This window comes from Capricornis sumatraensis, chromosome 5, assembly GCF_032405125.1.
Source record: "Capricornis sumatraensis isolate serow.1 chromosome 5, serow.2, whole genome shotgun sequence".
NCBI lineage: Eukaryota > Metazoa > Chordata > Mammalia > Artiodactyla > Bovidae > Capricornis > Capricornis sumatraensis.
This window is the reverse complement of record NC_091073.1, coordinates 71,402,480-71,874,791: the sequence shown is the minus strand read 5'-3', so window position 1 is coordinate 71,874,791 and position 472,312 is coordinate 71,402,480. Positions and strand designations below refer to the sequence as shown.

At 42.4% G+C, this 472,312-nt stretch overlaps 2 protein-coding genes across 8 annotated transcripts; both read left to right on the top strand.

The window, feature by feature from the left end:
• The first annotated feature begins 62,521 nt into the window (after window positions 1-62,521).
• On the top strand, window positions 62,522-400,079 carry CHN2 (chimerin 2). 7 transcript variants are annotated; one of them, XM_068972312.1, is made up of 13 exons: window positions 62,522-62,642; window positions 222,372-222,410; window positions 233,657-233,712; window positions 267,243-267,274; window positions 271,520-271,633; window positions 274,785-275,070; window positions 360,832-360,909; window positions 377,986-378,070; window positions 382,913-383,086; window positions 387,822-387,899; window positions 390,417-390,554; window positions 392,378-392,483; window positions 399,417-400,079. In XM_068972312.1, exons 1-13 carry the CDS (start codon window positions 62,594-62,596, stop codon window positions 399,586-399,588), a joined length of 1,407 nt encoding a protein of 468 aa, XP_068828413.1. In that variant the 5' UTR covers window positions 62,522-62,593; the 3' UTR covers window positions 399,589-400,079. The 7 variants fall into 7 exon arrangements, with proteins under 7 accessions (XP_068828413.1, XP_068828414.1, XP_068828418.1 ...); XM_068972313.1 differs by lacking the exons at window positions 62,522-62,642; window positions 222,372-222,410; window positions 233,657-233,712; ... (2 more) ...; window positions 274,785-275,070; window positions 360,832-360,909 and adding an exon at window positions 360,664-360,774; XM_068972317.1 differs by lacking the exons at window positions 62,522-62,642; window positions 222,372-222,410; window positions 233,657-233,712; ... (3 more) ...; window positions 360,832-360,909; window positions 390,417-390,554 and adding an exon at window positions 360,664-360,774.
• Window positions 400,080-422,035: 21,956 nt separating this feature from the next.
• Window positions 422,036-422,416, top strand: PRR15 (proline rich 15). The gene has a single exon (XM_068972304.1). The coding sequence runs from the start codon at window positions 422,036-422,038 to the stop codon at window positions 422,414-422,416; it is 381 nt and encodes a 126-aa protein (XP_068828405.1).
• The last annotated feature ends 49,896 nt before the right edge of the window (window positions 422,417-472,312 follow it).

Below are 472,312 nucleotides of genomic sequence, written 5' to 3'. Positions count from 1 at the left end.
ATAAGAAAGCCTTCCTCAGTGATCAATGCAAAGAAATAGAGGAAAACAATAGAATGGGAAAGACTAGAGATCTCTTTAGAGATACCAAGGGAACATTTCATGCAAAGATGGGCTCGATAAAGGACAGAAATGGTATGGATCTAACAGAAGCAGAAGATATTAAGAAGAGGTGGCAAGAATACACGGAAGAACTGTACAAAAAAGAGCTTCATGACCCAGATAATCATGATGGTGTGATCACTCACCTAGAGCCAGACATCCTGGAATGTGAAGTCAAGTGTGCCTTAGAAAGCATCACTACGAACAAAGCTAGTGGAAGTGATGGAATTCCAGTTGAGCTATTTCAAATCCTAAAAGATGATGCTGTTAAAGTGCTGCACTCAATATGCCAGCAAATTTGGAAAACTTGGCAGTGGCCACAGGACTGGAAAAGGTCAGTTCTCATTCCAATCCCAAAGAAGGCCAATGCCAAAGAATGCTCAAACTACCGCACAATTGCACTTGTCACACATGCTAGTAAAGTAATGCTCAAAATTCTCCAAGCCGAGCTTCAGCAATACGTGAACCGTGAACCCCCTGATGTTCAAGCTGGTTTTAGAAATGGCAGAGGGACCAGAGATCAAATTGCCAACATCTGCTGGATCGTGGAAAAAGCAAGAGAGTTCCAGAAAAACATCTATTTCTGCTTTATTGACTATGCCAAAGCCTTTGACTGTGTGGATCACAAGAAACTGTGGAAAATTCTGAAAGACATGGGAATACCAGACCACCTGACCTGCCTCTTGAGAAACCTGTATGCAGGTCAGGAAGCAACAGTTAGAACTGGACATGGAACAACAGACTGGTTCCAAATAGAAAAGGAGTATGTCTAGGCTGTATATTGTCACCCTGCTTATTTAACTTCTATGCAGAGTACATCATGAGAAACGCTGGGCTGGAAGAAGCACAAGCTGGAATCAAGATTGGCGGGAGAAATATCAATAACCTCAGATATGCAGATGACACCCCCCTTATGGCAGAAAGTGAAGAGGAGCTAAAAAGCCTCTTGATGAAAGTGAAAGAGGAGAGTGAAAAATTTGGCTTAAAGCTCAACATTCAGAAAGCTAAGATCATGGCATCTGGTCCCATTACTTCATGGCAAATAAATGGGGAAACAGTGGAAACAGTGTCAGACTTTATTTTGAGGGTCTCCAAAATCACCGTAGATGGTGACTGCAGCCAGGATATTAAAAGATGCTTACCCCTTGGAAGGAAAGTTATGACCAACCTAGATAGCATATTGAAAAGCAGAGACATTACTTTGCCAACAAAGGTCCATCTAGTCAAGGCTATGGTTTTCCCAGTAGTCATGTATGGATGTGAGAGTTGGACTGTGAAGAAAGCTAAGCGCCGGAGAATTGGTGGTTTTGAAGTGTGGTGTTGGAGAAGACTCTTGAGAGTCCCTTGGATTGCAAGGAGATCCAACCAGTCCATTCTAAAGGAGATCAGTCCTGGGTGTTCTTTGGAAGGAATGATGCTAAAGCTGAAACTCCAGTACTTTGGACACCTCGTGCGAAGAGTTGACTCACTGGAAAAGACTCTGATTCTGGGAGGGATTGGGTGTAGGAGGAAAAGGGGACGACAGAGGATGAGATGGCTGGATGGAATCACCGACTCGATGGATGTGAGTCTGAGTGAACTCCGGGAGTTGGTGATGGACAGGGAGGCCTGGCGTGCTGCAATTCATGCGGTCGCAAAGAGTCGGACACGACTGAGTGACTGAACTTCTAAAGCACAAGACATTTCTCTCCTCAAATGCCTTCACTGGTTCTCAAATGCAATCAGAATAAAGTATAAACTTCCTGCCATGAAATTCAATGTCTCCCACAATGTGATTCTGGCATAACTTTGCAGGCCAAAGTGATATGACCCCTTCATAAACTGTATTCTCCCACCAAATCAAGTCTTTTTTTTATTCCCAGCTTTACTTTGCTTTCTATGTCTTTACAGGTAAGCATAGCTCTAGGCAAATAGGAGACATCAAATCAGTATCAGTTCAATGACAATAGAATCTAAGTGGGAGTATACAATACACTGTAAAATTCTCTCAGCCTTTCTGAATGTTTGAAAACTTTCATAATCAGACATTGGGAAAAATATTAGTCCATGTAAGATGAAGGAATGACTCTCTTGGGAGCTGGGTTCTTCTCTCCAGATAACCATACAGGTACAAGAAGATATGCCAAAGGGTCTTTCTGACAGATGAGTAACAAAATATGGAGTTCCAAGAAGGAAAGGAGGAAGAGCTAGCCCCGGGATGCCTAAATAATTATTTTGGCCGGTAAACAACCCTAGCAATTTAAAGACTGCCTCTAACTAGAATCAGAACACAGGGAAAAAGTTAGAAGATAAGACCTAAGGATACTGGAAAGATGTGATGCTAAGAATTTGCTTGTTCAGGTTAATGCATCTAAGGACATAGTGAGTTAGTCCTCCCACCCCCATCTTGCTCTCAGATTCTAGGTTAAAGCCGTAAAAGTAAAGCATGTGGCTTCTTTCAAGGCAGTACCTGCAATATTTCCAAGAGAGAGGAATCTCAATACTCTGGTTTTGGTGTGCTTATACTCAGCAGCATAGGTTTTATGAAGAAAGCACCTGACCACTCTCCTGTGAACTCAGTTTATTGCTTAAATCTTTGAACTTGCAACTGCATAGCATGAAAATTCAAACTCTATTGCTGATTTTGACCAACAAAGTATAGTTCTTAGCCCTCTTACATCTCTCCCAAATCAATTAGATATTAATGATTTGTTCTTCTAGAGGCACCTTTCTAATTATGCATAACCTTATTCTTGCTTGGAAAATTCTATGGACAGAGGAGCCTGGAGGACCACAGTCCATAGGGTCGCAAAGAGTCAAGACACAAAACTTTCACACACTTCCCTACTTAAGTTCTTTTAAAATGTTTCTTAGTTCAGTCCCTGAAAATCCCACATCATTAAACCCCTGGGAATGTTAAATAAACATGTTTGCTCTTTAAAATGAACTATACTTACTATTAAGAATGGGTCGGTACCTATTCAACTTGGGTATTTGGAGAAAGATATAGGGGAGTCTGATGTTATCTGGGGCAGTAACTAAGTTCTTCCTCTCTTGCTGTCTTAATTCCACGCATAGCAGGGTAATATTCAACACAATTTCCCCCTCCAACAAACCAAACATTTTCCACAACAAAAAGTCAGTAACAAAATACTATCATGGTGTTTGCATCTTGTTTCCCCCACCAAGAGGAGTGAACTGATAAACCCAGGGGACTTCCCTTAACACTCTTCTAAGTCATTTGAACTGCCTGTCAGTCAAAGCTCACTTATTTCTCAGGCTATAAATTAAGCCTAGTAAAACTCCACTGTAAATTAGTTTATAAATGGGATTCACATATATTGTGGAGCCACTTATGCCCATCCCAAAGAACCAACTCCTGTAAAAGAAGAGATTAGCCTGGAGTACAAATATAGAAAGCCTAATCAGCTAAAGGGTTTTGACAACTTTTCAGACTTATTCATATGCCAACAAAGCCAGTGCAGTTACTTTCCCAAATCCCTATTTTTCCAATGCCTATTTTGAACAACTTTCTTAAAAGTATTTTTTCAAGTTAATCAAAGTCCCATAGGACTTTTTTTTCCCCTCCTTAAATCTCTGTTCTTACTCATCCCACAACAACAAAAAAGAAAAAGTAAAAAGTTTTCATTGCACATTTCAGGGGATGTGGAAAGGACAAGTATCTTTTAAATGGAGAGACAGAAGCTTAGTAAGCAAAATAATTTGCTCAGGGTCACCACTTAGCCAAAGGCAATGCTAGGATTCAAATCCATACATATGCCAAAGTACTTTTCCCCCAGGACATCAAGGGGACCTGAAAGGCACTGGATGCTTCCATTTCACACACCTCTACATGTCCCCCTGGCTCCTATGAATTCCCGTGCATGGACCAAATCCCCTTGGCAGGGAGCTCGTTCCACCTGCCCCATGTCCTTGGTTTCCTCCTAGTTCTGTATTCCAGGAAAAATAGCCTTTTCCTGTGCCTTCCTTGCTTCGCTCAAGCCAAGTCTCCGTTTGTGGGACACGCACTAATTGAAGGCATTTTCCACTTTCTTCCATAAGATCCATGAAATCAAAACATCCCAAAGAGACTTGCTGAAGGAGGAGGGCGTGTCCCTCCCACCCCTCTTACTGAGAATGACTGAGGACCCCAGAGCTTTGAGCCTCCCTGAAGCGCCCATGGCTTGGAAGAAGCCCAGGGGCGATGTCCTCAGATTGCACTGAAATCAGGAGCCTTCGGGAGCGTGTTCCCGGCTGAGCGCACGCAAAGAATTATCCAACTTGGAAACTACCAGCCAGCCAAGATCTCGCGACCCCATCTTACCCCACCGAGCTTTCTTCCTTTTCGGTGCCAAAGGCTGATGAGACCGACCTCCCGGCGCCTGTGAGTCCCGGGACTAGCGACCCCCGCGGAGCAGCGCACTTACGCAGGGCAGACCGCGCTCCTCCCGGCTTCGGAGTGCACGCAGAACCGATCTCTCAGGGTTCCCGACTCCGGAAGAAGTAAGGCGGCTTTCTCCCTTGCCCCTCGTAGTCCCCAGTGTCCTGCAGACCGCGAGTTTTAGAGTACCCCTTTCAGGAGGAGGAGACCCACGTGACCTAGACCTAAGGGGCCAGAGGTACGTCCCCACCCATTTCTCCCCGCGATCTGGCCGCGCCCCATCAGCGTTTTTCCATCCTGAAAGAAACCAGCAATCTCAGCTTTAGATATTAACAATGAACCGAGGAAGATTGACCGTGTGGTGCAGCTCCATTTGATTTGTTTGTTCCTTTGTGCGTTTTGATTTTCTCTCCCACCTTTTTGAAGCTGCTATCTTAGAATTTCCACACTATTTTGAAATGATTTCCCCAAGCTGGTGCTTGCAAATCTGTTGTTTGCATCTGGAAGCAGAGTGGTATTTTACTCCCCCTGTTTAAATGCCCAACATACATTCCTAGATAGTTATTCCACACGGTAGTAGCACTAATGCTGGGGGCGCACTGAGAACCAGCACTGCGCATTCTCAAGTGCTTTCTCTGCAGTAGTGCATCAGAATATTAGAGCAACTGGATGTACTCTGTGTTATAACTGTCCCCACTTTGCACTCAAGGAACTGAGACTTGGAGAGGTTAAGTAGCCCATTCAGGGCCATCTCTTTTAAGGGGCCTACCTGAGTAGGCAGTTTTAACCACCATTAGGTTCAGGCCACTGAGCCAGACGCTAGGGGGAAGACAGAGACTTGTTGAAGAAAAAGAAACAACAGACCCACAATGGTGTCACTTGTGCTAAGCTCATGTCACCAAACCAAGACTTAATACCTAACCCAGTTGTAAGTCCAACCTCCCCTCCCTTTTAACATAATCTCAACCAATCAGTCTGGAATTCCCTGGTCAGCACCAGTGAGATAATTCACTTGGTAGACTCTTTTGTCCCCCCAAAGTAGATGACCTTGCCTGAAATAATTCATTTTTTTCATTTATGACTTCCTGTCCCTCCCTTCCTGTGCCTTTAAGAACCTTTGCTTTTCTGCAGCTTTTTGAGACTCCTTTCTTTTTGTTAGATGGGGTGCTGCCCAGTTCAGGAATCGTTTAATAAAACCAATTAGATCTTTAATCAGTTGAATTTTGTTTTTCTTAAGACTAAAAAGATAAGGAGATTGCAGGAGCACAGAGATAAGAAAAAGTACAGGAGTGTCATCATTTCCATGTCCCCCACATGTCCCATGGTTCAGAAACGGCAATTATGAAAGCCTCTTAGCCAAGCCACCTGACTTTGAATCCTGGCTCTGCTCTAAAGCTACTAACTCTGATCCATTGTTTTTAAAGATGGCCAAAACAAGGTCACCATGCCCCTTTGCAAGGTGACTTAGCCATTCCTCCCATCAAGAGGTGAAATATCCTTCCCTCCCCTTGAATCAGGACTGGCTTTGGCACCTGTTTTGACCATTAGAATGTGGGCAAGTGCCAGTTCCTTCCTAGGATCAAAAGGCCTTGCAGTTTCTACCCTGAGACAGCCTCCTTGGGACCACCATGACCAGAAGCTGGTATGGCTCCTGGAGAGTGAGAGGTCAGGTGCAGGAGAACCGAGGCATTTCAGGGACAAGAGCACCAACTGGGAGCCTGGTGAGAGAAGCCATTGGGACCTTCCAGCTCAGCCCACCCTCAACAAGAATGCAGCTGCACGTGTCAGCAGTGAAACAGCCCAGCCAGCCCACCAATCTGGGAAAAAATTCACTGTTATTTTAAGTCACTTCAGTTTGGGGGAGTTTGTTATGCAGCTAAGGGTAACCGTAGCATTAACTTTCAGATCTGGAACAAATTGCTTAATGTCACTGAGTCTCGGTTTTCTCATAAGTACTTACTTTATTGGGTTGTGGTGGGCACTAAATGTAAAGTACCAGAGTATGTGCTGAGGTCATCACTATCTCTTATGCTTTTGAACTATGGTGTTGGAGAAGACTCTTGAGAGTCCCTTGGACTGCAAGGAAATCCAACCAGTCCATCCTAAAGGAGGTCAGTCCTGAATGTTCATTGGAAGGACTGATGCTGAAGCTGAAACTCCAATACTTTGGCCACCTGATGCGAATAACTGACTCATTGGAAAAGACCCTGATGCTGGGAAAGATTGAGGGTGGGAGGAGAAGGGGACGACAGAGGATGAGATGGTTGGATGGCATCACTAACTCAATGGACATGAGTTTGGGTAAACTCTGGGAGCTGGTGATGGACAGAGAGGCCTGGCGTGCTGCAGTCCGTGGGGTCTTAAAGTCAGACACGACTGAACGACTGAATTGAACTGACACTGTGTAAGGAACTAAATTCTACACACTTATCTTTTTCTGGAGAAAAATTTCATTGGTAGGAAAAAAATTCTTCCTTTAAGACCAAGATCAGACCACCGTTAACAAACTATTAAATAAAATAGATTCAACCTTCCTACCTTGACAAATAGGACTTTGTTGTGACCTTAAAGACCAGATTCAAACTCCCTGATGATCTGCACCTCCATTTCGTGATGCAGGGAGAGCTGTTTCCGTAGACGTGCCTCTTGTTTGTTAAACACCTGATTGCTTTCACTGTAAGTCTGGGGAGCCCACCTAAATCAGCATCTCCTGAAGTGGGTTTAACTGAAGTGACCTATTGTCAGTACTAAGAAACTGGTTCAACGAGATAGAGCAGTCTACCAACTGAACTTCTGGACTGTGAAACTTCTTGAGGAAGTTTCAAAGGCAAAACTGTAAGGAAGCCAGATTTGCCAACCTAAATTGTGTTTCTTTGGCATGAAGATTATTTTAGGTTGATTGTCTTTACGAAGCAGAAGACTCGGGAAGTCTTTAAAAAAAAAAAAAAACAAACACCTCTTCCTTAACCTGCCTAAAAGAATTTAGATCAGGGGCCTGGTCCAGGAAGAGCACCATCACCAGAGATATCTACAAAGAATACAGGTTAGGGGTGGTATGGAAACTGAGTAGGGCCTTAAGATCAAACATTTGCATAGCAAACATTTGTTTACCAAACATTTGTTTTCATCTCCTTGTGAATTTCCTTTCCTTGTTTTCAGATCCCAAATTCCTACTCTCTTCTCCTTTTCTCTGATGGCATGTAACTCTTAAATTACCTAACTTGTCTATTCACCCCATTTTTCTTATGGGACCTCTGTCTATACATGATTAAATTTGACTTTCTCCTATTAATCTGTCTTATGTCAGGTTAATTCTTACCAATCAGAAGAACCTAGAATGAATTTTTTTTTTCTTTTTCCAACAGTGACATTCACAGGTTCTGGAAGTTAGGATTCAAACATCTTTGGAAGGAGTGGCATTATTCAGCCTATTGTAGTCATAATGCAAATTATATTTTTTACTGGAAGATGTGGTCAAAATGAATTGAAAGGCACTGAACTGGAAGTCTTCTGAATTTTTCAAGTAAGCTGTATCGCTTATTTTTTTTATTATAAGTGTAATACATGATCCTTATACAACTATGAGGCTATATTAAAAGATCAGAAAAAAATCCCATTGTAACTCCTTAGAGATAACCAAATGGTATATTTTTGTCTAATCTTTATCTGAACAAACATATGTTTAAAACAAAATTGGAATCATACGGAGATATGTGTTCTTCTTTAGCAGTTAGCATATTATATCCCAATTATTTTCACATATTGTTAATTCAAAAACATATTAATGGCTACATAATGTTCAATTATATGAGTATACTATGATTTAATCAACCATTTTCCAACATTTGGTCATTTGGGTTGATTCCAATTTTTCCTTGCTATTAATTCACTAAAAATAATCCCGTGCAAAAGATGAGGGGAGCTTCTGTAATAAATGACCACAAACTGGGTGCTTTAAAACAACAGAAATTTATTCTCTCACATTTCTGGAGAGGTCTAAAATCAAGATGGTGTCAGGTCAGCTCTCTCCTGAAGCTCTGGGGGAGGATCCCTCCTTGCTTTCTCCAGCTCCCAGAAATCCCTCAAACTTCTTCCCTGTAACAGCATCACTGCAATCTCTGCTCCACATTTGCGTGGCTTTTTCTCTGTGTGTCTCATGTCTTCTCTTCTTTCTATGCAGACACAAGTCACCCGATATAGGACCCACTGTAATCCAATATGATATCGTCTTAACTTGTTCTGTCTGCTGTGCTCAATTGCTAAGGTGTATCCAACTCTTTTGTGACCCCATGGACTGTAGCCCAACAGGCTCCTCTGCCCATGGGATTTTCCCGGCAAGAATACTTCAGTGGGTTGCCATTCCCTCCTCCAGGGGATTTTCCCAGCCCAGGGATTGAACCTGAGTCTCCTGCATTGGCAGGTGGATTCTTTACTCAGCCACGAGGGAAGCCCGTTCCATCTACAGAGACCCTATTTTCAAATAAGGTCACATTCTGAGATTCTGGGTGGATATGAATTTTAAGGCGGGAGGCCTTAGTCAACACACTACAGTCCCTATGGAAAGGAGGGTACAACTTGGAAAGATACTTGGGTACATTGAGAGGATTTGGGGATGGCTAACCATGGGATGGGCAAAAAGGATGAATCTATACATTTTCATGAAATAATAATTTCCCTTCTCTTTATTAATATCCATTTTCTAGTGACCTGCGGCTTCTGAAATAACCCATTTAGTGAACCAATGAGTAAATTCTGTTTGGAAACCACACTTCAATGGAGGAGATCATCTGTAGGCTGTGCTTGCATCCAGACTGCACAGGTATAATCAGCAATTAAATGGGAGAGAATTGGTGCATTTCTTTCTTTAAGGACAAATGTATTCCTTTTCTACACTATTCACTGGCTTATTTTGGCATAGCTGGTCAAATATTTCTAGTACTTTAAAGAGTATTTCTTTACATTTTTTCCAAATGACCATAAATGTAATCAACTTTACAGCTGAAAAATAAAAAAATATGACATGCATAGGAGGACCAAACTGCTAGAAATAATATTTTTAACCCATTCCTTGTATCAGGAGTTCTCAAAGATGGACAAAAGAATGGCTTTGTAGAAAGATTGATTAAGGCTGCTTCTCTGATTGAGTTTTTGCCTTCTTTTTTGTAATATATGTTTATTTGGCTCTGCCAGGTCTTAGTTGTGGCACTTGGGATGTTTGGTCTTAGCTGCAGCATGCAAACTCTTAGTTTCAGCATGTGGGATATAGTTCCCTGATCAGGGATTGAACCTGGGCCCCGTGTATTGGGAGTGTGGAGTCTTAGCTACTGCACCATCATGAGGGAAATGCTTTTCCATGCATCCAGATACAGTGGAAGACACTGAGGGAGAAGACACAATTCAGTATCTTTTAGCACAATCCAGAGGGAAGTCTCGCTGACTGGCTTTTCTGAGAGCAGCTTTAAATTGGCCAGTCGATCGGTCCAGATGACTTCAGGGTTCCCCTGAGCCCTGAGTTCTCAGTACCTGCACATCCTAGGGGAGCTTCTGGTTTATTAAGCCCTGTTGGTTCAGAGCATGAGTTGGACCCTGGTTCAAATCTAGAACCTGCCATCTGGTGACCTCAACCAAGTTATTTAATCTCAGCTTTTTCTTTCATTCATGGTAAATAATAATATTAGCTATCTCACAGTGTTGTTAAAAGGGTGAAATGAGAGAGTGTCCATAAAGTACTTGTCATATAGAATGGGCCCAAGAAACCATAGCTATAGCAGTAGTGATGATGACACCCTGTGAGATTCAGTCTGTGAGGTTCCAGGCCTGTGACTGTCATGCTTTGACTCACCCCAGACACTGAATTGTGTCTTCTTGTCCAGTGTCTCCCACTGTATCTGGACACATAGAAAAGCATGTCCCTCACTGATCTGTGACCAGAGCTTTGCAGTCTTACTTTCCGACTAAGAAGACGCAGAATAGCTCATTTCCACGACTCAAGCAGATAAATACAATTCCAGTCATCTTGGCTTTCACATTTGTAGCTGCTGCTACCAAGATAATGCAGACCTAGAATGAAAATCAGAGGAATTGACCTTGTACAGAGCCACGTCCCTGTTGGAAGTGGCTGTGTCTTTCCCTTCACTTGTCACGGCTTCTACCATTGCTCCTTTTAAGTATTGTTATGTATCTTCTATGGCGCCTCATGGCTTGAGAACACAGCTTGGAGGCAGCATCAGAAACAGGAACATCACAGTCTACCCATTGTATTGCTGTTGTTGTTCAGTTGCTCAGTTGTGTCTGACTCTTTGTGACCCCATGAACTGCAGCACGTCAGGCTTCCCTGTCCGTCACTCTCTCCCAGAGTTTGCTCAAACTCACGTGCTTTGAGTCGATGATGCCATCCAACCATTTCATTCTCTGTTGCCCTCTTGTCCTCTTGCCCTGAATCTTTCCCAGCATCAATGAGTTGGTGCTTTGCATCAGGTGGCCAAAGTATTGGAGCTTCAGCTTCAGCATCGGTCCTTCCAAAGATTATTCAGGGTTGATTTCCTTTAGGATGGACTAGTTTGATATGAACTTGCTCTATAAACATGTTGCTTCAGAAAAGAAGTCAGATGTGTCACATTCACACACTTGCAAATTTAAAAAAAAGTCACTGTGCTATGAGGAGAGAAGAGCAGAATGGATCCAGTGGAAGGGACCCCACAACTGTTCTGCCATCATCTTTGAGAAGTAGGCCCAAGTGGTGATGACCCAGCTGTAAGGCAGACACATGCCCTGATAAATTGATGGAAACAGTCTCCTTACAGTTAGTAAGGAAGGGCCACCTCCTAAAACCAGCAACATACTACAGACTCAGGGAACTTGAGGATAATTACATGGTAATTATTTATAATAAGTGCTTCCACTCTCAGAATGATTATCCCTCCCTGGATTGTCTGCCTCCTTGTGCCTGGGTTATGTAGGGAAATAACGTCCAAATTAATCTATATCTTTTGTAAGTGAATCTATTCTCCTCTGATTATCCAGCTCCTTTTGGCAGCAGGTGTTAAATCTTTCTTACAAAAGGCATACTTTCAACATCCCTTTGGTTATAGAGAAAGCCAGCCAAACAAGACTTTGGTGGATTAAGGATGAATTATGGGATTAATATAGATTTGGCCACTAAGGACAGCAGAGCTGGCTCTGTGTAAAACTGTGAGAAATAATCACAGCGAAGGTTTGCAAGGACTCATGGTTTGCTGAACACTTTTCGTATATATCATCTCTTTGATTTGCACGCCAGCCCTGCAAGGTATATATTGATATTATGATGAACCTGCCAGTATGATCACTAAAATATCTGATTAAGGGCACAGCCCAGCTTATAGAGAAGATGGATGGGGATTTGAATCCCAGCTCAGCTGCTTATTAGCAGTGTGACCTTTGCTGTGTTAATTAACCTCCCTAAGCCTTCACTTTCTCATATATGGAAAGAGGAGAGCCCTACAGGGCTGATTTGAGGATTTACTAACTTGCACATAGAGGTAGTATGTGCAATGTCTTACCCATAGCAAGCAAGTCATTCATTTGCTGAAGGCAAGTTTTACAAATGATAATCAGAGATCAAAGAAATCAAATCAGTGAAGTGGCATGTGGTGTCGCCTCTTTTTCTTTTATTCAGGTTTTATTTTATTTTCCTTTATTATCAATAGTGATTTGTTCAGGCTCTCCTTACTAACAAAATATTGTGCCTATGATTAATTGCATGATTCAAGGCAGAGATGGTCTAGAAAAGTGACTCTCTACCTTTCTGGTTCTATAACCTCTTGCAGACTTCCAGGAGTTTCAAGAATTAAGTGACATTATAGCCTTTCTCTCAACCCTGGTTTCCTCATCTGAAAGCAGCTATTGTAACAGCTCATTGGCTCCTTCTGCCCTCACTGCTGTGCTTACCCCACTGGGTGGTAATGGATGACTAAGTGAACTAGGGAGTAAGAATGCGCTGGGCTAATTAACTGTGCAGTGCATGTCATGGATGGCACAGTGATCACCAGTGTGATGTAAACTGCCTGAGCTTAATTGGTCCTCCTCCACCCACACAGAGATCTGTCAGCAAAAAGGAAAAGAAGTGATCCCTTCTCTTTCTCAGAAGAACTCAACACTAGATTATTAAAATCTGGGCTCCCCTGCACCAGGATGGTCAGAAGAGTTACTAATCCCACCTTGCCTCTTTCTGTGTACCCAGTTGTTCATTTCTCTCAGGAAATTCTGAACACAAACAAACAAATCAAAATATAGTCACTCTTCATTCTTTGGGGATTCCATGTTTGCAAATTCACCTCTGTGGTTTAGAGAACAGGGCTCTCAGAAGTCCTTGCCCACAAGTCTACAAGTCGGATTCCAGAGTCTACATGCTAATCTTTTCTGGTTTTATGCTCCCTTTGGGAAATGTCAAAGAGCACGTACAGATCTTGCATGTATAAGATAAGGTGTAAGGGAGCTGGATGGGCTAAAAGGCTATCATGCTGTTTACTACCAAGTTCTAACACAGAACTGTAAGAAAGCATCTCAGAACTCTAAATTAAAGTCATGTTTTACAGGTTGTTGTAAAGTCATATTTCTCAAGATAAGAAATATCTGAAATCAGAGGGAACAAAAAGTACCCATCAATGAACTAAGAAAGTATCTTGAGACCAAAAAACAAGGTAGGCAGTTGCACATAGTCAATGGATCAATTTATTATAGCATGAATTACATACAGAGTGGAACTAGACAGACAGCAGTATCCCTGATTGTACTGTAATTCTCTGTGCAGCTGAGGGGCCTTTGGGACATTTCTATACTTAAACTAGGATATTTGGCCTTGGAGTACAGAATGAAGCAGGACAAAGGTTAATAGAGTTGTGCCAAGAGAATGCACCAGTCATAGCAAACACCCTATGCCAACAACACAAGAGAAGACTCTACACATGGACATCACCAGATGGTCAACACCCAAAACAGATTGATTATATTCTTTGCAGCCAAAGCTGAAGAAGCTCTATATAGAGAGCAAAAACAAGACCGGGAGCTAACTGTGGCTCAGATCATGAACTCCTTATTGCCAAATTCAGACTTAAATTGAGGAAAGTAGGGAAAACCACTAGACCATTCAGGTATGACCTAACTCAAATCCCTTACGATTATACAGTGGAAGTGACAAATAGATTCAAAGGATTAGATCTGATAGTCAGAGTGCCTGATGAACTATGGTTGGAGGTTCGTAACACTGTACAGGAGACAGGGAGCAAGACCATCCCCAACAAAAAGAAATGCAGAAAAGCCAAATGGTTGTCTGAGGAGGCCTTACAAATAGCTGTGAAAAGAAGAGAAGCGCAAAGCAAAGGAGAAAAGGAAAGATATACCCATTTGAATGCAGAGTTCCAAAGAATAGCAAGAAGAGATAAGAAAGTCTTCCTCAGCAATCAATACAAAGAAATAGAGGAAAACAATAGAACAGGAAAGATTAGATAGAGATCTCTTCAAGAAAATTAGAGATACGATGGGAACATTTCATGCAAAGTTGGGCTCGATAAAGGACAGAAATGTATGGACCTAACAGAAGCAGAAGATATGAAGAAGAGGTGGCAAGAATACACAGAAGAACTATACAAAAAAGATTTTCATGACCCAGATAATCAAGATGGTGTGATCACTCACCTAGAGCCAGACATCCTGGAATGTGAAGTCAAGTGGGCCTTAGAAAGCATCACTATGAACAAAGCTAGTCGAGTTGATGGAATTCCAGCTGAGCTATTTCAAATCCTAAAAGATGATGCTGTTAAAGTGCTGCACTCAATATGCCAGCAAATGTGGAAAATTCAGCAGTGGCCGCAGGACTGGAAAAGTTCAGTTTTCATCCCAATCCCAAAGAAAGGCAATGCCAAAGAATAATCAAACCACCACACAATTGCACTCATCTCACATGCTAGTAAAGTAATGCTCAAAATTCTCCAAGCCACGCTTCAGCGATACGTGAACCATGAACTTCCTGATGCTCAAGCTGGTTTTAGAAATGGCAGAGGAACCACCAATCAAGTTGCCAACATCCGCTGGATCATCAAAAAAGCAAGAAAGTTCCAGAAAAACATCTATTTCTGCTTTATTGACTATGCCAAAGCCTTTGACTGTGTGGATCACAATAAACTGTGGAAAATTCTGAAAGAAATGGGAATACCAGACCACCTGCCCTGCCTCTTGAGAAATCTGTATGCAGGTCACGAAGCAACAGTTAGAACTGGGCATGGAACAACAGACTGGTTCCAAGTAGGAAAAGGAGTACAGCAAGGCTGTATATTGTCACCCTGCTTATTTAAATTATATGCAGAGTACATCATGAGAAACACTGGGCTGGATGAAGCACAAGCTGGAATCAAGATTGCCAGGAGAAATATCAATAACCTCAGATATGCAGATGACACCACCCTTATGGCAGAAAATGAAGAACTGAAGAGCCTCTTGATGAAAGTGAAAGAGGAGATTGAAAAAGTTGGCTTAAAGCTCAACATTCAGAAAACGAAGATCATGGCATTCGGTCCCATCACTTCATGGCAAATAGATGGAGAAACAGTGGTAACAGTGGCAAGACTTTATTTTTCTGGGCTCCAAAATCACTGCAGATGGTGATTTGCAGCCATGAAATTAAAAGACGCTTACTCCTTGGAAGAAAAGTTATGACCAACTTAGACAGCATATTCAAAAGCAGAGACATTACTTTGCCGAGTAAGGTCCATCTAGTCAAGGCTATGGTTTTTCCAGTAGTCATGTATAAATGTGATAGTTGGACTATAAAGAAAGCTGAGTGCCGAAGCATTAATGCTTTTGAACCGTAGTGTTGGAGAAGACTCTTGAGAGTCTCTTGGACTGCAAGGAGATCCAACCAGTCCATCCTAAAGGAAATCAGTCCTGAATGTTCATTAGAAGGACTGATGTTGAAGCTGAAACTCCAATACTTTGGCCACCTGATGTGAAGAGCTGACTCATTGGAAAAGACTCTGATGCAAGGATAGATGGAAGGCAGGAGGAGAAGGGGACAACAGAGGATGAGATGGTTGGATGGTATCACCAACTCAATGGACATGAGTTTGAGTAGACTCTGGGAGTCGGTGATGGACAGTGAGGCCTCGTGTGCTGCAGTCCATGGGGTGGCAAAGAGTCAGACATGACTGAAGGACTGAACTACTGAACTGAACTGAAACTAGGATATGAGGGTACATGCTTAGAGACAAGGAATGTATTCCTATGTCATAACTGTATCTGACTTATGATGGGTGACTAGTTTTGTGGTTGCCAGAAATATGTCAGTATCATTGTTTGGGGACTAACAGAGCATACAGGCCACCCACAACTAATGAACACTAAAATCTATCTATTAAGGGCAAAACCCTTGACAACAGAGAAGAAATTTACTACACAGTACAGACCTAGGTAGGGTTAGTGGAAGGACAGGAGGAACTGAACAATCCCAAGATGGTGTTGGTTATGCTAACAGCCATACCAGAGGATAGAACACATTTCATTTGTTACTTTGCTTGACAAGTTTTAAATACTTAGACATATAATACTTGGACCTCCATCTGTACTTTGGGCTTAGAAAGAAATGAACCTTTGTTGACTCAAGTTACTAATATTTGGGGCCATCATAGCCCGGTTTTTCTGGCTATTACATCAGCATAGAGGGTTTCTCAGTTGCAGAACCTCTGTAGGTGTAACTGATCAGGTGAAAAAATGGCAGCATGGATGCCAGTGCAGGCTAAACCCAACAAGGAGTGCTGGGAGCCTCTGAGAATGGGACTGTGTTCCGTGGTGAGGGCTGCCCTGGGGCATCTCTGTAATCTGTCTGGGGCAGGATGTTGACACATGGAGAAGGGGCACCAGTCAGCTTTACCAAGTAACCAACAGAACAAGGGCCAGAGAGACTGAATCCGGAGGATTCTATATTCTATATATTCTAATCCTTTCCCTTCTATATACCAGGAATAACTGCTAGCATGTTCTAAAGTCTAAGGGGGAGGAGGGTAAAAGGAGATTCCCCAACCCTTTTCCCTGTCCCTATAAACCAGTCATTTTTGGACATCTCTTCAAATTCAGCAAGGGTAAGCTCAAACTGGATTCTTTTCCAACAATATAAAGACATAGGGTATTTCTCCTACTCCAGGTGTGACCAATCAGTGCACATGTGACCAACATATAAAGTGCTATTATTAGCGTTTAAACTTGGTTTATACCATTTCGGAGAAAACAAACACATTTTAACAGCCTAAATAAAAAAGCAATTATCAAAAAAAAAAATTCTTTTCAAAGCTAGAAGGGAAGACCAAGACCCTCTGGTCCTTGAATATTAAAAGGTTTTGCGCTCTAAAAGCAAAAACAAAAAAAAAAGTGTTGAGCCCTGCTGCTGCTGCTACGTCGCTTCAGTCGTGTCTGACTCTGTGCGGCCCCATAGACGGCACCAGGCTCCCCCGTCCCTGGGATTCTCCAGGCAAGAACACTGGAGTGGGTTGCCATTTCCTTCTCCGATGCATGAGTGAAAAGTGAAAGTGAAGTCGCTCTTTGCGACCTCATGGACTGCAGCCTAGCAGGCTCCTCTGTCCATGGGACTTTCCAGGCAAGAGTACTGGAATGGGTTGCCATTGCCTTCTCTGGTTGAGCCCTAAAAAAACCCAAATGATATTGAGCCCTTACTATCAGTCAAAAACCATGCTTAATATATCACGCACATTATCTCATTTAGACCTCACACTAACCTTAAAAGGTAGGTATCATATTCTTGGTTCTATAACAGAATTAACTGCAGAACAGAGATATTCAATAATTCTTCCAAGGTCAAGTGGCAGAATCAAGATTCAGATTGAGGCCTATCTGAATCTGTCTTTTCACGTCTATGTCTAGTAGCCTCCATTCTGAAGCTTAAAATAAATAATTGGATCATTTACTTCACCTGCTTTACTTCCCTATTTCTAAATCCTGTCGCTTTAGCAAAGTCACCAGCACACAGCCCTCCCTCATCTGGGACCAGAAAGTTAGTCTGGCTGGAGGGGACCAGTTGACTTCTTTTTCCTTCTTGATGTTTGTCTTACGTTTTATTCTTGTGTTAAAATTAGATGTATTAGTCTCTTCTTTGTGGTAAATTTCTTATAAGGTACAGAGCGGCTGGAGAGGACGCTTCTTAAATACCTTCTGTTTGTGTTGAGACAGTATTAGGGCATCCTGTCAGAGTCTGAGCGCCAGGCAAGAAGCCATGAGGTGATGGGTCCAGAGGAGCCCACACGCTCCTATTGAGTGGATCGAGCATTCAGCCTTTGGCTGTTGGTTAGCAAAGTTACTTGCACATTTAACCTTGTTTTTTCCTCTTAAATCTAAAGAGGGATAGGGTAGAACAGTGAAGCGTGATAAAATGGAGGAAAGTTTACATAAAATGTTCTTCCTAGACTTCAGAGAGAGGCGATTTGAAAATCACGCATGTACTTAGAATTGACATGGAGATCTTTTCTTACCCTACCGCACTAGTCCATTTTCCCTCTGTAAAATCTCGTGTGGCATGTCACCTTCCTCGCAAATCTTTTGCAAAGTAATCATACCTCTGCATTAGGTTTCATGTTCTAAAAATGTCAGAACAAATCCGAATGATTAAATGCCATGGATTAAGCTGGTTACTTCTCTAAAATTGATATGAATGATACATTTTAATTAGAAAATTATAAATATAAGCCACTGTATCAGTAAACCACCTCCAAAATATATATAAAGCTCTAACTGAAAAAAAAAGTTCAATTCTGTGTAATGACAATGATCTTGCTAAATAACCAGCCACCTCTAATTTTATTTCATTTGGGTTGAAATTTTGCCATGAGGCATTTAGAATAAGACATCTCTTTAAAATGTCATCTAGGAAAGAATCTTTGAATTTTTTCTCTGGCTATAAACTCTAATTAAACAAGCATTTATTGATATGATTTTGGCCGTGGAGCTTTTTATGAGTATAGAAGTGACTCTTACTTCGTGGCATACTTTACCGAAGGCATTCTGCTAAATGTTCAGATTTTTCGGTTCTGCATAGCTAAAGACAAAATCCAAGTAATCGGAGCTGTCTCTCAAAACTAACGCTTGTCTTATGCACCTGAGAATCTGTGTACCCTGAATTCTCAGTGTTAAAATCCTGTCACTGCCAGTCATCAAAACATCTAATTTTAATGCAGGAAAAAACGTCTTGCCACCATCAAAAAAAAAAGCTACCCTTTGAGGTTAATTTTCTTTTTCACGCATTTGTCCATCCTGCTTCCTCTTGGTGTCAGCAGGAAGTAATCTTACCTACGGAAAGGAAGCTGGCGTCCTAGCCGTGCTGACAAATTGTAGGCAAATGATTGCTGAATTGTATCCCTTTTTATTTCCAAAAGAAGAATAATGAAGAGCTCTCTTTTCTTCCACTTAACATCCTAATCACCCACATCTGCAATTTACATGGTAGCTACCCACACCTCTGCACAGGAAGAGAAAAAAAAATGAAAGAATGAGATGTGACACCCCACCCCCCACCCCACCGCACCCACTGAAACCTGTCTCTAGTACATCCTTAATCAATCTGAAATTGCTGTGGGGACTGCACAGTCCTCCCCTCGTCAATGCCCAGCCCCGCTGGTTTAGGGAGCTACACAGCTTGTGGTAAACTGCTCCCCATTTTTCCTCTATATTTAGAACTTCTCTGGAGAAATGGCATTATCTCAGTCACTAAGCTGAAAGCTGCGTAAAGTTAGTTTTTCACAGTTGTTTATTCACAGTCTGTTTCCACCCTTCATTCACCTTGTTTTAAAAAAATATTCAGATTGATGCAGAACCACAGAAATGTAAACTATTGAAATACCGCCTCCCGGAAAATTGACTATGATTTGCATTTTGCTAATGTTGGAGTAGGTCAAAATGTTATTTTTCCTTCTCTTCTCAATAATATTTCATTAAAGGTAAATTCTACTCCCTTCTACCAGTGAAAAGCCACTCAATGACCTGAATAAGATCTAGTGATAGGAAACATATTTTCAGTAATACTGAACTCATTTTTCTGCCAGAACAAATTAGTCAGTAGCTATCATGTATGTCACAGAGGTTTTCAAGAGGCACTTAGGAGGATGCTGAAAAAAAAAATCCTTCTGTGTAGATTATTAGAAATGTCATGGTGCTAATGGAAAAACGCTGTGGTAATCTTTTTGTTTTACGTTTCTCTCCTAAACTACTCTTTCTCGTTTGCAATTCTGCTCCTAAAAGAGATGTCTTTTGGAAAAATGGTTCCAAAAAGAAGCAGAAAGGAAATTTTATAATTTATCCTGGGAAAAGGCAAGATAGAGGGGTAATCAGATAATGGAGGCAAATATACAAGAGAGCTAATCATTTCTCTGAGTTCCCATATTCAGTGAAAACTGAGTCAGAAAAGGGAAGTGGGTGGGTTTAGAGGATGCTTACCTTACAGCAGTGTATGTTAGAAATAGGAGTTTCTATTTGAATGAATAAATGAATGAATGAATGACTATGATCAAGGACTATCTTTATGTTCTTTGGAATTTGAAGGGAAAGCAGTTTACAGTATACATATAACCTGTTGGGACCTCAGTTTCCACCATCTTGTAATAGGGCAAACAATTATTACTTTTATGGGCTATTGAGAAGATTAAATATATACTGTGATATGACTATAGCCTGTCAGGCTCCTCTGTCCATGGAATTCTCCAGGCAAGAATACTGGAGTGCTTAGCCATTCCCTTCTCTGGGGGATCTTCTCGACCCAGGGATCAAACCTGGGCCTCCTGCATTGCAGGCAGTTTCTTTACTGTTTCAACCACCAGGGAGGCCTGGTAGGATAGCTAAATCATGAAAATTCAGGCAGAAAGTCTGATTTTTCTACATGATCCACTTTCTTATATGTAGTGTTGTGTATTTGTACGGACAATTTATGCATTTCCTCCAACTCTCTGTTACAATTTGCGTTATTAGAAATGATTTGAGTTAACAGTTTAACCTCAAAGTGTTCCCAGGATTTCATTCATTCCTTTTGGATTCTACTCAAACTTAAAAGAGATTATTAGAAGTAGTGTTTGTGATTTCACCTTGTCTTAAATATTTACAGATGCTTAACTCTTACTTTTCATATTCCAATAGATTTAAACTCTAAGTATAAACATTCCTCTGGGGGTTTTCACTTTGTTCTGAAAGTGAAAACTATCAAAGGAATGCAACTGAAGCCTGATTTCCAGATGAAATATCCTCCAGCAATCAAAATATCCTATGCTGTTATTCCACTGGATAGTACACTTTACCCCAGGGAATGTTCTATAAAAGGAAATCAAAATCTTGCTGCCCAAATTATGTGGGCTTCCCAGGTGGTGCAGTAGTGAAAGAGTCTGCCTTCCAATGCAGGAGACATGGGTTTGATCCCTGGGTAGGGAAGATCCCCTGGTGAAGGAAATGGCAACCCACTCCAGTATTCTTGCCTGGAAAATTCCATAGACAGAGAAGCCTGGTGGGCTATGTATAGTCCATGGGGTCGCAAAGAGTCAGGCACGACTGAACACGCATGCACACACACACAGACACACAGTCATTAGATGGCTCTTTAGTATTTGTGAGTGTTGTTCTTCTGAGCTGCAGGGAGTAAGGACGTCTTCCAGAGCAGGTGAGAAGAACCTGCTGCAGATTCCTGTAAGCAGGAGTGTGATTTATTCAGGAATCACAGAATTTAGACCTGAAACAGACTTAAGTATCATCCCCTTCAGCTCCCTCAATTTGTGGAAGAGGAAACTGAGCAAAGAGGTTAAATGATTTTTCCAGGATCCACAGCTGTTTGAGTAAGACTGGGATTTGGCTCCCAAATCTCTATAGCACCCTGAAATCACAGAGCCCACTAGTCCTGAACGTAGGGTGAATTTCTCTAGATGCATGTGCTTTGGATGGTGGAATTTGAAGACTCTCTGAGTTGATGGCTGCATCAGAAGGAATTAAAAAAAAAAAAGAAAACCTATTCTTTTTAAAAAGTAGAGCATTTAAAATGGGTTTTATTTTTTAACATATCATGTACTATCATTGAATTGATCCTGAATCCCATGGTGTTGTGATACGCAATTAATCTGTATTGTGTATAAACAAACTGCTAGTGATCACTACCTTAAGACTAACAGTTTGGAAAGCAAGCAAGGTAACTGGAAATTATATTCGAATCTTTTGAAAATGCAGTTTTGGCCAAAATAAATGTCTCCTTCAAAGAAGAATGCATATGGGTTCAGTCGAGTCCTACTCTTTGAGACTCTGTGGACTAGCCCACTAGGCTCCTCTGTCCATGGAATTTTCTAGGCAAGAATACTGGAGGGGGTTGCCATTTCCTTCGTCAGGGGATTTTCCTGACCCAGGTATCGAACCCACATCTTCTGTGTCTCCTGCACTGCATATGGATTCTTTACCACTGAGCCACCAGGGAAGCCCCTTAAAAGAAGCAGAAGGTGGAATCTGTGCATAGCTTGATGAAATGATTATTTAGAGTCAAATGATCTGGGAGCTGGAAGGGATCACACAGATCAACCAATCCAGCTCTTTGTTTTACAGAAAAGGACTCTGAGGCCCACTGAATTTACCTAAAAAATAGTGACACAACTGAAAAGTGTAGGACTCACTCCAAAACAAGACTGTTCTTTTTTCCTACTTAACTGGAAAGTCTCACTTAGAGAATGTCAGGGTAGAATCATGACAGCTTCACAAATGTTTTCTAAATTTTGGTAGAATTTATAATTTATCCAAATCTTAAATGCAGTGCATTTGGTTCAGCTTACTTTTCAAGGACTAATCATTCCCATGACGTTGTCCAGATTACAGTTCTCACAAGCAAGCATTAACTGGAAATGACGTGTTAATGTGATAATAACAAGCAACAATAAAATGAAGGCAATTCGTCTTTACTTAAACACAAGCACTGTATCTTGGTGTTAAATGTGAAATGGCAAAAGATATGAAATCCACATCAGTGCACAAAATTGAGAGGGACACACAGAGTTTCTCAATTTTGTTTCAAGGAGAAGCAGTGGCTGACTTCCCTGGCAGATTGAGATCTCTCAGGGAAGGTTTGGGAACCCCGTAGTTCTAGAAGGCTGGAGGCAGGGACGGTGCCAATAATAAAGTCCCTCAGCAGAGTGGAGAAATGGAGTACCTAGTATTAAACACAGTCTTCCCACAAGTTCTCTTGGCCCTCTTTCACCTCCTTGGAGAATTTCCTCGGTTGTCACCTTCTCAGTGAGATGCCCTTGACCGCCCTGTTGACCCCTTCTCATAGTGCCCACCCCAGGATTACTGACCCCTTTGACCCTGTTCTGTTTATTTCCATAGCACTTATCTCCTGCTATCTTAATTCCCTTTGCTAACTGTAATTCACTCTTTATTATGCTAGAATAGAAGTTCAAGGGAGTAGGACATGTTTTGTTGTTTTTGTTCAATAATGTATTGCAAGTACCCAGAACAGCACCTGATGTATAATATAGTCTCAGTAAATATTGTGGAAGGAATTAATGTGCTGTCCTCGAATGGCATTCTTGGAGCTATCAAAGGTTCCCACCTTTTAAAAATTATTTATTTATGTGTTCATTTTTGGCTGCGCTGGGTCTCTGTTGCTGCGCGCGGGCTTTCGCTAGTTGTGGCGAGGGCTGGCGCTGCTCTCCGCTGCAGTGTGTGTGCTTCTTGTTGTGGTGGCTTCTCTTGTTTCAGAGCTTGGGCTCTAGGCACACAGGGTTCAGTAGTCGTGACTTGCAGGCTCTAGAGCACAGGCTCCATAGTTGTACTGCGTGGCATTAATTGCCCCACGGCATGTGGGATCTTCCCAGACCAGGGATCAAACCCGTGTCCCCTGCATCAACGGGATTCTTAACCACTGGACCACCAGGGGAATCCAGTGCCCACCTTTTTCTTCTTCTCATTGGCAGTCACAGTCTTCTCCCTGGATATGCCCTGTCCATCAGCAGCTAGTCATGGTGAAGAGCCAGGCTTCATTATTATCTTGCCCTCTTGAAAGATAAACATTGTGGCTTTTTTGGCTTTCGTGTTGTGATTTTTCAGCCCTCGTAAATATTTCTACATGTTTAAATTCCATTCAATTTGCCACCTTCTAGATTCAGTTAACCTAAAATGTGTCCTGAGCACCCATGATGTGTGTACTTGGTGCCAGACATTCAATGCTGACAGCAGACATGAGTAGTACATTCTGGAATTTATTCAGTTCAGTTCAGTTCAGTTCAGTCACTCAGTCGTGCCTGACTCTTTGCGACCCCATGAATCGCAGCATGCCAGGCCTCCCCGTTCATCACCAACTCCCGGAGTTCACTCAGACTCACGTCCATCGAGTCAGTGATGCCATCCAGCCATCTCATCCTCGGTCGTCCCCTTCTCCTCCTGCCCCCAATCCCTCCCAGCATCAGAGTCTTTTCCAATGAGTCAACTCATTGCATGAGGTGGCCAAAGTACTGGAGTTTCAGCTTTAGCATCATTCCTTCCAAAGAAATCCCAGGGCTGATCTCCTTCAGAATGGACTGGTTGGATCTCTTTGCAGTCCAAGGGACTCTCAAGAGTCTTCTCCAACACCACAGTTCAAACGAATCAATTCTGCAGCGCTCAGCCTTCTTCACAGTCCAACTCTCCATAGCCTTGACTAAACCGACCTTAGTCGGCAAAGTAATATCTCTGGTTTTGAATATGCTATCTAGGTTGGTCAAAACTTTTCTTCTTTTAGACTCCCTTAAAGCTTCTCTACTTTGGCCGCCTAATTCGAAGAACTGACTCATTTGAAAATACCCTGATGCTGGGAAGGAATGAAGGCGAGAGGAGAAGGGGATGACAAAGGATGAGATGGTTGGATGGCATCACCAACGCAATGGACATAAGTTTGAGTGAACTCCAGAAGTTGTTGATGGACAGGGAGGCCTGGTGTGCTTCAGTCTGCAAAGACTGAGAACTGAACTGAACATGACTGGACACGACTGAGCAACTGAACTGAACTGAACTGAACTGAATTCCCTGATATTCCTCTGTTCAATTATTTTGTATTTTTCTGGGGCAGACAAGGTTGCTTGCTTTTCCATCAGTCATTTCCCTTCCTGTTTGCTGTCTCAATTTAGTTAGGGCAGGGCCACAATGTGCTAGGACTTGAGTTATGCTTGACCTTAGTCAGTCATGGCAATACATATCCTCTTTGCCAGTGACTGTTCTATAAGTGACCATCCAACCCAATCCTGGTTAGTGAATGTTTAAAGTTCCATTATTAAAATAATAATAAGCTCATTATTCCAAAACAAATATTACCAACACCTGATCAGTCCCTCCCTGATCACATCCCTTTCTTAATCCACTCGGAGGCTATATCTATCTTGATTTTGTGTTCAGTTCAGTTCAGTTCAGTTCAGTTGCCCAGTCGTGTCCAACTCTTTGCAACCCCATGAACTGCAGCACGCCAGGCCTCCCTGTCTATCACCAACTCCTGGAGTCCACCAAACCCATGTTCACTGAGTCGGTGATGCCATCCAACCATCTCATCCTCTGTTGTCCCCTTCTCCTCCTGCCCTCAATCTTTCCCAGCATCAGGGTCTTTTCAAATGAGTCAGCCCTTTGCATCAGGTGGCCAAAGGATTGGAGTTTCAGCTTCAATATTAGTCCTTAAGGTGTATTTATTGATTGATATATCCTTATTTATATTCCTAAAACAATGTATTATTTTTGATTATTTTAAGCCTTTCCCAAAACACCACAATTCTTGACCTTTATTTTTCACTCACTATGATGTTTTTGTTGCTGCTGCTAAGTCACTTCAGTCGTGTCCGACTCTGTGACCCCATAGACGGCAGCCCACCAGGCTCCCCCATCCCTGGGAATCTCCAGGCAAGAACACTGGAGTGGGTTGCCATTTCCTTCTCCAATGCATGAAAGTGAAAAGTGAAAAGTGAAAGTGAAGTTGCTCAGTCATGTCCGACTCTTAGCGACCCCATGGACTGCAGCCCACCAGGCTCCTCCGTCCATGGGATTTTCCAGGCAAGAGTACTGGAGTGGGTTGCCATTGCCTTCTCCACTGATGTTTTTGAGATTCAACCAAATAAAATGTGTATCTTTTGTTCATTCATTTTCTATACTGAATGGTATCTCATAAAAAAATATTCCCCAAATTATATATTTTACAGTTTGTGGATGTAAGAGCTAGCTCCAGCTGGATTTTTATTGGTTTGTTTATCAACAATGCTGCTGTAACCACGTTTTTAGATATCTCCCTTTCTAAGCACGTAGAAGGAAGAATCACGCTTCCTGAGCCCTCGTGGTTGGGTGAGTTCAGTAACTTTTACTGAACAATGAATCATGAAAAGATGTGTGCCTCTTCCAGGCTGGAGCAATTAATTGCTAATGCAGATACCTCCCTGATTCTCCTTCTGGAAAAGAGACCTGCAACATTCAGGAAGTGACTGCTGTGTGACCTTGGGAACATGAGTGACTATGATGGATATGTCTCCCAATTGACCTACAATGGATAGCTAGTGTGTGTGAGATATAAAATTTTGTTAGTATAAGATTCTTGAGTGTTGGCAGCGACAATCTAACCCAGCCTATCATGATGTAGCAAATTCATTGTGGTTTTAATTTGCATTTTCCTGCTTACATGATGAGGCTAAACATCTGGTATTTTGTTGGCCAGTTTTTGGCCTTTCATAAATGTCTGTTTATGGCTTTTCTATTTTTCAATTGATTTGTCTTTCTTTTATTGATTGATAGGAGTTCTTAAAACATTTTGGATTATCTTTTTGTTGGTTTTCTTTCAAATTTATTACCACAATTTATGGGTTTTCTTTTAATCCTATGGTTCTTAAAAAAAAAAAAAGAGTATTTTATTTTAGAAAATTTCCAACATATACAAAACTGGAGAAATTAGTGTAATAAACCCCCATGAAGCCATCATTCAGGTTTGTTATTGACTCAAGGCCAATATTGCTTCATCAGTAACTGTTACTTGTTCCCTTCACTGGTGGATTATTCTGAAGAAAATTCCAGACATCATATAACTTCATCTGTGTATCTCTGAAGAGAAAGATCTCTTTTCTATTTGTAGACTCAGCTTTGTGTGAACTCTGTTCCCATCTCCCAGCCTGCAGAGGCTTAAGGCATTACCTCCTTCCCCTCAGACCGAAGTGGTGGGCTTCTGAGGAGCATTTGTGTTTCAGGCAACCAGGTGAATTTCATCATCCTTTCCATTATATTGTGCTAAAAGCACCAGAACTAATTTAGTTTAGTATATACTCGTGTTGCCTGGGGAGAAGGCGATGGTACCCCACTCCAGTACTCTTGCCTGGAAAATCCCATGGACGGAGAAGCCTCATAGGCTCCAATCCATGGGGTCACACAGAGTAGAACACGACCGAAGCTACTTGGCAGCAGCAGCAGCATGTTGCTTGAATATTTACTAGTAGGTGTGTTTTATGCTTGTATGTTTTTCACATGTGTATGTGTTTACCACTGTTTTAACCAATCAGCTTCTAGAATGCCTGAACTGTTCCTATTTGCCTTGTTTAAAATAATGCCCAGTCCAATGTGATTCAGAATTAAATATAGAATAAATTATATTTGGTAAAAGTAGATATACTAGTAATTGTTAGGATATCATGAGGAAAATGAACTCAAGTAATAGCTTCATTTTCACTGATTATTCTAATAGGTATAAGAAGAAATTTATTTCACATGGAACAAAATGTGGGATTTTCCATTCTACTCATTTCAGTTTTCCTTTTTTCCACACCTATTCTAGGTAGTCTATGCGTTGTATCTTCAGCGCTGTTGCTTTTTAAAAGAGGTGTGTGTGTGTGTTGTTAGGGACCAAACAATGGGCTCTAGGACCTGAGTCATGTTTACCAGAAAGAGACAGGACATGCGCTCATCCTGCCTGGCCAATCATGTAACGCCAGCTACTCCTGTAACTGAGACAAAGAACTGCCTGTATATAAGCCACCATACTCCTTTGTTCGGGGCTCTAGTTGGATTCCACTGTGCTGGATGAGACTTGGGCCGTAGCACGCTAGAAATAAACTCCCTTCCTGCCTTTGCATTACTGTGGTGGACTTGCTCTCTCAGTCGGTTCAGAGATACTGGCTCGGTGCATAACATTTGGGGGCTCGTCTGGGATCTCCATCCCACTGGGGAGGACAACTCTCCTGGTAGAAGGGAGCAACCTCGTTAGGAGATAAGAGCTCTGAGCACCGGTGCTAACGTTGCAGAAGCCTAGATTAAGTCCGGCACCCAGTATCGTACTGGGGAGGCATCTGGGTGTAAAGTGCAGAGGCAAGTCCAGTGCAAGGCCGAGGCCCAGTATCGTGCTGGGGAGGCGGCCGGCTCTGGTTACTAGATTAAGTCCGGCATAAGGCCAAAGCCTGGTATCATGCTGGGGAGGCGGCTGGCTCTGGTTACTGGATTAGGTCCAGCGTAAGGCCGAGGCCCGGTATCGTGCCAGGGAGGTGGCTGGCTCTGGTTACTGGATTAAGTCCGGCATAAGGCCGAGGCCCAGTATCGTGCTGGGGAGGCAGCTGGCTCTGTGAACATCCTGCAGGTAGGACTGAGTGCATTGTCGGTGGCCACCTTGTGTTTGTTATCTGTTTGTCTATTTGTGGTGTCTGCGCTGCTCTTTGTGTGCTCTGTTGGCTCCCAGTGTACTTTTCTGTGATCATGGGACAAACAACTTCTACTCCTTTATCTCTTATGATTAACCACTTCTCTGATTTCAAGTCTAGAGCTCAAAATCTTTCGTTACTGGTAAAGAAGAGCAAACTGGTGACTTTCTGTTCTGCCAAGTGGCCCACCTTTGACGTCGGATGGCCACAAGAGGGAACCTTCAATCCCCAAATTATCCAGGCAGTTAAAGAGAGGGTGCTTACTCCTAGTCCTGCCGGGCACCCAGATCAGACTCCCTACATTCTGGTCTGGCAGGATCTAGTGAGGAACACGCTGGAATGGCTTAAACCCTTTGTTCTCACTCCTTCTAAACCTCCTAAACCTCCCCGTCCCTCTTCCCCAACTCCAACCTTGCCAAGCCCACAGGTGCTAGTCATGAAGGCTTCCGAAAAAAAAGAAGGAAAAAAGGACGAGAATTGACCAAAGCCGGTCTTCCAGGAATCTTCTCTGTATCCTAATCTGATAGATCTGGAGACCGAATTGTTCCCACCCCCGTATGCGGATCCACATCCGCCCTTGCTTCCACAGGTTCCACAGGTTTCATCGGGAGAAGCCAGGAAGAGAACCGAGCCTTCAGCTCCTCCCAGAGAAGGGGGCCCCACCCAGGGAACTTGGGGAAGAACAAGGGAAATGGCCAGCATAGGGGAAGAAGAAGACCCAAAAGTCCCCTCCTCCACCGTTCATGCATTTCCAGTCCAGGAGGGGCCAGCCAGAGAGGGTGGAGAGCGGACATATCAGTATTGGCCCTTCTCCACTAGTGATTTGTACAAATGAAAAACCCAGACTCCCTCCTTCTCTGAAAAACCGCAGCATCTTATTGATCTTTTAGAGTCTATCCTTTTTACTCGCAATCCCAGTTGCGATGATTGTCAGCAACTGTTACAGGTGCTTTTCACTACAGAGGAGAGCGAGCGGATCCTGTCAGAAGCTCGGAAGAATGTGCCAGGGGTGGATGGGAGGCCCACAATACAGCCTAACCTCATTGAGGAGAGGTTCCCCTTGTTGCGACCCAATTGGGACTTCAAATGCACTGAAGGTAGGGAGCATCTCCAAGTGTACCGCCAGACTCTTATGGCCGGCCTTAGAGCAGCCGCCAGGAAGCCAACTAATTTGGCCAAAATAAATTCAGTGAGGCAAGAGCCAAATGAGAGCCCAGCAGCCTTTCTTGAGAGGATAATGGAAGCTTTTAGACAGTATACCCCTATGGACCCACAGGCAGATGAGTCACGAGTGGCAGTTACGTTAGCATTTGTAAATCAAGCAGCCCCCGATATTAAAAAAAAGTTACAAAAGATAGAGAGGTTAAGTGAACAATCCTTGCAAGATCTAGTGAGGGCAGCCGAGAGAGTTTTTAATCATAGAGAGACCCCAGAAGAGAGAGAGGACCACATTAGAAGAAAAGAAAGAGAATTTAGAGCTGAAGAAAACTGTAAAAATCAAAAAGAGCTGGCCCAGATATTTTTTGCTGGGGTTAAAAACAAAAACAGGTTCCAAAAAGGAAAAAAAAATTGGACTCAAAAACTGAAAAAAAAAACGACAAGGCGTAAGCTTGAGAAAAACCAATGTGCGTTTTGTAAAGAGTTTGGACATTGGAAAGATAAATGCCCCAAGAAAAATCTAAAAGAGGGGCCCAAGAACCCCAAGAACGAGACTCCCTCTCCAGACAGTCATATCCTCTACGCGGGTGAGGATAGCGACTAGGGGGGGTCAGGGCTCGAAGCCCCTCCCCGAGTCCTGGGTAACTATAAATGTGGAGGGGAAACCAGTTGGCTTCATGGTGGTCACGGGAGCCCAATACTCAGTCTTAAACCAAAAAGATGGACCCATGTCTAAAAAAAGTAGCTGGGTGCAGGGAGCAACCAGGACTAAACGATATGGATGGATTACAAAACAGCATGTGAACTTGGGGGCCCACCAGGTAACCCATTCTTTTCTGGTGATACCTGAGTGTCCAGCGCCCTTGTTGGGAAGGGATTTACTGTCTAGAGTGAATGCCCAAATTCATTTCGACCACGGACAAGCGTCGGTTTTAGATGGGACTGGGCATCCTCTTCAGGTCCTGTCTCTGGCATTAAAAGATGAATACAGACTCTACTTGCCAGAGGCCCCAGAGACAATAAGCCCCGAAGTACAACCATGGGTTCAAAGATACCCTCAGGCCTGGGCTGAAACAGCAGGAATGGGACTGGCCAAACAGAGGCCCCCTATCATTGTGAAACTGAAAGCCAGTGCTTCCCCGGTGAGGGTACGGCAGTATCCCATGAGTCAAGAGGCTCGACAAGGAATTACTCCTCATATACAACGCCTCATAGACGCTGGGGTCCTGAAAAGGTGCCGGTCCCCATGGAACACTCCCCTGTTGCCTGTGAAAAAGCCTAGGGGAACTGATTTTAGACCGGTTCAAGATCTATGAGAAGTCAACAAATGGGTGAGTGATATTCATCCTACGGTTCCTAACCCTTATACATTGCTAAGCAACTTGCCTCCAAACTACATTTGGTATACTGTTTTAGATTTAAAAGATGCCTTTTTCAGTTTGCCTCTTGCCCCCGCAAGCCAAGAGATCTTTGCCTTCGAATGGCAGGAAGACGGTGGTCAGACCCCTGTGCAGCTGACATGGACTCACTTACCACAGGGTTTCAAAAACTCGCCCACATTATTTAATGAGGCCCTGGACGAAGACCTCCATGAGTATCGGGTTGAACACCCTACCATTGTTTTATTACAATATGTTGATGACCTTATGCTGGCAGCGGCTACAGGAAAAGAGTGCCAAGAGGCAACAGGTGACCTTCTCCAAACCTTGGGGACTTTAGGTTACAGGGCCAGTGCCAAAAAGGCCCAGATTGCCAAGCAAGAGGTTACATACCTCGGTTATAAGATAAAACAGGGCCAGAGGTGGCTAACACAGGCTATGAAAGAAACCATCCTCCAGATCCCTGAGCCGGCTAACCCTAGATAAGTGAGAAAATTTCTGGGGACTGTGGGATATTGCCGGTTATAGATCTTGGGGTTTGCAGAAAAGGCCAGGCCCTTATATGAAGGAACCAAAGAAAACAAGGACTGGAAATGGACTGAGCCAATAAAAGAGGCCTTCCAAGAGCTCAGGTGAGCCTTGCTAGAAGCTCTTGCCCTTGCCCTCCCTGATCCATCTAAGCCTTTCCAATTATTTGTAGATGAAAAGCGGGGGATAGGAAAAGGGGTACTAACACAGAGATGGGGACCATGGAAGTGACCTGTAGCTTACCTTTCCAAGAGACTGGACCCAGTGGCAGCTGGATGGCCACCTTGCCTCCGTATCATCGCAGCCACCGCGCTCTTAGTCCACGATGCTGATAAACTGACTTATGGACAGAGACTCTTGGTCTACACTCCTCATGCCATAGAGAGAGTTTTAAAGCAACCCCCAGGTAAATGGATTTCTAATGCCCGCTTGACGCACTACCAGGCCTTGCTACTTGACACCCCACAGATTCATTTCCAAATGCCCTGCACTCTAAATCCGGCCACTCTTTCGCCCAATCCAGAGAAAAATAGCCCCCTCCATGACTGTGATGAGATACTGGCCTGGGTAACAGCAATGCGAAAAGACTTAACCGACACTCCACTGGATAACAGTGAGCTAAAATGGTTCACAGATGGCAGCAGTTATGTGAAAGATGGACAGAGACGGGCGGGAGCCGCAGTAGTAGATGACTCTGGACAGACGATATGGGCAGAGGCCCTTCCCCTGGATACCTCAGCACAAAAGGCAGAGTTAATTGCCCTGATTCAAGCATTAGAGAGAGCCAAAGGAAAAAGAATAACTATTTTCACTGACAGTCGCTATGCTTTTGGCACGGTACACATCCAGGGCCCGATATATCAGGAACGGGGGTTTTTGACAGCTGAAGGAAAAAAAATTAAAAATTTGCCTGAAATCCGTAGACTTTTATAGGCTGTACAGATGCCTCGGGCTGTGTCAATAGTACACGTACCTGGACATCAGAAGGGTGACAGCCCCACGGCACGAGGGAATCGTGCCGCAGACCTGGCAGCTCGAAAAGTAGCTGATGAAGATTTCATCACCCCTGTGTTGGCGATCGGATTTCCACCTCCAGGTATGGGAACTCTGCCCCCAACCCCTGAGTATTCATCCACAGACCTTGCTTGGATCCAAGAACACACCAACCTTCAAAAAGGTGAAGATGGATGGTACCGAGACTCAGACGGCTACTTGATACTCCCTGCTCAGTTGGGACGGCAACTATGTGAGCATTTGCACTTGTCTACTCATCTGGGAGAAAAGGAGACTCTGATGCTCTTTCGAACTACGCGCCTGCGATTTCCCCGGCACCAGACAACTGTAAAGAACATAGTGCATGCTTGTAAGGCATGTCAACAGGTGAGGCCAGGAAAAGGACAACATGCAGGACTGAGGTATTGGGGAGAAGGACCAGGGCAACACTGGGAAATAGATTTCACCGAGGTAAGGCCAGGCAAGTATGGTTACCGGTACTTGTTAGTGTTGGTGGATACCTTCTCAGGGTGGGTGGAGGCTTTTCCTACAAAGGGAAAAACCGCGATGATAGTGGCAAAAAAGATTTTAGAAAAAGTAGTTCCCAGGTTTGGCCTGCCGGTGACCATCAGCTCTGATAATGGACCTGCTTTTGTGAGTCCAATAGTTCAGAGCCTTGCCCTAGCCCTGGGGACTAAATGAAAGTTACATTGTGAATACAGTCCACAGAGCTCAGGGCAAGTAAAAAGAATAAATTGGACCCTAAAAGAAACTTTGACTAAATTGGCTATAGAGACTGGCGGGGACTGGGTGACCCTCCTTCCCTTCGCCCTCTTCCGTGTGCGTAATACTCCTTATCAACTTAATCTGACCCCATTTGAAATTCTGTATTGGAGACCTCCCCCTGTATGTCCAATATTTAAAGGGAAAAAACTACCGCCTCCCATGTTGGGACAATTCCAAGAGGCCTTGATGGCCTTAAGCAAGGTGCACTCTCATGTCTGGAAACTGCTCCGGGAAATACATGTGGGTCAAAATAAGGGAACTATTCCCTCACATGACATTGGCCCAGGAGGTTGGGTATGGGTCAAAAGGCACCAAACTAAGGCACTAGATCCCAAATGGAAGGGTCCTTATGTTGTTCTTCTTACCACCCCAACTGCCCTAAAGGTCGACGGTATCGGGCCTTGGGTGCATTGCAACCACGTACGCCCAGCTACTTCAGCAGAGCAGGAAGACGCTAAAAAAGAATGGAAAGCATCTCTGCACCCGTCCAACCCCCTGAGGCTGAAGCTCCGGCGTCGTCGGCAGGACCAAGACAACTCGTCTGGACCATCTTATGGATGACCATGTTACTCTGTTCCGAAGCTGCCAGCGTGAACCCGCACCAACCCGTCAGAATCACCTGGAAACTGCAAAATGGACTAACACATGAGATGCTTAACTCCACCACCACAATACATCCATCAAATACTTGGTGGCCAGACTTATGCTTTGACCTTAAGTCGGTGGTGAATGTACCCTGGAAGAGGGGCAAGCTCCAGAATCATGCATTCTGGGCATGTCCAGGTGTGCCCAGGCATAACTGGAAGATCTGTAGGGGGATACAGGACTCTTATTGTAAATCTTGGGACTGTGTAACTTCCAATGATGGGTCGGAGACTCCAGGGTATAGACGGTGGGATGTAGGAAATCGGGACTTGCTTAACTTCTCATTTGTAGGACCCGTACCTCCGTATTCCAATTGGGAAAAGGATCATAACTTTGCCCAGGTAAAAATAAGGTTTAACATTGACAAAACAAACAAAAAAAAAGGCCTGGGTCAACGGGATATCATGGGGGCTTCAGACCAGAACTGATGGGTTCCCATACCGGGAGTATTATAATGGGATCATTGTTGTGAGTCAAGTTTTAGAACCGGTACAAATGTATAGTATCGGTCCAAACCCCGTTGAACAGGTCCATGCAACTCTCTACCCGACAACCTCCCTACCTACATCCCAGGGACCAACAAAAGACCCAGAGGCGGGCCCCCTTGCTAGACTTGGACAAACAGATCCACTATGGAAATTAGTAAAGGCAGCTTATGCTACCTTAAATCAAACCCATCCTGAGGCAACTAAATCCTGTTGGTTATGTTACAACTTAATTCCCCCTTATTACGAGGCAGTAGGCCTCAACGCCTCTTACGATCTGGCCAACGGCACCGATCCTCCTCAATGTCAATGGGGAGACCGAAAAGTAGGCCTTACAATGAAAGAGGTATGGGGAAAAGGGTTATGTATGGGCAAGATATTATCAGAGAGGTCTCCACTGTGTGCGCATGTCGTTGAGCCTACGGACTTGCCCATAGCCAGGTGGCTAATACCACGGATGGGAGGATGGTGGGTCTGTTCACACATGGGGCTGACTCCATGCTTACACAGCTCAATCTTTGATCCCAAAGAAGAATTCTGTGTTATGGTAGCAGTCGTGCCAAAGATTCTGTACCGACCAGAGGAAACAATATATGATTACTGGGCCCAAAAATTGACCCTAAATCCTCAAGAAAGAACTTACAAAGTCAAGAGGGAACCTCTTACTGCCATAACCATAGCAACTATGTTCAGTCTTGGAATAGCCGGGGCCAGAATAGGAATAACAGCTTTGTACCTGCAAAGCCAAGGATTTAACTCCCTGAGAGCGGCCATAGATGAGGACATCACCTGTATAGAGCAATCTATTAGTCATTTAAAATCGTCTTTAACTTCCCTATCTGAAGTAGTTCTGCAAAACAAAAGAGGATTAGATCTGCTCTTTCTGCAACAGGGGGGACTCTGTGCTGCCCTAGGAGAAGAGTGTTGTTTTTATGCTGCTCACACAGGAATAGTTAGAGAATCTATGGCCAAAGTAAGAGAGGGACTAGCCCAACATAAACGAGAACGTGAGGCTCAACAAGGATGGTCTGAGTCTTGGTTTCAACAATCCCCTTGGTTGACCACCCTAATCTCCACTTTGCTGGGACCCCTGCTAGTACTTCTACTGATGGTTACCTTTGGCTCATGTATTATCAATAGACCTGTAGCCTTTGTAAAGGAATGCATAAATACAGTACAGCTGTTTGTGCTTCGGCAACAATATCAAACTGTGTCTCAGGACCAAGAGAAAGATTCCTCTATATGATCTAAGGACAGGGGGGAATGTTAGGGACCAAACGACGGTCTCTAGGACCTGAGTCACGATTACCAGAAAGAGACAGGACATGCGCTCATCCTGCCTGGCCAATCATGTAACGCCAGCTACTCCTGTAACTGAGACAAAGAACTGCCTGTATATAAGCTGCCATACTCCTTTGTTCAGGGCTCTAGTCGGATTCCACTGTGCTGGATGAGACTTGGGCCCTAGCGCGCTAGAAATAAACTCCCTTCCTGCCTTTGCTTTACTGTGGTGGACTTGCTCTCTCGGTCGGTTCGGAGATACGGGCTTGGTGCATAACATGTGTGTGTGTGTGTGTGTGTGTGTGTTTGCATACTCAATAGTGTCTTGACTCTTTGCGACCAGGACTCTAGCCTGCCAAGCTCCTCTGTCCATGGGATTTCCCCCACTAACTCCTCCAGGGGATATTCCTGTGGCTCCTGCCTTGCAGGCAGATTCTTAACCCGCTGGACTTAACTGAAAATATGTGGTCCTACTACGGATAAAGGCACTATACTGATATTACCATTCAAGAAGAATCTAGAAAGAGCATTCTATCATTCGAACTTTTCCAATATATCATCTAATCAAGTTGTTTCTTCTCAGTTATTCATACACAGTGTACTTTGTCTCCAGAGTTTAACAATTCCATTTGCATACCTCTCAAAAATAATGATTTAATAGTTATTTTACGCAGCACTCCATTAGTGATTTCTGTCTATATTTTTTAATAAATGTCCAAATACAATAATTTTCTGTTAATGAAAAAAATAAATACAACTATTTTATTGCTATTATATTATCTTTCAGTGTAAAAAGGAGGAAGAGCAGATTAAGTAGCTAACAGTATATCAAAGAGTAACTGAAAAGACCAGCACAGGATCACTGACTTTTCCTGCCTTTTCTCCTTTGGTTTCTGCCAGTTTGTGTCCTTTGTAGGGCCATCATTGCAATGCTGTTTCTTTTCCTCGGAGCTTGCTTGATACCTTTGATCCAAAAATGCCCCTCCTTCCCCTCTGACTGCTACTTGTACGGTTGGCATGCCTATGGCTCTCCTTACCTTTATTCCACGGTCATCTGACAGGGTTAAGAATTGTGCATCCCTTTGATCCTTGTGTTTGACCTTCTTGATTAACCCAGTTCTCCCAGACTTCCGGCTGAAGCCCGTGGTCTGGAATTGTGCTTTAAGGAGTCTCACAGAGAAGAGGGACTTCCCTGAGCTCTGGTTCTGATGTGCTTTCTTGGCCATTTTATGTGTAGCAATTGATGGCTAATGATACTAATGAAACCTGTCCTTTGTTTTAATAGCTGACAAATTTCTTTCCAATCTTCATTACTAGAGCAACTCTAGGGAACAAAGAATCTTTAAGTGCAAGATTTTAATATGCCTTCTGTATTAGTCAGAGTTATCCCAAGAAACAGAACCAATAGGATGTGTGTGTATGTGTGTGTGTGTGTGTGTGTGTGTTGCTCTCTGGGAGAAAAGCTATGGCATACCTAGACAGCATATTAAAAAGCAGAGACATCACTTTGCTGACAAAGGTCCCTATAGTTAAAGCTATGATTTTTCCAGTAGTCCTTTATGGATGTGAGAGTTGGACCATAAAGAAGGCTGAGTGTCGAATAATTGATACTTTTGAACTGTGGTGCTAGAGAAGACTCTTGAGAGTCCCTTGGACTGCAAGGAGATCAAACTAGTCAATCCTAAATGAAATCGACCCTGAAAGCAGGAGGAGAAGGGGACGACAGAGAATGAGATGGTTGGATGGCATCACCGACTCAATGGATATGAGTTTGATCAAACTTCAAGAGATGGTGAAGGACAGGGAAGACTGGTAGCTGCAGTCCATGGGGTCGCACAGAGTCAGATACGACTGAACGACTGAAAAACAACGTGCTCTCTCTCTATACACACACACACACACACACAGAGGAAAGAAATTTATTATGAGAAATAAATGAGAATTGGATCATACCATTATGGAGGCTGAGAAGCCCCACAAGCTGCCCTCAGCAAGCTGGAGATCCCAGAAAGCTGGTGGTGTAATTTAAGTCAAGTCCAAAGGCCTGGGAACCAGTGAAGCCAACTGTAAATCCCAATCTAAAGTCAGGAGGTGAGATGTGCTCTAGTTCAAGCAGTGAGGCAGGAAAAAAAGGGGCAAATTCCTCCTTCCTCCATCTTTTGTTCTATTCAGACCCTTAACCCATTGAATGATGCCTAATTACATTGGGGAGGGCAAGCTACTTTCCTGAGTCCACCAATTCAAATGCTAATCTCATTTGGAAACACCTCACAGGCAGAGCCAAAAACAATGTGTAATCTGGGCATCCAATGGCCCACTCAAATTGATGCATAAAATTAATCAGCACACCTTGCTTCATGCCAATGTTTCTTTTATCTGCATCCCTAATAAAACATTTGTTCTATTTGATCCCAGAGGTTTGCCCTTTCTTTAAATTAACTTGGATCCTGTGTTAGTCCCCCCACCCCCCACATTGTCCATATTTTCTCCAATGGTTGATCTGATGGCTCATTTAAGTAACTTGTATCTGTCCCTACTTTATAATGGCTTTTGCATATCTAGTGAATGTTTTTAAGAATGACCGATCATTACATGACAAATGTATGTCTTCTAGTATCTTTGTTCCCAAGCTCCATGGAATCCTTCTGACTTTCTATAATACCTAACCTCCAGGCAAAAACAACTTACAGTGCCCTGTAACTCAGCAGATCCATTTCTCTGATGGATACCAACTCACATTTCTCTTATTAAAAGTGACTGTTTACCAGGTGTGTCAATCAAGATGAAAGGGGCTGAACATAATGAACTGCCAGTTCAGTTCCCAGTTCTGACTTGATTGCAAAGCCCTGATGCTACTTACATATGCACTACTCTTTAACAGGAAATAACGGGCGCTGACAGCACCTTAGAAGCTTCCCACCACATTCTTTCTGCCACACTCCCAGAAACGAAAAAGTCCTTAGGAGCACCCAGGGAGTTTCACAGGTCTGTAAGAACAACCTGTTAATTGGGCTTGGTTATTCTGTGGGGATATCATCCAACATAATATGTAGGTAATGGAATAACTTACAGCATTAGCCAGAGGCTGAGCTTGCCAGAAAGAGCACCGTGCCCTGAAATGAATTTACCCAGAATTCTCTTCAATGCGATCCTGAGGTTTTTATCAGAAGTCTTCTATATACAGAGTATAAGGTCAGAGACTTTTAATATTTCTTTTATATGTGAGCAGGGAAGACAAGCTCTAAAATATAAGGAGATTCTATTTAATCAGATTCCACAACCTAAATATCTGCCAAGAGACAATCAGTTCAGAACATAGAACTCGATGCAGCCAAATCCAGGCATGTGAAATAATTAAGAAAACTTCCAGTGTGTCTCCAAACAATGCATGTTTGTTTTTCCATATAAGCACATGCCAAAAAGGAATGGGCCTAATCTCAAGCCATTACCAACTTAGAATGCTAATGTTGTTGTTTAAAAGTAGCCATTCCCTGATTTGGAAAATATAAACATGGTTCCTTCTCTTACATGGCGTTTGTCTCTAGGGTATGTAATGTGACAAATAGTAGGTTCTACAAAAAGTTCAGTTCAGTTCAGTCACTCAGTCGTGTCCAACTCTTTGCGACCCCATGAATCACAGCACGCCAGGCCTCCCTGTCCATCACCATCTCCCAGAGTTCACTCAGACTCACGTCCATCGAGTCGGTGATGCCATCCAGCCATCTCATCCTCTGTCATCCCCTTCTCCCCCGGCCCCCAATCCTTCCCAGCATCAGAGTCTTTTCCAATGAGTCAACTCTTCACATGAGGTGGCCAAAGTATTGGAGTTTCAGCTTTAGCATCATTCCTTCCAAAGAACACCCAGGACTGATCTCCTTTAGAATGGACTGGTTGGATCTCCTTGAAGTCCAAGGGACTCTCAAGAGTCTTCTCCAACACCACAGTTCAAAAGCATCAATTCTTTGGCGCTCAGCCTTCTTCACAGTCCAACTCTCACATCCATACATGACTACTGGAAAAACCATATCCTTGACTAGACGGACCTTTGTTGGCCAAGTAATGTCTCTGCTTTTGAATATGCTATCTAGGTTGGTCATAACTTTCCTTCCAAGGAGTAAGCGTCTTTTAATTTCATGGCTGCAATCACCATCTGCAGTGATTTTGGAGCCCAAAAAAATAAAGTCTGACACTGTATGCAGAGTGAAAAACCTAGTTAGAACCTTTTCCAGTCTTAGTTAAGGGTTTTTTTAATTTTAGTTTTTCAGATACAGACATAATGGAGTGATAATTTAAGGGATACCAATGAAAGAATGGCCAGTCCAAAATGTTTTCTCCATATCTGTATCACAGTGCCTGAAATACACTATGCACTCTTGGGAGCTAGAGTACCTCCCAAATTGTAGTCTGTAATAGTTTTGATGCTGAAAACTCAACCTCTGTGCACTGGTACCAAACCAAATCTGAGAGACAAGAGTTTTCCATGAAGTAGTAAAGGATAGCTTTATCGCTTTTCCAAGCAAAGGAGAGCATAGTGAAGTCGTGTCCCTCAAAATTGTGTGTCCCAACCCAGGAGGATTTGGTGAAGAGTTTTCTAGCAATGGTTCAAGGGAGGTGTTGCAAATAAGGATCAGGGTGTGTTCAGGGCCTATAGTCCTTTAACCTGGCTTCAGGTGGTCTCCTAATGAGCTTATCTGGTTCTTAAGGGTATGGAACCATAACCTTCTCTCTGGAATTAGGAATCCTTCATCAAGTAGTTTTTCTTTGATTCCTTGGGGATTTTATTTCTATCAGTTCAGTTCAGTCACTCAGTCCTGTCCGACTCTTTGTGACCCCATGGACTGCAGCACAGCAGGCTTCCCTGTCTATCACCAACTCCTGGAGCTTCCTCAAACTCATGTCCATCGAGTTGTGATGCCGTCCAACCATCTCATCCTCTGTCATCCCCATCTCCTCCTGCCTTCAATCTTTTCAGCATCAGGGTCTCTTCCAATGAGTCAGTTCTTTGCATCAGTTGGCCAAAGTATTGGAACTTGAGCTTCATATCAGTCCTTCCAGTGAATATTCAGGATTGATTTGACCACACTTCAAACATATTAATTCTTCAACTCTCAGCTTTCTTTATAGTCCAACTCTCACATTCATACATGACTACTGGAAAAACCATAGCTTTGACTAGATGGACCTTTGTAGGCAAAGTAATGTCTTTGCTTTTTGATATGTTGTCTACGTTTGTCATAGCTTTTTTCCCAAGGAGCAAGCGTCTTTTAATTTCATGGCTGCAGTCACCATCTGCAGTGATAGAAGAGCTCAAAGATAGTGTTCTGTGTATACCTTGAGGAGGAACCAAGGCTGTGCAGCAAGGCTTCACTTTCGTTTCTTGACTTCTCCTCCCTTCTTCCCCGACTAACAGCTGTTGCAGTCTGCCCTTTGAAACTCAGGGCAGGTCATGGAGACTGCAGTCTATTCCCTACAAACAAGAAATGGGGGACATGGAAAGGTTTCTGCATCCAGAAGCCCCACAGGTTTCAGTTTCAGTGAGAAAGGTTAATTCATGAGAGGATTCATACACATTATTATCGTGTGTAAGATTTTCCATGGTTTCCATGTCTCCTTTCAGAGTCCTAAGAGTTTGAGATTGGAGATGGGAATGGGGAGGGCATGTCTGAAACGTGAGGTTTTCCTTGGGAAGGACTGAAAAATTGTGCCTGAGGCCAACATGATTGAGTATACCCAGCAATACAGGAACACCCAGACTTTTCTACTTTCATTTGCCAAGCCTCTTGTAATGGAAGGGGAACACACTCAAACTTAAAGGGCTCTTTTTCTTTTTTTTAAGTTAGATAACTGAAATGAAGACTTACAAGACCTTCTAGAGCTAACACCAAAAAAATAAATAAATAAATAAAGACATCTTTTTCATCATTGGGGACTAGAATGCAAAAGAAGGAAGTCAAGAGATACCTGGAGTAACAAGCAAGTTTGGCCTTGCAGTACAAAATGAGACAGGGCAAAGGTTAACAGATTTTTGCCAAGAGAACACACTGGTCATAGCAAACACCCTCTTCCAACAACACTAGAGACCACTCTACGCATGGACATCATGAGATGGTCAATACCAAAATCAGATTGATTATATTCTTTGCACCTGGAGATAGAGAAGCTCTATACAGTCAGCAAAAATAAGACTGGGAGCTGACTGTGGCTCAGTCATGAACTCCTTACTGCAAGATTAAGACTTAAATTGAAAAAAGTAGGGAAAACCACTAGATCATTCAGATATAACCTAAATCAAATCCCTTATGAATATATAGTAGAGGTGGTGAACAGATTCAAGGGATATGATCTGATAGAAAGAGTGCCTGAAGAACTATGGATGGAGTGAAATGCTGGGCTGGATGAAGCACAAATTGGAATCAAGACTGCCAGGAGAAATATCAATAACCTCAGATATACAGAAGACACCACCCTTATGACGAAAAGCAAAGAGGAGCTTTAGAGCTTCTTGATGAAGGTGAAAGAGGACAGTGAAAAAGCTGGCTTAAAACTCAACATTCAAAATCTAAGATAATGGCATCGGTCCCATCACTTCAGCAAATAGATGGGGAAGCAATGGAAACAGTGACAGACTTTATTTTCTTGGACGCCAAAATCTCTATGGATGGTGGCTGCAGTCATGAAATTAAAAGATGCTTGCTCCTTGGAAGAAAAGCTATGACAAACCTAGACAGCATATTAAAAAGCAGAGACACTTTGCTGACAAACATCCATCTAGTCAAAGCTATGGTTTTTCCTGTAGTCATGTATGGATGTGAGAGTTGGACCATAAAGAAGGAGGAGATCCAAAGAATTCATGCTTTTTAACTGTGGTGTTAGAGAAGGCTGCTGAGAGTCTCTTGGACAGCAATGAGATCAAACCAGTCAATCCTAAAGGACATCAACCCTGAATATTCATTGGAAGGACTAATACCGAAGCTCCAACACTTTGGCCACTTGATGAGAAGGCCAACTCATTGGAAAAGACCCTGATGCTGGGAAAGATTGAAGGCAGGAGGAAAAGGGGATGACAGAGGATGAGACAGTTGGATGGCATTACTAACTCAATGGACAAGAGTTTGAGCAAGCTCTGGGAGATGGTGAAAGACAGGGAAGCCTGGTATGCTGCAGTCTGTGGGATTGCAAAGAGTGGGACATGACTGAATGACTGACCTGAACTTAAAATTCTAGAGGTTATTTTCTTTCGGGTATAAATAGATCTGGGCGCTTGAGCTATGCTTTCAGAATCTTGTAGCTGTTTTTTCTTTGAGTTATCCTTGTGAGATCTCCACGTTTACATGGCCTCTATTTGATTTGTCATCTCAAGAGGAGAAACATACTACGTCTCCCAGGAACCCTATCAATCCCAAATGGAACTTAGAAGGGACTTGATTGGCTGTGCTTAGCCCTGGGTTTTGCAGTGGGGCTCCCAGGACCATTAAATCAGCCATGAAGTCTCTGGAACACACAAGTAGAGTCAGAACAGAGTAGAGCATACAGTGGGTGATGAGAGACATGAAAACAGGAGGCTGTTATTTTCCTAGTGCTGCTGTAACAAATTACCGTAAATCTAGTGGCTTTAAGGATCACAAGTATATTATTTCATAATTCTGTGGATCCTAAGTCTGAAATGAGTCTCACCAGGCGAAAATCACGATTTCTATAGGGATGCATTCTTTCTCAAGGCTTCTGGGAAGAGTCTGTTTCCTTGTTCATACAGGTGTTGGCAGAATTCACAAGTTGTATTCACAGGCCTGAGGTCCTCATTGCCTTGCTGGCTCTTGGTCATGGTCGTTCTGAGTGTCTAGAGGCTGCCTGAGTTTTCTGTCTCATGGCCTCTTTCTCATCTTCAGAGTCAGCAACAGTGGATCAAGTCTCTGTCTTGCTTTCAATTTCTTCTGCCTCTTCTTCCCTTGGATTTCTCTGACCATGGCTGGCAAACAGTCTTTAAGTACAGTGTGTTAGTCACTCAGTTGTGTCCGACCCTGTGCAACTCCACAGGTTGTAGCCCGCTAGGCTCCCCTGTCCATGGAATTCTCTAGGCAAGAATACCGGAGTGGGTAGCCATTCCCTTCTCCAGGGGGTCTTCCCCACCTAACCTGGGTCTCCAGCATGGACTCTACCCATTTGAGCCAGTACAATAGTCCTCCCTTTATTTGCAGTTCCACTTCCCATGGTTGTTACCCAAGATCAAATAACAGTGAAAAATATTAAATGGAAAATTCCAGAAATAAACAATTCATAAGTTTTAAGTTGCACACCATTCGAGTAGCATGCTATAATCTTGAGCTGTCCAGCTCCGTCCTGCCCAGGATCTGAATCTTCCCTTTGTCTGTGTATCCTGGAAGTCACTTAGTAACTGCCTCAGTTATCAGATCCACTGTTGCAGTTATCAGATTGACTGTCACAGTATCTCAGAGCTTGTGTTCAAGTCACTTTTATTTTACTTAGTAATTGCCCCAAAGTACAAGAGTAGTGATGCTGGTAATTCAGATGTGCCAAAGAGAAGCTATACAGTGCTTCCTTTAAGTGAAAAGGTAAAATCTCTCAAATTAATACGGAAAGGAAAAATTGTATGCTGAGGTTGCTGAGATCAGTGGTAAGAATGAATCTTCATCCATGAAATTGTAAAGAAGAAAAAAGAAATTTCTGCTAATTTTGCTGTTGAACCTCAAACTGCAAAGTTATGGCCACAGTCATAATTGTTTTATTTTATTATTGGTTATTGTTGTTAATCTCTTGCTGTGCCTATTATATAAATGAAATGTTATCATAAGTATGTATGTATAAGACAAAACATGTATGTAGAAGGTTCAGCGCTATCTCCAGTTTCAGGCATCCACTGAGGAGTCTTAGAATGTATCCCTGTGGAGCAGGGAGGAACTACTGTCCAATTTGATTTAATTGGACCCACTTGGAATCTAGATTGCACTTTCCAGGTGACACTAGTGGTAAGGAACCTGTCTGCCAATACAGGAGACACAAGAGACGCAGGTTCGGTCCCTGGGTCGGGAAGATCCCCTGGAGGAGGGTGTGGCAACCGACTCCAGTATTCTTGCCTGGAGAATCCCTTGGACAGAGGAGCCTGGCGGGCTACAGTCCATAGGGTTGCAAGAGTTGGACACGACTGAAATGACTGAGCACGCACATACAAAATCTAGGTTAATTTTCAGATTATCTCACATCCACAAAGTTCCTTTGGCCATGTAAAGTAATTTATTCATAGGTTCTAGGGATTAGAGTGAAGACATCTTTGTGGGGCCATTATTTGGCCTGCCCAAAAGGGGTAGGGAAGTGACAAAAACTATCAAACCGACCATTTTAAAGAAATGAAGTATGGTAATGAAGCTTTCAAGTATGCCCTCACATAGATAGTGAAGTCACTCAGTTGTGTCTGACTCTTCAACCCCATGGACTGTAGCTCAGCAGGCTCCTCTGTCCATGGGATTCTCCAGGCAAGAATACTGGAGTGGGTTGCCATTTCCTTCTCCAGGAGATCTTCCCTACCCAGGGTTCAAACCTGGGTCTCCGGCATTGTAGGCAGATGCTTTACAGTCTGAGCCACCAGGGAAGTTGCCCTCACATATAGTTCCTACAAATGAAACTTCAGAGCTTGTTTGGAGGGAAGTCCTCACATATAGTTCCTACAAATGAAACTTAAGAGCTTGTTTGGAGGGAAGCCCTATATTCTTGACAGTAAAGAACGATCAGTTCTATCCGAAGAGGTTGTCCTCCTCAATTTAGCGCTCAGTGTGCACAGAGGAAAACTCACTGAATAACAAAGGAGGAAGACGACCATCCAGCCAGCCAGATCAGCCAAATCAGACTGTAGGGTCTGATGGATCATGTTAACATACTGGGATACCATTACCTCCTGAATGGAACCCAAGAAGCAACTAGCTTTCTTATTTGGGGAATCATGCAGTGATGCAGCTCCTGAGTAAAACGTCTTACTGTAGGTCATCAAAACTCCTCATTATCTTCTCTCCAGGATCCAGTCCTACAGCCATCTTGTTAGCACAGGTGCTATAGGCATCTGAGCTCATTTCTGTTATCTTATTTGTTGTATCTAGTTTATCAACTTTCTGACCCAAGGATCCTCTGACTTCATGTAACCATCCATTCATCATTTCTCAAATTAAAAAAATATATATTAATAAACTTTTGGATTCAGGAAAATCCTCAAAATCAATTTTCTTTCTCCTGCAGTTGGAAAATGAATTTTAAATTATTCATGTTAACATCTTCTAGATAAATTGAATTTTTAGAGTATGTAAGAAAAGCTTAGTAAAGTCAATCTTTCACATTAATGGATTCCATTTTTAAAATATTAATTTCACATTTAACCATTGCTTTTTGACTTATGCAGCCTTCTAATCAACAATTTGGAGAACCGTTCATCTTAATAAAGGAAAAAAAGTGAATTATTAACATTTTAACATTATGAAACACTTTTTTCCAACTTCTGTTTCTAGCTATAGGACTTACTGTCTGGAAGAGATTATGTTATGTGTCACTAAAAATGCTGGATAAGGTAATTTTTTTTAAAGACATCTTTTTAAATGCACGTCTGAGCTTACACAAAAATAAGAGAAATCCTCTCAGGCCTGCAAAATAAGACAGCAGGAACCCAGAGAGGCAGTGAGCCCTGCAGCTGACATTGCCATGAAGGCCTCTGCCGGGTGCTCCTGGCTTTGAGCTTGTCCTGACCTTCAGCGGCCATGCAGTGATTTATCCTCCAAATCAGAGTGCTTGGGAAGTGAAAGGTAGTGCTGTTAGGGGTAGAATGGGAATTCTGCTTCTGTTGGGGATCTGGAAAGCTGTGAGAGCATGTCACTCCCATCCTAACAAAGGGAAAATGCTGAATGGCGTACGAAATCCATCTTAGCTTTCCTGAACCCATCAGAGGGCTGAGGTCACCAGCAATCAGGAAACTGGATCTCAAAGAATGAAAAGTCCCCGTCTAGGAGACGCAGGGCACATGGCTTTTTTTTTTTTTTTTTTACTTCTGACAGTGCGTGGGAGGAAGAGGTGCCTGCCACAGTGTGGGGAAGAAATTTAAACATTGAAAAAAAAAATCCTAAAGGCAGAGTAGCCACTACTGTATCAGTCTAGAATAAATGGGGATCCCAGACACGTGGGGATTTGTACCTACTACCAAGCTCCTCTCCATGGTCTCCGCTGGGTGCTTTTGAGAGAGTTTTTGGGTAGGAGGTCGCTGTAGTCGTGCGCTGATGCCCCTCTCATAGTCCATAACTATGCCTTGGCACATAGCAGGAGCTCAGTTATTATTTGTTGAATGACTGACATTAATCAATTCCACAACCCGAGGCAAAAAATGGTTACCTCATTTCATGTTTAAGAATCAGATAATCTGGTCGGGACCCCCATCTGCCAGAGCTAACAAGAACTTCTACCCTCTTGGTCATTGTTAATTGGTCTCTTGACTCCTTAGGGTTACAGAGGCCCCAGGGGTGTCAAAAAGTTGAGACCATTCTCTAATCTGTGCTGATGCACTTCCAGCCCTCATGGTCCCTTTGAAAGCAGTGCTTTCAAGTCTGGGCATGAGGCTTCTTTGTGTTAGGTCATGCTGGCTCTGTCCCCTCACAGAACATTGTGTGATGAGGGGTGTGGGCTGCCATCCTTGAGAATCACCAGCCCCACTCCAGGTCACGAGGAAGTTTGCTCTCTTCACTCCCAAGAAAGACCACATCTGTGCTTCCCATCTCTCCGCCCCCCAGCTCCAGCTTCTCAATCAGCCTGACTGGAGAAAGGATTCCTGAAGGTTCTGCTCAGAAGTCTCAGGCTTAAATTTTATTAATACCATCTAAGTGTTATTTAACCACCTTTGGACACTGGGGGACCCAGGAACCCAGGCTCAACACAAAGGCTTCCTGCAGTGGGAAGGGAGAATTCTCACCCTGATACTGTCTCCTTCAGCAACAAGAATAATGCAGACATTAATATGTCAATAGTTTATATGTGTTTTTGTCAAATAAAATTATTATGATATATGTCATTAAAAATTCTCCTCTTCTAAGTGGAGGGACCAGAAATAATTACTATGTATTCACTTCTCAAATGACAAAATACAAAATATTTATTGTCTGTTCTGTATCATAAGAATGCAAAGTACAGTTGAGAACAGAACATTTATTGGGACTATTTCTTGGAGAAGGCAATGGCACCCCACTCCAGTACTCTTGCCTGGAAAATCCCATGGACGGAGGAGCCTGGTAGGCTGCAGTCCATGGGGTCGTGAAGAGTCGGACACGACTGAGCGACTTCACTTTCACTTTTCACTCTCATGCATTGGAGAAGGAAACGGCAACCCACTCCAGTGTTCTTGCCTGGAGAATCCCAGGGACGGGGGAGCCTGGTGGGCTGCCGTCTATGGGGTTGCACGGAGTCGGACATCCCCACTGCTAAGCGACTTAGCAGTAGCAGCAGCAGTGTTAATTATGTATATTTTTTTCTTATACTAGACCTTCAGTGAATTAGTGCACATGAGGATATATTTATTATTTCCAGCAAATTAGCTTAGGTATTACAAACCTAATCACCATCTTATTTTTAAAATATTAGAATAACTTACATTGTTAAACATTTGATTGATCTGTTATTTGTCTTATACTTTTGATTCATTATTTCCCCCTAGAGATGGTAGAAACACCACTGAGAATTAAGATGACCCTTCACCAATGATGTATATTATTTGATTTGTAAATATTCACATATTGTGGTGACATGTGTTACATTCTTAGTATTCGAAAATTGGTTCTTCCTGCAGTAGCTTTGTTTTCACTTAGGAAGGAAAATATCATTCCCACCAAGCATTTTAGTATCTGAAACAAATTTTAAGTATTTAATACATGTGACAGAGGGCTAATACCATTGTTATAGAAAGAAGTCCGGTAGGTTAATGCGAAGAAAGACTGAAATCTATAGTACATCAAGTTAAGGCAAATAGTGAGCCAGGAAAAATGTATTTGCACAACTGTGACCAAATTTTATTACAATTTCTATATAAAGAGTTGTTACAAGCTAATAAGAATACTGACATAGCAACAAAGGAGCCCTTTCAGTTCAGTTCAGTCGCTCAGTCGTGTCCGACTCTTTCTGCCCCATGAACCACAGCACGCCAGGCCTCCCTATCCATCACCAACTCCCGGAGTTCACTCAAACTCATGTCCATCGAGTCAGTGATGCCATCCAGCCATCTCATCCTCTGTCATCCCCTTCTCCTCCTGCCCCCAATCCCTCCCAGCATCAGAGTCTTTTCCAATGAGTCAACTCGTCGCATGAGGTGGCCAAAGTACTGGAGTTTCAGCTTTAGCATCATTCCTTCCAAAGAAATCCCAGGGCTGATCTCCTTTAGAATGGATTGGTTGGATCTCCTTGTAGTCCAAGGGACTCTCAAGTCTTCTCCAACACCACAGTTCAAAAGCATCAATTCTCCGACACTCAGCTTTCTTCACAATCCAACTCTCACATCCATACGTGACTACTGGAAAAACCATAGCCTTGACTAGACGGACCTTTGTTGGCAAAGTAATGTCTCTGCTTTTGAATATGCTATCTAGGTTGGTCATAACTTTCCTTCCAAGGAGTAAGCGTCTTTTAATTTCATGGCTGCAATTACCATCTGCAGTGATTTTGGAGCCCCCCAAAATAAAGTCTGACACTGTTTCCACTGTTTCCCCATCTATTTACCATATAGTCCAATGTTAAAGAGTCCAGACTCTGGAGTTAGAACTAGGTTCAAATTGAAGTCCTATCACTTGCTGAAGAACCCTGGGCAAGACCCTTAACTTTCATGCACCTCTTAGCATTCTAATGTGGGATACAGAATTACTAAAAGTGATTGCTTCAATGTAATTGAGAAGAGTAAATGGGGCTTCCCAGGTGGTGATGCTGGTAAAGCCCTGAGCCAATGCAGGAGATGTAAGAAACCCAGATTCAACCCCTGAGTTGGGAAGATCCCCTGGAGTGGGGCATAACAACCCACTCCACTATTTTTGCCTGGAGAATCCCAGGGACAGAGAAGCCTGGTGGGCTACAGGCCATATGGTCGCAAAGAGTGGGACATACCTGGATCAATGTAGCACTTATGCAAGATCATACATGCTCAGCTGTTAGTGTGATTACTGGAACTCAGTAGTTACTGTGATATTGGCATGAATAAGCAACTTGGAAAAGAAGAAATACAAGTGACTAGTAGAAAGGCAAAAATTTTAATCTCATTAGTAATCAAGAGATAAAAATTTAAACAGCAATGATATATCATTTTTTCCTAGCAAATTTGAAATGGTAAAATATGTTCTCATTTTTAGTTTTGATATGTATGTGATGAGTCCTGGAATGAATATAAATTGAGACAATCTTTCCAGAAGGAAATTTGGCAGTTTTTATTAATAGCTTTAAACATTCCTATCACCTTCGATGATGCTCAGCCATTGCTCTACTCCAACAGACTCAACTCACATTGTGGTCTGAATTTGCACTATTTATATAGAACACACTGTGTCTGGTGCCCTCTAGAGTCATGCCTCTGGGGCCCCACCATTAACATGCTCAACTTATAGCAACCAGACTTGAGAAAATAAACAAGAAAGTTAGTAACAGATTTATCTCCAAGGATTTTTATGCCACTATAATTCACAAAATGTAAAATCTGAGAAATAATCTAAATTTTAATCAATAGAGGAATGATGAATTAGGTTATTATAGACTCATTCAATGGAATTTTAGATAGCCATTAAAAATCACATTGACTATGTAATGACATGAAGAATATTTGTACACCCTTATTCCAAAACAAAAGGAGCTTTCTTACTGTTTCTGATATCAAAGTAAAATATAATCATTTTGAATGACACGATATAGAAAATTAAAATAGTCATAATAATTTCAACATACAAAGAGAGAGCCATTTTTTATAAATGTCCTAAAGAACATTTTATACATGTATATTCATATTCCTACGTAAACCGCAGAGAGCAGACTGCTAAACTACTAATCCCCAAAGGAAGAAAAATACAACAAAAGTATTAACATACTTATTCATGCTGTTGGGAATATGGACAATTTGTCTTTTCTTTGATTTCTTTTTTTTACTTCTAACACATCTACAGTTAGCATGATTGCTTTATAAGAAAAACATTTTAAATAACAAATGCTGTAAATGACTTATGTTTAGCTAAGTTATAACTATTTCTTTTGGTGCTTTGAATGCAGAATGTAAGAAACATAGACATAATTCTTTTACAAAATGAGAAATAATGCTCATTAATCACTTTGCCGTCTTCCTCTTAATGAAGGCATGCAAAGGCATGTGCAAACAAGCTGAACTTCTATTATGGGGCTCTGACAGGATGCTCTGCAGAAGAGAAGGTAATGATAGAGCCTGGAAAATAGGAGGGCAGAGGAAGGTTGGAGGTGGTAGAAGATTTCTATTCTGAATGCCTTAAAAGACTTGTATGAGCCTATAGTATTCTGTCTAACAATAATAAAATGAGACCACAAACTGCATTAAGAGACAAAAGCTCGTCATTGTGGTATGACACACAGAGTATAGCCAAATGGGGAAATGAAGACTCAGATCAAAATGAAGATGTGTAAAGTTGCAGTTTTGTTCAGATTTCTCCCTGAGTCTTGCCAGCTCATCATATTCAGCTACTGACAAGTTCAGTCAATATAGCTCATGTGTCAGTCAGTTCAGTCATCCAGTCATGTCTGACTTTTTACTACTCCATGGACTGCAGCTCACCAAGGCTTCCCTGGCCGTTGCCAATTCCTGGAGCTTGCTCAAATTCAGGTTCATTGAGTCGTGATCCCATCCAACCATATCATCCTCTGTTGTCCCCCTTCCTCCTGCCTTCAATCTTTTCCAGCATCAGGGTCTTTTTCAAGGAGTCAGTTCTTTGCATCAGGAGGCCAAAATATTGGAGTTTCAGCTTCAGCATAAGTCTTTCCAATGAATATTCAGGACTGATTTCCTTTAGGATTGACTGGTTGGATCTCCTTGCAGTCCAAGGGACGCTCAAGAGTCTTCTCCAACACCACAGTTAAAATGATCAATTCTTCATCACTCAGATTTCTTTATAGACCAACTCTCACATCCATACATGATTACTAGAAAAACCATAGCTTTGACTAGACAAAACTTTGTTGGCAAAGTAATATCTCTGCTTTTTAATATGCTGTCTAGGTTGGTCATAGCTGTCCTTCCAAGGAACAAGTGTCTTTTAATTTCATGGCTGTAGTCACCATCTGTAGTGATTTTGGAGCCCCCAAAATAAAGTCTGTCACTGTTTCCATTGTTTCCCCATCTATTTGTCATGAAGTGATGGGACAGGATGCCATGATCTTAGTTTTCTGAATGTTGAATTTTAAGCCAACTTTTTCACTCTCCTCTTTCACTTTCATCAAGAGGCTCTTTATTTCTTCTTCGCTTTCTACCATCAGGGTGGTGTCATCTACGTATCTACTCATGTATAATCCTAGGATATTTTTACCCAGTATTACACGTTTGGATCAAAATTGAAAAAGTCAGTTCAACCTTTACTCATTTTGTTTATACAACTCCATACACTCACATGTCTAGAAATACAAACTGAGTAAATTCTGTATCCCCCAACATCATTAGTGTTCATTAGAAAAGCCTTTAATGCCAAAAGAGGTTATGGAACATTAAGGTTCTTGATATAACTGTCCCAAAAAGAATTAGAGCTAGGCTTATAGAAGATTAAGTTCTTTGGACAGGGCAGAAGAGAATATCAGACAGCATCCAATTATGTTCATTTTGCTCCTGCCCTTTTGTGTGGAAAATCAGAACTGCCTGGAAAATCAGCCTGCCTCCTCTAAATGTCTTGGGAGACCAGAACAAAGATTTTCAAATGAAGTCAGTTGGATTTTACAAACATTTTCCAAACTTCCAATTTTGGTAGGATTTTACAAACATTTTTCAAATTCTGTTATAAGAAAGGTTCTTGGATTGGGGAAGAGAGATGAAAAAATGGCAAAACATCATTGCTGCCCTCCAGAATCTTCCCATCACATGAGCGTGCCAGGTAGAAAGAAAACTGCAAATCATCGTGGAATTTTTTTAATGGCTGAAACAGTGGTATAAACACAGGAAGTGGAGATTAAAGGACAGTTTCCCAGAAAGGCACTGTGATCATTATTACAGTGATCGTAGTCCTCATCACTCAGACCAGGCTCCATGGAAGAGCATCTCCCGGGAGCTTGTGAGAGATGCAGGCACTCAGCCCCTCCTCCCTGCTCAGACCTCCTGAATCAGAATTTCTGAGATGGGACCCAGTTTTAACAGCTCTGTAGGTAATGTTCATAAACTCTAAAGTCTGAGAAGCAGCATTGCTCTGAAGTATAGACCCTCGTGATGTAAGAGGCTATAATCATTCCAGTTGTCCATTTAATAGCCCACAATTTAAAAATCAATGATTATACAATCTCATTATAGAAACATTTGAAAATCTGGAGAAATACAAAAGGTGGAAAAATTGCCCTTGTGGATTATTAGTCAAAGTTCTCCAGATAAACTGAATTCATATGTAAATATAAACATATATTTATGCCAAGCCAATTCCTTTATACATGGAGCTTGGTAGTTCCAGATCTTCAGTGAGCACACTGGAGACCCAGGAGAGCTGATGGTTTATTTCTAGTCCAAAGACTGTCAGGCTTAAGACCCAGAAAGAGCTGTGGCTCTGGGGACAAATTCTCTGTTACTTAGAGAAGAATCAACTTCTTGTTCTATTCAGGCCTTTAACTGATTAGATGGGGCCCATCCACACTAGGGAGGACAATCTGCTTTACTCAGTCCACTGTTTTAAATGTTAATTTTGTCTAAAAACAGCCTCACAGAAACACCCAGAATAATTTTTGACCAGATGTCTGGGCATCGCATGAGTCAAGTTGATATATGAAATTAACCATGATACCTCAACTAACTGTTGTAAACATTTTGGTTTACCTTGTCACCTTTTCAGTTTCAACCCTGAGAAATGGGAGTGTACCTCAATGAGGATAAATTCTTTGGGTAGAAGAGTTAGCTAAAATACTTTCTGCCTCTCTGCTGTTGCCACATAAGAAGTGGAAGTCAGGTTCATTCACCTATGATACTACCTCTTTCTGTCCAAGTGGAGGATTTTGTTTTCGTATATTCATATCACATAGGAAGTTGAGGGGTTATATTTTTACCCAAAGCAATTTTTCTAGCTATTTCTCTGGCATAAACATCCCCCTTCAACCCCATCTGAGCTGAAAATCCCATCTCTAATCTTCTTTCTGATTGAGAAATGATAGAGTGGATTTGCTGGCCGACATCTGCCTCCCTGACAGCTGGTGGCCCTTGTGGGAGTGGCTCTAAGGTAAGAGCATATTGTCGATGTTTATTCATTGAGAAGTATATTTTAAAAATCACAACATGAACTAAAATTTGAAGAAGAACTGCCCCCATGTTGATTGAGGAAATTTTATCCTAATGTTAGATCATATTCTGTTTTCTTTCACCACAATTGCTGGGGTCACGTGGTCTTATAAAAGGTCTTGACAAGAACTTGATTCTCTCTTCTTCCTTTGGGAACAGAGACAGTCCTCAAAGTATCATTAAAGCAATATTTGCCCTTGCCACTCCCAACTGACTCCTTTGACAATATGATATCTTTTCTAAAAATCTCATCTTTCCCATAACGGGCTTAGCAGTACATTGGAATCACTAAAGACTTATAAAAAAGAGTACTGATGTTTGGTTCCCACCCACAGAGATCTACGATTCGACTGTCCTGGGGTGCAAGTTGGGGATTTATGAAAGCCTTCTAGGTGATTCTGACATTCAGCTAGAGTTGCAAGCCATCACTTTAGGATCCTGTTTCTCAAGGTGTGCTGATGTGCCATCTGCATCACCTGCGAGCTTGTTAGACATACAGAATCGGAGCCCACCCCATACCTGCTGAATCTGAATCTGCATTCTAAGGAGACTCCCAGGTAAGCTGTAGACATCTTCAGTGTTGCACAGCCCCATCCTATGTATTGGTATTAAAATCAATTAAAATTGGTATAAAATCCCTGGGTATTAAAATCAGCTTGGGGGTGCAGGAGAAGCTCACTCAAGTAAAAATGGTTCTGCTTTAATGTCTTAGGTCCCCCAAAGGTGATTGAATTTTAATAGGTATTCACAGCACTGTTTGATTAAGTCAGATTGTGAAAGTCCTTACCTGAAGCTAACACACAATTGTAGATTAACTATACTTGAGTTAACATTTTCTTATTGAAGAAAAAAAATTATTAAAAATTCTAATCATGAGACTTCCAGCATCTGAAAGCTGGGATGCGATGGAGTTTCTGGTCAGAAGCACTTATAGTCCCCCGAAATCCCCCCATGTGGGTGAATGCTTTCATATCCCTGACACAATGCCTATCCCTGCCCAGGCCCTTGGAGTCAGATCACAAGGTCACCCTGTGAGCTGTCCAGAACCCAGCCTTTGCAAAGGCAAGGACAATGGGACTATCAAGGTTCAAATAGGGATACACGAGTGAGTAAAGCAAATAAAATGTATTTTAAAGACTTTCTTTCTTACCTACACAAAGGCTTGAACTGGAAAATGTTTACCGAAAAAAAAAAAAAGGCAGAAAGACTTCAAACAAAAACTACGTGTTTGAAAAGAATTTTCATGTATTGTGAAAAAAATGAGCCAAAGCTGGGTTCAAATTGATGCGTATACGCGTGATAAATGATGTACCCTCTCTAACTTTAGGTTTTCTTAACGAGATAAAGAGGAGATGATACTGCCTAATACTGGGGTCGCCGTCTGTCTTAATTAAGATGTGACATAGCTTTTTGGCCTCAGTTTCCCCAGATGGAAAAGGGAGCTCAGGATCTTCACTTCAGGATTGTCGTATAGAACAACGTGTACAGCACGGGCTTGGCACACAGTAAAGGATTATTGAGTGGAAGGTGATTCTTCTGCATCACCAGTGGCAGGGAATGCTCTGAGTGGTAATAAAAGTAGCAGCACTAGCAGCAGTAATGTTAGTTTTCTCTCCTTTTTCTTACAGGGGACAGGTTTTGTTAGAAAAGTTAAGCAATCTGCCTACATTCTTACACTGAACCCTGCTTTCAAATTCTACCAGGATTCTTATCCAGAGAGGCTGTGGGAAAATGTCTCAATGTGAGGCATTGCTATCTTGTGTAGCGTATGTGTGTGTGTGTGTGTGTGTGTGTGTGTGTGTGTGTGTGTGTGTATGAGAGAGAGAGACAGGGAAAAAAAAAACAAACTTGAGTAAACAGTTTAATATTACACATGCCACTCTCTAAAGATTCTGAAACACTCTTCTTCCAGCAAAATCACTCTGTCTCCAGAAGCGACTACGGGTAAAACCCTGCTGGACATTAATATTGCTACTGCTAAGTCGCTTCAGTCGTGTCTGACTCTGTGTGACCCTGTAGATGGCAGCTCATCAGGCTCCCCCGTCCCTGGGATTCTCCACGCAAGAAGACTGGAGTGGGTTGCCATTTCCTTCTCCAATGCGTGAAAGTAAAAAGGGAAAGTGAAGTTGCTCAGTCGTATCCGACCCTCAGCGACCCCACGAACTGCAGCCTACCAAGGCTCCTCCGTCCGTGGGATTTTCCAGGCAAGAGTACTGGAGTGGGTTGCCATTGCCTACTGAGTACTATAATAATGCTGCATACACTAACATCAGTGCCTTTTACATAAAAATGAGAATAAGAAGAATTAAGCTCCTTGTCCAGTGTTACCACGTGAGACACAGCAGAGCCAGGATTTGCACCCGGATCAGTTTCCAGAGCCCAGGCCTCTCTCACCTGTCTCACTGTAATCTCACGCAGGTGACTGAACGTAGGCAGAGGGGAAACGACTTCCAGACATTCTTCTTCCAGACTGCTCTGGAGAGACAGGTGTCAGCACACTGTATCTTGCTCTAAGGAGCAGACACCCAGAACTCCTAACTGGGCTTCTGTGTGGAAGACGCTGCGTTATATCTGTTGTTTTGTTTGGGCTTCACAAAATTGTTCACCTCATTTTTAAAAATCAGGAGATTAAGACGTAACTTGACGAAGGTCTCACAATTTAACAAATGCCAATTAGGACTGAAATTCAGGTTGGTTTGACTCCACAGATACACATTAAACTTTTCCAGAATCATTGTATACCTCATTTTACAAAAAATCTGGAATATTTGCAAAAGGCTAAATATGTTTTTTTAATATCAGAAAATTGCCAGATATTGTATCTATTAGCTTTCTTCCAATGCTCACTTACCCTCCCTCCTTTAAATTAAAAAAAAAAAAAAAGATTGTTCCATCTGTAGCTGCTACCGGGAATGAAATGAACTTTTCTGGAAGGTGAGGGCACAGAACATTTAGAGTACAGTATTTAAAAACAAAACACACAAAAAAACGTTGCCCCAGCTAAAATGTTAATGTTCCAAGGAGGAGTGGAGGCGCCACACTGTAGCACACCCCGGGCAAGAATGTAGTTTTCCTCTTATCTTTCTTCCTGGGGCCTAACATACTCCCAGACACACAGTGAGTGCTTAGTAAACATCATTGAGTAAAATAATGAACACACAAATGAATGGACAGTTAGAGAACAAATCCATAGGATACTTTTGTGAAAGCAGATTTTGACAGTAAAAGAGCATCAAGCCAAACTTACCCCAGAAGACATGAAAAACAACTCCCTACACATGTTTACCCAGAGCAGGCTTACAACACTCTTCAGTTTAGTTTACACTAGATTTCTCTTCGGACATTGAGGGTAGAAAAGATTTTTGTTATCTTAAACGTCAGGGAACAAAACCAGAGAAGTGATCTGCAGAGGAAAGCATATTCAACAAATTTTGGAACTCTATCACTGAGTTTCTGAACTCTTGATTTTTTTTTTTTTCTTTAGATAGTAAGAAAAGTCATTTCTCAATTTCTCTCTCAGTACCTCTCTTTCTCTTTTCCTCCCTTTGTCTCTCTCTCAAGTCAAAGAGGTTGTAGCTGACAGCCGTGTCATAAGTGTGTTTGGTACTCCCAAATTATGCAGCCAACAGGGAAGCTTAAAGTGATGCCCCTGAATCCCTCTGCATCTCAGAGGAGGTTCAGGAACACCTACCTGTGCTTGCCCCCGCATTTCAGAGGAGATTCAGGAACACCTGTGCTTGCGGCGTGTGGCCACTAGGGGTCTCCCGCAGCAGGCAGTGTGAACTGGGAATTGGGTAGCCGAGGCGGCCTCCTTTGTCTGCACCCCAGGTGTGGACTCCTTTTGTTCAGAGGCTGGGCTGCTACCTGCGGCGTCTGAGCCGGCTGCTCTGTTACCCCAGCTTGGGCTGCCGGCGCACTTCTTTGGAGGAAATGCACTGTTTCTCTGCGTCTGTCACTAGTTACACTTGACATTACCCGCGAGGAGCAAGTGTTTTCTCTTTAACAGGACTACGCATCTTTGTATTAGAAACACAGTTTAAACTACAAAGGGAAATACTTCTCACCACAACAAAGAGTATCTCTATGTGGAGAAATTGATGGCAAAAGGACCCATTTCCTGTGTAAGGTATTTGCCATAAAATATTTAAAGCTAGTTGACAAATAGCTCCACTGTTCTCCAGTGAATGCTGGCCACTGGATTAATCTTGAGAGTCAGGAATATTTCATTCTAGGCTTATCACAGAGAAAAGGAATGACCTTCACAAACACCCCTGAGTGCCTGAAATATGGGAGCCCAGCCCCAGCCAAGGCAGCCACATTCACCCTGTGGTGTTTTCATATCTGCTTTTCAACTTCAAAGGAACGAACAGTAAAGCAAAAATAAACAAATTACAGTAACATAAGAGCTACTCTGTAAACAGTAAATTACACGAGTTGTAACAGCTGTGATGGGAGTGGGGGTAGGGATGGCAAACATTTGATCCATCAAAATGTGTTCGTTTTCACCATTTTAGTTTCTCTTGTTCACAGCAAAAGTGTGTCCTTACACGTTCATCAGGATTTTGTGTCTGTGTGCTCCAGATGCCTCACTCATCACCTTGTTACTCAGTGGTCACAGCTGCTGATGTGAAAATTAATTGGTGTCCAAGAGAACCACTTGTTCCTTGGTTTACTCCCATATTCAGCAAATATCCACTGAACACCTATTGTGTGTCAAACATGGTAAAGAATGCAAAGGCCAGCCAGAAAAGAAACCTACCCCCTAGGAAGCCTTTTAATAAAGTAGGGAGATCAAATATATTCCACAATTGTGACCAAGGAAAGACAGAGCATCTGCCACTTGAGAGGTAGAGAGAAAAGACTATAGGAACTCAACAGAAGGAGAGCTGGTTTCTGGCATGAGAATCAGGGACGATTCCCCCAGAATAAACATTCTTCTTGACCCTTCAGGGTATGTAGGATGTCCAGCAGGGAGGGATGGGAAAAGGCCAGTGCTGGCAGCCCCAAGTGGCACAGGGTGTGATGCGGTGGGGTTACGTTTGTGAAGGGGACAACAGGAAATGTGTTTGGAAAGGGAAAGTGGGAAGGCTTTACATGCTAAACTAAGCATGTAAGCGAAGTTAAAACAAAATGGTAATAGACCACATTATCGACAAGACTCCTTTCATCCCATACGTATTTTACAATTTGAAGAAGGTAGACATGTCTTGAAAAACTCTTGCTTGTCAAACAGACTTAAGATCTTTGCAGCACCAATATTCCCTCTTTACCAGCAAACCAGGCATTGCCTAGAAATAGTGCCATATGTGAGTGAATAAAATACACAGACGAATAATTGTTTCACTTAGAGAAATGCTTTGGAAGGTTCACAAACAGGTTCCCAGGCCAATTGAGGAGGGGGTTGGCAAATTGTTTCAGCAACCTGCTGCTAATCTATTGATATTAAACATTTTTACAAGTAGCAGCAAGCCATTAGCCTCTGAATCTAAGAAAAACAATAGTGATCGTGCCTGCTGAGTTTTCTCCGTTGGCTCTGACTTTAACAATCCAAGTTATTGATCGTCTTTCAGATTTTAGTTCTAAATTTAGAGCTTTCCTTTTGTTCTTCAAAATAATATACTTCAGAATTTCCATCCATCTCCTACCATCAAGCTAAGCCTCCCCAGTCATCCCATTTCTACCCAGCAAGCACACGTGTTGGTCTCGTATTCGTCCGACCTCTGGACCCAGTGGACAAAGTTCTTCTCCAGCTTAGACTACGTTTGTGCAGCACAGGAGGGAGCCCTGGGGTGATGCCTTCACAACGGGTGTCCTGCTCTCCTTTCACCTGTCAACTGGGAGTAAGAAAAATGACCTACTTCACAGAATCATGGTTGACTTTCTCCAACTAAGGACTGTAAAGCTCTTTGAGTGTAAATGCTATCATCCCAACTGCAGAAATAGAATCTGACCTCCCTTTGTGAGACTTCTGAGTCATGAAACCTGTTGCATGTTGCTCAGTGTGGGACAAGAAAGATACAAACCTTGGGCCAAAGATGAGCATTTCCCCTGGTAGAATAAGCCACTACTGATTAGTTCCCTCAGTTATCTCCAGATGCAGTGGAGAAAGCGAAAGTTGTTCAAATCATACATTCTACCTTTCAAGTAAACAATTTACTATCACTTACGGAGCACAGACTATTGGCCAGGTACTGTGGCTTTATATATCTCATTTAATCTTCGCAGCACCCTACGTTATCAGCAGTATGGTTGCAGGTGGAGAAACTGAAGCTCAGTGAATGTGTCATTCGCTTGAGGTCACATAGCTAATAAGTGGCAGAACCAGAGTTTGAGTCCAGGTGTTGTCTCCTTCCAAGCCCAGAGAGAGACAACCCTACTTAGGTGACATAGCCAAGTTAGACAGTCCACCAGCTAAAGATCTGGAGGGATACACAGATCACTAGTCAGAGAGGAAGATGATGCCTTTGATCAGAACTCTGGAAAAAATAACTGGAAGTTACATTCTGATAGAGTGGTCAAGGTTTTGATGGGCCGTATGTCTTTGAAGGGCACCACAAGTAAACTGCATCAAGGTTGCATCACACAAAAAAGAAAAATGGAAGAGGGGAAGGAGAGGGGGTGCTTGGGTCTCCTTATACCAGACAGGGATGTTTCAAGTACCACGTAGATGAGGGTCAGGAAGACTTAGTCCTGTGTGACTGGAGAGTACTCAAGAGCTGTCAACTATTCAGCAAGCTGCCTTAATGGGAATGTCACTGGGATGGTATTCTGTTAGTGTTAGTTGCTAAGCTGTGTCCGACTCTTTGCAACCTCATGGACTGTAACCTACCGGGATCCTTTGTCCATGGGATTCTCCAGGCAAGAATACTGGAGTGGGTTGTCATTTCCTTCTCCAGGGCATCTTCCCTACCCAGGGATTGAACCTGGGTCTCCCACATGGTGGGCAGATTCTTTACTGTCTGAGCCATGAGGGAAGTCCATAAGAAAAAAAAAAAATTGAGCCCTATTGGGAACATATACTGGGATGGTATCCTGGAGGGCATTCAAAAAAAATAGTTTAAATCAACTAGAAAATGTTACATGGGTGCATATTGTGATTATTCAACATTTATTCACCGTGTGTTAGGTGCTTGGTTGAGGCGGACCCCCTAGGACTGGCTGCTGTTCCTGTGTCACTCCTGATAATTTTTAAATTGACTATGTCCTTTTAACCGTGTTTTTAAACATTGAACTACTCCAATGTGAACACTTTCCACTTTGCTACATAATGAGAGTACTTTCATCCCTTTAATGTTTGCTTTTTCCTTTGATCTAACAATTTCTGTTCAAATTTCACAGTTTTCTGTGGCTTCAGGAATGAAAGAACTGATTACCCTGCTGGGAGCGTGAAATAGACTTTAAAAAATCGGCATGATATTTCCTCCCAGTGAAATTAATTTAGCTTTAAATACAGGGGTAAGGTACACACCTTGTGCTGGAGCCTCTTTCTCTCACACACCTAAGCAGTTGCTTAGCGCACAGTTGGACCTGCTGCCAAGTCTTAGGTCTTTTGTGAGGCTCCTTTGCAAGACACAGGCTGAGAACCTTTCTGTTTGACTGCTGGCTTTGTGTGGGCCTGATGACATATCTGGAACGTCTCTATTTCTTTGAAGGCCCATCTCAAAAGCCCAGTGGTCCCGTCGAGCAGTCCGGTGGCTGGGGTACTTAAGTGCAGCCCGACTGGCTTGCGGAGTGTTTTGAGGGTCTTTTAGGAAACGCACCTTCTTGCAGGGCAGGGATCCTCGGCTCCAGAGCAACAAAGGACAATTTCGAGGGGAGTGGAAGGAGCGCTCCACAGCCTCTCTGGCATCCCAGGCCCCCTTCTCCCTAGCATCGTGTCCTTAGTGACCCCGCCTTCATCCTCTGCATCCCACCCGGGCTGTCTCGCTGCTCCTTAGTCTGGCCGGGGGCGCCGCGACCCACCACCTTCCCCCCACGCCCCACTCGGGGCGCCCTCAAACCCTTGGAGCAGCGCTGCGCACCGCCGCCACGCTCGCCCCGCGGCCCCCCGCGGCCTCTCTGGCACCTCTGGGTCCGGCTCCTAGGGCCAGTGTTACCCCCGCCCAGCAGTCCATAGCCGTCTCCTCCAGCCCCCGTCGCAGGAGCTGTCAAGCTCGCAGCCGCTGAGCCAGCCCCGGAGCTCCCGCGTCTCCTCTCCTTCCTTTGTGTGCGCGCGAGAGGAGTTGGGGCGGAGGGAGAAGGGGGAGGTCGCTCTGTCGGTCTGTCTCCCGCTGCCTTTGCCCGGGCAGCTTGAAGTGCGGCCGGGGAGGAGGGAGCCCACGGGGAGGGTGCGGGGAGCTGGTGGAGGGACTGTGGGCCGCCCGGGAGCCCGGGTTCCAGCCGCGCGCTGGGAAGCGCGGACCGCAGCTGGGGCTGGGCTGGAGGCACGATTCGTCCGCTCCGGCCGCCCCTCGGCCTCCCTCGGCTCCCACCTACCCCCGACACCCGGAGAACAGCGTGCGAAGGCGCCGAGAGGGACGGAAACCACAAATAAATAGCGGCGGCAGCAGCGCGTCATCTGGCGGAGCAGGAAGTGCAGGCAGAGTCCGGAGGCTGGTGCTTTCTGCGCGTCCCCTGGACTTTGCCATGGGCTGGGGGCCGCGGAGGCTGCGAGCGGCCGGGCCAGGGCAGCGGCGGCGGCGTCCGCTCCGGGGCTGAGCGAGAAGCGTCGCGCGGGGCGCACGGAGATGGCAGCGTCCAGCAACTCCAGCCTGTCCGGCTCCTCGGTGTCCTCCGGTGAGTTTCAGCCCATCGGGAGCGGCTGCCCCGCTGGGTGTCTCGTCCCCTGCCCGCGCCCCGCACTCTGGGATGGAGAGAGCCTACCTGTGGCCGTTCTGCCCGCTCTCCCGGAGTGAAGGCAGGCGGCCGCTGTGACACTTGTTTGGCTGGCCGGCATCCTTGGGCGCCCACTGCACCTTCGCGCCTGGAGTGACAGCGCAGAGGTGGGAGAGCGGGGGCGCCCTTGGTGTGCAGAAGTAGGGGTGTTGGGGATTTGTGGAGCAGCAGGCAAGAAGCGAGGCGAGCAGGGCGGACTCGCACTTTCTAGCGCCACTGAACCAGGGCTGGCGGGTCGGGGAAGGTGAGGGTGCCGCTGGGCGCCCCGACCCTCTGGCTGTGCGGTGCCCATTCCACTGGATGCCCAGATTCAAGGCAAGGGGGAGCAAACCCTCGCTCTTCGCATACTTCATTTTCTTTGTTTGTTTCAGAAATTAGCTCCGTGTAGACGCACGTTTGGTGTATGGGCTTGAGATAGGGATAATTCAGGGATTCTGTCATTCTGGTTCTGATTGAAGTTAGAGATCGGCGGTCAAGCCCAGCCTCTGACCACTTGCCCAGTTTCAAGTCTGCGTATGTATGTGTGTGTGTGATTTTCCTCTGTGGCCTCAGAATACATTTGGTAATTTTACTTTCCCGGCATACATTTTTTTTTTTTTTCTTTCAAGTGTGGCTGAGCAAAGGAAGGGGTTCTTTCAGCTTTTCTATGGTTGATCAGCGGGTCTAATTGAAGAGAAGAAATCGCTAATGAATCTGAAGGAGTAGGAATCAATAGCAGCAGACCCTCTGGATTCTGAGTATGACAGGTTTCTAATCAGGATGATGCATTAGGTAGAATGCTTCTACCGCTCTGGTCATTGAAAACTTTAATGACAAACCCTAAAGGGAGAGCTGACAAGACATTTACTGTAGTTTACAGTATTCAAGGGTCAAGAAGGTCTTGAAGTCCTAATGGAAATACTCAATATATCAATATTGTATTAATTTCTATTGTGTGTCCACTTTAAATTATCACTCCAATAATTAAACTCAGAGAAAGAAACGTTCTATTGGAGGCATTGGACAGCAAGCCAGGCATTAAGGAACCCTATCTCTAGATGTGTGACTAATTAAATCATGAATGCAAGGTGCTTTGACTAAGGTGCAGTTGTGACATGGAACAAGGTGATTACTTGAAAGTCATCTATTATCTTTTTTGGCAGATTTTAGTTCCAGTGAAATAGCACTTCCTTTTTTGATCATTATCAACTGATGAAAAGCGCAGTGTTGTTACGTGTACAAGGTAGTCGAAGTTTCTGGTAGTAACAGCCAATGGGGCAGAACAGTCATATCTTATTAAGAGCAGCAACAAGTTGACCGACCGCCTGTGGTTTTTAATTCTGAGAACTCAGCAAATGCTACAGCTTATTTTTAGTACCCTCAAACCACTGATGCTGCTTTTCAATTCATTTTGGTTGACTAACATTGAATTTAAAATACAGTGCTGTTGGCTTATGGTTACCATATGGTTACCCCTCTTTGAAAATGGCCCACAAGATGAACTGGTGGGAGAGTGGTAATGAAGGGAAAGAAGACAAGAGGAAGGACAGTAAGGTGGTTTTATCATGTGATTTACTGGTGTATGAATTACAGGTGCTGTGGCATCTGAATTTTCAGATCTTGATGAAATATCTCCTTAAGCATAAGGAGCCTTATTGAGAAAACTAACTCAGCCTTAGGAAGAATACTTGGGTTTGATGCAGCACAGTATAAGCTTTAAATGACATTAACTGCTTTGTAGATAGGATAGAGATGCGTGTGAAGGTTCTATTTTTTGCTTTAGTTACCACTGTTTTAAATCCTAATGAAAACTGAGAGATAACAGGAAAGCTGAGATTCACAAAGTGGGCCGGGATATGTTGTTTACCATGAATCAGTCTAGCCCATGAAACTTATATTGGCTGATTCACCAATTAATCAGGTACTGTGTCTTGAAAAATATGAGAACCAGAATTCTCTTTTTAAGCACACTTACCATCATGTGGATCATGAATAATTCAGAAAACACAAGCAATTCACACCTGTGAGAAGTGTTGGGCAGGAAAGAATAGAGCTTTTTTGTGATGGCAGCTGGGTTCTCAGGCAAAGGTCAGAGTCTGAGAATAGAGGGCACTTCATCAGTCTATTAATCACCGTTTTTTCTATAGTAGGTAGACCTACTATGTGCCAGACCTCAGGTTGGCCTCAGCCTCAGCTTCAAGGAGGTTAAGTGTTGAAAATAATTTAACGATTCTTTAGAGCTTCCCTGGTGGCTCAGATGGTAGAGAATCTGCCTGCCACGGAGGAGACCCAGGTTCAGTCCTTCGTCAGGAAGATCTCCTGGAGAAGGAAATGGAAACCCACTCCAGTATTCTTGCCTGGAGAATTCCATGGACAGAGGAGCCAGGCAGACTATGGTGCATGGAGTCTCAAAGATTTGGACCCTGCTAAGTGACTAACGCACATACCCCTCTTGCTTTGAAGCTTTGTGATATTGTCCTTGAGTTCAGCTCCACCGGTGGATAAGTTGGGGTGTGTTATTTAACTTTTCCACACCTCAGTTTCCTCATCTAATGCTAATAATAGGAACTTAAGAATGTCATGGAGATGAAATGAGGTAATGTGTCTAGAGCGTTTAACATAGGGTGTGGCACTTAATGAATGCTCAGTGTGAATAAAGTTTGTTCCTTGGAGGAAGGAAAAAATAAAAAGCTTTCACTGGCTCAGAGTATAGGTACCAAAGTAAGTCCAACACATATCAAATCTGCCTCTTGCATTGCATGTTAGCTTTGGTCTTGAGGTTTGAGCTCCATTAAACAAGCATTTATTAAGTTTCTTTAGCCTCCAGGCATAATCCCCAAGTGTTTGGAATAGAAAGATGGATCAAGACCCTTTCCCTCCCCATCCAGCAGCAGAGATGGACAAACAACAATCTATACTCTATTTTGAGAAAATGAGTTATGGGGAGGAGAGTACAGGGAGGAGACGGATGACCTCAGTTGTGAGGAGTCAGTAGGGGTGACTTATGACTTGGGCCTTGAAGGATGAGTGGGATGTTTTCAGAAAACAGAGAGCAGGAAAGGCATTTTAGGGAGAGGGATGATCTTAGGCAAAGGCCTGGAGATAGGGAAGTTCATAGCCTAATTTTCAACTTCTTAGGGCTATTTTTTGGTGGTTCCTCTTCTCTGGACAGTTATGCTTATAGGCCCATCAACAGCCTCAATCATGGAGCTGCCAGATCACTCAAGGCTGCTGCTGTGGGAGGATTTCTTTCTGTTCAGGTAGCAGTGGGTTTGATAGTCCAGCTCTCCACACCTCAGGATATATTTGAGCAATTGAGCACTAAGAAGGTAACAGTTGATTCTGTAGTCTCCAGCCTATGGAGAGGTGAACTCACATAGAATACCATGGGTAAACTTCTCTTAGAGGAATAGGTGTGGGAGGTTTACGTTTGGGTGGATTTGTGTGAAGAGTAAAAATCTAACAGTTTACTCAGTATTAAGCTTAACGTTATCTGATTTTCCTGTAACTGTGTTCTTACTTGCTATTGGTGGACCACATTGCCTAAGCATCTCATTTATTCTATATTACCAGCTGGGACACAACAGATGAAATAATCAAGTTAAAATTAATTTTAAAATACATTTTCTGAGAACTATTTAGAAATTTGCTTCTGGAATATTCAATTATGTATAAAAGAAATTGCTTTGCCTTTGTTTTAATGATAACTGCTGGTAATTAAATTTCACAATCACCTAGATTGGCAGGAAGGTTTGATTACCTTTATTATTTTAAATGGGGGGCTGGGGAGCGGAATCCCTATCCTTAAGTTTTTAATCTAGCCTGTGGTACTTGATTATATTCTGAAATAAACAATTGTTGATTTGCAAAATACTTTTCTCAATGATCTTGAGTCAGATTTGCTTTTATAATTGAAATAAGAACTTTTTGCGTATTACTTATGTGATCACCAAATGGATAATTTCACAGATGAAAGAAAAAAAATCAACCATAGGTATACATATGTCCCCTCCCTCTTGAACCTCCCTCTCATCTGCATCCCACCCCACCCCACCCCTCTAGGTTGTTACAGAGACCCTGTATGTATACCTATGGCTGATTCATGTTGATGTTTGGAAGAAACCAACAAAATTCTATAAAGTAATTATCCTTTAACTAAAAAACAAATAAATTTTAAAAAAGAAGAAAAATCAACTCAAGTAAAGTAATAGATAAAGAAACTTTGAGATGTTTTTCAGTAACTGAACAAGGTAAAATATTAAATATTAAAAGGATTCTTGGGATAAGAAGTTAAGATTTTGAGAAAATAAATGGACTGGATTATAGAAATGAAATTGACAGGGACTTTTGAAATTAAAATGCAAGTATTAATAGAAAAAAAGTAAAACTCAGTGTTATGTGCAGTCTTTGAAACTTTAATTGGGAAAAGAACATTCCTGAATGGACTGAGGGATTTATTTTTCCAGATTCTTTACAACAGTAATTCAGGCCAAGGAAATAATGCCATTTTCTGCTGTCAAACTGGTGTTGATCCTAGAAATGATAAATAGGAATTTTCATTACTTGTTATTGATGACTCACAACCAGTGGCATATACAAATCTTTCACATTCCTAGATTCAGAAGGCAAAACTGAACTGTAATCATGCTGCCAAGACTTATATCGGTGTAATTAGAAACTCCATGGATCTAATACTGCAAAACAGGATGTCTTTGTTGAAACAGAGTTCACATTAAGAAGTCTTCTACACCTTTAAACTTCAGAAATATTCAGTTATGTGTAAGCCAAATATCTTTACCTTTGTTTTAGTGTTAATTGCTGGTAATTTAATCTCAATTACCTAGAATGGCAGGAGAATTTGGTCACTTTTATTTTCAATCGTCGTGCACAAAAAAATTGCAATTTCAAAAACATTGCAAATTTGCAAAGCTCAGAATTAATCCCCTGAGAGAAATCATTTACTGATGAAAGCTATTGTTTTTTTTGCTGTTTTTCTGGTGACCTTTCCACACCTCATTTTAACTTACTAGATTCTCACTGTCCTTTGTGGTACCTGAGATGAAAGTGAAAGTGAAGTCGCTCAGCCAAGTCTGACTCTTTGCGACCCCATGAACTGTAGCCTACCACGCTTCTCTGTCCATGGGATTTTCCAGGCAAGAGTACTGAAGTGGGTTGCCATTTCCTTCCCCAGAGGATCTTCCCAACCCAAGGATCGAACCTGGGTCTCCCGCATTGTAGGCAGACGCTTTACCATCTGAGGAACCGGGGAAGTCAACCTGAGATGAACCAGTGATACAGAATCTGAGACGAAAGGCAGCTCTTCCTAGGCATAACAGCTTTTTTGCAGTGTTTGACAAGGGCCCACTGATCTGTGTACTTTTGCTAAAATGCCAGATGCCTCCGCTGCTCCCACTGATCCCTTGAAGAGTTCTGAATGACCTTCTCTTTGGGGACCAGCTTTGGGGGGATGCAAACCCCCGGTATTTTCCAGGCCAGTCTATGCAGGGTTTCACTGGACAGTGTCCTTTGCGCTGCCACCTGGGGCTTGGCCAAGTGTCTGTCCTGCTGAGGGCCTTCTGCTGCCCTGCAGGGTGCTGTGGTGAAGATAACCGGACTTTGGGATTGGAAAACCTGAGCAGTGTCATCTTGGTATGGTTTGGGGAAAGGTTTTGGGCCAGAAGATCAAGATTCCTGCCAAGATAGTTAGATATAGAGAAGACAAAAGGAACCTAGTGATAGACCTAAGATTAATGGCACGCAGCGGTCACTCATCGATGATTTATCTTTTATGAATGTGTTCACATTTCATGGCTCCTGAAATATGTCATTGAATTTTCAAAATGAATGGCTCCTTCCCTCCCTTCCTCCCTTCTTTGTTCTTTCTCCCTTTTTCTTTTCTCATCTGTTTTTATGTTGGTCAGATTGCTATTTAGAGATGTTTCAGAAACCCTGCCTTTGGTCTACTTTCCTGTTCATGGTTCCCGAATCCTCTGGGCACCTTGCTGCTTCTCTTTCCACTGGCTCAGTGGGGAAAGGAGCTGCTGTGCTGTTTCTGGATCACATGGATTCTGGTCACAGGGTCAAGATGGATGTGTCCATCTGTGGTACAGCTTCAGGGCTGTGACAGAGCTCACTCCTCATGTGTCTCAAAGTTACTAACAAAAGCAGAGGTTTGTTTAAAGTATCCATGGTTAGAGGAAACCCAGGTAGGAACGTGCTTGACCCACACACCATCTGCTCTGCCAGGGCACTTGGGGTCTGATTCTGAAGATGGAATGTGTGTACCAGGGAAGAGCTATTCACCAGAAGATTGTGCAAATAACCTGCCTCTTCCTTCAGTTACTAGAAGTTGAACACCTTTGTGGGGACTGGTCTTCATATATAGTCTTTACAGTGTGGCCTTATGACAGCATGGCCTTGCTTCAACAGTCACCCATGTCACCCAGCTTCAGCCCATTCACAGAATCACCTTAGCAGTTTAAAGTGTTATCTTCAATCACCCAATGTCTGAGTTCCAACAGACATTCTCTAGAAAGGTGTTCAATTACTAACCTTGTTTAAAATGTCATCATCACCACAGATCAGAGGAGACATTGTTATATTCCTGGAATTGAGATATGTATTACTCACATACTGTGCAGGCCACCAATCACCCCTTGCCCTGGTGGCCTGTGGAGGAGAATGCTTTGTGAGGAAAGAGGCTGGATGCCACTGGCCTGGCAGAACTGCTAGGTGTGGAGAAACAATCTGCTCCCTTGAGCTGGAGAGAGATCCCACCTTCTGAAATATGCCTACATTAGATGTTGTAGGAAGAGCCCTAGATGTGGAATCAGAAGATTCTGGACATTTAAGCCTTTAGCTGGGGCACCTACCCTCTTAACCGAGGCTCTTAAATCCTGTCAGAACTGTTAAGCCCTTTACCAGGACTCTTAAACCATTAATCAAGGCCCTTGGCCCTTTACAAAGCTCCTAAACCCTTTACATCGGCACTTTGGCCAGATATTTAACCAAACCAACCAGCTAGCTATGTGGCCTTTGGTGAAGTTAGCTCCTCTGAGCCTTATATGTCTCGCTGCAAACTGCAGTTGTGACAGCCTGTTGCCTGGAGTTGAGGTGAGAGAGCATCCCCTCCGCAGACCTGGTCAGCACGCCTGCTTATTAGAGGCCAAGTATCTCTCTTTCCTCTCTCCTTCCCTTAACATCTCTGAGCCCCAGTTCTCTTGGCTATAAATCAGAAACAGTGATATCTGACGAATTTATCCCACAGGGCTGTCTTTGCTGAGACTGTTTGGGAAAACGCTTAGTAAACTGTAAAAGCAACTGACATGACCGAGTGGCTGCTATGTGTCGTTCTGTGTACATCATCTCACATATTTCTCTGAAGTAGACGTTATATTCCATTTTGTAAACAGAGAAATAGGTTCAGCGAGGGCACAGGGCTTGGATTTGAGGTAATAGGATTGAAGCAAAGTCTTGCTCATTTTAAAGAGTGTGTGCTTCCCTTTTGAAACATGAGGAACTGGTTTGTTTCTGTCTCTGTTCACAAAAGTTGCTGACGTTAGAGTTTCATGTCATGGTTGACAGAGCAAATATAGTTATATTCTTATGCTTTATTTTGTTGCCCCCAGTAGTTATCCAGACCATCACCTCAGTTTGACCAAAGGTCATTCTCGTGAGTAATATGAACTGGGAGATGTTACCAAGTCAGTACTCTGTAGAGTGAACACCTAGGAAACTGGGCTTGTATCTGTACTTGAGAATAGTCTTGCAAGGTGAAGGGTATATTAGGTGTTCATTGTACTATTTTTGCAACTTTTCTAAAGGTTTGAAAATTTTCTCAATGCAAAAAAAAAGGGTGCAAATAAAGGAAAAGTGCTACTCAGCATTCAGTTGGTTTTCTTCACTGGCATTACAGAAGCATGGTTTTTGCGTGAAGATATAAGTCCCGTTATCAACTCATGAAGCTCCTGGATTCTGAACCGTCGGGCAGCAGAATGTCTGTCCCTTAGTTTATATCTTAAGTGAACATATAAAGGAGCTAAAGTTACAGAAGGTGTTCAGATAGACCACATGCAACTTCTGCCTGAGAATTTTTTTTTTTTCTTCACCCCCTGAACTGGATTGACTTAACATTTTATTGTAGGTTTGGACCAAAGACAGACATTGGTTGTTTAGAAGATTCTGGCATTTGTATAAGGAAGAATCAGGATCTAAGTAACTCTAGGAACTGCCTGCCCAGTGCCACTCGGCTAGTTGGTGGTAGAGCTGAACCCATAGTTGGTGGTAGAGTATGGACCCATATTTCCAGAACATTCATCCTCCATCTTTCTTACTGGCTCATCCTAAAGAGTAGTATCATCCTTAGAGAATTTCTCACAGACATTTTTTTTATCTGACTTTGTAAGGCCATTCTATGTAATTATTTTTTTCAAAAAGGAAATCCTCAAGTGCTTTGTATTTTCAATGGGCCTAAGAACTCAAGGCTGTTGTGTCCATAGAGGCAGAGACTTAAGTCGTCTGATGTCTGCTTTAACTATGTATAGTTAGGCTGTCCAATATGGTAACCACTAACCACATATAGCGGTTTAAATTTTTTTTAAATTTCAGTTCCCCAGTTGTCCTAGGGACATTTCAAGTGCTCAGTAGTACATATGGCTAGTGGCTACCATATTAGACCGTGCAGAAATGGAACATTTTCACGGTTATATAGAAGATTCTGTTGGGCAGCAGTGTCAGTAATTCTAAGACAGGGACCTTACTAATGTAAAATTAGTTAGCCAGGGATAGAAAATTTAATTAAATGTTCTTCCATTCTTGTGTTTGCTTCTTATTCTGCTTTGGTTGTATTTTACTAATTTTGCAAATTGTTTTTTTTTTTTAAGTAATTTTTTCATAACTTTGAGGCAAGCTGTGGAATGACAGATGGAATATGATGTTGGGGAAAGTAATTATGTTTGTAAACCTAACTAGTCCTGAAGTTTGATTTAAGCTTTTTTAAAAAGTGGTCTGTTGTTTCCTTAATGGGAACTCTACTTCTTTTTGAAATAAACCCACAGTGAGTTGCAATTTCATCCTCAAAGAGGAAAAAATGCCTTTATCCAGAAGAAGTTTGGATCTTATAATTGTGTTTCTTCCCCCAAATCATAAAGAAAATAGGAAAACTGTGAATGTGTGGACTGAGGCTGCTAAGTGGCATATTTAAGATATGCTATTTAAAGGAGATTTTCTACCACCCTGACCTACAGTAAACCATTTGCCTAGAAGTGTTTTGCTTCTGCAAAAGGCCCATACAGGGCAAAGAAAACACACTGATTTTTAGAAGATAAAGTTAGCTTTTGGAATTTATTCTAACTGGGAGGAAACGTATGCAAATAAGATGCAGGAACATGACAGCTCCTACAGAAAGGAAACTGCCCCCCTTCTTGAACTTCTGTTACCATCTTCAAGTTCAACCAAAAAATGGAAAAGTGGAGGGTTATCTTTAAAATGTCAAACTACTGTCAAGAAAGAGGTGGATATTGAGATTCGGCCACTAGATTCAGAAACTGTACTAGCCAGAGGCAGGTGACAAGCATGGCTTATTCTTTATTGACATAACTCAGATCACAAATTTTGGGCGATATGAATCACAGAATCACTTGGGTAACAACCTTATGTAGTTCTTTTCTCATCAGAAACCCAGTACCTAGATTTCATCAAGTCCCATCACTGCCCTCCGTACCCTCAGTCCTGGCTGAGCACTGTCTTCTTCAAGAAAAGGGAACCTAGCTCTTTCTAGTTATTTCACATAATGCCACTCTAATGATATAAAGTGCTTTTTCTTAAATAATTTTGCTTCTCAAGAATAAACCCGAGTGAGATCAATTAGGGGACAGCAAGTAAGCAGGAAGCAGGGAGCATGGTTTTGAGGGTAAATCTGAGGCATCTACTAGAGGGTGAGGGCTGCAACGCTACCTCTAAGGGACTGATTCTCCACCTAGACCGGCAGGATCCAATATGGCAGCCACCTGGGCTATTTAGCCCTTGAAATGTGGCTAGTCTGAGATGCTTCGGAAAGTGAAATACACATCACAATTGAACAGTTTACAAAACAAAGAGAAGGTAAGATGTCTTATGAATAGTTTTGTTATATTGATTATATGTTGACATGATAACATTTTTGGATATTAGGTTAAAGAAAATTTATTAAAAAAATTAATTCTACCTGTTTATTGAAAATGTTTAATGTAGCTGCCAGGATATTTAAAGCTACATATGTGGCTAATATTATATTTAAACCAGACAGTACTGGTCTAGACAACTTCAGCCTTTGTCACAGAATCTACCATACAAAACCTGCTGATTGACTGATCAGAGGCTCTCACAGTTGCCATCCTATCCACTTTCCAGGCCAGAAACATACCCTGTCTCCCCTGACGTCCAGTTCAACCCTGATTCTCAACGCCCTATTTTGGTTTAGTCTCAGACATTGAAAGGTGTCCTTCATTTTTCTGGGTCCGTACAGTGATTTTGAAATGAAATGCTATTGAGAGGGACAGGTTGAGATTTTCATCCACTTCTTATTTATATAGGTTTTGTGCTTTATTTTTTATTTTTGGTTGTTGCTTCACTATGATTCTAGACTTTACATATTTATTTGTGAGTTTTATGTATACCCCTCTTTCCAAAGCCATCAGTGTGATAAAGCTGTGAAGTTGAAAAGAGAAACTGAGAGAACAAGGAACACATTTTGTCTTGACCTGAAGCTTCTTGTCATGAGTATGCACGTGTGTATATACAAACGTACATAATGATGTGTATGTGTGTGTGTGTGTGTGTGTATACAGAAAGCAGAAGTAGATTGAGTTTCAAACAAAAGTTATTTTCAGACAAATATATAAGTTAATATCCATGGAAATGAAAAGTCAAACCTAGCATTACCTTTAGTAATGAAACAATTCACTTGGGATTTGGCTAATGATGTGCAAATATTAATATACATAATTTGGCTGCCTAATATTGATTTAAGTTGTTCATTCAAATTCATTTTATTACAGAAAAATGAGCCATTTTGTTTTACAGTGTTTGTCGCTGCAGTCAGTGAGATCGTAAAAGCATGTTTATTGCTTTACTCTTATTTAATACTCTTTTGCTGACCTTCTGATGCAAAGAGAACCTTGTGATGACTACTTCAGAAAGTTCTATGAGCTCATAAGGTTCTGTTTGGGGGCCTGGTTAATTCAAGCCAAGTGTCCTCTGGTTATCTCCCTCATGAACAATATCTGGGGTTGAAGGTACTGTCAGTGACCTGGGCACAGAGGGTTTTGTTTACATGTGATGTTCATATGCTTGAGGGTTGAACTTTGTCCATGCGAGAGCCCTATGTTTGTTTTAAGCAAACTAACCCACATGCTTTTTTTTTTTTTTTTTTAAAAAGATCAAGTGTGAGTTCTCTTTGAGGGGGAAAAGCATTTGACAGGGGCTTTGTCAACTCTTTTGAAATAATATCAGATTCAGATTAGGAGCATAACCACAACAAATCCTTGGGAATTATGAGCAGAAGACATGATTTGGAACTAGACAATGTAATTTGTCATAACATGATAATTGCCATAGTACTTATTTTGTTCTATATTCTAACCCCAGGAATAACAGTAAGGGGTATTTTGTAAAAATGCACAGCAGTCTTTCAGGGAAGAGATGCCCTGCAGATATCTTATTTTTCACAAATAGCTGAGTGTAAATCTGTCATTTAGGAATTCATGTAAACATGTTCCTGAGAGCATATGTAGTTTTAGCTTGTGCCTCTTCTTATAGTAATGAGTTCCATCCATTTCTGTTCCCAGAGTGGACTTGTATTTCTTTCCATTGCTTTAAATGTAACTCTCTGAGACTTATTTCTAATGCTTATTCTTGACTTCGTAAATAAATGTGGGTTCATGTAAATCCTGAACTTCAAGGGTTCTGTGTCTTGTATCACGTGCCGTGAAGTTGAAGATTCAGCCCAAACACTAGCACCACTGGCTGTGCTAACTTGAATTTCCATTTTCTCATCCATAAAATGGGCTAATAATACTTGTTGTAGAATCAAATGGGAACATGCCTGTGAAAGAAACTTGAAAATTAAAAATTTGTGAACAAAACATCTAGTTTCTTGAAGTTCCTATTCTAATAGATTGCTTTCCTGTGTGCTAAGTGATCACCCAGAATTCACGATCATCTAATATAACTGGAAAAATCTCTTCCAAATATATTATCTTGCTCTCTTCAAAAGCCTTTCAAAACCTTGCAGTGTAATCCCACAAGTTTAGAATTTCTCCACTCAGTGTCAGACTCCACTGTGCATCCCATATTCCTATAGACATTGTAAATTAGCCCGGACAAATATCTTATCCAAAGGCATGCCACTGTTTATACTTTTCAGTCTAGAGGAGTGGCTCAGATCAAATTTGATGTAGTAATCAGTTATGTGCAAATGAATATCTGTAACAGACATGCAAGTTACAAAGCACAACAACCGTAACTCTCATTTAAAAAAAAAAAAACAAAAACTACCACTCAACTTTCAGTTCAGTTCAGTTCAGTCGCTCAGTCATGTCCGACTCTTTGCAACCCCATGAATCGCAGCACGCCAGGCCTCCCTGTCCAGCACCAACTCCTGGAGTTCACTCAGACTCACGTCCATCGAGTCTGTGATGCCATCCAGCCATCTCATCCTCTGTCATCCCCTTCTCCCCCTGCCCTCAATCCCTCCCAGCATCAGAGTCTTTTCCAATGAGTCAACTCGTCGCATGAGGTGGCCAAAGTATTGGAGTTTCAGCTTTAGCATCATTCCCTCCAAAGAAATCCCAGGGCTGATCTCCTTCAGAATGGACTGGTTGGATCTCCTTGCAGTCCAAGGGACTCTCAAGAGTCTTCTCCAACACCACAGTTCAAACGCATCAATTCTTCGGCCCTCAGCCTTCTTCACAGTCCAACTCTCACATCCATACATGACTACTGGAAAAACCATAGCCTTGACTAGATGGACCTTAGTCGGCAAAGTAATGTATCTGCTTTTGAATATGCTATCTAGGTTGGTCATAACTTTTCTTCCAAGGAGCAAATGTCTTATAATTACATGGCTGTAGTCACCATCTGCAGTGATTTTGGAGCCCCCAAAAATAAAGTCTGACACTGTTTCCACTGTTTCCCCATCTATGTCCCATGAAGTGATGGGACCGGATGCCATGATCTTCGTTTTCTGAATGTTGAGCTTTTAGGAACAGTTTATTCCCTTTCACCCTCCTGGTGCTCTTCTCCCTTTCCTCCTCTGTCTTCTTTCATTCCCTCCCTCCAAAGTAACCACTACTTTGAATTTCCTGCTTTTTAGTCCCTTGGTTTTCTTCCTTTAAATTATCTTACTCCATATCACTAAAATACATGCTCCATGATGGCAGATATTTTTTGTCTGTTCTGTTCAATCTGTCCCCAGTGTCTAGAACAGTGTCTGACATGCAGCAGGCTGAGCGACTGAGTACACACACACACACACACACACACGCACACACTTAGGCACTCCATAAGTAGTTATTGAGTAAATGAATATGTCCATGTCCCAAGTCTATCAAAGGGATGCTGCTGTAGTCCCTCCTTTATCTCTTGAATGTAAATAAGCTCTGTAAATGATGTAAATTTCATCATAGTTTCATATTAGCTGCATGCCTTTAATGATTTTTAGAAAGTTAGTATTTTTTTAAGTGTTAATATAGATTATTTGAGTTTAGTTGCAATAGGAGATGCCAAGCAAAATTACATGGACATTTCTGAACCAGGACTTCTTTTTAAAATTGATTCGTATTTCACAAGCACTTTTCAGGAATGAATAGTGAACACTCAAGGAACATAAGTAGTGAAGCTTGACTTCAGCAGGGAGAGTTACAAAGACATTTTTTAAAAAAATAAAATATACATGCTACAACAAAAATGAACCTTGATAATATTATACTAAGTGAAAGAATCGAGCTACAAAAGACCGCATATTGAGCTTGCCTGGCAGCTCAGCAGTAAAGAATCTGCCTGCCAATATAGGAGACATAGGTTAGATCCCTGATCTGGGAAGATCCCACATGCTGAGGAGCAGCTAAGCTAAGCCCCTGTGCCACAGTTATTGAGCCTGGGCTCCAGAGCGCGGGAGCTGCAAATTACTGAGCCCACGTGCTGTAACTGCTGAAGCCTGCACCCTAGAGTCTGTGCTCCATAACAAGAGAAGCCAACACACAATGAGAAGCTGGCACACTCCACCTAGAGAGTAGCCCCCACTCGCCACAACTAGAGAAAAACCTGCACCAGCGACGATGACCCCACACAGCCAAAATTAAATAAATAAAAAACTTGTTTTAATCGTATGTATTGTATGATTCCACTTAAATGAAATCTCTGGAACAGGCAAATCATAGGCAGAAAGTCAATTCGTTATTTCCTTTGGCTGGGTGTGGGGATTGGAGGAGAACCGGAGTGACTGCTAATGGGTATGTGTTTCTTTGCGGGGTAGTGAAGTTGTTCTAAAATTGATTGTGATAATGGTTGCACCTGTGTGATTACACGAAAAGTCACTAAACTGTACACGTTTAAAGAGGTGGATTGTAGGGTAAATGAATTATATCTCAATAAAGTCATCATTTTGAAAAGGCCAGAAAATGTATAGAGTAGGCAAGATAGGGTGAAAAGACCATAAGAAACTTAAATATCGAGTCATTCCCAGATACGATGCTTGTAACCGGATAGGAAACGTTCACTCCCTATTTACTGATATCTTCAACAACATACGGAGATAGCCCTCCTATTCCTGTTTTCATTTGCACACTCATCTTTTTCTGCTGCCAGTCTTCGATCTGAAAAAGTTCCACAGAATTGTGTTCTCTGTGGCTGGTTCATAGGGTCAGCTCTGCCTGCTGCAGCAGATGCCTTCTTCCTCTGTGCCCCCTGGAGACCATGGTGTCCTTTCTCCTCTGGCTGAAAAATGAGGAACAGCAGCAGGTCTCTGCTGATGCTGGACAAAGCAATTAATGCATTTCTCATGACTAGTTAATTGGATTTTTATGCAGCTTTTCAAGCCCAGGGCACAAGTCTTATGCCCTCCAATTGAAACACAGGTCATCGGGGAACCAAGTTTCCCACATTCCCTCTGTATATGTGGTGCTGCTGAGTGTTACCAGCGCAGTGACGCTGCTGTTCCTCTCTCCCATGCCCCATTAGATGGATGCCTGCGCCAGTGTTTCCAAGGATATCGTCTGTTGGCTCTTTTGTTGTTTTAATCAAAGAGCTGACACCCTTTGATCATGTCAGATCACAGCATTGTACTGTAAATACTGTTAAGAAGACTAAAATATTACACAGGTACAGCTGTCTCAGATCGTCTCATGGTGCTTACTTTCACACTGAACAAGAAGAAAATGTGTTTGATCTGATTCGCTCTAAAATATGAGTATTACAAATACGAAATTTTCTAGAACCACATATAGTTCAATACAGTGAATCCAATCAGTGAGCATTTTAAAAAGTCCTGCTGGGTTTAAGTGCCAGGTTGTTGTAGAAATCCTCCTTTTCACCCAAGTTTAGAGACTCCTAGAGCAAGATAGACCGCGTCGGTTAAAGGAAGATCTGGTGGGGAGCTTGTGGGGATGGAGACTGGTGTCTTTGGGGAGCGGAGTCCCTGGGTGGCCACTTTCATGGACAGGCTTCACTGTCCAAAGGCATGTATGCGTGTATAGGACAACTGGTTCTCCTTTGTGGCCTGTCCTCTTTCTTCTCCCCAAGGGACAGCTCAGGTGGGTCCCCACACAAAATTCAAATAAATAGCCATTCATGAAAGTACAGAGGCAAAGCAAATCCCAAAACTAAGTCTTCCCTAGTTCTTTCTTTTAAGGTCTGATTTGCAGTATTTTCTTGGCACCCAGAGGAGGAAGTGGGTGTGGGCTATAGTGGATTTGTTATTCTGTGTCCTCCCCTCAGGGAAATTTGGCTGCCATGGGTACCCTGCAACAATGTGGGCAATGTATGTGCCTTGTGCTGGCCTCTGCAGCTGCCCTCATGTCTCACCCCAGGTGTGCATTTATACCTTGGTCCTCCAGCTTGCTAATATCACCGGCCAAGCTTTCTCTAACAAAAGACACACTGTCCCTGGGACATGCCATGCATGTGACTTTTCTCATGCTGACCCCAACATGCCTAATGCATTCACACCTCCTCACTTCCTGACTAGACCATTCCAGGGTACGAGTATTGCATGGACTAGGATGCTTCTGCAGAAAACCCCCAAAGAAGTGGGAGGTAGGCATGGTATACACTGTAACATCTGACTGAGTCTGCTTCTCTGCAGTTCTGTGGGCTCTCCCTCTTGGTGGATGGGCTTTGTCCTCAGCTTCACTCTCCTTTCAGTAATAGGATGACAGCAGCAGTCCCTGGCATCACATTTAGAAAGAGAAAAAGGGTAACATCTTCCTACTGGTTTGATGGAAAGCAAAAACACCTGTCTCAGAAGCATCCCTCCCAACAGCAGACTTTCCCTTGTCTCATTGGTCACAGTTGTGTCACATGCTCTCATATGAGCCAGTCACTTGCAAGAATAGGATTTCATGGTACACTCAGTCCAGTAATGACTCCCACTTCCTGGAACAGCCTCTCCTGGAAAAGTGAGGACAGCTGGATGGAACAGGTTTTTGTGAAGGAGGCTGGAGGAACCCAGGGTGTCTGCCATAGGTATGTCATGAATGTCCTCAGCCCTTGAAATCTCCAAAGCCATCCAGAAATACTGAGAGTCCTAAGAAACCTGGCCTTTCCCAGGCAAAGGACTTAATTATAGTCTAGTTGAGAACCCAGTTAGTGAATCTATCCATTCTGGAATAATATTTCTCCCCTGAAAAAATATATATCTGCTTCCCTTCCAAGTTAAGGTGGCTGACAGCTTGTACTGATGCATTGTTTCACTTGTTAGTGTTTTCTGATTTGAAACATCTTATTTTATGGTTCTGAGCCATTCATTCAAAAAATGTATAGATTCTTCAGCTCTAATGAAAAGTCGGACAGTGAGAGTGGAAGGTTTTGAATCTCGACCAACTTTAACACCTCTGAGTCTGGTGTAAGTTGGAATTGTTATATTGGAAATTCAGGGAATAATAGTAGATGATTCAACCACTCCTGGTTGCTATGGTGAGGAATTTTTAAAGCTTTGATTTGTGAGAAATAGTGATCATTAGTAGCTCTTTGTTTTTAAAACAGAGAGCCCTGCAAATGGTAAAAGCTTGAGTGGAATAAATGACTGGCACCTAATTGGGGAAAGAATCTCAGGTTATTTCCAAAGAAATGAAAACGGGCAGGGGCTTTTGGAGAGCAGATTCTTATATTTCATTTTTATGTCAGGCCAGAGTATGCAGAAATTATTGGACAAGGAGTCATGTGACTCCCATCTATGCTAGTTCTGTCTTGGCTTTTACTTTGCATATGGCCTGGGGACAATTACATTATCATTTTGTAACTTTTTGATGCTCATCTGTTGAATTATGAGGTCAGACCAGATCATCTCTGAAGGTCTTGAAAACTGTATGATTTTGTGACTCTGCTGATTTCCTCTTGCCAGTTTTCAGTGCTTTGGTGGTATGCCCAAATAGCCCTCCTTCCTCCCACACATACTTCACATAGCAGTTATCATTGGCCTCATTTGCTCCTGGCACCCAGTCTGTAAGATATGAAGAACTACTGGGTGCCTGCCCTGCACTCAATTTTCAGTCCTTACTCCAAGTAAGCCCAGAGACATCTCAAGTGTGCTATAGGGAAGTACTATACAAACCTTTGGGAATTTCTTACATCTAGAAATACATTTTGCATCATAACTCAGCACACACAGACACCATGCTAAGTATACATAATTCAGTGTATACTTCTCAAGCATTTACTGTGTTCTCGGTGTTAGAAATATTGCAGTAGTGAACAAAAGGGACAAAAATTCTGGTGCTTATGTAGTTTCTGAATATGGAGAAATAGTAAACCAAAGAAATAATAAGTACTCTGTATATTTACAAAATATACACATCATTATTACATATAATTTATAATTTACATAAAATATTAGAAGGTGGTAAGTTCTATGCAGAAAAATACAGCAGAAAGGGAGACAGGAAATATTGGGAGTTGAGGGGGGGCTCTGATTATTAAATTGTATGGTCAAGGAAGGCCTTACTGAGAAGATGACATTGATGGTGAGGAAGCCAGCATGTAGATATCTGGAGGAGGAGCATTTCAGACAGAGGGACCAGCAGTTACAGACACCCACCTGTGAGCATGTGCCTGGTATGTTCCAGGAACAGGAGTAATGTCATGGATCTGGGGTAATAAGGGGTAAATAGGACTGAGCAGAAGGGGTGGGGGTGGGGAAGATCATGGTGGGCTGTGTAGACCATTGTAGGGACTTTTGGCTTTTACACTGAGATTAATCATCCCTTCATAATCTATAGGGTTCCAGAAGAGTAACAGAGGACCCGGGGAGGCTACAGTCAGTCCATGGGATTGTAAAGAGTCGGATACAACTGAGCACACACGCACACAAGAGTGACGTAATCTGACTTGGGTTTTAAGCAAGAACCATCCTGGCTGTTGTGTTGAGAGTTGACTAAACATGAACTCTTCATGTAGGCGTAAACTGTGCTTACCCCTTCATGTGTGACATGCTCTGTTTTCTTTTCTATTGCCTTTGAATTTTTAAAAACTGATCAGTGCCCACAAATTGATTTTACTATAAGGTGTCAATGGGTAGTTTGAAAAACAGATTACAAATTGGGTTAGAACCACAAAGAACTGAGCTTCCTTGCTCAAGGCATGGTTGTGGTATACATGGCACCCTATGGAACCTTGTATTCATACTCAATAATAGCTTTCAAGGAACTTTTGTTCATTTTTTAACTTACATCGAATGTATGCATGCTAAGTTGCTTGTTCAGTTCTTTGTGACCATATGGATTATAGCCCTCCAGGCCCCTCTGCCCATGGGATTCTTCAGGTAAGAATCCTGGAGTGGGTTGCCATGCCTTCCTCTGAGGATCTTCCCTGTCCAAGGATTGAACCAGCATCTCTTACATCTCCTGCATTGGCAGGAGGGTTCTTTATCACTGGCACCACCTGGGAATCTAAACTGAATAACACTGTTTTATTAAATGCTGATTTAAAAGTTTCATTTTTCCTACATATTTAGCAAGCTTTTATTACCAATTTAGATTTTAAATAACTTTTTTGTTGTTGAAGTATAGTTGATTTATGATATTGTTAGTTTCAGATGTACAGCATAGTGATTCAGTTTTTTTTCTGATTATATTCTATTATAGATCAGTACAAGCTATTGAATATAGTTTCCTGTGCTATAGGGTAAATCCTTGTTGCTTATCTATTTTTTGTATAGTGGTATCTGTTAATCTTATGCTCCTAATTTGTCCCTCCCCTACTCCCTCTCTCCTTTGAAAATGACTTTTTCTACAGATTATTTTAAATATACTTAAAGAGAAAAGTATAGTTAATCAACTTCAGTAATTATAAACTCATGGCCAAGTGTCATCTAAACTCAACTTCCACAGTTTGAATTACTTTGAAGCAGGTCTCAGGCCTGGTATTATTTCATCTGTAAATATTTTAGTTGTTACCTTAAAAGATAAAAACTCATTGCAAAAACATGCCGCATTAGTATTCACATGCAAGTGTATGCATGGGTACATGCACACCAGCAATAATGCGCCCTGTTTAGTCTGATCAGCAGTGTCGCTTCATCCATCTAAGGGGGGAAATGCAGGTAACTTTCAAGAAATGGAGCTGTGGTCATACTTTCTTAATGCTGAAGATGGTGTTTCTGGACACTGCCAAGCTCCTGTTGAAGAAATACTTTCTTACTGTCAAAAATGAATCACTTCAATCCTGTTCCCTTTTTATACTTTCATTTCTTCTTAAGTGGGGCCTCCTTTTCTGTGACTTTTGACTAATCAACGGTAAGAGCCTAGAGAGGCGGTCCTGGGTCTTATGACCCCTGTACCACACAAGGACTTGACATGGTCTCCCACACACAGCAGCTGGCACACTTCTGTTAATGTTTTTATTTCCTGTTCTGAAGTCAGAACTGGGGGGAGCCTCTCTTGGCCCTTTGACCCATTGCTCTGTTGGCCAAATATTTCAACATCCTAAAAATCTGACTTGTCTATGCTGCTGCTGCTGCTGAGTCACGTCAGTCGTGTCTGACTCTGTGTGACCCCATAGACAGCAGCCCACCAGGCTCCCCGTCCCTGGGAATCTCCAGGCAAGAACACTGGAGTGGGTTGCCATTTCCTTCTCCAGTGCATGAAAGTGAAAAGTGAAAGTGAAGTCGTTCAGTCATGTCGGACCCTCAGCGACCCCATGGACTGCAGCCTTCCAGGCTCCTCTGTCCATGGGATTTTCCAGGCAAGAGTACTGGAGTGGGGTGCCATTGCCCTCTCCCGACTTGTCTATACTGATGGCTAGTAAACACATGAAAAGATGCTCAACATCACTCATTATTAGAGAAATGCAAACCAAGACTACAGTGAGGTATCACCTCACACCAGTCAGAATGACCATCATCCAAAAAAAAAGTACGAATAATAAATGCTGGAGAGGATATGGAGAAAAGGGAACCCTCTTGCACTGCTGGTGGAAATGTAAATTGATACAGCCACTATGGAGAGCAGTATGGAGATTCCTTAAAAAACTAGGAATAAAACTGCCACATGACCCAGTCATATGGGTAGTAGTAGTAGTAATCTCAATACTGGGCATATACCCTGAGAAAACCATAATTGAAAGAGACACATGTACCCCAATGTTCGTTGCACATTATTTACAGAGGCTAGGACATGGAAGCAGCGTACCTAGATAGATGTCCATCAACCAATGAATGAATAAAGAAGTTGGCTATTAATATATGTAAACAATGGAATATTACTAAGCCATATAATATTCAGCTCAGAGTGACCGAACTGAACTGAACTGAAGCCGTATAAAGAACACCTTTGAATCAGTCCTGATGCAGTGGATGAACCTGGAGCCTGTTACAGAGAGTGAAATAAGTCAGAAAGAAAAACAAATATTGTATATTAACGCGATGGTACTGATGAACCTATTTGCAGGGCAGCAGTGGAGAAGGAAATGGCAACCCACTCCAGTGTTCTTGCCTGGAGAATCCCAGGGACGGGGGAGCCTGGTGGGCTGCCGTCTCTGGGGTCACACAGAGTCGGACACGACTGAAGCGACTTAGCAGCAGCCGTGGAGATGCAGACATATTGAGCAGACTTGTGGATGCAGTGGGGAAAGGAGAGGGCGGGAGGAATCGAGAGAGTGGCCTGGAAACATGTACGTTACCACATGTAAACTAGACAGCCAGTGGGAAAGTCGCTGTGTGATGCAGGGGGTTCAAACCAGTTCTCTGGGACATCCTAGAGGGGTGGGACAGGGTGGGAGGCAGGAGGGAGGCTCAAGAAAGGGGAGGGAACATGTGTACAGCTATGGCTGACTCATGTTGATGTATGACAGAGACCACCAAAATACTGTAAAGCAATTATTCTGCTATTACAAATGAATAAACTAAGAAAAAAATCCGACTTGTCTAAGAAGCCTCACTTCTACCAGGATGGGAAGCTTTCGGTATCAGTATTGATACTGGCAGGAGCCTTCAAGTTGATCTCTATTCTTACAGAGCCCTTTTTGTCCCTTCTGTCCCTTGATCTCGTTATCCTCAGTAGGGTGCGATGTTTATTTTCCTCTGGTAGCTCCCCTAATCTCCACTAATTCATTGATTAATTTGATATGGGTTAGATTACTGGAAACTTGGTCATTTCTGAATGTATATAATAGTAATTTCAGAGAAGAGTAAGTAAATATTTGTATGTTTGAGTATATGGTGTGTACAAATCCAGTGCTGAGTATCCCTTATTTACCTAATTAATTACCCAAATTTTATATCTATAAAATTGGCAAGGGAAGTGGCTGTACTCCAAGCCTTATTCTTTTCATCCATGCTTTCTCCAACCTTTCTGCTTCTCTTTTTCATAAAAACTGAGTGCATACTTGTGCCAAGCCCCATGTGTGGCTTTGGCAACACGAAGAGATGGAAAGCAGCCTCTTTGTAACTTCTTGTTCAGAATCTGTCCCTGGTGGATTGTCACTCCATAAAGGCAGGGGTCCTCAGGTCACCAGCTACTAGCAGAGGGCCATCCTCTATTGGCTTCTTAAGAACAGTTTTGCATGAATGGCTGAATGACTGGAAATATGCACCTCATCACAGAGGAGTTTACAGCCCAAGATTTGGTCAGGAATGCGAACTTGGTGCATCTTGGTAGAACTTATAAGGTCATCATCAGTTATATTTGCAGTTACAGTGAAACTCTTCCCTTAAATTGCTACCTCTCCTGGCCACAGTCTTCTGAGTTTTTCAGTACCCTCTTAAAGATGCCAGAAGTTTGACGTGGTGATTCTTACACGCGGTGGCATGGGTGTGGCCTCTGGAACTACAAGCAAGAAGAAAAGGGGAGGGCTCCACTTTCTCCACTGTCTGCCTCTGCTGCCCATGTAGTTCTAGGGAAGTTCTAGCTAGATGAGACTTCTCATCTTCCCTGGGTCTGCAAATCTCAGAGTCTTGGGAGGCCTCCCGGATGTCCTGATTATGGGTCTCGTTTAGCCTGAAGGCAGGCCGGTAGTTATAACTCCTTACCACAAGGAAAGCATTTTTAAAACTAGCACACAAATCTGTTTTTTCCTTCTGAGTTACAATTTTGTGTTTATGCTCTGCCAGGAGACATTTACTACTGGTTAAAGAGGAATTAAAAATACTTGCTGTTTTTCCAGGGCAAGGATTTACTCTGGTGGAAAGTAATGTCTTGTGTGTGTGTGTGTGTGTGTGTGTGTGTGTGTGTGTGTGAGAGAGAGAGAGAGAGAGAGAATGTCTGCATTTATGAGTGTACCAGGGTGTGTCTGTGAGTTGCTATATGTGTGCACACATGTGTGTCTTTGTCTGTCTGGGTTTATATTTGTGTGTCAGTATGTGTGTGTGTGTGTGAGAGAGAGAGAGAGAGAGAAAGAGAGAGAGAGAGAATGTCTGCATTTATGTGTACCAGGGTGTGTCTGTGAGTTGCTGTATGTGTGCACATGTGTGTGTCTTTGTCTGTCTGGGTTTATATTTGTGTGTCAATGTGTGTCTTTGTGGAATGTGGGGTGTACATGTATGTCTTTGCATCATAAGGCAGATTCAGCACCCAGGGGAAAGAAAACTTTCAGAGGACTACAACCCATGGGATAAGTTTTCAGCTATTGTCTTTATTTGTGGTTTTAAATTATTTGTTCCTCCTCTTGAAGTGACTGATTCGGAATATGAAAAAGTTCTTTTAGAGAATGGAAAAAAAGATATCATTTAACACTTTCATGGTTATATATAATTAATATTATTATCCAAACCAATTATTTTTAATCCCCAGGTGGAGCTTGTAACTCAGCCTAAGTAATTCTCCAGGTATAATGAATGACAAACCATAGAGGCAAATGTCAGAGAAGCCGCTATTTTGGGGGACTGGATCCTTTTTTAAAAAAAATAGACATTTTAGTTGCTGAGAGAGTCCTTGTAGATTCCCCTCAAAATTAAAAAAGCTAGAGGAAGAGGAAATTACAATTAACAGTGTTAAAATTCCAATTAATCCCTCAAATAGTGATTAATTTCCAGAGACATGGAGAAACTGCAGTATATCCGAGAGAAAGGAAAAGACAATTAGGATTGGAGAAATTGGTAGAGGACACTTGGGTAGGTGGAAATCCCACCAGGATTGAAGATTGTGCTAGGACTGAGATAATTGACAAGGTTGGATGCCTGCCAAAAACTATCTAGCGTTGACTCTTCTTAATGGTACAAATGTGCCCATTTGGAATCCCACAAACCATGTTTTCTAAAACAGTCTATTGTCTCTTTAGGGAAAACTTCAAATAAAATCTGTTATCAAATTAGAGTGCTTTCTACGTCACCTTTTAGCTAGTTCATCATTTGGCTGAAATGTTGGTCCCCTGCCCTTCGTTGTGTTCACTGTATTCTTGAGGCTCACTCTCCCTAACAATCAGCATCTCAGGGAGTTACTTCAAATCTGTGTTGGTTTAAGATAGTAGATGTTTTACATGTCTCAGACCGCTGCTGTGGCCTGGAAATCACAAAACCAACTGATGTGTCAACTTTTTCCTCTAAAAGGTAAAACAACACCATTGCAATTTTGGGGTGCACATTATTGAGGACATGATAAATTGGAACAAAGAGAAAATGAGCATGTTCTCATAGAGCTGGCTATACTTATGAAAAGAGTACTTACTTTAGCATACAACTGCTAACTGAGTTCAAGTGGATTCAGTTTTAAGTCATTTGGAATTTATTTGTGTGTATTAATACCTGAAATTTTAATTACGTGGTAATGAATATGGTGTTATATTTTCATGGTAGCATAGCTTTTGATCTGTTCCTTTTTTTCAGTCTACTAACAGTTCTTATTAGAAGGAAAAACTCTCTAGAGAATGAGCAATAAACATCAGAGTCCCTTCAACTTTTAAGTACATGCAGCACTTCACAGAAATAATGTTAAGTGAAGTAACCATTTGTGGTCAGCTGAAAAACGTAACTTTCAGAGGGATTTGACCAACTATACTGACCTAGAAAACGAAATAAGCAGTTTGGAAAATCTGGTTTGTATGTATAATTATTTTTATATTATCTCGGGCTGTGTCTTGCAAAGAACAGACCACAGTAGTTATCTAACCTATTGCTCTACCCTTGTCTTTTTTTCAACACAGTAATTAAGTAAAACTCAGCATGTTTTTCACTAACTATATGCATGAGGGACATTCCTCAACTTCAGCAGCCCTCTATCCCAAGGCGGCTCAAGTACTCTGTAAACTCTGTTTGAATGGAAAAGATACCTTAATTTGGGATCCACGGTAACTTTTATAGACCCGGACGGCCATTAGGAAAATAAAAGCATTTGGCACTTTTATTAGCTAAAAATGCCTGGAAAGTTGTGATGTCTCAGCTATTTTTAATTAAAATAGAAAATTAATCCTTAAGATCAAAGGGTCCTAACAATGCCTTTCATTTGAATATAAATATTTAGTTGGGATATAGGTTACAGGATGTCTTTAAGGCCCTAAGGTCCTTTGGGTTTACTGTTTTTAATTCTGGTTCTTCCTTTGGTTGCTTGGAGCACAGAAAAATGATTTCCTTTAGATTGTATGCATGCTTCTAAGGATATCTGAATAAAAGATACATTTCTGATAATTTGCCATCTCAGCTTTATCTCTTGGGCAGCAGGCTGGAATGCAATAACTTAACCTGAATGTGAATGAACACAAGAGGGTGTGTGTCTCTTCCTGGATTTGAAGGAATTGGCATTAAAGCAGTTTAATCAGGGTACCTTGAATGGCTTATCGTCTTGATTAGCTAGAGTTGCAATTAGAAGATGTTGAACTTTCATTTAAAACGTGAAAGTGACTGGTGGAGTTCAGCTATTAATAAAACTAGGCTTAACCTCTAGTTTTAACCCTCTAGTGTGTGTGCTTTATAGTAGGTTCTTGCTGATTATCTATTTTATATATACTAGTGTATATATATTAATTCCAGTCTCCTCATTTATCCCTGTCATCCGCCCCCTTTCCTCTTTGGTAACTGTAAATTTGTTTTCTATGTCTGTGAGTCTATTTCTGGTTTGTAAATAAGTTCATTTGTATTATTTTTTAAGGTTCTTCATGTAGGTGCTATGATATTTGTCTTTGACTTCACCTAGTCTGATAATTTCTAGGTCCATCTATATTGCTGCAAATGGCATTATTCATTCTTTTTATGGCTGAGTAATATTCCATTGTATATATTCATCACATCTTCTTTATTCACCCTTCTGCTGATGGCCATTCAGGTTGCTTACATGTATTAGTTGTTGTGAACAGTGCTGCATTGAAGATTGGGGGTGCATTTATCTTTTTGAATTAGAATTTTCTCCAGACATATGCCCAGTAGTGGGATTGCTGGATCATATGGTAGTTCTATTTTTAGTTTTTTAAGGAACCTGCACACTGTTCTTCATAGTAATTGTACCAATTTGCATTTCCACCAACAGTAGGAAGGTTTTCTTTTCTCCATACCCTCTCCAGCATTTATTGTTTATAGATTTTTTTGATGATGGCCATTCTGATTTGTGTTATTGTAGTTTTGATTTCCATTTCTCTTATATGCCAGCAAATTTGGAAAACTTAGCAGTGGCCACAGGACTGGAAAAGGTCAGTTTTCATTCCAATCCCTAAGAAAGGCAATGCCAAAGAATGCTCAAACTACCTCACAATTGCACTCATCTCACATGCTAGCAAAGGAATGCTCAAAATTCTCCAAGCCAGGCTTCAACAGTGCGTGAACCGTGAACTTCCAGATGTTCAAGCTGGTTTTAGAAAAGGCAGAGGAACCAGAGATCAAAGTGCCAATATCCGTTGAATCATCGAAAAAGCAAGAGAGTTCCAGAAAAATGTCTACTTCTGCTTTATTGACTATGCCAAAGCCATTGACTGTGTGGAGCACAACACACTGTGGAAAACTGTGAAACAGATGGAAATACCAGACCACCTGACATGCCTCCTGAGAAATCTGTATGCAGGTCAAGAAGTAACAGTTAGAACTGGACATGAGACAACAGACTGGTTCCAAGTTGGAAAGGAGTACGTCAAGGCTATATATTGTCACCCTGCTTATCTAACTTATATGCAGAATACATCATGAGAAACACTGGGCTGAAAGAAGCACAAGCTGGAATCAAGAATGCTGGGAGAAATATCAATAACCTCAGATATGCAGATGTTGCAGAAAGTGAAGAAGAACTAAAGAGCCTCTTGATGAAAGTCAAAGAGGAAAGTGAAAAGTTTGGCTTAAAACTCAACATTCAGGAAACTAAGATCATGGCATCTGGTCCCATCGCTTCATGGCAAATAGATGGGGAAACAATGGAAACAGCAGCAGACTTTATTTTGGGGGCTCCAAAATCACTGCAGATGGTGACTGCACCCATGAAATTAAAAGACCCTTGCTCCTTGGAAGAAAATCTATGACCAACCTAGACAGCATATTAAAAAGCAGAGGCATTACTTTGCCAACAAAGGTTCATCTAGTCAAGGCTATGGTTTTTCCAGTAGTCATATATGGATGTGAGAGTTGGACTATAAAGAAAGCTGAGTGCTGAAGAATTGATACATTTGAACTGTGGTGTTGGAGAAGACTCTTGAGAGTCCCTTGGACAGCGAGGAGATCCAACCAGTTCATGCTAAAGGAGATCAATCCTGAGTATTCATTGGAAGGACTGAAGCTGGAGCTGAAACTCCAAAACTTTGGCCACCTGATGTGAAGAACTAATTCATTTGAAAAGACCCTGATGCTGGGAAAGATTGAAGGCAGGAGGCAGAAAGGGATGACAGAGGATGAGATGGTTGGATGGCATCACCGACTCAATAGACATGAGTTTGAGTAGGTTCCGGGAGTTGTTGATGGACAGGGAGGCCTGGCGTGCTATAGTCTATGGGGTTGAAAAGGATTGGACACGACTGAGTCACTGAACTGAACTGAATAAGTAGCAATGTTTAGCATCTTTTCATATACTTTTTGGCCATCTGCAAGACTTTGGAAAAATGTCTATTTAGATTTTCTGCCCATTTTTTGATTGGGTTGTCTGTTTTTTGACATAGAGCTAAGTGAGCTGTTTGTATATTTTGGAGATTAATCCCTTGTTGGTTTCTTTGTTTGCAAATATTTTCCATCAGTTTAGTCTTGCCTTTTGCCTAGAGCCTTCTTATATCACCCAGGTAGATATAGTCAATCTACTCAGGCTTTCCAATGAAACACTGATTTGATATTATTGCCATTCCCCAAGTTATCCACGATTCTGATTTCTTACCATACATTAATTTTGTTTGTTTTTGAAATTTATTTGTATAAAATCATATAATATGTACTTATATACTATTTTATTCTCAACATTACATCTTGAGATTCATCCATATATTATGCATACCCATGGTACATTCTTTTTCACTTTTGTAGAATATTCCGATTCCTATATGTTTATCTCTATGTACTTATGTATTCTGCTATTGATGAATTCTTTGGTTGTTTCTAATTTGAGACTACTATCAAAAAATGCTGCTATGAATATTATTGTTTGTGCACCTATGAACATTATCTATTATGTATATACCTACATGTAGAATTATTAAGCTGTAAGGTATGTATGTATGTATGTTTTACAAGATACTGCCAAATAATTTTCTAAAATGGTTTTACTAGTTTATATTTCCATCCAGCAGTGTGTGAAAATTCCATATCTAGCCCACTTTCATATCCTATTTCTTCTTGACTTAAATTTCTTTTGGAGATAATCAATTTGACTAGACTGTTAAAACCGCTACAGTACCAGAAGCAGCCAACAAACATAGTCAGATGCCACAGTTCAATTAAGTTACATATATAAGTAAGTAATGTTACTAAGTTATGATGAGAAGAAATCTCACAGTGCAAACATTCTTTTTTTCTGTTTGTTGAAGGCACAAACTGGGTGTATTTCTAAAACCCTGCTTTTCTTAAGGAGAAATCACAGGAGAGAAAATCAGAAGCCATTTCTGCTGTTCCTAACTTGGTGATCCTAGTCACTTAATATCTTTTGTCTCAGTTTCAAGTGTCTGCAAAAACTATGGAACATTATACCTTCTCTATTTATCAAAAGATTATTGTGAGAAGCAATTGAAATGCCTATAACAGCTAATCCATATGAAGATTTAAAGTCAATACAGCATTTCCACATATTCTCATTTCTGTATTTAAAATAACCTTACGGTGGGTAAAATGCTATTCCAATGGAAGGTATGGTTTTTCCATAAGATAAATCGCATTGTTTTCCTATGAAAATGTTGTTTGTTGTCCATCTTGGGTTGTAAGCAGAGCCCAGTACAGAGCAGTCTAAGCTGTGCATCTGCTCATTCTCCTCTGCCTTAGCAGAAAGAAAGGAACGGAGGAGATGATTCATAATGAGTAAAACACAGATCACCTCCTGGAGATAGAAAACAAGGATAAAGGCAGATTTCCATTCAGGAGAATTTATTTGGGCTTTGGAAGTAATTTAAAATGGCTATTCCCTCTGTTGGCAATTTGTAGCCTGCTTGAGTTGACACCTCCATTTTCAGTCACAGCCAGATTGCTTTTAGTTGCAGGGAACTGCTAAAGCCAGCGCTCCGAAACCCTGAATCTGAGCCCTTTTCAAATTCCTCATAGATTCAAAGCAGATGGAATAAAAATAGGATCTTCTTTCATGATTGTCATCACATACTTCACAAATTATTTAAATTAATCTACAAATTATCTAAATTAAGAGAGGGAAATAGGGCCCAAATTATAACTTTGATTTGTTATGTCTGGGCATGGCAAATTTAACCCTGAAAGATATGGTAGCTATCAAATTATGCAAACCTAATGTAAAGTATTAGTTGTGCTTTTATATGCATATGAGATCTAAGAAAGACAATATTACAGACAGTGGTTAGTTAAATTCCCATATCACATGACTTCTGACTGTTTATCTGTATGGAGATATGTACATATCTGTTTAAAACAAAATCTCCATTGAATCTCTTTGTGATACTGAGTTAAATTCTAGAGGACATTAGTGGTATAGTGTAGCATCTCTCTTGGTATCCTATCCATATCATGGAAAATGTAGTCAAGGAGTACAGCAAAGACGGTAATCCTTACTACCTAAGGCAGGAGACTGAAACTGATCACTTGCTGTGAGCTCTTTGAGACCCGTTTTGAGAAATCACCATTAATCACACTGGGAAAGGCAACTTACCTAACACGGGGAACAGTTATAATTATTGAATGGGTGTTATAGTCACTGAGCTTTTGTGTAGTTAAAACATTATTCTGAGACATGTCCTACAAGCCATGGGATTAGGCCTTTATTAATAAAACTCCCCAAATGGTATTTGCAATGTGTCATTCCACTCGAGAAGATAAATAGGACAGAATTAAACTAACAGAAAGATTACTTATCTTATAATTAAGAACATTGTACAAGAATGAAATTTGAATTTATAGCAGATCCTGGGTTGACCAGGGAGACATATTAAATAACTTTCCTTTTTAAAAAAATATCTTTTGAGACATAAATTCTCTGTGGGGAAAAAACATAGAACAATGAGCTGTCTTTTCTCAATTGATTGCCTAGTGTTCCAAATGCTTTGAAAAATGAAGGGAAATTTAATATCTTAAAATGATCTTTCAGAAATCTACTATTAAGAGTGGGGAAAAATGAACTAAAGTCCTAAAGTGTTTAGACTTTGGGGAAATTTCCATGATGTAAGCTTAGGTAAATCTGAAATAGTTCAGCCCACAAAGCACGGTGGCATAAAATGCAAACATGAGTCACTGATTTTTATAGTCAGCTAGAAAAGCAGCACATTTGGTGTGATTTTTTAAAAAAGAAAAATAGACAATATTTCCTGATGTGAAGACAACTACTATATTTGTTTCTCCTTGGAAACTTCAAAGAACTTTATCCTGTTTATTTTTAATGCAGCAGTGACCATGTGTGTCAGCTTGGGTCTGTGTTTTAAGATCTTGACTAAAATGTCATATGTTCTTAAGCAAACCAAAGTAGAGAGTTGAGCAATCTCTACTATTAAGGTAAAAAAAATCAACCATACTGTTTATCTCTGATATGAGTTTTCAAGTTTTCACTTAAATTATCCTGGGAATCATAAATTGGCTTATAACTTTCTCAATGTATACCCCCAAATAATTAACACATAGAATAAACTTTTATCATAAGCACAGAAAATAGATTTTGATGACCCAGTTTTTTCTTTGTTCCTCCTAAAATGAATTTCTTAAGCTTGTCTTTACTTTTCCCATCTACAAAGTGGAGAATATAAAAGGTTCCCTGGAGCTGTGATATATATAAGGGCATTCATGTTTTCGGAAGCAAGTTGGAATGTATGATTACACACAGTTCCTGGCATTCTGTGCTTATGAAAGGAGTAATAGCAGTTCCCTGATCTCAAGTCATTAGATCTGTGGGGAGATGTAATGTGATGTTGCCATTTGTTAGAATATTTTAGGGCTATACTACTTCACTGTTTGGTTTAGCATTACAACGGGCCACAACTGTTTTGGCAGAGTTAGTCAGACTAGTTTTCCCCTGGCTCCCACTATAACAGCATTCCACTGGCAGCAGGGAGCTTCTTGAAGGAGATGTCTTCATGTCTTGCTGGGTACCATAGCCCACATCAGGCCATCAGCTTTTCCATTTTCATACTTTTCTGACTTGGAGTGATTTTCCTAACTCAGTGATCTCCTTTCTGCCATTAGCCACCTGCATTCCATTAAGTTATCTGTTCCCTAGAGACAGAAGTGTTAAGTTCTTCAGTAAGGGCTGTCCACTGTCCAGCATTACTCTCCCTTCTTGAAGCAAAGCTCCCAATTTCCTTATGGGTGACCCATTTTTCCTAACTCTCTCATTCCATGAAAGTTCAGAGTGTCTGAGGGTGGCTTTTAACTCCAGCTTCACAGAAAAGAGCTTCAAGGATTGGGTAGGAAAGGACTCAGGAGCCATCCACTGTTTGCTCTGGCTTTTACTTACCAGATTTAAACTGTAGTCACCTTGCGATCATCCACATGGGACCTGAGAGACAGCAGCCACCTTGGGGCAGAGCTGAGAGATGGAGCGGTGGGCCCGGCATCAGTGTCTGAACCTGAGTCCAGGTTGTGAAGGTGAAGCCAAAGGCCTCCCCCTGGCCTTCTGGTTCCCACAGCTTTTTTTTTTTTCTTTATCTCAAACCAGTTGGAACTGGGGCTTCTATCATCTGCCACTCAACAAAAATAACCTTGAGTAATCCAAACCTGGTACCTATGGTCCAAGTTCAAGAGAACTTTACCCTTTTGTTTCATCCCAGGATAAAAGGGTACTTTGAAGTACAGGGTGCTTATAAGTCATTGCTTCTAATTTGTAGAGAAGCTGACTTCAAAAATGTATATATGCATATATTTACACATACACAAACACAAGTATAGATATGTGTATTACACCTTCATAATGTCTAGGTCAACTATTTAATTAAACTTAAAAAGAAAATAAGCTCCCCATTGGGCAATATAAGGAAATAAATACACCAAGGTAGAGAATTTGTTGTGATCAAAGTCCAAGATGATTTGGCTGCAAGCACAGTAGCAAAGGGGGGTTGTTTGTCCCTTATGACCTCAGGTTTCAAGGAGGCCAATCCACCCACATAGCTCAGGGCAGGGTGCCAGATAAATGAGCCTCTGGCACTGGAGCCCCGTTCTCCTTCCTGAACTCTCGGTTCACGCCTACTCTTCCTTTCGCTCCCACTCTCTTCCAGTTTGGCCTGGTTTCCAGGCATAGTGACATGCTTTCCTTTCTGGCCCATGGACTCAAGGATGGAGTCACTATCCAACTTTAACCCTTAAAGCTCCCAGGCCTACTTGCTTCGTCCTACCAGCTTCTGGCACTCTTGACCTCCTCCCTGGGCTGGGGGTGCTGTTTCAGTCTTCTTTGCAAGAGGAAGGGGGGAGAGGAAGAAAGTTGAGATGAAAGAGTAGCAGATAGAAAAAGGGCAAAGGTAGTATATTCCCATACATGTCTTTGAAGTGAAGTGAAGTCACTCAGTCATGTCTGACTCTTTGTGACCCCATGGACTGTAGCCATGGGATTTTCCAGGCAAGATTATTGGAGTGGGTTGTACATGTCTTTGCTACTGCTAAGTCACTTCAGTCGTGTCCAACTCTGTGCAACCCCATAGATGGCAGCCCACCAGGCTCCCCTGTCCCTGGGATTTTCTCCAGGCAAGAACACTGGAGTGGGTTGCCATTTCCTTCTCCAATGCAGAAAATTGAAAAGTGAAAAGTGAAAGTGAAGTCACTCAGTAATGTCCAACCCTCAGCGACCCTATGGACTGCAGCCTTCCAGGCTCCTCTGTCCATGGGATTTTCCAGGCAAGAGTACTGGAGTGGGGTGCCATTGCCTTCTCTGGTACATGTCTTTACCTTGTCTAAAAATACTCCCCACTGGCAGAAAAGATGAAGCTGAACATATGGCACATGCTTCTTACTGCACCAGATTGTAATATTATACACTTGGATTACAAAGTCTGGATATTACAGCCATAAACATATGTAAACATTTTTATGTTTTGCTTAAAAGGAAAAAAATCACCAATAATATATTTATCCTAATGAGTTGATTACCAAGATCAATTAACAATATTCCCAGGTTCTAGGCAGAGAATCCCTTGGATAGCAACGAGATCAAACCAGTCAGTCCTAAAGGAGATCAGCCCTGAATATTCATTCATTGAAAGGACTGATGCTGAAGCTCCAATACTTTGGCAACTTGATGCAAAGAGCCAACTCATTGGAAAATACCCTGATGCTGGGAAAGGTTGAGGGCAGGAGGAAAAGGGAGTGACAGAGGATGAGGTGATTGGATGGCATCACCTGTTCAATGGACATGAGTTTGAACAAGCTCCGGGATGTAGTGAAGGACAGGGAAGCATGGCCCAAAGAGTCGGACACGCGTTAGCAACTGAACAACAACAAGATAGAGAGAATGTCACCCGCTTCAGTGACATGCTACACAGCGGCAATAGTGATGATGGTGTTTCTCATTGGTTCCATGGTCACTGTTTGCCACAGCTGTGTTTTCTAGGATAGAATCCTAGGACTGGAAGGAACCCTTAGATGAGGGATTGGAAAACTGTAGTCCCCTGACCAAATCCAGCTCCCCTGTTGTTGAGTTTATTGGAACCCACCCATGCCCATCCACTTAAGTGTTATCTGTGGTTCTTTTGTATACCCTGGCAGAGGTGAGTGCTTGTGGCAGTGACTATAAGGTTGATAAAGCCTAACGTATTTGCTCTCTGGTGTTTTACAGAGAAAATTTGCTGACGTTGCTTTAGAAGGTAATTTAAATTCATTAGCCTATTATTTTCTGATTGTGTTTTTGTAGTATCAGAAAAGTGTTTGCCCAGTTAGTAATTATTTCTAGGGATAGACTATGTTGTCTCATTGCTATACCAACTCTTCGTAACCAAAAATTCTTTGCAAAGATAACTTACCTAAAACCTTCATGACACAAGGTAGATCCAATTCCTCTTCGTCTGTTTTTCTTTTAGCTGCTCAATGAAAACTTTTCATATATTTAAAGAAAATGCCTAATTTTTGTCTCCCCCTCTCCCCCCAAAACCCACAGGATAAAATCTATCCCTTTTAATGTTTCAAAATTTTGAAATTTTTTTTGTGGTTTGTTTACAAAACCTTTTCCATTCTCCTTGATGACTTTTCTTTATTATACTGAGAATTGGACATTTTACTTTGATAATATTTACCTGTTACAAAGTGCATTCAGGTGCATAATCAGTTTGCATCTCAAAATATCTTGGGAGGTCAGCTAGGGTTTTAACTATGCCCATTTTTCAGGTAAGGGGCAGTCCACTGTTTAAATATTGTCACTGTGTTATGTGGCCACAGCAAGCAGTGGAGGAGAATGTGGTTAAATTAGCAAAAATCCATCACCGGCAAGAGAAAATGTGTGTGTTTCGCAGGGAGGAAGACGTTCAATGGTGTCATCTTTCTGTCCAAAGGGCAATATTATCTACTTATCTTTTCTGTATTAGTAGAGCCAGCCCACCTCCTTCCCTGTTTTATCTGTACTGTTTGTTCTGATGTGCTAAATTTAGTAGTCCAGTTTGCCCAAATACGTTGATTTTGGAGTCTTATCTTTGAAGATATTCTCTGCTGTCCTCTTTTCTCATCATCATTTGATGTTAACATGAAACTCTTCTTTGAGTCATTAATGAAAATATTAAGCGACAGAAACAAAGTGGTATCTCCCTAATAGTTACATATCGTTCTCAACCAAGCACAAAGATCGTGTAGGGGCAATGCTGTGGAAATATGAAAAAACCATCGTGACTGTACTTTGGGGGTGGTTATTTTCCAACTTATTTACTTTAGCCTTTTAGATGTTTCTTTGGGGACCAAATTGTAGCTCTGGTTCTATCATTAGCCCTTTAGATGATCGGTTGCAGTGTATCAGGGAGGGATGTAGGCTGTTTCTTGAACATTCTGCATCTGTAGTTAAATTTAACAGTGTTTCCTATTTTGGTTGTATGTTGCCTGTTGTTCACCTTTTATCCTGGCAAACGATCATGATTCCTATACATACAGATCATCTTAGTAATTAAGTTTCTCATTGTGTGGCTTCAGGTTATTGCAGTTTAAGTACTTATTTTTATTACTAATAATATTAGTCAATCATTCAAAGCCTAAACCACTTTTCTTTACACAAACAGCAGCAACTTTTCCCTTCACCGTATTTGTTTCTGAATCATACAGTTCCCGGTGATTGTGTTAGGAGCAGAAAAGGCCCACTTGGGTTATGAGACCCCAGGCTGGAACTGAGAGATGCTAGTGAGGACATTCATCCTCGGATTTGTAAACAGATTTGTAAAACTAGGGCATTTTATGAGGACATTTTGGGGAGAGAATAGATTCAGGACCTTGCTGTCATCTTTATAGTCAGAATTAGAGTGAGATGGGACTTTAAAATAGGAATTTCTCTTTTCTTACCCTTTCTTCCAGTCTTCCTTTAAAAGCAACTTTAAAAAAAATGTCCTTTGTATTTTCCTAACCTTCTCCCTGGTTTAGTGGCGAGCTCTTATTCTCATCTCACCAGAATTTCTTCTCATCCTTTTATGTGCACAGCCAGGAAGCCTTCCTAAATCACTCTCTCAGCATCACAGCTGCATTCTCCCTTTGAGAAACAATATACTCTAGCTCTTCTTTTTTTTCCCCTGTAGAGTTACATTCAACAGATACAATTTCCATGTCTAAGAAGCAGTCACCCTTGAATTCTGCAGACTTAATTTCATTCTGGTAGCTTCAAACCTGCAAACAAAACGAGTGACCTGATACATATTTCCATTCAAGAACAGAGGTGCATTTTTTTTTTTTTTTTGTAGTGCTGGGGTTTGGCTGAGGCCATCACTTTCCATCTGAGCTGACCATGTGTCCTTTTGTGTGCACTCACATATTTTAGAGTTATCAAATGTCTGTTGAATGCAAGATGCCGTTAAATTTTGCAGGCTTCTAACTGTTATTTATACTCCCCGTGAAAACTTCAGTTATTTTTATTACAAGCATTATTTTAAAGGGACAGTGGTGACAGTGGCTATTCATTAATGATTTTCATTCCGTGGTCCTCACGTGTCTATAACATGTAGCGGTCTTTATAATGTTTCTTATATGACTTCATTTCCGTTGTCCTGTTGTTTCTTTTTGCTGGGAGATTTATGTTATTTCTACAATTCATATTGTTTTTATTTGCCCAACTAGTGTCCTTTTCTTTAATTTTTCTCAATGCTATATTAAAGAACAAACTGGTCATAGAGGCTCAGAGCTTGGGTTCCAGAGTCTGTGTGCCTGTTTTTAAAACCCACCCTGCCATCAAACTAGTTGTGTGACCTGGGCAAGATATATTGTCTCTTTGTGCCTTAATTTCATTTTCTCTAAAATGGTGTTAATAATACTACCTAACTCCTGGGGTGGTTGAGAGATTAAATGAGTTAAGTCATGTTACGTGTTTCAAAAGGAGCCTGATATACGGTAAATGCTCAACAGTGGCAGCTATTATCATATTTCTTGTTCTCTCCCAAAGAGTAAGAACTATTTGAAACACTGTTTTTCTTCAAAATCCCTTGCAAAACCTCATAATAAAAATGAATACTCAAGGAACGTGTTAAGTAACTGTGGTGGGCAGAATAAGGGTCCCTCAGAATGTCTACATCCTATTCTTTGTAACCTGTGAATGTGTTTATATTACATGACAAGGAAACTTGAGGTTTTGAAGATGGAATTCAGGTTGCTGTCAGCTGACTGGGATGGGGAGATTACCTGGATCTTCCCACTGGGCCCAGTGTATCACAAGGATCCTTTAAATATGGAAGAGGTAGACAAAGGAATCAGTGGCAGAGGAATTTGAAGTAAGAAAAACTCAGTGAGCTATCGCTAGCTTTGAAGATGCAAGGGACCACCAGCGAAGGACTGCTGGGCAACCTCCAGAAGCTGGAAAGGGCAAGACAGTGGATTCTCTTTTCCCTTGAGCCTCCAGGAGGAACACATCTCTGACAATGCCTTGATTTGACCCCACCAAGACCCATTTTAGGCCTGAGAACAGTCATATAATAAATATATTATATAAATGTATGAAATGTATGATACATTTATGTTAGTTTAAACAATCAAGTATGTGGTAGTTTGTTAAAGAAGTAATAGAAAATTAATACACTGACCACTGACTGAATAAAAAGATGAATTTTTTGAAACAATGAAACCAAAAAAAGATACCAATGCAAGAATTTGTCCTGTAAGAAGACATAATGGCTAAAACATTTTTTTAAAGTAGTGGATTCTAAACATTCCTTGGTCAGAATCATTCCTTTAAAAAACAGCTCACATGCAGGTAAATATAAAGTTTTGCATAAAATTTAGCAAGGCCCACAGACCACATGGAAACCCTCCATTGACCCCAGGTTATAATTCTAGGTTTGTTCAGAATTTGATAAGACTCAGCCAGTGACAAGTTTTTAATGATGACCTAGGAGCATTTGCTATTAGACTGTCAGAGTTGCCTGGTACTTTGAGGTTCTTCTGAATCACTGAAGACTCTATAAATGCTAATCAAAGCTACAAGGTAATTTAGACATTTGGGCCATCTTTTCTGTAAAATTAAAAGTTTAGAACCTAATTCTCTGTTTCTCAGTTTACTGTGGTAACGTTATCCCCAAGTCACATGATCCTTCTGTACTCATATTCTCCATTTTTAGAAAAGATTCATCATAGTGTAAACCATTAAATTGCTGTTTTAAAAGGTGATTTGGATGCCACAGTAACATTTGTGTGCTGGTTACCTTTGTGCTGTGCTTGTGCTTAGTCACTCAGTCATGTCCTACTCTTTGCGACCCCATGGACTGTGGCCCACCAGGCTCCTCTGTCCATGGGGATTCTCCAGACAAGAATACTGGAGTGGGTTGCCAAGCCCTCCTCCATGAGGAGGAGGTGAAAATGAAGCATACCTTTAGTATACCTTATTCCAAGGTTTTGTTTGTTTTGGAGCAGTCATGAAAACATATTTTATCTTTGTATTATGGGAAGTGCTGGAATTTATGGGAGATTGTATAGGTGTTCTGTGTGCTGGTATGGTTTCATTCATTCATTCAATAAGTTTTGATCTAAGACCAACTGAATTCCAGGCATGGTACTGGGAATGAGGAACGCCAATGACAAAGAAACCACACAGACTCTGTTCTTGCATTTACAATCTTCTTGTGAGCTTCATTAAAAAGTAAAATACTCCTTGGAGGTATGGTTTAAATGTCACAGCCATTGTGCACTGTACAGTGAGTTGAGTTTACCAGATCTTGTCTAAAAAATAAGTTTTCGCTGGAGGAGGAGAAGAGGTTAGAAGTCCAATAAGAGTCAAAGGGGGGAAAGTAAGATTTCTGTAAGGAGATAAGAAAGAATGACAAGAGCATCATGGAGTCAGTGAATAATCATTGTTTTTGTTGTTCAGTGACCAAGTTGTGTCCAACTCTTTGCAACTCCATGGACTGCAGCATGCCAGGCTTCCCTGTCCTTCACCATCTCCCAGAGTTTGCTCAAACTCATGTCCATTGAATTGGTGATGCCATCCAACCATTTCATCCTCTGCCACCCTCTTCTCCTTCTGCCTTCAGTCTTTCCCAGCATCAGGGTGTTTTCCAATGAGTCAGCTCTTCACATCCGGTGGCCAAAATTATTGGAGTTTCATTTTCACCATCAGTCCTTCCAGTGAGTATTCAGAGTTGATTTTCTTTAGAATTGACTGGTTTGATCTCCTTGCTGTCCAGGGAACTCTCAAGAGTCTTCTCCAACACCACAGTTTGAAAGCATCAATTCTTTCACTAATATTGGATCTCTCTTCCAGTGGATCCACATTGTTCTTTAAAAGTTCTGGTGAAGAGTGGGTAAGTGACAGAGAGGGTGTGGGATGGACAGAGGTAGCTGATGTGACCCACTCAGACCTGGCTAGAAGCCCATCTCTGTGACTCATGGAGGACACAGTTCGCATTAGCAAGGCTGGCATTTCCCACAGGCTCTCCTGGACCTTGTCATGGCTGTTTGTAAGACTGAGTCTTTAAGCTGATTGAGAGCTACCACAAAAGGAGCTGTGATTTCACAAACAACTTCACTGTCTCTGCTTTAGCTTAGTTGCTAGAACCAGAGCATGTAGAACATTCTCACCCATGATTTCCTGAAGGACTGGATGAGGGAGTGAGAGAAGAGACGTGTATTAGTTTCCTGATGCTGCAACAAATTACCCCAAATCCAGTGGCTTAGAACAACACACATTTGGTTTCTGATAGTTAGTTCTCGAGGGTTATCATTCTCAAATGGGTGAGCAGAGCTGCATTTTGAAGGTTCTAGAGGGAAATCCATTCTCTTGCCCTTTTCAGTCTCTAGAGGTTGCCCCCACTTCTAGACTCCTGGTTCCACATCGCTGTGGTGTCTGCTCCAGTTCTCATGTCTCTTTCTATGTGTCACCCTCCTGACCCCCTCTTACAGGGGCTCCTGTGATTATGTTGAACCTACCCTGGCAATCTAGGAAAATCATCTCATCTCAGAATCCTTAACTTCATCACCTCTGCAAAGTCCTTTTGGTCATGGAAGGTAACATTTTTACAGGTTCCAGGGATTAGAAGGTGGACATCTTGGGGCCATTATTCTGCCTACCACAAAGTGTTGAAGATGTTGGCACCCAACAACCAAAATGTTTTGCTTAAGGCCTTGAAACCAAAACCTCAGCCCCATCCAGTTTTGGAGCCAGACAAGGCTTTATAACCCCAAGATGGACCATTTTCCATTTCCCATTATAATGAACGTGATATGAAATGTTTTAATGTGAATAGAATTAGCAATGTCTTATCTCATGTTTGGCTCAGTGGGGAAAGTTGGTGGAAAACAGCAGATTTCCAGGCTGTTTGCCTTGCCTTTGCAGGTCTGTAAATTCCTCATCAGATTCCAGACTGTTTCAGTAAGTCCTCATCCCATTGCCTTTCGAGTGAACTTCACACTGTTTTTTTGGACAGACATGCAGACCTTTTCAGCACATGTTATTCTAAAGCTGTTATGAAGATTTCAACTCTCCGTTCTCATAGTTAGGTGTCATCACGAAGCTTTGCTTCTTCCCCCCCGGATAACTCCAAAAGTCTGGGAGAAAAGAGAAGGGTGAGAGGTGGGAAATGAGCATTTGACTAGAAAAAAGTCCATTGTCCAAAACCTCCGTGGGTTCCTTTCTGTCTAACATCTACCCTCCAGGCTAAAGCAGTGAGAAAAGTAGGTCTCAAGGCCAGGCCTGGAGGCCAGAGATCAGCTTTGAGCCAGGAGATTAGGTAATGGACCAGCAGCCTCAGGACCAGACAGAGGCCCCAAAGCTAGACAAGCAAAAGCTGCAAATAGGAGGACAAAGGCGAGGCTGAGTAAAGGGTGGTGCAGAGTGGACAGTCTTGTGCAGGAAACATTCTCTCTATGGTATCTTTTCTATATGATTCCGGGGGGCCAGAACAAGATCTAAAAGGAGTGGGCCTGGGCTTTGTATTGCACAGCATTGTTTATATGGTGTTTTAAGTTGCTGTTACTCCATCATTTGAATCTTTGTCACTTGCACTTTGACGTCTCCCCTTTTTAAAGCTAAAGCTAATATTAGGCCTAATATGTATATTATCCTCAAACTTAATATTGTCAGACAAACTAGTAAATAGCTTTTTCCACTGGGAATGATCATATGTAAGTATGATCTTAAGAATATAGTATATATATATATATACATACACACACACACACACATTTTGTTTAACAGTTATTTATTGATCATCCAATCTTGGTTGAATTATGTGCCAAGGATTCTTCGAGGCACTGATGATACAGTATTTAACAAAACACATCAAAACCCTGTCTTTGAGATGCCTATGTTCTACCTGGGAGTGACAGACTACAAACAAAAATAGGTTCAAGTTGGTGAAGGAGAAATAAGACATGGACAGGGATGTACAGTATTGAAGAGAGCTGAATCTGAGATCAGGTGATCAGAGAGGGCTTTCCTGAGATGGAGGCATTTCTGTAAAGTCAGAAGGGATTGAGGGTGATGGCCAGCGGATATCAGAGGAAAAGAACAAACCAGACAGGGAAACAGCGAGTACAAAGACTCTGAGGTGGGCATATGCCTGGAGCTTCAAAGAATAGCAGAACGGCCATTGTGGCTGGAATAGAGTGAGCAAGGCAGGGAGGGTAGTAAGAGATGTAGGAGGTCTGTGTGAGTGGAGGGTGGTTCATAGATCTTGAAGATCCTAGCAGGAGCTCTGTACATCTCCTTGGCAGGTGCTGGGCAGAGCAATCATGCAACTTGACTTTTATTTTCACAAGATTGTTCTGACCTCTGTGTTGAGAATGAATGGCAGGGTGCATGGGTGGAATTAATGGTAACATTAATGGGGCTATTTCAGTAATCTAGGAGAGAGACAATGGCTTGGACTAGACTGATGGCAGTGGGGCTGGTGACATAGGGTTGAATTCCTGGGATGTTTTGAAGATAGAGCTAGACAGAATTTGCTGATGGACTAGACGTGGGAATGAAAGAATGTGGAGTCGGGGTGACAGCAAAGTTTTTGCCCTGAACAACTGGAAGAGTGAATGGAAAAGATGGCAGGAAGAAGAGGCTTGGGGGAGACCATCACTGGTTCAATTTGGATATTCAGTTTGATATACTCATTGGACATGTCAAATAGGCAGTTGGATTTATGGGTCTGGAACTCAGAAAAGAGATTTTAGCTGGAGATATGAATTTATATTTATACATACACACATGCCATAAAGCCATCAACTCAGTCCCCACCATCACACCTCCTAAAAACCATTAATTCTAGCCTACACTTGTCACTGCTCTTCACTACAGTACCTTTGCCTAAGTAATGAAGATCTTATAGAAAGCTCTTGGCCTCTTGGTTCTGGACTTCTTCCTATATTCTGATCTGATTCTTCCAGTTCCCATCTCCTTCCACCAGAGCTTGTATTCTCTTGCTGAGCCTAGCCCCTGAGGTTGCAAGCTTAGTTACACTCCAGAGACATACACTCCAAACTCAGTGCCCAGGAGGTTAACACAACTGAGTGAAGTGGGGAGTGTGATGAACTGCAGAGTGCATACACCTAACTATGGACAGCAGCGTGATTCAGCTCCCACAAGGCACTTCTACCAGGGAGGGGAACCCATTGTAGCCAGTTCTTCTAAAAATCAAGACAGAAATCTATGATTTTAAAAATGTTTTTAAACATTGGCAGCTAACTTACACATTTTTTTCAAGACTCTATGGGCCAAGCAGAATATATGTGGGGACCAAATCTAGTCTACAGGCCGCCTGCCCATCAGTGAGGAGCCTGTTGGACAGGCTGACTGGTTGGGTTTGGCTCCTGGACAAAACCACTTGGATTGTCCAGCTTGGTTTCCCTCAGTGCAGGCAGAGGGCATGAACTATGCACCCTTGGGAGGTTCCCAAGGAACCCTGTTCCCTGGGCCTTGCTCCTTAAGGGCCTGTTTTTCTGGAAAGGACAAGATACTTTCCCCAGCATGTCTCTGGAGAACATTTTATGGTCTGGTTTCCTTCATCCCTGTCCCTCCTGATGTTGCATCTCATTTCAAAAGCAGAATGAGTATTGATCCCATCTCATAGGTGAGACAGGTAGAGAGTACTGAATCAGTTCCTCTGTCTGGAATACTTGATGGTAAAAAAAAAAAAAGAAAAAAGATTGCCAAATAGTAGCTGAATGACAATCTGAGAGATAAAGTTAGTCTGAGGGCAGGTAGAAGAAACTATATATTTTTCCAACAATTATATATTGAATACTTGCTAGGTGCCAGTTTTTTGTTTTTTGTTTTTTCACTATGTGCTGTGTATACCAAAAAAATAAAATGCAGTCTGCTCCTAAGAGAGTCACAGCCTAGTAGAGGAGATAAATATGGAAGGAAAAAAAAAAAAAACTGTAGCAAAGTGAGGAGAGTGGCAGGGCAGGAATGCCGCAGAGCAAAGACCAGGGATGGAGAGAGGGTCAAAAAGGCTTTTTGGAGGTAGTGAGGGCTGGGTCAAATTTTGAAAAATGAGAAGTCTACCAGGTAGACTACTGGGGGAAGGCATTCTAGAAAAATGACCAGCACGTACAAGGTTTCAGAGGTATGGTATAACATGAAGTTAAAGAACTGTAGTCTTTGCGACAGCTTAAAGTGTGAAGGAAAGGGCAAAGCTCAGCATGAAACAGCAGGGTAGGAGAGAGTGCTGGAGACCAAGACCTGAAAGGCTTTGTCAAAGAGGAAGAAGGAAGACTTCCCTGGTGGTCCTGTGGTTAAGAATCCACCTGCCGATGCAGGAGACGAGGGTTTGATCCCTGGTCAGGGAGGATTCCACATGCCGCGGGGCAGCTGAGCCCAGGAGCCACAGCTACTGAGCCTGAGCCCACATGAGTCCATGCTCCACAGCCAGAGAAGCAATTGCAATGAGAAGAGTGGTCCCTGCTCCCCGAAACTGGAGAAAGCTCTCAAGTAGCAAGGAAGACTCAGCACAGCCAAAAATAAATAAATCAATTAAAATTATTTTAAAAAGAGGAAGAAAGAGGGTTTCAATGTGTTCCCGTCTTCACTAGAAGGCTGCTGTGGCAAGCATAATCTTGGTTGAGAGGCAAGCAAATGAAAATTATCTTTCTTCTTCCAAAATTTATGCCAAGAGGAGCACCACAATCAATCTGAAGCCACTTAGAAAGTTTGATGTAACCTTCATTAATTCCCTCGAGAACTGCCATTCATATAAGACCTAGAACGTAATAATATCAAACACTCACATGGTGTTTACTCTGTAAGACATTGTCTCGAGGGCTTTATGTGTAATGCATTCCTGTAAGTCACCGAATTCTCAAAACCACCGTATGATGTAGTAGATCCCTGTGTAGTTAAGTGACTTGTCCAAGGTCCTATGGCCTGTAAGTGACAAAGCAGGAGTGGAACCCAGGCAGGCTACCTCTGGAGACCTTGCTCTTGACTGTTTTTTATAATGCTTCTGTCTGCAACCTCGTGGTCTTTCTCATCAGAGGCTTTGGAAGGCAGGTAGCAAATGTCCAGCAACCAGAAATGGGGCTGTTGTGTTTGTATAAAACCACCTCTTTGGCATTGTTGGGAGTAACAATTATAAATGTGAAAGGCAAGAATACTGGAGTGGGTTGCCATTTCCTTCTCCAGGCAAGAACTCTGGAGGGCTGAATTCAGGTGGGTAGACTCTTACCTGGAAAATCCATGGATGGAGGAGCCTGGTAGCCTGCAGTCCATGGGGTCACTAAGAGTTGGACACAACTGAGCGACTTCACTTTCACTTTTCACTTTCATGCATTGGAGAAGGAAATGGCAACCCACTCCAGTGTTCTTGCCTGGAGAATCCCAGGGACAGAGGAGCCTGGTGGGCTGCCATCTATGGGGTTGCACAGAGTCAGACACGACTGAAGCGACTTAGCAGCAGCAGCAGCAGCCAACTCTTTAAATAGAGTAAGTACCCATTATGTTCAGAAAGAACTGCAGTTTCTCTTTGATGCATGTTGTGTGTTAGTTAAGAGCTGTCCTGGATAAAGAAAGGTAGAAGTTTAAATGCTGAAATCCTGAAATGAGAGTCTTTGATTGTTGTCTGGAGAAATCTGTTGCAGTGACTTCCTCCTTAAAAAAAAAAAAAGAAAAGATTCAAATGGTAAATTTCTATGAGGAAAGCAGTAATTGTGGTTCTCAGGGTGAATGCTAGTCTTTTTATAGCATGACAACTTTTTTTGGAAATAAATTTCAAACCTTCTATACATGTTAAAAGTATTCCCAGGTGGAGGGAAACAAATCTATTTCTTTAATGCCTTCATTATTTACATAATCAAAAAAACAAGTATGGGAATTAATATCACTCTGAGAGATTTGTAAAAACAGACATATTTTGTGTCTTCTTTGAGATGGCTTCATTTTCTTAGAATTCCATTGTAATCTAATCAGTTAACAACTACATTTTTAAAATATGGCAATTGTAGGAAATTACCTTTCAGAAAGCATACTTTTTTTTCAGTGCCATGAAGAAACACACAAAAAGCAACCAAAAAAGCAGCCTTTTAAAAAATTGCTACTTCTGTTCTTATGTCTCATTTTTCATAGAAAAAAAAAATCCCATTTCTGGCATTTTCCACCAATTTGAGACCATTGTAGTTCACCTAATGTAGGTGCATTTCACTTTGGGTCACAGGCATAATCCTGAGAAGTTATAGACAGATCAGAGTTTCCTAAGTTGAACCATTCAGTGCACACTCAGATAGAAAGAGCTCCTCACTTGAAAGGGGTTCTATAGGGAGTCCTTTTGGGAAATGAATAAAACACTTTAGATGAAAGTATCTCAATATCCTCATTTTTAAAATTCAGATTTCAATATACCAGTTTACCATAAAGTAGGCATGCTTGTATATATAAATGACATTGTTTTACTCTGTGTATGTTATACAGATTCTGAATTTGTGGATCTTAAAATACTCCAGAAATTGGCTTGCGAAATTTGGGCAGATAGGTGTTACCACTCATTGGATTGGAACAAATGACAACAGGGAGCCAAGAAAAATTTTGCCAAGTCTCAAGACTGTCGAGGGAAGAAAATCCTCGTTCCCACATTTGTTGTCGGTGTGCTTGCCATTATATCTTTTCCATCTAAAATTACATAATTTAAATAAGTCTGAAGTTAATGGCAGTCCACTGCTATCACACATCTATTTTTAGAAGCCAAAAGTGCACCCACGTTGGACGGGACTACCAGGCAGAGTCTCAGCAGGATCTGAACATTCAGTGCCTCTTTTTTAAAAAGAAGTTGCCCTGAGTAACAGCACACTGGATTGTTCTATTGTTAATGCTAAGGAGGGAACTTCCTGATTTTTTTTCATTTTTATTTAGTGGTTTCTAAACTAAAAAGGAAATATTGAATGGTGCTTAATTTCAAGTCTATGGGTTATATAGTATTTGCTTTCCCCTTTCCCTGCCATTTCGAAAGTGGTGTGTTTACTTATTTATGCTCTGGTGCTCTAAATTCCGAGGCTGGGATTTCCCCTTCTCCTTCTTGGTTGTGATTTTAATGTAGAAGAGAAACTGCTGGGGAGAGAAGCTGGCAAAGAGAGCAGGAGTAGCCGTGGTTAACCATCCTCATTGGCTGGGGGCAAAACGTCTGAAGCTATGAAGGACACAGCTCACCTCCCAGATGAAGGGATGCCCCAACCAAGGGACTCCTGTAAAGTGATTGAATCCTCCCCAATCATTTCCATTATTCCCTGTAAGGATTTCAAAGCAGGCATGATAGTATTAAGGCAGCAGGGTTGAGCCCATGGGTTTTGTGTCCAGGAGCAGTGCAGCCTCCTGGCAGACTGGAAGGCTGTGTTGAAAGTGGTGAGGCTGGGTCTGCACTCAGTAGGAAAAAGTGCCCTGGTCGATTGTCTGAATGTCTGCTTTGGCTGAGGGATAAGGAGGTGTCTTGCATATGACATATGTTGTCATCTCCCTGCAGTGGGTGTTCTAGCTCTGATTAATAATTAGGAAAACAGCCTGTTCATCCCAATTCTGTCTCTAATGAGCGGTGTAACTTTGGGCAAGTTCACTTCCCTTGGACTTGCTCTCCTGGCCTTTCTGACGGGAGTAGACTATACGAACCTTCCAGGTCTTAAGAGTTTGTGAACCCAGGCCAGGTCACGTGTGCTGTCCATTGCTCATGAATTTTCATCTTGGCCTCCAGGTCTTTTTTCCAGTCTGACCTTATACTCCTTTTCAGGCAGTGTCTTCAGTTTTCTACGCTTATGTTCCAGGCCAGTTATCCATGTTTTCTTCACCATGCTCCATACTTTACTGTCTTGATCTCTTTTCTACAGTAATGTTGCTAAATGTCATGCCTCTGCCTTCCCCCTCTTCTTTGATTATCAAAACCCTGCTCATTTTCTAAGACCCTGAGCCTCATAGAACATTTTTTTTCTCATGGGACCTTTAATATTCAACAACTTATTCCAACTGGCTTGCCTGCATATCCTGCCTGAAATTCACAGAGGGCAGGATTTGTGTTTCATTCATTCACTTTACTGTCAAATCAGGCTAACAGATTGTAGTAAGCATTTCTTTAGAGAGGGAAACAAAAACTAAGGAACAAGGATAGAGATAATGTGGCAAGGAGATTCATTTAAGTTAGTACCTGTTGAATTTGAGCAAAACAGGATGGCAGGTGCTTCACTGGGGACAAGAGAGGGTAAAAAATAGTCTGTGTTTTCAAGGAGATTGTGAATCAATTATCATCACCACCATCACCATCCCTTCCACTTATTTAATATATATACTTTACCACATCCTCTACCTTTATCCTAAATTCTTAAAACAAACTTGCAAGGTGTTATCATCTCTAGTTTACTGATGAGGAAGCCAAGACCCAGAGAGTTTAAGGGACTTGCCCAAGGCCACATAGTTGGTAAGGGTATGACTGGCTTCAGCACTTCTGCTCATTATAATATATCCTCTCTAGTGGGGAGCGTATGATAAGGAGGGGCAGTCCCTGCGAATACTCTACTTTCTCATCTTCAGGCCTTTGCTCACACTCATCAGGCCACTTGGAACACCCTCCTTTCCCATAGCTCTCAGCTTGTGAAAAGGTTTTCCATGCTTCAAATGCATCTCAGATATATCTCCCTCTTAAAGTGTTGCCTGCCTCCATTTTCCAGCTGGGGCCCTGATAATGTGTGAATCTGTAAACATGTAAAATGAATGAATGCATTCATGCCAACTTCATCGCTTTTTTCATTATGAAGTTTCTAAGAACATCTCATGCAAAGTGAGCAGAGAATTCTTTTCCCTTCAACAAACATCTACTGAGCACTTGGCAGGACTTTGATAACATACAGAGGAAGACTCCCAGCATTAAAACAACTGTTCTCTGCTTTGCAGGAGAAGAGGTTAGGGTGACACCCATGATGAGATCATCGTCTGGGATTTATGCTCCATGGAGAGAATTACTTCTTGCCTCGGGCAGAAGCAGGGAGGTTCCCAGACTTCTCTTGTCCTCTTTCTGGTCCTGATCCACACAGCCCAGAGCGCTGGGGAGGAGGAGGGAGATGGGCACTGGGTTGGAGTGGACAGTCTCAGAAGGAACTGATTTGCTGAGAGTTGTGCAACAGAATAGGTTTCTGGAAGCATGTCAGAGCTTCTTCCCTCCACTCAGGAGTGAAGGGTCAATGTAAGGCTGCTATTGGCATAGTTTATATTCATTGATCTTCCTGTGAGTAAGTGGTGAGTTTAGTCTCTCTGTCTTCCACAGAGGCTCAGTGTTTTGAGCTCACAGTGCTATGGATTCAAAGGTTAATAAGGCATAACTGCAGCTGGAAAGCAGCTCACATAACTTCAGTCTCACACATCATGTGTGGGTCATGGTGGGTGTGCACCTCATACCTTTAGAGACCGCAGGAAGGAGCGATCTGTCATGCCTAGAGAGTGTAAGAGAAGAGTCCATAAAAGCGGTGATACCTTTGCCAGAACTTGAAAGATGGATGGGATTTAACCAGTCTCACAAGAGGTGAGGGAGCGACACTTCCGGAAGGGGGACCAGCAAGTGTGGAGAGAGCAGGTTGGCATAGCTGGAGTGTGGGGAGTGCAGGACTGAGGTCCAGTGAGAGCCACAAATTCTGGATCTTTTGTATCAGACATTGCTGCATGTGTACATGCTAAGTCGCTTCAGTCGTCCCCGCCTCTTTGCGACACAGTGTACGGTAGCCCACCAGGCTCCTCTGTCCATGGGATTCTCCAGGCAAGAATACTGGAGTGGATGGCCATGCCCTCCTCCAGGGGATCTTCCCAACCCAGGGATATAACTCATGTCCCTTATGTCTCCTGCACTTGCAGGCAGGTTCTTTACCACTAGTGCCACCTGGGAAGCTCATCAGATATAGCTGATATTTATGCAAATAGCACAGCCACCCAAAGATGCCTCTTCTCCCTGCTGCATCAAGCAACTAGGCATGCTGTTGGCGCCTCCTCCCCCCTTCATCATTTATGAAAGTGGCTGCCCAACACCCTCCAGAGAACAAGTGCTCATTTGTCCTGTGACCGCATGCTTCCCCGGCCTTCAACCCATGACCAGCCTGCCCCACTTCCTGAGCTCAGCTTGCCAGAAGGATGCAGGCTGCTCCGCTGTGCCACTGGGGGGGCTGCCATGCACACAGACCACCCCGGTGGCCCAGCATTGTACAGTGGCCTAGAAGGGGCCAGAACTTGTTTGTCCCGCCCCCTTACAAAGATTGCCAGCCCCTGGGTTACTGAAAACAAAACAAAACAAACAAAAGCCTTACTGCCCCTGACCGTGCATCACAAGTCCTGACCTTTTACCAGCCAGTCTTAACCTTCATCATATCACAGGCTGATCCACTGAGACAGGAGTGCTGACAGATTTCTATTGTTTCCTTGGCCAGCCTTCCCTTTTCAGGGCTTTGCTTTCCAATGAAAAACAAAACAAAGCAAAATGAAACTCTAGCAAGCCCCAAATCCTTCCCAACTCCTAATCCTCAGGTGGTCAGCTTTACGCTGTTTTGAATTTTGGTTTTGTTCTTGGTGTTTTGTTTTGTTTTTTAAGTGGAGGCATTGGTTTTTTTTTTGTTTGGTTTTTGTTTTTGTTTTTTTTTTTTAGAAAAAGCCTTACTGCATGGGGAGCCTTGGGTTTGTACTGCCTTGTTCAAGTTCTGTGCCTGAGGAATTGATGCACCAGCCTGGGAGAGCAGAGCTGAGACAAGGCAGCTAGGGGGGCTGTTTGACTTGGGGCTGAAGGGTACCTGGGTGCCTGGGGCTTGGAACACAGACCCTGTCTATTGAAGCCAAGCACAGTCGTTGGGTCTGACTTTGTTGCAGGTGATGGCAGGATGTCTGGCTGGAAGAGAGGTCAGGAGGGTCTGGAGAGGTGATGCCAGAGCAGGCAATAGTGTTATCAGGAAGAAGCAACACCTGATATCTGACCCCAGACCTGAGCTCTGAATTGACCACCTAGGACACTGGGCCTCACCATCATACCTGCCTTCAGACTACTCACCTGCCAGTTTTTAGGTCTATTCTGCCTCCAGGTCATTAGCCAAAGCTTCTCCAATTGTTTCTAGCATCCATTTCTTCCTTTCCGCATCTGTGGCCATGGCTTTCATATAGGCCCTATATCTCCTCTAGGATACCATTATTGACCCAGTGATGAGTTCATTCCAGGTCTGGAGTCTCTCCCCATCAGGTCTTCCTTTTGGACCACCACCAGTTGTCTTTACCTGAAAAATGGCTCTGGTCATGTTACTCCCCTCCCTGCAGATCTTCAGGGGGTTCCCACCGAGTAAAGCTGCTATTTCGAGGCCTCCGTCAGCCTTGCCCCTTCTGCTACTTCCTGTCTCATTCTCTGTAAGGAATATGACCACTGCTCGTACCCTGAACGTTTCCTGTAGCTCCTCACTCTCATCACTTTGCCCAGGGAATTAACGGGAGAGTTTATCAACTGTTACACATGTAGTATTTTTAGGCCCCACATTGAGGGACACACAGCAGTAAATTGGGGGCTGGAATCAATGCTTCGTGTTTAAAACTCTGGCCCCGTGGCTCTGTGGATGGGCCAGGTTGGACAGCCAGCTCCTCGGCCACACCGTTCCCGTGTGCTGGTGTGTTCTCTCCCATCACCAGAATCTTGTATGTTTTTCAGTGTCCAGATCAGACGTTACTTCCTCCTTGAAGCACTCTCTGAGACCAGCGGTCAAAAATGATTTCTTCTTCTACCCCGTAGGCTGGGCCTGTAGCCTTTGTATTCTAAGCTGTTTGTCTTTCACCTACTTGATTATAAGTTCCTCGAGTGTGGGAAGGGCATTTTATCCATCCATGTGCATCCAGCTTCCAGGAAGCTAACTTAAATTTAATAGCTGCTCAGATGTGAAAGATAGTATGCAACTGAACAACCATGTAAAAATGTAAGATTATTACATTTACTTACCTGCTATGCTACACCTACCAAAAGAGATGACAGTGGCATGAATACCTGCAATTGACTCCTTTTTAAAAAACTTTTGGAAATGTGGATTTAAGCAAGTAGCAGTTTAAGTTGTTAAGCTCTGTATAAGAACTGTTTTCTTCACTGTCTTGCCTAGTAAGAGAGGGTAAAGCTGCTGAGACTATCTGTATTGCCAAGACTTTGCTGACATATAACATAATGTTTATGATTTGCTGGTTTTTTTCCCTGTTACATTTGCTTTTGTTCACCAGCACAAACACCAAGTAGTTCTGTTAACAGGAATAGTTTTATGGAATTCTCTGAGATGAAAAGAGTACATCAGGAGTCAGTTGTTCATAGCTGTTACAGCAACACCTTTATTGATATGTGTGCGTATTTTTCATATCCTTTTATCTGCATTACAAAAATGAAATTATATATCCATTACCAAAATTAGATGGGAGATATATTGGATTAGAAATGCTTTCTTCCTTATCCTTAAAAGACCAAGAGGCTCTTCTTTGATAATTCTATAAGACTTAAATTTCCTTTTTTTATTTTTAAATGTTACAGATAGGAGATTAACCTAGTTATGCTTCGCTTGTATAAGGAGTGCACGTCCCAAGAAACCAGGCAATACCAACAGAGATTTCTGATTCAGGAATGTACGAAAGATATGTGACTTGCATGAATTATAGCACGACTCATTAAAGGATATAAAAGTACTTTGCAAGTAATTAAATATTTTAGACTAGGGACTCTGATTTCCTGTTAAATCTTAAGATGCTTCCTGCTATAAAGATTCTTCCCTTTTTTTGCATGGCTGGAATTTCTTTATAATTTAGTAATATTTCTAATGCATGTTAATTATAGGCAAGGAGGGCAAGATTGAAAGAAAATCCTAAAATTAACAAACCAACGTTGTTATGTATTTACTCTGCAGGACACCTTGTAAAGGACTGGGACTTAAAGCACTTGCCGCTGATAAGACCACTTTTTAGGGTTGTTATAGAGCTGAGAGGTAGTAAAGCACCTGGCATGGTGAGTGCTGAATAAATGCGGTAGTATTTTTTAGAAAGCTGTGTAACGTGTGCAGAATTTCAGAGAGAAAGAGTTAAAGCCGTCCAGACACATTAGTAATGTTTGGATAAACAGAGATTTCACTCTTTCTCTACACAGTGTTTAAGCTTCTTCATATGGGGAGAAATGTGTCAGTATGTGTAAACTATGAATGTTTGTTTTCAGCTATGAACATGAAGCCAAACTTGGAATTAGGAAGATTTTCATCATAGAAACAGAGCTAATTATGTACAATTCAAGACAATATAAGACTTGGTGCGTGACACTTAAAAATTAAAGCAATTAAAATCAGGTGACAGTGGTTTGTTTGATTAGCTTTTTGAAGGTGCTTTAAATTTTACAACTATCTCAAGAATCTTTGGAGAAGGCAATGGCACCCCACTCCAGTACTCTTGCCTGGAAAATCCCATGGACGGAGGAGCCTGGTAGGCTGCAGTCCATGGGGTCTCAAAGAGTCGGACACTGCTGAGCGACTTCACTTTCACTTTTCACTTTCATGCATTGGAGAAGGAAATGGCAACCCACTCCAGTGTTCTTGCCTGGAGAATCCCAGGGACGGGGGAGCCTGGTGGGCTGCCGTCTATGGGGTCACACAGAGTCAGACATGACTGAAGCGACTTAGCAGCAGCAGCAGCAAGAATCTTATTGCTGTACATATGGGTTTAGACATAAATGCATTATCTTTAACCTCTAAAGAGCCTCAGAAAAGTCCTGAATCAAGGCCCTGCCACTGTTGTAGGTCAAATGGTTGCACCCTGCCCCAATTCATGTCCAACTGGAACCTCAGAATGTGAACTTATTTGGAAATATGTTCTTTGCAGATGAAAGTAGTAGTAAGATGAGGTCATGCTGGATGAGCATGGTTCTTAAATCCAAAGTGACTCATATTCTTATAAGAAGAGTGGAAGATGCAGACAGCCACACAGAAGGAAAGCCTTGTGATGATGGAGGCAGACACAGGAGTGATGCTGCCACAGCCAAGTTACACCAGGGATTGCCCTCAACCTCCAGGAGCTGGACGAAGCAAGGGAAGATTTTAACCTAGAGCTCTCAGAGGGAGCATAGACCTGTTGACACCTTAATTTCAAACTTCTGGCTTACAGAACTGTGAAAGAAAAGTTCTCCTGCTCTAAGCCAGCCAATTCATGATGCTGTTACGGCAGGCCAAGGAAACTGATAGAGCCCCTTATCAGAGGTGTAGCTAAGTGCCCTGAAGTGCTATTTTCTGTCCTTAAGGTGGGCCTACTAAAACCCACCACACAAGACTACATGAAGATTACACATGATCGTGTATGTCAAATAGTTGTACATACATGCTTTTTGTCTTAAATTCGGTTCTTATGCAGCAAAGAGCTACCCCTTGTAGAGGGTGAGATTATAGCTTAGGGAGAGAGAACTATTTTCTATAGGATCACACAAAAATGTAAGTGACATCTTCTGGGCAGTCAATTTCCCCTTAAGGAAAAGATTTAAGATCCAGAGTGTGGAGTAGAGTATATAAGTTATAAACTGCACTTCAGTCCAAGTAACAGAAACCCAATTATAGTGGCTTTATCAAATAGGGATCAACAAGGCTCTCATATAATATGATGTCCAAGATTATGCCTCTGGATTAGGAAAGAAGCCCCAGGGTGCCATCAAGGACCCAAGATCCTTCTCTCCTTCTGCTCTGCCATCCTTCCTTACATGTTCATCCTTGCTACCTGAAGTCAATTGCCCTGCTTCCAGCTCACACACTCATTCCGACAAGAAGAAGACTGTGTCAAGAAGGAAATGACAGCCCATGTTAAGAAAGCAGAACTTCCAAAAATTTTCAATACACTTTAATTCTCATTGGCTAGAACTGGGTTTCATGAACTCCCCTAAATGTGAGGGTGTATGGAAAATTTAACATTTAGTTGGGCTTAGTACTGCTTTGAACAAAATAAACATTCTATTTGTAAGGAGGCATGGGATCATGGGGGTCTTCCCTGGTAGCTCAACAGTAAAGAATCCACCAACGATGCAGGAAACAGGTTTGATCCCTGGGTTGGGAAGATTCCCTGGAGGAGGGCATGGCAACCCACTCCAGTATTCTTGCCTGGAAGATCCCACAGACAGAGGAGCCTGGTGGGCAACAGTCCATAGTGTTGCAAAGAGTTGGACACGACTGACGTGACTGAGCATGCACTCGTGGACTGGGGATAGCTAATTAGCAGAGTCAGCCATAAAAGTGATTGTGGAAGAGGTAAGAGATTAGACTAGATGATTCTTTCCAAGTGTGAATTTCAAAGATGCAGTTAAGCGATCATTTCCTACCCTCAAGGCATTTACAGTTTATACTGGAGGCAGATTCTGGAGTCAGCTATGTGGAGTTCTAGCCCTGACTAGATAAAATGATCCTGAATGTGGGAAAGTTATTTATCCTCCCTAAGCCTTAATTCCTTCATCTGTAAAATAGGAATGATAATATTTACTTTATACTGTTATTTTGAGGGTTATATGAATTAAATATTTAGTGTTAATTTGCTAAATAAATGTAGCTGTTATTTTCCCACTAGAGAATGAGCTCCCTGAAAGCAGGAATGGTATCTGACATGATCACCTGGTAACTCAGTACCTAGAATGTAGTCACTCTTTAACAGATCTTTGTTGAGTGAATGAACGGATGAGAGCACCAGTCCTAATGCGAATGTGTGCTAAGTTGCTTCAGTTGCATCTGACTCTTTGTGACCCCATGGAATGTAGCCCAGCCAGCTCCCTGTCTATGGGATGATTCAGGCAAGAATCCTGGAGTGGGTTTCCATTTCTTCCTTTAGGGGGTCTTCCCTACCCAGGGATGAAACCTGTGTCTCCGGCATTGCAGGGGGATTCTTTGCCACTGGGCCACCAGTACCGCTGACCCTTGAACAACGTGATTCTGAATTGTGCTAGTCCATTTATATGCGGGTTTTTCCAGTAGTGAATGCTGCAGTACTGTATAACTTGTGGTTGGTTGAATCCATTGATGTGTTTAATAGAACCATTTACACAGAGGGCAGACGGCATGCTTGGATGTTTTACCTTGCAGAAGGTCAACATCCCCTAACCCCTGTGTCGTTCAAGGGTCAGCTATGTAAAGATTACTCAACATAACTGAGATTTGTCGTTTCTCAAGTGAGGTTTTGGTGCATGTAGAACACTCTACGTTTGGTGTAAGGTAGTAACACTCTACGTTAAGGGAAAAGAATGAAAGGTTAAGGACAAGAAGTTGTTTTGATGAGTGTTGTTAGTTGCAGACAATAGAAGCCACGCTAACAAATTAAAGCAGATAATGACTTATCCTAGGATATTAAGAACCTTAAAGAACCAGAACTGTTCGAGCAATAACTCCCTTGCCATCACTGCTCATACTCAACCTTGGTGTTGTCAGGTAGTGAATTGAGAATCTCTGCCAAAGCTGCCCCAGACAGATCACACTCAGCAGATCTGTAAGAAGAGCCGATCTCCCAGTACAGCCACTGCTCTATAGCTACTCCTTCCAAATCTCTTGTGAATGTGTCTGCTGGTCAGAGTCTAGGTCACAGGTAGACCTGTAACTGCAAAGGAGACTGGAATTGTAGTTTTTAGGTGTCAAACTTCTGGAGAAGGCCATGGCACCCCACTCCAGTACTCTTGCCTGGAAAATCCCATGAACGGAGGAGCCTGGTAGGCTGCAGTCCATGCTAAAGATCGGATACGACTGAGCAACTTCACTTTCACTTTTCACTTTCATGCATTGGAGAAGGAAATGGCAACCCACTCCAGTGTTCTTGCCTGGAGAACCCCAGGGATGGGGGAGCCTGGTGGGCTGCTGTCTCTGGGGTCGCACAGAGTTGGACACAACTGAAGTGACTTAGCAGCAGCAGCAGCAGCAGCAGCTGTCAAACTTCTGTAGTCCGAACAGGTTTTCTAAAAGGGGATTGTAAAGGGTGCTTAGCTAGCTAATGCTCAGTGTCTAGCACCAAAGTCTCTCTATGCAGCTGCGTGCAGTTGTCCCACTAAGACTGCCTACAGGTCACGGGAGGGTATGGCCACTGGGAGGAGGCTTTGGGAGACCAGCAGAACTTATTGAAGAGTTCAGGCCCACGTAGCCCAGAAGCCTGCAAAAGGCAGCTAAGAATGCACAATAGGATGCTGATAGGGGGTACACAGAGAGTCAGGAGAGGAGGAACACTGGGAGCAGTTGTCCCTGGAAATCTGTGGGTGGAACCTATGCAGAGGGAGACCTGTGCCTGAAGGCTCATGCTGGCAAGCTCACCTCACTGCCCAGCCACCCCCATTCATCCCCAAGCAGGGATGACAAAGGAAGGGTAGCTGTGTAATGTGGCTCCCTGACCCAAGCTTTATGACCCTCTAGCCCATCCTAAGACACAGGCTGTGGAAAGGAACAGATCAGAAGACAAGGAGGAGCAGGAGCACCCTCCACACTGAAGAACCTTTTATTAGGGCTTTTCAGGCATGAGATTGGAAGGAGGGAGCTGAGTGATCTCTTAAAAAAAACCAAAAAACTTGATTGAAGATGTGATTTTTCCAGTCTTTCTCTTCTTTCTTATTTGCTTTTGTCTTTTCAATTTGTGTCATGTTTTATAGACTGTGTAACAGAGGTGGTGGGACCGTTGAGTAATTAGCTGGAATTGATCTGGTAGAGAATCAATGTGGCAATCTGATAATTCAAGTTCAGAAAGAATCTTTTACAGAGAAAAAGCCCCCCGAAACAACCATGATTTATCCTCTCTCCCTTTATTTATTTTTGTAGGCCTTGTGAAAGGTTTGGCTGATTTACTGACATCTTTTCTTCCTTTTCAGGCCACATCCACATCAGTCCTCTACTCAGGTATACATTCTGTAAGGATGAAATCTATCTATGCAACTTGCAGTATGTAAAAACCAGTTTCTAGAAACGGATTCAGTTTAATGCCATTAAATGCAATCAGAAGTTACCAAGCATCTTACTGGAACTCACTTCCAAATGTAACCTAATCCAATTTACCTTTCCTTTGGTATTTAAGTTCCTGACAGCCAGTGTGGATATGTCTCAGACACAGCAGTTTGGCTTGTAATAGGTGCCTTTTCTTGCTTGCTTCTTCTTCATTTGTTTCCTGTTAGCATCTCGGTATGATGTTAGAGTGAGCATTCACCACTGGATTATCGTTGATTCCAGACACAAAGATGCTGCCATATCCTATATGATCCCTTGATTTCAGTGTCCCAGGTGTGTCAGGTATTTGTGGGTACATGAATGAGACATAGCCCTGTTATCATGCCCCAGGTGACTTCTTACTCTATTTTAGAATCACAGTCATGTGATTGTGTGAGAACACTTTATCTCTAATAAACCTGGAGTCTAATGACTCTTTCCCACATGATTTTAACGTTTCTTTTTCAATTGAGAATATTCTTTTTGAAGAAGAAAAAGTTTGCACATGAACATTTAAGAGGCGGGAAAAAGCCATTTCCTATTCTCTCAACTTGAACACAATTGCAATATTTTAACTCTCACTTTGCAGTTTTGAATGTATGCCTTGAGGTGATTTAATTATCTGCTTCTGATCTCATCACAGAGAAGTGGTGGAAGCCTTGGGGGTGGGGAACTTTTCATTCCCCAATATCTTCTGCTAGAAAGCTGGTGCTCATGGATCATTTATTCAAGAAATTATTTTAAAACTCATTTTCTATTTCACATAAGTTAAAGCTGCATCAGACTGGTCTGGCAAGGCTGCTGCTCTTCGATGATCTTGTGAGACCTGGACACATGAGCTCTGGGTTAGGGGACTTGGATAGTCCTGGAGCCAATCCTGTAACATTTGAGGAGGAGTTGACATCCCCTTGAGCCAAATCTACCTGCAAGACCCTCCATTAACCAAAGATACTCTAATAATAAGGAGTTCTGGCTGTGAGTCCCTTTTTTCACTGGGGAAATTCAAAGAAGTTAGTTGTGGTACTTTCTTGGAGTCAGAGCCATCCAGTTATGGGTGTGGGTTTTCCTTAAATACATCTTGAGTAAAAGCAATAGATTTCCTTCAGACCCTTTGGAGGTAAAGACTGGGACTGTCAACTCGCCTTGCCTAAAACCTACTTGCTTTCCCAGACAGTCTAACCTGAAACTTAGACTCTCAACCTTTGTCTACTCACTCGTCTTTGACCTCATCGTCTTTGACCATACCTGAGTATCATGAGTGATGACCAACAACCTGCCCTGAGGCCATTTGCTAGAAGTCTCTTAAGTGTGGTCCAGTCTAGCCCTGGTTTCCGTTTGGCTTGGTTACATCACTGTGCCCTCTTTGATATATATCTTTACATCACCACTTCAGTGGCCTCCTGTCATTTCAAATAGAGTATGCATGAAGCTAACCTCATGTGCTGTCTCACAATTCGACTCAATGGTCCACACACCTTCTATATGTCAGTGGCAACCACTCTGCTTTCCTTGTCACCTCTGCTCAGCTATGTCGACTGTTCCCTGTGCTTCACCATTGCTTCATCTTTTTTTTTTTTCTTTCCAGTCTTCCATATAGCCATGCTACAATTACTAAATTGTAGCAAAAATCTCCTAGACCCGTAAGTATTAGATCTGAAAGGGCACTTTTGCAACTAAACCAGTATCTTCAGTTTACAAATGAAGAAATGGCAGGTCCAGAGAGGTTGCACACATGACTTTATTTCAAACCGGGAGAGTCAAGCCTAGCATCCTTCCTCCTGGTCCCATATTCTTGCTACCCTGCCTGCTGATGTCCTGGTCCCCCTACCACCAGCCTCTTTCCCTTCATCCATTCTGTGCACTCAGCATTCACATTTATTTTCCTGAAATATTTCTCTCATCATCTCTCTCTCTCATCCACAAAATTTTGGTGGTCCCTGTTGCTAGGACGACTATAAAGATTATCACTGGGACACTTGAGAATGAAAGAAATGCTAAGACAAACATAAATCAGGACATATGGTCATATTTCATGTAGCATAAATCATAAAGATCAGAGTTTTCCCTCTGGAACTTAGGGTTTTCCATATTCAGGTCCCAGGTGCATTTCTTAAAAAAAAAAATTATTTATTTATTTGACCACATGGCATATGGGACCTTAGTTTCCAGACCAGGGATTGAACCTGAGCCCCCTGCATTGGAAGCTCAGTGTCTTAACCAATGAACTGCCAGGGAAGTCCTCCCAATTATATTTTTATGCTCTGTCCTTAATAACTCTCACAGCACTTTGCTCCAACCAATGTGCTCATCCTTCTTGGCATACTTCATGTATATTTCTGCTTTGGAACCATAACACTTTTCCCTGCTTACTAAGCTTCTTTGTGTTCTTTAAGGGCCTAGTTGGGTCCCTTTTCTTCCATAAAATCTTCTAAGTTAGTTACATCTCCTGAGGATGTCTAGCTCCTCTTAAATCACACACTTACTGTCTGTACTTCTAATCTAACACTTACAAGTGATGAAATGAGGTGTTTTGACTTTTTTCCTCTGTAGTGAGGATGTAGTCTCTGATCAGCCTCAGTATAAATGTGTCTGCCTTAAAAGACAGAGACCCAAAAAATAACAAAAGTGGACAGAAGTTTCAAAATGGATGTAAGAACTTTATTGATGAATATGGAAAACTGTACAGCCTCTGCAGTGGAGAGTGTGGCCTTATGTAACCAAAGTTTAAATACACTCCCACTTCTGCCTGCACAGTGTACAATAAAATATGCATAAGGTTATTGCTTGTGGCACTACTGTAATCCCAAAAGGTTGGAAGCAACTAAGTACCCAGCAGTAGGGAACTAGCTGAACAGACTATGATATAGCACATAGCATGCAGTAGAAGAGCTGTGGAAAAAAAAGGAAGATGTCTGTGTATGAATATGGAAAGATGCCTAGGACACAGAAAGTATAAGGTACAGAAGAGTGGCTATTATGTACTACCCTTTAAGTGCCTTTAAGTACTTTTAACCTATAAGTAGTTTATTGCATAAATTCTTTCATAAAATAGTATACAGTGTAATTAATTTTGCTTTCCCTCATTGGCAATATTTTTCATGTTTGGATTTTTGGAATTCTAGCTGTCCGGGGAGGGACATCAGAGTTATGCTTTAGAAAGCTCTTTCTGCCACAAGTTAAAACACTTTGGTACAAGAGGGGAAACCTGGTGAAAGGGTGACCTCCAGATGTGATCGTGGTGCCCAGGACTCCCAACCTCCAGCCTTGAATGTTGCTCTGTCAGCTGAGTTTCTTTGTAAGAAGCTCACCCATTTGCTGGCTTTGTATCTCAGCGTGTGTGCATGCTTAGTTGCTAAGTCATGCCAGACTCTTTGCGACCCCATGGACTGTAGCCTGCCAGGCTCCTCTGTCCATGGGATTCTCCAGGCAAGAATACTGGAGTGGGTTGCCGTGCCCTCCTCCAGGGGATCTTCCTGCCCCAGGTATCAAACCCGCAACCTTTGCCTCTCCTGCATTGGCAGGCAACCACTGAGCCACCTGGGAAGCTCAGCATTTCAATCTTATTGCCCTTGACCTTAAAGAGTTTCGAGTTTTTTTTTCACGTGAACATTTATTCAGAGGCATGAGTTTGCAGGCTGGTAATTTTGAGCACCAGACTTGTTTTATTTGCTGATGTATGTGGTGGTTTCTCTCAATAGCGGAGGGAGGGAGGAAACAGATCCTTTGTTCCACTCATCACGTTTCATTCTGACAGTGTAATTTACAGCTCTTTAAGAATGTCATTTAGAAATAACACCCAATTAATAAACCACTTTGCAATGATATTTTATTTTCTTTCTAACACACTTTGAATCTTATGGGTGGGAGAAAGTTAGAATATGACTTTTTAATGCAGACATCTGAAATGACCCATTCTAATAGAAACTCTGTAGGCAATAATGATTCCTCTCTCCAAACCCCCATATCCAAGCAGTTATCAGTCATAATAATAGATGTTTTTGATGAAATGTCTTCAGGAATGCTCTATACAGCTGGCTTTTAACTTTTCTTCTGTTTTATATGTCATCTAATATTATTTTCTTATGGGGAAGGAAACTGAGGCTCAGAGAGGTTTAATAGTTTGCTCAAGATCACACAGCCTATGTAATGACAGGCCTGAGGTTGAACTCAGATCCTCAGGCTGTGAAGCTGGTGTTTGCACTGTGTTCACTGCCTCCCTAACTTGGCCAAGCTCTGTCATTTCTGACTTTGCTGGTGTCTTTCACATCATTTCCAAACCCACTGAGAGCAGTTATGATCGCCCTCACTACCTCTCACCTGGAGTATTGTGACTTCCTTCCACAGGGCTCAGTCTCCAGGCTTTCCCTCTTATAACCTGGAGATCGTACTTACCGTCTGGAGCTTGGTCTCCCTGAAGGGCCACAAGTATCCTTCCTCCACTCAGTACACCTCCCCAAATATATGATGATTTTTTTTTCTTCAAAATATCATTCCTCAAAACATATGACTTTGTTTTTAATTTGAGTCTTTAAAAGTCTTCCATTTTCACTAAAATGAAAATTCAGTTATTTACTTGGAACCACAAACATTGTTGGAGCAGACACATGAGCTTGAAATTACCTAAAATAAATACCAGTACTGGGTGCTCATAGCGGTCAGCTAATGGAATGACTTTTAAAAGGAAGCAGATTTGTACGGCTTTAGTGATTTTTCGTAGGCTCTGCCCTCACATAAGTGCACATTAGATATCATTGTACACAGGCCTTTTCAGGTTGCTTTAAAAAGCAGTAAAGTGATTTTCACTAATTTTGTGGTGCTCATGAATTCACATCCAGAGACAATCAAATAAAAACCAGTCTTATGTTACATAAATGTGGCTTTGTGGCTGGGATAAAATTTCCAGTGACAACATCGTACACAGATTCTGAAGTGCTTTGTCTCAGACTGTGTAAATGGATGTGAAGATAGCGCACTCCAGAAATATGTTAGACGATGCAAAAAGTGACTCTAGTGATAACTAAGATGCTGCTGACAAAGATGTGTGTCAAGAGGTATTAAAATTGTTCCAAAAATATGGAAATGAAAAATAGCAATATTTCTAAATATAGCATCTTATGCTGTGACTGTGAATATGTAGATGTAAATAAATAAGTAAATTAAAATTAACTATCTCATCTTTAGCCTTGAAAGCTTACATATTTAAACTAACCAAAACCCTTTCCCCCATATTTTCTCATTGTAAAAACAGTTGCTTCATTTTCAGGGTCTCCTTATGGTCATGTCTCAATACTGTACTATTCACAGAAAATCAGATATAGTCCCTGCCCTCAGGACATCTATAACCCAGAAGAGAAAAGAAGAGAAGTGTAATAATAGCTACTGACACAGAATCTCTCAAATTTAGTGGTATGAAACAGCAGCCATTTTATTAGGTTCACGGAATTTGTGGATTAGAAATTCCAGAAAAGCACAGAGGGGAAAACTTTGTTCTATTCCATGACGTTTGGGGTCTTAGCTGAGAAGACTTGAAGGCTCAGCTGGAATCATTTAGGCTATCTTTACTCACTGGCACTGGGCTTCCTCACAGTATGGTGGCCTTATATTAGTCAGATTTCTTACATGACAGCTCAGCACTCCAAGCACAAAAATTGCACTGGACAAAGTAGAACCTGCATTGCCTTTTTCTTATCTGGTCTTTTCTGATGATGACTACCCATTTGTTAATCCAGCCACAGTCTTGGTTATAAGCAAGTCAGAATTCTGACTGAATTCAGGGGACGGACTCTAGACCCCACCTCTTGTGGGATGAGTGTCAATATCACATTGTAGGAGATTGTGTAGGATGGGAAGTATTGTGCCAACTTTTGACAAAGTACAACTTGACCTAAAGAACTTTGCCAGGCCTATATATAACAGTAAGTGGAGTTAGAAAACATAGTGTAAGTTCTATGATGTTAAAGAAAAGTTATTTATGGATGATGAGGCTTGGGCAAGGGAGAAAGGATAGAATCTGACCATATGAAAAAGTAGTTATGGAAACCAGATATAGAATTAATAAGAACTAGACAACTGAATTCTTCCCTGGTGGCTCAGATGGTAAAGAATCTGCCTGCAATGCAGTAGACCTGGGTTCAATCCCTGGGTTGGGAAGATCTCCTGGAGAAGGGCATGGCAACCAACTCCAGTATTCTTGCCTGGAGAATTCCATGGACAGAGGAGCCTGGTGGGCTACAGTGCATGCGATTGCGAAGAGTCGGGCGTGACTGAATGACTAATACTTTCTAGGCAACTGAATGAAGCTACAGAGTTAGGGAGAGAGTTGACTGGATGCTTTGGAGTCTGGATGTCAGGAGAAGGGTGTGCCTCAGTGAAAAAACAGGAAACACAGACAGATAAGTATATGTGGGAAGAAGGTCCAGCAGCTTCTCAGTAGCGCTTATAGTGCCTGAAATCTCATAACCTCACTCCACCCCTCCCCACCCTGCATTCTGGCCTCTGAGTCAACACTGCCTTGAAACTCCAACATAGATACCTCTTTGTGGTTCATTCTAATGGCTGCTTCCACTGGGCTTTCTGCCCTCCTGTGGCATCTCCCCCCAGGCTGGTCTTCCAGCAGAGCATGCTGCTCTACTCGTAAGCCACCTACTGCTCCATCATTGGACCCATTCACAGCCTTTGCCTCTGCACCACTGTCCTCTCTTGAAACTCTCCAATTTCTTGGGTTTAGCTGGTTCTCCTCCTACTCTCTGGCTGTACCGTCTCAGCCCCCTGGTCTAGCTCCTTTATCTCAAGCAGCTCATTATTTGCTGTTGTTCCCCAGGGTTTCCTCCTTGTCTATTGTTCTGCACTCAACATTGCAAAGTGAGTTTCTTGTGGACCATGAACCCCTAAGTCAGGTTGTAAATTTTGTGAGCACATGTGAGTAAGCATACAAATTTCTAGGAGGTGATCCATAACTACACTGAATTCTCAAAATTGTCTCTGATATGAGGAAAAACAAAAGGCTGAGACCCACTTCTTTCTGCATATATGGTCCATGGCTTTATCTTCCTTAACTCTAGGATCCCTCCTTGACCATGTGTGAGTCTCCTTCAGTCAGTTAGTTCAGTTGCTCAGTTGGGTCCGACTCTTTGTGACTCCATGAATTATAGCACGCCAGGCCTCCCTGTCCATCACCAACTCCCAGAGTTCACTCAGACTCATGTCCATCGAGTCAATGATGCCATCCAGCTGTCTCATCCCCTGTCGTCCCCTTCTCCTCCTGCCCCCAATCCGTCCCAGCATCAGAGTGTTTTCCAATGAGTCAACTCTTGGCATGAGGTGGCCAAAGTATTGGAGTTTCAGCTTTAGCATCATTCCCTCCAAAGAAATCCCAGGACTGATCTCCTTTAGAATGGACTGGTTGGATCTCCTTGCGGTTCAAGGGACTCTCAAGAGTCTTCTCCAAAACCACACTTCAAAAGCATCAATTCTTCGGCACTCAGCTTTCTTCACAGCCCAACTCTCACATCCATACGTGACCACTGGAAAAACCATAGCCTTGACTAGATGGACCTTTGTTGGCAAAGTAATGTCTCTGCTTTTGAAAATGCTATCTAGTGAGTCTCTTTGGGGAAATTTAAAAAAATACTCATGATCAGGGCTCAACCTCAGACCAGTTGAATCCTGAGACTAGGGTCCAAAGGTTAATACATTTAAAATAAATTTGTAACCCTGCTTTGTGCCAGTCATGAAGATAACCCCCATGGTTAATACTTAAAACTATTTTCTCTTTACTAGGCCAAGTAGATTTTAATGGATGCATTTTTCAGTTTTGCAAAATGAAGAGTTTTGTGATGGATGGTGAGGATGGTTACATAAAAACAAATATGCTAAATTCCACTTTTATACATTTTAAATGGTTAAAATGGTACACCTTATGGTATATGTATTTTACCACAATTTTTTAAAATAATAAAAGATTAAAAAAAGATTGTTAACCAAAAAAGTGCAACTAGATTTGGGTGAAATAGAATCATTGGCCTTTTAAAAAGAGATTTGTTGTTTCTTAATATAAATTCAGTCCATTGAGAAATGATTGTATTTATACTTGAGAGATGACGTCAAAATTATTTCTCTCAAATCACAGTGAAATCGTGAGGGTAGAAAGTAGCTATTATGGAGAACTACACAGAGGTAAAAGTCAGAAAAATGCCTGTTTCTGTCTGATTCAATTAATGGTAATTAGATGATAACTTTTGGGCTTCCCTGGTGACTCAGATGGTAAAGAATCTGCCTGCAATGCAGGAGACCTGGGTTCGATCCCTGGGTTGGGAAGATCCCCTGGAGGAGAACATGGCAACCCACTCCATTATTCTTGCCTGGAGAGTCCCTGTGGACAGAGGAGCCTGGCGGGCTACAGTCCATGGGGTTACAAGGAGTTGGAAATGACTGAGTGACTAAGCACAACACAGACCATAACTTTATTTTTCCTCCTTGAGTGTTTATTACTTAGACACAAAATTAAAATTACATATTTGATTAAAAAAACACTTGTAATGTAAGGACCAGCATGATTCCTGAAGATAGACTTTCAGCTGAGGTTGATATATTGTTAAAAAATGATCAAGAAATTACCTAGAGGAACTTTACTCCCTATGCTTTGTGTGGTGTAGTAGGTGAATTCACAGAATCTGGAGCCAGAATATCTGGGTTTTCTTAAAAATGCCTTAAAAAATGTTTACATGTTTTTGGCTGTACTGGGTCTTCATTGCCGCGAGGGCTTCTCATACAGTTGCTTCTCTTGTTGTGGAGTATGGGTTCCAGGGATGCTCGAGCTTTGCTAGTTGTGGTTCGCAGGCTCTAGAGCACAGGCTCAGCAGCTGTGGCATGCGGGTTTAGTTGCACCGAGACATATGGGATCTTCCTAGTCCAGGGCCCAAACCATGTCCCGTGCATCGTCCGGTGGATTCTTAACCACTGGAACACCAGGAAGTCCCAATACCTGGGACTTAATCCAAACCCCACTATCAGTTATTAGTGTGAAGTTAATTTAACTGATTATGCCTGTTTCTCCACCTGTCATATTTGCCTCAACCTCATAGAATTTCAACTCCTGAGTCGGAAAGATCCACTGGAGAAGGGTTAGGCTACCCACTCCAATATTCCTGGGCTTCCCTGGTGGCTCAGATGGTAAAGAAGCTGCCTGCAATGCAGGAGACCTGGGTTGGATCCCTGGGTTGGGAGGAGTCCCTGGAGGAGGGAAAGGCTATCCACTCCAGTATTCTGGCCTGGAGAATGCCATGGACTGTATAGTCCATGGGGTGGCAAAGAGTTGGACATGACTGAGCAACTTTCATTTTCCATAGAATTTAATGAGATAATACACATAAATATTTAGGATGGAGTCCAGAGCTTTTATTATGTCCCATCACACTGAGTTTTAGGAGTTTCCAATTCAGCAAACATTTCCCGTGTGTTGACTATACATCACTGGAGAGAGTCACAAAAAATACCTTGAAACAGACTTTCTTTTGAGAACCTCAAAGACCCTCCCCTAATCCCAGCTCTTTGTACCCCGACCCTTCTCCTAATAGGTGTCACAGCTATATATTTTTCCTGCATAGTCCTTGATGCAGCCCCTATGTCTTCAACTTCTCCCACCTCCACAGAACATTCATTTATTTACTGAGCTTCAGGTTTCTTGAGGGCTCCGACCGTGGAGTCTCCCTGCTTATCTGGGCACTCATTCTCCCACCTGACTTCCTTACTGTCGTTCCTTGAGAGCTGCTCTGCTTTAGGGCCCTGGGTTTCCTTCCAGCCTTACATTCACAGAACATATTAGTGTTTATTCTGTTCATTTTGAGTCTTAGTGTTTCGGTCATAAGTTGGTTGTTCCCCTTTTCATCCAGTGATGCTTTGAGAGAAAGTTTATAAAGTATGGACTCTAAGTCAAGACATGATGAAAAGATTTGCAAAACAGTATTGCTGTTACAAAAAAATGTGTCTCAGAAACTAGTTGAGATTCCAGTTTGGCAAAAGAGAACAAAAAAATGAAAAGAGAAAAGTTGTGAAGGCCTAGGACACAAGGGAAGAATGAAAACAATGCTTATGAAACCACCCATTTCCATCCTGGGAAGAGAAAGCAGCCAGCACAAGGTACAACCTGATGCCAAGAAGAGGGCATAGCTTTCATATGCTCTTCTGACCAAACTCACTGCCCTGAATCCTCTTGAAACCATGGTCTGTTCTGAGTTTTTACCTCTGCCACCTTAAGGATCCTGGCTTCCAAGTTATTAATTACCTAACAGAGCTTTGTAAACTGCTTAAGATATGCAGGTAGACAATCGGGACTCCTAGAGCAAAGATGAAATGATTAAATAAAAATCTTCTCTGATTAGGTTTGAGATACCTTCCTTGTCACCCTGAGTCCAAAGAACTTTACTGGAGTTGAGAGGAGGCTTCATGGAAGAAATGAGACAAGGAGACTCCTGTCTCTGGGTCTGAGAGACACTTCATCTCCCTCTTGCATTCAAGGAGGAGAATCCTGCAGCCTGGGCAATGAGTTATGGCTGAGGAATAGAGAATTTTGATCCCAGTGAGGTTAGGACAGAGGATACTCTTTACTGGGGTGGATGAATGTAATGAGAAGAAAACGACTTAAACAATTTTTTTGTATTAAACTATAGTTGATTTACAATAGTGTGTTAGTTTCAGGTATACAGATTTGGGTTCTTTTTTGGTAGAATCCACCTGAAAATGCAGGAGACCCAGGAGATGCAAGCTCAATCCTTGGGTTGGGAAGATCCCCTGGAGAAGGAAATGGCAACCCATTCCAGTATTCTTCCCTGGGAATTCCAATGGACAGAGGAGTCTGGTAGGCCGCAGTCCATGGGGTCACAAAGGGTTGAACATGACTAAACACGACAGAAAAACAACAACAAATATGTGCTATATAGTAAATCTTGTTGCCCATCTATTTCTATAGAGTAGCTGTGTATGTATTAATTCCATGCTTGAAATTTGTCCCTCCTCCGCCCCTTTCCCCTTTGGTAATCATAATTCATTTTCTATGTTGTTTCTGTTTTGCAAAAAAGTTAATATGTATTATTTTTTGTAGATTCCACATAAAAGTGATATCATATAGTTGTCTTTCTGTGTCTTGATATTTCACTTAGGATGACAATCTCTAGGTCCATCCATGTTGCTGCAAATAGTAATGTTTCATTCTTTTTTATGGCTGAGTAATATTTCATTGCATAATGTTCTTCATCTTCTTTATCCATTCATCTGCCAATGGACATTTAGTTTGCTCCCCTGTCTTGGCTTTTGTAAATAGTAGTGCTCTGAACATTGGGGTACATGTATCTTTTTTAATTAGATTTTGTCTTTTCTAGATATATTCCCAGGAGAGGGATTACTGAATCATATGGTAACTTTAATTTTAGCTTTTTAAGGAACTTCCAGACCTGTCTTCCATGGTGGCGGTACCAATTTACATTCCCACCAACAGTGTAGGAGGGTTCAAAAAGGCTTAAGTTTTGAGTCAACTCATGAAGTCTGTTTCAAATAGTAAAACTGTGACTGCCACATGAATGAAGTATCATCTCAAAAAGGCCTGATTTAGCTATTACACATGCCATTGGCTGTGTGACATATTGCCCAAAAGACAGTCAAGATGTGTTTGTCTTCTACAAAGTAAACTGCTGATACACTTACACCCTGAGATCTCCAAGCACAGTTTCCTAGGAAACTGGACCACTGATAGGGCTATCTCACTGAGCACTCACTAGAAGGGGGACTCATTAAATATTTCCATTTTCCCTAACTTCTCTCTCCTCTCCTCTCTATTCTTTAAGCCCTCCCCCACATTAAAAATGTCTAAAGAATAGGTAATCCAATAAGATACTAAACAGGCAATGTTATTAAATTTCACATCGAAAGAATATATTTGCTAAATCACAAATTGACCTAATTGTCTATCAGAGGGACCAACAAGGCAAGAGTTCTGAAACTATGCATTTTATGGAAAAATCCATGACCAGTGATCCCAGTCATCTGTTATTCCATTGTGGGGCAAGACGATATGAGTTGAGTCAGGTGGGATCTAGTATTTATTGCCTATTTGTGTACAAGATAATTGTGCTCCAAGTTTTAAAGGCATTCTTTAGTGCTAATGAGCGCCTTCATGGCAAGCATTTACCCCATTTTACAGTTGAGAGAAGTAAGGTTTAGAGAGGACTATAACTTACCCAGAGTTACCAAGTCAGGAAGAGTGAAGCAGGACTTTAAGCCCGATTCTTTCCACTCGAGCACATCTTCTGTATGAATGACGAGTTGGTTTTGAGCACTGTGCTTCCTTCCCCTTCCTCTCATCCCTTCCTATCCAAACTGCTGACCACACCACCACCAAGAACCAGATCCCCTTCCATAAGCCTGCATTTCTCTCAACCGTGACATTCTTCAAATCCAGCCTAGACCTCAATGATCAGAGTGGGAAAAACAGCAGGCTGACTGTAGTGGCCCTTCTGTCTTTCTGAAATGAGAAGCTGAAGTCATTTTCTGTTTTAAGTCCTGCCCATCTCTTAATGGAAGCACCCGATATGGGTCAAGTCCTTCCTCTCCCTTTGATGCTTTCCTGTTTGTCTCTCGCCCCACTCGCCCCTCAGCTCCAGGGGAGCTTGAAACTTCTGTGCTCACTTAGCATTTCTCACCAAGTGCCTTCTGCCCTCACTTGCAGTTCTCCCTGGATGTCATCAGGATACATTTCCCTGTAACCCAAAATCTTTGGTATATTAGGCAGTAAATGCGTGTCTCTCAATGGTTTATAAAAGGATACGAAAAGCAAACAACCTTTCCCCAGGGTTGTGGATTCTAACACCCAGAACAAAACCCTGGTTCCCCTTTGAATTTCCTCTAGTTCTCCATAACTTGGGGATGTCAGTGTGTCCCTGTTCTGGGAACCTGGTATTTGTCACCTGCATAAGCAGTCTGTGCACGTGCTAAGTCGCTTCAGCCATGTCAAACTCTTTGCTACCCTATGGACCGTAGCCCGCCAGGCTCCTTTGTCCATGGGATTCTCCAGACAAGAATACTGGAGTGGATGGCCATGCCCTCCTCCAGGGATCTTCCTGACCCAGGGATCAAACCCATGTCTCTTACATCTTCTGCACTGGCAGGTGAGTTCCCAACCACTAGCGCCACCCGGGAAGCCCAAAGCAGTTTAAGCTGAGTCAGATCACAGGATCCTCACCATACCACAGGGCAAGAAGGAGCTTCAGAGCATTCTATCGATGTGTGCCAGGATCACCCTGCTTGTATTTTGGCTTATCTGTAATTTGGATGACTCTCTTTGAAGCAGGGCAGTCAAATCAGCTTCTTGCTGATAATAGTAATCAGATTTTATAGCAAGGACCCCAGGTAGGCAGGGCAAATAGAAAAGCAGCCCAAGTCAATGATTTGTGCCTTGGAAGGTTCTTTTCCATTGAAGGGTGAATATTGTGTAGAGAAACCTTTGTTTCCTCTGTACCCAGCGATTTTCTCCTATACATTTTATGAGACAGAAATCCTTTTGAGCATCTTCTTTATTTTATTTAGTTCATTAAAGCTCTGGAATGAAGGTTTGGAAAACCAATTACCATATTTAGTGTATGCAATCAGCTCATAAGTGTCACCTATCTTAGATAACATAGGAAATATTATTTCATTGTGTGTTAATCATTTTGGGTGATATTTTTCATGTCGTTTGTATTTCATACCATTTAAAAAATAGTTTTTCCCTGTGTACCAACATTAGCTACAGGGTATGTTTTTCCAAATAAAAATTACTAACTATGCCATGCATTTTCTACTTCTCAGTCTTTGCATTTAGAAAATGCTACCTACCTCTAGGTAGCTTTGAAGCTAATAATAGACATGAGAATGCACGGATGCCTCTGTATGAATCCCAAGGAACTCTTTTCCAGATGTGGAATGCCAGTGGGGAATTGATCTGGCTTGGCTAATTGACAGCTGCCAGCCTGTAATCTTTTGTGCTAAATTGGCGGTGGGGCCACAGAAGGCAACACAGCAGCTGGGCTTCTGGGATTCAAGTCCCTGCACATGGCCTGGCTCCCCCTTCCCCACTCGCAGCCATCTGCAGGGACCCCACCCCCCAAAGCAGGATGCACTGCTCCTGGAAAGGAAGACAGCCTGTAACTTTTGCCTGGTAGATAGGAGAAAACATCTTGATTCACTCAGCTAGGGTTAGCTTGTTATTGCATTGACTTCAGCATTTTGGTCTTAAATTATTCAGAGACCAGTTCTTAAGATGAGTTGTTGCTATTTAGTCACTCAGTCGTGTCTGACTCTTTTGCGACCCTGTGGACTGTAGCCCGCCAGGCTCCCCTGTCAGCGGGGTTTCCCAGGCAAGGATACTGGAGTGGGTGGCCATCAGGTCCTGGTTTACCAAACAGGATAATCCTACGTTAGCTTCACAGGCTAATTCTGGGGATCAGAGGAGTCAATGTCAATGCTCTGTCCCCTGTCAAACCAAGTGAAATAGAATGCACAGATGGATTAAGAAGCAGAATCTGATAGGCGAGATCTCTGCCTTTCTAATTTTCTTCCTTTTCTGAATGACGGCCTCCATTGTAAAGGCTTCCTGATAATAATAATAGCTATCATTTGCTAAGCAATTTTTCATGCCAGGCATTGAGCTAGGTACTTTACAGGCCTTGTTTTATTTAATCCTCATGATAACCTTGCTGATTAGTACTCATTCCTTCAGTTCACATAAGACTGGGTTCTGGATCCATCCTCCTCCTCTAGACAAGCCCATGGACTTCCTTTTAATCTGTTTAATAAGTGAAGAAGTTACGTTCTTTGTTTTCAATCTTGACACGTTTAAGATGATTGAAACTTTTATCAATAGTCGAATCACTTTTTGAATGTTTGAATGCATCATAAGGACAGAGAGCACGGGGTGTAATTGTGGTCACTAAGCCGAGAGAGAGGGAGAGAGGAAGAGGGAGGGAGAAGAAGAAAGAGACAGTGACAGAGAGAGAAAAAGAAGAGAGCAGAGAGTAGAGAGTAGAGGTAGAGAGAGGGAGGGAGAGAGAGAATGTATGATGGAGACAAAAAGACGGAATTTTATGTGTGTAATAAGAATAGTGATTTTCTAATAGTTTACATGCAGATAATCCATGAAAGCATATAATTAATTAGTTAATGGGCTTTTGATGTTCATAGAGCAGGAGATTAGAAAGTACATGATTTTGATAATCTTCACAAAAGATTAGAAGATGCTTAAAGTTAGACAGTACCCAGGATTTCAAAACTTGGCTGAATGAGAAACGATTACAGTTGTGGGGAGGGAGGAGGAAGAGGCAGGAGGAGGTGGAATAAAAAGGGCGATTAAGATGAAAAATGGCTTGATAAAATCCTTTTGCGAACAACACCCCTTTCAGTCATCTTCTTGTTCTTCGGGAATCCAATGCAGGACTTTGCAGGACTTTACCTTTGTCTGATGCTGACAGCAGACAGACAGGTTCGAGGAGCTGGCTGTTGTCTGCATTAGTGAAAGTCCTCTGGTTGTTTGCTTCTGGCCGTGTTAAGTAAGCAGGTAATGATTAGGTTGCCCATTGTAACATAGAACTTAGTGATTCTAGAGCCTGCTTTAAAGATGAAGCATTTTGCAATTTTAGAATGTTCCAGGTTCCCTTCCATTTCTAAGATGCCCACCTGGCTGGGAGGCTCTCTAGCTGCATGCCTCCAAAGAGCTTCATGGGTGAATCCTGCCTGGGGACCTGAGGATAACCAGGTCAGACAGGAGAGTTTTCGGTTTGGTCAGAAGTCAGTGTCTTTCTGTCCAGGCCAACAATTGAATTTAAAGTTAGGAAATAACATGTAGAAAAAGGAAAGAGAGAGTGGTTTCTTCTGCAGAATCAGTTCTTGTATTTCAGATGTTGATTATCCAGTCTTGTGAATTATTTAGGGCTTCTATTTCTCCGTTTTCTCTAGTGGTTTGCTTTTTCTCCATGTGCCGTGTCTAGTAAATAGGCAAGATATGAGACATGAGTTAAAAACTCAAGTCTGATCCTTTTGCTGCTGATCTGAATCTCCGCCACAGGTTTGTCCTGCTCCTGGAGGGCAGGGATGGAGCATTTCTTAAGAATCTTTGCACTTCTCCCACCAGTCCTTTATACCAGGTCAGGGATTGTTTTTAGGTGGATTTAACTGAAGTGAGTATTTTACTGTGATTTGCAGGAGAGAGAGAGAGATAGGGCTTTTGAGGTCCCTGGAACCTGCAGAGATCATGGCCCTGCCTGTGGCTTTGGCATCAGTCATACGGTTTTTCACGTATAGAGGGGGCCCTTGATCTGTATGGTACTGCCTGCCCCTCACCACAGGCCTGGGGCTCCCTCCCAGTCTCTGCAGTCCAGGCTCAACATCCCGACCTCCCGGGTCTAGGTGCAGCTCCCTCCCACTGTCAGCCACAGAGGTGCACCTGTCTCCCCTGCCCGCTTCTGGCTTTTGTGGGTTGACAGCCCAGGCAGAAGTGACAGTCCTCATATGCCTGTGGACACCACCTGATTGAGAGCTCAGAGGCTTGCCAGGGAGGATGAACAACTGGGACCTCCCCAGACCCGTGTCGTAGGCAGAAGAAAGACGAGTCAACGGTAAGGATTTGGGGGCAAGGCAGGTGATGAGGCTAGGAGGGAGACAACCTGCACCCAAGACCCCAGAAAGTGGGGAGTCTGAGCCAGAGGCAGGTGCTTGACTGCTGAGCAGAGAGGGAAGGACTGCTTCCCCCAAGGGGAAAAAATGATCAGATCAGTGATCCTAAGCAGTGGTTCTCCAGCTTTTGGGGCTCAGAATCTTGTCATTCTTTCAAAAACTGAGGGGCCCAAACACTTTGTGGACTATAGCAATCAATATTCACCATACTCAAAATGAAAACTGAGAAATGTACAAAATAATTTGTCAATTCATTTCAAACAATGTGCCAGATGTATGTTAACATAAATTATTTTTTATCCTTAAATATACATTTTTTCTGAAAATAATCAGTGAGAATAATATCATTGTTTTACTTTGCTGTGAATCTCTGTAGTGTCTGGCCTAGTGGGATATTGTTGGGATTCTCTTACTTGCTCATATGTCCGATCCAACGCCATATTCCATGTCATGTACCTTCTGGAAAACCCACTGGACACTTGAGAAAGCATGAGAGTGAACAAGGCAAATAATGTCTTAGTGCTTTTATGAAAGTCGTTTTGACCTCTCAGATCCCAGGTCTTAAGGATATCCAAGGGTTCCCCAGCCCATCCCTTGAGAACCACTTCCCTAGGCATCCGCTCCCGGAAGCACACCTCCCTCTGTGTTTAGCGTGTGGCCGTCTTGCATGATGACATTTCTGCATTAGCAGAAAGTGGGTAATGGTGAGCCAAGCGGATAATTCGCTTTCAAGCTTTTGTCATTTGAGCAGTGTCTGTGAACATTCCACAAAGCATCCCAGGGACAAGCTAGGATAAGATTGACGGTGAATGTCCCATTGGGCAGTCTGGCTCAGTTGCTCATTGACTGGCAAAAAAGATAATCCAGAGTATGAGACAGTCGCTTTTCCACACTTTTCAAAATGAGAACCTCAAATGCATGAGCCCCCTTAGTCTGGGCAACACACATTCTTCCTCTTTACAGTTACTGCAAGCTTTGTAAGAGAAGCAGCTGCTCCACAGCCTCTCTGAGCTTTGTGTTTCAGGGCCCTGGGGCAACTGAAATCTGCTTTCCAAGTGACCAATAACCGGGCAGTTTACCGACTCATCTGGTGTTTCCTGGGCAGCACAGATTTATCTCACTTAATTGTGACTCCCTTTTCCCTGCACTAATCAAGACAGTGACAGAGCTGTGACACCAGCAACATGAGCATGGATGGAAAGTGATGATTTATAAGGACTCGGATCTCGCTTTGCTCAGGCCCAGATGTGGCCCACCATGGAAGGGCAGTGGACATGGGCAGTGGACATAGCCATTCTGCAACTAACCTGCAGATCAAAGAAAGGCTGTTAAAAGACAAAACAAGACACATTGTTATGTTTTTCTAAAGCGGGAACATCATTCCTAATGTGGCTAGGAGAATATTCAGCTTCATTCTCTCTCCTTTGGGAAAACTACATGCATCAGTGCTCTGGCCTCTCCAAAACTGGCAGCAGGATGGTCTCTGTAGACTTGGTTGCAATCACAGAGTTGTGTAGTGAGAAGGAGAGTTGGAGATCATGCAGTGGGAAGGGCAGAAGTGTGTGTGTGTGTGTATGAGTGTGTGCAGTGTGTATACAAGGGAGGGAGGTACAGGGGAGGGACAGTGTCACTGTAGCAGAGGCTCATGGGTCTTGTCTCTCTGTGTTCTCTACCAAACCTTGCTGTGAACTCAGGCACCACTAGGGAATTGACCTGACCCAGTTCCCATCATCTCTGAGATCTTTGTCACATTAGGGGATTCCTTAATCTCGGTATCTCAGTTTCCCCATCTGTAAAATGGGTATAGCAATAACACCTATTTCATAATGTGGTTTTGAAAATTGGAAGATTGTATACCTAGATGCTTCTTAAAACAGTGTATAATACATAGGAAGCTCTGAATAAATGTTAGTCGTTATCATTGTGTGTGTGTGCTCAGTTGTTCAGTCATGTCTGTCTGCGACCCTATAGACCGTAGCCCCCCAGGCTCCTCTGTCCATGGGATTCTCCAGGCAAGAATACTGGAGTGGGTTGCCATTTCCTCCTCCAGGGGATCTTCCCAACCCAGGGATCAAACCCAAGTCTACTGAGTCTCCTGCACTGCAGGCGTATCCTTTACCACTGAGCCACTGGGGCATCATCATCTTATTACTATTATTATTATTTGATATCTCTGAAACTCAGTTTTCTCATCTGCAAAATTGGGTTGGTATGGGGATTAGCTTAGAGAATATATGATCCAATCTTGGCAAACCTGTCAAGTGCCGTAAAAAGTAATGCACTCTACTTGGGGGCCAAGTTAATAGAACAGTTGTTGAACCTGGGTGTTTTTCCATGAATAAGACTCCAGTCCTGGAGGAGTGACATGTGATTTTCTATACTGTTTTGAAAGAGTAGGGCAGTTAATTTTGATGAAGTGAATATATAGTAACAACCAGAAGAGAAACAGCAATATAATCACAACTGGTAATAACAGTTGTATTTATCTTGTGCCAGCACTGAGCTAAGTACATATAATATATTGTCTCACTTCTCACCATGGCCCCTTGAAAGAGGTGTTGTTATTACTCTAGGGTTGCAGATGAGAAAAGTGGAGTTGCTAGTTTACCCAGGGCCACTGAAGATCCCAGGCAGGTGGGGTCCCTAGTCAGCACGCTTAGGCAGTGCAGGAGTGGGGTCAGGTGTCCAGGAGGTGCACGGGGACACATCCGAGTTTGAGCTCAGTGGACTAGTGTTGTGTTCTGAAGGTGAATTAGGTCTTTTGTCCTCTTTAGATGAAAGATATGATGCTTTATCAGAACTATTTGGGGAGAGGAGCTGGCTGCTGCTCAGGTGAGTAAATCATTGACCAGACATAACCCAGGGGTGGAGCCAAGAATCCATCCTTTGGATGAGGGAAGATCAGATGCAAGTCTCTAAGAACTCTCCAAGGAGCAGCCAAGTGGGAGAGTACAGGGAGAAACCTGAAACATAAATCCGCAAGCAGGTTCTGAAGGGATCCTGAGAGCCTGGAAAGCCTGGGTGCATGGGAAGATCCCTCCTGCCACGGAGCAACTGAACCCGTCCGCCACGGCTGGTGAGTGGTGCTGCTCCTCAAGAGAGGCCATCCCTATGATAAGCCCATGCGTCACAACTAGAGTATCCCCAGCTCACTGCAACTAGAGAAAGCCCACGTAGCAATGAAGACCCGGCACAGCCAACATAAATAAATTAATTAAAAGTATTTGAAAATTTTTTTAAAAAAATTCTCCTAGTCTTCATAGGATGATTGTAAGGAATAAATAAGAGATTGCATATAAATAAATAAATCACCAGGCACTTAGCCCCAAATAAATGGAGGAAGCCATTCATATCATTGTTACCATTATAATTAGATCTTCTCACTGGCTAGTTCTTCGATTTTCTAGTTGTATTGAGGGGTTGTCCCTTAATCGTGGTTTGACCCCCAGCTATTTTAGATCATCATATATGATGCCTATTTTTTGGACAGGCCCCGTGGATAGGGGCCTGGGATGGTATTAAGCTACCCTCCCTTACGGGGCTTCCCTGGTGGCTCACAGTAAAGAATCTGCCTGCAATGCAGGAGACCCAAGTTTGATCCTTGGGTCAGGAAGATCCCCTAGAGAATGGAATGGCAACACACTCCAGTATTCTTGCCTGGAGAATCCCATGGGCAGAGGAGCTTGGTGGGCGACAGTCCATGGGGTTACAAAGAGCTGGACACAACTGAGCGAGTAACATTTTCACCCTTCCTTACACAGGTATTACATTCAGGATAGTATTGGTCAGGCTTTTCTGAAACTGGCCACGAAGTTTGACCTTGTTCTACCCCAGGCTTTAAACCAATATGCAGGAAGAGATGGCTGATTGCAAACAGTCATGCCCCTGGCTCAGCTGATGAAGGTCATGGTTTACTGTTTCCTGAGTTGATGGGTCTCCAAACCTTGCCAGGGCTCCCACGGAATCTGGACATGCCTTTGAGGAACCTCTCATCTTTACACCAGATGGGAGAGGTTACTAACTCTGAACAAGACCCAGGCCTGTCTGTGAAATGCAGGACCACTCTCCCTGCTCATTGTAGGTCATTAGCTGAGCAAGCAGCCCCAGGAATTTTGCAGTATGCATGCCTTTTCCTTATGAATTTAATGGTCAAGGACACATATTGTTGGAATATCTTTAGGAAGCATATAGTCTGCCCAAAAGAGAAGCCTTCTGTGCATAGCAGGCCTGAGTCCTCCTCGTGTTCCCTGCGTATGAGTTTGGCAGAGTGCGGCAGACTGTTTTGAAACCAGACTGGCATGGAGGCAGGGCAAAGGTGGGCAGGAAGCAGGAGCTGGCATGGCAAGTGTCAGGTGCCTACCACAGCCCAGTGTGCAGTCCCAGCAGCAGGTTTCAGGTTTTGGTATTTGAGATCTCTAAAAAAGCTTTCACCAGCAGCTACCAGAGTCTTCCAGAGAGATTCTGTTAGCATCCAAAATGTGAGCCAGGACCCAAAATGGGGTGCACCAGGAGCGGAGGAGACGTGGGCAGAATTTAGCCATGGTGTCTCTCAGGCTCTCCTGGACCATGCCCCTCAGTGCAGGCTGGGTCACTGCACATGCGCATGGCCTTCCCAGTAGCATCTTCAAGATGCTGCTCAGCTTCCAACATGAGCCTCTCTCTTGTGGCACCACGTGTGACAGCCTTGAGAATTTCTCCAGACTGACTCCAGTTGGAGTCAATCTCTCAGCCCAGCTCTCGCCCATCTCTATTTTAGCTTCCTTTTATCACGTCACCTGCCAGGCTCATTGCTGAAAACTCTATAGGTATTCTCCCCTTTAATCTTCTCAGTCACTCTGTGAGGTAGGTGTTGTTATTATGCCCATTTTACAGATGGAGAAAATGAGGCATTGAAGGATTGAGCTGTCTAGGTTAGATAGCTGATAAGTGGCAGAGTGAGGATGCAGATTAGTTCTCTCTTCCCTAAAGCTCAAGCTCTGAATCATCCTTCCCTGTGACTTATTCAACTTAGGTGGAATCCTATCCTGTGTTCAGCTGCTTCTCAGAGTTGCTTCATTAGGCGGGACCAGTGATTTGCAACCCTGGTTGCACACTGAAGTCACCCGGGAAGCTTTAAAAAGTACTCATGCCTGGCTCTTGCCGCCAGAGATTCTGATTTCGGTTGGTCTGAGGGATATCATGGGCATTTTCTGGACCAAAAGTTGGCAAACTTTTTCTTCAGAGGACCAGCTTGCACATATTTTAGACCTTGCGGGGCCATATGGTCCATGTCACAACTACTCAATTCTGCCTTCATAGAGCAAAAACAGCGATGGACAATACATGAGCAAATGAACGTGGCTGTGTTCCAGTAAAACTTTATTTACAAGAACAGGTGGCTGGCCGGAATTGGCCCATGAGCCACAGCTTGCCAGTGCTTAATCAAGTCAGGCAGTTCCTTAGTAGATTCTACCCATCACCAGGGAGATTAGAATTTATTTTTCTTCTGTGGGTCAGGTATCTATCTGTGGTGTGGTATCTTCCCCCGCCACCCCAGGCACCCCCGTACCCTTCAATCCCCTGCTTCCTTGTGGGGTTGGTGGTATTGGCCCAGTTTCTATGATTTGTCTCTTTTTGTCAAGGACCCGACTTCCCCCCAGGTCTGAAATCCCGACAGGAACCATCCCCATTTGGTGGGGCTCCTTTCTGTCTTGCTAGCCCTTCCCCATGAGGGGTTAAAATTGGCCCCCTTTGTCTTGGCTGGCAGCCAGGCCTGCTGTAATGAGGAGGATTCGCTGGTTCTGCAGAGCTGCCACCTGTCTGACAGGAGGGCTGCCCTGTGAGCATGTTTTGCTTTCTGCCCCACACTCTGCGCCCCCAACCCATTTCCTTACAGAGCCATCTCCTAGGGAGGGCTGGCTCTCCAGCCCCTCCTCACTCAGACCCCTGCTTCCTTCCCTTTCCAATCGACCTTCCACGTCTGCCCTGTGCTTGTAGTTTGAGTAATAGCATCATTTTCGCCTGAGGAATTCAGTCTATCAATTAATTTTCTTTCATGGAATATTAATAGAGTATTCCTGAAATTGTGGGTTGTGATTATTTACAAAGTCAAAAGGGCAACTGGAAAATGAAGCTGCTGAATCGCTTGTGGCAATTGGAGTTATGCCCCAACCCCCTAAAAATAGCCTGCTTTCCTTATCTCCCCTCATATGTCAGCTTGTCCTTGGTAATGAGGTGTAGAGACACCACAAAAATGCCAGACTGAATGGAAACTCTTAATATAGGTGACACCTAAGATAGTAACAGTTCATATACACAAAGTCTCTTTGTAAGTTAGTTGTTTAGACATTGAAATGCATTTGTTCCACAAACATTTATGGAGACCCTAATTTGTTCCATGTGTCAGGGGGGTACAGGATAAGGCTCCCGTCCTCATGAGAGAGCCCATCACATAAACAAATAACTCTATAACCATATCAGATGCGCCATAAGGGAGGCGTGTACACAGCTCTGTGAGAGGAAAGGCTGGGTCAGTGCCTGAGGTTACAGGGAAAGCTTCTCCCCAGGGGTGAGAGGCAGTTGTTTAAATAAAGTTCCCCACCAGGAACAGGAGGAAAAGCATTCCTGGGAGAGGCCCCAGCGTGTCAAGGCAGGAATGGGATGCAGTTATGTGCCTGTAGTGTCGTTCCTGGGGGAATGGTGGGAGCTGAGACTAGAAAGGGACAGGGGATGTATAAACCATTTTTGGCAGTTTTAACTTTAATGGGCAATATGGGCCAATACAGTACTTTTAAATAGAGAGATAATGCTGGCCAGTTTCTGTTTTAGGAAGAGCTTCTGGTAAGCCGTGGCAATCCTGAGTTGGGATGAGGGGAAAAGAATGAAGGAGGGGTTTCCTATTAGGAGCTGGTGTAGAAATGAAGAGATTCTCGACTAAGAAAGTGAAGCTGGGAAAGGAAGGAGCAGGAAGGTATGATTGTGCTAAGGAGATGTGATTGGATAATGAAGATGAGTGAGAAGTTCTTTATGGTTAAAAATATAGAAGAAAGAGTGGTGCTTCAGAGGGGTGGGGAGATTAAGGAGTTGAGTTTGGGACCTGTTGAGTTTCCATTAGTCTGTAGGTCATGTGGGCTGAAACTCAGGAAGGAGGATTGGAGGCAAAAGTAACGCATGGCTGTAATTAAATCCGTGGCAGTGAATGAATTAACCAGAGTGTGTGAGAGAGAAGAGAAGGGAAGATAAGAGACGGGATGGGAAGAGAATCGGACAGGTCTGCAGCAGAATCTCAGGGAACGCCAGTATGTAAGGAACTGAGTGAAGGATGTGCCAGCAAAGCAGACCTGCTCTCTGGACCAGTTATGAGTTCGGCAGTGCTGAATTGAGCAGGGGACCTATTGACACCTGAGACTGAACAAACATGTACCACTGGGTGAGCTTCAGGATGTCTTAAATACCTTGGAATTTGCCATTACTCCTGCCATTAAGGTATAAAACTCCATCCACCTGCTCCTTCATTTACCAATTGAACAAATAGTCTACTGAGTACACGACACTGGGTATGGGGTACAGATACAGGGTATATAGTACTGGGCACTGGGTATAGATGTGGTTCCTATGATCTGTTGCTTATAGCTTAGAAGAGAAGACAGACGTTCAGAATAAACTTGGAAACAGATGTTTTCATGAAAATGACCTGTCATTTTCAGTTGTGTGATTGTGAGCAATTCACTTACCTTCCTCAGTCTCAAGGTCTTCATTCAGAAAAAGTGGATGTGGATATGTAGAGAAAGGAACGCTCCTACACTGTCGGTGGAAATGCAAATTGGTGCAGCCACTATGGAGAACAGTGTGGATGTTCGTTAAAAACTAAAACCAGAGTTACCACTCCAATATTCTTGCCCGGAGAGTTCCATGGACAGAGGAGCCTGGCGGGCTACAGTCTGTGGGGTCACAAAGAGCTGGACACAACTGAGTGACTAACACTTTCACTTTTGCCTTTTTTTCAGAGTTACCATATAATCCAACAGTCCCACTTCTGGGTGTATATCCAGAGAAAACTAATTCAAAAAATACACTACCCCAGTGTTCGTAACAGCACTGTTTAGAATAGCCAAGAAGCAACCTAAATATCCATTGACAGATGAATAGATAAAGATGGGGTACATACATACATACAGTGGGATATTACTTAGACATAGAAAAGAGCTATACTCAATATCTTGTAATAACCTATAATGGAAAAAATATGAGAAGGAATATATATGTATATATAGAATTGAATCACTTTGCTATACACCTGAAACTAACACAACGTTGTAAATTAACTTTAGTTTACAATTTTTTTTTAAGTGGGTGTTAAGAACTAGAAGAATATCTAAGGCATATATAGGGCTTATGGTTATAGCACCCTTACACATTTTATCTAATAAACTGAAAACCCTGATGCTTTAAAAAATTATATATGTTGAATAAGCTATGTATTCAGATGGTACAAAATTCATGAAAGGGTAAATAGTGAGTCTCCCTTTCATCCTGTCCCCAGTTTTCAGTTCCTCTTCCCAGAGGACACTGGTGTTAAGTGTTTCCTTGTGCGCCCTTTTAGGAGTGTTCTCTGTACGCACAATTTATCATTGTGTGTGTGTGTGTGTGTGTGTGTGTGTGTGATGCAGTTATCTTCTTTCCTTTTTTTTTTTCTTTCAAAACTGGTAGCATGCTATTCACTATTCTCTCTCTTCCTTTTTTCACATAACAAAGTATATCCATTCTATAGCAAAATTTTTACTTAAGTAACCGCCTAGTTTTGGACATCTAGAGCAAACTAGTACTCTGCTATTATAAACAATGCTGTCTCAGTTCCACATGTGCAGGTATATCTATAGCATAAATCCCTAGGAATGGGATTGCTACATCCAAGAGAATGCGTATTTATAATTTTGATGATGAAGAACAAATTTCTTTCTATCACGGTTCTACCAAGTTATGCTCTTATCAGCAGGCTCTCCCTTGGTTATGAGGATCATAAAGTAATATATTGAAACACCTTTGTGAGCTGAGGAGGGGGTCTGTATTTTCCCAGAGTTCTCATCCCCCTCCTTCCCTACATAGTAGCTCCTTGGCCTTCTGCCAACATTGTGAAAAGTGACAGTTATGCGTAAGGGGGCAGTTCCTTGCAGTCTGTCCATCGGTGGCCTCTAGGAGATATTCATCAGCTGGTGTCTTGATGTGGGAGATAATCCCTGCATCCCAATCATCCTTGAAGCACAGATGATCTTGGGGCCAGTCCTGCTCCCTGGGCATCAGCTCCTGGGACACATCCCATGCTCTGCGTGAGTGTGTTGAATATCAGGACACCAACTGACAGCTTCTGTGGCTGGCATGGGGTGGCTGGGCTGTTAGGGATGCTCCAGACTCACTCCTGCCTTCCTACATAAGCAGCCCAGAGACAGTGTGTTGACTCCCAGCGGCATGATAGAACAGGTCAGAATGGGAGCTATGACCTCAGCCAGTTTCGGTTAGTGCTGAAGATGTAACTGATAATGCATGTCAGCTCATTTGTCCATACAAGCCGTCTGTGTGGAACTGTGTTCATTACTGCTGGTTCTTCTGTTTGTTTTGAAAACTCTATTTCATGTTGGAGTTAGGTATCAGGGAAAAGAAAGGACACTAATTAAGTGAATCCATGGTAGTCTCTTACTGACTGTTAGTATCAGTCACTCAGTCATGTCCAACTCTTTGCGAATCCATGGACTGTAGCCTGCTAGGCTCCTCTGTCCATGGAATTCTCAAGGCAAGAATACTGGAGTGGGTAGCCATTCACTTCTTCAGAGGATCTTCCCAACCCAGGGATTGAACCCAGATCTCCCGCATTGTGGGCAGACTCTTTACCATCTGAGACACCAGGCAGCTCCTCAATTCAACTCAAGAAAATGTCTACTGAGTACCTACTACGTGCAGAGCACAGAGATGCAATGTATTGTATTTTGAAATACTGCTGACAGCTCCAGCTGTGTTGGCTATTTGCGTTGACTTTGGAAGACTGAAATTGCTTTGCCTTTTCCCTTTGCTAGCGTCTCATTATAATTTTCATTGGCAAACTGGTTGTAAACCAGAGCTGATTCCCTTAGTGTAATTAGGAGGGTTCCTGAAACTTATTTTTGAAAATGAATTGTTATAAAATGAATAATGTTTTAACTGTACTGGGGGGTTTTCTATTGAAAGGAAATTCTAAATTCTGATGCTGAACGGTTTTGAAAGGTGAAACATTATTTTCTGATTTATCTGTTTGGTAAAGGAGAAAATTTAACCTAAAGGGGAAATCAGTCAAAATTTAATAACTTCAGGAATCTAAAACAATAGCAAACAAACAAAAAAAAATATTGAATAATAACAAAAAGGATCACAAGACAGAATGCTAGCTGATCTGAAGCAAAGACATAGTCTTATTTGCTGGGATAATGATAGCAGATCTTGCTGGTGTTAAAAATAAAAGAATATGGAGAGAAGCAACAGAGAAAGAAGAGAAAGTTTAAAGAAAAAAAACCCCACACACAGGGAGAAGAGGAAGAAGAATAGCAGGTGGTAGACATCTGAAGTGGCAGAGGAAATTAAACCCAAATAGTGAGTGTGACAGCAAAGAGGAGAGCTGGCCCGTTGGAGAGGAGACAGAAGCCACCTCTCCATGAAGCTGCAGGTCTGACCCACTTTAGCAGCTCTTGCCTGAGAGCACATTGGCCATAGGCTATCTAACTGCCAATGGGTCCAGTCCTTCCTAAGGATACCAAGTATTCTACACAACAATACCTTATAAGTTTCCTTGGGTGAACCTGATGCCAGGTTGCTATTCTAAGTGCTTTATATATGAACTCATTTAACCTTCCTAGCATCCCCATGGGGAATCATTATCCCCACTTTATAGATGAAGTAACTGGGTCGCAGAGAGAGGCTGAGCAGCTTGCCCAAGGTCACAAGCCACGAGTGGAAAAGCGACATGTGATTGGTAGAATTCTGTGATGGCTCCCAAGATTCCTTCCTGTTAGTGCATAGACCCTGGGAGTCCTCTCTCCTTCAATGTAGACAAGATTTTTAAACATGATTGGATTTCAGTCTCTTGAATGAGTTCCATTGAATAGCAAGATGGAAGGGATTTTTGAAGATATAAGTAAGGTTTCTCCTGAATAGAGTTTGAATTAATCAAGTGGAAGATTTTGCTGGATGGGCCTGACCTAATCAGGCAAACCCTTTGTAAGAGGGCCCAACCTTTTCCTAGAGAGAGAGAGAGAGAAAGAAGTAAAGCACAAGCATCTTCTGATGATCTCAAAGAAGCACACAGCCAGGTTGTGAAAGCCTATGGTGGGAGTCCATGGCAAGAACCAGTGAGTGGCCTTAGAAGCCAAGAGTGGTCCCTGGCCAGCAACTAGCAATGAAGTGAGGAGCTCAGCCATCAGCTTCAGGGACACGAGTTCCACCAGTTTGGAAGAAGACCCTGAGCTCAGGAAGGAACACAGTCCAGCTGACACCGCAGTTTCAGTCTTGTGAGACCCAGTTAAGCCCTGCTTACACTCCTATTCTGCAGAGAGGGTGAGGTGGTAAGGGTGTCTTGTTTGAAGCACCAAGTTTGTATTCATTTGTTAAACAGCAGTGGAGAATGAATATGCTGGAATTTGAACCCTGTGATTCTAGCTGCAGGCTCACCTGTTTCCTGACTTCTTGGTCTGCCTCTTAGGAAAAGTCATATCTCAGAAATCACTGATTGCTCAAACTTCCAAGTTAAACAGGGACCTTTGAGATCATCTAGTCCTGTGGCTTAAAGCAGCCTTTCCTTCACAGCAGAAGCCTGTTGTGTGAACCGCTCAGGGGAACTTCTGTGCCTATAATGGGGTACAGGGGCAGGAAACTTGTACCACGATGGAGCCCTGCTACCTCAACTGCTTCTGTCTCCTCTTCCTTGAGGCAATTCTGAGGAACACACAGTTGAAGAACCACTGGTCTGATCCAAAGACCAGTGCATCTGGTCTTTATACTTCCCTTGACCACACCTTTACCCTTGTCATCTGCTGACTTCTTTCTGTTTGAATGCCTCCCTAAACTTTTCTTTCCATCTTGGAGTAAGGTCAGGAACCAAGCACCGAACTCCTGGTGTGGTCTGCTTCACATGAGCTACAGCTCACCTCACACCAGCCACAGTAAAATGGTCTATTTTCATCAATGAAGTGTCAGACCACACAGTAGCTTCTTGGCAACCACAGTGCAGAGTTGACTCATACCATGTATAGTGTCAACCAAAGCTCCTTTTTCACACATGTGGCTGCTAAGGTGTAATAATTGACTTGTGTGTGCATATTTTAAACCAAACACAGGCTTAATGTGCATCACTCTTCTGTTTCATCAGGGATCTGGAATATATCTTGCTTGATCCTGATTAGGTCATCCAACAATATTACTCTTCTTCCCGGCATCACCTCAACTCTCAATTTGATCAGTATACCATAAATATCCTCATTGGGGTTATTGACAGAATTTTGGAACTGAACAGAGCTGAGGTCATGGTCCTACAGCATCATGCTGATGGCCTGCTCCCAGTGTTTGGGAATTTTCAACAGTTAGCAGTCCAACTCATTGTATCACCTACTGGCAGTCCTCCAGCTCATAAAGGTACCCTCAGAAACGTAATGCGACATTTCTTGAAGTGCAGGTACAGGGTGTTGAGTCTAGTTCTCTGACCTCCCAAACCAGGAGGTCACAAGAGCTCCTAGTGAGCACTCACAAGCCCCATATAGCATCTTTTCCAGGTGGTGTGCCTGACCACCAAACTTCCATCTGTAGTTTGGTCCTTCTGAGATGAACAACATTTCATCCCACAACTCTGTTCTCTCTCATCTTATTTGTTTCCACTCTGACTCGCATGAGGAAAGATAAAGACTTTTGAAAAGATAATGGTGGGTCTTGGGATGCCTAAAAATTGAGGCAAGGTTCATCTTTATTTCAGAGTAGGAGCTGATCCTAAGTTTCCATAAGAAGTAGGGTAGTAGCTTTGGTAGGAAGATCAGGGCAAGCTGAGATGTGTGCAGTTAGAGGCAAAGTCTGCATGTGGGCATGGGGTGATGAGCGAGGTGCGGTGGTGGGTAAGATGAGTGTGGTGCTGCGGTTTCCACAGAGCATAAGTGCAAGTGTCTGCAGCATCAACTTTTTTTTTTTTTTTGGCCTGTCCTTTTGCCCTTTGTCTATCAACCATACTGTACACGATCACAGGGCAAGGTGAGAAACAGACCAGCCTGCTAAATTTAGTGTAGGACATAGGCCTTGGCACCACTGGGCACAGCCTCTGGTCCATGTAGGATCTTAGAGAGAATGATGAGTGCTGATCTCCACCTTAAAGTGAAGATTCCTGATTTTAAAATTCATTGACAAATCATAAAACTGATAGAGATGGACTTGGTGGAGGTAGTCCATGATTATAAAATTAACTATGATTGTCCTGTCTTGGTTCATTTTGTTCATATACCTTTCTCCTTTATAAAAATGAAAGTTGCCACATTTCTCATAGGATGACTGTGATACCCAAAGACCAAGAGCTGCTATCAGATCATTGTAAAAGAAGTATTTTAATTATTGTGGTGAAATTTTACCATGTAACATTCACTGTTGTTTTTACTACCCAGTATTTCAGTCACCCTCTCTGACAACTGTTGCAGTGTCTCTGGGGAGGAGGTCTACTCACCTCCTCTACCTTTTATCTAGATGTTTCTGGTAGGGTGGAATCCACATTCTGCTCCATGGGGCTGTATCACTGGGTTCGTCTGGCCAATCAAAACATTAGCACTCTTCTGCAGATGGTGACTGCAGCCATGAAATTAAAAGACCCTTGCTCCTTGGAAGAAAAGTTATGACCAACCTAGACAGCATATTAAAAAGCAGAGACATTACTTTGCCAACAGAGGTCCGTCTAGTCAAAGCTATGGTTTTTTCAGTAGTCATGTATAGATGTGAGAGTTGAACTATAAAGAAAGCTGAGTCCTGAAGAGTTGATGCTTTTGAACTGTGATGTTGGAGAAGACTCTTGTGAGTTCTCTGTTCTGCAAGGAGATCCAACCAGTCCACCCTAAAGGAAATCAGTCCTGAATATTCATTGGAAGTGCTGATGTTGAAGCTGAAACTCCAATACTTTGGCCACCCAATGCAAAGAACCAACTCGTTTTAAAGGACACTGATGTTGGGAAAGATTGAAGGCAGGAGGAGAAGGGGATGGCAGAAGATGAGATGGTTGGATGGCGTCACCAACTCAATGGACATGAGTCTGAGTAAACTCTGGGAGTTGGTGATGGACAGGGAGGCCTAGCGTGCTGCAGTCCATGGAGTTGCAAAGAGTCAGACACGACTGAGCGACTGAACTGAACTGAACTGATGTTTGGCTCAAGTAAGTGAGATGTAGGGAGACTTTACCTGGGACTTTTGGAAAAGAAATCCCAGGAAAAGTCTCCAAAGAGACGTTTTCGCTGGACTTGAAATTGTCAAAACTGTGGAAAATTCTGAAAGAGATGGAAATACCAGACCACCCAACCTGCCTCTTGAGAAACCTATATGCAGGTCTGGAAGCAACAGTTAGAATTGGACATGGAGCAACAGACTGGTTCCAAATAGGAAAAGGAGTATGTCAAGGCTGTATATTGTCACCCTGCTTATTTAACTTATATGCAGAGTGCATCATGAGAAACGCTGGGCTGGAAGAAGCACAAGCTGGAATCAAGATTGCCGGGAGAAATATCAATAACCTAAGATGTGCAGATGACACCACCCTTATGGCAGAAAGTGAAGAGGAACGAAAAAGCCTCTTGTTGAAAGTGAAAGAGGAGAGTGAAAAAGTTGGCTTAAAGCTCGGCATTAGGAAAATTAAGATCATGGGATCTGGTCCCATCACTTCATGGGAAATGGATGGGGAAACACTGGAAACAGTGTCAGACTTTATTTTGAGGGGCTCCAAAATCACTGCTGATGGTGACTGCAGCCATGAAATTAAAAGACGCTTACACTTTGGAAGAAAAGTTATGACCAACCTAGATAGCATATTGAAAAGCAGAGACATTACTTTGCCAACAAAGGTCCGTCTAGTCAAGGCTATGGTTTTTCCAGTGGTCATGTATGGATGTGAGAGTTGGACTGTGAAGAAGGCTGAGCACCAAAGAATTGATGCTTTTGAACTGTGATGTTGGAGAAGACTCTTGAGAGTCCCTTGGACTGCAAGGAGATCCAACCAGTCCATTCTGAAGGAGATCAGCCCTGGGATTTCTTTGGAAGGAATGATGCTAAAGCTGAAACTCCAGTACTTTGGCCACCTCATGCAAAGAGTTGACTCATTGGAAAAGACTCTGATGCTGGGAGGGATTGGGGGCAGGAGGAGAAGGGGACGACCGAGGATGAGATGGCTGGATGACATCACTGACTCGATGGATGTGAATCTGAGTGAACTCTGGGTGTTGGTGATGGACAGGGAGGCCTGGCGTGTTGCAATTCATGGGGTGGCAAAGAGTTGGACACGACTGAGCAACTGAACTGAACTGAGATTCAAGCTGTTTTGGCAATCTGCTTCTAGGAACAGAGAATCTCAAAGATAATGGCACCACAAAGGAGGATGAGTTGAAAGATAGAGCAGAATTGGACTATGGAGGAAGTGCTCATTATGTGAGGAGACACTGATTAAAATCTAGACCCTGAAGTCAAAATGTTTGCCTCTGAATTCCCTGGTGGCTCAGCAGTAAAGAAGCCTCCTACAATGCAGAAGCTGCAGGAGATGCAGGATTGCAGGATTGATCCCTGGGCTGCCCTGAAGGAGGGCATGACAACCCACTCCAGTGTTCTTGCCTGGAGAATCCCATGAACAGAGGAACCTGGTGGGCAACAGTCCAATGGGTGGCAAAGAGTTGGGCAGGACTGAAGTGACTTAGCAGGCGCTCCATTTACTAGCAGGGTCCCTCATGACTCAATGCCTATTTTCCTTATCTGTAAAATGGGAATACTTACAGAGTTGTCTTGAAAATTGGGTGAATCAAGTGAGATACTGAGAAAATACCCTGCATTTGGTATGGACCATACAGATGTTTGTCACTATTTGAGCTCTGTATTTGTCACTATTTGAGCTCTGTGTTCAGCCAGCTGAAATCAGACCCTCCTCTCAATTTTTCGGCTCTAAGAACAATATAGTTGCTTTTTATAATTACCCATTTGGATTTTGGTTTTGGTCAATTAAGCCATAACTAGTAGATTCAATGAAATCAAATTTTTATTCAACTTCAAGTTTTGTCCTTGATGAGACTAAGATAAAAATAAAGCAAAGTCAGATTGTTACCCGCTGGTAAGTATGACCTCAGAAGAGCCTAATTCCTTCGCCTTCCCATGTTCTCAATTGCATTTGTTTGAAATTCACTTTTCAGAATTTCCTTTAAAAAATACTGTATGTCATGGTTATCTAAGAAAACTCAAAATATTGTCATCAGATTTTTCACAGCAAGAGTATGCTCTACCTTCTTTATCCCCAATTCATGAAATATTTTTAAATGTTGATATAAAAGAACACTCTGTGTGTGTAAGAAGATAGTTGGCTGGGGCCATGGGTGGGGGGAGTGGAGAACAAGTCAGAATACCTGGGAATTTACCTTGTCTTCAGCACCTACCTGGCTCCATGGTCTTCGACATGTTATTCTCCTCGGCTTCCTGGCCTGTAAGATAGGCAAGGCGATGCCTGAGATTCCTTCCTTATCGATTTTGAAATGTATGAAAACTTTCTTAAGCATCTTAAATAATAGATTCAATTGTCATTGAAATGATGAAAAGGAAATGAGAAAAATAGTAAATCTTAATGAGACCCACTCTGTATTTTGTGATAGCTACCTTAGAATTGGTAGTATATAGTTTAAGGTTTATTCATCTGGATTTGAGGGGTTTTGTTTCATCTTGTCTTGTTTTTTTCCCTAATTTCTTCTGTCTAAAAATCCATGTGGTCATTTCCCTGAGCCCTGCGCATCCGTGGTAATGAAGCAGGATCTTGGCCATTTAGGCTGAGAGTTGGAGCCGAGGCCCTGGGCCTCTGGTCCGCTTTAATGAGCAGGTGGCACACAGAGAGGAACAATAAGGTACCCAGAATAGCAAACAAATAGTGAACTAGAGAAAATGGAGACCAAGACATGCAGACAAAGCAGATGAGGAGAATTAGCGGAGGGAGCTGGGAAGAGGGAAGCCAGAACTGTATCAGCCTTCCTTTTTCTTAGACTGTAAAGCAGGGCTGACGTGTCACGGGCACTCGGTGGATGTTTGTGGAGTGGGGAGGCGAGTGATGAATAGATGCAAGCGTTTGGCTGCATGTGGACCCACTGGCTCCTGCCAACTCAGCTAGCCCAGGGACAGCAGAGGAAGGAAACAACAAAAGAAGGCTCAGGATACCGATGTACCAATGCAAAATGCGTTTTCCACCACAGAAGGGAAAATACCGTAAGAGGCGTTGAATGAGGAACAATGAGACATTTGAGCAAGCCCCTAAGTTGCAAACTAGCTCACACCAATGCATTTATTCTTGAAATGTGGCGCTTATTTGCAAGTATTCATTTCATGCCTCACTATTTGGCTTTTAGGTTGGACTTAATTAAAAAAGCTGTAGCATCTTTGAGTCCAATTTCCTCTTTTCACATAGCATCTGTCCCTGACAGCTTGTGTGAGGCTCGACCACTTGTTGAGGCCCGGGCTAGAGGAGGAAGTGGCAGGGGAGAGGCAAGGTGGACAGACGCCTCTTGTTGGAGGTGGCACTCTCTGATGCCACGCAGCCCCGTCACATGCTTCTGAGGCTTCTTGGTTTCAGCACGGCAACAGATGTCTCCGAGAGGGGGATGCTGGCAACCTCACAAAGGCCAGCATGACTGAGGGTAGGCATGAGCGCACTAACAGTAGAACAAGGCACACATGCCTGTGCCCTCTGCTCAGAACCGAAAAACAGGCCAAACTCGCATAAGAGCAAATTCTAGAACTGAACAGTGGGGGCGGGTGGCAGAGAGGAGATGCTTATTTGGAATAAACAGTATCCCGAGGGGAAAAGCTCACTATTTCCGGAGGCAGGTATGCCCCCATGCTTTCTATGTTCAAATAGACGGCACAGAAGATAAAAGTCACTCCTGGGATTGGCTTTCCTTAGATGTGGTCCTATTTTGCTTTGCAAAGCATAGCTTCCACTTGGTACATTTACCTGGAGGTTTGGTTTGGAGTGTGACTGAGAAAGAGAACTGAAGCTTTCTCCCCTTAGATCTGTCATTCTCATTTATCAGGACAAGCCTATCAGTAAATCCAAACAAACCTGTACCTTATTTTGGAAAAAGTAATTGAGTTTGTCTTAAGCAAGCTCTTACAGATGGAGCATGCACTTAATCCACTTTCTGTTTGATGTTTTTAGTGTTGCTTTTATAGCAGTTTGTTTGAAGTTCAAGATATCAGGATTTAGGTCTTTGGAGACTTCATTCTTAATTTAAAGGAATCTTTGGAAACTGCTTGGGCCTTGTATTGAATCTTGTTCCTGAAATTAGCCAGAATTTCCCTAACTGTGCTTGTGCTATTTTATAGCATGAGGTCTGTTTGACCAAATGTATGCTGGATTCTTATTTTCTTCCTGGGGCTTTGCTTGCCTCCTACCCTCCCTCCCCCATGCTCTGGCTGTATTTTGTTGCTTGGTTGCAAAGGCGACCGACACTATGACGCATCCCACTTGAAGCTTATGGTTAAAGCCTCCTTCTCTGTGGTTCTGCGGGTCTTTGAATCTCTGCTGCACTCCTCATTTTCTGGCAGTTGGTGCCTGAAGAATCCAGTCAGCTTGATTGCTGAGCAGATTGTCACAGATCCATGGAAGAAGGCCATTACCAGGCCACATTAGGGCTTAAGCACTGCCTCAACCACATGTCTAGAAACCAAGTGAGGTCAGGAGCCACAGGGGGGCCTTTGGCCAGGCAGCCTTCTTGTAAGTCTGGAGTGCCACCATGGATAATGTTTAGTCACTTTTACTGACAGGTTTCCAATTACACGAGTAACAGAAGGATACTTACGGGAAAATTAGAACAAAGCACAGATGAGCAAAAAAAAAAAAAACCTCCCTGAAAATCGTTCGTTTAGAAATAATCACATAACTCTTCTGATGTTTATGCCTCTAATCTCCTTCCATATGCATATATACGTGTAAAAATGTATTTTCTTTTAACAAAAATATGATCAGACCATCCATATTAATTTTATTTCAAAATCCACCATGAACATATTTCCACATCTTTAAGTACTTGAAATCATTTTTAGTGACTCTAAGAGTTCAGTTGCATGGATGGGACTTTTTTTTTAACCAGTCACCTATTGTTACACATTTAGTAACAGTTTTTCTTTCTAATAAATCATGCTACCATGAACATCCTTGCAGCTAAATGTTATTGCATCTTTAATTGTTTATTTAGTATTAAATTATAGAAGGTTAGTGGTAAAAACCCACCACAATTTTTTTAAAAATTTTATTGCAGTATAGTTGATTTATAATGTGTTAGTTTCTGCTGTGCAACAAAGTGAATCAGTTACACATATACATATATTCACTGTTTTTTAGATTCTTTCCCCATATAGGTCATTAGAGTACTGAGAACAGTTCCCTCTGCCACAGAGCAGGTCTTTATTGTTTATCTATTTTAAATATAGGAGTATGTATATGTCAATCCCAATCTCCCAATTTATTATCCGCCCCCCATTTCCCCCCTGATAACCATAAATTTGTTTTCTGCATCTGTGATTTTGTTTCAGAAACCGCTGTGAGTCTTCTAGGAATCTATCTTATATGCCCTTTGTTGTTGTTGCTCAGTTGCTAAATCTTGTCTGATTCTTTGCAACCCATGGACTGCAGCATGCCAGGCTTCCCTGTCCTTCAGTATCTCCTAGAGTTTGCTCAAACTCATGTCCATTGAATCAGAATATGTTAGGATAGCACAGAACATCTGAGTGACAACAAAAGTTAGCAGTTAATATTTCTCAAACAAAACCTGAGTCAAGGAAAGAAGTGAAAAGTTTTCTACTCTTTACTCTCTGGGAAGTTTTATGCGTATTATTTCCTGTTACAGATTTGAAGGGAAGGGGACTGGGTTCCTCATATATTTTCATTGTTCCAAGCCCTATATTAGAGGAAATATATTTAAAATAGGCCTCATGAATGACCAGGAGTGGATGTTTTTACAATGACACTTTCACCTTGCAATGCAAATTTGTACGTTCCAACTTTATCTGTGAGATTATCTGTAGCTATAGTTATAAGTGGCAGAAGAGGAAGAGAAAGGGTAGTTGTGGAAAATTACTGTAAAATGCAGACTAATAGTGTTTCAGTGGAGAATAGAAAATACTTAGTGAGAATGGAGAGCTTTGAGTAACTTCACAATCCATTTATCAAAAGAGCTTATAATGGAACTCTCATTTCAAGGGAGGTCAAACACTAATAAATATTGAGAAAAGAAAGTTAAAAGGACATCAAGTTAATATTTTACTATCCATTCTTTGATCTTGGAAAGCCTGAAATATTTTTCCACACTAATTCTGTGATTTATTGATTCACTCTTGACAACAGACACAGATGCCTTGGTTTTAACTACAGCTTCAATTTCTATAATGCTTTACAATGCCAATGGATTTTTATGTATTTACTGGAGTCACTTATTGATATTGTTCTGGAATAGTCTTTGTGAGTTAAAAACAGGATTGTTGTCAGTAAAAGCAGCTGACATGTTACTGATTTTTGGTTTAAATGCTGTAATAACCTCTCTTGATTTTGGTGTATTGGTTTGGGAGTTAGTGTTAGTCCCCCAGGTGTGCCCGACTGTTTGCAACCCCATGGAGTGCAGCCCACCAGGCTCTTCTGTCCATGGGATTTTCCAGGCAAGGATCCTGGAGTGGGTTGCCATTTCCTTCTCCAGGGGATCTTTCTGACCCAGGGTTCGAACTTGGATCTCCTGCACTGCAGGCAGATTCTTCACCATCTGAGCTACGAAGTTTGGGAGGAAAAGTTCATTAACTCATCCATATCTACCGAAATTCAAATACATTCAGAAGCTTATCATGTTCTCACTTCAGTTGTACAACTCTGTTCTATTTTTAAGTTTGGGCCTCACCCTAAGGCATGTGGGACCTTAGTTCTCTGACTTAGGACCAGGGGTTGAACCAGCACCTTCTGCTTTGGAAGGCAAAGTGTTAACCACTGGACTGCTGGGGGGAGTCCCTGGTCTACTTTTAAAACACCCGTAAACATCTCATCTCTATCCTGAATTATTTTAATAACCTCCCAACTGGCTACTCCACTGCCACCTTCGCCTCCCCTTGTTCTGCTCCCAGAAGCCAGAGGAGCTCCTAAAATGTGAGCCAGATCATGTTGCAGCCCCTCCTCTCTCAGAGTCAGCACCTCAGCCCCTGCATGGCTCTCCCTAGTCTTCCTCTCTGACCATAGCCCCCCTCTGCCCCCCAGCTATTCCACTGAGAAAATGACACGGCTAGCTGGAGAGGATCTGCATAAGCCCCCCGTGCTCATCTGCACCCAAACCTTGGTGCCGGGTCCTCTTCATTCTCTTCTTTTCCAGACCAGAGGTTGTGCCTGTTGTTGCCTGTCATGCTCTTATTCACTAGACCCTGTCCTCTCCCACCCATTCCCCCTGCTCCTTCTGACAAGTCCCCCTTCTCTCTTCATCATCACCTGTGTTTCCCTTTACTGATTCATTCCTAACAGCCTATTAACCGTCTGTTGTTGCTCTCATTTAAAAAATAGGACCAAAAAAGTGATCAAACAAAAACAACCTTTCTCTTTCTTTCTCTCTCCCTCCCTCCCTCTGTCTCTTTTCTTTCTCCTCTTCTCCACCAACTTTATTTAGCCATAATTGACAAAGAATATTGTGTAACTTTTCGTCATACCATGTGATGGTTAGATATGCATATGTATCATGAAATGATGACCACAAAAATGCTAGCTGACGCATCTCTCACCCTCAGATAGTTACCTTTTTTGGTGTGTGGTGAGAACATTTAAGATCTACTGCAAATTTCAGGTATGCAATACAGTGCTATAACTGTAGTCACCATGCTGTACATGTTTCTAGGAATTTGGCTCTTTTAGATTCCACATAGAAATAGCGTCATGTAGTATTTTTATTTCTCTGTCTGACTTATTTCACTTAACATAACTCCTTAATGTTTCATTCACGTTGTCAAGAGTGGCAGGATTTCCTTTTATGTGACTGAACAATATTGTATCATATATATATATGCATATATATCTATCTCACATTTTCTTTATTCGTTCATCCCTGAGAGACCCTTCTATCGTTCCTGTCTCATGACTATTTGAATAATGCAGTGAACATGGGAGTGCAGATATCTCTTCAAGATAGTGATTTCATATCCTTCAGATATATACCCAGAAGTAGGATTGCTGAATCCTACGGTGATTTAGTTTTTACCTTTTTGAGGAACGTCCATACTGTTTTCCATCATGGCGGTACCAGTTCACATTCCCACCAACAGTGCACAATGAGTCCTTTTTCTCCACATCCTCCCCAACACCTGTTCTTGTGTCTCTTTGATAATAGCCGCTCTGACAGGTGTGAGGTGATATTTCACTGTGGCTTTCTTTGACTCGTGTTTCCCTGGTGATCAGGGATGTGGAGGACTGTTTCATTTACCTGCTGGCCATTTGCATCTCTTGTTTGGAAAAACATCTTCTCAGGTCCTTTGCTCCCGTATTTAAAGCAGATTATTTGCCTTTTTGCTATTGCGCTGTATGCATTCCTTATTTAAATAAAAAACGACCTTTCTTTCCTTTCCGCCTCCAATGACCACTCCCTTTCTCTACTCCCTTCTCAGTAACTGCTCTGTTGTCCAGTCTTTCCCTCCCACTCACCCTTGAATTCCTTGAAGTCAGGCTTTTGCCCCCTTCCCTCCACCTATCACCTTCTAGTCGGGGTCACCGACAGCCTCCACAGCGTTAACTCCGAGTCCACTCTCCGACCTCACTTGCCCCAACCGCTGAGCCGCACTTGTTAATATTGATCGCTCACTTCCTCTCCCGTGAAGCATGTTTCTCCTCCTGGCTCCCACTGTCCCCACTGTCCACTAGTCACCTCCCTGCTTCGGACTACTGATGGCTCGCTCTTCTCGATGCCCACATGTTACTACCGTCACTCAGCTCCAGGCACACTGGCCCGTTTATGGCCCCTCAGCCACGTGAGGTGTGTTTCAGGGCCTTTGCACTTGCTGTTCCTTCTGCCACAGATGCTCTGCCATACCTGCGTGAGTCTCCACTTTTCTCCTCCTTCGGGCATTGGCTCGAATGTCCCCAGTGTTCCCCAGGCCCTTTTCTCCGCAGCCCATATCAGCTCGTGCACTATTTTATGTACTTGCTTCATTTATTGTCTGTCTCCACCCACTGGACTGTAAGCTCTGTGGGGGACTGGCTGGCTGTTGTGTTCTCCACCACATTCCCAATGCCTGGGAAGTCACCTGCCTGAGAGGTGCCCGAGAAATGTTTGCTGAATGAATGAGAAAAACTGTACTTGGTAAGTTAGTAATGTACTTGGAGAAATACTTCAGTAGAACCACTTGGATCTCATAGCTTACATTAATAGGAGTTTCAGATTCCTAGCTTTCTTTGAGTTATATGGCTTGGGAAAAACAAGGCTGTTTTGGGAGATGGAATGCCTTTCTTATTTTGCCAACCTTTCTGTATACATAGAAACACTTCCTCAGAACGTTACATTCCAAGTATATTTTTAAAGTCTGTCTTGTAAACACAAGAAGGTGCCATTTGGGGGCCAAATTGAATGACAGGGGCAGGATCAGAGAGAAGCGGCTGAGAACTGGCCTTAATGAGCCTTATTTTGCTTCAGAGGCATAGTCTAAGTGCAGGTTAAGAGACTGCCGAAAATACAGCTGCCTACCTGTCACTGATGCCTCCTGCCCAGGTCGGGCCTTCCCCTTTAGTTCCTCTTCCCCACTCACATGAGCGGGAGGCACATGCCTGTACAATCCCCTCTCTCTGCCTTTTCTCAAGTATTTCTTTCTTTCTCCAAAAATCCCTTCTCCTCTGTTTCTGCTGACTGAAGCTCCTTTCCTGTCAAGGCCCAGAACAAACGTAGGCTTGTCTGTGTAGCTTTTCCAGATCCCTTCCTGCCAGCACGGACTCCCCCTGTGGACTGTGTTCCCTAGAGCAGCAAGCCGCAGTGTGCCTCAGTTATGCTCTGAACAGATACACAGACACACACACCCACAGGCATAGATATACATGCACGTACATAGGTATAGCACGTGCACACACACACAGAGAAATACACACCAAATAAAAGCACATTGAGGGCAGGGATTATATTTTACTTTTCTGGAGTTTCCAACACACACAAAATGCCCTGGACAGTGAAAATATTCAATATAATCAGAAATGTGATGAAATGGACACAAATCCTTTTTCAGTAGATAAATGCCATTCTTATAAATTCCCCCCTACTGGTTATTTTCCTTTTCCTCTTGCTTTATGTCTGTTTAGACACTCTGAAGAAAAGCCCCTTTCACCCCATGAAGGCCTCCTGCTTAGGCCAGGGCTTAACTGTGCGCCTCGCCCAGCACCATGGGCGTGACCCCAGGCCCTTGAATGTATCCACAGATAGAGGCTGTTCTGTTGGCAAAGGAAGAAACAGGTTAAGCAACTTACAGAAGAATGTCCTGCAAGGCAGAGCTAAATTTCAACCTCACTGCTTCTCAGAAATGCTAGTCTGGTGGTCTAAGCATGATACTACACTGATACCAGGCCAGTTCTTCATTCAGAATCGACACAAATGCCAATCTCAGAATTCAAGAAAGAAAGGCAAAACCAGTCATGGTTATTGAGGGTTATTGAGGTTTCTCTTGGGCTTCCCTGGTGGCTCAGATGGTAAGGAATCTGCCTATAATGCAGGAGACTCGGATTTGATCCCTGGATTGGGAAGATCTCCTGGAGGAGGGAATGGCAACCCATTCCAGTTTTCTTGCCTGAAGAATTCCGTGGACAGAGGAACCTGTAGGCTACAGTCAGGGGGTTGCAAAGAGTCGGACATGACTAAGCAACTAACACACACAACACCTTTTCTATCAATATTTTCACCTCGTGACGCAGGTGAATCCCAAGGTCCCTGAGCCTACCTTCCCACCTCCTTTCCTGATATTTTGTGAGTAAGGCCGGCAGAAGGGAGCACCTGAGAAGCAGATCACTGAGTCATGCAGACCTGGCCTCAGTGGCACTACTGCCTGTGCCAGCACAAAGAATTAGGCAAATTAGACAAGGGCCGCAAGCCAGCAGGGTCTTGTGGGAGCCTCACTGATGTCTGAGACATTGGGCATTGGGTCCCAGAGGAGGGAAGGTCAGCTTGATCTTGGCTGGGCTGTCCGTGGGCACCATGTGCTGGAAATCGTCCATGTTGAAAAAAACATATGCTAGCACTGAGAAACCCACAACTAGGATCACTCCAAAAAAAAAAGGAAAGAGTATTCCTATTTCATCACCTTAAAAAAATCTAGTTATACCAAGTGTATTTTATTAAGCATAAGCTAAAATGCTCTATTTGTAAGGAGTCCGATGATGCTGAGTAAATAACTTGAATTTTGCCGAGTGCTGTGGAGTAAAGAAAACAACAGCCAGCTGCTGGGCACTCCAGCTGGGATGAAACGTACTTCCAAGAGAGCATTTGCCTAACAGACTCTGATAGCTCTGGCCTGCCAGTATTTGCATGCTACAGGGCTGGGTCCCTCTCCATTGTATACTTATTTAAAAGTAGTACTTATCTAATGACTTACATACACTCCATTAAAAAAGTGAGGGACAAAAGAGATGAAGTGGTCCAAATCAGTTTAGCAATCCAAGAGGCATAGTGGAAATCAGATATTTAATGAAGGTTTTATGAATTGCCTTGTAGGGGTGCAGAGTAACTTATAACAGGTAAACACTCCTTGCAACACTGCCACCAGCCTGATTTTGTGCCCCAAGTTACCTAACGGTAACAGGATCCTGGCTGGAGGAGAAATTTATGCTTGGGAGCAAGGTAAATCCAGGAAATGGCCAATTACTGACTCCTCTGGATTAAAAGTACTGGAGTGGGGTGCCGAGAAGGAAATGGCAACCGACTCCAGTGTTCTTGCCTGGAGAATCCCAGGGACAGAGGAGCCTGGTGGGCTGCCATCTATGGGGTCACACAGAGTCGGACACGACTGAAGTGACTTAGCAGCAGCAGCTGGATTAAGAGGGGGAGTGTGTCCTAAAGAACATTACTTACTCTAGTGATCCGTGGTGATTTCTGTTGTCATGAGAGAGCATGACATTTCATCTGTCGTCTTGTAGATCGTGCGTGTTTGTGTTGATCCACGTAAGTCAGGACATTCCTGAGCTCATAGGTAGTGCTGTCTGGAGACCATATCAAAGGGCCCACAGTCCACAGGTTGAACTTCATTTTTCCAAGTGCTTTATGTTTTTCTAGCACTTTCACAAATTCCTGTTCACCCAATACAGGTTTTTCCTCTTGCTGGCCCTTTGCTTCATTTTGCTCATATGTCAGATAAAGATGGAGATGTCAGCTCTTCCAGAAATCTTGAAATAAAAGATGATGGACTTGGAAACCACAAAATATATTTAGTGTACAATTTTATATTACGTATAACTCAAAATGCTAACTTTTTATAAGAGTAATGCAGTTATGAAGCAGGGTTATTGATACTGCCTTGTATCCCATGATAATTCTTGTATTTTCATTGGTCTTTTTAGGTAAGAGGCAGAGGACTGAGCTATAAACACAAATAACTGATACCTGGGACAGAAGCATTTTTAAGAGACAAATGAATAACTCTTTATGAGAGCACAGATGAGAGCATCGATGCCTATATGAAGTGACAACTTGGAGGCAAGAAAACAGAGGGACCCAGTGGGAGTAGATTTCATTAGAACTCTGCGCACCAGAGGGAAAAGAGCACAAGTTCGATTAGGAAAAAAGATAGGGCTCAGATTACAGAAGGCCTTACATGTTAGATGGAGGAGTATGGACTTCAGGATAGAGGCAGTGGTGAGCAGTGATGAGAGAGACTGGAAGCAAAACATCAAACAAAGCTTGATGATGTCTCGAAAGAGGACATTTCAGAGAGAAGAGAGGAGGGTGAGGCAAGAAATACCTGCGTGGAGAAGAGACAGGAACGGACCATGGATGAAATATGAGAAACAAAGGTGAACTGGTGAGGGGAGGTGGGGGGAGGGGTCAGGAGGTTCGTTAGAACATGTGGTATCTTCCTGGTCCTTAGGCACTGGTTTCTGAGTAGACAACCTTGAGAAAATATTGCCCTTTTACATTCTTTCTCAATTTTGTGTGATGCTATTTTCTACTTTTAAGTATGCTCAAAAATAGCCAAAGATACAGCATTGTACTTTGAGCTGGCAAAATAATACCATGAGTCAAACTGGTAGAGTTAATAAGAAAGAAAGCAGTGATTCATTTTTCAGGCTTGAAGAATTTCTCCTTTTCAAAAACACCAAAACAAGAAACTCTTAAGCAGATAAATTAGCAGGTGCTTATTTGAATAACAAAAGGAATCTTTTCCAAAAGCTTTCCTTCAAGGATTCTTTAAATAGTATACTAGGACCTTGTCTTCACTCATTTACAATGTCATTTATTTGTAGGTGTTTGATAAAACACAGGAACAAGCTTATCACATAGAGCATGATATCCCCTAGAGCTACATTTTAGCCTGTGCAATATTTTTAAAAATGCTTATTTATATATGTATGAAGTAGCCATCACATAAATACTCTAAGAAACTTAATGAGTACATTTTCGTTTTTTGTTAGCTTTGGAAAATTAAAGCTGTAATTTTTTATTAAACATATAAATGGTGAGAGTAAAATTTGCTAATTATTTTGATTACTGTCATTTGTAGTCTCCTAATAAATAGAGTCTAGAAGTTACTTGTGATTTTTTTTCTTAAAAGGCTTAGAGTAAGAAAAGTTTTTGTAATGCCAGCTCTGTAAAACCCTAACAATAGCTTCCTTTTAAATCCTTAAAAAGAGATAAATTTAACTGTTTTAGGCTTTTCTAGAAGTTCCTAGTTTTCTTCTAAAGAATGGTTTTTAAAATTACTCTCTGTTATCCAAAAGACTTGAAAGGAAGGATTTGAACAAGTTGTTTGTACACCAGTGTTTATAGCAGCATTATTCACAATATCCAAAAAGAAGAAGCAGCCCAGTATCCGTGAGTGAATGAATACACAAAATGGAACATTATGCACCTTTACAAAGGGTAGAATTCTGACACCTACTACAACATGGATGAATCTTGAAGACGTTACGCTAAGTGACACAAAAAAGACAAATGCTGCGTGATTCCACTCATATAAGTACCTAGAGCAGTCAAATTCATAGAGACGGAAAGTAGAAAGATGATTGCCAGTGGCCAGAGGGAGTGGGAAAAGGGGAGTTAGTGTTTAATGGGCAGAGTTTTAGTTTGGGAAGATGAAAAAGTTCTGGAGATGGATGGTTGCATGGCAATATGAATTTACTTGGTATCACTGAACTATATACTTTTTCACTTTTTTGGTAAAGATGGTGAATTTGTTATGTATATTTAACTCCCCTAAAAATCCACAAGAACTCTCCGCTAAGCAGTAGTTCTGTAGAAACTGTCTAGAAAAGGACGGCAGCAGCGGCCAATCTGGAACCAGCTGGGTGTCCTTAGGGCTGTGGTCTTCCAGCCTTGATGGCTGGCCCTTCCTCGAGGGTCCTCTGGCTTTGCCCCTGCTCCCCAAGGGGAAGTGCATCTCCTGGCCGTCATATGTTGATGTTGACCTCTGTTTCCTGGTTGACATTGACCTCTGTTTCCAGGCAGCCTTTCCTTAGAGCTATTGATGTGTTCACCTATATTCTCCACAAGGTGGCTTAGGGTCTGCCTCTCTGTCAGTTACTTTCATGACACGCTTCATTCATAGAGATCATTCTTTTCATTTTTCTCATTCTTGGCCGTCTGTGCCACGCTTGCCTCCACGTACATTATCCCACTGGGGCCCCAAGGAATCATTCACCCATGATGTGTAGGGGCTTCGGGACCGATCTGGGGCTGCCTCAGTCATTTGCCCAGGCACACCATGCAGACATTTCCATGTGGCTCTTCTCCCTCCTCCTTCAATCTACCGGGACAGGTGGGGTAGTGCTCCCTGCCCTCATATTCCCCAGCCCTACATGAGGGTTCCTTTATCCACTCCTCTCAGGGCTCTGCCTGAAGGTGGTTGGGGATTAGGATTGCTTCTCAGGGCACCCCCACCCCATGCCAGCCTCTAATACCTTTCTACCAACCTCTACTGGTCTGCTAGCTTCCTGAGTCCATGAGACTTTATCGGAGCCTTTGCTTACTTGACACCATCTTTCCAAATCTTTAGCCCATGCCTGGACCCAGGGTTTAGAAAAAGAAAAGGTTATCGATTGCTTTGTTTTCTGCCATTGTGCTATGTCATCCCTTCTCTCTAAAGTAATGAAAGCAGTGGTTGTAGCTGATTGAATGAACAAGGGTCTCTGAGTACCAAGGCAAAACACAAAACAAACACCCAGAGAGCCACTGGGATGCATGCTTCCAAATATTCTCCTGACTCTAATGGTTCAACTCCACGGTTTAATAGAAGTTCAGGGAGAGCAGAGGACATAAATTAGTGAACCAAACCAAATTTGCAGATGACTAAACCTGATCCTTTGGTATCCCCAAGAGATTTATAGGATGTGAAGTGTAGCTGAGAGTTAAGAAACCAAAAATGACTGAGGGAGCAAATGAATAAACACATTCAGAGAGTCTTAGCCAAGCTGTAACTGTAGAGAGAGATGATACCTCATAACCAAATTGCATTAAAAACTGTAAAATGTGGTCAAGTGAACAATAACTGTCTTGCTTAAGCTGCTTTGGAAATCTAGATGTTCGTATTTCAGGATAAAATGGAATATTCTTATATAGTGTTATGTGAGAATGGAACTATTTTATTTTGGTGTTGGCTGGGTACCCAATAGAATAAATCTGCCATTTCAAAATTTGAGAAGTACGCACACACTCTGGTTTTGTGACCCGGACCCCTTCTCCACTGACAGTGTAACAAGATAGAGAGTTAGCATTTTGGAGCAAACCATGTGCTATGCTCCAAATATCACCACCTCCAAAAAAGGCATGAAGTGTGCTTGCCTCTTTCTTCATGCACAGAAATAGCAGCTTCCACTGGACCTCTTGCAGGGTTTAATAAGTGTCCTCTGCATTTGGGGGGACACAGTGAACAAGAGGCCGGATCCACACCCAAGGGAGGGGAGCCTCTGGATGGATTTTGGCAGCTGAGGAAGGAGCCCTGAGGCACTTGTGTGCATGCAGGATACCTCAGGTGTGAGATCCTCCTTAACTGTGGGGGAACCCATGAAGTCACTCAAAAGAATATTCTTTATTTTGTTTTATTTTATTACACTGGACTGAGTAAGTAAGAAAGTAAGTGTTAGTCGCTCAGTCATGTCTGACTCTTTGCAGTCTCATGGACTGTAGCCCACCAGGCTCCGCTGTCCATGAAATTCTGTAGGCAAGTATACTGGAGTGAGTTGCTATTTTCTTCTTCAACACTGAACTAAACACATTAATAATTCCACTTTGTGTTGTGAAAGTTGAGTTGCTGACAAACTTCTTATTATCCAAAACGCATCTGAAAGACATGGGATTTGCCCTAAATATCTTTCAGGACAGGGAAGAGTTAACTTTACCAGGATAAATTTAAAGTTTGGACAATGGGAGACAAAAATAATGTTGCTTATAGCCCATGAATTTTGCTTGTTCAAAATAGTACTTACATATATTAAGGTTTCAAAGAGATATACAATGTCCATAGCCAACAAATATCTTTAAGTTCTTAGTATGTCAGGCAACCCTGTTAGATGCTGGGCTAGAAATTACATAGAAAGCACATTCCCATTCCTTTATCTGCTGTTCATATTCTACATGCTACAAATCATAAAATAATTCTTCAGCACCCACCATTTCGATGGGGTTAGTTTCTTCCCTAACAGAGATAACTTTTTTTTTTTTTTAGTTTTGACACTTACTCTGATTTATTACAAAGCCTGTGATTTGTAAGAAAAATTTGCCTCTGTTAAAGCTTAAGAGACATAATAAAATGAAAAATTGAGTCAATAGCGGGATAATTTTTAGAGATGAAGTAATCAAAGCAATTGTGGACTTAGCAATTTGGTTTACATTGCACAGAATGCAAAGTCTGGTAAAGTTTACTTGTGTAGAAAACCACATGGGCTGCCCAGAAAGTAACTCTGCACACCCACGTTTTATTCTTCTGAGTACAAAAGCACACCCACACGGTGTGGATCTCTTTGCCTTCTCTCCCTCTTCTTCCTCCGGCTCCTCCTCCTCTTCTGATTCCCTTCCCCTCTCTCTCTGGATCCCTCTCTCTCTCTCCCCCCTCTCTCTCCCTCTCCCTCTCTTTCTCCCTCCCTCACTCTCCCCCTTCTTCTTCCCCTCTCCCTCTCTTTCCTCTCTCTCCATCTCAATCTCTCTCTGTCTCCTTTTCTCTTTTTCTCCCCTCTTCTTTGAACCACCACCCCCCCCAACCCTCGCCACAGCTTTTTAGTCACATACTTATTTGAATCTTATCTACATGTTAGATTTCTGTGTTTCATGTCGAATGCTCCCATCTAGGAGGGGAAAATGCAGAATGACTGTCAAGCAAATATCTCAGAATGTTCCCAGTATTGTGATTTGCTTTTAATCCCATTGTGAGGTAGGATTTTTGTCTGGAAGCTGGTATGTTCATTGATTAAGTAGCACACAGTGTGAGCCAAGAAATCTTTAGTCCCTAAACTAGCAGCATATTAAACAGATCTGAAAGCATCGTATTGCTCTGTCAGTTTCCTGGGAGGGTGTTTCAAGCTTAAAAATTGTAGTCAATGGAAACATTTCCTGAGAAGTTAATTATTAGCATCTCCTGAAAATGGAAGGACTGGCATCATGTAAAAGAAAGGAGAATGTTCAGATTAAGTAGCTTGTTTAATAAACAATGAGGTGGATCCAAAAAGCAAAAAGTGTAGAAGTGGGGATAGTGATGGGAAGACAAAATCCCTCTATGATGTATCACTAATGAGAGTGCTGATTGCCAAGAAGGTTTGCTTCAGTGCAGGCACATAGCAAGGAAAGGAGATATGGAGAGCTACAAGAAAGGACAAAATGGTCCCGCAGATGTTTCGTGAACTGCTGTATCTTTGACCTGTGACAAATTCACCCTCCGAAAGCAAACAGAGGTCCGTAACATCTAGTGTCCAAGGTGATTTTTCAAATGCTTTGTTTATTATTTAAATGTTGAGCAGACCACTTAATTCAGGATAACCAGCAGGTTAGAATTGCTATAGACTCCCTCCTGTCTCAGTAGCTTTGTTAGCATCTTTGAGGGGTGACATGAGAATATAATCAGGTGAGCTCAAGGGGTATTGTTTTGGGTGATTTGCAGTCTGCAGACTTCCCAGAACTTTCTGTCCTCTAGCACAATAATAAACATATCCTCCAGAGGTATGAAGTGTGTCTACTAATTACGCCTCTTCATTTTAGATGTGATTTGCTATGTCCAAGCCAATTTAGTGTTAAGAATATAATTTTATTGTGATGCCATTTTCAAGGGAGCTGCCCCAAGTTGCCATTTGGCCGACAATACGAGAGGGATGTAAGCAGATCCATCCTATCAATGTTCATTGTTTCCCCTTCAGCTAAATCCTTTGAACAGACCTAGGAAGTTGATATTTTAAAAGCCTAGTTTTCTATAATTCTAATGGCCCCCAACTCAGGATCACTTTTAATATTTTTTAGAGTTCTACAACCTGCTATATACATTTTGAAAAGTCTAATTTAAAAATCTAAGTGGAAATTGTTATCTGTACATAAAAGAAAGTGAGTGAAAGTGAAGTCGCTCAGTCGTGTCCGACTCTGTGACCCCATGGTCTGTAGCCCCTGTCCATGGGATTTTCCAGGCAGTAGTCCTGGAGTGGGTTGCCATTTCCTTCTCCAGGGGATCTTCCCGACCCAGGGATCGAACCCAGGTCTCCCGTGTTGTAGACAGACGCTTTACCGTCTGAGCCACCAGGGAAGTCCTATCTGTACATAATTATATAATAAGTTTGATTTGCTTTGGAAATAAAATCTTTTGAAACATCCAGACTGAAAAAAAATAATGAAATCATGCCAACCTTTGATTTACAAGGTTGGTAACTATGGTTTAGTCAGCCTCAGTTTACAACTAGTGTAGTTGCTAATGCGGTGGATAGAATAACAGCCCTCCCCCAAATGTCTTTGTTCTAACCCCTAGAACCTCTGACTGTGTTGTTTCATGGCAAGGGGGAAGTAAGATTGAAGATGGAATTAGGGCTGCTGATTAACTGACCTTGAGAAGGAAGATTATCCTGAATTATCAGGGTGGCGCAATATAATCATAGGAGTCCTTTTAAGTGAAAGAGAGAAGTTGGAGGGTCCAGTCAGAGAGAGATCTGAGGATGCTGTGCTGTTATGAAGATAGAGGAAGGGGCCAGAGCCAAAGAATGCAGACAGTTTCTTGAAGCTGGAAAAGGAAAGAAAAGGATTCTTCTCTAGAGCCTCCAGAAGAGGCCAAGCCCAGCTAAAACCTTTATTTTGGCCCAGGAGACCTACATTTTGAACTCCTGGCCTCCAGAACTATAAGGTAATAAATTTGTGTTGTTTTAAGCCATCAAGTTTGTGGCAATTTGTTATAGCAGCAACGAGAAACTAATGCATTTAGTGTAGTATTTTTCTGGATTTTGTTCATTTACTTTTTACAATTTATTTTTAATAGAGGATAATTGCTTTACAATGTTATGTTGGGTTTTGCCACATAAAACGTGAATCAGTCATTCGTTGTTGTTCAGTTGCTAAGCCGTGTCCAACTCTTTCCAACCCCATGAACCACAGCACACCAGGCTTCACTGAATCAGCCATAAGAATACTTACATCCTCTCTCTCTTGAGCTTCCCTCCCAGCCCCTACCCCATCCCATCTCTAGGTCATCACAAAGTACTGGGTTGAGCTCCTGGTGTTACATAGCTTCTTTCCACAAGCTATCTATTTCACCTGTGATTATGTATATGTTTCAGTGCTATTTTGGTCATTAGATAAACCAGTTAACAGTATGTTCTGAGCACCATGGCATTCAAATAACTGTGCAGGGAAGTTGTACAAGTATAGAGGGAGTAGGATAAATCCAGACTCCTTACCGTTGTCTCAGCGTCTGCATCATCTGCCCCTCCTGCACCCCAGCCTTACCTTCTGTTCCTTCTCTGCAGTTCTGACTCCAGCACCTCCAGCTTTTGGTCAGCTCCTTAGACTTCCTGCCCTGGTGCTTGGTTCTTGGTTCTTGTTGCTTCCTCTGCCTTGAATGCCTTTTTCCAAATTCCCCTACAGCTGGTTTCTTTTCATCCTTCAGGCCTTAGTGTAACCTTTCCTGTGTTATCAGAACACTCTATCTTGTATAACTCCAGATCTCAGCGGCTTAAAACAATAACATTTATTTGTTCCTGGAGTCACAGCCCAGGGTAGTTGATGTGTGTGGGAATCAGTGATAAGAATGGAACTCCCATGGGACTTCCCTGGCAGTCCAATGGTTAAGACTCTGCACTTCCATTGTAGGAGGCACAGGTTTGATCCCTGGTTGGGAAACTAGGATCTTGCATGCCACATGGGCAGCCAAAAAAAAAAAAAAAAGGGAACAGGGACTCCTTTGAGTTCCACATGGCCACTGAGCCTATCACGCATGCCCCTCCGACACCTTGGTCTTCTTGGAATCCTCTGCAGGATCACCTTTCACCACTTTCACATGGTGAGAAATTGAAGACCTGTGGAGGATTATTCAGGCCAGGCCTGGAAGTGAGAAGTGTCACTTGACCCAGGCTAGATGCCGAGGGAGTGGGCCGTCTTCCTATGTGCCCAGATGGAAAACTCACCACCTGGCTCTGCCCCTTCTCAGAGATGCTTCCTATCACATCCCTAAGCAGGTCTGCCTTGTTAGTCTCGTGATGATTCCTTATTTTCTCCACCATACTTTATCCTTAATAATTTATTTGTTTCTTTGTTAACTGTGCTCTTTCCACAAGCCCAGAGCTGTGTGAAGACAGAGATTGTTTGTTTTGTCACGACCATATGCACAGCACTTGGCAACATTGTCCTGCAGAATAGCTTCCCGATCAATAATAGTTAATCAATGTGTGATGAATGGATGAGCCGATGACCCAATGAATGGATGAAGAGAAAACAGAGCCTTTATCTAGAAGATATCCGCTATTGCAGCAAAGACAGAATAGTTCATGTTCTTTCGTAATAATCAGTTTTAAGAAGCCACCAAAATATTTGAATTAAAAATAGTAGACCTTGTGTTGAGGAGGGCATGGCAACCCCCTGCAGTATTGTTGCCTGGAGAATCCCCATGGTAAGAGGAGCTTGGCGGGCTTCAGTCCATGGGACTGTGAAGAGCTGGACATGACTGAGCGACTAAGCACAGCACAGCACAGGCTGTGCACTAGGGTTCAGAAAAGTGTTTGGAATGACACTGTTCATTTGGTGAAGTTCAGTTCTGCAGAGGAGCAGACTAGTGCTCTGTCTTTATTTTGGTTATTCAGTTCAGTTCAGTTCATTCGCTCAGGGGTGTCCGACTCTTTGCGACCTCATGAATCACAGCACGCCAGGCCTCCCTGTTCATCACCATCTCCCGGAGTTCACTCAGACTCACGTCCATCGAGTCCGTGATGCCATCCAGCCATCTCATCCTCGGTCGTCCCCTTCTCCTCCTGCCGCCAATCCCTCCCAGCATCAGAGCTACCGCTATATTTCTGAGTGAGCTTCAGACCCTTCAGACCCTCTCCTAATTCACTCCATCCCCACCCGTCTCTACTTGCAGAAGCCAAATCACTTACTCCTCCCCTCCTCTCCTCTGCCAGTATCCTCATAGTGGCCTAGGGGATGGAAGCAGGCCATTTCAGATGACTGAGGTTTTCTTTTTTAAAATCTTTCTTCTCTTTTCCCTTCCTATTGTCCTTTCCTGACTTAGCATGCACCAGGAGAATATGACAGTCCAAGAGACAGAATGCCCAACCTAGGGCTTCCCTCTTGCAGTGTGATGCTGTAGCTCTAAGGACGGATGCTATGGTGTGTTGGCTGCTTAGCTAGGAACCCTGAGCTGTTGCCTGTCTCTTGGATGGGGACACAGGAAGTCCACCCTACCTTGCTCATTTGTGCTGCTCTGGCTCTGACATGGCTCCTGATTGCCCAGGCTTTATGGAGTGTAGCAGAGTGATGGGGCCAGAGTGCTGATTCCTGAAATCACTGGCTAGGCAGGATGCTCCCTACCATGGATGGGTTTCTCCCATCTCTCCTTTCATCTCCTCTCGTCCATGGGGCAGGTGTACGGCATTTCCGGGGTAGAGGACCAGGGGTCAGAGTCATTTCTGTGACGAGTACAGTGTGTATATACTTCACTTTCCTCCCCTCACTTTGATGTTTTTGTATGGATGGAGTACGTTAAAATAAACACAAAAGTCAAGGATGTGTCCAAAGATGTAGCAACAGAGATGATCAGGAATAGGAAAAAAATGGAAAACAACTTAAACATTCACATAAGGGAGTAGATAAAAATGAATTATGGTATATCCATATAATGAGAGACTAGAAAGTCATTAAAATTGATCCTGTAGAAGAGTATTAAATGACATGCAGTCATGTTCACATTTAATTTTTAAAAATCAGGCTATAAAATAAGGGCCACTATGTGATCCCATTTTTTCCAATTAAATTTTTTTTATTGTTTAATATATAAATAACAAAAAGAAGGAAGATCGAAATAGGGTGGCTGTTGCATAAATGTGATGATAGATAAAATTTTCTTTTATTCTTAGTACCCAATGGTATTTTAAAATTTTTCTATAATAAATAGACATTTCTTTTGTAAAGGGACATAAACATCTAAAATGTGATTTTACAAATTAGATGGCTAAGTTCCCAAATGAACACTTGTTTCTAAAAATGGCTATTGACAGAAGACTTAAAGAAGAAGTCACTGAAGTGCAATGAATAAGCCCAATAACCCCGCTTTCCTGTTGCTCCCCAGCCTAGTCCTAGCCCCTTCCTCTCACTTTCCCTCCCACCCGTGCACACTAAATGCTGAGGCCTGCTTGGCATCTGGAGTGGCTCCATCTCTGATCACCACACCCTCCATCCCATTCCCACCACCGTGGCCTTAGTGTAGCCCTTTGTTATCTTCTGATGGGACTTGCCTCCAGGCCTTGGTTCACACTGTTCTGCGTAATGCCACCCTATCCTGACAGCCTGACCAAGGCGGACCCATCTCAGGAGACTCAAAGATCACATATTCTCTGACCCTTCCTGACCATCTCCACTTCTCTTCCCAGACTCAACCCTCCTTTGTGCCTTGCTCTTTGTTCTGAACTCTCTTCTGGAGGCTTTCAATCTCTGCTGCATTTCTTTCTTTAAAAAAAAAAATGAACACTTTATTGAGGCATGATTAACATGGAAAAACTGTGCATGTTGGATGTGTACAGTTTTATGAGTTTGGGGATAAATATACAACCCTGAAACCATTACCACCAAGGCCAGGGTCATATCCATCACCCCCCAAGTCTCCTCCCATCACCTTATCATCATTATTATTTTTACACTCTATTGCCCTTCTTGACACTTTGTATCAGGTATTTTACACTTCCCCTATGGTAATTTGTGTGATCCTTGCAACATGTACAGGAGGATTATAGCCCCACTTTACAAATGAGAAAACAGAGGTATAGAGAGGTTAAGTAACTTGTCCAAGGCACCACAGGTAGAAACTGACAAGCCTGGCATCATCCTGAGGTAGTACAGCTCCAGCATCTCTACACTCAACAGATTTACGTCCTGCTGTTTCTCATATTTATGAGACCTTTCACATGTCTGTCTTCTTCCACCATATTGTAGGGGAGGAAACATGTTTTAAATGCGTCTTTATTTTGTTTGATGCCAAGCCTGGGATGGTATAAAGCAATCTCACCGTAAATATTGACTCTTTATACAATGTGTTTATTGAGCCTTTGCTATATGCCAGGCATTGTTTTAAGCACCTGAAATACATAAATAACAAAGCGCATCGAGATTTCTGCCCTCAGCGGGAAGCAGAGCAGTGACTTAGATTCTAGTAAAAATGTCAAGGGCAAGTTGGGTGGACGATTCAGGTGTTATTTACATGACATTTTTACTTCTTCTGTATCCATGCTTCACTACATTACATTTTAAATTGGGGGGATAATTTGAGGCAATGACAGTGCTGGAAATCAATATAAATCCTTCCTTTGTCACATGAGAGCTCTGTAACTGATCAAGTGATAGAGATCTGTGGATGGTCACCTGGTGTTTGCCTGATGCATCTTGATTTTTTTTGAAAGTTCAGTACATATCTGAAAATCTCATATTTTTCTCATTTCTTTATGTTCTTCTTGCTTACACTTTTTACTTTTTTCTGTTTTTCTCCCCTCAAAACTATCTCAAAGCCTCTTGCTGCTTCCTCCTGCACCCTCTGCCAGCCCCTTCTTACTTTTCTTCTCCCTCTAACTTCCCAAATGTACATCTTTGAACAGTTGATCAAAACTCATGAAGAAAATATGATTTTCTCTTTCAAGAGGTTAGGCAAAAATGGCAAGGCATTGATCTGATCAAAATTTGTGTCATCGGCATCTATAGATTCATTTGGGTGCAGAAGAAAGAAGAAAGGCTAGCTCTAGAGGTCAGAATAATCTCATGAGGTAGACTTTATTTCTGTTTTATTAATAACAAAGCAGAGGGACTTCCCTGACTGTCCAGTGGTTAAGACTCTGCGCTTCCAATGCAGGGGTCATGGGATCGATCCCTGGTCAGAGAACTAAGATCTTGAATGCCGAGTGGTGCAGCCAAAAAGTTAAAATTGAAAAAGCAGAGATTCAAAAGGATTAACTATCTAAAGTCATGTGTTCGTGGGCTCAGTTGCTCACTAGTGTCTGACTCTTTGCGACTCCATGGACTATATAGTCCACCTGGCTCCTCTGTCCATGAAATTTTCCAGGCAAGAGTACTAGAGTGGGTTGCCATTTCCTACTCCAGGGGGAATCTTCCCAGTCCAAGGATCAAACCCACATCTCCTGCCTCCCCTGAATTGGCAGGTGGATTCTTCCTCCTGCACCCTCTGCCAGCCCCTTCTTACTTTTCTTCTCCCTAATTACTTACTTTTCTTCTCCTTTATTACTGTCACCAAATAATAAAGATCATGTTAAGTTCTTCTATACTGTGTTGTTTACCACCTTATACAGAGGGGAGTTCTGATAAAAAATTTGGTTTTGCTGCTTAGGGGATGTATTTTTCTGGGGTCTCATGTATAAAAAATGAAATTGAGATATTAAGAAACTAAGACTATTCCCAAATAATGGCATTATTTTAAAACAAATGAAGCCTTACAGGAATAGAAATAACCTATTATACTTGCAAAGCACTAAGTTAAAAATGTATCACCAGAATATACTGTTTGTTCATTTCCCCTCTCTACACTCCAGCCTCCAGGATTGGAAATTACTCATTCTTTAGAGTATACATTAAATTCAGAGGTTCATAGCGTGACCATAGAAAAGCCTCTGCACTTATCAATAGTTTTCTCTGTATCTTGAGCAATCACACGGCCCAGATTTCCAGAATGTTATCTTTATCTTTCACAGATACTTTGTCAAGCTCTGTTCTAAAAATATGGTCAGTATTCCTGGATCTCTTTTAGTCCACTTGCAGTTGAACTTGAGCATCCACTCCATCGGCTCACAGGTCACCAAAGACTTGCTCACCACCAAGGTCAAGCGTTTTGCTCAGTCCTGGTGCTTTTCAGCCTTCCTGAGATATACACAGTTGTTGGGTTAATGCTTGCTTTCAGCTTCCTCTCTTCTTCCAGGAACAAATCTTTACAGTTTAGGAAGGATTGGAGGAGAAATACCCAAGACCCTAGCCTCTTATTTGTGGATGCGAATCCAAACTGGAAGGATCCCTAGGAAACAGAGGGCCTATGGACTAATGAGAAAATGTTCACAAATCGGGGGTGGGGGGGGGGCACATGATTTGCTGGTTGAGCTCCCAGAGATGTTAGCTTAGTCTCAGGGTAATGCCATTGCACCCCTGGCCCCCACCAGAGGCTCCCTGTAGCACCCTACTGACTGCTAACATGAGGTGGGGCAGCACCTCATTTAAGTGACCAATACGCTCTGGGAAAGCAGCAGATTTAGAGAAGTGCTGTCTTGAGGACCGTGATACTTGGCCACGCCAGAAAGCAAAGATTAAGCTTCCTAAACACTCATTGATTCCTACAATGCTCCACTTAGGAAAATTTCTCCCAGGAACTCTTTTTGGTACCTTGACTTTTCCTCTCTCCCTCCTCTCCCTTCTGGCTCTTCATGACCATACTCTTACTTCCTCAAGGGCAGAGGGGGTCTTAAGGTAGTCCATGGAACATAACTCACTGTGGATGTTTATCATTTTTAGAAATTGTATTCAATGTAAGAGGTCCTCAAGGTCACAGAATCTCAACATTCTGTCTGAGGAGGTGCCACTCCCTATTTGATTATAGAGTCTTTCTGCCCAGTGTCTTCTTGGAAGCCTTTTTTATCTCCTGTTCAATATATAAACTTGAACTTGCCAGTGTATAAACTAATGTTAACATTAGCCTGGGACAATTTCACTTCTGGTCATATATCCAAAAGAATTAAAAGGAAGATCTGCAACAGTTATCTGTATACCCATGTTTAGAGAAGCATTATTCACAATAGCCAAACAGAGGAGACAGCCCAAGTGCCCATTAGTGCATGAATGGATAAACACAATGTGGTATATACATACAATGGAATGTTATTGAGACTCAGAAATGAATGAAATTCTGGCACATGCTACAACATGGATAAACCTTGAGGATATTATGCTAAGTGAAATAAGCCAGTCACCAAAACACAAATATTGTATGACTCCACTTATATGAGATGCCTAAAATAGTTTAATTCTCAAATACACAGAACAGAATGGAGATTGCTAGAGGCTGGGGAAAGAGGGAAAGGAGGAACTGTTGTTTAATGGGTATAGAGTTTTAGTTTTGAAAGATAAAAAGAATTCTGGAGATGGGTTACCCAATAGTGCAGTGTACTTAATATTATTGAAATGTATGCTTATGAGTGGTTGAGATGGCAAATTTTATGGTATTTTGACACAGTTAAAAATAAAATACAATTTTAAAAGCCCAGTGGCTCAGCAGTAAAGAATCTGCCTGAGATGGAGGAAACATGAGTTTAGTCCCTGGGTTGGGAAGATCCCCTGGAGAAGAAAATGACAGCTCACTCCAGTATTCTTGCCTGGGAAATCCCATGGAGAGAGGAGCTTGGCAGGCTACAGGAGAAGTACCCAAGACTCTAGCCTCTTATTTGAGAATGTGAACCCAAACTGGAAGAATCCCCAGGAAATAGAGGGCCTATGGACTAGTGAGAAGATGTTCACAAAGCAAGCGGAGCAGATGATTTGCTGGTTGAGCTCATTTCAAAGAATCAGAGACATTCATTTCAAAGAATCAGATGCATCTTAGTGACTAAACAGCAACAAACCTAGGAAGATGAATTGGAAAGTTACACCACCACCACTAACGATAACAGCAAAAATTCATATAATTCACTGTCAACTGATATTTCTTAGTAGTTACTCTATACAGTATACCTGAGCTGAGAGCCAAGAAGGATATTAACATGAATACAGCATGGTTCTTAACCCCAAGGAGATGCTGGTATGGTCCAGGAGATGAGACATGCACAGAGTATTTTTTTTAATTTGGCTACACCAAATTAAAGAATCTGTTTTAGTTGTGACACGCTGCATCTTCGATCTTCACTGAGGCACGTGGGACCTATTTTCCAGACCAGGGATTGAACCCAGGCCCCCTACATTAGGGGCTTGGAGTCTCAGCTACTGGACCATGAGGGAAGCCCCTAGAATATTAATTGAATAAATATTCCAAGATTACAAGTTTACATTAGGTGCAGGGTAGAACATTTGAGGTCATCACCTAAGATGAACTGAAAAGAACAGGTGGGAGTCTAAAGCCAAATAGAAACAGTTTTTTAAAAAAAAATTACTTCCACTTGTATTAAAGGATGAATTATTAAGTCTCTATGGCTCTTTATTTTTCTGAGTTCTTATAAACTGTTCTGAGATGGAATAATTCCAGGCCTCCTCTCTGTAAAGTGTCACTTGATTAAACCGACATTGTGCTTTATATGGACAAGACAGCTCTAAGTATCAAACCCCTCAGAGGTTTTAAACACCAGCCTTCTCAATATAAAAGAGCCAACCTTCCTGTAATTTAGCACTCAATTGTGAAAATATTGTATGATTTCCTCAATTCTTATGAAATTATTTTTATCCTATTCATAGAGAACAAAGCCATAGATTTATTTCACCTTTTTTGACTACCTCAAAAAGTATGCATGCTTCTAATTTAAGGATCTTCCCATAGACAAAGTGCTTCCCTTTGTGATGGGAAACCTGAAAGAGGGAATATGTCAAAACTGCTGGCCAGGCATACTGATTTTGATCTGATCTATCTTTCTCAGCACTGGCGGGCCAGCGTAAAGATGGCAGTTTCCCTCCTGTATAATCCTAGGAAGCCGATTGCTGAATCCTAAGAGTCCTAACTTCAGGCTGAAGGTGAAAGTAATTCCTTCAGGGAGTAATGTCTAGGTCCAGTCTGCAGAATTAAGCTGATAAGGGATGACATTGCATTAGGAGGTTACAATAATAGGATCACCTTAAATTAAGCTCCCTGAATGAATAAAATAAACCTATTACTCTGAACTTCACCTCAGCCTTGTAAAATGCCTGGCACATCAGAGATTCTGGAAAAAAATGTCAAATAGATGACATGAAAAGGCAGTATTTTGATAGCGCAGTAATATTTTTGAGGGTTATCATATATGATTCATTTTTCTTAATTTAACAAATTTACTTACTTCTTACTTTGTGCTGGACACTATTCTAGGTGGTATAGCTGTGAAGAAAAGATAAAAGATCTTTGTCCTTAATCTTACCTTCAAATTGAGGAGACAGATGATTTTTTTATTTTATTTTAATTATGAGAATGTCAAAGAGAAGAGATAAAGCAGGCAGGGATTTCTGAAACATAGTGGTGGGTGTTAAAATATTAGATAGGGTGGACCATACATGAATTATGAAATTTCTAAAAATTTGAACACATAAAAGATTACTATATTTAACACCATTTAATCAGTATAATGCAAAGACCATGTGTGGGGATAGGAGGAAGCTGGGTTCCAGGCCTTGCTTTCATTCATGAGTAAGTTTTTCACTCCTCTGGGACTCAGTACACAGCTGTCAGATGTGCATTTTGGACATTTTCACTCCAAATCTCTTTCAGCTCTAAAATTCTGTAAGTATTACTGTTTCTTTAATAATGTAGAAGACCCTTCAGGATCTTTCAGTTCCCTGGAATTGTCAATATGAAAATCAATTACTATCAAATACATTTTTATTGGTGCTTTCTGGCCATTTGGATTTTGGATAAGTAGGAATACTTGCCATATATAGTTGTTGTTCAGTTGCCCAGTTGTGTCCGACTCTTTGCAACCCCATGGACTGCAGCGTGCCAGGCCTCCCTGCCCCTCACCATCTCCTGAAGTTTGCCCAAGTTCATGTCTATTGCATCGGTGATGCCATCCAGTCATCTCATCCTCTGATGCCCTCTTCTTCTGCCCTCAATCTTTCCCAGCATCAAGGACTTTTCATAATGAAATCAGGTTGCTGTGGTCTGAATGTTTATGTTCTGCCCAAATTCACATATTGGAATCCTAACACCAGTGTGATGGCATTAGGAGGTGGGGTCTTTGGAAAGTAATTAGGGCATGAGGGTAGAGCTCTTCTGAATAGGCCTAATGCCCTCAGAGGTCCCTAGCCCTTTCTGCCATGTGAGGATGTAATGAAATGTCTACAGCCCTTACCCAACCAGGCTGGCACCCTGATCTGAGTCTTCCAGCCTCCAGAACGGTGAGAAACAAATTTCTGTTCTTTATAAGCTATCCCGTGGGTATTTTGTTATAGCTGCCAGAACGGCCTAAGACATAGGTATTATAAGATGTTCACCAGTTATAAAACTGTCATATTTTTGTAATCATTTTTTTCCTATAATTTCAGGTAAGGCAGTTTGACTCCTTCCATTGAAATAAATGCAGAGGGAGAGCCATTTATGTAGAATGAGGTGATTATAGTGCATTTTACTACAATTTAGTAGTGAAAAAACCCAGTTAGAATCACATATTCACTATGACACCAATTTTATGACACAATTCAATATCCTTAGAAATTGTCAGAGGTGATGGAGTTATCCGAAATGCTGAGATTACCTGGTATAAACTAGCCTACAGCCTACTTGTTACAGATCTGTGGCATCTTTATGCTAAAGCTGGTTTCTAGTCAAAGCTGCATGACTAGCGCTGCTGCCCTCAGTGTGGTATCTAACTTTACTGAACTCATACGAAGAAATGTGATTTTTGCCACAATGTTAAGATTACACTTTTAACTTGCCAAAACAAAGAGCTCAGCTTTCATGGAGTATAATGTTCCTCTAGATAAACTTGGTATATTCTTCTTCTGTCTCTCTCTCTCTCTCTTTTTTTTTTTTTGGTGTATGTAGGAATTTGATGGGTTAGGCAAGGTTGGGAAAGGTGGAGAATCATGTAGTCCCTGGAGCTCTGTAAGCAATTATTTCCCCTGCTGATAAAGAGTGTTTTGTTGCTATAAAAAGGGGTGTAGGTAGCCCTAAAGTAGGTTTTGATTTGGTCATTGTACTGGAGTTCTGGGAAAAGAGACTGTTCTTTTGAATTTTTAAACAATAATAATTTGTCAGACATTTGCACTGTTCATGATAAGTAGCACAACTTGATAAGAAAGCCTTGCATTGGTAGAGCATCTGTAGAAAAATCACAACACAGATAATGAGAATAGTTATGTTTAAATTAAATTAAGTGGGCACCAAGGGATAGGAATAAATAGGGAAGGAGGAAGTAATTGAAACAGCAAATAGTCTGAGGCATAGAAATGGAATTGTGTGTAAACTCTGCAAATTTTAAGGTCATTTGGGTGCCATAAGCTATGTTAGTAATTTCTCTGGAGTTTTGAATAGGTGCAGCTAATTGAGTTAATGAAATGATCATGGAAAGAAATCAACACATGCACTAATATGGGGAAGAACTCTCTTAGCATCCACAATGGAACCAAAGGATATTTCCAGATTCTTGCTACTCAAAGTGTGATCCGTGGACCAGCAGTATTTAGCATCCTGGGAGAGTAACAGAAATGCAGAACCTCAGGCCGATTCTAGACTGAGAATTCTACACCTACTGAATCAGAATCTGCAGAATAAAGTTGCCAGGTGATATATATGCACACTGAAGTTTAAGCAGCACTGCCCTAGAGTTGTTTTAACAGTTCATTCATTCTTTCAGTAAACATTTCGGGGGAGCCCCTTCCATATGCTAGAAACGAGAGTAGACAATAGGAATGCATGGTCCCAGCACTCAAGGAACACATAATTGGAGTGGGACAAATGAGATAAATTAAATTAAAAGTTAGGCTTTGTACTTGGCTCTGGGCTTGACAGGGCTTCCCTGGTGGCTCAGAGGGTAAAGCATCTGCCTACAATGCAGGAGACCTGGGTTCGACCCCTGGGTCAGGAAGATCCCCTGGAGAAGGAAATGGCAATCCACTCCAGTACTCTTGCCTGGAAAATGCCATGAACTGAGAAGCCTCGTAGGCTACAGTTCATGGGGTCACAAAGAGTCAGACACAACTGAGTGACTTCACTTTCTGGGCTGTCAGGGTGGGGAATGTAGCCAATGCCCCAGGGTTAGCCTGGGGCACACAAGTGTTGGTGGTGTGTTTACAGCTAACTGAAAGTGAAAGAGACTGTGTCTAGCCTTGAAACATTGAGTTTTGAGGCACCTGTGGAATGTGCAGGTAGAAATGTCTAATTAACTGGCAGTTGAAGTTGAGAGCAGGGGTCGGCAAACTGTGAATGCACAGACCAAACCCTGCCTCCTCTTTGTTTTTGCAAATGAAGTTTCATCGACCTACCACCAGGCACATTGGTTTAAACATTGTTTATGGCTGCTTTCGCCACCCTATGAGGGCAGAGTTGAGTAGGTGCCTCAGAGAGCAGATGCCAAGTGGCACCAAAGTCTAAAATACTTTGTCTCAAGCCTTTGACAGGAAACGTTTGCTGAGTCCTGTTCTGGAGCACAGTGGAGAGGTCTGCATTAGAGACAGCTATGTGGAGGTCACAGCAGCCAAAAGCATAGATGAAGAGCACCCTAGGAGTTGTCAGTGAGAAAAAAGCGGGCAGAATCAGAGCCCTGAGACAGACACTGCTTCAGGTGCTTTTTGTACTCAGGGTAGCTCCCCTGCCTTTCAGATTTTTTCTTTCTTTTTTTGATCACTTTTTTTAGCAGTTTTATTTGTGTGAGTATGTGTGTATGTGTGTGTGTGTGATGGGTGCCTTGGCACTTGCAAATGTATTAAGCCAAGAAACTTGCATTAGTTCAGTGACCTGTCCTGTAGGTAATTTATGACCCTAATAATTCAGCAGATTCTATAAGGCAACAAATAATGCTTACCTTTCTATGAAAGCTGTGAACCAGTGAAGCGCTCAGTCATGCCCGACTCTTTGTGATCCCAAGGACTGTAGCCTACCAGGCTCATTCATCCATGGAATTTTCCAGGCAAGAGTACTGGAGTGGGTTGCCATTTCCTTCTGCAGGGATCTTCCTGACCCAGGGATCGAACCCAGGTCTCCCACATTGCAGGCAGACGCTTTACCGTTTGAGCCACTAGGGAAGCTATGAAAGCTGTAAGGAACATAATAGTTTGGGCCTAATAACAGAGAAGAATCTCATCATCTCATGAAATAGAAAGGAAATTTTTCTTTTCCTTATAACTCTGTCTTGCCTGACTCCTGTGGCTGGCCAGGCTGTGCAGAGGTGCTCACAGCTCCCGCAAGGCCCCTGTTGTCTTAATCTGGTCCCCAAACTACATGGCCACAAGCTGACATGTTGTCTGTGCTTCACCAGGCTATTATTCCCCGCTGGATACACAGAAGTGTATCAGACAGAGGGGAGCTATGAGGGCAAGCAGGATGCTGCTGGAGCCAGGAAGTAGTTCAGGGCATAAAAAGGGAACTGTGTGTGTGAAGTCTGCCAATGTAAAAGCCATTCAATGCCATGAACTCTTATGTACTGCTCAGGAGCTGTGCATGAAACATTTTACATGGAATCACCGCAAACAGTCAATGACTCAGCCCATCTTTATTAGATAAACAACACAGATTGTGTTAAGTCCTGGACTCCGAGCAGAGGCTGAGTTGAAGCAGGGAGGAGAGAAAGGGCACAGGTGGCAGTCAGCCTAGCATCCTCCCATCGGTGCAGAAATCCTCTGATTACCTTTTTTTCACACTAGAACGAAGGTAGTCCTTGTACTCCCCAGTGCCAGACGTGGTGTATAGTGCCTTCACAGGCAGCCTCTAGTTTAACATCCCTGTGAACACAATTCAGGTATAACAGAGCTGCCGAAATTGTTGATTTCACTTTGAGGTGTAAGGTGCTCACTTCTGAGAAGCCCCAGGAGTCTTTGGAAAATCTACAGTGGCAGATTGCAGTTCTCCATTAGAGGTGCTGATTCCATCTCCATTTCCACAGAACAACTTTATTTTCAGCCTTTCTCTCCAGTCCTTATGAGGACCCAAAGCTGTCTGTTCACAATATTGAGTGTGGGGTTTTCTTACAAGGCCACAGTTCGTCTGGGCATTTGTTTACTCTGGAACCGAGTGGTACCAAACTCTTCATCACATCTCGCTTTCTCAGGATGAATGAGCCAGTGTTGAAATGTCCAGTTCCTTTGTGCAGCCTCTCCTCCCTCTGCTGCCCCTCCTTGGCCCTCCCCCAACCCCAGTCTTTCACTTATTTTTGTATTTTTGTGACTCTCCACTAGAGGATAAAGTAGAGGATTAGTGAGTGGAATGACAGGCATCAGTATTTAGTGAGGACCTGGGCTCATGAACCCTCCCCAGCCTCCGGGGGTAGGTCCTATAGATTTCTCGATTAAAGAGGAAGTAATGGAGATTTAGAGACATTAAGTCATTTCCCTAAAGGTACAGCCAGAAAGTGCTAGAGCTGCATGAGAATCACAACTCCTGTGTCAGTGGGCTCTTCACCACCACACCCATCACCAAACTTTATACACCAGGGACTGGAGTCCCAGAGCCACCAAACTGCGGCTTCTAAATTTTGCACTTTTTGCCTCTGGAAAGATAGTTATTTGTCATTCCCCTTCCCTGTGCCCTAGATACACTGCTAACCAGGATGACAGAACCCTGCCATTGTGCATAATAAGGGCATCCTCCCAAAGGCTTACCAGTGAGGCTTTGGGCTGGCAACCCATAGGTCTGTGACTGTACCCTTTCTATACAACTTTATTATAAAAAATTCCCTTTATTGAAAGAAGTAAAGTCAAATAAATATTAAAGAAACATCAAAACCAACAGAGCAATTTCTAGGATGTGGCAACTTTCCTTGCTACCATCTAACAACCAGTGCAACTCCAGACTCTACTTGGGACAGCAATGATAATGATGGTTCCCAGGTGTTAACCTGTCAATCAGACTGTCCTGCCGCACCTAGATATTGCATTTCCTTGGGGGTCTTTCCTTCCTGAAGGGTCTCTTTCTCTTTCCTCTAGTGTCTCCGAGTTATTCCTTCTGGGCCTTGGAAGAGCTTGTTCTGTCCCACAGTCAGCATCTGGCCCTCTCCCTCCAGCCTCCTAAGTGTCCCTCCTTTCTTTTGCTTCACACCCTGTTTGCAGGGGTGTGTCTGCTGCAACCAGAGAGACCACACTGGTCCCATCTTTACTTGTTCTCCAACACCACAGTGTAAATTACTTAAAATTAGACCCAATGCTGGGAGCAGTTGGGTAAATTTCTCCCTCATGGGAGAAAGTGACTGCTTTTAAAACATATTTTAGAATGACATTTCTTTATAACATCATTATCTCTTCTTCATACTGTTCATGGTGTTCTCAACAGTATGAAGAAGAGATAATGGTAAAAGAAAGTATGAAGAAAGGCAATGCCTGACAAAGAATGCTCAGACTACTGCACAACTGTACTCATCTCACACGCTAGCAAAGTAATGCGCAAAATTCTCCAAGCCAGACTTCAAAAGTACATGAACGGTGAACTTTCAGATGTTCAAGCTGGATTTAGAAAAGGCAGAGGAACCAGAGATCAAATTGCCAACATCTGTTGGATCATCAAAAACCAAGAGAGTTCCAGAAAAACATCTTCTTTTGCTTTATTGACTACGCCAAAGCCTTTGAGTGTGTGGAACACAACAAATTGTAGAAAATTCTGAAAGAGATGGGAATACCAGACCACCTGACCTGCCTCCTGAGAAATCTGTATGCAGGTCAAGAAACAATAGTTAGAACTAGACATGGAACAACATATTGGTTGCAAATCGGGAAAGGAGTACGTCAAGGCTGTATATTGTCACCCTGCTTATTTAACTTATATGCAGAGTACATCATGAGAAATACTGGGCTGAAAGAAGCACAAGCTGGAATCAAGATTGCCGGGAGAAACATCAATAACCTCAGATATGCAGATGACACCACCCTTATGGCAGAAAGTGAAGAAGGACCAAAGAGCCTCTTGATGAAAGTGAAAGAGGAGAGTGAAAAAGTTGGCTTACACTCAACATTCAGAAAACTAAGATCATGGCATCTGGTCCCATCACTTCATGGCAAATAGATGGGGAAACAATGGAAACAGTGAGAGACTTAATTTTTGGGGGCTCCAAAATCACTTCAGATGGTGACTACAGCCATGAAATTAAAGATGCTTGCTCCTTGGAAGAAAAGTTATGACTAACCTAGATAGCATATTAAAAAGCAGAGACATTACTTTGCCAACAAATTTCCATCTAGGCAAAGCTATGGTTTTTCCAGTGGTCATGTATGGATGTGAGAGTTGCACTGTGAAGAAAGCTGAGCACCAAAGAATTGATGCTATTAAACTGTGGTGTTGGATAAGACTCTTGAGAGTCCTTTGGACTGAAAGGAGATCCAACTAGTCAATCCTAAGGGAAATCAGTCCTGAATATTCATTGGGAGGACTGATGCTAAAGCTGGAACTCTAATACTTTGGTCACCTGATGCGAAGAGCTGATTGATTTGAAGAGACGCTGATGCTGGGAAAGATTGAAAGCAGGAGGAGAAGGGGACGACAGAGGATGAGATGGTTGGATGGCATCACCGACTCAAGGGACCTGAGTTTGGGTAGACTCCGGGAGTTGGTGATGGACAGGGAGGCCTGGCATTCTTCAGTCCATGGGGGTCACAAAGAGTTGGACATTACTGAACAACTGAAATGAACTGATCTCTTCTTCAGAGATCTTCAGCAATTCTGGTACAAAGCTTCCTTGGTGAAAATAATGGATGTTTTTTAGAGAGAGGAGATTTCTGGATTATCTGTGCCTTTTCCTTATACCTGCTTTCCTAATATTGCCCTGTGGTGTTGACAGCCTGAGATTTCAAGGCAGGTGATGAGAGAGTAGAGTGGTTCTGATCACTGAGGTGAAGATTTGCTGGGCTCTGTGTTGCAAATAGAGCAGGGCTAATGGAGGTTGACCTGGGAAGCACATGCCAGGGGCCTGACACTCATGGATTCATGGATCTATTCCTCACAGACCTCCTGTGAGGGAGGAGGTATGCTAAAAAGTCCCAGTTTTATGGATAAGGAAGCGGAGTACAGCCCAGTGAACTGATTTGCCCAAAGTCACGCAGCTCATGAATGGTAGAGATGAGATTTGAACTTAGGCAGTCTGGTTTCAGAGACTGTGCTCATATCCTCCCTTCTATACTTCTTGACAAAGGGAGGAGGACTTTTCATTGTTCAGTTACTTAGTTGTGTCAGACTCTGCAACCCCATGGACTGCAGCACGCCAGGCTTTCCTTCATTTTCTCCTGGAGTTTGCTCATATCCATGTCTGTCGAGTCAGTGATGTCATCCAACTGTCTCATCCTCTGCTGCCCTCTTCTCCTAACATTCCCTTTACAGATCTTATGGATTCATTGGAAACATTTGCCAATCTGATTTAAGACATACTGTGTTAAATACCACACAGAAACACAGACTAGGGTGCTCTTATGTCCTGGATATTTTCATGTGGTGTAAAAAGCTATTTTGGGAACTGCCTTCCATCCCAGAGAATTATCAGCCCCTCAGATAATTGAGGAAAATGAAGTAAAATGAGAAGAAGGGTCCTATCCAAGCCATTTTTCCTTGTAATTCACTGCTAATCAGGGTCAAATGGCTTTTCTCACACTGATTCCTAACAGCTCTGCCTCTCTCCCCCAGTGGGTTCCTGCTTTTCCTGCAACCAAACATTCTTCCCTGATTACTGTTGCTTCTAAATGCATTGTAACAGAGACAGTGTCCTTCAGAAGGATAGAAAGCAGCTCTACCTTTAAAAAGATATTGCTAAAAAAACAAGATCCCAAATACCAGGTTCCCATCAAGACAGAATAACCTTCCTCAAGTCTCCTCACACTTCCCTGGCTACAAAATGGGCAAAATCAAACTTGCTTCCTCTTGGTCCTCACCTGGTGGGAGTATTGTGAAGATAAAAGGCAGTAATTGGTATGAAAATGCCCTGAGCTCCATAGATGAAAAGCTCTGTATAATCCCAGTGTATTATTAAACTGGCTTTATTGGGATTTGGATACAGTTCTGTGGCTCACAGAAGTCAGTCTTTCAGCCAGTAGTAGGGAGTCCCCAAGGCTTTATTCCAGAAAGAGAGTGTTTACGGCAAATATGGTCAGGTTAGTATTATCCATCCAGGTCACAGACAGCCTAGAGTTAGAGAATGGAAAGACTTCTATTTGGGAAGCCCTTTGGCCATGCTTGACTGTTTCCTGCAATGGGGAACTCCCTATCTCCTGAAGTCACCACTGGAGACCATTAGAAAGCACTTCCTTGGATTGGTGTTTATTCTGCTTCTCTGCATGCCTGGACTATGCAGAACACGTCCACGTCTGGCCCTTTAGCTGTTTGAACACATGCATCAGGCTCACCCAGAGACACTGCTAACCCAGCCTCTCTCAGCCTCGTCTTGCCTGATGAGGTTTTGAATCATCTCATTTCGCTCTTTCTCTTTCAGATATGTTTTAGTCCATCCCTAACATAGAGTGTGGCCCCCAGAACCACGTGACACTCCAGAGAGTCTGACCGAAGCAGATGGCTACTTTGTCATCCTGTTTAGCACAGTCTGATATCAGAGTTTGCTCAGTTACTCTACAGTAGCTACTGATGTTACACCAATTACAATCTTTACATTTATACATTGTATATCCCCCTGCTAGGTTGTGTCTCCCCAATATTAGCAATGATTTTTTAAAATTCTTGGCCAAAAGTTACATTTAAATGAAATTTTACTTTTAAATGAAATTTTAGTGAATTTGGTGCTAGCCTATTCAGATTTTTTAAAAATCCCCATTTTACCATCTAACATGTTATCTATCCCTTACAGGTAGTAATCCAAGCTTCTGAGTCTTTTTTCCAAAAAGGATAAAGAACATACTTTATGCTTTTTTCAAATATAGTGGCCTTTAATTAGATCTCCTACATGGATAATTTTGATTAAAACTGCTCTCATTTTTGGTTAAAATATTCATGAAAATATTGCCTAGGGTAAGGCCAAGAAATATTCTTATATCAACTAATTTGTTCCCTTTCTCCATTTCAATCATCAAATTATTAATCTGCCTAGTTGTACTGGCCCCTGTCCTGTGTTTTGTAACCTTGTCCAAAATGCTTTGCAAACAACCTTCTTGTCTGCTTCATTTGCTCTGATATGCCAATCTTTCTGGAAAGAAATGATTGGCATCACTGTGACTTGACTTGCTCTTAGTGAGACTGGATTGGTTTTTATGGCACCACCGTTACCAATTTCTTTTCCAGTCCATCCTGTTTTTAATTTCTGGGATCCATTTCAAGCTCCACCACCTATATCTTAGAGAATTTTCCTTCTCTCTCTTTGAAATAATCAAGGCATTTGCCTAATTCCTTGCTCTGGTCCCATTCTCATAGAGCATGTCTTCTTCCAAGGTCTCTGTCATCAAGGCTTCCATCCCATTTGCAATCCAAAGACTGGTCTCCCTGGCAAGGAAGCCAGTGGCAACTGGGAGAGGAATTGTGCCTCTTTTTGACATGCATCAGCGTCACACCTTGGATGCCAGGCAGTTGCCTCAGGCCTTCTTTGATCTCCTTGGTTCTGAGCCTCACCAAATTCTTTGAAATGCTACTTTTAGTCTTTAAGTGACTCTTATTAAGATGCAAATATCTCTTAGAATATCTCTTTGAAGGGTTATAAGGTTAACATCCTGTGCAGTTTCAGGGGCAGGGTGAGGGTGGGTTTTAAAGGAAGTCATCCTTAACTCCTCACTTACGGCTGGGCTAACACATCCGACCTTCCTCAGACACTTAACCTACTGCCACTGAATGGAAGACATCCCAAGCCGGGTTCATTTTGGGAGAGCTGCTCCATTTCTGTACTGTTGGATAATATGCAATGATAATAATCATCATCATTAAATGAACTCGAATTCCATGTCAAGCATTCAGTGCTTCAGCGAATTACATCCTTTTCAGTGGGTTACCTCAATGAACTCTTAAAATAAACTTAACAGGTAGTTGTTATTTCCCCCATTTTATAAATGTAGCAATGGAGGCATTAAGACTTGAGTGGAGTAAGACAATTTGATATATATATATATCAGAACCAAGGCTCTTAATCAGCTTGTTACACAGCCTCATTTCTGTCTATGGAATCTACTGAGTAAGGTGGATGAGGAAGCTGAAGCACAAGGCCAGTGGGATGGGGAAAGCAGAGCACCGAAGAACTGATGCTTTTGAACTGTGATGCTAGAGAAGACTCTTGAGAGTCCCTTGGACTGCAAGGAGATCCAACCAGTTCATCCTAAAGGAAATCAGTCCTGAATATTCATTGGAAGGACTGATGATAAAGCTGAAACTCCAATACTTTGGCCACCTGATGTGAAGAATTGACTCATTGGAAAAGACCCTGATGCTGGGAAAGATTGAAGGGAGGCAGAGAAGGGGACAACAGAGGATGAGATGGTTGGATGGCATCACTGTCTCAATGGACATGAGTTTGAGCAAGCTCTGAGAATTGGTGATGGACAGGGAAGCCTGGCGTGCTACAGTCCATGGTGTCGCAAACAGTTGGACATGACTGAGCGACTTTACTGAGTGGGAATCGGGAGTGTCCATCTGCAGATAAGAGCTGCAGAGAGGGTAAGGGAGGAATGGTTCAAGGTGTATGAGAAAGGACTGAGATGTGAGGTGGAATATCATTTCTACAGAAGTGAGTTCCTAGACCACCAGTGTCAGCATCACCCAAGAACTTCACAGAAATACAGATTCTCGGGCCCATCCCAGACCTTCTAAATCCAAAAAGCTGGAGATGGGGCTTGAAATCTGCTTGCTAATAAGCCCTCCAGAAGTTTCTGATGCATGCTGAGAATCACCGCTGTGGACCAACTTCTGAAGGTGGTGAAGCTTCTGGTTTTCTCACTGTTGGAATAAAAGTTATAAATCAACACCAGTGCTTATCTCTTTGATTTTTTTAAGATGATGCTCCACAAGATGTCTGCTTGGACTGAGAGACTAAGTATCATGTTCCTTCCCTACCTTCTGTCTGGTCTGTAACCTGAGGCCCATTACTTAGCTCATGATTCTTTGCCTGTAAAATGTGGTTAATGAAGCCTATTCCCTATTGGGGTAGCCAGAGAAATGTGTAATTAGCAGTTGCAAGGCACCTGGAGCCCAGAGGCACCTATAAGTACTGTAGGATAATAACCAGTTTATGGCCTTAAATGTTGCCTGCAACTTGATGCATTTAACATTTCTTCTCTGAATTGTAAAGCTGAAAGTTAATTTAATAGTTTAGTATTTGCACTTATTTTTTTATTCATTCTTTAGCCCCAAATCATGTGTGTATGTGTATGTGCTTCCTTTAACCTTCCAGAGAAAATGAGTAAAAAAGAAAACATTTAAAAAAATCAGGACCTTCTGAAAAATAACCTCTCAAAAGCATTATGCTGGATTGATTGTCAAACAGATTCTTTGATGATTTGGGCTGAAAGGTGAGAAACTGCAGGGGCAGAGATACTAATAGTTGGTGCCAGGGGGAATGCTGGTTCTTTGAGATTCCAAGCTGTGATTATTTAATAACAGTTAATCTTTTGATTTTTATGAGCCTTTTCATGTCTGTTCCTCTTTCTAACAGTACCCCTCCTTTTTCCATTCAGAATCCCAAAAGTCTGAATAATATTTTATACATGGTCATTCTTCATTCAACTGAGGCAAACCCTTCCTTTTTTAGGCAAGTCTGCTTGTCTTATGTATACACTCATTTTAGATTAGATTTATAAGGGTACAGCCTAGTTTGTTTTACTCTAGAATAAAGATTTTTCTCCCTCGCCTTCATCTTAAGCAAATGAATAACCAAAAAAAGACTCAGATGGAGACGCAACAAAATCATTTCTTTTGAGAGGTTAACCAGGGCAGAATTTACATGGTGGATACAAATGTGAATAGATAAGCAAAGATAATGCATATAAAAGAGGCTTTTATGCCAACAGTGTGGTATGGAGAAAATGTTTTTAACTGCCAGATAACTGTAGTTTTTATTTTGGATGTTATAACTTTAATATTTGAGCATAATTACTGGGCACAGAAAATACCTTCACCCTTTTATTATCGTATCCTGACATTTTAAATTATACACTCGCTATTCCTGAATTAAAAAAAAAAAAAAAGAACAGCAGAATAGGAATCATCAGGACCCTAAATCAACTCACTATTTTATAAAACAAGTCTCAAGTAAACAGGCTTGTGTCTCCTCATGCCTTATGCTGGAGGTCAAATGCTCACAATAGCCTAAAATAACAAGTTGAGACATGTTTTCATAATTGGAAATAAGAAAGAAATTCAGCCATCTGCTAATGGAAAGAAAAGTTTTGCAATAAAGCTAACAGCTGCTGTCATTTCTGAAGAAACATCTCTAAATTTTTCAGAAGACAGTAATGGTGCTTACGACAGCTAAAAATCATTCAGGGCACCATTAACTAATTATGAATTACCTGGGAAATCGTGTTTGCACTTAGAAAAGCCGAGTGGAATCCTTTTAGAAGTTGGTCTAACTTTACAACTGTCTGGGGTTATTCATTGCAGACTGGAGTGTTTCCTTTCAAGTCCAAATAAGTCGAAGTAAATTGGACAGCGGATTCCCTGTAAGGGATAACAGGGAGGGAGAGAGACGATGCCCTCCCTTTCCTTGAAAAGCACTAGCTGAACCCAGGAGTGGCTCCTGCTTCCCACGCGCTTCAGAACTCTCTGCCGAGCTCTTCAGTGAAATGAAATAGTAGCATGTCTGGCAAATGATGAGGCTTGACAGCAAGCAGAAAGGCAGATTTTAACTCCTCCTCATCTTCCAATACTGGCATTAAGCCTTCAGATAAGGCAAGAAAAATGGTTCACTGTTGGGACTGCCTGCCCCTCATAATAGAAAATGGCCCGGCCAGAGATATTTTCTCATTTTTCTGATCACCTATCTTCTCGGGGCCTGTCTTTTCTTATCGGGTGTAAATTATTTGTTTGCAACATTTCTGAGATTGCTCTAAGAAGATCAATAGAAATGTGGTGAGGAAAGAGAATATAATTTCACTGCCTTCACTTCTCTGAAAGCCGGGGGTTCTTGCAGTGTGTGTACTTCCTGCCCAGCTTGGTAATAATTAATGTAAAGTGTGTGTGTTTAATCTGCAGAAACTTACCAAGAAATAAGTGCTTTTAATCATTGTTTGGATGATCTCAAAGCATTTTAATATTACAGTATTTAGTCGGCAAACCTCTGTAATAAAGGAAACATGTTGTTTGATTGAATTAAGTAATGTAAAGCTTCCTCTTGTGATTTTTAAAATGAGAACTGATTCTTTTGAGAAAAAAAAAGAATGTTTTTCTTGAGGAATCTGGATTGGTTCCTCTCTTTTCTGGCCTCTCAGAACTTTCAGTGTCTGAACTACTCATTTCTCATCTTTCAGTGTCTACTTTCACATACTGTTAATTCTCTTTTTATGTCCTAACCCAGCCAGATTATAAACTCCTTGAAGGTAAGCATTGTCTTTTATCTTTCTTTATTTCTGAAAGTGCCTAAATCAGTAGGTTGTCAGGCAGCTGTAACAAGATTTTCTGTATTTCAGTTCAGTTCAGTCGCTCAGTCATGTCCGACTCTTTGCAACCCGGTGGACTGTAGCACGCCAGGCTTCCCTGTCCATCACCAACTCCCAGAGCTTACTCAAACTCATGTCCATCGAGTTGATGATGCCATCCAACCATCTCATCCTCTGTCGTCCCCTTCTCCTCCTGCCTTCAGTCTTCCCCAGCATCAGTGTCCTTTCCAATGAGTCAGTTCTTCACATAGGTGGCCAAAGTATTGGAGTTTCAGCTTCATCATCAGTGCTTCCAATGAATATTCAGGACTGATTTCCTTTAGGATGAACTGGTTGGATCTCCTTGCAGTCCAAGGGACTCTCAAGAGTCTTCTTTAGCATCACAGTTCAAAAGCATCAATTCTTCGGTACTCAGCTTTCTTTACAGTCCAAGTCTCACATTCATACATGACTACTGGAAAAATCATAGCTCTGACTAGATGGACCTTTGTTGGCAACATAATATCTCTGCTTTTAAATATGCTGTCATAGCTTTTCTTCCAAACAGCAAGTATCTTCTAACTTCATGGCTACAGTCACCATCTACAGTGATTTGGGAGCCCAAAATTATAAAGTCTCTCACTGTTTCCATTGTTTCCCCAATTATTTGCCATGAAGTGATGGGACTAGATGCCATAATCTTAGTTTTCTGAATGTTGAGTTTTAAGCCAATTTTTCACTCTCCTCTTTCACTTTCATCAAAAGGCTCTTTAGTTCTTCTCCACTTTCTGCCATAAGGGTGGTGTCATCTGCGTATCTAAGGTTATTGATGTTTCTCCCGGCAGTCTTGATTCCAGCTTGTGCTTCATCCAGCCCAGCATTTCTCATGATGTACTCTGCATATAAGTTAAATAAGCAGGTTGACAGTATACAGCCTTGATGTACTCTTTTCCCAATTTGCAACCAGTCTGTTGTTTCATGTCTAGTTCTAACTGTTGCTTCTTGACCTGCATACAGATTTCTCAGGAGGCAGGTCAGGTGGTCTGCTATTCCCAACTCTGTAAGAATTTTCCACAGTTTGTTGTGTTCCACACAGTCAAAGGCTTTGGCATAGTCAATAAAGCAGAAGTAGATGTTTTTCTGGAACTCTCTTGCTTTTTTGATGATCCAACTGATGTTGGCAATTTGATCTCTGGTTCCTCTGCCTTTTCTAAATCCAACTTGAACATCTGGAAGTTCATAGTTCATGGATTGTTGAAGCCTGGCTTGGAGAATTTTGCGCATTGCTTTGCTAGCATGGGAGATGAGTGCAATTTTGCAGTGGTTTGAGCATTCTTTGGCATTGCCTTTCTTTGGGATTGGGATGAAAACTGACCTTTTCCACTCCTGTGGCCACTGCTGAGTTTTCCAACTTTGCTGGCATATTGAATGCAGCACTTCCACAGCATCATCTTTTAGGATTTGAAATAGCTCAACTGGAATTCCATCACCTCCACTAGCTTTGTTCATAGTGATGCTTCCTAAGACCCACTTTACTTTGCATTGTCTAACCCATTCTGTCTCCTCCCAGGTCAACAAGCTACAACATGCTGTGCCAGTTCAACAAGGATATGTGAAACTATAGCCAACCATGGAAAATATCACTCACCCGTAGATGGACACCACTATAAGGACCCTCGGGCTTGAGACTAGCAAGAGGGGGAGGCCCAATGCCCCTTGCCATTCCAGTTCAGCAGGAAGTAGCCAGAGAGACCTCGATGCCCCTATTGCCAAAGAATTGGGCCTCCCATCTCTTGAAGGGGAAATGTTAGGTAGTTAGAATAGGAAAAAGTAGTCCAGAATGGTGGTGGCTAAAAGACAAAGAAGGGAAAAGCCCACGAAAATAGATCAAAGGAAGGTCAGAGGATGGAAGTGAGGCCCTCAGGTAAAATAAACAGCCCTCCTGGCTAGCTCAATTTACATAGGGCAGGCTCGGGAAGGAGAAAAAACATATACAGTGAGGAGCCACTGCTCAGGCTCCAGGTTGTTCTGTCTCATGCTGGTCAGAAAGACTGCTATCAAAAAGTCTAGAAACAATAAATACTGGAGAGGATGCAGAGAAAAGCGAACCCTCTTACACTGTTGGTGGGAATGCAAACTAGTACAGCCACTATGGGGAACAGTGTGGAGATTCCTTAAAAAACTGGAAATAGAACTGCCATACGACCCAGCAATCCCACTGCTGGGCATACACACTGAGGAAACCAGAATTGAAAGAGACACGTATACCCCAATGTTCATCGCAGCACTGTTTACAATAGCCAGGACATGGAAGCAACCTAAATGTCCATCAGCAGACGAATGGATAAGAAAGCTGTGGTACATATACACAATGGAGGATTACTCAGCTATTAAAAAGAATGCATTTGAATCAGTTCTAATGAGCCGGATGAAACTGGAGCCTATTATACAGAGTGAAGAGGTCAGAAAGAAAAACGCCAATACAGTATATTAACGCATATATATGGAATTTAGAAAGATGGTAATGATGACCCTATATGTGAGACAGCAAAAGAGACACAGAGATAAAGAACAGACTTTTGGACTCTGTGGGAGAAGGTGAAGGTGGTATGATTTGAGAGAATAGCATTGAAACCTGTATATTACCATATGTGAGATAGATCACCAGTCCAGGTTCGATGCAAGAGACAGGGTGCTCAGGGCTGGTGCACTGGGATGACCCTAAGGGACGGGATGGGGAGGGAGGTGGGAAGGGGCTTCAGGATGGGGGACACATGTACACCCATGGGTAACTCATGTCAATGTATGGCAAAAAACACTACAAAATTTTAAAGTAATTAGCCTCCATGAGGAGCCAAAATTGAGCTGGGGTTAGGGGGTGCTTCTTTTCTCACCATGTCTTTTGGATCGGCCCACCCTCATGCTTTTATTTTCCTTTACTTGCCAAATAAAACTGAGCTGTAACACAGAGCTGTAACACTGGTCTGTCGCTTCAAATTTTTGTTGCAGTGAGACAGAACCGAGGAAATTACAGACTCCCCTGACATATCGCGTTTTATGATCTGACCCATTTTTTAAATTAAAATAGTGAAGTGTACCTTATTCTATTTTAATATCACAAAGTCATCCTGAAAGATAGTGTGTTTGACAGTCTGTCTTCTAAAATGACCCTGGCCTTCCTCAGCACAGTGGTCTGCAATCCTGAGCTCTGGAGGTATAAGATTATTTGGGTGTCACACCTAGTAAGTGTGACTTGAAACAGTGTCACTCCATTGAATGAACTTAATCACATAGAGTCAGACTGATTAATTTCTGTGTGGGTGTAATTGAGAATTGTACTGACTCTAAGAATCGTTTATGACTGGAGAACATCAGAGAGAATGCCTTTCTGAATAAATAAATGGATATTCATTTATTTATCACAATTCATAGAGGGTTAATGAAGTTGGCTTTTCTGAAACCTGTTTATAAAATTTGATTTTGGTCACTGATTGCCATTCAAGAGACACACTCATGTTCCTGGATGTTGTTTATGTGTGTGTGCATTTCTGTGTGTATGAAAAACAAAGGAATTGAGTATCTAGAACATATCATTTAAATTCTTAGAAACACCATAATTGCAGGTTTTGTGGCATGTGTATCATATGAAGACAAGAAAAATAGCCCACTAAACTTGGAGGCCTTGCTTAGGCTCAGACTACATCACCAAGAGAAAATAGGGACATGTTGGTAATGTTGTTATCATTTTTATTTTTAGAAAAACCCAGAGGGCAGATGAGAGCGTCTTTGCAAGGAGTGAGTTTAGAAGTGGTGTGTAGTTTAGCACAGGAAGTTCATTACAGATGTGAAATTATGCAGTACGTAGCAAGGGTAAATGTTTATTCATATTCCAAATTTAACCCACCAACGTTTAAATGCTGCAGTGAGGTTTCCTGTTTCAGCTTATGGGATTCAAAGTCTCCCCAGATTGTAACAAAGGCACAGCTGGGGAAACTCGAAGTATATCCAGGCCCCCTTCTCACCTTTGGACAAAGTATTTGATTCCAGTTTATAAAAAGTGAGTCCAAATTCCCTATAAAATTAAATGGCCTTCGTCCTCTTCAGGCCTTGTTTAGGGCTCTTTTTGCCTTTCCTTTGGTCTAGGGGGTGTTAAAGGGTCTCTGTTGGGTCCTGGAAGTGGAAGAAGGCACCCTCAGCTGGGGTGTTGAACAGAAGTTAATGAAGGGACTTTTTTTTAAAGAAGCATCAGTGGGCGAAGGGAACCAGAGATTCTGAAGCACCCAGGGCTTGCCAGTGGTGGGTAGCCATGAACACTCCGACGTCTGAAAGGGAAACAGGAAGAAACTGTGTTACTACTGGGGCCTGGGGAGGGCTAGAGCCACAGGAGACGAGCCTGGACCGTGGTGGTCATGAGGGTCGTGCACTGAAACACCAGAACAAAGAGAGAACAGGAAGAAATACCTCAGCAACTCTCTGCTCCCTCCTTCCCTTTCCTGCCCAAGGCTCCCATTGGCTGAACCCGATTGGAAGCCTGAGGCAAGGGAGCCTTAGGACAATAGTTCTGCGATATTAATCTCTGTACCACACATAGACACACATACACACACAGAGACCCACGCACTCACTGAGGAGACCCCTGGGAGAAACAGAGACTACTCCTATCAGAGAGTCAGTTGTTCCCTTCATACTCAGGATTACCAACACAGTCTTTTTTGACTGAATTGGCTGTGGGATGGAGATGCAAAGGATGGATGAAATCAGAATTGAGGTGGAGACCTGGCTTCTGTGATCTGGAAAAATAAAATGAATAGTACAATATGATGTATCTCCATAAAAAGAAGAAAATAAACAGCCCCATGGAGAGGTGGTTCTGAGCACCTGCCCTGGAGTGAAACTGTTCATATGTGACCCCAGCTTGGCCTCTTACCCGTTGGGCTGTCTGGGGCCAGTTTCTCTCTGAGGCTCTTTTTGCACATTTTATTTTTATTTATTGATTTATTTTAATCTTTGGATGCACTGGGTCTTCGTTGTTTGAGCTTCTCTAGTTGCATTGTGCAGGCTCTCGAGTTGTGGTATGTGGAATTCGTTGACCCCCTGGCATGTGGAATCTTAGTTCCCTGACCAGGGATCAAATCCATGTCTCCTGTGTTGGAAGGTGGATTCTTAACTACTGGATGACCAGGGAAGTCTTTTTTTTTTTTTTTGCCCATTTTAAAAGTAAGAATAATGGTTATGCCTATCCATGGGTAGGCTGAAGTGAAAAGATAATTGTAAAATTCTTGGCTCAGGACATAGTCAGCAGGAAATACAACTGCTAGCTGCTAACCTGAATCACACAGAGGAAGGCTCAGTCTTGGCAGTGGTCCTGTCCCGGAAGATGTCCTTCCTTCTACAGCAGGAGTCAGATGTGGGGAAGGATGAAGCATGAGGTCTTTATGTGTATTAAGAGGGGAGTGTGAGCTGCAGTTGGCTGAGAAACGCCCACTCTTTCCTCTCTTTTCAGCGCGGAGTTGAAAGCCTTGTTTATCTCTCAGATGTTGGTAGTCTATGGGACTTAGAAGAAGGATTCAGAGAAAATGATGAAAGGATGGGTGTTCGGTTCCCACCAGGTCAAAGCTGGGTGGAGTATGCAGAGCAACAGCAAAACAGGGAGGCCCACCCGGGCTGCGTGAACCATTCTTCACCAGCCTCCCACACCTTGGGTCCTGGCCCACTCTCTTCTGAGCCCACAGCCTCCGCCACTTCATGCTGGAGCTGCTGTTAAAAGCATTCACAGTCCCTGCTCAGAGAAAATGACCACTCTTGGGAGAGGAGATGGCAGAGTGGGTGAGAGACATACACACAGAGAATAGCAGATCAAGAAGATACTGGGGTCTCTTGAGGAGAAAAGGATCCCCAAAAGAATCTAAAGATGCAGTTGGTCCTTTAAGTTAGCTGGCTTTCCCTTACATTTGTGTAGTTTTAAAAATAAAAACTGGAAGCAAGTTGGATGAACATGAAAATACCAGCAGCCTTGGGAATTTGGGGCAAAATTCTGCTCTAAGAAATTATGGCATGGTTTCATATTCGACCTGGCTCTGTTTCTTCCACTAGTGTTTTTCTGGCTGATTTCTTCACCCCTGGACTTCTTTCTGGTTTTCCAATTTATGCACCTTATCCCACACCCTCCACCCCAGTCTCCCCAGCCCATGAATAAGCCTGTGGTTACAGAGGCAGCATCTTTTGTACCAGTAATCTCTGGATTTTCAGCAGTAATGGATAAGAGTCAGGGATGAGATGAGTGCGTGAGCTGGTGAGAAAAGTCCAGATAATAAAAAATACACTGTGTTATGAGGTTGGCAGCCCTTGACATTTTGAAGATTACCTGGCCTTTGACAACCCGTATATCTGACCACCCTGCCATCAGAAAAGACTAAAATATATTTAAAAAGTCAGATGATAAATAAATTCAATCTTGTAATTACTAATTCACCACACAAGATGAGTGTAGAAAAATTTGGCTGATAGAATTGTGGCAATTTGACATCACAAAGCTACAATGGTGAGGGACTAGAAACATTCTTCCTATAATTCTATTTTAAAAGAAATTCTGTTTAGAAAATGACCATCAGATTCTATGCTTGTCATGTCTGTGTACCTTAGCTGTAAGAATTAGGGTCAAAGGACTAGACTGGGGGAAAAATGTCAAATGCGGAAATACACCTCTGGGTATATACAGGAAGCTCATGTCTTGGAGAAGATAACTGTACCCTTATTATTGATACCTTGAGTCAATCACTATGTGTAAGAGATAAGTTATCTAATCAGTGGATACATTTAGAATATTTTTAGTGTAATAGCTTTGAAAATACTGGTGATATAAAATGCATTTAGAAAGCCATCCAGAATTCCATAGACAGTCTCAGTGGTGGTCACGATCAAGTATGCCTTCTTTCCAGAACCTTCTATTCAGTGCATCGGTGCTCATGGAAGTGAAACAGTGGAGTCCTTCCAGCATCCTCTGTCACTCAGAGGGGGACTGGAGGAAAGCCTTTTACAGTGTAACAAATGAACTTGGAAAAGAGAACCAACCCCTAAGCAGCTAAAGGTTGCATTTGAAAAACCTACAAACAGCTGCTGCTGAAGGCTCAGCCTCTTGATCCAGCAAATTGTTACTGGTTTGGTATGTGCTCTCTTAGCGCCCAGAGGAACACCCACTTCCTACCAGAGGGTAGGAAACCCTAGACAAGGGAAGCTCCCACCCAGTGCTTGGACTCTGACATTGAGACCAAGGACCTTTCACTCTTATTTAGACTCTCCAGATCTAATCATTTCTGGCTGCTTTGTTTGCTTTTTCCTTTTCTCATTTTTGAGTTCTGACAGTCAGATCCTGGCCACACTAGTTATTGATTGGTATGTATCAGAGTTTGCATGTCAGGTAGGGCACACTGTACATCCTAGCTTAAGAACACTTCCCATATGCTCCACTCTTCTTTTTAATCCCATCAGCCAGCTTGTGGCTGGCCATGTGGACACTCTAGGCAGTGAAGAGGACTTGCCTTACTTGAACCTGGGGTCCTGAAAAGGCAGTACTGTTGGCTGCAATAGACATTCTAAAGAAGGATCTGTGTTTTTCTTCCTCCCCTTTGATAGTGGTCATTCAGTTAATCAGTTACACAAACAAGCATTTATTGAGCACCTGGTGTATAACAGAGCTCTTCTTTGGGAGGTGCTGAAGAGAATAAAGCTGCAGGGGAGCACTGGGGTCTGGGGGGACACTAGGGTGGCTTTCCACTGGATTCACACTGCACTTGCATTTCACCAGAAGCCACAGGGCACCCACTGGGAGTAATCATAGAGGGAGCTCTGCCCTGAGCAGCAAGGGTTAATAGGCCACATGCTTAGAAGAGAAGGTGAGACAGCAGGTCACCCTGAAGGAATTTCCGTGTGACCCTCTCCTTACCCCTTGACAGGATGCAAGCTATCCTTCCATTCATAGGCTGCTGGTCTGTCTTGTATCTGCCTATGCATTCACTATAGGCAGGGAAAGATGGCTTTGTTAGGGCCCAGACTCCGTGAAAATGATGAGCCACCTTTTGTGAGAAAATACTCCTTTGTCAGAAACACGCGACAAACAAACAAGAAGTCTCCTTCCTTCTCAGAACTCTGCAAGGGCAACCAGTGTCCCCATCCTCCCTTTCACCCCCACCTTCCTTCTCTTCCCTATAATGCAGAGCCCAGCAAACTCCTACTTATCCTTCAGTGCCCAGCTCCAATGCAGTCTCTTCTGTGTTGGTTTCCTCATCTTTCCCACTCACCCCTGCCAGAGGCATGACACTTGCACACACACACCTGCCATAGACTCCATTCAGAAGTGGGAGCTGGAAGTGGGAACTGCCTGAAGGAAAGAATTCTTCCTCTGTGTGCCCAGCACCAACATGAGCTCAAGAACAGAATGACGGGTAAATATTTATCTGGACAAATGATCTTTTATAACAGCACAGGTGTGTAAATACACTATTTCTCCTTATGCCAGTGCCATGAAACACAGATAAACAGAAGACACAAGTACAAACATCTTCAGACAGGATAATGTTAAGGAAAGATTTGTTTTAACGCTTGGTGTCTGATTCTGGTCATGGAGGCAGGAACTTTCACATACTGCGATTAGGAAGACAAATGTGCCACTGTGCAAACAGCAAGAGGATATGACTCTGCTGCCAGCACGCGGACGGCTGTCCCAAGTGTGGTGCAGACAGGCGACACTAAATAACAGCGGGAGCTGGGGGCGCGTGGGGGGAGGTGTCTATTCTTCTTGTTCTGTTATGTAATGTAAATACTTTCTCTTCCAGCAATCACTGGGCCTGCCTGTTGTTTGTCTTATTCTTAACCCTTTAATTATAGACCTGCCAATGCTGTCATCCACCCTGCCACGGTGACAGGAAGGCTTTCCTTCCTGCCTACATTTATTCGAGCGAGCGGCATCCAAGTGATAAAGACACGCGAATGCCGAGTTGAACCCTGGGCTTTAAGTGAGCATCTTGCAGGCTGTGAAGGGCTGCTCTGACTCTTGTTTCTCCTTCCTGTACCCTCGGTGGCGCTTCCTGTGCTCTTTCTGTTGCTTTGTGGTGTGGTGGGTGAGATGTCTGAAGTGTTGCTGGTGTGCATGCATGTGATCTTTAGAAAATACTTCTGTTGAGAAGTTATTTTTAAAGCAAAGTGATAAGAAACCGCAGAGCACTGAAACCCAGGAGGAGAGCAGCCCTGGCGGCGCTGGTTTTCGGGAGGCTGCAAGGATCTGAGCCAACGACAGCCCCTCCAGACAGCCGGGCTGGGCCTCATCTGTCTTTATTGTTTACAGTAATAGGTGAAGTTTAGGTTGGTTGTAGGTGAAGACATGATTAATGCAACCTTAGATCGGAGTAAACAGATTTAACCTTGTGAAGCAAATGTGTTTAATGCTTGTGATAAAATAATAGGTTAGTCCTCCTAAGATGACCATTGGGTGTACAGAGTATAGTTTTTATGGGGTACAAAGAAGATGACCAACTTTGGGCAGAGTGTGATCCCCTTGGATCCTCAGCTTTCATTATCTGTAAAATGGGATAGTACTACCCACCTCACAGCACTGTTTGAAGATCCTGTGTGATTATATATATTTATCGTCCCATGATGTACCAGGGCTCAATGGGAGAGGCAGATTTTCAGAGTTGGACAGACCTCCATTTGAATATTTAGTCCTGTTGCCTATTAACTCTGTGACTCTGGGCAACCTCACTATTCTCAGTTTACTCACCTGTACAATGGGACTGATAATCCGTATTTTATAAGCTTGTTATGAGCATTAAATAAGACTGCGCCTGAGACACCTAACATCACGTAATGAAAGCCTCTCAAAAAGGTCAAAATACTTGTGTCTATATTATGATATATGCCCCAGATGAGCTTTCAGAAAGGGAGTGTTGCTTTAATTTTTATTTATACAAAATCTCTCATGTAGATGGTCTTCTCTCGGTTGCTTTATTTTGCACCCTCAACTACTTTCTGGAAGAGACACAGTCAACCTGAAATTACCTTAATTGATGATAGTTTTGCCTTCTTATAGAGGTTACTTAATGGCCAAAGTCTCCCATATCTTCTAACCCGTAGTCCCCAGCTCTCCTCCTCCTCAGACACAACTTTAACCCTGGCAGAATCTTCCAGAGCTGTTCTGTGCTCTGCAAACAATGGGCTGGCTGTGCTTCCCTTTTAAAACTTAACATCTTAGAGAGCTTTTCACATCAGCCACCTTATTCCTTAGCACCTTCATAGTTTTCATAAACAGGCTTTTTTAAAATCACTTGAAAAAATAACATAGCCAGTCATTATGTTGTAGAGACCACTTATAGGATGAATGAACAGCCAGCTGTTCTCATGAGTTGTGATTTTGTGGTGGGGGCTGGAGAAGATATCCAGCGGCCACATTGTATCACATGGATCTTTGCTTTTTTTCTCCGCAAAGACTAAGGAAGAATATGATGCACTTTAGGAAAAAAATGTCTTAGATGAATCAAAAGTGCCAAAGCTATACATAAAGAGTGGGCTTCCCTGATAGCTCAGTTGGTAAAGAATCCACCTGCAATGCAAGAGACCCCAGTTCTATTCCTGGGTCAGGAAGATCTACTGGAGAAGGGATAGGTTACCCACTCCAGTATTGTTGGGCTTCCCTTGTGGCTCAGCTGGTAAAGAATCTGCCTGCAATGCAGGAGACCTGGGTTCAATCCCTGTTTTAGGAAGATCCCCTGGAGAAGGGAAAGACTACTCACTCCAGTATTCTGGCCTGGAGAATTCCATAGACTGTATAGTCCATGGGGTCACAAAGAGTCGGACATGACTGAGTGACAAAGTAATTCATAGAGAGATTAAATAGAGAGATTACATACAGTTATCCAATGAAATATGAGTAGATGAAAGCACTATCTCTTAATCGGTGTATTACATTATACTTGGTTTTAAGTACATGTGTCTAACTGAATTAATGAATTAAATAGTAGTAGTAGAATCCCCATAGACAGAGGAATCTGGTGGGCTAATGACTCCATGAGGGTTTCCCTGATAGCTCAGTTGGTAAAGAATAAGCCCATGGAGTCAGAAAGAGTCAGACACGACAGAGTGACTAAGCATAGCAGACAGTAGCTATCTGATGAATTCATTGATATGTCTAAAAGTTTATATATTCACAAACTTTTTGTAGAGGATCTGCTCATTAAGAAAATGGAGGCCGCCTTCTGCTGGGGGAATCCCCAGTATTTAGCAGTTCTAAACAAACAGAAGCCGAGCAAAGTAAAGCAGGCAGAGGCTGAAGTGTCAGCTATGTTACTAAGGGCAGGCTGGAGGGTGGCTGGCTCGGTGGACTTGCACGTCATTGAACCCCAGAATTACGTAGGCTTACCTATCCCCCAGGTACTGTAGAAGGCAGCCGTTCACCTCCAGGTGAAGTGCTCCCAGGAGCTGGCACAAAGCCCGGAGACAAATGGCATCCATCTCCCCCAGGACACAACATAGGCCCTGATAGAGGCCAGAAGGAGTTCGCTTACTGAGCACGTTTCACATTACAGGAGTGGGGAAGACTTCCCCACTAACACTGTGTATTTGGGCATACGGCATACACTCACTCTAATTCTCCCCACACATGTGAGGCTATTCAGTTATTCCATGGTGGGTTAAGGGTTCACTTGTTCCGTCACGGGGTGAAGGATGGCTGCACCAGGGCTACTGGCGTCAGCATGCTGCCTTTTCACCTCCAGGCCCCCGTGGACCAGCTCTGTGCAGAGAATACTCAGCAGTGGGGAGACTGCAGCTGCTCCAGGACTCAGATAATTTTAGGAATTCTGGAGCCTCCCACCCGGAGATTGGGCATCCAGCCCATTCATTCCCTGTCCATCTGGGTTGGGGTTGGGCAAGCAGGGGAAAATCACCCAGTGAGCTGAGAGTGGAGCTGGAGTGAGATGCTCCCATCAGTAACAACAGCACAGTTTTCTGCCCTTCCTTGAGCTGCCCATCATGAGAAATCTCTAAATTCTCCATGTTCCAGACTGGTTCTCTCCTTCATAGGTGACTGCCTAGCCACTGGCCCTCTGAAAGGCAGATTTCACTGCAGTCGATTCTGTTTCAGCTTGTAAAACCAACAATGACCTGGCAGACGTGGCCAGAGCTGGCGGCTGCTGACATATCCATTCCTGACATCACTTACTACAATTATATTAACCGTGCCAATTGGTGTGAACTGAACCAGTCGTGAAGAGTGGCGGTGTTAAACCAGAGGGCCCATTTGTTGCCAGACTGGTTGCTAATAAGCTGGGTCTAGGCATGGGCTTAATATTTCCATTGATGGTGAAACTGAGGAAGAATCACCCATAGAACCTGATACATAGAGCACCCTTGAGGTAGAAGAGCAGAGGTGGATGGTGGGAGAATAGACAGGAAGAAAGGAGAGAGGAAGGGAGGGGAGGAGAGGAGAAAGGAGAGAGAGGAGAGATTCCAGTTAGTGAGATTTCACTCTTTTAGGTTTTTTTAAAATGGCAGAAAATGGAATAATGTCCTAAGCATTCTTGCTTCTCTAATGCTGCTTTCTACAATGTTCAAACCATGTTACATCACTGAAGCAGAAGAGAAATAAGAAAGAACTGAAATTTTCACTTTCGCTTCTGCACTGCTGATTCCTCTATGGGACCAGGGTGATGGGGAGAAAAGTCAGTTGGCTCTGAAGCAAAACAGACCAGGATTTGAATTGTTTTCCATGAAATGAGTGACTTTGGGGGAAATTACTTAATTTTGTGAGTCTCAGTTTCCTCATCACTAGCGGATAAAAATACTTACTTTGCAAGACCCCCTATATGCTTCCTTAAATAGCACTTTGTCAATCATAACAGTTTTTCTAGTTTATTGAAATTATTTTTTACAAAATGTTTGTTTGCTTTCATTGCTGGACTGAAGGCACTTTGGAATCAGGGACTGAGTTTGCCTTGCTCATGGGTATCTTTATCATGCAGTGCAGTGCCTGGCACATAAGTATTTGCTGGAAGGATGGGTTAATTGATGGATGGATAAGTGGATAGAGGAGATCAGTGGATAGACGGTTGGATGTGGACAGATGATTCAAGAAAATCGTGAAGATTAGATTTGATGTATTTAAGCGACCTACTCCCGAATCTAGAATCTACGGGTGCTTAAAATTCCTTCCCACTCTCGGTAGAAGACCCCACTTCCTCTAAAGTTCCTCTTTTTGACTCTGGATATAATCTGGGCAAAATCTTTCTTTCCTTGCCAGTAGCGACATTTCCAGGGCTGTGATTTATGAGCTGTTCTCGTGAGAATTTAGTCTGTCACTACCACCACCACTGTGTATCTGAGGAGACACAAATACCCACAGTAAGCTCAAGACACACGAAGGGAAAAGTGAAAGTGAAAGTCGCTCAGTCATGTCCAACTCTTTGGGACCCCATGGACTCTGTCCATGGAATTCTCCAGGCCAGAATACTGGAGTGGGTAGCCTTTCCCATCTCCAGGGATCTTCCCAACCCAGGGATCGAACCCAGGTCTCCCACATTGGAGGCAGATTCTTTACCAGCTGAGCCACAAGGGAAGCCCAAGAATATTGGAGTGGGTAGCTGATCCCTTCTCCAGGGGATCTTCTTGACCCAGGAATTGAACTGGGGTCTCTTGCATTGCAGGCAGATTCTTTACAAACTGAGCTATTAGGGAAGCCCCAAGACATACAAGGAAGGTACTATTATAATAGGAGAAGAAAATGGCTTTTCTGAATGGCAAGAGTAGAGAGCTGGCTGAAGGCATCCCTAAGTTGTCTTCTCTAAGGAAGAAGACATCTCCTTCAGGTCAAGAAGTAACTGAGTAGTGGGAGAGGGAATGGGGGAAGGGCAAGATAGTGATAGAGGATTAAGAGGTGCAAACTATTATGTATAAAAATAAGCTATAAGGATATGTTGTACAACAAAGGGAATATAGCCAGTTTATAGCTATAGCTATAAGAACTATAGATGAATTATAACCTTTAAAAATGTGCAATTTTATGTTGTATACCTGTAACTTATATAATATTGTACATCAACTATATTACAGTGAAAATGCTAAGTCCTAACCACAGGACTACCAGGGAATCCCAAGAAAAGATTTTAAAAAGCCATTTTCTACTGAAAAAAGAGAAGTAACTAAGTAAAATAGCCTCTCTCTCCTCTCCATTGTAACAGCACCTTTCAGTCTACCCTTTCTATATGACATACCCGTTTCTACCTTATGTCTCGGTTGCATGCATGTGTGACCAGGAGTCTGAAGCCCAGCAGGCAGTGCTTGTTGAATGAGTGAATGAGTTGATGTCTTCATTTCATCTCCTAATTGATTCCTTGCGATTAGATTCTGTATCCAGCCTTTACAGCTCCATCAGTGCCTAGTGCAATATTTTGTGCCAAGTAGTCTGTAAGCTTTAGGTAAATATTTGTTGGATGAGTAAATGAATGCCCCAAAGGGCTTCTGGAGGAAAGCCAGGAAGACATTCCTCCGATGAAAAAAATTATAAGGAGGCAGGAGAATGCTGGAAGGGAGGACGTGGAGGGTGAGGATGGTGGGTGGGGAGAGAAGAGAGGCTTCCAGGCTGAATGGAAATTGTGGGTGTGGAGTTGTCTCTGAAGAAATAGCAGAGGAGGAAACGTGCAAATGTTAAAGAAGGAAATGGTCCATGAGGAAAGCAGCTCTGTCATGCTGGGAGGAACTTAAATGTTGGAGAAACTCAGAAAGTAGGGAGAAGGCCCTGGAGGAAAGAGAGACCAGGGACATGGACAAGAGGTAATGACAGTGACATCGAAATTAGAGCTGCTTTGTCTTGTATCTCTCATCTCTTCTTTTTTTAAATGTTCCACCATGTACTCTTGTTATAAAACATAGTTCAACTCTTCTTGCAAAACAAAAACAAAATAGCACATACTATAAAGCAAGCTGAGCACTGAGAATTGATGCTTTTGAACTGTGGTGTTGGAGAAGACTCTTGAGAGTCCCTGAAATGCAAGGAGATTTGACCAGTCAATCTTAAAGGAAATCAGTCCTGAATATTCATTGGAAGGACTGATGCTGAAGCTGAAACTCCAGTACGTTGGCCACCAGATGCAAAGAACCAACTCATTGGGAAAGATTGAAGGCAGGAGGAGAAGGGGATGACAGAGGATGAGATGGTTGGTTGGCATCACTGACATCGATGGCATCACGTGGCATCAGTGGACATGAGTTTGAGTAGGCTCTGGGCGTTGGTGATGGACAGGGAAGCCTGGTGTGCTGCAGTCCATGGAGTTGCAAAGAGTTGGACTCGACTGAGCAACTAAACTGAACTGAACTGAACACACTAGACACATACATCACATTTCCCTTCTTATCACTTTAAGTCCCTCTCTCCTACTTCACCAAAAGAGGCACCCCCACTAAGGTCACCATAAACAACTCTGTCTGACCACATACACGGAAAGTAACACCAGGACACACTACAAAACAGAAAGAGGTGTCATCTGCTCCGTGTCCAAAGGTTTCTTCTCCCTGTCTTGTGTGAGGTGAGTAACCATCGTTGAACATGCTGTGTGCCAAATCCCAACATAAGTTCAGCATATGTCAGGTCTCAGGAGAGATGGTGAACGTTTCTTTATCTCTCTTGATCACTGTCCCCCTTTACTGGAAGGATATTTTCGCCCCCATGTCACTGCCACACTTCTCAAAAAGAGTTGCTCATACTCACAAGTTCAGTTTTCTCAACTTCCATTCACCCTTCATCTTACTTAACTGTGGCTTCTGCCCACAGTCCACTGCAAGGTCATATAAACTGCTTGCTGCTGAAGCAGTGAGTCCTCCTCAGGCTTATCTCATGTGAACAGCTTCTGGTACATTCAACCACTTCTCCTTTTAAAAATCTTTTTTGTCACCTCATCTCATGCTTTCTCTCTTATCTCTTGGGTCTCTACTTACTCTCTTTTTTTCCTCAACCCTTAAATGTTGATGTTCCTGGAGATTTCTCTCAAAGGCCTTGTTGTGTCAACTACTTTGGTGACTGCATTGCCATCTGTATGTTGGGGCTTCCGTTTCCAGATCTCTCGGCCAGATCTCTCTTCTGAACTCCAGGCCCCTTAGATAGGCTCACTTGGCTGTCCCATACATGTCTCTTTCCAACAGGGAAAAGCCGTGTGCACCGCCATCTGCCAAACCTGCTTCTCCTCTGGTCTGCCCATTCTGCGAATGGCATCACTATCCATCCAGCTCCTTGTGCCAAAAACCATTCATCTTCTTCCATCAGAAGTCATTTTTCCTCCTCTCCTTCTCTGTTTACATCCACTTTATCACCAAGTCCTGTAGATTCTGTCTCCTCAACATCTTCCAAACCCATTCCGTTTTCTCCATCTCCACTGCCACCATTAGAATTCCAACCATTAGTGTCCAGCCTGCTTAGGTTGTGACCCAGCTCCTGATTGGTCTCCACCCTGCTTACCTCTCTCCCTCCCATCTTCTCTTCTTCCAATTCGACTTCACACTGCAGTTGGAGTGATCTTTCTAAAATACAAATTGGGCGCTGCCTCCTGCTTGCTTATATTTCCCCTTCCTTCTAGAACAAGGGCAAGCCCTTAACATGATTTTAAAAGCCCTTAATTATCTGGTCCCTGCTTGCCTCTTTAATTTCAACCCCAGCCTCTCTGAAACACACACACACACACACACACACACTCTGTTTCAGCCAGGAGTCTGAACCACTTCTAGCTCTCAAGGCCATGTTCTGTCTTGCTTCTGGTCTTGACAGGCCACACCTTGGTCTAACAGTCATGATCATTTGTTCACAAGGCACTGCTTGCCGTGGGTGCTGTAAGCAGATATCTAGGTGATCGCATACCTCTTTGACTAGGCTTAATGTACTAGAAGTTGCTTATGATTCTCTCAGTCTTGCTCCACTTCTCTAGGAGTCCTGTACAGAGCTGCTCAAAGCCAGATGTAACTGGCCCAGGCCCCATTCAGGCTGCCGAAGTGTGGGAAGTTCTGCTGCACACTCCTCTTACATACTCTCTTGCTGTTGGGTTGCCTCCTTATTTCTTTGTATCCCTGTTTCGAGTCATGAAACAAATCTGTCTTTCACTTAACCAGTGCTTTATTGAGCACCTGCTATATCCTGGGATACCACAGTCAGGGCCATTCTGGTCGGGCCATTCCAGTCATGCTGTTGGTGCCCAGTCAAGGGGATGAGTGAAGGCAGAACCCAACCTGGACTCCGCTTGCCAGGCCTGTGCTCTGACTCAGGGTTCTGTCTCCTGGAGGAAGCATCTTCTTCACACACAGATGCTGTCCAGAGGACAAGTCATGCACCTGCCTGAAATGGGTGCCTTTTAAAAATTAATCAAAGGTGAGGGTAACCGAGGCATCACAGAACAAGATACATGAGGTTCTTGCTCTCATAAGTAGCTCTGTGTAGCCTGGCCTATACTTTTGTCTCCAAATACAAACAAAGAAATACATAAGCACACAATTTTAAAAAATCAGATAATAAAGAGGCTCTGCCAAGAGTTAAAAAAGGCATCCAAAAGACAACTTTGGGTTGAATAGTATAGGAAGATGTCCCTGAGGAGCCAGAAGATCTAAACTGAGATCCAAATAATAATGAAGCCGGCCATGTGAAAATCAGAGGAAAGAGAATGTGTAACATCCCTAAGACTGGAACAATCTGGATGGATATTCAAGGATCAAAAGAGAGGCTGCAACAATGAGGTCCTTCTGTATAGCGCAGGGAACTGTTTTTAATATCCTATGGTAAACGTTATTGAAAATGAATATTTTTTTGAAGTATACATATATATTAAAAGTATACTTTAAAAAAGTATATATAGATATATGAAAGCATTAGTCACAATTGTGTCTGACTCTTTGGAACCCCATGGACTGTAGCCCACCAGGTTTCTCTGTCCATGGAATTCTACAGGCAAGAATACTGGAGTGGGACTCCAGGGAGTCTTCTGGTCCCAGAGATCAAACCTTGGTCTCCTGCATTGTAGGCAGATTCTTTACCGTCTGAGCCACCAGGGAAGCCTGTGTATAACTAAATCACTTTGCTGTACAGCAGGAACTAACACAGCATTGTAAATCAACTATACTCCAGTAGAAATGAAAACCAGTGGCTGGAGTAGTGGGCAAGAGAGGAGACAAACGAGATGACCAGGGCAAGGTGGCCAGGGTCCAGACCATGCAGAGCACGAAGCCCTACCTGCCTTGTTCACAGAGGCATACCCAGGGCTTGTCTCACTGTATTTATTCAATGAATACCTGTTGAACAGGAGCGTCTCCTCCTGCCTCTGCATAAGAAGGGGCCCTGAAGCTCCGTGTGGCCCCGGTGCCCTCTAGTGACCACAAACTCCAGCCCAAGGCCCTCAGTGGATGGCTTCACCTTCAGAAAATCTCAGCTTAGCCTTGGCCTTGGGGCCCAGCCCATGGGCCTATCAATAATTTCCAGAATATATCTTATTAACCATTCTCTGCAAGTAGGGCTAAATCAGTTACAAAACTCCCTGAAATGAGAGGAAGAGATGCACACCAGGCCCTCCTCTCTTACCACAGGCAGCCTTTTTCAAAGCAAATACATGGATGTCTGATTTCTCTGGGGAATGCATGGGGCCTGTGCAGGTGACAAGTGTTAGAACACATTTCTGTATATTCCTCAGCCAGTGTGACAGCAAGGAAGCTCCATAGCAGCCTTGACATCTCAATGTTTGGTGGCAGTTAGGATGCTCTTCAGGTCATCCCACCGCTCAGCCGTGACACCATTGGCTGGAATGGCTTGACAAGACCATAGCCGCAGGCTGCATGCTTTGTCCCTTCACACACTTCCCAAGACCCAAGCTTGGGCACTGTGTGTGTGTGTGTGTGTGTGTGTGTGTGTGTGTGAAGGACATGTTGCAGCGTGTGCAGAAACATAGCATGCTCCTCATGCTGTGCTTGTTTGCTTTCATTTGGATCCCAACCCGTTCTGGGCCCATTAAACTAATCACCCACAAATTCTGAACTGTCATCTCATTGTGTAGCTGTCCCATGGCTGATTGAAAAACCTGTTCCCACCCAACTTCCTTGGAAAAAGCCCATGAACTGCAGCCCATTTGCTTTTGTGTGCATCCATAAATCAAAAGTGACAGCAGAGACCTGGCTCTTCTGGGCAAGGGGATGGCAGAGAGAGGGACCCAGTTCTTCCACCCTCTACTTCCCAAATGATCCCCCTGATGCTATATAGGCAGCTTTGTCTGACATATTCTGAAGGGTGGGTCATCTCCAACCTCCCTGGTAGATCATTCTTGAACCCAGTGAACCTTTCACTCCTCTTGTTTTCCAAAGCCCCTGCTTGTGTGTTTCTGTGAGTCCAGTCATCCTCCACTGAGCCAAGCAAAAGAATCTGGCTCTCCTGGATGTTTACAGGTATTTCCTCTTTAGTTGTCACTTACCCAAGTGTAGCACATGGCATTCTCTAATTTTTCTTCATTAATCAGTCCCCAAATTCCTTTACACTTGCTCCTCAAACCAGCATATTTCTGGAGCTGAAAATGCTTAGAAGAATATAACCTTCCAGCTGCAGTCACCAAAATGTGGGGGGGTTAGCAAAAACGTGGGGGATTAGCATGTTTTTGTCTTACTGCTTGGCCATATGTTTTCACAGGTTCATTCCCAGGAGCATTCTGTGCAGGTGTTTGCTTCTCTGCAAACAGAGTTAATTTCATATGTATATTTTTCTAATTGAGTCTCTTTTTTTGAGATATATGTTTTTACGTGGATCATTTTTAGTCTTTATTGAATTTGTTACACCATTACTTCTGTTTTAGGTTTTGGTTTTTTGGCCTCAACACATATGGGATCTTGGCTTCCCGACCAGGGAGCAAACCTGCACCCCCAGTTTTGGAAGATGAAGTCTTAACCACTGAACCACCAGGGAAATCCCCCCTAATTGAGTCTAAAGGCATCAAAAATTAAAATATATATTGATAACAGCCAGTGTTTGGTGAGGGTGTGGAGCAGTAGCCATTTTGTCACACCTGACTAAGAATTCTAATTTGATACACCTTTTTGAAAGCCATTTTCACAATATCTTTGAAAATCAAAAATACACCCTTCAGCCAGAAATTCAACTTTACAGAATCTAAACTATGCCTACAACCTATCATTGCAGCATTGTTTTAAAACATTGACAATAACTCAAATATCCATCAGTTGGAAATGTTCACAGAAGTGAATTATTCTGGTACACAGATATAGTGGAAGACCAAACCACAGCTTTTAAAAAGGAAACCACGATCTATATGTACTGACATGGAAAAAAAATGCTTAAGAAAGATCATTAAATGCGAAAACTGATTGCATGATACTATATATGATATGCTGCATGCCAGCTGCTTCAGACATGTCCGACTCTTTGTGACCCCGTGGACTGTAGCCCACCAGGCTCCTCTGTCCATGGGATTCCCCAGGAAAGAATACTGGAGTGGGTGGCTCTGCTCTCCTCGAGTGGGTTGCTCTGCTCTCCTCGAGGGGATCATCCCAACCCAGGGATCAAACTCATGTCTCTATGTCTCCTGCATTGCAGGTGGATTCTTTACCCACTGAGCTACCTGATAAGCCCATATATGATATGAGACCATTTCTATAAACTCTATTCTAGCCATTTACAGGACAAAATCTGGAAGGATTCACAGAAGTCTATTTATGGTGCTTTTTTTCGGAGGTCAGGAACTTTCTAAAATATACATTTTAAAAAATTGTTGAGGTTTCTACTTTTCAACATGCTGTGTATTTTAAGAGACATATGAAATTATTTTTTGTCATGCTATTGATCTAGAAAGATGACTTTTTAATGGCACTCTTTATTGCCCCTGTCATGTGTTGATCCAGAATTCCCCATCTTCCCCCACAGTTCACAATGGCAGTTCTGTCTTTTCAGGGTTTAGTTACTTCGGCACATAAGGTTTTCTTAAGACTGTTTCTAAGTTTTAACCTGTATCTCCAGGCCCTTGAAACCAACTTTTCTTTCCTTTTTGTTTCATATGTTTTAGTCTTTATAGATTATTTCATTTGTGTGGTGGTCTTACCTATTTTTGTAAGGTTTTGATAGTTTTCTAAGTATCTATATCTTTTTTCTCTTTCCCATCCATCTTTAATGAGCATATTGCCAACTTGCTTAGAATTGCTCATTAACATTTATTTCACAGAATTTTTAAGAGAGCCAAGGGAATGGGGCTTAGCCTTTGAGAAGCCCTGATCACTTTTCTTTTGTCTTCATCCTTAGCTCCTCCTGGATAAATACTGTTCGTGCTGCATGTGTTATTATAGGAATTATTTTTTGTTAGGCCTTTTCACTTGTGCTTAATTTTCAAGGTGGTGATTTATTTAGAGAGCGTGTTCAAAAAGAGAAACCACCTAGCAATTATTTCTCATATGTCTTAATTTTTGTACAAGCAATTTGAATATAAAATTAGGAAATACAGGTGGACAAAAGAAGAGAAAATTAGAAATCCCCTGTGTTAACAGGTTTATAGTCTTATAAGTAAAACATTTTTATGTATATAATTGATTTGGCCACCTGATATGAAGAACCAACTTATTGGAGAAGACCCTGATGCTGGGAAAGATTGAAGGTGGGAGGAGAAGGGGACAACAGAGGATGAGATGGTTAGATGGCATCACCAACGCAATGGACATGAGTTTGAGTAGGCTCCAGGAGTTGGTGATGGACAGGGAAGCCTGGCGTGCTACAGTCCATGGGGTCGCATAGAGTCGGACATGACTGAGTGACTGAACTGAACTGATGCATGTAATTACTTATATTTTTCTTAAAGTGGGATATTTATTAAATTATTCTATGACCTCATTTGTTTAGTATATAACATAGCATGAATATTTTTCTGTGTCATTAAGGAAAGATAATAATGCAAGCAAAGATAGAGTTTACTCATGCCAGACAAACCATCCTATCTTCACAACATGCTGTGTGTTGGATAGTATTATTACTCTCATTCTATAGGCTGAAAAACTAAAGGACAGAGAGATGAGATAACTTGTTTAAGGTCACACAGCTAGTAAGAAACCGAGTTAGGGTTTCGAGCCTTGTCTAGCTCTAGAGGCCATGCTGTGGGTCACAGACCTCTGACCAGCGCCATCGCTTCATGGCTATGGCATGTGGTCATTCATTTTACACTCCTTTCTGGGCTATTAGGTTTACTGCTGTACCCAAAGCAGCAGGGATCACTGTTCATATACTCATGTTTGTACACATGTTCAGTTTCTACCTTAGGCTGAGTTCACATGAATAGAATTGCTGAGGACAAAAGGCTACACAGGTTTTAAAGTTAGATACCTATTTGTTAGAGTTTTTAAGCAATTTGTTTTTTAAGCCTCTCTGATGAGATGGCTGGATGGCATCACTGACTCGATGGACGTGAGACTGAGTGAACTCTGGGAATTGCTGATGGACAGGGAGGCCTGGTGTACTGTGATTCACGGGGTCGCAAAGAGTCGGACATGACTGAGCGACTGAACTGACCTTTTGAAAAACGTATAAGTTTTGAAAAATTTAACTGTCCATCTGGGTTCAATGATAGTTTTTTTTCTGAGAACAAGGAAGTTTTGTTGGTTCTGCTTCCTCCCTTCTGCATTATATCTATTTCTCTAAAATGTTTAATAAGATGATACCCTTCCTCAAAACATAATGGCTTTTGTTTTCAGTACTTTCTGTATCTTGCATCTCCTGGATTTAACTATTAGCTGTGTGCTCAGTTGCTTCAGTGATGTCTAACTCTTTGCAACTCAATGGACTCTAGCCTTCCAGGCTCCTCTGTCCATGGGATACTCCAGGCAAGAATATTGGAGTGGATTGCCATTTCCATCTCCAGGGGATCTTCCCAACCCAGGGATCGAACCTGGGTCTCCTGCATTGCAGGTGGATTTCTTACCGACTGAGCCACAAGGGAAACCCTATTAAGATGGGGTTTGTGTATTGATGGAATAATGTCCACCGTTGACTTGATATGAATTTTCTTTTTATTGTTTTTCAGTTTGATTTTATATTGGCCTATAGTTGATTTACAATGTTGTGTTCGTTTCACATGTACAGCAAAGTGATTTAGTTATACAGATACATATATATGCTTCACAAGAATTGTAGGATCAAATCTGTAATATAATAGACATATTTCCACTCTTTTCCAGGTTCTTTTCCCAATTGGTTATTACAGAGTATTGAGTAGAGTTCTCTGTCCTATACAGTTGGTTCTTGCCAGTTATCTATTTTACATACAGTAGTATGTATATTAATTCATACTATGTATGTTAATTCCAATATCCTAAAATTTATCCCTCCTCCCTCACCTTTCCCGTTTGATAACCATAAGTTTGTTTTCTAAGTAAGTCTATGAGTCTGTTTCTGTTTTGTAAATAAGTTCATTTGTATCATTTTAATAGATTCCACATGTAAATGATATCATATGATATTTGTCTTTTCTGTCTGACTCACATGACTGCTTTTCTTTCTATTTTATTTTTTCTTCCGAGATTCACAAGAATTGCAGGATCAAGTCTGTTATATAATTTTTTTTTCTTGCTGTCAGTTTATGTAAATTAGGGTGGATTTCCTGGCAAGGATGACAATGTGTCAGAGGCTGGAGGGCAGAGCTCCCTGCTCTAATCCCACCGCTTCCTCTGACTTATTTTATGACCTTGAGAAAGCCACTTCATCATTCTCATTTCGTTTTCCTCATTTGCCAAATGAGGAAGATGAACTCAATGACCTAGAAAACCTATTTCAGTTTTTAAAAAATATACGGTATCAGGCTATTTAAGAATATGGCAGATTAAAAAAAAAAATACTGTGTGAGATTGGGGCAAATGCGATGTTGGTGGGACAGTGTTGAAGGCAGCTAAAGATTTGTTTCAACATATTAAAAATATTCTGTGCCTTGTTGCTTGACGAAAACCTCCTAACAGTGCACTTTAGTGGCTTGTGAAATGAATCTCTAAGACCAAGGTAATTATAGTTGCTCCACTGAAGCATGACAAATGGCCTCTCACTTTGGATTCTTTTATGAGAAAGAAAAACCTTCCATGACAACAGCTCTGGAGCTTAATTACAGCCTCCAGATCTGGGGGCAAGAACACAGATTGTTGCTGACTGTAGCCAAGGGAGAGGAGGCATGAGCCTGAGTTTACCTGGGAAGAATCAGGACAGGGTGATGTAACCATGACCACACAACAGCATTAGTGGGGCTTCATGGAGGACTTGCTGTTTACCAGGCTCTGTCCCAAGGACTTTATATATATTATCTCATTTAATTGTCACAGTAACCACAAGCAATCAGTCATACAGGAGGTACACTTATTTTTTGGTTTAATAAAGATGAGTACTGGAGGCTCTTAAAAGAAGTTTGCTTAAAACTCAACATTCAGAAAACTAAGATCATGGCATCTGGTCCCATAACTTCACGGCAAATAGATGGGGAAACAGTAGAAACAGTGACAGACTTTATTGTTTTGGGCTCCAAAATCACTGCAGATGGTGACTGCAGCCATGAAATTAAAAGACGCTTGCTCCTTGGAAGAAAAGTTATGACCAACCTAGACAACATATTAAAAAGCAGAGACCAACAAAGGTCCATCTAGTCAGAGCTATGGTTTTTCCAGTGTTCATGTATGGATGTGAGAGTTGGAGTATAGAGAAAGCTGAGTGCCAAAGAATTGATGCTTTTGAAATGTGATGTTGAAGAAGACTCTTGAGAGTCACTTGGACTGCAAGGAGATCTAACCAGTCCATCCTAAAGGAAATCAGTCCTGAACATTCATTGGAAGGACTGATGCTGAAGCTGAAACTCAAATACTTTGGCCACCTAATGCAAAGAACTGACTCATTTGAAAAGACCCTGATGCTGGGAAAAATTGAAGCAGGAGGAAAAGGGAACAACAGGGGATGAGATGGTTGGAGGGCATCACTGACTCAATGGACATGAGTCTGAGTAAACTGTCGGAGTTGATGATAGACAGGGAGGCCTGGCGTGCTGCAGTCCATGGGGTCGCAAAGAGTTGGAAACAACTGAGCAACTGAACTGAACTGAAAAGAAGTCGAGTAACCTGATTCATGTCATTCAGTCAGTAGTTGTCAGAGGTACAGTCTGAGCCCTGAGAATTCATTCATTTATTTAGCACATGCTTTTTGAATGTCCATTATATGCCATGCAACCTTCTTAAGGGTCAGTGAGGCCTAAGTGAATGAGGCAAAATTCCTGCTTGTGTGGAGTTTAGCTAATACTGAGATGAGGCCAGTAATAACAAGCCAAGAAATCAACAAATAATTTCTGATGGTAATAAGTGCTATGCAGGAGACTGGGGGGTGGGAGAAGGCTGTTTTATGTAAGATTGGCAAAGACGGCCCCTGGGAGGAGAAATTTCAGTTGAACCCCACATGATAGAGCAAGTCAGCCATGCAAAAGTCTGTTAGAGGAGAATTTTTACTTGGAGGGCCCACAGGAGCAAAGGCCAGGGGCCTTGCCTTGGCTTGGCTTGTTCTGGGAAAAGAGAGAAGACCAGTATGGTTGGACAATATGTGAGAAGCAGGGAAATACCTGCAGTGGGGTGAAGAGGAGGGCAGGACTGGAGCCCACAGTATAATGTTTGTCAGTATATGTGCTGTCACTCAGTCATGACAGACTCTTTGCGACTCTATGGACTGTATAGCCTGCCAGGCTCCTCTGTCTCTGGAATTCTCCAGGCAAGAATACTAGAGTAGATTGCCATGCTCTCCTCCAAGGGATCTTCCTGACCCAGGGATAGAACCCACATCTCCTGTATCTCTTGCATTGCATGTGGATTCTTAACAGCTGAGCCATCACGGAAACCCATGTTTGTATTTTATTCCAAATGCAGATGAGAGACAATGGAGGATTTTTAAACAAGGTAGCATTGTGATATCTAGTCTCTATGGACAGCTTTCTTCACCTCTATGTGACGTTACCAGCAAGGAGCAATGCAAAAGGGATAAAGCGTTTATGTGTAGGGAAGCCTAAATGTAAGTTTAAAGGATAGGAGCCAGTATTTCAGGTGAAAATTCCAGGTTTTTGATAGAGCAAGACTGAAGTGAGCAGTGAGCGGCCATTTAATCCAAACTTCTGACTTCAGATAAGAAGCCCTTTAGGAGATCCAAGTTGTGTATCTGAAACCTGAATTAAGGAGACTCCTTATTTTGAGGGGAACTTCCCTCAGCACGTAGAAAGATACACTTTTCGGTTCTGAATATTCTTGACTATTTCTTGGTCTGGAGGTTCTACTTAGCTTATAGAGTAAATCTCATCTAAAATAAGTAAGACATCTTCGGGTAGATGACATCTCAGGAATTCCTACTACTATGCAGTCTGGTGTATGTGTATGTGTGTGTTGCTTCTATATCTTTGAAAAAGATTTTTGAAGGTGTCGTCAGTGTTTTAACACACAGGACCTGGCTTTTCTGGTGAGGTAGTATTGTATGAATGGTTCTAGAATTTTGTTGTAAACTCAGCAATATGGTTTATTTTATTTGAGAGTTCTTTATAAACAAACACCATATTCATCCATTAAAATTGGTCTGTGTTACATATAGAATGGGCTTCCCAGGTGGTTCAGTGGTGAAGAATCTGCCTGCAACACAGAAGACACGGGTTCAATCCCTGGGTCTACAAGATTCCCTGGAGAAGAAAATGACAACCCACTCCAGTGCTCTTGCCTGAAAAATCCCACGAACAGAAGAGCCAGGAGGGTTACAGTCCATGGGGTCTCAAAAGAGTCAGATATGACTTAGCGACTAAGCAACAACATATAGAATGAAATTAATTGCTTGTTTAGGTTAAAAGCTCACTATTACATTGTCCACCTTGGCTAAGGTATTAGGAGTTTCACTTTTTTTAGCAAACAAAGTTTGCATAACAACATAAACCATTATTAATACACTGTTTTGTGTGCGTGTCTATGTGGCTGATTATCCATAGAGAGGTTCCTGACTAGGTAAGCCTAACTATCCAGATGTTTTTGTATGAAACTGTCTTAGGAGGTGTTTAGTTGCCTCTGTGATAGGATGGATCCCAGAGAGCAAGTACTTAATTGTGAAAGAATTTCATTTAAGCTACACAACTGTAATTGAGTAAGATTTGGGGGAATTTCACCACTCCAGTTTCTTTTTATGTATTGTAAGCATATTTGTTTCTTAGGAGGGGAAAATTTCTCAAACTGTCTTATTGCATGAGATTAGAAAGTTTCTATTCCTTTGCATAAAATTTTAGTATGTGACAGCAAAAGAAGGACAAGGGCACATTAGGCTGGATGAGTGATGCCATATACGTGCAAGATGACAAAAACGGTTTCCTCATTGAAAACTGCTGAACTGAAAGAACTCTTAAAAGTTCCCCAGCTCAGTATTGTGTGAGTCAGGGAATGGATTTTTCCCTCTTGCTGTTTAAGCTGGAGTATGTTTTACCAAGACCTTAGCTATGGAGCTCAGAAGGACTCTAATAACTCCATCAGAATTATAAAATCAGCTGTCAGCTTTGGGATTGTTGAGCTGACTGAACAAGCAGATTTTCTCCCATTGTCTGCTTTCTAGTCTGATGAATAACAGTTTCGTCCTCTCCATTTTGTTGCAACTCTTTCACTCTGACACTTCTGATTGCTGAAAGGTTTTCTGGAAATTTCCTAAGTCACACACTGGAGTAAATTCAAGGACATGATGAGATTCCAATTGAATCATCAGTGTCTCTGCTGTCAGACCTAGTATTTTAGGAGTTCAGTTGGCTGAGTGGTACAACTTCCCAGATTTAATATTATATCCTTGCCACTGTGCATCTTGCCCTCAAGTCTAAATAAATAGGCTAAAGGTCTGATTGGAATCTGTGAGATAAATTATATGTTTATTATCCCAAGTTAAGTAAATACTGTTTGAAAGAATTATTGGAGGGTACAATCAAGTTAATTGCTTTAAAAATCTTTTTTGATATACTGGGCTCTATGAAAATGGTTAAGCAATTGATTCGGTCATGGTAAGTGACCTGGACAAAGCGGTGTTGGGTCCACAAGGGTTGCCTTTCCCAATTCCCCCCTCTTGCCTGGAACTGTCCCGTAAATGAGCTGAGAGGACCCTTGGGACTGGAAGGCAAGGACTGCTGACAGTATTGTTCCCCCAGAGAAGACACATGTTGGCAGTTTGACATTCAAGCTGATGGATTGATTTCTTTCTTTTTATTCTAGATGCTGAAGAATACCAGCCTCCAATATGGAAATCATACTGTGAGTATCTAAAATGAAAATCTCCTCAGAAGTCTTTAGCAGGCCTGCCTTTTGAACAATTTTTGCTGTTGATTTAGTGCACGCACAAACTCCCTCATCACAGCCCTGCAAATCCAAATTTCTTTTTCTACTAAGGAGATATATTGGTCAGAGAAAATAGAGCCCTCTCCCCTGGCCAGGACCTATGAGAGCCAGCTGCCATGACTCACTTAGGAATGCTTAGGAAAAAAAAAAAAAAGATGGATATTCTGACTCTGACTTTCTTCAGGGTGCTCCTTGTCTCCCTTCCTTTCCTCTTTCCTTCCATCCTTCTTTCCTTTCTTCCTTTTTTCCCACAGCTGGTCATCAAGAGTAAGTATGTTGACTTCCATGAATTATGTTCTTGACTGTTTATCCTATAGCTTAATATCATATGACATTTACCACCAAAAAATTAACAGATAGGGAAGAATAATGTTTGGTCACTAAGGGTGACTCCTTAGAGACAGGGTTCATTATCTGATCATCAGTCATCAATCTGACTGCCCTCGTGAAGGCAGGCACTTGTTATCACCTCAAGCTCATTTTCTCTTTCCTTAGTATCACCCGCCTAAGTAATTCTCCAGTGAGAAAGGGGAGGGGTATGGTGTGGAGAGACCCCGGGAGAATAGGCTCTTGTTCAAGCTTTGCTTCTAGACAATAGTGATAAGGATAATTATTTCTGTCATTATTGATGCTGCCCTTGTTTCTTCTGTCCATTGAGACCTGCCATGTACCAGCTACCATGCTAGCTCTGTGCCTGAATTCCCAAATCCCATCTTAGCCCTCAGCAACGGGTACCACTCTTATCCCCATTTCACACACAAAGGAACCCGAGATCAAAGAGGTTCAGTAATTTGGCAAAGATTTTACAGGAAGCATTAGAGTGGCATTCAGAGTGGAACCCAGAAGCAAACCTGACTCACAGCCTGCAAGTTTTCATGATTTTTTTTCTATTTAAAATTGTATACATAAGTACATAAAGAAGTATATACATACACAGACACACACAGCATATACCCATGTGTGTGTATGTATGTGTAACAAAAGCAAAACAAAGCTATATAAAAGACACACATTAGAGAAATACATAAAGCTGAGAGTAAAAATTTCCCATAAACCACATACATCCCCATCCCATATTCCACTCCTCCCTTCCAATCGCTGACCACTGTCCATTTTGGAAAGCACATCCTTCCAAGTGTTTACAATACACATGCCTGATATTAAGGCATTTCTGTGGTTGGTCCCTTCTGTGAAAAATGGGTTTATGCTGTACCCAGTGTCCTTCAGCTTGCTTGTTTCACTTCACAAATACCTTGTTTTGATCTTCCCACGTCAGCATATAGAGAGGCGCCTCATTCTTTATTATGTGAGTCTGTTCTTCCATCTGTGAAATAAAGGGGTTGTGCTGGGTCTCTAAGGGCCCTTCCATTCTAATGTTCTGTGTTCTGATCTTCTATTTTAAAAGGCAGTGCTAATGACTAAGTAATTGGATGTTTTTGTTTGTTTGTTTCCTAATGGAGTGTGAAGTGCTCTGACAGTAAACCAACAAAATATCTGTAGTGAGAGGCATTGGGAGGGTTGCATGACTTACTGTTCCTTGCTCACCTTCTTGCACACAGCCTTGCATACGTTAACTACCCAATAAATATTTGTTGAGTGAATGCCACCACAGAGAGCTTTACTGAAGCGAGAAGATAGCACTGGCTCAGAGTCATTTCGCTTTTCTAAGAGACCTTGGGACACCCAGTGTACCTCTTAAAACCACCTTTATGTTCTAAGGAAGCCCAGAAAAGGTGCTATTTATTACATGTTCATACTATTAAATTTACCAGAGTGTATTGGTTTTGATTTTTTGGATCTAACCAAGTTTTGTGTGTGTGTGTGTCTATTTTGCTCTAGAATCATAAAACTTTAGATATACAAAAGGGACAGTTGAGGCCATTTAATACAAACCTAATGACATATGAAATACATATGAATACAAATCCCTTATGATTATACAGTGGAAGTGAGAAATAGATTTAAGGGACTAGATCTGATAGACAGAGTGCCTGATGAACTATGGATGGAGGTTCGTGACAATTTACAGGAGACAGGGATCAAGACCATCCCCATGGAAAAGAAATGCAACAAAGCGAAATGGCTGTCTGAGGAGACCTTACAAATAGCTGTGAAAAGGAGAGAAGCAAAAAGCAAAGGAGAAAAGGAAAGATATAAGCATCTGAATGCAGAAATCCAAAGAATAGCAAGAAATGATAAGAAAGCCTTCCTCAGCGATCAATGCAAAGAAATAGAGGAAAACAACAGAATGGGAAAGACTAGACATCTCTTCAAGAAAATTAGAGATACCAAGGCAACATTTCATACAAAGATGGGCTCGATAAAGGACAGAAATGGTATGGACTTAACAGAAGCAGAAGATATTAAGAACAGGTGGCAAGAATACACGGAAGAACTATACAAAAAAGATCTTCACCACCAAGATAATCACGATGGTGTGATCACTCACCTAGAGCCAAACATCTTGGAATGTGAAGTCAAGTGCGCCTTAGAAAGCATCACTATGAACAAAGCTAGTGGAGGTGATGGAATTCCAGTTGAGCTATTTCAAATCCTGAAAGATGATGCTGTGAAAGTGCTGCACTCAATATGCCAGCAAATTTGGAAAACTCAGCAGTGGCCACAGAACTGGAAAAGGTCAGTTTTCATTCCAATCCCAGAGAGAGGCAATGCCAAAGAATGCTCATCTCACATGCTAGTAAAGTAATGCTCAAAATTCTCCAAGCCAGGCTTCAGCAATACGTGAACCGTGAACTTCCAGATGTTCAAGCTGGCTTTAGAAAAGGCAGAGGAACCAGAGATCAAATTGCCAACATCTGCTGGATCATCAAAAAAGCAAGAGTGTTTCAGAAAAACATCTATTTCTGCTTTATTGACTATGCCAAAGCCTTTGACTGTGTGGATCACAATAAACTGTGGAAAATTCTGAGAGAGATGGGAATACCAGACCACCTGACCTGCCTCTTGAGAAACCTGTATGCAGGTCAGGAAGCAACAGTTAGAACTGGACATGGAACAACAGACTGGTTCCAAATAGGAAAAGGAGTACATCAAGGCTGTATACTGTCACCCTGCTTATTTAACTTCTATGCAGAGTACATCATGAGAAACGCTGGGCTTAAAGAAGCACAAGTTGGAATCAAGATTGCTGGGAGAAATATCAATAACCTCAGATATGCAGATGACACCACCCTTATGGCAGAAAGTGAAGAGGAACTAAAAAGCCTCTTGATGAAAGTGAAAGAGGAGAGTGAAAAAGTTGGCTTAAAGTTCAACATTCAGAAAACAAAGATCATGACATTCGGTCCCATCACTTCATGGGAAATAGATGGGGAAACAGTGGAAACAGTGTCAGACTTTATTTTTGGGGGCTCCCAAATCACTGCAGATGGTGACTGCAGCCATGAAATTAAAAGACGCTTACTCCTTGGAAGGAAAGTTATGACCAACCTAGATAGCATATTGAAAAGCAGAGACATTACTTTGCCAACAAAGGTCCATCTAGTCAAGGCTATGGTTTTTCCAGTGGTCATGTATGGATGTGAGAGTTGGACTGTGAAGAAAGCTGAGCACCGAAGAATTGATGGTTTTGAAGTGTGGTGTTGGAGAAGACTCTTGAGAGTCCCTCGGACTGCAAGGAGATCCAACCAGTCCATTCTGAAGGAGATCAACCCTGGGATTTCTTTGGAAGGACTGATGCTAAAGCTGAAACTCCAGTACTTTGGCCACCTCATGCGAAGAGTTGACTCATTGGAAAAGACTCTGATGCTGGGGGGGGATTGGGACAGGAGGAGAAGGGGACAACAGAGGATGAGATGGCTGGATGGCATCACTGACTCGATGGATGTGAATCTCAGTGAATTCCGGGAGTTGGTGATGGACAGGGAGGCCTGGCATGCTGCAATTCATGGGGTTGTGAAGAGTCGGACACGACTGAGTGACTGAACTGAACTGAACTGAGCTGAATGACATATATGAAGTTCCTCTTTATTATACTCAGCCAATAGTCATCCAGGCTCTATTTGAGAGTCTCCAGTTATTCAGAACTGCACCCTGCAGTTCTGAAGGGAGGATGCCATCAGAAGGGCCATCCACAACATCAAAAACATGGGTACTACTGAGAATTCTCTTTGATTGTCCTGAATCCACTAATTCTTTGAGTTTCGATGTTGGACTACTTATAAGCTCATCTGACACGCATTGCCAACTCCTGCTACTCCTTCTTATTGTCAAGTTTATCATCTACTCATTTGGTCTTTTAGCAAACATACATTATAAGCATTAGGAGAAGCACTAGGAATCAACAGTAGCTAAAAATGTGGTCTATGCTTTCCTCCAATTTACAGTCTAGAAAGACAGATGTAAACCAATTAATATGCAAATGGACTGAAGCAACAATATACTACTCCTCTCCCTCCTGGGATTACAGAAGACTTTCCAGAAGAGGATAAATTTGCATGTAGGTCTTAAAAGATAAATAAGAAGAAATTGAGGGCCTTCAAAACTTCATGGGGTCCATGTTAATATACAAATATGCTAAAACAATAGCATTTTCCATATCTGAAAATCCAATAAACCTATCAGAATATGAAACTTGTTTGGCTTTAAATAACCTATTGGTAAACACCGAGTGTTTCTCTTTGGAATACTCACAAACCATCCTTTGAGACATTAATTTTAGGTGTTAATTCAAACTCATTAATGTATCATTTATGGAATCTATAATTTTCCATCACACAATTAATTTTTCAACTCCAGTGATTATTTGGTGCTTTGAACTTTCTCATACACTTGCTGGATGCTGTTCATTTTTGCCATGTTATAGGACTTGATTTAAAAATTGATTGTTTACAGTGATTATAGAAGTATATAGGTATGTCTTTTCTCTCATCCATCATCTATTGTTGGTTTTAATATTGAATTATTTGATACTAGATTCTTATTATGAAGCTTTTGTCCCAATTATAACATTATTCCTAAAGCAAAATGAATCTACTTCACAATGATCCACATTAAGAAGCTGTTTTTAAGTTTTAATGCTAATTGCAATGCTCTTTCGTACAAATAACAGAATATTCCACTTAAACACATTGATTTACGTAAGCAAAACGTTGAGAGGCACTGGCTTTAGGCGTGCCTTGGTCCAGCAACTCAAAGACATTATTGGAGCCCAGTGCGTATGTCTTCCTTTCTTGGCTCTGCTTTCCTAGGTTTAGCTCCACATTTAGTAGGCTTTTGTCTTATAACCCCCAGAGAGCTACCACATTCTCATCCAAAAGCAACTCGCAAAGAGATAGTCTACTTCAAACAAAAGTATTAGCATTTGTTTTAGTCTGAGTCCCTTTGCTGTCCACCTGAAACTATCACAACATTGTTAATCATCTGTAACCCAATACAAAATTCAGTTTTTTTAAAAAGAGAGACTATTGGCACCCAAATTCAGCTTTGGTGTTAGAGGTAATTAAATTTTGTTTGGTAATTGCTTTCCTGGGCATTTAATATGATTACCATTGTCAGTGTGCCCAGGGGAGCAGTGCTTTCTATTAATCATAAAGTAACAAATATTACCAAAAAAATAAAAAAGTCTCAGCCCTATTTGATGTGAGTCCCCAGCCCTGGCTACATGACTGTGGTCAGAGAGTTGGGGTACACTAACTGCCCTAAACCAATCAGGGCACATGGCTGGAACTCAAAAGGCTTCACTCCTATGTAATCTCCATGACTGGAAACTTTGGAATATGGTTGGAGTGGGAAAGATGGAAATGGATGCCTAGAAGGCAACCAATGCATGTCCGATTTAAAATCAGCTCTCTCAATATTTTATATAAAGTAGATTTCTCATTCGGAGAAGGCAATGGCACCCCACTCCAGTACTCTTGCCTGGAAAATCCCATGGACGGAGAAGCCTGGTGGGCTGCAGTCCATGGGGTCACTAAGGGTCGGACATGACTGAGCGACTTCACTTTCACTTTTCACTTGCATGCATTGGAGAAGGAACTGGCAACCCACTCCAGTGTTCTTGCCTTGAGAATCCCAGGGAGGGGGGAGCCTGGTGGGCTGCTGTCTATGGGGTCGCACAGAGTCGGACACGACCGAAGTGACTTAGCAGCAGCAGCAGCAGCAGATTGCTCATTCATTCAACAAATGCATATTAAGTCTTTGCCTTAGACAAGACTGTGTGCTTTGATCTGTGGGGCCACAAGAATGAAAACTCCATCTTGACTCAAAGAACAATGATACTACATGCCTAAGTTCTTGCCTTTTCTGCTCCCCCATTTTTCTTAGAAGCTAATGCTATTACTTCCATCAGGATAATCTCGCCTCAAAGTATCATCTATCTACGTGTAGTCCTTCATACTCAATACCATACCCCAAAACACTGGCAAAGTCACTGAGAAATATTTGGTTTCAATTTTAAAAAAAAGACTATTTTCAAGTTTAATTTAAAAATAAATAAAGCCACATTCTAAATTTTCAGCCAGAACTGTACGAACTGCATGCCCGAAGCAGACGAGTTTAAAAGCCAACCACCATGGGTATATTCTGAAAGATTTTACTGTTTAAGAGGCCAAGTGCCAATTAGGCAGCAGATGCCATGGCCAGCAGCTCTCCCCAGAGACTCCCCTGGGCAGCAGCAGGTAAGGCAGTCATAGCTTGTGCCTGTTTTTCTAAAGAGGAGTGTAGAACCTCCAAATTCTGGTCCACAGACCCCCTGCATGAGAATTACCTGAGGAGAATAGTTATAATAACTATTCCCCAGCCTGACCCCAGATTTCTGAATCAGAACAGTAGAGGATCTGCAATTTATCACACCCCACAGGTGCTTCTCATGCACTTAGGCCTGAGACCCCCTGATGCAAGTCTCCGCAGCCTCATTCTCAGATTTTTCAGTGTGCCATGGACAAGAGGAGAAACCTTCATCCCAAACAAGACTGGACATTCGTTAGCAAGACAAAGCCTGCACACAGCAGCCTGGAGGTGGGGTTGAACTAAGAGGCCATCAAAGCCCTCGCCATTGGTTACTCATACCCGTGAGTTCTTTCCTACAAATACTGCGAAGTCATGGGCAGTGAACAGGGTGGCACTGGCTCAGGGTCACAGCCGAGTGTCCAGGTTTGGCTCCTGGGTCCACATGCCTTCTTAAGGGACTCGAGGCTGTTAGAGGACATTGCTGCAGGGTCTGTTAAGAGCTGATGGATCTGGACTGGGCTTCGCATCACCCAGGCCGTGGTTTTCACTTGGCATCTAGGGGAAGATTGTGTTACCAGAGGATGAGCCAAGTTTTTTTTTTTAATTATTATTTTTTGGCTGCACTGGGTCTTCATTGCTTCACGAAGTTTTCTCTAGTTGTGGCAAGCGGGGGCTACTCTCTAGTTGCAGTGTGCAGGCTTGTCATTGAGGTGGCTTCTCTTGCTACAGATCACAGCCTCTAGAGTTGTGGCACATGGGCTGAGTTGCCCCACGGCACGTGGAATTTTCCTGGACTGAGGATCAAACCTGAGTCCCTTGCATTGGCCAGGCAGATTCTTAACCATAGGACTACCAAGGGAGTCCATGCTTTCTTACTCAAGAAAAACAGTTCTCTCAGTGAACTCTTGATTTCTCAATCTGCTTCAGATTTCTCGGGGAACAGGGATTCCTCCTCTCTACCCCCAGGTTTCCTAGCGACCATCCCCTCACCCCAGTCAAATAGCCTATTCCAGTGCTCAGGATTCTCTTCGGTGTGTAAGGGCCCAGGGCGGGGAAGAGCCTGGGACTGATTTGAAACATTGCCGTAGAAGCAGATTCCATCTTCTTGCCCCTTAGTGCACAGAATCACCCAAGAAGTGACATTTATTACTGCATTCTGCTTGTGACGTGTGTTTGTTCAACAACAACAAAAAAATTCAAGAAACTACATTTTCAAGATTACGTGACATGTTTCAGTTACATTAAATGGGCCTCACGGATGTTTGTTTTGTTACAGCCAGTCTTGAGAAGGAGGGACAGGGACTGACGCTGAGATAGAGTCTAAGGCCCTATATTTTTTTTTCCCTATGGCTGCCATTGCAATTGGTTGTCATCTAATTATCTTTATAGAGACATAGAATCTGGATGGCTAACAGGCTTTGTCAGTTTCAGTTGCTTAGAACAGCACCAAGTAGATCTTGTAGCTCACTGAGAAATGGTGATTGATTTCTGATGTGCGCAGCCCAGGGACCAGCAAGGAGAGGTGGCATCTCTGGCTTGAGGAGTTTGCAGGGACCCACCTCAAAGATACTCCTGGTTGGAGGAGAACAAATGGCTATTTCCATTTGTAAGATGGTGAACAACCACACTTCTCTTTACTCAGAGAATCCCTAGAGTGTACAGCTATAGGCTGTAGTTTGTTGACACAGGAGAGGAACTGTCCCTTACATTTCCTCTCCTGTAACCTCTATAACTGTTAATGGCATCTCAATCTTGCCCTTTCCTCCATTCCATTTGCAATCAAGCCCTGCCAATCCTCCTCGGCAATCAACTCCCTTCTCATCTGCATTCTACCAGTGTTGTCCTGAGTTACACTTTCAAGATCTCCTTTACAGACAGTGAAAATACTCTTATCTTCTGTTTCCCTGGGCTTCCCATATGGCATTGGGATAAAGCATCCACCTGCCATTGCAAGAGATGCAAGAGATGTGGGTTCGATCACTGGGTCGGGAAGATCCCCTGGAGTAGGAAATGGCAACCCACTCCATTATCCTAGCCTGGAGAGCCTGGTGGGCTACAGCCCATGGGGTCACAAAGAGTCAGACATGACTGAGCGGCTAACACTTTCACTTTCACTTTACATGTGCCAAACACGGTTCAAAGCACTGAGCATCCCACTGTGGACAGAACCAAGTCCCTGCCCCCAAAGAGCTTATACTTTAGTTAAGGGAGACAGCACACCAAGTAAACAAATAGTGTGTTGATGGTGACGAGGACCGTGAAGAAACATGAAATGGTGTAAAAGGGAGCAGAGTGGGATGATGATGCGGAATTTTATTCCAAGCTGAGCAAGTCAGGGAAGGCCTGAATGAAGGAGCAGGGAGGGAGCCATCTAAACATCTTGGGAAAGAGCAATCCAGTTGGATGGAGTAGCAAGTGCAAAGGCCCTGAGGCACAGAAAAATAAAGCAGGGCTTTGGAGTCAAAAGGATCCATTTTAGCTTGATGCCCTGGGGCAGATATTTCCCTTCTAGGCACTTATCTCTTCATATAAAATTGAGAATGATATGTTCTTTCTTCTGAGCTCTTGAGAGGATTCAATACAACATTGTTCCTGGCGTGTAACAGACACTTGATATGCTGGTTCCCTTCTCTTCTCCCTTCCCCTCCATTCATCCTCAAAGCCTCCAGGTAATGCTGACCGTGGTATCTGTTTTATAGCCGGTGTTCAAATGTTTGCTGATATGAATTACAAAGGTACGCATAGCTAAAAGTGTTTCTCTTATAACAGCTGTACTTCTTTTTCTACCTTCAAGGGAGGCATTAAAAATGGTGTTCACAAAACTGTTCCAGCCATGCCCCCCACATATAACTGCTGGCTTCAAAGGGTGCTGGTGATAGGAGGATAAGAGGAGATAGGATTCTCTGAACATGGGTTCTGTGATTGCTCATGAGCTCTGTGATTCTAAGAGATGCCCTGTTTGGTTCCCTTTATACTCACTAACAGCAAAACCCTGCTGAAAAGCAGCTAGTTGGTGTTGGGGTTGATCTGAGAGGAATAAAGGATTCCATGAAGGCTCTCTCATGATTTAAGGAGAGTGTGGGCTCTACTGGGATTGTCAATAGAGTGTCCAAAACTGTTTTTCTATCTTTGGCCAATTCTTCCTCATGTTTCCTCCTGTACAAGAAGCCTTCTCTGACCTGTCCCTTACACATGGCTACAGTTATTCCTAAGTGTCACAGGCACCATCATTAGCATGGGCAACCTAAGCTTAGAAATGGGATGAGTTAAAAATATCTATATGAGAGTTAGATGATTTCTTCTTTGTGAGTAAGCTGAGTGGTCTACCCCTAATTAGGTAAGAAAATAACCATTTTGAGCTGAATGCTTTGGGGAGCCATCGACACAAAATAAGTTTCATCATTTCTACCTCTGTTTCCACATGACTATCCCTTTCAATTAAAATTTCTTTTTTTATTTTTAGACCAAGAGTAAGCCATAAATTTTCACTTCTCTTATTACATTTTCTAGAAAGACTTTATACAATTGAATTTTTAACCTTTTGTAGATGTATTTATGATATGATTCATAGATTTACTTAACATTAATTATTCCCTCTTCACTACTCTGGAGATAACATCAAGTAGGTTTGTTTTCAGCTCCCATTTCCATGAAAGTAAAACTTTAAGGTACATGCACAGGGTGGCTTTTCCTCTTAGGAAAAATAACCAAACTAGCTAAGCAGCAGAAAGCCACTCATCATAGTCTAATAAATCACAAATAATAGTCAGATAAATTATATTTCTGTATACGATTACCTGCTTTCCTCCATGCCCAAGCCGGAAAATCTGTCTTTTGTACAGGATATAAGAGAGTTGTTATTATTTAAGATACTGAAGGGCCCAAGAGAAAGGAATGACAATGGCTGGAAAATAGTTAAGGAGCTAAGAATCCCTGGTGATGGGCAGGGCGAAAACGGAACTCATGAAAAAAGAAATGACTTGGAGCCTCATTCACTCACAGAATCAATTGTGTCTTTATCTATAACTAACATTTCAGAGAATGCCACTTGTCTTCTAAGGCCATTCTTTCCCTGGTATTCTCATCAGCATTGAGACGGAGGGATCCTATTATGTGATCTTACTACTTAGGTACTCACAAGTAGAATTTCATCTTTAAAATTCTCAAAAGAATTTTAGTCTTATCTAGTCTTCCAAGAAAGCTATAACATGAACAATGCCAGTAACAATTATGAAACTAAATTGTCCTTATGAGAATTTTAAAAAATCAATTTTGCCAGTTTATATTCATTGTGACTCATTTCCATATAAATGATCTGACTTGATTCTGTCTAAAAATGGGTATCTCCTTTGTTTTTTGGTTGAGAAATTTGCAGTTCTTGAAAGGTAGTTAGGTTGAGCTATTTGAAGCCGTGTTGGTATGTGCTGGTTGTTTTTTTTTTAATTATAATTCTCTCTTTTTCTGTTTGGCAGTGTATCAGTTACAGCAAGAGGCCCCTCGTCCCAAGAGGATCATTTGTCCTGGGGAGGTCAGTACTCAGCTATTTCCAATACACCTCATTAAATATGATGCATGGTCAGCACTGTGTTCATATTGGAGAGCCTTCAGATTTGCTGAGAGTTGATTTCTATTAATGTTTAAGTGTCATCAGATTTAACATCTAAATAATCTATATTTTGAAATCAAGTGTTATTTGAAAAATACTAACTTGTAATCAGAAGTCTTACATTTTTCACCACTGCAAAGGTAATTAAGCATCTTTTTGTAAACTCCCCAAAATGTGAATTCTGTTTTTTCTTTGCTCCTGCAGTTTGATACTTTTATCGCTTTTTTTTAAATTATGAAATGCTTCCAGCAGAGAAAATGCAGAGAATGATAAATATCTGGACACTCTCAACACCCATATTTAGCAAACCTCTATGCCTTGTCATATTAAAAAAAAAAATCCCTATGAGAAGAGTGACTGGGTTTTTATTCTTGGAGATAAGCTTAAAAATATATTGACTCATAAAAATGCTTCCTAGCCACAGAACTTTCCCTGGCCCACCTTTACTTGTCAGTTCTCTTATCATCTGGGATGCCAGCCAGATGGGAAAGGCAAGATGAAGGCTCTGTTTTCTGGTTTTATGCTGACCAGTTGCTTTAATAGCCAGACTAAAATCCTTCAAACAAAGGTCTATGGGTCCTTGCTTGTTTCTGTTAGTATGATTTTGCTTAAATAGATAGTAGCAAATTTCTTTTAAAGCGTCACATCTGCCTGATCAGGGGAAAGACTTAATTCCAATAACCTTGAGAGTCATCCTTGACATCAGGACTTTCTGGCAGACTGACTAGATCTGCTTTTGAATCTGTATCAAAGACTTAGGTACATATGTACCCACAACCAGAGCCCACTTACTACTGTTTCATAAACGCTTCTACAGGAAGTCTTACTTCTGTGGAAGGGCACTGAAGTTCATCAAGTAGTCTGAATTTGAATAGAGTGAATACTCTCATCCCAGGAGTATCGCTTGGGAGGAGAAAATATTTGATCTGAAAGGAAAAATTCAGAATGAGATCAGATCTTTATTTGGTGGTATGGTCTTTTCTGTCACTTACCCTGCTGACTGATGTCCCTTGGTTTTTCAGTAATATCCAAATAAGAGAAGATTGGGATAAATAACAGAATTTTTTAATGAGAAGTTTTAATTAGGGTATTTTGGGTGGGCACTAAGAAACAAGTTATTAAAAATTCCTTCAGTCCTACTTTATACTTTATACCACTACTTTATGGTACACTTTATACTAAGTACTTTATAAAGTATAAAGTATACTTTATACTTAGTATTTTGCCATCAGAAAAAAGTATAACCATGTATAGGGAGTTAGAGAACTTTAAATGTCTATGAAAAGAATGTTTGCGAACTTAGAATTCAACAGAAGTCTCTTCCTCACTCAGTTGCACCGACTCTTTGTGACCTTTTGGACTGTAGCCCACCAGGTTCCTCTGGCCATGGAATTCTCCAGGCAAGAATACTGGAATTGGTGGCTATGCCCTCCTCTAGGAGATCTTCCTGACCCAGGGATTGAACCCTAGTCTTCTGTGTCTCCTGCATTGTAGGCAGATTCTTTACCCACTGAGCCACTGGGGAAGCCCACATCTCTTCCTAGAGTTATTAATAAAAAGTCTACTGGCAAAGTCTTGCACCAGAACTTGTAACCCAAGAAGATAGTAAATGTTCATTTGTTCATTTATTTTATATATGTGTATTGTATAGAATATAGAGGGAGCCTACTCTGTTCTGACTTTCATCTAGGTGTTGGGAATACAGCAAAGAACCTGGCTATTGTTATCTTGAGTGTTTTATTAATTGCAGGTAATTAAAAGCATATTTAAGGTATTATCTGTGTAGGGGGGTATAAAAGAGAGAAAGAAAGAGAGAATAGAAAGAAAGAAAGAATCCAAGCTCTTCTTTGTTTCTCAAAATCTTGGAATCATGTCCATCATCCTGTAAGCCAGGTAGAATGTTAGCAGTGGAGATGGGTGGATTCAGATTAACTTCATGAAGGCTCTTCACAGAGTTCCGCTGAAACTCTTCAGACATCCAGCGGGCCAAGGGTCCACTGCCTGTTTCTTTAATGTCACACTTGCATCGGAAGGGAGTGCCCCAGAGGCCTTAGCAGAGCAGAACTGTGTGCCACAAGCCACCGCCATCTGCTATGACTGAAGGATTTGGCTCACGTGCAGCTGTCTTCTTCCTTCACTCTTGTCCTCTAAACCAAGCTTTCCACCTTTTGACATTTATCAGTCTGATTCATTAATAAGTTATGTTGGTGGATGCTGGAATCTTAGGTAACTTTGCCCCTAGGAATTCCAAATCTCATTTCTGGCAGGAAACCAAACGCGAAATGGATGTTCATCGGCTCTGTTTCCTCAGCAGGTGGTGTGGGGCCCATCCAGTCAGGCAGGTGTTGGGCGATAAAGGGCCGAATGTGCTGGAGCGACAGGTGCTGCTGAGATGAGTGCCAGTGTAGCTTCAGGGCCCTTTGTCCTTCCGTGCAAATAATTCCTGCACACATTGCTCAGTCTCCCAGGACTTGGCCTCCTAGTGAAGGCCCTTCTTGGATGCTGGTGAAGCCATTGCTTCTGCTGCAGAGGATGTTTGAGCAGACAGCTCTGTGCCTTGTAGTACACCTGTGTGCTCAGGAGATGTGCCTAATGAAGACAGAAAGCCTTTCGGCTTGAGTGTGTGGCCACAGAGACTGAAGCTTTGTTAACATATTTACATAAAGCCATAAAAGCTGTTTCTTCTGAAAACCCTTCTCCCGTCAGCCACCTTGTCCCTGGCATGTCACCCCGGCCGTGTTGCTCCAACACATTCCATCTCTTTTGTTTCTCTGATGCCTAATAACCTCCCAGGCTGTGGGCCCCTCTCAGGTCTGGGTCCTCCCACTGAATGCGGTAAATTCCACATTGGAGCGCCAAGTGAGTCTGCAGTTACCAAGTCATGGAACACTGTTGTTCAAGGGTACAGACACAGGCCAACCTGACTTGCATGCTTGGTGGCTCTCGATGAATACTGACCACCTAGTGGATGTTGTTGGAGAAGTAGCAGATCAAGGGTATAGACTGATTCAACAGGTGAAATCCAATGAGCTTTGCAAACCCAGGAAGGGGAGCCTGGCTGCACAGTCACTTGAACTTGTCTGCAATCCTTGTTCTACCACTTTCTAGCTACTTGAGTTAGAGCCTAGCTCCTACTCTCTCTGAGGGATTAAGGTCTACCCCCAGGGCAAACAGCAACTTTGCAGGGTGTTACAAGTGGGATCTATGCCTCAAGCATAGAGAAGAGGTGACAAGAATACACAGAAGAACAGTACAAAAAAGATCTTCATGACCCGGATAATCATGATGGTATGATCACTCATCTAGAGCCAGACATCCTGGAATGTGAAGTCAAGTGTGCCTTAGAAAGCATCACTACGAACAAAGCTAGTGGAGGTGATGGAATTCCAGTTGAGCTATTTCAAATCCTGAAAGATGATGCTGTGAAAGTGCTACCCTCAATATGCCAGCAAATTTGGAAAACTCAGCAGTGGCCACAGGACTGGAAAAGGTCAGTTTTCATTCCAATCCCAAAGAAAGGCAATGCCAAAGAATGCTCAAACTACCACACAATTGCACTCATCTCGCACTCTAGTAAAGTAATGCTCAAAATTCTCCAAGCCAGGCTTCAGCAATACGTGAACCGTGAACTTCCAGATTTTCAAGCTGGTTTTAGAAAAGGCAGAGGAACCAGAGATCAAATTGCCAACATCCGCTGGATCATGGAAAAAGCAAGAGTTCCAGAAAAACATCTATTTCTGCTTTATTGACTATGCCAAAGCCTTTGACTGTGTGGATCACAATAAACTGTGGAAAATTCTGAAAGAGATGGGAATACCAGACCACCTGACTTGCCTCTTGAGAAATCTGTATACAGGTCAGGAAGCAACAGTTAGAACTGGACATAGAACAACAGACTGGTTCCAAATAGGGAAAGGAGTACATCAAGGCTGTATACTGTCACCCTGCTTATTTAACTTCTATGCAGAGTACATCATGAGAAACCCTGGGCTGGAAGAAACACAAACTGGAATCAAGATTGCAGGGAGAAATATCAATAACCTCAGATATACAGATGACACCACTCTTATGGAAGAAAGTGAAGAGGAACTAAAAAGCCTCTTGATGAAAGTGAAAGAGGAGAGTGAAAATGTTGGCTTAAATCTCAACATTCAGAAAACGAAGATCATGGCATCCGGTCCCATCACTTCATAGGAAATAGATGAGGAAACAGTGGAAACAGTGTCAGACTTTATTTTGAGGGGCTCCCAAATCACTGCAGATGGTGACTGCAGCCATGAAAGTAAAAGACACTTACTCCTTGGAAGGAAAGTTATGACCAACCTAGATAGCATATTGAAAAGCAGAGACATTACTTTGCCAACAAAGGTCCGTCTAGTCAAGGCTATGGTTATTCCTGTGGTTATGTATGGATGTGAGAGTTGGGCTGTGAAGAAGGCTGAGCGCTGAAGAATTGATGCTTTTGAAGTGTGGTGTTGGAGAAGACTCTTGAGAGTCCCTTGGACTGCAAGGAGATCCAACCAGTCCATTCTGAAGGAGATCAACCCTGGGATTTCTTTGAAAGAAATGATGCTAAAGCTGAAAGTCCAGTACTTTGGCCACCTCATGCGAAGAGTTGACTCATTGGAAAAGACTCTGATGATGGGAGGGATTGGGGGCAGGAGGAGAAGGGGACGACAGAGGATGAGATGGCTGGATGGTATCACGGACTCGATGGACGTGAATCTGAGTGAACTCCGGGAGTTGGTGATGGACAGGGAGGCCTGGCGTGCTGCGATTCATGGGGTCACAAAGAGTTGGACACGACTGAGTGACTGAACTCAGAACTCATGCCTCAAGCATCTAGAATGGTGCCTGGCACACTGTGAATACTCAGTGTTGACTCATGGCTGATTCAGAAATCTGTGAAGAGCAAGTTCTGAGAGAGTCATTAGGGACATAGTCAGAGCAAGGACAGTATTTGCTGGCTGTGAAGGCAAGAAAGGCAGTGATCAAGAACAAAGCAAGGTGCCTGGGTCAGGGATTAAGCCTCAAGGTAAAAAGATACTGAGGATGAGGGACAGAGTACAAGCTGAACGACAGCTGTGGCACCTATTGAGTTGGGTAAGGTTAGTTACTGAAATAAGAGTCCGTTACTTTCTTGAGATTTATTGCAGTAAATTAATATTTATTGAGCAGCCCAGCACCTGGCCTTCTCTACCAGCATTTTCTGAGTGTTCCATACCAAGAGATGCAAAACATCTTCCAGGATGCAAAATTTCACTTCCCCTTTCTGCCAGTTGTCAACCAATCATCTCCTAAGCATTTATTAATTACCAAACGGTTACCTGGGTAGTCTGGCAGAAATTGTGCAGAATATTGACTCTCAAATGTGTGTCTCTAGCTGAGACCTCTCCCGTGGGCTCCAAACACCTTGCTCCATCTGCCTACTTGATCTTTTCAGGTAAATGTCTTACAGGTCATCTCTAGTCTAGTGTTCAAAGGATAACTTTGAACAAGGGCAAAGAATAAATTTGAACAAGAACAACTTTGTCCTTGGACCCCACTGCATTAAATGACACCTAACTTCAGAGACCTGGATGCCTGTTTTTCCCACATTCACCCTTTTTTGTAGCAACCTTCGATTTTGCCTCCAAATATATTTGGCGTTTGTCACTATTCTTTGTTGCCAGGACTACCCTGTGGTTTGGCTCATCATTTCTTACCTGGATTATTTTTTTAATCTATTCATTTGGCTGCGCTGGGTCTAAGCTGCAGTATGCAGACTCTTAGTTGTGGCATGTGGGATCTAGTTCCCTGACCAGGGATCAGACCCCTGCCCACTGCATTGGGAGCACAGGGTCTAAGCCACGGGACCACCAGAGAAATCCCTCTTACCTGGATTATTGCCACTCAGCAGCCTCCAGTTTCATATCCCTGCTTCCACTGCTGGCAGTCTTCCTGATACACAGACACACACACAAACACACACACACACCATTCTTCAAGCAGCAGCCCAAACCATCACTGTTAGCAATAAATCCAATAGCTTCCCTTCTCTCTTAAAAGGAAGACCTCGCCCTGCGTATGGGCCCTGGTGTGGCTCCTGCCTTCCTCACAGTTGTGTCTGTACCACGATTCTCTGAGTGCACTGCCATGCAGCCCCATTAGTTCTTGCTCCTATCCATCAAACAGACCACAGTGCCCCTACCATAGGGCCTTTGCATTTGCCCTTTGCCTGAAATTCTTGTCCTTGAGTTTTCTACATGTCCAGATTTCAGATCAAACTTTACCTAATAACTGAAGCCCTTCTTGAACCCCTGAAAAATTAGTACCTAGAGATCCTCTCTCTCATATCACCCTGTTTGTTTTGTTTATATAGTTAATACAATCTCTAATACACTTTTGATCATATTTAACCGTTTCCTTGTTGTCTGTACATCTTTCTCAGGAGAATACAAACACCAGGGAGGGACATCCCTAGTCTTAATCATGGGTATTTCCCTAGTATTGAGCCCAGAGCCAACCAGCAGTGGGCAGTCAGTAAATATATGGTAAAATGATGAAAAAAAGAGACTGCTATCTTAAGGAATTTTGAACTCTCAGACTGTTACTAATAGCATATCAGATTTACTCAATGCTGTTATTAGGGGAGTCAGTTGGACTTTTGGCTGTTGTTAACATTCTTACGTAAGCACAGACTAATATTTTTTCCTGGAACATTCTAAATTTCTTTTTGACCTTTCCAAAAGGCCAAAATGTTAAGATTTACTTGTATGGCTAAAGTCAAGTTCCTCGGAATTAAATGAAGAATACAAAATATGCAGAGATTCTTTTGTGACTGTAAATGATTTGGTGTCTTGTGTCATTCTTTTTTTGAAATTGCTGTAGTGAATATGGGATTCTAAAAGCCAGTTTCAAAAAAGGGAAATAAATTACATACTATCATTTTAAATTGTTCTCCATTTTATGCAGCTTTACTCCTCCTCTCGCTTACCATAGAATAATCTATTTTGGAAAAAATATTTTAATGCAACAGTGAATTCTAGAACTGAGTTTTCTAGCATTTATGATCAGAACCAGTTTTTTTTTTTCTTGATTATCAGAAGTTAAGCCAAATATGGAGGATAGTGATCTATCTTAAATTTTTAGCAGTAATCCCTTATTTTACCTCCTAGTGATTTGTACCCACTTTTTAAATATTACCTTTTGTGCCCCTTCTCCTTTTCTGTACATGTTCTCTAGTTTTTGGTGTTTATAAATAGCTACCCATTTAATCTCTTCTACTTTATTCATAAAAACTGTTGTTTTAAGCCTGCAAAAGCATTTCATTTTATCATTAAACTTTTTAAAGTCTGATTCACCATACCTAGATTTCACAGTCTCACAATCTTGTAGCTTTAGGTATTTATCTTATCCTGGGCATGTCTGAAAGATCTTAACCAGCCCTATTGATTGGCTGTATTATTCTCAACTAACTCTGCTGCTGCTGCTGCTAAGTCGCTTCTGTCATGTCTGACTCTGTGCAACCTCATAGATGGCAGCCCACCAGGCTGCCCCATCCCTGAGATTCTCCAGGCAAGGACACTGGAGTGGGTTGCCATTTCCTTCTCCAGTGCATGAAAGTGAAAAGTGAAAGTGAAGTCGCTCAGTAGTGTCCAACTCTTAGCAACCCCATGGACTGAAGCCTGCCAGGCTCCTCCGTCCATGGGATTTTCCAGGCAAAAGAGTACTGGCGTGGGGTGCCATTGCCTGCTCCGCTCAACTAACTCAGTACATTTCAAATTACAGATTTAAAATAAACTCAGAGAGGTTTTCTGATATTCTACCATGCTCCCCACTTTCTTCTTCTGTTCATTGAAAATAAGTGTTTTTGAGCAAATGTGCATCAGAGGGAACAAGAAAAGTCTACTGATTCAAGACATCAAGATAAGCTATGTCTTTAATGTAATGAGATTGATTCTATAAGCCACAAACAAAAACCAATCCCATTACCTTTTAATTGGCTTTATGTGTAGTAATCAGAAGGCTATTCCTTCCCTGATCAGAAATATTTCTCTTTTTTTCATCCTAGACTTTCTCCACCAGTCTCTTTTTTCTTCCTTAATATTGACACAACCTAGAATAAAGGGCTCCTGCCATCATTATTCCTTTCAGACTTTCATCTCACTCCCTAACACAGTAAGGCTTTTTGCTTGATGTGATTTTATCCTGAGCTAGACTTCCTTGGCTTGTAGACCCACTATTGTAAAGGGGGAAAACCTTCTCATAAAACTAATGTTTAAAAACTTTTTAGACATATGAGTTTTATTGTTTTCTAAAGTTAGAACCAAGAGTTTTGCACTTCTTTAAATAAAAAGCTTTTTTTTTTATTAGCAAGTAATGCTGTCTACCAAAATATATGACCTTCCCTCCAAATTTACTCTCCTTGGAATATTTTGAATTTCTTTTAATAGGGCATAGACTTTGCACTTTTGCACCTAGAAAATATTTATTCATTTCCAAGGTGATGGCGTGAGCAGAGGATAAGGGCCCTTGAGGACAAGCTGCTATAGAATTTAGAGGCTCAGGAGCTCTGAGTCGAGGGGACGGATGACTAAACTGGAGAGGGCTGCCAAGGAACATCCATGTAAGGTGGGTATGAACTGAGGCAAAAGTGGAAGGTTTTTTCCCTTAAAACAGAATAAGGAAAATGAAGGAGAGATTGATAATTTATAACATTTCTTAAGAAGTTGTTTTAGTCCTTCAGTCATGTCCAACTCTTTTGCGACCCCATGGACCGTACTGGCCAGGCTTCTCTGTCCATGGGATTTCCCAGGCCAGAATACTGGAGTGGATTGCCATTTCCTTCTGCAGGGGATCTTCCCAACTGCGGGATCAAACCTGCCTCTGCATTGCAGGCAGATTCTTTGCTGCTGAGCCATCGGGGTAACCCTGAGAAGCTACTGCTAGGGATGAATTCATTGTGTGCATGCATGCTAAGTCTCTTCATTGGTATTTGACTCTTTACGACCCCATGGACTGTAGCCCACCAGGCTCCTCTGTCCATGGGATTCTCCAGGCAAGGATACTGGAGTGGGTTGCCACGTCCTCCTCCAGGGAATTTTCCCGACCCAGGGATTAAACGCGCGTCTCTTTTATCTCCTTCATTGGCAGGCAGATTCGTTTACCAGTAGCACCACCTAGGAAGCCCACGTTGTGTAGTTAGTGTTTTGTTTTGGTTTTTTATAAAGGAATAACTGACAGCATCATGGATTCTGTCATCTTCACTTCGTCTGTGATAGCTATGACCCAAGATACCATCACTCACAGATGGGGGCAGGAGAGGGGTGGTCCAGACTGAGGGCATGGTGGTTATGAGGTAATGCCCCCATACCAATAGCTATCTGGATGGTATGTCTGCTGTGTGACTCAGAGGTCAGGCCCATCAAAATTTCAGGTGTGGCCAGGACTGTCTGGGATAGGTACAAAGCACTGGATGCACGAGTGAGATTCTGAAGACATGCTTCACATTTGACTCACCTGGTTAAACATTAACTGAGAAATAACACTCATAAAGGCAGTTACACTTTGCCCCGAGCAAGCCATATTTCCTAGAGTAGTGTGGTCTGGCTAAGCAAGCAGTGAGATGTTTGGGAAAAAAGAAAAACACATGGATGGCACCGTCTCAGACCGTGCAGGTTTGACTGTGGTGACTATAAAAGATATGGCCTAATTATTTACTGCTGTCCATCTTTCCATAGGAATGAATGCTAACACATATGAGTGACTTACTGTACACCAAGCGCTGGGTTAAAAAGTCTCACATACGTAATTTCTCATAACAGTGCCATGCGATTGTTATCTGTCTCCTTTTACAAGAGGAAATGAGACAAAGAGCACAGGAAGGGCAGAGCCAGTCAGTCTCAGATGGTCCAAATCCAGGACTTGGCTTCTAACCCAGTGATTCTGAAAGTGCGGTCCCAAGACCAGGAGCAGCAGCAGCATCACCGGGGAACCTGTCAGAAATGCAGATTCTTCTGGCCCACCCCAGACCAACGATCTGGGTCTTAACGAACCCTGCTGGTCATCCTGATGTTTGCTCAAGTGTGAGGACCGCTGCTGGAGCCATTGTTCTCACTTCCTCTACTTTCTTTTTTGTTTTTAATTGAAGTGTAGTTGATTTATAATGTGGTGTTAGTTTCTGGTATACAGCAAAGTTATTCCATTTTACAAATATGTCATATATATATTCTTTTTCAGAGTCTTTTCCATTATAGGTCATTAAAAGATATTGAATGTAGTTCTTGTGCTATACAGTAAATCCTTGTTGTCTATCTATTTTATATATTGTAGTGTGCCTCTATTAATCCCAAGCTTCTTATTTATTCCTCCCTTGCCTTCCCCTTAGGTAACCATAGTTTTATTTCTATATCTGTGACTCAGTTTCTGTTTTGTAAATAAGTTCATCTTTATCATTATTTTAGGTTCCATATATAAGTAATACCATACGGTATTTGTCTTTATCTTTTTGACTTACTTCACTTCGTATCTAATATGATAATCTCTAGGTTCATCCACGCTGCTGCAATGGCATCATTTCATTCTTTTTATGGCTGCTGCTGCTGCTAAGTCACTTCAGTCGTGTCCAACTCTGTGCGACCCCATAGACGGCAGCCCATCAGGCTCCCCCGTCCCTGGGATTCTCAAGACAAGAACACTGGAGTGGGTTGCCATTTCCTTCTCCAATGCGTGAGAGTGAAAAGTGAAAGTGAAGTTGCTCAGTCGTGTCCGACTCTTAGCGACCCCATAAACTGTAGCCCACCAGGCTCCTCCATCCATGGGATTCTCCAGGCAAGAGTACTGGAGTGGGGTGCCATTGCCTTCTCTGTGTTTATGGCTAAGTACCTTCCATTTATGGGCCATATCTTCTTTATCCATTCATCTGTCAATAGACACTTAGGTTGTTCCCATGGGTTGACTATTGTAAATAGTACTGCCAGAAATATTGGGGTGTGTGCAATTTTTCAAATGAGTCTCTCTCTCTACTTTCTGTTTCATGCTGCTTTCCCTGTACCCTGGAGTAGATAGGAGAATCAAGATGCTTTCTCTCCTGGTGATGTTTACTGTTTGCCCAGCACTGAACTAGACTTTTCATGAATTTCAAAGTCAGTGCCGAGTCACCCCATGGCTGCCTTTTCTTTTCTAGATGTACTTCCTCCTTGATGTTATTTTCCACTCGTTAAAAATATTTTGCCTTTGCCTCTCTTCTTTGCTATGTGTAGCTTTCCCATGCCCTCATATGTTGCCGGGGCCAAGTATGAATCTTTGTTAGGGGAATGGTCAGTGCTTAATTTAACCTGGTTTTCTACCCCCACCACTCATCTCCCAAAAAGCTATTCTCCTCAGTCTTATGTTTGTACGACTAACTGACAAAAATGTTCAAATTCAGTTATAGTCAGGTGATTTGTACTTGTGTCTGTCCATATTCAGTATACATTCTTATGAACTCCATTTCTCCTTTGATGTTTTCCTTACCTTGTTCCGTTCAGTTCAGTTGCTCAGTTGTGTCTGACTCTGCAACTCCATGACTACTGGAAGAACCATAGCTTTGACTAGACGAACCTTTGTTGACAAAGTAATGTCTCTGCTTTTTAATAGGCTGTCATAGCTTTTCTTCCAAAGAGCACGCATCTTTAATTTCATGGCTGCAGTCACCATCTGCAGTGATTTTGGAGCCCCCCAAAATAAAGTTTCTCACTGTTTCTACTGTTTCCCCATCTATTTGCCATGAAGTGATGGGACCAGATGCCATGATCTTCGTTTTCTGAATGTTGAGATTTAAGCCAACCTTTTAGCTCTCCTCTTTCACTTTCATCAAGAGGCTTTTTAGTTCCTCTTCACTTTCTGCCATAAGGGTGGTGTCATCTGCATATCTGAGGTTATTGATATTTCTCCCAGCAATCTTGAGTCCAGCTTGTGTTTCTTCCAGCCCAGCGTTTCTCATGATGTTCTCTGCCTATAAGTTAAATAAGCAGGGTGACAAGATACAACCTTGACATACTCTTTTCCCTATTTGGAATCAGTCTGTTGTTCCATGTCCAGTCCTAACTGTTGTTTCTTGACCCGTATACAGATGTCTCGGGAGGCAGGTCAGGTGGTCTGGTATTCCCATGCCTTTAAGAATTTTCCACAGTTTGTTGTGATCCACACAATCAAAGGCTTTGTTGAAGGCTTACCTAGTAGATGTGTACAAATCCCAGCTAAATTTACTCTTCCTTTCAATGAACCCTTGAATTAATAAAAGTAATAAACCCATTATCATTATGTCAGGAGTACTTTGAAATATATTTCTGTTTTCCAAGTGCTAGTCACTTCACTCAGTGAATCAGCTGTGTGCTCATTGAGTAGCTCTCAATTCAGAATTGCAGGCAACTCATTTATCAGTGAAAGCCAGTCCAGCGCTGATGCTGTCTGGGCCGTGCCTCCTTGCCTCAGTCTACCACTCCTTTTGTTGTTCCCAGCTTGATTGGTGCCATGACAGTCAGTCATCTTTGGCTGTGTCCTCTGACAAGCCACAGTCTTGGATTAGCTCTCAGTATGCCATATCTCCCTGTCTTGTTGGCAAGAATAGCAAGCTTTGCTTTCTTGATAGTATCTCTTTCTTCTTCCTGTTTACAGGGCCAGTGTCATCTCCCCATCTACTGTGGGAGGAAATTAAATATCCTTGGCACAGACCCACAAAGGCATGTTGGTTACCATCCAGCACCTTGTGTCCTCCTAGGTAATTACACATCAATTGTTAGATGAATTGTTCTTGTATCTCCCAGGGTATTTCTACTGCGTCTATAATTACGCTTTTCTGGTTGTCCCTTTGCTCTGCTGTGGTCCTCCGAGTTCCATGACTTCTCAAAGACCGTGTTTAATGATGGTGCAGCAGCATCTTTCAATTCAAGGATGCAGATCAGGTCCCTTAGGGTTTCAGTATTCTTTGATTGTTTAACAGTATAATTCAACCGTTTGCTGTCTTCCTTTGCTTTGATTTTTCAAGTTGGCATCAGTAGACCATAGGTTAAAACTTAATGATTCTTTCCTCCCTGTGCAGTAAGAGACAGCGGTACATGAACACAAAGAGATGATTTGACCACCATTAAATAAAAAGGCCCTTTGAGGCATTGGCAAATGCCCTGAGTTTTGATTTAACTATAAGATGTCCTGAAAATGATTTTTGAGAATGGACTCCAATGTGTATTAGTCTAGAATAGCCATTGGCAAACAATTGTCTGACAGCTATTTTTGTAAATAAAGTTTTATTAGAACACAGCAATGCTCATTCCTTTATGTATTAACTATGACTGTTTTTATGCTTCCATGTTGAGTCCTGGAGACAGGTTGTATGATCCTCAAAGCCGAAAGTAGTTACTATCTTATTCTTGCCAGAAAAAGTTTCCTGAGCCCTAGTCTTGTATTAGAAGTAACTTTGAAGAGTTAATACATGCAAAGCACTAGAACAGTGACATTTATCTGTGGGAAGTATTGGTCTTTAATTTCTACCCTTTCCCAAGCACTTGTATAAATGCTAGCCGGAAGAAGAACTTTAGTTCTATAGTTTAGGATGGATTTGACCCCAAGCCATTGTGAGAAACATTTTGACCTTCATGTCTAACACTCGTATATTGGTGAAAGAAGCCCAGGCAGTTACAATAAGATGTCGTTCTTTCACCTGCTTCCTCATGGCCACGTCTTCCCTGTTAAGAAATGGTAACCTGTTTAAAAAGGTGGCCCAGTGCTCCATAAGCAGGAAATTTAAAAGGTGTGTACAATCTCTTTGTTTGGGAACACCATCTGAACATGTAAACTAAGCTCACCTTCTTTAATTTCAGGCCCAAACCATTTGGGGGAAAGAGTGCTGTGTCTGCCACTTACTATGAAATACACCCCCTCACCAAATTTGGATTAGTAGTTGGATATAGGGATGAATAAAGATAGATATACCATAAAGCACATATATATAGCACATATTATAGAATTTAAGTTGTGCATATATGGGTGTTGGCTGTTAACTTTTTTAAGCATTTCTGTCTATATGAAAATTTTCATAATAAAATTTCAGAAAGAAAAACTAAGTTCATTTGTGCAAGAAGAGCAATGTCCAGGCAAGCTCTGACCCAGGGAACAAAAACAATCTCTTGGGTACGCAGCCCTGAAAGGCAGGAGTGTGCCTCAACGTCAGAGCTGCTGTAAGCACCGTAAGCTTGAGAATTTTTAACATGGAATAATTTGTCAGAAAAAGAATTTGAAAGCAAGGACAAACATGAATAAAGCACTTTCAACTCTTATTTATTACCATATTGGGAATTGTCTGGGGGAAATTTCAGAAGTGCTGTTTTTCAGAAGTGCTGAATTAAGTACTTTTTTAAAATAATTGAGAAAAGGCTTTTCGATTTCATGGCATCATCACCATATAGCAAAGTGAAGATTGGACCTGAAAGCAGCAGCTGGGTTTCGACCGCGATCTGCTGCTAGCCCTGGGAAGCACTGGGAGCAGATTGACTTACCACTCCAAACCACAGCTTTCTCATCTATAAAACGGAGGCAAAGAGATTCACACATAGTCCACCTTCCTGGTAGGAGAATAAATGCAGAAACATTCTGAAAGCCATGAGGATGTCACCAGACAATGAGTTCTCAATGGAGCCAGTATCAGGCCCAAGGTGGGGGTTTGTTCTTGAGGGAGCACATAAAAATCTTTACTATTTCAATCTATGAAGCACAGGTAAACATATAGAACAGAAGCAGATATACAGTCTATCTGTGGTGTTGAAACTTTGCTGGGAAGGAATGATTAGGAAAGAAAAATATGTGTAAAAAAGCTTCAAAGGAAGGTTATAATACAAACAATATTGAGAATGTTTTGCCAAATAATCTTTCATTTCTACCATCTCCCAAATTATGTTCCCTTTTTCTGCAGGTAGGTTAATTTTATCCATCAGTTTGAGCACATTCAATTGAATACTTGGATTGAATACTTACATTTGAATTTTTTATTTCTAGGAGGACAGAGTTTTAAAAAATACTTCTGGGAAGAAGAATAAGACTGATGGACATTCTTTGCCTTTTCCAAAGTACATATAGTACCACTTAACCCAAATACCATTAGGCTTTGAAGGAAGGAATTTGCTAACAGGAATGAGGAATTAAATGAGCGTACTCACCCGATCTTTTTTTGCCTCCTAGAAATTTATCAGCAGCATTAGTTTTCCCTTGATTTAATTCAGTTCAACTGCATACTTCAAGCTCTTTGAGCCTAAGAGGTATGTGGAGAATTTAAAGAGAGTTCCAAGGAGAATAATGAAGATGAATTAAGGATTGGAAAATAGGATCTGTTGGGAAAGATTCAAAGAACAAGGATTATTTAGTGTGAGGAAGAACAGGCAATCAGGTGGCTTCTAATAGTGGAAACCTGCTCCTTTGGAGAATATTCTCAGGTTCTTATCTGCCCTGAAGACCAAAGGAAGGGGAAGAGTGTATTTGAAGCAAGAGGGGAAAGAGATTAGATATCAAGATGAAATATCTGTCCATGATGGAATCCTAGACTCTGACTCACCTTTATGGTATTTTTAAAAATAAAGTGCCTGTCTGTAGGAAGTTATCAGGAGGAGAAACAAGTAAACCCCTTACATTTTATTTTCTTGCCCTGGTTGGAGGCTGGCCAGCCAACCTGGCCAGTATGGCCTCTGTGGTATTTGGCTTGATGGGAGGAAAGTTATTATTCCTGGAGCTGTGGCTTTGGGATGGCAGAGTATGAGTACCAAGCCCCAGGTAAGAGAGAAGAGTTAGAGCAATACACCCAATAGCATTGTCCATACAAGCAGGGCTGAAAGTGGGTGTTGGAGCCCACACGTAGAGCCAGGGTATCAGTGTCAGAGAAGAAGCAGCAAGGAAGAGTGGGTCAAAGTGAGCTGCTGGGAGGATGATCTGGGCTAGTTAGAGGAGAGAAATGGCCACGGCTAGCCTTTGGGGACTCTCTGAAGGCTACTGTGAGAGTGGATCAAAATCCATGTAGAAATCCTACTGCTGCTGCTGCTGCTAAGTCGCTTAAGTCGTGTCTGACTCTGTGCGACCCCATAGACGGCAGCCCACCAGGCTCCCCCGTCCCTGGGATTCTCCAGGCAAGAACACTGGAGTGGGTTGCCATTTCCTTCTCCAATGCATGAAAGTGAAAATTGAAAGTGAAGTCATTCAGCCGTGTCCGACTCTTAGCGACCCCATGGACTGCAGCCCACCAGGCTCCTCCATCCATGGGATTCTCCAGGCAAGAGTACTGGAGTGGGGTGCCATGGCCTTCTCTGGTAGAAGTCTTAGGAAGGTGTTAATTTCTTCCATGTTTGGGAACATCGTTGAGAAAGTCATTGTTTCCCATCCTAGGGGTGTATCAGAATTTCCTGTGAAGCTTTGTTAACCTCACAGCCACCTTGGCTCCAGCCCATGAGACTGGGATTTAGTGGAAATGTCACTTAGGATTCTGTTGTGAGCAACAGAATCAAAACTGGCTAAATTTAGAGAGAAAAAGTAGGAGGGGTGGTGAAGAAAATGATTGGAAAGATATGGAAAAATTCCCTGAATGGAAAAAAAGAGCTAAACAATGGGCTTTGGGAAGGATCTGTGAATCAGGACACCTTCAGGGACCCAGGAAATAGGATGGACGCACCTCTGGGCAGTGAAGTATGTAGTTGGGGCCCAAGCTCCAGGATATGATAGCCTGCTTTTATATCCTGCTTCTCTGTATTTCAGTTTGCCCTTTGGAAATGGGTGTGGTAGATTTTATGTATGGGGCAGTCATGAGCACTGAATGGGTTAATATATATGAAGAAAGTGCTTAGAACAATTCTTGGCACATAGTGAGTTCTTAATGCCTATTAGCAAATATTTTTGTTGTAGCTGTTAGGCTCTGCCATTCATGTGAATCATCTCTAACCATTTCTCTTAATAGTTTCTTCTCAACTTGCAAGGTCCAGGCTCAGAGCATCTGAACAGCTTATGTTGATTCACACATTCACCCCTTGGCCTGAGAATGTGCAGGAACTTGATTAGCAGAATCACTGACAACAAGTCATGGTTGTTCCTTGGATTTCTTTACTCTTTGGAGATTCAGAAAACTGGAAGGAGAGCACATTTTGTCCTATGGTGTCGAAGCATAAAGGACCAAAGTGTGAGCCATCAATACTGCCTATGTTGCCATGAAGACCCCTTTTGAGATTTCAGTGAGTCCAGAAAGAGAATGTAGGTCATTAGCAGAGCTGTCTTTCAAATAATGTATTACTTTGATGGAAGCTGAGCTGTATATAAGATAGGCTGTTTGTTGCTAGGACAACAGAGGTGAGAAGACAGGAGCTCTTTCCCCAAGGAGCTCACATCTAGAGATTGCAAAGGCCAACAATATCAGTCCTAAAAAGATCATGGCCCTGACTCAGGCCTTTATAGAGAGGCTAGGAAATCATACCTAAACTGGTGTGAGTTAGCCAGGAAAGATTTTCCCAAGATGGCAACATCTTACCTCTTATTATTAAGATCAGTGCCAGGTTAAGGCATAGACAGGTTAACGAACAAGTATTAGAATTCCAGGCAGAGGAAACAACCCAACCAAAGAAAGGCCAAAGTCTATGAACAACCAATGTGTGAAACTACAAGGCATATTCTATATTAGGAACTTAAAGAATTGAGGGATGAGGATGTGGTGGAGCAAGAGTGTGTGTGCGAAGAACTGTTGAGTGAAATAAAATCCACATCCTAAAAGTTGAGAATTATGTTTATTCAGCAGACGCACTGAGAACTTAAGTCCAGCAGACAGCCTCTGAAATAGCTCTAGGGACTGTTGTAAAGAAGGGAGGAGCCAGGATATATAGGAGTTTGGGCAAAAAAAAAAAAAAATGCTGAGAGTTGGACCATCAAAAGATTAAAGAAAAATTAGACATCTTAAATTAATGAAGCTAGCACTTTACTATGTATGGGAAGATGCAAGAGTCTGGGTTCAATGCACCCAGACTTTGAGATGCACCTTAACTCCAGCATCCTGTTTTTTCCATCCTGAATCTCTTCAGATTGTACCACAGTGGGAGTGGCTACAGTGGTTGATGACTTGATGGCCATCAGTTCAGGTCAGTCGCTCAGTATTGTCTGACTCTTTTTGACCCCATGAACCACAGCACGCCAGGCCTCCCTGTTCATCACCAACTCCCAGAGTCCACCCAAACCCATGTCCATTGAGTCAGTGATGCCATCCAACCATCTCATCCTCTGTTGTCCCCTTCTCCTCCTGCCCTCAATCTTTCCCAGCATCAGGGTCTTTTCAAATGAGTCAGCTCTTCGCATCAGGTGGCCAAAGTGTTGGAGTTTTAGTTTCAACATCAGTCCTTCTAATGAACACCCAGGACTGATCTCCTTTAGGATGGACTGATTGGACTTCCTTGCAGTCCAAGGGACTCTCAAGAGTCTTCTCCAATTCCACAGTTTGAAAGCATCAATTCTTTAGCGCTCAGCTTTCTTTATAGTCCAACTCTCACATCCATATATGACCACTGGAAAAACCATATCCTTGACTAGATGGACCTTTGTTGACAAAGTAAAGTCTCTGGTTTTTAATATGCTGTCTAGGTTGGTCATAACTTTCCTTCCAAGGAGTAAGTGCCTTTTAATTTCATGGCTGCAGTCATCATCTGCAGTGATTTTGGAGCCCCAAAAATTAAAGTCTGACACTGTTTCCACTGTTTCCCCATCTATTTGCCATGAAGTGATGGGACTGGATGCCATGATCTTCATTTTCTGAATGTTGAGCTTTAAGCCAACTTTTTCATTTTACTCTTTCACTTTCATCAAGAGGCTTTTTAGCTCCTCTTCACTTTCTGCCATAAGGGTGGTGTCATCTGTATATCTGAGGTTATTGATATTTCTCCCAGCAATCTTGATTCCAGCTTGTGCTTCCTCCATCCCAGAGTAACATTCTTTGTTTACTGATGTGGTAGGTGACATTCTTTGTTCACAGGACATATTCTAGATACACAAGCAAGACCATGTTAGGAAGATTCTTCATACCATTCATTTATTCATTCAATAAATATTTATTGAGCAACTGCTGTATACCAGCTTTTTTATAGACTCTAGAACAGCAGTAACTAGCAAAGCACAAAAATCTCTGCCCTTGTGTAGTTTCTATTTGAATGGGAGAGATTGGCAAAAAGCACACAAGTAAAATATATAGTATCTCAGGTGATGATAAATGTAGTGGAAAAAAATGAACCAGAGCAGAGATATGGGTTATGCCAAGGAGAGGAGTTCCCACTTTTAAGTAGAATAGTCTGGGAGACCCCACTAAATTGTGTGGTTTTGACCATGTGGCAGTGGAGAGCCAGTGAAGACTTTGCAGTAACGTGATGAGATTTATATCTTCTGCCCTCACTGTGAAAGATAAATTGGAGGATGATTAAAGTATGGGCAAGAAGACCTGTAAAAAGATGATTTCAGCAGTCCAGGTGGATAGATAGTACAGTGAACGTGGGGAGAAAGCAGGAGCATTTCGAGAGCAGTTAAAAACCTACACCCGATGAACAGGACTTAATGACTTTGGGGTTGGGAAGGAGGAAGGAGGGGACGTTTTGTTTCCAACTCAGGAGTCAGAGCAAAGTTTCAAAGTAATATGCTGTGAGGTGCGGAGACCCACAGAGTAAAGGATTTAGATATTAGTTCACATATGCATATCATGATGGCTATTCTTGTTGTTCAGTCACTCTGTTGTGCCTGACTCTTTGTGACCACATGAACGGCAGCATGCCAAGCTTCCCTGTCCTTCACAATCTCCCAGAGCTTGCTCAAACTCATGTCCATTGAGTCATGATGCCATCCAACCATCTCATCCTCTGTCACCCCCTTCTCCTCTTGTCTTTATTCTTTCCCAGCATCAAGGTCTTTTCCAGTGAGTTGGGTCTTCACATCAAGTGGCCAAGGTATTGGAGTTTCAGCTTCAGTATCAGTCCTTCCAATGAATATTTAGGGTTAATTTCCTTTAGGATTGCCTGGTTTGATTTCCTTGTAGTCCAAGGGACTCTCGAGAATCATCTCCAGTGCCACAGTTCAAAAGCATTAATTCTTCAGCATTCAGCCTTCTTTATGGTCCAACTCTTAACATCCATATGTGACTACTGGAAAAAACCATAGCTTTGACTGGATGGACCTTTGTCAGCCAAGTGTTGTCTCTGCTTTTTAATACACTGTCTAGGTTTGTCATAACTTTTCTTCCGAGGAGCAAGTGTCTTTTAATTTTATGGCTACAATCACCATCCACAGTGATTTTGGAGCCCAAGAAAATAAAGTCTGCCACTGTTTCCATTTTTTCCCCATCTATTTGCCATGAAGTGATGGGACTGGATGCCATGACCTTTGTTTTATGAATGTTGAGTTTTAAACCAGCCTTTTCACTTTCCACTTTCACCTTCATCAAGAGACTCTTTGGTCCTCTGCACTTTTTGCCATTAGGGTAGTGTCATCTGCATATCTGAGATTACTGATATTTCTCCTGGCAATCTTGATTCCAGCCTGTGCTTCATCACGTGATGTAGTCTTCATGTAAGTTAAATAATCAGGGTGACCATATACAGCCTTGACATACTCCTTTCCCAGTTTTGAACCAGTTTGTTGTTCTGTGTCTGGTTCTAACTGTTGCTTCGTGATCTGCATACAAGTTTCTCAGGAGGCAGGATATTCTTGAGTATGTCTTAAATTTTTTTCTTTAATGTTTTTCATATTTTTTATAACTTTTCCAAGGGTGGAGGGAGGTTGGTTCCCTTATTAATCTTATTGAGTTGTTAGTCTGTTTAGTTTTGCATTTATCTGAGCTATTTCCCTGAGTAGCTAGAGTCATTTCTGTCTTTTCTTAAAAGCTACTCTTATCAGTATTACCAAAAACAAGTATTCCCTCTTACCTTTGTTTTACTCCATTTTGTATCTTTCAAGTATTTGTTGCTTATTTGCATTTTAGTTTAAAAGACTGTTTTAATAACCTTCCTTGGGAATACTCGAGTCCAAAGTTCTTTTAGTTTAAAGCAGCATTATAGATGTTTTGGGTGTGCCTGTGTATTGTAGGATGCTTCCCACGATGCCTGGACTCTACACCCACTGGACGCCAGTAGCATCCTCCTGCTAGTCCTGACAATCAAAATTGTCTCTAGATATGGCCAAATATCCCCTGGGGGATAAAAAACCCTCCCCTCCCAGTTGAGAACCACTGGTCTAAGAAGAATCTTTTACTTTTTATTTGTTCTAATATTATCACTTATTTTAAAAGGTAGCTCAGTGGTAAAGAATCTGTCAATGCAGGAGACATGGCTTCAATCCCTGGGTCAGGAAGGTCCCCTGGATAAGGGAATGGCAACTCACTCCAGTATTCTTGCCTGGGAAATCCCATGGACAGAGGTGCCTGGCAGGCTACAGTTCATGGAGTCTCAAAGAGTTGAACACAACTGAGCAACTGAACACATGCACACATATTTTAAAATCATAATCCCTGGGAAAACATAGGGAAAAAAAGGAAAGGAGACAGAAAACAAGCCAAATGAATGGGAACTACTTTGATCCTGAGCATCCAACCTGGTATTGTGTGCATCTGCGCGTTAGCAGAATGTTTATAGCAAGTTTATAAGGAGCCTGACTTGTGGTTACTTACATAACTTAGCAAAACCATTGGTAACCTTTTAAGGAGGTTTATTACAGAAAGACTGGCTGGTAGATTTTTTTAATAATACACTCTAATCAAGGCAGGAAGTAAAGCACCTCATTAGTGCCCCATAAAAATCCTAGAGAGTTTAATTCCGTGAGGAAAACTAAAGAAAAGAAAGGGAGATTTCAAGTTTACTCAGTTTTCATTCTATACTATGTGATCTGACCACCGAATGTAAATTTCTTTTTTTAATTACTTAATTTTTATTGAAGTTTAGTTGCTTTACAATGTGTTAGTTTCTGCTGTATAGCAAAGTGAATCAGCTGTACAGATACATATATTCCCTCTTTGTCCCCACAGACCGTTGAGTAGAGTTCCCTGTGTTATACGGTAACATCAGTTATCTATTCTCATTAGTTGTCTATTTTATATGTAGTCATATATATATATATGTCAATCCCAATCTCCCAATTCATTGCATTCCGTCTTTTCCCCTTTGGTGTCCATACATTTGTTCTCTCCATCTGTGTCTCTGTTTCTGCTTTGCAAACAGGTTCATTTGTACCATTTTTCTAGCTTCTACATACATGCGTTAATATACGATCTTTATTCTTCTCTCTCTGACCTACTTCATTTTGTCTGACAGTCTCTAGGTCCTTCCACGTCTCTGCAGATGGCTCGGTTTTATTCCTTTTTTTGGCTGAGTAATGTTCCACTGTGTGTGTGAACCACATCTTTATCCATTCATCTGTCAGTGGATGTTTGGGTTGTTTCCATGTCCTGGCTATTGAAAACAGTGCTGCAAGGAACACTGGAGTACAAGTATCTTTGGTAATTTTGGTTTTCTGTGGGTATATGCCTAGGAGTAGGATTGCTGGGTCATATGGTAGTTCTATTTTTACTTTTTTAAGGAACCTCCATACTGTTTTCCATAGTGGCTGTATAAGTTAACATTCCTACCACCTGTGTAAAGGAGTTCCCTTTCCTCCACACCCTCTCCAGTATTTATTGTTTGTAGATTTTTTTGATGACGGCCATTCTGACTGGTAGGAGGTGATACCTCATTGCAGTTTTGATTTGCATTTCTCTGAATAATTACTGATGTTGAGCATCTTCTCACAAAGAATATAAAATTTCAGTACCTGCATTTTATTTCTCTCCCTTTCATAGAGATCTTTGATTTCTAGTTAGATGGAAATTACCCAAATTAATTTTTTACTGAATGAAGTTGCCCCAGTATCACCAGTACAAATCCCCCCATCAAAAACCTTTCTCCCACACTTGATCTAGCAGTCTAGCGGCCCTGTGTAGGAGGTTGCTGAACTGGGTTTTTAAGTTATTTCTATTAAGCAAAAACTTAACACATACCATACCAGCTGCTGGGGGATTATAAAAGCTTTGTTTTTTTTTTTTCAATAATTGGAAACCTTGTTTACAGAGGGCTCACAATATTCTTTAAATGCCTTTGTGTTAAATATAAAAGAACTTGTGTTTATCTAGGCAATGATAATCTGACTATAAAGCCAACTCATTTAAGGATTATGCTTCCTGTCTCTCACTATGCAGCTGTCACCCTACTGTTCTTTCAAGCTTTGCAAAATGCTGAAGATTCTTGCTTAAAATTAGAAGAATGAATTGGAAAACAAAACAAGTAGTTTGGAATATACCTAATTCTAAACCCCACGGAAATCTTTAGGCAAATTTATTCCAAGTTCTCATTTGTTAACTCATTGACAGAATTCAGTTCATTCCAAAGGAATTTAAGGTGCTCACTTCTGGCAAAAGAAAAATCAAGGACAACTGAGGTACTTTAGTCTGAAGCTAGACTGTAGAACTTTGCTAGTCAATGAAGGCATCCACATTGATTGTCATCTGCTCTGGAGAAGATGGGAAGTACAGTGGTTAAAGGTGTGTGTGCTGAGTCCTAAGCCACTTACTAGATCTGTGACCTCAAGCTAGTTGTTTAGGGACTCTCTGAAAAAATAAGCGTGCTCACTTCCCTCACAGGGTTGTTTGGAGGCTTAAATGAGAAAATACATGAAACCCTAAGGACAGCTCCTGGCAAAGAGTTGTTGTTCATTCATTCAGTCGTGTCTGAACTCCAAACAATCCTGGCAAAGAGTAGCCCGTTCAATGAGCGTTATCCTGTTACCACGATGTTCCAAGTCCCATTGTTTTTCACATGTATTATCTCATCTAATCTTTGGAACAGCCTTATTAAAATAGTATATTTTTATAACTCTAGTTTTATTGAAAATCGAGAGAAATGAGATGCAAAGAAGTTTAATAACCCACTCAGGGTCACACAGCAATCGAATTGACAGCAGGGCTCTGTGTTCATAATCTCTGTCTCAGTCTGCAAATATTTAATGAGTACAGGCACCCTTTGCTCTCAGAACAATCACTCTCCGAATATTTGCTATAATGACTCACAAAAGCTTTTGGCCAAAAATCAGTCTCCCAGTTAAAAACCTGCTATCACAAGTTCTCCTATGTGGGACAGCTTCTTAAACTTCCATGTGTATATGCTGCTGCTGCTGCTAAGTCACTTCAGTCGTGTCCGACTCTGTGCAACCCCACAGACGGCAGCCCACCAGGCTCCTCCATCCATGGGATTTTCCAGGCAAGAACACTGGAGTGGGGTGCCACTGCCTTCTCCGCACGTGTACATGACTCCCCTTCAAAATGCACATTTCGCATTTCTCACAGGCTCCAAGGTGATGCCAATGCTGCTGCTCCACAGGTCATACTTTGAGCAGCAGGGAAGCTAAATGATGGAAGAGGGGCTCCTTCAGACCTCAGAGCCCTCCTGATTGGCCTCCTGTTTAAATATGCATGCTAAGTCTCTTCAGTCGTGTCCAACCCCTGGCAACCCCATGGACTGTAGCCTGCCAGGCTTCTCTGTCCATGGGGGTTCTCCAGATAAGAATCCTGGAGTTGGTTGCCGTGTGTTCCTCCAGAGAATCTTCCCTACACAAGGATCGAACCCATGTCTCCTGCGGCATCTGTAGGCAGATTCTTTACCACTGAGCCACGGGAGAAGCCCCCTTGTTTAAACATGCTGAACATTATATTCATAACTCTCCCCACTTCTCCCCTGAAGGTTTAGTTCCTCAGTATTTGTTTAGGCGAGGTACCCTGGGGCACTACCAACTCAGGTCTAATTTGGATAGTATCTTTCAAATCTGCAGTAGTGTCTCATTGTTTACGATAGAACATGCTCAGTGTAGAAGGGTAGTAAAATTCCTGTTCAATTCAACCATGGACTGCACACAAACATACCTAATCATTATGTTATGAAGTGTTAAACAATTTTATAATTAGTGTTTAAATACTTCATATTATGCAGAAATTCTTGAATTATTATATAATTATTTTAAAGCATTTTAGTAATGTCTGGGACATTGATATTTTTGGATGTTTTACAAATGAATTATTATTTTTTCCATTTAAAACAGTAGGATATAGACTCTTGTTATTTGAAACTATAGCGACCAACACATTTTTAGAAATGGATTAGGTTCAGATAACAAGAGGTGCCTGCATTCACTCTGTGCCAGACTTCGGGTGAAATTCTAGGAATACAATGGTGATGAAGACAAAAATAGCTGCTTAAAAAAACTCACAGAATAGTTAGAGAAGAAACAAGCAAGTTAAGATTTAAAATATGGTGGGATGTCAAGTTTTTCAGCAGAGGTCGGTAGAAGGTGCTTTAAGATCATGGGAAATAATGGGCCTGCCTCTTTCTTTGGTACACAGGAGTCTCTTTCTGGATACCAATAATAGCTAATATCCATTGTGTATCTAGGTACTCCAGGCACTGTTGCAAGCATGTTGCATGTATTTACTCATTTAATTATTAAAACAACAATAACAATGAAGCAGATACTTTTGTTACCATCTCCATTTTAAAGATGAGGAAACTGAGGTACAGAGAAGTTAGTAACCTGCTATGGACACACTGATATGGCCTTAAAGCCAGGCAGTCTGAGTCTAGAGCCTGCCCTTTCCAACCATCTTGTGATCCACCTTTATTTTACTAAAATGAGGTTCAGGATCTTAAAGTAAGAACATACCAAAAACTGATGGATGTGTTAGGGGTGCATTTATAGAACTGTGGGTGATTTGCTTTGATGGGAGCCTGTGGTGGTTATGGGCTGATGAGGCCAGGAGGTGGGAAGCTGCGACACTTGCATTGGCTTCACACGTAGAGGAGCATACTGCATGGATCCTGTGGACAGGGCTGGACAGGACTAAACCCGTCTCAGCAGTCACAGTAGTGGCACTAATGATGTGTGAGATATGATGTGCAGTCATGAAATAGTTTACTCTACCATCTGTTACATGAGTGTTGCCGCTTTCCAATCAGTCATCTTGGGAAGCGGTGCCTTTATTCCCCCAGCTTTGCATTGCTCAGAGTGTCCTGGGAATGCTTTTCTAAAGTGCCTTTAGAACAAGTCATAGTGCACATCTTATTACTAGAAAACCGTGCTTCATTTTTGTCTCAAATGGATTTCCTAGTTGGATCACTCACCCTGTTTACTAAATTTAGCTCTGAATAACTTTTGCCTGTTTGTTATAATAACATCTACTCTCAAATCCATTCTCAAAAAACAAATGTATGTTTCTATTTACCAGTGATTCTGAAACTTCAGTATATGCTTAAATATCATCCAGGGGGACTTCATTAAACAGCACATCAAAGCCCCACCTTCAGTATTTCTGATTCAGTTCTTCTTAAAAAGGGATCAGGAATCTGCAATCTTTAACATGCATCCTAAAATTTCTGTTTTGAATGACCAGACCACACTTGGTCACAGATGAAGCTGTTAGGATATTCAAGAGAAGGGTAACAATTCTTAAGGCCAGTTCCAGAAAAGGAATTCCAAATGTGTTCTGATCAACAGTGATGTCAGTGGCAAATACTGCCCTCCTAGGGGGACTATTACCCAGCTGTTGTTGTTCAGTTGGTAAGTCACGTCTAGCTCTTTACGACCCATGGACTTCAGCACACCAGACTCCTCTCTCCTCCACTGTCACCTGGAATTTGTTCAAATTCATGTCCATTGAGTCTGTGATGCTATGCAACCATTCAGCTTCTGCATCCCCTTCTCCTTCTGCCCTCAATCTTTCCAGCATCATCAGATCTTTTCCAAAGAGTTGGCTCTTTACATCAGGTGGCCAAAGTATTGGAGCTTCCGCTTCAACATCAGTCCTTCCAGTGAATATTCAGGATTGATTTCCTTTAGAATTGACTGGTTTAATCTCCTTGCTGTCTAGGGGACTCTCAAGAGTCTTCTCCAGCACCAATTCTTTAGCATCCAAAGCATCTTTGGCATTCAGCCATTGTTATGGTCCTACTCTCACATCCGTAGATGACTACTGGAAAAACCATAGCTTTGACTAGACAGATTTTTGTCAGCAAGGTGATGTCTCTGCTTTTTAGTACACTGTCTAGGTTTGTCATAGCTTCCCTTCCAAGGAGCAAGTGTCTTTTAATTTCATGGCTGCAGTCACCGGCCACAGTGATTTTGGAGCCCAAGAAAAGAAAATCTGTTGCTGCTTCTACCTTTCCCCCTTTTGTTTGCCATGAAGATGGGACTGGATGTCATGATCTTAGTTTTTTGAATGTTGAGTTTTAAGCTAGCTTTTACATCTCCTCTTTCACCCTTATCAAGACGTTCTTTAGCTCCTCTTGAGTCTCTGCCATTAGAGTGGTATCATACATATCTGAGGTTGTTGATATTTCTCCCAGCAATCTTGATTCCAGCTTATGATTCACCTAGAGTGGTATTTCACATAATGTACTCTGCATAGTAGTTAAATTAGTAGGGTGACAATATACAGCCTTGTCATAGTCCTTTTCCAGCTGTGAACCAGTCCATTGGTCCATGCCCAGTTCTAACTGTTGCTTCTTGATCTGCATTATACAGGTTTCCCAGGAGACAGGGAAGGTGGTCTGGTTCTCCCATCTCCTTAAGAATTTTTAAGTTTGCTGTGATCCACAGAGTCAAAGGCTTTAATGTAGGCAATGAAGTAAAAGTATATGTTTTTTTGGAACTCCTTTACTTTCTCCATGATCTAACAAATGTTGGCAATTTGATTTCTGGTTGCTCTGCCTTTTCTGAACCCAGCTTGTACATCTGGAATTTCTCAGTTCATATGCTACTGAAGGCTAGCTTGAAGGATTTTGAGCATAACCTTGCTAGCATGTGAACTGAACACAACTGTACAGTAGTTTGAACATTCTTTGGCACTGCCCTCTGAGATTGGAATAAAAACTGACCTTTTCCAGTCTTGTAACCACTGCTGAGTTTTCCAAATTTGCTGACATATTGAGCACAGTACTTTAACAGCATCATGAAATTATGAAATAATTTAGGATTGAAAAAGCTCAGCTGGAATTCTGTAACCTCCATTAGCTTTGTTCATAGTAATGAACAGTTTGGTATATCATTCCCTTTCTCCCTTGCCTTTTGCTTCTCTTCTTTCACAACTATTTGTAAAGCCTCCTCAGATAACCACTTTGACTTCTTGCATTTTTTTCCCCTTTGGGATGGTTTTGGTCACCACTTCCTGCACAGTGTTACAAACTTCATCCATTCCAGAGTTCTTCAGGCACTCTGTTTACCAGATATAATCTCTTGAATCTGTTTGTCATTTCCACTGTATAATCATAAGGGATTTGATTTAGGTCATACCTGAACAGCCTAGTGGTTCCCCATACTTTCTTCAATTTAAGCCTGAATTTTGCAAGAAGGAATTTATGATCTGAGCCATAGTCAGCTCCAGGTCTTTTTTTTTACTGATTGTATAGTGCTTCTCCATCTTTGGCTGCAAAGAACATAATCAGTCTGATTTTGGTATTGACTATCTGGTGATGTCCATGTGTAGAGTCATCTCTTGTGTCATTGGAAGAGGGTGTTTGCTATGACCAGTGCGTTCTCTTGGCAAAACTCTGTTAGCCTTTGCCTTGTTTCATTTTGTACTCCAAGGCCAAACTTGGCTATTACTCCAAGTATCTCTTAACTGCCTACTTTTGCATTCCAGTCCCCTATGATAAAAATGATATCTTTTTTGGTGTGAGTTCTAGAAGAGGTTGCCAGAGAAGGCAATGGCAACCCACTCCAGTACTCTTGCCTGGAAAATCCCATGGATGGAGGAGCCTGGTAGGCTGCAGTCTGTGGGGTAGCGAAGAGTCGGACATGACTGAGCGACTTCACTTTCACTGCTCACTTTCCTGCATTGGAGAAGGAACTGGCAACCCACTCCAGTGTTCTTGCCTGGAGAATCCCAAGGAAGGGGGAGCCTGGTGGGCTGCCATCCATGGGGTCACACAGAGTTGGACATGACTGAAGCGACTTAGCAGCAGCAGCAGCAGAAGAGGTTGTAGGTCTTCATAGAACCAGTCAACTTCAGCTTCTTCAGCATCAGTGGTTGGGGCATAGACTTGGATTACTGTGATGAATGATTTACCTTGGGAATGAACCAAGATCATTCTGTCATTTTACAGATTGCACTCGAGTACTGCATTTCAGACTCTTTTGTTGACTATGAGTGCTACTCCATTTCTTCTAAGCGATTCTTGCCCACAGTAGTAGTTATAATGGTCATCTGAATTAAATTTGCCCATTCGCATGGATTTTGGGTTTCCCTAATAGCTCAGTTGGTAAAGAATCCGCCTGCAATGTAGGAGACCTGGGTTTGATCCCTGAGTTGGGCAGATCCCCTGGAGAAGGGAAAGACTACTCACTCCAGTATTCTGGCCTGGAGAATTTCATTGATGGTATAGTCCATGGGGGTCGCAAAGAGTCGGACACAACTGAGTGACTTTCACTTCACATCACTTTTAGTTCACTGATTCCTAAGATGTCGATATTCAATTTTTCCATCTCCTGCTTGACTACATCCAATTTACCTTAATTCATGGACCTAACATTCCAGGTTCCTATGCAATATTGTTCTTTACAGCATCAGACTTTACTTTCACCACCTGACATATTCACAACTTTCTGCATTGGTCCAGCCTCTTCATTCTTTCTGGAGCTATTTGTAACTATCCTCTGCTATTCCCCAGGAGCATATTGGACACCTTCCAACCTGGGGGGCTCATCTTCCAGTGTCATATCTTTTTGCCCTTTCATACTATTCATGGGGTTCTCATGGCAAGAATACTGGAGGGTTTTGCCATTTCTTCCTCCAGTGGACCATGTGTTGTCAGAACTCTTCATCATGACCTATCCGTCTTGTGTGGCCCTGTACAGCATGACTCAGAGTTTCTTGAGTTACATAAGCACTTTCGCCAGGATAAGGCTGTGATCCATAAAGGGGAGTCGCCTGTAGATGGTCCTTATTTAGAGAATGATGTTCAGTTATACTTATTTAAAAAAAAAGTCAGCCAGCATTTTGCACAGTCATGCCACATAACCAAAGTCACTTGTGTCTTGGGGAGTACCCATTTCGGATGTGTGTGTGCTCACTGGTTGGCTTAGTATCCTGCTTTTGCAAAGAGTGGTGCTCCTTTCAGAACCAAGGAGATCATGAAAGGATCCAGCATTGGAAGATGGAGCAAAATGCCCAGAAATTATTACTTTTTCCCTAAAAAGGCTGTACTTCTTTCACTTCTGAAAGTGGGTCACTAACCCCAAGAGCCAGTCACACTCACAGTGACCAGCTTCGCCAATGTGATGCGCTGTCCAGCTTTAGCTGTGGGCCTGGCAGGCGACTTCCCTTCATGTTGGGATATGTTGTGTTTTTGTCCCTTGCTGAATCCATGTGACTACCTAAATTAGCCCTCCATTTTTCTCAAGTTGCCTAATTTTAATGACGCAATTCTCAATGAAAAATGGAGGAACTTCAGAGCTGCTTTACTTATTATTTATCAGTTGTCCTCTGTCTCATTCACTGAAGAGAATCTCATACACCTGGAAATTGAAATTCAATGCTATGGCTTCGTTAATAAAACAAATCTGTGTTTCACAGGTACATCATGATCCCGTCAATGTTTAATATGAAGCGGTGCCTGGGGCAGAGTAAGGCTCCTTTAAGGCAGTACTCGGTCACAAGGAAGACGTTACTATAGCCAGATCCCTTGTCCCTCAGAGCCCTGATGTCAGCTGACTGTCAGGGTCTGAGGATCCAAAATGACCCATCTTAAAAAAATGCGGATATTCTATGATTTTTCTGGCATCATTTAACTTAAATTTAGCTCTTGACTGATCAAAAGCTCAGTAAGAGGTGGAGAGAAAGACCATGTTTAGATTCCTGTGAGCGAAAAGTTTAAGAAAAGGAAGAGGTGATTGTTACAGCTTTTTATCCCAGTCATTATTTCTCTGTTTAACACTAAGGACAGCTATATTTTCTTTACGAGCTACAGAAGACAACACCAGGAAGCGAGATTGAATCAGATCACTATCAAAGCAGCCGGGACAGTGGGAGCCATGACTGGACGTCTGTCCACATCCTCTGTCTTCACTCTCTCTTACTTCCACCTTTCCTCTCCCCGATGTGTGGCTTTGCCAGATTTAGAAGAAAAAAAAGAAACAAAGAAAAACAGGATGTCTAGATAAATTTGAATTTCAGACAAATGAAGGATAGTATTTTAGTACACATTGTGTGCGCTACTGGGTGCCTGTTCCATGACGGTATTCCACGTGGAGTCTCTCCCACATGATTCCGTACTCTTGTTTTATTTTCTTGCAGTTTTCATATGCAGATTTGTTCTTCCATTGGATCAAAGGGTCCTTCAGGCAGGATCTTATCTGGTATTTCTCAAGGCACCCTAGATACTGACTTCCCTATTTGGGGGCCTATGTTAGATTTTTCAAAAGTTCCCTTCTACTGCAAGTACAGAACACCCCTGAGCTCCTTATATCTTTCCTCTCATATCTCTGAAGTCATCACTTCATGAACAATGACCAGGCTGAGCACAGAGCTCTGAGCGTAAGTGTGCTGTGTATTTTTATGAGTGGTAGATGAACTGAAAGCAGTTTGCTGTCTTAAGAGGCAATTAAATTAACTTACCTGCATGCCAGGAGTTAGTAGTAAGCTCTATCTGCCATGCTGTCCATCTGGGAAGTTAGGTTAATTCCTCTTCCCTTTTGGAAAGATAAGAGGATTGAGGAAGGGAATGAGGTTGGGAGCTATACCTAGTTTTGTAAACGTGTGTCCTAAGAGTAGGAAAGAACTGAGAAAGCTAATAGAACAATGTAAATGACAAAATGTGCAACTCACATTCAAAAGCTTCCTAGTATGTGGAGTCGTGGTACCCATCAGATAACAAGGTGGCTTTTTACATACTTTGTGCTTCGATTAATGCTATTATTTAGATCATCCTTTGTAAAGGACACCTAGCAGGCTTGAAACCTTGAAGATTAAGAGTGATGAATGCCCTCTCTTGGTTCAGTGCTTTTCGGGTGTAAAGTGCACAGAAGAGTGAACACACATTTAGAAGTGTCTAGATGATTAGTTCTATGCCAGCTAGGCTTGCCCAAGGCAGGCTTGTCCAGACGGTCCCCTGGCTCCCCGTTTTGAGACTTTTCCTCTAGTGCGTAGCTCCCTACTGCCCCCTTCAGGTCAGTTCAGTCGCTCAGTCGTGTCCGACTGTGACGCCATGGACTGCAGCACGCCAGGCCTCCCTGTCCATCACCAACTCCCGGAGTTTACCCAAACTCAAGTCCATTGAGTCGGTGATGCCATGCAACCATCTCATCCTCTGTCGTCCCCTTCTCCTCCCGCCTTCAATCTTTCCCAGCATCAGGGTCTTTTCCAATGAGTCAGCTCTTCACATCAGGTGGCCTGCATCATTTGGAGGCTAGAGGTAAGCTAGGAAACTGCCTTCAAATACCACCACTGTCCCACTGAGAAAACTGCCCTTTTGACTATACACAGAAATGACTATAAATGAAATAGCCACCCAGCTCATAGGCTACTTTAGCAAATAAACATGAACTTGCTGTTTATAAGCATCAGTGAAAATCTGTAACTTCTTGTAGCTCTACATATCCTCAGTGTCCCTGGAATCAGACTAGAAGAATAAAAGCTGAACATGGGAATTCATGTTAATTTCTCACCAACTCCAACACCTTTAACGTAAGAAAACAAAGTTTGTACAAAAGTAGATTATCACATATATGTGGTAGAAATCCAGTGTGATTACCCCAAGGCTCAAGATATGATTCAAAAACCTTTTCTGGAATGTTTATGCTTTTCAGTCAACTCATAAATCTTATCCTCCAAACTTTATACCTCTGATGTCAAATGAATTTTAGCCCATTAGCCATTTGTTGAAAAAATAATGTTAGGATGTAGGTTTTATCTGTAAAGAGACCAAATTAAGCTTATTTTTAATCCTGATGTACACCCCATTTTTATTACAACCATATAATGAAACAATTAGAGGAAGATTGAAATAAATATTTATGTTTGATTCATGCTAGAAGTACTTATTCTGTCCTTCAGGATGAAGCCTTGTAATACTGTTATCAATTCCTTAATATTAAAATAAGTCTCATTTTATTTCCTTTGAAAATTTTTTTATTGGATGTTTGAGTTTGGGTGGGAATGAGCCTAATGATTAGAGAAATACGGCAATTCTAGGTCATTTTTACACAAGAAAGTTGAGTGTGTTGATTAACTCCAGAATGTCTTAGATCTCTGATTTGGGGAATAAAAACGGTAATAAAATTATTTCCAGGACTCTAGCTCTGTTTATTTGAATAGTAGTTTTATCTATCTGATTTGAATTCAAATGCATTATTAATACTTTTCTTCTTTTTTAATATAGGTGGAAAACAGACCAAAATATTATGGAAGAGAGTATGTATTCTGCTATTCATTGTTTTAATAACATAATAAGTAGTCATTTTCATATGTCATTTAAATATTAAATATTAAAAATTTTCCAATATATAGTCTTCATCAAATGTCCATTGTGCAAGAGTTTAATAATAAGGATAAATGCAATCAGATCCTTTTGTATTGAATTTTTCTTATAATATTCAGGTGTTTGGCTTTCACAAATGTGGGAGTAACACTATCTTCTGCTACATTCAGTTCTTCTCAAAAAGCAGCCACTGTGTGCCTGGAAGTATTTGAAACATAAGGCAGCATTTTCCATAGTTGCGGCTTTCTTAGTCTTTCATTTCACTTTCTACCTCGATACCACATAAACAGCTCAAGTCAAAGATTGTAAACTGAGGCCGAATTCCTGGCTTTTACACACCTCAGTAAGTGCAACACACAGGAAAGTCATCCCATTTCCTTGCAGTCTCATAAAACCAAAATGATGATTTCTCTTGATGTGGATCTATTAGCCAAATTACCTTAATACCATAATTATGATTTCCTCCATTTTCCTCTTAATTTCATCTCTTGTTTTACTTTCTGAGAAACCTACTGCAAAGCAAATATGCATTACCATAAAAACAACCAGCAGGCTGTGGCTGTGGCCTGGTGCACAGCTCACAGCAGGCAGAACTGCCCAGCACAGAGTCAGGGTAGATACACAGTTCACTCTTCTTCCCATGTCCAACCTGGAGGCATTCAGAGGCAAAGTCTCTTTCAAGTCCACCGACCAAACTAAAACCTCCTTTCTCTATTCCCTTACCCATCAGAGCCTCACACTTGTGATTAATGATGCTATTATTTGTCCCAGTTCAGCAGCTACTTCCTAATTGCCATGGCTGCATTTCTGAACCTTCCTACTGGGCCTTGAAAATTCAGCTAGGGCTTCTGGAGTACCTGCCTGGACCACTGGCCTCCTCTCTTCCACCCCCACATCCCTAACATTCAACCTGGATATAAGATGACTTTTTCTTTCTTCAGTATACTGTTTTGGATTTTGCTCTAGAACAACAACAACAACAAAAGAATTTTTTAAAAAAATGAAAACCTAATATATACTTCTAAAATAGAACACTTTTGTACACGAATTCCATAAGGAACTCTATTCATTGTCTTTTCCTATTTTGCATAAGACTTTTATTGAATAACCTCCTAGTTCTCATCCTCAAACCCCCATCCACATAAACTGTGTAGTGAGAGGAGACCAAAGAAACCACAAAGAAGGGATATTTCCTATTAGAGGGAAGTTAGCTTAAAAACTTCAGATTCTGTGTTTCCCTTTCTTTTTAAAAAACTAAAAGGTTTTTTAAATTCCATTCAAAATATAAGATATGCTCTATTCAGGAAATATTTGTACATATATTTTCTTAGAAAGAATCACAATAAAGTGTGGACAATGGGTGTCATTAGTGAAAAGGGAATTTGTATTTCTCTACTGTTTATATTTTTATTTCCTTTGTGCCTTTTAATTTTCCCACTGTGGACAGGTATTACTTTGGTTTTTAAAAAGTTAAATGATACCTAATTAACTGGGGAAAATTAAAGCACAGGGATCAAACCCAGGTCTCCCGCATTGCAGGCAGATTCTTTACCAGCTGAGCGACAAGGGAAGCCCAGGAATACTGGAGTGAAAACCTATCCTTTCTTCAATGGATCTTCCTGACCCAGGAATTGAACTAGGGTCTCCTGCATAGCAGGCGGACTCTTTGCCAACTGCGCTACCAGGGAAGCCCGTATAGGAATTGACAATGTGTAAAATACTGTAACCCACCATTAAAGAGAAGTATTGTTAACTTTTTTTCCTTCATCTCTTTCTTTCCAGTCTTTGTGCAGGCTTTCTTTATATATATATATATATATATATATATATATATAAAGAGAGAGAGAGAGAGAGAGAGAGGGGGGACACTTTTAAATCTATCCCTAAAGGGGATGCTGAGCTGCACACTGAGTCTTCAGGTGCACAAAATTGTTACTTCTTTCAAACAATTGAATTTATCTTAGTTCTTGACACTTGGCATCTGTTGCCAGCCATCCCTAAAACAAGGGCATTTAAACGAAGCTGCTTCCAGGTTAGCCGCCTGTTTAGGGTACTCCTTCTCTCGTGGTTTTCGCCCTTCTCCGCCCAGAGAGTGGTCTGGGCCTGGGGTGTCCGGTTTCTCTGCCCTCCTCTGTGTGTGTCTCTTCCTGCTATGATCATCCCCGTCCGCCCCCCTCCCTGCCCTGTCCGGTTGTATCCTGGACATCCCAGCCAAAACATCTTGTGGCACCAGCTTCTGCCCTTTCTGACTCTGATGTGGGAAACTTTCCAGTGCCCTCTGCTCTTCTACCCTCCCTAAGTCTGTCTGTCTGTCTGTCTGTCTCTCTGTCTCTCTCTTACTGGCCTGGTAACTGCAGGCTGCCCTCAGGTTCCTGCTCAGACCATCTGTCCAGTCTTCTCCAGCTCCAGCTCTTGCTACAAAGAAGGTCTCCAGTCTACGGGCATACCACCCTAAACGCGCCAAGCTCGTCATCAAAGGAGGCTTCTCCACCTCCCAACTCAGACCCACTGAGCCTGGGCTCTGGCCAGATTTCTCCCAATTTCCCTCCCAAAATAACTGGGGACACTGGTCTCCTTTTGATCAGTTGTGGGCAGGAGGATTACTCTTACATCACACAGTATGTTTATCCTCACCCCAGAAATGTGCTGCTCCAAGACCTCCATGTGTTGGCTCTCAAGATTTAAAACCAAAATTTGAGAAGCCACAACCCCTCTTTTTCCCAAGCTATCACTGTTCTAGACTTTTGAGAGTTGATTTGAGAACTCAAAGCCAGAACATTGGGACCTCGCTCCCCTAAGACTAAAGCTTCAGCTTGTAAGATCTAGCAGTACAGAATAGAAGGGAATTAGGACATAAAAATGGTGACACATGAACTTCCCTGGTGGCTCAGTGGTAAGGAATCTGCCTGCAATGCAGGAGGCACAGGAGACTCGGGTTTGATCCCTGAGTTGAGAAGATCCCCTGGAAGAGGGCATGGCAACCCATTTCAGTATTTTTGCCTGGAGAATCCCATGGACAGAGGAGCCTGGCAGGCTATAATCCATAGGGTTGTAAAGAGTTGGACATGACTGAAGCAACTTAGCATGCACCCATTGTGATAGGTATATTTTTTTTCTAAAAAATTATCCTGGTACATGTGTCCTCTAAATAATCTTTGCATTCCTGGGGAAAAACTTGTGTAGCCAATTTTCCCTCCCCTCTCCCTTCCAGGAAGGTAAAAGAGGATTATTTGTCCAGATAATTTTTTCTCTAATTTATTCTTCCAAATTCTCTAAGATTGGGTAATCCTAGAAAGAGAGTGTTGTTCCCTCTCCCAAGAGCCCAGGGCCCCTCGGTACCGACCTCACCCTGTAACCCAGCTCCCACCTTCCTCTGTAACACAGAATGATCAAATCTCTGAAAACAGGGTTGAGCAGCTGTCATTGTTTGAGAGTGACAGAGAGCTGGCTGGTTGACTGTCCCTAACTGCTGTCCTGTTCTCTTCTCCCCTGGCATCACCATACGCCCTCTAGGGCTCAGACATCCCTTCCAGAGCAAAGCAGTCTCTGTCTAAGCCTGAAATCCTACTGCATTTTCTACATGCATCTGTATTACTTTTTAAATAGCATGGGAAAAAATAAACATTATCTTTAAAAAAAAAAAAAAAGGTACATTTTCCAAACACATCCCTAAGAGATTGCTCTCAAAATTTAAAGAAGTGGAAGACTGCTCATGACTGCTGGCTATTCTTACCAGCGAATGAGCCTCTTAAATGAACAACACCCCACACCTGAAGTAAGCAGGGTGATAATCAGTATGTGTTCATTTGCAATCAGAATAATACATAGTGAGCAGAGAGCTAAATTGGTAAATGCTCTTTTGTTATTCCCCGTGGTTAAAAGAGGAGTCGTAACCTGGCTTTTGGTTCTGACTTTAATTTTCAGCTTGTGAGCAAAGACAATAGCAGAAAGCCAGGTGGACTTGGCCTTCTTCCTTTTCTTTTGCATATTATCTGTTTGGGTGCATGCTGGGAGGTGGGTCCAAGCCCATTTGGAATTATACGTTAGTCACTTCCTTCTTCATTAAGGTGAGAAGCTGTAAATTCCAGGTGGTCCCACCATGTCTTTTAACCAGCTCTTTGTGGTCCATACCTGCTGTATGGTTTGTTCAGAAGGAAGATGCTCTTGTCTCTTCTCAGGTTCCACGGTATCATCTCCCGAGAGAAGGCAGATGAGCTTCTTGGAGGCGTAGAGGGTGCCTACATTCTTCGAGAAAGCCAGCGCCAGCCAGGATGCTACACGTTAGCACTAAGGTAAACCCGATTATCCACAGTTGCAACTGCTTTACAAGGATTTACTTATTTTTCCCTTTTTTTTTAATTGTGGTAAAATATACATAACATACAGGGCTTTCCTGGTGGCTCAGCTGGTAAAGAATCCGCCTGCAATGCAGGAGACCCTGGTTTGATTCCTGTGTCAGGAAGTTCCACTGGAAAAGGGATAGGCTACCCACTCCAGTATTCTTGGACTTCCCTGGTGGCTCAGATGGTAAAGAATCCACCCACAATGCGGGAGACCTGGGTTCCATCCCTGAGTTGGGAAGATTCTCCAGGAGGAGGGCACGGCTACCCTCTCCAGTATTCTTGCCTGGAGAATCCCCATGGACCAGAGGAGCCTGGCAGGCTACGGTCCATGGAGCAAAGAGTTGGACATGACTGAATGACTAAGCACAAGCACATACATAACATATAATGTATCATTTTAATTTTCTGTAAGTGTGCAATTCAGTGGCATTAAGTATATTCTCAATGTTGTGCAGCCATCTCCACTATCATCTCCCAGAATTTTTTCATCATCCCAAATTCAAACTCCATTAATCGGTTGTTCCCCATTTCCCCCTAATTATTTTTTTTATTTTCATGTCATTTACAAAGTGCCCAGCAGCATATTACAGGTTTACATGTGTCCTGGGTCACAGATGTTATCAGTTGATGGACTCCAAGGCTCTGTTTATGCATGCACAATATTCTCGGGAGAATTATCTGCAAATTTAGTGCTTCTAGAGCTGCTTCTGCCTGAAACATCAAGCCAGTGAATTAAGACATACCTCTGCCTCCTTTTTCTGCACAAATTCTGTGCTCAGTTGTGTCTGATTCTTTGCAACCCCATGGACTGTGGCCTGCCAGGCTCCTCTGTCCATGGGATTTTCCAAACAAGAATACTGGAAAGGGTTGTTATCTCCTCCTCCAGGGGATATCTTCCTGACCCAGGGATCGAATCTGCATCTTTCTGCATTAGCAGGCTTCTTTACCCACTGAGCCATCTGGAAAGCTTGCCTCCTTTCAGTTCAGCTCAGTTCAGTCACTCAGTCGTCTCCAACTCTTTGTGACCCCATGAATCGCAGCATGCCAAGCCTCCCTGTCCATCACCAACTCCCAGAGTTCACTCAAACTCATGTCCACCAAGTTGGCGATGCCATCCAGCCATCTCATCCTCTGTCGTCCCCTTCTCCTCCTGCCCCCAATCCCTCCCAGCATCAGAGTCTTTTCCAATGAGTCACTCTTGGCATGAGGTGGCCAAAGTATTGGAGTTTCAGCCTCAGCATCAGTCCTTCCAATGAACACCTAGGACTGATCTCCTTTGGGATGGACTGGTTGGACCTCCTTGTAGTCCAAGGGACTCTCAAGAGTCTTTTCCAACATCACAGTTCAAAAGCATCAATTCTTTGGTGCTCAGCTTTCTTCACAGTCCAACTCTCACATCCATACATGACCACTGGAAAAACCATAGCCTTGACTACACGGACCTTTGTTGGCAAAGTAATGTCTCTGCTTTTCAATATGCTATCTAGGTTGGTCATAACTTTCCTTCCAAGGAGTAAGCGTCTTTTAATTTCATGGCTGCAGTCACCATCTGCAGTGATTTTGGAGCCCCCCAAAATAAAGTCTGACACTGTTTCCACTGTTTCCCCATCTATTTCCCATGAAGTGATGGGACCGGATGCCATGATCTTCGTTTTCTGACTGTTGAGCTTTAAGCCAACTTTTTCATTCTCCTCTTTCACTTTCACCAAGAGGCTTTTTAGTTCCTCTTCACTTTCTGCCATAAGGGTGATGTCTTCTGCATATCTGAGGTTATTGATATTTTTCCCAGCAATCTTGATTTCAGCTTGTGCAGCCCTTGTCAAAAGTCTTCACCTCACACTGTGGGTGTGTGCCTGAACACACATGCATTTGGTCCACTGGGTTCTCTCTGGAATCATATTGACCCATAGACCTCCCACTAGAGGTCATGACACTTCATGCTAGCAAGCCATCAGACCAGAGCTCTCATTAGCACTTTACCATGAAATCACAGTATTAAAAATCACAGCACCCCAAAGGCATTGCCTTTACTGCACTTTCCTAACCTACATCAAATATTTTATATCCTTCGATCCTCATGACAACTCTACAAGATTTGAGGAAAGTTTTCAATTTCAAAATCGAATTGTCTTCCAAAAGTTCATCTGTGAACTCTTTGGAATTAGGAAGCACTGTCTCCGTGGAAAAAAATGGTGTCAGTGAAACACTTCCCAGGTCCACCCACAAAGACGTGTTCAACCCACCATCTCGGTTGTGATTGTAGAACGATGCTTTCCCAGCTGCACTTGGGATGCCATATCTTCAGTGGTGTCACCATGATGAAGCACTTCAAGAATAGCAAGTGCTCTAGGGATGCAAAGATTTTTTTCAGCTTACCGGCATCCCCTTCAGCAGGAGCTGACAGTCCCAGTGGCAAACCCAGAAGCGGCTGTGAGCTGTAGGACCAGGGCCAAGAGGGGACAATCAGCACTAACAGGGGTGAACCCTAATGATTAAGTCTCTGTGATGCTGTCAGTGATGCTCAAGCAAAGTGTGCTCCACAGCTCCCCTGTTACCCTTCTGCTGGACCAACTAGGATGGAAGGCATGGGTGCGCTCCTGATGATGGTCAAAGATATAATAATAAAAGGACCCAAGGCCAGTGGTTATAATTTCCCCTGCAGAGATAATTGCCTGGTAGAGGGGAGGGAGTGGAGGGGCATGGCTGGCTTCCATTAAGAAATTTTTGACATATTTGTGAATCAGGCAGTACCCCCTGACTATGCAAATGAGGATGACTATGACCCATGGCCATAGTGATTTCTAAGACCAAATGATGCCATAGGACTGGCTGGGGTTAAACCCACCTTTGCATCTTTCCCAGGGGTATAGCCTCAAGCAGGTACCCCATCTCTTCAAGTCTCAATTCTCTCAGCTGTCAAATAAGAGTAATAATTGTACTTGTCTTGAAGGGTCTCCATGATAACCTCATGGGGGGAAATCATGTCAGGCCCTTAGCCCAGTGTCTGGCATTCAGTACAGATCCCAGAAGTGTTAGCTGACACTGTCACCCACTGACCTGGTTTCTAAAACTCTTGTGATCTCTCCTTCCTCATGGGCAGGTTTGGAAACCAGACCTTAAACTACAGGCTCTTCTATGATGGGAAACACTTTGTGGGTGAGAAGAGGTTTGAATCGATTCATGATTTGGTCACAGATGGCTTGATAACACTGTACATAGAAACAAAAGCTTCAGAATACATTTCCAAAATGACAACAAACCCCATCTATGAACACATTGGATATGCCACTCTACTCAGAGAAAAAGTATCCAGAAGGCTAAGCAGGTCTAAAAATGAATCAAGAAAAGCCAGCGTCACAAATGAAGAGCACACAGCCGTCGAAAAGGTAAGCCACGTGTGGGACGAACACAGTCTCTCTGTTTCTAATCTATGCTGAAAACCCGGATGCTTAATTCAGTATGTGATTTGCCAAACTGTTGCAGGAGACCAACCCACTCCCATCCAAAAAACCTTAAACATTTTGTGCTAAAAGAGACCTTGGAAGTCTGATTTCAGTTCAACTCCCTCATTTTCCAGATGAGGACAGTGAGGTCCAAAATGTCTGATGATTTGCCAGAACTCATAAGTCAGAGCCAGGACTTCCACTAATAATTGTCTGTGAGTTTATTTGAAGTTTGAAAGAAAAAAAAATCCTTTAAAAAAATTAGTGTTTTATGATGAAAATGGTCACTTGTATTTTTAGTTGCCATTTGCGGTGTCACTGGCTCCATCTCCAGTTCAACCCAGCTGGCCAAATACGTAGTGTTTGTATTTGCTTCTCTTAGAACTTGATGACCATGTGTGATGCACAGGTCAGTAATCCCTCTTGAAGGAGGTCTTACCTAGATAATAGATTCTATTGACAGATATGGGGGCATTAGCCGTGATGATGGCTATATCTCTAGGAGACTTGGAAAGATAAAGTCAGCATCAATGCTAATGCCCCCATCTCTGGCTCTATCTCTGGGAGGCTTGTCCTTTGCCCCAGAGGAGGAGTTGTTGGGCCTCGTTGAGGATGAGACCCTCCCAAATGGGTGATGCTCAAGCTGGTGGCACCATGGCAGGATGTGGTGAGGAGGGTCTGATTTTCCTCTCCAGTAAATTGCTGTTTATGTGAAAGACGCCGCCACAGTTTGGTAGCAGATTTTTTGGATGTGTCCCTTTAGGAACCATCTGCTTTGACTGGCCCTATCTGTTTTCCACTGAAACAAAGCGACAGCCAGCCATGCCAGTCAGCCCCCCTGAGTCTGTGCTGAGCCTAGCTTCTAAGGCGAGTCTGGACTGGGGCAGATAGAAGTGAGCAGGGTTGAGCACGGCTCCTTCTGGTGTTTGTTAATCCTTAATTAAACCGGAACAGCCCCCCTCCTCCCCCTGTTGTCCAGTGTGAGCAAAAAGCAGAGGAACCTCAGGTTGACTGACCGGGCTTCAGCTTTGGTGACAGGGATGCACCAGAAAGCACAGAAAGCACGGAGAGCAGGAGGAGAGCAGAGGACGGCAGGCGGGCCTGCTGGCAGACAGAGCGTGATCCTAATTGATTTGCTAATTGAGCTTTAGAGCCTAGGAGAACCTGCCTCAGAATCACGTCAGTTGAGCAGCTGGCCCATGAAAAAATCATTTGCCATTTTCATTTTATAACTCCAGAGTCTCCAAAGCACCTGTTTATTCGTTGGCGAATAATTGATTTGGGAAATGATAGGGTTCCTGATTGTTTACATTTCAACAGAAGAGAGAGGACTTGAGTCCCAGCTTCCTGGGAGTTTGTTCCTGTCTAAGCAAAAGCTGTTCCTTAGTCTGTTTGCAAAAATCTGTTCAGAAAGTAATTTAGAATAGAAAATCCAGAAGCCGACTTTCCCGGCCATGACAAATCAGAAGATGAATTGTAAAATAAATCTCTGAAGTGGTGTTTATATTTCTGAATTGGAGAGAAATGCCACCCAAAAGGCAATCTGTTACAATTGCAGACAACGCATTAGGACATTTCCAGGAGAAGAAGTGAATAGGAAGTGACTCTGGTGTATTTGGGATGAGAGTTTAGATCCTGGGTATTGGAATTGATATTCGTAGATTTTTGTCGTCCCCCAAGAGGAAAGTTGGGTCACTAGGAACTGATATTTCTAGATGGTAGTCCCATAAGGAAGCTTACATGAAAAAATATGTCCTTTCTTGTAGAGCATTTTGTATTTATTTATTAAAATTCATTTTAGAGAAAATCAATCATCAGATTAACAATTACTTTGGGTGAGCCGCCCAGTACACTTTTACCTTTTTCAGGAAAAGGTAGATAAAGAAAACATTGAAGGAGGAAGTCCAGACTCAGCGAAAGGTTTGATGGATGGGCAATGGTGGCGCCGATTTCTTGGATGTTAATGATGCACTGGCTGACTTTCCTAGAGGACGCTCCCAGCACTGGGTCTGGTCATTTGCTGGGGGTCACTCATTTTGTTAGTGGATTGTGAAGTAACTTCGTACGACTCCATCTGTTTCTTTCTGACCTTATTGACAAGTGGAATTATTAAAAGTCTCAGTCTTGCCAGAAATCCTATTTCCCTTAAGGGCAGGTCAGTGGACTGTTGCCATGGCGGCAGTGACTCAAAAAGAGGTGGCAGAAACTTGAATGGATTGACTGAGAAATGCCCGGGGCACCTGTCTGCTTCAGTAATGGCATGTCTTGAGGGATTTAATGAGTGAAATGGGTAGGCTTCCTAATATTTCTCAAATCCAGACAGCCCCGCATTTCATTTTCCAGAGTACTTAAACTTGATCTGCCCACTTATTTTATTGATCATTTCCTAATGAATCCAGAGATATGTGTAAATCCGAGAATATTAACAATGTTAACTGGCAAAAAGATATTACCTACCCTATCAGATTTGAGTGGTTTCCAGATTTACCTCCTGTCAAGGTGGTTAGCGGTAAACTTGACTTTAATAACTGGAGATGAGGCAGGGAGAGGGGAGGGTACAAATGAAAAAAACAAAGAAAACACTGTGGTGGTTAGCCAACAGGGATCTGTTTCCTTTCTGATTCTTTAATTGATTTTTAAAACATTTCTATATGTAAGTGCCACCATTTGGTGCATTTAATTAAAATGTTCATGCCCAGCATCATTTCTTTTATGAAATTAATTTCAGCAATTATTCCATAGATTGCTTGTCTACTGATCTCCAGAACCTGTGCTGTAAGCAATGTAAGAGTAGCAACAAGATTCAACATCAGTTCAGACTTTTGCAGTTGGTAAACAGATTTCACGCATGTGAAATAATTTTCCACTTTATCCTCAGAGCAGCTTTGCCAGGTACATAGGGCAGGAATGATTATCCCCATTTTATTGAAAAAGTCACAATGGCAAGACAAGGAATCAAACCCAGACTTCCTAACTCCAAGTTCAAAGCTTCTTAAATCTATGGAGCAGCTGGACCTCATTCTGTTCTTATTGCCTTAAGCAAAGACCTTTGCTTTTGACCATCCTGCGTCAATTGATGGTAAGAATCTCTTAATATTTACATGTTTTTGAAAATACACTGCTATTACTAGCTCTAATAAGTAAATTGTTTTGTAATGAATTTTATTATTAGTGAAAGTTGCTCAGTCATGTCTGACTCTTTGCGACCCCATGGGCTATATAGTCCATGGAATTCTCCAGGCCAGAATTCTGGAGTGGGTAGCCCTTCCCTTCTCCAAGGGATCTTCCCAACCCAGGTCTCCCACATTGCAGGTGGATTCTTTACCTGCTGAGCTACAAGGGAAGCCTTGTAAAGGATACCTGACTGAATCAAATATATGTGACAACCATATTTTCAATGAAAAGTGAAAGTGAAATTGTTAGTCACTCAGTCATGTCTGACCCCATGGACTGTAACCCAGGCTCCACTGTCCATGCAATTCTCTAGGCCAGAATACTGGAATGGGTAGCCATTTCCTTCTCCAGGGCATCTTCCTGACCCAGGGATCAAACCCCAGTCTCCCACATTACAGGCAGATTCATTACCATTTGAGCCATCAGGGAAACCCCAATATTTTCAGTAACACATATGTATTAAGTAAAGCTACTTGCTGAGTTAAATTGTATTTATGCTTTACTGGAGAAAAAATCATTTGTACTCTTGGTGTAATACAAGCACACTAAAGAATATAGTTTACCAGTTAATCATTTCCCTAATTTTTATAATAGCAAATGTAAGAAAATGATCTAAATGCCCATCAGTTGGGGATTACTTAGAATGCATTATGGTACACCCATATACAGGAATATCATGCAACCCTAGAAGAGAAACAAGATGTTCTCAGATGGATTAATTTGAAGGTTAATTACTCAGGGTTATCAAATGCAAAAACAGATATAGTATGCATAGTATGGTTTTATTTATGTAAACCAGAAAAAAAGATTTTACATATTTTTTTTCTAGGAAAATTATAAAATACCCCCCAAAGGATGATGAGCTAGTATGAGGACTGCCAGTGGGGAGTGGGAAGGGGGTGTCTAAGATATAAGGGTGGGAAGGAGACTCCTGCTACTATTTCGTACTCTTTGAATTTTGAACCATGATAAATCCTATTCAGAGAATTAATTAAGAAAAGAATGCATTATGTCCTAAATTCACATACATTAAAGCAAACCCTGAGTAAAACATCCACCATACTCATCGTGTTACCCGCCCCACCCCCTGTCCCTGGACCCAGACTGTTTTCCCATCCCTTCTTACTGGTCCCCTTCCCCATCCTGTTGCTGCTCCTGCTGCTAAGTCGCCTCAGTCGTGTCCAACTCTGTGCGACCCCATAGATGGCAGCCCACCAGGCTCTGCCATCCCAGGGATTCTCCAGGCAAGAACACTGGAGTGGGTTGCCATTTCCTTCTCCAATGCATGAAAGTGAAAAGTGAAAGTGAAGTCGCTCAGTCGTGTCCGACTCTTCGCGACCCCATGGACTGCAGCCCACCAGGCTCCTCCACCCATGGGATTCTCCAAGCAAGAGTGCTGGAGTGGGTTGCCATTGCCTTCTCCGCCCCATCCTGTTAGCTGTTGTTTTTTGTTTTTTTCTCTTTTTTTCTTTCATTTCTCTTTTGGATTGTTAGCAAAGAGTCTGTGGTTAGCAGCCTTTCACTGAAGGTTGAAGATGGTAATTATGGCGTAGGACCTAAATCACGAAATAGAGTGTGGCGTGACTGTACCTGGAAATGGGTTAACTATTGCTTCCTCCTGACCTTGCCCCCTGCCCACCTACAGACCCCTCAGCGGTGCTCCCCTGGGGCTCTTCCCAGCCCCCCCCCCCATTTTACATGCCTTTTCACCCCACCCCACCCTCCTTTCTCAAGCTGCCCCAGGCCAGCTCCCAGATTCCTCCCACTATTCTAGGCAGCAAGGAAGGCTCTCTGGTTTCTGCTTGTGTTGCTGTGAAACTAGGAGAGTGGCCTTGTCTGGAGTGAAGGGCTCTGAGCCCTCAGCCTGAGAAGCAGCACATCTCAGGACACCAAGATGGTGTGTCTCCCTCCGTGTTCTCTCTGTGCGGCTCCTGCCGCCCCTGAGCTGAGCCCTGACCCTCTGGGACATTGTGAGAAACTAGAGCCTGGAGGAGGAGGGTACTGGAGACTGCCTCGTGCATCCCCTTTGTTTTATACAAGAGGACACTGAGGCACCCAGCTCCTTGGTCTGGGATATTTCAGAGACATCTAGAGGTCACAGAGGCTCGGATAGAGAAAAAAGAATGCTTTAAAATAACCTGCCCCTTAGATGTTCTCTTAAAGTTAAGATCTTTGAGGAGCACAAGTCATATGTACAGGACTCCCAAGTGAATGAATGAAAAGTGAAAAATGAATTCAGAAGGCAGTCTTAAATGTGTCACAGCCCAGCAGTAAATACAAGACAGATTCACTGGGGTTTTGAAGAGAAGTTGATTAACAAGAAATCTTTCTCAAGGACTGGCAATGGCGGGAGCTGCTGAAGGGACTGGGGAAAGGTACTGGGGTTCCTGGAGCCTGATGAGAGCTGGAGCGGAGACTCCCACCAGAGGGGGCTGCCACAGGAGTGGGGGTGGGGGAGCACAGGAGCGGGGCTCCTGTAGGGGGCGCTCCTATAAAAACAGAGCTCGCACAGGAGGGCGATAGAGAGAGACCCCTACAATCAAGCAAGGGTGTGAGCCTTGGGTGCTGCGCCACTCAAGAGGGAGGGGGCAGTGGAAGAAATACCTCATCTTCTCTCTCCTCCCACCCTGCGATCTCCTGCCTGTATCTCTCACTGGACAAACCCCACTGGAAGCCAGAGGATAAAGGAGCCAGGGACACAGTTAATCAGTTTCCCCACCACAGGCGAAAGCAGGACAGGATTGAATTTGACACAAGGGATGTGGCAGAGAGTAACCAATACAACTGCAAGTGATGAACAGAATAAAATCTGTGCAAGCAGTGTGTTAACCTTGTTTGAATTCCATTAGAATGTTGGCTGACCAGGTTCCGAAACCATGATTGGCATTAATGCAAGATGGCGAGGTAGCCCTTTACGTGGATGGGCTCCACCACTGTGCCCTTATGGAAGAGGTCTTGGTCCTGGAGGGTGGAGAGGCTTTGCGACTTTATCAAGGACAGTTGATTCAAGCATGGTGTCACCCACTACCCTTCCCCAAGCTGAGACACTGCATCCTATGCCAAAGAAAGAGCCTGCATTGTTCACGTATAAGGCATCCTGGGGCTGGAAAAGACGTTCACATGACAGGCTCTGGAAAACCTGTAGAACTGCTCTGCAGGTGGTCCCTCGGAAATATGTGAGTGGCATAACCAGTCTTTTCTCGGGAGAAAGGATAAATGAAGATGAGCATAACTTAGCTAGTAAAAGTGACAGGTGCAGTAATGACTCTGATCATCCATCTTCCTCCTCACACACACAGCATCATAAAATGGAATGGGCTATAATGCTGTAAGGATGAATGGATTTAAACTTGGGTTACATTTGCTCATGAAACCAGGTTTTACCAGAGTGTTATTTTAAATCAGAATCTCCGAACAGTGTGAAACTTACGCAGTCTGGAAAAGAGCTGATTTGGCTAGGTCAGTGGTTCTCAAACCAGCTTCAAGTTAGAATCACCCTGGGAGCTTTTTAGAAAAGACCCATGTTACCCTCCTGACTTAACTGAATTAAAGCCTCTACTGGTGAAGCTCAAGCCTATTTTTAAAGTTCTCCAGGTAATTCTAAAGTTCTCAAGCCTTGGTTAGATGAAAGGTCAGATGGGGAAGTAAATGTTATCAGATACTTGGGGAAGAATTTTCTTTTAAGGACACCTGTCCCACTTTCTCTAATGCCTCTTTTTTTTTTTTTCTGAGACTCTTTTTTTTTTGTCCTAATTTAGGCACTGGCATTCTTTCTCACCTCTACCTCTGCATAAAAAGTCCTCCATGTAAAAATTCTTAACAGTAGACTCTGGCAGTTCTGGTTACTCAGTTTGGTTCAAAGGTTTGTGCATTGTTCCTTTTTCCCTGAGTCCTTTCCCCGGATTATTGGCTAAAATTTGAATGATAGGGAAAATTAAATGTAGGATGATTAAGAGAATTTAATGAAGAAACAAGGAAAAGTCAGTGTCTCTTCTTTAGGTGCTATGTGTGTGTACTTAGTCGCATCTGACTCTTGGTGACCCCATGGACTGTAGCCCACCAGGCTCCTGTGTCCATTGAATTTTTCAGATGAGAATACTGGAATGGGTTGCCATTTCTCCCTTCAGGGGATCTTACCAATCCAGGGATTGAACCCAAGTCTCCTGCGTCTTCTGCATTGCAGACAGATTCTTTACCCACGGAGCCATCGGGGAAGTCCTCTTTGGGGCTAGTAGGTGGTTTTCTTAAGACAAAGTTTATAGGACAAGGATTCTTATCTGCCCACTGGGGAGTTTTCAAAAATACCAATGCCTGGGACACACCCCCAGAAAACCGATTTAACTACTTAGGATAAGGGCTGAGCATCTGGAGCTTAGATTTTCTGGGCGATTCTGATCTGCAGCTAAAACTGAGCATCTCTGCTGTAGAGGAATAGCTAAAACTGAGTTAGGTTGTTTGGCTTACTGTCTTTTATCAGAGAGTTACTCTTTTGTTTTTTTTCTTTTTACCATCCCCTCGCTATCAGTGGTCTCAAGGTAAGAGCTTTACAGGAACAAAAAGAAAAGTTATCCTAATACATTCAGTGTGTGTTAGAATAAGATGTTCCCAATCCTCCTCATTCATCCGCATCCTAAATCTCTCTAGAAAAGAGCTCAATGCAATCCTTGTTGGAATATTGTCTATGCAAACAGTGCCATCTAGTGGCTCAGAGAAGAGTAACATGCTGGCTGCCGTCTCAAAAGACCACACTTAAACAGATGTGGAAGTAATGAGCAAGAACAAATTTTTCGCAGTGAATCCACTGAATTGACCCCATTTCCTCAGATTTTGTGACATAGATCGGGCTATGCAATGGCTAGGGAGTATCTGTTTTGTGATTCATGCTCATTCTTTGTGTACGCAGATAGGCAGTTCTGCCAGCCTGGGACACTTAGATGTGCAAAAAGCCCCAGTGATCTTATTCACTGAGATTCTGGTCTAGAGATGCTGGAAAAATTTTTTAAATTTGTTTATTTGTGGCTGCAATGGGTGTTCATTGCTTTGTGCAGTCTTTCTGTAGTTGCGGTGTGCAGGCTTCTCATTGCAGTGACTTCTCTTGTTGCGGAGCAGGGTTCTAGGTGCACAGGCTTCAACAGTTGCAGCTCCTGGGCCCTAGAGCGTGGGCCCAGGAGTCGTGGCCCATGCGCTTAGTTGCTCCACAGCGTGGACCAAGGATCAAACCTGTGTCCCCTGCCTTGGCAAGCAGATTCCTATCCATTGTGCCACCAGGGAAGTCTAAGGTGCTCAAATCTTTGACCTCCGGGTCCTTTTGTACTTTTTAAATTACTGAGGACCCCAAAGAGTTTTTGTTTATGTGAGTTATATCTGCTGGTACTTCCTGCTTTAAAAGGTAAAACCGAGAAAAAAAATTGATTCTTTTTAACGTCACGGTAGTGAAGTCATTCTGTGTTTGCATAAATAACGTATTTTTGTGATGAATAACCCCATGCCCCAAAAGAGAAAATGAGAATATTGTCCTTGTTTCACAATTTGTAAATCTCTCAAATGTCTGGCCTAACAGAAAACATCTTGATTCTCACATCTGCTTCTGTGTTCAACTTGTGATTTATATTGCTTTGTCTATAGTATAGGAAGAAGCTCTGGCCTCAGACATATATGTCATTGGCAAAAGGAAGAATTTTTTTAACTTTTTATTTTGTATTGGTGTATAGCCAATTAACAATGTTGTCATAGTTCCAGGTGGACCAGAAAGGGACTCAGCCACACATATACATGTATGCATTCTCCCCCAAACTCCCCTCCCGTCCAGGCTGCCACATAGCATTGAGCAAGAGTTCCATGTGCTGTACACATGGTCCTTGTTGGTTATCCATTTTAAATATAGCAGCATGTACATTTGGGTTTTTTTACCTCTTTTTCTTTTTCACAATAGAACAAAACAAGTGTAGTTTTTCAAAGGTTACTTGCAATGTCAGTCAGTTGGAACAGGCAATTAATAAACATAGTTTTGACAGAGAGGATCACCCTAACATCAGTGGACCACACTTGGAGAACCGCTGCTCTGGGTAACCACTGGATGGACAAAAACACACGTTTTAAGGAAGTTTCTATTTGTGCGTCTCCAGGGAAGTGTTTGGGAGGAATGATTGTTCCACTTGTATCCCCTTTGACTATGGGGGTGAAAGCTTCTGTCACCCAGGACTGTTGTCCACCCTGGCAGGGAGACCGCTGAGTTTGCCCTGTTTGCAACCTCTGAGTTCTTCCTAGGCGCCTTCCCTGGGGGTGGGCAACAGAACTGATGCCTAGGCCTCTGTCACTTGGAAACAGCTTTCCAGGTAATTCTGATGCATATTCCAACAAGGAACCAGCCACCTGCTCTTACCCCTTCTCTGTACAGATGAGAAACTGAGGCCCACGTCTCAAGGTTACATGGTGACATCGAGCACTGGTGGGATGAGATGCCACCTTGGGGAATCCCATTATTCTCCTTCCTTGGCCTGGCGCGGGGTGTCACCCTCTTTCTTACTCCTCCAGCGCCTCTCCTTCCGCCAGCTGTGCATCCGTCTGGTCAGGACTCACCGGTCTGCCCACCTGACTCCCACAGTGAGGAGCTGTCATTTTTGCCACCTAGCACTGTGCACTGTCTTTTGGAAAACTGCACCCCAAGCCAACCCCCCCACCCCCACAACTCTAAGTTTAGGTGGGTGGTTCAAGGCTGATCCAAGGGGTCACATTTCCATGGCTTCTGTGGTTGGTTCAAGAGTGGGCATGCGATCAACTCACATCCCATAAAACCAATAAATTTGCACTGTGAGTTCCCTGAAGAAGGCCCTTCTACCCTCTTCTGAGCTGGAGTCAACAGGAAGTAGAGTCTGGGTGGCTGAAGCCTTCTAACCATCACTTAGAGCCAGAGAAAGTGGAGCCGGGAAGTGAGGAGAAAGAAACTGAGTCCCAGCCAAGGGAATGTTTCCACTGAGTTTAGGTGTCTGCTGTATTTATAACCAGAGCACTGTAACTCACACCACCCCCACCCCTGCCCTCCACACGCTCATTCTGCACTCGCTGCTTGTTAGTGTTATCGAGAAAGCTCAGACAGTCACACTCAGGGTCCATTTTAATAGAATCATACTCACTATTCTTTTCCACGATGATGTTAAATCAGAAAAAGGGACATCTTGTGTTTACTGAAATGGGTAGGAATGTAGCACCTGGATTACCAGGTGGACATGAGAAATAACCCCCAAACCACCTCTGCAGTTCACCTCTCCTTCTCTTGGCCCTTGGCTCTGAAGAAGTGGATCTGTAGATTTCTTATAAAGACATGCACTTAAAGAAGATTATGGCAATCTGTTAAAGAGTCCTAGTGAACTCTGATGAACCAAATTGTTATCAGCTCATGGCTTTACCAGGAAATCTTTTTTAACAGAACGGGAAGAAATGTGGCCCCATCTGTAGCATAGGATCTGGCCAAAGAGAGCCTCTATTGAACAGGAGACCTCCGAGGTTATCAGTAATACAGAGGATATGAATTGGAAACCTGCAGACCCTGAAGAAAAAAAGGTCAAAATTCCAGTCTGGAGTCTTTATGAATTAAAAGCTTAGCTTATAAGAATGTATAGGATTTTTTCTAGAACATGGAGAAAAAGGATTTTTTTTTTCTGGATAATTTCTACTGACATTAATGGAAGTCAGATTGTCAGAGCTACCTCTTAGGTGATTTGTGTCTGTCGCCTCTGGAACAGGTTGCAGAACTGGCATTCCTCATTCCTCAACAATGAAATGTCTGGCTGGGTTTTATGACAACAGTTTATAAATGTCCTCATTGGTTTTGTCTCTCTTTACACATAATCACTTTGAAGTTTCCACAAAGTTAATAATTAACTTTGTACCTAGTCCCCATTTATGAAGCTGATGGTGTCTAACCATCAGAAGAATGAAGTTTACAAATACAGCTTTTATGGCTCTCATGTGATTCGGTGACTTAAAACAACTATTAAGGATTCAAATGGCTGTCTTATGTAACAGATTCTTCTTTAATACTCAAATTGAGAGTCAGAAATAATACAGAAAGACCCCCCACATCCTTTAATAGAGTCGGGCTAGTTATAATTTATCACAGTTTATATAAATCCCATGCAAAACAGTTCATGATATAAAAGAATTCTAATACTTTTAATCTTGAATGATTGTAGGAAATTTATAGTTACCAAAAAAGAACTTTGAATTTATCAAGCATGGCATAGATTTTAATCCATTATAGAGCTATATGATTTCATTCAGCTTCATAGCAGTCTTTAAGTTTTGAGTTCCTATGCTTTAGCAATAAAAAAGGGAAAAAAATATTTATATATATATAAACCCCTAGTTGGGGAGGCCCAGGGATGGCCTCTAGGTCATAGCACTGCTGCTGCTGCTAAGTCGCTTCAGTCGTGTCCGACTCTGTGCGACCCCATAGACGGCAGCCCACCAGGCTCCCCCGTCCCTGGGATTCTCCAGGCAAGAACACTGGAGTGGGCTGCCGTTTCCTTCTCCAGGTAATAGCACTAGTCACTATTAATTAGAACCCGAGTTGGCTAACTTCAAGGCTGCTGTCCTGTCTAGTCTACACACTGACAAGGTAAATTATCTTGCTTTGTGTCTAATTTGAAAACTGCTAAACAAAGCGCTATATTGGGAATTGCTTCCCTCTTTAGATACCAGTCCTCCTGTCTCTCTGTGGTGTGATTCTAATCATCAGCTGCTCTGGACTAATTTGTTCTTAGGAAGAAATATGTCTGGCTAAGAGAGTTCCTTAAGACGACAAGTGTTCATTACAGACAAATATGCCTACCTCTGTGATTGCTGAATGAAAATCCCTCTGTGTCTCTTTAGCCTGACACTCTATGAATTTCAAAATGATTTGGCAATATTGTCAAGCTCAATATGTGGACCTCCCCTAAATCCCAAAGTAACAAGTATGAAATGCATGCTTCAGCAGCAAGCCAGCATCTCACACCTTCCAGCTCTGATGGAATAAATTGGAATGAGAGGAACTGAAGGCATAGCTACCCTCATGAATGTGAGGAGGTACTGCCTGACCTAGTCCCCCCAGCTTTGAAACACTGGCTAAACTGTGACATTGTAAAATGAGATACATAGAGTTTTTAATTTACTGGATTTTTTTCTTCCTCTGGTAAATTATGCGTAAAAATCAATCAGGTAACAAGAAAAGGAAGAAACACTAGCACTTACTGAGGTTTTATTGAGCTTCTATCATGTACAACGTGCTGGAAAGGGTGCTTTGGGTTTCTGCCCTCATAATGGCTCTGGGGAGGAAGAACTGGGGTGGTTGAAGTAACTTACTCATGACCTCAGGCTTCCTAGGTGGCGCTAGTGGTAAAAAAAACCCACCTGCCATTGCAGGAGATGTAACAGACCCTGGTTCGATCTCTGGGTTGAGAAGATCCCCTGGAGGAGGGCATGGCAACCCACCCCAGTACTTTTGTCTGGACAATCCCATGAACAGAGGGGCCTGGTGGGCTACAGTCCATAGCGTCACAAAGAGTCAGTCACAGCTGAAGTGACTTGACATGCACGCATGCATGTATTCATGAGTACTCAGCTGGTGTGTGAGCCAGAACCCAACCTTTGGCTCTCTTGATGTGGAAGCCCCTTCAAGAGCTCCCTGCTACCTGAAAGTGAACTCTGGGGTGGTACACAGCACCTGTGATGACTTTGTCCCCTTAGCCAGTCAGCCTGCACACATCTCTTGGCCCTCACCCACTTCATCTCCCCAGCCTGATCCATGAGGTGAGCACATGTGAACCATTAACACGCCCTGAGCATACCAGCTGACGTCATGCCCCTCAGCCTTTACTGAGTTTCCTCCACCTTTCTACAGTGCCGCCTTACTCAGCCAGCCCCCGGCCCTGACCCAGGGAACGCCACCTATCTTTGCGGATCAAGCTCAGGCATTTTCCTACCTACAAAGCCTCTTCCCATACCTCACCCAAGCCTTCCAGGACACGCTTTCCTTTGTCCATCTCACTGTCACTTAGTTATGCCTCTGAATGCACTTAGTGCGCTGCACTGAAGAGTTTGCTTGTTCATTCATCCTTAAATATCTATAATCAATAACAAATAAATATTCACTGAGTACTTAATCTGTCAAACACTGTTCTTCTCAAGGATGACAAAGCATAATTACAATGCCTAGCTCAGGATCGCAAGTGACATAAGCACCGTAAGTGAGCCCCTGGGTCTTTGCTAAAAAAAAAAAAACAAAAAAAAAACTAAGGAAGAGACTCTTGCTTCTCTGGAGTTGTGTGTGGGGGTGTGTGTGGTGGGGGCAGGGTTTGTCAAGATGGACAGGTCATGGTGGAGAGTTCTGGTAATATGTGGTCCACTGGAGAAGGGAATGGCAAACCACTTCAGTATTCTTGCCTTGAGAACCCCATGAACAGTATGAAAAGGCAAAAAAATAGGATACCGAAAGATGAACTCTCCAGGTTGGTAGGGGCCCAATATGCTACTGGAGATTAGTGGAGAAATAACTCCAGAAAGAATGAAAGGAAGCAGCCAAAGCAAAAACAGTGCCCAGTTGTGGATGTGACTGGTGATAGAAGCAAGGTCCGATGCTGTAAAGAGCAATATTGCTTAGGAACCTAGAATGTTAGGTCCACGAATCAAGGCAAATTGGAAGTGGTCAAACAGGAGATGGCAAGAGTGAACATCAACATTATAGGACTCAGCGAACTAAATGGACTGGAATGGGTGAATTTAACTCAGATGACCACTATATCTACTACTGTGGGCAGGGATCCCTTAGAAGAAATGGAGTAGCAATCATAGTCAACAAAACAGTCTGAAATGCAGTACTTGGATGCAATCTCAAAAACGACAGAATGATCTCTGTGCATTTCCAAGACAAGCCATTCAATATCATGGTAAGCCAAGTCTATGCTCCTACCAGTAATGCTGAAGAAGCTGAAATTGAACAGTTCTATGAAGACCTACAAGACCTTCTAGAACTATCACACAAAAAAAGATGTCCTTTTCATTATAGGGGACTGAAATGCAAAAATAGGAAGTAAAGAAAACGCCTGGAGTAACAGGCAAATCTGGCCTTGGAGTATGGAAGGAAGCAGGGCAAAGACTAATAGAGTTTTGCCAAGAGAATGCACTGGTCATAGCAAACACCCTCTTCCAGTGACACAAGAGAAGACTCTACACATGGACATCACCAGATGGTCAATACTGAAATCAGATTGATTATATTCTTTGCAGCCAAATATGGAGAAGCTCTATACAGTCAGCAAAAACAAGCCCAGGAGCTGACTGTTGTTCAGATCATGATTGCCAAATGCAGACTTAAATTGAAAAAAGTAGGGAAAACCACTAGACCATTCAGATATGACCTAAATCAAATCCCTTATGATTATACAGTGGAAATGAGAAATAGAAACAAGGGATTAGATCTGATAGACAGAGTGCCTGATGAACTATGGACAGACGTTTGTGACATTATACAGGAGACAAGGGTCAAGACCATCCCCAGAAAAAGAAATGCAAAAAGGCAAAATGGCTGTCTGAGGAAGCCTTACAAATAGCTGTGAAAAGAAGAGAAGTGAAAGGCAAAGGAGAAAAGGAAAGATATACCCATTTGAATGCAGAGTTCCAAAGAATAGCAAGGAGAGATAAGAAAGCCTTTCCCAGTGATCAGTGCAAAGAAATAGAGGAAAACAATAGAATGAGAAAGACTAGAGATCTCTTCAAGAAAATTAGAGATACCAAGGGAACATTTCATGCAAAGTTGGGCACAATAAAGGACAGATATGGTATGGACCTAACAGAAGCAGAAGATTAAGAAGAGGTGGCAAGAATACTCAGAAGAACTGTACAAAAAAGATCTTCATGACCCAGATAATCATGATGGTGTAATCACTCACCTAGAACCGGACATCCTGGGATGTGAAGTCAAGTGGGCCTTAGAAAGCATCACGACGAACAAAGCTAGTGGAGGTGATGGAATTCCAGCTGAGCTATTTCAAATCCTGAAAGATGATGCTGTGAAAGTGCTGCCCTCAATATGCCAGCAAATTTGGAAAACTCAGCAGTGGCCACAGGACTGGAAAAGGTCAGTTTTCATTCCAATCCCAAAGAAAGGCAATGCCAAAGAATGCTCAAAATACCACACAATTGCACTCATCTTTCATGCTAGTAAGGAAATGGCGACCCACTCCAGTACTCTTGCCTAGAAAATTCCATGGATGGAGGAGCCTGGTGAGCTACAGTCCATGGGGTCACAAAGAGTCAGACACAATAACTTCATGCTAGTAAAGTAATGCTCAAAATTCTCCAAGCCAGGCTTTAACAGTACGTGAACCGTGAACTTCTGGATGTTCAAGCTGGTTTTAGAAAAGGCAGAGGAACCAGAGATCAAATTGCCAATATCTGTTGGATTATCGAAAAAGCAAGAGAGTTCCAGAAAATCGTCAACTTCTGCTTTATTGACTATGCCAAAGCCTTTGACTGTGTGGATCACAATAAACTGTGGAAAATTCTGAAAGAGATGGGAATACCAGACCACCTGACTTGCCTCTTGAGAAATTTGTATGCAGGTCAGGAAACAACAGTTAGAACTGGACATGAAACAACAGACTGGTTCCTAATAGGAAAAGGAGTACGGCAAGGCTGCATATTGTCACCATGCTTATTTAACTTATATGCATCATGAGAAACACTGAACTGAATGAAGCACAAGCCGAAATTGCGATTTCTAGGAGAAATATCAATAACCTCAGATATGCAGATGATACCACACTTATGGGAGAAAGCAAAGAACGAAAAAGCCTCTTGATGAAAGTGAAAGAGGAGAGTGAAAAAGTTGGCTTAAAGCTCAACATTCAGAAAACGAAGATCATGGCATCTGGTCCCATCACTTCATGGCAAATAGATGGGGAAACAGTAGAAACAGTGACAGACTTTATTTTGAGGGGCTCCAAAATCACTGCAGATGGTGATTGCAGCCATGAAATTAAAAGACGCTTACTCCTTGGAAGAAAAGTTACGACCAACCTAGATACCCACAGAGATGTTATGGGGAGGGAGGTGGGAGGGGGTTTCATGTTTGGGAACACATGTAAGAATTAAAGATTTTAAAATTTAATAAAAAAAAATAAAATAAAAAAATAAAAAAATAAAAAAAAAAAAGAAAAAGAAAGAAGTGGACAAATATGCACTTAAGAACTGACTGCTCTGCTCACCTTGTTCTAACTAATGGAATTTCCACGTAGCACAATAGACAGGATCAACTAAATGTTTTGTTCACACTCAATGGCACTTCTCACACTGGGATCCCTGGCTAAATAGAGGATCATGGTGCTGGAAATTAAAAAAAAAAAAAAAAAGCATATTAAAAAGCAGAGACATTACTTTGCCAACAAAGGTCCGTCTAGTCAAGGCTATGGTATTTCCAGTAGTCATGTATGGATGTGAGAGCTGGACTATAAGGAAAGCTGAGCGCCAAAGAATTGATGCTTTTGAACTATGATATTGGAGAAGACTCTTTAGCCTCCCTTGGACTGCAAGGAGATCCAACCAGTCCATCCTAAAGGAAATCAGTCCTGAATATTCATTGGAAAGACTGATGTTGAAGCTGAAACTCCAACACTTTGGCCACCTGATGCAAAGAGCTGACTCTTTTGAAAAAACCCTGATGCTGGGAAAGATTGAAGGTGGGAGGAGAAGGGGACGACAGAGGATGAGATGGCTAGATGGCATCACCGGCTGAATGGACATGAGTTTGAGTAAACACTGGGAGTTGGTGATGGACAGGGAGGCCTAGTGTGCTGCAGTCCTTGGAGTTGCAAAGAGTCGGACATTACTGAGTGACTGAACTGACCTGGGAGGATGGGTGCAAGGGCACGCTGTGCAGCATATGGGATCTTAGTTCCTCAACCAGAGCTCAAACCCTTGCTCCTTGCATTGGAAGCATGGAGTCTTAACTACTGGACCATCAGAGAAATCCCAAGATTCATACTCTCTTAAGTGGATCTTTTGAGCATCTGCAGCCTTGGTTTCTGAGCTGACACACTTCCCTTTCTTTTTGTTCTAGTGCTGGTTTGGGTAGAATTTCTGTTTTATACAGTCAAAAGAGTTTTAATGGAATTACAAGGCAAGAGGCCCATGCCTGGTAGAAAAGGATCTTTCAGAAAAGGGAGATGTGTGGGCAGAACCTGGTAACAGGGTTGTAAACAGCAGGCTCCCAGGAGACAAGAGGGTCAGGAAGGGGAGAGGAGGCTGATGAGATGGGTGAGCTGGAGAAGGGCCACGGAGCTCCCAGAGATACAAGTTTTAGAAAGATGAGTTGATGCCGGCACAGAAGGCGGACTGGACGGAGGGAGACGAGGGCAGTGTAGGAGGCAGACACAGTAACACTTGCAGCCACATTTTCAGTTTCAGAAGCCATGTTGTTGTTTAGTCGCGATGTCATGTACAGCTGTTTGCAACCTCACTCAACTGTAGCCTGCCAGGCTCCTCTGTCCATGGGATTTCCCAGGTAAGAATACTGGAGTGGGTTGCCATTTCCTTCTCCAGGGGATCTTCCTGACCCAGGGATCGAACTCGCGTCTCCTGTATCTCCTGCATTGCCATTGCATCCTTTACAGCTGAGCCACCTGGAAAGCCCTCCCTGAAGCCAATAGCTGTTGGCAAACTTTTTAAAGTTCACCTTTTCCATTTTTTAAGTGATGGCACTATTACTAAAGCTAGTTATCATCCTACTCTTCCCAGTTACAGAAAGTGCAGTTTTGGTGAGTGATTTTTCACAAGGTTTTCAATGTTGGGATGCAAGGGGAAGACTAGAAGCCCGGTGCTGCCCTTCTGTGCAGGAACTGGCTCCCACTCAGCTGCATCAGCCCAGAGGGCTAATCTGTTCAGGATGTGACCTTCTCTTCCCCAAAGCCCTCTCTCAAGGTCCTTTAAACAGACACTCAGAATAAGTGCCTGTTAAATTAATGTGTTTGTATTCTTCCCTCATCCCCTTCCACACCAATAAAGAAAGCAATCAAATGCATGTCTTTCTTAAAAAAGCTGTGGCCTTGAAAAATAATCAATGTTGAATTTGGTGAGAAAATAAAAATACTCATTAACCTGGACTTCCAAATCCTAACCTCTAACATCTACAAAAAATTTACCTACTAATTAAATAGTTTAGAGGATATTAAAATGTAAATGCATATTATTTAAGAGAGCAAAGGTTTTCTTCCAATTTGATGAATGTGTAACAGCTCAGAATGGGATAGTAAGAGGTCAGCAATGTTTTGGCTACTAATCACATTTTCGCTAGTCCAGTGTTTCTCAAATTTTAGCAGACATGAGAATAGTCTAGAATGTTTGTTTACACAGATTTTCAGGCCCCCTCCATCACTGATGATGCAGTAGGTATGGGCTGAGGTCTGGCTTCCCAGAAAATGCAGAAACTGCTGATCCAGGGACCACACTTTGAAACCACAGATCTAGTCAGTAGAGTCTGTGTATGAGTGCTAAACTGCTTCACTTGTGTCTGACTCTGCGACCCTATGGACTGTAGCCCACCAGGCTCCTCTGTCCATGGAATTCTCCAGGCAAGAATACTGGAGAGGGTTGTCATCCCCTCCTCCAGGGGATCTTCCCGACCTAGGGATTGAACCCATGTCTCTTTCATCTCCTGCATTGGCAGGTGGGTTTTTTACCACTAGCACCACCTGGGAAGCCCAGTAAGTAGAGTAGGACTGTTATTAATTGTATAAGCTTACTCTAGAACTGGGAAAAATTATATTTGATAAGTAATATATATAATCTTTATATATTACATAAAGAACAAATATTCTTGATTTATCTATTATTTATCAACTATTGTTTTCCATAGTTTCAGAATTAAAAATAAATACAATTATTATATATTATTATATAATATATATTACATTAATATAATAATATAATTAATAATATATTAATATATAATAGCACTTCAGTTCAGTTCAGTTCAGTTCAGTCGCTCAGTTGTGTCTGACTCTTTGCAGCCCCATGAATCGCAGCACGCCAGGCCTCCCTGTCCAGCACCATCTCCCGGAGTTCACTCAGACTCACGTCCATCGAGTCAGTGATGCCATCCAGCCATCTCATCCTCGGTCGTCCCTTTCTCCTCCTGCCCCCAATCTCTCCCAGCATCAGAGTCTTTTCCAATGAGTCAACTCTTCGCATGAGGTGTCCAAAGTACCAGAGCTTCAGCTTTAGCATCATTCCTTCCAAAGAAATCCCAGGGTTGATCTCCTTCAGAATGGACTGTTTGGATCTCCTTGCAGTCCAAGGGACTCTCAAGAGTCTTCTCCAACACCACAGTTCAAACGCATCAATTCTTCGGCGCTCAGCCTTCTTCACAGTCCAACTCTCACATCCATACATGGCTACTGGAAAAACCATAGCCTTGACTAGATGGACCTTAGTCGGCAAAGTAATAGCACTATATTATTATATATTATTTATATATAATATACAAATATTATATGAAGAATATATTAACAATATAGACTACAATATATGAAGAGTATATTTCTATATTATGTATCACATATATATTTATACATTATATATACACACATATAATTATATCTATTATTAATAAACTATTAATATTTTTCCCTTGTTCCAGAGTTGCCTTATATAATATATAACTATCATGTATATTATATTATGTTATACATCCTAGTATATACAATATATATTATGTATAATGTAACATTATATATTATCTGTTAATATATTTATATTGTAGATATAATGTAATTATTGAATATTATAATATGTACTGTGTGTATAATTGGGCTTCCCAGGTGGTGCAGTGGTAGAGTCTGCCTGCCAATGCAGGAGATGCAGGAGGTGCGGGTTTGATTCCTGGGTCAGGAAGCTCCCCTGGAGGAGGAAATGGCAACCCACCCCAGGATTCTTGCCTGGAACATTCCACGGACAAAGGAGCCTGGCATGTTACAGTCCATGGGGTCCAAAAGAGTTGGACACAGCTGAGTGGCTGAACACACACATGTGTATAATTATATGTGTGTGTGTGTGTATATATATATATATATAATTCCCAGCATTTTTATACCTACTTTCCTAGAATATAAGCAAACTGTATCTTAGGTGTTCTCTGAATAGTCAGTGCCTTATTTCCCACAAAGCTGGTTCTCAGCAGAGGCAAGGACTGTGGAACTCTCCTTGGGGCTCTCCTGTTTCCTGCCTTGTCCCCCAGCCCATATGTCTCACCTGCACCTTTTTTAGAGCCCGGCTGTGTGCTGCTGCGAGTTGTCTCAGGCTGGTCTCCCCTGCTAGTTAGGAGCCACTCGTGGCCCAGGTCAATGTCTTCCTCCATCTTGTGCTCTCACAGGACTGACAGCCAAGGGACGTGTTCTTGAAAGATGATCAGTGTTTGCTGAGAGGTGAAAGGAAGCAAGGAAGGATGGAAGGAAGGAATTTTCCAAGTTGGCCATTTGTCTGTGAAACATGCTTACTGTAACTTTCAAAACTAGAGAAGATCCACTAGGTAGAAAACCTAGGAATTATTTAGGTTAAACCATATGAAACCGTTGATAGTTGATAGTTTTAACTACAAGAAAGGCAGTTCCATGCGGCTCACACTAATACCTATTTAGTAAGAGTGCTTTTGAACCATGGTAAATATAAAACAGTAAGATGCTGGTGGACTGAAGACCTGAATTCTGAAGAGCCACACAGGATAATATCAGAGTAATAATATAGGTTTGGCACTAGGTGGCAGGTTTTTTTAAATTTTCTAAGGGATAACTATTGCTCCATTTGTGTGTGTGTGTGTGTGTGTGTGAATGTAAAAACAATATTCAGGGACAGACACTTTGAGGGTTTGCTGGTTACTCGTTAGCTAGGTAGTTTGAAATAAGCATCCCTGTTCTCTAGCCAGCCCCGTGTTCTGAACCTACCACCAGATACCACTCAATATAGGAAAGCAGATGGGTCCTATATCTTTCTTGTACTTTCAGCAAAGGTCAGCTGGGTTCCTTTCTGTTGCACAGAAATCCTTCTGCCACATCCCAGTCTGTACTGCTGAGCTGTTCAGGAGACCCTCTGTCTATTCAAGGGCAGACCCCTTGCCTTCCGGCTTTGAGGCTACTTTACTGCCTCTGAGACAGGTCACCAGAGAGAAGAAGGCTCTGGAAAGACATGAAAAGTAGAGCTGGTAATAGGTTTTGTGCAGAGGAAGTTGAGGCCGTCGGTTTCAAATAACTGAGCTTCACGTCGTCATGCTCCTGCCACCCTAACCACACAGAACAGAAGTAACTTTGGGGACACGAGAAGCTCCTAATGACCATGCCTTCTGCAGCTTTATTTCCTCCAAAGTGGAGAGTGGTCCAGTGACTTACTTTGGCAGAGACATTTTCGCTCAGAAGATGAACCAAAAAATCAGAAGTAACTGTGGAAAAAGCTCAGAGGGGTGTATGGTTAGCATGTATGCAAGCACCTACGAAGGCAGGTACTTTCTTGTGCAAGTGAAACACTTGGAAGGTGCTGGAGAAGGTCACCGAAGGGGTCTGATTCTTGGCCCCTGGTTTGTATGAGAGCAGTCCTGGTCCTTACCATGGCCGTGTTAAAAAGAACACAGATCCTTGAAAATCAGCCAGCATTCTGATCTTTCTTTCAGGGGGATGACCTAAAGGACTTAAGGAAAGTCAACAGCTTTTACAATTAAAACACTGTCAGAGAGGCAGAACACAGAACCTGCAGTCAAATGTTCAGTGACTATTAACATGATGACTACTGAACAGGGATGTGGTGGATATTTACTCCACATATGGACATAAAATTCCTTACTGTGACAGAAAAATGTGTAGAGTTCTCCTTTGAAATATCTATACTCAATTAAAAAATTTTTTAATTGGAGGATAATTGCTTTGCAATGTTGTATTGGTTTCTAACATACAATAATGTGAATCAACCAGTAAAGAATCTCAGATGGTAAAGAATCTAGATAAATAAATATATATACACACACACACACACATATATATATCCCCTTCCTATTGAGCCTCCCTCCCCACTGCACTCCCATCCCAGGCCTCTAGGTCATCACAGAGCTCCAGGCTGGGCTCTGTGTTATTCAGCAGCTTCCCCACTAACTATCTCTTTTACACATGGTAGTTAAATTTTAAGTCAGCAAGTATTAAAGGTCAAAGTTCATTACTATCTCTAGTAGTTTCCCAAGTGAGGGATTTTTAAGTGTTTTTCTCTTTGAGGGATATGTTTTGTTAGTTTTATTTTAAGCATGATTTTAACGCTTGCTGTTATCGATCCATTTTTAAAAGAATGATGGAGGTGCAGTTGAGAGCAGGGCCTGGGGAACCACACCGCCCTTTGGTCAGCTCTGAGAGTTAACCATTTATCATTTTTCAGCCTGAGAGTCTTCTTAAGTAACCCAGTGTTGGTGAAGTATATTGTGGGACAGCAGCTGCCACCTGCCAGGTGAGCTATGAATTCCAGCCACTGGTATACTGCTGGTTTAGAAAGCAGTTCCAGAACCTTAGTAAAATATGGAGTTTTACTTTGAAGTGAAAGTTGCTCAGTCATGTCTGACTCTTTCCGACCTGTGGATGGACTATACAGTCCATGGAATTCTCCCGGCCAGAATACTGGAATGGGTAGCCTTTCCCTTCTCCAGGGGATCTTCCCAACCCAGGGATAGAACTGGAGTCCTTTAGTGAGTGATATTTCCTATGTGGTTCAGATCAAATTTCAAAGTCATTTCCATGTCTAATAGCCCATCTCTCTGGCTGTTGCTATAATATGGCTGTCTCTTCATTTCTAGAGGAATAGCCTCAGCTGATTTTCCTCCAGTAATTAAAAAAAAAAAATACCAAGAGGGACATAAAGTTACTGATGTTTTCTTTCTTTTTTTATATGTATTTATTTATTTGGCTGTGCCAGTTCTTAGTTAAAGCTTGAGGAACCTTCAGTTTTCGTTGTGACCTGGAAAATCTCTAGTTGCAGCATGTGGGATCAGGAATCAAACCTGGGCCCCCTGCATTGAGAGCATAGTGTCTTAGCCACTGGACCACTAGAGAAGTCCTCTGATGTTTTCAAAAAGGAATATTTATTTAGAAAAACCAAACACATAGTAAATTGCTTGCTTTATACACATAAACCCCCTGAGAATCACGTATGTTTCTATGAGATGTTGAGGCTATTATTACCTGTGGTCAAGTTTTGTTTGTATTTTACAAAGACAAACAGGTTTCTTTTGTGCAGTACTTCTCAGTAGGGTCATATAAGAATCTCCATGAGGTATTAGGGATGAGTGGTTCCCACTGTATTTGTCCATCGAACCCTTTCAGTGCTGAGCATCCCTTCAGATTGATGTTCTGAGAACACACGTGGAAAAAGTGGGACCAAAGGAAATGAAAAATAGAGGGAAAGTTTCCTCGTTCAAGGATCTGCTTTGTAACTTACACTGTTATGGTTCTTTTAATATACTTTTATATTTATATGATTTTTATATATTTTATATATTTGCCTCGTTAATTCCACTTCCTCCTTCAGTCTGCTCCAAACCATGTTCTTGACTGTTCCTGTCCATATGAAGCCCTAGCATAAACATAATGGAAAAGACCTTGGGACTGAAATAATAAGAGCTCCAGAGGAACACCTATGTTCTCTGAATCACAGGACTTCACAGGACTCACAGTGGAGAGAAGAGAGCAGTGATACTGGCATTTATTTCATGCTTATTAGACATCACTTCAGGGATGGCCCCGCTGTACAGAGTTATCTCACTTGGTAACTGATTGGTGCTTGATGCCTCAGTGGGTAAAGACTGCCCACAGTGCAGGAGATACAGGAGATGTGCGTTCAATCCTTGGGTTGAGAAGATCCCCTGGAGGAGGGCATGACAACCCTCTCCAGTATTCTTGCCTGGAGAATCCGATGGACAGAGGAGCCTGGTGGGTTACAGTCCAAAGGGTTGCAAAGAGTCAGACATGACTGACCATGTTACTTAGCTTAGCTTATAATGTACCACCCACTTCCCCAGCCCTGAGTGGGCTACTGACAGAAGCCCTCTGCTGAAGAAAGGGGCTTTTGCCCAAAGCCACATCTTCCTTATTAGAGGCAGTCCACATCCAATGGCCAGTTAACACAGAGACATAAAATCTCAGCTCATTGCCCCAGTTCAGGACAACGGTCAGGACCAGGAGTGCTTCAGAACTCCCTGGGTTGGCTGAGGCCTTTGTCAAGATTGCATCATAGCAGCAACATCTCCCCTGCCCCAGTCCTGCTTCCTTTCTTCCTCCTTAGGCATTGATTCTGAGAGTGCCCCCTAATAAACTTCCTGCACCTTATGCTCACCTTGGAGTCTGCTTCTCATGGAACTTGACCCACGATAATCTTACAGGGAGAATGAAATCTCAGGCTGCAGACTGGAGGTGGATAGTAACCACTCTATCTTCCTTTTAACTTCCGTCTCAAGCTTCCATGCTGCCTAATAGTGGTATCTTAGTCTTTGTCAGTTCAGGGATTCCCCTGCCCTCTTCTTCTGAGTTACATCCTTTCCATGTGACTTCAGGAGTTACCGCCTCTCTGTGCCAGCATCCATGAGACACTGTGTTCTATCCACTCCCTGGTGTCTGGTCCATACCCCATTTGCAGCTACCTGCTTCTTGGCTCAACCCCCAGGTCTCTCCCTTCTGGCCCCTTCTCAGTGCCACATCTTTGTGTCTGCTGCATGGGAGAGGCCATTCTCTTACCTTTCATCCATGCCCAGCTATTTTGAGATACCATGAAACAGCTGAATCTTCTATTACAGACATACTTTCCTTACCTCAAAAATAAAAAGTGCCATGTGGTTAACATTCCATTCCTTAGCACTAAAGGTTCTGTTCAAAGTAAACCATTTAGAGTTGTGCAGAATGTCCTGAAGAAGCAATTATTTTTTGGTGTCCTTGGGTATAAAAAGGCCATCACATATGTTTTCCTTCTGCAGGAATAGATTTTAAATTAGCTCCATGCAGTCGCCCATGTTCTGTTAGCATATATCTATTGAGCATCTTCCATTTGCTGGATATTCTTTGCGACTCTGAGGACACAATAGTAAACAAACACAGGGAAGGCCTCCAGTCTCAGAGGGTTTAGAATCTGCCTCCCTGGGCTTTCTTGGCCGGCATTTGGTCCCCACTAAGCCAAGACTTCTTCAGCAGTGACTTCAACATTGAGGGTGACCAGTGAGATGGCATTTGTCCCTGCTCCCCATGTCATGGTTATGTGGGATCTCACATCATGGCCCCCTCCCAAGGGGACATCAGTGCTCCTTCTGCTCAGTTGATTGTCACAACCAATGTCTCTGTAAGGTGTCAGCGGCTTACATAGAGTATCTCCACGAATTGGCAGTACACAGGCCACATCTGGCTGACAGATGCGTTTTGACTGGTTTCCACGTTGTTTTTAAAAGTTCTAACTTTGGAGATTTTATAAACAAACTCACATTTCCATTTTCTTTTTCTAAAAGTCAGAATATCTAGTAGTTTGAGGTTTACAGGCTCACCAGGCTTCTCTGTCCATGGGATTCTCCAGGCAAGAATACTTGAATAGGTTGCCATTTCCTTTTCCAAGGGATCTTTCCTACCCAGGGGTCAAACCTGCATCTCCTGCATTGGCAGGTGAATTCTCTACTACTTGAGCCACCTGGGAAACCCCTCACGTAGCAATAAACCTAGAAAGTTAGCAGCCACCCCCACTCCCATGGGGCAGATGCTTTGCAGTTTATTACAGTTAGGTCACCCAGCCAACTTCTCTCCTCTACTTTCCCTCCCTGGCCTCTGAAGGCCTGTTCCTGCAGGATTTTATCTTCACATTAACCAAGATTAACAAAGCTGTATCCTGGGCCTTATTGTACTGTCCCCACATAGTATAGTATTTACCTGACTGTGCTTTGGCATAACGTTTTCTACCCCATGGTGACTCAAATGGTAAAGAATCTGCCTGCAGTGTAGGAGACCCTGGTTCAATCTCTGGGTCAGGAATATCCCCTGGAGAAGGGAAGGGCAACCCACTCCAGTATTCTTGCCTAGAGGATTCCATGGACAGTGGAACCAGGTGGGCTATAGTCCATGGGGTTGCAAAGAGTCAGCTGAGCAACTAACACTTTCACTTGTTTCCACCTTTATTAAGGAATTGTATAAAAAGCAGTCATAGGACACTCAGTATTACTTGTGAGGTGGTACACCACATCATACACTTTATAACAACATCTATGGCCGTCACTGGTGCTCTTCGTGAGATACTGGTTGTTCATGTCTTTTCTGAGCAATGCTAGAATGCACAGCTTGGTCCCCATGTGGTTGGGTGGGTAGGAAATAATGTATAGGATTTAATCTGTGATGCAAATACATGATTTCCAGGCCCTGGCATGATCTGCCAGTGCAAGATCCTCCAGACAGTTTCCTCCAGCAGTGACAACCAGGATGCCCCCAAGATGATGTCTGCTGTCAGCCTGTGTCCCAGAAAGAAGAGGCATGGAGCAGAGTCCCCAGCCAAACAACAGAGACTGTGTAGCATGAGTGAGAAGTAGATCTTTGTTCACCCAAGTAACTGAGATTTGAGGAATTTTTTTTTTTATTACTGCAACAGACCCTAGCTTATATTGAGTGATGCAGTCCATAAAAGAGATATCCCTTAGAGAACTAGAAATAATCTTCTTCTCAGAAACTAGTTTCCCTTATCTTAAGGACTGTAACAATCTTCTTTAGCATCTAGGAGTCTCAAAATCATCTCTTACCAAAGTATAGGACCTTGTGGTATTTGGTGGATATTCTAAATTTTCCCCAACTCAATATTTTTTAAATGTCTTATCTTATTTTAAAGAGGCTTTTTAAAAAAGAAAGAGCAAGATATAAAAATAAACAAATAATTATATCCATAGAAAAGAAAGAAAGTGAAAGAAAGAGAAGTGAAATCTCTCAGTCGTGTCCAATTCTTTGCGACCCCATGGATGGTAGCCTACCAGGATCCTCCATCCATGGGATTTTTCCAGGCAAGAGTACTGGAGTGGGTTGCTGAGGTTATTTTCAAATATATGTATGTGTCTGTTGGAAAAAAAATTTTTTAATCCCTTAAAAAATATAAAACCTGAGAATTTGCTACACACATTTTACAGGGTCTGTGGTGAGTGTGGTATTTAATTCCAGGACTTTCTAAGATATAAAAGTAGATTGTGAGAGAGATTAGTAGAGTACATGAAACATGTCACCTTAAAAAATTTCTTAGTGTTTCTGTAACTTATAATTCAAACAATTATGAATTACTAGTTTTAAAGTTCCCAGTGGTAGATTGAAAATATTTATGAGGAAATATGTGGTTTGGGTTTCTTTTATTTATTTTTGTTTAGTGTGTAGGAAAACTTACTGGTCCTTAGGGTTATTTGTCACAGAAATAGGGACAAAAAATAGCAAAGACAGTCTTGCTTAAGCAAGTACCCTGGGACAGACATATGTCTCTTGAGTTACCCTCTCTGTTAGTTTTGTACTGCTATGTAACAAATTGCCATACATTTAGCAGCTTAAAAGAACACTCATCAACTCACTCACAATTCCGTAAATCAGACATCCAGGTGGATTCAGTCAAGTCCCTGCTCAGAGTGTTGCAAGGCCCAAAACAGTGTGGGCAGGTCGAGGCCCTGGGGAAAAATTCACTTCTAAGCATTCAAGCTGTTGGCTGAATTCAGATCCCTGAGGCTGTAGGTTTGAAATCTCATTTCCCTGCTGGCTGTCAGGTAGGGTCTGGTCTTGGCTCCTCAAGGCTATCATTACTTCTCACATGGTCCCTTCAGCTTCACATCCAGCAGTTCAACACCCAGCCCTTCTCATACTTCACATCTTCCAGACTTCCCTTCTGCTGCCAGCCAGAGAAAATTTCTACTTTTAGAAGGCTCAGGATCATCCACCCAGATAATTTTCCCATCTTAAGATCAATTGATTAGTAGCCGTAATTACAGCTGCAAAATCCCTTTTACCACACAACATAATCATGCAACTCACTGACGTGTAAAGAAACAGGTAAGTAACACCAAGTGGTAAGGTCATGGGGCCACCTAGAATTCTGCCTACCAGCCCCTAAACCCCAACATTGTACCACTAATCTCCCAGAACCCTCAGGAACTCCTTTCCACCTATTTATTTCCACCAACCCTCATCTTTTCTGGAGAATCCAAAGCTAGTTGCTACCCATATATCTGTTTCAAGCAAGCAAGTCATTAGTGCAAGTACATATTTCTTATTTCTGTCTGCTTCGCTTGTCTGGAGTATAAGGTATAGGGTGGTGCTGGCTGATATGTAGGAAAGGTGAATAGGCAGTATGATGAAGTGACTGGGAGCAAGAACTCCAGAACTAGACTTGTTTATTCACTGCACGACTTTGACTATTTCATTTCACTTCTGTGTGCCTCAGTTTCTTCATCTCTAAAATGGAGACTATAAAAGCAACTACTTCATAGGATTGTTAAAAGATTGAATGAGTTAGTATGTATAATGTACTTAAACAGTGCCTGGTATAGAGTTGCCACTACATAAGTTAATGTTTTAATTGGAATAATGGCAGCTGCTAAAACACAGAAATCCCCAAATCTTAGTGGCTTAATGCAATCAAAGGTCATTTCTCATTTGCATCAGTTTAATGGGGTTGTTTTTGGTGGATAGCCTTCCATGAGGTCATTCAGGAACCAAGACTCCCTATATCCTGTTGTTCCATCTTCCTCTAAATCACTGGATCTCAGAGTATAATCCAAGGACCCTAAAGTCCCTGAGACCCTTTCAGACTAATTCCACAAGGCCCCCTTTTCTGGCTTTTCATCTGGAAAGGTTTGGATTTTTTTTTTTCCCATATTCTTCAACCAACACAACATAACAGGTAGAATAAAAAAGCATATGTGAATGCTTCCCTGGTGGTCCAGTGGTTAATAATATGCCTTGCAGTGCAAGGGACACTGGTTCGAGAAGATCCCACATGCCTTGGAGCAACGAAACCCATGTTGCACGACTACTGAGTCTGAGCTCTAGAGCCCATGAGCCATAACTACTGAACCTGAGTATTACAAATACTGAAGCCCACACACCTGGAGCCTGTGCCCTGCAGCAAGAAGAGCCACCGCAATGAGACGCCCGCATCCTGCAGCTAGAGAATAGCCCCACTCACCACCATTGGAGAAAGCCCATGTGAAGCAAGAGAGGCCCACCATAGCCAAAAAATAATCATCAGCAGCACATGCAAGAATCCAACTGTCTTCCAAGTTAAACATTAGAGTTTCAAAAAATGTGAAGTAATGCCACTTTTGCCTCTAGATAGTTTTTGTTTGGGCCAATAGGGTTGATTTTTATAAAAGCATTATTTTATGAATAATTAGGGATTATGGTGTTTATAATATTTGTATTTTTATTTTTTTCACAAATAGGATTCTAAAATATTCTTGGTAAGTCCGAATAGATGTAACCCATAGAAACAAAAAGATTTTGCGGTCCTAAAAAATGTTAGGAGTGTCAAGGGGTTCTGAAAACCAAAAGTGGAGGATCCAGTGATACAGATGCTGGGAGATTCTTCCAATCCTCTGGCTGAGCAAACCTAGAGGATGGTGACAGGAGGTTTTTATGGTCCTGGAGGCGGCACATGACCTCTGCTTACACTATGCTAGCTGAAACTCAGGCACATGGCTGCACCAAACCAGAGGGAGCCTAGAGAATGTTGCAAGCTTTTGTACAAGAGACAGTAGAAAAGGGTTTAATCACCATCACACAGTCTTTACTGTATTTGACCATTGTCAAGGGTTGTTTGGTTTGGTTTTTGGTTTGTTTGTTTTACCCTACATATGTATCACACATATCTTGTTTAGTATTTTCCAAGAGCAATAATATTTGGCTAAACATACTCAGACAACTTCAAAAGAATTTTGGGATTGTAACATGAGCCTACTTTTTGCGCTAGTAGTTTAGAGGTTGGCAAAGACTTATCTGAAATAGCAAAGCATTTAGCCAAAGAAGTAAAAGAAAAGATATCAGTCTTTTTTAGAACCAAACCCAACCAGGTGATTAAATAGTAAGAGTGAAAAGTTCTATAAACATTTCTGATCCCTTTTAAAACCAACAGTGAGGGATACCTAGAGCTAGATTGAGAGGTTCTTTGTTTTGTTGTGGGTTTGATTTGGTTTTTGCTTTGATATCTTATACCACTCACAAAATCTGCTTTGTAAATTGAGAAATTGATAACCTCTGGCCACCTACAACATGAGTTAGCCTTCTTACACTTTGGGAAACGAAGCCTGAGTTACAGAGAGAGAGGGGGAGACCCCTAGCTCAGGGTTCAGTTGCCTGGAGTTTGTGATTAAGTTCTAGAAAACTAAAACTTTGAGAGCAAGAGTTGGGTGGGTACTAGTATTTGCTGTTGTTTAGTCACTAAGTCGTGTCCAACTCTTTGTGACCCCATGGTCTGTAGCCCACCAGGCTCCTCTGTCCATGGGATTTCCCAGGCAAGAATACTGGAGTTGGTTGCCATTTCCTTCTCCAAGGGATCTTCCTGACCCAGGGATGGAACTCACGTCTCCTGCTTGGCAGGTGGATTCTTTACCACTGAGCCACCTGGGAAGCCCCGGGTGCTAGTATAGGTTTACACAAAATTGTAAGGTGGAAATTTGATTTTTAAATTTGCTGGGACTAGAGTAAATTTAGATGTTTATATTACCTATTTGTGTGAAAATGTGTATGTAACAGTATGCTTTTGTGCTATATGTGAATTTTATCATATGGTAGAGCCTCTTGTATAACTTGCACGTTGTATAATAATTCGTAGCTGCATCTTTGCTTTCATATGTTCTTTGTGCCCTAGCTTATTGGAAGTATACTTCAGTATACTTCTTATAAGACCTTGCTAAGGAACATCAGCACACCGTTCCTAGGAAAAAGTTAATCTACTTATGAGTCTTCCCTTTGTGAAATCACTTCTATTGTGTTTAAAAGAGAAGCAAGCTTTGCCGAGGATATAAAGTTTAGTATTTTCTTAGTGTTTAAAGGTCACAGTTCTTTGTAAATAACAAAGTCTGGCTAACAGATTTTAATCTTCAGGGCATTTTTTTGTTTCCTTAACAGAGGCCAGTGTAGGTGGTTTGAGGACAGTTTAGGGCAGGTGGTTTCATCACGTACCCAGGCTCTTTTATTCCCCCTCTGCCAACCCCCACCCCACCACCCCATGTATGGCCTTCCCTCTCCGTTTGGTCAGCCAGTACACAGCAAGGTCATTGTTCCATCACAGGCATCACATGACAATGTTTAAAGCACAGGCAGCAGGGGAGGTGATAGAACACAAGGACTGCTCCATTCCTCCCTTCACAGGAGAAAATTCTCCCCAGCAGACTTTTCATCATCTCACACTGACCAACACGGGACCCAGGCCTTTTCCTACGCCAGTCAATGACAAAAGGGAATAGGGAGCTGTAACTGGCTTGGACCAGTCTTGACCAATTCTCTCTGGATCTGGGTATACTGTTGCCCAAACCAAATAAGGGTCGGGTTGGCAAAAAAGTGGCTGTGAGCAAAGAATGAAGACGATTTGCCCCAGAGGATAACCAGTATAAGTGCTCCTTGTGTGTGAAGCAAACACAACTCAGAGAGGATGAGCAGAGTACAGCTGCCCAGTTAAAATGCCTACAAGGGGACTTCCTGGTGGCCCAGTGGTTAAGACTCTGAGCTCCCAATGAAGGGGGCATGGGTTCAATCCTTGGTCAGGCTAAGATCCCGTATGCCATGCTGCATGACCAAAATAAATAAATAAATAAAATGCCTGCAGTTAGGGACGTTTTCTCCTGCTACTAGAATAAAAGTTCTGTCATGCCCCCTGACTCGTCTAGTCACTTGCAGCTAGTAGAAAATTCTACCATCACTTTCGATCTCAAAGCACAATCTGGTTTTTTGTTTGTCTTTTATTTTTAAAAAAATGTTTATTTATTTATTTGGGGTTCCTTCATGGCTCAGTGGCAAAGAATCCGCCTGCCAATTCAGGAGACGCTGGAGACATGAGTTCAATCGCTGGGTCAGGAAGATTCCCAGGGGGAGGAAATGCCTACCCACTCCAGTATTCTTGTCTGGGAAATCCCATGAACAGAAGAGCCTGGTGGGCTACAGTCCATAAGGTCGCAATAAGTTGGACATGATTAAGCAACTAAGCATGCACACATTTATTTATTTACTTGGCTGCACCAGATCTCAGTTGCAGCATGCAGATTCTTTAATTTTCACCTGCAGTGGCCTGTGGGATCTAGTTATCTGACCAGGGATCCAACTCAGGCCCCCTGCATTGGGACCTCGCAGTCTTAGCCACTGGACCTCCAGGGGAGTCCTGACAATCTGGTTTTCTTTCTTTCTTTTTTTTTTAAATCATACTTATATATTTTTGTTTATTGATTGGAAGCATTTACTTGAATTTGTGTGTTAATCAAGTTTCTATTTTGAAATATCCCAATCAATTCATTTCAAGACCTTTTCTAATCCATTTGTTTAAGTCTCCAATCTGGTTTTAATAATTAGAATTCCCAATCTTGAATCATACTAGAAAGTCCAAGTGTCTCTCCCCCAGCCCTGGCTGACAGAGAGGATGCCTGCTGCCTTGGAAGGACTGTGATCAGCTTGTTTCTTCCCCCACACTTGTTCCCCAGCTCACTGTCCACAGCATAGGATGCAGAGATAGGGGAGAGCTCTTACATAACCAGTATTATCATAGGAAGGCTTCACAATCAATGGGCCTGGTAAGCACATTTGTGGGTTATGGAAGTTGCCCATGTAGACCCTTCTGAATGCAGTTCTTATGAGGTGGGTATTACATAGGTGACCATATAACTGATCTTCCAAACTAGACAGTGAAAGTGAGAGTGGAGCGTAGGGAGTGAGGATGGAGGAGTATTCATTTAACCAGACCAATTGTCATGAACTGGAACCATCGATGGTCTGGAGCCATCAGGGAGAGTAGCCAAAGGTCCACCTTGGCAATGCACCTGCGCCTGCAGTGGCCTCCTGCCCCACAGCCCCTGCTTTCCCAGCTTCCCCTTTCGCCAAGAACTCTCCTTTCAAGTTCCTTTAACATTCCAGATTATCCTGATGGCCTGAATTGGAAAGATTTCCTCTCCGCTCTGTGACCCACTTCTGGTCCTCAGGTAGCATTTACTTATGGTTGCCCAGAGTTGGATGGAAATGCTATTTCTTCCAAGATGCAGCCCAGCAGTCTCACCCTGCAGGCCCACAGCCCCTCGGATCCATCTTGAGATTGTTCTGGTTGCCTCAGCATCAGTCAGATACACCTCCATTGCTGCAAGAGCCAGGGGTTTGGGACTTACAGCTGAGTCTCCTCTTGAATCCTTTCCCAGTGTTGAAGAACCTCCCATTTTCTTATTCTGCTCTGTGTTGGGAAGGAAGGGCGTCTTAGAGTCGAGAACTGGTTTTCACTGGTTCCTTTGTGGCAACCCACTCCAGTATTCTTGCCTGGAGAATTGCATGGACGGAGAAGCCTGGTGGGCTACACAGTCCATAGGGTCGCAAAGAGTTGGACACGACTGAGTGACTTCACTTTCACTTCACTTTGACTCTCTGTCTTAATTCTGTATTTACTCCTAAGGACAAACATTCAGCAATAACCTCTTGACCCAGAAGCATGAATGATGTGTTTTTCTGTAACATGCGATGTTCCTAAAGGCCACTGGAGTTCTGTAGCACTGCAAACTCCCTCAGTGAGTGGCCCCAGGCTAACTGGTATTCTAGTCAACTGCTGCTTGCTCCTCTTCCCCCTGTCAGCTGTGAACTCTAACCACCACATCTCTCTCCCTGTAAATTCATTGTCTCTAGTTTGCTGACCAAAGGAAACCAGAAAGAAATGAAGTTTCTCAAGGTTAGCCAATTGAAAGATCCCGACTCAGAAATCTACATGTTACTCACCCACTACACCAGAGGTATAGGTGATCTCACTGCTCAGAACTGCCACCTCTCGTTTTTCCTTTGTGCTCTGGGTACATGAAACTCTTGGAACTCTAGCCACCAGTGAGTTGAGGCATAGTTACAACTTGAGGCCTTACCCAAAGTGCAACTGGGGCAGCGAGAATTTCCCTGAAGTCCCTGTGTATACACACATGCATTGATGAATTCATTCTGCTCTTGTATTGGGGAGCCAACCAGAGGAAGAGAGAGGGCTATCTGTGTGACTATGGGTGTGGGAGTGTGGGTGTCTGTCTGTATTAGAAGGAACCAACACTATTAGTAAATACATATGGAAATAGAATAGATTGAACTGTACCTGTCAATTAAACAGCCTGACATTTAACTAACATTTTTTAAGTGAAGATCAGAAGACCAAAAAATGTAAAATCATTTTATAATAGTCCCTGGAATATTTTGGATTAGCTATGCATCATGGGTTGTTGTTGTTGTTTCGTTACTAAGTTATATCTGACTCTTTTGCAACCCCATGAGCTATTGTCTGCCAGGCTCCTTTGCCCATGGGATTTCCCAGACAAGGATACTGGAGTCAGTTGTCCTTCCCTTCTCCAGGGGATCTTCCTGACCCAGGGATCAAACCCACATCTCCTGCATTGGCAGGCAGGTTCTTTACCACTGAGCCACACGGAAAGCCTACATGCATCATGGGCAATCCTCATTTATTTCCTGCTGTTGTTTTGTTCATAGAGTATTTTCAACAGCTATCCCTGGTCTTTTGGAATGTAATTTTGTTTTTCTCTTGAGCTATAATTTGGCTGCTTCGGCCAGAAGGAAAAAAGGTTTGTGTGGAATCAGAGCTGGCAATGGGGAGTCTGCAGCTCTGACATGCCTCGCATGTCATGACTCACAGCTCTGTGACTACTGGTGCAGAAAGTCATTCCAGAACACGGTGACCAAAGAGAAGTGCAGTTCTTGCACAAAACTTTCCCATCAGAGGAACCAGCTCTTACTGGCAGAAGTGGCTTTTGTTAGTGCTATTTCTTCTATTCAGGGTTTATGCCAGAAAATATTTGTTCTCCACCTTGAGGGCTGAATGCACGCATTGTAACACTGTGGGCATAGATTTCTTTTTTTCAGGTACACTTTGAGTGGCAAAAAGTGATGCGCACACAAAGAAGTAAAATTCAGGGTATGGTTGACTTATGCTCTATGTGATTATCATGTTTAGAAGCCTAAGAGGAACCTTTAGGATAGCAAGGAAAGACCTGCATAGGGTAATGAGATTGAAAGAAATATGGAACTGGGATAATGAGACTGAAGGGAGTTGGCAGGAATCAAAGTCCTGGAGGCAGGAAGTTCCAGGTTATTTTCCTCAGTTGAGTATATAAATGATAATCTGTACTAGGGGGAATATTAGATGTGCACCTAGACTTTTTAAAGTTAAATGAGACATACTGGGTAAACCCAGCATTAGGGTTACCTGATTAAGGAGCCTTACAGTTCTCTTCTAATCTCAACAACAAAAAGATAAACTGGGTAACATGTCCTCCTGTGCAATGAGCATTGATTTATCACTGAGAATCTTCCTTCTTCTCTGCTTTTTTTCTTTTTTCAAATCTGGTATTTGTTTTCTTGACAAAATGAAACGTGTATTAAGATAAATTAAGTGGTTAAGAATGTTATACCTGACCAGAAAAGTCTATGCCATTTCACCTTCCTTTTTAAACATCTCCCTTCTTGGTCCTGCGTCATCACACCAGCCAGCTGTGTGTTACTCATGTTTCTGGTCATCTAGGTGACTTCTCTACATCCCAGTGGATTACTGACTGTAACCCACATTTTCTGCCCTGGGAAATGCAAAAGCCTGTATTGGTTTCCCAGGACGACCATAACAAAACACTTGGGTGGTTTCAAAAAATAGAGATTTATTTTCTCAGTTCTGGAGGCTAGAAGTCCAAAGTCAAAGTGTGTGTGAGGCTGTTCTCTCTCTGAAGCCTATAGTGAAGGTTATTTCCTTGCTTCTTCCTAGCTTCCGCTGGCTGCCAGCAACTCTTAGTGGAATGTTAAGGCTTATAAGACACATCACTCCAGTCTGTGCTACCATCTTCACACACAGCTCTCTCCCAATGTATCTCTTTGTTCAAATTTCCCTCTTCTTCTGCTAAGGACACCGATCATTGGGTTAAGGGCCCACCTTAATCCAGTGTGGCCTTCTCTTAACTTGATTACATTTGCAAAGATCCTATTTTCAAAAAAGGTCGCTAACACAGGTTAAAGGGGTGAACGTATCTTTTTTTGGTGGGGGACACTGTTCAATCCACAATAGACCTAAAGACACAATACTTGCCCTCGGGAAACTTGCCATTTACGGTATTCGGAAAAGATACAAACAGACCATCCATAATGAGAGAAAAACAAGAGTAATCGGTAAGTATATCCTATCCAGTCCATTTTTTTAAAGGGCCAAATGAGGGAAAGCAAAAATCAGTTCTCGAGGGAGAGTGACATTCAGTGTGTGGTCCAGGGACTAACAGCATCCTCATTGCGTGGAAACAGGTTAGAAATGCAGATGGTCTGGTCCCAGCCCAGACCTATGGAATTAGATACTCTGGGGTTAGGCCCAGCAGTAAGTATCTGAAGCCCGGTGACTGTCCTGCAGGCAGAGGGTAAGAACCACTCATCCAGAAATTCAGAAATGTCACCTTCCTCAAAGGTGGAATGGATAAGACTTTGTGCAGCATCTCAAGGCTATGGTTTTTTCAGTGGTCATGTAAGGATGTGAGAGTTGGACTATAAAGAAAGCTGAGCACCAAAGAATTGATGCTTTTGAACTGTGGTGTTGGAGAAGACTCTTGAGAGTCCCTTGGACTGCAAGGAGATCCAACCAGTCCATCCTAAAGGAGATCAGTCCTGGGTGTTCATTGGAAGGACTGATGCTGATGCTGAAACTCCAGTACTTTGGCCACCTGATACGAAGAGCTGACTCATTTGAAAAGACCTTGATGCTGGGAAAGATTGAGGCAGGAGGAGTAGGGGACGACAGAGAATGAGATGGTTGGATGGCATCACCGACTCAATGGACATGAGTTTGGGTGAACTCTGGGAGTTGATGATGGACAGGGAGGCTGGCGTGCTATGATTCATGGGGTCACAAAGAGTCAGACACAACTGAGCAACTGAACTGAACTGAAGGAAGTCATTAAGCCGAGACAAAATACGTGCACATTTCTCCATATCCTAACCTACCGGAAGAGCCTGCCACACCCTTTTTTTTTTCACGCTTTGGATCATAGCGAGGGCTGAAAACTGGATTGGTTAATTCTAGAATAGAGTTAGTTAGCCCAGCCTATTCACTAAGGTGCAGGATGAAGTGGTCCTCTCACTAGGTTCTGCTCGCCCTAAAGTTGTGACATTTGTACTGCAAGGTCAAAGGCAGCGTGGGTGCCAAGCCTTGGGCTGGAGAACGCTGAATACTGGAGCCGTGACCCTCTAGCCTTCATATTCCCACCAGTTCCAGGAATTTCCCAAAGGGGAAGATTTGGATTCAGTGGGCCTGTGCTGAGGTCCAAGATTCTACCTCTCTAACCAGCAACTAAAACTACTGGATCCCGGGATGCCCCTTCCCTGACTCTGTCTTTAAACAGTATGGCTAGACAGCATGTTAAGGACCTCATTATTTATCCACACTTTTAAAATGGGTAAATTAGCTTTTATACCACTATACTTATATTTGAATACTCTGTTTGAAAACTAAATATTTGGACATTATGTTTAACATTGAACTTGTTTAAACATTGATGAAAAAAGCTATCATTTTTTAAACCATCCACGAGCATTTGTGAAGGTAGAGTTTTACTTCAGGGTTCCATTGTAGCTATATGCCAAATGAGAGAGGCCCCAGTCTCCCCTACTTGGCTCTCTGAAGAGCAGCCTGATGCTGGGGTGAATTAAGGCAGCCTTACCTTCTGACATTTAGTGATGTTTGGTCTCATGCACACAGAAGTGTTCTGCCTGCTGACTCGCCATGTGAAACAGCAGGAGGAAGTGTCCAAATCCTCCATAAATTATGAGGAACAACATTTGTCCCCAGAGTTGTTTAGTCAACTATATCTGTACAACCCAGGTTCCTAAGACTTCTGATTCTTTCTTTAATGCACAGGGGGAGAGTATTTGAGTAAACAATTTTATTTCAAGTGGATATGCAGTGAAATCGGTTCCTGTGTATGTGTGTTAGTCGCTTAGTCATATCCAACTCTTTGTGACCCCATGGACTGTAGCCCACCAGGCTCCTCTGTCCATGGGATTCTCCAGCAAGAATACTGGAGTGGATTGCCATTTCCTTCTCCAGGGGATCTTCCTGGCCCAGGGATTGAACCCGGGTCTACTACATTACAGGCAGATTCTTTACCATCTGAGGTATAGGGAAGTTCCTATGTATGGGGCTCCCAATACGTTTGAAGTGAATTCCCAGGGTTTCAAACACTTCTTAAAGTATAGTTGCTATATAATATTATAGTTACAGGCATACAACATAGTGATTCACAATCTTTAAAGGTTATACTCCATTTATAGTTATCATAAAATATTGGCTATATTCCCCATGTTGTAGGGTTTCAAATTTTTATACCCCAATTGCAACTTTTTTTAAGTAGAAAGTTCTTTACCATCTGAGCCACAAGGGAAACCCTAAAGATAAAAAAGAGGATAGCATGTTTGAACAGGGACTTGAACCTTAGACCTTCAGATTAAAAGTCTGATGCTCTACCAACTGAACTCCTGTCCCCTGCTCTATTTCTTCCTAACATTTGCATATAAAGAAATATATACTTGTCCTAATTTTTAAATTAACTTAAATTTAAAAATAATTTTTGTTTTTTATTTTCTTACCATATAATTTAAATATTACATTTTCATTGTATAAAATTAGAAAACATACATTTAAAAATCATTTGTTGTATATCCCTAACCTGGCCTTGCAGAGACATGTATTGTTTTTATCTACCCAACACTTAAGCCATTTAAAACCATAATAGACCTCAGTGGCTTCTTCCTGCTAAGGAGTTTAGCATAATCTGTCTGGGTAGATAAACCTTTGTTTAGGAAAATATCATGACAGGTCATTTATGAAATGGAAAGCTCTCAGGAAGGGGTTGGAAAAGAAAAAGGAAAAGTGGAAAGCCACCTTTTTCTTTAAATGTTTCAAATTTATATGTACATAAAATTTTATAGTAATAGTATACATAAAATTGTTTTGGATCATTTATATATATATATATATATATATATATATTTATATATATATATATATGGAGAGAGAGAGAGAGAGAGAGAGAGCGCGCGCACAAACTCCTGAATTGTTGAGGAGGTGAGATCAGAGCAAGAAGCTAGAGCTTTGTGAGGCCAATGAGAATGGTTCAGGAACTTCAAAGAGCAGACTTTTGATAAACAATTTTGAGTGGTTTGCTAGGTGTTCCTTTAAAAACACTGTTCTTCCCCATCCCTTACCCTGGATCTTTAGTAAAATCTGCTACACACATAGTTTCAGAGTGGAACCTGGGGGAATAAAGGAAATGTGGTGATGGATAATATAGGACAACAGTAGGCAGACAAGGGATAACCTGTGCAGATACAAAACAAATTGTAATTTTAGCAAAAACAGAATCAGATCCTGAGTGATAGAGAGACACACCCCACAACACCCCCTCTTCCCTGCTGCCCAGAAATATTCGAAGGGCCACTGAATCTCCTGCTGGTTGCAGTAAATACCATTCAAATTCAAGAGATTCACTCCGCTTTACTTCAGTGCTAACAGTCAAGTAACCCTAACACTCATTACCTGACAACTCAAGTCTGCTTTTTCTCTCATATTTACTATGAACATTTTTCTAGATTACCAAGTAATCCTTAATAAAATCATTTCTAACGACTGCATAGCAATCCATTGAATGGATGCACTGTAATTAATTTAACCACCCACTCTGGTTAGATGTTTCCGTTCTTTTTTTCTTCCATTTTAGAAACAACTCTGCAATGAAAATTCTTGTAGCTAAATCTGTGCAAATGGGTTTAACTGTTTCTTGAAGTTAAATTTCAGGTGCCTACTTTACATTTTTGCACACAGATAGAAATGTATAGCCTATATAAGTTTACTTTCTTCGCACTTTGTTTTTAATGACATTTACTTTTGACTTGGCTGGGTCTTCACTGCTGCGTGAGCTTTCCTCTAGTTGCAGAAAGCGGGGGCTCCTCTCCAGCAGCAGTGCTTCTCACTGTGGTGGCTTCTCTTGATGCCAAGCACGGGCTTCAAAGGGCTTGGTCTTCAGTAGTTGTGGCACGCGGATTCAGCAGTTGCGGCTCCCAGGCTCCAGGGCACAGGCTCAGTAGTTGTGGTGTAAGGGCCCCAGTGCTCTGCAGAGTGTGGGAATCCTCCCTGATCAGGGATGGAACCCATGTCTCCTGCATTGGCAGGCAGATTCTTTACCACCGAGCCACCAGGAAAGCCCCTGGACAGTGTTTTGTAAACCTCTTTCCTCAGTTATTATCCCATCAAGATCATGTTTTGGTTTTGTTTTGCTTCTTGCTTTGGGATCTAAGTTTGGCATCTAAAATAGAAGTTTTAGATGACCATTACTGGTTGATTGAACAACCTTTATGGGGAGTAATAATAGAAACTGGCATTGTAGAAATTGTGCACAACTATTCAAAATGTCTATTGAGGGACTTACAGTCCAATGGTTAAGACTCCCTGAATCTAATGCATGGGGTGTAGGTTCTGTCCCTGGTTGAGGAACTAAGACCCCACATGCCACATGGCATGGCCAAAAGAGAAAAATCTATTGATTTGTTGCCCTCACCTCTTGGAAAGGAACAGATAGAGTTTCACTCTAATTGCAGTTCTGTTAATCCACTGACTGGCCTTGTTACCAGAGACACCTATTATCCTGAAAGCAGAGAACTAATGAATGTGACGTTTGCCTCATTCATCTATTATTGGGCATGAAAAGAACTAATATTTCTGAAGAACATGTTACTAAGCATATTTGGGAGTTTACCTGTATTGGATTTCAGTGTATGAAGAAAGAGACTTTCTTGGTTGTGCGGAAACTGAATAACAAGGAAGTCTTGTATAGTGAGATTGTCACCGTGAATACTGAGGGATCAGACCCTTCACTGCAGGCAGATTCTTTCCTGTCTGAGCACCAGGGAATTCCATGAATATCTACACATATGTAATGGCCATTGGAATAGCACACTGGACATCAGACAGCAAAGGACAGTGTCTGAAAACAAATGAGGGGAGCGTTGTGATTGCCCCAGCTTGCTACCTTAGCAAGTGCCCAGGCAGTGGTGTCAGGAGAGAAGTTCAGGCAGAGAGTCCAGGGGGACCAAAGCAGCTGGAGTTCACAGGACCGAGTGAGGAGGTGGGAGAACTGCGCAAAAAGAGGCACCCGGAGATCTGGGTTCCTGAAGTGGGTCTCCTGACGTCATCAGCAGATCTCAGTGCAGCAGTCAGCGGTAGCAGGGCATGGGTATGAGGAAACTAGCCAAAGCCAGGAAGGAGCCAGGCAAAGGGTTAAAGGAAACATTGCATATGCCCATACTGGGCCAAGAACAGTGGCTCTTTCCACCAGCCAGGCTTGAAAATCTCATAATTCATGAGGCATTGAGTTGAGTCCTCAGGGCATTACTGCCTCAGCAGTGGGGCAAAATTAGCTCTAGACTGAGCCGCATGCCAGATCTGTCTAGCGAATCCTAAAAGCAAGGCACAAGAGGATTAAACTGGTTTCAGGCAACTTAACAGTATGCAAGAACAAAGCTAGGGAACATTTACAGGAATACTAAAAGACCCAGCACCCAACAAGGGAAAAATCAGAATATCTTTCATCCAGTGAAAAATCACAGGTATGGGAAGAGACGAAAATTACAACCTATAATGAGGAGACATATCAATTCAGAACTGACAAGAGATGTTAAACGAGCAGACAGTGTCACTGAAATGGGCACTGTAACTGCATTCAGACTGTATTCCATACATTCAAAGAGTTCATGATATGCACATAAAAGATCCAAATCAAACTTTTAGACCTGAATACTACCATGCTTGAAATGAAAAATACACTAGATGGTATTATCAGCAGACTAGAAATGGCAGAAGGAAAAACAGAAAAATTGAAGACAGAAATATAAGCTATCCAAAAAAGAATTTTTTTAATGAAAAAAGTTTCACTGAGCTATGGGACAATTTCAGCTGGTCTGATATAGTCGGAGTTCCCAAAGAGCTGAAAAAGAAAGAAGGGACAGAAAAAAATCTTTGAAGAAATAATGGCCAGAAATTTTCCAAATTTGATGAAAACTGTAAACTCAGGGATCCAAGAATCTCAACAAACACCAAGCAAGCACCAAAATCTACGCCAAGATATAGCATAATCGAATGGATCAAAATCAGTGACAAGAAGGAGGGTCTGTCAAGCAACATGAAGAAACTTTCTGGGGTGATGGATACAAATACATTCATTTTCTTAAATGTGGTGGTAGTTCTCCAGCTGTGCAATTATGTTTGATATGTGATGTCAGTGATAAGCGAAAATATTTCAAGTTGTATGCTTTGAATTTGTGCAATCTGTTATATGTCAGTTATATTACAAAAAAGCTGATCAATTTTAAAAAGCAAACAAATAATAATTCAACTATGGCTTCAAATGAGAATGATGTATATGTGAATATAGAATTACATACATAATTATATTAAAATTTCTTGTTAACTTGTATTATCAAATTTCTTGTTAACTTGTAAAAATACAAAGCAGTGTCCTTAGAGGTTCTGGTTCACTTAGCCTGGGATGGGACCCAAGATCCATATTTTTTAAAACCTGGCAGACAGTTCTTATTGGCAAGCTTTTTTGAGAATCATTGCCAGCAGGAAATTTCAGAAACTTCCCCCATTAACCTGATCTAGAGGCTAATGACCTTTATTCTGAATAAGTAGCTTTATGTTTCAGGGATGTGGCCACTTGACATACAGTGTTAACATCTGAGTTTTGGGTTTACTGTGTCTGCTCTTTTTCCTTATAGGCATACAATAAGAAAAACTTTAAGGATGGATTTTTGACACCTTTTTCCTTATTTTTTAAACTTTCTAGATCTTTTTCCCCCTCTTAGAACATTAACAGCTTCTGATATTCCCAGGACTTTGTGATAATCATGCTCAAATTGGGTCCTTTGGTTTTTAGCTCCAAGAAGTGACTTCTTAGAAGTACATTGTTGGTGTTGCGGTCAGAGATGGTTTAGAGAACTTAGAGAACGTCTGAACTCTCCTTGAAGAGGTACATGGCAGCTTATCCTCATTCTTTCATTAGTTTCTACCTTAGCATTTATGCGTCCTACTATGTCACTTCCCTGACAGTCTACCCCAGGCTTTTAGATATGGTCCAGTCTCCCTAATATGTGCTGTAAAATTCTACATGAGCTAAGCCTGCCTGCCTCACTTCCTTACCTTCTTATTTCTAGCCACACTTCTATGATGGATCACCCTCTAACTCACTTTCAGCTCCCTGAAAATTCTGTTCCCTTTGCCTGGAATACTCTCCTGGACTCACTCCACTACGTGGCTATCTCCTTCTCATCCTTCAGAGAAGGCTCTGTGCTCCTAGAGCACATTACCTCCCCATCTTAGCAATTAATTATAAAATTATATACACATATTAATTATAACTATGCAGCGTACAGTTATATTTTATTATATAAGTAATATATAATTTATATTTATATAGTATAGCATATAAATATATTATGTGAAATAGAATTATATACATTATTAGAATTTCTTGTTAACTTGTATTATCATTAACTTGACTGTAAACTCCTTGAGGACAGAAGCCAGTCCTAGCTTCCATCACAGGGCCTAGACTGGTGAGCTATAAATCAGAAATGTGAGGATTGATAAAGGGCAGGGTGGCACCATTTACTTACAGTACATTTGTGATTTGCGAATCATCAGTTTAGGTCTAGGAAGTTACCACTGAAACTCAGCCATCGGAGCTTCATACTATAAGAGAGACTTGATAACTTTGCAAAGTTAAGTTTTTTCTGTCCACTCAGGCTGAGCAGAATAAACTCAGAGGGGATAAATGAAATGATTTCCCATTTTTTCACACACAGAGAGAAGCAGACAACTGGAGAATCATAGGAAAAATGGAAGTCTCTAAAAAAATTAAGTTTTATTAGGATTATATAAACCCAATGAGTGTCAGAAAAATAGTGTATGTGTCAGGAAGCTCAATTTGGAGAGGAGATAACAGAAAGTAAATTTGAAGTTGTACTTAAATCATCAGAAATAGTTCAACTTCTTATGGTGGGCAATAACTTAGAATCTGTCCTTTGTCCCTGGAACAGCTTTATTTTGTAACTAAAGCTTTATAGGAACACAGCCATTCCCATTTGTTGAGGAATAGAGTTTTATTTCAGTGTTGACTAAAGCTATTGTCCTCCAATGGCAGAGTTGAGTAGCCCCAACAAGACAGAGACATTTGGCTTGTAAATCCTAAAATATTTACTTTTGACACTTAACAGTGGCTAGCCCTCTGCCTGGGAATGAGTGATGCTGCTTACATTCATTCCAAGTCATTGATGGAGCTCTACTTTTGCACTGAGCTCTACTTTTGCACTGAGCACATAGTTAATGCAAATAAATGTTGGCTGTGATTGGTAGTGTGGTGGCTGGGCACCGAGGAACAAACACTGGGCTATAGGCAAAGCTGCGGACCCTCTGCACAAGGCAGGAACACAAATATTCATGGCCTGTGGAACAGTTTGTGCAACAGCAAAGAAAAAAAGACTACAGGTGGGTGGTAACCCGGTGTTTACACTGCTCTAAAGAAAACCACTCTTGGGGAATATTTGTATCACTTCCTTTTCTCTACCTCCAGAAAAAAAGGATGGAGGGCCAAACTCAGTTTGTGGTTAGTCAGTATTTCATTCTGAGTTTCATGAAGTGGCTTCTCGGATCTTCCCCAATGGACTTGGTAGAGGTTTCAGAAGTCCAGGGTGTGTATTTTACTTTCACCTGATGGATATCTTTAAAGCAAATAGGCAGGTTCGTTTCATCTGTTTGCAGGGCACACACATCATCATTCTCCTCACGAAGCTCCAAGTAACCCAAGAGGGAACGCTGCAGGAGGCGGGGAGTGAGTGGGTCCTTAGGATGTTGTGGTAGGTGGAGTAATGACACCAAAGATAGCAGGTTAATCCCTGGAGACTGCAAACTTTTTTTCAAAAGGGATCTTTGAAGGTGTGCCTAAATTAAGGCTTTCAATGAAGAGCTTATCCTGGATTATTGAAATGAGTCTTCTTATAAAGCCACAAATGTCTTTATAAGAGGCAGAAGGAGATTTCACAGACAGGCACAGAGCAAAACTCAGTGTCAAGATGGAGCACCGAGAGATCTGAAGATGATGAAGTGATGTAGCCAGAAGCCAAAGAACATCAGCAGACACCAGAGACTGGGAAAGGCAAGGAAGAGATTCTCTCCTGGCGCCTCCAGAAGCAGCATAGCCCTTGAGTTCGGCCCAGAGAAACTGATTCCTGACTTCTGGCCTCCAGAACTGTGAGAGAATAAGTGTGCATTGTTTTAAGCCACCAAGTTTGCAGTCATTTATTACAGAGCCATAGAAAACTGATTTGATGAATACTGTGTGCATTGCTTTTTTACTTTGCATACAATGATAAACTAGAAACAGACAGAGAAGCAAAAGGCCCCTCCACTTTTTCTCTATCCTTTCAAGTAGGGACAGATATTATATAGTACTCATTACTGAACTGGGGACTATAGAGGTTGAAAGGAGAATTAGGAGACTTGGAAAGGAAAACTCACTGAAGCTTTAGGTAACTGGGAAAAGATACATGGCTCAGCCATATCCCCTGTCTGCTTTATTTTTCTCCATAGGACATAAGTTCAGTTCAGTTCAGTTGCTCAGTCGTCTCCGACTCTTTGCGACCCCATGAATCGCAGCACGCCAGGCCTCCCTGTCCATCACCATCTCCCGGAGTTCACTCAGATTCACGTCCATCGAGTCAGTGATGCCATCCAGCCATCTCGTCCTCTGTCGTCCCTTTCTCCTCCTGCCCCCAATCCCTCCCAGCATCAGAGTCTTTTCCAATGAGTCAACTCTTCGCATGAGGTGGCCAAAGTATTGGAGTTTCAGCTTTAGCATCAATCCTTCCAAAGAAATCCCAGGGCTGATCTCCTTTAGGATGGACTGGTTGGATCTCCTTGCAGTCCAAGGGACTCTCAAGAGTCTTCTCCAACATCACAGTTCAAAAGCATCAATTCTTCAGCGCTCAGCTTTCTTCACAGTCCAACTCTCACATCCATACATGATCACTGGAAAAACCATAGCCTTGACTAGACGGACCTTTGTTGGCAAAGTAATGTCTCTGCTTTTCAATATGCTATCTAGGTTGGTCATAACTTTCCTTCCAAGGAGTGAACATCTTTTAATTTCATGGCTGCAGTCACCATCTGCAGTGATTTGGGAGCCCAAAAAATTAAAGTCTGACACTGTTTCCACTGTTTCCCCATCTATTTGCCATGAAGTGATGGGACCAGATGCCATGATCTTCATTTTCTGAATGTTGAGCTTTAAGCCAACTTTTTCACTCTCTTCTTTCACTTTCACCAATAGGCTTTTTAGTTCCACTTCACTTTCTGCCATAAGGGTGATGTCATCCGCATATCTGAGGTTATTGATATTTCTCCCAGCAATCTTGATTCCAGCTTGTGCTTCTTCCAGCCCAGCATTTCTCATGATGTACTCTGCATAGAAGTTAAATAAGCAGGGTGACAGTATACAGCCTTGACGTACTCATTTTCCTATTTGGAACCAGTCTGTTGTTCCATGTCCAGTTCTAACTGTTGCTTCCTAACCTGCATATAGGTTTCTTAAGAGGCAGGTCAGGTGGTCTGGTATTCCCATCTCTTTCAGAATTTTCCACAGTTTATTGTGATCCACACAGTCAAAGGCTTTGGCACAGTCAATAAAGCAGAAATAGATGTTTTTCTGGAACTCTCTTGCTTTTTCCATGATCCAGCGGATGTTGGCAATTTGATCTCTGGTTCCTCTGCCTTTTCTAAAACCAGCTTGAACATCTGGAAGTTTACAGTTCACTTATTGCTGAAGCCTGGCTTGGAGAATTTTGAGCATTACTTTACTGGCGTGTGAGATGAGTGCAATTGTGCGGGAGTTTGAGCATTCTTTGGCATTGCCTTTCTTTGGGATTGGAATGAAAACTGACCCTTTCCAGTCCTGTGGCCACTGCTGAGTTTTCCAAATTTGCTGGCATATTGAGGGCAGCACTTTCACAGCATCATCTTTCAGGATTTGAAATAGCTCAACTGGAATTCCATCACCTCCACTAGCTTTGTTTGTAGTGATGCTTTCTAAGGCCCACTTGACATACCATCTATTAAATATATTTGCTTATTTGTTTAATGTCAATCTCTCCTTACATGAGGACATCATCTCTGACATAAAGTCAGAGACTATTATATATTATGTTCATTGTGTCTCTGGTGCTGAGAGCAGAAACTGGAACAGAATAGATCCTCAGTAAATAGTTACTCAACACATGAATGAAATCAAGGCAGATAAGATTCAGGATTAACTGTAAGCTTGAAATTGTACTGGGACCCAAATTAATGCCCTGATTAAAGAGGGATATGTAGACAGATGCCTTTTTGAGGATCATTTGCCATCAGTCCAAGGTGAGATAAGTACAGTAATACAGAAGCCTCCAGAAGTACTTCATAGTGCTTTTTAAAAATATCACTGATGGAGAAAATAATATAGATGATAAAAAACTCCTGTAAATTTGGTGATGTTTTTCAATGAATTTGTGTTTTTATTAATCACAACATATTTATTTACTTTTATGTTTCTAAGCATAGTCGATTTACATTATTGTGCTAGTTTCAGAATGTATATATATATATTTTTTAATTCTTCATTATAGTTTATATTTATACAAGATATAGTTGAATATAGCTCCCTGTTGTTTTTGTTGTTGTTGTTTAGTGACTAAATTGTGTCCGACTCTTTGTAACCCCATGAACTGTAGCCCTCTAGACTCCTCTGTCCATGGGATTTCCCAAGCAAGAATACTGGAGAGGGTTGCCATTTTCTTTTCCAGGGGATCTTCCAGAACCAGGGATTAAACCCGCGTTTCCTGCATGACAGGCAGATTCTTTACCACTGAGCCATCAGGGAAGCCCAGGCTGTACAGGAAATCCTTGTTCTTTATCTATTTTATATATGGTAGTATATATCTGTTAATCCCATACTCCCAATTGATCCTTCCTACCTTCCCCTTTGGTAACTATAAGTTTGAATTTTCTATGTCTGTGAGTCTGTTTCTACATTGTAAATAAGTTCATTTGTACTATTTTTTAAGATTCCCATATAAGTGATATCATATGGTATTTATCCTTCCCTGTCTAACTTACTTCACTTAGTTTGATAATCTGTAGTTCCATCTATGTTGATGCAAATGGCATTATTTCATTCTTTTTCATGGTTCATCATATTCCACTGTATATATATAACACAACTGCCTTATCCATTCATCTGTGGATGGGCACTTAGGTAGCTTCCATGTCTTGTCTGTTGTAAACAGTGCTACTATGAACATTGAGGTTCATGTATCTCTTTGAGTTAGAGTTTTCATGTTTTCTGGATATAGGTCCAAGAGTGGAATTGCTGAATCATATGGTAACTCTGTTTATGTTTTTTTTTAAAGAAACTCCATACTGTTTACCATACTGACTGTACCAACATTTCTCTCATTTTAAGATGGTCATAAATATAAGAGACAGATAACTGGGGTGGGGGGAAGGATTGCTATATTTTTTTCCAAATTAAGATAATTCTCCAACTACATAGAGTAAACATGAACCAGTAGGACTCCATAGGCTAAAGTTTCAAAGTTATAAACCAGCCCAAATAAGGAAACCAGAGTGTGAAGCCATTTGTGGTAATGACTTAATCAGCACCCAAGACAGACCCAAATCCAGGATTCTGACTTCTGAATCCCATCCCAGAGCTATTTCAGTGGCCATTGACGAGACATCTCCATGGACTTCCTAAAGGTTCTCTCCTAGGTAACTTCTGCTGCTGCTGCTGCTAAGTCGCTTCAGTTGTGGCCAACTCAGTGCAACCCCATAGACGGCAGCCCACCAGGATCCTCCGTCCCTGGGATTCTCCAGGCAAGAACACTGGAGTGGGTTGCCATTTCCTTCTCCAATGCATGAAAGCGAAAAGTGAAAGTGAAGTCGCTCAGTCGTGTCCGACTCTTCGCGACCCCATGGACTGCAGCCTACCAGGCTCCTCCGTCCATGGGATTTTCCAGGCAAGAGTACTGGAGTGGGGTACCATTGCCTTCCCCAAAGGTAACTTCTAGTGTGCTTATAAACCTGAACCTGGCTAAAGGAAGAGGCCATGAGGGCCACACCTCTGACGGAGGACAGAGGACCATTAGGACACATCTGGGTGCAAGACCAGCTTCATGGGCATGAAGCCTCATGGAGCCTGGTGCTTAGAAAGCCCTTGCTTGATCTAATATTCTTCCTTCATTTGAGATTCTTAATAATTTTTGAAAAAGAAGCTCACATTTTCATTTTGCGCTGGGCCCTGTAAATGATGTGGCCAGTCCTGTCCAGGCAGGACAACTTGGATATAACTGTATTTTATCCCTGGCTTGTTTCTAATTGCCTTCTGGGGATACAGCGTTCATTACTCAGGATTTGACAGACCATTTGATCTGGGATGAGGAGACTTGGTATACCAAGTTTGAGATGTGGACACAGAATGTGAGGAAGTGCTTACTCTTAGGGTTGTGCAGACACAGGGTCAGCACCTGTGAGTGTGTGCCCCTTATACCTTGCACCTCACTCGTCTCACCCAAGCCCCGCTCTGCACTGCACCTGCAGCATACCTGTACTGCGCTGCCCCGCTTTGTCTTTAGAGTGAGTGCCTCTACGGTCACTGAAGTTTTATCAGCCAGATCAGGTGGCATGCAGAAATCTACACTATTGACTTTTTCTTAGATTTTTTTTTTTTCTGAAAGTCTTCTTTATTTCTTCAGCCTTTGTTGAGGGAGAAATATATTTCCTCTTTCTCTGCAAGACTGGCCATGCTGGCAGGTGAATGCTCTATTGTGTAAATGTAATTTGATATAAAGCTGAATTGTCAATACCATGAAACATTTTATAGGAAGGGTGAAAGAGTCAGTGGCCCTAGTGGTCACATTCCTTGTATCACTGGAGAGTGAGAGAGGTATGATGGGAAGACAGATAACCTTGGTTTTCGTCCATCCTGAGACCCCTACTTCCTTGCTGCGTGGCCCAGGGCAAGGCTTTGTGCCCTCTTAGCCTCTGTTTTCTCACCTATAAAATAGGGATAATAAAGTATCTGTCTCCCATGATTGTTATGATGGGATGATGAATTGATATGTCTGAACATGCCTTGCAGATTATAAAATGCTAGCTGGTTGTTGACACTATTACTCAGCTTTTGGAGGGCAGTGGTTTTGCAGGATGGGTCCATTCTGAGTTGCCATCTGCCACCCCCCAAAGTTAAGGGTGAATTTCACAACATCAAACAGTATGAGCTAGGCCTTGGAGTTGCTTTCTTGAAGGAAAAAAGAAACTTCCAAAGCCAGAGTCAGCCAGATAAGATGGAAAAGTCCTGTTGGGGCTACACGCTCTTCTACATGGATTTATGTTCCAAGGAAGAAGCCACCCCTACCCCCGTTTATCTCCCTTTTCATGGGGCAAGTGTGAGAGCAGTTTTGTTGGTAGGGAGATAATGAAGCTACTCTGGCACCAGACAGTCTGGATTTGGGTGCCAGCTGTTTGCAGGAATTATCAAGCTCTCAGCACCTGGGGACCTTGGAACCCAAGTAACATTACCCTAGAGGGAGGACACGGCTTGTCCTAGGAGAAAGGAAGCTTGGACACAGCCTCTGTGGCTGAAAGGGGGAGTTAGGATCCCACCCCCATGGCTCCTTAATCAGATCACCTAGGTTGAGCACCTCCCAGCATTTTCAGACATCCCTGCTGTCTCAGGAGCACCAAGGACATCAATGCTAAAACCCCAGTGTTAAACTAGGTCATGTCAGGGTGTTTTGGTGGTTGCTTAAGAATTGATAGAGAGATTGAGGTTCACCCATCCTAACTCCAGATGCATCTGTTACTGAAGATTCTGTACAATTTTTAAAGATTCACTTGGACTTTAGAAGTCTAAAGTGCAGTTATAGTTGATTCCTTTAACCAGCCTTGTTCTTGCTTCTGTGTGATTGATGTTGAGAGCTTACCCACCCACATGCTCCCCTGGCTCATCCTTTCCTCCCCAGCCTGAAATCCCCCCTCTATAAATACCACAGCAAGTACAGAGCCCAGGAATGAGGACAGGGTGGGGGGAACCGCAGTAGACAATCAAAACACAGGATCAGTTTTGCACACATGCTCAGGAAAGCTTAGTAGCAGAGCAGTTAGCTTTATCAGAGAGAGTGTCATGGACACTTCAAAAAAGAGATAACATTTGAACTGCATCCTAAAGGCTAAGTGGGCTTTCCAGGTGGTGCTAGTGGTAAAGAACCCACCTGGCAATGCAGGAGAAGTTAGAGACACAGTTTCAATCCCTGGGTCAGGAAGATCCCCTGGAAGAGGGCATGGCAACCTGCTCCAGGATTCTTGCCTGGAGAATCCCAGGGACAGAAGAGCCTGGTTGGCTCCAGTCCATAGGTTCGCAAAGGATATTGTATGACAAAGAAAGAAGAGAAAGGAATGGAAAGTAGAGAAAACAGAGAGCAAAGGTGTTGTACTTCAGATGAGCTGATATCTGTGAAGTATTTAGAACAGTATGTGGTACATAGTATTTGTGCTTAGTCACTCAGTTGTGTCTGACTCTTTGCAACCCCATGGACTGTAACTCATCAGGCTCCTCTGTCCATGGGGATTCTCCAGGCAAGAATATTGGAGTGGGTTGCCATCCCCTCCTCCAGGGGGTCTTCCCAACCCAGGTCTCCCGCATTGCAGGCAGATTCTTTATCCTCTGAGCCTCCAGGGAAGCCCATAGGAGGTAGCCATTAAATAGTAATAGGACTAGCAGTTGCAGTTACATGTTCAATAGAATTCAAATACTCAGTGTGGCTCAAGTACAGAAAGGAAAGTTTTGGAAATGAAACTGGAGAGGTAATTTGAAATCTTTCTTTGTGTAGCTCCTTGAACAGTATGCTAAGGGAGATATTTTTCTTTGTAGCACATTTTAGCAAACTAATCTATTTGCTTTGTCATTCATTGATAATTTTAGGTGTGTCAGTGGGGACGGTCTGGGTTATTATTGTTCAGTCTCCCAGTTGTATCCGACTCTTCACAACCCCATGAACTGGTTCTATAAACAACCCCAAAATGTCTGTGACTTAAGGCATCAAACATTTATTTCTTACCCACATTACATGCCCATCACAGTATTTGCCCAGTGCTGTCCTTTTCTCTGACCTGCTGCTTCAAGCTTCTGCCCAAAAGTGATACCTATCACTATTTCCATTTCATTGACCAAAGCAGTCACAAGGCCATGCCTAACTTCAAAGGGACCAGGGCAGTGCAGTCCTACCACATGGTGATGGATACCTAACTATGTATATTTATTAATACCCATAGAACTCGATGCTTAAAATGAGGGGATTTTATCATATGTATCCCAACAATTCTGATTTTAAAAAACACTTCGGTGCATTTTTTTAAACAGCCAGCTTTTAAAAGCTATGAAAATCATGATTCAGACAGCCACTTAAAATATTATTTGATCCCTAAAGAGTAATTTTATGGATCCTTTTTAAAAATCATAACTTATGGTATGCTGATAAATGTCTAGCAACCAGAAATGTTTTCTGTCTGGGAGAGGGAGGGAATCCTGGTATTTGCCTATTTCCATGGTATAAATATCCCTACAATGGCTGATTTCAAGCTACCAATAAGACATCACTGAATTGAACTAGGAGGAGACACACACATGTTAAGCCAATCCCAGCATACCACTAAAAATGTTAAAATATGCCATAATCTCACAGTACAATAAGCAGCGAGATAATGACTGTCTTCCTAATGTCCCAGGATTGTCTTGTACGAATTCCCAATTTGCTAGTAATGCAAAATTAGTAATAGTAATAATAATGCCAACCAGATACTGCAGTTATGAAAAAATACTATGGCAGTATCATACATGTGAAGCTAGATGGCGTCTTGGAGATTATCTAGTCACTAATAACCTCAGATATGCAGATGACACCACCCTTAAGGCAGAAAGTGAAGTGGAACTAAAAAGCCTCTTGATGAAAGTGAAAGAGGAGAGTGAAAAAGTTGGCTTAAAGCTCAACAGTCAGAAAACGAAGATCATGGCATCTGGTCCCATCACTTCATGGGAAATAGATGGGGAAACAGTGGAAACAGTGTCAGACTTTAATTTTGGGGGGCTCCAAAATCACCGCAGATGGTGACTGCAGCCATGAAATTAAAAGACGCTTACTCCTTGGAAGAAAAGTTATGACCAACTTAGATAGCATATTCAAAAGCAGAGACATTACTTTGCCAACAAAGGTCCGTCTCGTCAAAGCTATGGTTTTTCCTGTGGTCATGTATGGATGTGAGAGTTGGACTGTGAAGAAAGCTGAGTGCTGAAGAATTGATGCTTTTGAACTGTGATGTTGGAGAAGACTCTTGAGAGTCCCTTGGACTGCAAGGAGATCCAACCTGTCCATTCTGAGGGAGATCAACCCTGGGATTTCTTTGGAGGGAATGATGCTGAAGCTGAAACTCCAGTACTTTGGCCACCTCATGAGAAGAGTTGATTCATTGGAAAAGACTCTGATGCTGGGAGGGATTGGGGGCAGTAGGAGAAGGGGACGACCAAGGATGGGATGGCTGGATGGCATCACGGACTCGATGGACATGAGTCTGAGTGAACTCCGCGAGATGGTGCTGGACAGGGAGGTCTGGCGTGCTGCGATTCATGGGGTCGCAAAGAGTCGGACACGACTGAGCAACTGAACTGAACTGAACTGAACTGACAGTTGAAGATGCTCAGAAATGTAAAAGCTGTGCCTGAAGTCACCCAGCCAACAGAAGTCACCCAGCCAACTGGTGGCAGAACCGGAACCAAAGCCCAGGTTTCCTGACTTCCTATTTAACGTCTATGTGTGGTTTTCCCCACCACTGCAGGAACTGTGGGATTCCAGTTTTTGAATGTGTACCATTGTTCCTAGTCTACATCCATCTTACAAGTATTGTTCTTAAAAGGTCAAGACATTCAGTTCAACCATGCCTGTGGTGAACAAGTGGCAGGGACCAGGGGGGTAGGGAGGGGTGTCAGGTGTTACTTGATAGCTATTTGATCCAAACAATGCCCCTTACCCTGGGAGAGCAGAGAATAACCTGGCAGCTTATCTGAAGGCTGTGGTTCATCCCCAGCCCCAACTGGAACCAGTTTGCATGGGCTCCCTATCCTTGTGCTGCCCACGTCCCAGCTCACTCCACCTTAAAGATATCAGTTCAGTTCAGTTCAGTTCAGTCGCTCAGTCATGTCTGACTCTTACTGCAGCATCCCAGGCCTCCCTGTCCATCACCAACTCCCGGAGTTAACTCAGATTCACGTCCATGGAGTCAGTGATGCCATCCAGCCATCTCATCCTCTGTCATCCCCTTCTCCTCCTGCCCCCAATCCCTCCCAGCATCAGTCTTTTCCAATGAATCAACTCTTCACATAAGGTGGCCAACATATTGGAGTTTCAGCTTTAGCATCATTCCTTCCAAAGAACACCCAGGGCTGATCTCCTTTAGAATGGACTGGTTGGATCTCCTTGCAGTCCAAGGGACTCTCAAGAGTCTTCTCCAACACCACAGTTCAAAAGCATCAATTCTTCAGCACTCAGCTTTCTTCACAGTCCAACTCTCACAACCATACATGACCACAGGAAAAACCATAGCCTTGACTAGACGGACCTTTGTTGGCAAAGTAATGTCTCTGCTTTTCAATATGCTATCTAGGTTGGTCATAACTTTCCTTCCAAGGAGCAAGCGTCTTTTAATTTCATGGCTGCAGTCACCATCTGCGGTGATTTTGGAGCTCCCCAAAATAAAGTCTGACACTGTTTCCACTGTTTCCCCATCTATTTCCCATGAAGTGATGGGACCGGATGCCATCATCTTTGTTTTCTGACTGTTGAGCTTTAAGCCAACTTTTTCACTCTCCTCTTTCACTTTCATCAAGAGGCTTTTTAGCTCCTCTTCACTTTCTGCCACACCTCAGTGGCAACCATGTATTCAGAACCAGACCACCAAGCATTTTCCCATCTCAGCCAAACTTTGAGGCAGCCGAGAAGAGTCTTTGGGGAGAATGAGTCCATTCTACAAGTCTCAAGGTAGAGTCAAAACCAATCATAATAATAACTCTGCATAATCCTGACTGATTGGGGACCAGGCCAGACTTGTTCCCAAACATATCTCAAGCTTGTGTGATTCTCTTGGGTCATATACTTCAAATGCCTTTTTCTTCTTTCTCAATCTAACAAATTCTTGCTTTACCTTCTGGGTCCATTTCAATGTCATTTCTTGTTTAAAGACTTTTCTGACCTTAATCTAAGCTTGAATACTTTCCCAACCTACCTAGCAATAGATTTATATTGCTTCTACTCTGTTCCTGGAACATTTTGTGTCACTTTACTATGGCTCATATCACAGTGTTTTGTGATTATTTGTTCAGCTGTCTGTCTCCTCAGCCAGACTGAATATTTGCCCCTCGAAGTCAGGACCCATGTCTTACTTTTAGTTTTCTGAGCCCACTATAGTGCCTGGCCTAACCCTTGGTTGATACCAAAGAGAGAGAGTGAGGCGAGAGGAATAGAGGGAGAGAGGGAGGAGCATTCTGGACGGAAAGCAAGCTCAGAGAAAAGTGAAGTCTTTTAATGCCCCGAGTTACCAGATGACTGTGTACACTTCAGGGCAACAAGTCTCTGCCATACTGCTCGGGAGAGTCACCAAAGCATACTTGTTTAAAAGGGAGATTCCTGCCTGTCTGCCCTCACTCTTATTCCCATTTTTAAGGGCGGCAGGGCAGAGATCTGTGTAGTTCCAAACATTCCTGGAAATACACTACCCAAGCAGTCTGCAGGACACTTCTGAGAAGCATTGGTCAGACCGTTTCAGGAATGCAGACAAGAGCCAGGTGAGGAGTGCAGACTCAAGTCCAGTGTATCCAGCAGGCTATAGAGGGCACTCCACCACCTGCACCAATTCTCCAGAACCTCAGGGAACTGGAAGGTTCTAGGGGAGTCTGCCCAGAACCCTTCCTGACTGGCTGAGGCCCCGGTCACACAGTGAGACACTGGTAGATCTCTTGTACCTCTTGTTCCAGAATATGTAGCAGAGTTTTGGCATATTGTGGACACATCTGAATGTTTCCAGTTCTAGTCCATTATTTGATTATCCTGGGCTGTGGAATAGCCACATAGGATCCTGGTACTAGCCATGGTCTGACTCAGGAACACGAGTTGTGACCCTGGGCTCCAAGACCTCCAGCAAAGCTACAGCTGCAGCCAATGTCACTGTCAGAGCACTTCCCAGACTGGCTTGGGCCTCCTTCAGGTTGTCCTGCCCCAGCCTCAGTCAAAGCGGTGTCCTCTAGCCAGGTCCTGTGTGTGTGCGCGCGCACACACACACACACACACACACGCACATGCGCATGTGCACACGCACACATGCGCACACACGCACGCACACACACGCACACGCACATGCACACACACACACACACACACACACACACACACACACACACACCCGGAGCTGCCATGCACACCATGCCAACAACAGCCTCTGCCTTTGAGGCTGAGCTGCAACAGGGCTGTCACCTCCTTGCAAAAGGCCAGTTCCTGGCATCCTCAGCCTCTGCGCCCTTCTCCAGGCATCTCGCACCCCTCCAGACCCCACTCCAGCCCACCTCAGAACTGAGCCCTAGAGCTAATCTGACAGCCGCCAAGCGCTGCATGTCACACTCACGCACCTCACAGGGTACAGCTGTTTCCCAGAAGACGATCATTTCATACTCCCTCTCATTAAATGACTATAATTATACTTACTTGGAGTGTAATTGATTTTAATTTTCACTCTGAGGTAGCATCAGGTTACAAGGAGAGTCTCTCGCCTTGGAAAACTCTCTCCCTTTATTTAGCATTTAAATGAGTATCCGGAGGGACACATAAGAAGTAATTATAAGGAGAAACCAAGTGTGGAAAGGGCCAGCTTTTGAAGTGCTTTGACATCCTGACACAACGGGTACATGGTTCCAGTTTGGTGCTGGGAAGTCAGCTGGGTGGCCCTGGGTGGCCCGGGGAGCATGACACCCTGACGTTGATGAATTGTGCAACTGTGCTGGGACCCAGCCTTTCCCTCAGTGTCGGCGTCATTCTCATGCACTGCTTGTCTATGACTCATAGCCTCTGTTTATGAATTAGCACGTATTTTTAAAAATCTTACACATTGCTCTACCTAAAGTTTACAAATAGTAGTAGTGCCACAATTTCAGTTGCCTACTCTTTTCTTTTTTTAACAATTTTAGTATCTTATATATTCATAGATCCCTTGTTAATCTTTCAGAGACCAGGTCCCCATTATTATATGTCACAAAAGCAGTAGTGCTTAATTTCAAACTTTTCTAATGGAATGCAGATACAGTAATTTGTGATTCAGAGGTATTTGTTATATAACTGAAGCATAAATGTGAAAGTGTTAGTTGCTCAGTCGTGTCTGACTCTTTGTGACCCCATGGACTGTAGCCTGCCAGGCTCATCTGTCCGTGGGCTTCTCCAGGCAAGAATACTGGAGTGCATAGTCATTGCCTTCTCCAGGGTATCTTCCCAACCCAGAGATCGAATCCGTGCCTCCTGCATTACAGACAGATTCTTTACTATCTGAGCCACCAGGGAAGCCCATGACTGAAGCCTAAGTCTCCCTTTATTTTCAGATGGTGAAAATTCTAGAAGTAGTGGGATGTATTAGTTCTCTTTGAGTTTCTAAACTGTGAGCCAAGTTACACAAATAATTGGTTTACTAAAATAATGCCACGGGAGCTGTGTAATACACACACACACACACACACACACACACACACACACACTTACTACAAATAGACCTAGAATTCTAATGTTAGCTGTCCCATCTCTGTTCGCCCGTGACTCTAATATCATATAATTATCCTGGTTAGTTGGCTGACCACCATCCCCAGCTTCTAACTTCACAAGAGCATCTGTATACCTACAGCCGGGAGTTAAGGTTTATTGAACATTTGAAGGTGGAAAGTGGTCCTGACTGAGACCTCGCTTGGGCAGAGAGAAAACCAAGGCCCAAATACATCAGATGATTTAGCCAAGATAACAGCAATTGCAACAAAAAAAAAAATGAAACATGCAAAATACAAGTGCATGTGAAATGAGCCAGAGAATTTTTAATCAAATCAAAATATTTATCATATGTCTCTGATCAAAATTCTTAGTTTCCCTCAATCAGTTGGATATTAGAAAGGATGTGCTTTCAGTGTGGCAAAAACACCCAAGAAGATAAGACATTTGCTTTGGCCTTGCCGTTTGCCCATCTCAGCAGCAGAGTTCTTTGTGTAATGATCCAAGGGTGTGATGAAGTATCAGAATTCAGGAACCGACAGATGTGATGCCCGGAAGACACATTGGTGAAATTCAACCGGTTAAGAACTCTGTTGCCTTGAATTTGACAGTGCTTCTTTCACAAACAGTCTCCCCTGGTTTTGAATTAAGTTACACTAATACTAGGAGAGACCAGTTTCTTGTTCTCTTTCACGTAGTCTCAAGTTTTCTCAGAAATCCTCCGTCTCTCCCGTAGCCGTGCTCCTTGCCAGGAACATGGAAGATCGGGGGTTACAAATCTCCCCCTCTGAAGGCGGTGAAGGGCTCACATTCACACATTTTAATTATTTTTAAAAATTTATTCTCAGCTATCTTTTCAACGACTTGCAGGGTTAGGGGAAGAATTGTCATATTGCTTTCCTCCTGTGTTTTTAATCCTAGCTTCTTTTTCACATGGCACTAATTCTCTCTCTCTCACTCTCCCTCTCCTTATCTGGTTTCCCGTGTAATCTGGAATTTTTCTTTTTCCACTGAAAGAGGAAGGTAGCCCTAGAGAAGTCAGGGTGAGGTCATCCTGACTAATCCTCTTCCCCACACAGATCAAACTTGTCCAGCTCATCTCTCTTCCCAGTTCTTCATCAGGTGAGATCTCCATGGACTGGCCAGAGAGGCCCTAGTTGCCTTGGGACAGGAAAAAAAAAAAAAAATCTGACTAAGTATGCAGTGGGAAAAGAAACAAAGAATTCCTTTCTGAGGTCAGGCAGCCAATTGCAGGAGCTGACGCAGCCTCACAGAGCAGCCCGCAGCAGCAGGTGGGAACCTCTGCTGGGATAGCTGTGCACACTCACGGGCCAGGTGTGACATCAGCCTGCAGCCTAGGAGGGCTCCATCCCACCCTCCTCCGCTGCCTGCCTGCCAGACTCCCAGGTATCAAGAAAAGCAAGAACAAACCACCAGCAAACTCACGAGTGGTGTAGGAGAAGCCTCTAGAAGCTTGTGTGTACCATGCATTCGAAAGTCCTTAGATTTTACTGCTATCAGTAGAAACCAGGCAGCAGCAAGAGGAAGAGGCCAAGAGAAGAGGAACATAGAGGAGGAGGGAGAGGAGCCATCAACACGTAAAATACAATCAACCAATCCATCTGCATCCAAACATCAACATCTGTCCTCCACCTCCTCCTCTGTGTCGCTAAGGCAAAGCACAGCTGTCCTTCTTCTAAACCAGCAGCCACAATCTCACCACGATCCTTTGTGTTCTTTTGAAGCGAAATTTCTCTAGCTCATGCATATTGGAATCACCTGGGTATCTTGAAAAACTATTGATACCTGGCTTCTGCCTCCATTCTGATTTAATTGATCTGGGGTGGCAAATAGACATCTGGATTTTTGAAGTTCCCCAGGCAATTGTAATGTGTAACAAAGTTTGGGAACCCCTGCATTATTAGCCAGGCAGTTCCTGGAGCCCATGCCCCACACATCCTCAGAATAGATTTTGGTGATAGGCTCTACTTCCTCCAAGCTGCACTTCACCCCTTTGTAACAATAGAAATTTGAGGGCAAATTCAGATCCAGGCAATATTTATTGTGCACCCATTATATGTCATGCCTTGTGCTGGTGCCTTCATATGTATTATCTAACAACCCAGCTTGATGATGTTAGTTGTTTGGTTTGTTGGTTCATTGGTTGGTTGGCTGGCTGGCTGGATGAATGTATGGATGAGTGGATGGGTGGATAGGCTGCTGCTGCTAAGTCACGTCAGTCGTGTCCGACTCTGTGTGACCCCATAGACGGCAGCCCACCAGGCTCCCGCCCCTGGGATTCTCCAGGCAAGAATACTGGAATGAGTTGCCATTTCCTTCTCCACTGCTTGAAAGTGAAAAGTGAAAGTGAAGTCACTCAGTTGTATCCGACTCTTCACGACCCCATGGACTGTAGCCTACCAGGCTCCTCCATCCGTGGGATTTCCCAGGCAAGAGTACTGGAGTGGGTTGCCATTGCTTTCTCTGGGGTGGATAGGAGAGGGGGGATATAACGTGTCTAGAGCAGTGTCTAACATAATAACTTTAAATTACATATTTATATTGTCCTCTCGCATAAACACTAAAACAGTTGTGTCTATAAATTCCTACTCATTTAACCTATTTTGATACCTGTCCTTGAAATAGTGTTTTCCTCATAATGGAAAAAATATAACCAGTGTTGCACATATGATTTTTTGTGCAGAGAAACTAAAATATAAATGCATTCTGAATAAAAGCTACCACCATTTGTAATACTGCTGAGCATTAATCCTTTAAACAAGACTTGCTAATTTGGCATAAACATGAATAAACAGATGTGCTTGGCCCCCTGGGACATTGGCTTATTCACTTTGGGAGTGGAAGGGACTTTCACAGGCCATGTTACCAAAACCTTGTTCTGGATACTATTGCTGGGAAACAAACCATTTTAAAACTTAATTGTGTAAATTATCTGTTGTGTTATATTTACAGGTTCAGTGGATCAGGACTAGAACAGGATATGGGGGGATCCTCTACTCCATGCTGTCTGGCTTCACGCTGGGCAAGGGTCAAAGGCCAGGGAGAGTGTGATGATTGGGGACTGGAATTGTCAGGAAACTCCTCTCTTCACATGTGTGGCCCCTGGGTTGAAATGACTTGAACACTGTACTTAGCAGGAGTGTAAATCAGTGTCTCCATGAGTCCTCTCCACAAAATGTGTTTCCCTCAAACTTGGCAGCCTCAGTATAGCTGAACTTCTTCTAAGACAGCTCACAGCTCCAGTGCATGGGTTTCCATGGACAAGGCAGAAGCCACATTGCCTTTTATGACCCAGCCTCGGGAATCATACCATGTTACCATCATATATTCTACCGGTTGAAGTAGACACAAGTCCATCCAGCTTTGCTGGAAGGGGACATCCAGCCCATATCTCGATAGGAAGAATGTTTTGTTTTTCATAGGAGTTTTACAGCCATTGTTAAAATACTACATGCCCAATTCTTAGGAACTGAACCCTAGGCAGGACCCAACAGAAGGAAATCTTACCAACCCATTTCATCACCCTTTGTGCCTCATTTTTATTGACATGTATTATTCGTTTTTTGTGAAGGAAGAATTAGATCTCTAACCTCCCTTCCTACCTGGAATGTGCTGGCAACATGGTGACAAAAAAACTCTCCCTCCTTTCCTAAATTCAGTGCTCACCTTGGATGTCAATTTTGAGAGAAAAACCCTTGGCACCAGCTTTCTGTTGGACCAATGGCAGGAAACCTTCATATTTCAGCAGCAGAACCCATGTTAAAATGCCAAGGCCAAGCAGTTGAGCCCAGAGTGCTGGTTGGTAACCCAGCAAGGGTGCCCAGCACAGTGACAGCCCCCAAGCTTCCGCCTTCTCTGCACATTCACTCCTTCTCCTTCTGACCTTGCCAGCCAGTTGTTTTGTTTTGCCAAAGTACCATGATTTTCTGGAAGAATTCAGGGCAGCAGATAAGTGGGCAGATTCCTGTGGATTCAGATCATTTAGGACATGTTGTTTGGGGCTAAGATGCTGTTTCTTATCCATCAAGGAGCTCTGAAAACAAGGTGGGTGGATGCCCGGACCTTGCGTCAGAGCCCAGAGATCTTGGGACTTCAGACTAACTGGCACCAGTGAGCTGAGAGGTAAGATGTGGAATGCTGGGGTTCAGATGACACCCTGGGTTCTGTCCAATAAGTCTTCATGGCAGCTTTAAGGGACCCATAGGAACCCATAGTGACATTGTGTCCCATTTTTGCTGGTGTACAGACCTTGGAGTGAGCCCCTAGAAGTGGTGCTTCCTGCCCTACCCACCAGGAACCGACACCCTGCAGTACACTTTAAGCCATCAGCTATGACCAGTCATCCTGGGCTTACTTTGCCTCATATTGCACTGAATGACTCTCCACTTGGAAGGGAAAGAACCACCTCCACTCCCTGTGGTGCTCACCTCATTCCCCAAGAGCCTGAAAACCTCTTTCTGAGCGCCCAGGACCAAAGTGACCAGCCATATTTTAATCCCCAAGGTCAATAAGTTCAGTTCAGTTCAGTCGCTCAGTCATGTCCAACTTTTTGCAACCCAATGGACTGCAGCACACCAGGCCTCCCCATCCATCACCAACTCCAAAGCATACTCAAACTCATGTCGATTGAGTCAGTGATGCCATCCAACCATCTCATCCTCTGTTGTCCCCTTCTCCTCCCACCTTCAATTTTTCCCAATATCAGGATTTTTTCAAATGAGTCAGATCTTCGCATCAGGTGACCAAAGATTTGGAGCTTCAGCATCATTCCTTTCAATGAGTCCAGGACTGATTTCCATTAGGATGAACTGGTTGGATATCCTTGCTGTCCAAGGGAGGCTCAAGAGTCTTCTCCTACACCACAGTTCAAAAGCATCAATTCTTTGGTGCTCAGCTTTCCTTATAGTCCAACTCTCATATCCACATGACTACTGGAAAAACCATAGCTTTGACTAGACAGACCTTTGTTGGCAAAGTAATGTCTCTGCTTTTTAGCCGACTCTGCTGTCTAGATTGCTCATAGCTTTTCTTCCAAGGAGTAAGCATCTTTTAATTTCACAGCTGCAGCCATCATCTGCACTGATTTTGGAGCCCAAAACTCTAAAGTCTCTCACTGTTTCCATTGTTTCCCCATCTATTTGCTATGATGTATTGGAACCAGATGCCATGATCTTAGTTTTCTGAATGTTGAGTATTCACTTTCCTCTTTCACTTTCATCAAGAGGCTCTTTAGTTCTTTGCTTTCTCCCATAAGTGTGGTGTCATCTGCATTTCTGAGGTTATTGATATTTCTCCCAGCAATCTTGATTCCAGCTTGTGCTTCATCCAGCCCGGCATTTCTTATGATGTGTTCTGCATATAAGTTAAATAAGCAGGGTAACAAATATACAGCCTTGACGTACTCCTTGCCCGATTTGGAACCAGTCTGTTGTTCCATGTCTAGTTCTAACTGTTGCTTCTTGAACTGCATACAGATTTCTCAGGAGGCAGGTGAATTGGTCTGGTATTGCCATCTCTTGACGAATTCTCCACAGTCTGCTGTGATCCACACAGTCAAAAGCTTTGGCATAGTCAATAACGCAGAAGTAGATATTTTCCTGGAACTCTCTTGTTTTTTCGATGATCCAACAGATGTTGGCAATTTGATCTCTGGTTCCGCTACCTTTTCTCAATCTAGCTTGAACATTTGGAAGTTCATAGTTCACGTACTGTTGAAGCCTGGCTTGGAGAATTTTGAGCATTACTTTACTAGCGTGGGAGATGAGTGCAATTGTGTGGTAGTTTGAGCATTCTTTGGCACTGCCTTTCTTTGGGATTGGAATGAAAACTGACCTTTTCCAGTCCTGTGGCCACTGCTGAGTTTTCCAAATTTGCTGGCATATTGAGTGCAGCACTTTCACAGCATCATCTTTCAGGATTTGAAATAGCTCAACTGGAATTCTATCACTTCCACTAGCTTTATTCGTAGTGATGCTTTCTAAGGCCCACTTGATTTCACATTCCAGGATGTCTGTCTCTAGGTGAGTGATCAAACCATCGTGATTACCTGGGTCATGAAGATTTTTTTTTTTGTATAGCTCTTCTGTGTATTCTTGCCACCTCTTCTTAATATCTACTGCTTCTGTTAGGTCCATAACATATCTGTCCTTTATTGTGCCCATCTTTGTATGATAAGTTCCCTTGGTATCTCTAATTTTCTTGAAGAGATCTCTAGTCTTTCCCATTCTATTGTTTTCCTCTATTTCTTTGCATTGATCACTGGGGAAGGCTTTCTTATCTCTCCTTGCTATTCTTTGGAACTCTGCATTCAAATGGGTATATCTTTCCTTTTCTCCTTTGCCTTTCACTTCTCTTCTTAACATAGCTGTTTGTAAGACCTCCCCAGACAGCCATTTTGCCTTTTTGCATTTTTTTTTTGGGGGGAGATGGTCTTGATCCCTGTCTCCTGTACAATGTCACAAACGTCCGTCCATAGTTCATCAGACACTCTATCAGATCTAATCCCTTGTTTCTATTTCTCATTTCCACTGTATAATCATAAGAGATTTGATTTAGGTCATACCTGAATGGTCTAGCGGTTTTCCCTACTTTCTTCAATTTAAGTCTGAATTTGGCAATAAGGAGTTCATGATCTGAGCCACAGTCAGCTCCCAGTCTTATTTTTGTTGACTGTATAGAGCTTCTCCATCTTTGGCTGCAAAGAATATAATCAATCTGATTTCGGTATTGACCATCTGGTGATGTCCATGTGTAGAGTCTTCTTTTGTGTCACTGGAAGAGGGTGTTTGCTATGACCAGTGCCTTCTCTTGGCAAAACTCTATTAGTCTTTGCCCTCCTTCATTCTATATTCCAAGGCCATATTTGCCTGTTACTCCAGATATTTCTTGACTACCTACTTTTGCATTCCAGTCCCCTATAATGAAAAGGACATCTATTCTGGGTGTTAGTTCTAGAAGGTCTTGTAGATCTTCATAGAACCGTTCAACTTCAGCTTCTTCAGCGTTACTGGTTGGGGCATAGACTTGGAATACTGTGATATTGAATGGTTTGCCTTGGAAATGAAGAGAGATCATTCTTTCATTTTTGAGATTGCATCCAAGTACTGCATTTCAGACTCTTTTGTTGACTAAGATGGCTGTTCCATTTTTTCTTAGGGATTCTTTCTCACAGTAGTAGATATAATGGCCCTACACAGCATGGCTCTTAGTTTCACTGAGTTAGACAAGGCTGTAGTCTATGTGATCAGATTGGTTAGTTTTCTGTGATTGTGGTTTTCAGTCTGTCTGCTCTTTGATAATGGAGAAGGCAATGGCACCCCACTCCAGTACTCTTGCCTGGAAAATCCCATTAACAGAGGAGCCTGGTGGGCTCCAGTCCATGGGGTCACGAAGAGTCGGACAGGACTAAGTGACTTCACTTTCACTTTTCACTTTCATGCATTGGAGAAGGAAATGGCAACCCACTCCAGTGTTCTTGCCTGGAGAATCCCAGGGATGGGGAAGCCTGGTGGGCTGCCGTCTATGGGGTCACACAGAGTCGGACATGATGACTGAAGCAACTTAGCAGCAGCAGCAGCAGCCCTTTGATAGAGATTATAAGAAGCTTATGGAAGCTTCCTGATGGAAGAGACTGACTGAGGGGGAAACTGGGTCTTGTTTGGATGGGCAGGGTCATGGTCAGTAAATCTTTAATCCAATTTTCTGTTGAAGGGCGGGGTTGTTCCCTCCCTGTTATTTGACCTGAGGCCAAACTATGGTGGAGGTAGTGAAGATATTGGCACCTCCTTTAAAAGGTCCCACGCAAGCACTGCTACACTCATTGCCTCCAACCCTGCAGCAGGCCACCGCCAACCCACGCCTCTGCCAGAGACTCCTGGACACTCACAGGCAAGTCTGGGCCAGTCTCATGTGGGGTCCTTGCTCCTTTCTCCTGGGTCCTGGTGCACACAAGGTTCTGTTTGTGCCCTCCAAGAGTCTGTTTCCCCAGTCCTGTGTAAGTTCTGGTGGCTCTATGGTGTGTTAATGGTGATCTCCTCCAGGAGGGCTTATGCCACACCCAGGTCTGCTGCACCCAGAGCCCCTGTTCCTGCGGCAGGCCGTACCTCCTCAGGAGATACCCAAACACAGTTCTGTCTCAGGCTCTGTGGGGTCTCTGGGTCCTGGTGCATACAAAGTTTCTGTAGTGGGTATGGGGTTTGATTCTAAATGCGATTTTGTCCCTTCTACCATCTTGCTGGGGCTTCTCCTTTGCCAAGGTCAATAGAAGCTCCAATTTCTTCCTTCATTCTGTTTGTTTCTTTATAAATTCATATCCTAAAACACACCCCTCTTACCTTTGTTCCTCTTGATATCATCAAGATATTTCAGGAGGCAAACCTATTTTTGCAGCATTTACACATTTTCAGTGTGTAAATGTGGGCTTCCCTTGCGGCTCAGCTGATCCACCTGCAATGTGGGAGACTTGGGTTTGATCTCTGGATTGGGAAGATCCCCTGGAGAAGGGGAAGGCTACTCACTCCAGTCTGGCCTGGAGAATTTCATAGACTGTATAGCCCATGGGGTCACAAAGAGTTGGACACAACTGAATGACTTTCACCCACTCACTCAGTGTGTAAATATAAACCCCCTGTGTGTTCCACCGTATGCCTCAACTACCATCTGTGGCCAATATACTTAAACTTTATGCTTAACTCTCTATTGAATCTGCTTGAATTTAAATGACCGTATGGTTTTTAATTGTGGTAGGTCAGAAAAGATTTTTTTTCTCCATATCAAGTCAAGTAAAGGCAGTCTTAGTTAAACTCAATTGTCAACACCTTCCTAAGATTAGGCCTTACTTTGAAAGCATCACCTGCATAGTCGTTAAAGTTAATTTTGTCATTAAATTATGTATGCATGCATGCATATAAAATGATGCCAGGCATGGATCTTAGCAATTTACAACTCACAACTTAAATAGTACATTTAATCATCTGTGAAGAGCTACTGTTATTATCCACACTTCACATTTGAGGGAAAGAGGTACAGTGGTTAAGTAACTTGGCATGAGGTCTCCCAGCTGGGAAGTGTTGAAGCAGGATTTGAACACAAACAACTTAGCTCCAGAGACTTATTCTGAATAAGGAATTCTTGGCAGACAAAAAGGCTTCTCCATTTCTAGAGTTTGATTGCTATTTCTATGACCAAGGGGTTTGTAAGCAGAAAGCATTTTCAACTGAAATAGCACAAGGCCAGTGACTGTTTTAGTTTCTTACACAACGTTTCGGGAGATGACTAGAAACCTTTGTTGTTGATAGAAATTAAAAACAGTACCATGTTTCATTTTTATAATTAGAAGACTGAAGTGAAAAAATTAAACTAGAAAACATTTTAATTATTTAAAATAGAAGCTCCTTGTTCCCAAATCGTTACGGAAATATAAAAACTAGAGTCTCAGAGGTATATTATACATGTTAGGATGTAATTTTCTGGATTTGAGTAAGTTTATTTAGAGAAAAATCTGTGTCATACAAGCTTGACATCTATTCCTTCTTCTTTTAGCTCCTGACTTTTACAAACAATAATATTTATGATATAAACTATTTTTATTTGAAAAATTTATTTCTTTTGGCTCAAGAGAGATTTCTCTTGGCTCTTCAGAGGTTTAACCTAAATCATGTTTTTACAGAAATGGTATTCTGTCTTGCATTTTGGAAAGATTTTAATTTATATCAAGAGTTGCCTGCTGTATGACACAGGGCGCTCATACCTGGGGCTCTGTGATAACCTAGAGGGGTGGGATGGGGTGGGAGGTGGGAGGGAGGTTCAAGAGGGAGGGGAAATGTGTATTCCTACAGCTGATTCATGTTGATATATGGCAGAAACCAATGCAATATTGTAAAGCAGTTATCCTCCAATTAAAAATAAATAAAATTTCCAAAGGCGATGCCATAAAATGGAAGGTATTAAGCCCCATAGAAGGCACATCCTATCTTAATGCCTGCTAGAATAAGAGTTTTCTTTTCTAATAATGTTACTTAACCACTTGTTTTGCATGTCTGAGGTTCTTTAAATATATTATAGTTGTGAGGTCCAGACCACAGAAAAATCTAATATTTTATATTTGATTTCTAGTTATGTTTAAAACTTACCTAATTTTCCCTTTAAGGTAAAGGCCTCCTAGTACAAAACAAAACTGATGCAGACTGAGGGAAGAAAAGGTTTTTGTTTTTCTGTGGAAAGCATTTCCTTTTTTTTTTTAATTTATTCCAATTATAAAGGTAATTAATTCAATAAATTCTGAAAGATACAGAAAGATACAGAACATATAGTCATGGGGCTGTTTCCTTACAGTGGTTTCCTATGCATTGGAATTTTAAAATATATTTGTAAGCCTAGTACATTTGTAATTTTGTGTGCTGCTTTATTCAGGTAGTATCTTACAATCATGTTGCTGTGTACTCCTTGCAAACATCATTTTTGATTGTTGCATGAGCCTCATATTTAGTTATTTCCTAAGGTTAGGACATACACAATACATTCCAATTTAATATGAGAAATAATGCTGTCATGAATGTCTTTTGTATTTAGGATCATTTTCTTAAGACAGACTCTTAGAAATTGAATTGCAGAATCTTAAAGCATATTAAAGAGAAGACTCTTGAGAGTCACTTGGACTGCAAGAAGATAAATCCAGTCAATCCTCAATGAAATCATTCCTGAATATTCATTGGAAGGATTGATGCTGAAGCTGAAGCTCCAATACTTTGACCACCTGATGTGAAGAGCCAACTCATTGGAAAAGACCCTGATGGTGGAAAAAATTGAAGGCAGGAGGAGAGGTTGAGATGGTTGGATGGCATCACTGACTCAATGGACATGAGTCTAAGCAAATTCAGGGAGATAGTGAGGGACAGGGAAGCCTGGCGTGCTGCAGTCTGTGGCATCACGAAGAGCTGGACACGAGTTAGCAACTGAAAAACAACAACAGTATGACCTATAGAAGGAACTGATCCTGTGTTTAAATCCCACATGTTAGTTCGGCAAGCTTGAGCAGTGAAAGCCCTCTTAGCTTCAGTTTCCTCATCTATAAAATGGAGGTAATAGTGTGTGTGTCACACAGCTGCCATGCAGATTAAATGAGTTAATATGCCGGGTGCAATGTGTGCAATAACTTTTAGGGTTATGTTTTCCTATTTAGTTGCTGATGTGAATTTAATATATCTGTTAAGTTTTAAGCAGCAGTGAGCATGCGCACAGAAGCATGGCTTCACAAAAGAACATTATGAGTTCAAAGAATGGTCCTGGGTTCTGGGCCCTGAACAGATATGGAAGAGTGGGAAGTGGCAGGTGGAAGGTCAGGGTCATGGGTCACATCAAAGGTGCTTTTCAGTTCTCAACAGCTGTTACATTCACTTCACAGAGGTGGACGGACCCTCCTCCACCCAAAATTTGGCTTGATGTAGAGACCAATGGTTGGAGAAGGAAATGGCAACCCACTCCAGTATTCTTGCCTGGAGAATCCCAGGGACAGAGGAGCCTGTGGGCTGCTGTCTATGGGGTCACGCAGAGTCGGATAGCAGCAGCAGCAGCAGAGACCAATGGTACCACATGCCCATACAAGAGGATATGAAGTTTTTTACTCACACAAAGTAAGGCTTTCTGGGGAGAGCGAGTCTGAAAATGGCCTGAGAGAGCTGTGAGGGATAGCTGGCTTAGGGATTTATGGTGCTTGGGGTGGGGCTGGAGGAGGTAGCCCCGCCCACGGAGGCTCCTGTGGTTTTGAATCCCCACTGGCACCAAGGGAGGTAGCACAAGGCCTTCTGACTGACACTCAAATCCCCAAGTTGGAGTCAGAATCTTCATTGCACAGGCTGTGGTTTCATGATGGAAAAGGGAATCTCAGTGGCTTTCTTCCCTTCTTAAAGGAAAAAGCATTCCGTCTGGACCCTGCCTCTCCTGCCCCTTTGGTCAGCTCCCCCCTGCTCCCCAGTTCTCTAGTCCTGGCTCAACAACAGTCTCTGCTCCCAGTACTCTCCTCTTCCTTCTCGGTCTCAAGTGTCTGCAGTCAGGTCTCCCCCACCACTCCCCAGAAACAGCTGTTGTCAAGGGGATCACTCGCTTGCCTAAAAGCTGCTGAATCCTTGGTCTTTTCTTGGTCCCCATCACAACTGACCTGTCAGGGGCACTGGCCCCAGTTGGTCATCTTTTCCTGGGCTTTCAGGATATCAAATTTGCCTCCTCTTTCTCTTTGCCTAGTTCTGTCTCAATTTCCTGACCTCATAATTATTCAGGTAGCCCAGGGCTCAGTCCTGAGGCCTCTGCTGTCCTCTGTCTCCACTTGCACTCTTGCTGTAAATCCATCTAATTACAATAACTCTCAGGGTGTGTCTCCAGCACCCACCTCTCCCTGGAACCCAGGTCTATATGTCCAGCCGCCTACTCAGAGTTCCTACATCCCACACCGAGTTCTGCCCTTCCCCTGTACTCTACCTCTTTCATTGTCTTCGTCTCTCGTAATGGAAGCTTCATCTCTAGTTGCTCAGGGCCTGAACTGTGCCATTGTCCTGGTGCCCTTCTGTTACTGAACAGGGTTCTTGGCCTCCTTCATCAACAGAAACTGATCAGAGGGCAGACAGGAAATTCAGGCAAAGCTTTACTGGGGCCCCTGCTGTGGCAGAGGGGAGTGAGAAGCTTCAGCAGATTGCCTTGCTGGGTTGCTCCCTGAGGGCAAGGGGGCAAGCTGGTCCCTTGTATGGGTAGGGGTGTGTCCAGAGGGCTGGCTTAGGTGGTTTGCCCATGCCTTTGGTGGCACTGTGTGCGGGCGGCCAGTGCCCTGCTTCTGCTCCTGGCTCTTCAGAAGTGGCAGTTGCCTTTTTTGTATCTCGTTATCCCTAATTTGCCCCCAGTGCTCACGCATGCAGTTATTTTAGCCCCTTACAGTTTCTCCGTATATTCTTGCTCAAGGAGACATTTGTCCAGGTACAAGCACTGCAGCCAAGGGTCCCACTGTCTCACTTCCTCTTTCTTCTCTCTCACCTCGCATCCAACCTGTTAGCTGGTCCTGAGGGCTCCACCTTGAAACGATATCCAGAAACCTGCCCCCACCCACCACCACCCCTGCTCCCAGCCCAGGCCGAACCACTGTCTTCTCTTCACCTGGATTTCCTTCATAGCCTCAAACTGGCCTTCCTGCCTCCACCCTTGCCCTCCTAAGTCCTCCACACAACAGTCAGAGCGATGCTTTTTAAAGGTAATTCTGATCATACCGCACGTCTGCTCAGAGCCCTGCAGTGACTGCTCACGCCACTGAGAGTCAAAGCAGAAGTCCTTTCTCTCCTGCCAGGCCCTCACTTCTCATGCATGCTGCTCTGGCCACTCGTGATGTTTGCTGTTTCCTAAACCCACCCTTGCCTTTACATTTGCTGTCCCCTCCGCCTGCTGCGCTTCTCCAGGTATCAACGTGGCTCACCCGTCACCTCCTGGCAGGCTTTGCCCAAGTGCCACCTTCTCAGCAAGCCTCCCCTGGCCATCCTGTTTTAAATGGCATCCTCACTCCCCATCACTCTCTATCCTGTATCCTTGTTTCTTTGTGACATTTATCGCTTTCTTGGAATAATATGTAATATGAGTTTTATTTATTGTCTGCTCTCTAAGTGCAGAGATTTTTGTCAGTTGTTCACTGCTATTTTCCACTGACCTAAAACAGTGCCTGATATATGATTGATACTTAGTAAATATTTGCTGAAGGAAGAAAGGGAGGGAGGAAGAAAGAATGAGGAAGAAAAGGAGGGAATGCAGGGAGGGGGAAGAAAGGAAGGAAAAAACTATATTTGAAACACATGATAGAGTCCTTTCATTGTGTTAAAACACAGCTAAGATCAAACTGGATGTGGTCATTTCACACTGAACTGCCCCTCTGCAGTACGTACATGGACACTCTAGGATGAGAGAGTCTCTTCCCAGAGCTGGCCAGTGGCTAGTAGAAGTGTCTGCATCATCACACATACCCTGACATTCCACCTGGGAAGGGGCTCCAGGGCTATATTCTTGGCACAAGGCTGGTCTTCCCAGCACACAGATAGGAGGTTCAGCTTCAGAATTCGAAAACCCCATCCACCTCTCACACAGGAAGCCAGAACTCATTTGAGATTCACATCTGGAATGTGCAAGCGTCCATACTTCAGAGCTTCTGAGTTGGTAAATATCCCCAGGAACTGTATGACACAGGATAGCTGTGAATGGTCCTGGGGACTCGTGTGTGGGTGATTGCTCACTGTGAAAAGCATAGTAGGGGATTTGAGATTTCATGTGTGTGAAATTTTGAAAAAATGTTTAATAGGTGTCTTTGTCATTTATAACATGGGACAGTTTGCATGCAGAAAACAGCTGCTTAATTTGGTTTTTCCCTTTCGGTAAAGATGCATCCTCATCCAACTGCTGACCAAAGGACCTGGTAGAAAAGCAGCTTGAGGCTCTGTCTGGCCCACTCTGCCCTGCAAACTGCCAGACTGCAGTAGGGCCATGCCATGCCTTGTTAAGTTGCTTCAGTCGTGTCCGACTCTGTGCGACCCTATAGACAGCAGTATGACAACAAAGTGCAGTTCTGCAAACAGACAGCCTCTGGCTGAGATCTCTCAGGCTCAACTGAGTGAGCAACAGTGCCAGGGAGGGGGAAAGAGAGAAATACATTTGGGTTCTGCTCTACTGTTGAGTGCCATACCCAGAAACTGAGCATCTCTGACTTTTGTAATAAAATCCCTAAGTCAGCCATTTCGGATACCTACCTCCTTGGTGGGAGATGGGAAGGTGGAAAGGAAGCAAACAACACAGAAAAGGACATTAAATACTGAATAAGAGAAAAGAGTCACATAGGGCCAAAAGGAAAATAGGTGGAGACTTTGCAATAGCCGCTTCTCCCTTAAAACTTGAATTCCCCGTTTTGGGTCTGAGTTTTATAAAAGGTCACCTAAAGTGTTGCAAGGCAGTTTTAGCACTGTGAGCCCACAAATGCTCCAGTCTCTCAAAAATAACCCTGCTGTCTTCTCTGAAACTCAGCTTTTGAGACCTGTGACTCCCAGTTTTAAAGTTCTTGCATCAGAAAATGGGTTACTACTCTCTGACATAAACCTCTTTGTTTTTCCTCTTTCCAAAACTGTGCACAAAACCAAAACACAAACAGCTACACGTGGAAATGTGTGAAATGCTTAACACAACCTGAAAGGTCTTTGTCTGTAACAGGGAGTATCTTATGCGTCTACATCTAAGCAGACTGTGAGAAACAGCATTGGTGAGCCAAGATTGTTGACATCGACGTCAATAAAACAGGTGGAGAAACAAAGTGGGAAGGACAGCAGTGTTAATGTTGCACAATCAGTCCACCCCAGAAGCATCAGACTGTTTATGTGCTTCCAAACAAGGTGGTTTTGGTCCATTTTGGAGACCCCACAGTCCTTCAGTTTGGGATGAACACTGTTGTGGATGAAGGAGGTGAATTGTAGGACAGGCAGCAGGACCAGTCCTCTGGCTTTTTTGGGTCTCTTGAATTAAGAGTGGCCATCTCTTCCTGGAGAACAATTGGAGCAGCAGCTGGGCATGTTGTGCCGTCAAAGGCTCAGGACACAGCAGGTTTGGAGGTCACCAGGAGTTTTAGGAGTCAGCCAGGTCAGCCCTTGATACCTGATGCTTTGATAGATTCCAAAAAGCCAGGATTATGCCACTTTAAAATGAGCATGTTGGCTGGAAGGATGGCAGGGTCCCACCCTGGTCTCTCTCACTTTTGCTGTCCTGGGAATGAGTCTGCAGTTTAGTCATATCTTTTTGTTGCCTTCCTCCTCTTTCAGGACTGAAAACAAGCTAAGAATTAACAAACGCTGACAGGCAGTTCTTAGGCAAAGTAACAGAGATTGGGCAGTATGGGGATATGTTCAGAGTTCATAGGATCTAGCAGGCTGGGCTTAGGAGTGTTGATAAAACAAGCTACCCCTTGGGTGTTGTTGCTGAGTTGCTAAGTCATGTCTGACTCTTTGGGACCCTACAAACCGTAGCACGCCAGGCTTCCTTGTCCTTCACTACCTCCCAGAGTTTGCTCAAATTCATGCCTGTTGAGTCGGTGATGCCACCCAACCATCTCATCCTCTGTCGTCCCTTTCTCTTGCCCTCAAGCTTTCCCAGCATCAGGTCGTTTCCAGTGAGTCAACTCTTCGCGTCAGGTGGCCAAAGAATTGAAGCTTCAGGTTCAGCGTCAATCCTTTCAGTGATATTTAGGCTTGAGTTCCTTTAGGATTGACTGGTTTGAGCTGGTTTCATCATTCAGCAATTTGGGCTTTTTAACTCAGTATTTGTAGTGTTTTCTCTTTCAGTCAGAAATGGAGAACCAGATGCAGGACGCCACAGGAAAGACCACAATGAAAAGCTCTCAGCCCCTTAATCATCTGTCCTCTCTTAAGCATTCTCTCTCTCTCTCTTTCTTTCTCTCTCTCTCTCACTCACACACACACACACACACACACACACACACACACACACGGGTGTGTATTTTAAATACTGAAATAATAAGTAGTAAGCATACATTTAATAAACCAGTATCCATCCCCATGGAAAAGAAATGCAAAAAAGCAAATCAGCCATCTGGGGAGGCCTTACAAATAGCTGTGAAAAGAAGAGAGGTGAAAAGCAAAGGAGGAAAGGAAAGATATAAGCATCTGAATGCAGAGTTCCGAAGAATAACAAGAAGAGATAAGAAAGCCTTCTTCAGCGATCAATGCAAAGAAATAGAGGAAAACAACAGAATGGGAAAGACTAGAGCTCTCTTCAAGAAAATTAGAGATACCAAGGGAACATTTCATGCAAAGATGGGCTCGATAAAGGACAGAAATAGTATGGACCTAACAGAAGCAGAAGATATTAAGAAGAGGTGGCAAGAATACGTGGAAGAACTGTACAAAAAAGATCTTCACGACGCAGATAATCATGATGATGTGATCACTAATCTAGAGCCAGACATCTTGGAATGTGAAGTCAAGTGGGCCTTAGAAAGCATCACTACGAACAAAGCTAGTGGAGGTGATGGAATTCCAGTGGAGCTGTTTCAAATCCTGAAAGATGATGCTGTGAAAGTGCTGCACTCAATATGCCAGCAAATTTGTAAAACTCAGCAGTGGCCGCAGGACTGGAAAAGGTCAGTTTTCATTCCAATCCCAAAGAAAGGCAATGCCAAAGAATGCTCAAACTACCACACAATTGCACTCATCTCACACGCTATAAAGTAATGCTCAAAATTCTCCAAGCCAGGCTTCAGCAATACGTGAACCGTGAACTCCCTGATGTTCAAGCTGGTTTTAGAAAAGGCAGAGGAAGCAGAGATCAAATTGCCAACATCCGCTGGATCATGGAAAAAGCAAGAGAGTTCGAGAAAAACGTCTATTTCTGCTTTATTGACTATGCCAAAGCCTTTGACTGTGTGGATCACAATAAACTGTGGAAAATTCTGAAAGAGATGGGAATACCAGACCACCTAACCTGCTTCTTGAGAAATCTGTATGCAGGCCAGGAAGCAACAGTTAGAACTGGACATGGAACAACAGACTGGTTCCAAATAGGAAAAGGAGTACATCAAGGCTGTATATTGTCACCCTGCTTATTTAACTTATATGCAGAGTACATCATGAGAAACGCTGGACTGGAAGAAGCACAAGCTGGAATCAAGATTGCCGGGAGAAATATCAATAACCTCACATATGCAGATGACACCACCCTTATGGCAGAAAGTGAAGAGGAACTAAAAAGCCTCTTGATGAAAGTGAAAGAGGAAAATGAAAAAGTTGGCTTAAAGCTCAACATTCAGAAAATGAAGATCATGGCATCCAGTCCCATCACTTCATGGCAAATAGATGGGGAAACAGTGGAAACAGTGTCAGACTTTAATTTTGGGGGCTCCAAAATCACTGCAGATGATGACTGCAGCCATGAAATTAAAAGATGCTTACTCCTTGGAAGAAAAGTTATGACCAACCTAGATAGTATATTCAAAAGCAGAGACATTACTTTGCCGACTAAGGTCTGTCTAGTCAAGGCTATGGTTTTTCCAGTGGTCATGTATGGATGTGAGAGTTGGACTGTGAAGAAAGCTGGGCACCAAAGAATTGATGCTTTTGAGCTGTGATGTTGGAGAAGACTCTTGAGAGTCCCTTGGACTGCAAGGAGATCCAACCAGTCCATTCTGAAGGAGATCAACCCTGGGATTTCTTTGGAAGGAATGATGCTAAAGCTGAAGCTCTAGTACTTTGGCCACCTCATGCGAAGAGTTGACCCATTGGAAAAGACTCTGATGCTGGGAGGGATTGGGGGCAGGAGGAGAAGGGGATGACAGAGGATGAGATGGCTGGATGGCGTCACGGATTCAATGGACATGAGTCTGAGTGAACTCTGGGAGTTGGTGATGGACAGGGAGGCCTGGCTTGCTGCAATTCATGGGGTCACAAAGAGTCGGACATGATTGAGCGACTGAATTGAACTGAACTGTCCAGCCATTAAAAATATGTATGTGACCCAGAGAGAGTGAAAACAAAGGAAAAACTAGATTTCTTACCAACCTTCTGGGCTGAATGAATGATTGCAGCATTTTGCTGGGTGTCTTTGCATCTAGGCTGACTTTAATATTTTGTAACTTTAGGGAAATAACGTGCAGTCCAGACTCATTACTCAACCCCGGAACCTCAGACATATGTGTGGGAAGTACACTGATGGCCAAAGCAAAAAAAAAAATAAGGGCAACTTTTTAAAATTAGAAGTCATTTGGATGGAAGGCAAGAAAAATAGAAAGACTGCAAAAAAAAAAAAAAGGTTTATTTTGTGAAACAAAACTTTCATGAGAACTAGTGTTGGCCTCATGCTAGCCACTTGAGGTATACTGGGTAGAACAACTCAGGGGAGGGCCCCATTTTAAAAGCTGGTAATAAATCCTCTAGAAACAGAGAGGAGGAAAGGAGCCCCAAGTCAGTCTTGAGTAGTTTCCACTATTGATGGGCTGCAATGGTCAGGGATTTCCACGAGAAGAAAGTCAGGAGACCTGATCGTATTCCCCACTTCCACCAGGACCTTGGTTTTTGCATCTGTAAAATGAAAATAACAATGCCCGCTCTGCCTTCCTCATGTAATAGAGACGTTACTGAACCAAACTTTTAATCATCCTCAAGCAGTAAAGCCCATCTACTGATCCCAAGTTGTGGTGAAGGAAAGTGCAGCATTTATTGTAAGGCACCAGACAGAGTCCAGGGCAGCTAATTCTTGAAAGGCTCAAACTCGCCAATAGGTTCCAGGGAGGCATTTTTAAAGGCAAGGGGAGGGAGGGGAGTCACAGGGTATGTGATCATCTGATGCACAGTCCTCTGATTGGTTGACGGTGAGGTATCAGGGCAGTGTCATACGGGTTAGTAAGATCAGTCCTTAGCCTCCGGCCAGTCTGGGGACTACAAGCTTATGGCATCATGTAGTCAACTGCTTTCATTCGGGGGCTTCAGTATCTGCAAAATGACTCAGAAATGTGTGTTCGATACTGTTATTGATGTACTTATGGGAGGAACTGAAGATTCTATGACTGCCATATGGCTGATTTACCATTTAAATTGTTACCAGTGCTTCTGGCCTAACTGCTATTTTTGTTTTTACATGTTCACATCCTTACAATCGTTAATTCCTCAGCCAGGGTTTTGTGGCTCAGGGGACACCTTGAAGACTAGAGATTTTCTACAAACAAGAGGCAGGCAGAGGACATGGATGACAGGGTGTCTGTCTCAGGCCCGTAGGGGTCTGCTTGATTACAGAGATACCATATAATATAATATAGACCACAAATATACAATGTTACTTTTAATATTCTGGTCCTAATTTGGTTGTGACTCTTAGGACCTGACCATGGGGCAGAGTCCCCCTGTTTCTAGTACCCCTTCTTGTGACACCAGAGATCTGATAGCTTGGTCAGTAGGAAACCCCAAAGGGCATGGCCCCTGGGTGTTATGTCAGAGACTCACAAGAGTAAATTGACTGGATGACTAGGTTTTGATGATGATAAACCTCTACAGTGGTACTTTGACTTCAAGATATTTTATAGCTGTGAACATTCGTTTAGCAAAATTTATCCAGCACCTACTTTGTGCCAGGTTTGAGATATAACACTGGGGTCACTGCTTATGACCCGAGCACACACAGTATCTGATCTCATAAAGCTAGAAGTCTTGGTTGGGGGGGAGGGGGATGGTCATAGGTAATAATTTAAAAATCATACTATTCATTCATGGTTATATATTCTTAAGGTGGCCAGAAGAAAGGGTGGGAGGAGAAGCTGGAAGGGTGGCACCACACAGGCCCGTAAAGGCCATGGTATGGATTTTTGCCTTTGACAGTCTGTGGAGTTCTAAGTGGCATGATGGGAGGTGAGGGTGCAGTGGGCATGAATATAAATATTTTCACTTTCTGTGTTTGAAAAGGTATTGACTCCTATGGCAGGGGTGGTTTTCAATAGCATGTAATCCATTCATACTTCCATCTTCTCTAATAATCCCCCTGAAGTGAAGTACTTCAGATTAGTGCAGTGGTTTCCAATGGTAGGAGTACATTAGAATTCCCACGGGGGGGATTTTTAAAGGTCCAGGCGCATCCGCAGAAATTTGGATATCATTGGTCTGAGTGAAGCTTGAATGTGGCTAGTTTGTTCATTTGTGTACCCCGGGTGATTCTAATGATCAGGGAAGGTTGAGACCCACAGGTACAGAGGAAAGCATGCAACAGGGATCCTCAAAGTGTGGTCCCTGGACCAGCAATATCAGCGTCACCTGGGAGCCTGTCAGGGATGCAGATTCTTCGGCCTGTTCTCACACTGACTGAGCCAGAAAGCTTGGGGCCCAGCAGTCTGTGTTTGAACCAGACCTCCGGGGGTCCTGGGATCCCAGAAGTATAAAAAGTGCTCGCTTTCAAAGGCTGCAGGCAAGAGAAACTGGAGTTTGGATCTGGGTCTAGACCTGGTTGTGGAATAGCTCTCTGACGGGGGAGGGGGCACAAATCATTCGACTTCCCTGATCCTCAGTCTCTCCAGCTGCAAAAAGAGCAGGTGGGATTAGATGAGCTCGTAGATTATCTATGATGTTAAGAATGTATCTTTTGTGCACACTAAAGCTAATAAATTTGAGGCCTTTATAATGTACTTTAAAATTTGTATTTTTATATCATGGAACCAGAACACAATCACTGTAGGAAGCTCAAAATATACAGGAAAGAATAAAGATGAAAATAAATGTGAATTAAAATTTCTCTACTTAGAGATAACTGTTGCCTTATTGCCAATATTTGGTATATTGAAGATATTTTGGTGTGGTTTTTTGGTATTTTCTGCATGATTGAAGTCATACTATGTTAGGTTTATGAGCCTACTTCTCATCTAACATTATATTAGGTGAGAATATCCCTTCTTCACTAAAAGTTATTTTAATCATCTTTGTTAATATCTACCTAATATTCTATTGCATATTTATACCATAATGTATTTAACCTTATCCCACCTTCAATGTTTAAGCCTTTTCTTATTTCTTGTTATTATTATGATATGTATCTATCTACTAATTCTTTGTTTGAAGACCTCCTTAAGAGAATCCTAGAAATAGAATCGTTGGACATGGGGCATTTGACACAATGAGTTTCTTCCCCAGCAATGGGCCACTTATTACAAACAGAAGCATTCTATTAGTGATCTGTCCCCATGATATCCTCACCAGCATCAGTAATACTGATCTTCATTTCATATACTACCATGAGGCAGCAGATGCCTGCATCTACAGGGTAGTGTGTGTAACAGGGGTATAGCTCAGGCTTTCAGCCCCTTAGGGGGACTCAGACCTGAGAGGGGCCCCAGGAGGAATAGGACTGGGATTGGAATAGGTGCAGAGAGACTGTCTTGGGACTGATGATGACATTTTCAAAAAGCCCTCCTTAAAATGTACCATAGAAATTTACTCAGCACCTATGGAAGAACTACAGGTTGACATAAATCAACTTTTCTAGAAACTGGTACTAAAAAGGCAGAATGTTGTGGTCCCCAGAGGCCAAGATGCAGGTCTGCCTGAAGCCAGGTGGAGAAGGGACCTTTGATTAAATGAGCTTCTGGGATCCCTGTGTTTTTACGATGCTCGTTACTAAAGTCGGAGCAGAGGGAAAGGCTTCCCCTTTCTCCCACCATCCCTGAACATGTAATATGCACATGCGCCCCAGTGCAATCCGCTCCCCTTGTCTTCCTGCCCAGTGCCTCTTTCTTCTTCTTTGTCTTCATCTGACAGACTTCCACTGCCTCTGGCTACCTGACGCCTCCTTGGGTGCAAGATCCTCATCGCGGAGACAAAAAGCAGTGAGAGGCCGTACACAGAAAATAGAATCCCAGCCCTCATTTATAAAAAAGGAAAAGGGAAGTGGTGAGCTTATTTCACCGTTTATTTATAGCCCCACCTACTAACAGAAGTATCTTAAGTCGTGTCTGCTTTGGCAGAGGCCCCAATGAGCACAAAATTCTCCTCAGTGAAACCAGAACAGGCCACACCAGTCCTGAGAGTTGTTAACAAGTTAACTATGGGGAAGAGAGTAATTCTGGCATTTTAGCCTCTGAATATTTCAAAATGTGAACAATATTTGGATGAGAGGCAGTTTAGAGGATGGTTAAAAGCATAGATTTAGTGTTACACCCAAAAGAACTGGCACAGGTGTTCAAACAAAAAACCTGTTCAAGAATATTCTTAGCAGCAGTAGTCACAGTAGCCAAAAGGTGAAAACAGCCCACATGTACATCCCCTGGGGATAAACAATATGTGGACCATCCATAGCAAGGTATGCAATGGATTACTATTGAGCAATAAAAAGTAAGAAGTCAGACACAAAAGGCCACAGATTGCATATTTTATTTATATAAAGTATTCAGAATAGGCAGATCCATAGAGAAGGCAGATTAGTGGTTGCCGGAGGCCGGAGGGAAAAGGGAACGGTGAGTGCTTAATTAGGTAAAAGATTTCATTCTGAATGATGGAAATGATCTGGAACTAGACAGTGGTAATGCTTGCAGGACATTGTGAATGTATGTAATGCCACTGAATTGCTGAATTATACTTTTAAATTGTTAAAATGATAGATTTGCTGTTATGCTGATTTTATCACAATAAAAAATAAACTGATTTTGGGGAACAAAAACAACCAAAAAATAGCATAGACCTAGGCATTGTGCCTAGGTTCTAATCTCAGCTTTACCACTTATCAGCTATGTGATCTTGAGCAAATCACTTAAATGCTCAGTTCACATTTTCTCATCTGTAAAGTGGAAGTAATTATAACAGTACCTACCTCAGAGGGTTATAAAACTTAAGCCAATTTATACAAAGTGTTTAGAAGGGCCCAGGTGGCTCAGTGGTAAAGAATCTGCCTGCCAATGCAGAAACGTGGCTTCAACCCCTGGGTCGGGAAGATCCCCTGGAGAAACAAAATGCAATTCACTCCAGTATTCTTGTCTGGAGAATCCCATGGACAGAGGAGCCTGGAAGGCTACAGTCCATGGGATTACAAAGAGTCAGACATGACTGAGCAACTGAGCATGCGCGCATGCAAAGTGCTTAGCTTATTAAATACCTGACACAGAGAAAGTATGCTGTAAATGTTTGTTATTAATCTAACCCCTGTATTCTCAACTGGGGGCCGTTTTTCTTCAGAGGAGGAATGTGGTGGTCTGGAGAGATTTGTGATATCACAATTGAGGGGTGCGACTGGCATCTAGTGGGTAGCGCCAGGGATGCCGCTAAACATTGTACAATGCACAGGACAGCTCCCACAACAAAGAATTATCCAACCCCAAATTTCAGTGGTTCCAAGGCTGACAATAGGGATTGAACCCCCGCCCCCTGCATCGGAAGTGCAGCATCTTGACCACCAGGGAAGCCTGACAATCCCTGGTTTAAAGAGGTTGTAGGCACATGCACTTTCTCTTATAAATATATAAATGAAAATAGGTCAGATAGAAATTTTTGTCAGAAAAAGACGGCCAGCCTGTCTCTTTATATTAGAGCACATGTGTTAGACTTTGTAGGGATATAGAAGAGACCCAGCCATGGTCCTGGAGGAGCTTGGATAAGAACCCTGTGTAGCGGGGCTGTTTAAGAGGCAAGTTTCTACCAAGTGACTTTTGTAAGCATTTTTCCTTTAATATGAGGGTGACCTGGGGCCATCCACACTTCTCAGAATAATGTTTGCTCAACTGCCAACCTTAACAGTTCCATATAAAGATGCATCTTAAGTGAACAGTGTCTGTTTACATGCCTGAATGTATCTTGTGTTTGGGTAAATTCTATTGAACAAATATCTGAAAAAGAAATCCCTGTCACAAATAGAAATAAAAAGTACTTGTTAAGAGTAAAAGCACAGACATGAGAAAAATGTTAAAGCTTGTATTCAGCCATTCACACACCAAAAGGTAAAGGAGACCCCTTTTGCCCACTTTCCATTGAAAGAGTTATTTTATTCAGATTCTAAAGCCATGTCGCCATATAATTAATCTAATTCGGATCACAGAATATGTGCTCACACAGAATGACTTGCTGTCAAAAGCTCTGTCTTGATTTGCTAGCTGGGAAGTTTAGAGAAGGGACCCTTATTCTTCCTCTCTGGCCTTTTGCCTTTAGGCTAAGGACTACAAGACTGTTAAAGGCATGCCAGACCTTCACTCAGTCCCTGTGTGTGGCAGATGTCCTCTAGGATTGGGCAACAGGAAGGAGGGCTAAGGAATCTGGTGGAGACCATCAGGAGGGCAGACCCCTGGGGGTTTACACCCTTGGAGGCTAAAGCATGGTGATGGATGGGGCAAGAGACCCACTCCATGCAGCCACTTTCGCACACCTTCCTCCATTAATCTGGTTTCCTACATGTATAGGCGCTTTCTGACAACTTATTTAACACCTACTAAAGGAATCCTATTAGACACTCTTGTAGGAGGCAAAAAAAAAAAGTGAACCAGACATAAAATGTATCACAGTGGCTTCTCAGTACGGCAGACTATAAGACCTGTTATAATTCACTCTAAGAGAGAAAGTGATTAAGTGCAATAAGAAAAATGTGAGAAAAACACCATGGATTCCAAAGCAGTTTGCCTCCAGTGGGGAGTTTGGAGAAGTCTTTTTGGAGAGGGAGGTATTTGAGTTAGAACGTGAAGGTTGGTGGATATGTAAACATGGAAATGGTGCTAGCAAATGCTAAAAGATAGAGCAAGCTACCAAGGTGCAAAGTTGAGCAAGTCAGAGAAGAAGTTTTATAGGATTTGTGGTGGGGAGTATAGGGAAATAGATAAGATAGATAGGTTGAGATGAGCTCTTGTAAAACCCACAGTACAAGGATGCAGTCAAGCCGGGGGGAATCACTGACATTTCTGAGCAAAGGTGGAGTGGACTAAGAAGCCTGTTGGGTAGCTGTGTGGAAGGTAGACTGGACAGAGATCTAGACTCTGAGTTATTGTGGGACAAGAATGGTAAGGAGGGCGCAGACTTGACCAATATTTCAGATAAAGCATTTGGCAAGACTCAGTGGGCGACGCAGCACTGCACTGCCTACCTCGGTGCTAGGGTATGGGCTTCTGAACACAGGTGCTGGGTGCAGATGTTTCGGGTTCTAGTCCTGGCTCTGCTGCCTAAACTAGTTACATGTCCTTGAAATCTCTCTTAATCTCCTCATCTGCAAAATGGAAATAAAAGTCTTATTTTGCATATACATGAGCTGCAGATTAAATGAGTCAGTGCACTTAACACATTCTGAATCTTGTCTGGCTTAACAAGCTAATGTGTTCAAAAGCCCAATATAAAAATTGATTGTTATTATTATCAGAAGTTAAAAGGAGGTGAAATGAGAGGCAGGACGTCTGAACCAAGTTGGAATTTAATTGCCAGGAATAAAGAATTACACAAGGAAAAGATTGATGTTTTGTTACTCTCCCCGTGGCTGCTTGGAAGGGCTGGAATGTGGGGCCACATAGAGGATAGGATGAAATTCATGGACAGTCCCATCTGCATCATGGTCCAGCCATCCACGTTCTTGCTTTCCAGTTCCAAAAGCATCGATTTTATTGTCTGGCATTAGCTGCATTAAACTTTGCCAACAGATTAGGAGTACTCATTAAGAGATAATGATTTCCTCACTTCTATTAATGCAGAGACCTGGAACCAGAAAACCAGGGTCCCGAGAGAGACCATCAAACAGATGATGCTTTTATGAGCCAGGAGGGCATTAGCTTGGATACTAACAGAATTAACATTGAAAATGTTTTATTTAAAAGAAAAAAAAAACTATGATGTTTTAGTTTTAGTTAAGGAATACTGCCTTCTTTGTGGTGCGTGGGGGATTTGATGGGGGTATCCTGGGGCAAGACATCCTCTCCCTTATTTTAAACTTGTAACTGTAGATCCCAGAGCTGAAACACTATATACAGTTCTTGTATGCCCCATTCAGTGGTCAGACTGTTCTAATTTAATGTAAGCATAAGAATAAAAATTAAGCTTTCAAGTGCTGGGGCAGATTTTTTTTTTTTAAGAGACGCAGGCTTTATCCCCTATATGATTAAACAGTCATTAGGGTTTAAAGGTTTAATCTGCTGGAATTCAGCCCAGAATGGGGTTCAGAGCCCCAGAATAATTGGATATAGCCTGAGGCTTTGAAGATCAGAGTTGGTTGGTTGGGGGTGTGTGTGTGTGAAATATGCTAGCAAGTATCTGAGGTCTCTCCTTTGCAATGCGCTGTGGCAGGAGGAATTAAGCTCCAGCCCCTGCCTCCTCCATTGATTCCTCAGGGGCTGACTGGATACAGCTTCTGGGGGGTGCTGCGCTCATGAATGTGTGCTATTGTTCCAAGCACACGTCGGCCTTAAGAAATAACACAGAACAAAACAGGCCTGTCCTTATTCAGATGCAGAGCCCTCTCCATCACTCAAATGGGCCCTTCCAGGTCACATGCCCCAGGCCTCTGCAGACAGAACGCAGCTGCCTCGAATCTGCTGCCTAACATTAGCCGCAGTTCAAAAAATCTGACGGCGCTGCACTGCCCAGGCTCCGCAGAGGAAACCAGAGAGATCTGGGGTCCGGTCACTATGTTCTCTGAGGAACTGTGGCTGGAGAATGAGAAGAAGTGTGCTGTGGTTCGGAAGCCTAAGCCAGGCAGAAAACGCCAGGAGCTGCTGGCCGTGGCATTTGGGGTGAAGGTGGGAGTCAAAGGTGCCTTTCTCTGGCCCCCTCTCAAACTCTTTGCCTGTCCACAGATCTCCTCCCTGGTCCGAAGGGCCGCCCTCACACACAACGACAACCACTTCAACTATGAGAAGACACACAACTTTAAGGTAAGCGAACCTCTGCATGCTTTCTTCTGTTATAAAAGGGCAGGTGGAGAGCTGCAGGCCATGGTTTCTGTCTGGGCTTTGGTAAAGTCAAGAGACGGCAGATTTTCTGTTTTCCACATTGAGTTACTTGCTCTGAATCAAATCAAACGGCAGGTTTCAGAAAGCAGTTTGCTTGATGCTAATGTTCAGAAACACCTCTATGTATGTTAACTGAGTTCTGATGAATTCGGCCCATTTCCTCTCCACATTCCCATGTCCAGTGAAAGAAAAACAGAGCATGCCCAATTTCTGGCATTTAGAGGTCATCTGGGGAATATCAAGCAGTACTTTTCCACTCGGAGTAGCAGTAAAGTATATTGTTATCTGTGAGCAAGTGGAAACAGTTGCCCGTTTCACATTTTGTGTTTTGTCTTTTGTTTTCAGGGATGCTAACTCTTTGGGTTTATGTGTAGACAGCTGTGAAAGCAAATGATGATGGGAGATACCATCCAGTAGCTTTTGTTTGTGCTTGAGGTGCAGGGGGCGCCCTGGCAGCCTTGCCAAGCTCCTTCTGGTCCCAGCCTTGGTCTTGCTCACCAGACCAAACAAAAAGATAGAAAGAGCTGGCGGGGGGTTGAGTGGATTTTCCCATGTGTATTTATAAACTGGAAATACCACTATCTTCATTTCAGACTAGCACTTGGAGAAACGGCCTGCCGTCAGAAAATTATGGCCTGTTTCCTTTGACCCGATGTGTTTTCCAAGAAGGGCCAGGAGGTGGTTCTGATGCCAAATTGCCTGGTTTGAGATGCCCTTGAGTGCAGGAGAGACAGGACAGAGTTAGAGGTTTTACACCAGCACAGGGGCTGACCATGTGGAAGTTGGAGAAAATGGAGATGAAGGATCTAGGAAGAAGAGACAGGAGCAGCTAAATGTAAATTGTATTCTTTTTTTAAAATTCTTTTCCTTTAGGGTCAGTAGCCCAAGAAACTTTTGGAACTGGAGAACCATTTGTCAGAAGTGACCAGGAAAACCTAGTTCATTCTGTTGCTTTCCTACCCTTCATACAGACAGATGTGTGTCTATTAAATATACATTTGTGTTTGTTTGGTCTGTTTGCCCTGCTTCTGTTTTTAAAAAGCAAGGAGCTCAGACATTTGCATGCTATAATTGAACTGAGGCATAGAGTTATCCAGCCCTCCGGATTTAGCATGAGAGTGAATAATTGCATTAGATAGGTCCTTATCCATGCCAAGGTTCTTGTTATTTCTCCCACCACTGAGTAGTGACAATTCTAATTTGGGGCATCACTGAATAGTGACAGGTCTAATTTATGTTTTTTTTTTCTTTTTCCTCGTTTCTATCTTTACCCTAATTAATTGTTTTTTAATTTTAAGAAAGTGTTTTTCTGACTTTTGGCAGAAATTCCTGATCCTTTGCCTCCTGTATTTGCCCCACTATGAATGGGAGGATGGATCTTGGACTTGCCTTTTTTTTTTTTTCCTCCCTCTTGAAAATTCTGATTCTTTTGGTTTTAAGATCCAGCTGGACTTTTGCCCTATTGCAATATATGTTTGCATGGAATAGCTTTCCTCTATAGACACTGTGTCTGAGTTTGTGTGAAGAACACACAAGTGTATTTAGTTGATCGGTACTTCAGAATTAATTTCAGTCTTTTCTTCATCTTAGATCTCTGCATGGGACATAAAAACATTTAAACCAAAAGGATAGTTGAACCTTATCTTCTCAAGTAGTTCTGTTGCTAACATGATCTATGTTAATTATTACTGAAAAACACTAACAGCTTTTTAAATGTTTGTTTAAAAAGTCTGTATCTATTGACAATATCTTTTCTAACTTACTGCTATTGAGAGAAAAGAAAGCAGAGGACAGATGAGTTGTCAGGGGGAATGCAAGCCAGACAGGACCGTTTCTCTTCCGTGTTTTAAATAGCCGTCTTTGAGACATAGCAGACCCTGAGTGCTGTGTCAGTTGATTGTGGCTTTCAATGGCACTGCTCGTGCCACTGTCCTTAAGAATGAGAGGCTGGGGCAGGAGGGGGTGGCTCCCTCTGTCACTCCTGGCCCCTTTTATCCTCATTCAGCCCTCTCCTCACCCCCCACCCCTACCCACAACCAACTTTTAAGTGGAAACTCTGCATGGTCTTTAGAAGAACATTCTAAAAGCAGGTCCCTGCTATAAATAGAGCAGTAAGGTTTTAGTAACATGACCTAACCAAAGAAAGAAAGTGCTTATCAAAGGCCCCTGACATCTGCCTGGAATCTGTTTTATATCTTAATTTTGCAGTGTTTTTATTTATATTCATTTCTAGTAGGCTTTGTTCTGAAACTGTCTTGATTTGTAAGTTGGGTTATTATTTGAGGATATTATGTGTCTGGCATAAAGTAAATGTTTAAAAAGAACAAGTAATCACATTCTCATGCTTATCAACAAATAAGCTTTACTAGGCCCTGTCTGCGCTCTCATCGAGAGGCCTCCTACCAGAGTCTTGAATCTGCCTGCAGATCTTGATGCTTCACTTCAGAGCAAGATTTTTTTTGCCCCCATCAGGACTATTCCTTGAATGAAAAGCCCTTTCCTCACTCTCCCCAGGAGCTTCATCACAAGCAATCAATAGGTAACCTATAATGAAAAAAAATCACTTTGCCATACACCTGAAACTAAGACATCTTTGTAAATCAACTGTACTTCAAATTTTAAAAAATAATGCAATAATTGCAGTTTTTTTATATTTTGGCCTTGCCATGTAGCATCTTAGTTCCGCCACTCCCCCTGCATTGGCAGCATGGAGTCTTAGCCACTGTACCACCAGGGAAGTCTCAATAATACATTTTTAAAAACAGCAATGGCTAAATACTCCTGACCTGGTTGAGGTCGGAACCCTTCCCACTCCGTTCTTTGAGAAGACTCCCATCAGTGCTCCTGAGGGCATATCTACTGCCCTTGATTTCCAAACAAAGCATGTCTGGGAAAAACTGAAATTCTGCTCTGGAAACAAAACCTTTTGGAAGCAAATTAAAGTTGCTCCTCATTTCGTGCAATAATTATATACTTTTCAACATGTATACAAATGCGCTTGTTGCTGGTTTAAATGTCAAATTCTCAGGATTACTTATACATATTAGAAACTAAGAGTATTTGTTGGAGGAATGATGAAATTAATAGGCTCCTCTCTACAATGAAAGCTGTCTGATAAACAGAGAAAGCATTCTGTTATTTAACATGTTTTATGTCTGCATCTCTGTTTATCTCCTGGACTGAAAGAGGCACTCTCTAGTAGGTGGAATAGCTCTGTTTTAGAGGGTCTGCCCTAAGAACACCTTGTGGCTGAGCTCTGAAACCTTCAAGAACCTCTCAACCCCATCAGCCTGGATAACTGTCTTTCTTTCCCCACCTAGCGCAATGATGAGGTAGCTATGGCCAGCTTTGTGCCACTGGCCACAACATGCTCTTTGGCAAGTAGCTTAATTCTCTGAGCTTCAGTTTCCTCATCTGTAAAATGGGAGTGCCATAAGGTTTAAGATGCATGAAACAGGGCACTCAAACAGGGCCCTTCTGGTGCACTGGGACAACCCTGAGGGATGGGATGGGAAGGGAACTGGGAGGGGTGTTCAGGATGGGGATACATGTACCCCCATGGCTGATTCATGTCAATGTGTGGCAAAAACCACCACAATATTGTAATTAGCCTCCAATTAAAATAAATAAATCAAAAAGAATACTTGTGAATCACTGAAGGTCATTGGTACCCAGTAAGCTTGCCTTCTATTATTATTTTATTGTTCATCTTTTTGCGTCTCTCATCTTCCTTGCATTTTGGTGTGTAGCTGGCTCTGTATTTCTTACTTTCTACCTTCACTTCTTCTTGTCCCTCTTACTTTTTTTTTTTTTACCATCTCTTTCTTCTTTCCTGGTCACTAAGATGTAATTAAAAACTGAAAGAGCAGTGCAAAGACATGAATCAGAACTTTGGAGTCAGAAATGAGCCAGGGGTGAACAGAGTGCAGGAAAGAGAGGATCCGGGAGACAGAAGTGCTCGCTGCACCTCTGGAGAGTCAGCTGGGGTGGACTGGATGGTCACAGGCTGCTGATCCATGGGCCCTCTTCCTCTCAGGCGGCTTGTGCTCTCGGCCTCCCCAGGCTGCATGTGTGTGCACATCACTCACTCCTTCCGAAAGCTCTCTCCACCCAGGCCACTTGAGGGACATCTTTTCTCCCTATATGGAATATGGATGGAGAGCAGAGGTCCAAAGAGTTCTAAACATTGGAGAGCAGACCACCCCACCCCAATCTCACCTGCGTTCCCCCGCCTCCCCTAGTCCTGCCCGTCCATCTGCCCTTCATTCCCTTCTGTCCTCTGTCCATCCCTTTCCTAGCCCTCTGCCAACTTTACTTTCATCCCTATCACTGAACACCAGCTGACATAGTACACATGTATTGATGTGTTTTCTGCTTATCAGAGAGAAACACCTTCCTGGGTGGGGGAAAAGGAGTAGAGACAGAGATTTTGTCTGTTTTACTTTCTGCAGAAACCCCAGTGTCTTGATCAGGGCCTGGCCCAGAGTGGGCTGTCAGTGAATATGTGGAGAGCATGTGTAGCAGGCATCTCCCCACCCTGATCGCCTAAGCTTGCAGTTTCCTTCCTCACTTCCTGCCCCAGAGTTTGCTTTCATGCAAGGCTCATGTTAGTTGTGTTCCAGTCCCTTCAGGTAGTGGGCAGCAGTCCATGCCAGGGTCACCACCTGTGCTGGGGAGACAGAGGCCAGATCCAGGCATGTCAGGCCAGCTCCCCGTGTGGTCAGAGGATCTGGCCGTGCCAGCTACCCGCAGTCTTGCACATGTGCCCAGGTTTATTCTTGCTGTCCCAGCTTCCTGTGAGGTGCCTCTCAAAAGTGGCCTTGTCTGGATTTAAGTTAAACAGTTGTCTGCCTTACCCTTTTCTGTCCCCACACTCCACAGATGAGGCTGCACCAGCAAGCATCCTATTCCCATGGTACACTGTGTGTACATGCGTGCTCAAGCAGCACACGCCTTCTAAACACACCTCCCACTCCCAAGACTCTGGGCGCCAGGACAAGAAGGTCAGAAGGCTGAGAGTGTGTCCTGGTGCCACGGCTGGGACACCCGTCTAGGATGTGGCAGCATCACCGCCTCCCTGTTTGGGTTTTGTGGCTCCTTGATGGTTTCTATCTCTGTCCTCAGTTTCCACATTTTCATCAGTGGAGTGATCATTTGCTTTGGAATTAGCCACTTTTGCTTCCCACATGCAAGCCCCTCTTTTCCTCATCCTTGCTGACTTCATAAAATGTGCCAGCTCTCTCTCCCCAGTATTTTGCCTGCCCTGTGTTCTCATGGGTGTGCAGGGGCCCTTAGACTGTCCTGGTCCTGCTTCTGTTGGATTTTGCACCTGCACTTTGTCACAGGCAGACAATGGCTTCAGAAACAGTTGTGAGTTTTATTTCTTTTGTTTTATAATCAGAAAAGGCTGTTTTGGCAGAAGCAAGTCTGGAAGGAACAATTCAAAGGGAAGCCAAGTTTCATCACCTTGAATATAAAACAAGGCTTGGAAATACTAGACTTTATGAAGAAAATATGGCTTCTGCTCCAAGAGGGCTATGAAGCTGCCTCATTTTAAACTACTTCCTAGGGCTTCCCTGATAGCTCAGTTGGTAAAGAATTCACCTGCAATACAGGAGACCCCAGTTTGATTCCTAGGTCAGGAAGATCCCCTAGAGAAGGGATAGGCTACCCACTCCAGTATTCTTGGACTTCCTTTTTGGCTCAGCTGGTAAAAAAATCTGCCGGCAATGCAGGAGACCCTGGTTCGATTCCTGGGTTGGGAAGATCCCCTGGAGAAGGGAAAGGCTACCCACTCCAGTATTCTGGCCTGGAGAATTCCATGGACTGTGTAGTCCATGGGGTCGCAAAGAGTCAGACATGACTGAGCAACTTTTACTTTCCATCTACTTCCTACAATTGTCTGGCCGTTATAATTTTTAGAACCTCTGGATACCATCTTAAGCGAAATAGGCAAGTCTCATAGAGCCCCAGGGACTGTTTAGAACTAGGCAAGGAGGAAGCAGGAACTAAGGGTATACCTGGGCTCAGTTTCTCTGCCCCCTCCTTCCCTCTCTTCCTTCCTTTCTCTCCTTCTCCCTTCCCATCCCTTCATTGCTTTCTACTCTCTGGATATCAGCTTCATTATTCTCTCCCTGCACAAAAACATCTTAGTCTATATGATCCGCACAGTACGGCTGATGATAACTCTCTGGTTTATGTATTACAAAGACCAACCACAAAATCCCAATTCTAAATTTCCATAGAGAAAGAATAAGACTAGCCTGACTTGGACCAAGTGTCTGCTTTGCTCAGATAACTTTGGCCATGGAGGTCAAACCCTACACCCCCATGTAAATACATGAATGGGGCTACAGGATGTCTGGAGGATGGGTGGTATCCAGGATATATGTGAAAGAAAGGAATCCTTCCAGGTAGATGACCTGGAGATGTCAGCTGTAATCCTTTCCTCCTTGTTTTGAAGAATTCCACTTCAAGTTTCATAACACAGTCCAACTCTTTCCATTGGGTTCTGCTTGAAGCAAGTCATGAAGCTGTCCTGAGCCTCGATGTTATTATTTAATATTATTGTCTGACAGCCTAGGTGCTCTGCAGCACAAATTAGCCTTGTCACCTACACTTTTGGCTCCATCTTTTGTAAAGTATACCCATTGCTCTTGTGCCATTTTGGAGCTATTAATAGGACTAGCCTTCAGCGAACCTGCAAAGTAAATGAGGTTTGTGTCTGGCAAACTCCACCCTTTACCCCTGGATTAGTTCTTGCCTGCCTCCTGTTCTGCCAGGTATCAGAAAGATGGTGGTGGCGTAAGAATGTGAGCTCTTTCTTTGCTAGGTGGTTCTCAAACAAAGCAGTGGTGCTCCCAGGGGACAGCTGGCAGTGTCTGGAGACATTTCTCCTTCTCATGACTGGAGTCTAGCAGAAGCCAGAGATGCTGCTAAACATCCTACAAGGGCCAGGACAGTCCCCACCACAAAGGGTTATTGGCCCCAATGTCAGCAGTGCCAAGGCTGAAAAAAACTTGCAGTCGACAATGGGAGGCCTGGTAGTCTTTGAGCAGAAAAGTGTCAAAGGATGTGGGTGCAGATGCCTTCATCAACCCGAGAGGAGGATATCTCACTGTATCAATGGGGAGACTGCCCAAAAGCTTTGTGGCAACAATCAATGTTTTAGAATTGAAAATCCTGTTTTATATGTATTAGAACAGCTGCTGAATGGATGCATCTGGGGGCTCAGTGGTGGAGAAACCCAGCTGTCCCCCTGCATCTGCTCAGCTGACCTTGCAGGAAAACCCAGAGTCTTTGGTCACAGCCCCAGTGATTCCCTTTGGCTATTTTCCTGCATCTGAAAAGGTTCACTTCAAGGTCAGTATTTCATCTGATAGTGCAAGAGGGAAAAGTCCAAAGTTCCACCTAATTTCTCATATAAGTTCAGTGTCATATGATGATGGGAAATGCAGTCGGTTATAGGAAAAACCCTCAGCTGAGAGTGGGAGGCAAGTGCTGCTGACTATCTGGGTAACCATGGACAAGCTGCCTGTCCTCCAGCCCCAGGGAACTCTGGGGCAAAAGCTCAACTAGAAGAGCCCCAGGTCCGGAGACTTACTTGTAGCCGGAAGTGACTTTAGTTTCCCAGCCCCCTCTACCATGCATATAAAGCAGTTAAGAAAAAACTGCCTTTGATACATGAGTCCTTTTCAAATAAAAGTATAAGAATAAAGTTATAAGTAAGAAAAATGACAAACTGAGCTGATATGGTTTTAGTCTGTACCCACAACTCTCTATTAGGGTTACTTTGTCCCCAAGAGCATATGTGGCACTATCTGGAGACATCTGTGGTTGGTCCAACTGAGGGGTTGCTACTGGCATCTGTTAGGTAAAGGCCAGGGATGTTGTTGACCCACCCGACAGTACATGAAGATTTACCAGCCCCAAATGTCAGTAGAGCCAAGGTTGAGAGACTCTGATGTGTACTGATAAGGAAAAGCAAAATTTCTCAACTGTAGCACATCATGAATAGCACTTTCTGTTTCTTACGGTCTACAACTGGGCTGAGCTGGTTATACACTTGGGCGGTGTCTATACTGACCCATCAAAACAGACTTGTTATGAAATCACCAGGGAATACTGTTTTCCAGATTCAGCAGATATGAGACAAATAACATCCTGCTCATTGAGAAAGAGCCAAGTCGGGGGATACTCACTAAACGCCTGAGATTTTTCTTGACAGCTCTCCTTGCTGTTGTTTTTACTGGGTGGCTATTCCTGGGCTATTTGTCAAACAGACCTTATCTCCTATAATATCATCTTTTTCTGTTTGGTGTGGCTTTTGAATTCCAGGCAGACCAGGCCTAGTATAATAGTCTTGGACAGACATTCTTCCTGTCTGGGGTATTTTCTTCCTGTCTAGGGTATTTTAGTTACTGCCCTAAAGTTTGCAAAATATTCTTTTTTTCTGAAAAGATATTCTTGAAAATCAATATCGTTCAGAGAATGGAAAAAGCTGATCACTGACTTTTCAAGATATGGGACATTTCAATGGGAGAATAAAAATCATAACTCTATCCCAAATTAGAAGACTCCAGAGAGCGTACTCTCAGCATTTACATACAGCCTACTGTCTAGAGATTGTTCTTGTGAACCGAAAAGAAAACCGAACAATCTATCTGCCATGAAAATAAACAACAGCCCATCACAAAGAGGAAATTAGGCAGTGGGCCTAAAATAATGTTTAACTAACTTTACATTCCCTTCTGTCGCCATTTTGCCGATTTCTGGGGAATGTGTATTTGTGGGGACAATAAATAGAGCTATTTGCCATTCAGAAGTGCTTGCCTGCATTTGTTTGGCTGAAGAAATGGGACAGAAGACAGTGGGGATACATCATTGATGGGAAAGGATGTTGTTGAATAATTATTTTTTAAATATGGCAAAAATTTTAGAAAATCTATAATTAGCGTGTCCTGGACTTCCTGAAGCATTCAGTCAACTAGTTTCCATCTTATCAATGGATAGTAAACACTATATAATAGCTACTCTCCCAGTTCCTAAATATTGCATTTTTATTTTTACCCTAAGGTGTGTAGTTATTTCCCATGTGATTTCTTCAACTATGGGAGGTGTTCCAGATAGGAATTTTTCACTCCTTTTTTTTTTTCTTGCATGACCTACAAGAAAAGAATGCCTTTAAAAAGTCAAACACCTTCACTGGCCTTTAGTTGTGCCATTTCCTCTTCTTGGAATGTTCTCCCCAGTCAACATCATCAGTGTCCCATCAGCCCAGTCTAGTGAACTCCTATCCATCCTTCAAAATCCGATTCAAGTATCATTTTCCCCAGCCTTCTCAGGAAGAATTTATTACTCTCGCACAGTATACTACCACAAGATGCTTATTTATGTTGCCTGATTATTCTGGTAGGTGAAACCCTTGAGTGCAGGAAGGTCTCTGTTCCTCTGATCTATTTTTACTTTGTATTTCTGAGGACTAGTACAGTACCAGGTTCAAAGTAGGCAATCAGCAGTTAAGTATCAAATAAATGAGTGAATAATGAGTGGGTAAATAGGTGGATGAACTGGGAAATAGTTCCTGTCTCTGACATCCTTCCCCTACTAATGTGTAATGCCATTTCTGAGAAATACCAAGTCTCCATATATGTGTAATTTGGTTTCTGTCATTTCCTCTCTGTTCCACTGGTTTGTTTTTACTGCATGATGCTTTACTTTTTTTAAACTATAGAAGTCTCAAAATATAGTTGAATATATTTTCTTACATTCTTTTACTTATTCAAAATTATCATGGCTATTTCTTTCTGTTCTATTCTTCCATGTAGGTTGTAGGGTCATCTTGTCAATTTGGGGGAAAGCATTATGAAAACTTTGTTGAAACTGCATTGGATTTAAAGCTTTATTTGGAAAATAATTGATATATTTATAGTATTGAGCATTGTCATACATGAATATAGAGTGTCTCCTTACTTATGTTATTAATTATTTTATAATTATTTTAGATTATTCCTGATGCTGTGAATAGAGTCTTTAATTTTTATGATTTAACAAAATGAGAAACTGTTGATATGTACTGATTTCTTGTTATTGCTCTTATATTAAGTAAACTTGATAGCTTTGTTCTTTCTTCCAATTACATATGGTGTATTTCTTTGTCTTGTTTTAGTACACTGGCTAAAACTCAGCAGGATAATGCCCAAGAGAAGCTTCTATAGCATGCAGCCTTATCTTTCTGCTGACTCTTAAGGAAATTATTCTGATGTTTTATCTTTAAATGTGATGTTTGTCATGTGCATATCATAGACATCTTTAATCAACCATTTTTAGAAGTTCCCTCTTTTCCTAGTATGCTAAGTGCTATTAGTATGAACAGGTATTGAATTTTGTTAACTGTTGATATTCTAATTTTTTAAATGATTTTTTTTTCTCTCTCTTGTTATTCTTCTGAATTCTAATAATACGTCAACTACCTTAAATCCCTGAAATAAGCCCTCCCTTGGTCATGACATTTAAACATAATGCTATATTCAGTAGGATTTTTAAAGGATTTTTACATTTATGTTCATAATTGAATAGATGTATAATTTTACTTTTATGTGTCATTCTTGTATGGTTTTTGAATCAAGACTAGCTTCATTAAGTGAACAGTGAAACTTTTTTTTTTCCCTCTGTATTAGCCTGTATTGGCTAGAAATTGGTTTTTTTTAAGTTGGTTAAATCTAACAAGATTATTTGGAATCAGTGGCTATTAGATTTAATTATTTAATAGGTATAAGTGAATTTAGGTTTTTTAATATTATTTTGAGTCATTTTTGATAATTTATATTCTGTAATAAATTATCCATTTCACATAACTTTTGTGGGTAGGAAGTTCTCACGGTTTTGTTTTACATCATTACAGCATCAGCAGTTATGTCCTCCCCTTTAGTGTTTGTGCCTTTTATCTTGATCAATTCCCTAAGGTTTGGCTATTTTGTAAAACTTTTCTTAAAAAATCACCTTTTAGTTTTTTTAATCCTTTTGAAAATTTTTCGTTCTATTTCATTATATTCTACAATAACCTTTTTTGTTTATTTGTTTTACTGTTTGAATCTTCCATGTCATTTTTTTCAACCTGTTTTTAAGTCCTCTGAAATTAGTCATCTTGTTATTGTTTTCATGGAGAAGCTTGATTATATTGGCCCATGTTTCCCAGTTTTCTTGCTTACTGTGGCTTCTTGAATCCCGTCCTTTCCCACTAGGTTCAATGTGCTTCTTACAGAATAATATAATCCCTAAGTATATCTTTGACTGAGGATCTGTGAGTGGAAACTCTTGGCATTTGTCTGAAAATATCTTTCTTTCACCTTTGCTTTTGAATGGTAATTGGCTGTGTATAGAAGTTAGGTTGACAGTAATTTTCTCTGAGGACTTTGGTGAAATGACTCTGTAATTTACTTTTCTCTTTTTGCTGAGGAGAATTCTGTTTTCCTCCTAATTACGGTCCTTTCACAGGTAACCTGTTTTTGAGGATTTTGCTTGTCTGTTTAGTGTTCTATCCATCCTTCAAACTCTGATTCAAGTATCATTTTCCCCAGCCTTCTCAGGAAGAATTTATTACTCTCATCTGTATAGGTCTAAATTATTTTTTATTCATCAGTTTTGAGACTCAGGTTTTTTTAACCTGAAGATTTTGTGTCTCTTAGGAATTCTGGAAAGATCTCAACTGTTTCTCTTTTTGAATGTTGCATATATATATATATATATATATATATATGCCCTTAATCCCATCATCTCTCAGCTTTTCAGGATCATCCCTCTTTTGCTTCTTTCCTTTCTGCATCTCCTATCTCTTCTACCTATCATATCAATCTCATTGACAAACTAATATATTCAAATGTCTCCCAAGTCAAGTGGGCCTTAGGAAGTATCACTAAGAACAAAGCTAATGGAGATGATGGAATACCAGTTGAGCTATTTCAAATCCTAAAAGATGATGCTATGAAAGTGCTCCACTCAATATGTTAGCAAATTTGGAAAACTCAGCAGAGGCCACAGGACTGGAAAAGGTCAGTTTTCATTCCAATCCCAAAGAAAGGCAATGCCAAAGAATGCTCAAACTACCACACGACTGCAGTCATCTCACATGCTAGTAAAGTAATGCTCAAAATTCTCCAAGCCAGGCTTCAACAGTACATGAACTGTGAACTTCCAGATGTTCAAGCTGGATTTAGAAGAGGCAGAGGAACCAGAGATCAAATTGCCTACATCTGTGGATCAGAAAAAGCAAGAGAGTTCCAGAAATACATTTACTTCTGCTTTATTGACTATGCCAAAGCCTTTAACTGTATGGATCACAACAACCTGTGGAAAATTCTTAAAGAGTTGGGAATACCAGACCACCTCACCTGCCTCCTGAGAAATCTGTATCCAGGTCAAGAAGCAACAGTTAGAACTGGACATGGAACAACAGACTGGTTCCAAATTGGGAAAGGAGTATGTCAAAGCTGTATATTTGTTGCTCTGCTTATTTAACTTATATGAAGAGTACATCATGAGAAATGCTAGACTGGATGCAGCACAAGCTGGAATCAAGATTGCTGGGAAAAATATCAATAACCTCAGATATGCAGATGACACCACCCTTATGGCAGAAAGTGAAGAAGAACTAAAAAGCCTCTTGATGAAAGTGAAAGAGGAGAGTGAAAATGTTGGCTTAAAACTCAACAGTCAGAAAATTAAGATCATTGCATCTGGTCCCATCACTTCATGGCAAATAGATGGGGAACAATGGAAACAGTGAGAAACTTTATTTTGGGGTGCTCCAAAATCACTGCAGGTGGTGACTGCAGCCATGAAATTAAAAGACACTTGCTCCTTGGAAGAAAAGTTATGACCAACCTAGACAGCATATTAAAAAGCAGAGACATTACTTTGCCAACAAAGGTCCGTCTAGTCAACGCTATGGTTTTTCCTGTAGTCATGTATGGATGTGAGAGTTGGACTATAAAGAAAGCTGAGCACCAAAGAACTGATGCTTTTGAACTGTGGTGTTGGAGAAGACTCTTGAGAGTCCCTTGGACAGCAAGAAGATCTAACCAGTCTATCCTAAAGAAAATCAGTCCTGAATATTCATTGGAACAACTGATGCTGAAGCTGAAACTCAAATACTTGGCGACCTGAGGTGAAGAACTGACTCTTTTGAAAAGACCCTGATGCTGGGAAAGATTGAAGGCAGAAGGTGGAAGAGACAGCCGAGGACGAGATGGTTGGAAGGCATCACTGACTGAATGGAGATGAGTTTAAGTAAGCTCAGGGAGTTGGTGATGGACAGGGAAGCCTGTTGTGCTGCAGTCAATGGGATTGCAAAGAGCTGGACATGACTGAGTGACTGAACTGAACTGAATGTCTCCCGTCTTTTATTTTTAAAAAGTCCTCCCAGGGCCCATTCCTTACCTCCCTGGAGCACTCTTGTTGCTCTGCTGGACATCACAGCCTTCCATGCCTCCCAGTTATCCTCCCAGTTCCCTCAAGAATGACTTCTGCCCTCAGTGATCCAGAGACTTCTTTTGTTAAGGCTGCCAGTGACTTCCATGTGTCTGAGTCACAGTTGAACCCCCAATTGACTGGACCTCTTTCCTGCATTCAACCTAGAATTGGCCACTCCTTCCCTGAAACACGCTTCACCTCTTGACTTCTAAACCACTTTACTCTTTTGGTTCTCTCCAAATGCTGGTGCATCAAGGGGTTGGGGTTGGGCTCTATTTTCTTCATTTTCTACTATCTCTAAGAGGTTTTATTTTCCCCATTCACACAATTTTACATACCATATATTTGTCAAGGATGGCCAAATGTAGACCTCCAGTTCCTCCTCCTGTGAGCTATTGAATTCGATGTAAATTCCTGCCTAATTCTATCATTTGGAATCTCAGCAGCATTTAACCTTTCACTGCTCAAAACTGAAGTCTTGAATTTCTCCCAAAAGAATGTCTTCCATATCTCAGCAAGTGGCATCACTATCTGCCTGCTTTCTAAAATGAGAATCGAGGAGTCACTCTTAATTATCCTCTCCTTCAAAGACCCACATTTATTCTACAATCAAGTCCTTTAAATGCTAACTTCAAAATAGATCTCAAATCCATTCACTTCCCATCTCTACCTCCAATATCCTGGTCATGGCCTCTATCGTTTCTCAACTGAACACTACTACCTAGTTGCTGAATCGTTTCTACTATTAATACTCTCCCTTCCATTTTCAACACAGTGGTCAGAACATCTTTTTTAAAAAAAATCATCGTCCTACTTGGAAGTCCTCCAGGAACTTCCTGTTGTACTTGATCACAACCAAATCCACACTTGTTAAGAAAGCCTTCAAGGTGCTGTCTTACTTTCAACCTCATCCCAGTCCCTCTCCCCTTCACTCTGGCATTCTGGCCACCCTGACCTTCTAATTCTTCTAATCCCATTGACCGCAGTACAGCAGGCTTCCCTGTCCGTCACCAACTCCCTGAGCTTACTTAAACTCATGTCCATTCAGTCAGTGGTGCCTTCAGTCAGACTCCTTCTGCCTGAAATGCTCCCTTCAAAGCCCCCACCAGACTGGCTTCTTCTCTCCCTTCAAGCAATTTGAGGTCACCCTTTCAAAAGACGACTTCCTGACTGTCTTGGATAACACAGGGGCCTTCTTTTCCACGCCTTTTTTTTTTTCTTTTCTTTCTTTTTGAGATATATTATTTTACATATTATTTTATCAACCTTGCAATTTCAACAGTATATGTGCAATCAACGTTGTTGCTTTAATTAACCAGCAGGAGTCCCTCACCTCCAGGGTCTAATGCCTGATGATCTGAGGTGAAGCTGACATAATAATAATAGAAATAAAGTGCACAATAAATGTAACACACTTGAATCATCCTGGAACCATCCCCTGTGAGTCTGTGGAAACATTGTCTTCCACGAAACTGGTCCCTGGTGCCAAAAAGGACTGGTGCTTTAGAGCATCTCTGCTAAAATATTAAGAAGCCTTTGATTGCTTAATTTGTAAACTGTTCAGCTTTCAGTAGGACACTTTCCTGAGGAATTCTTTTAGAACCACCTTTCATGTGAGTGGGCCTCTCGCTAAATCGTGTATTTTGGCTCCGAGAGAATGCAAGCGCTCCCTCAGATAGAGTCTCTGCATTCCAACAAGGGGTGCTTTGTCATATCTTGGTGTCATTTCCTTGCAGCACTATTCTCCATTTTAGTCAAAACAATTCTGAGAGGTTTTTCTTTTCCCCTATCATGTTTCAAAGCAGAAATAGTATAATGGGGGAGAGTTTGCATGTGATAAACTGCAATACCAAAAGACTATTATAACAAAGTTTTATTACATAAAACCATGGTCAGAAGTTTCTCTTTTCGATTGGCTAATTGATCACTTTCTCTGCCCTGACAAATCTGTAAGTGCCATCAGGAGGGAACCAAATCTGTTTTGTTTGTCACTTTATATACACCCAATTACTAGCATATGTAAATAAATGAAGATCTCCAAGTGATGCTATTTTTCCTGAAGTAGAGCTCTGATGAGCATCTTCGCAAATTGTGACTGTAGTTGTCATCTTGACTATATAGGCCTGTTCAGGCCTCCCAGTCTCTAAAAAAAATAATAATAATATTGTCTGCATGTCTTTTATCTGTTAACGGAGGTTTAAAACTTTGAAAGTCCTTATAGAAACCATATAGTCTCATGATATTTTAATTTTGTAAAAATTCCAAACCTCTTCGCGTTGATATATGTGCCCCCAGATAAACTGCCTGTGATGGTTTCTGGCTTAACCACAGCCACATTTGCTTTCAAGGCATCCCCTGACTCTGTTTCTTGATGCTTACTGGTGCCAGAGAACATATATTTTTATTTTGTTCTGTTTTTGTTTTAAATCATGACTTAATATATAGTCCTGTCACAAGAGGTTGTACATAAATAATTAGAAATAAGACCATCTTTACATCATGATTTTTTCAAAATATTTAGCAACTGAGTTGGGCACCAACCAGGAGGCTGGCACTCTGGCCACTCAGAAGGAAGTTTCAACTTACTCACTCAGAAGCTACACGGGGTGGCTTCGTTTTCAGAGTCAGCTCCCTCCTTTGTTTTGTTTTGCTCTAGCCACGCCATGTGGCATGCGAGATCTTAGTTCCCTGACCAGGGATCAAACCTATGCCCCTTGCATTGCAAACACAGACTCATAACCACTGAACCACAAGGGAAGTCTCCTATACCTTTTTTTAAAGACTTTTCTTGTTGTTGTTGTTCGACTGCTATGTTGTGTCTGACTCTTTGTGACCTCATGAACTGCAGCACACTAGGCTTCCCTGTCCTTCACTAACTCCTGGAGTTTGTTCAGACTCATGTCCATTGAGTCAGTGATGCCATCCAATCATCTTCTGGAAGTGACTTAAAGCCTTTGAACCTTGTAATTATCCTATGCATGCATGCATGCTAAGTCGCTTCTGACTCTTTGCAACCCTCTGGACTGGACGGTAGCCTGCCAGGCTCCTCAGTCCATGGAATTTTCCAAGCAAGAATACTGGAGTAGGTTGCCATTTCCTACTTCACTGGATAGGACAACTTTGGTCAAAATGCCATAGTAACTGAGTTCTGCCTTCCAGAACTTGCTGAACTAAATGCAGGTTATAGCGACCAGCTCAGGCTATCTTCCATTTGTCCATGTAGTGCTTTTTTAGGGATAGTGAGTGTCTCGTTCCATAGCTGATGGCATGGCCCTGTAATTTTATCATTTCTCCACATTCCTTTTTGGCTCTAGCTTGGGGCATGAGGCTCAGTGGAGAATTTTCAGAAATCAAAGTGCATCTGTTTTCTGCAGGTCTGTTTGCAACTCAACATCACTGGAAAGAAAAAGCCCAGTGAGGGATGCTTACTCCCACACAGGCATTTGTTTCTTGGTGTCATGCATGTCCAAGGCCACCTGCCTCCGAGTGACTGAATTTTCTGACACTTTTCTTCATTTTGGCTTACAGGTCCACACATTCCGAGGCCCTCACTGGTGTGAATACTGTGCCAACTTCATGTGGGGGCTCATTGCCCAAGGGGTCCGGTGCTCAGGTAGACATGCAACTTTCTTTCTCCTTTTCCATTTACATAAAGTGTCATCATGGTTACATGGAGGGCATCTTTTCAGAGCTGGAAAATAGGCTCAGATTATTAGCTCAAAAGTCTAGCTTTCTGGAAGACTCAAGGCATCTCTGTGCTTAATGGAAAAACTGTTCTAGGTGTTTGCCAGAATGAGAAGGAATATCTCACATTTATGCAAGAAAAGAAAAAAAAAATCCAAGCGAGTCTATTTTCTTACCCATCTACCTGCTACCCAAAATAGGTAGGTGTCCTTAAAAGAAAAAGAAACTTGATTCCAATGGAATTGTATAGGTAGAAAAGTCACAGTGCTTTCCCATCCCTGTTTTACTACACAAAGCAGGGCATAAAAATAATAATGTAAGTGAACAATTACTTCATACCAAGCACTGAGCTAACACTTTCTATTCATCATATCATTTAGCCTTACCAACAAACCTTGTGTGATCAGACGCTCAGTCGTGTCCAACTCTTTGCAACCCCATGGACTTTAGCCCCAAACATTGTGGGAGATGCAATTATTCTCCCCATTAAATAGATGAAGAAACTGAGCCTTATTAATAATTGTTCATTGCCCTTGGCCACACAGTAAGTGGTGGAACTTTGATTTGACTCCAGAGCCCAGGTCCAGTATTTTTCTGCCATCAAATTAGCAGTGAAAATACACACGTTGATTGCATATCACATATTTTCAAAATGCTTTGAAACCCTAAGTGTTTTTCCACCTAGAACTGGATGCATACACCCATTGCTAAGTGCGCACAACACATCTTAAGATATATATAACAACATAGAAAAGAATTGCCAAATTAATGTGTAACCGGGCTTCCTAATTCATCATGCCAGGCTTTTTATGGCAAACACTTCTGGCCAGGAGCAAGAACAGCCTCCTGTGATATATTGATTGAGTTTCCACTAATAGCTTAACTGATTTGTTTGTTGCTAGAGTATGATTTTAAAGAAACAATTTGTGTGAAGCATTTAAAATAAAATAAGTGGGCTCCAAAATCACTGCAGATGGTGATTGCAGCCATGAAATTGAAAGATGCCTACTCCTTGGAAGGAAAGTTATGACCAACCTAGACAGCATATTAAAAAGCAGAGATATTACTTTGCTGACTAAGGTCCGTCTAGTCAAGGCTATGGTTTTTCCAGTAGTCATGTATGGATGTGAGAGTTGAACTGTGAAGAAAGCTGAGAGCCGAAGAATTGATGCTTTTGAACTGTGGTGTTGGAGAAGCCTCTTGAGGGTCCCTTGGACTGCAAAGAGATCCAACCAGTCCATCCTAAAGGAGATCAGTCCTGGGTGTTCATTGGAAGGACTGATGCTGAAGCTGAAACTCCAATATTTTGGCCACCTGATGCGAAGAGTTGACTCATTGGAAAAGACCCTGATGCTGGGAGGGATTGGGGGCAGGAGGAGAAGGGGACAACAGAGGATGAGATGGCTGGATGGCATCACCGACTAGGTGGACATTAGTTTGGGTAAACTCAGGGAGTTGGTGATGGACAGGGAGGCCTGGCGTGCTGCGATTCATGGGGCCACAAAGAGTCAGACACGACTGAGCGACTGAACTGAATTGAATGACATTACATTAATATGATCTATTTCCCACACTTGAACTTACTTACAAAACAGAAACAGACTCACAGACATAGAAAACAAACTTATGGTTGCCAGAGGGGAGAGGTGGGAGCAGAGGGATAAAGTAGGAATTTGGGAGTAACATATACACATTTCTATATATAAAATAAACAACAAGGGCCTACTGTATAGCACAGGGAACTCCACTCAGTATTCTGTACTAACCTCTATGGGGAAAGAATCTGGAAAAGATGTGTGTGTGTGTGTATATATATATATATATAATATGGAAAAAATATCTGAATCACTTTGCCATATACCTGAAACTAACACATTATAAATCAGCTATACTGCAATAAAAATTTTAAAAATTAAAAAAGATGATATATTTCCCCATGCTGCCCATTTTGGTTCACAAGATCATGGGACTTTAAATCCTTCCTCTGCCTGGAAAGGGCTATTTCAGCTTCTATAGAGAGGCAGCAGTCACTGGTGGTGGTACCTGGATGGGTCCAGGAGTGCTCATATAGGCTGGTTACTCTACCTGCCCCCATCCCAGATCTACAAGGCAAGCAGGAAACATAAGTTTGGAGACAGACTCTCCAGAAGTGTTCCAGAGACCTAGATTACCATGAAAAGCTTAGTCATCAAGAGTTACAGAGTATCTTACATCTCAACCACTGAGCAAAGTGTTCAAATATCGCTTTACTCAGTGTTCATTAATTCAACCTGTTTAGAGTATACCCACCAAAAATATCCCTAATTGCTTGTATTATCCAATTTCAGCAGGAAATTGGTCCAAAGTCAATATTATGAGAACAAAACTCTGGAATTCAGATTAGCTGTGAACAGCAACTTTCTCTGGGATAAGAGGGTTTGGATTTTTTTTTTTTTAATAAAACATATTCTTAGGCTATGTTACTCTTCTCCAATGACCACAGCTTAACCTCATACTTCCTCTGAGAAGCAGGAAAGCTGAAAACTGACCATTAAATGTTTGGTAGATTCGTCATTGCCTCTCACTGTTTTACATATTTCAAATGTTTTAAAAATTAACTAGACTTTATAGCATATAGAATTGTATTAGTTTGCAAAAACTGAGTATTTGTTATAAAACAAAATATCAGTATTTAACTCTACATAAAAACACTGTTATTTCAGAGCATGAAATGAAGTTTATAAAGAAATTAAAACTAGAATTATCATATAATCCAGCAGTTCCACTTCTGGGTATATACCCAAAAGAACTGAAAGGATTGAACAAATATTGGTACACCCATATTGATAACAACATTGTTCATGATAGCCAAAAGGTTGAAACAACCTAAGTACCCATCAGTGGATGAGCAGATAGACAAAATGTGGTACATATGTATAGTGGAATAGTATTCAGCCTTAAATGCAATGTTCTTCAGGAAATTCTACCATGAACTACAATATGAATGAACCTTCAGGGCATTGTACTAAGTGAAATGAGGCAGTCACAAAAGGACAAATACTGTATGATTCCACTTATATGAGATATCTAAAGTAGTCAGATTGATAGATGCAGAAGGAAAAATATGGTTGACAGGCTCACGAGGAAGAAGGCCCCAGGAGTTATTGTTTCATGGGTACAGTTTCTGTTTTGAAAGATAAAAAAGGTTTGGAGATAGTGATGTTAGTACATAGGGTGAAGGTACTTAATGCCACTGAACTGTATACTTAAATGGTTCAAATGGTGAACTTTATGTATATTTTACCATAATTTTTAAAAAATGTTTTAAATGAAATTTGTAAGAATTCACAGTTAATAAAAATGACTAATGAAATCACGTAAAAGTGGCTAAGCGGGCATCCTTGTCTTTTCTATCACCATATTGCTGTTTCTTCTATCTGACTCTCACGTAGCACTCCCCATACTTCAGACTTTGCATATATTAACTTATTTGATCCTCATGATAACCCTAGGAGTAGATCATTGTGCAAACAAGAAAAGCAGTCAACTCTATTTAGTTCAGTTCACCAATATTTATATTCAGTAGATCAAATGTTATTGACATTTACTTGAGCTTTGTTAAATGTCTCATGTTGATAAAGCTAAGATAATTAGAAGTGGTTTTATTTTTAGAAAGGGATAGACAGAACTCACCCAGTAAAACATGACATGAAAAGCATATAATGACAAAAATCATTAATTGATGATTTCACAAAAGTTTATATCCTCTCAAATCTTTGGTGTGGTTAAGTGCTTTTTTAAAAACAGTGAAATTATAATATTCATTATCATGTGTTTATAATATGTATATAAAAGATAAAAATGATTTTATTATTATGCTTTACACCTATGAAAGCAATATTAGAAGGTATTTTGAATAGACACCAAGTCAACTTTGAACATCTTCAGCATTAAATTTTTATTTTCCAGAATGTAGACTGTGCCTTGTTATTGTTAGAGAAATTCCATTAGTGGATACCAACTGCTAATAAGGCTTTTAATATGTGCATTGAACTTAAAAGCCCCTTTTCCGCTTTGGATCTTGATATGAGCTTTATAAATAATTGCTCTCATCATCACATTACATGGCATTGTTCTAAACTGTAAACTCTTGAGTCCTCCCACCAGTGTCCAGTTAGACAGTATTTCCACTCACAGGTGTCAAAACAAGGCAAGTAGAAAGGACAATGGCCTACTCAAACTGCCCAGCAAAGAAGACAGGAGTGGAAAGCATGGGCAATTCTCCAAGAAGGCAGAAGAGTATGCCAATGGTCATGGGGGTCTCAGACCAAAGATGAGAGATTCCTACAGACAGTGTAATCATGTCTTCCACAGAAGGAGTGTCACAAAGTCAAGGAGAACACCCTAGCAGAAGTCCTAGGTGCCCTTTATGGAACGTGATTTGCTCTGGGAATCTAAACCCAAAAGCCTTCAAACAGACACAAAGGTTCCAATCCCAGAAGGGAAAAAAACATACAAACAACCTAATTACCAAAACTGTCTCTGTGGGATGTCTCTTTTCTTCTCAATAAGAGAAGGCATATTGAGAAAAATGGAATTATTTAAGTTTCATGAGCACAGATAGATTTCATACTCATCTGTGAACAGCATCACCTCTAAGCGGCATGGATGTTCCAGAGAGATACAACAAGCCCTGGGGGTGTTTTCCTTTTTTTATTTTTGGTAACATATAATTTGTGTTGAACTTCTACAAAACAGCCAGGCAAGACTAACATGGCTTCTCTTTTTACAGACTGTGGATTGAACGTACACAAGCAGTGTTCCAAGCACGTTCCCAATGACTGCCAGCCTGATCTCAAGAGGATCAAGAAGGTGTACTGCTGTGACCTCACGACACTTGTGAAGGCTCACAACACACAGAGACCCATGGTGGTAGACATCTGCATTCGGGAAATTGAAGCAAGAGGTTTGGAAAAAAACTCCTTATTATAGTGACTTTCTTTTTAGTGTTGTCAAGGAGACTTTATTCTTATAATTGTTAAATTGACTCTCCACTATTGATCTCAGGGAAATGGTCTGCATGCACACACACACACACACACAAACTAAATCCAACCAATGACATCAATTTCTGTTTCATATAAAAACCATGCATGCATGCATTTTATACATGCTTGCCAAGCATTCATTATGTACTACACACTGGGGACATAAAAGTTATAGTTTATGCCTTTAAGAAATTCATAGAATAGTATACAGAATCAGGGGTGCAAATAAATCTATGAGTGCATACATGCATGTGTGCTAAGTAAATGCTGTGAGTATGTGTATTCAGAATACCATGGAGTCACAAAGAAGGACATTTTAATCTTATCTGAGGAGAGTTCAGAAAGGGTTTATGGCAGAGGTGAGGTCTAAATGGAGTCTTTTAAAATGCTTCTTTTAAAAAAAAGTTAAAAAGTTCTTGGTCAACACATGGATTTTCTACCACATAGAAATTTATTGCTAGTATTGATTCTGTTTATTTCAAAGAGGAAAGCTAAAGATTGAAAGATTTATCCACCAAAAACTGAGCATACAAGGAAGATGGGAACATTTCAAAGAAAAGATTCTTTATATTATGCTTGAGTCATCTTTCTTTTATTTGAGCTTTGGCCACTTTTCAGTATCAAAATGTTCAATGATGTGGTGGTTATAGTGTAGTTGGAGAGAATTTGGATTGTTGGATGCAATTTGAGTAATTGGAAAGGCTTTTACAAGTGTTGCCATGTATGTACCCTACTATAGCTGGTACCATTGTTGTGTCCAAATTGGCTTACTATATGCTACAGGTATTTATGCATTTGCCAACTATCCCATTCTTTCCAAAACAAAAGATGACATTATAACTTGTTTTCCTAAAGCTTTTAGAGATAGGAAATGATTCCCTCTTCCATGCAGGCTGAAAACTACAGCTAATCTGTTCCCTTAAGACTCGCTCATTTCATCTCAGATTGTAAGAAATGCGTCCTGCCTTTTGCCTGCTGGGTCTGTTAGAGTTGAGTAGGGGCTTTGGGATCTGGTGAGTTCTTGATACAAGTTGAGGGGGTACCCTGACTCTGGATGAGTGGCTGGGAAGAGCAGCCCTGGGTACTGCTGTTTTGAGGGTCCTGCTACCCCAGAGGGTCAGATAATCAGCCTCTCCAGAGCTTACCATCAGGACCTGCACTTCTCTGAAGAAGCTGGGATCACCCCATGGTGATCCTCATCAGAGACTGCCAACAACTAGAGACAAGTGACTACCACATCTGACGGCTAATGTGTCCACGGAAAGCACGGCGATAAGCATGCCTAGTATAAGAGCTAGAATAGCACAAGTTAGGAATCTGTGCTAGTCACAGCAAAGGGGCTGGAGCTACAGGCATTAGGGTCCCATGCATGTGAGCAGAATCCAGAGAAGGGGCTGGAAGGAGTTCATGTGACGCTTCCATTTCCAGCTTCACTGCCACCACTGCCAACATCTTATCCCACCTTCAATCCATAGTCAATTTCTTATTGTTCTCCAGATGCCTTTATGGCCATTTGTTTATGCATAATGTGGCAGAGTGAAAAGATCATGAACTTGAAGTTAGATTCCCAACCATTTCTCATATCAGCTACAGTATGACCTTGGGCAAGTTACTTACTCCATTTGAATATCTGTCTCCTCATCTTCAAAGTGAACAGAATCAGTTGTAGCTCATAAGGTGATTGATTCACCCTTACATGATGACTCAGATGGTAAAGAGTCTGCCTGCAATGCAGGAAACCTGGGTTTGATCCCGGGGTTGGGAAGATTCCTTGGAGAAGGGAATGGCAACTCACTCCTGTATTCTTGCCTGGAGAATTCCACAGACAGAGGAGCCTGGCAGGCTACTGTCCATGAGGTTTCAAGGAGTCAGACACAAATGAGTGACTAACACTTTCACTTTCTTTTCTTTCATCTTCAAAGTGAACAGAATCACTTGTACCTCATAAGGTGCTGATCCAGATAACTAGCCCAGTACAGGGTCCAACATATAAGACTCAACTGTGTTATTTTTTACCTGGTATGACCCAATCCTTTAACTCCACCTCCAAATCTGTGTGTCTGACCAATGTCCTTAACCCAGATGCTTTCATGCTATCACAGAGACCCCAACTAATAGTGACATCAACAAGATGGACACCTCTCTCTCTCCAGCAGCAGTCCAGGGCTGGTGGGGCAGCTGCCCAGGGGCAGGAATTCAGGCCCCCAGCTCGTTACCCCATCATCTCTGAGTGCTGCCCTCCTCTGTATGGTCCTAGATGGTTATCACCATCTCATCTGCATTCTGGCCAAGAGCAAGAGGGCACGCCCTCCAAGTCCATGGGCAGCACTGTACACATCACTTCTGCTCTCTTCACACTGGCCAGGACTTAATGGCCTCTGCAATGAGTGTTGTTCTAAAAAACCAAAGGTTTCATCACAGCAGAGGAAGGGAGAATTAATATGGGAAGGGAGGCGGCAGCCTCTGCTAACTCTGGCAAAGTCCAGCCCATCCCTCATGACTTCCTCCATTTATTTATTTATTTATTTATTTATTTATTTATTTATTTATTTATTGTTACTATGGATCATTTTATCATCTTTATTGACTTTGTTACAATATTGGTTCTGTTTTATGTTCTGGTTTTTTGGCCACGAGACATGTGGGATCTCAGCTCCCTGACCACAGATGAAACCCACATCCCTTGCATTGGAAGGTGGAATCTTAACCACTGGACCACCAGAGAAGTCCCATGACTTTCTTAAAGACAGTTCCTCAGTAAGACCTTCCCTGTAGCCTCTTCTATCAAAAGGCAGGGTTAGTGTCCACTGCACTGTGCTCCCAAGTGTCACTGTGTACTCACCTCTGTTGCAGGGTGGGTTACAGCTGGACCAAGGCATGCTTAATGCACCACCAACTAGAACCAAGTCTCATCTATGGGCCAATTCAGTTGATCACTAGTGGCACCCTAGACAACTGTCCTGAAACAAATTCTGAATCTGAGTGGGGCTCAGTAGGAGAGAAAGCTGAGGTCAATGAAGAGTGTCTCTGATGGCCATAGGAGAGAGGAGGGGCAGTATCTGTGCCATGCATTTGCTGTCTCTGATGCAGACCTAATGTTGCTTCTGTTCAGTTGCTAAGTCATGTCCAACTCTTCATGACCCCATGGACTTCAACAGGCCAGGCTCCTCTGTCCTCACTATCTGCCAGAGTTTGCTCAAATTCATGTCCATTGAGTCAGTGATGCTATCTAAACATCTCATCTTCTGCCACCCTCTTTTACATTCAAGCTTTCCCAGCATTGGGGTCTTTTCCAAAGAGTCAGCTCTTTGCATCAGGTGGCCAAAGTATAGGAGCTTTAGCAGATCCAGTGCCAACTTTTTTATATATGGCAGACAGTATACATGAAAAACAGAAATGTACTTTAGTTACATTGCTTGACAGACTGTACTGCAGCAGCAGTAGAAACTTTTTATTTGCTTATTATGACTGTAGCTATAGTTTGATAGCAGCTGGTTTTTGATATACAATGTCTGAAATCTTATCCTCTATCCTTTCTGATACTTTGAAATGTCCTAACAAATCAATAAGGTCTAGGAGCTGCACCCACATCTTTTTCTTACCCTAAATATACAGTGATCAAGTTTCTAGACTCATTCATTAGAATTGTATTTTCCTGCATCTATTTGTATAATCATTTATTTGAAGGTATTCCCTGGTGGCTCAGAGGTTAAAGCATCTGCCTCCAATGTGGGAGACCCGGGTTCGATCCCTGGGTCAGGAAGATCCCCTGGAGAAGGAAATGGCAACCCACTCCAGTATTCTTGCCTGGAGAATCCCATGGACTGAGGAGCCTTGTGGGCAGTCCACAGGGTCACAAAGAATCGGACACGACTGCGTGACTTTACTTACTTTACTTATACCAATTAAATCAACCATATGTAGTTAAACATTTAATATACTGTCATTATTATGATGAACACCTAGGCTATAACATTTGGATAGTTCTAGTAAACTCAGGATAAGATGAACCACACACATGCATACTCGTGTACTGAGCACCAAGCTACATGCAGCATGGCATATGGATACAGAGGATGCTGGGGAGAAAATAGTTTGCTGAAGTGAAGTCTCATCCACTGTCAGATGAACAAAGGAAGCAGGACATCATGACTGCTGAGAATCTTAACCTTAGGTTTACTCTGCAGAGCCAGGCAGGAGGAAGACCAGACCCCGAGGTCTCCACTGCCACACAAGCAATGAAGACAGATGCACAGAAACGGAGACGGACATTTCAAGTTCTGATGTGATAGTGTGTAATATATAAGAGCGTGCATGTGTGCATTCGTTTCTCAGTCACTCAGTTGTATCCGACTCTTTGTAACCCCATGGACTGTTGCCTGCCAGGCTCCTCTGTCCATGGAATTTCCCAGGCAAGAACACTGGAGTAGGTTGCCATTTCCTCCTCATGGGATCTTCCTGACTCAGGGATCAAACCTGTGTCTCCTGCATTGGCAGGCAGATTCTTTACCACTGAGCCACTGGGGAAGCCCCTAATAAGAGCACTGACTACATTCACTCATTTCCTGATAGCATGCAGTGTAGATAGGAAATTATATTCATTTTTAGGTGCTTTAGGAAGCTACAGTTAAAATCTATCTCTTTTTTTTACAGGATTAAAGTCAGAAGGCCTTTATAGAGTCTCCGGGTTCACAGAACACATCGAAGATGTCAAAATGGCATTTGACAGAGGTAGGCTTGCCCTTTGCATGTATGTATGCGTTAGTTGTTCAATTGTGTCTGACTGTTCATGGACAGACCCCATGGACTGTAGCCCACCAGGCTTCTCTGCCCATGGGATTTCCTAGGCAAGAATACTGGAATGGGTAGCCATTCCCTTCTCCAGGAGATCTTCCCAACCCAGGGACCTAACCCGGGTCTCCTGCATTGCAGGCAGATTCTTTACCATCTGAGCCACCAAGGAAGCCCCAGACTTGCACTTTACTGAGTGTTAAATGACTTATCCCTAGCATCTTCTCTTTTGGAACCAGTTTTATTCATAATGGAAATAGGGTTTTAGAGCTACTAAGAGCTGTTCTTTGGGAAGCCAGGAAGTAATGTTTTATAATCCATAGTTCTCCATAGTTCTCTGATTTTCTGGGGAAAGTGTTTTTTAAAAAGTCTTGGACAGTGACTACATGGAGAAGTGAGTTTTAAATACTACTTGAATGATCAGGCAGCCTTTGGTGCCATTAAGCTTCTTGACTTTGTTGCCTAACATTTATGATCTGTCACATGGCACCATGGCACATGGCACCTTCTGCATCCTCTACCTCAGATCCCATTTACTCTTCTCCTTCTCCCGGAGATCCAAAGAGGAGAGCATAGGGATGGGGGTACCCCTGGCACTGAACTAGGGGAAGTTTAGGAGGTGACTCCTTTTCTTCTTGATGACTGTGCCATACTGTCCTCCAGGCCATATTCTCGCTTAGGCCAGATATCATGAGCTAACTAGGGAACTCATTAAAAATACAGATCAGCAGGGGCCACCCTGCGAACTCATTCAGGAAGCTGAGTGAGCCTAAGAATCTGTATTTCCTTTGAATGATCCAAATAATTCTGATACAGCCAATCAGAGATGGAACCTCTGGCCCACTAGATAGGTCCTCTGCTCTGTAGAAGAGTAGATGAGGTCTTTGATGATCTATCTGTATGCTCATAGCCACAACCTCCTCTCTATAGACTTTGTACCCTAGCAATACTGAAGTACTTCCCACCTCTCTTCATGAACAAGCACCTGGGGTCACCTTGCTCTCTCCATCTAGAATGTGTTCACAATTCTGCCTGGCAAACACCCAATTGTTTTATCAATGTTAGCTTAAGTCCTCCCTTTTCATGACTTTTCCCTGACCACCCCACACTGACCTAAGAATTCCATTTCCTTTTCCTCTGTCCCCCTCCATGTTTCCACATTTCTCCAGCAGAGCTGTCTTCCCATTTCCTTGCAGTTGTTGAGCTTCATGCCCGACTTCCAATCTAACCAGTTATTTGAACAAAAGTACCATTGGCCTTCTGTATCTGCAGGTTCCATATTGGTAGACTCAACCAATTGTGGATCAAAAATATGTTTTTTAATTCCAGAAAGTTCCAAAAAGCAACACTTGAATTTGCCACAAGCTGGCAACTATTTATGTAGCATTCACACTGCATTAATATTATTTACATAGCATTTACATTGTATTAGGTATTATACGTAATGTAGAGATGATTTAAAGTATACAGGAGAATATACATAGGTTATATGCACATACTAAGCCATTTTATATAAGGGACTTGAGCATCCCTGGATTTTGGTACCCATGCAGTTGGGAGTTCCTAGAACCAATCTCCCATGGATACTGAGGGACAAATTTATGTCTTTTCTTTAATTCACTAGGGCTTAACAGTGCCTGGCCCATGGTAGAGTCTCAGTAATTGTTTGTTAAATACATAAATAATGCGATCAGATGGCCTATCTGCTGTACTTTGTTTTCTGTACAGTAAGAGCTTTTTAATCCTCAGAACCAAATTTACTGAGACATTTGTTCTTTCTTTCAATTCTCTATAAAAAAGATAATGCTAATAGTCCCTGTATGATTGATTGTGACAGTTAAATTGGACCAATATCTACTAATGGTAAAAACAAAAAGTCAAAATATTGTCTTCAGAAAGATTGCAAAAAATAGTAAGAAATATAACATTACCTACACATGAGGGAAGGTTTAAGTTTCCCAGATTAAAGTCTTAGGGATTAAGGAAGGAATAATCAAGTGAAAAGAAACTTTGGTAAGCCTGAAAGAAACATTAAAACCTGAATATATTGAACTTATTTTATGTATGTCATCTTCAAATCCAAATCCAAAGAATACTATATAAGATTCTTGATTTTATAATTTCAAATTAGATTGTTATCCTATTATAAGCTTTGTGTCTAGAATATAAATTACTGTGCTAGACTTCTATTTAGCAAATTACCAGGGGCTGGCACCCAAAGAACTATTTTAAGTCTATTTCACTACTTTTTTGGCTGTACTTACCCTCAGACCCAAAATCCCTCTTACCAAACTTCTTTTTGTTACTTCCTGCATCTCCATGTTATTAGATGCCAAAGGAGTCAGCTGAGGCTTATAAGGGAGCATTCATTGTTGCATCTTTTTTTCTTCTCTTTCTGGGCATGGTTTAACTTGGTGAAATAAGATCCTAATTAGGAATTGGATCATTGTTTTTCAGATGGTGAAAAGGCAGATATATCTGCCAACATCTATCCGGACATAAACATCATCACTGGAGCCCTTAAACTGTATTTCAGAGACTTACCCATTCCTGTCATCACCTATGATACCTATTCCAGATTTATAGAAGCAGCAAGTAAGTACTGAGAACTAATTTTTTAATGACACCAAAGTTTTAAGTGTGACGCTTTTGACTTCAAGAAAATGAAAGCTCAGAACCTGATTAACTTATTGCATGACAACTTGCTTTGCCAAGTGAGGGCACAATGGTACGGTTAGTAGAGAACCAGACATAGTACACTAGCTGAATGGAACCAGTGCTTAGCCAATTCTACTCGGCTGATGCTGGGTACCAGGCAGTTCTGTCTCTCCCCACTGTTTCATCTATGCTGGAAACCAGCACAGTCAGACTTACTCTGTTATATGTTGAAAGTGAAATGCTTTTCTAGTAAGCAATCAGATATTCTTCAGTGAGGGCTGTATAGATTAACTACTTTCATCTAGTAAGCAGAATCCCCTTGCTAACTGATTAAAGTCATACCCCATGTTAGGGCACATTGATGCTGTTCAAAATTAGTAACAGGTCAAGAAGATACTGTATCAAATACTATCCTAGGAGCTCTCACCAATATCTCCTTTTTTAACCTTTTCATCTAGCTGATGAGGCAAATATTGTAATCCCATTTTACAGAGGAGGTAAACTAAGCTTAGAGAGCCGAGCTCATGGGGCCAGAAATGGAACATTAGCATTAGTCTTCCATCAGCCCAGAGCTGCTCCTTCAGGGTTTGGCATTTGGGTCAGTGCTGTCAGATGTGAGGACGTGTGTGTGTCTGTCTGTGTGTCTGTGTGTGTGTCTGTATGTGTCTGTGTGTGTGTCTATGTGTCTGTGTCTGTGTGTGTGTCTGTGTCTGTGTCTCTGTGTGTCTGTGTCTGTGTGTGTGTGTCTGTGTGTGTGTCTGTGTGTGTCTGTGTCTGTATGTGTGTGTGTGTGTGTCTGTGTGTGTTGGGTGTGGGGGGAGTTGCATTACACTTTGTCCAGGACTGTAGTGAGGAAGGGGAGATTCAGGTGCTAGAATGCATGACACAGAAGTCAAGCACACTTTGAGGAAGTTTTTATTAAAAACTATAATCTTTAAAGGTAGATGTTGCTAAATATAGTAACAAGATACCTGATGGGGAGAAACGTGGGCAGACTGGAATCACTCAGGGTGTACTTTCCAGATGAGCTGTGGCTATACTCCCTGGTAAGAGCATTCTTTCCTGGATCCCAGTGGTCATGTGGGGAAGGTTCTGACAGCAGGTACCCTCTGGACCAGGAGGAATGACCAGAGAGCTTTCTTTGAATGGCTGCCAATACCTATCAGAGTCCTGAAAACAGAGGCATGCATGCTTCCTCCCATTGTTAACGTGCCTACTATCTACTTCCTAACCTGGACAGCACCCTAGGGTTCACCATGCCAACATTTTGACAAAAAGTGCCAACAGTGCAGCCTGAATTGGCTGGCTCACCTGCCAGTGCCCTTGCATTACAAAGTGGATTCAGTTATGCCTGCCAAGAAAAGATCTGGTAGACCATTTCAAGAGAAAGCTCCCAAGTGTGGTCCAGTTTAAATTAAAGCTGGTCACAGTTTCTAGCAAATCCAGTGTTCAGAAGATGGGCAAAGCACAGTCTGTGCGTGTGCCACCAGTAAGTATCTGCAAGGCTGCAGATTCCAGGAGGGCAAGGACCACAGGCAGCCTCCTGCCACGCAGCCAGCAGACATTCAATATGCATGTGGCTCCCAGCCTCAAACCCTTTCTGGAATAAGACAAGACATGAACAAATGAATCACTTTAAGTGAAATATTATTAGACATCCCCTTTATCTGTAGCCCGAACAAACCAAACTTCTTGTAGTTTCTCTGAAAACTTTGATGTTTCAGCTCTGCACTGATACTCATTATGTGCGATCTTCACAGAAATCTCCAATGCGGATGAGAGGCTGGAAGCGGTCCATGAAGTGCTGATGCTGCTTCCTCCTGCCCACTATGAGACCCTCCGATACCTGATGATCCACCTCAAGAAGTAAGCTGACACCTCCTTGGTGCTGCCTCCACACACTCTATCTGCCCTGCACTGCTGATGCACTAGGAAAAGTGCACAGCCTCCCCAACCCACTGGGCGGACAGATCCTCCTTTTAAGTGAATTAGGTTACCTTCTCCAGGCCAGCCCCATTGATAACCCTAGACACTCACTCTGTGTCTAGGAGACAGCAGGAGTTGCTCCCCGCACTTTAGATGTGTCCTGTCTCTGAGGCTGGTACTGTTAGGAGCCTCATGTTACAGATAATACTTCTGAAGTTTCGGGACTTTACACAACTGCTGCAGAGGCGAGGTAAAGCCAAGATGGAAACCCAGTGTGGCCCATAGCCCTTCATCTGTCTTAACCACGTGTCTATGCTGCCCCTGCATCTGCACCCTCCTCCCACAAAGCCTTGAACTCTGTTCTGTCCTTCCTCCTTTTGCTCACCCTAAACCCAGACTCCTGAGCTGCCTTCTTTCTGGACAAGCAGATTTCCACCCTAATTTCTGTTTCATCTGATGTATTAATTATCTGTCTTGTGTGTGTGTGCTCAGTCATGTCCAAATCTCTGCAACCCCATGGACAGCCCATCAGGCTCCTCTGTCCATAGGATTCTCCAGGCAAGATTACTGGAATGGGTTGTCATTTCCTTCCACTGACTGACAGGTTGCCCCCAAACTTAGTGGCTTGAAACTGTAAATGTTTATTTTTGCATAGTCTCTGTGGACAGGAATCCAGGTGGCTTTTGCTGGTGCTTTTGGTTCAAGGTTAATAATGAGGCTGCAGTCAAACTGACAGCCAGGCTGCAAGGCTCAAGTAGGGAAGCATCCACTTCCAAGCTCACTCACATGGTCTTTGGCAGGATTCAGTTCCTCAGAGACGACTAGCCTGCAGGTGTCACTTGCTGACTGTTCTCAGAACAGGAACCCTCTTTCCTGTTATATGGATCTTCCCATAGGCAGCTCCCCACATGGCAGCTGGTTTCTCTTACAGCAAGCAAGCAAGGCACCCACGAGGGAAGACAGTCTTTCTGTAAGCTAATCTCAGAAGCCATACCCCACTGCTCTTGCTGTTACTCTGTGTGTTGGAAGCAAGTCACTAGGTCTAACCTATGCTCTACGGCAGCAGTCACCAGCCTTTTTGGCACCAGGGACCAGTTTCATCGAAGACAGTATTTCCATGGACCAGGGTTTGGGGGATGGTTTTGGGATGATTCAAGCAGATTACATTTATTGTGTACTTTATTTCTATTGGTCTTCTCTGATAGCTCAATTGTTAAAGAATCTGCCTGCAGTGCAGAAGAGCCCGGTTCAATTCCTGGGTCAGGAAGATCCACTGGAGAAGGGATATAGGCTACCCACCCCAGTATTCTTGGACTTCCCTTGTGGCTCAGCTGGTAAAAAATCCACCTACAATGCGGGAGACTTGGGTTCAGTCCCTGGGTTGGAAAGATCCCCTGGAGAAGGGAAAGGCTACCCACTTCAGTATTCTGGCCTGGAGAATTCCGTGGACTGTATAGTCCATGGGGTCGCAGAGTCAGACACGACTGGGCAACTTTCACTTTCACTTATTTCTGTTATTATTACATCAGTTCCACCTCAGATCATCAAGCATTATTAGATCCTGGAGGTCAGGGACCCCTGCTCTCAGGGAAGAAGTTACAGAAGGGTATGCATTCCAGAAGACAGAGCTCACTGGGGGCCATCTCAGAGGCTGCCTGCCACAGGAGGCTACACACTGGGTTATTTATGTGAGGGCATGTGAGATAGACAGAGATGGCTGTTTATAGTACACTGGAGTTTCTGGTTCCAGACTCTTTTACCTAAACCACAGATCTCTTTCCTTCACTTTACTTGTGAGGTCAATATATTGGTCTTTGAGATGTTGGCAGGATCAGGGTACTTCCGTGTGCCTTCCTCTGTGTTTTGGGGGGATACATGGTAGCAGCCCATTTTTAGATAAACCAAAAATATCTATACTGACCAATTTACAGACCAATTCATTAAATGAAAGGAAACAAGTTGATAAAACTATAGAAACACTTAACGCATTGAGGTTTTAATTTTTCTACCTTTAAAACATATAAATACTCTTGCTCATATTCAAGGTGATCAGAAATGTAACAGTTATCTTAGAGTCTCATTTTGATTAATTTATTGAATTTAAGAGTACAAGTAAATTTTGGATAAAATCTTCCAGTGTCCAATTATGATACTCTGAAAGGTAAAGTAAAAAATGCTGACACATCCCAGTTGAGTCTTAAATGCCAATTATTTAGTATTTTTACTATGGAGGGGTTGCTGTCTATCTTATCTGGTCTGGTGTGGTGACTGACTTGATGGACAACTATGAGTAGTTTGAAAATGAAGAATATCCTCTTTCTTACCTCCCTCTTAACTTTGCAGTGTGGAGGTAATGCAAGCTGAGTTGACCTTTCTAAAATAATGCTAGATGGCAAGTCTTAGGAAGGTCAGTTCAGCTTCATTACCTTCACATTGCAAAGTTAAGATGGCAACCTACTCCAGTATTCTTGCATTGAGAATCTCATGGACAGAAGAGCCTGGACAGCTATAGTCCATGGGGTTGCAAAGAGTTGGACATGACTGAAGCCACTTGGCCTGCACACATACACAGCCAGTCTTAATTAGCTTTAAGAGAATAAACACAAAGGGATAGCTTTTTGTAAAAAACTTCAACATATGTCAGTCCGATTTTGCTCTTCTTTGAAGAATGTACTCCCTTTTAGATCTATTATGAACATCCTAAAACCTTAATTCCTTAAAGCAAGAATCTGAGAGATCATAATTTTATTCTACTTAGGAAGGTTTTAAGCCAACTTTGGAGTTTGAACTTCATGTTTAAAGGATTTGCAGTTCTTACTTGGGTGTTTTTAAAATTATTTTATTGGAGTATAGTTGATTTATGTTTTGTTACTTTCTGCTGTACAGCAGAGTGAATCAGTTATACATAAGCAAATATCCACTCTTTTATAGATTCTTTTCCCATACAGGCCATTACAGAGTGCTGAATAGATTTCCCTCTGCTATACAGTAGGTCCTTATTATTTAGCTATTTTATATGTAGTCCTATGTGTATGTCAAGCCCAATCTCCCAGTTTATCCCTCCCTACCCCCATTTACCCCAGAAAACCGTAAATTTTGTTTTCTACATCTGTGACCCTGTTTTGTAAATAAGTTTATTTGTGCTTTTTTTTAAAGATTCCACATATAAGTGATATCATATGGTATTTGTCTTCCTCTGACTTACTCAGTATGACAGTCTCTAGGTCCATCCTTGCTTCTGCAAGTGGCATTATTTCATTCCCTTTTCAGCTGAGTAATATTCCCTTAGGATCCCTGGTGGCTCAGATGGTAAAGAGTCTGCCTGCAATACAGAAGAGCTAGGCTCGGTCCCTGGGTTGGGAAGAGCCTCTGGAGAAGGGAACGGCGACATATACACCCGTTCCACTGTGTATGCGTACTGCATCACCTTTATCCTCTGTGGATGGGTGTTTAGGTTGCTCCCATGTCTTGGCGGTTGTAAATAGTGCTGCAGTGAACACTGGCGTGCATTTATCTTTTCAAATTAGAGTTTTCTTCAGCTATACGCCCAAGAGTGGGACTCCTGGGTCATATGGTAGTTCTATATTTGTTTTTTAAGGAACCTCCATACTGTTCTCCACAATTGTTGTACCAGTTTACAATCCCATCAATAGTGTAGGAGGATTCCCTTCTCTCCACACCCTCTCCAGCACTTTTTGTTTCTAGATTTTTTGATCATGGCCATTCTGATCGGTGTGAGGTGATACCTCACAATACTTTTGATTTGCATTTCTCTAATGATTAGTGATGAGATGAGTATTTTAAATTCCAATAACAATTACTGCTCCAGACCTTATCCCGTGGGAACTAAAAATAATGCCTAACTGTGTTCCCACTTGGCCACATTCCAGCCATTCTCTTGTCCCGTGACAATGCCTTGACCTTTCTCCTTGGGCAGTAGCCCTGCCAGCAGGCAGGGAATCTGCCCTCAGCTTCCTGGTTTGCCAGCATACAGACCAATGGACAGCAAGAAGAGGGAAATGAAGGCAATCATACAAGCCTCCAGCATACAGACCAGTGGACAGCAAGAAGAGGGAGATGAAGACAGCCATACAAGTCTAGACTAAATCTGTATGCATAATCGGCTTTCCTGGTGGCTCAGAGGGTAAAGCGTCTGCCTGCAGTGCGGGAGATCCGGGTTCAATCCCTGCATTGGGAAGATCCCCTGGAGAAGGAAATGGCAACCCACTCCAGTACTCTTGCCTGGAAAATTCCATGGACAGAGGAACCTGGTAGGATATAGTCCATGGGGTCTCAAAGAGTCAGACACGACTGAGCGACTTCACTTTTCAGTAATCTTTACTGCCCCTTCAAGTCAATATTCCTTCAATGAGAGTTCCATGTTTATTTAGTAAGAAGGACTGATTTTATAGTGTTCAAAAGTGTGTCTATACCAGATTCACTTAGTAGTTCACTTCTGTGGGCTGAAGACAATGTCAATAATCTAAACAATTAATCTGAAAATTTAGTTCAGTTCAGTCGCTCAGTCGTGTCTGACTCTTTGTGACCCCATGGACTGCAGCTTGCCAGGCTTCCCTGTCCATCACAAACTCCGAGAGCTTGCTCAAACTCCTATCCATTGAATCAGTGATGCCATCCAATTTTCTCATCCTCTGTTGTCCCCTTCTCCTCCTGCCTTCAATCTTGCCCAGCATCAGGGTCTTTTCTAATGATTCAGTTCTTAGCATCAGGTAACCAAGGTACTGAAAGTTTCAGCTTCAGCATCAGCCCTTCCAATGACTATTCAGGCCTTTAGGATTGATTGGTTGGATCTCCTTGCAGTCTGAGAGACTTCAACACCACAGTTCAAAAGCATCAGTTTTTCAGTGCTCAGCTTTCTTTATAGTCCAACTCTCATATCCATACACAACTACTGGAAAAACCATAGCTTTGACAAGACAGACATTTGTTGGCAAAGTAATGTCTCTGCTTTTTAATATGCTGACTACGCTTGTCATAGCTTTTCTTCCAAGGAGCAAGCATCTTTTAATTTCATGACTGCAGTCACCATCTGGAGTGATTTTGGAGCCCCAAAAAATAAAGTCTGGCACTGTTTCCATTGTTTGGCCATCTATTTGCCCTGAAGTGATGGGACCAAATGCCATGATCTTAGTTTTCTGAATGTTGAGTTTTAAGCCAGCTTTTTAACTTTCCTCTTTCACTTTCAGCAAGAGGCTCTTTAGTTCTTCTTCACTTTCTGCCATAAGGGTCGGGTCATGTCACCTGCATATGTGAGGTTATTGGTATTTCTCCTGCAATCTTGATTCCAGCTTGTGCTTCATCCAGCCTGGCATTTCACGTATGTACTCTGCATATAAGTTAAATAAGCAGACAATATACAGCCCTAGAGAAGGCAACGGCAACCCACTCCAGTACTCTTGCCTGAAAAATCTCATGGACGGAGGAGCCTGGAAGGCTGCAATCCATGGGATCGCTGAGGGTCAGACACGACTGAGCGATTTCCCTTTCACTTTTCAGTTTTCATGCATTGGAGAAGGAAATGACAACCCACTCCATTGTTCTTGCCTGGAGAATCCCAGGGACAGGGGAGCCTGGTGGGCTGCCGTCTATGGGGTCGCACAGAGTCGGACACAACTGAAGTGACTTAGCAGTAGCAGCATACAGCCTTAACATACTCCTTTCCCAATTTGGAACTAGTCCATTGTTCCATGTCTGGTTCTAAGTGTTGTTTCTTGACCTGCATACAGATTTCTCAGGAGGCAGGTCAGGTGGTCTAGAACTCCCACCTCTTTAAGAATTTTCCACAGTTTGTTTTGATTCAGTCACACTCAAAGGCTTTGGCATACTGGATAAAGCAGAAGTAGATGTTTTTCTGGAATTCTCTTGTCTTTTCTATGATCCAGCAGATGTAGGCAATTTGATCTCTGGTTCCTCTGCCTTTTCTAAAACCAGCCTGAACATCTGAAAGTTCATGGTTCACATACTGTTGAAGCTTGGCTTGGAGAATTTTGAGCATTACTTTACTAGCATGAAAGATAAGTGCAGTTATGTGGTAGTTTGAGCATTCTTTGGCATTGCCTTTCTTTGGAATTAGAATGAAAACTGACCTTTTCCAGTCCCGGGGCCACTGCTGAGTTTTCCAAATTTGCTGGCATATTGAGTGCAGCACTTTCACAGCATCATCTTTTAGGATTTGAAATAGCTCAACTGGAATTCCATCACCTCCACTAGCTTTGTTCATATTGATGCTTCCTAAGGCCCACTTGACTTTGCATTCCAGGATGTCTGCCTCTAGTCCAGTGATCACACCATCGTGGTTATCTGGGTCATGAAGATCTTTTTTGTATGTTCTTCTGTGTATGCTTGCCACCTCTTAATATTTTCTGCTTCTGTTAGATTCAAGGGATTAGATATAATAAAGTGTCTGAAGAACTATGGACAGAGGTTCGTGACATTTTACAGGAGGCAGTGATCAAGACCATCCCCAAGAAAAAGAAATGCAAAAAGGCAAAATGCTTGTATGAGGAGGCCTTACAAATAGCTGAGAAAAGAGAAGCTAAAGGCAAAGGAGAAAAGGAAAGATATAAGAATCTGAATGCAGAATTACAAGGAATAGCTAGGAGAGATAAGAAAGTCTTCCTCAGTGATCAATGCAAAGAAATAGAGGAAAATAATAGAATGGGAAAGACTAGAGATCTCTTCAAGAAAATCCAAAAATTACCTTTTAAAAAATACTTCTCTATAATTCCAGTCCTCAATTGTCCTTTGCAAATTCCAAAACCAGAGAAGCTCTCAGGGGCCTATGTTCATAATCAGTACACAAATCCACCCTTGACTCTGTATAATGTCTCTCTGTATATGTTTGTCTTGCAGGGTGACTATGAATGAAAAGGACAATTTCATGAATGCTGAAAACCTGGGGATCGTGTTTGGGCCCACCCTGATGAGACCTCCTGAGGACAGCACCCTCACCACCCTCCATGACATGCGGTACCAAAAGCTGATTGTGCAGATCTTAATAGAAAATGAAGATGTTTTGTTTTAATTCACCAGGGAAATGAGTTGAGTGGCCCCAGCCCCATCTAAGTTGATAAGGCTAAAGAAATAAAAACATCTCTTGCACTTGATTTGTTTTCCAAACAAGTGATGGAATTTCCTGGACCACAGTGGATTGCCAGGTTGGCTACTGTGTCTCATAGACACTGGCCCCTCCACAGGAGAACAGCAAGGATGAGGGCAAGAAAAAGTCCTCACCTCGGGTCTTTGCCGTGCCTCGTATGTCTGTTTTGTTGGAAGAGTGATTAATAAATCTTTCTTTAACTTATTAAAAAAACAGCGTAGACCTTTAAACTTCTGTCTTATCAGTAATAAAAGGGAACTTAATTCATAGAGGTACTTGATACAGTTATACATTTTCCACTTACAAAAAGACAATTCTATATGTTAAATGTTAAATGAAACTTATATTGTAAGATGTATTTTTATTTTAGCTTCAAGAATGTTACTTTATTTTAGCAAATAGAACTCAATGCAGTGCATTGATTATTACCCTGTATACCTTGTCCTGCCTTCTTGCTGTGATCCCTGAAAAAGTTTCCCATGAATGCAGTATTATCTTGACATACCTCTGTCCCTATCAGTGCTTTGCAGTGAAATTTCACCTCCCACCTCTGTCCCTGCTTTTAATAGTTTTTGCTGTTAAGCACTGGCATTTTGCTATTGTGCAGTATACGTTTATAGCAACTGTAGGATGGTCTGTCACATCTACCCTTTTCTTTCCATAGAAATTTTGTGAAATCCCAATGTATGTTTCAGAATTGGTCATAGTTCTTCCATATCATGTGTATACATCACAGAACACGCAGAACGTGGTCATTTTACATAAAATGATTTGGAAACACTGGTTATATCTAGGCCACATAAAAAGCACTTTTCCTCTTCATTTCAGGCAAGCACTCTGAATTCATCTGTTAATGGCAAGTTGCATTTTCACCATATGTCTGTATTTCTGAAAAGTGAACCTGCAGAGTCATTGTTGATTTTTTTCACTTTTGTTTTATAAACAAGCCTATTTTTTAAAGAATGAATGTTTGGTTTTTATGAATAGGTGTATCCATCAGAGCACATGGATAATTTAATATGATGGATAATTTAATATGATTTGATGACTATAGTTTTATCTTATTGGTTCTATTTATCTTATCATGAGCTTTCCACACCAAGATTTCTATATTTCGTAACATAGGTAAAATATTTAAAATGTCAAAAGACTGTAAACCTAAATTTGTTTTTCTTAAACCTAACTGCAGTGTCTTTTCCTCTGATTCTCTGTGGTGATTCGCGTTGTCATTCACCAGTCTTGTCTTGGAGTGGCCAGAAGAGAATTACTGTGTGTTAAGTGAGCTGAAAGGGGAGAAGTCAGTGCAGCTGTCGTTCTGGAAATCCCGAGGGCCGTGTGAAAGGCCTTCGCTGGCACTCGGGGGTCAGGATGGTTCTGCTTGGTCCCTGTTAGCATTGTTCCTCCCAGCTGTACAGGTTTGTTTGTTGTAGCTTATGTACTTCTTGATACTGTCAAAAAATTATCTGGAAATGGTTTTATTTTGTGAAGTGAACAATACTTTGTAATTTATGATAGTGTAAATGGAAGGAAAAGCATTAAATGTATTAAATTCTCCGTCTATCATTTGGGAAGACATGAAAGAAATTGGTGTTGAGGGAAAGAATATTCACAACACTGCTCCCAGATGGATTTTAGGCAATAAAGTTTCTATCATCGCCAAAACACAATAAGAAAAGAAATATCCCACGGAGTCTCCACCTCTGGTCCCACTCCCTCCTCCATTTACCTCCTGGGGAGCCTGCCTGTGATTAAGGTTCCAATACTCTAGCTTCCCTTTCTGTAAGACCCACTGTGTTTATGGCCTTCATTGAGTTATGTGGTCTTTAGAGCAGATCACCCTAGGCTGCCTGCAGGAGGGCAGAACAAATGGAGTCAGAAAGACTCATGTTTGAGTAGCAGAAAGTGAAAGTATTAGTCGCTCAGTTGTGTTCAACTCTTTGCAGCCCCATGGACAGTAGCCCATCAGGCTCCTCTATCCATGGGATTCTCCAGGCAAGAAAATGAGTGGGTTGCCATTCCCTTCTCCGGGGGATCTTCCCGACCCAGGGATCAAACCTGGGTCTTCTGCATTGCAGGGAGGTTCTTTACCATCTGAGCCGCCAAGGGCCTGTCTGTTATTGGCTGCATATGACCTTGGGAATGAGTTTGCTCCTCTAAAAAACTGGGGGAAATATTCAGATTGGGTTTTAAGAATGATGACTTAGGCGAGGAAAGGATATAACATGAGGTGGAAAAGAAGACACGTGAAAGAAAATGTCAAAAGACTGTAAACCTAAATTTGTTTACAAATTACAAATTTGTCCCAGGTTAAATCCAAGTCCAAGTAATCATAAGGGGTATTATTATAATAGGGCTCTAATGTGTAATGAGGGTCACTTGATTCCTTTGCTCGAATGTGATTACAACACTTGATCCCCTCTAGCTTGCTTTAGTCTGAAGCCTGCTCACTCATGCCTATCTTCCCCACCATCTGGCAGCCTGACGTGGCTCCTCTTACCTGGCTTGAAATTCCTGCCCTTGGAATAACTCTAGTACTTTGACCTGAAAGGAGGCAGTGTTGTTTCCAGAACCCACTGTTAAACTGTCCACAGGTGGGTTGTAAGCGGTGGGACAGGGACAGGGTGGGTAGAGAAAGACCCTTTCCTTTCTCCCATTAACACAAATGGGCACCTGGTCTCCAAGCTTGGAAGGGAGCTGGTGCAGGATTTCAAGAACAGCAGCCTGGAAGGAGCAAGGGAGAAGAGATTTGAGGAGTTAAGGAAAGTAACATAGCACACAGGAGTGCTACCTGGGCCGTCCTGCCTGCAACTGACAACCCAACTCAGGTAGCTTACAAGTTCCCAAGATCTACCAATCCCCAAATCCATAGTCAATCTTTTGATTTTAAAAATGTGATATTCATTAATTTTCAATGAATACTTATCAAGCACTTATTAAAGGGCCAGACACTGAACACTGGCAATGAAAAGGTTTACATCACTTGCTGTGCTTCAGTTCAGTTCAGTCGCTCAGTCGTGTCCGACTCTTTGCGACCCCATGAATCCCAGCACACCAGGCCTCCCTGTCCATCACCAACTCCTGGAGTTCGCTCAGACTCACGTCCATCGAGTCAGTGATGCCATCCAGCCATCTCATCCTCTGTCATCCCCTTCTCCTCCTGCCCCCAATCCCTCCCAACATCAGAGTCTTTTCCAATGAGTCAACTCTTCGCATGAGGTGGCCAAAGTACTGGAGTTTCAGCTTTAGCATCAGTCCTTCCAAAGAAATCCCAGGGCTGGTCTCCTTCAGAATGGACTGGTTGGATCTCCTTGCAGTCCAAGGGAACTTGCTGTCATGTCTGACTCTTTCTGACCACTTGGACTGTAGCCCACCAGGCTCCTCTGTCCATGGGGATTCTCCAGGCAAGAATACTGGAGTAGGTTGCTATGCTCTCCTCCAGGGGATTTCCCCTCCCCGGGAATCGAACTCAGGTCTCCTGCATTACAGGCAGATTCTTTACCACTGAGCCACCTGGGAAGCCCAAGAACTCTGGAGTGGGTAGTCTATCCCTTCTCCAGGGGAACTTCTGACCCAGGAATCAAACCAGGGTCTCCTGCATTGCAAGCAGATTCTTTACCAGCTGAGCTACCCAGGAAGCCCTTATGTCACTTGGAAGAATTAAATAATACGTTTAGTTTGGCTGGACAGAGAAAGCTGGTCATGTAAAGGATTTTAGACTCTAACATAAACAAGTCTGGTGCTACTGTTTTTTTTTTTTTTTAATTAACTTAGTTTTGGAGTAGTCTTATATTTACAGAAGAGTTGCAAGGCTTCTGCAGAGGGTCCCTGTGCCCTCTTCACCCACTCCCCTAATGTTAACATCTTACATAACCACAGTAAACTAAGAAACGGACATTAGTACTTTACTATTAACTGAACTCCAGGCTTTATTCAGGTTTTATGTGTTTTCCACTGATGTCCTTTCTCTGTTCCAGGATGTAATCTAGGTCACCACACTGCATTTAGCGTTAATGGGTTTTAAGAAACAAATGACACAATTGGGCTTACATTTTTAAAAGATCACTTACTTGACTGTGGATCCATCAGAGAATATGTGGGCAGGTGAATGTAGTGAGGTTAGATGCAGGGAGTCACTCAGATGTTGTCATTTAGAGGACTAAGGTGATATAGCCTGGATCAAGTGGTAGCAAAGCAGAGATAAATAGAACTGAGTTATATTTAGGAGACAGAGTTGTAAAAATTTGGTTATAGATTGGATTAAAGAACCAAGAATGGGGCTTCCTTGGTGGCTCAGTGGTAAAGATTAAGTCTGCCCATGCAGGAGACGGGTTTGATCCCTGGCATAACCCCCAAGACTTCCAACAATAGTACAAAGCTACTGTAATCAAAACAGTGTGGTATTGGCATTAAAAGCAGACATATGGATCAATGGAACAGAACAGAGAGACCAGAAACAAACCCACACACCTACAGTCAATTACTCTTTAACAGAGGGGGCAAGAAGATACAATGGGAAAAAAAAAAATCTCTTGAGCAAGTGGTGTTGGGAAAGTTGGACAGTCACATGTAAACCAATTAAGTTAGAACATATCCTCTCATCATATACAAAAATAAACTCAAAATGGTTTAAAGACTTAAACATAAAACATGACACCATAAAATTCCTAGAAGAGAACATAGGCAAAACATTCTCTGACATAAATTGTACCAATGATATAAACTGACTGACCTTAGGAGGCTAGGTCAGTCTCCTAAGGCAATAGAAATAAAAACAAAAACAAACAAATGGGACCTAATCAAACTTACAAGCTTCTTCACAGCACAGAAAACCATAAACAAAATGAAAACACAACCTACAGAATATACAAACAGCTCAAACAACTCAACAACAAAAACAACCCAATCCAAAGGGCAGAAGCCCTAAATAAGACATTTCCCCAAAGAAGAAATATAGATGGCCAATAGACACATGTAATGATGCTCAATATTGCTAATTATTAGAGAAATGCAAATCAAAATTATAATAAGGTACCATCTCACCGGTCAGAATGGACATCCAAAGTCTACAAATAACAAATGCTGGAAAGGGTATGGAAAAAAAGGAACCCTCCTTCATTGTTGGTAGCAATGTAAATTTGTACAACCATTATGGAAAACAATATGGAGGTTCCTTAAAAAACTAAATATAGAACTACCATACGATCCAGTAATCCCACTTCTGGGCATGTACTGAGAGAAGATATATGCGTCCCAGTGTTCATTGCAGCACTGTTGGCAATAGCCAAAACATGGAAGCAACTTAAATGTCCACTGACAGAGAAGGGGATAAAGAAGATGCGCTACATAGACACAATGGAATACTACTCAGCCATGAAAAACAATGAAATAACACCATTTGTAGCAACATGAATGAACCTAGAGATTATCATACTACATGAAGTTAGAAAGACAAAAGCCATATGATATCACTTGTATGTGGAATCTAAAATATAACATAAATGAACCTGTCTATGAAACCAAAATAGAAGCACAGGCATAGAGAACAGGCTGGTGGTTGCCAAGGTGGAGGGGGTTGGGGGAGCGATGGACTGGGAGGTTGGGTATAACAGATGTAAACTTTTATATATCAAATGGATTATCAACAAGGACCTATATAGCACAGAGAACTATCTTCAACATCCTATGATAAACCATAATGAAAAGAATATTAAAAAGAATATATATATGTACACACAAGTATGTATATGTATATACATATATGTGTATGTAACTGAATTGCTTTGCTGTGCAGCATTAATTAACACATTATAAACCAACTATATTTCAGTTAAAAAAACAAGAATGGAAAAGAAAAGAGTGGCCACCATTGCGCACAGAACCCAGGATTTTTTTCCCTTTTTTACCCACCAGGAGCTTAAATACTGGTGACATGGGAGCTGATATTACTAATACATATACAATATTATTAATAGCACTCACTACTTGGGGAGGAAAATCCAAATTTCTCTGTTAAAAAAAACTTTCTCAAGTTCAGTGAAAGGGAACACGGCAACACAGTCGATAAACGTGCACCACCACAGAGGTAAGGAAAAAATCAAGCAACTTAATAACCTCACCTGTTTTCCCTTGTTCTTCAGGAAGAATTCTTTCTGCTCTCTGATACAGGTAAGCAAAGTCCAAGGCATAAAAGAATGAAAAAAATATATGTTATACCCCCAGTCATAAGTGTGACCTCAAGTGTTGTGTACCAACAGAACCCAACAAAGCTTCAACCTTAGAATACAGCCATCCCATGAGGCTAATGGTTACTGTACTTCCATTTCTAGCCATGCTAAGTTGGAGCCCAAACACCAAGTTTAATTCTCTGCTTTTAAACCAATTCACAACATACGTATTCTGAGCAAGTGCTAAGGACTCCTCACCAGTCCCAAACGCAAACTTTCCAAACTCCATCAGCCAAAAAGCATTAAATAGTCCACCCAGAGCAAAATAAGCTGCCCAGTGCAAATAAAGCAACTAAAAATAATGGCTCCCCATCATATTCCAAATACTCAGTGGATCAAAAAAGCCACCAAAGAAACACAAAGCTACGTTGGGTCAATAACACCAGGCACAGAGCAGCATGAACTTCGTGGTGCTCACCCCCATATTCCATTAAACCTGAGTCTGAAGGGCAGCAGGATTATCACAGCCAAAAATGCTGCCGAAGCCAAGGACGCACATCAGAAACAGCACCGAGAGCCAGCACGCCAGGCCGCTGGGGACACCGAGGGCCACAGCACCGTGGGGGGCAGCAGGGGTGGTGGGGCCGCCTGGCAGTGGCGCCCTCGTTTCCTCATCTTCCTCCTGCTCCCTAGGTCGGTGGGAGACATAGAAGTGACATGCAACTCCGGGAGGAAGCCACCGTGCTCACATGACCACAGTCGCTCATGTGAGGACGCCTCACTACGTGTTCAACAAGCCTCCAGGTGATTCCAGTGTCTGCATTAGAGCAGAACCGGTTTAGAGCAATCAGGGTTTCACCTGAACTGGGAATCAACCCATTCTCTCCAAGGTGTTTGGATACCTGAAGAAACTTGGGAATTAGTAACAGAGAAGGGAAAATAGCTTTGTAGCACTGGGAAGGTTGTTCAGACTTTCAAAGGCTGAATAAGACCCTCCACAGCCATAGTCTAAGGTCCCCGTAGGCTTCTCACCTCCATAACCACAGAACCAACTTAATCTCTAAAATGACACTGTCCAGCCTGTAAGCTTCATGAAAGCGGGAATCTGGTCTAGGCCGAGCATACAGTAGGCACTCAAACATTTTCTAAGTTAATAGCATAGTCCTTCTACAAATACTCAAATGCCCTGTAATATTTCAGTTTCATGGAGGAGGGGATGATTGCAGAAGCAGAAGAATCTGAAAATGCACACTGACTCTTGTCCACCATTTAGAGTTCTATCCAGTGTCTGAACCCTTAAGGTACTGAAGCTTTCTGGGAACTAGTTATCCATTTCTCACCTAATCTTTACCATATTCTTTCTCCTTCTATCCAGAAAGAATGATTAAGTCTCAAAATAATTCAGTTTGGAGACTCTGAAGATCTAAGTCTCTAGTTCAGTTGCCTTTTGTTTGTGTGTGTGTTCAATCCTCAGTCCTCTCCGACCCTTTGTGACCCCATAGACTATAGCCCACCAGGCTCCTCTATCTATGAGGATCCTCCAGGCAAGAATACTGGAGTAGATGGCCATGCCTTTCTTGAGGGGACCTTCCCGACCCAGGGATCGAACCTGTGTCTTTCACGCCTCCTGAATTGGCAGGTGAATCCCTTACCATGAGCCACCTGGGAAGCCCCCGATTGCCTGTTACACAAGTCAATTACAGGTTACAACCCCCTTGTTTCAATCCTGGCTCTTAACACTTTCTGATAGTGTAATTTAGGGAAAGTTACTTTACTTCTTAAACCTCAGTTTCCTTGTCATTATCGTGAACTTGTATTTTTACTGATTCCATGGAACAACTGTGAGGCTTAAGATAATCTGTATACAGCACTCAGTATAGTATTGGGGGCACAGAATAGGACAAATGTTTATCTAAAAACTCAACAGCTGGAGGAGACTTTTATGAGAAGGCTTATACCATTAGTATCCTTCACAGCTGTGAGACATCATCACTCACTGTTGCCTAGAAAATTGGAGTTACAGAAATTTTAGCAATTTAGTGCCCAATGACTTTTTAAAACCAAGCCACACTTGCCTGTGCTGTGATATGGTGGAAAGGTATCATGGGAGCCCTACAATAGCACTGGATTTATTTATTTTTATTAATTAATTTATTTTAATTAGGGGCTAATTACTTTACAGTTTTGTAGTGGTTTTTGCCATACAGTGACATGAATCAGCCATGGGTGTACATGTGTTCCCCATCCTGAACTCCCCTCCCACCTCCCTCCCCATCCACCCCTCAGGGTCATCCCAGTGCACCAGCCCTGAGCACCCTGTCTCATGCGTCAAACCTGAACTGGCAATCTATTTCACATATGATAATATACATGTTTCAGTGCTATTCTCTCAAATCATCCCACCTTCGCCCTCTCCCACAGAGTCCAAAAGTCTGCTCTTTACATCTGTTTCTCTTTTGCTGTCTCACAAATAGGGTCATCGTTGCCATCTTTCTAAATTCCATATATACGCGTCAATATACTGTTTTGGTGTTTTTCTTTCTGACTTACTTCACTCTGTACAATAGGCTCCAGTTTCATCCACCTCATTAGAACTGATTCTAATGCATTCTTTTTAACAGCTGAGTAACATTCCATTGTGTATATGTACCACAGCTTTCTTATTCATTCGTCTGCTGATGGACATCTAGGTTGCTTCCATGTCCTGGCTATTGTAAACAGTGCTGTGATGAACATTGGGGTACACTTGTCTCTTTCAATTCTGGGTCGTATGGCAGTTCTATTTCCAGTTTTTTAAGGAATCTCCATACTGTTCTCCATAGTGGCTATACTAGTTTGCATTCCCACCAACAGTGTAAGAGGGTTCCCTTTTCTCCACACCCTCTCCAGCATGTATTGTTTGTAGACTTTTTGATGGCAGCCATTCTGACTGGCATGAGATGGTACCTCATTGTGGTTTTGATTTGCATTTCTCTGATGATGAGTGATGTTGAGCATCTTTTCATGGAGCACTGGCTTTAGAGCCACAAGACCCAGCTCAGTCACAGATCAAGGCTTCCAACATTTCTGAGCCTTAGTTTTCTCCCCCTGAAACTTAAAAATTAGTGCCTGTCTCTCTGATGCAGCAACCTCACGGGTTGCCACTGAGGCCAGCTGGCACGGGAACAGTTGTGGAGGTGCGGTGGCACACCTTCTCGCCTGCAGGTCCAGCTTCAGCCCTTGTGCTCCCCACAGGGTGCTCTGCCTGGAGCCCCACCAGCCGCACTGAGACCCGGGTCTCTGCTTGCTTGGTTTCTCATTTGCAGGCACAGTTGACCACTCCCTTTTTCTCACACTCCCTCTCTGTTGGCTGCTGTGACACCACCTCACCCCCCAACATGCCAGAGAGAGGTCAGTCCCTACAGAAGCAGAAGGAGGTGTCCAGGAGGGATATTTTTAGGAAAAACAAAATGGAACATATGTATGTATTGATATGACAGCACCTGTAGAAACTGTACCAAGAAACCATTGGGGGGGGGGTAGAAAAAATCAGAAATAGGACCCAAAACAAGCAGATTGAAAGGACTGAGGTGGAGGGAGAGTGGACAAGGAGAGGTCATTATTAACTTTAGAAAAAGACAAAAAGTTGGGAAGCAAATATAATGATCTGTGCATTATAATGCTTAGCCTGAACAATATCTACAAAGGCACAATAATATCAAAACGGAATAGTCAATTAAACAAAAGCTGTAATATGACCCTACTGGGATCTGTGAGAAGGGAAGCAGAAGGCATGATGGTATAAGAGAACAAAATCCTCAAATATCATAATAGGAAATTAATAGAGGTAAAATATGGATTAATCAAAAGAGAGAATAATACACATATTATTTGGAAATACAGAGTCGTGCATGTGCCATGAATAAAAAGCCAAAATTGTTGAAGGTGGTTGGGGAAGAGAACTAAGAGAAGAAATGAGGTGAGAAATTCATGTGGGGACTTCCCCCGTGGTCCAGTGGTTAAGACTTTGTTTTCTAAGGCAAAGGGGTGCAGGTTTGATCCCTGGTCAAGGAGCTAAGATCCCACATGCCTCACAGCCAAAAAAAACATAAAACAGAAGCAATATTGTAACAAATTCAATAAAGACTTTGAAAAATGGTCCACATCAAAAAGAAAAGAAAAAGAAACCCCTGTTAGTTACTATAATCACTTTAATAACATTTGACTTTTGAACTTGGTGTGCAATATATTCAGTTCAGTTCACAGTTCAGTCGCTCAGTCTTGTCCGACTCTTTGCGACCCCATGAACCACAGCACGCCAGGCCTCCCTGTCCATCACCATCTCCCAGAGTCCACCCAAACCCATGTCCATTGAGTCGACGATGCCATCCAACCATCTCATCCTCTGTGGTCCCCTTCTTCTCCTGCCCTCAATCTTTCCCAGCATCAGGGTCTTTTCCAGTGAGTCAGCTCTTCGCATCAGGTGGCCAAAGTATTGGAGTTTCAGCCTCAACATCAGTCCTTCCAGTGAACACCCAGGACTGATCTCCTTCAGGATGGACTGGTTGGATTTCCTTGCAGTCCGAAGGACTCTCAAGAGTCTTCTCCAATATTACTTTAATACAATAAAAACTAATATCTGGAAACAATAGTGCTATGTCTGCATAGCAGAGCCATGATGCTCCTGTTGTTTCCCTCCTGTGGGTCTGATTCAGTGGTGTGGGTTGTATACTAAGATTCCAGGAGCTAATGGGGCAGCACACATTAAACATATTCCTTGGCTTGTGCCTCAGTCACAGTTCAGTAGGGGCCTTACTGCTAAGGATTCTGCCTTGTGATTTGCTGATCCTTTTCTGGTAACTTTGCTTTCAAGCTTAACGGAGCACACTTCCTCCTTTCACAACAGGTAATGCACTTGCAGTGCTGAAAGGATGAACAGCATTCTTGAATCACATACAGAAAACTTCTGCTTGATTTGATTTAATCATCAGGTATGTTTCTGAAAAAAAAAGTTTCAGAGCACATTGTTGCATATTAAATACTCTCCAGTAACTTTTAACATGATATTCTTCGGGGGAGTGGGGTGGAAACAACAGGCCCCAACCAACAATAATGGCAGTGAATTTTAAGACTCTCTACTCATTATTTTCCAAAAGCACTTGGAAGTGATTGACTTCTAGAGTCTGTTCACAGCGCTTTCCTACACAGCCAATGAAAGAAGTCAGTCAAGGAGAAACTAACATTTACTGAGTGCCTATTACGTGTCCGGCACTGTGCTGGGGACTTAATAAATGTATTGTCTCAGGCAAAGGAGAAGACGGGATGAATTGAGAGAGTACCATTGACATATATAACTGCTGCTGCTAAGTCACTTCAGTTGTGTCCGACTCTGTGCAACCCCATAGACGGCAGCCCACCAGGCTCCTCTGTCGCTTGGATTCTCCAGGCAAGAACACTGGAGTGGGTTGCCATTTCCTTCTCCAATGCATGAAAGTGAAAAGTGAAAGTGAAGTCGCTCAGTCGTGTCCAGACTCTGCGACCCCATGGACTGCAGCCCACCAGGCTCCTCCGACCATGGGATTTTCCAGGCAAGAGTACTGGAGTGGGGTGCCATTGCCTTCTCCATATAACTACCATGTGTAAAAAAGATAACTAGTGGGAAGCTGCGATATAACACAGGGAGCCCTGTGACATTCTGTGACGACCTAGAGGGGTGGGATGGGGCAGGGAAGCTCATGAAGGAGGAGACAGGTACATCCTTAGGGCTGACTCGTGTTGCTGTACGACAGAAACTTTGTAAAGCAATCATCCTCCAATTAAGAATAAATTTAAAAAGATTTTTTAATATATCGTCTGCTTGAATCTTGGCAACCATCCAGAGAAGTAGGTACTATTATCCCCACTTTACATTTAAGGAAACCAGAGCCTAAAGACATTAAGTAATTTCCCCAAAGCCACACAGTTCGTAATTCAAACCAACCATCAAGTCTTTACACAAGAAATGTATATAATTACAATTCCCAGTGTTAGTTTGAGCTTTGAGTGCTCTGTGATTCCACTGGGCTTTAATATGCAAGCAACCACATATGATTTAGCATTGTTCTAAGTGGGAAACTTAGAAGATGATGACCTAATTCGAATTTTTTCAGTATGACTACCTCTTTTGATATAATAGCCTTGATACCAATAAACACTTATTGATCTAATAATTAACTAAGTGGCAATATGAGATTCAAATAGAAATATAAGAAGAACACTATATGAAGGAAAAAGTAATTGAAACTGAGTCAAAATAATTGTACCTTTTATGCTCTTGTGACCTTGAGCAAACTGCTTCAACTTTCTAAGATAAAACCGTAGAACTTGTAATCTCTCTCTCAGGGTTGCTCTGCCATTTAAAAAAAAAAAAAAAAGTGGGAAAAACAGTAACCACTTTTGGATAAACACATAGCAAAGTGAAAGCCCAGAGTAAGCATTTAAAATCTGAAGCAGTTTCCCCCACTACGTAACTTAAATTACATCAAATAGGTGAACCTGAATGTTCCTGAAGAGTGAACAGTGTGAGATTTACCTGTGTTGTTACTGAGCAGAAAGCTGAGTCCCAAAACTTTGATGCACCTTTTCTAACAGCCTGTGATAGAAAAGCAGCTATTTCTTATGGACTTCTGACTCAGACAGTAAAGAATTTGCTTACAGTGTAGGAGACCTGGGCTTGATCCGTGGGTCAGGAAGATAGCCTGGAGACAGGAATGGCTACCCACTCCAGTATTCTTGCCTGGAGAATCCTATGGACAGAAGAGCCTGGTGGGCTACAGTCTATGGGGTCACAAAGAATCAGACATGGCTGAGCAACTACTACTTTCACTTTCAAGTTTGACACTGGCTTTGAAGCAGGTGAGGAGACCAAAAGATTCCCTCCCTGCATCATGTTACCCTCCCATCAGCTATCCACCTCATGCCTGTACACATGTGACCTAATGGGCTGACTCATCAACACAGCACAAAGGAGAAAATAAAATCTGACAAATGGAGCATAACCAAATCGACTCTTTGAAAAGGGAAACGAACAACCACGGATAGCAAATCACCTTTTACAGGATCTAGTTTACCCTGGCCCTGACCTGGATCCAGGTGACCAGCCAGAGAACATTACACACGACTTTTACTTACATCAGTGATTTTCTGATAAACACTAAAGTGGCATTATCTTTGTTTCCTGAGAGAGTCAGGATGTGCTGTGGAACCGTGTTCTGAAATGTCATGTCCTCTAAATCATTCATTTACCCTGTTCTGCACAATCCATACCTTACCCCCTAACCTCATCTCCTTCAATGTGTATTGCAACATGATAGTATTCTTCCAGTTTTAAGGAAAACACAAAAATGTATCAGGTACCTTGGCATACCTACTGTTTTCACTCCTCAGAATTAAAGAAAATCAGGCTATTCCTTTTTTTATATAACTTTTTAAAACTAATTAATTTGGTTTCATTGGGTCTTAGTTGGCAGCAGACGCAATCTTTGTTGCATCAGGCAGGATCTTTCACTGCGGCACGGACTCTCTAGCTGTGGCATACCGGCTCACTTGCTTCACAGCATGTAGGATCTTAGTTCCCTAACCAGGGATCGAACCCATGTCCCTGCATTGCAAGATGGATTCTTTACTACTGGACCACCAGGGAAGTCCTCAAATCAGGCTATTCTTATGAATAATAACCAATTAAAACTTTTTAAAACATTTCTTTTTACAAGTCAGTCATATTATAACCAAGAAAGCATTCCTATTTATGCATTGGATGGTCACACATTCAACAATATTAAAAACTATTATCGTCAGGCAGATGCCAAGTCCTAAAGACTCATAGTAACCTGTTCCAGTACTCCCCAGGTGGCGCTAGTAGCAAAGAACCCACCTGCTAATATGGGAGATGTAAGAGACATGAGTCCGATCCCTGGGTTGGAAAGATCCCCTGGAGGAGGGCACAGCAATCCACTCCAGTAATCCTTGCCTGGAGAATCCCTTGGACAAGGGAGCCTGATGGGCTACAGTCCATGGGGTCACAAGGACACAAATGAAGCAACTTAGCACACACACATGCCAAGTGCTCATGGAAAGGCATAGCACAGTGCTAAGTCAGTCTCTGGACTCTGAAGCCAGTTTTCCTGGGGTCAAATGCTGACTCTAGTACTTACTGGCTGTGTGACCTTGGGCAAGTAACTTAAGTTCTTAGTGTCTCAGTTACCTCATCTATAATAATAATAGTGCCTGTTTCATAAGGGCTTTTAGGAAGATTAAATAACTTAGTATTTATAAAACAATTAGGACTATACCTAGTACCTAGAAAGTGTTCTGGAAATGATCACTAAATACACTGGAACTCACTTTCTAGTGACGGAGTCAGACAATAAATAAATATGAAAATTACAGTCGAGTCATGGGGACAAACACCAAGCAAACAATTCACAATAAAATGAAAACACACCCACTCCTGTCAATGGCACGCCAGGTTATTTGGCTAAATTCTCCTGTTGGAAACAATTGGGCACCAAACCAATTGTTTTGGTTTCCTCCTGAAGGAAAAGGGACAGAATTTTAAGTGAGTGTAGGGCTCATCCAAAAAAGAGCAATTAATAGAACATCCTTCCCTTGATAAGCATTGACCCCCAAAGGGTTTGAGCAATCCAGAAGTAAACTATGCTTATCCCCCCAACAGGTCTTCATGGAAAGTTAAGCTAATTTGGAGCAGAAAAGATCTGGGGAGGGGAGGGAGGCTTGTCTCAGATGTGACTATGGGCTGCTGCTGCTGCTGCTGCTAAGTCACTTCAGTCGTGTCCAACTCTGTGCGACCCCAGAGACGGCAGTCCACCAGGGTCCCCCATCCCTGGGATTGTCCAGGCTAGAACACTGGAGTGGGTTGCCATTTCCTTCTCCAATGCATGAAAGTAAAAAGTGAAAGTGAAGTCGCTCAGTTGTGTCCGACCCTTAGCGATCCCATGGACTGCAGCCCACCAGGCTCCTCCGTCCATGGGATTTTCCAGGCCAGAGTACTGGAGTGGGGTGCCATTGCCTTCTCCAGACTATAGGCTAAGAGTCTCTTTTTTTGGTTATCCCAAAACATGACTTTTACTAAGCCATGAACTTAGTATACAGTGGCCCCTAAGATCTTGAAAAGAATTTCTAGAAAAAGTGACTTTTGATTAGGTCTTAAATTTTCCTACAAATAATTTTTTAAGGAAAATGAGGAGCATACAATAATATCCAAGAATACTAAGGAACCAGATTCAGAAAAGAGGAGGCTAGGAGAGTTGGGAAGAGTCAGCTGGTGATGGCTGAATTTCAGAGAGAGGCTGTACTGTACAAACTAGCCTTACTTAGGTCAAGTTTGGAACTGACATGATTAGTAATATTTTGGGACTATAATTTTTATACTTCTAGATATGGATTCACGTTAACTGACAGGACACAGGATGAGATGCTATGAACAGTGGATTCCACCATCAGGCATGGGTGCAATGTCCTCTCTTTAAAAGTTTACAAACTAAATCCAACAAGACTGATGTGAATACACAGAAACAAGAAAAGAAATATTAAATTACCAGTACATGGATAACTATAAAGGAAAAGGCCATGGGAGTGGTGAACCCAATTTTCAAAGAATGGAAGAGTCCATAAAAGAAAGGGATGATGGAAGGGGGAAGGGAGGGGAAGGAAGGGAAGAGAAGAGAGAAGGTGAATGGAGAAAATGTGAAAATAGGGGGCAAAGAGTAAAAGGACTAACACCCAAACATCAACCATGGTCATTCCTGGGTGAAGAGAATATAAATGATCTGTATTTTCTTCATTTTGATTAGCTGTATGTCTTATATTTTCTCATCGCATATTTTCCTTGCCCTAGTTGACACCATAAATGCTTTAAAGAGAGAGCAATTTCTCAGCCTCTGATGCAATGCCAGATTTACTAAAATTGCAAATGCAGGTTTAAATTCTAAAGTTTCTCTTTTAATTTCTAGTATGCAAACCTTGCTCTCTAGAAATTCATTTTCTGCTGTCTTTTAATATAATCATTTATTGCACTTAAAGGTCACCTGAGAAATAAACAATATAATTTTTTTAAAAAAGAAACTGTCTTTTCTCAAACCATCAACACATTTCTGAAAATTTTTAAATGGCAAGAAAAAAATATTATGAAGAAATGTAAGTACTGCCCAATCTAAGCATATTTAAACTGAAAGTCATGACTACTCACTGGGTAGATAAACCAACTTTTAAGTGTATCTACACTGTATTCATGACTTACCAATGTAGAGGTTTAGGACCCGCCCCCCTCCCCCATGTTCTCTTTATAGAAACAAACTGCAGGATTCCTAGATCAATAGTTACATAATAAAACCATATTAACATTAACTCTCTTTTCTTCTTTTTTTTGCATGGGATTGGTTATGAAAATTTTTATAAATTTAAACAATTCTAGATTCAAAAATGGAGGAAAATAAGTTTTAATTGTTTTTACTTAAAACTCTGTCTTTAAAAGTCAAACTACCATGATATCTCAGACAGTCTGATTCACCTCATCTTTTGGATTTACCCAGCATTTTGGATTTACCCAGGTTTGTACACATACCTTTATCTACTCATTTCCTTAAGTCCAAGCCTTTTCAATGAGAGTGCCTTCCTTCGCAGATGCATCCCCCGCCTCTAAAAACTTCCCCATTACTTAAATATTTCACTAAATCATTCTTCCAGGAAGAACTGTTCAGATTGAGCCAGAAAAAAATGTAACAACACTACCTGTTTGCCTTTTGAAAAATATCTTTTTTTTTCTATAATCTACTACATTATATCAAGGAGGGATGTTTTGAGCTGCAAGTAACAGAAAACTGTAGTTTGTAAAGCTGTGGTTAAATCACAGGAATCCATATTATCTCACTGAATTAGTAGTCAGGAGGTAGATCATTCTAGCACTCGTCAGGGGCTCACCCGAATCACAGAAAATACTTGTTCTATTTGTCCCGCTCCCATGTCATCAGCCTTAGTGTGCTGGGCTTCATTCCCATGTCTGTTGCCTCACTGTTGCATGATGGCAGCTGCACACTCTCACACTGTGCTGCAATATAAGAATGAAGGATACTGCAAAAGATGTTCTTCTGTCAGAAGGCTCTGTCCTCTGTTCAGGAAGGAGCATTCCTATAGCCCCTGAAGTCAGAACTGGATCATGTGTGTGCTCCCAGTTACAAAGAAGTCTGTCAAAGTATCTCTCCTTTAAGCCTCTAATTAAACTCAGGCTCCTCTTTTGTATGAACTGAATGAAAGAGTGTCCTGTTGATTTTACCTCCTAAATCTCTTTGACATAAATCTCATTCTCCTCAGTGGTAAAAAGAATCTGCCTGCCAACACAGGAGACACAGGAGATAGGAGTTCGTTCCCTGGGTTGGGATGATCCCCTGGAGGAGGAAATGGCAACCCACTCCAGTATTGTTACCTGGAGAATTCAATGGACAGAGGAGCCATGGGGTTGTAAAGAGTGGGACATGACTAATTAGAGTGATTGGGCGTGCACACATTCTCCTCACCATCCACACTTCCAGCACTCTCCCACCAGCCATCAAAATATCCCACCTGAAGTATTCCAGCAGTTCCTACCTGGTTTTCCCATAGCCCCATCTTGTCCCCTCTTCCATCTACTCTGTACAGCTTCAGTGATATTTTAAATGCAGATCTTACCATGTTACTTTCCCTTTGATGAATTACGTTCAAAAATCCTACTAGTGACAAGGTCCTAAATGGTCTGCTCACACCCACCTTTCTAGCTTTGTCTCTTGCAGTGCTTTGCTCACTTTGCACTCAGATCACACTGGCCTCTTCACTCCTTAAAAATCCTAAGCTCCTTCACAGCTCATGGTTTCTGTGTGTGCTCTTCCCTCTGACTGGAGTGATCATCTCCATTCTCCATCTCCCTAGTCCCTTCTACCTCATTCCTTCTTAGTTCTCAGGTCTCCATTTTAATGTTTTTCCTGCACTCAAGGGTTATGTGTAAGGTGTTATCAAACCAATGAAACATAGAAATATTCCAAAAGTTGTTAAACACAAATGGGAGTGATATAAGAGACTGAACTTTTTTAATTTCAGCAGTTGGATGTTGATCTATTAAGAAAATGCTGGCCCTCTGCACCGGAGAAGGAAATGGCAACCCAGTGTTCTTGCCTGGAGAATCCCAGGGACGGGGGAGCCTGGTGGGCTGCCGTCAATGAGGTTGCACAGAGTCGGACACAACTGAAGTGACTTAACAGTAGCAGTCTGTTCAGTCATGCTAGATGAGGAGCCATTTGGCAGGACTCATTTTCTTTTCCTAACTTTTTTTTTTTCCTTCACCCATTTGATCAACAAACAATGTAGCAACCCAGGTGTACCACTTTCCAGGGGGGAGGGTTCCTCAGACTGGGCCTTCCTCCTTGGTCCAGCGTCTTCTCTGTAACAGAATGGGACTATGACAACTTGTCCTGTCCTCCTCTCACAGTTGGTGGCTTATCTTTGTTCCATTCTGGTGCTGTGATTATAAGTTTTCTCTCTAAAATTAATTCCAATAAATATATGAAAATGCATCACTTTCAAATACATGCTGCTGTGGTTATCATTTTACAAACCCAAGAATGCTAAACTAAGAAGTTAAAAATATAAAGTATTTGTATTTTTACCACATTTCAAAAATTGAAACGATCTATAAGAATTTCTATTAATTCCAAAATTTAAGTTATGGAATACCTAGGTGTCGTGTCTTCCACTACTTTCACCCCTTCGGCAAGTCCTCAGAACCAACATGCTGGGATGTCAGTTGCTCCAGTCCTTCAGAGAAGTTACACGCTGAGCTCAGGGAGCAGCAGAACAGTTCTTTGAAAAAGAAATGCATCCTGGAAGATGAAGCCGGTTGCACCTCTGCCTTTATTAGTGAAAATTCCCTATGTCAAAGCCTTTCTGTCCAGGTAACAAAAACCACCCATTTGTTCCTGGGAACAAAAGCCTCCTGAAACTTGACCGGCAATGGGCAGGTTCACTTACTTCACTTCCAGTTCTGGGCAGGATTTGTACTCCCCGAGTGCAGTGGCGTTTCACGGACTTCCAGACCCGAGAAAAGGTAATTCCCATGCTCAATGAGTCATGCTGAGCCCCACACTGAGGGGCAAGCTGTGGTATAAGGTGCCGATAAAACCCCCAGGAGCCGGAGTCAGATCTCCGGGGTACAAATACAGCTCTACCAGGTACCAGCCATGTAACCTTGAGCAACCGTTTACCTTTCACAGCTAAGTTCTCCTCGCCTGTCAACTGAGGATAATCATAGTTCTTACCTCCTAGGATTGCTGGGAGGAGGAGTAAATGAGTTAATCCACAGAAAGCGCTTGGAACAGCGCCTGGCTAGCACATAACGAACTTGTTAATGTTACAGCCTTTCAACCCAGGGCCCCTGCAGCTCTGCAATATTTTGCCTGGTTATGGAACGGCTCCTGAGAGTTACAAAACTTGAGATTCCAGGAGCTGAGTGGCCACAGCCGGTGAATCGGAGAGTAAAGGAAAAAAGAAATTGGGGTAGGGACAGAGGGAGAACTGTGACTTTTGTCCACCGGCGCCCACCTGCAGCCTTGATCTCTCTGCCTCCGTTTCTTCTTCCAGGAGTCCGGCTCCGGAGCGGCGCACACGGAGCCTTTCTCCAATCAGACATCCCAAGGCCGTGCCACGTATGCGACCTGGTCCAATCTCGTCCCTGGAGGGCGGGAACGCGAACTTTCTACCTGCACCTGTGGCTGTAGTGGCCGCCTCCTGGGTTCTTTTTTTTTTTTTTTTTTTTTCCCTTTCTTCCCGCTGCCCCGGAGTTCTGGTTTCCAGAATCACTTGGCGAATAACCAGCAGGTGGGCAGATGTCTTCTCCCCCGCTGGACCGACGCGGTAGGAAGGTTCAATGCATCATAGTGAGCAGTTGAGGTTCCATCTTCCGGCCGCTCCCGGCCGGTGCTACCAGGGAAAAGGGACGCGTCCGAGAATGAAAGACTACTAGGCGGGAGAGCTTGCCTGGCTATTCACCTGGGGCAGTGAGCCTGGCACCCACTCACTGCGGGGCCCTCCAGCCGTATCCAACCACACTTGGAGCTCCGGGCTACTGTCGCCGCTGCGCCAGGAAATCGGAGGCGCCAGGGGAGACCAGCCGCAGCAATCGGCTTAGCTGGACTGCAGCGATTTCGGCTGGCACACCTTTCAGAAAGAAGCCCAATCTCTCCAAGACCGCACAGAGGAACGCCGCTCTCGGACTTCCAGATTAACCCAAGCGCACGCGCTCCCGACTTGGCCCGGGAAGAGAGAGGCGCGGAGCCACGGGGGCCAGGGAAGCCTAAGCAGGTGAGCGATGGGGTGATTCTCCGTCCTCCAAGACAGAGCTTATTCCGGGGTGTCACCCTGGGGAGCTCCCCCAGCTCCCGAGGAGAAGTTGTTAGAAGCAGGCGCTCTGCGTAATTTGCAATCTTTTCCTTGAGAAATACGTGCATAGCCCTTCTGTGCATACAAAGTTGATTGTGGAGAAGACAGCGTAGGATAGAAGACAGAAAGCAGCATCAGAACAGCCACCACTAACACCATCACCACCATTAGTGAACAACTTGGGGGTGCTTTTCCGATCTATAAAGTGGAGGGAGAATGGATGTTTGCAAACCATTGCAAACTGTGCCAGAGGGTGTGGGTGCCTTCAGCAGGGAAAGAACTTTTGGCCATTTTTTCCTTCTATTGTTTTCAAATCGCAGCCCGAGTGTGCCCTCGGGGAGTCTTGGGGAGAAGCCGGTGCCAAGGTCTCCCAGCTCAGCCGAGACCGTGGCGGCCTCTGGCGTAGGCGTTCGGGTTCTCTCTCTCCCGGCGGTTTGGGGAGGAGAGTTTCTAACCACAAACACCGCGGAAGTTTCGCTCTCCAGCGCCGGCGAATCCCAGGAGCGTTGCGCGCGTGGGATGGGAAGGAGCCCAGTGGAAACCTGGAAATGAGCCGCGGCGCCAGCGAATCCTACTCATTCGTGGAGTTGACGCGGTGTAGACCCAGCGCAGAAAGTGGGCAGAGAAGTCTCGCTTCTGATATTCGCACCTTAAGTGCTAGTAACACTTTTTGCCTTTTCGTTCCGCTGGGTGCTGTTTTAAAAGCTGGGAGGAGGGCAGATTGGAGTTCCGTTGTGCGCCCTCTCCTTTGGAGGAGCGAATTGCGCAAGGAAAAGAACAGAAGCCTTTAATTTGAACTAAAAATCCCGAGTTGAGTTGCCTAGTACACACAGACTCGGTGCATATTTTAATACAGAACTAAGGAAAGAGGTACTTGGGCTCATCTCAACTGCCGACCGGGGGTGGCTTCAAAGAGACGCAAGAATGGCCTTTGGAGAATAAAAGGAAGAGTAGGACGGCGGTTTTCAAGGGAAGTCTAGACATGCTTCTCTGAAAGTCACAAGGCAGACGTTTTGTCAAAAGCAGAACGTAAAAGAAACAAAACAAAACCCCACGAGCTTGTCTCTCACTCTTGCTAGTCTGTAAATCCCCAGCCCCCGCCCCCGAAAAATGACATTGAAAAAGTATCCCGGGACAAATGTCTAGGGAGCAAAAACCTTTGAGGGAAATTTCGGAACTGTCTGCGGTCTACTGTTGGTGCCCACGTATAGCGGGGACGCGCTTGCGTCCGGACGCCCTCCTCCCACGTGTTGTTCTGGACCGGTGGGTCACCTTTGGGCGTCGTTTACAATGGGGCAGGCTGACAGGACGGGCCTTTTTCCCTCTGGGGCCTGGTTAATCCAGAAGCCCCGGCACCTACCCCTGGGTGGCCCTCGAGCCTGGGCGGACCACTGCCCTATCCTGGAAGCCGGGGAGCGCCAAGACTCCGTCTCCAGACCAGAAGGCGGCGCCCGGGAGGCGGTTCGTCCGCCTGCGCTCTGGGGGGCGCGGCGAGGCTCTCTGAAAGCCCGCAACTGCGGACCATCGGACTCCAGCCGATCCTGTGCCCGATGGAGCACTGGAGAGGAAGTGGGATTGGGGCGCACGTGACTTCGACAAACCCAGTAACCAAGTTTTGTTTTCTTCCCCAGCACAAGCCGCTGGCCTCTGCTCCCAGCCCGCAGCCCGCTCGCGAGAGACCGGCGCAGGGTCGGGTGGATCCGAGAGCGGCTGCTGCCGCCGAAGCCCTTCCCTGCGCCCCGAGCCCAGCGCCCCTCGGCCGGCCTGCCATGGCCGACGGCGGCGGCACCGGCAGCTCGGGCTCCTGGTGGAATTCGCTAACGAACAGCAGGAAGAAAAACAAGGAGGCCGCCGGGGGTGCGCAGCCGCCAGCCCAGCCTGCCCCCGGGGAACCCGCGCCGCCCGTCCAGGACTGGACGAGCAGTTCCCGGGAGAATCAGCACCCCAGTCTCCTCGGGGGCGCCGGCGAGCCCCACAAGCTAGACAAGTTGGGCGGGGAGAAATCGGGCAACAGCCGCCGAAATTTGAAGATCTCGCGCTCAGGCCGCTTTAAGGAGAAGAGAAAAGTGCGTGCCACTCTGCTCCCCGAGGGAGTCAGGTCCTCGGAGGAAGCGATCTTCCCTGGTGACCCCCACGACGACAAGCAATAGCTCGAGAGCTCCAAGACTCTCTTCCCGTCACACCTCCTCAGCCCCCAGTTCCAACCCCGAGAATTCTGACCCTCTAGTCTCATCCCACCTAATTCAGAATATTCGCACCAGGCCTCCAGATTTTATTGTCCTGGAAACTGAAGTGACAATTGAGTGTTCCGGTAGTTCTCGACTCAAGGATGCATTAGATATTTATTCGTGGTAAGAGAAGATACCATCGAGGAACCTGGTATAAAAAAAAATTTTTTTTCCAAAAAACTTCCGTGGCTTTTGCATCCCCCATGGAAATGAGAAGGGTACTTCTCTAAGAGACCTTAACTCAACTGAAACTGTGCAGCCTTCCAACAAGGTTGGCATGCTCTGATTCTGGACTTGCTATCGGAAAGCAAATCCCAGTGCTATCTGGGATATAAATAAAAGAAATAAAAGAAATGCACTTTGGGAGTATTTCTTCAGGCTTATACCTTAAGTGAAGGGATGGCAGAGAGCAGGAATCATTCTTAAGTAGAAGCGTTTTAAATAAGGCAAGATTGCTTTTAATGTTGACCTGCTAAATTGTACTGCCTATTTTAGCCAGGACTATTAAAACTGTTGCACTGTAAGACTTAAGGTGACTTTTGTGTTTTTTTCCATTGCAAGACTGAAACCCATCATACTTAAAAGCAGGCATGCAAAACCCAAAGTGACAGACTTGATCATTTGCCACATAACCTGACAGCTCCTCTCAAAAAATTGCAGAGAGGAGAACATGTGTAGAAATTACCAACACCCAAATTGGAATTACACTTAGCTGAAGATTCCTATTTATCAACCAGATTGGAGGAAAAGAGGGAGAGGTGTCAACTCATTATTCCTAAATTTTCCTTTTTACTTCAGTGTATCTTCATAAGGTAGAATAAGTCACCATGCTAATAACAGCTCTTTCAAGTATGTTATTAACCTGACTCACAATTATCTAAAAATACTTATTCAAACAGGTAGACTGAACTCTAAGTTTGTGCAGAGCCAGCTTTTTTCCCCACTCACTTTGCTTTAAAAGCTAATTTCTTTATTCTAAAGTATGAATTTGTCTAGTTGCAAGGACTTAAAGATCTACCAACTTGAAGATTTTTAACAAAAATCTACCTGTTTGCTTTTGTTACAAACTTTAAGTAAAAGAGTAAATGAATACCACTAGCTTCTAGCAAATTATAAGAGCATTATTGTAGTTAAGATCCCCTGGGACCTTTTCCCACCACAATTCAGCTAATTTATAAACATCTAGAAATGCATGGGGGCTTCCCAGATGACTCAGTGGTAAAGAATCTGCCTACCAATGCAGGAGGCACTGGAGTCAGGATTTGATCCCTGGATTGGGAAGATCCCTTGGAGGAGAGAATGGCAACCGACTTGTTTTCTTGCCAGAAAATCCCATGGTCGTAGAAGCGTGGGGGGCTATAGTCCATGGGGTTGTAAAGAGTCAGACACAACTGAGCATGCACACACCCCCAAGAAATGCACAGCAGGAAAATTATAATGATCAAAGTGTATATATAAATATACACATAATGTGGATAAGGAGAGGCAAGAGCTTGATTGGATCTTCTGAATTTATTATATATAGTTTTTTGTTCTCTCAAATTTGTAACTTATAAAATAACAAAGCATGTTGATTGTCTAAAGAGATTTAACAAAGAAACTTGATGAAAATGGCTTAAATGGATTTAAATTAGTGAATCAAGCTTGGATATCAGCAAAGTCATAGTGTACCATTTGATACATGAGCACATAACTAAAAACTTACTCCAAAAGAAACTGTTTTCATGGGGATTATGAAATCCTTACCTTCTTAAAAGAGAGTTTGTGAGGTGGTTTTCCTTTTTTTCAATCTTGTAGTTTTTTTTGGTTTTATATTTGGTACGTGACCAAAGTCTCATCATGGTGAGCTTTCTGAATGAGGAGGACATTACAACAATTTTAAGTGGGCCTAGCTAGTGGTTCAGATGGTACAAAGTGCCCGCAATGCAGGAGACCTGGGTTTGATCCCTTGGTCAGGAAGAGTCCCCTGGGGGAAAAAACGGCTACCCACTCCAGTATTCTTGCCTGGAAAATCCCATGGATGGAAGAGCCTGGCGGCTATACCCCATGGCATTGCAAAGAGTCGGACACAACTGAGCGACTAACACACCCACACACACTCCTACAGCCTCTAGACTTTAATGAAGATGAAGGAGTCAGGATCTTGGACTCATAGAACTTCACTGTAAGGGAGGAGATTGGGGGCTGACCATCATTGGGAGTGCACAGAGCAGAAGCTGTCAAATCAGGCTTTGAAACACCTTCATAAAATATTTAATTTCTGTAAGTAATCAAAATTAGAGTGGATAACTAGCCAAAATGCTTTTCCCCTCCTGAGAAGACAAATAGATTAGATCTGTACACATTTATAAAATTAAGCTGGCCATTGTATACTTTTAAAATCTTATACTAACTCTTTCATCCACAGTTTTAATGTTTTAAAGAACTTTTTTTTTTCTTAAAAATTCCTTTAATTCACAAAACATTGGCATTTTCCCAGGTTCTGTGTCTAGTTTTGGATCCCACCCAAGTCTATAATTGCCGCAGATAATCAATATCAGACATATAGCAGTGGAATGTATTAACAGAACGTCTTTCCCCACAGTTCTGAAAGAATTTAAAACCATGCTAATGGCAGTTACGACAATGAGTGCAATGTACAATCGGCAGTTGAGGTTTGTAATTACATAGTTTTAAAGCAGTCCTAATTATGCAGTGGGAGGAATTCACTGATTTAATCCCAACTCAGAGAAATCAGAAACCAAGCAAAATTGGTGAGATACAAAGATCATGAGTAAGATGAGATAATTTGACAAAGTGTCTGCTGGGATTCATGTGCTCTGCAGATGATTAATTACATTCCCATAACACATATACAGATTTTGAAAATGTATAAACTTTAAGATATTTTATATTAAATAAAGGGAAAATGTTTAAGTTTGGAGTTAATTAGGTTAGAGACTTGCTCTCTTAAAGCCCTTTACAAATGAAATTTCACTCACAAGTTTGGAAAAAAATAAATTCTCATGCCATGCTTTCAAATTATGTAGAAAAAACGGACAATAATCTAGCAGTGTGTTTGCTAAATATTTTCATAACCACGATAATTATTAATATATACACAAGGTAGTTTTGGCCCCAGTGACTGCCCTTGCAGTCAGTGGCCAAGCTGTAACTCATATTACAGGTCATTGAATGTCCTTTTATGTCCGTGCTTCTGTTGTTCATCCCATTGTGACTTGCATTTCAAAAGCACAGACTCTATTTTGTATACACTTAGGACATTCTGGTTTATTTAACACTTAGAAATAATTTTTTCTGCTTTGAAATATAATGCAAACCCAGAATGCTGACATTGCTGAGTCCTTAGAAGGGAACTAAGAACTTAATGAACAGTAAGTTTGAAGGCTGAAGCTTTGTCAGAAATAGTTCTCCTGAGATACACCGAAGAAAATTTGGGTGGTTTAAAATAAGTAAATAATAAAAACGGGCGGAAATGATCTCAAATAAAAGACTAACTGGAGGGATTTTTTGGTGGTCCAGTGGCTAAGACTCCCTCCTCCCAATGTAGGGTGCCCAGGTTTGATCCTGGGTCAGGGAATAAGATCCCACAGGCCACAGCTAAGAGTTCGAATGCCATGACTAAAAGATTCCACATGCTACAACTAAGACCCAGCACAGGCACACAATAAATAAATAATTATTTTTAAGATGAACCAGAAAGGAATAAGAGGGGAAAGTGGGGCAGTTAATATCCAGTGATCACAAGGCACCTTTTATGAGGAAAAGAGAGAATATTATTTTTCCTTAGCTGAGAAGAGTCACCAGACCAAACACAGAAAGCTGGTTTGATAATATAAGGGTAAGTAAGCTTTAAAAACTCTATTTTCTGTGGAGCATTTTATGATAATTACACAGAAATGGAAGAGATTCTTGGGATAAGCATGAGTTATTATCTCCACGGTAAGTAGAAAATGAGACTAGAGATATTTTATACCCTTGGGTATCTGTATAATAAGTGTCTTAGAGTAGAAACAAGTGTGCAACCCACAGCAAACTTTGTCATCGATAAGCTGGCTGTCCCATCACAGCTTTGTTCTTCTCACTTGTTTTCTATTTCTGTAGCCCCATTCACCTTGCCTCGGAGCCACGGCAAGTACATTCCTATCAGGCTCAGAGATGTGGAAGAGGGATTGCTGGGAGGCAAAGGGCCCTCCCCCAGCCTCCTGCAGGCATGGCAGGTCAACAACCAGTTTGTTGAAGGATGGCCCTGCACATAGGATGAAAAGCATTCATGGTGAGAGAAGATTATTATTTAGGAGACAGGGTTCTAAGAAAACTTCACAGGTCTTGCCCTAGCAGAGGACAGATGACCCCCGTACAGACGTGGTAGTAGCATTCGTGCATGCTAAATCGCTTCAGTCATGTCTGACTCTCTGTGACCCTATGGACTATAGCCAGCCAAGCTCATCTGTCCATGGATTCCCTAGACAAGAATGCTGGAGTGGGTTGCCATGCCATCCTCCAGGGGATCTTCCAGACCCAGGGATGGAACCCATGTCTCTTACGTCTCCTGCATTGGCAGGCAAGTTCTTTACCACTAGAGGCAACTGGGAATCCCAGTAGTAGCTAGAAACCATGATAAATAACAAAGACAAAGTTTATCAGTGATATTTCCAGGTATTCAAAACAAGGAATTCAGCCATTCTTCCAAACCAAATTGTGCTGCAGGTGACAAAGTGATGGATTTGTAACTATCGTATCAGAGTTGCTGACATAACCTCATGCAAAAAAAATGGAGAGTCTTTATTGCTGACATGTGTAATAAGACTGCTTACCCACAAGACAAAAATTTCTGGCCCTTAAACTAGAAAGATTCATGTTGAAGAAGATAAAGATTCCTACCTACCCTTGAAAGGAACTGCTGATTGACCTGCTCATTGAGTAAAGAATACGGGCCCATCTGGGACCTCCCTATGGTTTTCTGAAAGGATATCCCTTGAGTTACAAGTACCCGAGATTATTCTTTTGTTTTTTTAGTGGCGGTCAACAAGCATGTGGCTCAGATGGTAAAGAATCCACCTGCAATGCGGGAGACCTGGGTTTGATCCCCGGGTTGGGAAGATCCCCTGGAGGAGGGCATGACAACCCACTCCAGTATTCTTGCCTGGAAAATCTCCATAGGCAGAGGAGCCTGGAGGGCTACAGTCCATAGGGTTGAAAAGAGTCGGACAAGACTGAGTGACTAAGCACAGTGCACAAAGACGGCAGCAAAGAGCGCCTGCAAAATCTTCCAAAACACCTGATTGTAATTCCCTCTCTCACTTGCTCTTAGACGAGTCTTTGATGAGCTGGTGTCAGTTTGCTCTTCTGTAAAATGATGAGATGGAGTCTATATTCTGACTTTAAAACTCTCTTTTAGGAGCCTGCTATTTTGAGCAACAGGCTGTAAAAGCAAACTTATACAGTGCTCATTGTTTAGTATAAAACACAAAGGCACCAGCTTTCTGGCACTGATGGTCAGGTGGGGGGCTGGGAGGGAGGTAGAGAAGTGTAAATTGCAATAAAGCTACCACATTAGCATATGATGCTGTCACCACACTGTCATCTGGCCCAACGATCAGAATAGTCCTACTGTGTAGGAGCATGAAGCCTCATCATTCATTGAAAAAAAAACAAACAGCTGAAAGTGAAAGTCGTTCAGTCGTGTCTGACTGTGACCCCATGGACTATAACCCACCAGGCTTCCCTGTTTGTGGAATTCTCTAGACAAGAATACTAGAGTGGGTAGCCATTCCCTTCTCTAGGGAATCTTCCCAACCCAGATATTGAACCCAGGTCTCCTGCATTGCAGATTCTTTACCATCTGAACCATCAGCAAAGCCTCTAATCATCCTTCATGCTTAGAACCAAATTGCAGCAAGGCTATCTAGTTATAGATATCCAAAATGGGTGATTTCCACAGCTACTATCTCATCCGTTCCTCGTAACTAGCCCTCACTGTCCCCCAGTCCTGCCAATCTACCTGCTTCTGTACTCTTGTTTAAAATCTCTTTCCATTCTCATTGGATAAGGTCAAACTCCTTCACTACAGCTGTCACCCCTACCCAGCCGTTCTGTGTTATTGACAATTTCTGAGAGTGGCTATTCCTTGTCATGCCAGGCTTCTGTCTATCCTGATGTTTCTGCTTGGCATATTCTTTTCCCACTGCCTGCCTGGCAAAGCCTCAATCAACCTTTGAGATCCAAGAGTTTCTTCCCATGTAACTGTTATGTTATCTCCTTCATTCTGTTGGAAAACACCTATGAGGAACACATTTAAGTCTGTGTCCCCACCCCCACTGACCATATTTTATGCCTGTGTCTCATTGCCCTTTAAGTCAAGGAACTCAGGGAAATTAAAGGGCAATGTCCATTCTTTATGTCCTTTCATTAACTCCTGGCTAATCTACAAGGACACGGGCCCTCCAGGTAGCACGTGCGGCTAGCATGTAGTTCTTGGTAGTACCATAATCTTTTTTCCTCTAGGAAAGCAGGCTGTGTTTGGCTGCTGGTGAAATTTGGGGGCTTATGAATCAGTAAGAGTCTTTTCAGGAGAGAGAAATTACACAGCGTATTTGAACAGGGAGTGTTTACTATACAGAACTATTATCCGTGATAGGGACTGGCATTAGAGGGATTGACTGGTAAGAAGCAACAGGAACCTAGACTTCCCTGGTGGGCCAGTGGTTAAGATTCCATGCTCCCAGTGCACTGGCATGGGTTCAATCTCTGGTTGTGGAAGATCCCACATACTGTGTGGCACAGCTTCCCCTTTACCCCCTCCCCACACAAAAAGAAAGAAGTAACCGGAACTCGAAAGAACACTGGAATACTCTAAGTGGCAGCCACTACTCCAGAGCTGAGATGAAGTGCTCAAGGATGAACCCCTCTTCCCTCCAAACCCCTACACCTTGTTGGAAGGGACATGGCTGGGACCCACTAGTAGGCAGAGAACTCACATCAATGAAACTTGCTGGAAATCCACCTGCTAGAACTGGTTTCTGTGAGCCAATTGGTACTAAAGCACTAATCACTAAATTCTTTGAATAGCATGGGTAAAAATATAAGTGATACCACTGTGTTAACACAGTATATGACAAAATTGGTATTTCTGTAGGCTGGGCTACATTTATTTCAAGAGGGCAACTCCTTGCCTATAAAGCGCCCATGAAAGCTTCTCAGGTGGCCCTGGTAGTAAAGAACCTGCCTGCCAATGCAGGAGAAAGAAGAGACTCAGGTTTGATCCCTGGGTCAGGAAGATCCCCTGGAGGATGGCATGGCAACACACTCCAGTATTTTTGTCTGGAGAATCCCCATGGATAGAAGAGCCTAGAGGGCTACCAGTTCATAGGGTCACAAAGAGTCGGACACAACTGAAGTGACTTAGCACACACACACGCAGGCAAAGTGCCAGTCAGAGTTAGAAAAAGTTGCTATTTCCTCTGGGTGGACTTTGGCCCAATCACACTCCGTGGCAGCTACCCTCGTCCAGTAAATGACCTACACAGTCTTATACAGCAGCTGTGAATCCATGAACAGATGGAACTATGCTCTGAAGGTGATGGGCTTGGGTGAAGGACAGGCTTGCCTGACTGAAGGGAAACCTGGGTTCTAGACCCACTTTTCAAACCAGTAACTGTGTGGTCTCAGGCAAATCACTTAATTGCTCTGGGCTTTCATTTTCTTATCTGTAAAATAAGAAGTTCAGATACTTCAAGTTCAAGATACTTCAAGAACTTCTGTTCTTATAGTGTCTATGTAAGAGAAGTGGTGTTTACTTTTATATTAAAAACAGACCAGATCTCCAATTACATGCAAAAGTAGGGTTGCGATCAACACTGTGTCCCTTACCATTGACATGATGCTTTTCTGGCCTGTGATCAGATCTATCAATACCAGATCTTCCAGCTAACTTGAAATTCCTCCTTTGCATGTATGCATGCATGCTCAGGCGCTTCAGTTGTGTCCCACTCTTTGCAACCCCATGGACTATAGCCTACCAGGCTCCTCTGTCCATGGGGATTCTCTAGGCCAGAATACTAGAGTGGGTTTCCATGTCCTCCTCCAGGGGATCTTCCCCACCAGGGATCAAACCCGAGACACTGTGTCTCCTGCATTGGCAGGTGGGTCCTTTACCACAAACGCCGCTTGGGAAGCCCGCCTCCTCTGCATGTATGTCATAAATAGACATATAATTCCTACTGTTCCTTCAAGTGTTAACAATGACATTGGTTGCTTCAATAAGAGCCCCCAAGACAGAGTTAGATACCCTCATCTGTGTCCCTGCTGAGGACACACAGACTCTGGCCACAGTCTCATCCCAAGGACAGTATGTTCACCATCTCCACCACCACATGGGAATCTCTTAAAAGGGAGGGACTCTGATTTACGCTGGCTCTGCTGTGGCCAGCACAGTGCTTAGCACATAGCACTCATTAAATATTTGTTAAACCGATGAGGACTTAAATCAAGCTTCTTGCTGGAGAAGTGAAATAATATAGTAGTTAAGACAGTGGATTCTGAAGTCAGATGAGTTGGATTTAAATCCTAGCTTTTCTATTTACTGTTTGTGCACCTATGTGAGTTATACAACCTGCCATGCTTTAATGTTTGCTGCTGTTATTTGTTTTGTTTTGTGTTTCTTAATCCCAATATTGAGTTATAATTGGTATATGACATTATATTAGTTTAAGCTGGACAATACAATGATTCAATAGATTTATATATTGTTAAATGGTCACCACAATAACATTAGTTAACATTTACCATCTCACATAGTTACAATATTTTCCTGTGATGAGAACTTTTAAGATCGGCTCTCTTAGCAATTTCTAAAGTTACAGTGTGGTGTTGTCACCTACAGTCATCATTCTGTACATTACAGCCCCAGGACTTACTCATCTTACCTTTTTGACTACCTTCCTCCATTTTCCTCACCCTCTGTGGCAACTACCAATCTATTCTATCTATTCTGCCAATCTATTCAGTTTGTTTTAGATTTCATCTACAGAAGAGAATGACAACCCACTCCAGTATTTTTGCCTGATAACTCCCACGGACAGAGGAGCCTGGCAGGCTACAGTCCATGGTTTGCGAGTCAGACATGACTTAGAGACTAAACGACAACAATGACAAGTGAGGTTATAGTATTTGTCTTTCTGTGGGATTTATTTCACTTTACATTCTTTACCTTCAAGAATGATTGAACCCAATTCATTGACTCGTTTAGAAAGTTGCGTGGGAAGCATGCAGAACTGACCTCCTTATATGGGAAACTCTTAACAAACATTAGCCTACTAATTATTATCACCAATATTCAATTCGACTCATGTAACATTTATGGAGGGAAGTTGGAAGGTAAAATGCGTCTTGTCCCAGGTTCTTCAAAACGTTAAAGAAGACAACTGGAGCAGTTTAAAAGTTCAAAGCCTTTCCTATAATTTTATAAATCCAAAAGAGCTCATACCAACTCACTCTGTCAGCTGATCATAATCTGAAATAGCAGTCCGTTTTAGAATGATTTGCATATTAGAAGACTCACAGATGTAAGGTCCCTTCCTTGTCTGGAAAGAACAGCTGTTCCCACTCTTCAGCTACTGTCATTGTTATACTCTTCCAAGTCATGCTTTTATTTTTGCTGATATTTTCCTTTTCATGTTGTTAATACAGATTGATCATGAATCCTTTAGAAAATACTTAACAAAACTTTCTTATAAGAAGTGCTTATACACCCAGAGTAAGCACTTCTGGGTGTATGTTCTTCCAATAAGTTTTAGTGCATGTCTTATAGGTGTGAGTTTGTGTGTGTGTTTAAAAATCCTGAGACAAAGTTTTATTTTAAATTTTTCCCCATTTGCAGCCACTTACTATCACTGACCCACATTAATAACTCTGAATAGTACAGAATAGGTGAAGAATGGTGGAGAACAAGGGGTTATCACTGATCTAAAATGATTTTGTCATACTAGTTGTGTTCCTTTTGAGCTCAGCCCCTATGAAGCCTCCCTGCATTGCTTAACCCCATTGACCAATGTCCTACCTGCAATGTTTCTATTAGTGGCTATGACTCAACCTGCTCCCGAATTTCTTCTCACGCCCCTGCTGTTCTTCCTTCAGTATTCTTAATCCCTCAGGCCAGAAAACTAGAACTCATCCTTGGTTCTTCCTTCTTCCTAACTCACTGGCTCTCTTCATCAAATCGATTGGTCTGTTCTGTACTTTTAGTAAACTCTTTCAAATCTGTCCACCTCTCTCCATTTCCCACCACACACAGAATCGAAGGCACCGTTTCTTCTTCCCCTGGCCCAGCCCAGCGGCCCGCTCTCTGGTCACCTCTCTGTGTCCACTCCTGCCCCCTCCTGTAACTTGTTCCCCAGCCCACTACTGAACTGAACTCTGTAAACAGTAAGATTCAAAACTCTTTAAGCTAGAAAGCTAATCCAGTGTCTCCTTCCCCTGGTTAACTTTCTCTGATGTTTGATGAAGCAATATTTTCCAGATAGAATTCTCGGATGTGAGAGTTGGACTGTGAAGAAAGCTGAGTGCCAAAGAATTGATGCTTTTGAACTGTGGTGTTGGAGAAGACTCTTGAGAGTCCTTTGGACTGCAAGGAGATCCAACCAGTCCATTCTGAAGGAGATCAGCCCTGGGATTTCTTTGGAAGGAATGATGCTAAAGCTGAAACTCCAGTACTTTGGCCACCTCATGTGAAGGGTTCACTCATTGGAAAAGACTCTGATGCTGGGAGGGATTGGGGGCAGGAGGAAAAGGGGACGACCGAGGATGAGATGGCTGGATGGCATCACTGACTCGATGGACATGAGTCTGAGTGAACTCCTGGAGTTGGTGATGGACAGGGAGGCCTGGCGTGCTGCGATTCATGGGGTGGCAAAGAGTCGGACACAACTGAGCAACTGAACTGAACTGAAAAGTACTTTAAGATTTTAAGTTTAATTAGGTCCTGTTTGTTTTTATTTTTCTCACTCTAGGAAGTGGATCAAAAAAGATACCGCTGCAATGTACGTCAAAAACGGCTCTGTTTTTCTCTAAGAGTTATATAGTATCTGGCCTTACATTTAGGTCTTTGATCCATTTTGAGTTTATTTTTTATGTATGGTATTAGGGTGTATTCTACTTTCATTCTTTTACATGTAGTTTTCCCAGCACCATTTAATGAAAACTGTCTTTTCTCTATTGATATTCTTCCCTCCTTTGTCATAGATTTATTGACCATAGGTGCATGGCTTTTTTTTTTTTTTATTGGATTATAGTTGATTTACAATGTTGTCTTAGTTTCCAGTGTATAGCAAAGTGATTCAGTAATACATATACAAATACTCATTTTTTTTTTCATATTCTTTTCTTATACATGTTTTCAAAGAATATTGAGGAGAGTTCCCTATGCTATATACAAGGGCCTTGCTGGCAATCTATCTTAAATACAATAGTGTGTGTATGTTAATCCCAAGCTCCTGATTTATCCCTCCCCCACATTTCTCCTTTGGTATCCATAAATTTGTTTCCAGTATCTATAAGTCTGTTTCTGTTTTGTAAATAAGTTCATTTATATCTGTTGTTAAAGCAGATTCCACATATGAAAAAATAAATAAGTGTTTTAATCATCCTGCTCCAGAAATGAAGAGGATGAGCCAAAGTAGAACCAACACCCAGTTGTGGATGTGTCTTGTGGTTAAAGTCAAGTCAGATGCTGTAAAGAACAATATTGCATAGGAACCATGAATCAAGGTAAATTGGAAGTAGTCAAACAGGAGATGGCAAGAGTGAACACTGACATTTTAGGAATCAGTAAATTAAAATGAATTGGTATGGGCGAATTTAGTTCAGATAACCATTATATCTACTACTGGTGGGCAAGAATCCTTTAGGAAAAATGCAGTAGCCCTTATAGTCAACAAAACAGTCCAAAATGCAGTACTGGGGTGCAATCTCAAAAATGACACATGATCTTGGTTTGTTTCCAAGGCAAACCATTCAATATCACAGTGATCCAAGTCTGTGCCCCAACCACTAATGCTGAAGAAGTTGAAGTTGAACGGTTTTACAAATACCTACAAGACCTTCTGAAAGAGATGGGAATACCAGACCACCTGACCTGCCTCTTGAGAAACCTGTATGCAGGTCAGGAAGCAACAGTTAAAACTGGACATGAAACAACAGACTGGTTCCAAATAGGAAAAGGAAAACTTCAAGGCTGAATATTGTCACCCTGCTTATTTAACTTATATGCAGAGTACATCATGAGAAATGCTGGGCTGGAAGAAGCACGAGCTGGAATCAAGATTGCCGGGAGAAATATCAATAAACTCAGATATGCAGATGGCACCACCCTTATGGCAGAAAGTGAAGAGGAACTAAAAAGCCTGTTGATGAAAGTGGAAGAAGAGAGTGAAAAAGTTGGCTTAAACCTCAACATTCAGAAAACGAAGATCATGGCATCTGCTGATCCCATCACTTCATGGGAAATAGATGGGGAAACGGGAAACAGTGTCAGACTGTATTTTTTGGGGCTCCAAAATCACTGCAGATGGTGACTGCAGCCATGAAATTAAAAGACTCTTACTCCTTGGAAGAAAAGTTATGACCAACCTAGATAGCATATTGAAAAGCAGAGATATTACTTTGCCAACAAAGGTCCATCTAGTCAAGGCTATGGCTTTTCCAGTGGTCATGTATGGATGTGATAGTTGGACTGTGAAGAAAGCTGAGTGCCGAAGAATTGATGCTTTTGAACCGTAGTGTTGGAGAAGACTCTTGAGAGTCCCTTGGACTGCAAGGAGATCCAACCAGTCCATTCTAAAGGAGATCAGTCCTAGGTGTTCATTGGAAGGAATGATGCTAAAGCTGAAACTCCAGTACTTTGGCCACCTCATGCAAAGAGTTGACTCATTGGAAAAGACCCTTATGCTGGGAGGGACTGGGGGCAGGAGGAGAAGGGGTCGACAGAGGATGAGATGGCTAGATGGCATCACCGACTCGATGGACATGAGTTTGAGTGAACTCCGGGAGTTGGTGATGGACAGGGAGGCCTGGCATGCTGTGATTCATGGGGTAACAAAGAGTCAGACGCAACTGAGTGACTGGACTGAACTGAACTGAACAAGACCTTCTAGAACTAACACCAAAAAAAAAATGTCCTTTTCATCATAGGAGACTGGAATGCAATAGTAAGAAGTCACGGGATACCTGGATTAACAGGCAAGTTTGGCCTTGGAATACAATATGAACGAGGGCGAAGGCTAATAGAGTTTTGTCAAAAGAATGCACTGGTCGTAGCAAACGTTCTCTTCCAACAACACAAGAGATGACTCAACACATAAATCACCATATGGTCAATACTGAAACCAGATTGATTATATTCTTTGCAGCCAAAGATAAAGAAGCTCTTTACAGTCAGCAAAAAAAAAAAAAAAAAAAGACCAGGAGCTGACTGTGGTTCAGATCATGAACACCTTATTGCAAAATGCAGACTTACATTGAAGAAAGTAAGGAAAAGTGAAAGCCAGTAGGCCATTCAGGTATGACCTAAATCAAATTCCTTACTATTATACAGTGGAAGTTACAAATAGATTCAAGGGATTGGATTTGATAGAGTGCCTGGGGAACAAAGGATGGAGGTTCATAACATTGCACAGAAAGTGAAGTGAAAGTCTCTCAGTCATGTCCAACTCCTTGTGACCCCATGGATTATACACTCCATGGAATTCTCCAGGCCAAAATACTGGAGTACGTAGGCATTCCTTTCTCCAGGAAATCTTTCCAACCCAGGGATTGAACCCAGGTCTCCCATTCTTCAGGTGGATTCTTTACCATCTGAGCCACCAGGGACGACCAAAGCCTTTCTTCCCAAGAAAAAGAAATGCAAAAAGGCAAAATGGTTGTCTAAAGAGGCCTTACAAATAGCTGAGAAAAGAAGAGAAGCAAAAGGCAAAGGAGAAAAGGAAAGATATGCCCATCTGAATGCAGAGTTCCAAAGAATAGCAAGGAGAGATAGATAAGAAAGACTTCCTAAGTGATCAATGCAAAGAAATAGAGGGAAACAATAAAATGGGAACAACTAGAGATCTTTTCAAGAATATCAGAGATACCAAGGGAACATTTCAAGCAAAGATGGGCACAATAAAGGATAGAAACGGTATGGACCTAACAGAAGCAAAAGATATCAAGAGATGGCAAGAATACACAGAGGAACTATATTTAAAAAGTATTAATGACCCAGATAACCACAATGGTGTGATCACTCACCTAGAGCCACACATCCATGAGGGCAGAGTCAAGTGGGCCTTAAGAATAATCACTATGAACAAAGCTAGTGGAGATGATGGAATTCCAGCTGAGCTATTTCAAATCCTAAAAGGTGATGCTGTTAAAGTGCTGCACTCAATATGCCAGCAAATTTGAAAAACTCAGCAATGGCCCTTGGAAAAGGTCAGTTTTCATTCCAATTCCAAAGAAAGGCAATGCCAAAGAATGCTTAAACTACCTCATAATTGTACTCATTTCAGTACTGACCATATGGTGATTTACGTGCTAGCAAGATAATGCTTAAAATCCTTCAAGCTAGGCTTCAGTAGGATGTGAACCAAGAACTTTCAGATGTACAAGCTGGATTTAGAAAAGGCAGACGAACCAGAGATCAAATTGTCAACATCAGCTGGATCATAGAAAAAGCAAGAGAATTCCAGAAAAACATCTACTTCTACTTCATCAACAACGCTAAAGCTTTTGACTGTGTGGATCACAACAAACAGTGGAATATTCTTAAAGAGATGGGAATACCAGACCACCTTACCTGTCTCCTGAGAAACCTGTATGTGGGTCAAGAAGCAACAGTTAGAACAGGACAGAAAACAACAGACTGGTTCCAAATTGGGAAAGGAGTTTGTCAAGGCTGTATATTGTCACCCTGCTTATTTAACTTATATGCAGAGTACATCAAGCAAAATGCCAGGCTGGATAAAGCACAAGCTGGAATCAAGATTGCCAGGAGAAATATCAACAACCTCAGATATGCAGATGACACCACCCTAATGGCAGAAAGTGAAGAGGAACTAAAGAGCCTCTTGAGGAAGGTGAAAGAGGAGAGTGAAAAAGCTGGCTTAAAACTCAACATTCAAAAAACTAAGAGCATGGCATCCAGTCCCATCACTTCATGGTAAACAAATGAGGAAACAATGGCAACAGAAACAGATTTTATTTTCTTGGGCTCCAAAATCACTGTGGATGATGATTGTAGCCATGAAATTAAAAGATGCTTGCTTCTTGGAAGAAAAGCTATGACAAACCTAGACAGCGTATTAAAAAGCAGAGACATTACTTTGCCAAGAAAGATCTGTATAGTCAAAGCTATGGCTTTTCCAGTAATATTTACGGATGTGAGAGCCAGACAATAAAAAAGGCTGAGTGTCGAAGAATCGATACCTTCGAAATGTGGTGCTGGAGAAGACTCTACAGAATCCCTTGAACAGCAAGGAGATCCAACCAGTCCATCCTAAAGGAAATCAGTCCTGAATATTCATTGGAAGGACTGATGTTGAAGCTGAAACTCTGATACTTTGGCCACCTGATGTGAAGAACTGCCTCATTGGAAAAGACCCTGATGCTGGGAAAGATTGAAGACAGGAGGAGAAGGGGATAACACAGGATGAGATGCTTGTATGGCATCACCCACTCAATGGACATGAGTCTGAGCAAACTGCAAGAGATTGTGACGGACAGTGAAGCCTGGCATGCTGCAGTCCATGGGGTCGTAAAGAGTCGGACATGCCTGCGCGACTAGACAGCAAAATCACCTTGCTGGGTCCATCCTCTGCCCACTTCCCCAGCTCTCTCTCTCCCTGCCATCCCTTCAAACACTCTGCATTCCAAGAAAGCAGGCTCATTTGAATGCATTGACCACCATCCTCTCTTCTCCCTCCCGGTCTTACCATATGTTCTGCCTTGGGTTTTCCAAGGTCTCAAGAGCTTGATGAGCCTCTTTAGTTAGACCCTTTCTTTGCAGACTTTCGGTGCTTTTGGAGATATTTCTGCTGCTTGAACAGCCACATGGAATGGAACTGGAGTGGAAGACTACCTTCTCTACCTCAGATTTCCTTGTGAATAAATGCAAGTGGCGAATATCACGTCATGGTGTTTTGCTTGAACTAACCGGGAGTTGGTGATGGACAGGGAGGCCTGGCGTGCTGCGGTTCATGGGGTCGCAAAGAGTCGGACACGACCGAGTGACTGAACTGAACTGAACCGAACCACATATAAAAGCATATCTCTTAGAGATAAACTGCATAGCCCAGGGAAGCATTAGGTAATATCAGCTGTCTATTCATACTCCTGAGTGATGGGTTGAGACTGGCCGGAAGGAAATATTCGAGCAGTCTCCATTAAACACTCTCTGGAATGTGGAGGCTCCATTTCCTAGGAGAAAGCCAAGAGGTGTGCGTTTTGGAAAACTAGGATTATGTTCTTATTTCAAAAATTCAATGATGGGAGACATCTTGGAGAAAAGGAGAGAACCACAGGTCCAGGGATGACAAATAAAAATAATTGGATTCTGTGTTGTCATCTATATGTTTAAGAACATACCTTGGACCTGGGGTTAGGTAATGAATGCATTTAAAGTGTTGCCAGATCCCCCAAAAGGGAGATAAAATCAGGAAGTGAAGAAGGCAGTTACCTTAGTGGGGAAATGCAATGGGAAGTTTCAGGAATGCCTAGGGAATGGCTTAAGGTATTTATGGAAATACCACACTGTCAACAATAAAACCTCTAAAGCCCTGGGAGGGACCATCCTCCCTGCATTTCTGATCCTAGATATGGTGGAAGACTAGGAAGCAGCTTCATCCTGATGATTCACACGCTTTCCTCAACTTGTCCACTGCTGTATTATTGCACATGGCGACTTTACATGAGAAAACTTTTGGAAAATCAAGGCAACCTTAGGTAACTCGTCAGTACCATGGAATACGTCAACACCTATGAGCCTTGACAGACTACTTTTAGAAAGAAATCTCTCAGTCTGAGTTTGCTGAAGCATGTGTTTTGATTGAAGGTGGTTGTTCACGTCTTCATCCTTGGACATATTCTAAGGTTCTTTTACACTGAAGCCAATTCTCAGAAATTGGAAATGTAACCTAGTGAGGGTTCCAATAGACCTGAGTTTTAAAAGAAAGCTCCCTGTCACCCCCCTGTTGATTGTAATGAGAATATGGGGACTTGTAGATGCCCCTGACCCTGACATAGCCAAGGCTACAGGCACTAGGAATTTTTTGGAGTGAAGAAGATCACTCTTTCTAGTCTAAGGGCATAGAGCTATGGTTTTTAGGAATGAAAGGTAGAATTTTTCCCATTGCAGTTTTTAATTGTGGGGACACTTAGCTGTTTTATATCTGTAATGTAATATTTAATTTGGGGGCTAGATAAATTCAGCACAAATCAACACTTATTGAGTACATAGTACAAGGGCTTTGGGGCAAAAAATAAAGTAGATACGGATATTTTAGTTCTTCACATATTTCATAAATTTAAACCTTGACTGTGTCCTTCATTTTTTTTTGATTTATCAATTTATTGAACAAAGTTTTGTTGAGATCATTCATTCTTTTGTTTATTCAGTGTGCCAGTTAGGTACCGGGCAATGAACTAAACTACAGATGTAGGAGAAAGTAAGATCTTAACCTATACCTACTTATAATCTTACTGCAATATGGTGTAACACAAACAATGATAGTTTAGAGACTGATATTGGATCATTCAGGAACCTTTCAAGACGTTTTGATGAATTAATTACTTTGTGAGTAAGCTGAAGGTGTTAAACATGCTCCCAACCCGACAAATCACGCCCTTTGTTTCTGGAGCAGCATACCTGCCTACTTGAGTGAATACATAGGAGAGACCACCAGCAGAGTATGAGGTTCTGCCTCTAAACTCCTCGTGTTCGCAGAGTACCAGAGCCTGAAGCTGCCTTTGCTAGGAGCAGGGATACCCATGAAGGTCCAAGAGTCAAACTCACTTCTTCTCTTCAGCAAGAGAAAAACTGTTCCTTTATCCTCTCAACTCTTTGACTTTTCAAATACATAGATCCACTTCCCCAGAACCACTATGCCTCCATCATAGCATCAGAGCACCAAGATGGATGAAATGTGCTATGCTGTATAATTTAACCTGTTTGCAGTTGGAGCAAAATCACCAACTGGCCGGACTACATTTCGACAGAATCGCCTCTCTTTATTACAACTGTCAGTAGGATTTCTGCTTGTAGTTCTGCGCGAGGACAGGAGATGATCTGCAAAGAAAGTGTCCATCTAAAGAGGCTCATCAAGCTCTTGAGACCTTGGAAAACCTGATCTCCAAGGCAGAGGGGAGAATATATGGTAAGACCTGGAGGGAGAAGAGAGGATGGTGGTCAATGCATTGAAATGAGCCTGCTTTTTTGGAATGGAGAGTGTTTGAAGGGACAGCAGGGAGAGAGAGAGAGCTGGATAAGTGGGCAGACAGCAGACCACCACCAGCAGGGTGATTAAAGCACTTTTATTTATTTTTTCATACATGGAATCTGATGTAATAATATACACCAATGAACTTACAAAACAGAAACAGACCTACAGATACTTATGTGGAGAAAGGTTTGTGAACCTGCACACCGTCTTTAGGACTCATGGACAGGTTTTTCAATGAGAAAAGAGTCCAATGCGATAGCCACACACGTTCCTTCCTGGGGGGCTGCCTCCTTGACTCAGCAGCCTTGTCTTTCCCTCAGTCTCTCAGGGAAATGGTGAGCATGGGTGACTACATTCACTAAATCCAACCTGATTTGCATCCTTCTTTTCTACTATTCATCTAGCTTCAAACTTCCTGTTCCCAAACATTTTGAGTGGGACACTCATTCAAATATTTATTTTCAGACTTTTCTAGCTATGAGAATGCAGTTTTGCTTTCCTAAACCATCCTCTCTGGTTAATTACAAGACTTATAGGACTTCAAAAAGGACAAAAATAAAGACACAAAATTTTCTAAGAAAGAGATATAGAACTTCATTCATTACTCAACAAATTTTACTGACTCCCTGAGAATAATGCATGATCCAGACCCATCTGTACAACCATATCACCTGGTACTTAAGAAACAGCCACAACCACTACAAAATGCAGCAGGCAGCATATCATAGTTAACACTGTTTTGTTGTTGCTATTGTTGTTTAGTCGCTAAGTTGTGTCTGACTCTGCAACACCATGGACTGTAGCATTATAGGGCTTTATAACTGAGGAAGTACTGTCATAGCCATAATTTCATGTGATCCATACAAAACCTGTGTATAGCAGATGCTTTAGATTATTCTTTCTATGGCCATGCTCCTTCAGTAGGGGACTTTGCAGCTCCTCCCATCAAGATGTGGAGTCTAGGCACTTCCCTGGTGGTCCAGTGGCTAAGACTCCATGCAAGGAGCCATTGTTCAATCCCTGGTCAGGAAGCTGGATCTCACATGCCAAAACTAAGACCAAGCGCAGCCAAATAAATAAATCTATTTTTTAAAATGTTAAATCTATCTCCTAACTCTTTGTCTTTGGGCTCATTTCTAGTGTCTTACTTTGGCCAACAGAATGTGATAGAAGTGATATTGGGCTTCCCAGGAGGCTCAGTGGTAAAGAACCCACCTGCCAAGGCAGGAGACTCAGGAGATGCAGGTTTGATCCCTGGGGTCAAGAAGCTCCCCTGGAGGAGGAAATGGCAACCCACTCCAGTGTTCTTGCCTGAAGAATCCCATGGACAGAGGATCCTGGTGGGCTCCAGCCATGGGGTCGCCCCAATCTTGACTTAGCAACCGAGCACACGTGAGAGGTGATATTATGCCACCTCCAAGTATATTAGTCTACTCAGGCTGTCATAACAAAACACCACAGACTGGGTGGCTTCAGCAACAGAAATGTATTTGCTCACAGTTCTGGAGGCTAGAAGTTCAAGATCAAGGTGCTGTCCCATTTGGTGTGTGGTGAGACCTCTCTTTCTGGCTTGCAGAACTTCTCATCTTATCCTCACACAGCCTTTCCTCTGTGCTTGTGAATAGAGAGAGAGATCTCTGATGTCTTATAAGGACACTAGTCGTAGTAGATTAAGGCCTTACCTTTATGACTTTATGACTTTATTCTTTATTACTTCCTTATAGGCCCTATCCCCAAACATAGTCAAATTGGTGACTGGGGCTTCAAAATATGAATTTGAGGGGGGGACACAATCCACAGCTCCAGGACTAGGTCCCAGGGGGCCTTGTGAGCTTTCATTGTCTCTCAGAAATTGTCTACAACTTAAGACAAGCCCAGGCTAGTCAACTGGAGAGAAGAGACTTCAAGGAGCAGGAATAAGCTGTCTCCCTGAGACTACCAGAGAGAGACCAACTGCAGAAGCAGGAGATGGCCTAGATGAGACAGAAGCACCTAGCTAAGCCAGATCAAATGTATGTAGAACTGTGGGCAAAATTAATTGCTTTAAGCCACTACATTTTGGATGGTGTGTTGGGCAGCCAAAGCTAAGTAATGTCACAGATATTACTCTGATTCCCATTTTGTTGTTGAGAAATGGAATCTCAAATCAAGTGATCGCTCAAGGTTCTATGGTGAGTGAGTGCTAAAACACTGCATCTTCTGAATTCAAATCTTAGCTTTCTCCATTGTCCTCTGATTTTACACCATAAAAGATGGACTTGGAGTCCATAGATATAAACACATTGATGTAGGCCAATTTATGATCCTTTTCCTGGCTGGACTTTAGAGTGGATGAGTGTGTATGAGTATGTGTGCCTGTGTGTACATGTACTTGCATTTCCTCTGAAGGGTACAGACCCAGGATTTATCAGGTATTTTATTCCAAATGAATAGTTTCATTGGCTGTGATAGATCCAGGCCCTACACACTTACGTCAGCGTGACTGGACTAGCCTCTGGATGAAAATGACAATGAGCTTCAATATGCTCCTACTGTGGACCTCAAAGAGAATATTTCTGAAACCCTTTCTTGAAATGCTGAATAGAGATCAGAAAGAAAGCAAAGCTGCAGAGAAACCCTCACTGAAATGAAAGATGATTGCTATTTGAGAAGAATGAAAGAAAGGGCCAAAAAGAGAGGCTTGAGTCATGAGACACCACCAACCCCCCTCATAAGGACTTCCCAGGTACCTGTTTTAACAGTCATATCTCCTAGTCTGCTATTGCAAAATCTCAGGCTTATTTCCAATATTTTACTCTTTCAGATAATGCTATATAGATATTTTGTATACAGACCATTTTGCACCTGAGTAAATTTTTTTGTAAAGTCAAATCTTTGAAGCAGGCATTCTGGATCAAACAATATATCCTTCACATTCTTATAGGTAAATTTTAGAGATATTGTCAAATTGCCACTGTCAGGGTTGTGGCAATTTATACTTCACCAGCAATGTGTAAGAATGACTCCATAGCCTCACCAAGAAAATATTACCAAATTTTTGGATTTTAACTATAAAATAGATAAGAAAAAGTATATATTGAAAGCAGTTTTAGTTTGCATTTCTTTTCTTATAAATAAGCTTAAGCATCTTTTGGAACATTTAATTTCTTTTATATGAACTCTCTGTCCACATCCTTTACCCATTTTTCTATTATGTTATCAGTTTGTTCTTTAATCATGAGATATATGCTAGTCTTGACTAACCAGACTGTTCTCAATTACATTTTACATGACATTATTAAGCTATTGTGTTCTTTGACTTTCTTGTGTTATGTTTTATATGTAGGGTTTAGGGAGAGGAGATATTGTACATTTCCTACCACACTGTTGATTCTCTAAGTGCAGGACTGATGGATTACATTTACTTCTTACTTGCTCTGTTCCAGTACGAGTCCAAGTAATAATTCATCATCAGTAACTGGTTGGCTTACTGAATGTATTTACCCTACCCTACAGCCCTTAGAGGGCTGAAGCCCTGCCAATGCCTTGATTTCAGACTTTGGGCCTCCAGATTAAGTCTGTGTTGTTTTAAGCCACCAAGCTGATGGTAGTTTGTTATGGCAGCCACCAGGAACTAACAGCCCTTCACACCTTTTGTCCTGCCTCTGCCAAGCTCCCTAAATACATGCTATTCAGCTGACTGATTGTGAGAAGAGAGGGAGTAATGAAGGAGACACAGAAGCACAAGAGAGGAGGGAATATACGGGGTTGGGTGTCGGGGGGAGGATGAAAAGAGAAGAGAGAGAAAAGGAGGAAAAGAGAAAGAAAAAAAATGAAACAACAAAAAGAAAAAGCGGTAAGGGTGGGTTGGCATCTGCTCAGACATTTGACCTTCTTCTGGGTCCTCATCTTTCTCCACAGGGTGTCCCTTCTCCTCTCCCCCAGCCTCTCCCAGCCCCTCAGGCATTCGGCCTCACTAAGCAAGTTCCTTTTTATACTCTTTACTTTTTTTGTCCCGTCCCACGTTTCTGGTTTCCAATCTGCAGGCACCAGTAGGTGGGCTAGAAGCCTGAGCAGAGACATGTTCACCCAGAAAGCTCCCCTCCACCATCCATCCCATCAGTCACTCTTAGCCATTCCAGCATCTGGGGACTGGGGCATCCCGGGTCTCCAGGCAGGGCATTCCAAATCTACAAGCACCCGCTTGGAATGCTTCTGAGGTCACAGCAGCCCACTCTTTCCGTCGCCCACAACACAAGTGAGGGAAACAAAGGAAGTAACCCAGAATGGCTAAGTGGGCCCTCTGAAAAATTCCAAAGGCGGGAAGAAGGTTGTGATTAATATGCCATTTCATCTTCTGTGGGTTCAATCCCTGGGTCGGGAAGATCCCCTGGAGGAGGACATGACCACCCACTCCAGTATTCTTGCCTGGGAAACCCCATAGACAGAGGAGCCTTGTGGGCTACAGTCCATGGGGTTGCAAAGAGTTGGACAAGACTGAGAACGCACACACGGTGCTTTAGACATCTCTGTACTGCCTCTAATGGTCGCCAGCAGTTGTGTTCCCCTAAAGGATCTCATGGCTTGTAAACTCCTCTCCCACTTTTTTAAATTTTCTCTGTGTTTTTTAGTTAGGAATTTTATTTAGAATTATATTTACATAGAAAAAGATTTAAGTATTTTTAGAATCAGTTCCATTTTTTTCTTTTGTGATTTCTATTTTTTTAATTATTTTAAATTTTCATTCCATGAGTTTTGAAAAATTATAGCATGGTGTAACAACCATCACAGTCAGGAATACAGACAGTTCCTTCACTCCAAAAATTCCCCCATGCTGCAACTTTATAGTCAAACCGACTCCCCAGACTTCCCTGTTGGTCCAATGGGCATTCTGGGTTACTTCCTTTGTTTCCCTGCCAAAGCAAGGGACACAGGTGTCCTGGTCTGGGAAGATTCCATGTGCCGTGGGGCAACTAAGCTCGTCTGACACAACTGAAGCCTGCACACTCTAGAACCTGTGCTCTTCAGCAAGAGAAGCCACCGCGGTGAGCAGCCCGTGAGCTCCAACTAGAGAGCCGCCCAGGCTCACCGCGGCTAGAGCAAGCCCATGAGCTGTCAAAAACAAACCATTGTTTTAAAAACCACTCCCTGCCACAAACACACCCTTAAGTCACATAAATAACTTTTGATCTTATTTCTATTCCTACAGTTTTTTTTTCCCCAGATTTTCACATAGTGGAATCATGCAATATTTAACTTTTTGAGCTTTGTTTCTTTCATTTTACATAGCATATTTGATAAACATAAGGTATCAATGATTTTGAGAGTATTAACAGTTCATTCCTTTTAATTCCTAAGTCGTATTTCACTTAATGGATGTACCACTTTATCCATTGCCCAAATTTCAGTTGCTGCAGGTTTTTGTAATTATGAACAGCACTGCTACAATTATTTGAATATAGGTTTTTGTGTAAACCTACGTTTTCATTTCTCTAAGGTTAATACATAGGGGTAAGCTTGCTACATTTATATGGCAAATATAAGTTTAATTTTACAAGAAACTGATAAACTGTTTTCCAAAATAGCTGTACCATTTTTATTCCCATCAGTAGTATATGGGAGTTTCATGCACTCAACATTCTTATCAGGACTTGGTATTCTCAGTTTTTGTTTTCATATTACACATTTAAAAAGGTGTGTAAAGGTATCACATTGTGGTTTTATTTTGCATTTCCCTAATGACCAATAATGTTGAGCATCATATTTTGTGTTTATTTACTATCTCCTTTGGTGAAGTGTCTGTCAAATCTTTTGCCCATGTTTTTAGGGATTTTTGTTGTTGTTGTTGAGTTATAAAAACCTTTTATATATTGTAGATATAATTCTTTTGTCAGATAAATGATTTGCAGATATTTTCTCCAGTCTGTATCTTGTCTTTCATTCTCTTAACAGTGTTTCAGTACACAAACACAATAAATTTAGTTCTTTTTTTATTTTTTTCATCTGTATTTTGTAGTCTTTAAGCATGCAAATTCTGCCAATATTTGTTATTTACACTTAAATATTTCATTTTGGGGGCCATAGTAAGTGATCTTGAGTAACTTTTACTTTTCCTTGCCTTATCGCACTGACTAGAACTTCTAATATGCTTCTAGATAGGAATGGTGAGAATCTTGTTTCAGTCTTGAATATTGTTCCAGTATGAATGCAAAAGTATTATTCTTCACCATTATATATAATTTACAACACATAATTTATAATATCTAATTATGTATCACTTAGCTTTAAGTTTTAGGAGATGCTTTTTATCATATTGAGAAAAGTCCCTGCTAATCCTAGTTTGTTGAGAGTTTCTGTCATAAATATAATTTTGTCACATGATTTTTTCTAGATAAATTGAAAAAATTGTGTAGTTTTCCTTTCTCAGTCTTCTTTAGTTAATGTAACCCACATTAATTTTGGAATGTTGAAGTAGCCTGCCTTCTTGGCCTTCACCCCATTTTCTCATGATGCTGTCTTTTGCATGTGTTGCTAGGTTTAACTTGCTAAAAAAATTTTTAGAATTTTTGAATATATTCATGAGAATTGTTGGTCTATAGTTTTCTATTCTTACGTCTTTACTGGTTTTGGTGTCAGAGTAATATGGACCTCATAAAATGAGTAGAGAAATACTCTCTCCTTTTCGATTTTCCTAGAAGAGCATTTGTAGAATTGGTATTACTTCTTCCTTAAATTTTTGGTAGAATCCACCAACAAGCCATCTGAGTCTTGAGTTGTCTTTGTTGGAAGGTTTTTAACTACAAATTTAATTTCTTTAATAGATATATGACTAGTCAGAATACCTAATTTTTTTGTATATGAGCTCTGATAGTTTGTGTCTCTCAAGGAATTGGTCCTTTTCATTTAAGTTGTTGAATTTATGAGCATAACGTTGTTACAGTATTTCCTGATTATCCATTTAATGTTCACCCCTTCTTTGTCCAATTTTTGCTTTTGGAATAATACTTTGTGTCTTCTCTCTGTTTTTCTTGGCCATTCTTGCTACAACTTTATCAATTATATTGATCTTTTAAAAGAGCCAGTTTTTGGTTATACTGACCTCCATTGTTTTTGTGTATTCAGTTTTTTTGATTTCTCTTCTCATCTTTATCTTTTTCTTTCTTTGATTTGGGCTTAGCTTGCTCTGCTTTTGCTTGTTACTGAAGATTACTGATTTAAAACGTCCCCCTCCCAATATAACAGTTATTGCTACAAATTTCTCTCTAAAAACTGTTTTAACTTCATTGTCCAAATTTTGATACGCTACATTTTTCTTTCCATTCAGTTCAAAATATTTTCTAACTTCCTTTGAGATTTTTTGTCCCATGGAATATTCAGAATATTTCTAAATATTGTTGTTGTTTGATTTCTAAATATGAGGGGATTTTCTAGATTACTATTACATTTTAGTTTAATTTTATCTTAGTCCTGATTTCAATTCATTTGAAAGTGTGTTACTTTGGGCTTTCTCAGTGGCTCAGATGGTAAAGAATCTGCCGGCAATGCAGGAGACATGAGTTGGATCCCTAAGTTGGGAAGATCCCTGGAGGAGGAAATGGCAACCCACTCCAGTATTCTTGCCTGGAAAACCCCACGGACAGAGAAGACTGGTGGGTTAGTCCATGGGGTCACAAAATAGTCAGACGTGACTTAGCGACTAAATAATAACAAAGGTTTGCTTTACGGCCCAGAGTATTGTCCTTTTTGGGTGAATGTTCTGTGTACACTTGAAAAGAATGTGTGTTCTCCTGTTGTTAGGTAAAGAGGTAGAGACTGAAAATGGAGATATTTCAGTTCAATCAAGCTGCTTGAGTGTGTTATTTATGACTTCTATCATTTTGATGATTTTCTGTGTATAGTTACTCTTGAACAACGTGGGGGTTAGAGTCACTGACACCCCACTGAGTAAAAATCTGAGTACTGCTATCTCTGCCTCCCAAAACAAAAGAATAGATAAATGACTCACCCAACGGCAGGAAGCCAAAATAGTTCAGATAAAATCAGGACTCAAACCCTAGTTTTTTTGATTCCACATATTGTGATCTCTTACTGAATGCAAACTTTCCCCACACTTAGTTAGTTAAAGATCTTTAAAATAAAAGTACAGGTAATGTGTTTTTTTTAATCTGCATATAAATCAGTTCAATTCAGTGATTCAGTCGTGTCCCACTCTTTACGACCCAATGGACTGCAGCATGCCAAGCCTCCCTGTCTATCACCAACTCCCAGAGCTTACTCAAACTCATGTCCATTGAGTTGGTGATGCCATCCAACCATCTCATTCTCTGTCATCCCCTTCTCTTCCTGCCTGCATATAAATGGACCTATACAATTCAAACTTGTGTTGTTCAAAGTTCATTATCTGTCCCTCCCTACCAGGATGCAAGTGTCCTAAGTATAGGACTTTGTCTTCAGTTTAGTTCAGTTCAGTCGCTTAGTCATGTCCGACTCTTTGCGACCCCATTAATTGCAGCACGCCAGGCCTCCCTGTCCATCACCAACTCCCGGAGTTTACCCAAACTCATGTCCGTCGAATCAATGATGCCATCCAGCCATCTCATCCGCTGTTGTCCCCTTCTCCTTCTGCCCCCAATCCCTCCCAGCATCAAGGTCTTTTCCAATGAGTTAACTCTTCACATGAGGTGGCCAAAGTATTGGAGTTTCAGCCTCAGCATCAGTCCTTCCAATGAACACCCAGGACTGATCTCCTTTAGGATGGACTGGTTGGATCTCCTTGCAGTCCAAGGGACTCTCAAGAGTCTTCTCCAACACCACAGTTCAAAAGCATCAATTCTTCAGCGCTCAGCTTTCTTCACAGTCCAACTCTCACATCCATACATGACCACTGAAAAATCATAGCCTTGACTAGATGGACCTTTGTTGGCAAAGTAATATCTCTGCTTTTGAATATGCTGTCTAGGTTGGTCATAACATTCCTTCCAAGGAGTAAGCGTCTTTTAATTTCATGGCTGCAGTCACCATCTGCAGTGATTTTGGAGCCCAAAAAAATAAAGTCTGACACTGTTTCCACTGTTTCCCCATCTATTTCCCATGAAGTGATGGGACCAGATGCAATGATCTTAGTTTTCTGAATGTTGAGCTTTAAGCCAACTTTTTTCACTTTCCTCTTTCACTTTCATCAAGAGGCTTTTTATCCTGAGTGTCTTCATGCCTGATCTGACCCATAGTCAGTATGCAGTAAATAGATGGCGGATGAAAGAAGATGTAGCAAAAAAACAAGCAAAACACCATTCTCTTGTATATTTTAAAGAAGTTGATTTGCAATAATAGACCGTTGAAATATCCAAGAGTACATGAAGGATTTTGAGATCATCTAATCGGGGGTTATCAATCTTTTTTTTCTCTGAGTATATCTGAAGGAGACAGAAAAAGCCAAAGTTACAGATCTCAACTGGATGGGATGCCTTTGCTGGCAGGAATGTCAGAATAAGAGGGAGGAGAAGGACCTAGGTAGAGTCTATGGTTTGAGGAACGCTTGCAGATGATAGCTTTTCTCAGGATACATGTTTGTTCTCGATCTTCTTTTCTAAGCTCCTTCCACTCCTGCTTCCAAAGCCTCTTTGAAAAATACCAATCTGGTCCACCTCCTTCCTTTTAAAGACAGTAACTCTGGAAGATTAATAATTTTCCCAGAGTCAAGAAGTGAGTGGAACAGCTGAATTAGAAACCAATATCCTGACACTGTCATATAGGATTAAATTAGAAGCACTAAGAGTCCAAACTGTCAAAATCCATATCTCTAGAGAACAGTTTTGCACAAAGATTTGAGGAGTGTAGTACAAAAGCATGCTTAACAGAATTTTGAGCTTACACTGTCATGGGCTCAAATTCTGCTGTGTGATCTTGAACAAGTTGTTAACTTCATTCAGTTTCACTTCCTCATATGTAAATTCTGGATTTACTTGAATATTCAATAGCCACATAAAACTCAGCCCATCAAAAGTAAGTACTCTCTTTTCCCCCACTCCAAAACCTGCTCCCACTCCTTTGTTCCTAATTTCATTAAATGTCAACTGCATCTCCCCCAAATCTTTCTCCTCAATCTCCCTCCTTTGAGACCTATCAAATCTACATCCTAAATGTTTCTCAATTCAAATCACATTTTATTCATTCACATTATCACTCTGCTAGTATTAATCATTTTTTGCTTTCGTTTTTGCCAAATGACTGCAAGCTTTCTAACTCATTTTATTGCCAATGGTCTTGCCTGCTCCCATCATTCATCTACACATTTCAGTTCCTCAATGTGGCTTTCATGGCAGCTCAAACTTTCCTGCCAAGCTTGTGCTTTATTTCGTCCATGTTCATACTCTCTGCTCCTGCAACATTGAAAAACTGTCCGTCCTTTTGGAAGCATCATGCATATTCCACCCTCTGGATATTTCTTCAGCTCATTTTTCTTCTGGGAATACTGTTGAATTTTTGTGTGTGTGTGTATGTGTGTGGTCAGTTCATCTTTTTATATCTGTTTTGATGTCAGTTCATCCAGAGAGTCTTGTGTGACACATACCTTCTCTTTATGCCTCAATAAAATCTGGGTCAGACATCCTTCCAGTGTGCTTCTATAACACACATACTTCTCCCACACAGCCCTCACCACACTATATCATAACTGTTGATCTGTTTACACCTCGTCACTAATCTTAATCTCTTAAGGTCAGGGATCGTGCCTCCCATGTACACTGTTATATCTTAGGTGCCTCACAGGTAGTGGCACATAAGGGCCACGTAACAAATGATATCTATTGTCATTATCATCATTATCATCATCATCATGACTAAATAAAGTTGTGATTTACATAAAATGCTAAGCATAATGTCTGCTTGATAGCAACACATAGTAATTTTAATTATTTAATATTCTTATTTTCTTCACCAAAATTTAATATTTCTGAGCACATATATTATAATAAAACTCAAAGTAAAACACAATTCCATCTCTTGGGCATTTTATTGTAAGATAACATGTAATAAAAATATAAATACTTAGTATACATGTATACCGGAGAAGGCAATGGCACCCTACTCCAGTACTCTTGCCTGGAAAACCCCATGGATGGAGGAGCCTGGTGGGCTACAGTCCATGGGGTCACTAAGAGTCGGACACAACTGAGCGACTTGACTTTCACGTTTCACTTTCATGCACTGGAGAAGGAAATGGTAACCCACTCCAGTGTTCTTGCCTGGAGAATCCCAAGGATGGCAGAGCCAGGTGGGCTGCCATCTATGGGGTTGCACAGTCGGACACGACTGAAGTGACTTAGCAGTATACATGTATACATGGATGTACTAGTGACTTTTCCCATCAAATTCAGTGATGTTCTTGAGGATGAGCAAAAACATGACTGGAAGTTCTCGTACTCTTTTGATTCATATAATAAAGATCAAATATTACTCTATGCATTTAAAAAATTCTTTCCATAAACAAATCATTTAAACTTTAACTACTCCTTGACGATACCAAGAAAAAATACATTCTTAGTTGATAAACAGCTTGTAATAGGCATTCTTATCTTTCCTAATTCTCTAACTTTGAACACAGTATTGAATGGCAAAGGTCTTATAATAAGAATTGTTCCCTCTTCTATAAAGTTGGGAGAGGCAAGTTAATTATGATTATGTTTTAAGATAATACAAGATCACTAAGGGACTCAACTTAAAATACTGACTAGCTGAAGCAGAAAAAGATTAGCTTAATCATTTAGCAAGATTTCATTTTCTTCGGACTAATTCTAGAAATATACTTAAGACAAATAATTTTCTTTCAGTGGGAATTAAAACGTTAAAGAAATATTAATTTTCCCTCTGGGTAGATTCTGGGAGGAATTACAGATTTTAGATTCACAGTGAGTGCCACAGTTTGGGGTGTTTTTTTTTTTTTTCCTAATTAGCAAAATTAAAAGATAAGGGAATTCCCTGGTAGTCCAGTGGTTAGAGCACTGCACTCTCACTGTCAAGTGCCTGGGCTTGATCCATAGAGTGAGAAATAAAACCCACATGCCGTACAGTGCAGAAAAAAAAAAAGATTAAAATGTCGTAAAACTCTACTTCTATATAAAACTTAGTTTATTTCACAACAAACATTGCACAGTGAATATTAACAAAAATTTTGTTTTTTATTAGTTCAATTCCATGAAGCAAAGTTACATGGCCTGTGGTCTTGATCTTACATACCTGGCATTCTGCTGCTAAGTCACTTCAGTTGTGTCTGACTCTGTGCGACCCCATAGACAGGAGCCCACCAGGCTTCCCTGTCCCTGGGATTCTCCAGGCAAGAACACTGGAGTGGGTTGCCATTTCCTTCTCCAATGCTTGAAAATGAAAAGTGAAAGTGAAGTCACTCAGTCGTGTCCGACCCTCAGCAACCCCATGGACTGCAGCCTTCCACGCTCCTCTGTCCATGGCATTTTCCAGGCAAGAGTTCTGGAGTGGGGTGCCATTGCCTTCTCCGACCTGGCATTCTAAGTAATTAAAATATTTCTATGGTGAAATCTCAACCTCTGTATTTCAAGATTTTCAGGAAAACATTATTTATCAAAAATTTATATTTCTAGGTATATCCCAATATAATAAACTGTAAGTTAAGAAAAGTTTGAAAAGAACAGAACAGATGACTTAGGGACAGAAGTTATTTTTTATTACCAAAATTCTCTACTAAAAGATTTGCCAAAAATATTATTGAATTCAGAACTACCATGGTGTTTATAGATGTAGAAAAGATGAAAGGGAGGAGTTCCCAAAATGACAATAATGAAGCTCCAAATTGAAGATTAATTTACAAACAAACAAGAATGACTTGACTTTATAATGTATGCTAATAGGAAAATCTGATTTGCTTTGCCAATTTTTGATTTATATAAGAGATAGTATAAAATCTAATAAAAGGAAACACAATGCTTTACATAGCAGATTAAAGTTTATTTAGAAGATTTTGCACCTTAAAAAAAACAAACAAATAAAATTTAGTCACAGTTAAATATAAACAGATACTAAATGCTAGCTAAACTGATACATAGAAATGTCACGATGTTGATTAAGCTAATAGTTTATTTCTACCTTATCTTGTTTTACAAAGAGTGTTGAATAGCTTATAAAAATAACACAAACAATAAAATATCTAGACACCCAGAGCAAAAGAAATCAGTCTTATAGTAATTACTTAATAAATATTTTCTGATTTTATTTGATAATTATTAAAAAAAAAAGTTGTAATCTGTAATCTTCAGTGCGGGAGATGCAAGGGTGGCCAGTGGGTCATGGGGTAGCTGCTTTGAATGAGAGGCAGCAGGTTTTGTTTTTGTTTTTTGCTTTTTGGCTGCACCATGGAGCAGGCCTGATCTTAGTTCCCTGACCAGGGATTAAACCCACAACCCCTGCATCAGGAGCATGAAGTCTTAACAAATGGACCACGAGGGAAGTCCAATCTGGTTCCTAAAATATCTCTAGAACTCAGCTTGCCACGCACAATTTTCTTATAGTGAAATAGAAACTTGTTTTTCAGTCACTAAGTCCTGTACGACTCTTTGTGACCCCATGGACTGCTGTATCCAGGCTTCCCTATTCTTCAGTATCTCCCGGAGTTTGCTTAAACTCATGTCTATTGAGTCAGTAATGCTAACCATCTCATCCTCTACTGCCCTCTTCTCCTTTTGCCTTCAACCTTTCCCAGCATTAGGGTCTTTTCCAATGAAAAGACCAGGCTCTTTGCATCAGGTGGCCAAAGTATTGAAGCTTCCGCTTCAGCATCAGTTCTTTCAATGAATATTCAGAGTTGATTTTCTTTATGATTGACTGGTTTGATCTTCTTGCAGTCCAAGGGACTCTCAAGAGTCTTCTCTAGCACCACTGTTTGAAAACATCAAATCTCTGGGGCTTAGCCTTCCTTATGGACCAACTCTCACATTTGTACACGAGTGAGTGAGTGAGTGATAGTCACTCAGTCGTATCTGACTCTTTGAGACACTATGGACTATAGCCTGCCAGGCTCCTCTGTCCATGGAATTCTCTAGGCAAGAATACTGGAGTCGGTGGCCCTTTCCTTCTCCAAGTCATACATGACTACGAGAAAAACTATAGCTTTGACTATATGGACGTTTGTCGGCAAAGTGGTCTCTGCTTTTTAATATGCTGTCTAGGTTTGTCATAGCTTTCCTTCCAAGGATCAAGCATCTTCTAATTTCATGGCTGTAGTCACCATCTGCAGTGATTTGGGAGCCCAAGAAAATAAAATCATTATTTCGACTTTTTCCCCATCTATATGCCATGAAGTGATGGGGCTGAATGCCATGATCTTAGTTTTCTGAACATTGAGTTTTAAGCTAGATTTTTTCACTCTTGTCTTTCACCCTCATCAAGAGACTCTTTAATTCCTCTCCACTTTCTGACATTAGAGTGGCAAAATATAAATTAGATTTATACCTTTGAGTTAAATAGAAAACCATTTCCCTTTGGTGCTGGTATTTCCTTTTCTCATTACTTAAAATGTTAAGCATATTTTAAAAGAATAAAATATCAAATTATTAACCTACTCTGAGCACCAAATTTTTATCAAACTCTGGGCTTGCACACATCTTGGTTTGGCTTAAGGATGGGGACCATATCTTGCTTTCAACATGCTACTACAACATAATAGGGGCCCAATTATATGTATTGAATGTGTAAATTAACAACTTAATAGTACTTTCAATTTCTGAGGATGATGTGGAAAAAAACTAACACATTCTTCAGCCAATTAGGACTGGATGGGACTATTGTCAGATTTAATGTGATGTGTTATACTCATTAATTTCCATTTTCAGGTTCTAAAGCACAATAAAAGTCATTCTAATGACAATGTGATCTGGAAAACCTCAAGACTATTTTGAATAGTCCAGGTAGAAGCATAGGGTCCAGGAACTTTTCACCTACAAGATACTCCAAAGGATATTTTGTGCAACTTCAACCTTTTCAGATAAGGAAATTAGGCCTAGTTGAGTCACTTGCCTAGATGACATAGGTAATTAACATTATGGATGAAAATAATACCCTGATTCCCAGTCTAAGACTCTTTTCACTATACAGGTTGCCTCTCTTTTTAAAAAAAAAATAATAATTTTTCTCTATTTATTTATTTTTGGCCGTCCTGGATCTGTGTTGCTGCGCAGGCTTTTTTCTAGTTGTGGTGAGCCAGGTTCTCTATTCTCTAGCTGTGGCGTGCAGGTTTCTCCTTGCGCTGGCTTCTCTTGTTGACAAGCACCGGCTCTAGGGTGCATAGGCTCCAGGAGTTGCAGCATGTGGGCTCAGCAGTAGATGCTCCCAGGCTCTGGAGCCCAGGCTGGATAGCTGTGGCATGAGGACTCAGTTACTCTGCATCATGTGGGATCTTCCTGGACTGGAAATCAAACCTGTGTCTCCTGCACTGGCAGGCGGATTCTTTACCACTGAACCACCAGGGAAGCCCAGGTTGCTTTTTCTAAATCAATTATGGAAATGATCAAATAAGGAACAAAATTTTTGCCTTACATTTTTTACCATTTTTTTTTAGTTGATTTCTTTCCCAAATCAAGAAATGTTGAAACTGGACCTAGTCAAACATAGAGAGCAGAAAGATGCTGGGAAGCCCCTGGAAGGCAGTGATGCAGAGAGGTAAATGTACCAGAACTGTCTTGCTCCACTCTCTGTGGCAGCGGGAGGGGAGTGGACTCGGGAGGATTCAGGTCTGACTTTCGCAAAAGGGCAGCACCCAGCTCTAGCAGGATCTGACTCAGTTTAAATGGTTGTTTGACGTTATTGACTTATGTTGACATGGCCAAAGAGACCAGAATAGAATATTATGTCCAAAAGTTCATTTATCAACTTGATAACAAACTCTTGGATAGATTTCTGGAGTGAAAATGTTGCTTGGAATGCAGTCATATTCCAAGTAAGTGTTTTTGCAATAACATTCACAAACTATGATGGCACCCACATACACCCATTCTTCCAAGCAGTAGTTAAGCAACCTTATTACACTGGTGCAATTAAATGATTGCTGATCAAAAATATTGCTAGTGAAACAAAAGATGAGTTGTAGGATCTTTAAGCCCTAATTTTAAAAAACATACTTTAAAAAATGCACTCATTTATTTTTGGCTGCACTGGGTCTTTGTTGCCGAATGGGCTCCTCTCTAGTCGTGGTGAGTGGGGGCCACTCTCCAGTGGTGGCGCTTGGGCTTCTCATTGCAGGGGCTTCTCACTGTGCTGGCGTCTCCTGTGGATCACAGGCTTGGTTGCTCTGAGGCATGTGGGATCTTCCCAGACTAGGGATCAAACCCATGTCTCCTGCACTGGCAGGCAGATTCTTTACCACTGAGCTACCAGGGAAGCCCCTTAAAAACATACTTTTTGAATGGTAATAGTTTTTTCTAAGTATCATTTATCACTGAGTAACAATTATAATTGCAGGGCCTCAGTGAATTAGGATATAGGATGCTACACAAATACACACATGCATATATGCCAGTACACACTGTATCTATAAACATACAGTTGATTCGTAGAGTTATTCATGGTGCTTATGCTCTATAAAGTTGCCACAAACACTGAACTGGCAAATATTGAACCACTGATTCTAAGGGAAATATAGACTTAGATCCTGTGAGTCTCTTGTTACAATGCTTAAGTCAACTGATCAATATATAATCTTATTCTATGTGTTTGCATTTAAAGACCCCTTATTTAATATATACTGTTGTTTCAGTAAATTTTATTTTTCAGTATATATACTTCTGCTGCTGAGTCACTTCAGTCGTGTCCAACTCTGTGTGACCCCACAGACGGCAGCCCACCAGGCTCCGCTGTCCCTGGGATCCTCCAGGCAAGAACACTGAAGTGGGTTGCCATTTCCTTCTCCAGTGCAGGAAAGTGAAAAGTGAAAGTGAAGTTGCTCAGTCGTGTCCGACCCTCAGCAACCCCATGGACTGCAGCCTACCAGGCTCCTCCACCATGGGATTTTCCAGGCAAGAGTACTGGAGTGGGGTGCCATTGCCTGAGGTGAACTCATGGCCAACAACAGTATAAGTCATGCCTGAATGACTTAATACACATCTAACACGTATTTTCTCCAAAAGGCACATCATAGTCTTCTATGCTCAAGAATACATTTGGAGGCCATTTGATCCAGCGAAATCACCAATAGCACAAATATTTGAATAACATGATATAGACTATGTAAAGGATATTTGCTTATAGTATGAGAGCTGAAACAGGAAGGTAGAGTCACTTTGACCTCAGCTGAGAAACAGCACATAAGGCAAGTCAAGTTTTCCACTGTGCTGTGCCTGTCTGCAAGTGACAGCAAGGTGCCCTGAGTATAAATTTGAAGGGTTACAAATAAATTTTATCAAGTGGGAAAATTCACAAGTATGTATTCTGTGAGTAATGAGGACTAACTAAGCACATATCCTGTGTGTGTACATGTCTGTGTCTGTGTGTTCACATGGGCGTTTCTCTGGTGACCAAATAAGTCTGGGCCAGTGTTGTTGGCAACTGTGACTATTTGCAGTCACAGTGTCATTTCTAAAATGTAACATGAGCATGTGATTCCTTCACAGCAGGTTGACTATGTAGGTCCCCCTGTGTTTTGGGGGTGTTTAGATAGTTACAATGTTTCCACTCTTACTCCTGAGCCACTTACACCTTAGAATTATACCTTTCAGTTCAGTTCAGTTCAGTCACTCAGTCGTGTCCGACTCTTTGCAACCCCATGAACGGCAGCACACCAGGCCTCCCTGTCCATCACCAACTCCTGGAGTTCACTCAAACTCATGTCGAGTCAGTGATGCCTTCCAGCCATCTCATCCTCTGTCATCCCCTTCTCCTTCTGCCCCCAATCCCTCCCAGCATCAGAGTCTTTTCCAACTCTTCACATGAGGTGGCCAAAGTATTGGAGTTTCAGCCTCAGCATCAGTCCTTCCAATGAACACCCAGGACTGATCTCCTTTAGGATGGACTGGTTGGATCTCCTTGCAGTTCAAGGGACTCTCAAGAGTCTTCTCCAACACCACAGTTCAAAAGCATCAATTCTTCGGCACTCAGCTTTCTTCACAGTCCAACTCTCACATCCATACATGACTACTGGAAAAGCCATAGCCTGACTAGATGGACCTTTGTTGGCAAAGTAATGTCTCTGCTTTTTAGTATGCTATCTAGGTTGGTCATAACTTTTCTTCCAAGGAGTAAGCGTCTTTTAATTTCATGGCTGCAATCACCATCTGCAGTGATTTTGGAGCCCCAAAAAATAAAGTCTGACACTGTTTCCATTATTGCCCCATCTATTTCCCATGAAATGATGGGACCAGATGCAATGATCTTCGTTTTCTGAATGTTGAGCTTTAAGCCAACTTTTTCACTCTCCTCTTGCACTTTCATCAAGAGGCTTTTTAGTTCCTCTTCACTTTCTGCCATAAGGGTGGTGTCATCTGCATATCTGAGGTTATTGATATTTCTCCTGGCAATCTTGATTCCAGCTCGTGCTTCTTCCATCCCAGCGTTTCTCATGATGTACTCTGCATAATAAGCAGGGTGACAATATACAGCCTTGATGTACTCCTTTTCCTATTTGGAACCAGTCTGTTGTTCCATGTCCAGTTCTAACTGTTGCTTCCTGACCTGCCTATAGGTTTCTCAAGAGACAGGTCAGGTGGTCTGGTATTTCCATCTCTTTCAGAGTTTTCCAGAGCTTATTGTGATCCACACAGTCAAAGGCTTTGGCATAGTCAATAAAGCAGAAATAAATGATTTTCTGAAACTCTCTTGCTTTTTAATAAAGCAGAAATAGATATTTTTCTGGAATTCTGTTGCTTTTTCGATGATCCAGTGGATGTTGGCAATTTGATCTCTGGTTCCTCTGCCTTTTCTAAAACCAATTGAACATCTGGAAGTTTATGGTTCACAGATTGCTGAGGCTTGGCTTGGAGAATTTTGAGCATTACTTTACTAGAGTGTGAGATAAGTGCAATTGTGCGATAGTTTAAGCATGCTTTGGCACTGCCTTTCTTTGAGATTGGAACGAACACTGACTTTTTCCAGTCCTGTGGCCACTGCTGAGTTTTCCAAATTTGCTGGCATATTGAGTGCAGCACTTTCACAGCACCATCTTTCAGGATTTGAAATAGCTCAACTGGAATTCCATCACCTCCGCTAAATTTGTTCGTAGTGATCTTTACTTGAGCCTTTTTCTCTTTGCTAAGCTTGAAAGAAGATAATACCAGAGTTCCTATTCTTTGAAAGTAGAAGGAAATCTGAAACTTAAAATCTGCTCTATCTTTCTGGAGTTGGGAAGAGTACAAGCCTACAGCTTTTCCCTCATCAAGAGTTACCAGGGCCTTGTATTTTACTTGGCATAAATCCATGTAAAGAGGGAAGGGTCTACAGGCTAGATCTGTTTATTTCCCGGCTCTATTTATTTCCTGTGTGGTATTCATCTGTGAAATGAGAATAATAATGTGCACTCCTGGTGGTGTTGTAAAAAAGAGAAATGATGTATGTTTAGTACTTTGCATTTTGTTCTCATTATCACTAACAAGAGCAATAAAAATCATACCCATACTAAACATGGAGAACATCGCAAATTCAGCTCCAAAAGGGACTCAAAGGCAATTTAACAAAATAAACATCTCCCTCAGTCACTGTATGGTTATTGTATGTCCCTATAAACCTTGTTATGATAAGCTTGAGCTTATGACAGGACTACTCTCTCCAACACACTTGCGTGCCAATCATTCTGGGCTATCAAAGCCATGAGTTCTTCCAAGAGCATTAATTGTCACACCACCCTCTGAAGAGCTCTAGTGGTCAAGGTCCATGTAAACAATTCCACCAAAGACAGCTGATCTTAGCTTAAGGCCAAGGAAAGGGACGTTCAGTGCTAGTAAGGTCCCTTCTGTGCCCCTCTGTCTGTCCGTCACTCTTTTGGGTTTGCTGTACCACCTGCACCCTCAAACTCGCCTCTCAGCTGTTCCATCTGCTACTGCTGAAGCATAAAGAATAGAAAATTTTGAGACTAAGGAGTATGATAGGAAAAGAAGGTTGCCTGAAAAGAGGAGAAAATCAGAAGAGAAATCTATATACTAGACATATGTTAATAGAGAGTTCACATTTAATATATGTATAAAAGACAAAGAGAAATTCAAACATTTGCTCTAAACATTTATCAGAAAACAAAAGAAGGGTAAAATTATTTGAAATAAAAATTTTCCTATGCAAAAAAGCATGGGGGTTGTCCACAATGTTTCCAGCAGTCTTGCACAGCAACGAGTTTCCTATCACTTGAGATAATCAGAAAAGACCAGGGACAACTTGTCAAGGGCCTGGCAGTGAGTGTTGGCTCCCTGTCCATTGACTGTGTCATCAGTCAGGCAGCACCTGTGGTGTGGCAGGCAGTGTGGGAAGCATGTGGTCTGGAGGCATCACTTAGATGACAGGACTAGGATTAGGGATTTCATTAGGGACTGCCAGTTTCTGTAATTCTGTCTTTACTTTCAATACTGACACTTAGCAGCTGTGTGAGTGCTGAGTCGCTCAGTTGTGTCTAACTCGTTGCGACCCGATAGCCCATCAAGCTCCTGCAGCACCTGTAGCTCACCACATCCCACCTAGTAAGCTAGTAAGACCCTATTTGCTGTTAAAAATATTGAAATATTTCCATAGTTGTTGGTAAACAGCCAATGTGCACCATACCACGTGCTCCCTTGCCCCAGGAGCCCTGAATCTCTTCAGGATCCAGCACTAAAGAGTTAAAACTTATGGGGAACACGTGCACACCCGTGGCAGATTCATGTCAATGTATGGCAAACCAATACAATATTGCAAAGTAATTCGCCTCCAATTAAAATAAATAAAGTTATATTCTTAAAAAAAGAGTTAATATCTGCCCCAGGAAGGGGACTCTAGGATTTGTCTCCACTCTAACAGCTGGAGTCACCAATTGCTAAGTAGTTTTAACATTCCATATTACTGTTTCACAAACTTGTTAAAGACTTTGCAAATTAAACAATAATAATATATTATTTTCACCTATAAATTGTAAAACATTTAAAACATTTGATAATTCCTCATGTTAATGAGGTCATAGAGAAAGAAACATTCTCAAAAACAAGATAGAAGTGTAAATTAACATAGTATCTTCTAAGGGCATTATGGCAACAGCAGTATGGTTTATAATATAGAAAATTTAAAACAACCCAGATGTCCATTAATAGAATACTAAAGGAGATCAGTCCTGGGTGTTCACTGGAAGGACTGATGCTAAAGCTGAAACTCCAATACTTTGGCCACCTCATGCAAAGAGTTGACTCATTGGAAAGGACCCTGATGCTCGGAGGGATGGGGGGCAGGAGGAGAAGGGGACGACAGAGGATGAGATGGCTGGATGGCATCACCAACTCGATGGACATGAGTTTTGAGTAGACTCCAGGAGTTGGTGATGGACAGGGAGGCCTGGCGTGCTACAATTCATGGGGTTGCAAACAGTCAGACATGACTGAGCAACTGAACTGAACTGAATAAGGAAAATTATAGTGCATTAATAAAAAAATCTATGGAGTACGTAGAAAAAATGAGATAGATTATATATATGGTGACACAGAGAGATATCCAGAATATATTGATATATTATAAAGTTAAAAATTAAAAGGATAATGTAAAATACTTTGTACTCTCTATATAGACTCTATTTAGTGCAGGGGACTAATCAGTTTCTGAGAAGTAGCTGAGTCAGCTGGTTATACATGTCCTTACAGCCCTGCCCTTAAGGGAGCTCCAACTCTTATGTTCTACCCTGGCAACTGCTTCTCCTGCTCCTCACATACCTTGAAATGATTCCAGGTACAGTGAATATAATTGTAGGTCCATTCTTGCAGTCTAAGTTGTTTATGACGATCTTCATGATGTCAAAAGTTCCTACAAACATGAATTGCCCATTAATCCTTATTCCCTGTTTCCTTGACTGTTCTCATGAAAGTATCTTGAGGTTTGGGGCTCCCCAGGTGGCTCAGTGGTGAAGAATCTGCCTGCAATGCAAGAAACTTGGGTTCGATCTCTGGGTGGGGAAGATCCCCTGGAGAAAGAAATGGCAACCCACTACAGTATTCTTGCCTATGAAATCCCATGGACAGAGGAGCTTGGAGGGCTATAGTCCATGGGGTAGCAAAAGAATTGGACACAACTTAGCAGCTAAACAACAACACTGTGCCTTCTAGTCTCCCTGCAGCAAAAGGGTATCACAGTTAAAATCCAGGTTTGGTCTCTATCCACACATGTAGATAGGTATTTAAAATGCGGGGTTTTTCCATACCACCAAGCAATTTTCTCACACCAGCTGAGTGTCCTACCATTCAATACTCCCTCCCCAGAGGCAGCATCAGATCCCACAGGTGAAAGGTTCAGTCCTCAAGACAGCCCCTCCCCTCTTCAGATGCCAATTACAGGTCCAGTTTATCTGCTTCTGACCAACCGGCAATGTCAGAGGTTCCAAGGCCCTATCTTTGGGTTTGATTAATTAGCTAGAGTGGCTTACAGAACTCAGAGAAGCATTTTACTTACTAGATCACTGGTTTACTATAAAAGGAACTGAGGAACAAGCAGATGGAAGAGATACATAGGGCAAGGCATGGGGACAGGGCCCGGAGACAACATGCTTTCTCCAAGGGTGCTACTCTCTGCAGATCTTCCCCCGTCCACCAACCCAGAAGCTCTCCAAATCTGTCCTTTTGGGTTCTTATGGAAGCTTCACTACATAGGCGTGATTGTTGAAATCATTAGCCGTTCGTTAGTGGGTTCACTCTCCAGCCCCTTTCCCTTTTATGGAGGTTGGAGGTAGGGGGTGGGGACAGGGACTGAAAGCTCCAACACTCTAATCCTGTGACTGATCCCTTTGGTAACCAGCCTTAGTGCTTAGGCTACTGAAGGGCTTTCCAAAAGTAGTCTCCTTAACATAACCAAGACATCTTGCTCACTCTCCTCACTTCGGAAATGTCAGAGGCTTTAGAAACTCTGTGCCAGGAATCACAATGAAGACTATATATATAGATATTTCTTATTATAAATCACGGGCTTCCCTGGTGGCTCAGAGGTTAAAGCATCTGCCTACAATGCGGGAGACCAGGGTTTGATCCCTGGGTCGGGAAGATCCCCTGGAGAAGGAAATGGCAACCCACTCCAGTATTCTTCAAAAGGTGTTAATCAAATGGATCTATAAGCTGTGATAAAGGTTTGAAGGAAAGTAAGGGTGTTGTGAGAGCTCACTGGTGAAAGAGATTGGGTGTGCACGCTAAGCCACTTCAGTTGTGTCTGGCTCTTTCCAACCCTATGAATTATAGCCCGCCAGGCTCCTCTGTCCGTGGGATTCTCCAGACAGGAATACTGGAGTGGTTGCCATGCCCTCCTCCAGAGGATCCTCGTGACCCAGGGATCAAACCCACGTCTCTTAGGTCTCCTTCATCGGCAGGTGGGTTCTTTACTATTAGCACCAGAAATGGTGAGAGGGAGTCTTTATCTTTAGGCCTTCAACTGATTGGATGAGGCCCATTTATATTATGAAGGGCAATCTGCTTTACTCAGAGTGTATGAATTTAAATGATAATTCCATCCAAAAAAAAAAAGCCCTCCACAGAAACATCTATGAAATTTGACCAATATATGGATGTCATGGCCTTGCTAAATTGACACATAAAACTAACCATCAAAGTCTCTATAATTCAAAACACTGCCATTGTGTATTTGGACTTCTTTGAAAAAATAAGCCCTTCTTCTCCACATATATGGAGAATTTTTCACATCGGAAGATTGTTTTCTCAGTTATGAGTTATTGCTTCCGTTCTCACTGATCTTTCTTTCTCAGAAACACCTATAACTCCTTAATTAGATTCCTTCACACTAATCTTTGTATTTATCATTCTTCCATCAAATTTTCATATCACTTTTACTTTTTCTCTTCATTCTTACTGTTTAAAGCTTTCTCTTTCAGTTACTGGTTTGATTTTCTATCTTTCAATTCTGCTCTTTGCTGCCTTAAAGAGATTTTAATTTTTTTTTTAATTTTTGTTTAAACATAATCTTATTTTAATCCTAACTAATTGAGCCTTTTATCTCTTTCATGCCTTGCTGTCCTTTTATCTTGGCCCATGCCTTCCCACATCTCTTTCACAGGGACCCTGTCAAGTCATTTTCTGGAATTTTCTCCTGTCTCTTGTTTATTATTTTCAAAGTCTGATTCAAAGATTCACCAAAAACTTGCCCCCTTTCTTTTTGCTGCAATGTGCTTCCATAGGCCCCATTTTTCACACTTTGAACTATAAGAGATCTGTTCAAGTCCATTCTTTACTAGTGGTCAGTGTGGAGATTAACAATGGTCTTGCTCTGTGTCACTGGATACAGGATGACAGCCACAGCTCCTGCCCAATTTCTCACACTCTGTATTATATATATTTATCTTACATAACATTTCTGGATCTCTGGCTACCTGGCATTGTCCTGACTCTTAACATTCATCTTACAAGGTAATTAAAACCTATATGACTGAGAGATGGCTGCCTGAGTTTCCCCCCTGGTAAAGCACTCTCTCTGAGTTGAAGGGCAAAGAGTAGGGATCTGACTTGAAGTGCTTTCCTGATTCATTTTTCACGGCTGGTTTGCTGCCTGAGATAACACAGCTCCAAAGCCTTGTAGTCAGTCCATATTTTAGCCATTCTGGCAATACTGAAATTAGGAGGCTTAATTTGAGTTGTTTCCTAGGGAAGATCCCCTGGAGAAGGAAATGGCAACCCACTCCAGTATTCTTGCCTGGAGAATCCCATGGACAGAGGAGCTTGGTAGGCTACAGTCCACGGGGTCACAAAAAGTCAGACTCGACTGAGTGACTTCACTTTAATGGGTAATGGAGCCAGAGTGCATCATAAACTTTCAGGCATTTTTAAATTAATATCTCTTTTCCTCTGTTTTGAGACAGGACTGTTATCTGATTTTATTATATCTGTCCTGGACCCTTTCAGCACTTTAAGAATGCCTTGTCATCCACGGAGTTGGCAGTCACAGATTAAATATTAGGTTTTTTCAGCTTTTTTTTTCAATTATCTCAATGCTGCCTGACACACAGAAACGTGTCATTTACCTGGGGCACAGATTTGAATTGCTGGCTGCCAGCCTGCTGTGGGGGAGTAAGGAACACAGCTACTGAACAACTGGGTCACTCCCCAGCACTCACAGCCCCCTGGGGCTTTGTTGTCTGCTACTTGCTAATGTATATCTGGCAGCACTTGCCGAAATAATTTTTTAAAATTGTATTTCTTTGTGGGGAGGAAAAAACTTATCAAGTAAGAAAGAAAATTTTAACAATAGTTAAAATAGCCAATGATATGAAGTATGCTAAGATAATATGTAAAGGAAACGTGATGAGCTGACAAAAAAAGGCACCTGCATAAGTATCTTTGTCTACAAGTCACATCCCCCTCGGCTTTGTTGTCTGCCATAGGGACAGACAGCCCTATGTTGTTAACCATAGGGTCGCAAAGAGTCAGAAACGACTGAGCGACTGAGCGTATCCTACTTAATTATGGGGGAAAAATCTGTAATGGGGACTCCATTTTACATCTCAGCCCAGTAACAATTGAAGAAAAATGTAGTGCTTCCTAAGGGTAAAGCTGGTCCCAAACAGATGATTTTTCAATGGACTGACAGAACTGAAAAGGATAACTCCCAGTAAAGACCACACCTGAGGGGCTCAGTAAGACAAAGAGCAAAAGCCTTCACGAACTGCATCCAACTGCTGACTCACAAGACAGATGTTTAGAATTATGGAACTGGGAGCAAACTCACAGTGTCTCAGAGCCATTTCTTTTTATAGATGAGAATACTCAGGGACAGAAATATCAAGGAGCTTGTTCAAGGCCACAAGATGGTTAGCCAAAGAGCTAACACAAGAAGCCAGGCTGCCTGACCCTCATCAGGGCTTATCCCACAGCATGACGTTCACGGTTTTAAAACGGAAACTTGCTTTGTTCTACCTTTGACATTTTCATAAAATCTTTGTGTCAAAATAACAACTAATAACTTACTTCCTTTTTGCTTTAGTGAGACAGATTCTGCTAGGACTGCCTTCCAACCTCAGGAAAAGTCTGTGGAAAGCAATATAAGTTGCAGGCACTATTTAAAGTGAGATATGGGTGGAAGAAAAATTTGGTACAAAGCTCTGAAAAGGAACCCTGAACAGCACTCAGGGTGAGTCAGAGGGAGTGGCACGAAAGCAGAAACAGAAAACTGATAATCACCCAGCCAGCCAGCCAAAATGAACTCCATAGAATCTCCATTCTTCTTGCTCAGGGACAAAGGCTAAAAGGCATGTGGTGCTTGGAGGCTGGTATTTCATCCTATGTAAGGAAGAGGTCAGGAACAGAAGGGCTCAGAGCCCAGTGCCGAGAACGGCTGCCCTTGCTCCCCTTTGTCACTGCGGCAGCCTCAGAAATGGCTGCCTCGCCACATTATGAACCGCAGGCAGGGATTTGTCAGGTCAAGCCAGGTGGTCAGTATCTCTCTACATCTTACAGGACAAAGCCCAAGCTCTTTAGCTAGCACCTAAGCCCTGCAGTCATCCAGACCTCAGCCTGGCTGGCTGATCTGTTTTCCTCTCCACGAATCCTCATTCGATTGTTCGGCTATCTCAGTGGGCCCCTACATAAGCATTATCCATTCCTACTTTCACTCCATTTGCCTAAAATTCTCATCTCTTCCCCTCCCGGTTTCCCTGCCCTTCCTAAATCTTTATGAGGAGGGGCTTTCCTTGAGCATCCTAGCACACCATGTTAGTAACTCCTGCGGCTGCAGTGGCTGGTGAAGATGGATGATTTGCATTGAGCTCCCCTATGCCAGGCACTGTGCTGAGTGCTTCCTCCTGGGTTATCTCATTGATCTACACAACCATCCTGTGTGATAAGCATTGATTTCTTGGTGGCAAGTGAGAGAAACTCCAACTCAAGCTGGATTCATACATGGAAAGTTACTGTCTCACTTAAACGGTCCAGGGAAAGAGATGGCTCCAACTGACTCCAACGTGGTATCCACGTGCCAGCTAAACGTGTATTTTTCATGGGAAGCACGGCTACTTAGCACGCAGCGGTTGTGAAGCAAATCTGCTTCTGTCTGGGGCTTTGCTGGGTACTCTTGCCACGAGGCAGCAGTTCTTCCTGCTCTTCTGGGGTGTGTGTGCCAGCTTCCACTAACTCAGTATTTTTGTAGTTCTTGAGTCAGTTTTTATCACAGTGTATAATTTCTTGTGTCTGCTTTGCAAATTGCCTTTCAAAATCAATGGTAAATTGAACTCTACAAGAAAGCATGCAAATGAATTCACATGTTCATGGGCTGGTATATTCATCAAGGCTCCTTTTGTAATATTACAGAAATGCAAAGTAGTTGTCTATGTTATAATCATTGTAACACTCATAGGTCTGTGTCAGGCACTGGAGTGGCTGTCTTTTACATTATCTCATCTCCTCTACACCTGCTTTATGAGGCATGAAGATAACTTGGCTACACTTAGATGAAGTCTGTAGAGATCAAGTCAATTATCCAAGGCCACTGGACCAAATTCAACCCAAACTGCCTTCCAGTTCCTTAACAAACATTTTAGAAAATGCTTTATTGACAGGTTTTAGCAACAATACACATGTGCTAAAACAACAGCATTGAAGGGAGGATAAAGATGAAGGAACGAAACACGTTGATTAATCACTGGCATGGGGGGGCGTGTTTCCCCCAGTCTCAGGAGAATATGTGCTTCATGCTCTTAGACAGGGTCAGTTATATTAATGAGACGGCTGCAATGGCATCACACTCTCAAGGTGGCAAGTTCACAGCTTGGCTCCTGCTTTGTTTTTCCCATCTTGGGGACCACACGGCACATGCTCAACCCCTCTCCCCTCACTCCTTCCTCCAGCACGGAGGAGGCGAAATCAGCAAAAGTGGTCTCACTGGCTTATATCTTGGCTTGAATGCTTGCTGTCTCTTTGTTCCATACCCAACTGCAGCCCCCGATCGAGACCCGATGGATGGGATACGGGCCAAGAAGACCAGGCGGTGTCCCACCACCGTAGTCCTATCTATCATGTCCTTGAGAAACAGGACTCTAAGAGTTATCTGAGAGGCCCTCTTGCTCAGTGCACGATTACCCCACCCCCAGCATCCTAAAAGGGGTCATTTAACCCCAGCCTACCTCCTCCCGGTGACAGACAGCTCATTGTCTTGAAGAATTAACCTTAAGCCCCAAACATCTCTTGCCCAATGAACAGCTTTTCCTTCAGAATTAGCAGAGTAAAAACAACAATGGACGGTTATCTGCCCTCACACTCCAGACCTCCTAGTAACCCTAATCTGTGTTCTCACTTATCCCACCTCTGCAACTCAGGGAGGAGAAGATATCTCTGAGTTGAAAAGTGACTGGGCTGAACAAGTACTTTAGCCTGCTCCCTGGACACAGCCTTCAAAGCCTCTTGGTTTTCAAAGGAAAGGAGGCACCTCTTTTGGCTACACAGCATGAGAAATTAAAATAAGCCCTCCCTTTTTTAGTCAAATGTGAACTCACTTCCGCTTTCCTTCTCCCAGGCTCTTGTTCCGTCCTTTGCCTCTCTCTCTCTCCCCATGTCTTTCTCAACCTTTCCTTTTATGCTTTTCCTTCACTTTCCTTGTCTCTCTTTCCTGTTCTTTCTACCTCTCTCTTTCTATGGACTAGATTCCATACTACAGGTCTAGGTTTAGTTTGTGCCTGGTTAATAGAGTAACATCAGTCCAAATAATTTAATCCCTCAATGACTGGGTTTAGATCAGGAAGAGCAGAACCTGGTGAGGGGATCACCAACAATTAAGTAAACACTGGGGAGATGTAAAGAAGTGTTAGTTGCTCAGTCGTGTCTGACTCCTTGTGACCCCCCTGGACTGTAGCCCACCAGGCTCCTCTGTCCATGGAATTCTCCAGGCAAGAATACTGGAGTGGGTTGCCTTTCCCTTCTCCAGGGGATATTCCCAATCCAAGAACTGAACCCAAGTCTCCTGCACTGCAGGCCAATTCTTTACCATCTGAGCCACTGGGGAAGCCCAATACTGGAGTGGGTAACCAGTCCCTTCTCCAGGGGATCTTCCCGACCCAGGAACTGAACCCATGTCTCCTGCACTGCAGAAGGAAGCCCAGGAGAGGAGATGGGATGGTGATCAGTTCTGATGTTTTTATTACTAGGTGGTGGATGAAGACGTCTCCAAATAGTGCCATCTAGTGGTCGATTGGAGTAAGATCTGCAACCCAGAGCTCTTGCCTGTGTCAAACGCCAACCCGGGAAGGGAAAGTAAAAGTCTTCTTCCCTCACTGTGCAGCAGGTACTCTGCCAAGCAAGATGCTGCTTGTCATTCTTTTGTTTAATCCTCACAACCACCTTGTGCCGTAGGTGTTACAGTCTCTCTGAGTGAGGCACCAAGCGATCAAGTACCACGTGGGGCTGGGATCCAGACACCAAAGCCAACACCTTTTCTGTAACACACCAAAGCAATTATAAGATTTGCACACCAGAATTTAGTAAGAGCAATATGGCTGTTTCATGATTTTAAGTAGCCTTTTTAGCTTAAAGATTTTTTTTCCATTTAGATTTTAGATTTTCAGATTTAGTAGATTTTTAATTTGGAAGAGGAAGATTTCATAAATCTAAGGATGAACAGTAGGCACATTTTAGATATGTGGCTTTCCATTTCCATAGAACTTGAAGAATTCGTAAGATCCACTTCTGTTTATGATAAAGACATACCTTACCTAATTCTTTAGTTTTCAAGACAGAGGAGTGTTTACACTTCTGTTCTCAGAATTGTGTTAAGCTCATTTTTTTTTCATCAACAGTGAAAAGAATTTACCATCTCCACCATCATATTCAAATAAATGTCAACTTTTACCACAATATAACCAATTTCCTCTGCTACAGAAAAAAAGATTGGAGGTTTTTGAAGAAATCTCATTAAACTTATCATATTGAAACAGCAAAAAAGTCTCTCTGATGTAAATCCACAGAAATAAAACTAGAGGCCACCCCAGAAGACCACTCACCCCGTGAGCCAGTGGAGTCCAGGATCACAGTGGTCACTAAACTGAACCACGATACACTGCTCCTGGGGACCAGTCGGACCAGAAGACACTTTCTAGTTGTTGTCACGGTCTCTCCATGGCCTTTGCCTCCCAGGGTCTGTCTCTCCACAGCTGCCTGGAGAAGCTGAGTTCCGTGCAGCTCCCAAAAAGAGTGATGCTTACAGGCCTAGCCCTGGGGAGACAGCAGAAATTGTTGTTTCTTCCCCCCACCACTGAGGCAAGCCCTGCTGGGCCCCAAGACATACTCACCACTATACCTTCTCCCACCAAGAGGGAAGAGGAGTCTTCCTCATTGTACTTGCATCCAGAAAGTGCAGCATTAGAGCTCACTGCTTTACTTGGAAGACAGATTTGCTGTTGTTTATGTGAAAAAATCCTTGTAGAGGAACTTCTTTGGGGCTCTAAGTTTTTTGAGACTCCCTACCTGAGTGAGGAAAAGGGTCTTGGAGAGAACTTTGGCATATCATTCAATGGAGGTTATTGAGTAGTTTAGTCTTTTTTATTCCTAAATCTGTTTGAAATTTAGCCCTGATTTAGTAATAAGCCCACAATGCCTCACTTCAGACTAAGTATGAGATTTGAAACAAAGCCCTGCAATACCTCAGTAGGGTATCAGACAGAAAGCAAGACAGAGAAAGCAAACACAATAATGCAATTGACTCATGAAGCCCACAAAGAAGTCTTTGCGGGAATGAGAATAAAGAAAATGTCTCGCACCTGCTCCAATCCCCTAGGCAGTGTGCGCTGAGTGTTTGTCTTGAGGCGTCGTCGAGACAGGTGTGTCTACCTGCATACCTGGTGCAGCAGCAGTCGGAGGGGAGCCGTTGCGCCACTCTGGGTAAACCCTCCACATTCAGAAATGGCAGGAAGAGAGGAAGAGAAGGAGCAAGGGGAGAACACAAGCCCACAGCATGCATCTTTCCAGCGCCACTTGGGGAAGAGACAGCTCCCGTGAGCAAGCACGTTTGCAGCAGCCCCCAGAAGGGCCCCCGCACCCTAGTTACACAGTAAAGAGTCGGGCTGGCCAAGAATCTCTATGGGGACTAGGCTGTCTCTGGTTTCACAGGCTGACTGGCCAAGCCTGGCCGCTGGGGACCATGGGGAGCAGGCATGTAATCCGGTGCCTGCAGTCCTGGCCTTGCTTTGTCCTCTCTGTGCGCTGACACTCCTCCCAGGCTGCGG

Excerpts from the sequence above, each read along its gene's own strand:
- CHN2 (XM_068972312.1), top strand. The coding sequence starts at position 62,594 with ATGGCAGCGTCCAGCAACTCCAGCCTGTCCGGCTCCTCGGTGTCCTCC. Across the intron at positions 383,087-387,821 it reads TCGGGAAATTGAAGCAAGAG|GATTAAAGTCAGAAGGCCTT; the intron begins GTTTGGAAAAAA and ends TTTTTTTTACAG. Across the intron at positions 390,555-392,377 it reads CAGATTTATAGAAGCAGCAA|AAATCTCCAATGCGGATGAG; the intron begins GTAAGTACTGAG and ends CGATCTTCACAG.
- PRR15 (XM_068972304.1), top strand. The coding sequence starts at position 422,036 with ATGGCCGACGGCGGCGGCACCGGCAGCTCGGGCTCCTGGTGGAATTCG.